The sequence below is a fragment of the Ascidia mentula genome, chromosome 4, assembly GCF_947561715.1.
Source record: "Ascidia mentula chromosome 4, kaAscMent1.1, whole genome shotgun sequence".
In the NCBI taxonomy this organism is placed as follows: domain Eukaryota; kingdom Metazoa; phylum Chordata; class Ascidiacea; order Phlebobranchia; family Ascidiidae; genus Ascidia; species Ascidia mentula.
The window spans coordinates 12374434-12847191 of record NC_138569.1 but is presented as its reverse complement, the minus strand read 5'-3'; the positions used below and the strand labels follow the sequence as shown (position 1 = coordinate 12847191).

The 472758-nt window shown below is 39.1% G+C and overlaps 24 protein-coding genes, 1 long non-coding RNA gene and 2 pseudogenes across 37 annotated transcripts; 11 read left to right on the top strand and 16 right to left on the bottom strand.

The window, feature by feature from the left end:
• The first annotated feature begins 11121 nt into the window (after positions 1–11121).
• On the top strand, positions 11122–13115 carry LOC145899120 (sorting nexin-2-like). The gene has a single exon (XM_082987837.1). It carries the CDS (start codon positions 11207–11209, stop codon positions 12743–12745), a length of 1539 nt encoding a protein of 512 aa, XP_082843963.1. The 5' UTR covers positions 11122–11206; the 3' UTR covers positions 12746–13115.
• LOC145899121 (uncharacterized) lies at positions 13113–15258 on the top strand. Its single transcript, XM_082987838.1, has 6 exons — positions 13113–13185; positions 13251–13323; positions 13796–13858; positions 14035–14221; positions 14774–14966; positions 15083–15258. Coding segments are annotated over exons 1-6 (693 nt in total). The 5' UTR covers positions 13113–13183; the 3' UTR covers position 15258.
• A 218-nt stretch (positions 15259–15476) lies between these two features.
• LOC145899122 (uncharacterized) lies at positions 15477–16235 on the top strand. The gene is made up of 2 exons (XM_082987839.1): positions 15477–15613; positions 15672–16235. Exons 1-2 carry the CDS (start codon positions 15488–15490, stop codon positions 16095–16097), a joined length of 552 nt encoding a protein of 183 aa, XP_082843965.1. The 5' UTR covers positions 15477–15487; the 3' UTR covers positions 16098–16235.
• LOC145899119 (uncharacterized) lies at positions 16070–23861 on the bottom strand. Its single transcript, XM_082987836.1, has 21 exons — positions 23660–23861; positions 23525–23570; positions 23298–23406; positions 22062–22241; positions 21252–21395; positions 21044–21173; positions 20852–20978; positions 20567–20796; positions 20347–20507; positions 19807–19975; positions 19571–19737; positions 18475–18594; positions 18141–18298; positions 17938–18079; positions 17722–17856; positions 17454–17667; positions 17149–17399; positions 16953–17097; positions 16735–16852; positions 16467–16543; positions 16070–16399 (listed from the first exon to the last, which is right to left on the bottom strand). Exons 1-21 carry the CDS (start codon positions 23727–23729, stop codon positions 16302–16304), a joined length of 2991 nt encoding a protein of 996 aa, XP_082843962.1. The 5' UTR covers positions 23730–23861; the 3' UTR covers positions 16070–16301.
• Positions 23862–27904: 4043 nt separating this feature from the next.
• LOC145899117 (forkhead-associated domain-containing protein 1-like) lies at positions 27905–37626 on the top strand. Its single transcript, XM_082987835.1, has 28 exons — positions 27905–28038; positions 28103–28306; positions 28366–28486; positions 28538–28669; positions 29360–29460; positions 29581–29881; positions 29948–30078; positions 30688–30765; positions 30926–31138; positions 31200–31327; positions 31391–31508; positions 31785–31983; positions 32380–32560; positions 32729–32864; positions 32920–33009; positions 33400–33519; positions 33572–33689; positions 33858–33976; positions 35084–35199; positions 35252–35368; positions 35430–35550; positions 35629–35767; positions 35838–35962; positions 36016–36120; positions 36207–36427; positions 36478–36643; positions 37057–37209; positions 37269–37626. The coding sequence occupies exons 1-28, from the start codon at positions 27940–27942 to the stop codon at positions 37392–37394; spliced, it is 3978 nt and encodes a 1325-aa protein (XP_082843961.1). The 5' UTR covers positions 27905–27939; the 3' UTR covers positions 37395–37626.
• A 19838-nt stretch (positions 37627–57464) lies between these two features.
• On the bottom strand, positions 57465–65280 carry LOC145898671 (cell division cycle-associated protein 7-like). Of its 2 annotated transcripts, none has more exons than XM_082987217.1 (10): positions 65147–65280; positions 61480–61540; positions 61326–61413; positions 60595–60675; positions 60411–60508; positions 60193–60278; positions 60007–60134; positions 57936–58085; positions 57743–57879; positions 57465–57674 (listed from the first exon to the last, which is right to left on the bottom strand). In XM_082987217.1, exons 1-10 carry the CDS (start codon positions 65208–65210, stop codon positions 57647–57649), a joined length of 921 nt encoding a protein of 306 aa, XP_082843343.1. In that variant the 5' UTR covers positions 65211–65280; the 3' UTR covers positions 57465–57646. The 2 variants fall into 2 exon arrangements, with proteins under 2 accessions (XP_082843343.1, XP_082843344.1); XM_082987218.1 differs by having other exon boundaries at positions 61326–61404.
• A 2080-nt stretch (positions 65281–67360) lies between these two features.
• Positions 67361–68149, bottom strand: LOC145898109 (uncharacterized). Its single transcript, XM_082986546.1, has 2 exons — positions 67755–68149; positions 67361–67589 (listed from the first exon to the last, which is right to left on the bottom strand). Exons 1-2 carry the CDS (start codon positions 68147–68149, stop codon positions 67361–67363), a joined length of 624 nt encoding a protein of 207 aa, XP_082842672.1.
• Positions 68150–71049: 2900 nt separating this feature from the next.
• On the top strand, positions 71050–71712 carry LOC145898108 (uncharacterized protein F54H12.2-like). Its single transcript, XM_082986545.1, has one exon. It carries the CDS (start codon positions 71050–71052, stop codon positions 71710–71712), a length of 663 nt encoding a protein of 220 aa, XP_082842671.1.
• Positions 71713–84954: 13242 nt separating this feature from the next.
• LOC145898107 (von Willebrand factor-like) lies at positions 84955–92444 on the bottom strand. Its single transcript, XM_082986544.1, has 19 exons — positions 92314–92444; positions 92120–92252; positions 91949–92015; positions 91398–91759; positions 89277–89503; positions 89007–89221; positions 88703–88951; positions 88315–88501; positions 88036–88259; positions 87822–87962; positions 87650–87769; positions 87447–87590; positions 87216–87376; positions 86996–87161; positions 86734–86930; positions 86393–86673; positions 86064–86314; positions 85694–85874; positions 84955–85625 (listed from the first exon to the last, which is right to left on the bottom strand). The coding sequence occupies exons 1-19, from the start codon at positions 92345–92347 to the stop codon at positions 85330–85332; spliced, it is 3636 nt and encodes a 1211-aa protein (XP_082842670.1). The 5' UTR covers positions 92348–92444; the 3' UTR covers positions 84955–85329.
• LOC145898106 (mucin-2-like) lies at positions 92396–202357 on the bottom strand. The gene is made up of 35 exons (XM_082986543.1): positions 202308–202357; positions 202189–202208; positions 201945–202026; positions 200837–200961; positions 200345–200555; positions 197945–198033; positions 197230–197339; positions 196871–197109; positions 196658–196814; positions 196050–196159; positions 195824–195993; positions 195111–195332; positions 194874–195043; positions 194694–194809; positions 194403–194531; positions 194157–194340; positions 193898–194086; positions 193690–193839; positions 193495–193632; positions 193215–193436; positions 193069–193155; positions 192897–193008; positions 192610–192839; positions 192441–192541; positions 192107–192378; positions 191628–192046; positions 191367–191545; positions 191097–191272; positions 190389–190618; positions 189838–190041; positions 189189–189696; positions 188792–188890; positions 188414–188506; positions 187418–188194; positions 92396–92409 (listed from the first exon to the last, which is right to left on the bottom strand). The coding sequence occupies exons 1-35, from the start codon at positions 202355–202357 to the stop codon at positions 92396–92398; spliced, it is 6384 nt and encodes a 2127-aa protein (XP_082842669.1).
• A 1065-nt stretch (positions 202358–203422) lies between these two features.
• On the bottom strand, positions 203423–228751 carry LOC145899573 (mediator of RNA polymerase II transcription subunit 13-like). 3 transcript variants are annotated; one of them, XM_082988421.1, is made up of 40 exons: positions 228504–228751; positions 228293–228439; positions 226678–226762; positions 225459–225543; positions 224929–225009; positions 223562–223710; positions 222757–222893; positions 218874–218946; positions 216998–217096; positions 216823–216921; positions 215371–215506; positions 214241–214345; positions 213711–214161; positions 212484–212650; positions 212287–212420; positions 211988–212214; positions 211702–211768; positions 211100–211158; positions 209718–209862; positions 209301–209656; positions 208729–209234; positions 208496–208668; positions 208322–208441; positions 208121–208240; positions 207787–207957; positions 207524–207735; positions 207165–207291; positions 207007–207093; positions 206773–206926; positions 206540–206714; positions 206291–206482; positions 206018–206235; positions 205808–205965; positions 205593–205748; positions 205339–205524; positions 205172–205284; positions 204464–204659; positions 204321–204405; positions 204113–204255; positions 203423–203793 (listed from the first exon to the last, which is right to left on the bottom strand). In XM_082988421.1, exons 1-39 carry the CDS (start codon positions 228567–228569, stop codon positions 204123–204125), a joined length of 6150 nt encoding a protein of 2049 aa, XP_082844547.1. In that variant the 5' UTR covers positions 228570–228751; the 3' UTR covers positions 203423–203793; positions 204113–204122. The 3 variants fall into 3 exon arrangements, with proteins under 3 accessions (XP_082844547.1, XP_082844545.1, XP_082844546.1); XM_082988419.1 differs by having other exon boundaries at positions 207524–207957; XM_082988420.1 differs by having other exon boundaries at positions 207524–207957; positions 214241–214342.
• A 2000-nt stretch (positions 228752–230751) lies between these two features.
• Positions 230752–231465, bottom strand: LOC145898105 (uncharacterized). The gene has a single exon (XM_082986541.1). The coding sequence runs from the start codon at positions 231463–231465 to the stop codon at positions 230752–230754; it is 714 nt and encodes a 237-aa protein (XP_082842667.1).
• A 4686-nt stretch (positions 231466–236151) lies between these two features.
• Positions 236152–239508, bottom strand: LOC145897356 (NADPH-dependent 3-demethoxyubiquinone 3-hydroxylase, mitochondrial-like). The gene is made up of 5 exons (XM_082985610.1): positions 239321–239508; positions 238902–238978; positions 237366–237468; positions 237005–237101; positions 236152–236948 (listed from the first exon to the last, which is right to left on the bottom strand). The coding sequence occupies exons 1-5, from the start codon at positions 239484–239486 to the stop codon at positions 236732–236734; spliced, it is 660 nt and encodes a 219-aa protein (XP_082841736.1). The 5' UTR covers positions 239487–239508; the 3' UTR covers positions 236152–236731.
• Positions 239509–255559: 16051 nt separating this feature from the next.
• On the top strand, positions 255560–262203 carry LOC145899767 (polymerase delta-interacting protein 2-like). 2 transcript variants are annotated; one of them, XM_082988671.1, is made up of 9 exons: positions 255560–256686; positions 259659–259817; positions 259962–260055; positions 260326–260515; positions 260580–260710; positions 260814–260846; positions 260899–261021; positions 261322–261401; positions 261819–262203. In XM_082988671.1, the coding sequence occupies exons 1-9, from the start codon at positions 256571–256573 to the stop codon at positions 261928–261930; spliced, it is 1038 nt and encodes a 345-aa protein (XP_082844797.1). In that variant the 5' UTR covers positions 255560–256570; the 3' UTR covers positions 261931–262203. The 2 variants fall into 2 exon arrangements, with proteins under 2 accessions (XP_082844797.1, XP_082844798.1); XM_082988672.1 differs by having other exon boundaries at positions 255561–256686; positions 256757–259817.
• A 10838-nt stretch (positions 262204–273041) lies between these two features.
• Positions 273042–275104, top strand: LOC145898104 (uncharacterized). The gene is made up of 3 exons (XM_082986540.1): positions 273042–273871; positions 274135–274372; positions 274556–275104. Exons 1-3 carry the CDS (start codon positions 273042–273044, stop codon positions 275102–275104), a joined length of 1617 nt encoding a protein of 538 aa, XP_082842666.1.
• A 4134-nt stretch (positions 275105–279238) lies between these two features.
• Positions 279239–281766, bottom strand: LOC145898103 (uncharacterized). Its single transcript, XM_082986539.1, has one exon. It carries the CDS (start codon positions 281734–281736, stop codon positions 279796–279798), a length of 1941 nt encoding a protein of 646 aa, XP_082842665.1. The 5' UTR covers positions 281737–281766; the 3' UTR covers positions 279239–279795.
• On the bottom strand, positions 281747–285157 carry LOC145898102 (uncharacterized; annotated as a pseudogene).
• Positions 285158–289530: 4373 nt separating this feature from the next.
• Positions 289531–290800, bottom strand: LOC145899335 (uncharacterized). The gene is made up of 4 exons (XR_014402483.1): positions 290663–290800; positions 290447–290572; positions 290173–290298; positions 289531–290087 (listed from the first exon to the last, which is right to left on the bottom strand). It is a non-coding gene; the product is annotated as an uncharacterized LOC145899335 (long non-coding RNA).
• An 802-nt stretch (positions 290801–291602) lies between these two features.
• On the top strand, positions 291603–293120 carry LOC145898101 (uncharacterized). The gene has a single exon (XM_082986538.1). The coding sequence runs from the start codon at positions 291603–291605 to the stop codon at positions 293118–293120; it is 1518 nt and encodes a 505-aa protein (XP_082842664.1).
• A 5809-nt stretch (positions 293121–298929) lies between these two features.
• LOC145898915 (serine/threonine-protein kinase MRCK alpha-like) lies at positions 298930–321800 on the bottom strand. Of its 4 annotated transcripts, none has more exons than XM_082987579.1 (36): positions 321503–321800; positions 320458–320549; positions 318128–318307; positions 317134–317282; positions 316875–316968; positions 316318–316518; positions 313903–313967; positions 313352–313627; positions 313109–313278; positions 311303–311461; positions 309576–309756; positions 309354–309489; positions 308288–308420; positions 307896–307972; positions 307214–307371; positions 306342–306572; positions 305574–305825; positions 305094–305185; positions 304874–305031; positions 304722–304814; positions 304528–304666; positions 304403–304467; positions 304245–304310; positions 303879–304184; positions 303674–303809; positions 303372–303606; positions 302776–302945; positions 302613–302720; positions 302307–302387; positions 301847–302032; positions 301673–301793; positions 301391–301508; positions 301108–301227; positions 300075–300175; positions 299896–300014; positions 298930–299774 (listed from the first exon to the last, which is right to left on the bottom strand). In XM_082987579.1, exons 1-36 carry the CDS (start codon positions 321699–321701, stop codon positions 299680–299682), a joined length of 5262 nt encoding a protein of 1753 aa, XP_082843705.1. In that variant the 5' UTR covers positions 321702–321800; the 3' UTR covers positions 298930–299679. The 4 variants fall into 4 exon arrangements, with proteins under 4 accessions (XP_082843705.1, XP_082843707.1, XP_082843708.1 ...); XM_082987581.1 differs by having other exon boundaries at positions 299896–300011; XM_082987582.1 differs by lacking the exon at positions 301108–301227.
• Positions 321801–326066: 4266 nt separating this feature from the next.
• On the bottom strand, positions 326067–348077 carry LOC145897085 (dynein axonemal assembly factor 8-like). 3 transcript variants are annotated; one of them, XM_082985256.1, is made up of 42 exons: positions 347999–348077; positions 347775–347846; positions 347298–347350; positions 347013–347119; positions 346626–346719; positions 344424–344504; positions 344211–344350; positions 344082–344154; positions 343913–344026; positions 343799–343846; positions 343681–343736; positions 343278–343360; positions 343124–343213; positions 341599–341993; positions 341426–341537; positions 341061–341170; positions 340918–340992; positions 340633–340766; positions 339858–340067; positions 339684–339783; positions 339440–339600; positions 339099–339272; positions 338945–339049; positions 338338–338482; positions 338073–338273; positions 337829–338023; positions 337548–337767; positions 337331–337479; positions 336477–336610; positions 332331–332460; positions 331820–331977; positions 330983–331090; positions 330814–330927; positions 330547–330733; positions 329956–330089; positions 329782–329886; positions 329518–329722; positions 328630–328761; positions 328487–328534; positions 326962–327203; positions 326821–326906; positions 326067–326710 (listed from the first exon to the last, which is right to left on the bottom strand). In XM_082985256.1, exons 3-42 carry the CDS (start codon positions 347299–347301, stop codon positions 326521–326523), a joined length of 5349 nt encoding a protein of 1782 aa, XP_082841382.1. In that variant the 5' UTR covers positions 347302–347350; positions 347775–347846; positions 347999–348077; the 3' UTR covers positions 326067–326520. The 3 variants fall into 3 exon arrangements, with proteins under 3 accessions (XP_082841382.1, XP_082841381.1, XP_082841383.1); XM_082985255.1 differs by having other exon boundaries at positions 326068–326710; positions 340633–340794; positions 340922–340992; XM_082985257.1 differs by lacking the exons at positions 326067–326710; positions 326821–326906; positions 326962–327203; positions 328487–328534; positions 328630–328761 and adding an exon at positions 328855–329041 and having other exon boundaries at positions 340633–340794; positions 340922–340992.
• Positions 348078–352786: 4709 nt separating this feature from the next.
• Positions 352787–364814, bottom strand: LOC145897440 (tau-tubulin kinase homolog Asator-like). 3 transcript variants are annotated; one of them, XM_082985737.1, is made up of 18 exons: positions 364584–364814; positions 362554–362581; positions 360194–360273; positions 358907–359020; positions 358717–358844; positions 358526–358643; positions 358305–358469; positions 358134–358253; positions 357835–357989; positions 357556–357754; positions 356741–356893; positions 356461–356687; positions 354380–354529; positions 354042–354148; positions 353839–353974; positions 353733–353779; positions 353518–353674; positions 352787–353450 (listed from the first exon to the last, which is right to left on the bottom strand). In XM_082985737.1, exons 1-18 carry the CDS (start codon positions 364647–364649, stop codon positions 353384–353386), a joined length of 2217 nt encoding a protein of 738 aa, XP_082841863.1. In that variant the 5' UTR covers positions 364650–364814; the 3' UTR covers positions 352787–353383. The 3 variants fall into 3 exon arrangements, with proteins under 3 accessions (XP_082841863.1, XP_082841862.1, XP_082841865.1); XM_082985736.1 differs by having other exon boundaries at positions 352787–353453; positions 364584–364813; XM_082985739.1 differs by lacking the exons at positions 360194–360273; positions 362554–362581; positions 364584–364814 and having other exon boundaries at positions 352787–353453; positions 358717–358839; positions 358907–358999.
• Positions 364815–372732: 7918 nt separating this feature from the next.
• Positions 372733–391147, top strand: LOC145899570 (pre-mRNA-processing factor 40 homolog A-like). Of its 2 annotated transcripts, none has more exons than XM_082988414.1 (23): positions 372733–372879; positions 374746–374801; positions 375083–375158; positions 377137–377252; positions 378078–378155; positions 379910–380138; positions 381630–381689; positions 381750–381892; positions 381965–382098; positions 382971–383183; positions 384402–384560; positions 384613–384727; positions 384796–384946; positions 384999–385132; positions 385272–385478; positions 386661–386777; positions 388058–388195; positions 389807–389902; positions 390022–390120; positions 390254–390347; positions 390587–390639; positions 390831–390905; positions 391015–391147. In XM_082988414.1, exons 1-23 carry the CDS (start codon positions 372792–372794, stop codon positions 391051–391053), a joined length of 2670 nt encoding a protein of 889 aa, XP_082844540.1. In that variant the 5' UTR covers positions 372733–372791; the 3' UTR covers positions 391054–391147. The 2 variants fall into 2 exon arrangements, with proteins under 2 accessions (XP_082844540.1, XP_082844539.1); XM_082988413.1 differs by having other exon boundaries at positions 381965–382110.
• Positions 391148–395986: 4839 nt separating this feature from the next.
• LOC145898100 (uncharacterized) lies at positions 395987–396703 on the bottom strand. The gene has a single exon (XM_082986537.1). It carries the CDS (start codon positions 396701–396703, stop codon positions 395987–395989), a length of 717 nt encoding a protein of 238 aa, XP_082842663.1.
• A 1693-nt stretch (positions 396704–398396) lies between these two features.
• Positions 398397–439813, bottom strand: LOC145898099 (protein PHTF2-like). The gene is made up of 15 exons (XM_082986535.1): positions 439727–439813; positions 437497–437702; positions 418479–418615; positions 418049–418152; positions 417938–417987; positions 417654–417764; positions 416587–416727; positions 416387–416494; positions 415803–415964; positions 415096–415182; positions 414219–414350; positions 413210–413383; positions 413074–413151; positions 404490–404619; positions 398397–399007 (listed from the first exon to the last, which is right to left on the bottom strand). The coding sequence occupies exons 1-15, from the start codon at positions 439749–439751 to the stop codon at positions 398397–398399; spliced, it is 2256 nt and encodes a 751-aa protein (XP_082842661.1). The 5' UTR covers positions 439752–439813.
• Positions 420131–422000, top strand: LOC145899768 (uncharacterized; annotated as a pseudogene).
• Positions 439814–442275: 2462 nt separating the features above from the next.
• LOC145898098 (uncharacterized) lies at positions 442276–446933 on the top strand. Its single transcript, XM_082986534.1, has 3 exons — positions 442276–442926; positions 443048–444675; positions 444782–446933. The coding sequence occupies exons 1-3, from the start codon at positions 442276–442278 to the stop codon at positions 446931–446933; spliced, it is 4431 nt and encodes a 1476-aa protein (XP_082842660.1).
• Positions 446934–472758: the final 25825 nt, after the last annotated feature.

Below are 472758 nucleotides of genomic sequence, written 5' to 3'. Positions count from 1 at the left end.
TACATAAATAACCTATTAGGGCACTTAGTTAATTAAGCTATAAAAATAACTGACGTAATCGACCAAATCGGTCAACTTCAAGTTGCATTCAAGTTGCGCAACAACTCCAAATAAGGTATCAATACGTGTGGCCAACCGCAGACTATATAAGCAGAGCAACTAGCGCCTGCCAAATCAGTGTGTTTTAACTGTTGCTGTGTAAGGGTCTAGGCTGTTGGTTCTGCTTTAGTACACTGTATAGGAGCCCCAATTGTACTGTACTGTACTTGGATTTATTCGTTGGATTATATCAATAAATGGATTTATGAACAACTTTGGACTGGCTTGAAGCTTGGTGGATGTGTGTGTTTAGTCGGGAGTTAGACTATTTAGAAGACGCACAGACTTGTGTAAAGGAGTTCTTTAACTCCAACAGTAAACCTTGAGATAGAGAAGGCAAGTTGCCTACGAGGCCGAGTTGCCAACGAGACTCAGTCGGATCCGTTAGGTGCGAGGCCGAGACGCAGTCGTACCCCACGGTCACCAAGCGGGGACTTACCCCGACAACGGGTAAACCGACAACTGGTGCCCAGAAGTTTGGCGAGTGCACAAGTCAGTGTCATCAAAACTTGTCCGGATATTATTCCGACCATTCCCGGATTTAGCAGTCAAATTTCCCGCCGAACGGGTTAATTCACACCCGTTCCAGTTCCAGCACCCAGCACAGCAACAGCAAGCAGTCAACTGCACCAGTCATTAACAAACAAGAAGACAACTTCCGGCAACTGTTCGGATTATACGGATTATACGGATTTATACGGATTTATACGGATTTATACGGATTTATACGGATTATACGGATTTATACGGATTTATACGGATTTATACGGATTTATACGGATTTATACGGATTTATACGGATTTATACGGATTTATACGGATTTATACGGATTTATACGGATTTATACTGATTACGGATTATACCAACTGGTCTGCCCTCATTCTTTTCAAAGAAAAGAATGCCCTTATCAGGCGCCTAACGGAATTACCTTACTATTGGATTTACTAAAGCTTGTTCCTAATTACATCCCATACGGAGAAAGAACACTGGAACTACAGGAAAGTGCCATCAGGAAGAACAGCTTATTCAACAAACATTTATTGCATCAAAACGCTAATATACAATCATCACGTTGCCGCATGTGGTAAAGTCCGCAACTTTGGCTGAGAAAGGCAATAAAAAACGTAAAACTGTACCACCTGGTAACTCGATTGCATCTAGAACTAGATATCAAACTCAAATAAGAGCAAGTATGGAAACCCCGGCCGACACCTTGTGGGCTGAAAATCAAGGAAACACACTGCCACCTGATAATCCCACAGTTTCAGGTCGCACTTCCCCCAGACCAAACACAAATGATGTAGAAAGTTTGGGCAGAAACCCATTTAGCATACCTCCCTCCCAAGATAAGCATGCTGACATAAGGCCATCCAACACCGACCAACATGTTTTTACAAACGCACCTTTTCCACGTCAAACGTTTAACTTCACAGCTGGAATTAAAATTCCAAAACTATGGTCGCAACACAACTACCGCTCTTATTTTCTGTACCTCGACCGATACTTTCAAACGTATAATATAATGGACGACAGAGACAAATTTGCTCAACTTTTGTCAGGATTTTCACAAGAACAATGTGCCAGATATGAGCACGTTGTTGCACAGGCAGCTATTTCACTTACCCCTTATACAACTCTGAAAAATTCTTTAATTCGCTTGTCCACTGGAACAAGCAGCACAGCTTGGCTCTCAAAGCTAAAATCTTTGAGGTTAGATTCAGGTGAACTTCCTTCAACTATCATGGGACGATTATGCGCAGTGTGCGCAAAAGACCCAATCTATGACGAGACAACACGCCAAATTGTTGTGGACAATTTTCTTGATAAAATGCCAAGGGACGTCAGCAATGTACTTCGCGCCCAACACCCAGACATATCTCTAGAAGAGCTGGGGTTGCTGGCTGACAGAATCATTACGCCAACTGATTATAGTGTACCGGAAGATCAGACACAAAACAATGAAATGCAGAGAATTACCGGTCAGATACAAGAACTGTTTACTGAGTTAAAGTCTGATATAAGCAATCAAAGACAACAAAGTCGCAGAAATTTTGTTGAACAAAACAAAAGTAACAATATGACCAACCGACGAAAGTTTTCATACCGCCCGACAAGACAAGAATATGCACAACAGTATAGAAATCAAAACGGTTATTACGAGCCACAACAAGGAAATCACAGACAGCCCTTCCGACAATACCAAAGGCAAGGGCAAATAAATACTCAGTCTTCCCAGCACCAACACCAGTCAACAGATGGCTTGTGTTTTTATCATGCACGCTTTGGTGACAAGGCGTTAAAATGCAACAAACCTTGCAATTACAATCAAGTCAATAATATCAACATCTGTAGGCCTATGAACCGACCGAATCAGATTCCAAAAGCACCAAATCGACGGCAATATTCCGAGTCGGCCTCAAACTCTTTGCCGCATGTCTACGACAAAAATAATAAAATGTCATTTCTGTTGGACACTGGATCATCCAAAAATTTCCTCCCAGTTACACAGCACCACACCCAAGAAGTTGAATCAGACTTTATTGGACCAGGCGGAGAGCCCATACCCTACTTTGGACAAACTGTACTCAACATTGACATTGGCTTCGGCAACATGCCTGTAACTTTCTCTGTTTGCAAAGTTAAAAGACCTGTTCTCGGATACTACTTCCTTCAAAAGCACGACTTGTTTATCAGACCTGATAAAAATCTGTTGCAGTCATCACAAAACAAGAAATCAGTTCAATTTAACATGAAAGAAAGCTCGAAGGAAATAAATACAGTCCTTGTAAAAGTTCCGCACCGAGGCAGTCATGCAAATAGCACTCTTATAAAAACAACTGCAAAGGACAAGCCTAGTATTGTTGTGGCAAACACACTTGACTCAACAGACGTGCCCCAACATCAACAAAAAACTAAACTTCACTCTTCTTCAACTGCAGATAAATTGCCTCAGTACAAAACCAAAAAGGCCAGGTACCCAAGCGTCAGAAAACGCCAAAGTAGCAATGCAACAATTACAGGAGGAAACAATCCTCGCTTCCCAAAGCAGTCTTTTAAACCGCAACAAAAACTGCATGTCAACTCTCCTTTTTCCGGTGATGGAAGTGGGAAATATTTTTCCAAATTCAACTGCGAACAGTTCCGTATGCATCAATCAGAAGCGACCATCATGCGGAATGACCGCCATGAAATTTCAAGGTATGACTACTCCGGTCTTGGTGAAGTCATCCATAAAGTCACAAGACTTTTACAATTTACAAATATAGTGAGCCGTCTGTGTTTACTGAAGGCCGCATAAAATTTCCAACACCCGGCATCTGCACAAATGTTGATAAATCAACAAAGCACACTTTTTACATAGATTCGTTACATTTTTTATGTTTGACCCACCAAAACGTTATATGTGTTTATATATGTATAAGAACCGAATCAATGCTTAACACAATTTCACTCCGCCAATGTAATCTCATGCAACGTGCATCGCCTTTCCTTCTGCATCTCTCAAATCAGGGTATAAATTCCTGAGGCAGCTATCTCATGCGACGCGCATCCTTCAACACGTAAACATCAGCAGTGATCAACCCCACAAAACCTTATTATAACTGAATGGGGTCACTCGATCAGCGACTGTGACAGCCGACATATTAATGCAATTGTGCTGTTCAAATAAATATAAGTCATGAGATCCCTACGTTTGGAATCTATTCGCGACAAGACTCCGTTCCACTGAACCTGATTTGGGCCCAGTCGGGTGACGTGGAATGGATCTTCTTGCAATAAATAACGTAGATCTTCACTTAATTTCGCGATTTGTATTTACCTCGAGGAATGCGAATTGCGTTTTTATCTTCAACATATAAGGCATTTTACAGCCATTTACAGCCTTGTTCATGAGGACACTTCTGTCCAATATTTCACTTTTTCTGATATCAAATGGCACCAACGTGGAAGTAGTTGGTATCCTATGTAATCACTCTTCCACAGTTCAAAATTTTAAAGCAATTTTTCAAGCCATTTCACGATACAAACAACGAATGCGCGTGTACCTACTTACACCTTGCTTGCAATTTCAATGGTGTAAAGCCTAATAACGCTATAAACAGTTTCGCAAAGCGACAAAGCGAAATAATAAAAGAGATATATAGTCAACATAGTGGCAACTATTAACAATCAGACGCTTACTTAACATCAATTATACGCTTGTTACTGTGTTAATAACACCAGCTATCGCCTATGTATCAATGTAAAATTTGTGTATACGTATTCTCGTTGCTCTCCATAATGTACTAAAATAATCTGTGGATCTACAATTATATCTTTGTAAATGTCTCCTCGTCTAAACAATCGTGTCCCGTGATTGCTTTGTTATATGTATATATGTTACAATCGAACAACGGAAATTTGTGTAAATATATATATGTATATATATTTTGGTGTACTATAAAATATATTTGTGAGTGTACTTTGTACGTCGCTCTCTTCAACAGAACCAACAACTTGCGTTCATATATGGACCGCAAGTACCAGACAAGCGGGGGGGTATTATGTCGCCGCACAACACATGTATATACTAAAAAAGGCCCAAAGCGTATAACTATATTATGACCGAGAGTTAAAACCAAAGTCATTGTAATCACGCGTTCAACGCATGTCCAAGTTGTGATGTCCAATAAAACGACATGGGAAAAAAGAAGAACTCATTTCCGGTTTAGGTCAATTCCTGATCGGACAATTTAATAGGAAAAACCTGCCGAGCTGGTGGCAGGTGAAAAAATTGTAGCCGGTAGAAGCAGCCACATTATAGATGTGTTATAAACCATGTAATTTGGGCAATAAAGTCATATAGGTAACTTAGGCAACCAAACTAACTATGTAAATCAAGTTAAAATAATTACAGACATTTCTTTGGCAAATAATAAATAAAGGTTGATTTAAACACAAGTACTTCTTTCGCAAATGATAAATAAAGCTAAAATAAACATAACTACTTTTAGTTATTCTGAAAACAAAGTCTACCTATACATAAATAACCTATTAGGGCACTTAGTTAATTAAGCTATAAAAATAACTGACGTAATCGACCAAATCGGTCAACTTCAAGTTGCATTCAAGTTGCGCAACAACTCCAAATAAGGTATCAATACGTGTGGCCAACCGCAGACTATATAAGCAGAGCAACTAGCGCCTGCCAAATCAGTGTGTTTTAACTGTTGCTGTGTAAGGGTTTAGGCTGTTGGTTCTGCTTTAGTACACTGTATAGGAGCCCCAATTGTACTGTACTGTACTTGGATTTATTCGTTGGATTATATCAATAAATGGATTTATGAACAACTTTGGACTGGCTTGAAGCTTGGTGGATGTGTGTGTTTAGTCGGGAGTTAGACTATTTAGAAGACGCACAGACTTGTGTAAAGGAGTTCTTTAACTCCAACAGTAAACCTAGAGATAGAGAAGGCAAGTTGCCTACGAGGCCGAGTTGCCAACGAGACTCAGTCGGATCCGTTAGGTGCGAGGCCGAGACGCAGTCGTACCCCACGGTCACCAAGCGGGGACTTACCCCGACAACGGGTAAACCGACAGTAGTACATGCAACAAACAATGTACAGTCGCTTATGGAAGGAAGGATTTGTTGCAGAATTTAAATTCGACGGAAAGAAGCTGTTTCCATTTGTTCTAATTTCTCCCTTTATGGTTTTGAGAAGTTGAGATTTTTTGGACATCATACAAAACCATATAGTACGGAAGCACAAAAAGTTTGGGCAATGTCTTTACGGTAGCTTATCAGAGCTAGCAACCCTATGACGAAGAACAGACAAACATTTTTGTATATTTCCAACTTAATGGCTGACAATGTTAACTGCACTTGAAAAACAAGCATATAGCAAACATCATATCATTTTAGCCGAAAAATAAACAGCCAAAATTATTACGAATGGCGGGTTGCCAAACAGTTTAACAATAAAACTGGCTACAATTAAGTTACCATTTATGTTCACGTGACGTAGGCAAGCACACCACGCATCGATATACGTCGCCCCGTAAATACGCTACAGGCTATGCAAGATACTAGTACAAAAGAAAAAGATGTCTTTGCCAAAAAGGATCCGGTTGTAAATGTCCCTAAAAGCAGGAAATCAACACCAAAAGCAGGAAAAACCGGAAAAACGGAAAAAGCGTGAAATTTTTCAACCTGTCCGACTATTGAGATGTTGAAACACAGAAAAACAGAAAAGATGGGTATGTTTCATTATTTGAGTATTATGCCGTTTCAACTTGTACAAATCATGCCAAGGCGACTTCCTCTGCGCTTTGCAACAAATCATGCCAAGGCGACCTCTACTACACTTTGCAATGAAACATTCCCGTCTTTTCTGTGTTTTGACACCACAATGTTCAGACAGGTGGGAAAATTTCACACTTTTTCCGTTTTTCTTGAATTCTACATTTCCCTCTTTTAGAAATGCACAAAATTTCCCTTTTCCCGTTTTTCTTGTTTTTCCTGCTTTTAGTGTTGATTTCCTGCTTTTCCCGCTTTTCCGTTTTTCTGCTTTTAATGTTACTCACCCCATTGTGTATTTAAAATGAAAGGTTGGATTTGGGCTACATGCTGTGTTAAGTCAAGTGGTGCCGTTATTTCATTTTAAGGTGATGGTTTTATCACTAATTTTACTTTAAGTTTGGAAAATGTTGTAATGCATGACCTGCAAATACAATTTGTTTTGTCCTAAATTTATTCAGATGTTTGGATGACTATAAAGATTGGACTTTATTTTTAGGAACCAGTGGTTTTCAAATATTTCAGGTGTGACACATTTTGGCAGGTACACTGCACTTGCCAAGCACCCAGATTGGAAAGTTTTTTTTTGCGTGGACGTTTTTTTTCGGCGATCTTTAATTGCGCGTCCGATCGCAACGTTTTTTCGTAGTTAATGCATTAGCTAATTAATATTGCGCGGATTATCGGTAAATTTTTGCAAAAGTGCGCGTAGGATTACGACATTTTTTCCAATCTGGTCATGCTTGAAGTGTAGGTCATTCATGGTTCCGACTTTGGGTTATCAATGGGTGCGACGTCAACAATGCTATGCTACAGGTAAAGATTGGGTGAAAATGCATTGGTTTAGATAGGAGTTGTGTGTGGCGCTGACCTAAATCCTTTTGCGGGAAAAAATTTTTGTTTGGGCACAGCAGAAATTGTCAAAAAAGTACCAAGCACCAAACACGAAAATTTACACTTAAGTGAAGAAAATTATCTGGAATTAATGGCAGCTAGTGCATCTGGTAACAACTTGGCTGTTTGTGTGCGGTTTTACTGTGGCGAATAAGTCTTGACCGTGTAGAAACTGACAGCAGACTGACACGAAAGCTCATCTGTTATGTTTTTTGTTAGTGCTTAGAACTAAGTTAGAAAAATTTTTAAATTTAAAAATCTTTTGCAGAAGTTTCTAAATTGACCAAGAAAATTGGGAAAACATGTTTATGATTTGATTTAGAATCTTTTTGTTTCATATGCTGCGATTTTCCCCCCTAAGGAGACAGTAAACATGCACATTAATGCAATTTAGGTGCCAGACACGCTAGTTGCAGTTAATTGCAGACTTTTATCTTCACTAAACTGATTTTCAACTGGTGTTGCGTGAAAGATCATCAGGTGAAATTTATTAGTTTGATTGATGTTCCGTGGAACACTGGTCGAAAATCACTTGTTTATCACAAAGGACGTAAATAGCTTTTTTTATGAAAGTAATCATCCATCGTGAATTGCTTCATTTATTGTTGTGTAACAATAAGACTCATTTTGTAATAATTAGAATGTAATTGTGCGAGCCTGTTGTTGGTTCTGTACAATGCCACAGTACTAAAAAAAGAAAAAGTGTTCTGTGGTTCAAAAAGGTGGAAAAATACTGGCATAGAGAAGAGTTGGGACTTACACAATAAGGCAAATGAGTGGGCAGTTAAACGATTCATTTTTTTGCGATTCATTAAATCCAGTTCCTTTTTTTTTAAACGATTTATTAAATCCAGTTCCATTTTTTGTTCCTTTTTTACCCAAATATTGACTAACCAGGCAAATGCCCCAGGGGGTGGCTAAACCATTTCTCCAGAGACTAATATTGATTAAAATTTGTAGATCTGGAATGGATCTTTCATAAAATCACGAATGATTGGCCACTTAAACGATTTATTTTTTCACAAATACAACCTTAATTTTGTGCTCCATTTTCACCATAATTTTCAGCAGCACCCACCACCAAGTGATTGAAATAGACCAAACCCCCACTAATACTGCCCCAAACACCCTAAAATGCGCCATGACAGCAGCACATGCGTGTGCGATTATTCAACCGCTTTTTGACCCTTATGCATCACTGGTTTGGTCTGTGACATACGCTTTCCATTGTGACAGAGGTCTACACGGTGGGCATTTCCCACCACCAAAACTTATTTTCATAGAAATACCAATATGCGTCCTAAAAAAAAAAAATTGCGAACAAAATGATTTATCTTAGCCAGGGGTGTATCCAGGAATTTTTAAAGGGGGGTCCAAATTTGTTAGGGAATTCCCCGATTTTCAGGTATAAACTAAGGTTAATTGTGGGCGAGAATCGCAAAATACGAACGCCGGTGTTCACGCCAATCGTCATATAAACGGTGACTTTCTGGCTTGCGCAATTGTGTAAAGCTATGGGACACTCGATCCGAGGTTTTGCCGTAGTGCTTGCGTCGTAGTTTTATTACTACTACTTTCAAAGTTTAACAACTAAACTAATTGACTTTCACGTAAATAAACCGATTGTCATTACAACGTGGCACTGAAAAACGACGTTTCGTCCGTAAACTGACTAAAAATGACCTTATTTTCATAACAATGCCAACATGTTTGGTAACAATGCCAAGTGTTGGTAATGATGCTCCCTGTTTGGAAACAATGGCGAATGCAAGCACGATGTTTGTTTAGTTATCAAAAAAGACCAAAATATTTCACAAAAGGGGGGGGGGGGGTCCGAAACACCCATGTCGTAAATTTGAATAAAAGAGGGATGCACTTTATGTATGCACATAGGTATATACGGGTTTGCTGTTTCTACAAATGTTGGGATACCAGTCATTGTGTGCTGCTGTTACATGATGGCGCTCTTTAGGAAGACCAAGATAAAAAACAGTGGAAACACTTGTCACATTTAGGACTGTGGTATGATTTTTGGACTTGGCAGTCTATCTAATATACTTTATGAATGCCACATGTTATATTTGTGGTGTTGTGATTTGAAATTATTTGTATAAATAATTTACAAAAGTTATTGTTAAAATTTCAGTGTGGAATACTGAAAATAGTATATAACTGCATGCAATGATGCAACTAGTGAAATTTAACTCTCCCTACTCTAAGCGTATATATATAGACGATTTTGCGCCGGCCGTAGAATCCAAACGTCGATATATAGACGGTAAATGAAATCGTCATTGCGTTGCGATCGTAAGCCTTGGCCGCACAAAAATACATTCATTTGGATGTACTAGGATGTAAAAACAGTTCATTGCGTCAACAAAAGTCGACAATAATGTTTTGTTGAATTTTGGTCAATATGTGTAACGCTGTTTTTTTGCAAATTTTCTGTGTTTTCACATATTTCGGTTGCAATGTGACCAGCAACGCGCCGTTATAATGAAAATGGAGTTTGTACTGTAAGTACATAGATCGCCTGAACCCTCGACATAAACATTAAGAGCATTTTGAATGTCCATTGTGACGTCATAAAGCCTGCGAAGCAAATACAAGATAATGGTCGTTGTGGAAGGAAAGGAATGAGTCGGCTAGATAATTTTGTCCTGTATTTAATCAAAAGGTTTTAGCAAAACAGATCCAAAATGCATTAGAAGGTAAAATAAGGCAAGTAGGGGGTATATCTAAGACCAAACGACAAGAAAATGTTGTTACATGAATGGGTCTCAGTTATAGTATCAGACCCAAAAATACCTTTTATGCATTACAATGTACATGGATATCACAAAGAAACCTTCATAACTACAACACATTAAAAATGCAATCCAATTTCTCCATTCACAAAAAAGGGTTTCGACAAGGTCAGTCGAGCAACTTCAGACAACAGCTAAAGCAGTTCAAAAGCAATTCATACAGTTGTCAAACATTCCGTGTGACATTATGTGTAAATAATTGCATGTACAATTTCACAACATGGTTGAATATTGTGTTTAGTCTTGTTTACAAAAAATGCATGATTTGCAAGGGTCTTTATGGAAAAACTACACATGCTATCAGTGAAGTTAAAATTTTCCATAAAAGCACACTTGTAGTACTTCATTTGTTAAAAATTTGAGCTACTTTGAATAAAAAACAAGCTTGTGAGTATTTCGAATGTATGGATGGTGAAACAAACACAAGCGAATGGCATAGCAACAAATTTTTGAAAATTTTAATCCGGTTTTGACATATTATTGCAAATAGATGTTTGCATAATGCATACTGCAGCACTACAAAACTTGTGTATAAAAAATTCCTCACAAGTATGTTAGATATAAACAAAGTTCAGAAAAATATTTTTTGGATTTTTCACCATATTTGAGAAAAAAATGCAATATTTTGATGGGCTGTTCAACAAAACAACTATCACTGGGCAAGAACTGAATTTTTCCCTGACCCCACATTACATTGGTGTGTTGTACACCAAAAATCTAACTCCTTCACCTTATAATTGGGCTGTGAGTATTTCATTTGCAACCATACCCTAAAACAAGCAAGTTTCACTAGTTTGGAAAAAGTTGAAAAAGGTCCTATCGGTGAAAGGCAAAAAAGTATCGAACTACTGTTCACAGCAAGCTGAAACTTGCCTTGAGAAAGGATTGAGAGGATTTGAGGATAATTTGGTCTAACTTTCAAATATTGCTTGTAAAATATTGTGACATTAGAAAAATCCTTTTTTGTAGCTGTACAAAATGTTTTACAGCTCATTTTACCTGTAATAAAAGTTGAAGAGCATTGATGTATATTACACCTGCTTAGGTGCAAATTGTGCTTGATTAATATATGTGTTTTGTATTTCGATAGCAAAACTTTTGAAGTAAAATTTACTTGAATATATTAAAATGGCTGACAGTAGAGAACCACCTCCTCTTGATGATTATGATGAGAGTGAAGAAGAACAAGAGACCTATGATCCGCTGGAAAAACAAAAGATCAAAGATGTTGTTAATGAAAACAGTACAACAGAACTAGATGATGCAGAAACTCCAGAGGTGCCTTTGGAAGCTGTTCCGGTATTGGATACTCCTTCTGACAACAGCAAAAGTATGAATCTTGAGGAAAGTAAAGAAGATCTTTTTACGAGTGTGAAGGAATCACCTTCTAATTTGCAAAATGTGTCATTGGATACTCCTGAGTTTGAAGGTGTCTCCAATATTTCTGTCAGTGTTAAAAATGAGCCACCAACAGTTGCCACTGTGTTTCCTATTGTATCCAAGGAAGAAAATGATGAATATGATGTCAGTATTGAGGTATCTGATCCACATAAAGTTGGTGAGGGAATGAATGCTTTTATGTCATACAAAGTTCGAACAAAGACAAGCATTCCAACATTTAAAAGACCAGATTCAACTGTGGACCGAAGGTTTAGTGATTTTCTTGGCCTTCATGAAAAGTTGGTTGGAAAGCATCGCCATGCTGGTCGAATTGTGCCTCCAGCACCAGAAAAAAGTATAGTTGGTATGACTTTGGTGAAAATGTCCAAAACTGACGAAGAAGCGGTCTCCATTGATTTTGTTGAAAAGAGGCGTGCTGCACTGGAGCGGTATTTAAATAGAATCGCCAAACATCCATCATTGGTTCAAGATCAGGATTTTCATGACTTTCTTGAACAACCAGATCTACCTCCAGCCACAAATACAAGGGCACTAAGTGGTGCAGGAGTAATGAGATTAGTCAAGAATGTTGAAGGGGCATTAAATAAAATAACCATTCGGATGAATGAAGAGGATTCTTGGTTTGAAGAGAAACAGCAACAAGTTGATAGTCTTGAGCAACAACTAAGAAAGCTCCATATTGCCTTTGAAGCCCTGGTTCACCACAAAAAGGAATTAGCTTTAAATACAGCATCTTTTGCCAAGAGTGCTGCTACATTGGGAAATGCCGAAGAGCACACAGCCCTATCTCGGGCTTTGTCACAACTATCTGATACCTTTGAAAAAGTTGAAACTGTGTATCAAGAGCAATCTAATACAGAATACTTTGGCATTGCCGAGAAGATGAGTGATTATTTAAGATTAATAACTGAGATCAAGGAGGTGCTCATGGTGAGAGTAAAAAGTTGGCAAAATTGGCAAACAAATGAACAAATGCTTCAGAAGAAAAAAGAATCAGAGGCGAAGATGCAAGCCACTGGAAAAAGTGATAAAATTGCTCAAATTCAGTCAGAAATTAATGATTTGGAGAACAGAGTTGAAACCAGCAAAACAGATTTTGATGAGCTCTCTATTGCTATAAAGCAGGATATTCAAAGATTTGAGCTTGATCGCATTGCAGAGTTTCGCCAGATTGTGCTATTGTTTTTGCAAACATTGATGAAAAGCCAGGAACAGACTATAAAAAACTGGGAGGGCTTTATGCCAGAAGCACGCGCAATTGCATAAATACTGCTCATCAAAAAGTCAAAATATTCAAAGCAAGTGTAGATTAACATCATGTTCATTATATGTGTAATTCATTGTATTTAGTTTCTTTTCATTACAGTCATTTATATCTATCTTTAGATCTGAGAAATTTGTGTGAGCTATTTTGGATGCATGTGCAATATATATATCATAATCTGGCATACTAAACTGTTATAAACGCAGGATGTTAAAAATTTGATTGAAAGACAACTATCTTTTGTTGGGTAAAACTGTTTTTTATGATTTATTTTTGTTGAACTTTGTTTTAATTGCTAGGAATTGCATTTCTCACATTCGTTTGGAATATTTGGTTTCAGTGATTTAAAATATAATCTTTCATTAATGCAGATGTAGGAGTGTTTTTAACAATTTTTAATGTTATAGGCTAAAAACTGAAGAAATTCTTAAAGCAAAATTATGTGAGTACAAAAATAAATTGGATAAAACTTTTTAAAACATTTGCTGAACTTTTTTTTGAATACAGGGCCTCTTATTGGAAGTCACAACCACGAAAGTATTGTGATATTTGTAAATGCTGGATTGCTGACAACAGGGCTGTAAGTGTATATTATATTATTTACTAGAACTGAAGGGTACAAAGGTTAACATGGTCTAATATCAGCAATAAACCACTTACATGGACAATTGACGTATTAAAGATCTAATGATAACCTTACAAAAAATGTTACAAATCAAAAGAATTTTTTTGCAGTGTTTACTTTAAAATAAAATCAACGCTTTATTGTTTATGACCATGTGTCTAATCCCTAAAACTATCACAGTTCTGATTACCTGAAAAAATGTTTTTTCATGGCTGGGTTACAGTTTATTGTGCTTTGTCAAATATTTAAATACAGTTATTTAATTTTTTTTCAAACTTCGCTTATCAAAAATGTTTAAACATGGTTTTAAGTCAATGAACTTCATCATTTACGAAGTGTTTGTTTGCTTTTGGGATAACTGGATTAAGGGCATTTTTTTGTTATTGTTATTAAGTCAATGATTTGCCAAAAAAGTGTTTTCTTCAAGAGCATTGACTTTCACGAAAAAGGAAAAAGTCATCAGGAAAAGAAAAGCAAGCAGATGACAAGGGTAAATTTGCAAATCATTACAATAAATTGTTAAAGCAAGACAAACAACTAGTTAATCATTTCCTGTATCATGGTGGCTGGCTCAGGTGAGCAAACATGTTTTTTTGCATTAAAATGAAATTTTAATTGCTTTAAACTGCATAAAGTAATTCTAGTAATTATAAGTGCTTTTTGTAGATTCGTAAACAAGGGCAAAAACAACATGCCTTAAATCAAAAGACAAAAAGTTATTTGAAACAAATGGAAAGAGCAGCCTTGAAGCAATTTTCACAGGATTTGAAGGACAATGGTATGATTGTTCAACAAACTCTTGACAAAAACAAACTTGACGATGATTTATGGAAAACTAAAGAAACTGCCACAGGTTGCACTTACTAGTGAATACTATTAAAATAAATACTAGAATTTTAATATTTATAACATGTTTTACATTATTTTCGGGATTAGTACAGGATTTAAACTGTATAAAAAAAAGATAAAATAAAAAAAAATGCATCGCAAAAATGTTACAAATTCCAGAATTTTGAACTTAAATTTATTTCTTAGCAGAATACATCAATACCATTTCATTAGGTACCTTAAGCATTAAGATTGCATAATAGAGACTTGACAAAACACAAGGATTAAAAACAAATAGTACATTAACATTGCAAAAATATTTGAAGAACATTGTTTGCACCTTATCGCCCTTGTTGTGTGTATGAATGAATGAAGAAAGCAGGATATGTCTTAGAGCAAGGAAAAATAAACTGAAATTGTGTGAAAATGCAGTGCCTAAATTATAATCAGGTTCACAATAATGTTGAGTCCCATTAATTCCTAAATGTTTAATTCTCTAATTTGAACTCTGTAGTACTCTCATTGTTTGGCAAAAGCCCTTCCAAAATTACGTTTAGTTAAGTTTATTCATTTGTAGAATCCAGATGTTCTAAACCAGATCCAGATGTTCTAAAGTTCCAGACTGTTAAGAAAGCAAGAACACCTATTCCTATCAATTCAGACCCAACATTCCAAGTTGCACAATCATCAATTCTAAACTTCTCACAATCAACCAAGTATGACAGCTCAGAACCACTGGGAAAGTGGGTTACTGTGGAACGTTTTGTGAAGTGAGTACACCAATATTTTGTTAATAGGGAGGTAACCTTTATAATCCTTTGTTTTTAAGACAATCAATGATATTCTAAAAATACAGATCAAAATTTAGCTTTTTCATTTTAATTAGGGACAGTATATCTCCTGACCATGAGGCATTTGAAACTTCAGTGTCCAAGAAGTTTGAAGAAAAAACTGTTCCATTTCTATGTCATGCTACTTCCCAGCAAGTCTCCTTCAAAAAAACAAAACTTTCGGGTTTTTCAAAAAAAAGAAATATCAGAAAAAGAGAAAACAATGACTGAATTTGTGCAATAAAAATCTTTGTTCAAAACAATTGCAGATAGTGTGGCATCTGTTGAATCTTCTTTATACGACATGTTGTTGCAAACGTGTTCATTTTAATTGGTGTCTTTGGTTAAAGACTTTATGTTTAGTGTTGCTAAAAAAATTCCAAAACATTACAATATTTTTAAGTATCCTTTAAACATTTTTCTGTAAATATTTTCTTTTTTAGATTGTTAGTTTTATTGTGATGGAAATTACTGTAGAGGTAAATGAATTGGAAAACGTTGAAAATATTTTGGGAACACTGCCACTTCACATTTCAGAGGAAATAGATACGCGTACAAAAAACTTTCGTTTGGAAAGTGTTATCAAGGTGGACAATTTTGTTGGCTTTTAAGAACTAAGTTGTATTTTATTATTCCATTGTACAGCTGGCAAGATGGAAGTGCCACAAATCTACTACTACAGGATTAAATAAACTGTTGCAAAATGCTGTAGTTATCTTTCCTGAACTGAATTCCAAGCCAAAAAACCTGGAACTGGAACAGCGGTTAATAAGACTTAGAAATCATCAAAACCAATTAGTTTACAATAAAATGATTAGTAATGTTACAAAACCTCACTGGGCATCCAAAGAAGTTCGTGCTCCCATAACAAGCGGGTTTAACTTTGCAATAACTTTACTAGCCTCTGTCTTTGTGACAACATATTTGCTTTCAAATTTTGTTTCAAACCTTGTTCTTCGGGTGGGCATAGGATTTGCTGTTGGTACTATCTTGTTGATTGTTGAAATAATTCTTGCTGTTCGGGCAGTTCAAAAGCAAGAACATGAAGTAAAAGCATTTAATAAATCATAATGTACATTTACTACGCTGAAATTGTACTGTTTACAAACTTACTGCATGCAATGGTAGAATTACATTATGTGCATATATTAAAATAAAAACAATGTACATATGTAATAGCTCTGGTATTAAACTTTGGAATTATCAAAATACCCAAAATAGAGCAGAATTTTGCAATCAGTCTTGGTAGAGTTTTTTTTGGCGGTCAAATAGAACTTAATTTGAACTGTTGTCACTAGATGAATCTGTACTGTATCTTCGAATTGTTTCTCTGGTTTTGACTGAATCACCTGTCAATGGACGCTCTCGTCTGTCTGAAATAAAAGCACTTAAGTTTAAAAGTATAATGCCTTGCCTTTTCCATATATCACATAATGATACCATCTGGAAGCTGAAGTTTCTGTGTCATAGAGATAGCACTGTTGCTTGCAAATGTGGTAGTGATATTTCTGTCCAAGCTAAAAAAAAGTTTGTGGTCCTAAAATGTAACTCCCAACAAACCTGCTTTATATGTTCACATTTCATTCCAATTATCATGCCAAGTAATGGCATGTATATTTATTTATTCCTGTTTATGCATAAAACAGCTTTGGTTGAAAAAACTTTGTTTTATTGTCCACGCACTCATGAACTTAAACAGGATTTGTACCTTAAAGATGATCCAAAGATATTTTCTATATTGTTTGCCCGCTTAAGTAATGCTGTTTTCACATCAGGCAACAAATGTGCAGATCCAAGTTCACCAAATATTTCCACAATAGAACCATCTGTAATACAGTTATGAGTTTAGTGGAGTAATTTGATAACAATAAAAGATGGCATATAGTGTGTTTCAAATGAATTAAATTACTGTTTAATATTTGTAACCTGGAAGCTTTAAAAAGTGTCGATACAACTCTCGCAATCCATCCAAATGAAGTGTGTGTAATGAAATGTGTGTGGTTATTTCTTGTTGGTTGCTAGAATCAAACTCTTCAGGATCCTCATCCCATATATAATCATAGACTGTAACCTAAATGCAAGATATCAATAATTTAACACAGTTCCAACATACAATTCTTACTTTTCTTCTTTCTCCATCAGACCCCCTCCACTGCTCTGCTTTTTTCACAATGAAGCTAAGCTCTTGATTGCTCAGTTCAAGATCATGTGGCATGAAAAAAGAATCTTCATTATCATGAAGTCGAAAAAAGACATCAAGCATACGTCCATTATTATGTAACTTCAAAAAATATAAATACAGAACAACTGATGCAACAAATGTGACAACCAGATACAGAAATATTGTCATTGGAATGCCAATTATTCCAGAACCTAAGGAAAAATATATATTACCTGCAATATTGTTAATAAAATTGAATTTCTAACCTTCCACATCCAAAAAATGCCAGTACAGTTTGAAAGCATCCCCAATAGGATTTGTAGCAGACTGCACATACCTTCCCAGAATAGAATCTACAATTAGTATGACATACGGATCACACACTGCCCACACAGAAAAAGCAAGAATCAACTTTGAAAATAGCAATGGAAAAGTTCCAAGAACCAGTTGACTGAGCCATGAGACAAGAACGAGCAGTATCTGAAAATATTATTTTCTTACTTGTTGTTTCTTGCAAAAAAAATTTGAGCAAACCTGAACAACAATGTTTGAAACAGGCCCAAGCACCACAACTCCGATTTCTTCCCCAGTAGTCATAAGATCACTTTGATAATTCAGATTAACAGTGTACGGAAAAAACACAAAGGAGCTCACTGGTAAACGAAGTGCCTAGGAAGACATTATTAAAAACAAAAATGCATATGTTCATAACATAACACCAGTCAAACAATAAAAAAATATGGCTGATACCTGTAAAAAGAGCCATTGCCCACAGTAATGAACATACATCCGAACAAACCAAAAAAGTACAAGCAACAAGATTGTTATCCAAAAGTCTCGAGTTTGCCATTGTGAAAATCCCATTTCAGACAAAAACATTCTTCCTACATACCTATTGTTTGTATGCACAACAGATTAGCAAGCCAAATACAATGTTAGAATTAACATATTACTCTGCTCTCTCATGGCCAACTCTTTGCAGTCTTCCTTTCATTGAAAATGGGTGCTGGACAGAAAATGTATGCATTTCCAGTTCCTCCACAGTAGTTAGATTGGGCCTTGGCACTTGTCTATTGAGCAGTGGTGTTTTGGGGATAAGCATAGTTGCTCTCTAGCAAACAAATTCCCTTCAAATTACAGATGTATTTGGTACAATGTAGTTGCTGGGTGATACTACAGTTCTGCTTCAAATATCTTATTTAAAAGCATGATACTACTTCCTCAGTTTAGGCCTGTTAAATTTTGATCCAAAAACTGTTTCATTGGGATCTATTTAAATGAGCTTACCTTAGCATTGTAGTCTTCAACAGGATTTTTGTAGTGAATCTTATATGAAATTCCTGGTTGTCCAGTCACAGGAAGAAGGTCCTCTTCATCTGAAACATTGTCATCAGTTGCCTCCTCACCCTAAGAAAGCAAATCTCAAAAAAAGTTGTGGACCTTACGGAGCATAAAATATTCCAAACATTAACTGCAAACCCAAGTCTGCATGTTTTAAGTTCAAATAACAAAAAATGCAGTTTCTGCCACTAGATCTAAGCAGCAAGTCTTGAAATACTGGTTACAATTGGAAATCTACATATGATCATTGATGTCCAGTTTGTCACTGAAGTAAATCACAGTTTTAAATAACTTTACACATTATTTTGCATTTTAGCCATTCTAAATAAGTTTAACATTATCTGCTATCAAACATTTCTCATGCCAACAGGCATGCATCCAACAAAATTATTGTATCAAACTGCATCCTATGTAGCAAAATTATGTTAAATAACAATCCTACATTGATCCTATTGCATTGTTTGATTTGATAGCAACATATATTTCCAGCCTTATCTCAAAACACATTGCTTTTAAAAAAGCGGAAACAATTTGTGGCTGTTAATTGTGCACCATATCGTAGTAATGCACTCTTAAATAACGCAAAAAGTGATGATTTTGAAGAAGGTTATCATGCAAAAAAATATGACTCAGCACAAGGGGCTGTTAAAATTTTGTACAACTACAAAATAAAAGTGTGCAAAACACCATGCACAAATAATGAATATCTACAGAGCTCAATGTATGAGCACTGTCTGCAATTTAAAAAAAACACTTTACACTAGAAATGGTCACACTGTGGACCATGGCCAAAATTTGTCCCACTTAAACCTTTAATCACAAGTTCTGGGATAATTTCATCACTCCTGTATACTGTTCATACTGTAATAAACATTTTTTTCGTGGATGATTTTGCTCTTCATTGTCATTATTGTACAAAAATATTTTAGTGTAAACACACTTATCTACTTTATGCTTACATGGCACATTGGCGTCTGTTAATTTTATCCCTGGAGTCGAAATATTGGCCCACCCCTCCTTCTTTACACTAAATTAAACATACTTTTTCAAGTTTGTGGCTTGTTTCTGTTCCATTTAGTGATGCCTTTATTAAATGTAATGTTTTCCCGGAAGCATTCCGTGTGCTAGCTTTGGCAGTTGTTGCTGCAAGGCTTGATAGTGATCCTGAAGCAATTGACTTCACACCACCAACAGACAAAATATTTAAAGCTAAACAGAAAGAAAATCATTGTTACACTTTACACCAAAAATCACTTCAAAAAATTGTTAAAAAATTACCATCATTTGAGGACACTTGATCTCCATCATCTTGGACTGGAGCTTTTTCACCATCAGCTGCTTTCTCAGCATTTAGTATGCGATCTGGATAGCTTAAGAGACCAGATGTAAACTGCAATTCAACTTCATATTCTTTTTGTCCTGATAGGTATCTGGGAAGTCGAATTATCTGCACACAAAATAAATAGTCTGAAAAACTATTTTAAACTTATATATATGTATAAGAATATTGACACAAAATCGTACAAAGAAAATACCTAGCTGAATCCACAATGGCCGTTGCATGTCATTAAATATATGGATGCAAGGTTTAGGTAAAAACTTGAGTTTGGACTGTGTTATGTATAAAGAAAACAGAAAACACCCGAAATTGGTGAAAATCCGGAATATAACAAAAGTTTACTTACAAAAAGATTACAAATCATTTACACATCCAATTTTGTATGAATTACGTGTATTTCTCATTGAACCAAATCCGAAATACACAAGTTAGACTGTAGTTTCAAAGAAAAAAACAAATTATAAGTATTCTTCTTGTACCTGAATATACATGTTAGCAATCCAATGATCAATATCAGTTGCTATGAGTTCTTCTATAGTTGAATGTTTTGTAAGTCTATGATCCATGTGACCTCTGATTAATGGTAGCTTATAGTAACCTTCCACTATGCGGAACTGGCCATCACAAATAGGGAAACATCCTGAAGCATGCAATGCCTGGTAGTGAATTACACATTCATTTATGACCAATATTTCTTACCCCATGCAACAACACGATCAACAGGGACTGCTGAGCCCCTCAATAAAAATAACTCAAATGTCAGAATCATTCCAGGCTGCACTTTCCATTGTGGAGGCAGAACTGTAAAAACACTTTGCTCCAAAGTCAATTCTGAAGATGAGTACACTCCATCATGAAAAACTGGCAGAGTTGCCCCACCCCATTGTTGCCCACTCAACTTAGACCATCGTAGTACATGGCCACCCAATCTTTAATAACATTACATGGTTGATTTCCATATGTTAACACTTAAATGCACATTACCTGTTGTATAAAGAAACCATTAAAACATATCTTCCAGGTGGAGCTTTGTCTCTTATTCCACGAATACATCGAAGTTTAATTTGAATTGGCTGTGGTGTTTTAGACCATTCAACTCGCCAACGTCGACCTTGTACAATAAATTTCAAATTACATCATTTCAATCCCACAATGACTTATGCTCATATACAAAACCTTTGCTTCCCCCATATTGACTGTCAGCAAAAGTTAGGTGCCCATAAAATGATTTTACTTCAGCTTTTCTTTTTTCCAAAGCATGCCTTAAATCGTTTTCTGCTTGGCGAAAAGCTTTTTGCAACCTTTCCTAAACAAAGGTATACAAGTACATGGTTTAGTAATTTTTTGGATTTATGTTTTTCATAATAGTCATCAAACAACCCACATATATCGTTTTTTCCTTTGATTTTAAGTTTGCATCCCTTTGATCGGCAATTTTTTGTTGCCTTTTGAGTTCAAAATAAATCCTTTCCTTTGCCTGTTCCGTTAGTTTAACCAAGTTTTCAATTCTCCGTTGCTGTTCTGTTGCCTATGTATCACAAAAGTAATACAGGTTTAACAAGCACAGAGAGATACTTATAGCTGTTAAAAATGTTGGTGTGAAATGAATCTGGTAAGAGTTTTACAGCAGCGAAAAATGATTAATTGAAAGGTTGAAAACCATTGCTCTATGTTTCTCTACCAGCAGGTAAATTCACCGCAGTGTGAAACATTTTTTGTAGTCTGGGAATGAAAGAAACAGGGAAAATTGAGGAAAATGAATTATTGTTTATTTTCATAGTAGATAAAACATTGGCCAATGTTGGGCTGCCACCTTCCTTAATTTCTGATATTTGTCTTATTTTTTACTTTTCGTGACCTTTTGAAGGATGAACATAGGCAGCAAAAGGTGCATTGCAGAAAAAGGTGAAGAAGTCTGCCAGAGACCAATAGTTTCCAATGTTTTTGAATTGATTTATGAATAAACATGTATATTTAAAGTTTTTGCACTATAAAATAGCTTAGTGGAGTGCTTTAGTTGCTGTAGAGCTTGCCCAAGCGTACCAATAAGTTATATGTTAGGCAGTATAAAAAATCAAGACCAGTGGTTCTAAAACAAGTCCTGTGGAAATCATTTTTAATTATCATAAAATTAAAAATGGAAGTTATGTGCAAGTAAATAATAACCATACCAAATCTAAAGTATATACCCTACCTGAAGAGCTTGATTAGTTACACACTCTTCCTTTAATTTCTGTTCCTCCTTTTGAAGTTGCTCAACAGGTATTGAGCCAATATACAACAGCTCACGTTTGACAACGTGTTCAAATTCTTCAAGATAAGAAAGAGGCGTTCTTGTGTCCTGTATCTCTTTGCGTAGCTGTTCAATTGTTGTCTGCAATCAGTTGAATTCATGTTTATTAAAAGCATATGGACCTGGTTTTTAGAATTCTCATAGGTATATGACATCACACAAAATTATAAATTCCTGTTAGCTGAATCTGGGAATCACTCCCCATTCCTGATCCATAGTTGCAACGATTTCCACCCTTTGCTTTTGACGACCAAAGCTACTGGGAGAATCCCAGTTTCCTAAATGCTTGATCTCATACTTAATTTCAGAGGCAAGAACCTGGACAGAACAGCGCCACCAGGGACCACTAGAACAGTGCTACAGTGTCATGTTCGTGGAGAAACCTCGTACCAACACATGGGATATAGCCGAGGATAAGTGGCTTAACAGAATTGGAGCCACAATAAATATCAGGAAAATGATTTTGCCCCGTTGCAAATTAGTGTCTGTTTTGTTTTTCCGCACAAGATTTTTGTTATGTCAAAGTGATCTTATCCTTTATCCACATCCTTACACACCTAGTAGTTAGTTGTGAGAAGGGTTGTGTTGCACACAGAGCGTTCTTAAGACTGAGATGAGCTTTTAGTAGGGGTGCTTTTAATCTTTTTTTACGTAGTTTTTACAGACACTCAAGATGATATATTTGTCTCACACGAAAGTTAATACATTTTAACCTAGAAAACATATTTTACCATAATGTCGACACAAAATTATAAGAAATAATCATTTATGGGTTATATCAAAATGGAGCATCATGGAATGCACTGTAACGTTTTGTTTTACACTGTTGCGAGCAAGATTTGTTGAGACCTAAAGAAGGAATTGGCCCAGAGAGACATAATACAATCTATGCAACTAATAATGTTGGTATTCGAATACCATAAGTGTTATATGCATTGTTCATGTTAAAATATTAGAGGTAAGACAAGACATAAGATGGTGTAAATTAAAATTATTGACTTGGCATCATAACAAACTCAGCCAGTTTATCTACTTGGCGTGTATGTTCATTGGGATCCTGCACATGTACCCTTAGAATCATCCCCTTACTTGGTGTAAATAATTTTAGTATATGTGTGAAGATAATTGTAGTTCTACCATGTGTGGAGAAACATCTTGCTTTTGAAAACACTCATCATTACTCTCTTTGTCATCCAAAAACTCCATCATTTGCTTTAAATCTTCTGAGGTTTGTGGGGGATCGGACCTATGAATAATATTGATGTATTTTTTCTTTTTATTGCATACACCTTTCAATTTAAATATATTTGTTAAAACCCAATTAACATTAATGATATTTGTCTTATTTTAAATCAGAAACTTGCCATATTTCATCAACATTTGGAATGTCTGGTACTGGTTCATGGTGTACTGCAAAACCATGCAAAGATATAAAAAATACGTCATAAATGTATACATGTTAAAATAAAACATGAAACATAAAATAACAACTAAATCACCTTCATCTGCTACAGTTTGTCTGTGCTTTGGGTTAATTTCCATTGATAGAACTTTTGAATCACTTTCCATAATATTTACTTTTATTACATACCACACCTCATGGATTTGTCCACAGGGAAACACTATTTGTTGGATAGCGTGTTAACAAATAACAATATAATAACTATCTGTGTAAAAAAACTGTTGAATGAAGCAAAAACAATTACATAATCAATGTTGTGTTACTTGAACGAACCAATGCAACACAACAGAACGTATAACGCAATGAATTTTATTGTAATTTTACATGTTTTTATTATAAATTTAACAAATCACTTCTCTAATGTCCACCTTCTCCGAGTGCAATCTACTGAACATGACAACTACATAGTGCAGTGGAAACTTAATTAAACCACGATGCCTTGATTTCTTATTCCCCACTGTGTTAAAGTTGCAATACCTTCGGCAAACACAAAAACTACGTCAACATCGGTAAACAACAGGAAACTCCAAGACGACAATGCCACATAGTCATCACAAACCTGGGCAAGTCGAGACGAAAACTTGCGCATTCACACAGATCTGCTGCTGTGGTTACGGATATCATTAAGCCTTGGATACGGGATGGCGAAACGCCATCAAACGGCGAGCCTCATCGGGATATGGTGCGGCACTTGTCGGTATTGCAAACGGGAAAACGAACGGATTGAAATATTTAATTACTAAACTGTTCGTTCTTCCGGTAAAAAAAAACAACAAATGTACACCTGTCGTTTTAAAAGATTGTTGTTTTATGACGTTGCGCTTGTACGAACAACTAGGCTTCCCCAGAAAATAAAAACCAACACAGTGGCGAAACCAATTTTTCAGTTATCTGAAATAATTATTTTGATTATTTTGTTGTCCATATTTTCAAATATGCAAGGAATTTAGCAACAATCTGTACGCAAAATTAAGGCTTTGGGCGAAATGTGGTCGCTGAAGGAAATTGCGACAAAAGTAATAAATACAAGGGAAAATCGAATGCTCTGATGCAAAAGAAGCCTTGAATTGTCGTTATTTTGTGTTGTATTACGCTCAATATGTTTGCATTATTCCATCGTCGTGGTTGTTTTTGTATTGAAAATTGTCTCACTTCTAATTAAATAAGGGTTAGAAACAAGATTAAGTTGTGGTTACTGATTAAGGTCTGGGGAAAGAAAATAGTTTCGGTTTCAGATCGTGTAACGCTTGCGACGAAACAGCGCAATGACATTTTGTTTTTATGTTGCTACAGCACATACGAAGCATTGCGCAAATCAAAGAGTTTCTGTGGTGGTTGCGAAGGCTCACAGCCAGTATATGCACGTACACAGGAAATCACACAAAAAGTGGTAGGATATTTACTTTCCGCCGCTAGATGGGAGTATAACGCAAAACAACAAAGCGATGTTGATGCGCGTCCATAGTGACGCTGTGAGTTCAAAAAGACTATGAAGTCCTGCCAGACTCCCAAAAAAATGTTGAAAAAATTGTTTCACATCATTGAACACAAAGGATGTTTCACCAATACATTCTTCACAACCAAAACAGCACTCAATTCTTGACAGATGCAGAGATTTTAAAAACAGTATAGGTTCCGGAAAGTAATTTGGTACTTGCTGGGCTGTGACGACCCAACCCTCCAGTAGCATAAAAACATGATAAGACCTGTGTTTGTTTTTCTGGTGTAGATTCTCTGTCTTCTGTGTAGTTAGTAATGTTAAATATCTCCCTAGTTGTTTTTTAATTTAATTTTCCTCATGAGAATTTGCTTGAATGTATCAGTGAAACATCTTTATGAAATAATGTTTAATGATGTGGAACGATTTTTTAAAAAATGTTTTTTAAAGTCTGCCAGGATGACAATGGTTCATGAAGGAGAAGGACATGTGCTAGAGATTAGAGAATACAGATAAAGAAACAGTCATTATTTTTCAATACTTATTGAACGAAACGTGTGTTAAGAGTTATGCTAGGACGATTCCTCATCAGCAAGATCTTATTAAACAGCTCGCAAAAGGCTGACTTAGCCGAGCACAGTCAGTTTGGTTGTGCTGCTTGGCCTAAACTTATTTTCTCTTTTTCTTAATGCCACATAACGCAATATATTTATAGCTCTATTGTATATGCGCGTGTTGACAAGCCAACATGACAACAAATTTCAAAATACTAATATCAACAATTCCAATCAGATATTCATATTATTAGAGGTGTTTGCTTTATATTCATGGTTCCGACTTCGCGTTAATCATGGGCATGAAGTCACAATGTTGCAGGTAAAGATTGAATGAAAATGTATTAGTTTAGGTAGAAGTTCTTCAATAAAATGCATATAGCAGCAAAAAATTCTTTTTTGGAAAAATTTCATGTTTAGACAAAACAGAAATTGTCAAGGAATATAAGCATCAAGCGCCAAAAAGCAGAAATTTACACACAGGCAAAGAAAAACCTCTAAAATTAACAACTAGTGTGTCTGGGGGTTTGGTATGTGCTTTTACTGCCTTGTTAGTAGGGAAAATTGTAGCATATGTGTTCTCCTATTTCTCTAGTTCAGTTTAAAAGTCGTGCAAATATATTGATATTTAGGAATTTTTATCTTCATGAGTTGTACTCACTAACAAAAAACATAACAGGCACAGAAAACACACTGTAATTTCCATGTTATCAAGACTTTGCCACGGTAAAAGCGTTAGTTGCCATTTATTACAGACGCTTTTCTTCGACTAAAAATATTTTTTCATTTTTGGTGCTTGGTATTTATATTCTTTGATAATTTCTGCTTTGCCTATATGTAACATTTTTCCTGCAAAGTGATTTTTCACTGCACTACATTCTTTTTGTTGAATAACTCCTATCCTATCTAAACCAATGCTTTTTCAGCCAACCTTTACCTGCAGCTTTGTGACATCAGACCCATTGTTGACGCAAAGTCAGAACCATAAGTAAAAAACAGGAGTCCTATATTTTTGTTTATAAAAAGCATCAGATCTTGTTTCTTCACTTCTGTATGTAACCAATTTCAAATATACCTAAAGATTATGGAAACAAACAGTATTGTACAAAAGCAAAACTTATTGTTGTTGTAGGTATATACCTAATAAAAAAAAAACTATTTCCTTGTGACACAAATTTATCCATGTTATAAACATGTGAAGTGTGCCAGTGTAATTCATAATTGTGATTAACTCCTTGTTACAATCCTTTGTGTAAAGGTATACATCACAAAATTTGCTTGTTTGAGAGGTTCTTACATTAATCATACCACCTTGGCGTATATATGCGAAATGCATTTTGGATGAAGTAAAGTGAAAGAGAGAACAGTCTTGCATGTAAAAAAGTCTGAGACACATTAACCCAAAATTAATAAATGAAAAAAACTGGACAATGCCAGACAGACTGGATCCAGCCCATGGGCTGTGGTTTGGGTATGTCTGATTTAGAATTTATCAAAATGCATTTAACCTTAATACAAATTTAGATTGATTTTACTTTATAGGCAAATATTACACTGAAGTCATCAATTTTTGTGGTGTAGAAAACAAAAATTTTGTGAAAAAAAAGTATGTCCCTAAAATATTTGAAAATTATTTGTTTGTTTGTGTGTCGCAAATGTCATTGAAGCAATCCAGTTTATACAGTGTTCACTGAAAATTTGACAGGTATATACCTAGATCTGTTGCAGCTCAGCTTTACTCATAAAATGGCAACATTGTTAAAAAATTGGCAAAAACCTTTTGATAATTTAAATCAGAAAAATTCCTGCAGAGAGATCTGCACAGTTATATTCCTGGTGAGGTTTGAACTCATGTCCCTTGGCTTACTAGGCCCTAATGCCTGGGCTGCGAAGCCTGTAAACCTAATAATCTTGATACAATAGCTATGATCTCCAAGTGCAGATCTGCATAGTGGTGTGATCCTGCCAATCATGCGATTGCATAAAACATTGCTGCCTGGGCTTGTTTTTGTGTGTCATTTGTCGGTCATCGACTGATTTTTTTACTTGTTTTGAATACTAAATATACATGGTAAATGTCTGAACAAATTCGAAAGATCCGAAAGCTTTACTCTCGGACATTTTGGACATTTGTCAGAAATTTTTTATTGAAAAAAAAACCTAGATACTGCCTTGGTTCAGACAATAATTAGCTACAAAAACAAAAATAAATCATGTAAACACCTTAAAAGTAGAAGTGGAATTGCAATATTGTAATGAAACCGAAAATAAAGGTTGTTTAAATATTTCTAGGTTAACAGTAGCTAAATATTGTATGTAATAAAAATGCATGGACAAGCTGTTTTGAAAGCTAATGAAACTGTCCATTTTCTTTCTAAAGACTCCACTACAATTGGAAAAGTTGGTTGTGATTTTAAAATTGATGTAAGTGTGCAAATTATCATGACAAAATCATGTTTACATTACAGTTACTATATTTATTCTGTAGGATTGTACAGCTGAAGGAAAGCATGCTGTTGTGGAATATTGCACATCTGAAAACAGATATGTGTTACATGATCTTAACAGTGTTCATGGTACATATGTAAATGATTGCAGAATTCAAAATGCTTCAGTTCGTTTGGCACATGGTGACATTGTGAGGTTCGGGTATAATGGTAAATCATATGAATTTCTACTGGAAAGTTTTGAGGTTTGGTAAAATGTAATACATGCAAAAAATATTTTAACCGATAGTATGTACTAATATAGGATTCTCATTGCGCACCCCAACAAATGTGGCATTCCCCAGTCCACATGGTAGTTTCAACTCCTCGAAACTTTGCTTTTCAGGAGTCTACTTCCTTACCACAAATAAATGCAGTGGTGACAGGTACTATTTTATTACTTGTTTGGCCGCTTTGTAAGAAACAGAATTTACCAGGCAAAGGATCTGGTGATATCCAGCAGAGACAAAGTTGTATGCATCCTCATCCACCTTTGCGCATAAGACCTTCCAGTGCTGGCAACCATCAAAATTCTTTGGGAAATGCTTCAAAAGCATTGCCAAAAGAAGGTTGGCAAAAGTAAAACTGCTTTATTGAAAAAATATTGTATTTAGAACTAGCTGCTTATTTTAAGATCATGGTGTGCTTTTTCAGAATAGTGCTGTAATTCCCAGACATATGGCAAAATATTGGAGTATAAATCACTTGACATACCATAAATCATTACATCACAGTTAGGGACATGTACCAGGGTTGCCGACCCCTGCTATGCAACTTGTATGCCAGAAAATTTGTTCATACAAATATTGAAATAAAAGAAAACCATACTTTAGTTGAGAACATAACTTTCAATTTCTGACTATTTGAATTTTACCCACATTGAAAGCGACTATCCTGAGGATTAAAGTGTGTCATGACACTAAAAATTTTAGAACCATAGGATTAGGCCATTGCAACTGTATGCATTAGCAGTTTTAACTATTATGTGTTTGAATCTATTCTGCGACAGAACCATCTCAATATTTGTTGCTCATTGTCTGGTCAACTTATGATTACACTTACATAAAATTACTCTTAACTAAACATTGGCAATGTACTTTCTATAAATCTACATTTATTTGGATCTGAGAGTTGAAGCCACGAGGCGCTTGAACAACCCAAACAAATATATTTGCATTTTCTCAGTTTCAACTGTTAGTGGTGTCCATTGCTGGTGTTGTTACACTTTTTATCATGTCCATAATTAAATTTATTTTTAGGTTGGGGGTATGGTGAGGTGTCTGATCACAATTCACATGAAAAAGACCAAAAGTTGTTGAGAATGGCAGATGAAATTAACCGCTTAGCCATCTACGAGCAGGTGTTACTTAATGTATATATTTGCTATTGTAAGTTTGTAGGTCTTGTGGCCCTCTACATGAACGTACAAAATTTTCGGTTAATTTATTTGGTTTAATGTGTTAATATTCATATTTCACAGGAGTCGAAACGAAAGGATGTAGCAATTGCAGAACTGAGGCATGAAATTGCTGTACTGCAAGAACAACTCTTAAATGATCATGGACAAAAAGCTGAATTACTTTGTCAAAAACTGAAAACTGTTGACAATGAAATTTCCAACAGCAGAAATGACATCAATTCGGTGAAAAAGCAAGTTAATGCTGTGAAACAAAAATGTGCAGGTGCCACCTTAACTACACAGCTTGCTGAAAGAGAAAAAATGATTCATGAACTTCGCACTGAACTTGACAAACTGAAACAAGAGTATGCCATGTCCCAGGGTAAGGTTTTTACAGTAGTACATTTTATAGAAATCCAATTAAACAGTTTTGTTTATTTTTTGTTAGGTTTAGTTAGTTCCTTGCAACGTGAAGTGCAGTCAAAAGACTCAACACTTTTAAATAAAAATAATGAAGTTCATACCTTATCAAAAAAGCTAACACAAAAAGATGTGCAACTATCATCAATTACAGCAAAGGTATGGAATATTTTTTTTGTCTTGATATTGGACTTCTAATACATTCATTATCAATGCATTTTCAAATTATTAACATTTTACTTACCCAATTCATTTTTAATATCATCATGTTTTTACTACTTTTTGCATTTTGTTGTTGTTGTGCATTTATTTACAAAAATTTGATGGGGCCAAATTTACAAAAAGATATGCTTTATTTGTCATGGAGGTATTATGAGTATTTCGTTCTGCATCAAATGCTCAACCAATTAAAATCCCATCTTATTTACAATGTCATAAGTTACATAAAAACGTTTTTTCGGTATAATGGCTGATACTTGTCACTTGATATCATGCATGCTACAATATCCAGCAAGTACAACAACTTTGGTAAAAAAATAATCTTGTTGGGTCTATCATGTGCTCAGTAAAATGACATCTAATGATGACTGCTTGTAGCTTCCATGGCACCACACAGAATAAAAATTGAACAAATAAGCCTGCACTGAAGTTGGAAAACTACTTTTCCACTTATATAAGTGAATACACCAAAGGATATTTTAAAGTTTTTATTGGTTGTTGTTTGTGTAATGGTATTTGTTACAGTCAAGTAGCAAAAAAAATATTTAGTTTGCAAGAATTTCTGAAGACAGGAGTAAGACTGACCATATTGAAACACTGAAAAGAGAAATAAAGGATTTAAAACTTGTAAGTTAAGTTCAAGCTTAGTGATCATTTGCTTCTGCACATAACCATGTAGATTTTTTTTAAATAATTGGACTTGGTATTTGTAAATAAATAAAGGTTTTCAAAATAAGAAAATTTATGGCTGATTTTTCACCTATTTTTATGAAAAATTTTGGTTCAGAAACTACAAGCATCGGATACTAGAGCAAGTGATCAGGTATTACTGTTACAGTCATACAAACAGGAAATTTCAAAGTTGCAGTCAACAATCCAGCAAACACAAAAAGAAAGTGCCTCCAAAGTGAAAGAGTTTGAATCACAAAAATTAAGATTTAATGAACTGCAACGCAATGAAAGAATAATTCGTGTTGATTTGGAACAGTCAAAATGCAAAGTAATTTTATAACCTTTTGATATTTAAATAAACTTTGATTTGACACATGTATTTATCAAAGCTTGATCGCTTTCGCATGAGACTGATTCAAAATGTTTATTGTTGTCCTGGCTTACGTGCACCCAACAATGAATATGAAATTGATGATTCTTCTATTCTATCTGACATTAAAAAAATGTCTGAACAAAGGTACCACCAAAATTTCTGTAAAAGTCTTTTGATTTTCTTACTTTATGAATAAACTTGTTAAAGGACCAAGTTTGAGGAACAAACACAGGAGTTGAAACAAGTAATTCATGATAATGAAGTGAAGATGCAAGTTATTACGGATGCAAATGAAACATGCAAGAATTTTATTCATAAAATGATAGTATGTCAATACATAAAATGTATAAATATATTATCACAACAATCTATATGTCAACGCAATGCACCAATAATGAAGTAAATGTCGTTGAGAATTATTTAGCAAGTTTTCTAGAAATTGGAAAATTGGAAATGCAAGGTTTCAGCAGTGAAACATTGTGATGTTAAATGTTCACATAGTAGCATTGAGTAAATAATAATAGACTTGAATTGGTTAATGAAGCTTTTCCATTGAATCATCATCAGTGGATATCCTTATCTTACTTTCTGAAACATTTAGAATCAACTGCAAAACAATGGACATCACACAAGAATATTGAAACATGAAAAGCAAGTACTTGTCACATTGGGTATTGAAGGAACACTTGTGTGGGTTCGTGATGCATTTGTTGATTTATTAGCCAGTGAATTCAATTGGCTATCCAAACTAGATGAGTCTCTGTCTCAGGCAGGATTTGATGTACTTTTGTCCAATGAGAGTAAGTGGACACAAATAAATTAGATTTAACAGACATTACCTTCATTTAATGATATATCTGTTTTGGGGGTTTGAGCTATGTTGCAGAGCTTTGTATTTTTTTGAATAATGGGGCTCCATGTATTTGTGAAATGTATGCTTTCAGCATTCTTGTGGCAATGTAATATAAGATTCATTGCCCTATTGTACAAGGCAAATATAGTTGTGTAATTAAAGAAGGCTTTTGTATGTCTGTGTACAACAATTTTCGAAACAAGTTGCCCACCCCATTTCTTAAACCTTTGTAGGCATAATGTTTACAACAAAAAATGCCAGATGTAAGTTTGTGTTGGTTGTACTTGGGTAAAACAAATTTGTAAAAAATTGAAAAATTGTTGTATTTAACTTATTATTTAAGATCCTGGAGAACATGTTTCTGTTATCTACAAATCACTTAAAGATGAAAAAGAATGCAGCAATAAAATGGCAAAGTCGATTTCAGACCTTGAAAAGAAGCATGAAGAGGAACTTCAGTTCCACATTTCACAGTTACTACAAGAAAATGAGGAAAAATTGGCAGCTGAAATTGAAAAAATGAGGTTGTTGTTAATGGTGGTTATGTACCAGTTGGGCTATTTTATCATAAAAGTACGACCATTGGAATGAAGTGTACAATTCTAAAGTATTGTTGCGAAACATCAAAGTGAAACTATAAGATTAACTGTACATTTTTTTACCAATGTTAATTGCAAGTTCTCTTCTTTCAGAATTGAAGAACAGTCTAAATTTAACAACAATTTGGAGGATTTGCGCAGTAGGGAGAAAGAGAAGAGTCTTGATATGCTGAAAAATGAAAAAGAAAAAGTTGAATTAGTTAACTATACACTAGAACAACTACAAAATGTAATGAATAATGTTAAGTTTTTTGTATTTTAGTTTATTTAGATGTATTTCATAGGTTTTGAAAGAAAAAATGGAAGAAGAGATTTTATTAAAAAAAAGAATGGAAGGTGCTTTAAACACTATACAAGATCATGAAAATAATGAGGTTAGATGGTTTATTTCATATCATTACATACATACAATTAGGCATTCATTATTTTACTGATATATCATGAATATATATATTTGACTGACTGGATACTACCCATAATAATACAAAAGTACTAAAAAAAACCAATGCTTTCCTTTCTTACAGCATGGTAATTTTAAGTTAATTAATGCAGTATTGTTTACCATAATAGAACATTGTACTGGTTAGAAAACAACACAAAAAGATAGTTGTGTAATTGTGGATGTTAAACACTGTGTTGACATTTAGTTGTGTGGAAGTGTTTTTCTTGTATTTTACACTAATGCATGTAAGACAAAATACTTTGGCATGTATAGATGTTCACAATTTGTTAGTGTGTGTATCTGTATTTTTTTTGTCAATTAGAAACAACTGAGACATGATATCCATGCATTGGAAGAAAGAAGAAAGCTAGAGGTGACACTGCTAGAAGAAAAAAATAAAAATATTGCAGCTAACATTGGAAGAGATGTACAACAGTACAAGGTAGTTTTGATATAGTATGTTTGAGGAAAAAAACCGTTCATAAACATTTTAGGAGGAAATACATCAGCATTCCCTTACTATTGTATCACTTGAAAAACAAACGCAGACTCTAATGTCAGAGAAAAAAAAATTGGAGAATACCATCAGTGAATTAAAAGAACAAAATTTAGGTTGAGTATGAATATTGCATAAATATGAAAAGATATTTTTTTGTAATAAATATGTATTATTTTACATACACTGTAACCTTGCTTGCACCACATTATTACCTCTACAAGCAGTTGTTGATACTGGTTTAATTTATTTAAAAACAAAATTTAAGAAAATGTGCTTCTTAGTTCAAAAAAGGGAAGTTAGAAAAATACCATCACCTCCTGCAAAATCGGATGCACCTTTATTGCAAGAAACAATCACCTTACTAAAATCACAACTTCTTCAAGCAAATCACCAAATACACGTAAGGGGAAACTAAGTTTGTTCATTATCACCATACAATACTTTTAGTGGACATAGGCAGTTTTAAGTTCAGAATGGTCTAGTTCAAGTTATGTTGCATGTGTTTACATAAAAATTACCTTGGGAAAAAATATACATGCTATGTAAATCTTAGTTTTGAAGAAAAAAAAACAGGTTAACGTTTTTTATATCACATTTAGTTTAACCTCACACAACCACTCTAGCATTTAGCCTTCATTGTTTTTTCCATAACTGTTATCAAGTTTAGCACAACTGCTGTTTTAGTTTAAACATTAAACTTAAAGTTTATGAAACTATGTCAGTGCAGAGCCAGGGTTTCAAACATGTGGCGACATCACATTCGTTCCATGAACAAGAAAATGTACATACCAATAACATTTTACTACCCGGATAACGGATATATTTGGATATTTTAATTTTATCTAACCATTTAACCGGATACTAAATTCTAATTATCAGACAACTAATCTTACACGCATGTACTAATGAAGCTAGTGGTTTGTGGAAAAGAAAAAAATTTTGTTTCCTTTTGTTTCAAATACATCAGTGGGTTTAAACATTTACTTCTGACCTGTGTCACGATATAATAGTCTTAAGCGTGCACACAGGTTAGCAGGTGGCTATGATGTTGTTGAAAATTTGGGTTAATTAAACATAATTTACCAAACATGGCACGGGAATAGGTTATAAGATAAAAATTGGCATGGCAGCATGTTTAAGTTGGACAACCCTGCCCTTGGGTTTACTTTTTAAATGTTTCTGCTCCATTCAAAAATCTCAATTTTTTTTTGACTAAATCCCTTTACCATCATTGCAAATTGACAGCATAATTACCGAAACATAATTATCACAGTGCTAAATTGCAAAAATGGAAACATCAATTTTGACCCAACTTAGTATAAATACGTTCGGTTAATGAGTGAACTGTTTTTGGAGTGAACTTGGATAGCCCATATTCCCTACCAACTACATTTAAATACTAGTGCTTGGTTTGCATGCTTTTTTTATAAACTTCTATATTTTTAATTTTAGAGAAGTTTCTTTATTACTGTTATCAATCACTTATACAAAAATGTGTTTGTTTTAGATACAGCAGGATGCTATTGTTGCTTTACAAAATGATTTAAGTGGTGCACAAGCAAGAATTTCTGATATGACTGGAGAGTTAAGTGAATGCCAAAAACAAGAGTTGGAGCACAACAGGTATTTGGTCTTTATCAAGTTATTCATAAATTCATTGTACCTGTTGTTGTAGGCAGACAGTCAAGCATCAAGAAATGGAAATTAACACTATTCGCCAACAACTTGCTAAAATGGTTAGATTAGCTGACACACAAAAGCAACAAATTCATGATGTTCAGAAGAATTTACAGTATGCTATGGGTGTTTTAACAAAGTGTTTTAACTAAGCTGGAATTGGTTGCGTTTGCCAGAGACAGCAAAGAAGAAAACAACAAGTACAAGAAATTAGCACAAATACAAGATAAACAGCTGCCAGAACAACTAACAGAAAAAAATTTCCAAGAAACCCAGACAGAACCACTAAAAGCAGAGGTCAAAATATCTTTTTTATACATGCTGTAAATACTCTTCTCATTGATTTTCTAATTTATTCATAGTTTTGTATTACAGGCCAAACTTGTTTCTGATTTGTCAATGGTTGGAGCCACATGCAAAGGGGAACGTCATGAAAATGTAATTTTACGTCAAAAAGAAGCCTTGGCAGAGTTAAGGGCTCGAATTAAAGCATTGGAACAAATTAGGCCTCCATGTATGATGTTAAAAAATACAGGAGTAAAATATGTTTTGTGTTTACCTATAAAACCTCGTGTGTTTGCTAGTACCAAGTCAAGAGCAAGCACTGCAGCAGGTGACCCTTCTTAAAAAAGAGCTGGCTGAGATTCGGGCAAAACAGGCAATGGAAGAAGGTCAACTAGCTCATGCACACCTGACAATGCAACAGGATGTAATTTTTTTTTATTAATTTGAAACTTCGGTAATTATGAGAGTATTATGTAGGCATTTGATACCCAGCAACAAATAAGATCTGCAAATACCCAGGCATCTATTGAAAGAACTACACGACAAAATATTGAGGAAGGAATCATTTGTAGTGAAAAAAATGTGAGTTGTGTACAATGCAACCATCTCCTTACCAAAGTGGAATATGCTTAAGCACCAATAACTTGTATGTTTGTGATTCATTTCAGTACATGGATGTTGTGAATGCACTAGCTGGCTTTCTTAATATCAGCTCTCTGAAAGGCATGCGTTCCATGCAGCATGTTTCCCAAGATGAACAAGAAAAGCTAAACAGTGACAGAAAAATTGATTTGGAATTGATTTGTAACAGAATCAAATCACTGTCGCAAAGATTAGATCGCAAAGAACAGTTGTTGCAAGGCTATGAAAAGGATCTTAATAAGCTAAGGTAACCATATTCAACTAGTCATCCCACAAGTAGAGTTTATTTATATTAAGGGAAGCAGAATCCTTTGCTTCAAAGAAATCTTCCCGTGTTGCCACATTGACACAAGAACTCATGGATAAATCACAAGAGATCGATCATTTACGGGAAGCATTGATACGAGCCAAAGAAAATGTGGAAACTGAAAAAAGATTGAACAAGGCAATCAAAGAAAGAAAGGTTAAAGCACAAAAATGGTTGTTAACAACTTGTAAAGTACACTTTAATTTGAATATTATCTCTTCATTACTTAGAAACCCATCCCAAATTTTGTTAAATTGGTCTCATGCAAGCAATGAAACACATTCTTAAAACAGTCTCAGTTTGCAACCCCTATTACATAGTTTAATCTGATACAAATGTGTCAACATATAAAATACAATTTAGAATGCATTGTTATGCAACTATAAGCAAAAGGGTTACCGGCTTATTTCTAAGATTTGTGATTATTTTCTAAAGCAATGTATCTTTTTCAATTTAAACCGGAGTTAACCAAAAGTATGTGATTTTTAATGGAAATTGGCAATAAAACCGATTCTGATATCTTAAACAGTGACTAATAAAATGTTTGAACTGTCTTTTGTGTTGAATAGACCTTTCATTTGGAAAATTTGGATTATCGCAAACCTTTACCCGAAGGATGTTCTTGTAATTTGTCCAAACATTTATTCAAAGAGCATACCTGTGCAATAAAGAAGCAAAACAAACTAAGGCGAAAACAATATGAGATAGATGTTCTAAAGCAGGTAAAAGTATGGGGTTTTTTTTGTTCCATAAGAGAAGCAACTTTATTTGTTCCTTTAAGAGTGTGCACGGAAAAGAGCAAGACCTGTGTCAAGCAACTGCAGAATTAGTAACGATGAAATCACCAAATGTGGATGAAGTATCAGACATTTATAATTCTCAAGAAACTTCTTGCTTTAACCCCTAGAGTAATATTTACATATTTAGTGTAGAAATAGCATTTGAATTGCAGCTTATTTAGCAAAAACTGTGGTTTTGATACACCAACAAAACTGTAAAAAGCTTCTTTTCAAATATTTTGAGATGTTACGCAACTATTTTTGTTGAAAACCTGCAGGCCCAATGTGGCAATTAACTGAAAATTAACTGAAACAGTTTTTTGTAGGTAATTTCACTGAATGTTTTGCCAATAAATAACCCCAATCAGACTGCTTTGATTTGCCAGTTTTGTTGAAACATCCTTGTTTCGTAAAATGGGCTTAGTTTGAGCAACAGTTTTTGGCAGATAATTTTGATCTTCCTGGGGAACATTTGCTTCAACCAGAGGGATGTTAGTTGACAAAAAAAATCGCCAGTTAACTTAGCATAATTGTACCATGAAAGTTTAAGGAAATTCACCCGATTATAACCTCGCAGTTTTTAACTTTGAGAGCTAAAAGCTGTGCTGATTGTTCCAGTGGACAAGCAAATTAAATATTGTTTTAGAGTTTTATAAAGGGTAAGTAAAATAACTACCTATGCATTGACGTGCTCATATCTGGCACATGTTGTTCTTGTGAAAATCCAGACGGAAGTTGAGCAAATTTGTCTCTGTCGTCCATTATTTTATGTGTCTGAATGTATCAGTCGATGAGGTAGAGAACATAGGAGCGGTATTTGTGTTGCGACCGTAGTTTTAAAATTTTATTTCAGATGCGAAGTTAACCGTTCGGCGTGGAAAAGGTGCGTTTGCAAAAACATGGTCAATGTAATAGCAAGAGCTCTCCGGGGAACTCAATTTAGAAATGCGTTTATTAAAAAAATCTACTGGCGCTAAATGGTTGCTATGGAGCTGCAAAAGGTTTTTCAAAACGTTGCACTTGCTTTTGGCTGTAAGTATAATGTTAAACAGTTTGATGTTTTGATGCAATGTAAACAATTAGACTATACTATGTGGACTGTACGTTAGAAGTCTGTCCAGTAAATTGATGGGTTTTACTTTGTTTAAAACTTATTGGTTCGGGCGATATATTTTGTTTAGTTTAACGTGCTATGCTTGGTGGGCTCCTGTAAACATCTGTAATGGGATTATACAGGTTCAGCAATGCTTCCATACGAGTCTCGGTAGATATGTCTGTCCTGATATGTTTTGCCTCGTCTGGACAAATAATCAGATCTGAGAAAGTACCTCGGATAAACATTGTATGCAAATGTTTCAATAGGCTCGACAGAACAGTATATAGGCTACATGACGGTCTTCGGTTGAATCGTAGATTATTTACATTTTGATTGATTTAGAATTTTAGATAAACACATTTCGGGGATATGTTTACACAAAATGGGTGGTCAACATTAGGATATGTTATGATTCCAGAAGGCGTTATTGGGTTATGTTGCGCAAAAGGCTGCAATCGGTTGTCGATGTCAGGGTGCTTGCTGCGACAGTTATAACCCCACGTTCTCTGAGGTTCGCATGGGCTACTGTTATAGTGTGGGCTACTGTTATATATAACACTATAGTGTAAATCAGAGGTCGGGATCATCTGGAGGTTGCGCTTGTTAAATCATCGTAAATCTTGTTAACGATCGTAGGTTTGAAACGACAACGGATCCTACAGAAATAAATTGTTCATTATGGCAACACGGCCTCGAAGGCAACTTGCCTTCTCTATCTCAAGGTTACTGTTGGAGTTAAACTCCCGACTAAACACATACATCCACCAAGTTTCAAAACCAGAGGGATGTTAGTTGACAAAAAAAAAAACGCCAGTTAACAAAAGTTTGGACGCGCGTTACTCGGCCACCTTACGAGGTAGCGGCATGATTTTTTCACACGATACAGATCATAGGCTGAAGTTTGTAACGATACCAAAAATATTAAAAACAAACATATTCATATTCGGTTATGAATATGATTTGCGTATTATGACATAAGTCGCGAAAACAAGATTCGCTTCGCTAAATTTTAAAGCATAACATTCTACGCGCTAAACCCTTTCAAACGATATCAAAACTTTTGAAAAATTCGCTGGGGCTTGTACAGAAAAATGAATTTATATTTTTGAAATATGAAAAAATATCGATTTTTCCCTAATAACTTTTTTTATCGTTATGGCCCAAGTTTCAATTCACAACCATACGAAAGCCCAAATATCAAGCTTTCCAAAAATATTAAACATGTCTAAAAACACATTGAGCTGCCGCTGTACGAGCCGATTACACTTCAACCCTACACCCCCCACTGTAAACACGGTAAAGGGGTGCTCTGGTGCATACTTTCACCGATAAATGTTGCTACAAAGCGAGTCGCAAGCTTTTCTTTTGCACAAACCACCTTATACCATCCCACTATCGAATGAAATCAAAGTTGAATCAATTCAGTCAGAGATGCTATGCTAAATCCAACGATTACTTACTCAAACCCGACCGTCGCCCGCCGCTTTTTTAAACCGCCAAGCCATATGTATGGGCGTCACGTACTTTCGCCGATAAATGTTGCTACAAAGCGAGTCGCAAGCTTTTCTTTTGCACAAACCACCTTATACCATCCCACTATCGAATGAAATCAAAGTTGAATCAATTCAGTTAGAGATGCTATGTTAAATCCAACGATTACTTACTCAAACCCGACCGTCGCCCGCCGCTTTTTCAAACCGCCAAGCCATATGTATGGGCGTCACGTACTTTCGCCGATAAATGTTGCTACAAAGCGAGTCGCAAGCTTTTCTTTTGCACAAACCACCTTATACCATCCCACTATCGAATGAAATCAAAGTTGAATCAATTCAGTTAGAGATGCTATGTTAAATCAAACGATTACTTACTCCAACCAGACCGATTAGTATGAAAACTAACATTATTACATGTTCATATTATAAAATTGTGTTTGCAACATTTGTTTTTATAGTTCATTACTACAAAGAATCTTACTATCAGTTGTTTTCGCAACATTATTTTTGCGTTGGACCCCATTAGGCGGGGGGTATCTGATAAGTCGGCGAGCCGAGTGATCGGAATCAGCCAGGCTCAAGGCCGCGCGGCGGGCAGAGAGATCGGGGGCTACGAGGCTCAAGATCGGGCGGCGTGTTTTCTGATCGGCACAAATCGGGTAATTATAGATTCTTCAATATAAGCAAACACAAACAGAAAGTCATTCATTCTCATTGAGAAACCAATTGCAAACGGCGAAGCTACGACATACATTATTACGAAACAAGCTATGGAGAAGTCGATCATTGAAAACTGGTTGAATGTTTGTACCCAGCCATTCTCGCAATGAAAGGTGACAACCCTATGAATGGTGGCATTAGCGGAATTGTTGGCCGCATGAAAGCTCTTGTCCGATTGGTAAGGACACTTTACCCATTCGTCAAGGTATGTAGAAATACTATACATTACTTTGTGTCATTTAAACAATATACGTTCTAAGTATTTATACCCTATTTCGCGTTGCAGATTTTTCACACTGGAATATTGCCTTCGACAAAAAAGCCACGTTTGGTTACATCCCTTAACAAAGAGTTGAGGAAGTCAGCAGAAGAAGTGGAACTTCGGTTTATTGAGGGTGGCATCCCATCGCAGTTACTTAGTAACGATGGGATCCATCTTTCAGATGAAGGGCTACAACTTCTGCTGACACACGTGGAAAGGACTGTCCAATCACAGGAGGTGGTGGTCAAGGCTTCTATCCAAAATTTCCCCGAATTAAATGCGGGAACAGCGATAACGCCGGGTCCACTGTTGGTGAGTACACATGTGTTTACAACAAAACCAGAACAATAACGACATTATGTTACACTAGGAGTCCATGGAGCAGATGGAACCGGTGAAAACAAGGCCAACATTTCTCGATATTGTTCAGGAAAAGACGCAGCAGGTAAATTATTACATAATATATCACAACCCACTGTATCGTAGTATAACTTGCAGTTAAACAAACTACATTTGTATTTGCTAGGTTGACAAACCGTCATATGTACGGTTAGCTCCAGTACAGCGATCGGCTCCAGAGTACGATTGGCTCCAGAGGCCTTCCCAAATATGGGGAGGAGGAGGAGGAGGAGTACTGGATTCCAACCTGCGGTCGTCCACCAAACTGCACACCAGACGACAACGGAATGTGGCGCAAGCATCGGAGTCCGGATGGATGGTTGTAACAAGGCGAGGAGGAAGAACGTCGGGGTACTCGAGCAGCGAGGAGTTCCAGCCCAACCCATCACCAGAGGACATCGAGATGACCAGCCCAACACCAGAGGACACCGAGATGACCAACACCCCACTGAAGAAGTGTATGAAGAGAAAGAAGAAGAAGAGTCCTAACGCCAAGAAGGCCGCGTCACCGCAGATGAAGTGCACTCGAAGGGAAATTCCCGACAACAAGAACATCACGTCACCACCGATGAAGTGCGCTCGAAGGGAAATTCCCGACAACAAGAACATCGCGTCACCACCCATGAAGTGTGCTCGAAGGGAAATTCCCGAGACCGTCTCGCCAACGTCTTGTAAGGAAAAGAAGAAACAAGGTAATTTAACAATTGATATATTTGTGAGAGCAATAACTACGTTCTCAACATTTGACCCTCACGCCCTCTCGTCGTGGCATGCTTTGGTTAGTTTTTTTTCTAAAAGAAGAATGTCAAACGCAGAACGTCGCAAAAAAGTTCGTAAACTTCAAAGATTTTGGGAACGCAATAGAATTGGTCTCCCAGCACTTTCGCACAAAGTGCAAGTTTTACTTTAACTACAGACGAGTTCGATCATATTAGTAAAGGTATTAAAGGTAGATATTGTACAGGAAAGGAATGGCCGGAAATCATTCGACGCGCATTGAAGGACAGTAATCCGTACTGTTCTTTCGCGGCAAAGGAGCAAAGATGGTATGTCAAGCAAAAAACGGGCCGCTTTTTTCACAGCAAATTTCGGTGCACATTTGGGACTTGTCACTGTGTGGCATCTATCGACTTGGTTTGTTTGGATAAAAAATATTTTACAGTAAACTATTCATCAATTCCTGTTCATCCAACAGGAACAACAAAATCCACCCATTTAAAAGGTTTAAGATTGGAAAAAGTTAAACAACTTGTAACGAATAATTGCCCCCGCTTAACGTACCTTGGTATGCTCGAAAAAATTGAACCTGGCGTCTTAGAATCAGGAAATAGGGATGACGCGCCATCCAAGGAGGTGTTAAAAAAGGCTCGAAACGCTGCGATTAGGATAGGCGTCCCGTCCAAACAGGAATTAGAAGCGCTTGCGATTATGCAGAAAGAACAAAAGGTCGACTGCGTTACGGTGAAAGGAAAGTTGGGCGGAACGTTGCAGCATGTCACTTCGACTCCCAGTATCATGCTGTGGTCGCAAGAGACGTTAGAGATTTTCCACGAACGCACTAAACGTGATATAATGTACATAGACGCAACCGGCAGCGTGATTAAAAACCGAGGTAACGATGCGCATTTTTACGTTTACGAAATAGTTGTTAGAAACCCCAACAAAGGAGAAGCGCCGTTAGCTGTGGCAACGTACGTCACAAACCGCCATAATATCGCATCAATTTCGCAATTTTTAAAACTCTATAAAAGTCGCCGATAATCGCACGCAGGGAATCATGGAAAAGAGTCAACAGGAATTAAAGCGGACTCGGATCAACGGCAGAAAGCTTAACGGCCTGCACGAATTTGCGAAAATGTACGACGATAAACATAAAGCGCTTATAGTTGAGTTTATGGACAGTGGGTACCGCCGAAAACCCAAGCGCAAACGCGTTAGACAGGAAGCTGAGGTCGAGGAGAAATGGGGGAAGAAGGCAAAGGTTGTTGGGACGGACAAAAGTATAGGAAGATACTTTCAAACTCCCACCAAAGCTTTGCGTGCTCCCAGCAAATCATCAGAAAAAACAGGAAGTCACGTGTGTAGAAGTGAGCTCGATCGAAATAGTTTGGCACGGCGGTGCTGCGCGCGCAAAATGGAAGCGGCGAATTGTATGAATACGTCAGATTACGCGGAGCTTTCGGCAGACAATGTTTGGCTTAGTGACAAACATATAGATGCGGCGCATTGCGTATTACATAATCAGTTCCCAGGGATCGACGGCATGCAGAGCACGTTGGCGTACTCACGCGAAATGGATAGGGTACCGACGTACACCCCACAAAAGAAGTTTATCCAAATAATTAATGTTAATAGTAGCCATTGGGTAACACTTTCAAATATTTTCGCATTAAATAACCATACCATTCAAGTATATGACAGTCAGCCGGACAAGTATGAACCGGAAGAAAAATTCGTTATTTCTAAGTTGCTAAATTTAACAAATGCCAAATACATAAATCTGGAATTCCCAAATGTGCAAAAGCAATTTGGTTCAGGTAACTGTGGGGTGTACGCCATTGCATTTGCGGTCGCTTTATGCTTTAATCACCATCCAGAACATCTAAATTTTAACGAACCATCGCTGCGAACTGATATAGAAAAAATGTTGCGCAATAAAGAATTTGAGCCTCTTTTTAAGATGAAGAAGCTCATCGTAAATAGAAGAAAGAACAGCGAGACGGTTGCGATTCATTGTAATTGTAGACTTGCAGAAAATAAACAATACTTTATTGAGTGTAGTAAGTGTAAAGAATGGTTTCATCCGGAATGTTTAGAGCGCTCCATACCGGATGAAGCTAAAATCGAGGAGGTGCCTTGGTTTTGCGGAAAATGTTAAAATATCCAGCGGGATATTATAGTATAGGCTTGTTAATGTAACAAATGTTTAACATATGTTTTAAGTATTTTACAGGCTGGTCGCTGGGTTGTTTGTGGCCTATTTGGCTCAAACACCAAGTCATCTGTGTACCTCCTCGTGGTGCGACTGGAAGCAGTTTCGGCTGACCAAACACAGAGGCGATTAAACTTTTAAACTTTATTAAATCGGAAAAATATTTTCATAAATTTTTAATTAACTAGAACTACAAAATTTGGCGGTTTAAAAAAGCGGCGGGCGACGGTCGGGTTTGAGTAAGTAATCGTTGGATTTAACATAGCATCTCTAACTGAATTGATTCAACTTTGATTTCATTCGATAGTGGGATGGTATAAGGTGGTTTGTGCAAAAGAAAAGCTTGCGACTCGCTTTGTAGCAACATTTATCGGCGAAAGTACGTGACGCCCATACATATGGCTTGGCGGTTTGAAAAAGCGGCGGGCGACGGTCGGGTTTGAGTAAGTAATCGTTGGATTTAACATAGCATCTCTAACTGAATTGATTCAACTTTGATTTCATTCGATAGTGGGATGGTATAAGGGGGTTTGTGCAAAAGAAAAGCTTGCGACTCGCTTTGTAGCAACATTTATCGGCGAAAGTACGTGACGCCCATACATATGGCTTGGCGGTTTGAAAAAGCGGCGGGCGACGGTCGGGTTTGAGTAAGTAATCGTTGGATTTAACATAGCATCTCTAACTGAATTGATTCAACTTTGATTTCATTCGATAGTGGGATGGTATAAGGTGGTTTGTGCAAAAGAAAAGCTTGCGACTCGCTTTGTAGCAACATTTATCGGCGAAAGTACGTGACGCCCATACATATGGCTTGGCGGTTTAAAAAAGCGGCGGGCGACGGTCGGGTTTGAGTAAGTAATCGTTGGATTTAGCATAGCATCTCTGACTGAATTGATTCAACTTTGATTTCATTCGATAGTGGGATGGTATAAGGTGGTTTGTGCAAAAGAAAAGCTTGCGACTCGCTTTGTAGCAACATTTATCGGTGAAAGTATGCACCAGAGCACCCCTTTACCGTGTTTACAGTGGGGGGTGTAGGGTTGAAGTGTAATCGGCTCGTACAGCGGCAGCTCAATGTGTTTTTAGACATGTTTAATATTTTTGGAAAGCTTGATATTTGGGCTTTCGTATGGTTGTGAATTGAAACTTGGGCCATAACGATAAAAAAAGTTATTAGGGAAAAATCGATATTTTTTCATATTTCAAAAATATAAATTCATTTTTCTGTACAAGCCCCAGCGAATTTTTCAAAAGTTTTGATATCGTTTGAAAGGGTTTAGCGCGTAGAATGTTATGCTTTAAAATTTAGCGAAGCGAATCTTGTTTTCGCGACTTATGTCATAATACGCAAATCATATTCATAACCGAATATGAATATGTTTGTTTTTAATATTTTTGGTATCGTTACAAACTTCAGCCTATGATCTGTATCGTGTGAAAAAATCATGCCGCTACCTCGTAAGGTGGCCGAGTAACGCGCGTCCAAACTTTTGTTAACTGGCGTTTTTTTTTTTGTCAACTAACATCCCTCTGGTGTTTCAAACCAGTCCAAAGTTGTTCATAAATCCGTTTATTGTCGAAAATCCAGTAATATAATACAGCACAGCACAGAAGTTTCTTGAAAACATGGACAGTACTAAAGCAGAACCAACAACCTAGACCCTTACACAACAACAGTTAAAACACAGAGATTTGGCAGGCGCAAGTCGCTCTGCTTATCTAGTCTGCGGTTGGCCACACGTATTGATGCCTTATTTGGAGTTGTTGCGCAACTTGAAGGTGGCCGATTTGGTCGATTACGTCAGTTATTTATACAGCTTGATTAGCTGCCCGAAATAGGTTATTTATGTTTAGGTAGACTTTGTTTTCCGATTAACTGAAAGTAGTTATGTTTATTTTAGCTTTATTTATAATTTGCGAAAGAAGTACTTGTGTTTAAAATAACCTTATTTATTATTTGGCAAAGAATTGCCTATAATTATTTTAACTTGATCTACGCAGTTAGTTTTGTTTCCTAAGTTACCTATTTGGCTTCGTTACCCAAATTACATGGTTTATAGCACAACTATAATGTGGCTGCTTCTACCGGCTACAATTTTTTCACCTGCCACCAGCTCGGCAAGTTTTTCCTATTAAATTGTTCGATCAGGAATTGACCTAAACCGGAAATTGGTTCTTCTTTATTTCACATGTCGTTTTATTGGACATCACAACCTGGACATGCGTTGAACACGTGATTACAATGACTTTGGTTTTAACTCTCGGTCATAAGATAGTTATACGCTTTGGGCCTTTTTTAGTATATACATGTGTTGTGCGGCGACAATAGTGAACAGCCACAGCAAACAGTCAACTTCTGACAACGCTTCGGAACAGATTATAACAGCAATTGGCCCGTCCTTGCCATATTTTAAGGAAAAAGAATCAACCAGAAGCATACAAAACACAATTAGCCTACAACGCAATAGTAGCATATCACTGTAAGACACAGCATATCAGGCCAAACAAGCGCCAAGTTTCCCATGCGAAGGAGATTTCCTTGCGTAAATTCACGAAAAGATGATTACTTAGACAAGTCGGGTACGACACGCTCTTACGTGCATACAGCAATTTTTAGCATCTAGGAACATGGTTTATGAATCAGCGTGTTCGACTTTTGCAATTTAGATGCAGGATGCACAACACTTTGGGCGGCATCCTGGGTCAGAGGAGCTGCAGCAGATCAGTTTGTCTTTTTGAAATTTGCAATAATTAAAACTCATTTTCGTTACTGCATAGTTAAACCAACACAAACATATGTTCATTAGTTTACACATCTTTTGAATACCAAGGGGCTTTAATTCTTGAAGTTCAGGATGTAGAACTCGTTTGCACAAGCCAGGCCATAGACTCTACTCTATGATAGAGTGATGAGAAGTTCCTCGTTCGTTAAACTACCGAACTTTACCAAGCTTTTGGAATTATCGAACTTTAAACTAAAATGAGTGTCACAATACCCATATAGCCTCCTGAGCAATTATGCCAGAATTTTCGCCTTCATTCGGGCGAAAAATATTCGAGTTATGACACTGTCACTTGAAAATGCACAAGTTAGCGTCATGAAATAAACTGTTGGCTATTGTATTTACTAACTCGTATTCAGATACATGTTACTTCAGGCGAAAAGGTCCTTTTCTCCTGAAAAGTGACGGATTCTCTCGTTTGTTTTGCGCGCTTGCACGCGGCCCTAGCGAGATATGCTCGGCATACCATTTTCCGAACTAAGTTCCTCGCTCGTAAACACCTCGATAAATTCAGTTTTTTTTTTTTTCGACTTCGGTAGTTTAACGAACGGGGAACTTCTCATCATGCCGCTCCATGTCTGTAGATCGCATGCGTGAGAGAGGTATGTAAAGAGGCGAATTGCCTTCTTTGTAATTTTCTTCATACTTGCCTACGCGAGTCTTCTAATCAAAAATTACTGTCTGCCGTGTGTGGAGAGAGTTGTACTGAAAGGTTATGGGTTGCGACAGGTCGCATACGACGTTAGCCATGCGTAGCAAAAGTAAAACCCATCAAAACGAAAATGCCAACTTGATTCACAGAACGTTTCCATTGACGCATAGAAGTCAAACGAGGCGTACCGAACACAGAGGTGTTAAAAAACAAAAGAAAGCAAGCGAAAAGTAAGAAGAACATTGGAAATACATCATACGACGCGAAATCGGGAAACCACAAACGAAGTGGTAATATTATTACTAATGTGGGGATGCAAAACGCAAGAGGAATTTTTATTAAAATAAAAGACAGGAAAGCGATTTAATGGAAGGATTTATTTCCTCTCATATGTTTGAGCCCCCATACGTAAGTATGTGCTACCTATATAGGGTGAAATAAGTTCTTTCTCGATGTATTTCTTGTAAAATGATTGTGTAAAAAGTAAAGGAGCTATAAATGACGAACACCGAGGACAACAGCATATGTTGCAGAAATAATTTTCTATCCCGACATTTTATTTAGATTGTAGCTTTTTTCAGTCATTTTTGTCCGATATCGAAGGCTTTTGTCAATTACTGGATAATAGCCTTTTTTAGAGTTGCACATTGCGAAACAAAGCACGAACACGGTTGTCTGTAAAGAAACCATGCGTTTTTCTAAGGGTCATTTTAAGCAACATGTTGATTAAATAAGCAACATATTAAAAGGGACTGGAAGGCGACCGTGGGCTGCCTAAACAACATGTTGCTTATTCAACGAACGTGTTCATTCTGACCCTTCTGGCGCGCTTTGTCAAGTTGGTAACCTTTAACCCTGGCGGAAAAATGAAACACTATTCAGCAGTTTTAGAAGACTACGCTTTTTTCTGAGTTGAACACGACGTCCAATAAGTTAAATCAGCCTGGGTTACTTTGGCTTTGTGGTGAGCCGTTATTGCAGGGTTCTGGGCAGTATCAGAATTAGGGAGGCAGTTTTGTGCAAAGTACCGAATTAGGTAGAAGGGTTAATTGGGGGATAACATCGCCACCCAAAAACATCTAACCGCTTAATTGCAAAGCTGCCGAAATAATTCTGTAACACTGATATCAAGTAAATTTGTCTGACATGGCATAAATAGCAAGTTCGCACATGGGCTCAACAGTGCAATGCTTGTCAGAAGGCAAAAGTTGGCAGACACACGCGTGCACCATTGAAGCATTATCCTAAAGCTGCAAGCCGTTTTCAACACATCAACGTTGACATTGTTGGGCCTCTTCCACAATGCCAAGGTAACAAATACTTATTTACAATCGTTGATCGGTTTATTAGGTGGCCTGAGGCTATATACCTATGCTTGATGCTACAACAGAAACTTGCGCACGTGCTCTTATTCACCATTGGACAGCCCGATTTGGCGTTCCATCTCAAGTTACCTCCGATAGAGGTTCGCAGTTTACATCGCATCTGTGGGCGACTGTTACCAATGTTATTGGTATTAAGCGCAACTGCACAACAGCTTTCCGCCCTCAGGCAAATGGTCTTGTGAAACGTTTTCACCGACACTTTAAAAGTTCCTTAATGGTCAGACTCAACTCTTCAAATTGGATAGATGAGGTGCCATGGGTGTTGCTGGGAATCAGGGCCATGCCGAAAGATGATCTTCAATCATCCAGCGCTGAGCTGGTCTATGTCGAACCGATCGCTGTACCGGGTGATTGCATTCCGCACACCACCACTGTCGTTGAACCCTCGCAATTTCTTAAAACGCTTCGCAGTTCCGTTTCCCGTGTTCTACCTGTACCAATGTCCCGCCATCGAACTTATCGTACTTTTGTTCCTGATTTGCTTTTTACTTGCGATTATGTGTTTGTTCGGAAAGATGGATACCGTCCTCCTTTAAATTCACCATATCAGGGGGACTTTTTCATGTTGTAAAGCGCAACGACAAATATTTTGTGTTAGATATTTCTGGAACTCGGCAAACAGTATCTATTGATCGCCTTAAGCCGGCCTTTAATGATGCAACACAGTCAATTCTTACACCAAAGGCTAAAAAGAGAGGCCGACCTTCAAAAAGTGCAAAACCCGCTTCTGGGGGGAAGTAATGTAGCGACATAATATTTTGTAAAGATGATACCGTCACGGATTGTGTTAGTTTCACTATTGTCATCCTGGCAGACTCCGAATATGTTTCATCAAAAAAAGAGTTCCGCATCAGTAATCACCATTTCACGAGATGGTTTATAAAATAAAAACGTGTTTGTTCTGCCTATAAATCACAGTACGTCCAATTATTTCAACCAAAATCAAACTGAACGGTTAGTACACACAAATTACTGGCATCAAATCCCACATTTTATATCAGAATGGCTACAAACATCATCGATTTTACGTATTTCACTAAGGAGGGTATACGTCACATTCAACCGCGTGCCAAAAAACTTTCCGCCCCCTATAATTTTTTTTAAATCTCTGCATCTGTCAAGTATCTAGTGATGATTAACGGGAAAGTAATTAAAATCGGTACAAATCCCAGGTATTCCATCAGAATGACTTCAAACACAAGCGATTTTGCGTGTTTTGCTAGGGGGGATACGTCACATTCAACCGCGTGCCAAACTACTTTCCGCCCCCTATAATTTTTTTTAAATCTCTGTGTCTGTCAAGTATCTAGTGCTGATTAACGGGAAAGTAATTAAAATCGGTACAAATCCCAGGTATTCCATCAGAATGACTTCAAACACAGGCGATTTTGCGTGTTTTGCTAGGGGGGGTACGTCACATTCAATCGCGTGCCAAACTACTTTCCGCCCCCTACAATTTATTTTAAATCTCTGTGTCTGTCAAGTATCTAGTGCTGATTAACGGGAAAGTAATTAAAATCGGTACAAATCCCAGGTATTCCATCAGAATGACTTCAAACACAGGCGATTTTGCGTGTTTTGCTAAGGGGGGGTACGTCACATTCAATCGCGTGCCAAACTACTTTCCGCCCCCTATAATTTTTTTTAAATCTCTGTGTCTGTCAAGTATCTAGTGCTGATTAACGGGAAAGTAATTAAAATCGGTACAAATCCCAGGTATTCCATCAGAATCACTTCAAACACAGGCGATTATGCGTGTTTTGCTAGGGGGGGTAGGTCACATTCAACCGCGTGCCAAACTACTTTCCGCCCCCTATAATTTTTTTAAAATCTCTGTATCTGTCAAGTATCTAGTGCTGATTAACGGGAAAGTAATTAAAATCGGTACAAATCCCAGGTATTCCATCAGAATGATTTCTGTTTCAGGAACGCAGGTTCCCCCCCCTTGGCCTGAACGTGATTCATTCGTTTCTCAAAAACGTAATGCATTTGTGTGGTGTTAAACCATTTAGTTGCAGAATTATTTTCCTACCTAAATCGAATTTATTTTATTGGGGGCTTCTGGCAAAGACATTTTAAGGCTTTTGACGTTGAAGTCGTGCTTTTTATTTCGCGGTTAAGGGTCTTATGGTGTAGTTTGTGTGCGTTAATTCTATTTATAAAAGAACATTACAGATACAAGGCGACTTGGTTTGGTATGGCTGGCACTTTTTCGCAAATCTATTATATTTTGTTGGTGTTGCAGAGCAATTACGTTTTCCGTAATTTGTCCAGCATGGTGCTTTATCAAATAAACATGCACTCACAAGCAACTGCAAAGTTTTCTTGGCGTTTAAATATTATCAGCACAAATGCTAATAACAGCGCTAAATTTCAATGTAAACAACGTAAGTGTCCTCAATATACAACGAATCAAAAAGAAATGCCCATTGAAAACTTCAAACAAAATTACATTCAACAAATCTGTCACATCTGACAATTTACTACAAAACAGCTAGGAAAAACGTGTTTCTGCTCACTTTATTTTGTCGCATGTTTAGCGGAAACGTCAAGAATTCTTTACGCCTGTCGTTATATAGTTAATACTTGTAGTACAAGGATAAATGTCCACTTAACTCTGCGAATAGAATTGAAAAAAAAATGGCGGAGAGAGTAAAATAGTTGATACTCGTTCATTAAATAAGTAGAAGGTTTGATATTATGTTTTATGGCACGCCCGTTTAGTTTAAACAATTTTTATGTCGAAACAAACGCCCATGAAAAGGTGATTTCCGCACGGTAATCAACGTCTGACGTAGCATCGAAACTTAAGTGAAAGATCTGCTTTTCAGTTCCAAAAATATACATTTGACGAGCACATTAATTTATGTGTAAGAGAGAAATATAGGCAGTGGGCAATAATCCCTTTAACTACATTTTCATGTGTACAAAAAGCAGCATAAAATTTGTGTCAATTAGTGCACACATTGGAGGCAAACACAAGGAATACACAATTTTCTTCCTAAACCCAAAATCTTACATCTTCAGTGAAATAGGGATACTCTACCACAATCATTCTGATGGAAAACCTGGGATTTGTACCGATTTTAATTACTTTCTCGTTAATCAGCACTAGATACTTGACAGACACAGAGATTTAAAATAAATTATAGGGGGCGGAAAGTAGTTTGGCACGCGGTTGAATGTGACCTACCCCCCCTAGCAAAACACGCAAAATCGCCTGTGTTTGAAGTCATTCTGATGGAATACCTGGGATTTGTACCGATTTTAATTACTTTCCCGTTAATCAGCACTAGATACTTGACAGACACAGAGATTTAAAAAAAATTATAGGGGGCGGAAAGTAGTTTGGCACGCGGTTGAATGTGACGTACACCCCCAAGCAAAACACGCATAATCGCCTGTGTTTGAAGTCATTCTGATGGAATACCTGGGATTTGTACCGATTTTAATTACTTTCCCGTTAATCAGCACTAGATACTTGACAGACACAGAGATTTAAAAAAAATTATAGGGGGCGGAAAGTAGTTTGGCACGCGATTGAATGTGACGTACCCCCCCTTAGCAAAACACGCAAAATCGCCTGTGTTTGAAGTCATTCTGATGGAATACCTGGGATTTGTACCGATTTTAATTACTTTCCCGTTAATCAGCACTAGATACTTGACAGACACAGAGATTTAAAAAAAATTATAGGGGGCGGAAAGTAGTTTGGCACGCGGTTGAATGTGACCTACCCCCCCTAGCAAAACACGCAAAATCGCCTGTGTTTGAAGTGAATCTGATGGAATACCTGGGATTTGTACCGATTTTAATTACTTTCCCGTTAATCATCACTAGATACTTGACAGATGCAGAGATTTAAAAAAAATTATAGGGGGCGGAAAGTTTTTTGGCACGCTGTTGAATGTGACGTATACCCCCCTTAGTGAAATACGTAAAATCGATGATGTTTGTAGCCATTCTGATATAAAATGTGCGATTCGCTGCCAGTAATTTGTGTGTACTAACCGTTCAGTTTGATTTTGGTTGAAATAATTGGACGTACTGTGATTTATAGGCAGAAAAAAACACGTTTTTATTTTATGAACCATCTCGTGAAATGATGATTACTGATGCGGAACTCTTTTTTCGATGAAACATATTCGGAGTCTGCCAGGATGACAATAGTTTAGTTTCTGTGCGTGTTGCCTTTTTCTTGCGATTCTCTCACGTGTCATGCCATGTTCGCATCATTCGATTTACTACGAATAAAAAGCAAGCACGCCACAAGCCAAACTTATTCCAGTTTTTATCTTACCGTGAGCAACGGCGATGCAGAGTGCAAGAAGAAAAATTGAATTCATGCTGTAACACGGCTAACTTAACAGGCCCCACGGCCAGCTAACCTTGTCACAGGGGTTTGACCGCACCGACAGCAAAGAACAGTATTCTTTTATTCTGCGGCACAGTTAACGAACTGTGACACGTTCACTAAACAAACAAACAAACACATATTAGCGAACAGTCACACATGCAACATGACATACGGTACTTAACTCACCAATACAAGGTGCACAAAGGACCGACTTCGAATCGCATTCGGATGCACCAGGTAAATATACGTTATTCAGTTTCTATTCAAGTAATCAACTTGAGTCAATTCACTACAGATATTTTCATTTAACCACAAAAAACAGTTTACTGCACGCGGACAAGTTCAACACGTGGCAAACATTAAGACTGCTGACACCAGCCTTGCATCATACATTTGGTAGGGGCATTGTGACGTTTCTATTGTTGTGAAACGTCTTCCCATGGAAAAAAACGCGCACAGAAATCTTACACATGCTGATGTAGTTGTTTTCAAATATCTGGTCATAAAAATAACATTTGCATCCTGTGTCTGGGAAAAAGACTGATTCTTGTTATGACGGTCATACTTAATATTCAGTCGGCAAACATATAGCCCCCACGAAATCGCGCACACGTTAGGTATCGCTGTAAAAGGATTTTAAAGGGCTTTCCAACGGTGGTTGAAAAAAGTTATATTGGTTTATGACAATGAATATTACTACGCGTTACAAATTCGTTTGAAATTGAAATTACATTTTCATAAATGTTGTGTCTATCTATGCATCTTGCCCAAAAATTAGCGAAATCCCACGAGTAACGGCAGAGTTATGTGCGTTTGAAGTTTTGTCAACTGGAAAAAAAGTTAGCGTCTCTTTGGTGTTGTATAGCAGTGATTTTCAACCGGTGTTCCGCGGAACACCAGTGTTCCTTGACAGATCGTCAGGTGTTTCGCAAGAATTGACTGGTGTTCCTTGGAACACGGGTCGAAAATCACTTGTATATCACAAAGGGCATAAATAGGTTTATGAAAGTAATCATCCACTATCATCAGTTTGAATGTTCCATCGTGAATTGCTTCATTTAATGTTGTGTAACGATAAGTAATAATAATAATGTAATTGCGCGAGCCTGTTGCTGGTTAAGTACAATGCCGCAGTACTTCCAACAATTTGGTGTTCCGCAAAATTATTTAAAAAAAAAGTGTTCCGTGGCTCAAAAAGGTTGAAAAATACTGTTGTATACACTGATCTCTATAAACTCTGGATTGCGCATGCGCATCTCACTGTGACGCATGAATGATTTTTGAAGCAAATTGAAAGACGCGACCGCCATCTTGGAAGGTCCAACTTGCCGTGCAGAATGCATTGGAGAGGGTGATTTTAGGATTAGAAAAAGTAATATAGCGCTAATTTACAGGTTATACCTAAATTCTACCGTAGAGGAGTATGTAAGCATTGTTCAAAATTATGGATTTTTAAAGTTGCTGTGCAGTTGGCTGCGAAAAAAGAAACAATCGTGGGGTAAGCACACATCAAAATCAGCATTGGAAAGGTAGTCGAAAATATTTTAAAGTGTTTAAAACTGTACCATATATACTTTAAAAAGCTAGTTGGAAGTTAAGTGATTAATTTTATTGTTAAAAACAGATTTCCCTCTGACAAAGAACAAAGAAATAGGCTATGTTTTTTGGGAAAGAAAGAATCCACAACAAAGTAAAATTCAAATATAATGCGATTACTTTTAATCCTAAATTGACATTTGGTACCAGTGCTGGTAGTAGAAGTATTAATTAGGTTTTGAAAAGCAATTTTTCTCAGTTGTTGTATTTCTGTCGTGGCCTACAGGTGCTTGACCTTGTTTGATCTAACTTCTGTCCTCTACACTTGGACAGGATTCCGGTTGTTCAACAGGAATAGGTTCAGTCCAAAATGGTCTCCAAAGTTGATTTTCCTGTAAACGGATGTAATTTCAATTACTATTAGCTATTTCCTTACATACAAACCATAACCTGTTCACGGTCACGGCATATAACACTGCAGTCCACAGCTTTGCGGATGTAAAATCACATTTGCAAACAATTTTACATGCAACGAGCACTTGACGCATGAACAGCGAAGTTTTGTTTATTTTTCACACCTATCATTTTCATATTAAACAACCACAATGACATTTACCCTTTCAAATTGACCGCACACCATTGCTAGCAAACCAGAAAGTTGGACCTTCCAAGATGGCGGCTGCGCTGTAGAAGATAATGAAAATTGTATGTTATCGCTTTTGTTTGTTTAACCAACATTCGTTCATTAACGCATGTCACTCTTTAATTCGCCAAGTCATGATACTCGTGCGTTATAAATCTGATAAGCCCGCTCTAGCACGTGAGAGAAATTCGTCTTGGTCAGCTTAGTAACAACGGACTTTTCCGCTGACCAAAGCCTTATGATTTTTATGTAATCTACGTTTGTTTATGACATTTTTACCCAGTCAACACGCCTGAAAGTTAGTCGTTATAATTGACCGCTTGGGCTGTAAAGCCAGACAGTTTCTAAAAACGTAACATTGAACATTTGTACTGTCTCAACGCCAATTGGATTTACTCGATCTTCGTCATTGAAAATTGCATCTTTTATTGTGAGTATTCGAATGTCTTACTAATTTTAATACAACCCAGTAATTACTAATTGCACAGTGTTGGAGTCTTTTTGGAGTTATAGTTAGGTTTTGTGTTACCACTGAGTGAACATAGCATAAAACCTACAAGTGGTGACCCCGACGTGATTTGAATACGCAAAGTAAATACCTACTGATCTGCAATCGTAATTATCGCCTTTTTGTACCTTTAAAAGTCATTGTATCTCTTAAATTAGCGCCTGAACTTTCGTAATTTTTGTGTAGTATTGTAAAAGTCCCTGTTGCAAGAACTGTGCACAAATTGCATGTTTTAATAACCATTGTACGTTGCATGCATGGTGAAATTGCTATTGACGTATTTTTTGTTGTTTAATGGCTAGTAAGAAAACATCATTTTTTCCTAGCATCATCAAATTTAGTAGTAAAGGTAAGACTGTAACGTGTGAGAGTGAACCGCTTATTACATTAGCGGACAGTGCATTGTTTACGCCAATTATTGTTTACAAACCCATGTCGCAAAGCGAGTCGGCGTGTGATTCGCCCGTAGAGGGACGACAGGATATGGGGGCCGCTTACTCGGTAATAGTGACAACCCCCAAATTCCAGCAGAAATTCAATCAACCCCTCGCTCTAACGAATACACTTTTAACCCCGGTCCTTCCGGTTACAGTAACTACCCCAATTTCAACACCTCTCAGAATGGTCAAACCCTTTTTACCGAAACTACTTTCGTTTCACCCGGTAGACCGTTGCCTATGGTTTTCAACCCTACTAACAACGTGATAGGCTATTCGGGATCGCTGTCCAAGGTTAAATTGCCCAAATTTCGGAGTGGCTCCATAAAACTGTGGTTGGCATCCATTGACAAGATTTTTCAAAACCACATCGCCAATCAAATTGCTTTAATTTTGAGCGGAGTTGCGCTATCCAGTGTTCATAGAGATCAACCAGACGTTGTATAGGACGCATGTTGGTATTTCTATAAACCTCTGTCACAATAGAAATTTTACATCACAATGCAAACCAGTGATAAGTCAATTTTGCGGTTGAATGAGCGCACATGCGCGTGCTGTTGTCATGGCGAATTTTAGGGTGTTTGGGGGTAGTTTTGGGCTATTTCAATCAGGTGGTGATGGTGGGTGCTGCTGAAAATGGAGCACAAAATTCAGGCTGTATTTGTGGAAAAACGAATCGTTTAAGTGTCCAATCATTTGTTGTTTTACGAAAGATCCATCCCATATCCACAAATTTTGATTAAAATTAGTCTCAGAAAAATGGTTTAGCCACCCCCCTAGGGGCATTTTCCCCTGTTTTTTTGATAAAAAAGGCAACGAAAAATGGAACCGGATTTTGCAGAAAAATGAATTGTTTAACTGCCTACGCATTTGCGTTTTTGTGCAAGTCCCAACTCTTCTCTATGCAATGGCATCAAATTTAGTTGCTAAAGAAGTGCCAAAGACCTATAGGTCCTTTAGTAATCTATGCTGGAAATCAATACACTTATTGCATTATTTTTTATTCAAAGGAAGCAAATGATTTGTGTTCTAAATATCCATAATATTTCAATATGCCTATTTGCAATAGTCTTGAAACAACACAAGGAACCCAAAGCAAACTTGACCAGACATGCAAATTAAAAGAATTATGGCAGTATAGCAGCATAACAGCAAGTTGCATAACTTTGGCACTTCCTTACTCATGGACAGAATCATCCCCAAGTCTGGGAAACAAAATACTACACTTACGTATCAAACACAATAAAAAGCAAAGATTTGCATAGAATCTTACTGAACTAGGTAGTCTTTAACATTAGTATGGCCATGTTTGCGGGCCAAGCCAATCAGAATTCCTGTAGCACATTTTCCCTGGCGGTTCCGGCATATACTGCAGTTGCAAAAACCTCTGCATACAGGACACTTCCAATTCTGCACACATACATCAATGTAGAAAGAAATTTTGTACAATTAGAATATTAGCATACTGGATCAAGAAGGGATTCAGCCACAGATTCACCGTATCTATTGAGAAGACATGGTCCACAAAACTGTCCTCTAATACCAACACATTGCTCACAGCGACAGCATGATTTGGTATCCATAGTCTTTTGTCTGCACTGGTGACAACTAGTTCCCTGAAATAGTTTGAAAGCGAAACTAGTTTTTACAATTTTCTTTCCAAATTGAAAATAATGTTTTGGAAAATGAATATACTCTGGTGTAAGGTAATATTTAAATTGGGAGCATATTGTCCCACAGACAGCTGTTTAAATCAGGGTTTCCCAAACTTTATTGCTTGCAATCTCTTTCATTTGATCAAAATTTTCCGAAAACTCCTGGTGTTTAGCAACAATTCTTGGGATATTTTATTAAAACATAAATATTTAAATGAAATTACTGATAAACCATAGCATTATTTTATGGTAGTGCAACAGCTCCTCCTGATTGACATCCATTAGATCAAAATGCGATTTTTTGCATGCAAAGAGATAGGAAGCTCGCAAATAAATTTCCATTTCTTAAACTGTGGGTAGAGTTTCGAACTGAATTTTTAACTTGTTTTTTTGCATCATGAGGTGACGGAGTCCAAATGATGTAAAGCTACTTACTCAGAAATAGTGTTTGTAAAACTGGTGAAGTTCAGTACTACTATACAAGTTAATTTAAAAAATTAAAAGAACATACACTGCAAATTTTTGCAATGTGACATATTTCATAATCATATGCAGAACTTCTTTTTCTACACAAGTCATTTTGGTGTTACATGCCTTATGTCTAGACATTCATTCATTAATTGAAGTTGTTGTTTACAAAATTCCCGAGAAACAAAACTAGTTAAAAGCGAAGCAATACAAAATGTGCCTGTTAACTTATTAAATTCAAAATTATTCTGCCATCTGTCTGCAGCTTATACACAATTCAAAAATTATTATTTGAGAGAAGCTTCATGTTTTATTTTGTTGATTTCTCAATTAACTTCTGATGCTAGCACAACATGTGTATATCCTTTGCATTTATACTCAAGTAAAGTATGTTGTTACTTTGGTGTGGTGATTGTTTTTACCAGACAAATCATACATTTTGACGAATTTATTATCATGCACCATAAAACTTACAGCAAATTAATTATTTCCACCAGAGACACAATTCAAATGACATAACGTCTGAAACTTTTTTCTTCTGTCTTGTCTTTCTTGTTTGGACAAAATATATCTGATAATCTTGACCAGTAAATTTAGTAAAAAAATACAGATTAGGAAGGATTTCAAATTGCAACATATAAACTTGGGACATAACACCAAATTTAAGAAATTTTGTTTGGTCACTTAGTTTTTGGAGTACATTGTCATGATTAAAACCCCAGTAAATTTTGTTTTAAGATACACACAAAGAAATAAGCAGCACATTTATAGGGTTTCATGACCCTGTAAGATAACTTTAAAATAGTCTACTTATGGCAGGCTATGTTTTTTGCCTTGAACATCTTTCTATTACATACAAAAGCAATTTTAGCCATACTATTACTCACAAACTATGTCAGGATTATGGCACAATTCCATTATGTCAGTAAAGACATGCTGGGACACACTTAAAAACAAAAGTAAGATGGAATACTTACACTTTTGATTTCCATTTACACATGTTGTTCAAAAAAATTCTTCGGAAAAACATCGCATTATTTTGAAAAAGGATAGTTATAAGTTATTTTTTTACTCGTTCGAATCACTATATTTCTAATTTTACTAAAAAAAATTTTTCGCGAGTTTCCTACCTCTCAGCATGCAAAAAGTCAGCATTTGATCTCCTGGAAATCATGTGTAATAGAGATTCTCCAGGAGAATAAAGAAACAAAGAAAACAAAAGCCGATGAGAGTATACCATGGAAAAACCTCCCCAGAACTCAAGAACAGACAACAATGCACTAATTTTGTTGATCTTTTAATTGGTACTGACAAATGAAATTATCTTTTTTCCCAATAAAACAAATGCTTTGTAACTTACAGCAAATCTGAGACAACTGTTTAGAATTTAAGAACACATAAAGCAGTATGCTACCTGTATTGCATTATATATCTTTCCAACAGAATGTTGAGCAATGTTGTCCAGCATGGCCTTTGATACATCCTCAACAGGAATAATAACATGTGGCTGTGATAGCGATGAGCGGCAACGTTTTCCTCCACCTCAACAGCTAATAAATTTAGCATTTTTGTAGCATATTGTTACAATATTTATTATCACCACTATCATGTGTCTCATCGCACAATTTTCGCTTTCTGGAAACCAGCTTAATGAGAAGTTGGTGGTTAAAAGTGTTTGAATCTGGGCTGGAAAAATATTATTACTGTCAACTGCAAGGTTTAACAATATATAAAAAAGCATTACAAGAGCTTTTTTCAGAATATTTTTATTTTTCATAACTTTAAATAAAATAATTTGATGCAATAAAACTTATACACCTGTTGGACATGTCCTCTGGACACAATTTGGATCGCTTCCTTGTCATGTAAAAGTTCCTTGAATATTCATGTTCGTTTTTTATTGCTTGTGGAGGTGTCTACAATACACCAGTATTGTTAAACCCAAGCTGTTTTAGCACAAAATAGTATCCTTAAATCAATGCAACTGATACTTCATACAAACCTTTGTCCTGAAAGTTGGCGATGATGTTTTCATCTGGCAATACACTTGATTCGCATTAAATTTTTCCATTAACTTATTGAGCTGAAACATTGGGTAATGTAAATGGAAGTACAGAAATCTTAATTTTCCTAATACAGTAAGTAAAATAAAATTAAACAAACCACAACCATTAAAATTAATATATAATTAAAAATTAGGTTCAGTATAAGAGCACACTCAAAACAATAGAGGAAACTCCCAACGAAAATACATGTTGAAGTTATACTAAAACATAGATTTAAAAATACATAATACAAGGCTTAGCTTTAAATGATAGCAGTTTTGATTAAATTCCTCCCATTCATGAGTACAGTCATGTCTTTCTTATGACTATTCATGACAGTTTAAGTGGTGTTAAATTATAAACACTCCTGTATATAATAATACAATTATTTAACTATTGTAGCACAGCTGTTTATCTTGTCATAAACTTCTCATATCAAAAATACTTCGAAATTAAGTTCGGATCATAGCCAAACATTCGTAAGGTGCTCTAGGTTTGCATAATGTCACATCATTCAACTGAATTTTTTCGCCAAAACCGAATTTTTGGCTACAGTTTGAACCTTATTTAGACGATTCTTATTAACTACTCAAAATATTTTGGATTCCTATTAAGTTGTTTGGATCAAGTAATTTTTAACCACAGAATTGTCAACCAAAACATTTCCAACAAAAACTAAAATTCCCACCATGTTTTTCTTCGAATTTTGTATTTGTTGTCGCTTTTGTATGAGATCATTTTCCTCATCACTTTCACTATCAGTATCTCTGAAAAATCTTATGAGAGCTCAGTAAATTCATATCTTAAACCTAATACATGAAGAATTGCTCAATAATCCTTACGATTCAAAATTTTGTGGGAGTGTAAAAACTGGGTCTTCACTCTCATCTGGATCAGAAAATCCTAGTAACAAAATACTAAATGTTATAGGTGCACATCACAAATTTACACAGAAAGAGCATACAATATGCGATTCTGCTCAGGTCACATTCTGCAGCGTGGTTTTACTCAATTGTTTTTTGCATAATTGGGAAATTGTTATTTATGCCTATGTCCAATACAAAATGAGATTGATACATCTTTAACAAGGGTCCTGGTGTTGAAGTCTATGGTTTTTGCATGAAGTCGAAGTCGCTAGAAATACCTTCGACTCCTTTAACTTACTGCTGTATTTATGGTCAGCATTTTTGGTAACATTAAATTGTTTGCAAACATAATTACTCAGATATGTTAAAACATGAATTGAAAACAAAAACCTTACATTCTTGTAACATCACAAACCACAAGAATTGAAATTCAAAAACCCATCATTAAAACCTCCAGCAAGACTGAAAAGATAGAATTTGAGATTGCAACCATAGGCGCTTAGTCGGGGGGCACAGATCCCCCCCCCCAGGCTTTTCAAAAACAAATGAGGTTGACTATTGTGTTTGTCCGCACCATGTAATTCGTCGCATTCCTAACGTTCCAAGAAAAAAAACTAAAAACAATGTGTTTCTTACACGACGTATCTGTAAGCAAGTCACAATAGTACAATAAGCAAAAGAAAAAATGAGCCTAGTGAATATCACAGTTGCTAGAAGACGGTGGTTTATTTATATAATAATAGTAATAGTATCGGAACTGGTTTTAAGTGTAGGCAATAAAGCACTACTTGATCCATACATTAGGCGCACGATCAATTTATGAGGAAAAAAAGGATTTAAATTGCGCCTTATGGTCCGTAAAATACGGTACACAAAATATGTTGACCTAGTTTCGCATGCGTAACGACATCTGTTGTTGCAACGTCAGTGTCGCAGTATGATATGCGAACAGGTACTGGGTTTCGTCGTACACCGATCTCGTGTGTTCATTGTTAACGCCGCCCTTTTGGCTAATACGCCTCATGCAGTGAAATTCAAACACAGTTTTTCGATACTTAATGAAGTCATAGTAACAAATTATAACGTCACAATATATCCGCCTTTTGTGAAATATTTTTATAGCTAAACAAACGCAACTGTAATTTTTTGTCAAATCTCCGTGAAAACCAGAAAGTTTCTTTAACGTTGACCGAAAAAACGCATCGCGCTTGCACTGGCCATTGTTTACGAACAGGGAGCATTGTTACGGAACACTTGCGTTGTTACCAAACATGTTGCATTGTTACGAAACAAGTGTCATTTTCCGTCAGGGACGAAATGCATTTTTTGGAGTCGACGATGTTGCAATGGCAAGTGGTTTTCTTGTGTGCAAAGTCAATTAGTTGAGTTGTTGAACACGTTGCCAATATTTACGCATGTTGAAAACAACTGTTAGCGCTCGCATAGGTGTAAAGAGGAATAGAAGGCCACCGCATGCAAAATAGTTTTTATTTGTATGTTTTCTTGATAACGTAAGCCCACATTTAATCTCTTTTAGGTAACAAATATATTCAGGTTTTTCTTTCGTCGTGGTAATAAAACTACGGCGTATAAGTTCTATCGCTAAAACTCGCATCGAGTGTTCCATAGCGTTACGCAATTGCGCAAGCCAGGATCCAGCGTTTGTAACAATTTGCGCCAACACGGGCGTTCGTATTTTGCAATGCTCGACCACAATTAACCTTAGTTTACAGCGGAAAATCGGGGAATTCCCCAAAACAATTCGTCCCCCCCATCCTGGATGCGCCTATGGCTATACCAACAGCTTTAACAAAATTTGAACTACAAGAAGCATTGCAAAAAGATGTGTACAAGAAACAACAAATGGAAAGCAAATTTGGACGATCCAAACTTAAAGACTGTTCTGGACAATCAGACCACGACAAATATCCGAATTGCCTTAATTTTCCTGAAAAGAATCAAGTCAAGACTTTTCAGGTCCTTTTCCTTTCTGAGAATATTTTTTGAATAATTCATTGCTGATATGGCCAGGCATATTTATTACTATAAGATGGCTCTTTCAACAAAAATAGTTGTAACTTTCAATGTTTCGGTTTTGATGAAGGCTGCTGCATCGCAATCGAAACGTTGAAACTTACAACTATTTTTGCCAGAAGAGCTGTCTTATGATAATATTTTTTTCAATATTTGATGAACACTCCAGACATGGGCGTATCCAGGAGGGGGGGTCCGAGGGGTCCGGACCCCCCCTTTTGTGAAATATTTTGTCTTTTTTGATAACTAAACAAAGCCACTGTATTTTTTATGTGACGATTGGCGCGAACACCGGCGTTCGTATTTTGCGATTCTCGCCCACAATTAACCTTTTTTTTACACCTGAAAATCGGAGAATTCCCTAACCCCCCCCCCCCTTTAAAAATTCCTGGATACGCCCCTGACTCCAGATATCCAATTCCAAAAAATCAATTCATCAAAAGCAACATCAGTCATTTGATGCTTCCTTACATTATAAAACCATTTATAGTAACACACATAAAAGGCACAATGATCACAGTACAAAACCAATACAAAACAGTGAAAAGAAATTTATTATTTTTTGAGAAAATAAGTAAAATATCATAACTAGAAACGTATTAATTTATTGTACAATTTTTGTAGTCATAAAAAATTTTGAAACCTTTAAAGGAAAAACATTTTGAATTACAAAACATTTGAATTTAACACAAAACTTTACAACTCTGCCAGAAGTATGAGAAGCTCTCTCCTATTGTTTACAAAATACTTTATTCGAATGTTTTTTCAGTCTTTTTAGAAAAGTCTGACCCTTTTTATCACCACTAGTACACTATCCAGACATGCTAAACCACACTTTTTAACTGTACACGATTCTTCACATAGGTCCATATAGAGAAAAATAAAACTGTGAAACATGCACTATTCGACCATTGTTTGTGTGTTTTGTTGGATTACAATTAACACTATTATCTAAAAAGCTTGGTATGTTGTCACAATACTTTAAAGTACATGAAATAAGTAGCCCAGATTGGAAAAAAATGTTGTCTTTTGCAAAAATTTACCGATAATCCACGCAATATTAATTAACAATCGCAGAAAAAAATCCTCCTCAACAAAAAAACTTTCCAATTTGGTAAATAGCTATTTACAGCAAATATGGAACAAAAATTGACCTCCATTTCATCATTTGTGACAAATTTTGACTTTATGGAACTATTTTGACTTATTTGGACAAGACAAAAAATAATGGCCCTCATCATAACATAATGTAGGCTACACACAGATGATGATCACCCATATTTTTCATATAACTATATAACACAACAACTTTTGAAGAAATGCAAATAATTGTGCAACCCGGTTTCTCACTATCCTTCTTGAAACCATAAAATCCGACACATCCCATGTGTATGATTACAAACCATTGAGTATTACCTGATGTCTACCTAAACAATATCACATGATCGGATCCGGATGTGACCAAACCCAGTATTGTCCAGTTTTGAACATGGATCTAGGCAGTGGAACACTATCAACACCTCGCTCGAACAGCTATAAATCTATACAGGTTCCAGTTCGCATAGTCGTGTAAGCAGCAGTAAGCTTTATATTTTTACATAAAAATTACCTAAGAAGTCTTCTGTTTCATTAGACTGATTAAAAATCTTCCATAGATCTTCACTGGAACTCATGATCAACTCCAGTATTTTTTAGGGGAATACTGTCTTCCTTCGGCGGATATAAAACTACTGTCATTCTGGCAGAATCCAAAATATGTTTTTGGAAAAATGCGTTCCGCATCATTAAACAGCATTTCACAACACGGTTTACACCATACAACTGAGTTTCATCTGGGGTTTATATTAAAGCAGATACATTATTTTGGAAAATATTTCATTTAAAAACTATTTCGCATTAATGCTACTAAAGAAGTGCCAAGAATTCCATCAGAATGAACTGAAACGCGGGTCTTTTAAGGCTTTTTGCTTTGTCGGTAACGTCACTTTCAATCAAGTGTCAAACCACATTCCGCCACCTAGAATTTTTTTTAAATCTCTGTATCTGTCAAGAATTGGCTGCTGAATAGCGTGTAAGCAATGAAAATCGGTAGAAGTCCCACGTATTCCGTCAGAATGACCTGAAACGCGAGTCTTTTAAGGCTTTCTGCTTTGTCGGTAACGTCACTTTTTTTCCGCCACCTAGAATTTTTTTTAAATCTCTGTATCTGTCAAGGATTGGGTGCCGAATAGCGTGAAAGCAATGAAAATCGGTAGAAGTCCCACGTATTTCGTCAGAATGACAGGAAACGCGGGTCTTTTAAGGCTTTTTGCTTTGTCGGTGACATCACTTTCAATCAAGTGCCAAACCACTTTCCGCCACCTAGAATTTCACCGGCAAAGCAAAAAGCCTCAAAAGACCCGCGTTTCAGTTCATTCTGATGGAATTCTTGGCACTTCTTTAGTAGCATTAATGCGAAATAGCTGTCAAATGAAATATTTTCCAAAATAATGTATCTGCTTTAATATAAACCCCAGATGAAACTCAATTGTATGGTGTAAACCGTGTTGTAAAATGCTGTTTAGTAATGCGGAACGCATTTTTCCAAAAATATATTTTGGATTCTGCCAGAATGACAGTAGTTTTATATCCGCCGAAGGAAGACAGTATTCCCCTAAAAAATACTGGAGTTGATCGTGAGTTCCGGTGAAGATCTATGGAAGATTTTTAACCAGTCTAATGAAACAGAAGACTTCTTAGGTAATTTTTATGTAAAAATATAAAGCTTACTGCTGCTTACACGACTATACGAACTGGAACCTGTATTGATTTATAGCTGTTCGAGCGAGGTGTTGATAGTGTTCCACTGCCTAATTTATTTGTATTTGATCCGGTGACGCGTTTGACCACTATAAACCTCCCTAGGGGATGTCAAATGGCGCTCTCTGATGACCTTGGGCAACTTTTGGGCTTTCAAACAACTCCACTTCCACACCTTTACGAAGGAAGCCACACAACCGAAGGAAGGTGCACTCTCGAGAATGAATTTTCGACCATTTTCGTCTATTGTGATCTCGTTGAACCGCGTATAGTGGGCGATTCACTTGTTCCCCTTCTGGATACCATCCCAGCTCAAGGAGAGCCTGGGGACACAGTGTTTAAAAGGTTCTGTTACGGAATTATTTCGGCAGCTTTGCAATTAAGCGGTTAGATGTTTTTGGGTGGCGATGTTATCCCCCAATTAACCCTTCTACCTAATTTGGTACTTTGCACAAAACTGCCTCCCTAATTCTGATACTGTCCGGCTCACCACGAAGCCAAAGTAACCCAGGCTGATTTAACTTATTGGACGTCGTGTTCAACTATAAAACGAATAAAAACAGTACAAATGACACTGGCCAAGATCTCAATTATCCACAACACCGTAACATAGATGCTCACTACACGACGCCCAGAAGGAGACTCTGAGGTTTAGGGAAATCCTTCGCTACAACACAATCACCAACCAATCAGGATGCGCCTTCTCGACACGCGGCACATCCGGGGCATACAAAAATAAACGGAGCGTAAAATAATAGGAAGAAGAGGGGAGACAGAGGTAATAAAATAGTGTGGTGAAAATAGGTGAAGTGCGAGACTTAAAGCAATATACGTGCGTAAAACAATATAATAAATAAGGTGGTAACAACGAAAGAAAACAGTGAAATTACAAGGTGCCAGCAAGAAAGGTGAAAACAATGAAATACATACAATACTTAACAAAAGTGAAAGGTGACGTGAAGGAAATAAAATTCGTTACACTCCCCCCAACCCAAGAATTGTCCTACTCCTGTTGGACATTGGTCTACACGTGTGTCTCCGACGAGAATCGAACTGGCCGGCATCGGGTCCGTGTAGACCTTCTGCATCCGCCCGAATTATCCGGTGAACTCGATGCCTCTCCATTGTCCACTCGGGTTGTATTTGGCCTAAATACATACACCAACGTAGGTTGTTGATCTTCGGCCTGCGGAGGTTCTGCCGTTTGCTCAGCGGGCATTGGGAATGTATCTGTGGTCGGTTTCAGCCGATTGAAATGGACAGTCTGTTGTTTACCAGTCCCATCTTCAATGACATAGTTCACAGGCCCGCGTACTTCGACCACTCGGTACGGACCTTTGTAGGGATACTGCAATTTCTTGCACCGACCTACGGGAACGACCGGGTTCGTTAACAGCACATAGTCTCCCATCAAGTATGGCTTTCCCCGTTGTCGCAAGTTGTAGCGGTCTTCCATACGCTTGCGCTGTGTCATAAGACTTTCCCTGACAATTTCTTCGGCCAGCTCTAGGCCGTCGCGTAACTGGTCGATCTCCACTCCGTAAGATCGTCTTGAATCTTCTCGGAGGGATCCCAATAAATCTGCCGGAAGGCGCAACGGTCGGCCGGTCAGAAGGGTGTGCGGAGCTTCTCCCGTTGCTTCATGGGCGCTTGCGTTGTAAGCCGCGACTACTCCTGGCAACGCCTCGTCCCATCGTCGTTCGTCTTTCTGTATGTAATTTCTTATCATTGTTATTATGGTCTTATTATTGCGTTCGACACCGCCATTTCCGGGCGCGTGATATGACGTAGTTCGGCTTTTCTTACAGCCCATCAGGCGCAGCAGCTCGGAAAACAGGTGACTTTCAAAATTTGTCCCTCTATCGGAATGGACCGTTTCCGGGACGCCGTGCACCGTAAACCAATTGCGGTAAAGCAAGCTAGCGGTCTCATTTGCGGTTTGGTGTCGCATCGGCCACGCTCTAACGTATTTCGTGAAAAGGTCGCAGGCTACCAGTATAAATTGGTAACCCGAACGGGTAAGTGGTAGTGGCCCAATAACATCTACTTCAATCCTTTGCATGGGTTTATCCTCATGCGAAGGTATAAGCGGCGCTTGAAAATGTTGTGTTGGCTTTTTGTTGTATTGGCACGTTATACAGTTGCGACAAAACGTCTCGACAGATTCGCGCCATTTATGCCAATAAAACCGCTCGGAAACTTTGGCTAACGTTTTGGCAATGCCCAAATGTCCCCCTCCATGTACATCATCATGTAAGCTGGACGTCGCTTCCCCGACAAGGCTTGTCGGCAAAACGATTTTTAAATCATCCTCCCAAGAGGAGTTTCCGCGGCAGCAAAGAATGTCCGCCTTCAGTAACAAGCCACTATAGCGGGACCAGTAGTGGCGAATCGCGGCGGATTCTCGCTTGATCGCTTTAAATTTCGGGCGTATACCTCTCTTGACCCATTCTCTTACGGCAGCTAGCTCCGGGTCGTTACTCTGCCGCTCCAGCAGCTCGTTCTGTTCATATCCGATGGTTGCTTTCAAGTCCAAGGCGTTAACCTGTTCAATCCCTCGGCCTTCATCCACTATCTTGTATGGACATTCTGGATCATCCTCCAGGGAGTCTAGACGGGAAAGTGCGTCCGCGTTACGGTGTTTGCTTCCCTCCCTGTGATGTATATCAAAATCATAAGCGGAGAGATGTTCGACCCAGCGCGCACATTGCCCGTATAATTCTTTTGACTTCCACAGCCACCTCAACGAGGAATGGTCAGTCCGTAACATAAATTTTTGACCAAGGAGATAGCAACGGTAAAGCTTGGTCGCAAATATTACGGCGAGCAGCTCTTTTCGCGTGGTTGAGTAGTTGCGCTCTGACCTATTTAGGGTACGGCTGCCATAAGCCACAACACACTCCTTACCGTCAACTTCCTGGGAAAGGACGCATCCCACGGCCGTATCGGATGCGTCCGTGTCAAGTATGAATAACTTATTGAAGTTAGGGTAACAAAGGATCGGAGCGGTCGTAAGGTACCGTTTCAATTGAGCGAAGGCCTCCTGGCATTGGTCGCCCCACTGGAACCGCTTTCCTTTTTCTGTCTGCCTGTGGAGGGGACCTGCGATCTTCGCATAGTCACGAATAAATTTGCGATAGTAAGATGTTAGGCCTAAAAACTGCCGGATCTCTTTCACATTACGCGGTGTTGGCCATTCGGAAACCGACTGTACTTTGTTGGGGTCGCATCGTATTCCGTCCTTCGACAACACGTGACCTAAAAAAGCCACCTCCTCTTTGAAAATCGAACACTTAGACGGCTTTAACGTCAGCCCCGCGGTTTGAATTCTCTCTAGGACGTCAGCTAGTCGATTTAAGTGTTGCTCGAAAGTATTGGAGTAAACAATAATGTCATCCAGATACGCTAAGGCACCCCGCCACTCGATCCCGCTTAATACCATGCGCATTAAGCGTTGAAAGGTCGCTGCCGAATTGCATAGACCCATAGGCATTACTTTAAATTCAAACAGGCCGACGTTACTGGTAAACGCAGTTTTCTCTTGCGAAGAGGCATCCATAGCGACCTGCCAATAGCCAGATTTCAGGTCTAGCGTAGAAAAATATGCCGCGTTCGACATTTGGTCAAGGCTGTCGTCTATCCGGGGGATCGGGTAACTGTTCTTTTTAGTTAGCTCGTTTAGCTTGCGATAATCGACACAAAAACGAGTCTCACCGGATTTCTTCCGAACCAACACGATCGGACTGCTCCACGGCGATTTAGACGGCCGAATCAGTCCTTGTTTGTCCATTTCTGCCAAAATCTCTTCCACTTTCGCCTTGTTGTGGTGGGGCATGCGGCGGGGTGGCTGTCGCACTGGAGCGTTATTTCCTGTGTCGATCACGTGACGCACCACATCCGTGCGTCCAAGGTCAACGTCAGATGTTGAGAAGGCGTCCTGGTTGGCGCGAAGAAGGGCAAACAGCTCTCCTCTTTGTTCTTCAGTTAGGTGGTTTCCGATCTGAGCTTGCTCTATAATGCACTTAAACGGGTCACGGTTATCCGCTGTTTCGTGTGGCGACACCGAACAAATTTCAGCGCAGCCGCCAAAACAATCCGGGTGTTTACATTTCGCCGACGATCCATCGACTACCACACATGCGCCAGACATTGGACATTCGACATTGCCAAAGGCATAAACAGGCGATGCCTGGGCGATCCTTGAGCCGCTTGGTATTTCTACCGCTTCGTCCCCCAAATTCGCGACATAGACCCCAACAGTGTTACTCTGCGCCATTGTTATACTCGTAGCCGTCAACAACCCATATTTTTCCACAAACCCGTCTATCTTCTCAGTGAGAAAAGGGGTTTCCCTGGTGTGCAAGCTGGCTATGGAATGCCTTTTTTCAGTGGAGCAGTTTCACAACGTGGCCACGGATTAAGTAGTGTGTTTGCGAGTCTTGGTAGGGCTGTACTACCGCTACTGAAATCGGGCGCAAGCCGTATTGGAAAAGAAGTGATTAAATCAGGTGCCCAATTCGCCGGTGACATGCTGACTGGGCAATCACCACGAGCAGCAGCTGTAAAACGTTCACGAGAGGCGGGAAAATCATTGTTACGTTCTGCGCAGCGGTCCTTTGCACATTCACCTGGAGAACCTGCAACTAAACGCAGAAAAAAGGCGAAAAAAAAAACGTTTCCCGAGACGAAAGAAACCGGATATATTTTCATAACATGGGCAGCCTCATTAACCAACAGTCTGGAAAATGGACAGGGGAAGTTTACATAGATCTAGCAAATACTATGCTTCTGTGCATAGCGCGCATAACAAAGGCAGATGGAACAAATGTTGAAGCAGACGCTGCCGTTGGTCCTTGCAATTATTGGCTACATGCTCTCTGGGATCAAGTTCACTTGTCTTTAAACAACAAAGTTGTCACTCCTGCTAGCAACACATACCCCTACCGTGCTTACCTCGAGAGCCTTTTAAGCTTAGGGAATGATGCAAAAGAATCCCAATTAACTGCGGCAATGTGGCATAAAGATACGGCAGGAAAGTTTGGGACTTTGGGTGCTGGAAATGCTGGATTTATCACCAGACGCGACTGTGCAAGTGGTAGTCGTCACATTGAAATTTTAGGCAAGCTCCATATCGACTTGTTGAATCAGTTTCGATATATATTAAATGGCGTTGACGTGAAGATCCGCTTGATCAGGAGTAAAGATCCATTTTCGATTATGGCGGGGGCAGATACCGGTTACAAGGTCAACCTTAAAGACGTTCGGTTGCATGTTCGTAAAGTACGTCCGAGTGCCCCTGTTTTGATGGAACATATAAAAGCATTGGAGAAAGCTACTGCCAAATATCCCATCACGAGGACATCTGCGCAAGTGTAATCGGTCCCACGTGGAAATCTTTCGACGACACATGACACATTTATACGTGGCCAGATCCCAAAGCGAGTAGTGGTGGGGTTTGTTGACAACGACGCATTTAATGGAGCTTATGCGAAAAATCCGTTTAATTTTAAACACTTTGATGTGAATTACCTGGCTCTGTACCATGACGAGAAAATCGTGCCGGGGAAGGCGCTTCAACCAAATTTCACATCAAAAAATTATGCGAGGAGCTTCATTAGCTTTTTTTGGGGGATGGGAACATTTTTTGAAAACGCTGGTAGTGTTATATTACTCTCCGAATATGGCCTCACTTTGGCACAGCTCTTCCGAACACTACAAATATCTTGGTGTACGCGGAATATGACAATGTATTGGAGATTGACAAAATTCAAAAACGTAATTTTTGATTACTCGGCTTAAATGGACGAACTTCAAATCGTATCTATTTTATCTCGTGACCAAGCCATTGGATCCGTGTTTTATGTTGTCTATGCGCGGGATGAACTCACCACGTTGAATCACCCCCATCCCAAAGCATTGATAGACCCGGAATGCATTGGCTTGCGATGTTTTTTGATGGGGAAGGACGGGGCGAGTTTTATAACACGTTCGGGCGTGCCCCGATCCAAGAAGAGTTTGTAAATTTTCTAAACCGAAATGGTACTCAATGGAAATGGAACCGTCGCGTTGTACAGCACCCCCCTCATGTGCCTGCGGCCCTCATTGTATGTATTATTTACTGTTTCGTGCACGTGGATTTTCTATGTCTCGTATAGTCGATACATTTTCTTCTGACTTGCGTGAGAACGATCAAACTGTCAATGCGTACGTTTCAAACATGTAATCGTTCATTTTTTTAATACAACAATTTTGCAACGATAGTGGTATGATAATTTGTAACGATAGTGGTATGTACATGTCGAATCCCCCCCTTTTTTGCACCGAAGGTGAGTGAGGAGAGAGAGGGAAGGTTTATTGTGAAAGTGGCAAACACAGAAAAGCAGCACCAACATCGGAAAGTTTGTCTTGAGCGGTAGAAATAAAAATTTCTTGCACTTGAAGCACTTGTTCGCGAACAACCGAATCAATCAACTGCGAGCGACTTTGGTAAAATTCAAAAGAATCGGCATTTTCTATTATTGGTCTCAAATACGCCGCGGGTGAAAAAACAGATTGAGATTTAAAACTTAATGCAATCCCATCGACAGCCACGTCGATTGCCATATTCTTCACTCGGTCGGCGATGATACAATCTTTCACCGCGTCTGCTGTGGACCAGTACACCACCTGCACGCGACTGACGGCGTCGGCAAACGGTTTGGGAAATAGCAACACGTAGGGTGTTTCAGGGAAAGAGCCAGTTTCCGGAGTTCGTCGTTGTCAAAACATTCTCCTCTAAACTTCACATACAACGTTGCACAGCAAAGTCTGGTACCTACAGCAACCAAAAATTAGGAAAAGCAAAACGTCGTCAAGACATTCCTGCAGGTCGGCGTCTTCTATATATCTCTGTGAGCAGCTGTGTAGCGCTTTGCTGTCTGGTTGAATCGACGGTGTCGGGAACAATACGTCTGTTGAGTGACATCTTCTCCGTTGGTTGCTTCTGTTCGTTGATGAGGAATGAAGTATCTATACCGTCTTATATACAATCAAAATGACATGATCCCGTTTAAAACCTGGCATGAAATATTCCAAGAAATTGTGCAATACATGAGCGCTCATCTTGTTCGGGATTGCTTCACCTCTCACATTGTGCCTCACTCCCAATGAATGGTTTACCAGCGATGGCGCAACCCTTGTAAGATGAATCACTACCTGAACAGTGAAGGCTAAAGAAAAGTTATTTTTTAACATCATGCTAATTGGGCTGCCTCACTTCTCTTCTTACTTTATTAGCTTAGGTTTCGAACAGATCACTTGAATATTATTTAAGCAGTGCACATACAACACAAGCACGAAAACAATGAAACACTTATAAGTCGAGGGGCACGGTTGAAACCCCGTCGGCAAGAACTTTACGTTTGCCGTAAAAATTAGTGATCCCACTTCTTGTCTGTTCATACGTGTAAACTCTTTGATTCAAAGTGCGAAAGCCAGTGTTTGTACCCAACGCGCTTTCCCCGTTTTCAACACTTCGAGATAAGCTTGAAAAGTCAGCGGATTTTGCTTCTTGTTGATCCCCTTGCAAGTTTGTTTGTTGGTGCTTCCTTTGCAATATTAGGTCTTGGTCGTAAGAGCCACTACACCTGTGCCACTCCATTCAACTGTAAAAAGCCCAGAGGTGCGTAGGTCATCTCGCTCTCGCCTCTGACAGCATTCCAGTTGGGTAAACTCTTTTCCCGAAACACGCCTCTTGACAAATTCTGAGCGATGCAGGTCGCATGCTGGAGATGGAAACCACATGTGATATGTTTCATAAAACTCCTTCAACAGTTGGAGACGAACCACATCATCCAAACGTTTACCAGCCATTGCCATATAGTAACTATCTGTGTCCTTGGGACACAACTGATACATTTCCCTGTCGACAAATCGATCGAAAAAGTCGTAATGAAACTGTAGCATCCTCAGCTTGGCGTATTGGTAAACGAAAAATCCAATGTGCACTGGTAAATTTTGGTTGATCCGACGGTTTTACATCTTGACTTCATACAGTTCATCATTGATTTCCTCCAAGTGCTGGAACCTCGGGTTATTAACTGACATCCGAGCATCTTTAGCTTCCTGGTAGAAGATATCACGTTGAAGCTTTTTGTTCGTTAGCATCTTGCCGTAGGAGTTATTGCCTGGAAAGCACAAAATTACCTAAAAGTTTAAACGGGTCTCCAATGATCTTTTTGTCAGGGTTGACATCACCCAAACGTCGTGCTGCAGTAACTTCATAACTTCAGGTTTTGAAGCAGGGCTTTGGATCAAAGCAAATCACTTGATATATGTGTTCCAAAACAAGTCCATGTTTCAAGTACCACGTCAGAATGGGGGTGGCAAGCAAGATTTTCTTCCCAATCATGCTCCCTATTAAGCACCTTCGTTTGGTTTTCAAATCACTGTACTTCTCTGCATGTCCACGCATATACTGTCCAATATCAGCTCTGGATACTTCTATATTTTTAAACACGGGGCTTAATTGCTTGAAATATTCTCTTTTTTCAGGTGGAACAATGATGTCACACTCCACTAGCCCGAACAAGTCACCTTTCCGCAATGCTTCTCGCATGGTGAAAAAGTTTCTATTTTTGGGATGCGGAACCTGGGAACCGGGTGAGATCTAACAAAATCACGCACTCGCTGATTGTTCTTTTGCAAAGCATACCAATCACATTCCCACATTTCAACAATCTTGTATTCAAGACTACCGAGTTATGCTGTATTTTCAGCTGTCTTTTCACGGGCTTTTGTAGCTTTTTCAAAGTCATCGAAATGGACACCACAGCGATCACAACCATGAAAAAATAACTTTCTTGACTTCTGCGCAGTACCCATCCACGGGTAAATTTCGTTGACCGAGACGAGCTTCTCCCCCTTAGTTGAACTGATGACGAATAAATATACCATATTCTTGTGCGCACCAATCAAGCCACACCCGAGCCATGTGACCGTGACGTGATGATTGCATCAAACTGAATCCTTGGGTTTCATTTTCGTACTTTAAAACAGTGAAAAAAGAGGTTGGCATCTGTTGCATAATCCCCCAGAGGTAAAGAGCATTGCAGCCAAAGCTGATGACTGCTTGACATACACGGGCTTTAGTATCGTAGTCGACAGTGCGGATTTTGGTTTCATTTTGTTCGTGGTAGCGGTGAAAAATTGTTGCTGGACCTCCAACTATATTGGCCGAATGAGATTGTGAATGTCCTTAAATCTTTCTCCAAACAGTGCAAGAGGCGTGTTTCGATCAAGAGACCTCATTAAATATTGTAGAGTTAAACCAGGTACGTGTTTCGATCAAGATTACCTCTTTAAACGCGTCAACACCACGTTCCTCGTAAAAGTTGCAAAGCTTAGAATTAACATCGAGAAAAGGAACTACATCACGGTTATTGTACCAAACAAGAAAATCTTTCAGGGTGTGCATTTTTTCGTCACGCCATGTGTCTAAACAAAACTGGTACTCATCTTCGGTTATAGTTGAACCTTTCAGTGAGCTGTAGAAAGCTGTGATTAGAGGCAGTGAAGTTTCTTGTAACTTTTCAACTGAAGTCATGAATTCATAAGGAAAAAAACCTTTGCATGTTTTGCAGTTAAAGGCTTGCAACAGGGAATCATAAGAATAATTTGCCTCAACATAATTGCGTAAATCAAGAAAGTTAAAGGACGTAGTTTTAATAGACATGAAATCATTATTTCTTTTGATTACATTTAATATTTTGTCCTCGGCCATTAGAGATGGAATCAAATGTCTCTTTGCCAAGTTGAGGTCATATTTACTTCCATTGAAAGATAAGCAGGTTAGATTAGATAAGTACAGATGTAAGTCGGATGATAGTCGTTGAAGAGGGTGCTTGCGTGGATCACAAGACTCCAACTTACAAGAATGGCCTAGCATTGTTTCAAGCTGTTTCCTGATGCCCTGAAATCGGTGAAGCATAGACGACGCAGCAGCTTCTTGTATTTCTTTAAGGTAGGAAACAAATCTTTTTATTAAATCCCCACAGTCCCCTGTGGATACAATACACCTTGGTGACGTATACCCAGGCACATTTGAGCTAATTGACACACTCAAGGCAATATTCTCTGAGAGCAAAGTGGTCTTAGCGGCTGGGGGTGGCAAGTTGTCCCTCTTTGTCTTCGAGGCTTTCAAGAAAAGCAATCAAGTCGTCGCGTGTGCGGGCAACATAAGGTGTGTCAAAAACTTGAAAATTGTTAGCACTGGAGTGAAAATAACGTTGTTCTCCGGCTACATTGTTCATAGAAAAGCCAAAACTGGCATTGATCCTGAAGGCTCGATTGCCAAAGCGCAAAACTTCATCGGCAATACTATTTAAATTTTCGTAGGAAATTGGTGCGCGGAAGTTGAAGACGCTTGTCACTTTACCGATTCTTCGGTGTGTTTGAATGGCTCTGATGTTCCGAGCGATGAGTCTATCTCGCTCATTTTCCTGTGGTCGTTGTTGGGCTTCACCACTGCTTCCCCTACAAGAAAAGTGAGTATAATTCTGGGTCCAAGGGCAACCACGTCTGAGAACTTACCAACCTCTTTGAATAAGAGAGGACGGGCTAGAAGAATTCGCTTCTGCATCCTTGCAAATTTTTTCCCATCTCAATTCTTAAGAAGGTGTAAACTGTGTCCATAGTAAGTCCAAATCAACTGCTGCCTCGGGTCTAATTTCGCTGCAAACAAACATTTCAGGTCATGATCGTCAAAAAATTAAACACCCAAAACATTACAAACCTTTCAACGCAGCTAACATTGTCGTCACCGCCGCTCGGTGCCACTGCTTCTGCAGTTTGGGGTCTCGTAAATTCATTATGACCCCCATCGACGTCCATAGTTTCACTGAATTGTAATTGTACTTCATGAGCATTTGTTCTAATATTATAATTTAGTTAAAGGATATTAACGCATTCTACAAACCTTTCACCACTTTCGACGGCTGCGGGCGACAACATGTCTCCGCCACTTAAATCATTTCGATTATCTCCGCCTTGAAAAGAATTTACGCGTTCATTGACCACTTCTGCATCCTTGCAAATTTTTTCAAATATCAATTCTTGTGAAGCTGTGTACTGTGACAAAAGTGGGTCCGAATCAACTGCTGCGTAGGCCCTGGTTTCGCTACAAACAAACATTTCAGGTTATTGTCGTCAAAACATTTAACAGACAAAAGCTCACAAACCTTTGAACGCAACTAACATTACCGTTACCACCGGTTGCTGCCATTGCGGTGTTAGCTTCGATAACGCCACTATCAATGACTGCAGGTGCTTCAGAGTCTGTCGGCGACCGCAACATGACCTCGCTGCTAAAACAAGACTGTTTAACTCCCCTCTGTCAAACGGTGGTTAACCTAACCCTACCTCTCTGGCATACTTTGTGGAATTTCACTCGGCGTAGCCATATCAATTGTCGGCGTATTCAGTAGCCCAAAGCCAAAATCCTCGCCTGTTACGATCGCCACTTCAGGGAACTTTTCCTCGTCTGTTTTCACTTCAGATTGTTTCTGGGAAAAATTTAAACAATATTAAATAAACTTAATATGAATTACTCCATATTAAGAGGTCTCGCTTACCTCGCATCGACAGGACATGTAAGACCGACTGCATCAAAGCTCCCATTGCGATTCATTGGGCCAGATTCAAGTTCCTTAAAAATGTTATCGAGAAATTCACTCGCAAACTGATATTCATCGCAGTTGTTACTACAAAGAAAGTATAGCGTTGTGACAAACGTTAGACATCAACCCTTAATGTATTTTATAGTCATAAAATGCACAATAGTATTGGCTTAAAAAGCCGTTCATCAAAAACGTTCTTACATATTTGATGCTCCAAACATAGGTTCTTGATTTTCAATGTTGTCAGTAGTGACTTGGTTTGACGGATCAGTTGCTAAATTGACTAATTTCTCAGCGGCTAGTCCAATATTTTTTCGTGTTGGCGTTGGTCGTGGATTTGCGGTGGCGCCAATTGATTCACCAAGGTCTGCATTTTCTGTTCTGATCACGACAAATCGCATTGGGCATAAAAGGAATTCATTTAAAATCATTTTATTTTTTAACAACAATTCCATTTACCTTGGCTTTTTCCGGACTTCTGCTCCACAATTGCCAGTGTCCGCTGTACGTTTTGTTGTTCTATTGCAGAAACATAAATTAGATTATAGAAATGTAAAACAATTTCATGCAAACTCACCTCTTTCTTGAACCGTGGATTTTCGGGCAAGTGTTTTTTAGATGCCTTTGTACATTCGACCTCGCCCCAAAACTAACAAGCACAATAAAATACAATTAGTAGCAACAAAAAAAAATATATTCAGTACTTACACTCTTTCGCAATGATCACATGTAACTTGTTTATCGCAAGAGGACATGTGTTTTTCCAAATGTTCCTTCTTCCAAAATCTAGCACCACAAGCGGCACATAGAAACGGCCGTTTTCTTCCTGGCGGTTTATCCATTTTTTAACGGAAAACTTTTGTAAAAAGTAAGCAACTGAATCAATTTTGATCACACCTGAATTTTAAACTATATTATATCTCTAGCTTATAAACTATTATCAAACTTTCATTATTATTACTTTCTTACTGTACATACATTTTTTAACTTTAGACTAATCTAAAGACCAACCTTCAACTCCACTGCAATCTATTACTACTGAACCCTGTTACAACTCAAAACGCAAGTGAACAAACCGAAAGCCTTCACAGCCACAACTCTTTTATACCATCTAGTGACCAATGCTCATTCAAAAAACTTCATTCACCAAATCCTACAATTTGGGACCAATCCCATTTAAGTGAACAGTTCCCGATCCCACAGAACAGTGCGCGATTCCACAGGACAGTGCGCGATCTCAAACCAAGTGAAGAGTGCCCGATCCCACATAAGTGAAGAGTGCCTGATCCCACATAAGTGAAGAGTGCCCGATCCCTAATAAGTGAAGAGTGATAGCGTTCGCGGGCTGGACTCTACTACTAACGTAGACAGACAACGTTTTGATTACGTTAGTTTTAACGTTGCAAAGCAGTGGTAAATTGGTTCTTCTCTAACGTAGACGGACAACGTTTTGATTACGTCAGTTTTAACGTTGCAAAACAGTGATAAATATGTTTTATTTAAGGTTGAAAGACAACTTTTGTATTACGTTACTTGCAACGTTGCAAAATAGTGGTAAATAGGTTTTATTTAGCGTTGAAAGACAACGTTTGTGTTACGTCATCCGTATTATCTGTCGGGAAATGGTACTTACCAACGTTTTGAGGCAACGTTGCAGTTACGTTGCACTGTACGTATCGAGAACGTAGAAGTAAAGTTTTTCTTAACGTTGCTTTTCAACATTCGTTGAAACCTACTTTTCAACATTTACTTTCATGAAATATAAGCGCGACACGTGTTTACGACCTTATTGCGACGTTGAGAACGTCGAAACTACGCTGTAGCTGGGAACCTATTTTCTCATAAGCCTTTCAGTAGACCTACTCCTGCAACTGGAGCTTGCTCGTGATCTAGCTTTGGTTTTTGAACCATTAATCCGGCAATTTCAGCCAAAATTTGATCCGCCTCTCCGGAATTTGGATCAAATAACGGATCAGATCAAATTTGATCCACGTTCAGTTGACCTTCAACGCATTACTTACTCTATCCATTTATTTACACGTACACCAAACTCTTAAACTTAAAAGCGCAACGTTAATTTTCCTTTTGTCCCTTTTCTTTCTTACTGAGTCCAAACCGAAAAAGTCATACAAAAAGTCGATAGCCGGAGTTACCTCTTAACCTTTGCACATTCGGGGAATCAAATCAAATCAAATCAAATCATGTTTATTTTGCGAAAAAAAAGCAACTACGCAAAGAACAATATGCAAGGATGATGGGTTGCGACAAGCTGACGAAAGGTGGCCACCCGGCCGTGGTGGCCAAAGCAAAACCCATCAAAACGCAAACGCCAACTCGGTTCTCAGAACATTTCCTTTGATCCACATCGACAGACCTTAACGTCCCGAGGACACTCCAAACGTGGTGGTTTCGGTTGGAGACGGTCGGGATCGTATGAAGGTTGCGCTTGTTGAATCATCGTAGGTCTTGCTGATGGTCAATCGCACGTTGTGATGTTGGCGTGCAGCGCTCCTAGGTCTGAAACAACAACGGATCCTACGGCAGTAAATTGTTCATTTAGGCGTAGAGTGTACAGTGGAGTATAAATAAAAAACACAAGAAAACACCAGAAAAAACGCAATAAACGACAAGAGGACTACGAAGAAAAAGGGAAAAGCGGACTGCTAACAGGGTGGATGAAAATGGATGTTAATACTGAGCTGTGAAAGATAGGCTGATTTTTTTTTAAATGATGAACGGGAGAGCGATCTAATGGAAGGGTTTATTTTCTCCCATATCTGTGGGCCCCTAAATTTTAGCATGCGTAAGCCGAAGGTGGTGTTAACCCTAGGGTGAAATAGGTTCTTTTTCGATGCATTTCTTGTGAAATGATCGTGCACTGTGTCTACTAACGAAAATAAGCAGTTGTAGGAGGCCGGTAGATTGCCGGTATGGAAATCGTGCATTGCTTTGGCCAGTTCGAGTTTGTAAATGTCTCTAATTTTTATGACATCTAATTTCTTATATAATGGCGTGACGTGGCTTTGAAAGGAACTAAAGGTTATGGAACGGAGTATGTTATTATGAATAGTGTTGAGTTTTTTCAGTGAGAGTGCCGATCCTCCACCCCAAGCACCAATAGCGTACTGAATATGGGAATATACAAATGAATAGTAAACGTTTCTCAACGTTTTAACGTCAAGATAATTTCGCAACTGAAATAAAGGGGCCGCATGCTTGTGACAATTTCTTTTCCAAATAATGAATGTGAGTTGTTCAGGTTAGTTTGTCATCAATGTATACACCGAGGTACTTAATAATATCTGATCGCAAAAGTTTTTTTGGTGAAATCGCTAGCTTGAGGTGGAAGGGCAAAACAATAGGAACTTTGTTTTCCGAATGTTGAGGGAAAGTCAATTGTGCCTTAACCAGTTGTCAACATTTGTGAGTTGTTCGTTAACACGGGATTGTAAGTCGATAAGTGATGGGGAGGTCATGGAAAGAACCGTGTCGTCAGCAAACAATTTGGTTGTGAAAGTGGATACTTGCGGAAGGTCATTAATGTACAATAAAAAAAGTAAAGGAGCTAATGGCGAACCATGTGGACAACCGCATGTTATGGGTTTAATATCCGACAGATAATTTCCTATTCTAGTACATTGACTTCTACCTACAAGGTAACTGCGGATTAATTGTAGGGTATTCCCCCTCATACCGGCGCTCTAACTTTTCCAACAACTTCTCGTGATTTGCGGTGTCGAATGCCTTAGACAGATCTACAAAAATGGCGCATGAAAACTGTTTATTGTCAAAAGATTCTAACAGCTTCTCATAAATGTCGTAAATGGCGAGTGACGTGGAATGTTTACTTCTAAATCCGTATTGATCCTGTGAAATTAACTTACTTTTTTCAATTTATAATTGATGCATAGTCATTGCGTCCACATCTTTTCTCGCGTCCATCATGATAATGGAGAACCATCATCTACCATTCGCCACGAAATTCACTCCTAAACAAGTAAAATTTCGTGAGAATCACAAAGTACAATGCAATAGAATATTACCAAAAATAAACGGAACAAACCAACCTGGTAAAAGCAATTGTAATCACGTCGGGCAAGTTCACCAGTGCAGCGTACCAAATAGGATTCCCAGTCGCTGCTTTGCTAAATCTAAAGTCTGCTTGCGTGTTCTTGCTGTATAGGTTACTAAGTTCGACTCCGTGGCAGACTTATTTTTTAATGGAAACACACAATTGCAATACCAGGTGGCTTAAAGTTTAATTTGTTCCAAGCGCGTTATAGTGACTGAGCGAGTAACTTCTACAGCATGCCAGTTGTTTAGTTAAGTGGCCGAGACTAGTTGGATGGCAAAGTTAATGACAGAGAATGACAGCGAATTACGACAACGAATTGGGACAACGAATTGGGAGACAGAGAAAAGTGTGAACGGGTATTTAACAAGGTACAAATGAAGAATAAGGTCTGTCGTCGAGCCGGATGCCAGAAGGCTGTGTGATTTCTGCAGGAAAGCCTAACACCGTCTGCAGCCTTCGGTCCGTCTGTGTTCCAAATGTGTGAAGAATTAAGTAGGGAAACATGCGTGTTGCTACAGAACCGCCAAATTACGTTAACTCATAGATCAGGGCAAAAATCATTTATACGAACCCGTAGGTAACGCTATTGCCAAATAAAAAATAATGCTATGACAGGATATCTGTGTTCCATTAGAATTTTAGTTTCGGTTTTTCTCGGCGGTCTTTGCCAGCCAAATTTAGTTACTTATCTTTTGCCGGGAGTAGACAAAACGACAATGCTTCAACAAGTACTAACTGACACGATAACTAAACCAATAACGGTTTGTCTCTGTCGTGCTTTTGAGAAGTTTATGTGTAAGAATTTCTCGTGCACTTGCTCCCCACTTAATTCAATAAGTTGCTAAATATGACGTCACACTACTTTTGTTGTTTGTGCCCAGCTGACAACGTGACAGAAGTGTGTTTTGAACGTGTGCTAATTCTAATTTCCGATTCTATTTGATTTCGGCTGTAATTGGTAGGCTGGAAAACAGTGTTTAAATCGTTTTCGAACACGAATTGAATATATGCTTTCATTGAGGAAGATTTCGACTTAAAAACGAGTAAAGACTGCAATAAACAGTTCAGCCATGTGGCGCGGCCAACAGATTTAGCCAGCCTCGATTACTGGCCAGTTACATCATGCTTGACGTGAGCGATCATAAATGCTTTGACCACAAAAGCATGTGTAAATGCACTCGAGTTTGATCACTATTTGGTCTGGGATTTAGCTTAGACGGCTTATATGCCGACTTAAATCCAATGCAAAAACAGCCGCTACCAGTCGTCACCTCGAACATACCGGATCAAAGCGCCATGCAAATAAGTTAGGATTAAGGTTTAAAATTTTGTTCCGAGTCAGATCAAATTTAATCCGTTCGGCAAGTAGCTTTAGATTGGTGTTCGTTGTTATTGATAAAGGGCAGCACCGCAAAAAATTGCTTTTTTACAAGTGTGGAGTTTGTTTGTGAAGGTGTAATACAGCACAATAGGACGGAAATTGTGCGTTTCTTCGCTCAGTGACATTAAATGATGTCATTTTTTGTGTGATGTCATAACTTTAACCTCGCTTTTGTGGTGACTTTAATCTGATAATTCTAGCATTTCTAGTTACAAACTACAGGAAAAGAAAAACTATATATATTAGTGGTTGACTTCGGCGGATTTTATTTTTACAACAGCTTTTTTGGGACACTTTTTCGATTTCGCCAGGAACCAGTTGCGTTTGTTTGAAATCCCTGAAAACTGAAGATATGGCAATCAAATTGGCTGTCGAGTTGCGGGATTTGTTGCAACTTGAAAGATTTTGGCTCAGAAAATGGGTAACTAACCACGAGCATATGTTGTTGCCAATCCCAGCCGAATATAGATACTTGCAGTCAATTGTGTCAAATGCTGATGTGAAGAAAATGGAACGTGTGCTCGGAGTGTATTTATGGTGACCACCTGTTTCGATGTAAAATAGATCTACTTCTTGCACGCTGCTGCAGTCACGTGTTGATGCAACCGATATTGTTCAGGTGACATATTGGACGACAACCTATGTTGGCTATGAGTTATGAGTTTGCAACATAGGACACGCTCGCAGAAAAAAGAGCAACTCGCTTTGTTGGTAACCCGATGTTTGAAAGCGGAATCTTTTGATTTGCATAATGAACGAGAGCAGCACAAAATCGCAGAATGAAGTGGCAGTAAAGTTGTCTAAATAGAGGCGCAATTTGCTCTTCGGAATATTTCCAGTGACACAACAAAGTTTTTCATTTAGTAGTTTCGTTGGATTAGCCAACCGCCGTTCGTTTCATCAGCGTGTTCGAAATCCGCCGCAGGAGGATCGTTACGCACTGACCAACGAACGTATTAATAACTTTTACCATGACACCATAACTGCGCGTAAAGCATTTGCTTCATGTGCTCCTTTGGGTGACAAATTACCTTCAGCCCTTATAAATAAAATGCTTTTGCAGCTTTGTAGTAAAAAAGGTGCCTTTAATTTCGAGGAAATAATGGATTGAATGCCCGCTGAAATTAAGACTGTTTTGACCGGTGAAGAATTTTTGATTTCTCGCAGCGGCACTTATTTGCGTGAGTGTAACGCAGCGGATATTTTGACTTCGTCTTTACGTTCTCCCGCTTTGTGTTATGTGTTACGGCTTTGCATCGTTACACAGGACACGCGCGCAAAATATGGAGCAACTCGCTTCACTTGTACATTTGAAGAAGCAGAAGTGTTGTTATTCTCATAGTTTTAATATTACCAAATATTTAGGTCATTTTGGTTGATACTGGCCATCAGTCAAAGTAAATACACGAGAATAATATGCAATGCTTTATTTCCTCGTTTTCGCTAAATAACCACCTCATACAATGATGATATACATACAATAATAACCCCAAGCAAACGGTCTGGTTGTGAAATGAGAGGTCTCGCCTTTTAACTGCCCCCAACAGAAAACGCGGACATCATACTAAAGCTAGTGGAGCCACGAAAAAGGTTCATATGAATTGAAACCATGCTTGGCTTTGTAACAAGAAACCTGAAAAAATGTTACACAGCAAATGTCAATGTTCAAAACACACCCTAATCTTGGCGACACAATTGAGTTTTTATTGTCAAACAATTGCTAAAAAAAATCCATTAAACGTCATTACCAACCTCTTTTTGCAAAATAAGTCGCACGTTAACGCTTTTTAACAAGTTGGCAATTAAAAACTCAAAAATGCTCTGTTTACTAAACTAAACGAGGAAAAAAAATAAAAGGGTTGTATAGCGAGTGTACATGTCATTTACGGTACATTTTCGCACTTATTGGATTGACATCCACATGACACCGCACTTTTGTAATTTACGGTCTTTATTGACCCATCCGGACAAATTAGGTTGATCTCACGATCTTCACTCTCAGTGGTTGAACAACAACTACACATTTTGGTGAAGTTGTTTGTTTCGAGAGAATATGTAGACTTGCTTCTGCACGTTCCGTCGCATGTGTTAATAGCAATTTTATTCTCACTAGTGCATCCGTCCTTGGTCAAATAATCCATTGTTTGAAGCGCAGGTGCACATTCTCCTCCAACATATGCTATGCAAGAATAGGGGATGAAGTTGAACAATACCACGACTATAAAAACAAAATGGTGGACAGCTTACTAGTATCGCAGAACTGACAACATCCATCTGCAGTTTTTCTGATTTTGTCAATTGGACAACTTGGATTTAGTGGTTCGCATGTAACCTGGCTACACGTAGTGAAAACTTCCCCGGTAATCGAGTTCATTCCGCAAATGCACGTGGTACAAGTTTCGTTGTCTACATTCCATTTTTGTCCAACCTTCATACAGATAAAATATATTCAAGTATCACTGTAAAAAATGAAGCATTAACTTTTACTTTTATGATTAAAATGTGCGAGTCAATAATCAGAAGTTAGTTGGAAAACGGTTTAGTTCATTATATATATATATTCTATGAGTGTAGCAATTACAAAACAATGCTATATAAGTTTGTGTCTAAACTTTACCGAATACTGTTGACCATCATAGTGACACGATATTGGTACGCAATCTCCGCAACATGCGCCTGGCACTGGCACATAAGTGTACCCGGTGCTACATTTTCCGCATTGAATTGCAGTGCATTCCGTTTCATATACACCATCGGCATTCGGCGCCGATGAGCAGACACATTCACGACAAACGTCTTCCATCCACACAGTCGATGGTTGATGTATTTCACCATTGTACACGCAGTAAACCGGGGAAGTACAAGTTCCTATGTAACATGAAACAAATTAAACTTTTTCAAACTTTTTTTTTTCTGATTTAATTTCAGTGTGTCTGCATAACTAACTTGTCAAACATCCACAGTCATCAACCAGTTCTGTTGCAACCCAACCGTTTTTGCACGAATTTGGTGGAGAGCACTTATCGCAAATGCATTCTGCAATCTCGCAACAATCATTTTGACGGGATATTTTGACGTGTTTATTGTTCGCACATGTTGTTACACTTCTTGTGCATTTACTGACGTCACAAACACATTGTGAAATGGAGCAACATGGTGATATAGGAACCAAGGACATTCTTTCATAAGTTTCACAAATAGGGACTTCCAGAGTTGGACACAGTGAACTAAAGAAGTTAAAGTGTACGCTTGATATTGGTAAGTGTACGAGTATTTTCTGTAGTTACCTGTCACAAATACAAACTTCCTCGTACACCGTAGGGCAACAAGAAGGTAAGTTGAATGGGCACCAAACAGACGCAGTGGTTATTGATTTAAAACCTTTTGCAATGTCACACTTTGGACCTTCGTATACAGGACAAGCGCCTTCGTCGCAAACACATTCGGTTGTTTCCGAACAACATTTATTTTCCAATATAGTGGTCTAAAAGAAGGAAAATTCCCAGGAAAATATCGGGATAAGTTCTCCGTTTTTAAGTGTGTACCTACCTTTACAGTAAATCCATCTGGACAGTTGTTTATTTTAATTGGACATGTTGAACTGTCGCACTCACACTCATATTTCGCACAGCATTCTCTCGGATTTGAAACCACAAGTTTCTCACCCACTTCACACGAAAGGGTAGTGACCACCGGGCATGACGATCGTACACATCTAAATAAGAGCAAGTTCTATTTGGATGAAAACAAATCAGGTACCAAATTTTACAGGCATTCATATTCTGTGCAACATGATCCAACATTTGCCACCACAAGTTCGTATCCGTTCCCATCACATATTGGAGGCGACGAGCACTTATCAGGTTGACATTGACATACTTCTGTTTCGCAGCACCCCCCTCCTGTAATCGTAGTGAGTACTTCTCCCATCTAAGGATATCACAAAATGTTTTTTGTTCATTTATTTATTTATTGGGGATGGTGGTGGAAAATGACCTACCTCACAATGGGGTATTGAAACAGACGGACACAAATCTGGGTTACAAATGCATACAAGTTCTATGCAACATTCATCATGGACAATGCTCTGTATTTCGTGACCTGGGCCACAATTGGGTTGCTCGTAAGCGGGACATTTAAAGTTCTGTAAAAATAAAATAGGCTGATTGGGCAAATAATTGTAATTTAATGGCACCAACGTACCTTGCATTTGTCCATGGAGACACACTCAAAAACAGGGCAACAAACACCGTCACCAAGTTGAATAAGGATTTGATCGTCAGTGCATTTTGGTGTTTCGGTGCATGTCACGGCTGTTTGGACCTATATAATCGACAAGTTATTAATGTCAACAGGTTCCATGACAAAAACGTACTATTGTTCCAGTTCCCGTGCAGTAACTTGTAATACAAGGATTAACGTTTTTCCACAACTCCCCTGCTTTTCTGGCCATGCCTGTTTCATCCTTGCAGACTGGACATTCGGTAACACTAACGCATTTTCCGTTATGTTGCACCTGAGTAATATGTATGTCTGATTCGGTGTACTGCTTCACACACTAAAATCACCCGCTTCCTTCTTGTGCTTACCGTGCTGTCAGGACAGAAACAACCTTCTGTGGAATATTCCACAGCCAATGAGGAATAGGTTTTGTAATTGTCACATGTTTGGACAACGTTCGGGCCGCAAGTCTTGTATACCATACTTGGAGCACAATACAAAGGACAAAGATTGGGTGTCCTCCATTCAATGCATTGACCCATAAGTCGGCAATTTGCAGCCATAGAAGCCAACGCATCGCAACCGTTACCACCTGCTTTAAATAATTGTTGTAAACCTCGGTAAAAAACGAATAGCAAAAAACTTGCCGTTGCACATGCTTATCTTGCAGGATTCAATGTATAGGTCCATTTCAAGAGGACATGTATTAAATGCACTTGAAATTATAGCACATGTTTTGGCTTCAACACACGTCTTTTCTTCAGACACAAACGTTTGAGGAATAGCGGATTGCAACCTGAAACCATTGATGAAATCTTCAGCGTTTTGGCACACCTGTTGTGAAAAATATTGCATTAACTATGTTTACAAGCGAAGACGCTAAAAACGTGCCCACCAACTTATAAATTAGTCTGAATTATCGAACGAGATCTTACAGTAAAGAAGGCCTTGTTATCAAACGGGTTTCGTTCTTGTTAAACGAACCGCTTTAGTCAAGGAAAGTAGGACAGGGTAGTAATGCACATATTTGTATACCGATTTTCCGTTCCAATAATCGTTCGATATGTCGTCATCACACAAGCCACATGTTCCAATTGTATTTCCTCTGTACGAGTGGGGAACTAATGCAGACCACACGTGTCCCTCCGCACCCAACGATATAGAAACACCTGTTGCATGTGATGTTACAGTTACTTTGCCATCAGGAAGTTTGATGATGCTGAAACCATCTTGGAAAGTTTCAATGCCAACCTCTGGGAAAATCTCTCGTGAATCAATTATAACCTGAAATAAACCATACATGTGGAAATACTCAGACCATGTAATTGTTATTATGTACCTGAGAAGGATGTAAAACTGCAACTTTGTTTTGAACCAAGTCACCAAGCTTAATATTTTCTGTGCATATAGAAGATGAACATGGTGTTCTACTAATTGTAACCACAAAATCATTTCTGTTGGTATCCTGAACAAGTGTGAAAGTTCCAGTTCCACTGTAAATTGTTGACTTGCCATCAAATGTGCTCCATCCAAGTTCGATGCCATTGCAAAAACCTTTATTACATTTGCGTGTAAGATAGATATCGGAAAGGTGGTTTTTGAAACTTACAATCACAGGCGTATTCTTGGCAGCATTTGTCGTTTGTATCTACCAATACTGCCTTGGCACCACTTCTGCATTGTTTTGGTTCAGGTAGCTTGCATTGAGCTCTCGAGCATGACAAAGTGTTATCAGGCATACAAGTGCATGACAAGCAAGAATCAGCAGGGCTTCTGAACGTTTCTCCGATACTGTGCCTTTGGCCGTCTTCAGTAACGCAACCAAGTAGCTGGCAACTACACAAATACAAAACATGACTCAGTAAAAAAAAATAAAAAAATAGGCATATCTTTCCTTCCTGATAAAAAATAATAAAAACGAAAATCGTACTGGTAAGAAGAGAAAGTACAAATTAAATATCCCAGAAACGTTTAATTTGAAATCAATGTTCAAATATAGTTGGATGAAAACATTTATATTTTATATTTAGATGCAATGACATATTTAGCAGTATTGAGAGGTACGTGTTGTAATTGATTTGGTTGTGACTCAAATATCCTTTGATGGATTCTAGAACGAAGTTTCTAAAATGTAAAACTATCACAGGCGATCAGCATTAACTGCATATTAAAATTAGAAAAACAATTATGTGCAACTAAGGTACCTGAGGTACAAAAGGCCCAGCTGGTAATAAGGCACAGCAGCCATATTTCTGTTATTAACTTAGATAAGTTTTCGGTTACCAAATGTAACAGTATTTGATATAATGAAAAGTTTATCAGGATATATTAGTACGAGGGTCATAACTGCTTATGAAGAGACATGTTTAAAGTATAAACGGAATTTCTATAAACATAGTTAGTTGCGGTTTTGTGTATCGCTCTACGTAGGCAAAAATGCCCAACATGTGTCTAACATTTCCAGCGGCCACTATCATATACAAAAGATAACTGGTATGCTCAAAACCTGAATTTTTGCTGCGGTGGAATCAAAAGACATTCCATTGGCAACGCTAAATATGCTTTATAGAGCGACCATATCTGACCAAGTATGGTGATGACGCAGGGCGTCCTAACTGTGGAATATTATGCCAATTCAAATCTCGGACTTAGTCATTTTTGTCATTTCTCCCCGACGCGTATTGAAAACCATTGTATTTAGGTAAAACGAAAAAACATAACATTCCGCATGCGAAAATGACTTTGCTTGGACACAGTAACGCAAATTCATTAAAATTGTGAAAGATTGATATCAATGCATATTCCATTTTGTTTGCTTTTTTTGCTTGCCTTATTCTTCATGTTATCGGGTTTCGACGAATCCTTGCAGGGGATCCAAGGGGTTCGGCGAGTTTTAAAGGTTAAGGACCACTGCCTTACAATCTGACCATGTATGTTGTTTCGTATTGTTTACTTTATTAAACTTTTAAAGGTAATGTTATTGTGATATTGCACTAAGTCAGTTTGTTTAGGCATTATCTGGGATGTAACATAGCAGCAAATATTTTCATCGGCTTCTTGAGACTTGGAAACTGTTTTTAGAAAACATCAAAACTTGGGACCTAACTTGGAAAATCAACAATGTGAGCAGGTTTTAAGCCCGAAATTTTTTTTTTATTTCAAACAGACATTTCATCAAAACAAAATGAACCACCGTGCAGCTCTCGATTAATATGGCTTTTTTTGCGTGAGTTTACCCGAGCCGGTAGCACTATCGGTTACCAAGCAGTTCGTTTGACCATACTGCGCTCCACGGTGGTTCGTCTCTGCTGTTTGATACTCAGCATAGGGTACCCAACGGATCGACGTTGACCGAAAGGTACCACAAAGTGGAAATCTGTGTGGCTGCTAGCGTAAAAGTAAGCACAGTGCAACAGTGCCACAGTCATGAGCTGCACTGATGAGACCTTTCAGATTGAAACAGTGTGTACACCCTGTCTACAGCTCTCAATTATTATGTTTTTTTGCACACTAAACAGAAAACATTTCTGAAATTTTAATAGATGTTTAATATCAACCTCTTCTACTATCATAGCCAGATTTGAATCCAAACTCTTTAAGGTTTTTAGTTATAGGCAAACGTTTGTCAGGCGGGCCTAATATTATATAAAAAAAGTATTATATACGTATTCGAACTTCGTAGTTTTACACTATCTGTTACATTACTTATTTTTTTTTAAATCTATCCTACCTATATGTCGGACAACATTCGATTTTTTCGGTTGAGTCAATGCGGACTTTTCTTTCATTTGGTCCGCAAAATGTAGTTGGACAGAGTTCCTGTTCACAAACACATTTGTAAACCGGGCAACAACCTTGCGTCTCGATCAACACTTTTTCATGATATCGGGGACATTCAGGAACTAAGCTGTTGCAATCCTTCTCATTGCAAACACACACATACACGTCACAGCAACCACCCATTTTCTTAACAAGTTCATATCCTTCTTGACAATCCGGAATTAAAACATCTGGACATTCGAATGGAAGACACATTTCCCCAGATTCAGTGCATGTGCAGGTAGAACATTCAAGTTCCCAAACATCTCCAACCTAGGGAATGTACGCATAAACTCGGTAAAATCAAACCCATGGCCACCTACGGCGTAATAAAACTCACATGTTTGCTACCACTGAAACAAGTCGTATTGGAAATTACACACGATGGACAACAATCATCGCCTAGAATAACAGAAACATATCCAGTCGGACAAGCCATATCATCGCATATTTCAGGAGTACACTTGGAAGAACCGGCAATACAAATACAATTGGTGCAACCAACGTTTTCCTTCCAAATCGAGCCAGACTAAACAAATACAAAAAATGTTGAATAGATTTTGCCACAAAGCCCATTTCAAGAAAAAATCTACCAAATAACAACGATGAACCATAAATTAAAACAAACTATACCTTATATTCTGTATCAAAACGAACACAGGGACAGTCATGGGAAGCAACACAAGAATGGCCATCAAAAAGCAATCCATCAGCACAAGCAATAGAATTACCAAGGGCATCAACACCAGGGCACGTAGAATCGGTTCTGAAAAATAAAAACAAACAATCAACACAATAAAAAAAACATAAAACAAAACAAACTTTACGTTTGCAAAGAAACTCCAACCAGTTTGGGAACATGTACACCACCAAGAGCAACAACCAACGGATTTATTTTTTTCGTCGGAATTACGCCAACTTCACTACCAAACACAGGTGTAGTAGGTTTGAACATAGGAGCGTCTTCGAATACTTCAACCAAAGGCGCGGATGGTTTCGGGCCATATCCAATACCAGTATCAACATATTCCGGACCTAATTGTTTGATCGGATGTGGACCGAAATCACCTCCATAGACAGGTGACATCGGTTTAAATCCGGATGGTTTCGGGCCATATCCAATACCATTATCAACATATTCCGGACCTAATTGTTTGATCGGTTGTTTACCGAAATCACCACCATACAGAGGTGTGGTAGGTTTGAACATAGGTGCGTCTTCGAATACTTCAAGCAAAGGTACGGATGATTTCGGGCCATATCCAATACCAGTATCAACATATTCCGGACCTAATTGTTTGATCGGATGTGGACCGAAATTACCTCCATAGACAGGTGTCATCGGTTTAAATCCTTGTCCTTCTTCGAATACTTCAACCAAAGGCGCGAATGATTTCGGGCCATATCCAATACCAGTATCAACATATTCCGGAACTAATTGTTTGATCGGTTGTTTACCGAAATCACCTCCATAGACAGGTGACATCGGTTTAAATCCTTGTCCTTCTTCGAATACTTCAACCAAAGGCGCGGATGGTTTCGGGCCATATCCAATACCAGTATCAACATATTCCGGACCTAATTGTTTGATCGGTTGTTTACCGAAATCACCACCATACAGAGGTGTGGTAGGTTTGAACATAGGTGTGTCTTCGAATATGTCAATCAAAGGTGCGGATGGTTTCGGGCCATATTCAATACCAGTATCAACATATTCCGGACCTAATTGTTTGATCAGATGTGGACCGAAATTACCTCCATAGGCAGGTGTCATCGGTTTAAATCCTTGTCCTTCTTCGAATACTTCAACCAAAGGCGCGGATGGTTTCGGGCCATATCCAATACCAGTATCAACATATTCCGGAACTAATTGTTTGATCGGTTGTTTACCGAAATCACCTCCATAGACAGTTGACATCGGTTTAAATCCTTGTCCTTCTTCGAATACTTCAACCAAAGGTGCGGATGGTTTCGGGCCATATCCAATACCAGTATCAACATATTCCGGACCTAATTGTTTGATCGGTTGTCTACCGAAATCACCTCCATACAGAGGTGTGGTAGGTTTGAACATAGGTGCCTCTTCGAATACTTCAATCAAAGGTACAGATGGTTTCGGGCCATATCCAATACCAGTGTCAACATATTCCGGAACTAATTGTTTGATCGGATGTGGACCGAAATCACCTCCATAGACAGGTGACAACGGTTTAAATCCTTGTCCTTCTTCGAATACTTCAACCAAAGGTGCGGATGGTTTCGGGCCATATCCAATACCAGTATCAACATATTCCGGACCTAATTGTTTGATCGGTTGTGTACCGAAATCACCACCATACAGAGGTGTGGTAGGTTTGAACATAGGTGCGTCTTCGAATACTTCAACCAAAGGTGCGGATGGTTTCGGGCCATATCCAATACCAGTATCAACATATTCCGGACCTAATTGTTTGATCGGTTGTGTACCGAAATCACCACCATACAGAGGTGTGGTAGGTTTGAACATAGGTGCGTCTTCGAATACTTCAACCAAAGGTGCGGATGGTTTCGGGCCATATCCAATACCAGTATCAACATATTCCGGACCTAATTGTTTGATCGGTTGTTTACCGAAATCACCACCATACAGAGGTGTGGTAGGTTTGAACATAGGTGCGTCTTCGAATACTTCAATCAAAGGTACGGATGGTTTCGGGCCATATCCAATACCAGTATCAACATATTCCGGACCTAATTGTTTGATCGGATGTGGACCGAAATTACCTCCATAGACAGGTGTCATCGGTTTAAATCCTTGTCCTTCTTCGAATACTTCAACCAAAGGCGCGGATGGTTTCGGGCCATATCCAATACCAGTGTCAACATATTCCGGAACTAATTGTTTGATCGGATGTGGACCGAAATCACCACCAAACAGAGGTGTGGTAGGTTTGAACATAGGTGCCTCTTCGAATACTTCAACCAAAGGTGCGGATGGTTTCGGGCCATATCCAATACCAGTATCAACATATTCCGGACCTAATTGTTTGATCGGATGTGGACCGAAATCACCTCCATAGACAGGTGATATCGGTTTAAATCCTTGTCCTTCTTCGAATACTTCAACCAAAGGTGCGGATGGTTTCGGGCCATATCCAATACCAGTATCAACATATTCCGGACCAAATTGTTTGATCGGTTGTTTACCGAAATCACCACCAAACAGAGGTGTGGTAGGTTTGAACATAGGTGCCTCTTCGAATACTTCAATCAAAGGTACGGATGGTTTCGGGCCATATCCAATGCCAGTGTCAACATATTCCGGACCTAATTGTTTGATCGGTTGTGGACCGAAACTACCTCCATAGACAGGTGACATCGGTTTAAATCCTTGTCCTTCTTCGAATACTTCAATCAAAGGTGCGGATGGTTTCGTGCCATATCCAATACCAGTATCAACATATTCCGGACCTAATTGTTTGATCGGTTGTGGACCGAAACTACCTCCATAGACAGGTGTCATCGGTTTAAATCCTTGTCCTTCTTCGAATACTTCAACCAAAGGTGCGGATGGTTTCGGGCCATATCCAATACCAGTATCAACATATTCCGGACCTAATTGTTTGATCGGATGTGGACCGAAATTACCTCCATAGACAGGTGTCATCGGTTTAAATCCTTGTCCTTCTTCGAATACTTCAACCAAAGGTGCGGATGGTTTCGGGCCATATCCAATACCAGTATCAACATATTCCGGACCTAATTGTTTGATCGGTTGTTTACCGAAATCACCACCATACAGAGGTGTGGTAGGTTTGAACATAGGTGCGTCTTCGAATACTTCAATCAAAGGTACGGATGGTTTCGGGCCATATCCAATACCGGTATCAACATATTCCGGACCTAATTGTTTGATCGGATGTGGACCGAAATCACCTCCATAGACAGGTGTCATCGGCTTAAATCCTTGTCCTTCTTCGAATACTTCAACCAAAGGTGCGGATGGTTTCGGGCCATATCCAATACCAGTATCAACATATTCCGGACCTAATTGTTTGATCGGTTGTTTACCGAAATCACCACCATACAGAGGTGTGGTAGGTTTGAACATAGGTGCGTCTTCGAATACTTCAATCAAAGGTGCGGATGGTTTCGGGCCATATCCAATACCAGTATCAACATATTCCGGAACTAATTGTTTGATCGGATGTGGACCGAAATCACCTCCATAGACAGGTGACATCGGTTTAAATCCTTGCCCTTCTTCGAATACTTCAATCAAAGGTGCGGATGGTTTTGTGCCATATCCAATACCAGTATCAACATATTCCGGACCTAATTGTTTGATCGGTTGTGGACCGAAACTACCTCCATAGACAGGTGTCATCGGTTTAAATCCTTGTCCTTCTTCGAATACTTCAACCAAAGGTGCGGATGGTTTCGGGCCATATCCAATACCAGTATCAACATATTCCGGACCTAATTGTTTGATCGGATGTGGACCGAAATCACCTCCATAGACAGGTGTCATCGGCTTAAATCCTTGTCCTTCTTCGAATACTTCAACCAAAGGTGCGGATGGTTTCGGGCCATATCCAATACCAGTATCAACATATTCCGGACCTAATTGTTTGATCGGTTGTTTACCGAAATCACCACCATACAGAGGTGTGGTAGGTTTGAACATAGGTGCGTCTTCGAATACTTCAATCAAAGGTACGGATGGTTTCGGGCCATATCCAATACCAGTATCAACATATTCCGGACCTAATTGTTTGATCGGATGTGGACCGAAATCACCTCCATAGACAGGTGTCATCGGCTTAAATCCTTGTCCTTCTTCGAATACTTCAACCAAAGGTGCGGATGGTTTCGGGCCATATCCAATACCAATATCAATATATTCCGGACCTAATTGTTTGATCGGTTGTTTACCGAAATCACCACCATACAGAGGTGTGGTAGGTTTGAACATAGGTGCGTCTTCGAATACTTCAATCAAAGGTACGGATGGTTTCGGGCCATATCCAATACCAGTATCAACATATTCCGGACCTAATTGTTTGATCGGATGTGGACCGAAATTACCTCCATAGACAGGTGTCATCGGTTTAAATCCTTGTCCTTCTTCGAATACTTCAACCAAAGGCGCGGATGGTTTCGGGCCATATCCAATACCAGTGTCAACATATTCCGGAACTAATTGTTTGATCGGATGTGGACCGAAATCACCACCAAACAGAGGTGTGGTAGGTTTGAACATAGGTGCGTCTTCGAATACTTCAAGCAAAGGTGCGGATGGTTTCGGGCCATATCCAATACCAGTATCAACATATTCCGGACCTAATTGTTTGATCGGATGTGGACCGAAATCACCTCCATAGACAGGTGACATCGGTTTAAATCCTTGTCCTTCTTCGAATACTTCAACCAAAGGTGCGGATGGTTTCGGGCCATATCCAATACCAGTATCAACATATTCCGGACCAAATTGTTTGATCGGTTGTTTACCGAAATCACCACCAAACAGAGGTGTGGTAGGTTTGAACATAGGTGCCTCTTCGAATACTTCAATCAAAGGTACGGATGGTTTCGTGCCATATCCAATACCAGTATCAACATATTCCGGACCTAATTGTTTGATCGGTTGTGGACCGAAACTACCTCCATAGACAGGTGTCATCGGTTTAAATCCTTGTCCTTCTTCGAATACTTCAACCAAAGGTGCGGATGGTTTCGGGCCATATCCACTACCAGTATCAACATATTCCGGACCTAATTGTTTGATCGGATGTGGACCGAAATTACCTCCATAGACAGGTGTCATCGGTTTAAATCCTTGTCCTTCTTCGAATACTTCAACCAAAGGTGCGGATGGTTTCGGGCCATATCCAATACCAGTATCAACATATTCCGGACCTAATTGTTTGATCGGTTGTTTACCGAAATCACCACCATACAGAGGTGTGGTAGGTTTGAACATAGGTGCGTCTTCGAATACTTCAATCAAAGGTACGGATGGTTTCGGGCCATATCCAATACCAGTATCAACATATTCCGGACCTAATTGTTTGATCGGATGTGGACCGAAATCACCTCCATAGACAGGTGTCATCGGCTTAAATCCTTGTCCTTCTTCGAATACTTCAACCAAAGGTGCGGATGGTTTCGGGCCATATCCAATACCAGTATCAACATATTCCGGACCTAATTGTTTGATCGGTTGTTTACCGAAATCACCACCATACAGAGGTGTGGTAGGTTTGAACATAGGTGCGTCTTCGAATACTTCAATCAAAGGTACGGATGGTTTCGGGCCATATCCAATACCAGTATCAACATATTCCGGAACTAATTGTTTGATCGGATGTGGACCGAAATCACCTCCATAGACAGGTGACATCGGTTTAAATCCTTGTCCTTCTTCGAATACTTCAATCAAAGGTGCGGATGGTTTCGTGCCATATCCAATACCAGTATCAACATATTCCGGACCTAATTGTTTGATCGGTTGTGGACCGAAACTACCTCCATAGACAGGTGTCATCGGTTTAAATCCTTGTCCTTCTTCGAATACTTCAACCAAAGGTGCGGATGGTTTCGGGCCATATCCAATACCAGTATCAACATATTCCGGACCTAATTGTTTGATCGGATGTGGACCGAAATTACCTCCATAGACAGGTGTCATCGGTTTAAATCCTTGTCCTTCTTCGAATACTTCAACCAAAGGTGCGGATGGTTTCGGGCCATATCCAATACCAGTATCAACATATTCCGGACCTAATTGTTTGATCGGTTGTTTACCGAAATCACCACCATACAGAGGTGTGGTAGGTTTGAACATAGGTGCGTCTTCGAATACTTCAATCAAAGGTACGGATGGTTTCGGGCCATATCCAATACCAGTATCAACATATTCCGGACCTAATTGTTTGATCGGATGTGGACCGAAATCACCTCCATAGACAGGTGTCATCGGCTTAAATCCTTGTCCTTCTTCGAATACTTCAACCAAAGGTGCGGATGGTTTCGGGCCATATCCAATACCAGTATCAACATATTCCGGACCTAATTGTTTGATCGGTTGTTTACCGAAATCACCACCATACAGAGGTGTGGTAGGTTTGAACATAGGTGCGTCTTCGAATACTTCAATCAAAGGTACGGATGGTTTCGGGCCATATCCAATACCAGTATCAACATATTCCGGAACTAATTGTTTGATCGGATGTGGACCGAAATCACCTCCATAGACAGGTGACATCGGTTTAAATCCTTGTCCTTCTTCGAATACTTCAACCAAAGGTGCGGATGGTTTCGGGCCATATCCAATACCAGTATCAACATATTCCGGACCTAATTGTTTGATCGGTTGTTTACCGAAATCACCACCATACAGAGGTGTGGTAGGTTTGAACATAGGTGCGTCTTCGAATACTTCAATCAAAGGTACGGATGGTTTCGGGCCATATCCAATACCAGTATCAACATATTCCGGACCTAATTGTTTGATCGGATGTGGACCGAAATCACCTCCATAGACAGGTGACATCGGTTTAAATCCTTGTCCTTCTTCGAATACTTCAACCAAAGGTACGGATGGATTCGGGCCATAACCGATACCAGTATCAACATATTCCGGACCTAATTGTTTGATCGGTTGTTTACCGAAATCACCACCATACAGAGGTGTGGTAGGTTTGAACATAGGTGCGTCTTCGTATACTTCAATCAAAGGTGCGGATGGTTTCGGGCCATATCCAATACCAGTATCAACATATTCCGGACCTAATTGTTTGATCGGTTGTGGACCGAAACTACCTCCATAGACAGGTGTCATCGGTTTAAGTCCTTGTCCTTCTTCGAATACTTCAACCAAAGGTGCGGATGCTTTCGGGCCATATCCAATACCAGTATCAACATATTCCGGACCTAATTGTTTGATCGGATGTGGACCGAAATCACCTCCATAGACAGGTGACATCGGTTTAAATCCTTGTCCTTCTTCGAATACTTCAACCAAAGGTGCTGATGGATTCGGGCCATATCCAATACCAGTATCAACATATTCCGGACCTAATTGTTTGATCGGTTGTTTACCGAAATCACCACCATACAGAGGTGTGGTAGGTTTGAACATAGGTGCCACTTCGAATACTTCAATCAAAGGTACGGATGGTTTCGGGCCATATCCAATACCAGTGTCAACATATTCCGGAACTAATTGTTTGATCGGATGTGGACCGAAATCACCTCCATAGACAGGTGACATCGGTTTAAATCCTTGTCCTTCTTCGAATACTTCAACCAAAGGTGCGGATGGTTTCGGGCCATATCCGATACCAGTATCAACATATTCCGGACCTAATTGTTTGATCGGTTGTGTACCGAAATCACCACCATACAGAGCTGTGGTAGGTTTGAACATAGGTGCGTCTTCGAATACTTCAATCAAAGGTACGGATGGTTTCGGGCCATATCCAATACCAGTATCAACATATTCCGGACCTAATTGTTTGATCGGATGTGGACCGAAATCACCTCCATAGACAGGTGTCATCGGTTTAAATCCTTGTCCTTCTTCGAATACTTCAACCAAAGGTGCGGTTGGTTTCGGGCCATATCCAATACCAGTATCAACATATTCCGGACCTAATTGTTTGATCGGTTGTTTACCGAAATCACCACCATACAGAGGTGTGGTAGGTTTGCACATCGGTGCGTCTTCGAATACTTCAATCAAAGGTACGGATGGTTTCGGGCCATATCCAATACCGGTATCAACATATTCCGGACCTAATTGTTTGATCGGTTGTGGACCGAAACTACCTCCATAGACAGGTGTCATCGGTTTAAATCCTTGTCCTTCTTCGAATACTTCAACCAAAGGTGCGGATGGTTTCGGGCCATATCCAATACCAGTATCAACATATTCCGGACCTAATTGTTTGATCGGATGTGGACCGAAATCACCTCCATAGACAGGTGTCATCGGTTTAAATCCTTGTCCTTCTTCGAATACTTCAACCAAAGGTGCGGATGGTTTCGGGCCATATCCAATACCAGTATCAACATATTCCGGACCTAATTGTTTGATCGGTTGTTTACCGAAATCACCACCATACAGAGGTGTGGTAGGTTTGAACATAGGTGCGTCTTCGAATACTTCAATCAAAGGTCCGGATGGTTTCGGGCCATATCCAATACCAGTATCAACATATTCCGGACCTAATTGTTTGATCGGATGTGGACCGAAATTACCTCCATAGACAGGTGTCATCGGTTTAAATCCTTGTCCTTCTTCGAATACTTCAACCAAAGGCGCGGATGGTTTCGGGCCATATCCAATACCAGTGTCAACATATTCCGGAACTAATTGATTGATCGGATGTGGACCGAAATCACCTCCATAGACAGGTGACATCGGTTTAAATCCTTGTCCTTCTTCGAATACTTCAACCAAAGGTGTGGATGGTTTCGGGCCATATCCATTACCAGTATCAACATATTCCGGACCTAATTGTTTGATCGGTTGTTTACCGAAATCACCACCATACAGAGGTGTGGTAGGTTTGAACATAGGTGCGTCTTCGAATACTTCAACCAAAGGTGCGGATGGTTTCGGGCCATATCCAATACCAGTGTCAACATATTCCGGAACTAATTGTTTGATCGGTTGTTTACCGAAATCACCACCATACAGAGGTGTGGTAGGTTTGAACATAGGTGCGTCTTCGAATACTTCAACCAAAGGTGCGGATGGTTTCGGGCCATATCCAATACCAATATCAACATATTCCGGACCTAATTGTTTAATCGGTTGTTTACCGAAATCACCACCATACAGAGGTGTGGTAGGTTTGAACATAGGTGCGTCTTCGAATACTTCAATCAAAGGTACGGATGGTTTCGGGCCATATCCAATACCAGTATCAACATATTCCGGACCTAATTGTTTGATCGGATGTGGACCGAAATTACCTTCATAGACAGGTGTCATCGGTTTAAATCCTTGTCCTTCTTCGAATACTTCAACCAAAGGTGCGGATGGTTTCGGGCCATATCCAATACCAGTATCAACATATTCCGGACCTAATTGTTTGATCGGATGTGGACCGAAATCACCTCCATAGACAGGTGACATCGGTTTAAATCCTTGTCCTTCTTCGAATACTTCAACCAAAGGTGCGGATGGTTTCGGGCCATATCCAATACCAGTATCAACATATTCCGGACCTAATTGTTTGATCGGTTGTTTAACGAAATCACCACCATACAGAGGTGTGGAAGGTTTGAACATAGGTGCGTCTTCGAATACTTCAATCAAAGGTACGGATGGTTTCGGGCCATATCCAATACCAGTATCAACATATTCCGGACCTAATTGTTTGATCGGATGTGGACCGAAATTACCTCCATAGACAGGTGTCATCGGTTTAAATCCTTGTCCTTCTTCGAATACTTCAACCAAAGGCGCGGATGGTTTCGGGCCATATTCAATACCAGTGTCAACATATTCCGGAACTAATTGTTTGATCGGATGTGGACCGAAATCACCTCCATAGACAGGTGACATCGGTTTAAATCCTTGTCCTTCTTCGAATACTTCAACCAAAGGTGCGGATGGTTTCGGGCCATATCCAATACCAGTATCAACATATTCCGGACCTAATTGTTTGATCGGTTGTGGACCGAAACTACCTCCATAGACCGGTGTCATCGGTTTAAATCCTTGTCCTTCTTCGAATACTTCAACCAAAGGTGCAGATGGTTTCGGGCCATATCCAATACCAGTATCAACATATTCCGGACCTAATTGTTTGATCGGATGTGGACCGAAATTATCTCCATAGACAGGTGTCATCGGTTTAAATCCTTGTCCTTCTTCGAATACTTCAATCAAAGGTACGGATGGTTTCGGGCCATATCCAATACCAGTATCAACATATTCCGGACCTAATTGTTTGATCGGTTGTTTACCGAAATCACCACCATACAGAGGTGTGGTAGGTTTGAACATAGGTGCGTCTTCGAATACTTCAATCAAAGGTACGGATGGTTTCGGGCCATATCCAATACCAGTATCAACATATTCCGGACCTAATTGTTTGATCGGATGTGGACCGAAATTACCTCCACAGACAGGTGTCATCGGTTTAAATCCTTGTCCTTCTTCGAATACTTCAACCAAAGGTGCGGATGGTTTCGGGCCATATCCAATACCAGTATCAACATATTCCGGACCTAATTGTTTGATCGGTTGTGTACCGAAATCACCACCATACAGAGGTGTGGTAGGTTTGAACATAGGTGCGTCTTCGAATACTTCAACCAAAGGTGCGGATGGTTTCGGGCCATATCCAATACCAGTGTCAATATATTCCGGACCTAATTGTTTGATCGGTTGTGTACCGAAATCATCTCCATATACAGGTGACATCGGTTTAAATCCTTGTCCTTCTTCGAATACTTCAACCAAAGGCCCGGATGGATTCGGGCCATATCCAATACCAGTGTCAATATATTCCGGACCTAATTGTTTGATCGGTTGTGTACCGAAATCACCACCATACAGAGGTGTGGTAGGTTTGAACATAGGTGCGTCTTCGAATACTTCAACCAAAGGTGCGGATGGTTCCGGGCCATATCCAATACCAGTATCAACATATTCCGGACCTAATTGTTTGATCGGATGTGGACCGAAATTACCTCCATAGACAGGTGTCATCGGTTTAAATCCTTGTCCTTCTTCGAATACTTCAACCAAAGGCGCGGATGGTTTCGGGCCATATCCAATACCGGTGTCAACATATTCCGGACCTAATTGTTTGATCGGTTGTGTACCGAAATCACCTCCATAGATGGGTGACATCGGTTTAACTCCTTGTCCTTCTTCGAATACTTCAACCAAAGGTGCGGATGGTTTCGGGCCATATCCAATACCAGTATCAACATATTCCGGACCTAATTGTTTGATCGGTTGTTTACCGAAATCACCACCATACCGAGGTGTGGTAAGGTTGAACATAGGTGCGTCATCGAATACTTCAACCAAAGGTGTGAATGGTTTCGGGCCATATCCAATACCAGTATCAACATATTCCGGACCTAATTGTTTGATCGGTTGTGTACCGAATTCACCTCCATAGACAGGTGACATCGGTTTAAATCCTTGTCCTTCTTCGAATACTTCAACCAAAGGTGCGGATGGTTTCGGGCCATATCCAATACCAGTATCAACATATTCCGGACCTAATTGTTTGATCGGTTGTTTACCGAAATCACCACCATACCGAGGTGTGGTAGGTTTGAACATAGGTGCGTCATCGAATACTTCAACCAAAGGTGTCAATGTTTTCGGGCCATATCCAATACCGGTATCAACATATTCCGGACCTAATTGTTTGATCGGTTGTGCACCGAAATCACCTCCATAGACAGGTGACATCGGTTTAAATCCTTGTCCTTCTTCGAATACTTCAACCAAAGCTGCGGATGGTTTTGGGCCATATCCAATACCATTATCAACATATTCCGGAACAAATTGTTTGATCGGATGTGGACCGAAATTACCTCCATAGACAGGTGTCGCCGGTTTAAATCCTTGGCCTTCTTCGAATACTTCAACCAAAGGTGAGGATGGTTTCGGGCCATATCCAATACCAGTGTCAACATATTCCGGAACTAATTGTTTGATCGGTTGTTTACCGAAATCACCTCCATATACAGGTGACATCGGTTTAAATCCTTGTCCTTCTTCGAATACTTCAATCAAAGGTGCGGATGGTTTCGGACCATATCCAATACCAGTATCAACATATTCCGGACCTAATTGTTTGATCGGTTGTGTACCGAAATCACCTCCATAGACAGGTGACATCGGTTTAAATCCTTGTCCTTCTTCGAATACTTCAACCAAAGGTGCGGATGGTTTCGGGCCATATCCAATACCAGTATCAACATATTCCGGACCTAATTGTTTGATCGGTTGTTTACCGAAATCACCACCATACAGAGGTGTGGTAGGTTTGAACATAGGTGCGTCATCGAATACTTCAAACAAAGGTGCGAATGGTTTCGGGCCATATCCAATACCGGTATCAACATATTCCGGACCTAATTGTTTGATCGGTTGTGCACCGAAATCACCTCCATAGACAGGTGACATCGGTTTAAATCCTTGTCCTTCTTCGAATACTTCAACCAAAGGTGCGGATGGTTTCGGGCCATATCCAATACCAGTGTCAACATATTCCGGAACTAATTGTTTGATCGGATGTGGACCGAAATTACCTCCATAGACAAGTGTCACCGGTTTAAATCCTTGGCCTTCTTCGAATACTTCAACCAAAGGTGAGGATGGTTTCGGGCCATATCCAATACCAGTATCAACATATTCCGGACCAAATTGTTTGATCGGTTGTTTACCGATATCACCACCATACAGAGGTGTGGTAGGTTTGAACATAGGTGCGTCATCGAATACTTCAACCAAAGGTGCGGATGGTTTCGGGCCATATCCAATACCAGTATCAACATATTCCGGAACTAATTGTTTGATAGGTTGTGGACCGAAATCACCTCCATAGACAGGTGACATCGGTTTAAATCCTTGTCCTTCTTCGAATACTTCAACCAAAGGTGCGGATGGTTTCGGGCCATATCCAATACCAGTATCAACATATTCCGGACCTAATTGTTTGATCGGTTGTTTACCGAAATCACCACCATACAGAGGTGTGGTAGGCTTGAACATAGGTGCGTCATCGAATACTTCAACCGAAGGTGTGAATGGTTTCGGGCCATATCCAATACCGGTATCAACATATTCCGGACCTAATTGTTTGGTCGGTTGTGTACCGAATTCACCTCCATAGACAGGTGACATCGGTTTAAATCCTTGTCCTTCTTCGAATACTTCAACCAAAGGTGCGGATGGTTTCGGGCCATATCCAATACCAGTATCAACATATTCCGGACCTAATTGTTTGATCGGTTGTTTACCGAAATCACCACCATACAGAGGTGTGGTAGGTTTGAACATAGGTGCGTCATCGAATACTTCAACCAAAGGTGTGAATGGTTTCGGGCCATATCCAATACCGGTATCAACATATTCCGGACCTAATTGTTTGATCGGTTGTGCACCGAAATTACCTCCATAGACAGGTGACATCGGTTTAAATCCTTGTCCTTTTTCGAATACTTCAACCAAAGGTGCGGATGGTTTCGGGCCATATCCAATACCAGTGTCAACATATTCCGGAACTAATTGTTTGATCGGTTGTGTACCGAAATCACCTCCATAGACAGGTGACATCGGTTTAAATACTTGTCCTTCTTCGAATACTTCAACCAAAGGTGCGGATGGTTTCGGGCCATATCCAATACCAGTATCAACATATTCCGGACCTAATTGTTTGATCGGTTGTTTACCGAAATCACCACCATACCGAGGTGTGGTAGGTTTGAACATAGGTGCGTCATCGAATACTTCAACCAAAGGTGTGAATGGTTTCGGGCCATATCCAATACCGGTATCAACATATTCCGGACCTAATTGTTTGATCGGTTGTGCACCGAAATCATCTCCATAGACAGGTGACATCGGTTTAAATCCTTGTCCTTCTTCGAATACTTCAACCAAAGGTGCGTATGGTTTCGGGCCATATCCAATACCAGTATCAACATATTCCGGAACGAATTGTTTGATCGGATGTGGACCGAAATTACCTCCATAGACAGGTGTCACCGGTTTAAATCCTTGTCCTTCTTCGAATACTTCAACCAAAGGTGCGGATGGTTTCGGGCCATATCCAATACCAGTGTCAACATATTCCGGTACTAATTGTTTGATCGGTTGTGGACCGAAATCACCTCCATAGACAGGTGACATCGGTTTATATCCTTGTCCTTCTTCGAATACTTCAACCAAAGGTGCGGATGGTTTCGGGCCATATCCAATACCAGTATCAACATATTCCGGACCTAATTGTTTGATCGGTTGTTTACCGAAATCACCACCATACCGAGGTGTGGTAGGTTTGAACATAGGTGCGTCATCGAATACTTCAACCAAAGGTGTGAATGGTTTCGGGCCATATCCAATACCTGTATCAACATATTCCGGACCTAATTGTTTGATCGGTTGTGCACCGAAATCACCTCCATAGACAGGTGACATCGGTTTAAATCCTTGTCCTTCTTCGAATACTTCAACCAAAGGTGCGGATGGTTTCGGGCCATATCCAATACCAGTATCAACATATTCCGGACCAAATTGTTTGATCGGATGTGGACCGAAATCACCTCCATAGACAGGTGTCTCCGGTTTAAATCCTTGGCCTTCTACGAATACTTCAACCAAAGGTGAGGATGGTTTCGGGCCATATCCAATACCAGTGTCAACATATTCCGGAACTAATTGTTTGATCGGTTGTTTACCGAAATCACCTCCATATACAGGTGACATCGGTTTAAATCCTTGCCCTTCTTCGAATACTTCAATCAAAGGTGCGGATGGTTTCGGACCATATCCAATACCAGTATCAACATATTCCGGACCTAATTGTTTGATCGGTTGTGTACCGAAATCACCTCCATAGACAGGTGACATCGGTTTAAATCCTTGTCCTTCTTCGAATAATTCAACCAAAGGTGCGGATGGTTTCGGGCCATATCCAATACCAGTATCAACATATTCCGGACCTAATTGTTTGATCGGTTGTTTACCGAAATCACCACCATACCGAGGTGTGGTAGGTTTGAACATAGGTGCGTCATCGAATACTTCAACCAAAGGTGTGAATGGTTTCGGGCCATATCCAATACCGGTATCAACATATTCCGGACCTAATTGTTTGATCGGTTGTGTACCGAAATCACCTCCATAGACAGGTGACATCGGTTTAAATCCTTGTCCTTCTTCGAATACTTCAACCAAAGGTGCGGATGGTTTCGGGCCATATCCAATACCAGTATCAACATATTCCGGACCTAATTGTTTGATCGGTTGTTTACCGAAATCACCACCATACCGAGGTGTGGTAGGTTTGAACATAGGTGCGTCATCGAATACTTCAACCAAAGGTGTGAATGGTTTCGGGCCATATCCAATACCGGTATCAACATATTCCGGACCTAATTGTTTGATCGGTTGTGCACCGAAATCATCTCCATAGACAGGTGACATCGGTTTAAATCCTTGTCCTTCTTCGAATACTTCAACCAAAGGTGCGGATGGTTTCGGGCCATATCCAATACCAGTATCAACATATTCCGGAACGAATTGTTTGATCGGATGTGGACCGAAATTACCTCCATAGACAGGTGTCACCGGTTTAAATCCTTGTCCTTCTTCGAATACTTCAACCAAAGGTGCGGATGGTTTCGGGCCATATCCAATACCAGTGTCAACATATTCCGGTACTAATTGTTTGATCGGTTGTGGACCGAAATCACCTCCATAGACAGGTGACATCGGTTTAAATCCTTGTCCTTCTTCGAATACTTCAACCAAAGGTGCGGATGGTTTCGGGCCATATCCAATACCAGTATCAACATATTCCGGACCTAATTGTTTGATCAGTTGTGTACCGAATTCACCTCCATAGACAGGTGACATCGGTTTATATCCTTGTCCTTCTTCGAAAACTTCAACCAAAGGTGCGGATGGTTTCGGGCCATATCCAATACCAGTATCAACATATTCCGGACCTAATTCTTTGATCGGTTGTTTACCGAAATCACCACCATACCGAGGTGTGGTAGGTTTGAACATAGGTGCGTCATCGAATACTTCAACCAAAGGTGTGAATGGTTTCGGGCCATATCCAATACCGGTATCAACATATTCCGGACCTAATTGTTTGATCGGTTGTGCACCGAAATCACCTCCATAGACAGGTGACATCGGTTTAAATCCTTGTCCTTCTTCGAATACTTCAACCAAAGGTGCGGATGGTTTCGGGCCATATCCAATACCAGTGTCAACATATTCCGGACCTAATTGTTTGATCGGTTGTGGACCGAAATCACCTCCATAGACAGGTGACATCGGTTTAAATCCTTGTCCTTCTTCGAATACTTCAACCAAAGGTGCGGATGGTTTCGGGCCATATCCAATACCAGTATCAACATATTCCGGACCTAATTGTTTGATCGGTTGTTTACCGAAATCACCACCATACAGAGGTGTGGTAGGTTTGAACATAGGTGCGTCATCGAATACTTCAACCAAAGGTGTGAATGGTTTCGGGCCATATCCAATACCAGTATCAACATATTCCGGACCTAATTGTTTGATCGGTTGTGTACCGAAATCACCTCCATAGACAGGTGACATCGGTTTAAATCCATCTCCGTCTTCGAATACTTCAACCAAAGGTGCGGATGGTTTCGGGCCATATCCAATACCAGTGTCAACATATTCCGGAACTAATTGTTTGATCGGTTGTGGACCGAAATCACCTCCATAGACAGGTGACATCGGTTTAAATCCTTGTCCTTCTTCGAATACTTCAACCAAAGGTGCGAATGGTTTCGGGCCATATCCAATACCAGTATCAACATATTCCGGACCTAATTGTTTGATCGGTTGTTTACCGAAATCACCACCATACAGAGGTGTGGTAGGTTTGAACATAGGTGCGTCATCGAATACTTCAACCAAAGGTGTGAATGGTTTCAGGCCATATCCAATACCGGTATCAACATATTCCGGACCTAATTGTTTGATCGGTTGTGCACCGAAATCACCTCCATAGACAGGTGATATCGGTTTAAATCCTTGTCCTTCTTCGAATACTTCAACCAAAGGTGCGGATGGTTTCGGGCCATATCCAATACCAGTATCAACATATTCCGGACCGAATTGTTTGATCGGATGTGGACCGAAATTACCTCCATAGACAGGTGTCACCGGTTTAAATCCTTGTCCTTCTTCGAATACTTCAACCAAAGGTGCGGATGGTTTCGGGCCATATCCAATACCAGTGTCAACATATTCCGGTACTAATTGTTTGATCGGTTGTGGACCGAAATCACCTCCATAGACAGGTGACATCGGTTTAAATCCTTGTCCTTCTTCGAATACTTCAACCAAAGGTGCGGATGGTTTCGGGCCATATCCAATACCAGTATCAACATATTCCGGACCTAATTGTTTGATCGGTTGTGTACCGAATTCACCTCCATAGACAGGTGACATCGGTTTAAATCCTTGTCCTTCTTCGAAAACTTCAACCAAAGGTGCGGATGGTTTCGGGCCATATCCAATACCAGTATCAACATATTCCGGACCTAATTGTTTGATCGGTTGTTTACCGAAATCACCACCATACCGAGGTGTGGTAGGTTTGAACATAGGTGCGTCATCGAATACTTCAACCAAAGGTGTGAATGGTTTCGGGCCATATCCAATACCGGTATCAACATATTCCGGACCTAATTGTTTGATCGGTTGTGCACCGAAATCACCTCCATAGACAGGTGACATCGGTTTAAATCCTTGTCCTTCTTCGAATACTTCAACCAAAGGTGCGGATGGTTTCGGGCCATATCCAATACCAGTGTCAACATATTCCGGAACTAATTGTTTGATCGGTTGTGGACCGAAATCACCTCCATAGACAGGTGACATCGGTTTAAATCCTTGTCCTTCTTCGAATACTTCAACCAAAGGTGCGGATGGTTTCGGGCCATATCCAATACCAGTATCAACATATTCCGGACCTAATTGTTTGATCGGTTGTTTACCGAAATCACCACCATACAGAGGTGTGGTAGGTTTGAACATAGGTGCGTCATCGAATACTTCAACCAAAGGTGTGAATGGTTTCGGGCCATATCCAATACCAGTATCAACATATTCCGGACCTAATTGTTTGATCGGTTGTGTACCGAAATCACCTCCATAGACAGGTGACATCGGTTTAAATCCTTGTCCGTCTTCGAATACTTCAACCAAAGGTGCGGATGGTTTAGGGCCATATCCAATACCAGTATCAACATATTCCGGACCTAATTGTTTGATCGGTTGTTTACCGAAATCACCACCATACAGAGGTGTGGTAGGTTTGTACATAGGTGCGTCATCGAATACTTCAACCAAAGGTGTGAATGGTTTCGGGCCATATCCAATACCGGTATCAACATATTCCGGACCTAATTGTTTGATCGGTTGTGCACCGAAATCACCTCCATAGACAGGTGACATCGGTTTAAATCCTTGTCCTTCTTCGAATACTTCAACCAAAGGTGCGGATGGTTTCGGGCCATATCCAATACCAGTATCAACATATTCCGGACCAAATTGTTTGATCGGATGTGGACCGAAATCACTTCCATAGACAGGTGTCACCGGTTTAAATCCTTGGCCTTCTTCGAATACTTCAACCAAAGGTGAGGATGGTTTCGGGCCATATCCAATACCAGTGTCAACATATTCCGGACCTAATTGTTTGATCGGTTGTTTACCGAAATCACCACCATACAGAGGTGTGGTAGGTTTGAACATAGGTGCGTCTTCGAATACTTCAATCAAAGGTACGGATGGTTTCGGGCCATATCCAATACCAGTATCAACATATTCCGGACCTAATTGTTTGATCGGTTGTGGACCGAAATTACCTCCATAGACTGGTGTCACCGGTTTAAATCCTTGTCCTTCTTCGAATACTTCAACCAAAGGCGCGGATGGTTTCGGGCCATATCCAATACCAGTGTCAACATATTCCGGAACTAATTGTTTGATCGGTTGTTTACCGAAATCACCTCCATATACAGGTGACATCGGATTAAATCCTTGTCCTTCTTCGAATACTTCAACCAAAGGTGCGGATGGTTTCGGGCCATATCCAATACCAGTATCAACATATTCCGGACCTAATTGTTTGATCGGTTGTTTACCGAAATCACCACCATACCGAGGTGTGGAAGGTTTGAACATAGGTGCGTCATCGAATACTTCAACCAAAGGTGTGAATGGTTTCGGGCCATATCCAATACCGGTATCAACATATTCCGGACCTAATTGTTTGATCGGTTGTGCACCGAAATCACCTCCATAGACAGGTGACATCGGTTTAAATCCTTGTCCTTCTTCGAATACTTCAACCAAAGGTGCGGATGGTTTCGGGCCATATCCAATACCAGTATCAACATATTCCGGACCAAATTGTTTGATCGGATGTGGACCGAAATCACTTCCATATACAGGTGTCACCGGTTTAAATCCTTGGCCTTCTTCGAATACTTTAACCAAAGGTGAGGATGTTTTCGGGCCATATCCAATACCAGTGTCAACATATTCCGGACCTAATTGTTTGATCGGTTGTTTACCGAAATCACCACCATACAGAGGTGTGGTAGGTTTGAACATAGGTGCGTCATCGAATACTTCAACCAAAGGTGTGAATGGTTTCGGGCCATATCCAATACCGGTATCAACATATTCCGGACCTAATTGTTTGATCGGATGTGGTCCGAAATTACCTCCATAGACAGGTGTCACCGGTTTAAATCCTTGTCCTTCTTCGAATACTTCAACCAAAGGCGCGGATGGTTTCGGGCCATATCCAATACCAGTGTCAACATATTCCGGAACTAATTGTTTGATCGGTTGTTTACCGAAATCACCTCCATATACAGGTGACATCGGTTTAAATCCTTGTCCTTCTTCGAATACTTCAACCAAAGGTGCGGATGGTTTCGGGCCATATCCAATACCAGTATCAACATATTCCGGACCTAATTGTTTGATCGGTTGTTTACCGAAATCACCACCATACCGAGGTGTGGTAGGTTTGAACATAGGTGCGTCATCGAATACATCAACCAAAGGTGTGAATGGTTTCGGGCCATATCCAATACCGGTATCAACATATTCCGGACCTAATTGTTTGATCGGTTGTGCACCGAAATCACCTCCATAGACAGGTGACATCGGTTTAAATCCTTGTCCTTCTTCGAATACTTCAACCAAAGGTGCGGATGGTTTCGGGCCATATCCAATACCAGTATCAACATATTCCGGACCAAATTGTTTGATCGGATGTGGACCGAAATTACCTCCATAGACAGGTGTCACCGGTTTAAATCCTTGGCCTTCTTCGAATACTTCAACCAAAGGTGAGGATGGTTTCGGGCCATATCCAATACCAGTGTCAACATATTCCGGAACTAATTGTTTGATCGGTTGTTTACCGAAATCACCTCCATATACAGGTGACATCGGTTTAAATCCTTGTCCTTCTTCGAATACTTCAATCAATGGTGCGGATGGTTTCGGGCCATATCCAATACCAATATCAACATATTCCGGACCTAATTGTTTGATCGGTTGTGTACCGAAATCACCTCCATAGACAGGTGACATCGGTTTAAATCCTTGTCCTTCTTCGAATACTTCAACCAAAGGTGCGGATGGTTTCGGGCCATATCCAATACCAGTATCAACATATTCCGGACCTAATTGTTTGATCGGTTGTTTACCGAAATCACCACCATACAGAGGTGTGGTAGGTTTGAAGATAAGTGCGTCATCGAATACTTCAACCAAAGGTGTGAATGGTTTCGGGCCATATCCAATACCAGTATCAACATATTCCGGAACTAATTGTTTGATCGGTTGTGCACCGAAATCACCTCCATAGACAGGTGACATCGGTTTAAATCCTTGTCCGTCTTCAAATACTTCAACCAAAGGTGCGGATGGTTTCGGGCCATATACAATACCAGTATCAACATATTCCGGACCTGATTGTTTGATCGGTTGTTTACCGAAATCACCACCATACAGAGGTGTGGTAGGTTTGAACATAGGTGCGTCATCGAATACTTCAACCAAAGGTGTGAATGGTTTCGGGCCATATCCAATACCGGTATCAACATATTCCGGACCTAATTGTTTGATCGGTTGTGCACCGAAATCACCTCCATAGACAGGTGACATCGGTTTAAATCCTTGTCCTTCTTCGAATACTTCAACCAAAGGTGCGGATGGTTTCGGGCCATATCCAATACCAGTATCAACATATTCCGGACCAAATTGTTTGATCGGATGTGGACCGAAATTACCTCCATAGACAGGTGTCACCGGTTTAAATCCTTGGCCTTCTTCGAATACTTCAAGCAAAGGTGAGGATGGTTTCGGGCCATATCCAATACCAGTGTCAACATATTCCGGAACTAATTGTTTGATCGGTTGTTTACCGAAATCACCTCCATAGATGGGTGACATCGGTTTAAATCCTTGTCCTTCTTCGAATACTTCAACCAAAGGTGCGGATGGTTTCGGGCCATATCCAATACCAGTATCAACATATTCCGGACCTAATTGTTTGATCGGTTGTTTACCGAAATCACCACCATACAGAGGTGTGGTAGGTTTGAACATAGGTGCGTCTTCGAATACTTCAACCAAAGGTACGGATGGTTTCGGGCCATATCCAATACCAGTATCAACATATTCCGGACCTAATTGTTTGATCGGATGTGGACCGAAATTACCTCCATAGACAGGTGTCATCGGTTTAAATCCTTGCCCTCCTTCGAATACTTCAACCAAAGGCGAGGATGGTTTCGGGCCATATCCAATACCAGTGTCAACATATTCCGGACCTACTTGTTTGATCGGTTGTGGACCGAAATCACCTCCGTAGATGGGTGACATCGGTTTAAATCCTTGTCCTTCTTCGAATACTTCAACCAAAGGTGCGGATGGTTTCGGGCCATATCCAATACCAGTATCAACATATTCCGGACCTAATTGTTTGATCGGTTGTGTACCGAAATCACCACCATACAGAGGTGTGGTAGGTTTGAACATAGGTGCGTCTTCGAATACTTCAACCAAAGGTGCGGATGGTTTCGGGCCATAACGAATACCAGTATCAACATATTCCGGACCTAATTGTTTGATCGGATGTGGACCGAAATTACCTCCATAGACAGGTGTCACCGGTTCAAATCCTTGTCCTTCTTCGAATACTTCAACCAAAGGCGCGGATGGTTTCGGTCCATATCCAATACCAGTGTCAACATATTCCGGAACTAATTGTTTGATCGGTTGTTTACGAAAATCACCTCCATATACAGGTGACATCGGTTTAAATCCTTGTCCTTCTTCGAATACTTCAACCAAAGGCGCGGATGGTTTCGGGCCATATCCAATACCAGTGTCAACATATTCCGGACCTAATTGTTTGATCGGTTGTGTACCGAAATCACCTCCATAGACAGGTGACATCGGTTTAAATCCTTGTCCTTCTTCGAATACTTCAACCAAAGGTGCGGATGGTTTCGGGCCATATCCAATACCAGTATCAACATATTCCGGACCTAATTGTTTGATCGGTTGTTTACCGAAATCACCACCATACAGAGGTGTGGTAGGTTTGAACATAGGTGCGTCATCGAATACTTCAACCAAAGGTGTGAATGGTTTCGGGCCATATCCAATAGCGGTATCAACATATTCCGGACCTAATTGTTTGATCGGTTGTGCACCGAAATCACCTCCATAGACAGGTGACATCGGTTTAAATCCTTGTCCTTCTTCGAATACTTCAACTAAAGGTGAGGATGGTTTCGGGCCATATCCAATACCAGTGTCAACATATTCCGGACCTAATTGTTTGATCGGTTTTGTACCGAAATCACCTCCATAGATGGGTGACATCGGTTTGAATCCTTGTCCTTCTTCGAATACTTCAACCAAAGTTGCGGATGGTTTCGGGCCATATCCAATACCAGTATCAACATATTCCGGACCTAATTGTTTGATCGGTTGTGTACCGAAATCACCACCATACAGAGGTGTGGTAGGTTTGAACATAGGTGCGTCTTCGAATACTTCAACCAAAGGTGCGGATGGTTTCGGGCCATATCCAATACCAGTATCAACATATTCCGGAGCTAATTGTTTGATCGGATGTGGACCGAAATTACCTCCATAGACAGGTGTCACCGGTTTAAATCCTTGTCCTTCTTCGAATACTTCAACCAAAGGCGCGGATGGTTTCGGGCCATATCCAATACCAGTGTCAACATATTCCGGAACTAATTGTTTGATCGGTTGTTTACCGAAATCACCTCCATATACAGGTGACATCGGTTTAAATCCTTGTCCTTCTTCGAATACTTCAACCAAAGGCGCGGATGGTTTCGGGCCATATCCAATACCAGTGTCAACATATTCCGGACCTAATTGTTTGATCGGTTGTGTACCGAAATCACCTCCATAGACAGGTGACATCGGTTTAAATCCTTGTCCTTCTTCGAATACTTCAACCAAAGGTGCGGATGGTTTCGGGCCATATCCAATACCAGTATCAACATATTCCGGACCTAATTGTTTGATCGGTTGTTTACCGAAATCACCACCATACAGAGGTGTGGTAGGTTTGAACATAGGTGCGTCATCGAATACTTCAACCAAAGGTGTGAATGGTTTCGGGCCATTTCCAATACCGGTATCAACATATTCCGGACCTAATTGTTTGATCGGTTGTGCACCGAAATCACCTCCATAGACAGGTGACATCGGTTTAAATCCTTGTCCTTCTTCGAATACTTCAACCAAAGGTGCGAATGGTTTCGGGCCATATCCAATACCAGTATCAACATATTCCGGACCAAATTGTTTGATCGGATGTGGACCGAAATTACCTCCATAGACAGGTGTCACCGGTTTAAATCCTTGGCCTTCTTCGAATACTTCAACCAAAGGTGAGGATGGTTTCGGGCCATATCCAATACCAGTATCAACATATTCCGGACCTAATTGTTTGATCGGTTGTTTACCGAAATCACCACCATACAGAGGTGTGGTGGGTTTGAAAATAGGTGCGTCTTCGAATACTTCAATCAAAGGTACGGATGGTTTCGGGCCATATCCAATACCAGTATCAACATATTCCGGACCTAATTGTTTGATCGGTTGTTTACCGAAATCACCACCATACAGAGGTGTGGTAGGTTTGAACATAGGTGCGTCTTCGAATACTTCAATCAAAGGTGCGGATGGTTTCGGGCCATATCCAATACCAGTATCAACATATTCCGGACCTAATTGTTTGATCGGATGTGGACCGAAATTACCTCCATAGACAGGTGTCATCGGTTTAAATCCTTGTCCTTCTTCGAATACTTCAACCAAAGGCGCGGATGGTTTCGGGCCATATCCAATACCAGTGTCAACATATTCCGGACCTAATTGTTTGATCGGTTGTGTACCGAAATCACCCCCATAGATGGGTGACATCGGTTTAAATCCTTGTCCTTCTTCGAATACTTCAACCAAAGGTGCGGATGGTTTCGGGCCATATCCAATACCAGTATCAACATATTCCGGACCTAATTGTTTGATCGGTTGTGTACCGAAATCACCACCATACAGAGGTGTGGTAGGTTTGAACATAGGTGCGTCTTCGAATACTTCAACCAAAGGTGCGGATGGTTTCGGGCCATATCCAATACCAGTATCAACATATTCCGGACCTAATTGTTTGATCGGATGTGGACCGAAATTACCTCCATAGACAGGTGTCACCGGTTTAAATCCTTGTCCTTCTTCGAATACTTCAACCAAAGGCGCCGATGGTTTCGGGCCATATCCAATACCAGTGTCAACATATTCCGGAACTAATTGTTTGATCGGTTGTTTACCGAAATCACCTCCATATACAGGTGACATCGGTTTAAATCCTTGTCCTTCTTCGAATACTTCAACCAAAGGCGCGGATGGTTTCGGGCCATATCCAATACCAGTGTCAACATATTCCGGACCTAATTGTTTGATCGGTTGTTTACCGAAATCACCACCATACAGAGGTGTGGTGGGTTTGAAAATAGGTGCGTCTTCGAATACTTCAATCAAAGGTACGGATGGTTTCGGGCCATATCCAATACCAGTATCAACATATTCCGGACCTAATTGTTTGATCGGTTGTTTACCGAAATCACCACCATACAGAGGTGTGGTAGGTTTGAACATAGGTGCGTCTTCGAATACTTCAATCAAAGGTGCGGATGGTTTCGGGCCATATCCAATACCAGTATCAACATATTCCGGACCTAATTGTTTGATCGGATGTGGACCGAAATTACCTCCATAGACAGGTGTCATCGGTTTAAATCCTTGTCCTTCTTCGAATACTTCAACCAAAGGTGCGGATGGTTTCGGGCCATATCCAATACCAGTATCAACATATTCCGGACCAAATTGTTTGATCGGATGTGGACCGAAATTACCTCCATAGACAGGTGTCACCGGTTTAAATCCTTGGCCTTCTTCGAATACTTCAACCAAAGGTGAGGATGGTTTCGGGCCATATCCAATACCAGTGTCAACATATTCCGGAACTAATTGTTTGATCGGTTGTTTACCGAAATCACCTCCATATACAGGTGACATCGGTTTAAATCCTTGTCCTTCTTCGAATACTTCAATCAATGGTGCGGATGGTTTCGGGCCATATCCAATACCAATATCAACATATTCCGGACCTAATTGTTTGATCGGTTGTGTACCGAAATCACCTCCATAGACAGGTGACATCGGTTTAAATCCTTGTCCTTCTTCGAATACTTCAACCAAAGGTGCGGATGGTTTCGGGCCATATCCAATACCAGTATCAACATATTCCGGACCTAATTGTTTGATCGGTTGTTTACCGAAATCACCACCATACAGAGGTGTGGTAGGTTTGAAGATAAGTGCGTCATCGAATACTTCAACCAAAGGTGTGAATGGTTTCGGGCCATATCCAATACCAGTATCAACATATTCCGGAACTAATTGTTTGATCGGTTGTGCACCGAAATCACCTCCATAGACAGGTGACATCGGTTTAAATCCTTGTCCGTCTTCAAATACTTCAACCAAAGGTGCGGATGGTTTCGGGCCATATACAATACCAGTATCAACATATTCCGGACCTGATTGTTTGATCGGTTGTTTACCGAAATCACCACCATACAGAGGTGTGGTAGGTTTGAACATAGGTGCGTCATCGAATACTTCAACCAAAGGTGTGAATGGTTTCGGGCCATATCCAATACCGGTATCAACATATTCCGGACCTAATTGTTTGATCGGTTGTGCACCGAAATCACCTCCATAGACAGGTGACATCGGTTTAAATCCTTGTCCTTCTTCGAATACTTCAACCAAAGGTGCGGATGGTTTCGGGCCATATCCAATACCAGTATCAACATATTCCGGACCAAATTGTTTGATCGGATGTGGACCGAAATTACCTCCATAGACAGGTGTCACCGGTTTAAATCCTTGGCCTTCTTCGAATACTTCAAGCAAAGGTGAGGATGGTTTCGGGCCATATCCAATACCAGTGTCAACATATTCCGGAACTAATTGTTTGATCGGTTGTTTACCGAAATCACCTCCATAGATGGGTGACATCGGTTTAAATCCTTGTCCTTCTTCGAATACTTCAACCAAAGGTGCGGATGGTTTCGGGCCATATCCAATACCAGTATCAACATATTCCGGACCTAATTGTTTGATCGGTTGTTTACCGAAATCACCACCATACAGAGGTGTGGTAGGTTTGAACATAGGTGCGTCTTCGAATACTTCAACCAAAGGTACGGATGGTTTCGGGCCATATCCAATACCAGTATCAACATATTCCGGACCTAATTGTTTGATCGGATGTGGACCGAAATTACCTCCATAGACAGGTGTCATCGGTTTAAATCCTTGCCCTCCTTCGAATACTTCAACCAAAGGCGAGGATGGTTTCGGGCCATATCCAATACCAGTGTCAACATATTCCGGACCTACTTGTTTGATCGGTTGTGGACCGAAATCACCTCCGTAGATGGGTGACATCGGTTTAAATCCTTGTCCTTCTTCGAATACTTCAACCAAAGGTGCGGATGGTTTCGGGCCATATCCAATACCAGTATCAACATATTCCGGACCTAATTGTTTGATCGGTTGTGTACCGAAATCACCACCATACAGAGGTGTGGTAGGTTTGAACATAGGTGCGTCTTCGAATACTTCAACCAAAGGTGCGGATGGTTTCGGGCCATAACGAATACCAGTATCAACATATTCCGGACCTAATTGTTTGATCGGATGTGGACCGAAATTACCTCCATAGACAGGTGTCACCGGTTCAAATCCTTGTCCTTCTTCGAATACTTCAACCAAAGGCGCGGATGGTTTCGGTCCATATCCAATACCAGTGTCAACATATTCCGGAACTAATTGTTTGATCGGTTGTTTACGAAAATCACCTCCATATACAGGTGACATCGGTTTAAATCCTTGTCCTTCTTCGAATACTTCAACCAAAGGCGCGGATGGTTTCGGGCCATATCCAATACCAGTGTCAACATATTCCGGACCTAATTGTTTGATCGGTTGTGTACCGAAATCACCTCCATAGACAGGTGACATCGGTTTAAATCCTTGTCCTTCTTCGAATACTTCAACCAAAGGTGCGGATGGTTTCGGGCCATATCCAATACCAGTATCAACATATTCCGGACCTAATTGTTTGATCGGTTGTTTACCGAAATCACCACCATACAGAGGTGTGGTAGGTTTGAACATAGGTGCGTCATCGAATACTTCAACCAAAGGTGTGAATGGTTTCGGGCCATATCCAATAGCGGTATCAACATATTCCGGACCTAATTGTTTGATCGGTTGTGCACCGAAATCACCTCCATAGACAGGTGACATCGGTTTAAATCCTTGTCCTTCTTCGAATACTTCAACTAAAGGTGAGGATGGTTTCGGGCCATATCCAATACCAGTGTCAACATATTCCGGACCTAATTGTTTGATCGGTTTTGTACCGAAATCACCTCCATAGATGGGTGACATCGGTTTGAATCCTTGTCCTTCTTCGAATACTTCAACCAAAGTTGCGGATGGTTTCGGGCCATATCCAATACCAGTATCAACATATTCCGGACCTAATTGTTTGATCGGTTGTGTACCGAAATCACCACCATACAGAGGTGTGGTAGGTTTGAACATAGGTGCGTCTTCGAATACTTCAACCAAAGGTGCGGATGGTTTCGGGCCATATCCAATACCAGTATCAACATATTCCGGAGCTAATTGTTTGATCGGATGTGGACCGAAATTACCTCCATAGACAGGTGTCACCGGTTTAAATCCTTGTCCTTCTTCGAATACTTCAACCAAAGGCGCGGATGGTTTCGGGCCATATCCAATACCAGTGTCAACATATTCCGGAACTAATTGTTTGATCGGTTGTTTACCGAAATCACCTCCATATACAGGTGACATCGGTTTAAATCCTTGTCCTTCTTCGAATACTTCAACCAAAGGCGCGGATGGTTTCGGGCCATATCCAATACCAGTGTCAACATATTCCGGACCTAATTGTTTGATCGGTTGTGTACCGAAATCACCTCCATAGACAGGTGACATCGGTTTAAATCCTTGTCCTTCTTCGAATACTTCAACCAAAGGTGCGGATGGTTTCGGGCCATATCCAATACCAGTATCAACATATTCCGGACCTAATTGTTTGATCGGTTGTTTACCGAAATCACCACCATACAGAGGTGTGGTAGGTTTGAACATAGGTGCGTCATCGAATACTTCAACCAAAGGTGTGAATGGTTTCGGGCCATTTCCAATACCGGTATCAACATATTCCGGACCTAATTGTTTGATCGGTTGTGCACCGAAATCACCTCCATAGACAGGTGACATCGGTTTAAATCCTTGTCCTTCTTCGAATACTTCAACCAAAGGTGCGAATGGTTTCGGGCCATATCCAATACCAGTATCAACATATTCCGGACCAAATTGTTTGATCGGATGTGGACCGAAATTACCTCCATAGACAGGTGTCACCGGTTTAAATCCTTGGCCTTCTTCGAATACTTCAACCAAAGGTGAGGATGGTTTCGGGCCATATCCAATACCAGTATCAACATATTCCGGACCTAATTGTTTGATCGGTTGTTTACCGAAATCACCACCATACAGAGGTGTGGTGGGTTTGAAAATAGGTGCGTCTTCGAATACTTCAATCAAAGGTACGGATGGTTTCGGGCCATATCCAATACCAGTATCAACATATTCCGGACCTAATTGTTTGATCGGTTGTTTACCGAAATCACCACCATACAGAGGTGTGGTAGGTTTGAACATAGGTGCGTCTTCGAATACTTCAATCAAAGGTGCGGATGGTTTCGGGCCATATCCAATACCAGTATCAACATATTCCGGACCTAATTGTTTGATCGGATGTGGACCGAAATTACCTCCATAGACAGGTGTCATCGGTTTAAATCCTTGTCCTTCTTCGAATACTTCAACCAAAGGCGCGGATGGTTTCGGGCCATATCCAATACCAGTGTCAACATATTCCGGACCTAATTGTTTGATCGGTTGTGTACCGAAATCACCCCCATAGATGGGTGACATCGGTTTAAATCCTTGTCCTTCTTCGAATACTTCAACCAAAGGTGCGGATGGTTTCGGGCCATATCCAATACCAGTATCAACATATTCCGGACCTAATTGTTTGATCGGTTGTGTACCGAAATCACCACCATACAGAGGTGTGGTAGGTTTGAACATAGGTGCGTCTTCGAATACTTCAACCAAAGGTGCGGATGGTTTCGGGCCATATCCAATACCAGTATCAACATATTCCGGACCTAATTGTTTGATCGGATGTGGACCGAAATTACCTCCATAGACAGGTGTCACCGGTTTAAATCCTTGTCCTTCTTCGAATACTTCAACCAAAGGCGCCGATGGTTTCGGGCCATATCCAATACCAGTGTCAACATATTCCGGAACTAATTGTTTGATCGGTTGTTTACCGAAATCACCTCCATATACAGGTGACATCGGTTTAAATCCTTGTCCTTCTTCGAATACTTCAACCAAAGGCGCGGATGGTTTCGGGCCATATCCAATACCAGTGTCAACATATTCCGGACCTAATTGTTTGATCGGTTGTTTACCGAAATCACCACCATACAGAGGTGTGGTGGGTTTGAAAATAGGTGCGTCTTCGAATACTTCAATCAAAGGTACGGATGGTTTCGGGCCATATCCAATACCAGTATCAACATATTCCGGACCTAATTGTTTGATCGGTTGTTTACCGAAATCACCACCATACAGAGGTGTGGTAGGTTTGAACATAGGTGCGTCTTCGAATACTTCAATCAAAGGTGCGGATGGTTTCGGGCCATATCCAATACCAGTATCAACATATTCCGGACCTAATTGTTTGATCGGATGTGGACCGAAATTACCTCCATAGACAGGTGTCATCGGTTTAAATCCTTGTCCTTCTTCGAATACTTCAACCAAAGGCGCGGATGGTTTCGGGCCATATCCAATACCAGTGTCAACATATTCCGGACCTAATTGTTTGATCGGTTGTGTACCGAAATCACCCCCATAGATGGGTGACATCGGTTTAAATCCTTGTCCTTCTTCGAATACTTCAACCAAAGGTGCGGATGGTTTCGGGCCATATCCAATACCAGTATCAACATATTCCGGACCTAATTGTTTGATCGGTTGTGTACCGAAATCACCACCATACAGAGGTGTGGTAGGTTTGAACATAGGTGCGTCTTCGAATACTTCAACCAAAGGTGCGGATGGTTTCGGGCCATATCCAATACCAGTATCAACATATTCCGGACCTAATTGTTTGATCGGATGTGGACCGAAATTACCTCCATAGACAGGTGTCACCGGTTTAAATCCTTGTCCTTCTTCGAATACTTCAACCAAAGGCGCCGATGGTTTCGGGCCATATCCAATACCAGTGTCAACATATTCCGGAACTAATTGTTTGATCGGTTGTTTACCGAAATCACCTCCATATACAGGTGACATCGGTTTAAATCCTTGTCCTTCTTCGAATACTTCAACCAAAAGCGCGGATGGTTTCGGGCCATATCCAATACCAGTGTCAACATATTCCGGACCTAATTGTTTGATCGGTTGTGTACCGAAATCACCTCCATAGACAGGTGACATCGGTTTAAATCCTTGTCCTTCTTCGAATACTTCAACCAAAGGTGCGGATGGTTTCGGGCCATATCCAATACCAGTATCAACATATTCCGGACCTAATTGTTTGATCGGTTGTTTACCGAAATCACCACCATACAGAGGTGTGGTAGGTTTGAACATAGGTGCGTCATCGAATACTTCAACCAAAGGTGTGAATGGTTTCGGGCCATTTCCAATACCGGTATCAACATATTCCGGACCTAATTGTTTGATCGGTTGTGCACCGAAATCACCTCCATAGACAGGTGACATCGGTTTAAATCCTTGTCCTTCTTCGAATACTTCAACCAAAGGTGCGAATGGTTTCGGGCCATATCCAATACCAGTATCAACATATTCCGGACCAAATTGTTTGATCGGATGTGGACCGAAATTACCTCCATAGACAGGTGTCACCGGTTTAAATCCTTGGCCTTCTTCGAATACTTCAACCAAAGGTGAGGATGGTTTCGGGCCATATCCAATACCAGTATCAACATATTCCGGACCTAATTGTTTGATCGGTTGTTTACCGAAATCACCACCATACAGAGGTGTGGTGGGTTTGAAAATAGGTGCGTCTTCGAATACTTCAATCAAAGGTACGGATGGTTTCGGGCCATATCCAATACCAGTATCAACATATTCCGGACCTAATTGTTTGATCGGTTGTTTACCGAAATCACCACCATACAGAGGTGTGGTAGGTTTGAACATAGGTGCGTCTTCGAATACTTCAATCAAAGGTGCGGATGGTTTCGGGCCATATCCAATACCAGTATCAACATATTCCGGACCTAATTGTTTGATCGGATGTGGACCGAAATTACCTCCATAGACAGGTGTCATCGGTTTAAATCCTTGTCCTTCTTCGAATACTTCAACCAAAGGCGCGGATGGTTTCGGGCCATATCCAATACCAGTGTCAACATATTCCGGACCTAATTGTTTGATCGGTTGTGTACCGAAATCACCCCCATAGATGGGTGACATCGGTTTAAATCCTTGTCCTTCTTCGAATACTTCAACCAAAGGTGCGGATGGTTTCGGGCCATATCCAATACCAGTATCAACATATTCCGGACCTAATTGTTTGATCGGTTGTGTACCGAAATCACCACCATACAGAGGTGTGGTAGGTTTGAACATAGGTGCGTCTTCGAATACTTCAACCAAAGGTGCGGATGGTTTCGGGCCATATCCAATACCAGTATCAACATATTCCGGACCTAATTGTTTGATCGGATGTGGACCGAAATTACCTCCATAGACAGGTGTCACCGGTTTAAATCCTTGTCCTTCTTCGAATACTTCAACCAAAGGCGCCGATGGTTTCGGGCCATATCCAATACTAGTGTCAACATATTCCGGAACTAATTGTTTGATCGGTTGTTTACCGAAATCACCTCCATATACAGGTGACATCGGTTTAAATCCTTGTCCTTCTTCAAATACTTCAACCAAAGGTGCGGATGGTTTCGGGCCATATCCAATACCAGTGTCAACATATTCCGGACCTAATTGTTTGATCGGTTGTGTACCGAAATCACCTCCATAGAGAGGTGACATCGGTTTAAATCCTTGTCCTTCTTCGAATACTTCAACCAAAGGTGCGGATGGTTTCGGGCCATATCCAATACCAGTATCAACATATTCCGGACCTAATTGTTTGATCGGTTGTTTACCGAAATCACCACCATACAGAGGTGTGGTAGGTTTGAACATAGGTGCGTCATCGAATACTTCAACCAAAGGTGTGAATGGTTTCGGGCCATATCCAATACCAGTATCAACATATTCCGGACCTAATTGTTTGATCGGTTGTGTACCGAAATCACCTCCATAGACAGGTGACATCGGTTTAAATCCTTGTCCTTCTTCGAATACTTCAACCAAACGTGCGGATGGTTTCGGGCCATATCCAATACCAGTGTCAACATATTCCGGACCTAATTGTTTGATCGGTTGTGTACCGAAATCACCTCCATAGACAGGTGACATCGGTTTAAATCCTTGTCCTTCTTCGAATACTTCAACCAAAGGTGCGGATGGTTTCGGGCCATATCCAATACCAGTATCAACATATTCCGGACCTAATTGTTTGATCGGTTGTTTACCGAAATCACCACCATACAGAGGTGTGGTAGGTTTGAACATAGGTGCGTCATCGAATACTTCAACCAAAGGTGTGAATGGTTTCGGGCCATATCCAATACCAGTATCAACATATTCCGGACCTAATTGTTTGATCGGTTGTGTACCGAAATAACCTCCATACACAGGTGACATCGGTTTAAATCCTTGTCCTTCTTCGAATACTTCAACCAAAGGTGCGGATGGTTTCGGGCCATATCCAATACCAGTATCAACATATTCCGGACCTAATTGTTTGATCGGTTGTTTACCGAAATCACCACCATACAGAGGTGTGGTAGGTTTGAACATAGATGCGTCATCGAATACTTCAAACAAAGGTGTGAATGGTTTCGGGCCATATCCAATACCGGTATCAACATATTCCGGACCTAATTGTTTGATCGGTTGTGCACCGAAATTACCTCCATAGACAGGTGTCACCGGTTTAAATCCTTGGCCTTCTTCGAATACTTCAACCAAAGGTGAGGATGGTTTCGGGCCATATCCAATACCAGTGTCAACATATTCCGGAACTAATTGTTTGATCGGTTGTTTACCGAAATCACCTCCATATACAGTTGACATCGGTTTAAATCCTTGTCCTTCTTCGAATACTTCAACCAAAGGTGCGGATGGTTTCGGGCCATATCCAATACCAGTATCAACATATTCCGGACCTAATTGTTTGATCGGTTGTGTACCGAAATCACCCCCATAGATGGGTGACATCGGTTTAAATCCTTGTCCTTCTTCGAATACTTCAACCAAAGGTGCGGATGGTTTCGGGCCATATCCAATACCAGTATCAACATATTCCGGACCTAATTGTTTGATCGGTTGTGTACCGAAATCACCACCATACAGAGGTGTGGTAGGTTTGAACATAGGTGCGTCATCGAATACTTCAACCAAAGGTGTGAATGGTTTCGGGCCATATCCAATACCAGTGTCAACATATTCCGGACCTAATTGTTTGATCGGTTGTGTACCGAAATCACCTCCATAGACAGGTGACATCGGTTTAAATCCTTGTCCTTCTTCGAATACTTCAACCAAAGGTGCGGATGGTTTCGGGCCATATCCAATACCAGTATCAACATATTCCGGACCTAATTGTTTGATCGGTTGTTTACCGAAATCACCACCATACAGAGGTGTGGTAGGTTTGAACATAGGTGCGTCATCGAATACTTCAACCAAAGGTGTGAATGGTTTCGGGCCATATCCAATACCAGTATCAACATATTCCGGACCTAATTGTTTGATCGGTTGTGTACCGAAATCACCTCCATAGACAGGTGACATCGGTTTAAATCCTTGTCCTTCTTCGAATACTTCAACCAAAGGTGCGGATGGTTTCGGGCCATATCCAATACCGGTATCAACATATTCCGGACCTAATTGTTTGATCGGTTGTTTACCGAAATCACCACCATACAGAGGTGTGGTAGGTTTGAACATAGGTGCGTCTTCGAATACTTCAACCAAAGGTGCGGATGGTTTCGGGCCATATCCAATACCAGTATCAACATATTCCGGACCCAATTGCTTGATCGGATGTGGACCGAAATCACCTCCATAGACAGGTGTCACCGGTTTAAATCCTTGTCCTTCTTCGAATACTTCAACCAAAGGCGCGGATGGTTTCGGGCCATATCCAATACCAGTGTCAACATATTCCGGAACTAATTGTTTGATCGGTTGTTTACCGAAATCACCTCCATATACAGGTGACATCGGTTTAAATCCTTGTCCTTCTTCGAATACTTCAACCAAAGGTGCGGATGGTTTCGGGCCATATCCAATACCAGTGTCAACATATTCCGGACCTAATTGTTTGATCGGTTGTGTACCGAAATCACCTCCATAGACAGGTGACATCGGTTTAAATCCTTGTCCTTCTTCGAATACTTCAACCAAAGGTGCGGGTGGTTTCGGGCCATATCCAATACCAGTATCAACATATTCCGGACCTAATTGTTTGATCGGTTGTTTACCGAAATCACCACCATACAGAGGTGTGGTAGGTTTGAACATAGGTGCGTCATCGAATACTTCAACCAAAGGTGTGAATGGTTTCGGGCCATATCCAATACCAGTATCAACATATTCCGGACCGAATTGTTTGATCGGTTGTGCACCGAAATCACCTCCATAGACAGGTGACATCGGTTTAAATCCTTGTCCTTCTTCGAATACTTCAACCAAAGGTGAGGATGGTTTCGGGCCATATCCAATACCAGTATCAACATATTCCGGACCAAATTGTTTGATCGGATGTGGACCGAAATTACCTCCATAGACAGGTGTCACCGGTTTAAATCCTTGGCCTTCTTCGAATACTTCAACCAAAGGTGAGGATGGTTTCGGGCCATATCCAATACCAGTGTCAACATATTCCGGACCTAATTGTTTGATCGGTTGTGTACCGAAATCACCTCCATAGACAGGTGACATCGGTTTAAATCCTTGTCCTTCTTCGAATACTTCAACCAAAGGTGCGGATGGTTTCGGGCCATATCCAATACCAGTATCAACATATTCCGGACCTAATTGTTTGATCGGTTGTTTACCGAAATCACCACCATACAGAGGTGTGGTAGGTTTGAACATAGGTGCGTCATCGAATACTTCAACCAAAGGTGTGAATGGTTTCGGGCCATATCCAATACCAGTATCAACATATTCCGGACCTAATTGTTTGATCGGTTGTTTACCGAAATCACCACCATACAGAGGTGTGGTAGGTTTGAACATAGGTGCGTCATCGAATACTTCAACCAAAGGTGTGAATGGTTTCGGGCCATATCCAATACCAGTATCAACATATTCCGGACCGAATTGTTTGATCGGTTGTGCACCGAAATCACCTCCATAGACAGGTGACATCGGTTTAAATCCTTGTCCTTCTTCGAATACTTCAACCAAAGGTGAGGATGGTTTCGGGCCATATCCAATACCAGTATCAACATATTCCGGACCAAATTGTTTGATCGGATGTGGACCGAAATTACCTCCATAGACAGGTGTCACCGGTTTAAATCCTTGGCCTTCTTCGAATACTTCAACCAAAGGTGAGGATGGTTTCGGGCCATATCCAATACCAGTGTCAACATATTCCGGACCTAATTGTTTGATCGGTTGTGTACCGAAATCACCTCCATAGACAGGTGACATCGGTTTAAATTCTTGTCCTTCTTCGAATACTTCAACCAAAGGTGCGGATGGTTTCGGGCCATATCCAATACCAGTATCAACATATTCCGGACCTAATTGTTTGATCGGTTGTTTACCGAAATCACCACCATACAGAGGTGTGGTAGGTTTGAACATAGGTGCGTCATCGAATACTTCAACCAAAGGTGTGAATGGTTTCGGGCCATATCCAATACCAGTATCAACATATTCCGGACCGAATTGTTTGATCGGTTGTGCACCGAAATCACCTCCATAGACAGGTGACATCGGTTTAAATCCTTGTCCTTCTTCGAATACTTCAACCAAAGGTGCGGATGGTTTCGGGCCATATCCAATACCAGTATCAACATATTCCGGACCTAATTGTTTGATCGGTTGTTTACCGAAATCACCACCATACAGAGGTGTGGTAGGTTTGAACATAGGTGCGTCTTCGAATACTTCAACCAAAGGTGCAGATGGTTTCGGGCCATATCCAATACCAGTATCAACATATTCCGGACCCAATTGCTTGATCGGATGTGGACCGAAATCACCTCCATAGACAGGTGTCACCGGTTTAAATCCTTGTCCTTCTTCGAATACTTCAACCAAAGGCGCGGATGGTTTCGGGCCATATCCAATACCAGTGTCAACATATTCCGGAACTAATTGTTTGATCGGTTGTTTACCGAAATCACCTCCATATACAGGTGACATCGGTTTAAATCCTTGTCCTTCTTCGAATACTTCAACCAAAGGTGCGGATGGTTTCGGGCCATATCCAATACCAGTATCAACATATTCCGGACCTAATTGTTTGATCGGATGTGGACCGAAATTACCTCCATAGACAGGTGTCATCGGTTTAAATCCTTGTCCTTCTTCGAATACTTCAACCAAAGGCGCGGATGGTTTCGGGCCATATCCAATACCAGTATCAACATATTCCGGACCTAATTGTTTGATCGGTTGTGTACCGAAATCACCCCCATAGATGGGTGACATCGGTTTAAATCCTTGTCCTTCTTCGAATACTTCAACCAAAGGTGCGGATGGTTTCGGGCCATATCCAATACCAGTATCAACATATTCCGGACCTAATTGTTTGATCGGTTGTGTACCGAAATCACCACCATACAGAGGTGTGGTAGGTTTGAACATAGGTGCGTCTTCGAATACTTCAACCAAAGGTGCGGATGGTTTCGGGCCATATCCAATACCAGTATCAACATATTCCGGACCTAATTGTTTGATCGGATGTGGACCGAAATTACCTCCATAGACAGGTGTCACCGGTTTAAATCCTTGTCCTTCTTCGAATACTTCAACCAAAGGCGCCGATGGTTTCGGGCCATATCCAATACCAGTGTCAACATATTCCGGAACTAATTGTTTGATCGGTTGTTTACCGAAATCACCTCCATATACAGGTGACATCGGTTTAAATCCTTGTCCTTCTTCGAATACTTCAACCAAAGGTGCGAATGGTTTCGGGCCATATCCAATACCAGTGTCAACATATTCCGGACCTAATTGTTTGATCGGTTGTGTACCGAAATCACCTCCATAGACAGGTGACATCGGTTTAAATCCTTGTCCTTCTTCGAATACTTCAACCAAAGGTGCGGATGGTTTCGGGCCATATCCAATACCAGTATCAACATATTCCGGACCTAATTGTTTGATCGGTTGTTTACCGAAATCACCACCATACAGAGGTGTGGTAGGTTTGAACATAGGTGCGTCATCGAATACTTCAACCAAAGGTGTGAATGGTTTCGGGCCATATCCAATACCAGTATCAACATATTCCGGACCTAATTGTTTGATCGGTTGTGTACCGAAATCACCTCCATAGACAGGTGACATCGGTTTAAATCCTTGTCCTTCTTCGAATACTTCAACCAAAGGTGCGGATGGTTTCGGGCCATATCCAATACCAGTATCAACATATTCCGGACCTAATTGTTTGATCGGTTGTTTACCGAAATCACCACCATACAGAGGTGTGGTAGGTTTGAACATAGGTGCGTCTTCGAATACTTCAACCAAAGGTGCGGATGGTTTCGGGCCATATCCAATACCAGTATCAACATATTCCGGACCCAATTGCTTGATCGGATGTGGACCGAAATCACCTCCATAGACAGGTGTCACCGGTTTAAATCCTTGTCCTTCTTCGAATACTTCAACCAAAGGCGCGGATGGTTTCGGGCCATATCCAATACCAGTGTCAACATATTCCGGAACTAATTGTTTGATCGGTTGTTTACCGAAATCACCTCCATATACAGGTGACATCGGTTTAAATCCTTGTCCTTCTTCGAATACTTCAACCAAAGGTGCGGATGGTTTCGGGCCATATCCAATACCAGTGTCAACATATTCCGGACCTAATTGTTTGATCGGTTGTGTACCGAAATCACCTCCATAGACAGGTGACATCGGTTTAAATCCTTGTCCTTCTTCGAATACTTCAACCAAAGGTGCGGATGGTTTCGGGCCATATCCAATACCAGTATCAACATATTCCGGACCTAATTGTTTGATCGGTTGTTTACCGAAATCACCACCATACAGAGGTGTGGTAGGTTTGAACATAGGTGCGTCATCGAATACTTCAACCAAAGGTGTGAATGGTTTCGGGCCATATCCAATACCAGTATCAACATATTCCGGACCGAATTGTTTGATCGGTTGTGCACCGAAATCACCTCCATAGACAGGTGACATCGGTTTAAATCCTTGTCCTTCTTCGAATACTTCAACCAAAGGTGAGGATGGTTTCGGGCCATATCCAATACCAGTATCAACATATTCCGGACCAAATTGTTTGATCGGATGTGGACCGAAATTACCTCCATAGACAGGTGTCACCGGTTTAAATCCTTGGCCTTCTTCGAATACTTCAACCAAAGGTGAGGATGGTTTCGGGCCATATCCAATACCAGTGTCAACATATTCCGGACCTAATTGTTTGATCGGTTGTGTACCGAAATCACCTCCATAGACCGGTGACATCGGTTTAAATCCTTGTCCTTCTTCGAATACTTCAACCAAAGGTGCGGATGGTTTCGGGCCATATCCAATACCAGTATCAACATATTCCGGACCTAATTGTTTGATCGGTTGTTTACCGAAATCACCACAATACAGAGGTGTGGTAGGTTTGAACATAGGTGCGTCATCGAATACTTCAACCAAAGGTGTGAATGGTTTCGGGCCATATCCAATACCAGTATCAACATATTCCGGACCTAATTGTTTGATCGGTTGTTTACCGAAATCACCACCATACAGAGGTGTGGTAGGTTTGAACATAGGTGCGTCATCGAATACTTCAACCAAAGGTGTGAATGGTTTCGGGCCATATCCAATACCAGTATCAACATATTCCGGACCGAATTGTTTGATCGGTTGTGCACCGAAATCACCTCCATAGACAGGTGACATCGGTTTAAATCCTTGTCCTTCTTCGAATACTTCAACCAAAGGTGAGGATGGTTTCGGGCCATATCCAATACCAGTATCAACATATTCCGGACCAAATTGTTTGATCGGATGTGGACCGAAATTACCTCCATAGACAGGTGTCACCGGTTTAAATCCTTGGCCTTCTTCGAATACTTCAACCAAAGGTGAGGATGGTTTCGGGCCATATCCAATACCAGTGTCAACATATTCCGGACCTAATTGTTTGATCGGTTGTGTACCGAAATCACCTCCATAGACAGGTGACATCGGTTTAAATCCTTGTCCTTCTTCGAATACTTCAACCAAAGGTGCGGATGGTTTCGGGCCATATCCAATACCAGTATCAACATATTCCGGACCTAATTGTTTGATCGGTTGTTTACCGAAATCACCACCATACAGAGGTGTGGTAGGTTTGAACATAGGTGCGTCATCGAATACTTCAACCAAAGGTGTGAATGGTTTCGGGCCATATCCAATACCAGTATCAACATATTCCGGACCGAATTGTTTGATCGGTTGTGCACCGAAATCACCTCCATAGACAGGTGACATCGGTTTAAATCCTTGTCCTTCTTCGAATACTTCAACCAAAGGTGCGGATGGTTTCGGGCCATATCCAATACCAGTATCAACATATTCCGGACCTAATTGTTTGATCGGTTGTTTACCGAAATCACCACCATACAGAGGTGTGGTAGGTTTGAACATAGGTGCGTCTTCGAATACTTCAACCAAAGGTGCGGATGGTTTCGGGCCATATCCAATACCAGTATCAACATATTCCGGACCCAATTGCTTGATCGGATGTGGACCGAAATCACCTCCATAGAGAGGTGTCACCGGTTTAAATCCTTGTCCTTCTTCGAATACTTCAACCAAAGGCGCGGATGGTTTCGGGCCATATCCAATACCAGTGTCAACATATTCCGGAACTAATTGTTTGATCGGTTGTTTACCGAAATCACCTCCATATACAGGTGACATCGGTTTAAATCCTTGTCCTTCTTCGAATACTTCAACCAAAGGTGCGGATGGTTTCGGGCCATATCCAATACCAGTGTCAACATATTCCGGACCTAATTGTTTGATCGGTTGTGTACCGAAATCACCTCCATAGACAGGTGACATCGGTTTAAATCCTTGTCCTTCTTCGAATACTTCAACCAAAGGTGCGGATGGTTTCGGGCCATATCCAATACCAGTATCAACATATTCCGGACCTAATTGTTTGATCGGTTGTTTACCGAAATCACCACCATACAGAGGTGTGGTAGGTTTGAACATAGGTGCGTCATCGAATACTTCAACCAAAGGTGTGAATGGTTTCGGGCCATATCCAATACCAGTATCAACATATTCCGGACCGAATTGTTTGATCGGTTGTGCACCGAAATCACCTCCATAGACAGGTGACATCGGTTTAAATCCTTGTCCTTCTTCGAATACTTCAACCAAAGGTGAGGATGGTTTCGGGCCATATCCAATACCAGTATCAACATATTCCGGACCAAATTGTTTGATCGGATGTGGACCGAAATTACCTCCATAGACAGGTGTCACCGGTTTAAATCCTTGGCCTTCTTCGAATACTTCAACCAAAGGTGAGGATGGTTTCGGGCCATATCCAATACCAGTGTCAACATATTCCGGACCTAATTGTTTGATCGGTTGTTTACCGAAATCACCTCCATATACAGGTGACATCGGTTTAAATCCTTGTCCTTCTTCGAATACTTCAACCAAAGGTGCGGATGGTTTCGGGCCATATCCAATACCAGTATCAACATATTCCGGACCTAATCGTTTGATCGGTTGTTTACCGAAATCACCACCATACAGAGGTGTGGTAGGTTTGAACATAGGTGCGTCTTCGAATACTTCAATCAAAGGTACGGATGGTTTCGGGCCATATCCAATACCAGTATCAACATATTCCGGACCTAATTGTTTGATCGGATGTGGACCGAAATTACCTCCATAGACAGGTGTCATCGGTTTAAATCCTTGTCCTTCTTCGAATACTTCAACCAAAGGCGCGGATGGTTTCGGGCCATATCCAATACCAGTATCAACATATTCCGGACCTAATTGTTTGATAGGTTGTTTACCGAAATCACCTCCATAGGTGGGTGACATCGGTTTAAATCCTTGTCCTTCTTCGAATACTTCAACCAAAGGTGCGTATGGTTTCGGGCCATATCCAATACCAGTGTCAACATATTCCGGACCTAATTGTTTGATCGGTTGTGTACCGAAATCACCTCCATAGATGGGTGACATCGGTTTAAATCCTTGTCCTTCTTCGAATACTTCAACCAAAGGTGCGGATGGTTTCGGGCCATATCCAATACCAGTATCAACATATTCGGGACCTAATTGTTTGATCGGTTGTGTACCGAAATCACCACCATACAGAGGTGTGGTAGGTTTGAACATAGGTGCGTCTTCGAATACTTCAAACAAAGGTGCGGATGGTTTCGGGCCATATCCAATACCAGTATCAACATATTCCGGACCTAATTGTTTGATCGGATGTGGACCGAAATTACCTCCATAGACAGGTGTCACCGGTTTAAATCCTTGTCCTTCTTCGAATACTTCAACCAAAGGCGCGGATGGTTTCGGGCCATATCCAATACCAGTATCAACATATTCCGGAACTAATTGTTTGATCGGTTGTTTACCGAAATCACCTCCATATACAGGTGACATCGGTTTAAATCCTTGTCCTTCTTCGAATACTTCAACCAAAGGCGCGGATGGTTTCGGGCCATATCCAATACCAGTGTCAACATATTCCGGACCTAATTGTTTGATCGGTTGTGTACCGAAATCACCTCCATAGACAGGTGACATCGGTTTAAATCCTTGTCCTTCTTCGAATACTTCAACCAAAGGTGCGAATGTTTTCGGGCCATATCCAATACCAGTATCAACATATTCCGGACCTAATTGTTTGATCGGTTGTTTACCGAAATCACCACCATACAGAGGTGTGGTAGGTTTGAACATAGGTGCGTCATCGAATACTTCAACCAAAGGTGTGAATGGTTTCGGGCCATATCCAATACCGGTATCAACATATTCCGGACCTAATTGTTTGATCGGTTGTGCACCGAAATCACCTCCATAGACAGGTGACATCGGTTTAAATCCTTGTCCTTCTTCGAATACTTCAACCAAAGGTGCGGATGGTTTCGGGCCATATCCAATACCAGTATCAACATATTCCGGACCTAATTGTTTGATCGGTTGTTTACCGAAATCACCACCATACAGAGGTGTGGTAGGTTTGAACATAGGTGCGTCATCGAATACTTCAACCAAAGGTGTGAATGCTTTCGGGCCATATCCAATACCGGTATCAACAGATTCCGGACCTAATTGTTTGATCGGTTGTGCACCGAAATCACCTCCATAGACAGGTGACATCGGTTTAAATCCTTGTCCTTCTTCGAATACTTCAACCAAAGGTGCGGATGGTTTCGGGCCATATCCAATACCAGTATCAACATATTCCGGACCAAATTGTTTGATCGGTTGTGCACCGAAATCACCTCCATAGACAGGTGACATCGGTTTAAATCCTTGTCCTTCTTCGAATACTTCAACCAAAGGTGAGGATGGTTTCGGGCCATATCCAATACCAGTGTCAACATATTCCGGACCTAATTGTTTGATCGGTTGTTTACCGAAATCACCACCATACAGAGGTGTGGTAGGTTTGAACATAGGTGCGTCATCGAATACTTCAACCAAAGGTGTGAATGGTTTCGGGCCATATCCAATACCAGTATCAACATATTCCGGAACTAATTGTTTGATCGGTTGTGTACCGAAATCACCTCCATAGACAGGTGACATCGGTTTAAATCCTTGTCCTTCATCGAATACTTCAACCAAAGGTGCGGATGGTTTCGGGCCATATCCAATACCAGTATCAACATATTCCGGACCTAATTGTTTGATCGGTTGTTTACCGAAATCACCACCATACAGAGGTGTGGTAGGTTTGAACATAGGTGCGTCATCGAATACTTCAACCAAAGGTGTGAATGGTTTCGGGCCATATCCAATACCGGTATCAACATATTCCGGACCTAATTGTTTGATCGGTTGTGCACCGAAATCACCTCCATAGACAGGTGACATCGGTTTAAATCCTTGTCCTTCTTCGAATACTGCAACCAAAGGTGCGGATGGTTTCGGGCCATATCCAATACCAGTGTCAACATATTCCGGAACTAATTGTTTGATCGGTTGTGGACCGAAATCACCTCCATAGACAGGTGACATCGGTTTAAATCCTTGTCCTTCTTCGAATACTTCAACCAAAGGTGCGGATGGTTTCGGGCCATATCCAATTCCAGTATCAACATATTCCGGACCTAATTGTTTGATCGGTTGTTTACCGAAATCACCACCATACAGAGGTGTGGTAGGTTTGAACATAGGTGCGTCATCGAATACTTCAACCAAAGGTGTGAATGCTTTCGGGCCATATCCAATACCGGTATCAACATATTCCGGACCTAATTGTTTGATCGGTTGTGCACCGAAATCACCTCCATAGACAGGTGACATCGGTTTAAATCCTTGTCCTTCTTCGAATACTTCAACCAAAGGTGCGGATGGTTTCGGGCCATATTCAATACCAGTGTCAACATATTCCGGAACTAATTGTTTGATCGGTTGTGGACCGAAATCACCTCCATAGACAGGTGACATCGGTTTAAATCCTTGTCCTTCTTCGAATACTTCAACCAAAGGTGCGGATGGTTTCGGGCCATATCCAATACCAGTATCAACATATTCCGGACCAAATTGTTTGATCGGATGTGGACCGAAATTACCTCCATAGACAGGTGTCACCGGTTTGAATCCTTGGCCTTCTTCGAATACTTCAACCGAAGGTGCGGATGGTTTCGGGCCATATCCAATACCAGTATCAACATATTCCGGACCTAATTGTTTGATCGGTTGTTTACCGAAATCACCACCATACAGAGGTGTGGTAGGTTTGAACATAGGTGCGTCTTCGAATACTTCAATCAAAGGTACGGATGGTTTCGGGCCATATCCAATACCAGTATCAACATATTCCGGACCTAATTGTTTGGTCGAATGTGGACCGAAATTACCTCCATAGACAGGTGTCATCGGTTTAAATCCTTGTCCTTCTTCGAATACTTCAACCAAAGGCGCGGATGGTTTCGGGCCATATCCAATACCAGTGTCAACATATTCCGGACCTAATTGTTTGATCGGTTGTGTACCGAAATCACCTCCATAGATGGGTGACATCGGTTTAAATCCTTGTCCGTCTTCGAATACTTCAACCAAAGGTGCGGATGGTTTCGGGCCATATCCAATACCAGTATCAATATATTCCGGACCTAATTGTTTGATCGGTTGTTTACCGAAATCACCACCATACAGAGGTGTGGTAGGTTTGAACATAGGTGCGTCATCGAATACTTCAACCAAAGGCGTGAATGGTTTCGGGCCATATCCAATACCGATATCAACATATTCCGGACCTAATTGTTTGATCGGTTGTGCACCGAAATCACCTCCATAGACAGGTGACATCGGTTTAAATCCTTGTCCTTCTTCGAATACTTCAACCAAAGGTGCGGATGGTTTCGGGCCATATCCAATACCAGTATCAACATATTCCGGACCAAATTGTTTGATCGGATGTGGACCGAAATTACCTCCATAGACAGGTGTCACCGGTTTGAATCCTTGGCCTTCTTCGAATACTTCAACCAAAGGTGAGGATGGTTTCGGGCCATATCCAATACCAGTGTCAACATATTCCGGAACTAATTGTTTGATCGGTTGTTTACCGAAATCACCTCCATATACAGGTGACATCGGTTTAAATCCTTGTCCTTCTTCGAATACTTCAACCAAAGGTGCGGATGGTTTCGGGCCATATCCAATACCAGTATCAACATATTCCGGACCTAATTGTTTGATCGGTTGTTTACCGAAATCACCACCATACAGAGGTGTGGTAGGTTTGAACATAGGTGCGTCTTCGAATACTTCAATCAAAGGTACGGATGGTTTCGGGCCATATCCAATACCAGTATCAACATATTCCGGACCTAATTGTTTGATCGGATGTGGACCGAAATTACCTCCATAGACAGGTGTCATCGGTTTAAATCCTTGTCCTTCTTCGAATACTTCAACCAAAGGCGCGGATGGTTTCGGGCCATATCCAATACCAGTGTCAACATATTCCGGAACTAATTGTTTGATCGGTTGTGTACCGAAATCACCTCCATAGACAGGTGACATCGGTTTAAATCCTTGTCCTTCTTCGAATAGTTCAACCAAAGGCGCGGATGGTTTCGGGCCATATCCAATACCAGTATCAACATATTCCGGACCTAATTGTTTGATCGGTTGTTTACCGAAATCACCACCATACAGAGGTGTGGTAGGTTTGAACATAGGTGCGTCATCGAATACTTCAACTAAAGGTGTGAATGGTTTCGGGCCATATCCAATACCGGTATCAACATATTCCGGACCTAATTGTTTGATCGGTTGTGCACCGAAATCACCTCCATAGACAGGTGACATCGGTTTAAATCCTTGTCCTTCTTCGAATACTTCAACCAAAGGTGCGGATGGTTTCGGGCCATATCCAATACCAGTGTCAACATATTCCGGAACTAATTGTTTCATCGGTTGTGGACCGAAATCACCTCCATAGACAGGTGACATCGGTTTAAATCCTTGTCCTTCTTCGAATACTTCAACCAAAGGTGCGGATGGTTTCGGGCCATATCCAATACCAGTATCAACATATTCCGGACCTAATTGTTTGATCGGTTGTTTACCGAAATCACCACCATACAGAGGTGTGGTAGGTTTGAACATAGGTGCGTCATCGAATACTTCAACCAAAGGTGTGAATGGTTTCGGGCCATATCCAATACCGGTATCAACATATTCCGGACCTAATTGTTTGATCGGTTGTTTACCGAAATCACCTCCATAGACAGGTCTCATCGGTTTAAATCCTTGTCCTTCTTCGAATACTTCAACCAAAGGTGCGGATGGTTTCGGGCCATATCCAATACCAGTATCAACATATTCCGGACCAAATTGTTTGATCGGATGTGGACCGAAATTACCTCCATAGACAGGTGTAACCGGTTTGAATCCTTGGCCTTCTTCGAATACTTCAACCAAAGGTGCGGATGGTTTCGGGCCATATCCAATACCAGTATCAACATATTCCGGACCTAATTGTTTGATCGGTTGTGCACCGAAATCACCACCATACAGAGGTGTGGTAGGTTTGAACATAGGTGCGTCTTCGAATACTTCAATCAAAGGTACGGATGGTTTCGGGCCATATCCAATACCAGTATCAACATATTCCGGACCTAATTGTTTGATCGGATGTGGACCGAAATTACCTCCATAGACAGGTGTCATCGGTTTAAATCCTTGTCCTTCTTCGAATACTTCAACCAAAGGTGCGGATGGTTTCGGGCCATATCCAATACCAGTGTCAACATATTCCGGACCTAATTGTTTGATCGGTTGTGTACCGAAATCACCTCCATAGATGGGTGACATCGGTTTAATTCCTTGTCCGTCTTCGAATACTTCAACCAAAGGTGCGGATGGTTTCGGGCCATATCCAATACCAGTATCAACATATTCCGGACCTAATTGTTTGATCGGTTGTTTACCGAAATCACCACCATACAGAGGTGTGGTAGGTTTGAACATAGGTGCGTCATCGAATACTTCAACTAAAGGTGTGAATGGTTTCGGGCCATATCCAATACCGGTATCAACATATTCCGGACCTAATTGTTTGATCGGTTGTGCACCGAAATCACCTCCATAGACAGGTGACATCGGTTTAAATCCTTGTCCTTCTTCGAATACTTCAACCAAAGGTGCGGATGGTTTCGGGCCATATCCAATACCAGTGTCAACATATTCCGGACCAAATTGTTTGATCGGTTGTGGACCGAAATTACCTCCATAGACAGGTGACATCGGTTTAAATCCTTGTCCTTCTTCGAATACTTCAACCAAAGGTGCGGATGGTTTCGGGCCATATCCAATACCAGTATCAACATATTCCGGACCTAATTGTTTGATCGGTTGTTTACCGAAATCACCACCATACAGAGGTGTGGTAGGTTTGAACATAGGTGCGTCATCGAATACTTCAACCAAAGGTGTGAATGGTTTCGGGCCATATCCAATACCGGTATCAACATATTCCGGACCTAATTGTTTGATCGGTTGTGCACCGAAATCACCTCCATAGACAGGTGTCATCGGTTTAAATCCTTGTCCTTCTTCGAATACTTCAACCAAAGGCGCGGATGGTTTCGGGCCATATCCAATACCAGTGTCAACATATTCCGGACCTAATTGTTTGATCGGTTGTGTACCGAAATCACCTCCATAGATGGGTGACATCGGTTTAAATCCTTGTCCTTCTTCGAATACTTCAACCAAAGGTGCGGATGGTTTCGGGCCATATCCAATACCAGTATCAACATATTCCGGACCTAATTGTTTGATCGGTTGTGTACCGAAATCACCACCATACAGAGGTGTGGTAGGTTTGAACATAGGTGCGTCTTCGAATACTTCAACCAAAGGTGCGGATGGTTTCGGGCCATATCCAATACCAGTATCAACATATTCCGGAGCTAATTGTTTGATCGGATGTGGACCGAAATTACCTCCATAGACAGGTGTCACCGGTTTAAATCCTTGTCCTTCTTCGAATACTTCAACCAAAGGCGCGGATGGTTTCGGGCCATATCCAATACCAGTGTCAACATATTCCGGAACTAATTGTTTGATCGGTTGTTTACCGAAATCACCTCCATATACAGGTGACATCGGTTTAAATCCTTGTCCTTCTTCGAATACTTCAACCAAAGGCGCGGATGGTTTCGGACCATATCCAATACCAGTGTCAACATATTCCGGACCTAATTGTTTGATCGGTTGTGTACCGAAATCACCTCCATAGACAGGTGACATCGGTTTAAATCCTTGTCCTTCTTCGAATACTTCAACCAAAGGTGCGGATGGTTTCGGGCCATATCCAATACCAGTATCAACATATTCCGGACCTAATTGTTTGATCGGTTGTTTACCGAAATCACCACCATACAGAGGTGTGGTAGGTTTGAACATAGGTGCGTCATCGAATACTTCAACCAAAGGTGTGAATGGTTTCGGGCCATATCCAATACCGGTATCAACATATTCCGGACCTAATTGTTTGATCGGTTGTGCACCGAAATCACCTCCATAGACAGGTGACATCGGTTTAAATCCTTGTCCTTCTTCGAATACTTCAACCAAAGGTGCGGATGGTTTCGGGCCATATCCAATACCAGTATCAACATATTCCGGACCAAATTGTTTGATCGGATGTGGACCGAAATTACCTCCATAGACAGGTGTCACCGGTTTAAATCCTTGGCCTTCTTCGAATACTTCAACCAAAGGTGAGGATGGTTTCGGGCCATATCCAATACCAGTGTCAACATATTCCGGAAGTAATTGTTTGATCGGTTGTTTACCGAAATCACCTCCATATACTGGTGACATCGGTTTAAATCCTTGTCCTTCTTCGAATACTTCAACCAAAGGTGCGGATGGTTTCGGGCCATATCCAATACCAGTATCAACATATTCCGGACCTAATTGTTTGATCGGTTGTTTACCGAAATCACCACCATACAGAGGTGTGGTAGGTTTGAACATAGGTGCGTCTTCGAATACTTCAATCAAAGGTACGGATGGTTTCGGGCCATATCCAATACCAGTATCAACATATTCCGGACCTAATTGTTTGATCGGATGTGGACCGAAATTACCTCCATAGACAGGTGTCATCGGTTTAAATCCTTGTCCTTCTTCGAATACTTCAACCAAAGGCGCGGATGGTTTCGGGCCATATCCAATTCCAGTGTCAACATATTCCGGAACTAATTGTTTGATCGGTTGTTTACCGAAATCACCACCATACAGAGGTGTGGTAGGTTTGAACATAGGTGCGTCATCGAATACTTCAACCAAAGGTGTGAATGGTTTCGGGCCATATCCAATACCGGTATCAACATATTCCGGACCTAATTGTTTGATCGGTTGTGCACCGAAATCACCTCCATAGACAGGTGACATCGGTTTAAATCCTTGTCCTTCTTCGAATACTTCAACCAAAGGTGCGGATGGTTTCGGGCCATATCCAATACCAGTGTCAACATATTCCGGAACTAATTGTTTGATCGGTTGTGGACCGAAATCACCTCCATAGACAGGTGACATCGGTTTAAATCCTTGTCCTTCTTCGAATACTTCAACCAAAGGTGCGGATGGTTTCGGGCCATATCCAATACCAGTATCAACATATTCCGGACCTAATTGTTTGATCGGTTGTTTACCGAAATCACCACCATACAGAGGTGTGGTAGGTTTGAACATAGGTGCGTCTTCGAATACTTCAATCAAAGGCACGGATGGTTTCGGGCCATATCCAATAACAGTATCAACATATTCCGGACCTAATTGTTTGATCGGATGTGGACCGAAATTACCTCCATAGACAGGTGTCATCGGTTTAAATCCTTGTCCTTCTTCGAATACTTCAACCAAAGGCGCGGATGGTTTCGGGCCATATCCAATACCAGTGTCAACATATTCCGGACCTAATTGTTTGATCGGTTGTGTACCGAAATCACCTCCATAGATGGGTGACATCGGTTTAAATCCTTGTCCTTCTTCGAATACTTCAACCAAAGGTGCGGATGGTTTCGGGCCATATCCAATACCAGTATCAACATATTCCGGACCTAATTGTTTGATCGGTTGTGTACCGAAATCACCACCATACAGAGGTGTGGTAGGTTTGAACATATGTGCGTCATCGAATACTTCAACCAAAGGTGTGAATGGTTTCGGGCCATATCCAATACCGGTATCAACATATTCCGGACCTAATTGTTTGATCGGTTGTGCACCGAAATCACCTCCATAGACAGGTGACATCGGTTTAAATCCTTGTCCTTCTTCGACTACTTCAACCAAAGGTGCGGATGGTTTCGGGCCATATCCAATACCAGTATCAACATATTCCGGACCTAATTGTTTGATCGGATGTGGACCGAAATTACCTCCATAGACAGGTGTCATCGGTTTAAATCCTTGGCCTTCTTCGAATACTTCAACCAAAGGTGAGGATGGTTTCGAGCCATATCCAATACCAGTGTCAACATATTCCGGAACTAATTGTTTGATCGGTTGTTTACCGAAATCACCTCCATATACTGGTGACATCGGTTTAAATCCATGTCCTTCTTCGAATACTTCAACCAAAGGTGCGGATGGTTTCGGGCCATATCCAATACCAGTATCAACATATTCCGGACCTAATTGTTTGATCGGTTGTGCACCGAAATCACCAACATACAGAGGTGTGGTAGGTTTGAACATAGGTGCGTCTTCGAATACTTCAATCAAAGGTACGGATGGTTTCGGGCCATATCCAATACCAGTATCAACATATTCCGGACCTAATTGTTTGATCGGATGTGTACCGAAATTACCTCCATAGACAGGTGTCATCGGTTTAAATCCTTGTCCTTCTTCGAATACTTCAACCAAAGGCGCGGATGGTTTCGGGCCATATCCAATACCAGTGTCAACATATTCCGGACCTAATTGTTTGATCGGTTGTGTACCGAAATCACCTCCATAGATGGGTGACATCGGTTTAAATCCTTGTCCGTCTTCGAATACTTCAACCAAAGGTGCGGATGGTTTCGGGCCATATCCAATACCAGTATCAACATATTCCGGACCTAATTGTTTGATCGGTTGTGTACCGAAATCACCACCATACAGAGGTGTGGTAGGTTTGAACATAGGTGCGTCTTCGAATACTTCAACCAAAGGTGCGGATGGTTTCGGGCCATATCCAATACCAGTATCAACATATTCCGGACCTAATTGTTTGATCGGATGTGGACCGAAATTACCTCCATAGACAGGTGTCACCGGTTTAAATCCTTGTCCTTCTTCGAATACTTCAACCAAAGGCGCGGATGGTCTCGGGCCATATCCATTACCAGTGTCAACATATTCCGGAACTAATTGTTTGATCGGTTGTTTACCGAAATCACCTCCATATACAGGTGACATCGGTTTAAATCCTTGTCCTTCTTCGAATACTTCAACCAAAGGCGCGGATGGTTTCGGGCCATATCCAATACCAGTGTCAACATATTCCGGACCTAATTGTTTGATCGGTTGTGTACCGAAATCACCTCCATAGACAGGTGACATCGGTTTAAATCCTTGTCCTTCTTCGAATACTTCAACCAAAGGCGCGGATGGTTTCGGACCATATCCAATACCAGTGTCAACATATTCCGGACCTAATTGTTTGATCGGTTGTTTACCGAAATCACCTCCATATACAGGTGACATCGGTTTAAATCCTTGTCCTTCTTCGAATACTTCAACCAAAGGCGCGGATGGTTTCGGACCATATCCAATACCAGTGTCAACATATTCCGGACCTAATTGTTTGATCGGTTGTGTACCGAAATCACCTCCATAGACAGGTGACATCGGTTTAAATCCTTGTCCTTCTTCGAATACTTCAACCAAAGGTGCGGATGGTTTCGGGCCATATCCAATACCAGTATCAACATATTCCGGACCTAATTGTTTGATCGGTTGTTTACCGAAATCACCACCATACAGAGGTGTGGTAGGTTTGAACATAGGTGCGTCTTCGAATACTTCAACCAAAGGTGTGAATGGTTTCGGGCCATATCCAATACCGGTATCAACATATTCCGGACCTAATTGTTTGATCGGTTGTGCACCGAAATCACCTCCATAGACAGGTGACATCGGTTTAAATGCTTGTCCTTCTTCGAATACTTCAACCAAAGGTGCGGATGGTTTCGGGCCATATCCAATACCAGTGTCAACATATTCCGGAACTAATTGTTTGATCGGTTGTGGACCGAAATCACCTCCATAGACAGGTGACATCGGCTTAAATCCTTGTCCTTCTTCGAATACTTCAACCAAAGGTGCGGATGGTTTCGGGCCATATCCAATACCAGTATCAACATATTCCGGACCTAATTGTTTGATCGGTTGTTTACCGAAATCACCACCATACAGAGGTGTGGTAGGCTTGAACATAGGTGCGTCATCGAATACTTCAACCAAAGGTGTGAATGGTTTCGGGCCATATCCAATACCGGTATCAACATATTCCGGACCTAATTGTTTGATCGGTTGTGCACCGAAATCACCTCCATAGACAGGTGACATCGGTTTAAATCCTTGTCCTTCTTCGAATACTTCAACCAAAGGTGCGGATGGTTTCGGGCCATATCCAATACCAGTATCAACATATTCCGGACCAAATTGTTTGATCGGATGTGGACCGAAATTACCTCCATAGACAGGTGTCACCGGTTTAAATCCTTGGCCTTCTTCGAATACTTCAAACAAAGGTGAGGATGGTTTCGGGCCATATCCAATACCAGTGTCAACATATTCCGGAAGTAATTGTTTGATCGGTTGTTTACCGAAATCACCTCCATATACTGGTGACATCGGTTTAAATCCTTGTCCTTCTTCGAATACTTCAACCAAAGGTGCGGATGGTTTCGGGCCATACCCAATACCAGTATCAAAATATTCCGGACCTAATTGTTTGATCGGTTGTTTACCGAAATCACCACCATACAGAGGTGTGGTAGGTTTGAACATAGGTGCGTCTTCGAATACTTCAATCAAAGGTATTGATGGTTTCGGGCCATATCCAATACCAGTATCAACATATTCCGGACCTAATTGTTTGATCGGATGTGGACCGAAATTACCTCCATAGACAGGTGTCATCGGTTTAAATCCTTGTCCTTCTTCGAATACTTCAACCAAAGGTGCGGATGGTTTCGGGCCATATCCAATACCAGTGTCAACATATTCCGGAACTAATTGTTTGATCGGTTGTTTACCGAAATCACCACCATACAGAGGTGTGGTAGGTTTGAACATAGGTGCGTCATCGAATACTTCAACCAAAGGTGTGAATGGTTTCGGGCCATATCCAATACCGGTATCAACATATTCCGGACCTAATTGTTTGATCGGTTGTGCACCGAAATCACCTCCATAGACAGGTGACATCGGTTTAAATCCTTGTCCTTCTTCGAATACTTCAACCAAAGGTGCGGATGGTTTCGGGCCATATCCAATACCAGTGTCAACATATTCCGGAACTAATTGTTTGATCGGTTGTGGACCGAAATCACCTCCATAGACAGGTGACATCGGTTTAAATCCTTGTCCTTCTTCGAATACTTCAACCAAAGGTGCGGATGGTTTCGGGCCATATCCAATACCAGTATCAACATATTCCGGACCTAATTGTTTGATCGGTTGTTTACCGAAATCACCACCATACAGAGGTGTGGTAGGTTTGAACATAGGTGCGTCTTCGAATACTTCAATCAAAGGCACGGATGGTTTCGGGCCATATCCAATAACAGTATCAACATATTCCGGACCTAATTGTTTGATCGGATGTGGACCGAAATTACCTCCATAGACAGGTGTCATCGGTTTAAATCCTTGTCCTTCTTCGAATACTTCAACCAAAGGCGCGGATGGTTTCGGGCCATATCCAATACCAGTGTCAACATATTCCGGACCTAATTGTTTGATCGGTTGTGTACCGAAATCACCTCCATAGATGGGTGACATCGGTTTAAATCCTTGTCCTTCTTCGAATACATCAACCAAAGGTGCGGATGGTTTCGGGCCATATCCAATACCAGTATCAACATATTCCGGACCTAATTGTTTGATCGGTTGTGTACCGAAATCACCACCATACAGAGGTGTGGTAGGTTTGAACATATGTGCGTCATCGAATACTTCAACCAAAGGTGTGAATGGTTTCGGGCCATATCCAATACCGGTATCAACATATTCCGGACCTAATTGTTTGATCGGTTGTGCACCGAAATCACCTCCATAGACAGGTGACATCGGTTTAAATCCTTGTCCTTCTTCGAATACTTCAACCAAAGGTGCGGATGGTTTCGGGCCATATCCAATACCAGTATCAACATATTCCGGACCTAATTGTTTGATCGGATGTGGACCGAAATTACCTCCATAGACAGGTGTCATCGGTTTAAATCCTTGGCCTTCTTCGAATACTTCAACCAAAGGTGAGGATGGTTTCGAGCCATATCCAATACCAGTGTCAACATATTCCGGAACTAATTGTTTGATCGGTTGTTTACCGAAATCACCTCCATATACTGGAGACATCGGTTTAAATCCATGTCCTTCTTCGAATACTTCAACCAAAGGTGCGGATGGTTTCGGGCCATATCCAATACCAGTATCAACATATTCCGGACCTAATTGTTTGATCGGTTGCGCACCGAAATCACCAACATACAGAGGTGTGGTAGGTTTGAACATAGGTGCGTCTTCGAATACTTCAATCAAAGGTACGGATGGTTTCGGGCCATATCCAATACCAGTATCAACATATTCCGGACCTAATTGTTTGATCGGATGTGGACCGAAATTACCTCCATAGACAGGTGTCATCGGTTTAAATCCTTGTCCTTCTTCGAATACTTCAACCAAAGGCGCGGATGGTTTCGGGCCATATCCAATACCAGTGTCAACATATTCCGGACCTAATTGTTTGATCGGTTGTGTACCGAAATCACCTCCATAGATGGGTGACATCGGTTTAAATCCTTGTCCGTCTTCGAATACTTCAACCAAAGGTGCGGATGGTTTCGGGCCATATCCAATACCAGTATCAACATATTCCGGACCTAATTGTTTGATCGGTTGTGTACCGAAATCACCACCATACAGAGGTGTGGTAGGTTTGAACATAGGTGCGTCTTCGAATACTTCAACCAAAGGTGCGGATGGTTTCGGGCCATATCCAATACCAGTATCAACATATTCCGGACCTAATTGTTTGATCGGATGTGGACCGAAATTACCTCCATAGACAGGTGTCACCGGTTTAAATCCTTGTCCTTCTTCGAATACTTCAACCAAAGGCGCGGATGGTCTCGGGCCATATCCATTACCAGTGTCAACATATTCCGGAACTAATTGTTTGATCGGTTGTTTACCGAAATCACCTCCATATACAGGTGACATCGGTTTAAATCCTTGTCCTTCTTCGAATACTTCAACCAAAGGCGCGGATGGTTTCGGGCCATATCCAATACCAGTGTCAACATATTCCGGACCTAATTGTTTGATCGGTTGTGTACCGAAATCACCTCCATAGACAGGTGACATCGGTTTAAATCCTTGTCCTTCTTCGAATACTTCAACCAAAGGTGCGGATGGTTTCGGGCCATATCCAATACCAGTATCAACATATTCCGGACCTAATTGTTTGATCGGTTGTTTACCGAAATCACCACCATACAGAGGTGTGGTAGGTTTGAACATAGGTGCGTCATCGAATACTTCAACCAAAGGTGTGAATGGTTTCGGGCCATATCCAATACCGGTATCAACATATTCCGGACCTAATTGTTTGATCGGTTGTGCACCGAAATCACCTCCATAGACAGGTGACATCGGTTTAAATCCTTGTCCTTCTTCGAATACTTCAACCAAAGGTGCGGATGGTTTCGGGCCATATCCAATACCAGTGTCAACATATTCCGGAACTAATTGTTTGATCGGTTGTAGACCGAAATCACCTCCATAGACAGGTGACATCGGTTTAAATCCTTGTCCTTCTTCGAATACTTCAACCAAAGGTGCGGATGGTTTCGGGCCATATCCAATACCAGTATCAACATATTCCGGACCTAATTGTTTGATCGGTTGTTTACCGAAATCACCACCATACAGGGGTGTGGTAGGTTTGAACATAGGTGCGTCTTCGAATACTTCAATCAAAGGCACGGATGGTTTCGGGCCATATCCAATACCAGTATCAACATATTCCGGACCTAATTGTTTGATCGGATGTGGACCGAAATTACCTCCATAGACAGGTGTCATCGGTTTAAATCCTTGTCCTTCTTCGAATACTTCAACCAAAGGCGCGGATGGTTTCGGGCCATATCCAATACCAGTGTCAACATATTCCGGACCTAATTGTTTGATCGGTTGTGTACCGAAATCACCTCCATAGATGGGTGACATCGGTTTAAATCCTTGTCCTTCTTCGAATACTTCAACCAAAGGTGCGGATGGTTTCGGGCCATATCCAATACCAGTATCAACATATTCCGGACCTAATTGTTTGATCGGTTGTGTACCGAAATCACCACCATACAGAGGTGTGGTAGGTTTGAACATAGGTGCGTCTTCGAATACTTCAACCAAAGGTGCGGATGGTTTCGGGCCATATCCAATACCAGTATCAACATATTCCGGACCTAATTGTTTGATCGGATGTGGACCGAAATTACCTCCATAGACAGGTGTCACCGGTTTAAATCCTTGTCCTTCTTCGAATACTTCAACCAAAGGCGCGGATGGTTTCGGGCCATATCCAATACCAGTGTCATCATATTCCGGAACTAATTGTTTGATCGGTTGTTTACCGAAATCACCTCCATATACAGGTGACCTCGGTTTAAATCCTTGTCCTTCTTCGAATACTTCAACCAAAGGCGCGGATGGTTTCGGACCATATCCAATACCAGTGTCAACATATTCCGGACCTAATTGTTTGATCGGTTGTGTACCGAAATCACCTCCATAGACAGGTGACATCGGTTTAAATCCTTGTCCTTCTTCGAATACTTCAACCAAAGGTGCGGATGGTTTCGGGCCATATCCAATACCAGTATCAACATATTCCGGACCTAATTGTTTGATCGGTTGTTTACCGAAATCACCACCATACAGAGGTGTGGTAGGTTTGAACATAGGTGCGTCATCGAATACTTCAACCAAAGGTGTGAATGGTTTCGGGCCATATCCGATACCGGTATCAACATATTCCGGACCTAATTGTTTGATCGGTTGTGCACCGAAATCACCTCCATAGACAGGTGACATCGGTTTAAATGCTTGTCCTTCTTCGAATACTTCAACCAAAGGTGAGGATGGTTTCGGGCCATATCCAATACCAGTGTCAATATATTCCGGAACTAATTGTTTGATCGGTTGTGGACCGAAATCACCTCCATAGACAGGTGACATCGGTTTAAATCCTTGTCCTTCCTCGAATACTTCAACCAAAGGTGCGGATGGTTTCGGGCCATATCCAATACCAGTATCAACATATTCCGGACCTAATTGTTTGATCGGTTGTTTACCGAAATCACCACCATACAGAGGTGTGGTAGGCTTGAACATAGGTGCGTCATCGAATACTTCAACCAAAGGTGTGAATGGTTTCGGGCCATATCCAATACCGGTATCAACATATTCCGGACCTAATTGTTTGATCGGTTGTGCACCGAAATCACCTCCATAAACAGGTGACATCGGTTTAAATCCTTGTCCTTCTTCGAATACTTCAACCAAAGGTGCGGATGGTTTCGGGCCATATCCAATACCAGTATCAACATATTCCGGACCAAATTGTTTGATCGGATGTGGACCGAAATTACCTCCATAGACAGGTGTCACCGGTTTAAATCCTTGGCCTTCTTCGAATACTTCAACCAAAGGCGCGGATGGCTTCGGGCCATATCCAATACCAGTGTCAACATATTCCGGACCTAATTGTTTGATCGGTTGTGTACCGAAATCACCTCCATATACAGGTGACATCGGTTTAAATCCTTGTCCTTCTTCGAATACTTCAACTAAAGGCGCGGATGGTTTCGGGCCATATCCAATACCAGTGTCAACATATTCCGGACCTAATTGTTTGATCGGTTGTGTACCGAAATCACCTCTATAGACAGGTGACATCGGTTTAAATCCTTGTCCTTCTTCGAATACTTCAACCAAAGGTGCGGATGGTTTCGGGCCATATCCAATACCAGTATCAACATATTCCGGACCTAATTGTTTGATCGGTTGTTTACCGAAATCACCACCATACAGAGGTGTGGTAGGTTTGAACATAGGTGCGTCATCGAATACTTCAACCAAAGGTGTGAATGGTTTCGGGCCATATCCAATACCGGTATCAACATATTCCGGACCTAATTGTTTGATCGGTTGTGCACCGAAATCACCTCCATAGACAGGTGACATCGGTTTAAATCCTTGTCCTTCTTCGAATACTTCAACCAAAGGTGCGGATGGTTTCGGGCCATATCCAATACCAGTGTCATCATATTCCGGAACTAATTGTTTGATCGGTTGTGGACCGAAATCACCTCCATAGACAGGTGACATCGGTTTAAATCCTTGTCCTTCTTCAAATACTTCAACCAAAGGTGCGGATGGTTTCGGGCCATATCCAATACCAGTATCAACATATTCCGGACCTAATTGTTTGATCGGTTGTTTACCGAAATCACCACCATACAGAGGTGTGGTAGGTTTGAACATAGGTGCGTCTTCGAATACTTCAACCAAAGGTGCGGATGGTTTCGGGCCATATCCAATACCAGTATCAACATATTCCGGAACTAATTGTTTGATCGGATGTGGACCGAAATTACCTCCATAGATAGGTGTCATCGGTTTAAATCCTTGTCCTTCTTCGAATACTTCAACCAAAGGCGCGGATGGTTTCGGGCCATATCCAATACCAGTGTCAACATGTTCCGGACCTAATTGTTTGATCGGTTGTGTACCGAAATCACCTCCATAGATGGGTGACATCGGTTTAAATCCTTGTCCTTCTTCGAATACTTCAACCAAAGGTGCGGATGGTTTCGGGCCATATCCAATACCAGTATCAACATATTCCGGACCTAATTGTTTGATCGGTTGTGTACCGAAATCACCACCATAGAGAGGTGTGGTAGGTTTGAACATAGGTGTGTCTTCGAATACTTCAACCAAAGGTGCGGATGGTTTCGGGCCATATCCAATACCAGTATCAACATATTCTGGACCTAATTGTTTGATCGGATGTGGACCGAAATTACCTCCATAGACAGGTGTCACCGGTTTAAATCCTTGTCCTTCTTCGAATACTTCAACCAAAGGCGCGGATGGTTTCGGGCCATATCCAATACCAGTGTCAACATATTCCGGAACTAATTGTTTGATCGGTTGTTTACCGAAATCACCTCCATATACAGGTGACATCGGTTTAAATCCTTGTCCTTCTTCGAATACTTCAACCAAAGGCGCGGATGGTTTCGGACCATATCCAATACCAGTGTCAACATATTCCGGACCTAATTGTTTGATCGGTTGTGTACCGAAATCACCTCCATAGACAGGTGACATCGGTTTAAATCCTTGTCCTTCTTCGAATACTTCAACCAAAGGTGCGGATGGTTTCGGGCCATATCCAATACCAGTATCAACATATTCCGGACCTAATTGTTTGATCGGTTGTTTACCGAAATCACCTCCATAGACAGGTGACATCGGTTTAAATCCTTGTCCTTCTTCGAATACTTCAACCAAAGGTGCGGATGGTTTCGGGCCATATCCAATACCAGTATCAACATATTCCGGACCTAATTGTTTGATCGGTTGTTTACCGAAATCACCACCATACAGAGGTGTGGTAGGCTTGAACATAGGTGCGTCATCGAATACTTCAATCAAAGGTGTGAATGGTTTCGGGCCATATCCAATACCGGTATCAACATATTCCGGACCTAATTGTTTCATCGGTTGTGCACCGAAATCACCTCCATAGACAGGTGACATCGGTTTAAATCCTTGTCCTTCTTCGAATACTTCAACCAAAGGTGCGGATGTTTTCTGGCCATATCCAATACCAGTATCAACATATTCCGGACCAAATTGTTTGATCGGATGTGGACCGAAATTACCTCCATAGACAGGTGTCACCGGTTTAAATCCTTGGCCTTCTTCGAATACTTCAACCAAAGGTGAGGATGGTTTCGGGCCATATCCAATACCAGTGTCAACATATTCCGGAACTAATTGTTTGATCGGTTGTTTACCGAAATCACCTCCATATACAGGTGACATCGGTTTAAATCCTTGTCCTTCTTCGAATACTTCAACCAAAGGTGCGGATGGTTTCGGGCCATATCCAATACCAGTATCAACATATTCCGGACCTAATTGTTTGATCGGTTGTTTACCGAAATCACCACCATACAGAGGTGTGGTAGGTTTGAACATAGGTGCGTCTTCGAATACTTCAATCAAAGGTACGGATGTTTTCGGGCCATATCCAATACCAGCATCAACATATTCCGGACCTAATTGTTTGATCGGATGTGGACCGAAATTACCTCCATAGACAGGTGTCATCGGTTTAAATCCTTGTCCTTCTTCGAATACTTCAACCAAAGGCTCGGATGGTTTCGGGCCATATCCAATTCCAGTGTCAACATATTCCGGACCTAATTGTTTGATCGGTTGTTTACCGAAATCACCACCATACAGAGGTGTGGTAGGTTTGAACATAGGTGCGTCATCGAATACTTCAACCAAAGGTGTGAATGGTTTCGGGCCATATCCAATACCGGTATCAACATATTCCGGACCTAATTGTTTGATCGGTTGTGCACCGAAATCACCTCCATAGACAGGTGACATCGGTTTGAATCCTTGTCCTTCTTCGAATACTTCAACCAAAGGTGCGGATGGTTTCGGGCCATATCCAATACCAGTATCAACATATTCCGGACCTAATTGTTTGATCGGTTGTTTACCGAAATCACCACCATACAGAGGTGTGGTAGGTTTGAACATAGGTGCGTCTTCGAATACTTCAATCAAAGGCACGGATGGTTTCGGGCCATATCCAATAACAGTATCAACATATTCCGGACCTAATTGTTTGATCGGATGTGGACCGAAATTACCTCCATAGACAGGTGTCATCGGTTTAAATCCTTGTCCTTCTTCGAATACTTCAACCAAAGGCTCGGATGGTTTCGGGCCATATCCAATTCCAGTGTCAACATATTCCGGACCTAATTGTTTGATCGGTTGTTTACCGAAATCACCACCATACAGAGGTGTGGTAGGTTTGAACATAGGTGCGTCATCGAATACTTCAACCAAAGGTGTGAATGGTTTCGGGCCATATCCAATACCGGTATCAACATATTCCGGACCTAATTGTTTGATCGGTTGTGCACCGAAATCACCTCCATAGACAGGTGACATCGGTTTAAATCCTTGTCCTTCTTCGAATACTTCAACCAAAGGTGCGGATGGTTTCGGGCCATATCCAATACCAGTGTCAACATATTCCGGAACTAATTGTTTGATCGGTTGTGGACCGAAATCACCTCCATAGACAGGTGACATCGGTTTAAATCCTTGTCCTTCTTCGAATACTTCAACCAAAGGTGCGGATGGTTTCGGGCCATATCCAATACCAGTATCAACATATTCCGGACCTAATTGTTTGATCGGTTGTTTACCGAAATCACCACCATACAGAGGTGTGGTAGGTTTGAACATAGGTGCGTCTTCGAATACTTCAATCAAAGGCACGGATGGTTTCGGGCCATATCCAATAACAGTATCAACATATTCCGGACCTAATTGTTTGATCGGATGTGGACCGAAATTACCTCCACAGACAGGTGTCATCGGTTTAAATCCTTGTCCTTCTTCGAATACTTCAACCAAAGGCGCGGATGGTTTCGGGCCATATCCAATACCAGTGTCAACATATTCCGGACCTAATTGTTTGATCGGTTGTGTACCGAAATCACCTCCATAGATGGGTGACATCGGTTTAAATCCATGTCCTTCTTCGAATACTTCAACCAAAGGTGCGGATGGTTTCGGGCCATATCCAATACCAGTATCAACATATTCCGGACCTAATTGTTTGATCGGTTGTTTACCGAAATCACCACCATACAGAGGTGTGGTAGGTTTGAACATAGGTGCGTCTTCGAATACTTCAATCAAAGGTACGGATGGTTTCGGGCCATATCCAATACCAGTATCAACATATTCCGGACCTAATTGTTTGATCGGATGTGGACCGAAATTACCTCCATAGACAGGTGTCATCGGTTTAAATCCTTGTCCTTCTTCGAATACTTCAACCAAAGGCGCGGATGGTTTCGGGCCATATCCAATACCAGTGTCAACATATTCCGGAACTAATTGTTTGATCGGTTGTGTACCGAAATCACCTCCATAGATGGGTGACATCGGTTTAAATCCTTGTCCGTCTTCGAATACTTCAACCAAAGGTGCGGATGGTTTCGGGCCATATCCAATACCAGTATCAACATATTCCGGACCTAATTGTTTGATCGGTTGTGTACCGAAATCACCACCATACAGAGGTGTGGTAGGTTTGAACATAGGTGCGTCTTCGAATACTTCAACCAAAGGTGCGGATGGTTTCGGGCCATATCCAATACCAGTATCAACATATTCCGGACCTAATTGTTTGATCGGATGTGGACCGAAATCACCTCCATAGACAGGTGTCATCGGTTTAAATCCTTGTCCTTCTTCGAATACTTCAACCAAAGGTGCGGATGGTTTCGGGCCATATCCAATACCAGTATCAACATATTCCGGACCTAATTGTTTGATCGGTTGTGTACCGAAATCACCACCATACAGAGGTGTGGTAGGTTTGAACATAGGTGCGTCATCGAATACTTCAACCAAAGGTGTGAATGGTTTCGGGCCATATCCAATACCGGTATCAACATATTCCGGACCTAATTGTTTGATCGGTTGTGCACCGAAATCACCTCCATAGACAGGTGACATCGGTTTAAATCCTTGTCCTTCTTCGAATACTTCAACCAAAGGTGCGGATGGTTTCGGGCCATATCCAATACCAGTGTCAACATATTCCGGAACTAATTGTTTGATCGGTTGTGGACCGAAATCACCTCCATAGACAGGTGACATCGGTTTAAATCCTTGTCCTTCTTCGAATACTTCAACCAAAGGTGCGGATGGTTTCGGGCCATATCCAATACCAGTATCAACATATTCCGGACCTAATTGTTTGATCGGTTGTTTACCGAAATCACCACCATACAGAGGTGTGGTAGGTTTGAACATAGGTGCGTCTTCGAATACTTCAATCAAAGGCACGGATGGTTTCGGGCCATATCCAATGCCAGTATCAACATATTCCGGACCTAATTGTTTGATCGGATGTGGACCGAAATTACCTCCATAGACAGGTGTCATCGGTTTAAATCCTTGTCCTTCTTCGAATACTTCAACCAAAGGCGCGGATGGTTTCGGGCCATATCCAATACCAAAGTCAACATATTCCGGACCTAATTGTTTGATCGGTTGTGTACCGAAATCACCTCCATAGACAGGTGACATCGGTTTAAATCCTTGTCCTTCTTCGAATACTTCAACCAAAGGCGCGGATGGTTTAGGGCCATATCCAATACCAGTGTCAACATATTCCGGACCTAATTGTTTGATCGGTTGTGTACCGAAATCACCTCCATAGACAGGTGACATCGGTTTAAATCCTTGTCCTTCTTCGAATACTTCAACCAAAGGTGTGAATGGTTTCGGGCCATATCCAATACCGGTATCAACATATTCCGGACCTAATTGTTTGATCGGTTGTGCACCGAAATCACCTCCATAGATGGGTGACATCGGTTTAAATCCTTGTCCTTCTTCGAATACTTCAACCAAAGGTGCGGATGGTTTCGGGCCATATCCAATACCAGTATCAACATATTCCGGACCTAATTGTTTGATCGGTTGTGTACCGAAATCACCACCATACAGAGGTGTGGTAGGTTTGAACATAGGTGCGTCTTCGAATACTTCAACCAAAGGTGCGGATGGTTTCGGGCCATATCCAATACCAGTATCAACATATTCCGGACCTAATTGTTTGATCGGATGTGGACCGAAATTACCTCCATAGACAGGTGTCACCGGTTTAAATCCTTGTCCTTCTTCGAATACTTCAACCAAAGGCGCGGATGGTTTCGGGCCATATCCAATACCAGTGTCAACATATTCCGGAACTAATTGTTTGATCGGTTGTTTACCGAAATCACCTCCATATACAGGTGACATCGGTTTAAATCCTTGTCCTTCTTCGAATACTTCAACCAAAGGCGCGGATGGTTTCGGACCATATCCAATACCAGTGTCAACATATTCCGGAACTAATTGTTTGATCGGTTGTGGACCGAAATCACCTCCATAGACAGGTGACATCGGTTTAAATCCTTGTCCTTCTTCGAATACTTCAACCAAAGGTGCGGATGGTTTCGGGCCATATCCAATACCAGTATCAACATATTCCAGACCTAATTGTTTGATCGGTTGTTTACCGAAATCACCACCATACAGAGGTGTGGTAGGCTTGAACATAGGTGCGTCATCGAATACTTCAACCAAAGGTGTGAATGGTTTCGGGCCATATCCAATACCGGTATCAACATATTCCGGACCTAATTGTTTGATCGGTTGTGCACCGAAATCACCTCCATAGACAGGTGACATCGGTTTAAATCCTTGTCCTTCTTCGAATACTTCAACCAAAGGTGCGGATGGTTTCGGGCCATAACCAATACCAGTATCAACATATTCCGGACCAAATTGTTTGATCGCACGTGGACCGAAATTACCTCCATAGACAGGTGTCACCGGTTTAAATCCTTGGCCTTCTTCGAATACTTCAACCAAAGGTGAGGATGGTTTCGGGCCATATCCAATACCAGTGTCAACATATTCCGGAACTAATTGTTTGATCGGTTGTTTACCGAAATCACCTCCATATACAGGTGACATCGGTTTAAATCCTTGTCCTTCTTCGAATACTTCAACCAAAGGTGCGGATGGTTTCGGGCCATATCCAATACCAGTATCAACATATTCCGGACCTAATTGTTTGATCGGTTGTTTACCGAAATCACCACCATACAGAGGTGTGGTAGGTTTGAACATAGGTGCGTCATCGAATACTTCAACCAAAGGTGTGAATGGTTTCGGGCCATATCCAATACCAGTATCAACATATTCCGGACCTAATAGTTTGATCGGTTGTTTACCGAAATCACCACCATACAGAGGTGTGGTAGGTTTGAACATAGGTGCGTCTTCGAATACTTCAATCAAAGGTACGGATGGTTTCGGGCCATATCCAATACCAGTATCAACATATTCCGGACCTAATTGTTTGATCGGATGTGGACCGAAATTACCTCCATAGACAGGTGTCATCGGTTTAAAACCTTGTCCTTCTTCGAATACTTCAACCAAAGGCGCGGATGGTTTCGGGCCATATCCAATTCCAGTATCAACATATTCCGGACCTAATTGTTTGATCGGTTGTTTACCGAAATCACCACCATACAAAGGTGTGGTAGGTTTGAACATAGGTGCGTCATCGAATACTTCAACCAAAGGTGTGAATGGTTTCGGGCCATATCCAATACCGGTATCAACATATTCCGGACCTAATTGTTTGATCGGTTGTGCACCGAAATCACCTCCATAGACAGGTGACATCGGTTTAAATCCTTGTCCTTCTTCGAATACTTCAACCAAAGGTGCGGATGGTTTCGGGCCATATCCAATACCAGTGTCAACATATTCCGGAACTAATTGTTTGATCGGTTGTGGACCGAAATCACCTCCATAGACAGGTGACATCGGTTTAAATCCTTGTCCTTCTTCGAATACTTCAACCAAAGGTGCGGATGGTTTCGGGCCATATCCAATACCAGTGTCAACATATTCCGGAACTAATTGTTTGATCGGTTGTGGACCGAAATCACCTCCATAGACAGGTGACATCGGTTTAAATCCTTGTCCTTCTTCGAATACTTCAACCAAAGGTGCGGATGGTTTCGGGCCATATCCAATACCAGTGTCAACATATTCCGGAACTAATTGTTTGATCGGTTGTGTACCGAAATCACCTCCATAGATGGGTGACATCGGTTTAAATCCTTGTCCTTCCTCGAATACTTCAACCAAAGGTGCGGATGGTATCGGGCCATATCCAATACCAGTATCAAAATATTCCGGACCTAATTGTTTGATCGGTTGTGTACCGAAATCACCACCATACAGAGGTGTGGTAGGTTTGAACATAGGTGCGTCATCGAATACTTCAACCAAAGGTGTGAATGGTTTCGGGCCATATCCAATACCGGTATCAACATATTCCGGACCTAATTGTTTGATCGGTTGTGCACCGAAATCACCTCCATAGACAGGTGACATCGGTTTAAATCCTTGTCCTTCTTCGACTACTTCAACCAAAGGTGCGGATGGTTTCGGGCCATATCCAATACCAGTATCGACATATTCCGGAACTAATTGTTTGATCGCATGTGGACCGAAATTACCTCCATAGACAGGTGTCACCGGTTTAAATCCTTGGCCTTCTTCGAATACTTCAACCAAAGGTGCGGATGGTTTCGGGCCATATCCAATACCAGTATCAACATATTCCGGAACTAATTGTTTGATCGGTTGTTTACCGAAATCACCACCATACAGAGGTGTGGTAGGTTTGAACATAGGTGCGTCTTCGAATACTTCAATCAAAGGCACGGATGGTTTCGGGCCATATCCAATACCAGTATCAACATATTCCGGACCTAATTGTTTGATCGGATGTGGACCGAAATTACCTCCATAGACAGGTGACATCGGTTTAAATCCTTGTCCTTCTTCGAATACTTCAACCAAAGGCGCGGATGGTTTCGGGCCATATCCAATACCAGTGTCAACATATTCCGGACCTAATTGTTTGATCGGTTGTGTACCGAAATCACCTCCATAGATGGGTGACATCGGTTTAAATCCTTGTCCTTCTTCGAATACTTCAACCAAAGATGCGGATGGTTTCGGGCCATATCCAATACCAGTATCAACATTTTCCGGACCTAATTGTTTGATCGGTTGTGTACCGAAATCACCACCATACAGAGGTGTGGTAGGTTTGAACATAGGTGCGTCTTCGAATACTTCAACCAAAGGTGCGGATGGTTTCGGGCCATATCCAATACCAGTATCAACATATTCCGGACCTAATTGTTTGATCGGATGTGGACCGAAATTACCTCCATAGACAGGTGTCACCGGTTTAAATCCTTGTCCTTCTTCGAATACTTCAACCAATGGCGCGGATGGTTTCGGGCCATATCCAATACCAGTGTCAACATATTCCGGAACTAATTGTTTGATCGGTTGTTTACCGAAATCACCTCCATATACAGGTGACATCGGTTTAAATCCTTGTCCTTCTTCGAATACTTCAACCAAAGGCGCGGATGGTTTCGGACCATATCCAATACCAGTGTCAACATATTCCGGACCTAATTGTTTGATCGGTTGTGTACCGAAATCACCTCCATATACAGGTGACATCGGTTTAAATCCTTGTCCTTCTTCGAATACTTCAACCAAAGGTGCGGATGGTTTCGGGCCATATCCAATACCAGTATCAACATATTCCGGACCTAATTGTTTGATCGGTTGTTTACCGAAATCACCAACATACAGAGGTGTGGTAGGTTTGAACATAGGTGCGTCTTCGAATACTTCAATCAAAGGTACGGATGGTTTCGGGCCATATCCAATACCAGTATCAACATATTCCGGACCTAATTGTTTGATCGGATGTGGACCGAAATTACCTCCATAGACAGGTGTCATCGGTTTAAATCCTTGTCCTTCTTCGAATACTTCAACCAAAGGCGCGGATGGTTTCGGGCCATATCCAATTCCAGTATCAACATATTCCGGACCTAATTGTTTGATCGGTTGTTTACCGAAATCACCACCATACAGAGGTGTGGTAGGTTTGAACATAGGTGCGTTATCGAATACTTCAACCAAAGGTGTGAATGGTTTCGGGCCATATCCAATACCAGTATCAACATATTCCGGACCTAATTGTTTGATCGGTTGTGCACCGAAATCACCTCCATAGACAGGTGACATCGGTTTAAATCCTTGTCCTTCTTCGAATACTTCAACCAAAGGTGCGGATGGTTTCGGGCCATATCCAATACCAGTGTCAACATATTCCGGAACTAATTGTTTGATCGGTTGTGGACCGAAATCACCTCCATAGACAGGTGACATCGGTTTAAATCCTTGTCCTTCTTCGAATACTTCAACCAAAGGTGCGGATGGTTTCGGGCCATATCCAATACCAGTGTCAACATATTCCGGAACTAATTGTTTGATCGGTTGTGGACCGAAATCACCTCCATAGACAGGTGACATCGGTTTAAATCCTTGTCCTTCTTCGAATACTTCAACCAAAGGTGCGGATGGTTTCGGGCCATATCCAATACCAGTGTCAACATATTCCGGAACTAATTGTTTGATCGGTTGTGGACCGAAATCACCTCCATAGACAGGTGACATCGGTTTAAATCCTTGTCCTTCTTCGAATACTTCAACCAAAGGTGCGGATGGTTTCGGGCCATATCCAATACCAGTGTCAACATATTCCGGAACTAATTGTTTGATCGGTTGTGTACCGAAATCACCTCCATAGATGGGTGACATCGGTTTAAATCCTTGTCCTTCCTCGAATACTTCAACCAAAGGTGCGGATGGTTTCGGGCCATATCCAATACCAGTATCAACATATTCCGGACCTAATTGTTTGATCGGTTGTGTACCGAAATCACCACCATACAGAGGTGTGGTAGGTTTGAACATAGGTGCGTCATCGAATACTTCAACCAAAGGTGTGAATGGTTTCGGGCCATATCCAATACCGGTATCAACATATTCCGGACCTAATTGTTTGATCGGTTGTGCACCGAAATCACCTCCATAGACAGGTGACATCGGTTTAAATCCTTGGCCTTCTTCGACTACTTCAACCAAAGGTGCGGATGGTTTCGGGCCATATCCAATACCAGTATCAACATATTCCGGACCAAATTGTTTGATCGCATGTGGACCGAAATTACCTCCATAGACAGGTGTCACCGGTTTAATTCCTTGGCCTTCTTCGAATACTTCAACCAAAGGTGCGGATGGTTTCGGGACATATCCAATACCAGTATCAACATATTCCGGACCTAATTGTTTGATCGGTTGTTTACCGAAATCACCACCATACAGAGGTGTGGTAGGTTTGAACATAGGTGCGTCTTCGAATACTTCAATCAAAGGTACGGATGGTTTCGGGCCATATCCAATACCAGTATCAACATATTCCGGACCTAATTGTTTGATCGGATGTGGACCGAAATCACCTCCATAGACAGGTGTCATCGGTTTAAATCCTTGTCCTTCTTCGAATACTTCAACCAAAGGTGCGGATGGTTTCGGGCCATATCCAATACCAGTGTCAACATATTCCGGACCTAATTGTTTGATCGGTTGTGTACCGAAATCACCTCCATAGATGGGTGACATCGGTTTAAATCCTTGTCCGTCTTCGAATACTTCAACCAAAGGTGCGGATGGTTTCGGGCCATATCCAATACCAGTATCAACATATTCCGGACCTAATTGTTTGATCGGTTGTGTACCGAAATCACCACCATACAGAGGTGTGGTAGGTTTGAACATAGGTGCGTCTTCGAATACTTCAACCAAAGGTGCGGATGGTTTCGGGCCATATCCAATACCAGTATCAACATATTCCGGACCTAATTGTTTGATCGGATGTGGACCGAAATTACCTCCATAGACAGGTGTCACCGGTTTAAATCCTTGTCCTTCTTCGAATACTTCAACCAAAGGCGCGGATGGTTTCGGGCCATATCCAATACCAGTGTCAACATATTCCGGAACTATTTGTTTGATCGGTTGTTTACCGAAATCACCTCCATATACAGGTGACATCGGATTAAATCCTTGTCCTTCTTCGAATACTTCAACCAAAGGCGCGGATGGTTTCGGGCCATATCCAATACCAGTGTCAACATATTCCGGACCTAATTGTTTGATCGGTTGTGTACCGAAATCACCTCCATAGACAGGTGACATCGGTTTAAATCCTTGTCCTTCTTCGAATACTTCAACCAAAGGTGCGGATGGTTTCGGGCCATATCCAATACCAGTATCAACATATTCCGGACCTAATTGTTTGATCGGTTGTTTACCGAAATCACCACCATACAGAGGTGTGGTAGGTTTGAACATAGGTGCGTCATCGAATACTTCAACCAAAGGTGTGAATGGTTTCGGGCCATATCCAATACCGGTATCAACATATTCCGGACCTAATTGTTTGATCGGTTGTGCACCGAAATCACCTCCATAGACAGGTGACATCGGTTTAAATCCTTGTCCTTCTTCGAATACTTCAACCAAAGGTGCGGATGGTTTCGGGCCATATCCAATACCAGTGTCAACATATTCCGGAACTAATTGTTTGATCGGTTGTGGACCGAAATCACCTCCATAGACAGGTGACATCGGTTTAAATCCTTGTCCTTCTTCGAATACTTCAACCAAAGGTGCGGATGGTTTCGGGCCATATCCAATACCAGTATCAACATATTCCGGACCTAATTGTTTGATCGGTTGTTTACCGAAATCACCACCATACAGAGGTGTGGTAGGCTTGAACATAGGTGCGTTATCGAATACTTCAACCAAAGGTGTGAATGGTTTCGGGCCATATCCAATACCGGTATCAACATATTCCGGACCTAATTGTTTGATCGGTTGTGCACCGAAATCACCTCCATAGACAGGTGACATCGGTTTAAATCCTTGTCCTTCATCGAATACTTCAACCAAAGGTGCGGATGGTTTCGGGCCATATCCAATACCAGTATCAACATATTCCGGACCTAATTGTTTGATCGGTTGTTTACCGAAATCACCACCATACAGAGGTGTGGTAGGCTTGAACATAGGTGCGTTATCGAATACTTCAACCAAAGGTGTGAATGGTTTCGGGCCATATCCAATACCAGTGTCAACATATTCCGGACCTAATTGTTTGATCGGTTGTGTACCGAAATCACCTCCATAGACAGGTGACATCGGTTTAAATCCTTGTCCTTCTTCGAATACTTCAACCAAAGGTGCGGATGGTTTCGGGCCATATCCAATACCAGTATCAACATATTCCGGACCTAATTGTTTGATCGGTTGTTTACCGAAATCACCACCATACAGAGGTGTGGTAGGTTTGAACATAGGTGCGTCATCGAATACTTCAACCAAAGGTGTGAATGGTTTCGGGCCATATCCAATACCGGTATCAACATATTCCGGACCTAATTGTTTGATCGGTTGTGCACCGAAATCACCTCCATAGACAGGTGACATCGGTTTAAATCCTTGTCCTTCTTCGAATACTTCAACCAAAGGTGCGGATGGTTTCGGGCCATATCCAATACCAGTGTCAACATATTCCGGAACTAATTGTTTGATCGGTTGTGGACCGAAATCACCTCCATAGACAGGTGACATCGGTTTAAATCCTTGTCCTTCTTCGAATACTTCAACCAAAGGTGCGGATGGTTTCGGGCCATATCCAATACCAGTATCAACATATTCCGGACCTAATTGTTTGATCGGTTGTTTACCGAAATCACCACCATACAGAGGTGTGGTAGGCTTGAACATAGGTGCGTTATCGAATACTTCAACCAAAGGTGTGAATGGTTTCGGGCCATATCCAATACCGGTATCAACATATTCCGGACCTAATTGTTTGATCGGTTGTGCACCGAAATCACCTCCATAGACAGGTGACATCGGTTTAAATCCTTGTCCTTCATCGAATACTTCAACCAAAGGTGCGGATGGTTTCGGGCCATATCCAATACCAGTATCAACATATTCCGGACCTAATTGTTTGATCGGATGTTGACCGAAATTACCTCCATAGACAGGTGTCACCGGTTTAAATCCTTGGCCTTCTTCGAATACTTCAACCAAAGGTGAGGATGGTTTCGGGCCATATCCAATACCAGTGTCAACATATTCCGGACCTAATTGTTTGATCGGTTGTTTACCGAAATCACCTCCATATACAGGTGACATCGGTTTAAATCCTTGTCCTTCTTCGAATACTTCAACCAAAGGTGCGGATGGTTTCGGGCCATATCCAATACCAGTATCAACATATTCCGGACCTAATTGTTTGATCGGTTGTTTACCGAAATCACCACCATACAGAGGTGTGGTAGGTTTGAACATAGGTGCGTCTTCGAATACTTCAATCAAAGGCACGGATGGTTTCGGTCCATATCCAATACCAGTATCAACATATTCCGGACCTAATTGTTTGATCGGATGTGGACCGAAATTACCTCCATAGACAGGTGTCATCGGTTTAAATCCTTGTCCTTCTTCGAATACTTCAACCAAAGGCGCGGATGGTTTCGGGCCATATCCAATACCAGTGTCAACATATTCCGGACCTAATTGTTTGATCGGTTGTGTACCGAAATCACCTCCATAGATGGGTGACATCGGTTTAAATCCTTGTCCTTCTTCGAATACTTCAACCAAAGGTGCGGATGGTTTCGGGCCATATCCAATACCAGTATCAACATATTCCGGACCTAATTGTTTGATCGGTTGTGTACCGAAATCACCACCATACAGAGGTGTGGTAGGTTTGAACATAGGTGCGTCTTGGAATACTTCAACCAAAGGTGCGGATGGTTTCGGGCCATATCCAATACCAGTATCAACATATTCCGGACCTAATTGTTTGATCGGATGTGGACCGAAATTACCTCCATAGACAGGTGTCACCGGTTTAAATCCTTGTCCTTCTTCGAATACTTCAACCAAAGGCGCGGATGGTTTCGGGCCATATCCAATACCAGTGTCAACATATTCCGGAACTAATTGTTTGATCGGTTGTTTACCGAAATCACTTCCATATACAGGTGACATCGGTTTGAATCCTTGTCCTTCTTCGAATACTTCAACCAAAGGCGCGGATGGTTTCGGACCATATCCAATACCAGTGTCAACATATTCCGGACCTAATTGTTTGATCGGTTGTGTACCGAAATCACCTCCATAGACAGGTGACATCGGTTTAAATCCTTGTCCTTCTTCGAATACTTCAACCAAAGGTGCGGATGGTTTCGGGCCATATCCAATACCAGTATCAACATATTCCGGACCTAATTGTTTGATCGGTTGTTTACCGAAATCACCACCATACAGAGGTGTGGTAGGTTTGAACATAGGTGCGTCATCGAATACTTCAACCAAAGGTGTGAATGGTTTCGGGCCATATCCAATACCGGTATCAACATATTCCGGACCTAATTGTTTGATCGGTTGTGCACCGAAATCATCTCCATAGACATGTGACATCGGTTTAAATCCTAGTCCTTCTTCGAATACTTCAACCAAAGGTGCGGATGGTTTCGGGCCATATCCAATACCAGTGTCAACATATTCCGGAACTAATTGTTTGATCGGTTGTGGACCGAAATCACCTCCATAGACAGGTGACATCGGTTTAAATCCTTGTCCTTCTTCGAATACTTCAACCAAAGGTACGGATGGTTTCGGGCCATATCCAATACCAGTATCAACATATTCCGGACCTAATTGTTTGATCGGTTGTTTACCGAAATCACCACCATACAGAGGTGTGGTAGGCTTGAACATAGGTGCGTTATCGAATACTTCAACCAAAGGTGTGAATGGTTTCGGGCCATATCCAATACCGGTATCAACATATTCCGGACCTAATTGTTTGATCGGTTGTGCACCGAAATCACCTCCATAGACAGGTGACATCGGTTTAAATCCTTGTCCTTCATCGAATACTTCAACCAAAGGTGCGGATGGTTTCGGGCCATATCCAATACCAGTATCAACATATTCCGGACCTAATTGTTTGATCGGATGTTGACCGAAATTACCTCCATAGACAGGTGTCACCGGTTTAAATCCTTGGCCTTCTTCGAATACTTCAACCAAAGGTGAGGATGGTTTCGGGCCATATCCAATACCAGTGTCAACATATTCCGGACCTAATTGTTTGATCGGTTGTTTACCGAAATCACCTCCATATACAGGTGACATCGGTTTAAATCCTTGTCCTTCTTCGAATACTTCAACCAAAGGTGCGGATGGTTTCGGGCCATATCCAATACCAGTATCAACATATTCCGGACCTAATTGTTTGATCGGTTGTTTACCGAAATCACCACCATACAGAGGTGTGGTAGGTTTGAACATAGGTGCGTCTTCGAATACTTCAATCAAAGGTACGGATGGTTTCGGGCCATATCCAATACCAGTATCAACATATTCCGGACCTAATTGTATCATCGGATGTGGACCGAAATTACCTCCATAGACAGGTGTCATCGGTTTAAATCCTTGTTCTTCTTCGAATACTTCAACCAAAGGCGCGGATGGTTTCGGGCCATATCCAATTCCAGTGTCAACATATTCCGGACCTAATTGTTTGATCGGTTGTTTACCGAAATCACCACCATACAGAGGTGTGGTAGGTTTGAACATAGGTGCGTCTTCGAATACTTCAACCAAAGGTGCGGATGGTTTCGGGCCATATCCAATACCAGTGTCAACATATTCCGGAACTAATTGTTTGATCGGATGTGGACCGAAATCACCTCCATAGACAGGTGACATCGGTTTAAATCCTTGTCCTTCTTCGAATACTTCAACCAAAGGTGCGGATGGTTTCGGGCCATATCCAATACCAGTGTCAACATATTCCGGAACTAATTGTTTGATCGGTTGTGGACCGAAATCACCTCCATAGACAGGTGACATCGGTTTAAATCCTTGTCCTTCTTCGAATACTTCAACCAAAGGTGCGGATGGTTTCGGGCCATATCCAATACCAGTATCAACATATTCCGGACCTAATTGTTTGATCGGTTGTTTACCGAAATCACCACCATACAGAGGTGTGGTAGGCTTGAACATAGGTGCGTCATCGAATACTTCAACCAAAGGTGTGAATGGTTTCGGGCCATATCCAATACCGGTATTAACATATTCCGGACCTAATTGTTTGATCGGTTGTGCACCGAAATCACCTCCATAGACAGGTGACATCGGTTTAAATCCTTGTCCTTCTTCGAATACTTCAACCAAAGGTGCGGATGGTTTCGGGCCATATCCAATACCAGTATCAACATATTCCGGACCAAATTGTTTGATCGGATGTGGACCGAAATTACCTCCATAGACAGGTGTCACCGGTTTAAATCCTTGGCCTTCTTCGAATACTTCAACCAAAGGTGAGGATGGTTTCGGGCCATATCCAATACCAGTGTCAACATATTCCGGACCTAATTGTTTGATCGGATGTGGACCGAAATTACCTCCATAGACAGGTGACATCGGTTTAAATCCTTGTCCTTCTTCGAATACTTCAACCAAAGGTGCGGATGGTTTCGGGCCATATCCAATACCAGTATCAACATATTCCGGACCTAATTGTTTGATCGGTTGTTTACCGAAATCACCACCATACAGAGGTGTGGTAGGTTTGAACATAGGTGCATCTTCGAATACTTCCATCAAAGGTACGGATGGTTTCGGGCCATATCCAATACCAGTATCAACATATTCCGGACCTAATTGTTTGATCGGATGTGGACCGAAATTACCTCCATAGACAGGTGTCATCGGTTTAAATCCTTGTCCTTCTTCGAATACTTCAACCAAAGGCGCGGATGGTTTCGGGCCATATCCAATTCCAGTGTCAACATATTCCGGACCTAATTGTTTGATCGGATGTGGACCGAAATCACCTCCATAGACAGGTAACATCGGTTTAAATCCTTGTCCTTCTTCGAATACTTCAACAAAAGGTGCGGATGGTTTCGGGCCATATCCAATACCAGTATCAACATATTCCGGACCTAATTGTTTGATCGGATGTGGACCGAAATCACCTCCATAGACAGGTGACATCGGTTTAAATCCTTGTCCTTCTTCGAATACTTCAACCAAAGGTGCGGATGGTTTCAGGCCATATCCAATACCAGTATCAACATATTCCGGACCTAATTGTTTGATCGGTTGTGTACCGAAATCACCACCATAAAGAGGTGTGGTAGGTTTGAACATAGGTGCGTCTTCGAATACTTCAACCAAAGGTGCGGATGTTTTCGGGCCATATCCAATACCAGTATCAACATATTCCGGACCTAATTGTTTGATCGGTTGTGTACCGAAATCACCACCATACAGAGGTGTGGTAGGTTTGAACATAGGTGCGTCATCGAATACTTCAACCAAAGGTGTGAATGGTTTCGGGCCATATCCAATACCGGTATCAACATATTCCGGACCTAATTGTTTGATCGGTTGTTCACCGAAATCACCTCCATAGACAGGTGACATCGGTTTAAATCCTTGTCCTTCTTCGAATACTTCAACCAAAGGTGCGGATGGTTTCGGGCCATATCCAATACCAGTGTCAACATATTCCGGAACTAATTGTTTGATCGGATGTGGACCGAAATCACCTCCATAGACAGGTGACATCGGTTTAAATCCTTGTCCTTCTTCGAATACTTCAACCAAAGGTGCGGATGGTTTCGGGCCATATCCAATACCAGTATCAACATATTCCGGACCTAATTGTTTGATCGGTTGTTTACCGAAATCACCACCATACAGAGGTGTGGTAGGTTTGAACATAGGTGCGTCTTCGAATACTTCAATCAAAGGCACGGATGGTTTCGGGCCATATCCAATACCAGTATCAACATATTCCGGACCTAATTGTTTGATCGGATGTGGACCGAAATTACCTCCATAGACAGGTGTCATCGGTTTAAATCCTTGTCCTTCTTCGAATACTTCAACCAAAGGCGCGGATGGTTTCGGGCCATATCCAATACCAGTGTCAACATATTCCGGACCTAATTGTTTGATCGGTTGTGTACCGAAATCACCTCCATAGATGGGTGATATCGGTTTAAATCCTTGTCCTTCTTCGAATACTTCAACCAAAGGTGCGGATGGTTTCGGGCCATATCCAATACCAGTATCAACATATTCCGGACCTAATTGTTTGATCGGTTGTGTACCGAAATCACCACCATACAGAGGTGTGGTAGGTTTGAACATAGGTGCGTCTTCGAATACTTCAACCAAAGGTGCGGATGGTTTCGGGCCATATCCAATACCAGTATCAACATATTCCGGACCTAATTGTTTGATCGGATGTGGACCGAAATTACCTCCATAGACAGGTGTCACCGGTTTAAATCCTTGTCCTTCTTCGAATACTTCAACCAAAGGCGCGGATGGTTTCGGGCCATATCCAATACCAGTGTCAACATATTCCGGAACTAATTGTTTGATCGGTTGTTTACCGAAATCACCTCCATATACAGGTGACATCGGTTTAAATCCTTGTCCTTCTTCGAATACTTCAACCAAAGGTGCGGATGGTTTCGGGCCATATCCAATACCAGTGTCAACATATTCCGGAACTAATTGTTTGATCGGATGTGGACCGAAATCACCTCCATAGACAGGTGACATCGGTTTAAATCCTTGTCCTTCTTCGAATACTTCAACCAAAGGTGCGGATGGTTTCGGGCCATATCCAATACCAGTATCAACATATTCCGGACCTAATTGTTTGATCGGTTGTTTACCGAAATCACCACCATACAGAGGTGTGGTAGGCTTGAACATAGGTGCGTCATCGAATACTTCAACCAAAGGTGTAAATGGTTTCGGGCCATATCCAATACCGGTATCAACATATTCCGGACCTAATTGTTTGATCGGTTGTGCACCGAAATCACCTCCATAGACAGGTGACATCGGTTTAAATCCTTGTCCTTCTTCGAATACTTCAACCAAAGGTGCGGATGGTTTCGGGCCATATCCAATACCAGTATCAACATATTCCGGACCAAATTGTTTGATCGGATGTGGACCGAAATTACCTCCATAGACAGGTGTCACCGGTTTAAATCCTTGGCCTTCTTCGAATACTTCAACCAAAGGTGAGGATGGTTTCGGGCCATATCCAATACCAGTGTCAACATATTCCGGACCTAATTGTTTGATCGGATGTGGACCGAAATTACCTCCATATACAGGTGACATCGGTTTAAATCCTTGTCCTTCTTCGAATACTTCAACCAAAGGTGCGGATGGTTTCGGGCCATATCCAATACCAGTATCAACATATTCCGGACCTAATTGTTTGATCGGTTGTTTACCGATATCACCACCATACAGAGGTGTGGTAGGTTTGAACATAGGTGCGTCTTCGAATACTTCCATCAAAGGTACGGATGGTTTCGGGCCATATCCAATACCAGTATCAACATATTCCGGACCTAATTGTTTGATCGGATGTGGACCGAAATTACCTCCATAGACAGGTGTCATCGGTTTAAATCCTTGTCCTTCTTCGAATACTTCAACCAAAGGCGCGGATGGTTTCGGGCCATATCCAATTCCAGTGTCAACATATTCCGGACCTAATTGTTTGATCGGATGTGGACCGAAATCACCTCCATAGACAGGTGACATCGGTTTAAATCCTTGTCCTTCTTCGAATACTTCAACCAAAGGTGCGGATGGTTTCGGGCCATATCCAATACCAGTATCAACATATTCCGGACCTAATTGTTTGATCGGATGTGGACCGAAATCACCTCCATAGACAGGTGACATCGGTTTAAATCCTTGTCCTTCTTCGAATACTTCAACCAAAGGTGCGGATGGTTTCGGGCCATATCCAATACCAGTATCAACATATTCCGGACCTAATTGTTTGATCGGTTGTGTACCGAAATCACCACCATAAAGAGGTGTGGTAGTTTTGAACATAGGTGCGTCTTCGAATACTTCAACCAAAGGTGCGGATGTTTTCGGGCCATATCCAATACCAGTATCAACATATTCCGGAACTAATTGTTTGATCGGTTGTGTACCGAAATCACCACCATACAGAGGTGTGGTAGGATTGAACATAGGTGCGTCTTCGAATACTTCAACCAAAGGCGCGGATGGTTTCGGGCCATATCCAATACCAGTATCAACATATTCCGGAACTAATTGTTTGATCGGATGTGGACCGAAATCACCTCCATAGACAGGTGACATCGGTTTAAATCCTTGTCCTTCTTCGAATACTTCAACCACAGGTGCGGATGGTTTCGGGCCATATCCAATACCAGTATCAACAAATTCCGGACCTAATTGTTTGATCGGTTGTTTAACGAAATCACCACCATACAGAGGTGTGGTAGGTTTGAACATAGGTGCGTCATCGAATACTTCAACCACAGGTGTGAATGGTTTCGGGCCATATCCAATACCGGTATCAACATACTCCGGACCTAATTGTTTGATCGGTTGTGTACCGAAATCACCTCCATAGACAGGTGACATCGGTTTAAATCCTTGTCCTTCTTCGAATACTTCAACCAAAGGTGCGGATGGTTTCGGGCCATATCCAATACCAGTATCAACATATTCCGGACCTAATTGTTTGATCGGTTGTTTACCGAAATCACCACCATACAGAGGTGTGGTAGGTTTGAACATAGGTGCGTCATCGAATACTTCAACCAAAGGTGTGAATGGTTTCGGGCCATATCCAATACCGGTATCAACATATTCCGGACCTAATTGTTTGATCGGTTGTTCACCGAAATCACCTCCATAGACAGGTGACATCGGTTTAAATCCTTGTCCTTCTTCGAATACTTCAACCAAAGGTGCGGATGGTTTCGGGCCATATCCAATACCAGTGTCAACATATTCCGGAACTAATTGTTTGATCGGATGTGGACCGAAATCACCTCCATAGACAGGTGACATCGGTTTAAATCCTTGTCCTTCTTCGAATACTTCAACCAAAGGTGCGGATGGTTTCGGGCCATATCCAATACCAGTATCAACATATTCCGGACCTAATTGTTTGATCGGTTGTTTACCGAAATCACCACCATACAGAGGTGTGGTAGGTTTGAACATAGGTGCGTCTTCGAATACTTCAATCAAAGGCACGGATGGTTTCGGGCCATATCCAATACCAGTATCAACATATTCCGGACCTAATTGTTTGATTGGATGTGGACCGAAATTACCTCCATAGACAGGTGTCATCGGTTTAAATCCTTGTCCTTCTTCGAATACTTCAACCAAAGGCGCGGATGGTTTCGGGCCATATCCAATACCAGTGTCAACATATTCCGGACCTAATTGTTTGATCGGTTGTGTACCGAAATCACCTCCATAGATGGGTGACATCGGTTTAAATCCTTGTCCTTCTTCGAATACTTCAACCAAAGGTGCGGATTGTTTCGGGCCATATCCAATACCAGTATCAACATATTCCGGACCTAATTGTTTGATCGGTTGTGTACCGAAATCACCACCATACAGAGGTGTGGTAGGTTTGAACATAGGTGCGTCTTCGAATACTTCAACCAAAGGTGCGGATGGTTTCGGGCCATATCCAATACCAGTATCAACATATTCCGGACCTAATTGTTTGATCGGATGTGGACCGAAATTACCTCCATAGACAGGTGTCACCGGTTTAAATCCTTGTCCTTCTTCGAATACTTCAACCAAAGGCGCGGATGGTTTCGGGCCATATCCAATACCAGTGTCAACATATTCCGGAACTAATTGTTTGATCGGTTGTTTACCGAAATCACCTCCATATACAGGTGACATCGGTTTAAAACCTTGTCCTTCTTCGAATACTTCAACCAAAGGCGCGGATGGTTTCGGACCATATCCAATACCAGTGTCAACATATTCCGGACCTAATTGTTTGATCGGTTGTGTACCGAAATCACCTCCATAGACATGTGACATCGGTTTAAATCCTTGTCCTTCTTCGAATACTTCAGCCAAAGGTGCGGATGGTTTCGGGCCATATCCAATACCAGTATCAACATATTCCGGACCTAATTGTTTGATCGGTTGTTTACCGAAATCACCACCATACAGAGGTGTGGTAGGTTTGAACATAGGTGCGTCATCGAATACTTCAACCAAAGGTGTGAATGGTTTCGGGCCATATCCAATACCGGTATCAACATATTCCAGACCTAATTGTTTGATCGGTTGTGCACCGAAATCACCTCCATAGACAGGTGACATCGGTTTAAATCCTTGTCCTTCTTCGAATACTTCAACCAAAGGTGCGGATGGTTTCGGGCCATATCCAATACCAGTGTCAACATATTCCGGAACTAATTGTTTGATCGGATGTGGACCGAAATCACCTCCATAGACAGGTGACATCGGTTTAAATCCTTGTCCTTCTTCGAATACTTCAACCAAAGGTGCGGATGGTTTCTGGCCATATCCAATACCAGTATCAACATATTCCGGACCTAATTGTTTGATCGGTTGTTTACCGAAATCACCACCATACAGAGGTGTGGTAGGCTTGAACATAGGTGCGTCATCCAATACTTCAACCAAAGGTGTGAATGGTTTCGGGCCATATCCAATACCGGTATCAACATATTCCGGACCTAATTGTTTGATCGGTTGTGCACCGAAATCACCTCCATAGACAGGTGACATCGGTTTAAATCCTTGTCCTTCTTCGAATACTTCAACCAAAGGTGAGGATGGTTTCGGGCCATATCCAATACCAGTGTCAACATATTCCGGACCTAATTGTTTGATCGGATGTGGACCGAAATTACCTCCATATACAGGTGACATCGGTTTAAATCCTTGTCCTTCTTCGAATACTTCAACCAAAGGTGCGGATGGTTTCGGGCCATATCCAATACCAGTATCAACATATTCCGGACCTAATTGTTTGATCGGTTGTTTACCGAAATCACCACCATACAGAGGTGTGGTAGGTTTGAACATAGGTGCGTCTTCGAATACTTCCATCAAAGGTACGGATGGTTTCGGGCCATATCCAATACCAGTATCAACATATTCCGGACCTAATTGTTTGATCGGATGTGGACCGAAATCACCTCCATAGACAGGTGACATCGGTTTAAATCCTTGTCCTTCTTCGAATACTTCAACCAAAGGTGCGGATGGTTTCGGGCCATATCCAATACCAGTATCAACATATTCCGGACCTAATTGTTTCATCGGATGTGGACCGAAATCACCTCCATAGACAGGTGACATCGGTTTAAATCCTTGTCCTTCTTCGAATACTTCAACCAAAGGTGCGGATGGTTTCGGGCCATATCCAATACCAGTATCAACATATTCCGGACCTAATTGTTTGATCGGTTGTGTACCGAAATCACCACCATAAAGAGGTGTGGTAGGTTTGAACATAGGTGCGTCTTCGAATACTTCAACCAAAGGTGCGGATGTTTTCGGGCCATATCCAATACCAGTATCAACATATTCCGGACCTAATTGTTTGATCGGTTGTGTACCAAAATCACCACCATAAAGAGGTGTGGTAGGTTTGAACATAGGTGCGTCTTCGAATACTTCAACCAAAGGCGCGGATGGTTTCGGGCCATATCCAATACCAGTATCAACATATTCCGGAACTAATTGTTTGATCGGATGTGGACCGAAATCACCTCCATAGACAGGTGACATCGGTTTAAATCCTTGTCCTTCTTCGAATACTTCAACCAAAGGTGCGGATGGTTTCGGTCCATATCCAATACCAGTATCAACATATTCCGGACCTAATTGTTTGATCGGATGTGGACCGAAATCACCTCCATAGACAGGTGACATCGGTTTAAATCCTTGTCCTTCTTCGAATACTTCAACCACAGGTGCGGATGGTTTCGGGCCATATCCAATACCAGTATCAACATATTCCGGACCTAATTGTTTGATCGGTTGTTTAACGAAATCACCACCATACAGAGGTGTGGTAGGTTTGAACATAGGTGCGTCTTCGAATACTTCAACCACAGGTGTGAATGGTTTCGGGCCATATCCAATACCGGTATCAACATACTCTGGACCTAATTGTTTGATCGGTTGTGTACCGAAATCACCTCCATAGACAGGTGACATCGGTTTAAATCCTTGTCCTTCTTCGAATACTTCAACCAAAGGTGCGGATGGTTTCGGGCCATATCCAATACCAGTATCAACATATTCCGGACCTAATTGTTTGATCGGTTGTGTACCGAAATCACCACCATACAGAGGAGTGGTAGGTTTGAACATAGGTGCGCCTTCGAATACTTCAACAAAAGGTGCGGATGGTTTCGGGCCATATCCAATACCAGTATCAACATATTCCGGACCTAATTGTTTGATCGGTTGTGTACCGAAATCACCACCATACAGAGGTGTGGTAGGTTTGAACATAGGTGCGTCTTCGAATACTTCCACCAAAGGCGCGGATGGATTCGGGCCATATCCAATACCAGTATCAACATATTCCGGAACTAATTGTTTGATCGGATGTGGACCGAAATCACCTCCATAGACAGGTGACATCGGTTTAAATCCTTGTCCTTCTTCGAATACTTCAACCAAAGGTGCGGATGGTTTCGGGCCATATCCAATACCAGTATCAACATATTCCGGACCTAATTGTTTGATCGGATGTGGACCGAAATCACCTCCATAGACAGGTGACATCGGTTTAAATCCTTGTCCTTCTTCGAATACTTCAACCAAAGGTGCGGATGGTTTCGGGCCATATCCAATACCAGTATCAACATATTCCGAAACTAATTGTTTGATCGGTTGTGTACCGAAATCACCACTATACAGAGGTGTGGTAGGTTTGAACATTGGTGCGTCTTCGAATACTTCAACCACAGGTGCGGATGGTTTCGGGCCATATCCAATACCGGAATCAACATATTCCGGACCTAATTGTTTGATCGGCTGTGGACCGAAATCACCTCCATAGACAGGTGACATCGGTTTAAATCCTTGTCCTTCTTCGAATACTTCAACCAAAGGTGCGAATGGTTTCGGGCCATACCCAATACCAGTATCAACATATTCCGAACCTAATTGTTTGATCGGTTGTGTACCGAAATCACCGCTATACAGAGGTGTGGTAGGTTTGAACATAGGTGCGTCTTCGAATACTTCAACCAAAGGTGCAGATGGTTTCGGGCCATATCCAATACCAGTATCAACATATTCCGGACCTAATTGTTTGATCGGTTGTGTACCGAAATCACCACCATACAGAAGTGTGGTAGGTTTGAACATAGGTGCGTCTTCGAATACTTCAACCAAAGGTGCGGATGGTTTCGGGCCATATCCAATACCAGTATCAACATGTTCCGGACCTAATTGTTTGATCGGATGTGGACCGAAATCACCTCCATAGACAGGTGACATCGGTTTAAATCCTTGTCCTTCTTCGAATACTTCAACCAAAGGTGCGGATGGTTTCGGGCCATATCCAATACCAGTATCAACATATTCCGGACCTAATTGTTTGATCGGTTGTGTACCGAAATCACCACCATACAGAGGAGTGGTAGGTTTGAACATAGGTGCGTCTTCGAATACTTCAACCAAAGGTGCGGATGGTTTCGGGCCATATCCAATACCAGTATCAACATATTCCGGACCTAATTGTTTATTCGGTTGTGTACCGAAATCACCACCATACAGAGGTGTGGTAGGTTTGAACATAGGTGCGTCTTCGAATACTTCAACCAAAGGCGCGGATGGTTTCGGGCCATATCCAATACCAGTATCAACATATTCCGGAACTAATTGTTTGATCGGATGTGGACCGAAATCACCTCCATAGACAGGTGACATCGGCTTAAATCCTTGTCCTTCTTCGAATACTTCAACCAAAGGTGCGGATGGTTTCGGGCCATATCCAATACCAGTATCAACATATTCCGGACCTAATTGTTTGATCGGATGTGGACCGAAATCACCTCCATAGACAGGTGATATCGGTTTAAATCCTTGTCCTTCTTCGAATACTTCAACCAAAGGTGCGGATGGTTTCGGGCCATATCCAATACCAGTATCAACATATTCCGGACCTAATTGTTTGATCGGTTGTTTAACGAAATCACCACCATACAGAGGTGTGGTAGGTTTGAACATAGGTGCGTCTTCGAATACTTCAACCAAAGGCGCGGATGGTTTCGGGCCATATCCAATACCGGTATCAACATATTCCGGACCTAATTGTTTGAACGGTTGTGTACCGAAATCACCACCATACAGAGGTGTAGTAGGTTTGAACATAGGTGAGTCTTCGAATGCTGTAACCAAAGGCGCAGATGGTTTCGGGCCATATCCAATACCAGTATCAACATATTCCGGACCTAATTGTTTGATCTGTTGTGTACCGAAATCACCACCATACAGAGGTGTGGTAGGTTTGAACATAGGTGCGTCTTCGAATACTTCAACCAAAGGTGTGAATGGTTTCGGGCCATATCCAATACCAGTATCAACATATTCCGGACCTAATTGTTTGATCGGTTGTGTACCGAAATCACCACCATACAGAGGTGTAGTAGGTTTAAACATAGGTGCGTCTTCGAATACTTCAACCAAAGGCGCGGATGGTTTCGGGCCATATCCAATACCAGTATCAACATATTCCGGAACTAATTGTTTGATCGGATGTGGACCGAAATCACCTCCATAGACAGGTGACATCGGCTTAAATCCTTGTCCTTCTTCGAATACTTCAACCAAAGGTGCGGATGGTTTCGGGCCATATCCAATACCAGTATCAACATATTCCGGACCTAATTGTTTGATCGGATGTGGACCGAAATCACCTCCATAGACAGGTGACATCGGTTTAAATCCTTGTCCTTCTTCGAATACTTCAACCAAAGGTGCGGATGGTTTCGGGCCATATCCAATACCAGTATCAACATATTCCGGACCTAATTGTTTGATCGGTTGTTTAACGAAATCACCACCATACAGAGGTGTGGTAGGTTTGAACATAGGTGCCTCTTCGAATACTTCAACCAAAGGCGCGGATGGTTTCGGGCCATATCCAATACCAGTATCAACATATTCCGGACCTAATTGTTTGAACGGTTGTGTACCGAAATCACCACCATACAGAGGTGTAGTAGGTTTGAACATAGGTGAATCTTCGAATGCTGTAACCAAAGGCGCAGATGGTTTCGGGCCATATCCAATACCAGTATCAACATATTCCGGACCTAATTGTTTGATCGGATGTGGACCGATATCTCCTCCATAGACAGGTGACATCGGTTTAAATCCTTGTCCTTCTTCGAATACTTCAACCAAAGGCGCGGATGGTTTCGGGCCATATCCAATACCAGTATCAACATATTCCGGACCTAATTGTTTGATCGGATGTGGACCGAAATCTCCTCCATAGACAGGTGACATCGGTTTAAATCCTTGTCCTTCTTCGAATACTTCAACCAAAGGCGCGGATGGTTTCGGGCCATATCCAATACCAGTATCAACATATTCCGGACCTAATTGTTTGATCGGATGTGGACCGAAATCACCTCCATAGACAGGTGACATCGGTTTAAATCCTTGTCCTTCTTCGAATACTTCAACCAAAGGTGCGGATGGTTTCGGGCCATATCCAATACCAGTATCAACATTTTCCGGACCTAATTGTTTGATCGGTTGTTTACCGAAATCACTACCATACAGAGGTGTGGTAGGTTTGAACATAGGTGCGTCTTCGAATACTTCAATCAAAGGTACGGATGATATCGGGCCATATCCAATACCAGTATCAACATATTCCGGACCTAATTGTTTATTCGGATGAGGACCGAAATCACCTCCATAGACAGGTGACATCGGTTTAAATCCTTGTCCTTCTTCGAATACTTCAACCAAAGGTGCGGATGGTTTCGGGCCATATCCAATACCAGTATCAACATGTTCCGGACCTAATTGTTTGATCGGATGTGGACCGAAATCACCTCCATAGACAAGTGACATCGGTTTAAATCCTTGTCCTTCTTCGAATACTTCAACCAAAGGTGCGGATGGTTTCGGGCCATATCCAATACCAGTATCAACATATTCCGGACCTAATTGTTTGATCGGTTGTGTACCGAAATCACCACCATACAGAGGTGTGGTAGGTTTGAACATAGGTGCGTCTTCGAATACTTCCACCAAAGGCGCGGATGGATTCGGGCCATATCCAATACCAGTATCAACATATTCCGGAACTAATTGTTTGATCGGATGTGGACCGAAATCACCTCCATAGACAGGTGACATCGGTTTAAATCCTTGTCCTTCTTCGAATACTTCAACCAAAGGTGCGGATGGTTTCGGGCCATATCCAATACCAGTATCAACATATTCCGAACCTAATTGTTCGATCGGTTGTGTACCGAAATCACCACTATACAGAGGTGTGGTAGGTTTGAACATAGGTGCGTCTTCGAATACTTCAACTAAAGGTGCGGATGGTTTCGGGCCATATCCAATACCAGTATCAACATATTCCGGACCTAATTGTTTGATCGGTTGTTTAACGAAATCACCACCATGCAGAGGTGTGGTAGGTTTGAACATAGGTGCGTCTTCGAATACTTCAACCACAGGTGTGAATGGTTTCGGGCCATATCCAATACCAGTATCAACATATTCCGGACCTAATTGTTTGATTGGTTGTGGACCGAAATCACCTCCATAGACAGGTAACATCGGTTTAAATCCTTGTCCTTCTTCGAATGCTTCAACCAAAGGTGCGGATGGTTTCGGGCCATATCCAATACCAGTATCAACATATTCCGGACCTAATTGTTTGATCGGTTGTCTACCGAAATCACCACCATACAGAGGTGTGGTAGGTTTAAACATAGGTGCGTTTTCGAATACTTCAACCAAAGGTGCGGATGGTTTCGGGCCATATCCAATACCATTATCAACATATTCCGGACCTAATTGTTTGATCGGATGTGGACCGAAATCACCTCCATAGACAGGTGACATCGGCTTAAATCCTTGTCCTTCTTCGAATACTTCAACCAAAGGTGCGGATGGTTTCGGGCCATATCCAATACCATTATCAACATATTCCGGACCTAATTGTTTGATCGGATGTGAACCGAAATCACCTCCATAGACAGGTGACATCGGCTTAAATCCTTGTCCTTCTTCGAATACTTCAACCAAAGGTGCGGATGGTTTCGGGCCATATCCAATACCATTATCAACATATTCCGGACCTAATTGTTTGATCGGTTGTGTACCGAAATCACCACCATACAGAGGTGTAGTAGGTTTGAACATAGGTGCGTCTTCGAATACTTCAACCAAAGGCGCGGATGGTTTCGGGCCATATCCAATACCAGTATCAACATATTCCGGACCTAATTGTTTGATCGGTTGTGTACCGAAATCACCACCATACAGAGGTGTAGTAGGTTTGAACATAGGTGAGTCTTCGAATGCTGTAACCAAAGGCGCGGATGGTTTCGGGCCATATCCAATACCAGTATCAACATATTCCGGACCTAATTGTTTGATCGGATGTGGACCGAAATCACCTCCATAGACAGGTGACATCGGCTTAAATCCTTGTCCTTCTTCGAATACTTCAACCAAAGGTGCGGATGGTTTCGGGCCATATCCAATACCAGTATCAACATATTCCGGACCTAATTGTTTGATCGGATGTGAACCGAAATCACCTCCATAGACAGGTGACATCGGCTTAAATCCTTGTCCTTCTTCGAATACTTCAACCAAAGGTGCGGATGGTTTCGGGCCATATCCAATACCAGTATCAACATATTCCGGACCTAATTGTTTGATCGGTTGTGTACCGAAATCACCACCATACAGAGGTGTAGTAGGTTTGAACATAGGTGCGTCTTCGAATACTTCAACTAAAGGTGCGGATGGTTTCGGGCCATATCCAATACCAGTATCAACATATTCCGGACCTAATTGTTTGATCGGTTGTTTAACGAAATCACCACCATGCAGAGGTGTGGTAGGTTTGAACATAGGTGCGTCTTCGAATACTTCAACCACAGGTGTGAATGGTTTCGGGCCATATCCAATACCAGTATCAACATATTCCGGACCTAATTGTTTGATTGGTTGTGGACCGAAATCACCTCCATAGACAGGTAACATCGGTTTAAATCCTTGTCCTTCTTCGAATGCTTCAACCAAAGGTGCGGATGGTTTCGGGCCATATCCAATACCAGTATCAACATATTCCGGACCTAATTGTTTGATTGGTTGTGGACCGAAATCACCTCCATAGACAGGTAACATCGGTTTAAATCCTTGTCCTTCTTCGAATGCTTCAACCAAAGGTGCGGATGGTTTCGGGCCATATCCAATACCAGTATCAACATATTCCGGACCTAATTGTTTGATCGGTTGTCTACCGAAATCACCACCATACAGAGGTGTGGTAGGTTTAAACATAGGTGCGTTTTCGAATACTTCAACCAAAGGTGCGGATGGTTTCGGGCCATATCCAATACCATTATCAACATATTCCGGACCTAATTGTTTGATCGGATGTGGACCGAAATCACCTCCATAGACAGGTGACATCGGCTTAAATCCTTGTCCTTCTTCGAATACTTCAACCAAAGGTGCGGATGGTTTCGGGCCATATCCAATACCATTATCAACATATTCCGGACCTAATTGTTTGATCGGATGTGAACCGAAATCACCTCCATAGACAGGTGACATCGGCTTAAATCCTTGTCCTTCTTCGAATACTTCAACCAAAGGTGCGGATGGTTTCGGGCCATATCCAATACCATTATCAACATATTCCGGACCTAATTGTTTGATCGGTTGTGTACCGAAATCACCACCATACAGAGGTGTAGTAGGTTTGAACATAGGTGCGTCTTCGAATACTTCAACCAAAGGCGCGGATGGTTTCGGGCCATATCCAATACCAGTATCAACATATTCCGGACCTAATTGTTTGATCGGTTGTGTACCGAAATCACCACCATACAGAGGTGTAGTAGGTTTGAACATAGGTGAGTCTTCGAATGCTGTAACCAAAGGCGCGGATGGTTTCGGGCCATATCCAATACCAGTATCAACATATTCCGGACCTAATTGTTTGATCGGATGTGGACCGAAATCACCTCCATAGACAGGTGACATCGGCTTAAATCCTTGTCCTTCTTCGAATACTTCAACCAAAGGTGCGGATGGTTTCGGGCCATATCCAATACCATTATCAACATATTCCGGACCTAATTGTTTGATCGGATGTGAACCGAAATCACCTCCATAGACAGGTGACATCGGTTTAAATCCTTGTCCTTCTTCGAATACTTCAACCAAAGGTGCGGATGGTTTCGGGCCATATCCAATACCATTATCAACATATTCCGGACCTAATTGTTTGATCGGATGTGGACCGAAATCACCTCCATAGACAGGTGACATCGGCTTAAATCCTTGTCCTTCTTCGAATACTTCAACCAAAGGTGCGGATGGTTTCGGGCCATATCCAATACCATTATCAACATATTCCGGACCTAATTGTTTGATCGGATGTGGACCGAAATCACCTCCATAGACAGGTGACATCGGCTTAAATCCTTGTCCTTCTTCGAATACTTCAACCAAAGGTGCGGATGGTTTCGGGCCATATCCAATACCATTATCAACATATTCCGGACCTAATTGTTTGATCGGTTGTGTACCGAAATCACCACCATACAGAGGTGTAGTAGGTTTGAACATAGGTGCGTCTTCGAATACTTCAACCAAAGGCGCGGATGGTTTCGGGCCATATCCAATACCAGTATCAACATATTCCGGACCTAATTGTTTGATCGGTTGTGTACCGAAATCACCACCATACAGAGGTGTAGTAGGTTTGAACATAGGTGAGTCTTCGAATGCTGTAACCAAAGGCGCGGATGGTTTCGGGCCATATCCAATACCAGTATCAACATATTCCGGACCTAATTGTTTGATCGGATGTGGACCGAAATCACCTCCATAGACATGTGACATCGGTTTAAATCCTTGTCCTTCTTCGAATAATTCAACCAAAGGCGTGGATGGTTTCGGGCCATATCCAATACCGGTATCAACATATTCCGGACCTAATTGTTTGATCGGATGTGGACCGAAATCTCCTCCATGGACAGGTGACATCGGTTTAAATCCTTGTCCTTCTTCGAATACTTCAACCAAAGGCGCGGATGGTTTCGGGCCATATCCAATACCAGTATCAACATATTCCGGAACTAATTGTTTGATCGGTTGTGTACCGAAATCACCACCATACAGAGGTGTGGTAGGTTTAAACATAGGTGCGTCTTCGAATACTTCAACCAAAGGTGCGGATGGTTTCGGGCCATATCCAATACCAGTATCAACATATTCCGGACCTAATTGTTTGATCGGATGTGGACCGAAATCACCTCCATAGACAGGTGACATCGGTTTAAATCCTTGTCCTTCTTCGAATACTTCAACCAAAGGTGCGGATGGTTTCGGGCCATATCCAATACCAGTATCAACATATTCCGGACCTAATTGTTTGATCGGTTGTTTAACGAAATCACCACCATACAGAGGTGTGGTAGGTTTGAACATAGGTGCGTCTTCGAATACTTCAACCAAAGGTGCGGATGGTTTCGGGCCATATCCAATACCAGTATCAACATATTCCGGACCTAATTGTTTGATCGGTTGTTTAACGAAATCACCACCATACAGAGGTGTGGTAGGTTTGAACATAGGTGCGTCTTCGAATACTTCAACCAAAGGCGCGGATGGTTTCGGGCCATATCCAATACCAGTATCAACATATTCCGGACCTAATTGTTTGATCGGTTGTGTTCCGAAATCACCACCATACAGAGGTGTAGTAGGTTTGAACATAGGTGAGTCTTCGAATGCTGTAACCAAAGGCGCAGATGGTTTCGGGCCATATCCAATACCAGTATCAACATATTCCGGACCTAATTGTTTGATCGGATGTGGACCGATATCTCCTCCATAGACAGGTGACATCGGTTTAAATCCTTGTCCTTCTTCGAATACTTCAACCAAAGGCGCGGATGGTTTCGGGCCATATCCAATACCAGTATCAACATATTCCGGACCTAATTGTTTGATCGGATGTGGACCGAAATCACCTCCATAGACATGTGACATCGGTTTAAATCCTTGTCCTTCTTCGAATACTTCAACCAAAGGCGTGGATGGTTTCGGGCCATATCCAATACCAGTATCAACATATTCCGGACCTAATTGTTTGATCGGATGTGGACCGAAATCTCCTCCATGGACAGGTGACATCGGTTTAAATCCTTGTCCTTCTTCGAATACTTCAACCAAAGGCGCGGATGGTTTCGGGCCATATCCAATACCAGTATCAACATATTCCGGAACTGATTGTTTGATCGGATGTGGACCGAAATCACCTCCATAGACAGGTGACATCGGTTTAAATCCTTGTTCTTCTTCGAATACTTCAACCAAAGGTGCGGATGGTTTCGGTCCATATCCAATACCAGTATCAACATATTCCGGACCTAATTGTTTGATCGGTTGTGGACCGAAATCACCTCCATATACAGGTGACATCGGTTTTAATCCATGACCTTCATCGAATTCCTCAACCAAAGGTGCGAAAGGTTTCGGGCCATATCCAAAAGCAGTATCAACATATTCCGGACCTAATTGTTTGATCGGTTGTTTAACGAAATCACCACCATACAGAGGTGTGGTAGGTTTGAACATAGGTGCGTCTTCGAATACTTCAACCAAAGGCGCGGATGGTTTCGGGCCATATCCAATACCAGTATCAACATATTCCGGACCTAATTGTTTGATCGGTTGTGCACCTAAATCACCACCATACAGAGGTGTAGTAGGTTTGAACATAGGTGAGTCTTCGAATACTTCAACCAAAGGCGCGGATGGTTTCGGGCCATATCCAATACCAGTATCAACATATTCCGGACCTAATTGTTTGATCGGATGTGGACCGAAATCACCTCCATAGACATGTGACATCGGTTTAAATCCTTGTCCTTCTTCGTATACTTCAACCAAAGGCGTGGATGGTTTCGGGCCATATCCAATACCAGTATCAACATATTCCGGACCTAATTGTTTGATCGGATGTGGACCGAAATCTCCTCCATGGACAGGTGACATCGGTTTAAATCCTTGTCCTTCTTCGAATACTTCAACCAAAGGCGCGGATGGTTTCGGGCCATATCCAATACCAGTATCAACATATTCCGGAACTGATTGTTTGATCGGATGTGGACCGAAATCACCTCCATAGACAGGTGACATCGGTTTAAATCCTTGTTCTTCTTCGAATACTTCAACCAAAGGTGCGGATGGTTTCGGTCCATATCCAATACCAGTATCAACATATTCCGGACCTAATTGTTTGATCGGTTGTGGACCGAAATCACCTCCATATACAGGTGACATCGGTTTTAATCCATGACCTTCATCGAATTCCTCAACCAAAGGTGCGAAAGGTTTCGGGCCATATCCAAAAGCAGTATCAACATATTCCGGACCCATTTGTTTTAACGGATGTGGACCGAAATCACCTCCATAGACCGGTGACATCGGTTTTAATCCTTGTCCTTCATCGAAATCCTCAACCAAAGGTGCGAAAGGTTTCGGGCCATATCCAACACCAGTATCAACATATTCCGGACCTAATTGTTTGATCGGTTGTGTACCGAAATCACCACCATACAGAGGTGTCTTAGGTTTGAACATAGGTGCGTCTTCGAATACTTCAACCAAAGGTGCGGATGGTTTCGGGCCATATCCAATAACAGTATCAACATATTCCGGACCTAATTGTTTGATCGGTTGTGTACCGAAATCACCACCATACAGAGGTGTCTTAGGTTTGAACATAGGTGCGTCTTCGAATACTTCAACCAAAGGTGCGGATGGTTTCGGGCCATATCCAATAACAGTATCAACATATTCCGACCCTAATTGTTTGATCGGTTCTTTGCCGAAATCACCACCATACAGAGGTGTGGTAGGTTTGAACATTGGTGCGTCTTCGAATACGTCAATCAATGGTTTGGATGGTTTCGGGCCATATCCAATACCAGTATCAACATAATCCGGACCTAATTGTTTAATAGGATGTTCGACATCATCACCAAACAGAGGTGTGGTAGGTTTAAACATAATTCCTTCTTCGAATACGTCAACCAATGCTGTGGATGGTTTAGGGCCATAACCAATACCAGCATCAACATAATCCTGACCGAATTTTTTGATCGGTTGTTGACCGAAATCATCACCAAACAGAGGAGCGGATGGTTTAGGGCCATATTCCATACTAGGGTCATCATATTCTGAACCTATTTTTTTGATCGGTTGTGGACCGTAATCATCACCAAACACAGGTGTGGTAGGTTTAAATGTAGGTGTCTCTTCGAATGCTTCATCCAAAGTTGCGGATGGTTTCAGGCCATATCCAATACCAGTATCATCATATTTTGGACCTAATTGTTTGATCGGTTGTTGACCGAAATCACCACCAAACAGAGGTGTAGTCGGATTGAAAATTGGTGCGTCTTCGAATTCGTCAACCATTGGTCTGGATGGTTTCGGGCCATATCCTATACCATGATCAACATATTCCGGACCTAATCGTTTATTAGGATGTGCGACATCATCACCAAACAGAGGTGTGGTAGGTTTAAACATAACTCCCTCTTCAAATACGTTAACCAATTCTGTGGATGTTTTCGGGCCATATCCAATACCAGTATCAACGTATTCCGGACGTAACTGTTTGATTGGTTGTTGACCGAAATCTCCACCAAGCAGAGGTGTAGTCGGTTTGAAAATAGGTTCGTTTTCGAATACGTCAACCAATGTTGTGTATGGTTTCGGCCCATATCCAATGCCAGTATCAACATATTCCGGACCTAGTGGTTTGATCGGTTGTTGACCGAAATCACCACTAAACAGAGTTGCAGATGTTTTCGGGCCATATTCCATACTAGTATCTACATATTCCGGATCTAATTGTTTGATTGGTTGTTGACCGAAATCACCTCCATAGACCGGTGACATCGGTATTAATCCTTGACCCTCTTCGAACACTTCAACCAAAGGTGCGGATGGTTTCGGGCCATATTCAATACCAGTATCAACATGTTCTGAACCTATTTCTTTGATCGGTTGTTGGCCGTAATCATCACCATACAGAGGTGTGGTAGGTTTGAACATAGATGCGTCTTCGAATACATTAACCAAAGTTGCCGATGGTTTCGGGCCATATCCAATACCAGTATCAATTTCGTCTGATTTTGTTGTTTCTGGCATATGCCTATATTCATTTGCATTATCGGCATATAATTGCCCATATATTTTGGTGTCAACTGGTGTTGGTAGAAAGTTTGTTGTCACTTTTACACATTTTGCTACAGGGCAACATGATTCTGTGTCAACTTCTAGCCGTATGCTTTGAGAAGGACATTCAGGCCTTCCCAGATCGACGCATTTTAAGCGATTGCAAATACATTCATAGTCTGCACAGCATTCTTCCTGGTTTGTTATAAGTTTGTCCTCGTAATACTTGCAAGCTGGCGGAAGAGTGCACATCGTTGTGTCACAAGTATCTAAAAATGTATTTGTTGTGCCTTACTGCAAAAAAATTTTCTTCCACGAACAGCACAACCCCTAAAGCATTTGACTTAAATTTGAAGTTTATTTTTATCACGTTCACAAAACCACAACTTTAATTCCAAGAGAGAATCTGTAATCCATCAGGCATTGTCTTTATCTATGCGACATCAAATTACTGTTAGTGTTGTGTGCATTATTAAAGCAACAAGCCTTTGATTTATGTCAGCAGATTCATGAAAAAAAAGTATCTTCAGTTTCTTATGTAAATACAACTATTTATTATTAGCTCACCTTTTATGCAGCGATAAGAAGAGCAACATCCATCTTTCATTTCCTCCACAATTTTATGACCCATTTCACAGAGTGGCTTTGTTGAGCAAATACGTTTGGTGCAGCGTATTTCTTGCAGGTCAAAGCAAGTACAAATAGTGCAAGAGTCTTGACTTTTCTTCCAGCATTCCCCGTAATTACGTTCTCGTCCAGTTACGTCAATGCACATAGCATTTTCATTTACGATTTCGTATGCAAATGCTGGTGTGGTGTCAAGTTCATCCGATTTTTCACGATCATATTGTAAAATACTATTTTCTATTTCTTTATTGAAATCAAAGTCATTTTTATCCTCAACAATTTTACTTGATTTCAGTTCGTCAACGTTGTCAGAAAAAATGCTTTCATCGTGTACCTTGGATAACAACTCTCCTGCACTGTCATATGTGTACTCATCCGAATTTGCATCCACGGCGTCACTTTTTTGACCATGATCATTGTTAACTAAATCTGCAACTTCTTCAAGAACCTGAATTGGAGGTCATATTTTTGCAGCACGTCAATAACTAAATCAAAAACTTAGTGCTATATAATAAAGTTGAACAGAAATAGATACACAAACATTAATATTTTTACTTAAAGGAATATGGGGAAACAATCCATATTTTACCTTGTCAACTTCTTCTTGTTCAGGATATTTTATGGCCATTGCAGTGTAACTGGGATACTCGGTTTCTTTTGAGTATGTCATTTCTTCTGGAACCACATATTCTTCAGCTTCGGGCGTACATCCCATGAGCGGTGATTCTTCCAATTCATTATTCCAGCAGTAGTAACGAATGCACGTAACTCGGCAATCCCAATTATCGCCGGGCTTCAAAAGGAAATTTAAAAATATCTTTCTTACTATTTGTCCAACAAGATAACCTTTGTAGATAAAATAAACATAAAAGTTTGGACTGTCACTCTGGCAAATGGCCCGACCTGCAGTTGGACAATGCGGACCGGTACTGATCCGGGTAATTTCGTATCCCTCTCCAACAATATATAAGTTACATACTTCTCTCATTTAAAGGAATTCTTCAGGTTCGAAATGCATACTTTCGTCTTAAATTATGTTTCAATAATACGTTCATTGAACCGTTTTGGAAAAATTAATTAAAAAAATGTAAGGTTGTAGTGTGGTGATATGTAAAACAAGCTCATGCTAGCTAAACCTACCGCAATAATATTTCCATTTGGAAGCAGACACGGACAATCTTGTGTAGATACACACGTTTTCACGTCGCGAAGTGCCTGGCCAGATGAACATGCAGAAACAGTTTGCCCGCAAGTCATGCAGCATTCATTGTTGTTTCCGTGCACACACTCGTATGTTGCTGATCTCCACGCATGGCATAAAGAACCACATTTGTATGCACATGTATTTTGCTTGCTCGTTGGACAGAGTTCTATCAAGTGTTAAAGTGCATCAGAAATTATACAAACCACCAGTGTAGTAGCGTTTTTTGTAATGTCAATATATATATTTTTGTTAAGAATACACTTTGCCAAAGAGTAAATCATCAGTAACTGGGATTGGTTCCATGCCCTTATTTTATATTAGTGTCGCGTCTGACCCTAGACCGTTATTTTGGGGGGCGACGCTGTCGGGTTAATTTAATTGGCGTGTTTTTGAAACTGACTTTCTGCTGCAGAATAAGCTGCTGGCAATCTGCTCACTTTTTTAATGATGATTCCGTTACCACTGTGCAGTAATTTACACATCACAATCACACAATGACGTCACAATGTACCGTAACTTGACGTTTAACCACGTAATTTGTGACAAGTAATAAGAAGTCATCATGTATCAAGTTTAGTAGAATTCAAATTAACCGTTCATAGATTTGGTTACTGGAACTTAATTAATTATTTTAACAAACCTACCCAACGCTTTATGTATTTCCAAATTACAGGTTTCCCTGGTAGGTTTTAAAAGAAATGGATTGTACTTCTTTGGGTCCTTTCTCTCCCAATATCGTATAGTACAGGGCATAACAGGAGGTAAATAGCTGTCAGGGCACGGCAAACCAAGACAATGGATTGCATGATCCATGCAGTAACTAAAACAAAACTCCAAATAAAATTGTTGACAGGCATATAAGGCACTTTTTCTAGTATTATGCAGTAAACATGGTCGGAAAATTACAGTCTTACCAGCTTTTACATTCGTCTGATAATGGGAATATTTTGTCACCCTCCCCATATAGTATACCATCGTGAACAGTACACACACATTTCGATCTTTCAACACAACATTTTTCTTCACGGCTGTAAACCAGCTTTGGTTTGCAGGAACATCCTTCGACGCAAGAATCTTTACAGTCCTTCTCTATCTGCGCCAAACGCCATAGCAAGACGTTAGTTGGCATTCAACTTTTATGGATCAGACAATAGCATAGTTTAAAACGAATATACCTTAGCACGACTGTTGTAGTTGTCACAAGTTATAGGGCATGCTGAGACGCAAGGATTATATATACGGTATCCATCGCACTGGATGGGGCACATATCCTGAGTTCTCCAGTACGGGTGAGCACCATGCTTGTTACACTCTTGTGCATAGGCGGCTATTGATGTGCAAAAACATTCGCATTCCCCTCCAGTGTTGCAAGCGCAGGTGTCAAATACGCATCGTTCATAATACTGGTCAGGGTTTACGTAGCTGTGACAGTCTGCAAATTTCGTTTTGATCACAGAACAGCGGGCTTCTGCCCATGATCTACGACCCGGGTTTCCCTGGCAACCGTCAACGTCATCCACGCTAATTGGATCTTTGCACATTCCAATCTGCCAGGATTCTGCCATTACAAGGGGATCACCGACTTCAATTCCACCTAAAGAAACTCAGAAAAATAAGCCACTTTGGACAAGCCAAAAATATAGGTATTACGTACCGTTTGTTTTGAAATCATTTTTTGAATTCTGATCGTAATTGCCACACAGACCTTCAATTTTTCCTGAGTGCTCACCAGTTACTTTTATTGCTAGGTATGTTCCCTTGTCCCATTGCAATGTTAAGCCTATTTTTGTATCGATAAATACAAAAAGTCCAGCAAATCGGGCAGTAAATGCCGAGTTTCTAGATGTTTCAACTCGCTTTCCGCGAACTAGTGACAAAACTTCCTCCTCGGCAGTGCCCATGTTAACAATCATTGTTATAGATTTGCTAAATACATATCACATTGACTTTTGTAAAACACAAAAGAACAGGCTTTTTTATAGAAATACCTGCAAACGGTTCCATACGATCCACACGGAACATTAGTGACACTTACTCGGAAATTGTGTTCGTTTTCCTCAGTGTTTCTTGCTAAAACGTATTCGCAATCCTGGAATCAACACCGATCTTTTAATATCAATTTCCTTGCCAAACTATGCAAACTTCAAATAAATTTACCTGACCAAATTTGTAGTAGTGTCCATCAAATGTTGTGATGTGCGTGGCGCCATACGCCCTACATTCGCCTTGGCACACATTTTCTGTGCAGGTCCAAATTCCACCTGTACAGTTGCAGGTGTTGCAATCCTTGCGCATTTCTTCCCCTTCTCTGTAACTTTTTCCTCCATATACACATGGACATTGTTCCCTTTGCACACATTCGCCAATAGTTTCATCCAATACCAATCCTGCAAGACCGGCTAATGTTAATTACAAAAGAGAAAATATTTAAAGACACTTCTGACCTTCGAGGCATTGACAGCCAGATATGCAATGTTCAGGTTTAGTTGGGTCGTCTTGAGGTAAATGCATACTAAAACAAGTTATTTGATCTTTCCATTTGCAGGTTACAAATTCCTACAAACAAGCAATTAAAACATGTGGTAAGTTTAACATAACTCAGGTAAGCAATCCTGCCTCTGTTTCGGAGCAGTCTTCAGAAACAGGGCAGTAGTTGTCAGTACATTCCCACTTTCCTTTGTGGCACTCACACACGTTGCAATCCTACAAGAAAAATGATCAAGGTGCTTATGCCCTAACTACCACTTTTTGCATTTGCGAACCTGCATGTGAGACTCCGATGGTAAATACTTTTCATTGTCGAAAAAGCAAGGACATTCTTCTGTGGCTATGCAGGTACCCTCGTAACTAAGTACTTGACCTTCAGGGCATGTACAACCCGGAATACATTCCTCACTACATGGTACTTCCTCGTGAATCGCACCGCAAGATGCTTCACAGGATTTGGCACACTCAGACCAAAGCATTCCAGTGGTGCACAATTCCTGTCAAAATACAAAATTGTAAACATGCAAAAGAGGGAATAATAGCCCATATACTTACTTCACATCCAGTTTTGGCCCGCCAATCAAATACGACTCCTTGTTTGCTACATGATAATGTGTATGTAGAAAATATGTTGCAGGCAATTTGTCTTGTTGGGGAATTACAAAAATCAAACAAACAAGACTCGTAATATGGCTAAAAATATATTTGTGAGTAAATTGTAAGAATTGTTGGTTTTATATTCTTGTTTACGTTATATTCAACAATGTCGTGACATTGCAGGAATGGAGGACTTCTTAATTGGCCGCATATTTCACGAGCATATTGTTTATTAATGCTGTTCACTTTGCAAGGATGCATTTTCATTGGGTCCCATCGTGGGGCACCAGGACAAACCGAAGTCTATTAAAACAAATGTCAAAAAAATTGGTTTGCATAAACCGAAATGTTGCAACAATACCTGCCACAAACTTGAAAATTCATAGATGTCTTCGTGGGTAATACCGTCGGGTGCCCATTTATCATCATCTTGAATCGAGTTAAAATTCCCACAAAGACCTGCAATTAAACCGCACATATTGCTCTTCGCCCGAATTTGGCAGTGCGAACGTTTGTCCCAAAGTGCAGTCATTCCGTTCCATATTGTGACCTTTTAATTATAATATATATATATATATATAAATTTACAAGCTGCAACAGCTGGTAGACTAGCAACAAACCTTTTGAAATTCAGATGTTACGTCTTCAACCGAAAAAGAATCGGCAACAAAAGGAAGTTTTACATTTTTACCTTTATGCAAAACAATGCCTCCAGACAATAATTTTACGTCCACACCATTTACGGTGATACCAAGATTACGCGTACATTGTTGCCATTCTTTTATACCACTAGCAGATGTTTTTCTAAACAGCATCACAAGGTTTGTATTAAAAAAATTCATACGCAAATTGAGTGGTATACTTACATGCATCTTTCGTTTTCAATGACAATTTCAAACGAAATATCTTGTACACCACTGGACCTTGCAAGAATGTATGAGCAGTCTTGATCGACCCTCATGTTAAATTCAGCTCCGTCAAAAGTTTCGTAATGCCTAGGCACCGATTAGTATTTTAAGGCAACCACTTAAAAGGGTTAAATTATATTTGAAAAGATAAACTTATAAAAAAGATGACTTGGAACAAATAAATTCTATCGGCTTTTTAGTTTTTGTACAAATGCAAACATTTAACTGTATTTAGAGTGACAAACTTGCCTGTCTCCATACGTGCGACAAATACCGTCGCATCGGTTTTTCGTGCATACCCATTTGCCACGAGCACATACACATTGGTTGCAATCGCGCCTAATTTTGCTTTTTGGTTTGTATGTCTGTGTAGTAAAATAAAACAAAATATATTTACATCGTACAATGTAACGTACTTCATGTGCATACACGTTTTCCGAATTGACATGGACAAGCAGACTTTTTCACGCATTCGCCATCTTGAAGGTACATATCTTTCGGACAATGACATCCATCAATGCAATGTCGATCTTCGCAGTTGTACTCGCGCCCAGAGCAGGTAAGTGGACATGATGTTCCACAGTGATCAAACACCATACCTTTTTAAGATACGTGTATAGTCAATTGGCACCAGCAAGATCGTAAAAAAACATTAAACCCAGTTACCTAAAGGACACATTTCTTCGCAGACTCCTTCAATTCGCCACTCAACATGCACGCCACGTCTAGCACATTCCCGAAAGTACGCGGCCATCGATGAGCACACAGAATTGGGATGTGCACTATAGAAACACACGTCTTCTTTGCATGATTCAAAGTATGGCAGAGGATCGACAGCTTCATGACATGTACTGCTCATGATTGTGCCACACATCTCCAAAGCTTTACCTGAAGCAGGCGGTTTTATTCAAAAGGCCAAAAATTTTTTTTTTAAAAGTAACACTGTGCATTATAGGCCAAGGTTGACACAGGTTTGCTATTCAACCTGTCTTTTGAGGCAGACTGCTTCAATTATTGTTTTACAAAAAGGGTAATCGTTTAATGCTCCAGCAGGGTTAAAAAATTAAACACTTCTTATTTAAACGATTAAATTTAAATATGAAAAAATAAACCTCAAAGTTTTTGTATACCAGGTGAGATTTCTTTAAATAAGTGAGTAAATTTACGAAATTTAAGTTTCTCATAACTATTTAAAAGACGCCAGCCGTTGAATTCATACGGCGTACCGGCAAGAGTTCATTTACTGGTACGCCGTTCCAGAACGTTCGGGTTAATTTTAACTTTAAACTTGTCACGTAACACCAAAATATTTTAAAATTGCTTTTTTTGTGTGTTTTAGACTCTATTATACACCCGAGTCTTGTTACATAACTATCTACCTGTTAACAGCCTCTGCTCCATTGGAACTCCTTCACCCCAGGCACAAAACGGCTGACTTCCAGCTTCAGAACAGGTAGAAATTGCTTTCCAACTGTTTGCAAAAAATGCAACATCTTTCACCACCCGAGGTTCATCGTCTTCCACAATCGTAAAGTCGTCCGAACAATCCCTAATGTTTCAAACATAACAATGAAATAAACCTAGTTTTGAAAACTCTATGTCAACCTGTTAAACGTTCCACAAAGACCAGCAGTTTTGCCGAACATGTCCTCATCAACATGGACCCAAATTTGCTCTTTGCCATCCCATTTAACGTACAGGGTGTTTGCACTATCCTATAAAATTGTTACAATCACAAACAGAATGCAAACGTGGGTCCTGTTAACAGAAAGGTAACAAGTATTGGGTATATATATCTTCTCGACAGTTGCTGCAGCTCTGAACCAGCTTGTTGTTCGCAAATCCAGACTTCAAAGCAAATAACGTTTGCCTGAAGCGCTACTTTATTAAAGTGATTTTAATTAGTAAAAATATAAATGTATACATTCAGCAAATCATACTATAGTTTGAAACATTTGTTATTATTAGTAAGTGGTTGTTAAAGCGTAAAAACAGACCAAACCTACCAAGCAATATGTAATGCCAGAAATATTTTTTTTTTAATTTACAACGTCTTTTGCTCCACAGCGTAGTTTAAAACAACTCGCGCTAAATGATAATAACAAACAAAAAACGAGTAGGCTTAACTTCAAATCAAATTGCCAAAAAGCACAAAATAATTCCGCGTTGGTAGTCACGATATATTTTTCTATTTTTTCAAAACATTGCCTTACCTTGACTACAATGTAACCTGCGATTCGTTCCACCGACAAACCATAAATGTACTCCGGGAGAGTTAGCTTGCATGTACCGCCGTAAGCTGATGCTTCGCCAGTTGCAACATCGTTTTCGAGCCGAAGCATGTCTTCTCCGTACACTATGAGTACGCTCCTAGAGTATTAACCAATCAGTAACGCACTTATCTCAGTGTATCGAAAACAATCTACCTCTTGCAACCAGTTTCGGATCCGTCACAATCACCATCATTAATTACGTGCACTGCAAAAGTGTTGTCGACGATGTCCTTAGCTAAAACATAAGTGCAAGCGCCTCGAAATCTGTAAGTCGTGCCATCGAATGTACGGTAATGGTGTTGACCCCATGTGTAGCATGTTCCAGTCAAATCGGCCGGCGCTTTTACGTCGGTATAAATTCCGGTAAAGTGTCCGACACCAAGTGGATTTACCTTACAATACAATAAAATCGGTAACTTCAAAAATAACGACACATATTATAACAACAACAATTATATTCACTTTATGGCAACAATAACATGATCTATAAACAAAAAAATATGTCTACATACAGCGTCTGGCTTTTCGACGCAGTCTGGAATGCTGGAACCAGGTAACCAATTACCTCCTTCACCACATCGAAAATAGCCAGAAACAGGTATTTTGACAGAAAATTTAAATCCTGAGGTAAGAAAAATTACCTTAAAAAGTAGCCAAGAGATCAATATGTGGTTTGTATGGTGGCCCTATAATTTAGTTTGTTGTTTTCAAAATCAGCATCGGAATATCAAATCAAAAGAACATGGTAGCATCAGGTGACGTCAAAAACATATCCATTAATGCACAATAGCTTACCAAAACCAATGCAAAGGGCTTCATCATAAAATTATCATAAAAATGAGCTACAGTTGGTGACTACCAGCCAAGGGATAATGTTTTAGAGATTGGTCAACAAGTAAAGTTTAATCGAGCTTTTTATTATTGGCACGGCCAACATACTTCTTGCCATTTCAAAAAACATAGCCCACATTTGCTGTGACGACGTATAATTTCGTATGGTCAGAGAAACAACGACAAAAAAATCAACACGCCACAAACAAATTGCTAAATTAAAGATTCGCGTAACCATTTTTCTAAATGTCTTGTTTGTGACTTAAAACCGATAAAAAAATGTTTGGGTTGGCGACGCAACTGCGTCAAGTGGCAGTACATTAATAAACCAAAGATTTAAATCGAATGAGATTGAATAGTGACAGTTTTATTACTAGTTTAGAATGGAATAAATACCTGTGGGACAACTTGGGAAGCATCTTTGCTCGTGGTCTGTAACGTTGCATTCCACAAAGCCATTAACTGGTGGACTCAGTGTTTTGCATCTGGTTTAAACATGTAATTTCATAAATTTTCTATGTTGTTTGGCATGGGTTTTGTTTGTTGTTACATGTTAAATATAGGCATATTTCACCTAGGTATCGTCGGTATTGCTCAACTCCCTATTAAATACCATGGTCGAAGATAAATACACAAACTTACTGGGCTACAAACTATTAAATGACAAGCGAAAACACTTTCTCTGCAAAAATGTTGATATTATCGACAACAGCAATTATTCTACAGTTTTGCGCAGGCATTACAACAACGTGTATCACTGTGATGTAGTTCTTCAAAATACCCTTGTTGCTGACTGGTTTTTGTGTTTAAATGTGTAATCACAGGAATCTTAAAGACATAAGCAATGATTTCACAGATATAAAACAAGAATGTAACTAGCAAAAAGTTTTGAGATAATTAACTAAATTTGACGATTTTAACGATAGTCTCGCGAAGTTAAAGTGTAAAGCATTGCGGTTGTGATTCCCCAAGTACATGATTACGCATGGTCTACACGTTTCGTAAACAATAAAAATCCCTTCTGAAAAAAAGGCTTTACACCCGCACGTCACAGTAGTTCTAAGGTTCTCGACAAGGTGGAATGGATGGCCACCCGCCTACGTCAAAGTCACGAAACAAAGTGACAACATGGATTAGGCGCCTATATAATCCGCCACAGCTGGGAAGCTGCTGAACAACTTTTTTCCGTATTCCATTATTCAGTAGGTTTGTGTTTGACGGAACACGTTATATTTAGTAATGCACTACTAGACACTTTTATATCCACATAGTATTTACGAGTCCACTGCTTTTCTCTAACAATATCGCATATCACATGACTGCCAGTTTATCCGGTAACGCTTTCGCCTTTCTGACAATTCCATTTGATTCTATTCTATTCTATTCTATTCTATTCCATTCTATTCGATTCTATTTCGCCTATTGGATTTTATCGATAAACATTATTCGGATTATTCCGCCTGTCCGGATCTCAGCCGAGTGCACAGGTGGACAGACAATTCAGTGGCAACTAGCCGACAGGTTATCAGTCCTTCATTGAGACTCATTGCGCTAGCATCATCAAGACCAACTGCCAGCGCATCCGCGTACCCTGCAAACTGGTACCCCTTCGTTCGAACTTTCAACTGTGAGACATCGAGCAAGCAGGTTTCAAGACAGAAGAGATTTTTTGGCCAAGCCTGATTTTCTACGGTAGCCAACGGCAAGCAAGACAGTTTTTTGCAACAGACTGTCATCACATTAAAGCAACCGTAGGCAAACGTTATCTTGCCTTGCCGTGACTTTAAGACAGTAAACGCCCATGGTCAAGTTTTGGTTAAATAGTCCACACGTACATCTTACTGATATGCAAGAATACGGTTTCGCAGAATCAACGCAACCGTCAATCTTATACCTTCTCTTGCCACGCAAGTGTTAAACCGTTTGTTACGTATGACGATTATCAGTGGCAGCCGCACACGTTCTTGCTCCCTGTTCTTGTCGGCAGGTTTTTTGTCGTTACTTTTCCTTATAACGTCATGCCACCTTTTTTCTATTCCCACTGACAAGACGAACAGAGGTCAAGTATTTTGGTTCTTACTGTTAGTTTTTGTATTTCAGTTTGGTATTAACAATGTTGTGTTTTAGTAGGCTAAATTATTTCACATATGCGCGTGCAACAATTCGTTACCATGTCTTTAGCGGGCATAAAGTTAATCGGCGAGTTCGCCATGATAAATTTTTCATGTACGTTTAAATGGTGATGTGTTGCGCCGGATCCGGGTACCCGGACCCTGCCGGATATTGACCAATTTTCAATACCCGGACCCGGCCGGATAATACACTTAATTTTACCGGATAGTTGGGAAGGCATTTTTGTCCTAAAAGCGGACAAACATTTCGCAAATTACTCGTTTTCGGGACCCAGTCTGTTATACTCGCCGACGTAAGATTTTTCTGTTATTTGTTATTAAGGTTTTTCGTGACGTGTTTTACTATATTAATAAATGCCCACATTTATTTGTTCCACTCATGACAGGCTAACCTTAACATAGCATTCTGTTTGGCAATCAAACATTTTTGCCATACCGATAAAATACACGAATCGGTGTTAACAAACTGCCGGATCCAAATTATCCGGCCGGATTTGAATAATAACTATCCGGATCCGGCCGGGCCGGATAATTTGGAATTGGGAACATCACTACGTTTAAACATATTATAAACAACAAAATAGGAAATTTTTTGAGTCGCAGTATATAATAATTCTCTCGCCTTTTGTCCTGAATACCAAAATGTGTCAAAAATGTATCTTACTTTTTTGCGCCTTTGATGCAGGCAGGGAACCGATTGTTTTCTTTAAAACTAGGCTGCCAAACCCCTGTTTCCAAATTACAGGCGTAAAGATGAGTGTGACTAGCCCGGAACCCTTCCAAACAGGATATGTCGCAAATGCGAAGATTTCCAACATCAGTGCAGTCTGGCTCACCAGCAGAATTTTTTGGTTTCATAGCTTCGCACGTAGCCTCTGTGGTTTACAATGATAAAAAAAAAACAATTCAAAAACAGGTCTAAATAAGTCAATATATGTGCTGATCAAATATTATTGCTGACAACTATTTCATCCTCCAAACCTTGTCAGGAGATGTTTGGACAAACATCCTACAACCAATTTATCAATCATAACATAGGCAATGTGTTAAGGAGGATGCATAATTTAATATTTTGAGCCACTTGGTATTACTTTTTATATAGAGAAAATTTAATATATTAATAAGGTAAAATCAATATTGGCTTTATATAACTTACCAACACACAAGGGAAAATCCGTCAAAGACCAATCACCTTCATCGGATTGACAAAGAGATTCAATTGTTTCTCCTGGATTCATCCCTTCAAACTTATATCCAGATTGACACGAAACAGTGCATGTCCTAAAATAGTTTAAAGACCAATAGTATCTTTAATTAATTTCAGAAACGACTTGAACATTAAAATATATTTTGGCTCTACTTGGAAAGATAGTTGGGCATATGTACAATAACGCAATAACTCCCTGAGTTTCTCCAAGGGAAAAATTGTGGTGAGAGCATGGTACAAGCAGCGGTGCAGCCCTAAAACAGTGGTTCTTAACCTGGATTTGGCGACGCTTTATGGGTCAGAGGAAAGTCCAACGATTTACAAAAAATCAGCGAACGTTTTAGTCAACTTTTTCTTTTTGAATTAAGTGCAGAAACAAAAATATTTAATTTCGTTAGTTTCGTAGGCACTGGGAGATTGAATTGTTACCATTAGCACATACATGACATACTTAGGCTTCAGAAAAGAGTGTTTCAACACATATTTTTACATGCTGTGGTGCGATCAAAATACATTTCGGTGACACCGCTAGATTTGCTTTATAGAGCTACAATATCTAACCAAGTATGGTGATGACCCCGTCCTTCTATGGAATATTATGCGAATTAAAAATCTCGAACTTTAGTGATGTCTGTCATTTCTACCGACCCATCTTTGAACACCATTGCATTCTAGTTGCGGTAAAACGAAATAACATAGCATCCTGCATGCGAAAATTACTTTGCTTGTACACAATAACCCAAATTCATCAAAATTGTGTTAGATTGATTTCAGTTCGTATTCCGTTTTGTTTGCTATTTGTGCGTGTCTTATTGTTATCGGGGTTCGACAAATGTTTGCGGAGGATCCAAAAAGTTCGGCGAGTTACAAAAGGTTAAGAACCACTTAAAATACGCTCTCGCTCAGCGTGCACAAAAAATATGCACAAAATCTTTGTTTGATGCAGTGTGACTGTGTTGCGCAAAAATTTAGCAATTCGTAAATTTTACGTACACGGTGTATGCCGCTACAAAAACCTACGAAAACGCAACAAAATAAACTTATGAGGTATACTAACATTACGTTTCCAACCGTTTCATACTCCATCTCGCCAAATTGTGGCTTTATCAGGTTTTTGCAGTTGCCAAGATCTAAAACATCTGAATCAACCATAGGTAAAATGTTACAAGGGTATGAAGTCTATCATACTAGCACATAAAATTTTTATAAATAAATAAATATGCTTTTTGGTTAAGTTTTTAAAGTTTTCAACTAGTTTTCAAATACACACGTATTTGTCTTCAAAAAAATGCATAATTTACCTGGAACGTAGCCGTTGACGCTGTTAAAATAAAGTTTAATTAATGTATACTTTATGCAACTTTTTTGTTGAATTTATGCAACTTTTTAAAGATTTATTGCATACTTGGATAAAAATTACCTGTGGGGGACAGCAGCACATAAACAGAGCAAAAACGCTACTAAGGACATTCCCTTCGATTTTCTTCCAGGTATCTGTAACGTTTTGTCTTTTATTCAACTAAACGCAGTAACGTCGGCGCGCTCTTGCGCCCTTTTGCTACAAAACGCTGGGATAGCTTCTTTATATAGGTGAAGTTACATCCGGCTGACAACGCACAATGATGTGTAAAAGTACTTATCAGTGGTGCAATACGGTAACATTGTGCAACCATCTGCGCCTGTAACAACTCTTACAACTTTTACTTGCTGTAAAATCAATCAAGTACTTCTTAAATTTGGTCCTTGACTGTTGTTAGAAGAGCAATTTAAGCTCCGGGTTACAGCTGGCATCATCTTCATCTAGTCAAAATCAACTTTTTCATTGGGGCACCAAGGACCATCGACAACGTTTCTCGACTCACGACTTTCATAAGTGTGTTGTTTTTTTCCAAACGCTACACGGATACGATGGTTTCATCTTCGACGCCAACTAAAGTGATCTAGTCATTGATCCACAGAATACCCACAATATTTTCAATTCGCCGTAGAATAGAAAGCCATTGGGCGTTAAAATATGTTGGAAACATAAAATACATCCAAATGAAAATGCGGTGTATATTCGTGAATGTTTAGTAGCCCATACAGTGGGTATATAGTGAACAGCAGGCCCTAATCATTGGAATTTCTTGTGGAAGCATGATCAAAGGCAAAATGTAAAAGATAGACTGTGAATAGACAAGGTTAAGAATTGAATTTCTTGAACTCTGTCGCCGATAACCTTTGTCTAGACACAGATGTGCACGTTCATGTGTGGTGTTATATTAGAACTTCACTGCAAAATACCCAAAAAATGTAATACTTCGTCCCGTGGTTATTTACACCTTTCCGCAAAACAATAGGTCTTCCAACATAGGCGTACTCGACACAACAAGGGTGTTTTTTTCCTGGAAAGAAGGTTAGCGTCCTATTTGGATGAAAACTGTCATTATGGGTCTTTAAGTCAGCTTTACATTACCATGGCCGTGTAACTTAATCAACGCATTACACTCCTTGCTTCACAAACCTAATTTTGCTCCACGTAGAGATCAATCTAGACTTTTCGGCTTTATTATTAACGCAAATCATGATATCATATGTACAAAAACCTACACAGGCTGAACACCAATGTATAAACAAATATCGAAGCAACATAAGTTGTCAGTTGTACTAAAACGTTTACAAGCACTTTTAAACCGTCTGTTGTGGAACACCTCCACCTTTAAATATTGCAAATGCAAGAAAGTTCGCCACGAAACTACGAGGCAGATGGTTGAAAATAAAACACCAAGTGTTATTAAAAGTTGAACAAACACATTCAAATCAAAAAATACTTGGATAGCATTTCATTCGAAAAAATGGCATAGTTTCTCCGTTTAACACAAACACATCCCATTGGTGGCAGTGATCATCCCTATGTCTCGTTAAATCTGCAAAATAAATTAGCTTTGAGCAACGCATTATGAATTGCGACGTTATTGTATTTATTTAAAGTTTCAATAAACGTTGCCAATTAACAGTAGTTTAGGTGTGGTCCGTTACCTTTAATGTGTGATGGCTCGTTATTCTCAATATGTTAAAACCTTTAGCAACAGTAGTTCAGGTGACATATGACCACAAGTTTTAGTATTGCCAAACATACAAAAAAAATCAACCGAACATTTTGTATACGACAGTCTCATCTTGCAAAACTGTGACTGTTTATTATCTATATCTGTCACAACTTCCCATTCACGAAAAAAAACATACCACATAAAATTTATAGTAAGTTTTGAAATATTTGGTATAACTGCATCAGTGAAAGACAATGTACAGGTAAACATGATCGCCTGTCCCGAGTCACTGGATCCCGGCTTAGCCACGACAAGGCATTGTAAGATTCCAAAACGAATCTAAACAAAAAAACATTCGTTAGTCGACGCTAGAATAGGGAGTGCCTAAATGCACAATGTAAAACCTTAGAATCACTGCTGTCTTGTTCGAATCCAATGGGTGTTGTTCAGCGCCGGTTCCTATAGCGTTGGACGATTCGCAACTGGTTGCTTGTGGAAGGTAATGTTTCACGTTAAATGTTATAACCAGGTTTTGCGCAATAAATACCTTGAATGTGTAATGCTGAACGAAAAAATACTGGAATTCTGTGCTCAGCTCCAGGACAAATTTTCCAAAACCAAGAGGGCAAGGGACCAGGTGGTGCAGTTGACACAAGATAGCCAAGCGCCAATGGCTGCTGAGACAGTTGGATATCGTCTGGTGCAGGACTGTCAATCGGCAACAAAGTTTCTGTTGCAGGAGGCTAAATTTAAACAACATTCGATAAATTCCTTTGTTTTGAAGAAAATTTTAATTGTGAAAACACAATGGTACAAATGAGCCTGGTTACCAAGATTAAAGCATTCTGTTGGTATGAATGCATTACCTGCATAAGCAAAGACCACACTGTGACCTATTCTACGTTGAAAAAAACCTCATTGTACAATGTACACTAGTCAGTAAAACATTGCAACAATGCTGTATGTTTGGTGATAAACTATAAAAGATTTGTATGTTAAGGGACAAAATTAATGTGAAAACACCAAAGTAAAACTTGGTGCCCATTTTCATTCACTTTATGCAATCAATAACACAATATTGCAGGGGGTATTTGTATTATGCCAGCTTCACCAAGTTGGAGGTTTTAACAACTACTGCCTTTGTTATGTGATCGTTAAAAGCTAAAAATTCATGATGTTTATGACTTTCATTGTGGGATTTGACCGAAATACATTTTAAATCTTTTCTTTACACCCAAATTTGCATGATATATACTTTTGCCACATCATCTTCTTTTAGTGACATTGGAAGAAAGTTAACATTTAACAAATCATTCAAAATCTCATCATCCTCCGTCAAACCATCAATGACATCAGGTAAAATAAGATCTGAAAAATTTTGAAGACTTCAATGCAAACACAGTTAAGCAGATACCAGCATACCTTGATCAGTTTGGCCCAGGTAAGGATCCTCATTGGCAGACTGGTAGTTTGTGCCAGGTACTTGGGTGTCAGCTGAAGTGGGAAATACATAAATATGGGTACATGAAACATCACCCGGGGTAGCCAGCTGTGCATTTTGACTTGAGCTATTGCTGGATCGTCCAAAATTGTTGGCTTGAACAACATCTAACCAAAAATCAACCAATAAAAGTTTAAACGGTAGCATACATTTTCATGAACATTTTTAGACATACCTGGCATTAACATCAGTGCATTATCAGGTTCAAGCGAAATTAGACAAGCACTGAGAATATAACAACTTTCACCAGTGTGTTGCATTTTGCACTGAGTGCACTGGGAGCGTTGTCCACCTAACACAAGGGTTTTGCGATTTAAAAATTTTGCCCAATCTGAAAATAAAAAAACATCATAGAACAAACAACACCAACAGACAGGAAAGAAATTTTACCACAAATTTCGCCATGGCTTAATCTCCCCAAACGGCCCATAACAATTCTCCATGACTTAGTAGAGAGTTTGGATATAACACAAGTGCAAAATTCCCACAGTTTTCGAATAGCATCACCCCGCACAGAAACACGATGTTTTCGAGACACTAATAATCTTCTATAGCAGAAATAAGGATTTATAAAATTTTGGTAACAGTTTAAGTACTTACCTTAAAGGTACATCTATATTGATGCAACATGTCTCCAGTATTTCTCCACACTGATCCGTTGCAGATGCAAGCAGATATTTTTGATTGTGTGATAAACAATATGAAACAAACAAAATGTTGCAACTTCTCTCATTATTGTTTACAACTGAAGATTCAATATGGCGATCCCGGGGCAGGTTCAAAATGTATGGAGGAGAAAAAAGAAAAGCATCATTCTTCTAAAATTTTTACAAGGTCAAACAGAAAGACTTTTGATGGACCAAGGCATCTTACATCAACTTTATGCAGGGTCTCTTTTTCAGATGCTGCTGGGCCAAAGCCAGTCATTGATTTAATAGTGTTTAAATAATGCATTTTTTTTCGGCACTGTGAAAATGTATTGAATGCCAATGACCTTATATTGTGAATAAATGAATCTTGATCCTTGGACTCAGTAACCAGTAAAACTTTTTCTACTGGAACAACCTAAGACAACATTGATATCATAAGCAGCAGTAAATAAAGGTTTACATGACACAAAACCTGAAAAAATACATGATCACACAAAGGTTTGCTGAGATGTTTTTGCAACATAAGAAAGCACTGCCACAGCCCCCTCAATAAACCACCATTGAATGGATCAAGAAAAAACACAACTATGCTTGCTGCTGTTGTGCTATTGTACGATGTTAAATTTGAGTAAATTTCCTTGGAACCACTGCAAAAAGTACAGTTTTTACATGATAATCACGACTTTTATATAATTTTACACATGCCTGCTATTTTGTGATGTTGCTGATGTAGTGTGAGGAAGAGAATTTATCCCCACTGATGCCAAATAGTTAGATGTAGAGTTATGAGATCGTGATCGGATATCACGAACATGCAGGGATGATAAATCTAAGCTTGGTTCAGCATTCAGAAGAGGAGCTTGTGAACAAATAAGGTAGACAAAAACTATTATGTTGTACATATACATCCATAAGGTTAAGTTCAAGAAAAGTTCCTACCCAAAATATCAACTGTTGATCCAGCATACTGTAGCAGCTTGTTTATGCTATCTTCAGAAACAGATTTATCCAAACAATTTGACTTAACTTTACATGAATAAAGTTGTAATTAGCAAAATCAAAATATTAATGAATACTAAACAGCATAACTAAAACACCTGTTTTAATGTACTGTTGAAACCAGTTATCATTACAAATTGGGTTCGAACTGTTTCCACTTGCTTGAAGAATACCATTATCCCTTAAATTGCGGTTGATAGGTTTTAGTTTTCCCAAGTGGCAAGACTGCAAAACATAAGTTAGTACATAAATATAAAAATTAAATTTAAGGTAATGCTGCAAAACATTTATAGCTTGTAGAATTTCTAGCAAAGGCTGGCAAATTCCTGTCAAGTTTAGCCCAAACATAGCAAGTATTGTTGTAAGTGTGGAAACAACATTTGTTAAGTTTGTTGTTGTTATTTTTAATGTATTTTTGATCTAAATTTGCACATATTATGCATAACAAGTTACGAACCTCATAAACCGAACATAACTCTTTAAAATATGCTCTAGCTGCACATTTGATGTTGTCATCACCAGGACACATCACCACATAGCCAACATCACGGGGCCGTGAATAAGGTTCAAGGAACAGCTTTTCCCAGTAAGTTAAAGCTTGTGGTGAAACACTCAACAAATCTTGATCATACCCAACTACAACTGAGGGTATAGGTTGTGGTTCGGCATCTAAAAGAGGTAACTTGTTTTTGTTTTTTTGACAAAATATTTGTTTCATACTTTTGCCGGCTTCTTTACAAAACTCTCTCCAAGTCAAAGGTCCTTTTACATGCTGTGTTGTTCCATATGAGCGGGAGGTCCTTTTTTTTTGAATTGCATCTTGCAGGACTGGTTTCAGTGATAAAAGTAGTCTGAATACATCACAGGTGCTTGCAGATACTAACACATTCACTGAAGAAAACAGTGGTATGATAACTTGTGGTTATACAAAAACTGTTGGATTCTGTTCAGGTTATAATTAAGAAGCGTAGGTCTTTACTTTTAAATTTTTAGTTTTTATCAGCTTTACAAGCAATGCCATATTTCCAATTATTCATGTTTTATACAACAGCACCTTCTGTTTTTTTCCACATATGGATGGGAGGTGCAGCTAAAACATCAAACTCAGTTTTTAAGGAAGGTTCCATAGCAGAAAAACTGCAATTTAGAGCTTGAGCAAATGCCTCACTTATATCTAAAAAAAAACTCAATTTTAAGTGGAAAATATGTTACAATATGAAAGGCATACAGCAAACTATATGTTTGGGTCACTTACCATGTTTTTCTATGACATTGTCCCTGTTTGAGGAAATCTGTGATCTAAAGGGAATTTTGCATATATCATCACTATAAAATGGTGATGAGTAATGTTCCAAAATTATTCCAATGATTTCATCTAAATACATTCAGTTTTTCAATGCCAAATTTAACAAAGTTAGCTGTACCATACCTTCAATTTCAACAACTTTTTGAGCTTGTTTTGTTTGTCTTGAAACATTTTGCCTATTAAATTCTGCCTCTCTAAACTCCAGGATAACATTTTCAAATTTTTTGCCAACTACATCCAACTCATCTTCAAAAAATAATCCACTACCAATGGAAGCAATTCGATTTCGTACAGCACTGAAGTAAACATACCACAATTTAAAGGTATTAAAACATTGATCAATGTTTTTGTTATACCTGAAACCGCAACTGCACATGAACTGAGGCTCTTTTGTAGACAAGGCAGGTAAATATCCGAATTTTACATCTGCTCCAGCGATGTTTGCATTGCAGACACACAATGCACACTGGTCAAATGAATGATCCCGGAAAAGGTTCAAGACAGAATCTGACAACCAAAGATTCATATAGATTGCAGCACTGCCATGTTGGTCATAATAACTCCGTTTCGGTGTAACAAGAGACGTTGGTGTAGCCAATGATGACACAGATGAGTCAACCTGGTCAACACTACGAACTCCAGATCGGCCAGGAGTTTTTGGAGTTGGCACAGACAGTTGAGCTGGGGATTGTTGGTTAGCATGTACAGATGCTGGTGTTTTAACTGAAGTGCGTCCAGGTGTACCAGGTGTTACCATACATGCAGCCGGTGTTGCAGGAGTTAATGGCTGGAAACCAAGATACTCCTCATTTGCAGTAGGTAATGTGAACGAAGGCGGAGGTTGCACAAGTGTTGTCGATAACTGTCAGGGTATAAACACAGAATGAAATGGGTTCCTTTTGATATTAAACCACAATTTAGTTTGCACCTGTTGCCATGTTGGGGTATAGGAAATAGTGCTAAGAGGTAGGTCAACAGAAAGGCACTTCACAGGAACATACACAAGAGGTGTTGGGTAAGTTTCATGATAATTGTGTATTAAATTATGTTCTGTTTGTATTTTTGTAGATATTGTTGGAAAGGTGTTGGGGTTTGTAACATGCAACATAAAATCCTGTTGGGCTTCTGTATGGCCTTTTTTGAATTGGCATAAGTTACTCTGCTCTGGCGAGGATAAAATGTTTTCTCCAGTTTGAGGCACGTTTGGCCGAATATCAGGAGAAAATGCTTGGTATGGCTCAAGAGATGGTGGAGTGGGATAAATTCTTTGTAAGTCTACATTGGCTGAAATAACAATACTCAATAATAAAAAAATGTACTGGCCAATAAATCTTATAACTCTTGCCAGCAAAATCTTGTAGAGGTGCAACCGGGGCTTGATAAGAAATTCCTTTGTGCTGATGTATTTCACCGATTTCATCTGGTGGAGTTGGAACACCTGCTTCTTCATCCTCATCAAACATCCCCCCATCCAAATCATCCATTGAAAACTACAGATAATAAGAAAATAATTCGTTTATTTATCATACAGATTAAGCAGTATCATGTTCAAAACAGAGGTTCCCAAACTGTGTGTCATATTAAAAGTGCCTTTTTCCACAGCATTCACAAAATGCTTCGTCTTAAAAAAGTTGCCTTTCAGCTGCAGTAATCAAAAATAATTATCATAAAACATATGCTAATTCACCTCTCATAACTACAACATATGAAAAGAAAAAAAAAACTGTGATGCACACAAAACTGCAAAACAATGCTTTTAAGTTTTAAAGTAATATAACACAATGACACAAGCCAGTGCAAATTTGGGTGTTCGTATTTTGTATGCTTGACCACAAGCAAAAATAATTTTAATGCAAAGTTAATGAAGTTTAGAGCATTGCTTAAAGGCAACCACAAGGTTTAATGAAAAAGTTTTGTCCCACAAACACAATGCAAACTTTTCGGGAGGCACCTAATAATGTTTGTAATCAGTTGGTTTAGTTGAGTTCTCACTCATTTGTACAAACCAATTACTAGAATTTAAGAACTGATCTGAAAAATCAAGCTTCTGGTGACGTTTGGCTGATCCTGATTGGCTACAATGGCTGTTGTTAACCAAATGATCAAACTATGAAAGCTGTGATTACCAAGAATAGAAGGGCTTGCGCAGTGAGTGTAACACTCATGCATTGTTTTTGCAGTGTGTGCCAGTCAAAAAAAGTTTTGTAGAAAAATGATGCAATGTACGTCTATTAAGTTGGTGAGTAGAAATAGTTTGGATTTAAAGTTTCTATTAGTGATGCACCGAAGGTACTCTCGATAATTTTTTTCGAATAGAAAACATGTTTGTACGCTAGAATTATTGTTCAAGCAATGCAGCTTTAAGCCACCTAATAATTCTCTCATCAACATATATTCATGGAAATCAGTGCAGTAATATGAAACTAGGAATTACCACCAATTTATTAGCTAAGAGTGAAGAGAAAATTAACAACTTTATACAAATTTTAAAATAAAAAAAATAGTTACAACTCGCATGGCAAAACCAATATCTCTGAAAATAAGAAATACTGTATTTGGATCTAGTTTCACATCTTGAAAAAGTGTGGGGTACAAAAATTTAAAACTTGTTTTTATTCAGCTGAATTAATTTTTGGCAAAATTTCAATTTCTGCCGAATGCAAAGGCGGGTTCAGTGCATCACTAGTTTTTTGAAAAGGTACAAGAACACAATGATCCGTGATTAACCTTCAAATCAGACTCAGACATCCTTGCTGGGTGGTAAATTACATTTGATCCAGAAGCATCTAAAAATATAAAGTGTTAATCCAGTTCCATCCAACCACAACCAAATTGTTCTATGCCCCAACAAGTATGCACTTGCAGACATAGCAAGCAATTTTTACTTCTGTAAAAAAAAATCACAACTTCTGATACATGCAGCTATTTTAAAAGTATCCCTTATTTTGTGATAAGCAGGCAGAATATTGTATAGAACAAAAAATATAGTTTGTAACTTGGAAAAAATTACAATAACTGACAGCAAAATTTACAGGAAAAGATAATTGCCTGAACCTGAAATCCATGTGCTGAATGCATAATGAGTAATGAGCTTAGGGACGTACCTTACAAAATAAACTTTCAACATAAACCATACAGCCCATATAACTGAAAAGTAAAATATATCTCAGCAAATATTTCAGAATTGTTTCTAAACATACAACTATTATCTACCTAAGCAGTTTTAGATGAATTTTACTTCAGCAACATGGGTTGTATTTTTGATGGTGAAAGTAACAAGCCTGTTAATTACAACAATACAAAAGAAGTAACTTTCAACAGGTTTTTACCTGGACAAGGTATAGGAGAGTTGGTCAGAAGAGCTTCTAACTGACTTCTACCTGACATGTAATTTTCCTACAAAATAAGTATGACGAATTATACAGTGTTTCTTCATATATAAATCTTGTCAAAAATTATTGTAATGAACAAGACATTTCAGTACACAAGTCTTTCCAAACTCTTCTGGCATTTACATAATATATGTAATGAAGGTGTTGTGGAAAAAAGAACTCATATTTTGCATTGGAGAAAACATGGGAGAAAATTTCTATAATACGTTGACCAACAACCTACTGTCTTAGTGGTCCGAATGTCTGAAACACTGTCTTCGGAGATATTAGTATGCTCCTGTGACCATGCATCTGACACAGGCCAAAATGACTGTTGCACAGTGGTTGGATTTTTTAAATTAATGTCAGCTGAGCTCAAGCTATTGGAAGTACATACATCATCAATATCATCATCAAAAGCATATGGATCCGATGGAACCATCATTCCAGCCAGTTCACCTTTAACAGCACCTATGATTTTTATATTACGAAAAACAAGTAGTGTTACATGTCAAAGCAAAAGTTGATGCAAAACCAACTCACCAACAAGTATTTGCTGATTCATCACTTCTTTTGCAGGAGTTTGATTATTTCCAATGTTACCAAATACATCAAACCTAGTTTCCATGCTAGGATTAAGTTCATCAGTAGCAAATTTCATTCTTTTTGGTGCAGAACTGTAAATTTTGTTTGAATTTTCAAGTCACCATATTCAGGTACTACAGTAAGTTTTTACTAACCATGAATACTGTTTCTTAGATGGCAAACTTATTGGTTTTTGGTGAGCAAAACCAACTTGCAAACCAGGATCCAAACCATCCCGCAACATACAGGTTTGGGTTAAAAAAGCATCTTTGTTAGCATCGTCAAAGTTGCTGGGAAGTTTGTACGTTTTCCATTCTTCTATCTATAACAAACGCAGTAACACTTGAACAAATACTTGATCTGACACTTACGGGCACATTGTCATTATCAAACAATATTCCATAAAAACCTAGCAAGCAGTGCATAACATTTTGGGAAATCACCTGTGTTGCATACACACTTGGACATTGTTTGTTGTTGTAGGCAAAACATATTGCTAACAGTAAGTATGTGTATTCTTAAAAAAGTTTTGTGGGCTTCTAAAAAATTCATGTCTATAGCAAAAACACCCAGTACTAATTACTGCAACATAATTCTGGAAATGCCCTTTGTAAATACCATACACCAGTGCTTATTAACCTTTTCAACAATGGTCCACACTTTTTAGTAGCACAAAAATTTGATCTGCACAACCAGCCAACCAGTAACATTTGTAATTTATAAAATCCAAGCAATTTAACAACAAATAACAGAAAAAAAAATAACAAAATAGTTTGGATCTTGGAAAGAGTGTATTGTAATCTACTCATTTAGAACCAAACAAGCAGTTCCAGTTATAGTTTCTACTGTTCCCTTTACTACTCTTCCACAAGACCAGTTGCTTCACTTCCAAGTGTTATCTTTAAGGATGATAAGACAAGACAATGATCGGATGTTGTTACAACCAATAGCTGGAATTGTAATTGCTGTCCAACAAATTGTTGTTTGAAAAATACAGCAGACATTTTTGTGTTCTGGGTGTTTAGTGTCTCTGTGGCTTTTCAGTTTATATTTTTCCAGTTATGGATTGTGGTATATAGCATAACAGATTTAAGCATAAAAAGCATGTTTTCCATCTGCAGAACAAAAAATTATGTCCGCACCAGTGTGGATGATCCCATAGGTTGAAAAGCACTGCTGCAGACATATGTATTTGTAAAGCTCAACCACTAGTAACAGTAAGAGTAACAATAAAAAATTATGAGAATATCATAAAAACTGAATCCAATCTTCAAAATTAGGATTTATCTATCCATATACACTATCCTATTTGCCCACACAGTGTATAATTAGCTACCTCCTTATATTTAAGATTGCCTAAAAATGGAAACAAAAATTCTTACCACTTGCTTGATTTCAACTAAATTGTCCACATTGTCTGTTTGAGACAGGTCACTTGGTAGCACAGTATGAGTTATTATATCCTCATTGGGCCAATCCTGATTCGGACTTTCCAAGTTAACAAATGGTCTGGAATGTAACCTCATACTTAAATCGGATTGTTTGCAATGTGCAATTTTTTTCTCATCAAGGGAGTTCATCTCAGAATCATTAATTTCCTCTTTGAAATCAAAGTTTGAGGACAAGGTTGAAACATTTCTCTGATCAATCAGATTGCTTATTGTTTGTGTTGGGTTGTGTATACCAGTACAATGAGAAATTAAATTTGGACTGTTCGCACTTTCACTGTTGGAGCTTCTGTGGTGAAATACATGTGAATGAAAAGGTCTTGGAAACTTAACCTTTCTTTCCTCCAAAGGTAAATTACTGGCTTGACTGTCAGAAAAGTTGTCCCTAGAAAAAGGTATAGATAGTATAGTGGGTAAATCTTGGGTGTGACACTAAAACCGTAATAGTTATATAAGAAACCCACCTTATATGTCTGTAAGTGTCACCAAAGCGCCAATTTGGAGAAGAGTGGTTTAGATTGCAAGATGCATTTGGAACATCTTGTGTTGAAATAGACTCAAAATGGCTACTAAAAATAATTTAGTTGTAACAACATAATTGTAGTTGGAATTGTAAAAGCGTACAAATTACACCTAGATTATATAATCAAGAAGTTCAAACCCCAATTGTAGTCAGATTAAAAAAGTGGTTTGTATTGCTTCCATGATAAACTGATTACTAAATGAGAAAGTTTCAATTCACTATTTTTGTATCTTTTTTAACATGTTTGGTATTGTTACAAAAATAGGTCACATCATAACATAACAACAAAAAAGAACAGTTCTTTATTTAGGATGCTACACATTTAAAAAAAAAAGACTTTGTAAAGACCACATACACCGGTTCCAAGGTAAAATACTGCAGTTTACTTTTGCATTGCTATTCCCTCAAATGAAATATCACAATACTTAATATACTATATTCTTTTCAGAAAAACATACATTAGACACACGCAGTAATTCCTAAAATAATAGTTGTAAAATAATTCTGTGTGATGTCACAGATTTTTAACATGTGGCACCTCCTAGAATTCTGAAAACTTTGCGCCTATGGACTGGTAAGATGGTAGCAAAGTCAAGTTGTCAATAATATAATGGATTGTGTATAAGCTGCAGACTAGTCACTAGTCACCACAAAGTGGAAGTCTTTGCTTGGCCGTTTGGTAAGCAAAGTCGTCTTATAGTCACACCAGCTGCACTGATGAGACCTTTTAGGTCGAAACAGTGGCCATCTGTCTGCAGCTTATACACAATTCATATTATTGGCTCCCAATTGCTTATAATATAATGGATGTTTAGTTTTTGTTGTCAAAAAAAAAACAATGCAAAAACTATGTCTGACAACAGTGACTGGTACTGCATATTAAACCTCAATTTTTTATGGTATGAAGATAAAAGAGTGTGCACAAATCGAAAAATAATTTAAAATTCCCCCCACACAATAGTATTGATATTGACTTTATTTGTCACAGTAGTAGACATTTTTTAAACACAAAAATGCACGACAAATTGCATTCACTTAACTGCAAACATCAATTAGAACAAAATAATGTACCTTGACAAACTATGCAATGTTGCGTTGGAGGAAGTAGAGCAATTTTTTTTTTGCTCAGCTCTGTGACTTCCAACTTGTACACGCTTCACCACACCATCAGCATGACTTACTGCTTTTTTACTTTCAGTAGTAGCATCTATTGTAAAGTGCACATGTCGTTGTTGACATTAGAACATGTCTAATAGCAGCTATTCATCCATCAAAATGATATTTTATCAATAACATAAAGTCTGTGTTTTTGTGTCATTTGTATGTCAATTTTTATTGAAATAAAAAACCCAGCATGAAGTATTTAATCACAGGAAATATAGTAGTTATAGGACACTTCATGGGTTATTAGCCTACAAAATACAACTTGTGTGACGAAACTTGACAAAACTAAATAAAAATGTTATTTACCTGATTTCTTGGCCTAAATGGCGATTTTTTCTAATATGATGATGATAATGATAATCATCATAATCATAATCATAATCATAATCATAATCATAGCAATAATAATAATAATAATAGCTGAGTAAAACTTTTAAGTCAATCTTTCAGACAGCTCTTTTAAAGATGTTTTTATTTTTATCAAAAAATATATTTCGCCCTGAAAAAAAGATAGCATACTCATCCACCAGAAACCCGCATTATCACGCTGTTACAGTGTGACATTCGTGCACAAACCGTCTGCAGAGAATTTGGATATATATGAGGATATGTGGTTGCATAGGACACAGGCACAGATCAACGTGCAGAGTATGATCACACCTGTATGCAAATAGTATATTTGCAATGTGCCTTGTTTGTTTTCAATTGCTCTTGGTGTTGTGCTGGAGTGTTTTATGTCGTCACAATTGTGTGGCACTGCCATCAATCATTGTGCGCCTAAAGGCTCAAAAGTTTGAACCTCGTGTTCCCTTCTTTGTAGTGTTTTTTCCTCTTTACAGTTTGTTGCATTTTTTGGCGTTGCGTATCGTGTGACGTGTACATTCAGATGTTGGACTTGCTCGCGAGTTTTGTCAGGTTTTGTGCGACATATTTTTTGTTGGAATTAAACTGGCAGTCAGTTACTAGCTCTTTTCTTACATATCCAGGTTTTTACTTGCATTCTTAAATTTTTAATTTTTTAATATTTTTTTAATTTTTATTAAGGTACTTTCCTTTATGTGGCAAACTTCTACTTAGTTATTTTACGCTGTTTTTTACAATATATTTTTCTGATAAAATAAAAACATCTTTAAAAGAGCTGTCTGAATGATTGGCTTAAAAGTTTTACTCAGCTACTACAGATACGGTATCGATCGACAGGCCTACCAGGGTGGCTTGGTTCACCGATCCGGTGTTGTTTATTGTTATTTCATCAGAATAATAATAATAATAATGGTAATAATAATGATAATAATGAATAAATTGACTTCTTGTACTGCATTTACGTAATAATTAGGTAAATCTAAAAACTTTAGCTACCACAAAGTGAAGAATCAATACTCTGAAAATCTTTAGACATTTGTTGTGTTGATTTGTTAAACATTTGTTGAAGGCCATTAATGGAACATCTTCCATGACCTGAAGTGACAAAATTATAATAAATATGGCAAATTGCCATTGGCAATGTATATTTTTGCATTACAAGAACACACACCTTTACCCCAAATAGAATAATTGGACAATGCCTGATGTTCACTTGAGTCCTCGACAGGAACAAGCACAAAATAGGATGGATAGTTCATTTGCACACCTCCTAAAAATCAAAGTCTCATTTGGCAATGATCTACACAAAAAGTAATCAGGGGTTGCCAGTACATATTCTTAAATGAATTAAGTGGATTTAAACCACATAGAAAACAAAAAGGAAAGAACCAAAACTAAAATGGACAAACTGTATGAAAAATGTAAAACAGCTACTTTAAGTTATGACTAGGGATGGGCAATATAGAATAACACACTCAGGGGCGTATCCAGGAATTTTTAAAGGAGGGGGTCCAAATTTTTTAGGGTATTCCCCGATTTTTAGGTATAAACTAAGGTTATTTGTGGGCGAGAATCGCAAAATACGAACGCCGGTGTTCGCGTCAATCGTCACATACACGGTGACTTTCTGGCTTGCGCAATTGTGTAACGCTATGGAAAGTTTAACAACTAAACTAATTAACTTTCACGCAAGTAAACCGCTGGTCATTACAACGTGAAAAACGACGTTTCGTCCGTAAACTGACGAAAAATGACACTTGTTTCGTAACAATGCAACATGTTTGGTAACAATGCCAAGTGTTCGGTAACGATGCTCCCTGTTTGGAAACAATGGCGAATGCAAGCACGATGCGGTTTTTAGGTCAACATCAAAGAAAATTTCTGTTTTTCATGCGGACTTTGACAAAAAAATACACTGGCGTTTGTTTAGTTATCAAAAAAGACCAAAATATTTCACAAAAGGGGGGGGTCCGGACCCCTCGGACCCCCCCCCTGGATACGCCCATGAACACACTATTCTAGAACATTCTGGAATAGTTAAATTGAATCCAGAATACCGAATCCTATTCTGTTTTTGTTTTAGCTTGTACACTGAAGCACAATAAACATAAAATATTTTTTTACATGACTCCAAGAACATAGCACAATCAAAGAAAAAATATACTGCACTGTCATGCTTTCTATGTGCTTGCCTACCAAGCGACAACGTAACATCACAACCGCAGCAGAAGATTGACGAAAAAAGATAAGTACCGTATTTACTCGATAGTAAGCCGCGGCTTATAAAGGTGTTTAACCTACCGTTTGTGATGCTTACAATAGACAACGTAATTTTGTGGCTGTCAAACCTGCACATCACAACCACAGCAGAAGATTGACGAAAAAAGATAAGTACCGTATTTACTCGATAGTAAGCCGCATCTAACAAAGATGTTTAACCTACCGTTTGTGATGCTTACAATAGAGGGCGGCTTACATTATTTAATGTCACGCTGATATTTTTTCTGCGGTTCTGAGTTTTAATCAAATTCACCTTAAACTCGCTCTGCCGTATCAATACATTTTTTATCAAACACAGCCATCAGTTTACCTGACAATTTTAAACGACAGATTTGTTGACAATTATCGTAGGGCACCAAAATTAGCCTTAAACATTTACATGCGGCTTGCATTCGAGGGCAGCTTATATTAATTTTTTAACACCGTCGCATGCACAAATACGGAAAGTTACCGTACATAGAAGGTAAATAACGCAACCAATTATTCGGTTTGAAGACAATTTGGATTTGGACAGTGTAAGATTCGAATCCTCCGGATTCGCTATTCTGAATTACCCATCCCTAGTTATGATTTCTGCTAATAACTAATAGTTTGTTAAAAAAAAATTGCCTCTTAAATATAGTCAAGTGGTGTTTGCAAGATTAGTTTTGTTTATTGGCCCATGATTTCAAAACCAAAGTACTAAAGTCTCAAATGTACTTATATTGTATATCCCTTATGAGTATGTATATTAACAATATCAAAATATTTATTTGTTAAGCACATACCAACCACAACTTCCACTACTGGTGGAACTGGAACATGATCGTCAAAGCCATCATCATCGCTAGCTTCCTCATCCTTAAAATGCATTAGCTTATCAAATGCTTTTGTTAAATTTCAGTGATTTGTACAGTAGTGCAAAAAAAACAGAATTAAAATGAAAAATAAGTGTAAAGATTACATACACCGGTTCCAAGGTAAAATACTGCAGTATACTTTTGCATTGCTATTCCATCAAATGAAATATCACAATACTTAATATACTAGGTTTGCAGGCTTGGCAGCAAACCTATCAGCCACTTTTTCCTGACAAGTCAGAGCAAGATTTAAAAAATCAAGCTCCCGGTGAGGTTTGAACTCACGACCCTGGGCTTAATGTACTTTATTCCTTTCACAAAAACATACATTAGACACATGTAGTAATTCCTAAAATGATAGTTATTGATTTAATACAGAAAAATAAATCAGGAATTCTTAAACTGTGAGCATTGAAGATTAGCAGGGGGGTCGCAGAAGGACTAAGAATACCCGTCTAGCCACTAATCAGTGATCTATCCATGCTTAGTACAACAACAGGTTGTGTATGGTGATTTATCTGCACTTGAAGACAAAAGCACAGAACCAACTAGACTATGCAGCCAACCTGCGTTGTGCATTGTCATCAACTAAACCATGCATTTAACTCCATGTTTCGAAATGAACAGTCCCATCCCTCTCATTGATGATTGGTATTCAAACTAATTATAAAAGATTGTTTCGAGGTGTGGTGGGTGCAGTATATTCACAATACATCACTGTAAGAATACAGAATTGATCAATTGCATATTAAAGATTTAGCTGTCATCACAAATTTGCTGCAGGAGAAAATGCTGAAATGTTCAAACTTGTTTTGTTCTACTAAACTTGCAGCAAAAGAAAATATAAAAACATGTCTGAATATAAAACAAGTCTTTTGGAGTTTAAAAAAGGATGACCCACCCAGTCAACAAACCCCGAATATAGGTTCACTTATACATTTCTTTCCAACTCCATCATCTTTTGATTCTCAGACAGTCAGTGGTTTGATAGATCAAATGACTGCCGTTATGTTAGTCAAGTGTGTTATATATCTACTCACATAGCCGAGTTACTCAGTTATGTTCATCCATGTTAGCCAATGAAAAGTCATGTCAATACACCAATGAAACAATCGTAGACTTAATAATTGGTTATAAAATTGTTAAAATGTTGTATTTTAAAAAAAATTGTCCTATACATGGGTATTACATACGTTATTACGTTAAAGCCATAAGAAGAACACCCAGTACAGTGACAATCTTCTATAAACTTGGCGCCTATGGTCCTCTTGTTAGGGCCATAAAGTCACATGCCTAACAAGCAACATTGAAACACCAATAGACACAATAAACCACTACTGTAAAAATACATAGGCTGAAACTGTTCATAAAAACATACCACTTAATGGCAAAAAAACATTGCATTGTACTATGAAAGCAGAATAATATTTCATTAGGAATAAAGGTGATTGCACATAACATAGGTTTTTCATCCGGTTTTGGTTGTAAATGAAGCTGTTCACACAGTATTCATTAAGCATACCCATATATATACATAAAATACATACGCCCGTATTTCAGGAAGAGGACAAAAACAAAATATGATTTTTACAATGTGGAGACTTGGTCTACTTTTTAAAGATGGTATATTTCCTCAAAAGGATGGGGCAAGACAACCAGATTTTTAATTTTGGTCAATTCATTTCAAAAGATTTTTAATCTAACTTTAGGGCTGTCTCAGGTGTTCTATGCACTGCATACAACAAAGAAGTATTTTACGACACATTGACCATCCAACATATTTTTTAAAAAACAAAAGAAGTTATTGTAACATGTAAACAATCTTTGCAGGATAACAACCGAAAACCAGTCAGTTGATCAAGTTCTGACTCTGCAAAACAGATGGTCATTGCATTCAAACTCATAGTGAGAGTACATTCTCAATTTGGACCATGATCCAAATGTGGCCAACTTCACTGCATTATATGCTACATTCAGTAGGTGTCTTTGGCCAACTAGACGCTTATTCTAAGTAACCATTGGAAGTCTTGTTGCATTCTGCCACAACTGGTCATTTCAATCCCTATGTTATATCACTACAACATGAGTAAAAACTTTAGACTGGACTATGTATTTATGTAGAAGCTAAACAAAGTGCTGGTAAAGCAACAATTTTGGATCCATTAACCCGGCCAATCACCACCTTTGACAAAAGGTCATTTTTGGGAGTATGGGTTCCATGGGGTCGGGCCCTTGAATGCTAGAAACACAATCACTTGCGAGAATGGAAAACTTTATTCACTATTCTTGGTAAAGTCAGAATATGCAATTGTTAGGTGTTATTGTTGCCAGGTATGTAGCTTTGCTCACTTATGTGAGGATAATTTTTTTCCATGGAATCTTGGGATGGACACCTTGTTAAAGTGTAACACGGTTTAAGGACTGCACACAACCCAATGAAAAATACTTTTTGTTTGGACAAGCAAATGCATTTTAAATCAAACCAGTATTGATTCCTAGTCAATGAATTCTTTTTCATAGTAAAGCATGAAAAGTATGGTGCATGTAACACTGGGAAGCTATCGATGGTGTCACAGTATAAACACTTGAAGTGTGTAATGCATTTACAAAAACTTTGCCATGAATACCGCAGACACACACATTGGTATCTCTCTGCAAATTTGGCACCTTTCCTTGAAACAAAAATTCCAAATTCCCTTGAAACAAAAAGTATACATCCACACATACCTGCTAGCCCTTTCTCTAGTTACGTCAGTGCATTCTGGACTACTCATACACATCACATGAAAAAACTCAGACAGGTTGTAGGTGATATCTTATTACGTCATGACTAGCCCATGTAAAAATTTTTTGTACTAATGCAAAAACGATTGATGCTTTGGAAAATAAGGCACAGCATTTGTCACTATAGCAAAGTGAGTGTTGCAACAATGGAAAAGTCATAATTAATAAGCATATGTTGGTAAGGTCTATCCGTTCTAAAAAAAACAGTGGGGCATGCTCCCCTTGTTCCCCCAGAATCGACACCTATGCCCCTGGGATAGACATTATTTTTAAATAATTTTCTGCATTGCCTAACTTGTGAACACAATGTTACCTGCAGATGTGTACTACATATACAATGTACACACACACTCATAGGCGCCTAGTTTTCATTTTTCCAGGGGGGGCGGCTATGTTATGACGTCATAATTTGTTACCATGACGTCATCAAAGATCGAAAAACTGTGTTTGAATTTCAATACATGAGGCGTATTAGCCAAAAGGGCGGCGTTAACGATAAACACACGAGATCGGTCTACGACACAACCAATAAGTACCTGTACCTGTTGGCATATCATACTGCGAGACTGACGTTGCAACAACCGATGTCAGCTACGCAAGCGAAACTAGGTCAACATATTTTGTGTGCGTCGCGTAAGAAACACATTGTTTTTAGGTCTTTTTTCTTCGAACGTTACGAATGCGACGAGATACAAGGTGTGGACAGATGCGCGTAATAGCCACTCGCTTTTTTTTGAAAAACCTGGGGGGGGGGCGCCGCCCCCCCTGCCCCCCCGGACTAGGCGCCTATGCACACACTACTGATATACATCTGGTCAACAAGATCACTTTAAAGCACCAACTTGCATGCATTTTGCTCCTTTAAAAACTGAAATGCTACGAAAAACTCTCTCACTTTGACTTTTATGGTAATCACCTCAATTGAATTAAATGGGTTTTATGTTTCCATCTATTTTTCCACCTACAGCTAATTATAGCTATAACTGAAGTAAAATGACATTTTGAATTGTAATGTTTGTGCACTTACTGGCAAAACATCTTCTCCACTTCCCAAAGGATAAAATGGAGTCCATTCCTCAAATAATTTCTTCACAGTTGGATCATGAGGAGAGCGATAAACTGCTCCAGTTAGCTTGGCTTCAAGTCCAAATGGAGCTAGGACCACTGAAAACAAAACGTTTTTGACTATAAAACACTTTTTTATATTAGCTGTTTTAAACTATGTATTAAGAAGCTTAGTTTATTTTTGGATTGGTCCCTTTCCTTCTTAAGTAAAATAGTGTCGTGCAATATAATATTCCAACAATAGATGGTGAACATGTTCTGGTGATTGTTATAGCCAGGTCATTAAGTGTGCACAGAATAATCGTCAAAGTTATGAATGCGATGTGTTACATGGTACAGTTTTCGACAGAAGTGCTTTGGAAAACCTGGCCCCTATGAGCACATCAATCACCCTGCCCATCTTGCCCAAGTGATTTTTTGCAGCAGATTTTTGAAAATTAACACCTGTTTCTCAAAGGTATGTTAAGACGAGCACATAGTTCTTTTACAAATAGTATTTTCAGGCAACATGTGACGGAAAGAAATTTGGTGATTAGCTTTTTAGTGCAGGGTTTTAGCTATCTTCTTGGACAGAGACATAACATAGGCCAAGCATACAGGTATTTTTTTAAAGAAAATAAAAAGAATTGAATTTGTAAGGCATAAATATATAATTTCCCTGTTTTATGTTGACCAATTTATATAATTGATTACTTCTCCTCCGCTAAAGTATTTTTTAAAGAATATTTTAAACTATGTGCAGCATATTCCACAATCTCATGTATTACCTGATTTGTTTTGGTGCATGTTAGAAAGAACTTTCTGAACATATTGGTAGTTAAGTCTTTCCAACATTTGATGTTTTGCAACCTGAACTGTTGTACATACTGAACTCTCACCATGTAAGAAAAATGAAAATGAAAATGAAAAACGATCACTGCAAGAAAAACAATAAATGTTATTGATAGTTAATTCGACAAATAATACAAAAAAACAAGTTTTGCATTACATCAAAAAAAAACAACTGTAATATTACACAATGTAAGTAATAGTCAAACTAGCACAGTGTGTCGATTAGTTGGGCAAACCCCTCAAAATTTCCGCGATCACCTATAATCTAACCCCAAAACAGCTAGGTGATGTTCAGTTTCTACTATGATACAATTTTGAACATGTGTAAATTGCAGTAATATTTCATGCAATGGCATGATTGGCAGGATCACCCTACTGCGCAGGTCCTTGCTTGGCGATAACAGCTATCGTATCATGATAATTAGACAATCATGTGTAAATTGTTGGTTGTTGTATTATTTCGTTGCTGTTGTTCCTTGTGTTATAAATTGCACTTACACAAGAAGAGGTAGACTGTATGTTTCCTTAATATTGTATAGCTTCATTCAGTGATGTCATATTGACATGCATTTCAGTGTGATGGCGACCCTACTACACTGTAACGCCTGTCTGTGGCTAAAACTGTTTACTCCATCCATAAAGAGCAGGCATTGTTTTTTTCTTGCTAAATCACCGTATTGTAATATAACATCATGGTTTAAGATAAATACTATTTCTATGGATTTAAACAAAGTCATTGGCGTTAGGGGACACAGTGAATAACACATAACTTCTAAAATACAGGGAGTTTTGCCTAGGTAACAACACATTAATTGGTACTTAGAGTTTTTTACGCTCTCATTTTTGTGACTTACATCTTTTATTGAAATACCTATACTTTATCTGCAGCTCTGTGTTTTATTGAAATTCACCTAAAGGCTGCTTGTGTGAGTATTACCTTCAATATTTATATGTGGTTTACATGTGAGCCTCACTGATTTGAGATGTATAATCGAGTAAATATAGTAGTTTATGGTCTAAAAATTTCAACACAGGGACTCTTCAAGCAAAAGGAGTCCAAGCCCCTGCGACGCAAAAAAAGCAATTTTTCAGGACTGCAACCCTAGTCAAAACCCTTTAAAGCCCCCCTGGAATTGCCAATGTGCATATTTCCTTTCCATGTTTAACTCAATTGAAAGGTTTAGGTCAGGGGTCTCATTCCTTTTTTACAAAACATATATTTCAGAACATAGATATCGACTGTTAGACATTAAATAATAATGATGACAATAGCTTTGACCAGTGACAGCACTTAATGTCTCACCAAATGTCTTCCTCAGTATCTTTACTGTAAGGTTTGATAAACCAGCGGCCAACCCTGACAAATCCTTCATTCAACAAACACCTGAAAACAGCAAGTCATTTGATGTGCATATTTTCACAGGAAGAAAAAACAGAATATTATAAATAATCCTGAGTCGCCTGTTTAAAGTTTGATATATATCTATTTTGCCTGTGTGCAGGCACCAAAGAAAAAACAATGCATCTTTTTGTGTTAATTGATTTCAAAAGTAAAGAAAGTGCATTTCCTTACATTTCACAATGCATTTTTAATTAAATAACATTTCAGCACACAATAATAAATCCCAAATAGAAAAATACTGCAAAATTCTGAATAGAAATGCATAAGATACTCAGCTATTGTTAAATCAGCAGTATCACAATACCAAATTTGTAAATATCATGCAAAAAGTTAAAACAATCTAAAAATGTAAAGATTGAATAGGAGGTTCAAATAAACTTTTTGCATAAATCACTGGTAGGTAATACAAGTATTGAAACACTGATTCACACCTTTCCACTAAATTGTGAATTGCCTTGAAGAGGAGGGTACGACACTCATAAGACAAGCCTTCTTCCCAACAACCACTGCTTTCCTCTGAAATAAAGCAACATTTTTATGTATGCCTTTTTTACTCTCTGGAAAGTCTTCAAATGAATAAACAGGGACTATCATGAGGTTTTCAGGTTTGGCAGCCCAGGCAATGCAGCCTAGGTGGATCAGCCACTTTTTCCTGACAAGTCGGCGCAAGATTTGTAAAAACAAGCTTCCGGTGGCCAAGGTACACTGGTGCGCAAGCGCATAACTTGCCAGGCAACATTCACATGTAGGGGATCTCTACCACCATATCTGGTAACGCAGTAATATTACATGTCAGGATCACCCCACTGCGCAGGTCCTTGCTTGGCGATTACAGCTAACGTATCGCGATCATGAGGTTTTCAGGCTTGGCAGCCCAGGCAATGCAGACTAGCTGGATCAGCCACTTTTTCATGACAAGTCGGAGCAAGATTTGATAAACCAAGCTCCGGTGAGGTTTAAACTCACGACCCTGGGCTAACCAGGCCCAACGCTCTACAAACCGAGCTACAGGAGCTCAGTGGTTTCATGGGGTATATTGTAGCCAAGGTACACTGGTGCGCAAGCGCACAACTTGCAAGACAACCTTCACATATACGTAGGGGATCTACCACCGCATCAGGTAAAGCAGTAATATTACATGCAATGGCATGATAGGCAGGATCGCCCCACTGCGCAGGTCCTTGCTTGGCGATCACAGCTAATGTATCGCGATCATGAGGTTTTCAATCTTGGCAGCTAGGCTGCATTGCCTGTGAGATCCCCTACGTATATGTGAAGGTTGTCTTGCAAGTTGTGCGCTTGCGCACCAGTGTACCTTGGCCACAATATACCCCGTGAAACCACTGAGCTCCTGTAGCTCGGTTTGTAGAGCGTTGGGCCTGGTTAGCCCAGGGTTGTGAGTTTAAACCTTACCTGAGCTTGGTTTATCAAATCTTGCTCCGACTTGTCATGAAAAAGTGGCTGATCCAGCTAGTCTGCATTGCCTGGGCTGCCAAGCCTGAAAACCTCATGATCGCGATACGTTAGCTGTGATCCCCAAGCAAGGACCTGCGCAGTGGGGCGATCCTGCCTATCATGCCATTGCATGTAATATTACTGTGTTAACAGAGACTATACAGCATTTTAAACAAATTTTCTGCAGATACAAACCTTTCCAACCCTTTTGTTGTGAGATCTCATGAACACTTGGTTCATCACCCCACCAAAATATCCACAACTCCTTTTCAGACATGTCCTTGAAAATCATTAAATTTTATGTTATGAGGAAAATTGCTTAGTTATGAGCAAACTATGGCACCATGTCTTGAAAATTACCAACAACTTCTTAGATTATGTATAGAAATATATATATATACACAGTGGCGGATCTAGAAAAAATATGAGGGGGGTGTTCGGTTTCGGTACCTAATTAATGAAGCCGTTAGATGCGGTTACAATTTTTTTTCGGACATTTATCATGCTGTAATTTTTTGTCAAAATCTCGGTGGAAACCAGTTTAGTTGTTGAACATGTTGCCAATATTATGCATGTTAAAAACAACAGTTAGCGCTCGCAAATGTGCAAAGAGGAATATAAGGCCACCGTATGCAACATAGTTTTTATTTGTATGTTTTCTTGATGACGTAAGCCCACATTTAATTCTTTTTAGATAACACCTATATTTAAAAACTTTCTTTCAAAGTCGTGGTAATGAAACTACGGCGCAAGCACTACCGCAAAAACTTGCATCGAGTGTTCCACAGTGTTACGCAATTGCGTAAGCCAGGAAGCCAGCGTTTATGTGACGATGCGCACCAACCCTGGCGTTCGTATTTTGCACTGCTTGACCACAATTAACCTTAGTTTACAGCGGAAAATTGGGGAATTCCCAAAAAAATTTCGACCCCCCCAACTCTAAAAACAAATCTGTCATGGTCTGCGACGTGGTCTTGCACCACCAAATACACATCGATGTTTTAGCAGTATATAATTTGCGAAATATATAAAAAACAGACGAAATACAAAGTACTCGTTTAGCCACATTTATTTTGGTGCAATTTTGTCAAACAATTACAACTCTTACAGAGTGCGGCTTCTGTATAGAAATTGTAGTAGAAATGAATAAACTTATAAGGTCGCGCTTTCGAAAACAGTATTGTTGACGGGTTATTGACCAACGGCACAACAAACGATTGTTTCATAAGAGTCATCGCCGCGTGAACGAAGTGCGCGAGACCGAGAAACAGCGGAGACGAACTCATGACCGTAGTGTTCGTTCCTGCGTAGCGGGAAATTAATCGCACTTTCACACCCCACAAAACAATGTGCCAAAATGCTGAGGGGAGTGTTCTGACACCTAAACACCCCCCCCCCCCCCCCCCTAGCCACTGTATGTACATATATATTGGGCAACTGGGCCTAAAAATAATGTATTTACCAATAGTTTTTACTTCTTGTCACTCTATAGTGTTAGAATGAATAGACTGAAAAGTCATTAACCCATCAATATTTTTTTACTCGAGTCTTATTGAGGCTGAAACCTCATTACCTTTTGTGGCTCAAGCAAACTAACGTAGAGTATATACCATATATATATTTAGATTTTTCTTAAACCCTTGCAAACATTTCTAGAAGTCAACAACAAAAAAAGTTAGGTAGGAGAACTTCAACCTTTGTAAAATGTCTGTAAGCATTTGTCCAAGCACCTCCCAGCAATATTTAATGTTAAGTTTTGGAAAACACTAATGCCTTTAGGTGTTAGAAAATTATATTATATCAGATTTACAGTGAGGGAAGTCTTTTTTGGTGATCGCCTCCAGACAGCCAATATGTCCAAAGCCAAACATTCTGTAAAGAAGGACAAGACAGGATCATCATTTAATCCAGAAGCTGATGAAATAAATTTTCTCCACTGTATTCCACTTAGATCAGCCTAAAAGTAAATATAACATTGTATTAAACCTTCAAAACTTTTTAAACAAGCTAATAAGGTTTACCAGTGAAAATATAGTTGAGTGGCAATCATCCAACCGAGCTCCATTTGCATAAGAGCTTGAAGTCATAATGTCTCAACTATTGGTGGTAAACTCCATTAGTCACATTCTTTTGGTAGCATCATGTGAAATACATGTATGCAAGTAGCAGGGTTATTAATACATAACTACAATACAAGCAAATCTGGCACTAAACCTATCAAATTGTAACTGCCAGAAGGAGGGCTAAGGGAGCAATCACTTGCTAGCAGGATTCTGTGTTTAAAACATACCTTGCTACAAATTTTCAAACCTTATGCACATAATTAATTGAGGTAATGAGTTGTATTAGTTACAAAATAGTGGACTGGTCATTATTTTGAAAAAAATGAGATTTATTTTAGAAGCAAAACAGGAATTTTTCTCTGTTCTTTACATATGTCCTAGATTAAATGTATAGGCTAATGTAATTCTGTGCCAGATTGGAAACATTGTAATTTGCACCAAGAATTTTTGTGCAAACGTTGATTGTGTGGATTTTGCAGGGACAATCAACGTTTGTACATGTTATTGGAGGCAATTATTTTTTGTGCGGACTTTAAAAATGTTCATGTTATTGCATAAAGTCAAAGAAACGCAAACCTGTGGCCAAATCATTTCAGGCAAACTTAAGTTGGCCAAAGTAACATTTCTCATAATTTTTCAACTTCTTCTTGCAACATGTAACAAAAATCTTTATCCTGCACTTGCTTGCATGTTTAAGTTAGAAAGGAATTTAATTAGCCTACATGAACTCTAATATTCACTTTTTTCGGTGGGCTGGATTGTCCGCTCGTCATAAAATGAGGCTATATTAAGTCACGCCAAAAGGTATACATTTGTTATTACGACATTTTCCAACTTGACATACATTTTAACTGCTAAGGACTAGTCTTAACAAAAACAAAATGTCCTATAAAAACGAAAAGATGTCAAATGACTGACACCACCACTAAAAACTTTTCTGTAAATTACTATCATGGCGACAGCTGCTAGCTGGATGAGCTGGAAGACAGTATTGTAATAGATTCACTAGGATTGGAGGATATGTTCACGTGACATGCGTGTAAAGAAAACGACGTTTTCATTTTCACTAAATTTTAAAGAATATCTACCGAAAATCAATCCACTTATACAAAATATTTTATTAAAAAATATAGATTTCATTTGATTATTAAAACACAATGCAAACTTTGTAAAAAGTTTTACTTGTGGACCAGTAGCGCACATGACATTTCAACCTAGTATATCGATAGTTATAACTACACCGATAGTTATAGCTGTGCAAAATTGACATCTTGTGGAAAAGTGGAGCCGAAAACCATTGGTTATGTTCTTTCCGACTCCTTGGGTTACTTTAATTGTGCTGACACTTTACACGCAATTAATGCTTTTTGTATGCGCTTGACACGCAAAAAGTTATCCCCCCCCCCCCAATCTGGACCATTAACGGGCCTTTCAGGGGACTTTTCATTAGCACAACTAACCCCTATGACAATCGAGTAAACATTGAAGCTGTCTTTTGTACACAAATCGGTATAAGGGCTAAAACAACATGAACACGTAGGCTAGTCACAAAAATAAAAGTGAATTTATTGGTCGTGGCTGTAAGGTACGAATTTGATATGCATTCAGGCAAAACAATCAGATTTTTAGCAGTAACTACGAGCAAACCCGCAAAACGCGTACAAACGAAGGCATAATTTTTTTCGCGCATTTTTGTTCTCTGTGGGTCCATATAGCCTAATATAATTTTGCCAACTTATAATTAAAAAAAAAAAATTAGTTTCACAGTTTTTTCTTTTACAACACCGACAGAAACAATTGTTACATGATAAAGTTTCCTCTAGATATCTTGTCACTTTTGGTACGCTTAGTGCAATTAGTATAGTCTTCGTGCGCTTGTAGAATCCTAGGTGTCACGTCGGACGTCTTTCTTTATAAATTACTCCATGTTCTTCCTATTGGAAATACGTGTGTTAGTTTTTCAATTTCGCTGACCTACCGTTGCTAATGCCACCTGTAACACGGCTAACTTAACAGGCCCCACGACCAGCTAACCTTGTCACAGAGGTTTGACCGCACCGACAGCAAAGAACAGTATTCTTTTATTTCTATTGTTGTGAAATTTCTTTACATGGAAAGTTACGCGCACAGAAATCTTACACTCCCCCCAGAAAAATTGATTAGTCGCAGCGACGTTCAATTTTCACAACACAATTTCAACGCGCGTTTATGTCGACCGTTTATCAGCGACCATTGTCGCCGGGTCATCCTGTGGCAGGTGATTGTCTCCACTCCCATCAACTGGTACGACCACACACAACTTGTGAATGGGTTTTCGCACAATCGTTCCTCTCGATCGAATTCGAACACTGCCGACCACATCGAAATCATCCGGATTGGTTGATTCAACGCGACCGATCGACCAAGAACGTCTGGGGGCAGCGTCATCAACCAGAAGGACCACATCAACGACCTGGACATTTTTCTTCTCATGATGCCACTTCTGGCGAGCGATGATTGTACGCAAGTACTCCATCCTTTTCCAGGCACCTCCCATGTGGCTTGCACCAGGTGGGTTAAAGTGCCACTGAACTTCTTTCCTTTTGAAGAACTCTTCTATTTGGTTCTGCTTCCATTCACATTCGGCGTCACGAAGAACACGCGCAGTACCCACAAAATTCGTGTCGTAATCGGAATAAATTTGCATCACTTCGCCGCGACGAGCAATAAATCTGCGAAAGGCATTTATAAAGGCATCGGTGCTTATGTCATGTGCCACCTCGAGATGTATTGCTCTTGTAGTTAGGCATGTAAAGAGACAACCCCATCTCTTAACTTCGCAGCGCCTTTGCCTGACGACTAGAGGTCCGAAATAATCGACTCCTGTAAATGCAAAGGGAAATTCATTCATTTGCAGGCGAGCTGGCGGCAAATTGGACATAATTTGCCCTTCAGGCTTTGCGTTACGATGCCGGCGGAAAAAGTTGTGAGGCAAAATGGCAGGATGTCGGGCCTCAAAAGGAATAGGCGCCTTTTCCAAACGACCGTTTAATACAGTCCACTAGATGACGGGCTTTATGAGAAAGGTGTTGCAATGTGAAATGTAATTCGTGTTTTGGCCGTATCACGAATCTCCCACAAGGCAATTTGTTGACACGCAGTGAAAAATGTGTGCGTGATGTCGCATTGAAAGTTACCAGTGCAAAAATGAGCTAAAGGGTAGTGATGTCTTGCGCCGGATCCGGGTACACGGACCCGGCCGGATATTGACCAATTTTCAATACCCGGACCCGGCCGGATAATACACTTAATTTTACCGGATAGTTGGGAAAGCATTTTGTCCTAAAAACGGACAAACCTTTCGCAAATTACTCGTTTTTGGGACCCCCCCAGCAAACACACAACGTAGTTTCGACGTTTGCAACGTCGCTGGAAAGTCGAAAATTGGTTACATACCAGGTTATTTTCAAACTAAACGTCGTATAAAAGTTGGTAACACTGACGTTAGTAATGAACGTCGCCTTTACCAAAAAGTACGTAATAAATAACTTGAGTAAAACGTTCACTATATACGTCAATGAAAACCTGAAGGTAAATTTTCAAACTGTGTCTTAGTGTGTGACACTGCTGTATAAAACTTTAATTATATTGGTTGGTGATATTCTTGCTTTGTTTTTGCAGTACCCCAATTCCAGCAGCGGATTATATGACACTACTGCCTTCATAATGACGGATTTAGCATAGTATTGTTGTGCTGGGATTTATTGTAATAATTTATTTTATGTTGACAAACTGCGGGTGGTGTTTATTGTGCAGGCGTTGGTAAGATAAAACAAAAATTATTAATCAACAAAATATAAATTTTTAGAAAGCTATATCTGGCGTTGAAAGGAACGTTTCAAAATCGTCAGATAGTTGGCAGATTAGACGTTAATTGCAACGTTAGCCCAATGTTCCGAAACTATGGATAAACAACGTCACACTAGTCAATGTTTTTACGTTGAAGAAACATTCGCGTAAACGTTTTATAGACGAATCCTGTGACGTAAAATGCAACGTAAAACAGTCCATTCGCGACGTAAGCAGCTATGTCACGAAAACGTCGTTTCAAGTCGACATTTCTACGTAAACATGACGTTGTTACGAATGTCCAGCCAACGTTGGTTTGGAACGTTGCTGTACAGACCGTCATTTCTACTTATGTGGTTGACGTCGCAGTTTCGAGTCGACAGTATTACGTAAAAGTAATGTTATAACAAATGTCTAGCAAACGTTGATTTTGAACGTTTCTGTACAGAACGTCATTTCTACGTATCTGGTTGACGTTTCTGAAAACGTTTTGAAGTTTTTGATTTCCAGTGGACAGATTTACATAAAAAAAAACACTCCGACACTACGTAGATTAGACCAAAACGCAACCCGAAATCTACGTAGAAATTACGTCAAATTGTTTGCTGGACAGTCTGTGATACTCGCCGACTTCCGTTTTTTCTGTTGTTTGTTATTAAGATTTTTCGTGACGTGTTATACTATATTAATAAACGCCCACGTTTATTTGTTCCACTCATGATAAGCTAACCTTAACATTGCATTCTGTTTGGCAATCAAACATTTTTGCCATACCGATAAAATACACGAATCGGTGTTAACAAACTGCCGGATCCAAATTATCCGGCCAGATTTGATTGACAACTATGCGGATCCGGCCGGGCCAGATAATTTGGATCTGGGAACATCACTACTAATGGGTAAATCACTAAGTGGATTTTTAATTAACCCACTGCGCAATGCATGGCTTCAGGCTCAGCAACCAAGCGTGTGGCTTCTGGTCACTTGCGAAGTTGAGGCGTCAGGTGTACGTGCTGCTCTTCGGACTCGTTGTCCGGTATAGTGAAAGAGATGTGTGCATTGAGTGAATGCGTCGCGACCAGCGCGATAGCCCTGTGATTGCTCACTGAAAACACCATTCTGTATTAATGTAATTCTCCTGCTATTTTTACCATTGACAAGTTGATCAATTAATGTAAAAGTTTACGTTTTGGAATTAAACATGACAACCACAAATCTAAAATCATTGTTATACCGTATATCCTACATCACAGACAACAAATAGAATTATCCACGACCGATGTTAATTCGATTTCGGGTATTAAGAAGCTATTAGTCCCGCAACCAAAAATAATTAATTGACGATTCCGAGACATGTATTATTTAATGAAATTTAAAAACGTATTCAATCAAAAACGCACTACATTATATAAGGTTAACATAACATGACGTAACCATTAAAGTGCTGGTTAGGCATTACGTAACAATAATTAACATTTACTTACGTTTCAACAAAACATGCTTTTCAATAGCGGTTTGGCATAAGCTTAATTACAAAACGTTTTAAAAAAATAAATGCATCAAACCTTTTCGAAATACCCATTTGCTTGTTTCTTTCGATGTGCCTGTCTGTCGACATATCAAACGCCGAACAAACCTAAAAAACTTGCTTGACATGGTTATTTCTTGTATCGTAAGTTAATTTACTTCAGAAAATGACTGCAGTTCAGCTGTTTCAATTGCGCAGTTTATATATCAGAAAGTTTAAATTTGCGTGTTCAAATATCACGTCGTAAAAGTCAGTAACTTCTACGGGGACACGGGTTTGCAGAGAGAACACTCGCCGTTTCTGACTCCTAAGGCTATTAAAAACATCTGCCAAGAACTATCTTCGCAACCTTTTAATCAAAACATGAAACGATCAAGAAACATACCTTAGATAAATACAGGTAAGCACTCAATGCAACTTTTTCCCAATGATGTTTCTTAGTATGCGCGTAACTTGGGCTCTTCGCCCAGTGAGTTCTCTATATCCTTCTCTTAAGGCCGTGGCGGTATTAATAATATCATCGAAATGAGAAAAAATGCGAATATGGACAGATTATTCAAAAACGTCGATGTGAAATTAAAACTCAAAGCTGATTTGCACATGTGTCAGAGATTAACCCATATGTCGGAGCGAGCGAAGTGATTAACCCAAAATACCATATGCGCATGTACGCGAAGTAATCAAATTTCACAATTTAACACAAAATGACATTTAATCATAAAGTTTTGCTGCACTGATACTCTGTTGGACAAACACATTTTTTTCTGACACTTCGTTATTAAACGCCCATTTCGTAATCCTTCCACTCGGTCTAGTCTCTCTTTTGGCCCTGTCGTTATTCTCGTCATCGCGCTGTAACGTTCGCACGTGCTTTTGATAGTTAATTCGCTGCAATTCAGTCACGTGTTAAAGTCTAGTTAAACGCGCTTGAAACAAACAAAACTTTACGCCGCCTGGTATTGCGAACGTGTGTTTCCATATAAAGATGGAGCTTTTAATTCAGTAGTCTATATACAGCTAGAACACGCAAGCAGACTTAATTTCAGTAACAGCAGCCGATCGGGAATCATTTGGAACGCTGCAGTGGTGAACTTGCCCCACGTGATCACTTTGCCTTTGCCAGGTTGGTTTGTTCCGTCTGGTGGTCCAGTGTTGAGTTGTAGGAAACATGCGGCGTGGTCAGAACTAGGCAAGGGGAAACATGCGTATTGCCACAAGACTAAAAATGCCTATGAAGCTCAATTTTTGAACACGTCTCAAATGTCCGATGTCAGCATTGTGTCATTGGGGCAATGGCGAATACAATTTAAGCTATCTGGAATCGGGGCGTATAGCCACTTGCCGTTATGATCTCTCCTCAAATTTTTTTAACGCTTTGGGCAGTTCGTGTAATTTTCACGGCAGTACGGATATTGCAGCGGACGAAAGTGTTGTTAGCGCCATTCACATGTATATCGTTGCACGACCATGAGCTGTGCTCTGCAAAAATGGTCAATAGAAATTTGCACACTAGCTTGCACTAACGTGCACGATAATTTAACAAGTAATAGCAGCAGACCATTATTTCCTGTACAACTAAAGTAACCGTTTTCCTCGTATTATTTTGTTGTGTATATCGCTGCTGAAACGAAATTTTGTAAACACTTCCCTTCAATATCAAATAGTGACGTAAAATACCTTGTCCGAGGTATCCCCGTTCTCTCCTACCATGAGATTTATTGGTTCAGTAAATTTATTCTTAGGGTGCATGATCGGATTAATTGATTCAACCAACCACACTCTGCACTACAGCCTTGACCATGTGGCTAGTGTATGACCAATGTTCTTTCTATCATTTTCATCCGAGATAACAACAACAAATATGAGAGGAAGGCCGAAGCACATCGACAATCACCACGGGCAACAGCATTTGTAATTTGCCAAAAACTGACAACGTCAGATTATCGCGCTTGTGGTGAGCGTTGATAAGATTTATCAAAAAATTTCCCGGACCGCTGATTTATCGTGTACGTGTTTAAATTGGTTTGGAAGCGTCATGTTAACCAGTTAATTGCCATATCGGATAATAGGCCTATTGTTTCCTGATCATGTCAGTGGTGATTCACCTTATTTTGACGACTTTGTAGTTGGCAGCCACTCATTACCGATGACACTTTTACATGCTAATCTACTGGTACTCAGCATTTGGATTTGGCATTCGTTTGCAGGGAGGAGTGTTGAAAACCTGTTTTTTCATGCAAAAATAGGTAATTGTGTTCTCGCCCACGTGTATTTACCAGCTGTAATGGCCGGTTTTTAAGCGTTAACCTTGGTCTATAAAGGCAAACATCAGCTTCGGATTCAAAACATATTTTCACATGCTGTGGTCCAATCAATTAGAAAACACTTCCAGAGGCACCGCTAAATATGCTTTCGAAGTATAGAGCGGCCATACCCGACCAAGTACGGTGCGGCGTGCGTGGTAACTACAGATATTATGCGAATTAAAAAAGCGGACATTTTCTTTTAAACACCATTGCATTTTAGTTACACCAAAAAAAAAACATAACATACTTGAATACCAGAAAGACTTAGACACATAAACCCTTTCGTTTGAAACCTCTTTATTCTAATCATTGCTATTTTTGCTTGTCATATTGCATCAACGTTCAATGAATGCTTGAAGATTCAAGGGGTTCTGCGAGTGGAAAATGTTACGAACCATTACCATAGGCTATAATGCAGCAACACGAGCAACAACACTGCACTAAAAAATGATTTAGTGACATTTTCACAACCAAAACCTTGTGAAAAAGCAGTAAGTTTGTGCAATAGTCACACATAGTAATAGCTACACATTTTTCGAAAGCCATATTGCTGCACCACATCCAAGTTGGATTGCTGATTTGATAAGAGGAAAAGCAGGAGCTTCTTGTGCATTAAGGTCTATGCCAATATTATGATGCTCTATTTCTTCATCGCGAAATCGTTTGATTGTTTCAAGCAGCTCAGTGTGAATAATTTCCACATTTTTGTGTAAGGTGCAAGCTAAAAGTTCTCGTAACTGTCTGTTGCAAAACATGTTTTTAGCAAACAACATGTTAGAAGCAAATGCTATACAGACCCATTGTAATGTTCAGATATTGTTTCCTCAACAGCAACTGTACATGCCATTGCAGCCTCTTTTCCCAACAAGGCTGTTCCAGCCCCCAGAACAAATCCTAAATTATTGTAAAATATATATCATGAACATTTACTTGGAAGAAACAAATTAGTGGTAATTCTTCAGGGACTGATTTGGATTATGAATTACTAAGAAACAAGTTAATTTGTTTGTGATTAAGGTGGTTCCATAAACAAAACATGTCAAACTGCCAATCCTGTACAATTGCATTACTATGCAAATAGTAGGCAATAGTATAAAGCCTCAATTACACAAAACTAAACATAAAACATACCAAAAACAAAACACCATATAGAAATACCTGCTACATTCCAAATAGGATTAAGAATTGTAGGCCTTGCTCTGTACTTTGTTATGAACGTGTTGAAGGTTTTCAAATGATGTTTTTCTTGTTCCCACATGTGCTGCAAAAAAATGACAAATACATGCACATTTTCTATGACAACACTTGGTAAATGAAATCTTAATGAAACGATGGCAAAATGTTATCAAGCTGTCTTCGTCGAACAGCCCCCAGTCCATTTATTGGATATATTTGAAGATAAATGGTTTCATAAACTCAAGGCAAAAATCAACATTAACCGCCTTATACTTCCTAATATAATGTAAATGTTGTTTTTGCTGCCGCTTATCATCGAAGTCTCCACCAACTGTGTTGTCATTGTTACAATTATTATCAGTGACGTAGATTCAGATCACCGCCGGCATTTTTACCGCTATCCTTTGGAGTTCGTTGTTTTCCCCCTTTTTCTTTGATTATATTAACCACAAAAGTTTTAACGAGCGTCTCCTTAAATAAGCCGACAGTTCAGTCTGTGTAAAATTTCTGGCTTCCGTTAATGTTGCAAGGCACGTTAACCTTATTAAAGATTACTTTACACTAATGCAAACGGCATATTCCCCTTCAAATTCACTTGTTTGTGTTTCTACTTTCATAACTATTAAATTTTATGTTATATTAGATATAATTTTTTTTTTACATTCTTTGCATTTTCATGGTTCATTGCTTTCTTTCTTTTATAATTTTCCTATACCAAAATTTCCATTAACTCAAACCGCCAGATTTTTGAAAACCAGTTTTTGTTCTAAGCTGGTCTGTTGTCTTCAATTCTAATGTTTCTGTATTTAGATATTTGTAATTGTTTTTGGCGGAAGATTAAAATTTACTTGTATGTTCTAGCAGAGAAATTATGTATGTATGTATGATTTAACCTACTGCAACCCATCTTCTCCCAGTGTGACTGGCTGTAATTGTGATCTTTATGACAGATGGTGATTCTCCAATCATAAAAATACCCTACACCTGGGCACATTACTCAATAACCATTACACTTTCATAATAGGTGTATATTGGCAGTATTATTATAATAGTTTGTGAAATACAATACTTTTTAATATCATGTACTGTACAAGATGCCATGCCATTATTACCTTTTGTGATCTATACAATGTACTGACAAAATATTCAACTTCCATTTCATTTTAGTTGAGAAGTTTAGAACCATAGTGAGACAATCAGAGTTGTGGCAAAAAATACCTTCAAACGACTAAATCATGAAATAATTTAGGGCATGTATTTATTATTTCAAGTTTTACATGAAATTACAAGACATGACATACCTGCATGTTATGCTACCTGCATTTAAAAGTAATAGCATATCTGCTATCGTTAAACCCATGACGGTCAATGTATGTGCTACCAAAATGTTATTGTCTAGTACTGGTCTTTATCAATTAGAGCACAGCTTCCTAAACGCTTTCTCTTGCTATCCGTTATGTTTGGCAATCCCTTAATTGTTAGATACTTTATTGAAACAATATTTTTTGAAGTGCATACCTGTATTGTTGGTCCGACTTCTGTTTTTCCTAAAACAAGCATCTGTCCTGCATAAATTCGATCAGCCCCTAGTTCACCTTACAAATATAAAAGTATTTTAAGGACGAAAATATACTGTTCCATATATTCAATAAATCTGATGTAATCTACAAAAATTAGGCCTATTTAATCGTTAGGGTTAGGCTACTTGCATAGGTTCATAAACCAGATTGGAAAAAATGTATAAAAATGATAAATCCTCCACGCACTTTTGCGAAAATTTACCGATAATCCGCGCAATATAAATTTGCTAATGCATTAACATACGAAAAACTCAATTAACGAAAAAAAATGGAATTAACGATCGACAAAAAAAATTCTTCCGCGCAAATAACAAACTTTCCAATTTTGTTTATGAACAACCTAAAACTAATATACACCTGCTTGGTTGACACGAATTATTTGATCATAAAGTTTTCTCATTCTTCTGCTGTCGGTGTGGTAACTTAAACATCTTTTCATCGCAGAAAGTGGTAATTGGTGTGTCTCCAGAAAGACACGAAAGACTGAGGCCCTTTTTAAGTACAAAAACATTGTGATGTTCATAAACTGTTGTCATTCTGGCAGAATCCGAATATGTTTCTTCGAAAAAAGCGTTCCGCACCAATATTCACCATTTCACGAGATGGTTTATAAGATACTGTTGCGTTTAAATGCGTGTTCTTCTGTAAACTCCGTAATCCGACACCAATCAGTGTATCTGTCAAAAATCTAGTGCTGATTAACGGAAAAACAATTAAAATCGGTACAAATCCCAGGTATTCCATCAAAATGACTTCACACAAAAGCGATTTTGCGTGTTTTGCTAGGGGGGTACGTCACATTCAACCGCGTGCCGAAATACTTTCCGCCACCTGAAATTTTTTTTGAATTCTCTGTATCTGTCAATAATCTAGTGCTGATTAACGGGAAAACAATTTGAATCGTACAAATCCTAGGTTTTCTATCAGAATGACTTTACACAAAAGCGATTTTGCGTGTTTTGCTAGCAGGGTACGTCACATTCAACCGCGTGCCAAAATACTTTATGCCCCCTATAATTTTTTTTAAATCTCTGTATTTGTCGACCATTTCGGTCTCGATCATCAGTGCAGCTTGGTTTGACTATCATGGAAACGAAGTATTAGACCAATTTGTGGCAACACAGCTTAATTCAAATTTCTCTGAAATTATACCGTGATTCATACGTGATTCAGAAATGCAACTAACTAATATCCGCAAAAAAAACAATACAAACACAAGAAATAAACAACAAATTGACAGAATAATCAAAATTTTTTCAAACGAAAGCAATATGGACCATCTATATCAATTTTACATACAAAAAGCAACTGTTAATGTAGGCCAAAAATCAATCACTTTCCGGGCCATAGAATTTCCTATAAATTTGCACAGAGCTGGCCTAGAGCATGCAGGTTAAGGTGATACAAGTTAAAATGCCAACCGCCACCACAATTCCCAGCGAAATGGACTCAAAGGCAGGTCATTGTGTGTGACGGCATAGAGGCTGCCTATGAACGCTTTGGCGGCAGAGACATCTTGGCATATAAGCGAAAATTCAAACACTTTCCGGGACATAGAATTTCCTATAATTTTGCACAGGGCTTGCCTAGAGCATACAGGTGATGGCGATATAAGTTACAATACCAACCGGCTCCACAATCCCCATGCAGCGAAATGGACTCAAAGGCAGGTCTTTGTGTGTGACGGCATAGAGGCTGTTTGTGAGCGTAATGGCGGCAGAGACATCTTGACATATAAGCGAAAGTTCAAACACTTTCCGGGCCATAGAATTTCCTATAATCTTGCACAGGGCTTGCCTAGAGCATGCAGGTGAAGGCGATATGAGTTAAAATACCAACCGGCTCCACAATTCCCAGCGAAATGGACTCAAAGGCAGGTCATTGTGTGTGACGGCATAGAGGCTGCCTATGAACGCAATGGCGGCAGAGACATCTTGACATATAAGCGAAAATTCAAACACTTTCCGGGCCATAGAATTTCCTATAAATTTGCACAGGGCTTGCCTAGAGCATGTAGGTGAAGGCGATATAAGTTAAAATACCAACCGGCTCCATAATTCCCAGCGAAATGGACTGTAAGGCAGGTCATTGTGTATGACGACATAGAGGCTGCTTTTGAACGCAATGGCGGCGGAGACATCTTGACATATAAGCGCAAATTCAAACACTTTCCGGGCCATAGAATTTCCTATAATTTTGCACGGGGCTTGCCTATAGCATGCAGGTGAAGGCGATATAAGTTAACCAACCGGTTCCACAATTCCCAGCGAAATGACAGGTCATTGAATGTAACGGCACAAAAGGCGGTTTGTTGTGATATGTAATAAATTATTGATCAGAATTGTTCTTCTCGCACTCAAGTTTCTAGTGTTTATTTGAAACCGACGTTTCGTCTGCCATCCGGCGAGACTTCCTCAGGGTTATGTGAGCAATATTGCATCAAGCGCATAAACACAAAAATCGCAAGAAAAACGCAAGAAAACACAAGAAAAAGGGAACTGGATAACACTGGCACCGCTTGTATCAACACGTGACCAGGTGTGTAATAAATTAGGCTATTTTGTGTCAGTATGCCGGTATTGGTATAAATCCACTACACCACGTCAAGGTGCAATCACATTTAAATGAAGAAAAAAACTGATCTGAAATGTAAACATATTGTTTTATTCTGAAATTTATAACAAAAACATAACTGCTAAGTTAGTTCACATGCATTGATGTGTTCCTATACACTGGTTTAGAACCTTTTTTATCTAAAATGTATTTCAAATGAACGTGGAAACAACAAGTATACACAATAAGATGGCTGGCAAATTTAACTGTGTCCTTTCAAACAAAAATCGATGGTTTAGAACCGACCCTTCTACACGTTTCCTCGTATGTACAGCTACTCGTACTCATTAAATAACAAATGATGGCCTCAAAGTACAAAACGTTGTTTAGTAAAAAATTTACATCCAGTATTTTGTCCATCAACTTTTCACTCAACATGCTTCCTTCCACAATCAAACCTGGTTCCAAATCTCGGCCGCAAAAGGATTCACGGAAAATCTGTCTACCATAAGAAGTCGTTGACGCACGAGATGACGACAAAACGAATATTCAACGAATCGCATTATATTTTTCATTTCATCCTGAGAAATTGTAAGAGGGGAAAAATTTTTGTTGTAGTTTATCAACATATTTTTTTACCATGGTAATATAAACATAGGCGGTAACATTCTGGTAAATTTTTTGCTTGTTGGAATGATATTAATAAAGTCGCCTTTATTTTGTTAAAAATAAGGTCATATGATTGTTTTCTAGCAGAGTTCAATTCAGTAACATTCGAAATTACAACATTTCTTCCATCTATGTATTGCTCCAAAACAATATTTGTTTGAATAATGCGATCCGTAGACTTTGAAACGTCGTGGCCTGCGACGGACAAAAGTCTTAGGTTGGGCTGGGGTGCTGGATGAATCAACACCGGTCTTAACAACCCGTAAATATCCTTTCTTTAACACTATTCCAGTGTTTTACAGTGTCGGCATTAAATTCTGTCAAATGAAATTTATTGAATTTGTACGTCAAATATGGCCTGAGTTAACACCGGATCCAATATGTACAACAACAGACATAAGCCTAAACAAAACTCCTTGTTCAAAAAACGCAACAATTCATCTGGGACTACACGTTTATTGCTTCTCTTGTCACTTATATTCCTAAAAACAACAATGCATAATACGTCTGTTGGACTTTGTAGCTTACTGCTAATCTTCTTCTCTGTATCCAAATTACAATGGAACAATGGCTGATGGCAACGTTGTGAAATTCAGTTTCACAATATGTGCTGAGATTACTATTGTCCGGGATGTGATCGAACAATGTCAACGTCAGTACAGATTGGTCATTCTGAAATTTCTCCTCGTTGCCACATGTCTTGCAAGTTTTTGATATGTATGATACTTAAACGACAAGTTTAATCCACAACTCTTTATTACGGAAGCAAAATTAAATAGCATAAAAATTCAGTAGGGTCCTGCTGCTCATTTAAATTAAAATTAAGGTGACTACAGACGTCTTCGACCAATTTCAAGTATGATAAGGAATCAACGTAGTTCTGTGCAAGATGACAAACTACGTGACCAATCCTACTTTCTATCGTGGCTTTACTGGGAAAAACACAAGGGCGATCTAACAAACATTGAAGAGCTTGTAACACAGAATTTAACCAACAGTTATTGTATAAATTTGGAAAACCGGGCAAAATTAGCTTGTTTTTAACAATCCAAGTATTTAATTTATCACTGCAACTGATCGATTCCTGGACAAGCGCAAACACAATCCAAATGCGATATCGCGCAACGTCGAACTCAATCTTATCAATCCCAATTATGTTGTTTGCCATTTTTTTCTGCGGTGAAACATACACACAAACCGCAACTAGACAGATCGCTCTGATATACAAGAGAGTCGGATTTTAAAGAAAGGTTACGACCGGTTATTGAAACAAAAATCGGAATTAAATATTTTCTTACAAAGGCGTGAGTTCTTTTCGCGGACTTCCAGTAGAATCATAAAGAACCATTTCGTTCTCAAAATGTTTAAACCACAAAATCACAAAATGCCCTTCAAACAGAACTGGTATAAAAACATGCTCACACAAACGTTCGTTGTGAAACATACCATGAAGTGCTTTGCGAATACTTTTGAATTGTTTGCCCTGCAAAATTTCTCCCGCTGTAATAGTTGACACAAACCCAAAGGCGCCAGTCATACGTAAATTACAATAACGGAGTGTTCTGGAAATATAGCAATCTAAAACGTTGTCCGTTAACCAACCAATTGTTAAGTCGTTGTGTTTTCCCAAAGGGAAAAAGCACAATAAGTTTTCCCACGAGGTCTACTGCAAAGGGAACACAAATCTAACCAAGAAACTGACTGACGACAGGGCATGACGAGGGCGGTGCCAAAAATGGAAGCTGGGGTAAAAGGTATATGACGCCAAACGAAATCTGCAATATTTTTACAGTCGATAAAACTATCATGGAATTTTGGACAGGCAGAGAAAAATGGCATTATCGGGGTGCACTTAAGTGTTAACATTGGTTGTGGGGAAAGTGGTCCTTTGTTTTCAAATTTTACACGTTTACACATAATTTCCGATGAGTAAAAACTGGTTTTGCTTCTTTTCCTCTTTTTAAACAATGACTCCACAACCAATGCACGTTTGACGGTTTTAATATTGTTTGCTTTTGAAGGGGATTTGTTCGGTTGTTCACGAAAGCTCAACATAGAATCTGCAAAAAGTTTTTGTAAAACTGTAATAGCATCATAATATTTTGATACAAAATCGTCTATACGGGCTATTATTTTTCCATTGAATATATTTGTTTTCAAATCACCTAAATGCTCCTCAATTATTCCTTGGGTAAAACTGTTTGGTGTACACAACTTTTCATGACGTTACAGTCTGTGGAATAAGTGTAAAACATTTTCGCCTGCTCGTTACTAGTTTTGCCGTCGTGAACATGCCGTGACAAACCCCCAAGCATTATGTTTGATGTTGCACATATTCTACTTAAAACCACTTCAATTACACGTTCACAAAAACTGGGATTGCAATACAGATTGCTTTATTTTTTTGTTTTGTTTTGTTTGTACACATGTGAATTTAAAAATTCATCTAATTTGCGATTGTATCGACAACAAAATGGAGATTGTTTTTCCTGTTATTTGTCAGTATCTTTCTTACAAAAAGTGTAGTCCGTATCCTCTTTCACGCCATTGTCGTCGTCAGTCATATTGATACTGAATTTACCAGAAACTACCATTGATGTTAGCCGATTAAAATGTGTCTGAACTAATGAGGATGATGTTTCGCAGTTAGTCAACACAATAAAACTTCAATATCTTAGTCTGCAATCGTCTCGCAATCGTCTCACAATCAAAAAAAAAACATTGAGCCAAAACAAGTAAGTTTTTGATAGTTTGGAACTTTGGCAATGTTTGCTGCACAACGACTTCGCTGCTTTCATTGCATGGCTATAATTCTCTACAAAACGCTTGCAAAACTGCGTTCCACATTGCCATTGAGCCATCAATGATAAGCAGTTTTGGCTTGCTGGACACACTGCAGACCTTAACACAATAAAAAAGAAACGTTTCCAAAAAGTGACTTGTCGAAATTGCGTCATGGTTCGTTGTCACGCAAGTTGCAACTGGAAGCGGTGTGCAACCTTTGCTTGGGTTTCTAATTAACAAAGTATAAACTTGAAAGTCTTTGTAATTTTCCATCCGGCGCAACACGCTTCCAGTGGCATAAAAATACACAACGTCCACAGCGCAAATTCGGTTGAAGGTATTCAATTGTGCGTTCGTGTACATCGTTACCAAAGGAGGATGTAAACGAATGCAACGTACAAACTTTATATTATCCTTTTCCAATTCTAAAAGCTTTACATACAAATTTACAAATCATAATCTACTGTGCTTGTTTCCGTGGCTGTTTTCGCTTTTGATGTTATTGAAAACTGATTTTGATGGAAAATAAGTATAGGCGCCTAACCAACGTTCCTCGGGACAAAGTTTGTCGAATAATTTTCTGTACTGACTTACGGCAGTTTGATTTTTCAACTCTTGGCGAATTTTGTCCCTCAGCAAGCCACTTGCGTCTACGTTTTCTACATCCAGGTTTATGATTGCGCTTACCAGATATTTCAACCCGTCCTTCGACCTTGTCTACAAATGACCAAAATGTTACAACAAACTTGAGGCCACACATGCAATCTTCACATCTTTTATGGGCGCAATAAAAATTTATCCAACCTTCCTTGTTACAGTTTTTATCCTTAGCAATCGCCTCAAAGTTTAACAAATAGTTGTTTGATACATTCGGAACACAACCGGCATACATGTTTCGAATTTGTTCAACAGAAATATCAACATACAACTCATTACCAAAATGGTGATCGGATATATTTTCGACAATGGATTGCCACTCCTGCAAGGACAACATAAACATGCCACTAACATTTACATTCGCACTATGATGAAATTTTCGCTGAATTTCCAAACTTACTCCACCAAGTTCATTAATTACATCACAAGTTTCTTTGTTAGGAGAATAAACACACGAATTATCGTTTTCGGCCACAACTTCTCCAAATAACATCGTCGTAATATCATCTCCGAAAAACCATCAACACCACTCTGGTGGAGTTGTATGTTTTCCCCAGAAGCAACGCATGATGCCTTTTCCTCTACAGATCTCGAAGCAACCGGTGTACTAGTTTTAACGGTGAAGGCAACGTCAACAGCGAACGTCTCCAAATCAAAACTATGAAAGGTTTGTCAGCGGAAGACGCATTCGGAATTTTATCGTTAGGCGAAAGTTTATTGTCGTTATTTACACACTCTTGTGTTCTATGTGCAAAGCAAGATTGAGATTCAAGATAAACGCCAGAACATACCACTTATATCCCCTTCACCTGCATGCTCTAGGCAAGCCCTGTGCAAAATTATAAGAGGTTGTATGGCCCGGAAAGTGTTTGAATTTTCGCTTATATGTCAAGATGTGTCCGCCGCCATTACGCTCACAAACAGCCTCTATGCCAGTGGTCCCAAAGTGGGCGCCAGCGCCACCCTAGGGGCGTTTGCAATCCTACGTGGGGCTCTGGAGACTGAATGGGCGATTGGGGGGCGATTGGTGACAGGGCAAATTTTCTCTTGTAGCGTAAGTGAGTGTTTCCCAACCGGTGGTACGTTTACCACTGGTGATATGCGACCGCATTCCAGTTGGTACGCGTGTACCTTTCCGTAATTTTCTTAGCTTATACTTGGTGGAACGTGCGTTCAGCGCATTCACCACTCTTTTACATGGAAAAAGAAACGTCTTGATATCGACAATTGAGGAAACTTAAGATTCACCTGCATGCTCTAGGCAAGCCCTGTGCAAAATTATAAGAGGTTTATAGGAAATTATAGGAAATTCTATGGCCCGGAAAGTGTTTGAATTTTCGCTTATATGTCAAGATGTGTCCGCCGCCATTACGCTCACAAACAGCCTCTATGCCGTCACACACAATGACCTGCCTTTGAGTCCATTTCGCTGATAATTGTGGAGCCGGTTGGTATTTTCACTTGTATCACGTTCACCTGCATGCTCTAGGCAAGCCCTGTGCAAAATTATAGAAAATGTTATTTCTCGGAAAGTGTTTGAATTTGCGTTCTTATTTTTGCTTTTTTTGAACTCTTTTGTAGTCTGATCGTGTTTATGTTTTTTATTTTTGTTTGTTTGATACATTCCTATGGCAATGATGCCGGATTGTCTGCTTGAGAGGTTAAACTAAAGATTTTGTTCGGAATTAGTTTGCTACATATTCCTATATATGCGTCGTTGTTTTGTGTCTTATCAAAAGAGTTTGATTTGAAATGGTGTTCAGTCATGCATGAAATTTATGTTCGTAAAAAAAAAGATTTCGCCGAAATGACATTGGTTCACCGAATGCCACTTCATTGAGGTTACTAAAGCAAGTATTAAAATAGAGTTTAGGATTTAGTAAAGTTTTACATCTTACCATAGTTGAACAATATATATCTGACTTATGAGAGTCAACAACATCTTTCAAAATACTGAAACTTCTTTCACAAAAAAAACATCTTTTCGCACAAAATCAATTAGATTTGTTGCAGAACAGAACCTGATTAAACAATAAACACAAATGGTCACTGCAAATAAATCAAATTAAAGTAATTTATATTTTACACCATAAAGCTTCCAGGCTACACCACAACTGAAATCTTGTCCCAACCCACATTATATTCTTCAATACATTCGCGGTTCAGTTGACGCGTTTAAGACTACAGCGCATTTGTGACGTCATAATCTGGTTTGCGTCGATGCCCCCGTTCCGTGGTCAGTGTATCTTCCTTCCGAGCGAGGTAGACACTTAAACCACCTCACGGACGGGCGAAACGGGATTTCCCCGTTTCATGCGTGGCTACTCAACCCGCTTTTTGCTACTCTGTCGCTAACAGAGTAGCAAAAATCGAAGAAAGGTCGGACGCGTGGCAGTGGAGGCATGTTTCAACTGAAAAGAACCCGGCCGATGATTCATCCTGAAAACAAGCGTTGGTTCTCCGGCCCATTGTTTCTGTACAAAGACGAGAGTCGCTGGCCTGCGAATCCTATAAACGTCCGGAACATGCCCGAAAAATATTTGAACCTAAAGCCGAAGAAAACGATGGTTTTGCATGCTACAGAGTAGCGTTGTTTGTTTGATGACTTGATTCAGCGCTATTCTTCATGGAAGAAGTTAAAGCAGACAGTAGCGTGGCTCCTGCGGTTTGTGGACTATCTTCAATCTCGAGGTGAACCACAGTCTAAGGGAATGACTGTCGCTGATCTTGCAAGGGCTGAAAACGCGATTGTTAAATATGTCCAGCGAGGGGAGTTTTCGGAAGAATTGGATGCACTGTGTAAGTGTGAAGACGTCGGTCGTGGTGAAAAAAGAAGATTATGAAGAAACTTCCATCGAAGGCACTATACAGGCTCAATCCAGTCTTGATTGATGGCGTTTTGCGAGTGGGTGGTCGTCTACAAAGGGCGCCAACACTTTTCGACTTGAAGCACCGAATTGTCCAAACGCACATCATATTACTACTTAAGTCATTCGCGAGTTTCACGTGAATGTTTGTCATGCTGGAATGTCGCACACTTGGTCAGATGTTCGTCAGAAATACTGGATTGTGCGAGGTGGAGTTGCAGTGAGAAGAATCCTTGGAAATTGTGTGCTTTATCGAAAGAGAAATGCATCGGTGTCAAAGCAGATGATGGCAGACTTACCTGTTGAGCGCACGATTCCGGGCGAGCCTCCGTTTTCATCTGTTGGAGTGGATTACTTCGGACCTATGCTTGTCAAACAGGGAAGAAGCGAAGCCAAAAGGTATGGTTGAATCTTCTCATGTATGACTGTTCGCGCCGTGCATTTGGAGGTTGCGCACTCGCTATCTACCGCCGACTCGTTTATTGATGCCTTCAGAAAGGTCATTGCGCATATTTAGCGATAATAACACAATTTTGTGGGTGCGGAGCGCATATTGCGCGAATCCCTGGAAAAATATAGCCTAAAACACGTCAAGGATTGTCTACGTCAGTAGGGCGTTGACTGGTCATTTAGTCCACCCGCTGCCAGCTATGGGGGGCCCCAATCAAAAAATTTCTCCCGGGCCTTAACCGCTTTTCTTTGGTTAGCTTGGCAGATAGGTGTGGCTCGTATATGGATGCCGACCCTCAGCCAGACATATATCTCTGGTAAAAGTTCGACAAAGAAACACTACCAGCGATGGGGTTGGCACATCCTTGTTACTGAAGTTAGGCCGAACAATATAACTGTGCTACTATGTCCCGCAGATACTGAATCATATACCCTGCATACAATTATTATTGACACAACCATTCCAATAACCTTTCTTTAATTTATTGAAACTTCACAGCAATGTAAAAACAATTTGCGTAAATATAAGTTCGCCCACCATCGCAGCTCTCCACTCTAGACAGAAATGAGATTTTTGTAATCACTGTAAAATTAAACACTTTTTTATAGCACATACATAAACATAAGTAAACAGTTAGGCAAATTTGCTCTAAAAATAACAATATAGCAACTTTAAGTGGGCTAACCAAAAACAGTACCTCAGACACAAAAGCAACAGAGGCAAAGTCTTATTTTAACAATTTAGAAACTCACAAATATCTAACATGCTGCAATGTATTGTACTTACCATTCGGTCAGTTATGATATCTACAAAATTTGACTGTCTGCAGGCTGTGGCAGCCATTTTGTAGGTGCTGCATCTTTTTCTCTCAATTATACTTTCAAACTTATCATTGTACAAACATGGGTTTTTCTTGGGTGCCTCTAAAATACCATTGTAGGCATTGTAGGCATTGTAGGCATTGTAGGCATTGTAGGCATTGTAGGCATTGTAGGCATTGTAGGCATTGTAGGCATTGTAGGCATTGAGTCTAGGCATTGTACGCATAGAGTCTTATAGGCATCGTAGGCATTGTAGGCATTGAGTCTAGGCACTCAATGCCTACTATGCCTAGACTCTATGCGTACAATGTCTAGACTCAATGCCTACGATGCCTATAAGACTCTATGCGTACAATGCCTAGACTCGATGCCTATAACGATGCCTAGACTCTATGCGTACAATGCCTGGACTCAATGCGTACAATGCCTAGAAGACTCTATGCATACAATGCCTACGATGCCTAGACTCAATGCCTACGCAACAAAAACAAGACATAACGTCTGTTCGCAGCGGGCTTCGTCTTCACCAGACCACGATTTTCACGCATGAATAAATCCGAAATAAAATTGCGCAATTTATTCTCACACATTGAAAGTTCAACTGATTCTACGGTAATGACAAAATGAGGCTATCATAATTCTATGACCACATTATGAAAATGAAATCGCCAAATTTTATCATAAATAACACGTAATATATGTGATCAAAATTATTTCGAAATAAATATTATACATGTATAACGCATTCGAAAATTTGCCTTTATGTATTTAATATGATCTTAAATATCTGAAAAATTAAAGTGTTTGTAATATTGTACGTAAATTCAGTTTTATGCAAGGCACCTTAAAGATATTTAACTTAGTCATAAGGGCTAAAGTCATATCTGGCAAACATGTTCGAGCCTTCAACGGGATGATATCTTACAACCACAAGCCGCGCAAGCGTCGCAATGCCGCAGTTGAACCTTAGTAGATTTTTATCTAATGATCAAGCATGGCAACACCATACCTACACCTATTATGTATGCACTTATTTCATACGTTATTCACGTGCTTGGCCGAACAAGACATAATCGCAGAACAGCCGATTGTGTGATTAGAATGGCCGGAGATAAACGGTGGAAATTTTTTGATTGGGGCGTCTGCTGGGAACGCATGATTCGTTCAGTGCGCAAAAATTTGAACGTGTTGTTTGGACAACAGGTGCCTTCCGACGAGACGCTGAGCACGCTGCTTGTCGAGGTCGAGTTCATCTTGAACTAGAGGCCTCTGGCCCCTGTTAGTATTGATCCGGCCGACAGAGAGCCGCTATCAACTACGTTCGACGAAACTGGCGCCAGGTCTAATATTTAGCAGACCGGTTTTGGGTCCGATGGATAAACGAGTACCTACTGACGCTACAGACACGTCAGAAATGGCAATTTCCCGAAAGGAACCTCGAGGTTGATGATTTTGTCCTGTTGGTGGACACTTCGGTTCCACGAGGAAACTGGTTAACCGGAAGGATTGTCGAAACCAACCCGGATAAGTTCGGGTTCGTGCATAGTGCATGCTTTGGTAAAAACACACTCCGGGTCGTTCAAGCGACCAATCGCGAAGTTATGCCTGATAACGAAGGTTAAAAGTGTTTTGTTCGTTCGTTTTCGTTCTCGCTGTTTGTGTGTTTAGATGTTCTCATGGGTTCGTTCATCGTCGGGGGGTATGTTACAGCGAGAATTAACGCTTGACTGATTCGGGTTCACCTTTAACCAGTGACGTACGACAAAACACGTGTTTTGTATTCATCCGTGCATGTGCCTGTCTTTAGGACGACAAGTTTGTAGGATTTAATTGTAATGCTGTTCAGAGCTAACTAACTTTTATCTAGTTTTTATTTGAATAAGGGGTAAGACATGATAATGTACCTATGTACATTTGGAACTTTGGTGGAACCACTAGCCGCGGGCTAGTACGGACCTATGTAACCCAACAATTGGTATGTTTAGTTTTAATTGTGTTGTATAAACATGTGAAGTGCTTTGACACGGCGACATAAACAGTCAGGAGACATCTAATTCTGAATGCATTGTGCAGAGGAGGGTTAGTGACTTAACTTTGTTGCAAATGGAGGGTACTTTCTGTGATTCATTTTTTCACAAAACAAACCTACACTTTTTTCGCTTTTTTAGCCAAAATAATGTCCAACAGGGGAACAAAATGCCCCTGGGGGAGCGGTTAAGGTAATTATCTCGAATATAATTTTGACCAGAATTCGTAGACAAGGGTCGGGACTAACAGAAAATCACAAATTGACCATACTTTCTGTGATTCATTTTTCCACAAAATCCACGTCAATATTTTGGTAGTTTTTCAGCTTCATGTTCAACAGCACCCTCTACCAATTTACTGCCTGACTAATAACCCTGGAAACCATAGTAAAACTGCCCCAAACTCGCTGAAAATCGGTCTGGCAATAGCTTGTTCATTTGCGCTCATTCATCCAAAACACTGGTAACTGTGGTAGGAAGCATATCTTCGTAGTACATTATTTGTATTACTTGTACTGTGACTTGTAACAATCTGCTTCATATTAATGTTGTGGTTTACAGAAAAACCGCTACGCTCAATATACTCAACACAACACGACCATTCAAACCAGGAGTGGATTGTCTTGGTGGATGGTTGGGTGGGCGCGTTTAGGATCTATATGGGTATTAAATTAGAGAAATCCTGTTTTCAAGGCCCTCAGCTGTAATGCATCTAGCGACTGTTCCGCATGTTTCCCAATGGCTGTTGATGGGTCTTGTGACTTACATAGGGACCTAAAATTCTTCAAAGTTGAAATAAAAATTTTGCTCCTGGATGAGACTGTGCAGAGCAAGCACTTGTTGAGCCTCCTGGAAGATCATATGACCAACAGGGTGGTATAAACAGTCCTGGGGGGAGGGCTTTGACACTTTTTCAGCAACTAAATTTCATGCCATTGCATAGAGAAGAGTTGGAACTTACAAAAAATGCAAATGAGTTGAACGATTCATTTTTCTGAAAATACAGTTGCAATTTTTGTTGCTTTTTTTTGTCGAACTATTGACTAACCAGGGGGTCAAATGCCCCCAGGGGGTGGCTAAACCATTTTTCTAGTGACTAATTTTGATTAAAATTTGTAGATATGGGATGGATCTTTCATAAAATCAAGAATGATCGGCCACTTAAACGATTCATTTTTCCACAAATACAGCCTGAATTTTGTGCTCCATTTTTACCATAATTTTCAGCAGCACACACCACCACGTAACTACCTGATTGAAATAGCCCAAAACCCCACTAAAACTGCCCCAAACACCCTAAAATTCGCCATGACATGTGCGCTCATTCAACCGAAAAATTGAGCCCTATGCATCACTGGTTTGCTTTGTGACGTAAAATTTATATTGTGACACAGGTCTACACGGTGGGCATTACCCCACAGAATTAGTATTCTATGATTTCCCACTGATCTCTATTAAAGTGCTTAATAGAGATCAGTGGCATTTCCCGGTAGACACTTAAACCACCTCACGGACGGGCGAAACGGGACTTCCCCGTTTCATGCGTGGCTACTCAACATTAGTTTTCACGAAGACTTTGCAATATTATAACTCTAATATTTAGTTTGTTTATGCAAAAACGTTGTTACACACTAAGAGAATTTTGTTTTTTGGTAGATTTGCCTAAAGACCAAGAATTTTGATACTTTAGGACGTGCGTAGCATTGCCGAAGCATGTGGTGAACGAAACAAACGTTTCGTTGATGGAATATGTTTTGCTTGCTTTTAAAATACCTCTATGCAATGCCTTGATAACTATTTTAGTTCAGAAAGAATGATATTTCCAACAAACATGTGTGAAAAGCTAGTTTAACATATCACGAGAACCGGGGAAATCCCGTTTCGCCCGTCCGTGAGGTGGTTAAAGGAGAAGGGGCTGTAACGTTACGGCTAACATAGGTAAGCGTCCAAGATCAGTAAACTGGACAAAATCGGTAACCTAAATACGTGACTGCAGCGGCAAACAGGGAGGGTACATATTTTCATCCAAGGGGGGTAATTGAAATCATTTATCCTTGCACTATGTCCATGATAGGTAAGTTTGTTAAACGTTAAGGTAGTCACGCTATACCTTGCACTATGTCCATGATGGGTAAGTTTGTTAAACGTTAGAGTAGTCACGCTATACCTTGCACTATGTCCATGATAGGTAAGTTTGTTAAACGTTAAGGTAGTCACGCTATTCCTTGCACTATGTCCGTGATGGGAAACTTTGTTAAACGTTGAACAATTAACGAACTTACCTATGATGGACATAGTGCAAGGTATAGCGTGACTACCCTAACGTTGAACAAAGCTACTTATTGCGTCACAATCCAAGGTATAACGGGACTACCCTAACAATTAACGAACTTGCCTATGATGGACACAGTGCAATGCATAGCGTGACTACCTTAAAGTTTAACAAACTTACCTATCATGGACATACTGCAAGGTATAGCGTGACTACCCTAACAATTTAGAAACTTACCTATGATGGACATAGTGCAAGGTATAGCGTGACTACCCTAACAATTAAGAAACTTACCTATCATGGACATAGTGCAAGGTATAGCGTGACTACTCTAACGTTTAACAAACTTACCTATCATGGACATAGTGCAAGGTATAGCGTGACTACCCTAACAATTAAGAAACTTACCTATCATGGACATAGTGCAAGGTATAGCGTGACTACCCTAACAATTAACAAACTTACCTATCATGGACATAGTGCAAGGTATAGCGTGACTACCCTAAAAATTAAGAAACTTACCTATGATGGACATAGTGCAAGGTATAGCGTGACTACCTTAACGTTTAACAAACTTACCTATCATGGACATAGTGCAAGGTATAGCGTGACTACTCTAACGTTTAACAAACTTACCTATCATGGACATAGTGCAAGGTATAGCGTGACTACCCTAACAATTAACAAACTTACCTATCATGGACATAGTGCAAGGTATAGCGTGACTACCTTAACGTTTAACAAACTTACCTATCATGGACATAGTGCAAGGTATAGCGTGACTACCCTAACAATTAACAAACTTACCTATCATGGACATAGTGCAAGGTATAGCGTGACTACCCTAACGTTTAACAAACTTACCTATCATGGACATAGTGCAAGGTATAGCGTGACTACCCTAACAATTAACAAACTTACCTATCATGGACATAGTGCAAGGTATAGCGTGACTACCCCAACGTTTAACAAACTTACCTATCATGGACATAGTGCAAGGTATAGCGTGACTAGTCCAACGTTTAACAAACTTACCTATCATGGATACAGTGCTAGGTATAGCGTGAGTACTCTTACGTTTAACAAACTTGCCTATCATGGACACAGTGCAAGGTATAGCGTGATTCCCGTAACAATTAATGAAGTTACCTATCGATGACGCAGTACAGGTTATATGATTTCAATTACTCCCCTTGGATGAAAATATGTACCCTCCCTGTTTTCCGCTGCAGTCACGTGTTTAGGTTACCGATTTTGTCCAGTTTACTGATCTTGGACGCTTACCTATGTTAGCCGTAACGTTACAGCCCTATATGGGTTAAAGTGTCTACCGCATTTCCCAGCACCAAAACTTATTTTCATAGAAATACCAATATGCGTCCTAGTGGGATGAACGGCGCAGGACCAGGCTGCGCACAAGCGGTCGTAACACCAAGAGTAAACCAATGCGTTCATTTCCCGATAAAAAAATGGTACGGCTCAGGGAGTAATAATGCGTTTAGTGAAACACGCAGTGGGTGGGTTGGTGCGACGAAAACTTGAACAATGCAACTGGAGTCGTTTTTGCAAAGCAGCAATGGTGCAGAAGAAATGTTATTTTTGCAAACGAATTTAAAAAAGAGCATTCCAATGAACTAGAAGGATTGCTCAAGGAAACAATGCACGTAGGAGGTTCTTCGTGGTGTGTAAAAATTTGTTGCAATAAATCTGTGCTTACAGCTTCCACGTTCGATCGCTTTAAGCATGTTCATGACGAAACTACGGAATACACATATACGAGATTTTGTCGTTGTAAAATGACATGTATTGATTGATTGCGTTTTTTTAAGGTTGTTGGTTTAAGTTATCTTATGCCCTCAATTCATCGAAACTGTAACGTTTTTGCAGTGTATTTATTCTCCTTGCATTCAAAGAAAACGTAATAGATATGGCACCATGGTCAGAACCAAGCGTTAAAAAACGTAACCACGGTAGGTTAAAGCTACCAAGTGCAACAATTTAGTCAATTGAATTCACATTTCACAAACACAAACAGTTGCCGAGTTACAGCAGCTGAGTTGGAGAAAGATTGGGCTAGTTTCTACTTGGCGTTGGTCGGTTTTAGAAAATTTTACCTGGCAACACTGATGATAACGGTCTTCTTTTCGATCTAATTACCGCAAGAAGCCATGAAAGACGCTTTGCACAATTATGTTATGTTACTATTTTTTTATTACCGACAAACTTTTGTTTAACAGCACAATATTGATCACAACCACGAGTGTGTGACATCGCGACCACTTTAAAAAATTAATCCCAATAATAGAACATAAGCGCAAAAACGAGGTGTGCTGTATCCGCATCCCCAGGTAATATTTTAAGGGGTGTCGCACACCTGTTGCACCCCTGTATTTGGTGCCCGTTAACCGTAACATTGAAGCGGTATTAAATAAGTATGTACATGTACAATTTCATCAACTGTACAAAACGGCGATGCAAACATTTGTTTGAACAGAGTTAGAAAAAAATGAAACAAAAATTTCATTTGTTTTTTCAAGAACAAAAAAACCTTGTTCTTTTGTATCATTTACTTAAACAACAAAATGGGATGGTTTCAGAGAAGAAATGTTTGTACTCGACAAGGTGAAGTAAAATTGATAATGATATGTAGTGTAAAGAAAAACATGGATAATCCTAATTCGTTTTTTTTCAGAAGTTGGTTTAATGTTGCTTTTTTTCTCAACAAAAAAGTAGTGTATAAGTACATACAAAATTTCAAGTTACACATATTTATTTTTGATGCTTCAAAACTTTTGACAAGAATGTTCACTTGTTGGCAAACAGTTCAAAATATAGTCAGTTTGCAGAAAACAGAATGGCATATAAACATGCAAACCATTGCTTATTGTTGAAATATCATGTGATTGTAGATATGTGGCATGTGTATATGCCTTGGTATGATCATAAAGTGCTGGTGAAGTTTGGCCTATGGGAGAGTACTACAAGGGCATTGCATACCCTTATCTTGGTGCTACAAGTACTTTTTTTGCCTACGAAATAAAATGGCGGGTTATCATCAGTAAAATTTTTGTTAATTGGGATATGCCCACAAAAAAAAAACTGTTGTGATATCAGCTTGTAGTACAATCTTATGCTACCCATCTTACTCTTTCACAAAACAAATTTGTGCCTTTCATTTAACTTTTTGCATTGTGACGTAACTGAGATTCTCTATGACAGAGGATAAAAGACAGGCATTCCCCTCAGGCAAAACTTTTTTAATAGAAATACTGATATGTGGTCTCTCTACAGACATCACATTAGTTCTGATGCAATACTACATTATAAGTATCGGATATCAGTTCTGATACAATATTATCAGACATTCCCAGAAAGGCAATGAAGGTGCTAATACAAGCAAATCTCCAACACCGTTTTTTAACATTGCAGTGAAAAACACTTTTCGTTTTTAATAGTTAGATATAATATATGTGTCATGTAAAACATTAAAACAACCATTAACTTTTAGCGTGTTTGGGCTGGGGCAGTTTTAGTACATGTTTTGACTTTTTTAGTTAGTCATTTGGTGCAGGGTGTGTGTAAAGTTAGTTTAAAAATCGTTTGAATCACAGAAGTTTACAGCCATTTGTCATTTTATGTTAGGCCCACCTCTTGTTTACACATTCAGGTTAAAATTAGTTGCTCAAAGTGCTTTTTTGGCAAAAAGGCAAATCACTTAAGTGCTGCTGTGGAAAAGTGTGGGTCACATTTAAAAATGTTTTTGCATGCGGGCTGCAATGAATAATTAAATCATAACACACCCATTTTTTGCAGTGACTGTTATGCCAATAATGGTTGCAGAGCTGTATTATGACCTTCTGCTTCATTCCAGTGCACAGCTACAGAGTAGCCAGCGAATTAATGATGCACTTGCTTGTTATATATGACCTATTAATGTTTTTGATGCCTTATTCGGGTTTTGTGATGTTATATTCAATGCACATACCCGCAATTGAAATGCTGACAACCTCCAATACAAATTTAGGAATTTATTACTGATGTGGGACCTCAAAAAAAGTCGAATGATTTTAACCTTAAAAATTCATATTTCCACAAATATTGTCAGAGGTCGTTGAGGCTATAGGGGAATAATAATCATAAGTGTTGTTTAATGAAACTCTTCATGACACTTCAGTATTTGTGTGGAAATCAATACAGTAAAAACGTTGAAGACTTCTTCATGTTTTGCTGACACCAAAATACATTTTGTAATTTGAAAGAAAGTTATCCTGAAAATGGGATTCAAGCTATTAAAGTGCATGTGACACGGAAAAATAAAACATATTTATAATTAACTAAAAGATGGTCATAACTTTAAAACATTTTTGGCGAAAAAAGAAGCTTGATCGGCGACTGGTTTTTGAGATACAGCTGATCAAAGTCGCATTTTTATCGCTGCGAACGAAATTGTGCGAAAGTGAGATTATTGTTGCATGACATCATACGAGGCACTTTGGTTGTGCAAGTGCTGGCAGCAAGCCTTAATACATAGGAATGGAAAACATTGTAAAACTGGTATTGCATTAAACAGGGGACAACAAGTAAACAAGTGCAACAAACAGATTTTGATGTTAATTTGAGCTGCAGGCAGATGGCCACAGTTTAGACCTAGTATGTCTAATTTAGTTGTGTAATAATAAAACTGTTACTGGGACAGGGTGTTCTTGTTGCTACAACATTAATGATCGCTAATGTGATACATTTGAAAACACGACAGAGACAAACCGTCAATCTAGCATTGTCGTTTTGGCCACTCACAGCAAAAGATAGAAGTAGGTAAATTGAATTTTGAGGCTGACAAAGACTGCCAAGTAAAACCGACTAAATTAGCTGATTATGCAACACAACACTGTTATTCTGTTATATTACCACTTTTTGTCCAACAGTAGCCTTGCCTATGAGTTCGCGTCATAAATGATTTATTTAATTCGCCACAATCAACCACTAATGTATTTTTCGCAATATAGTTGTAACTACAAATGTTGAAATCACAAATTAAAGTCAACACAAAGGTGAGGTTAAAGTTATGACATCACACCCAAAATAACATCATGTAATGTCACTGGGCAAAGAAATGCACCATCCCTGTCTTATCGAAGTACAGAGTAATGTCTTGCTGCTATACCCTTTGCTCTTCCGGTAGTCAGGGACAAATAAGCCTTTGGTTTGTGACGTCACAGTGACATATTTGTGTGTGATCTAAAACCTTGTCCTAACCATTGAGGTAACATAATCTGTGGATTCTCCTATGTTCTAAACAGAAATATATTTTGATGATAAAAGGTTATGAAGCATAATGCAGTAAACAAGTATTTGTTGGTGAGCCTTAGCTAAATATGTTAGTATGATTGTGGGAGAAACACGGAATTAAAAAAAATGCTATTGTAAAAAATTTCTTCAGCTTTTCTGGAAAATGCACATGTTAAAAAGTAGTAAAATATTTTATTCCTTAGAGCACATAATTGTAATTGCAGTACATCATTGATTGCAATGGTAGTGTGGTATTTGCATGATATTTGTATGATTGCTATTCATCATTAATCATATAATTGAAGGACGAAGCTGGACCATGTGGGAGTCTTGGGCTCTTCAAACAAATCCAAGTACAAAACAGGACAAATGTTTTTACACAAAGTTTTTGCCTATAGAGGAGTGATATTGTTTCCTTGGAGTGTACATACCTATGAAAGAAAACGTGAAACAGGCAAACCCCAGTAAGAATAAAATTATTCGTCAAAATCTCATTTGTGTTTTATTCATTTAAAAATGCCACTTTCTTATTGTTTAAATGCTAAAAGTTTATTATTATTATGCATATATAGTTTCAAAAAAATTGCTGACATTGTGTTTAATTTTAGAGAAAGTGATGTTGGAAACCTTTTAAAAAAATCTGTCCCATCAATCAACATGTATTATCAAGTTTTGATGGATGCACGTGACTACTCTTTTATTGTAGGTTTGCAGTGGTTGTTTACTTGAAGCAGAATACATTTTTTTAAGTTTACCTCATTTTTTTTATTTTTGCAAGCATAAAAATGATTTAAGCAGTTAAAATAATAAATCTTTTGTGTTGGAAACAACAAAATTTTACTTTTAGCTGCTTACATTTATATAACTTGCTGCACATCATCAAATGTGCAGATTAATGGAACACAAACATTGCATTAAAAAAATCATGGAAATCAATAAATGTTAGTGAGTAGTGATAATTGTTTTTTTTAGGCAATGCAAAGTGAATCTGTGACATTTTTATCTACTGCTGTGCCAGGAACAGAAAAATCACGAACGCTGTATACTATTCCTGGAATTGACTATGTTGCGCATGAAGACATTATTCCTTACACATCTTTCGAAAGCGCACCATTGCATCATGACCTGTTTGAAAATTTTTTTAAGTTTACCAATACCAAGGGTAACATCTTTATACTGTGCACTAAATATACAAATAAACCTTGTTGTGGTTTTAATACTTACAGAGTTGTTAGCAACTGAAACTTTAAACAATTGGCAGACAAAAAATCACTCCAGTTTGGAGCTAACCAAAGTTCATTGTGAAACAACAGACACAATCCGTGTCACTGCGATGCCTTTTTTTCTGGGTGTCAAGGTATCATAAAACTGTTGTTTGAGTTTAGCCCAGTCAGTAATATGCAGATTTATAAGCATTAACAATCTCTTTTTGCACAAAAAATTATAAATTCTTTCTTTAGGGATCAAGTGCTGCTCAACCTGCGGAGTATTGGGTATGTTCTGTGTTGGGTGGTTAAATATTGGTATTATCCAATTTCTTTCTAGTGGAGGTATTGCATTCGTGTTGAAAATCTTGGTGCGACAAGTGCCAGGTTGCGGGAACGCCATTGGCGAATTATTAGCAATGGATCTGTAAAAACAGTTCGTGGTCGAGGTGTTATTGGAAGGGTAAGTTTAAGCACTGAAAGCCATGAGTTTTTTATCTGTTTTAACAAGGAACCCAAACAGTGCAGATCTGTATATAAAATGATGGTTCTGGCAAAGTTTTGTCACAGACAACTCAACCAAAACTTTTTTCATAATTATCACATTTTGCTAAACACAAAACAAAATCATTTGAACTGATCTCTGGTTGAGATTAACGTTAATTGTTAATTGACATTCATGGAGTTACCAGAACTTGGAACCATGTTTGCTTTATAGGACTAGTAATTATGTTATTATATAAAATAGTGTTTTACTGTGCAGGAACCATTATTGGATTACAACCAGCCTGCATTTCAATACAGCAGCCATGTTTCTCTTCAATCACCGAGTGGACATATGTGGTAAAAATATTTTTTTTTTGATATTTTGGAGATTTTTACTTTGCTTTAAGTTTTTATAGTGACATTGATCTTTTAGATGCCCGTTTTTAAATATTAGCTATTTTTTAGTGACACACATTTATACTTATCAAAAAGGGTAATTCCATATTGCATGAAATATTACTGCGTCCACTCCAGGGCTGTCAATATTTTGGTAAAAAAAAGCAACAAATAATGGAACTGAATTTTGCAGAAAAATGAATCGTTTAACTGCCCACTCATTTGCATTTTGCAATGGCATCAAATTTAGTTGCTGAAAATGGCGAAGCCTTTGCTTAAAGACAGTAGTTCCCTTTTCTAAATATTGAAGTAGAAACTCTAAAATGCAGGGTCATCTTTATAACACAAGTAATTAAGTTTGTTATTACTGTATTTTAGGGGTATATTTCGTTTAGAAAGAGAGGATGGTGAACAGTTTGATGTCCGAATTCCTGCATTCGCGCTGGAAAGCAATACCATGAAGTCCGATGAAGCTAATGAAAAAACATAACGTTCTGATTTATTTCAAAAAAGCAAAACTTCTGATGAGAACTGATATTGCAGTTAGATGTTGTTTTGTGATAATTAAAAAGGTGTAGCTGAGGTCATTGGCTTTAGTCCCGAGACTCTCAGATTGTTTGCCTGGGTTTCCTTCGTAGTGCCTGGATGCATGGTTAACACATTAAAAAGAATAAAGTGAACACGAAAAGTACATCTTAATTTTTATATCACACATTGCATCGCAAGTTTATGTTTCATCAATAGTAAATGTGAATCGAGTGTTTTATGCCAACTGGTCGATCAGTGATGGTGCTGTTGAAGGCCGTATCTCTGTATTTCTATGGAAAAGAGTTTCTTGGTCGGGAAAAGCCCTTCTCGAACTCCTGCGTAACAGAGTGAATTGTGGGGTCATGCATGACCAGAGGAATGTTAGTTGACAAAAAAAAATCGCCAGTTAACAAAACTTTAAACGCGAGTTACTCGGCCGCCCTACGGATAGCGGGATGATTTTTTCACACTTAGAAGTTCATAGGCTGACCTTTCTAACGATATCAAAATTATGAAAAAAGTATATTCGGTTTTTAATATCATATGCGTAGCATAACATGCTACGCGCTTAACCCTTTCAAACGATATCAAAACATTCGAAAAATTCGATTGGGCATGTGCAGAAAAATGAATTTATATTTATAAAACATGAAACAATGTCGATTTTCCATCAATAACTTTTTTATCGTTATGGCCCAAGTTTAATTTACAACCAAACGAAAGCTCGAAAATCAAGCTTTCCAAAAATATTAAACATGTCTAAAAACAAATGGAGCTGCCGCTGTACGAGCCGAATATACACTTCAACCCTATACCCCCCATTGTAAACACGGTTTGGGGGTAGTGCGGTGCATACTGTTTTTTCGAATAGCACAAAATTATAGAATGAATGTAAGTATAGGTAGACCTGCCTTTATAGCAGGAACTTCAATTAACATTCCGGCACTGGAATTCTGCGAATGCAATTTAACGCAGGGTACGAAATAAACACAGAGTGCGAAATGAGTATTCTGTTGCGTACCACAACACCTCCCCAATAAAACACAAAACCGCGCAATGCACAAAAACACACACAATTTTAACAACAAAATTGTTGCGGCGGTTTACGACGTCTAAAGGACCGTCGTGGATTACCCGGGCCACACGATCGGGTGTATCTGAGGATGAAAATTGCGAACCCTTGTTTCGTACACGAGATTCCCCACTTCCTACACGCTCATCTTCAACATTACTGCCGTCACGTATCGATGTTGGAAGTTCTCCGGGATCTTCGTCTTCATCCGAAGCATGCCGTGGACGCAATTGCTCAATGTGGCGACGCCATACTTGTCCGCTTGGCATCACTTTCACGGTAACAGATCGGTTGCCGTGAATTTCTACAATTACAGCTGGAACCCAACGTGGTGCACGGTCATGTCTTGGGCCATAATACAATGCGTAGCATGGCATCCCTACTTTGTACGCAGTCCGTGCACTGCGACGGTTCTTCGAGTTCGTGGCTAAAGTTTCTCACGACAATTTTCCCTGAGCAATATGAGGGGGTGAAGGTATAAGCGCGTCAATCTTCGTACGCATTTGCCGATTGTTGAGAAGTTGACTTGGCGAATAACCATTCCCAGTCGGCGTCCTTCTGTACTGCATGAGAAATTCCATGATTGCTTGTTTTGGAGTCTTCACAGACTTTTTTAATGCCTGTTTAAAGTCTGAACTAGACGTTCAGCTGCTCCATTTGTCGCTGGGTGGTATGGAGCTCCGGTGAGGTGAACTATTCCTCTCTCCTTGCAAAAGTTTCTGAATTCGTCAGATGTGAACGTCGGGGCGTTGTCAATGACTAGTGTATGGGGATAACCAAAATGATAAAAGTCTTTCTCCAAAAGATCCGCAGTAGCTTTTGCTGTGATAGACTGTGTAGCGTGGATGCATGGATACTTTGAGTAAGCGTCAACCATAACGAGCCAATTGTGACCCATAAAGGTAATGGCATGATCCACATGTAGTCGACACCAAGGTTTTTCGGGTAAGACCCAAGGATGCAATAAGGCTTTGGACGGAGCATTTTGATGCTCGGCACAGTTGTGGCATTTGCGACACATGTCCATGATGTCCTTGTCGATATTTGGCCAGTATACAGCTGTTCTAGCTAGTTGCTTCATCTTTTGCATTCCCAAGTGACTTTGATGCAACAACTTGAGAACTTCACGTTGAAGTTTTGCAGGTATCACAACTCTGCAGCCGTACAGTAAGCGACCATGACTGATGCTAAGGGAGTCCGCAATCTGACTGTAACGATTGAGCGAACTTTGCTTGTCAAAACGTTTATTTGGCCAACCTTCTTGAGTATACCTCATGACCTCCGACAGAATCCGGTCTTTTGCCGTTTCTTTTATAATAGCTGTCGCGTCTGCGGGCTTCACTTGATTACTCAACGTAGTAATCGCACATACCGTATCCGTATCAACGGCGGTTTTCTCCTCATCAAATGTATAATCCTTTCCAGCTGGAAGACGACTAAGAGCGTCGGCATTGTTAATGTCGGAAGTTTTTCTGTACTCAATATCGTAAGAGAATTGGTTTTTGCTGCGAACAGCTTTCGTCGGTCCGAAAATCGACAACAAAGGTTTGTGGTCAGTCACCAAAATACATTTTCGACCGAAAAGAAACTGAAAAAACTTGCGAATAGCAAACACAATTGCCAAAGCTTCCTTCTGGATCTGGCTGTTCCTCCTCTGGCATTCAGTCAGTGTTTTTGAAATATTTGCAATGGGTCTTTCGCCTCCATCTGCGAAACGATGAAATAAAACTGCACCAATTCCTACACTGGATGCATCACATGCTATTCCAATCGGAAGGCTTGGATCAAAATGTGTGAGAACATTGTCTGATGAAAGAAGATGTTTCAATTGCTTGAAAGCTTCTTGTTCTTTCTTCTGCCATCTCCAAGTAACTGCCTTTTTCGTTAGCCTGTACAACGGTTCTGCGACTGTTGAAAACTCCGGGGGTAGAAACTTGCTGTAAAACTGAACAGCACCTAAAAATGATCTAAGAGTCGACACAGTTTCTGGTGGGGGCATTTTAATGACATCGTCGACTTTACTTCCTTTGGCAATCCCCTTCATGGTGAGAAGATGCTCAAGATATTCGGCGCTTTGCTGAGCGAACTTGCATTTCTCCAACCGGCAACGTAGACCCTTTTCATCAAGACGTTGAAGCAAACGAGCAAATTCAGCAAATGATCTTCCTTAGAAGAGCCACTGACGAGGATGTCATCCAAAAAAAAAAAGTGGAATGACCAATTTTGGTACCGCTTTGCAGTTAACAGAAGCCACCAACCTCACACTTGAAATCTGGGTCTTCTTACGACACACAGCTTGCAGATGCCCTTTGCGTTTGCAGAAATTGCACCTCAAGTTTTTAAAACGACATGTTGAAGCAAAATGTCCAGGTTTTCCGCACCGGTGGCACTTTAATTCTTTTGCCACCTTGGCTGCATCTTCAGTTTCCACAGCAATTTGTATTGCTCTTACGAACTTCAGTTCGTCATCCTTGACCTTGAACAGAGCCTTTAACGCTGCTTCGTTGTTCACGGAACAAATGAATTTTGTCCGCAGTGCTTCGTCCAGTGGATCCTTGATAGCAGCAAAATCACAGGTAGCAGCATCTTCGCGAATTCTTCCTGAATAGTCTCTGAAAACAAGCAAGTATCACCAACCAACAAAGGGAAGAAGAACTCGAGCAGTTCAATACAACATCTTAATTTCAGGAAAGCAGACATGTTACCTCCGGGCTAAAGGTTCACCAATTCCTTCAGTGTTGTTGGTGACCGACAGCAATGGGAGGAACATTGTCTGCCCCCAGGTGGTTTCGTCCAAAAGTAAGTATTTCAGTTTAAATGCCATTTCTATTCCAGGAGGAAAGATGAGCCACGGCTGTAAAGAACTGGGGTTTGGCAGAAGGTTCGACCAGGTAGATATCGTCATTCTGGCATTGGGCACGAACGACCTCGCTGCTGGACGTGACCACAATAACAGCATCCTGGAAGCAGAGTGTCGATCGCTTGTTGAGACTTGTCAACAAAAGTACTCGCAGGCCAAAGTAAAAACATGCAAAGCACACAAAATTCTTTTCACAGTTCTTTTTTTAAACTCCAGATCGTTTTGGCTGGGATTCTGCAGCAAACGGGTTTTCATAAATCTTGTGTTCCCAAATCGAACATGTTGCTGCAAAATATCGCTATTGATTATGGATTCAGCTTCCTCGACTATAACATCTGCAACGACCGCGTGAACTTGGCAGACCACCTTCATTTGTCGGATGTTGGTCTGTTCCATTACATGGAAAGTTTCACCTTCTGGCAGTTTTTGTGTTGATAAGGAGCCGGTTCGTAGTTCGCCTGTGGCAAATGAGGTTGTTGGGGCAGATTTAAATGGTTCGTTCGACGAAATTTCTACTATTGTATATGGCAGGTCGCCTATTGGCAATGTTTGTAAAAACAATGATACAGTTTCACTTTCTGGCAGTTTTTGTGTTGATAAGGAGCCGGTTCGTAGTTCGCCTGTGGCAAATGAGGTTGTTGGGGCAGATTTAAATGGTTCGTTCGACGAAATTTCTACTATTGTATATGGCAGGTCGCCTGTTGGTAATGTCTGTAAGAACAATGATACAGTTTCACCTTCTGGCAGTTGATAAGGAGCCGGTTTGTAGTTCGCCTGTGGCAAAGAGGTTGTTGGGGCAGATTTAAATGGTTCGTTCGACGAAATTTCGACTATTGTATACGGCAAGTCGCCTATTGGCAATGTTTGTAAAAACAATGATACAGTTTCACCTTCTGGCAGTTTTTGTGTTGATAAGAAGCCGGTTTGTGGCAAATGAGGGTATTGCATTCGGTAACTCCCCTTTTGCCAAAGTTTGTGTTGAACCTGACGCCGTTTGCGAAATACATGGTACCATGTTTAATAAAATTGGAATAGACGTTAAGACCCAGGAACGTTTTGCACATAACGACGCTGTGAGTATTGACGGTTTGTTTCTTCTGTCTTTACAAGAATGGAAAGCAATGGTTAAAAATAGGTCTGCTAATCATTTTACTAGTGATTTGTAAAATTGTGATTAAGGAAATTCGTAAAATTTACTCCGGTTGTGTGCCTAGTCTCCAATAATGATTTGATTAATTTTGATGGCGTCAAAAACATCAGGGTGAACGATAAGTGTTATAGAGAAGGTTGAGTCAACTTTTACTGTGGTCATAAAAGATGTGAGGGTTGTAATTGTGGAGTGAAGTTTGTTGTTACTTTCTGGTCTTTTGTTGATAAAGTTGAGGGCCGAGTAAAAATTTGTGGAAAGCGAAACCATCGTTTGGGGTGCAGCAGAAGTCGACGTGTTAGTGGTAATTTAAGACACGAGATTCGCAAATCGATGAAACATCAAACCGCTGTTCAAAAATATCGCAAACTATTTGACAAACTCACTGCGGAGGAACGTTGGCTGGGAGCTCATACCCACTTGCCATCACAATCCGTTTGAACAACATAAAAAGTGAAAGTGAAACTGGAAACCGATTCAGTAAATTGTGGTTTATTAAGGAAAGCCAAACATTTATCCGTTGCATTCGGTTACACCCGCCCCTGGTTTCGTTGTACACAAATGCGCAAATCAAAGCGTTTAATCAGTTTTGCGCTGTGGACGTTGTCTATTTTGATGCCACTGGGAGCGTGTGGCGCCGGATGGAAAATTACAACGATTTTCAAGTTTATATTTTATTAATTAAAAACCCAAGCCAAGGTTGCACACCGCTTCCAGTTGCCACTTGCGTTACAACAAACCATGATGCTATTTCAATCAGCCACTTTTTGGAAACGTTTTTGTTTCATTGTTTGAAAGTTTGTTGTGTGGCGCGAAAGCCCAAACTAATAATCATTGATGGTTCGATGGCAATGTGGAACGCAGTATTAAAAGCATTTTGTCGCGTATCTTGTTTAGAATTTTATAATCGTTGCTTTAAATTGGAACAGGCGTTCCTGCTTCTGGTGACTTGCGAGAAACTAATTGCTACAGCCATGCAATGAAGGCCGCAAAAACTTTGTGCAATACATATTCCGATAGAACCTATTTGTTTTCGGAAAATATTTTTTTAGTTGCACAACAATTGCAGAGCTTGACGATGCAGTTGAAAGTTTTATAGTTTTAACCAATTCCAAAGCAACATCGGCATTAGTTGAACTTCATTTTATTCGTTTAAAGTCGAGATGAGGAAAATTCAAACGCGACACTGGCGATGATGGTGTTGGTGTAACTGGCCCCACATATTATGTTTTCACGAGTAAAGAGTCGGACAAAATGCAAGAACGCCAATCGCCATTTTATTTGAGATATAAGTGTCGACTGGATAATTTTGTTAAATCAACAGATGACCAAGCATTTGATATGAAGGACGGCAGAAACAAATATTACAACCCTACTTTGTGTTCCCGTGTAACAGAGGTCATCTTAAGTAGAATTTGTAGCACTTCAAAATTAATGCTTGGTGATCTGTCGAGGCACGCGCATAAGGGCAAAACGTCCATGGAACAAACTGAATTTTTTAAAAATTACATGAAGGGTTGTTCAAAATTGAAAAGTTGTCAGCATCAAACTATGTTACGTAACAACAAAACACAAGGAATTATTGAACAACATTTCGGAGACCTAAAGTCAAACATTTTGGTTGGAAAAAGAATAGCACGAATTGATGACTTTGTAATCAAATATTACGAGGCCATATCGATTTTGCAAAAGCGGTTTGGTGATTTCTTGATAAGTTTAAAACGAAACAAACCTTCGAAAGTAAATATTTTAGAAACGGACAAACCTACACCAGTTGTTGAATCAAAATTCAAGAAAAGAAAACGAAACAACACCGGCTTTTATTCATCCGAAAAGTGTTTTAAGCGCCTTAACTACGAAAATAAATCACATTTTTCACATAAGTCGAGAAACAACAATAAAAAGACGCGCAATTGATGTTTTATTCTTGTTGTCCAGAAAAAGCTATGGATTTTTGCCTTTCCGATTTTATTTGGCATCACATTCCGTTTAGCCCTCTACCTTTTTTGATACCGCTCTTGACACACCTTGCCGTCAGTCCGTGTCGTGGTTGGACTTGTGTTCGCTTTGTGACAGACCACGTGGTAAAACGTATCGCTCATTGACACAGAATGTTGCTAAGACTCACACAGATGATACAGTTGGATGGTTAACGGATAACGTTGTCGATTGTTTTGTTTCAAGGACTGTCAAAAACTGCAATTTAGTTGATCCTGGTAGGTTTGGGTTAGTTTAGCAAGAGAAGTGCTTGGTGGAAAAACGTTCAAAAATTGTCGCAGGGCATTCGATGGTTTATTTTTTAATGATAAATTACGTGAACACGTCTTTGTTCCAATTTTGTTTAATGGGCATTTTGTGGTTTTGTGGTTTGATAGCTCTAGTAACCAACTTGTACTGTATGACTCCTTTGCAGGTTCACATGTAGATTAATTGAGTTTAATCCGTAAATCCTTCGTCCCGATTTTGCGCTCTTTTACTGATTGTATAATGTCTTAGTAAAACTTGACTCAATAGTAACCCAGGAAGACCGAACAAGCTGTGGTTTGTGTGTTTGTTATGCGGTGGAAACGATAAGAAATATGATGCGTTAACCAGTAAAGCAATTTAGCGCCTCAGAGTACCGAGTTTGGATTGTATATGCATTAGTGCAGGACTCGCTTCGTTGTAATGATGTTATTAAGTCGTGGGTAGAGAAAAACAACTTTGTCTTGTCAGGTCTTCCAAATGTCTTTAATAATTGTTTGTGTAACTGTGTGTTGCAAGCAGTTAGATGTTTCTTCGATGTGGTTCCTGTTGTCGGTGGTACTGGAAGTGATTTGAAAGTAAGAATTGCTAAATTTGTTTGTTGCCTCGCGGGTAATCAGATAGAAAACTTGTATTTGCAGTTGGTTAAAGATGTTTGTGCGCACCTTGGTTGGACGTTAGGCCAGCAACAGGATCCCAACAATTTTTAATGCTTATTGACTTTACATCAATTTTAAAAACTTGTGAGTTAAATTTTACGTTTAATTACACAACATCCAACATTTGCAAATCTTGTGGCAACGAGGAGAAATCTAAAAATCAACAGCCTGTGTTGAGTTTGCCTCTGTTCGATGATATCCCCGACAAAAGCAATCTCAGTGCTTATTGTGATGCTCAATTTCGCAGCGTTGCTCGGGACCGTTGTGCGCATTGCAATTTAGAAACACAAAAAGCTGTATTAACTGAGCTTACTGAAACGGCGGACATACTTTGCATTGGATTTTACAGAAATTTAGACGGGATTAAAAGCACAAAACAAGTAGTTCCTGATAAAATGTTGTCTTTTTCGCAAGAAGTTTCCTTGAGGCTCGTGTCTGTTGGCAATATAGAAAATAAATAATTTTAAGAACTGAATCTGGTTTACTGATGTCTTCCTGGCTCAAAACTTCGGTGAGCATATTTTTTCGCTTTTAATTGTAGCATACGGGCAATATCAATGCTTTGCAGAAAACCGTGTTCGTGTTCGTGTACGTGCACGTGATCGTTTTCGTCCATGTGCAGTGTGTGGTAAAAATACACGCTTTTTTCGAAATTGAGACAGAGTACAACTTTCCAACCTTGGTGTGACGGCCTCGCGGTGCCAGGCGCGGAAAATTCTGCCGTTACATTAAAGTTTTCGAAGTTTTCTGAAACGAAGTTTCCAAGAAGTTTAATTTTTGATGATCTGTGAAGAAATGGATAAGACTATATCTCCGCTTGAATCGCCGGAGCCTACACGGTTGAGACCTCTCGCCGCTCAAGTCGTACTCTCCCATGACGAGATACACCGTTATGTCGACAACTCAACAGTTGGTATGTAGTGGCCGAGACAGGAATTTTAAATAAGGACCACTCCCTACTGCAAGTAGCTAAGTTCTAAATTAACGAATGCTACTCACAATTGCAAAATATGTACGGCATGTATATTGCCTGTTGCGAAGAGTCAGAGAACCGCGCTGTATGGGAGGACGAGTTGAAGTCCGTCGAACAATGTAAGAAGGAGTTTGAAACCAGAATTGCGGAGTTAACGCCATTTGAACTACCAAATGCATTGCCCGAACTTGTGCTAAGCCTACAGCACAGGGCACCAACTGTGCCTTCTAGCCACAGATCCTCACGGTCCAGCCGCTCACGTTCGTCTGTGGCGAGCTCATCTGCCACAGAAAGAAGTCGTCTAGAGGCAAGGGTGGAGCGAGAGTTGGCATTGATTCGTATAAAACAGGTCGAGGAAGAAAACGCTCTAGTTCAAGGGCAAACTTCCTCGGTGCTGGCTGTCGAAGAAGTTCCGACGACGTCTTCTGCTACCCGAGGTTGTGCGTCCCATATCCAAAATGGGAAAGTATCACGTGACAACGTTAGTCTTCTTGTACGTGCTCTTGTATTGAATACACACCCGGACTTGGAAATTAAAGAGAGCCCAGCTGTATTACCGTGCATCGTAAAGGCAGTTGGAGAAGGCATGAGTATGCCGATGCCTGACCACATGACGTTTTTGGCGCCAACTTGGAAATTTTGCTGACTTAAACACTGTAAATCGTTTGGTGGCTTTGGCGAACAAGCTGCCGTAAGAGTCGCAAAGGCTTTGGCGCCGCAGAGTTGCGCAAATTGTAAAGAAAACTGCCAGGGAGGCAGATTTCGCAGATCTTGTTGAATTTGTCGAAGAAGAATCTGCCGTAGTGAACACTTTACCCGGCCAGTTGTGTGTGTCCCGGAAAATTGAAGAAAAGAAACGTGCTGGTAAACCCGGTGGGAAAAATGTTACGTGCGCCATTGTGACAACAAAACCAAGTTCGTCGCCTGTCCCCATATTGAGTTATCCATGCTGCAAACGTAGTCACGTATTGGAAAGATGTGATACGTTTGGTAAAAAATCCAAGGTTCAAAGAAGAGAGTTCATAAGGAATAAATTTATGTGCTTTAACTGTTTTGGTTATCGGCACACGTCGAAATTTTGCACCAGGCCAAGTGCATGTGCTGTTAGGGGCTGCACACTTGCGCACCACACATTGCTGCATGAAGAAATGCCAAATCCTGTACGTTCGAGGACATACGTGCCTGCGTCGGAAAATTATAATAAAATTCCGCGCGGCGAAAACCCCAGCAGCCAGACTAACAATTCTACAGCCAGGTGCAATGCGATAAAGAACGGCCATTCATCGTACTTTTCGGTTATTCCGGTGAAAATTTGAGCCAATGGTCGAGAGGTCAAGACGTACGCGTTCCTCGACCAGGGATCCGATACAAGTTTTTACGACAAAAGGTTAGCAGACCTACTTCCAATAGACGGAAGTCCGAGACAAGTTACCATGTCCAGCGTCGGGAGAAGGCCCGCAAATTACAGTGGAATCAGCGCAAGTTTTCGCGTTTTGTCATTAAGTGAAGATGAAGAAATCAACGTGGACAATGCCGTGTCTATTGACGCTGTTCCGGTCGACCCTAATCCAACCCCGAGACATACGGAATTGGTCAGTTTTCCACACCTTTAGGGATTAGAATTTCCTCAGTTGTGTAATGGTGAGGTGCTGCTACTTATTGGCACTGACGTTCCGTATGCCCATAGAGTCTTGGAGATGAGAACAGGAAACCGCAAGCAACCATTTGCTGCGAGAACACCGCTGGGGTGGTCTCTCGTCGGCCCGTCTATCTGTCATCCTGCCGTTGATAATGTTTCAGTTAATTTCCTTAAATGTGAATCATGGGGAGACGAATTCCAGCAAGAGCCTGGTGACATTCCATTTCCAACGTCAGTTGAGGATAGGAGAGTGCTCATCATGATGAAGGACTCGGTAAAACATACCGATGGACATTTCTATTTGCCACTTCCATGGCGAAGTGATGTTGGTCTACCACAGGGCAGTCGTTCTATGGCTGAGCGACGGCTTTGTTCGCTGAAGAAACGCTTGTCAGCATAAGGGGCTGTCGCTTAACGACGCGTTGCTGCAAGGGCCCGATTTAGTAAACAGTTTAATCGGCGTTCTGGAAAGATTCCGCATGAACAGTATTGCTTTAGTGGCGGACGTGGAAGCAATGTTCCACCAGGTCCGCGTTCAAAAACAGGACATTGATGCTTTGAGGTTTTTGTGGTGGCTGGGGGGAGACTTATCTAAAACTCCAACGGTTCATCGAATGCTGGTGCACATTTTTGGAGCCACGTCGTCGCCTAGCTGTGCCACATTTTGCTTGCGGGAGACGGCCGAAAAATTCGGTGGCAGATTTGACAGGAACGTTGGGAACATCATTTGCAACGATTTTTATGTTGACGACTGTTTGACTTCAACTGATACAGTCGAACACGCTGTTGGTATTGTAGCGCTGCTAGGTGACTTGCTAAAAATGGGAGGATTTCGCCTCACTAAGTGGATGTCTAACAGTCAAAACGTCTTGGATCAAATTCCCGAGGCAGAAAGGGCTAAATCGGTAACTGATGTAAATTTGGACGCCTCCATGAAGGAGCGTGTGCTTGGCGTCTACTGGCGTGTAAATGAATTTGGGTTCAGCATGGCTGATACAATGCAAGGCAAGAAATTTGCCCGTCGCAATATTTTATCTGCTGTTAATACGCTGTACGACCCATCGGGTTTTGCGGCACCCGTTACTTTGATTGCTAAGGTGCTGCAGCAGGAAATAATTCGACAGAAATTGGGATGGGATGACGAGCTGCCGGAAGATGACGTTGAGGAATGGAGATGCTGGCGTTCCCAGCTGCCGGAGCTCGAGAAGCTGACACTTCCCCGCTGTTTCAAGCCGGCGACATTCGGCTCAGTGGCGAAGTCTGAGATGCATCACTTTTCGGATGCGTCTATACTCAAGGATACGGAACCGTGTCATACCTCCGACTGTTAAATGTTAATGGTAAAGTGCATTGCTCGTTTTTGTTTGGCAAGGCAAAGGTAACACCACCTAAAACCGAGAGCATTCCCAGGCTCGAACTGGCCGCTGCTGTTCTAGCGGTGAAAGCTGACAAATGGCTTCGACGCCAATTGAAGTTCGATAACTGTACGTCCGTTTTTTGGACGGACTCGTGCGCCGTACGGCAGAGCATATACAACCAAAGTAAACGTTTTGGTACATTCGTTGCAAACAGGTTGGCCAAAATTCATCGACAGACAAACCCTGAACAATGGAGGCATGTTGGTTTATCGCAGAACCCCGCGGACGATGCTTCGCGCGGTTTATCTGTACGTAAGCTCATCAGCTCTCGATGGCTGACAGGTCCGAAGTTTCTCTGGCAGAAAGAAGATCTATGGCCCACCCCACCTGAAACGAAAACACAGCTGCCCCTGGAGTTCCAGCCAGCTGAGAGGAAAAGAATTGTCGTCAACGTTTGCACACAGAGTCAACCGATCGACTGATGAATCACTATTCGTCTCTTCATAAATTAAAGACATCGGTCGCGTGGCTGCTACGATTCAAGTCATTCCTGCATTTCTACAAACACTGGCAAATTGAGAGTGGATGAGTTAAAGAATGCGGAATTGGAAATAATTAAGTACGTACAACGTCAGTGCTTCGCTCCCGTCATTGACATTTTGTCACAGGTCGGAAAGTCTGAAAGGGACTTGCAGAAGAAACTGAAGAAGTCGAAATATGCCAGTTCGTTGGCGAAGCTTAACCCCCAGCTGTTTGATGAAATTCTACGGATTGGGGGGAGGTTGGAGAAGGCGCCGATTGCCTTCGACGCAAAACACCCGATCTTACCGCCGTATGATAACCACTTGACAACACTCGTTATTTTGCGCCACCATCACGAGGTTGGCCACTGCGGAACTGGCCACACATGGACTTCGCTGCGTCAGCGCTTTTGGATCATAAAGGGTGGTGCCGCAGTTAGGAAGGAACTCAGCAAATGTATGCTGTGTCGCAAAAGGAATGTTCGACGTGGACAACAACAAATGGCTGACTTGCCATTTGCCCGACTGAAGCCCGACGAGCCGCCGTTTTCCTACGTTGGCATCGACTACTTTGGTCCATTCATGGTGAAACGAGGAAGAAGTGAAACAAAAGAGCTACGGGTGCATTTTCACCTGCTTGACCATGCGAGCCGTACACAGTGAGGTGTCGCCCGACTTGTCTACGGACGCGTTCATTAACGCATTGCGTCGATTTATTGGAAGCAAGGACTCCAGCAATCCCGCCTAGAGTCATACTTCAAACGACAAGAAAGAGAGAGACGATGGTCACGAGAATATTTGCCCACAATTGCGTTGCGTCAGAAGTGGCCTGACCGACAACGCAATTTTCAATCCGAAGATGTGGTGATGATCGTAGATGAGACACAACCCCGTTGGGAGATGGGACGGGTTCTGCGTGCGTTCCCGGACGGTCAGAGTGTTGTCCGTCAGGTCGAAGTGAAAACGCAATCTGGCTCCACATACAAACGGCCGATTGCGAAATTGTGCTTGCTCTGCGAGGCGAGCACAACAAACGAATAAGTGCATCCGACGCATTCAGGCCACGCAGTCGTCGAACTGACCCTGAATTGCGGTGCACAGGATCCAACACTGAAGATAGATCATGGACGCTATGTTGATCTTGTTTGTCGCTTTATAAATGCGGCACATTGCAAATGCCAGGCTGGAGCTTGCTCGCCGGGGGAACGCATATTTTGCTTTCTTTACTTCGTTGTTTCGTGATTTCAATGTTTTCTATGTTTATTTGTAAATGTGTTTGCAGTGAACCACACATTTAAGAGGGAGAATGTAACATTTCATACTACTGCGTCATACAGTACGTCTAAGTGACATAACAATGCTATTAGAACTGCATTCTTGGTAACTTAGTTGTTGAGGTGTGTGTTGTATAGTATAGGGTGCTCTGAAGTTATAGGTATATTGTACTGCAGTAAAAGTTAATCGATTCTATTTGAATAAGGCAATATAGAAAATAAATAATTTAAAGAACTGAATCTGGGGGTCTGTGTTCGTGTTCGTGTACTCTTACGTTTAACAAACTTACCTATCGTGGACATAGTGAAGGTTTTGCGTGACTACTCTTACGTTTAACAAACTTACCTATGATGGACATAGTGCAAGGTATAGCGTGACTACCTTAACAATTAACAAACTTACCCATCATGGATATAGTGCAAGGTATAGCGTGACTACTCTTGAGTTTAACAAAGTTACCTATCGTGGACATAGTGCAATGTATAGGGTAACTACCCTAACAATTAAGAAACTTACCTATCATGGACATAGTGCAAGGTAAATGATTAGGGTAAATGATTTCAATTACCCCCCTTGGATGAAAATATGTACCACCCTGTTTGCCGCAGCAGTCGTGTTTAGGTAACCGATTTTGTCCAGTTTACTGATCTTGGACGCTTACCCATGTTGTCGTAACGTTACAGCCCTATATGCTGTAAGGGGTAAATAAACAATTTAACTGACACAAGCTATTTTACCCTACCAACACGCTGCAAACAAGTGAACTAACCACTACACTACCAAGCAACAATGGCGTTCGAAAAGAAGTGTTACGCATAGTGGTCATTGTTTCGTTGACCTGCAATGAACGTGGACATGTAACATTTCCCTTATGCCGGAACGTGACTCAGTGCCCTGCTTCTCGCGCTGGTCATTGACACAACGTCGTTTTCTGTTATTAAACGAATGCACTTAATACAAGTGTATGGTGGGCCCACTATCTCTATGAACACTGGATAGAGCAACACCGCTCAAAATTGAAGCAATTTGATTGGCGCAGCCGCTATCTTGGAAGGTCCAACTTTCTGGTTTGCTAGCATTGGTGTGCGGTGAATTTGAAAAATAAAATTGTCACAGTAAATTTGCTTTGGTTGCCCCCTAGGACTGTTTTTGCTATCCTATAGGACAAAAGATCCTCCTGGAGGCTCCTCAAATCCTTGCTGTGTTTTTCCGGATGCAGCTGCAATCAATTTTTTTCTCTTTGAATAGTACCAGTAGACCTTCATGGGTCACTGACCACAGTTATTGTTGTTGTCAAAAAAGCAAATCACTCAGTATGGGTATTAATGCTGATAGCATTCAAAACGTGATTTTTGGGATTTATTACTGATATGCGGCCTTTAATCTGAAGATTCAATAGCACAGAAACAGCATGTATACATTTGATGTGATCATCGTTTCGATTCAATCTTAAAATCACCCAAATTAGTGTGAAATATTGTTGCTTTACTATTTTTTTTAGCAATTTCTGCTCTTTCAAGGCCTTCAACTGCAATGCATCTAGCGACTGTTCCGCTTGTTTCCAAATGACCGTTGATGGGTCTTGTGACTTACATAGGGACCTAAAGGCCGCATCTCACAATTAAATCCTAAAAATTGAGTTTTAGGAGTCATTTGTCATTGTGCACATGGTTACAGTTTTCCGGGTCTGATGACTCATGAAGGTGGACTACTATTGCTGAACAGAAAAAAAATTGATTGCAGCTGCATTAAGACAGCACATTTTGCAAAGGGGGGTTTTGCAAAGGCTAACTGCTAAATTGTCTGTCCTTGGGAGGGTACAAACAGCCCTGGGGGGAGCCCAAAACAGTTACAAGACATCTAATTCTTAATGAATTGTGTAGAGGAGGGTTGGTGGCTTCACAAAATCGCAAATGGAGGGTACTTTCTGTGATTCATTTTTTCACAAAACAAACCTACACTTTTTTATGCTTTTTTGGCCAAAATGGCCAACAGAGGGTCAAAACGCCCCCGGGGGAACAGTTAAAGTAGGTATCTCGAATATAATTTTCACCAGAATTCCTAGACAAGGGTCGGGACTAACAGAAAATCACAAATTGACCATACTTTCTGTGATTCATTTTTCCACAAAATCTACTTCAATATTTGGGTAGTTTTTCAGCTACATGTTCAACAGCACCCTCTACCAATTTACTGCCTGACCCTGAAAACCATAGTAAAACTGCCCCAAACACGCTGAAAATCGCCCTGGCAACAGCCAGTTTATTTGCGCTTATTCAACCAAAACAATGGCGCCCATGCATGACCCATTGCATTGTTACACATAATTTTACTCTGTTACGCAGGACAGAGTTCGAGAAGGGCATTTCCCAACCAAGAAATGCTTTTCCATAGAAATACAGAGATGCGGCCTAAAATTCTTCAAAGTTAAAAAAAATACTCTTGGATGAGACTGTACAGAGCAAGGACTTGTTGGGCCTCCTGGAAGATCATATGACCAACAGGGGGGCATAAACAGCCCTGGGGGGAGGGCTTTGACAATTTTTCAGCAACTAAATTTGATGCCATTGCATAGAGAAGAGTTGGAACTTACAAAAAATGCAAATGAGTGGGTACTTGAACGATTCATTTTTCTGCAAAATCCAGTGCCAATTTTTGTTGCTTTTTTTGTTAAAATATTGACTAACCAGGGGGGCAAATTCAAATATAGCCTGAATTTGTGCTCCATTTTCACCATAATTTTCAGCAGCACCCACCAGCAAGTAACTACCAGATTGAAATAGCCCAAAACCCCACTAAAACTGCCCCCCAAGCACCCTAAAATTCGCCATGACAACAGCACGCACATGTACGCTCATTCAACCGTAAATTTAACTTACATGCATCACTGCTTTGCTTGGTGATGCATGGATTTTTTTGTGACACAGGTCTACACGGTGGGCATTTCCCAGCACCAAAACTTATTTTCATAGAAATACCAATATGCGTTCTTCACAGGCTACACCAATTTCTCTGTAACTTTGGGTTCTATATTGGCAAAGTGTATGTTTGAGTAGCTCACTGAAGTAAACCATAAAACCCAATGTAACGTCCGTTGAACGCGCCCCGGTTCTTGGCGCGGAACGTTACACGAGGCGGAATTCCCGCAGTTAAAACGCGTGTCTTTAATGGGCCTCAAACTCGCTCACTCAGTTGATGTTATTTTGTTATCGAATTGCAGTACGCACTCGTACGCAAGATGGACTGTATTCGAAGTGTAGACGTTACAGACGTCGGGAGGAGACGAAAGACACGTAGGACACGTGGACCCTTAGAACACGGTTTCTACACAGAAGGCAATGTGTCAAACAAATACACTTCACGTAGATAATTACAGCATAAGGCTCACCAACTATTTGGAAACCGGGAAACTCTGGACCACAAAGACGGTCGAAGCAGTTACTGTCGCACACCTAAACGAAACAGGCAGCATAAACTACAATGCGCCACTATGACGTAACACACACAATGCTTACCGATAACTTTGGGCGACAGAAGATTGAATACCACACGCTTCACGTGTGTACAAATGCAAGAGAGACACTGCGAGTACAAAGACAGCGTCAACACCGTGTGTAAACTTAATCACTTTAACAAGGGCAGCTATACTGTTCAGCGAACTGACTTCTAAGTCATCGCAGTTAAATTAGCCAAAATTACAATTTACACATTTCGGTTATTCGGTACTTCAGTCGTTTCACACATATGTACAAATAGACTCACCAGAAAATGCTCGCTCGCAACACAAAAAACCTTTTGCAAGAATGAAATGACGTAGCACTGTGCTGCACAGTTGTCGGACACAAAAAGGACAAAACCACGTTGCGTTGTCACTTAAAACCTGGTCTCTTATTATTGCGTCACAGACCGTATGATATTGCAACACACATTAGTGTAGAGAAAAATGCGCATTCATAGAAATCGGCAATTACTGGCAAACAAGATGTAACATACCCCCCCACAATGTACGAATCCAAGGAGTACATTTCAACACAACACACAAACATCGGACAGTAATTGCGAACACAGTTCACCCGCAACTAATCACGCATCGCGTCGTCGCGGCACAATAAGCACAATTTTGCGATTGGGCGTCTTAACGCACCAGTGTGAGTCTTGACGATCACCTGACGCACAACTCCTTTCCGATCAGGAAGTACCTCAATCACACGACCTAGGAGCCACTTGCTCCGGGGCTGGTTGTCGTCCGCCACAAGAACCACGTCATTAACCATAAAATTGGAATGTCCACTTGCCCACTTCGATCTGGGCATGAGTGTAGGCAGGTACTCGCGAGACCATCGCCTCCAAAACAGATCGGTCAGGTATTGTACCTGACGCCACCGGTTTCGATGGTAACAGTCCTTCCCCGTGAACAGTCCTGGGGGCATATTCGGCGCTGCACGTTGCAGCAGTAAATGATTGGGAGTAAGGGGCTCCTCATCCTTCGGATCAAACGTCACTGGGACCAAGGGACGGGAGTTTAGGATTGCCTCGACCTCTACCATCAGAGTGCACAATCGCTCATCAGACAACGTCTGCTCCGAGAGCAGGGCGTTGAGAATTTTGCGCACAGAGCGTATCATGCGCTCCCATACCCCACCCATGTGGCTGGCAGTGGGGGGTTTAAAGCTCCATGCAATTTCGCGTTGTTGCAGATATTCGTGAATCTGCTGTTGGTTCCACTTCTTCAGTTCTTCGCGCAGGATACGCTCGGCTCCGACGAAATTCGTGCCGTTGTCACTGAAAATCTGGTTTGGACGTCCACGACGACCGATGAACCGTCGAAGGGCTCCAATAAAGGAGTCGGTCGACAATGAATGGGCTATCTCGATATGTGCGGCCCTGGTGGAGAAACAAGTAAAGATGCAACCGTACCTCTTTACCTCACTTCGCCCTTGCTTCACAAGGAAGGGTCCGAAGTAGTCGACACCCACCACTGAAAATGGTGGCTTGTTGGCCTGCAGCCTCGCAGCAGGAAGGTCTGCCATCATCTGCTTCCCCAAGGAACCGTTTCGTCGTCGGCAAGAGAGACACTTGCCCAGCACGCGTCGAACCGCCACACCTCCTTTGACAATCCAGTAGCGTTGTCTAAGGGACGACCAGGTGTGTCCCATTCCAGCATGACCAACCTCATCATGCTGCTGCATTATCACCAGGTCTGTAACTCGATGGTCGTACAGAAGGATGATCGGATGTTTCACGTCGAAGTCGATCAATGCTCGCTCCAACCTTCCGCCAACCCTTAGAATTCCATCAACAAGAATTGGGTTGAGCTTTCCCAAAGCTCTCTTCTTCTTTGGCAAACGAACAGTTCCGTCCTTTGCCTTTGACACTGTAGCAATGACGTCTGGGAAACTGCGCCCCTGCACGTACTTCACGATACCAAGCTCAGCAGCTTTGAGTTCGACGACAGTCAATTGACCAGTCAGCACCCTGTACTTCGACGGAAACCTATTGGCTAGCAACATCGACTTGTATCGGAGAATCCATCCGACAGCCTTCTTTAGCCGATTCCAGGACGAATACTTGGCAATAAGTCGATCCGTTGGAGATTCGTTGGCGACGAGACAAACAGTTTGAGCTTCCTTCTTTATTTGAAGAAACTCGATCGGCACGTTGGACAGGTCGGGGGAAGAGGGCCATGTATCTTCTCTTTCCCAAAGAAACTGGGGTCCACTGAGCCATCGGCTAGATCTTAGAAATTTGTTCACACCAAGTCCACGTGACGCTTCGTCAGCAGGGTTCACCTTTGTGCTTACATGCCTCCACTGATTTGGATGAGATGCCTCTTCAATTTTGGCCAAGCGGTTTGCTACGAACACCGGAAAGCGCTTGTTGCAGTTGCGAATGCTTTGAAGAACGGCAGTCGAGTCTGTCCAGAACACAGATTGGCATCCGACCAGATCCAATTCCTTCCTTGCAAGTTGATCCAACTTAACTGAAACAACGGCGGCCGTCAACTCCAGACGACGATCCATCCAGATTCAGCTCTTTCACCGATTTTGCTCGTTCCTCTTCGCCAATGGACGCGAGAACTCGCTCGCTGTTGCTAACCCACTTGGTCAAACGAAATCCCTTCCTCTTAAGAAGTGTGCAAATACTCTGGACAAGATTTATAGCGTCTGCTTCAGTTGATACAAACTTCAGACAGTCGTCGACGTAGAAATTCTTCTTTATGGTCTCGACGACCTCACTTGGAAACTTGTTTCGTAAATCATCAGCAGCCTGCTTCAGGCAAAAGCTCGCACATGAGGGGGAGGAAGCTGCCCCGAACAGGTGAACCAGCATCCGGTGTGCCGTGGGCTTCTTCGACATATCGCCTCCGGGCCACCACAGGAATCGAAGTGCGTCGCAATCAGTCGGTTGTACACGTATCTGATGGAACATGGCTTCCACGTCGGCCACCTGTCCCATCCGAAATCTTGAAAGGACACCAACCAACGAGTTGGTCATGTCCGGGCCCTGAAGGAGAGCTTCATTCAGCGACTGCCCGCGATACTTGGCGGCGCAGTCAAAAACCACCCGCACCTTTCCTGGCTTGTGCGGATTTGTGACAGGATGATGTGGCAGATACCACACAACGTCTTTGGTCTGTTTCTCATTAGGAATCTCCTCTGCATAGCCTTTAGCTATGTAACCCTGGACCGTCTTGATGTAAGCGTCCCGCAGAAAGCCATCACGCATCAGGCGGCGTTCCAAAGATCTCAGACGGTTTAGTGCCATGTCCCTGTTGTTGCGCAGCGGCTGCGCATTCGGACGCCACGGCAAAGGCAACTCATAATGTCCCTGCTGGAATTTCACACCGTTCTTCATTTTATCTAAAACATACCGGTCTTCACGGGACATAGGCGTTTCTGTGCAGTTGGTATCCTGAAAGTCGGTCTTCCACATTCGCTCTAGCTTATCCTGTAGCGAATCATCGGCAACTTGGGTAAAGTTTGCTGCAAACCAATCGTTTGATTTCTTGCAGACAGGTCCTGCTAAGGCCCATCCAAGTGGAACCCTTAATGCAATAGGCTGCTTCGGTTTTCCCTTCCGTACTTCTTGCACGATAAAGGCTTCTGGCACATCCAAACCAATCAGCAGCAAGGCTTCACTGCAGTCAACACGCGGGAATGACAAATCCTTGATATGAGGCAGTCCGTTCAATTCTATCTTTGTCGGAAACTTGTTGGCGGAAATAGGCAAACAATCAACGGCAAACACTTCCGGGAGTTCCACAGTTGCAGCACCATCAAGCGAAGCAACGGTCAAGCCGACCCTCTTGCCCTCGCGCCTGCGACTGTCTCCGTTGACCGTTTTCAGCGTCACGTTGCTCGGTTCACCTTTCAACCCAAGTCTTTCAGTTAACTTTCTGTCACACAAAGTGACACCAGAACCAGTATCCAAAAGAGCGTACGTGTTTACGCACCTTCCGTTAGCACTGATCTTGACGGGAACCATCATCAGATTGACTTTCTGGCGACCAGAAGAAGCATGACAGTCTTTTTCACTTGCCGACACAACCGAACAGACAGTCCGTTCCGGTGCGGTTCCCATGACAGGGGAGGATTCGTCTTCTCTCTTCTCCGGTGGATGCAACAATGTATGATGAGCTTCTTTGCAGTCCTTCACTGTGCACGCTTTGGGGCTGATGCACTTTGTAGCAAAATGTCCAAATCGAAAACAGTTGTCACACAGTCTGCGGCGTCGGGTAACGCGCAAGCGATCACGGAACGACCGGGACTTAAATTCCTCGCACTTTACAAGGCTGTGCCTTCCCGAACAGCACGGACACAGAGGGACTGCTGGAACGTGGGAAGGTCCAGCACGGGCCTTGGGCTTAGACTCTTCTTCCTTTACAACAACGTGACTAGAGGCCTTTACATGACTACCTTTACCTTTTGCTTTCTTGGCTTCGTTGCGATGCTCGTCCAACATACGACTAAAGAGCGAATTCGCAATCTGATTCTCAGATTCCACGAAGTCAACGAGATGCTCGAACAGAGGTTCACGGCCAGTATCTCTGATTATTTTTGCAACACGTCGTTTCCAAGCTTCCTGCATCTTGAACGGAAGACGATTCGCAACAGCAATTAGCGTTGGATAGTTATTCATCTCAGAATGCTCATCAATGTCTGAAAGAGTAAGTAGACAATCGCGCAGCGACTGCGCCATTTCGCTTAAACCAGCAGCGTCATTTGGCCGTAATTCTGGGCCGTTGACGACACACCTTACGCATGCATGGGCAATTATGGGTGACGTGCCAAATTGATCGTACAACAACTACCTCGCTTGCCGGTACCCGTTTTCCCTCAGTCTGTAGCAGTATTCTATCAGCTTTCGGGCCTTTCCTTCGCAATGCTGAACCAAGTACGATAGTTTGGCGCCCTCGTCATCGATACGAGAATCGAAATTGCGAACAAACCAATAGTCCATTGGATTGCCATCAAAAATAATCACTTCAGGTTTGGGTCTATTTATGTGTTTCACAAGCGATGCAATTTCACTTTCATGCACGTTTGTTGGCTTGGCAGGTTCATTTTTAGGGGTCACACTCGGATTTATTGGATTCGTGTAATCTCGCCCGTCAAACGAGGATTTCTTATCAGGAACACATGGCGACGGAGACATAGTGGGAGTTACATAATCAACCACATACCGCTGGTCCGGAAGTCTTTGCTGCGACGTGGCAGGCGGTGACGTGAACTGAACGCGACGCTGTTCCTCAAACGGCTGCTCTGGGCGTGGTGTAGGCGTTCCTCCAGAACCATCCTTCACCGTCACGTACTCCGTGTTTCCTGACATCTCGTCCCAAACCCTCTCTTCCACCACGGCTGCCTGTAGTTTATGCTGCAGCTGTAACATCTCCATGTCGTCCCTTTGGCGCCTTTCTTCATCGGCTCGTCGCCTTGTTTCGGTCATTTTTCTTTCTTCATGTTGCTTTGCCAGCGCCTGTCTTTGCGCAGTCTGTTGAATTGCAAGACGCGCGAGCTGAGTAGTCGCTTTGACGCGAGCTCTACTACTTGTCGAAGAACTAGAGCGCATACTTCGTCCGCAGGAGGAATTGTTGTCCTTCAGACTACCGTCACCGCTTCCACCTGGGCTGGTTACATGCCCAGATAAATCACGACAAGATTGCGAGTTTGCCTCACAAACCCAGTGGGCAACTCGGTCGTCAAATTCAGTTTTGTTTTTCTTTACGCTTGCAAGATCATCGGCAAGCTCGGGATGTGCCTTGTAGGCGTCAATCGCATCAATAAAAAGCTGTTCTAAAGTAACCAAGACAGTCTCAAGCACTTGTAAGTTGCGGTGATCCTTCATCAGACACTCAGCGACGATGTATTGTCCACTCAGTCGTCGAAGACGATCAACGACAGCATCAGGAAGTGTCGGTGGAGAAACGCTTGGTTCTGCCATATTGAAAGGCGAACTTGGCAAGGTTGCCTTTACCAAATAGTTAAACTTGCTTTCAACAAATAGTTGAAACTTGCTTTCAACAAACAGTTGAAACTTTCATGTAACGTCCGTTGAACGCGCCCCGGTTCTTGGCGCGGAACGTCACACGAGGCGGAATTCCCGCAGTTAAAACGCGTGTCTTTAATGGGCCTCAAACTCGCTCACTCAGTTGATGTTATTTTATTATCGAATGTGCAGTACGCACTCGTACGCAAGATGGAATGTATTCGAAGTGTAGACGTTACAGACGTCGGGAGGAGACGAAAGACACGTAGGACACGTGGACCCTTAGAACACGGTTTCTACACAGAAGGCAATGTGTCAAACAAATACACTTCACGTAGATAATTACAGCATAAGGCTCACCAACTATTTGGGAACCGGGAAACTCTGGACCACAAAGACGGTCGAAGCAGTTACTGTCGCACACCTAAACGAAACAGGCAGCATAAACTACAATGCGCCACTATGACGTAACACACACAATGCTTACCGATAACTTTGGGCGACAGAAGATTGAATACCACACGCTTCACGTGTGTACAAATGCAAGAGAGACACTGCGAGTACAAAGACAGCGTCAACACCGTGTGTAAACTTAATCACTTTAACAAGGGCAGCTATACTGTTCAGCGAACTGACTTCTAAGTCATCGCAGTTAAATTAGCCAAAATTACAATTTACACATTTCGGTTATTCGGTACTTCAGTCGTTTCACACATATGTACAAATAGACTCACCAGAAAATGCTCGCTCGCAACACAAAAACCCTTTTGCAAGAATGAAATGACGTAGCACTGTGCTGCACAGTTGTCGGACACAAAAAGGACAAAACCACGTTGCGTTGTCACTTAAAACCTGGTCTCTTGTTATTGCGTCACAGACCGTATGATATTGCAACACACATTAGTGTAGAGAAAAATGCGCATTCATAGAAATCGGCAATTACTGGCAAACAAGATGTAACACCCAACCTTAATAAATACATAAGTTAGTTTTCTTAAAGCAAAACTGAAAATATTACCTGTTGTTTTTTTAGGACTTATTGTTTCTGTTTGGTTTGTATTAAAACATGGTGGTCTAAGTACAAGGCCATGAACTTTGTGCAGTCACCTATAGACATTTCTTATTTGTTAAAAGTTGTGGGGCCTGGCCCTTTTCCTGCCAATTTCAACGATATTGTGGGCTGTAGCCAAATATTTTCTAAATTTCTTTGGGAAAAAAATAAATGGCCAATAGGAACAATGTATTCTTTCCTTCTAGCCGTCTTGATGAATGAATGTATCCAGTCTTGTAAAACTACATATTCTGTGTCACCAGAGGGATGTTAATTGACAAAAAAACGACAGTTAACAAAACTTTGAACGCGGGTTACTCGGTCGCCCTACGAGGTAGCAGCATGGTTTTTTAACACGTAAAAGTTCATAGGCTGACCTTTCTAAAGACACCAAAATGATGAAAAAAAAACATCTTCATATTAGGTTATGAATATAATATGCGTATTATGACATAATTTGCAATAATAATATTCGCTGGCAAAATGTTTAGAGCAGAGCATTTTACGCTCTTAACCTTTTCAAACGATATTAAAATATCTGAAAAAATTGAACGAACAAGTGCAGAAATATGAATTTATATTTTGAAAACATGAAAAAATATCGATTTTTCTTTCATAACTTTCGATAAATGTTCGTACAAACCGAGTCGCAAATCCTTCTTTCGAATAAACAATCCTATAACATACTACTATCGAATGAAATTAAACTTTAACCAATTCGCTCGAGGATGCTATGCGAAATTCAACGATAGCTCACGCCAACCCGACCGTCGCCCGCCGCTATTTTTAGCCGTCAAGCCATATGCATAAGCGCCATATACTTTCGTCGATAAATGTTCGTACAAACCGAGTCGCAAGTTCTTCTTTTGAATAAACAATCCTATACCATACTAGTATCGAATGAAATCAAACTTTTATTAATTCGCTCGAGGATGCTATGCGAAATTCAACGATAACTCACGCCAACCCGACCGTCGCCCGCCGCTATTTTAAGCCGTCAAGCCTTGAGCCTCGCAGATCCCGATCTCTCTGCCCCCCGCGCCGCCTTGGGCCCCGCTGATTCCGATCACTCGGCTCGCCGACTTATCAGATACCCCCCGCCTAATAGGGTCCAGCGTAAAAATAATGTTGCAAAAACAACTGATAAGTAACATTCCTTTGGGGTAAACAACTATAAACAAAAATGATGCAAACATAATTTTGTAACATGAACATGTAATAAAGTTAGTTTTTGTAGTTATGAGGTTTTTAGGCTTGGCAGCCCAGGCAATGCAGCCTAGCTGGATAGGCTGCATTGCCTGGGCTGCCAAGCCTAAAAACCTCATGATCGCGATACGATAGCTGTGATCGCCAAGCAAGGACCTGCGCAGTGGGGCGATCCTGCCTATCATGCCATTGCATGTAATATTACTGCGTTATCGGATACGGTGGTAGAGATCCTCTACGTATATGTGAAGGTTGAATATCTAAGAAAAATTGTCGTGCTTGTCGCAAAAATGGTGTAGGTATCTGGTAACTAACGCATGAAAAAGACCAGGTTTATTTCGATTACAGGATTCCTGTGCTTACATAAGTTTAGAATACAAGTTGAAATAACGACAAAACAATTAAAACCTTGCATGTTGTTGGGTGCTATGTCTCTTTTAACGTCCGATTGAACGAAAAATGGTACTTGTTTCGTAACAATGACACGTGTTCGGTAACAATGCTCCGCCGAACGTTAAAGTAAGTGTTGGGTGGTTTTTGCATGGATTTTGTCCTATAATTTATTGTAGTTGCGTTTATTCAGTTGTTTAAACAGACAATTTTTGGGGGGTGGGGATCCCGAACGATGATGCCATTAAGTTTTTAACACTACGTAACCGTTGCAGTTAAATACTGTTGTTTGAAAAGACTCGAAATAAAAATATCTCTCCAAATAATTGTTTGCGGTTTGAAATTAAACGACTTATACTGGCACCAACGCCTTCGAACCACTTTTGCCACCAGCATGTACGGCAAAAAAAATGACAACCACATGTGAATAGGAAAATCGTCCAATCTTCTAAAAAAGAAAACTAGTAAGATCGATGTGAATGTTGCAAGATTAGCGTAACCGATACATTAGGCTTAATCAAGTTATTATAGTAATTCAATTTATGGACTTTTGCAGACAAAAATAGCGTTGGTCTGTTGGTGGTACTGCATACCAGTATAACTCAACATTTATTCACGCCGCCCGTGTCGAACAGTGGCGTCGCGTGTCGAACACTTAGAATGGTGAAAAAGGCATAAATCGACACCCTGCATGTAACTAATACTACCCTCCTGGTGGCATGATAAATTGCCCTATCTTGAGCGTTGCTGTTGTGTAATTATATCGTTTTGTGTCCTACAGTTGACCTAACAAAGGGCGTTTTAGATTTACCGTGTAATCAACATGTGTTGCAATGTGACTTGCGCTTGTGGGATTACTTAGGCCTCAGTAAGAGTTTATTGCGTTCCTGGCGTTATTTGCCTGTTTGCTTTGGCAGAAAACCTGCGCACCGTTTTGTACAAATACATTTCAACTGTTTGTGACTCAAGAAAACAACAGTTTCGAAATTTAAACGATTCAAGGCGTTGCTTATTGAAGCGAGAGTACGTAACTAGGGATGCACCGAAAGTTCGGTTTGCCGAATTTATTCGGTCGAAACCAAGGTTTTTATAATTATTCGGTTTCGGCCGAATATTTTTGCAAAATTCGGCCGAAACTTTTTTACTGCCTGCAACACTGGTACGCAAAGTTTAGTATAGTTTAGAATCATTGTTCAAACTGTACTAGTGTGTTTTATTTGTTAATTGTCACCGAAATCAACTTTAAGCAATTGGTACAGCATTCTTTAAGTGCCAATAAAAGGTTGTATGATAGGATCAGATGCATTCTAGCACATGTTTTATTTAAATTTATTGCGATTTTAAGGAGATGGATATCAAAATTAGTTTCAGTTTATTCGGCCGAATTTGTTCGGCAACTTTTGCCGAATATTCGGTTTCGGCCGAATAAAAAAAATGCTGTTTCGGTGCATCACTATACGTAACCAAATATGAAAAATTCTTAGACTAAAAAGCCTACTTATCGGGCGATTGTCTTCCGCACTCATCCGCACCATGTTTGCCATCCGCACCACAAATTTTCATATCCGCACCAGTGCGGATGGTCCCACGGGTTGAAAAGCACTGCCCTATGGTACCAACGAGACGCTAGTCGACAAAACTTTTTTTCCAGTCGACAAAACTTTGAACGCTCATAACTTTGCCGTTTCTTAACAGATCTCGATGATTTTTGCACAAGTTGCATGGAATGGCATGTAGTTTCAAAAAATATAAAAAAATTCTAACGATTTATGGAACGAATATTAATGTATATTGTCATAAATCGGTCATAACTACTTTTATCGAACCGCGGCCACGACTATTCATACACCGTTGGAAACTACATTAAAAACCCTTTCCAACCATACCAAACTTGTCTAATTGTCGCACCTGAATGTACGTCTACTGATCGAATATTATTCATAACCGTCATAAAAAATACACTATTTCGTTTATAAGTCTTTTCACAGTTTCGGGGCCACGACTATTCATACACCGTTCGAAACTACATCAAAAACCCTTTCCAACCATACCAAACTTGTCTAATTGTCGCACCTGAATGTACGTCTACTGATCGAATATTATTCATAACCGTCATAAAAAATACACTATTTCGTTTATAAGTCTTTTCACAGTTTCGGGGCCACGACTCTTCATATACCGTTCGAAACTACATCAAAAACCCTTTCCAACCATACCAAACTTGTCTAATTGTCGCATCTAAAAAAAATGTACAGTTTTTCGTTATCAAGTCTTTTTACAGGTTCATCAGAAATAATTTTAAACATATGTAACATATTCTTACCTATCCCAAAATAGAAGCATGTATCTGTGCTCCACAAGCTTCTCCTTTTGTCAGAGCTATGTAGACTTATTGCACAGTTTGAGAACAATTTTAAAAGCCTATAATATTTCCTACACGTCCTATAACCTAAATAAGCGAAATGTTATTATTAGTAAGTTTGAATAAACAATAATAAACTTTGAACGCATCTAAAAAAAAATGTACATTTTTTCGTTATCAAGTCTTTTTACAGGTTCATCAGAAATAATTTTAAACATATGTAACATATTCTTACCTATCCCAAAATAGAAGCATGTATCTGTACTCCACAAGCTTCTCCTTTTGTCAGAGCTATGTAGACTTATTGCACAGTTTCAGAACAATTTTAAAAGCCTATAATATTTCCTACACGTCCTATAACCTAAATAAGCAAAATGTTATTATTAGTAAGTTTGAATAAACAATAATAAACTGTTGAATTATGAAAACTTCGAAATTAACGTTACGCAACATTTTTGGCACGACATCTTCATCTTTCTCCGTTGGTCCATTTTTTTCAACCACTGGTATCGTCGGTCTGTTACGTTCCTCCGGCGTCGCTTGAAACCCAAGAGCCGGAAACTCGTTCTTCTCGGGAACTCGTACAATGCATCTTTTAACTTTCTCCTCCACCTGTGAAAGAAACAGTTTTGAACCTTCCTCAGTTAAGTGAATACCATCCTTTGCAAGGAAATGCATTGGAATCGCAGTTTCTATGAACGTAAAGTTCATTTCCGCGGCGATTTGTTGCAGTTTCCTGTTCAAATCACCAACGAAAAACCCTCGTCTTCCAGCAAGTGGCAGTATACCACAGTGGTAAACCTGTAAAATACAGATAAATAATTAAAACCAAAACCAACCACATTTACATGTTTACTGCATTCTTATCCTATTGTTCCACATATTATCTTTTTAAAACTTTATACTTATCCATGTAACTTCCATAACCGATAGCGGAGATAAATATTGTGACGGATGACGGCGAGGCGATAAGACTAAACACGTTAGTCCCAGCACAAGTTTTGCGATAAGAGGTTTCCTTTGTAGTTAGACGAATAAAGCCGTTGGATTGAAAGATCTATTATCTGATTAGTTTTTTTCATTTTGTTAAACAAGTTTTTCTGAACAAGTTACAAAGAAAAACAATGGACAAAAGTTAACAAGCTTACTTTGGCTTTGGGGTAGAGAACATTCACCAAGTACATGAGCTCCTTTGTTAGCTCCACGACTTGAGCAATGCTTTGGTAGCCCCCGAGCATGTTGAGGATGTTGTTCGTACCGAAGCTTACGACGACAGCTTCGACATCCTCAACAATGGGAGTGTTGGATAGCTCGACAATCGCGTGGTCGATCCTCACAAACCGAATATTCCGGGACGTCTAATTGTAAGCGGCATTGGCACGCTCACGGAAATGGTATCGGGGTACGTGGAAAAATTATTAAAGCCACACGCTCAAGCCGCCAATAGCTATGTTCGGGACACCACGGATTTCATCAGACAGCTATCCTCCATCAAACACCTTCCACCCGAGGCTATACTGGTTACGTTGGATGTTGTATCCCTGTACAGCAACATAGACCACGAACGTGGACTGCAAGCCTTGCACAAAATACTTCCCGAAGAAGATGACTTCACAGAAATAGCTATTAAATTGACCAAGTTCATTCTGACACACAATAACTTTCTCTTCAACGATGAACACTACATTCAGGTCAAGGGGACGGCGATGGGCACACGCCTAGCACCACAGTACGCGAACATTTTCATGGCAGATCTAGAGGAACGATTCACGAACACCTGGAAACCGTCCCTTGTATTGTACCGTCGATTTATCGACGATATCTTTTTTATCTGGACTGGGGGAGAGAATTCTCTTCGAACCTTCGTGGAGGACTTCAATAAAGAGGACCCTAAAATACAGTTCACCATGGAACACTCGCTCACTTCGGTGCATTTCTTGGATGTAACGGTTTCGCTAAACGACGGTGAACTCTTCACCTCCATATACCGGAAGCCGACGGACAGCGGCAAATACCTACATCCTTCCAGTGCCCACCCGAAACATGTGTATCGATCCATCGTACACTCACAAACACTCCGGTACAGACGAATATGTTCCCGTCGTGATGACTGCAACGCACAGTTGCGCGAACTGCGTACCAGGTTTATAGGGAATGACTACCGATCCAGCATGGTAGACAAGGAGATGACAAGAGCGACGACCGTCCCACGAGACCGGCTTATTCAAGAGAACCAGCGTGGTAGCAAAAACACACGAATCCCTATCGTCGTCACATACAACAAACCGATGGGACGACTGAAAAAAATCGCAAAAGACCTACAGCCCATCTTGCATGGTGATAGCCGACTTTGTGCAGTGTTCCCGCAGCTTCCGGTTGTCGCTTATCGCCAACCACCAAACCTGAAAACAATGTTAACCCACACGGAGACTACTACCAAGAAAAACTTTGGGACATACCCGTGTGGAGGTGCGAGATGCGCATTGTGCCACCACATAAACCGATCTAATCAGCTCATGACTAAGCATGGGCAACATTTCTCACCACAGGGAACATTTTCCTGCAGGTCAACCAACGTCATTTACGCCTTGACGTGTGCGCGCTGTCCACGAGCTTTGTATATCGGACAAACCGGACAAACACTGAGACAAAGAATGAACGGTCACAAAAATGATATTCGGCACAACAACTACGAGAAACCGGTAGGAGCTCATTTCAACGAGCCTGACCACAGTGTTGAAGACTTGAGGGTCATGGTGCTACAGAAGGTTATAAGAAGAACGAGACTAGCGAGAGAGACGGCAGAACAACGCCACATCCAAAAATTTGACTCTATCAACCACGGTCTCAATAGAGACTGGGGCTTTATGAGTCATTATACGCACCAAGATGTCACGGGCACTCAGTGACCAACAATTATCACCTCTTCGTGCGTTTTTCCTTTTTTTCTTCCTTGTTTTTAGCGCTGTTACCGCATTTTATTTGACACGTTATTTGCTGCACCTGATGAAGCGAGATCAATCTCGCGAAAGCTCGTGCGAATAAAGTTGTTTAACAGTCAGTCTCTTATAAAAGCAGTGCACAAGCAAGCATATAGTCATAGATCAGAGACTGACACGACAAACTGAAGAAATTGAATTACTGTAATCAGGAGGACTATGTTGCTTACGCAAAACACTACAGAGACTTTCAAACCGTGGATTCCCAATTTCAATTTCCCGTAAATTAACTTTCCATCCCGATAAAGCAATTTCATTGATAGTTGCATCATCAGCAAAAGCAACCCTAAAGAATAAATATTCTGTTCCAAAAAAGAAATTCCTTAAAATTACCTCACAATCTTTATATTTGCCCTAACCTTATAATTGGAATAACATAACCTTCCTTTCTTTTTTCTGCCACAAACAATCCACGAAATTCATAAAATATCCATTTATCTACAAAAATAGGTTTGTTTAAGAGGTGCAAAGTTATTTTTATCCAAATTCTTGCCTTTCAAAGAAGGGCTTTCAGCAGATTGTTTCAGATTTGCAATACTCCTGTGTTTTACTTTTACAATTGTTTTCCTAAATGTTGGGGGTTTCCTTTGTTGATGGCAAAAAGACATTGATTTTGGTAAATTTTTACATGGCACTGCACCAATACACAACTTTACTCCATTTTCCCGTTTCTCCAAGTCCTGCTCTCTGAAGTGTATTTCACAGATTGCAGCCCTTAAAAGAACAAATGTTATCTGACTAACACTATATTACTCTGACTAGACTATAAACTAACATTTCTCTATGTAACATATTTTTTATATTATCCCCTCCACAACTGTCCCGCATCGATAATAAAAATTTTGTCAGTGTTTCATGGTGCGTCCTCTCTTGCTGATTTTTACACAGTTCTGGCCTCCTTACGGTAAACAAACTTCTTAATTTTAAATTGTTCCTCAAGCATGTTGCTCTGCTCCAAAAACATCCCGGTACAGCGCAGTGCGTTGGTGCCATATTAAAGTTTTAACAAAATACAGATATATCTTCCTAAATAATATAAACAGATGAAAAATTGACGTATATTATAATTTCTTCCACGCCCACGTCATGCTTTTAGCGAAAAATACAACTATTTAGCAAAATGGTTTCTTTCAAGCAACAATAACAGTTGTCTGCTGAAGCACCTGAGAGCAGATGCACAACCGTGACGAACTTTTTGTACGTCATAAAAGAACAAACAATCAGTCGGCCTACTACATGTTTAGTATACTATGGTACAAGCGTCAAGATACAAAAAAAGCAACATTCGTTTTGAGGACCTAAGTTGTATTTTGCAGACCTGAAGGAAACAAATGCATTGCAGGAATGCTGACACTTGCTTGAAAGAAGAATGATGTATTCGTAAATACGAGACTCATGTCCCTACTGGTGTGGCATATGTACATTTTCCATCACAAAAAGAACGATTTTTAGTAACTGAAACTATTATTTGGATTAGCACAGCCATACACTTGTTTTAACTGTTTTCATTTGCTGGATGTGCTATAATAGAACAAGTCAATGCAAACTGGTTGTTTATTTATATTTACTGCATCTTATTTATGCAAGGATTATGTGAACAACAATCAACCATAAAATACAAAAGCAGGCTTATGTAAACCTTTTCTGTTTGTCAAAATAAAACAAATATGACAAGAATGCCATGACACAAGTTTATGTTATGTAACTATCACATCTTCTGCATATTTGTTTCAAATTAATTAACATTGGGCTGTTATGAAACATTCCATTCAGCCTTTTTTGACACTCAATTGTACATGGGAATACGGGATTAGACAGCATCTGAAAAGGATCCTGTGAAGAAGGACAGAGATAATTAATACAACTAAACATGAAATTTTCACTTGATTACTTTTACCATAGAATACTGTTTTAGTATTCTATGCTTTTACCATGGTGTTGTTGTGAACACCTTCCAGGAAAATGCAGCCTTTTAGTTTAATCAGAAATTAAAAAAATATGGGTTGCAGCAGGCTTTCTAGTTAAATCATCTATTATATATCTGGCAAAGTAAACTCACATTATAATCAAGAATCAATTTGCAGCAAGCCTTTAAAGACGTAAACTAACTGCCAATAACTTTTCTCTGCATGCTTAGATTAGAAATATTGATAATTTATTTAGTACAGAGTCTGAACTTACAGCCTGTCAGCCCGAGACAGCTTAACTTAAGCTGACTAAACAGCCCATGTAAAATCGTCGTTTTCGCGCGTCGAATTTGATGCTCAAGTCGACTTGGCCATGTAAACAGGGTTACTGTCGCTTGCCCAGTGCCTACTGACGAACCTAACGTTCTGACGGAAGGTTGTTTTTTATTGTTGTGGTTCAAAACCTTAATTCTATCATAATCTTAAATACGATTTAGTGTGAAATTAAATTATTATCCTGCTTTCGGCCTTTCTGTTTCATTGAAATTTTCTGGTTCTTTGTTTTTTTGTATTGTGTAAGTGATACCGGACGTCGGGAATGCTCTTTCAGCAATAAATCGGAATAAGGGAAACAAAATGGCAACCATGTTCAAGTTTTTTCGTTAATGTAACACGTTCCTACTTTAGTCCACATGATAGTAATGAGCTCCTCTACTTGTGATGATGAAGTCACAAAGACTATCTTCAAAATTTGTTTTATCGGTATTGCCATGACATGGTGGGTATACTGAAACCATTGGGCGGTCAAATCACATTGGTCATGGCAAGCATAGCCCAAGCACTGGAGTACTCACCAAGTTTGGCACATGATAGAGCAGCCTTGGCGATACAAGCGATATTTCGCTCGTAACATTGCGCATGGACATGTCATTTCAATAGGGCATCGCGCTGTGGGCACTGCCACATGAGGCTGTTAAAATATTGTAGAGCAGACAGTTGCCGCCTGGTGTATTTTTGACTCACGAATCCGTTTTGTAACTTTGAATGTTCAAAATATTGCTTTAAAAGGCGTGGATTTAAAATCGTTTTATACTTTTCGAGTGGCAGTGTACCAAAAGTAATACGGAGTAAAATTTTAGTGAGGCCTAGGCTATTTTCTATGTAACCGAAATATTGGCCTGTCAATCTCTATCGTAGCCTATGTATCAAAATATTTCACTTTGGCGAGATATTTTTTTGACACAAAGTTTTGGACTGGGTCTAAAAAATTTAGATCTAAAGAGTACGTTGGTTTGTGTAAACTTGTGAAATATTGCGCAATATTTCACGCAGCATCGTCGCAAAAAAATACTTACAAATTGATCTTCATCGATGTTCTAGGTTACTGGAAGTTTAATATAGTCCGTGACTGAGCTAGTAACTTCTACCGCGTGCCAGTTGCTTAGTTAAGTGTCCGAGACTAGTTTGGTGGCAGAGTAAATGACAGAGAATGACAAAGTAAAGTGCGAACGGGTATTTAACAAGTTACAATGATAAAAAAGTCGACGAAGAGATGCAAGCCAGGTCAACAGCCAATGGCCGAACTGCCTTCGGCCAGCTTGCAGGTTGACAAACCGCCGTTTTCACCATTTTGGTACCTTGCTAATCAGACAAAGTAGATGCGAAATTTAAAGGTTCGGACGGCTTAATACGTTTATGAGGACTTGCTGTTTATTGGGAAGTCGCAGCTGGCCTGACCGCAGACGCCCTTCCAAACGTCTCAGAAGATTTCTCGCACGACTTAGGCGGATAACGGAACAAATTTCGTCGGTGGAACCACGCCAGTGAAAGTGGTCGTTCAATCAACCAGGAGCTAGCCACATGGGTGGCGCGGAACGAATGACAAGGACTGTTTGGAGAATTATGATGTAGATTAATCCTGTAGGACGCATATTGGTATTTCTATTAAAATAAGTTTTGGTGGTGGGAAATGCCCACCGTGTACGCGTATGTCACAATAGAAATTCATGCATCACAAAGCAAAGCAGTGATGCATTTAAGTTAAACTTACGGTTGAATGAGTGCACATGTGCGTCATGGCGAATTAGGGTGTTTGGGGCAGTTTTAGTGGGGTTTTGGGCTATTTCAATTAGGTAGTTACTTGCTGGTGGGTGTTGCTGAAAATTATTTTGAAAATGGAGCAAAAAATTCAGGCTGTATTTGTGAAAAATGAATCGTTTAAGGCCGCATATCAGTATTAAATCCCCAAAAGCACGTTTTGAAGGCTATCAGCATTAATACCCATACTGAGTGATTTGCTTTTTTGACAACAACAATTCCTGTGGTCAGTGACCCATGAAGGTCTACTGGTACTATTCAAAGAGAAAAAAAATTGATTGCATCTGCATCCGGTAAAACACAGCAAGGATTTGAGGAGCCTCCAGGAGGATCTTTTGTCCTATAGGATAGCAAAAACAGTCCAAGGGAGCAACCAAAGCAACTTTACTGTGACAATTTTTTTGCCATTGCGAAGAAAAGGGTTAGGGCCAACATTAAGTTGCAAATTGGATGAGATTTTTGTGATTCATATTTTCGCAAAACCAACTCACATTTTTTGTAGCCTATTTAGCTAAAATAATGTCTGACCAGGGGGCTAAATGCCCCCTGGGGGGCGCTTTAAGCAACTATCTTGCAACTAATTTTGACCTGAATGCGTAGACAAGAGGCGAGCCTAACATAAAATCACAAATTAAGGTATACTTCTGTGATTCAATTTTGAGCTACATCCCCTTCAACATTATGATGCTTTTTCAACTAAATTTTTACAGCACCCAGAACCAAATGTCTAGCTGACTAAGAAGGGCAAAAAAAAACTGCACCAAACACGCTGAAAATGGCCCTGTCTAAAGCACGTGACTCCCTGCTTATTCAACCCGAAAATTTATTGCAATGCATCACCGGTTGCCTTGTGACATCACTGAGTTTCTCTATGACAGGGGAAACTATTTTAAATTTTTTACTGATATGCGGTCTTAAGTGTCCAATCATTCGTGTTTTTATGAAAGATCCATCCCATGTCTACAAATTTTGATCAAAATTAGTCTCCGAAAAAATGGTTTAGCCACCCCCCTAGGTCCATTTGCCCCCCTGGTTACTCAGTATGTTGGTAAAAAGAGCAACAAAAAATGGAACTGGATTTTGCAGAAAAATGAATCGTTCAACTACCCACTCATTTGCATTTTTTGTAAGTTCCAACTCTTCTCTGTGCAATGGGATCAAATTTAGTTGCTGAAAAGGTGTCAAAACCCTCTCCCCAGGGCTGTTTATGCCCCCCTGTTGGTCATATGATCTTCCAGGAGGCCCAAAAAGTCCTTGTTTTGTACAGTCTCATCCATGAGCAAACTTTTAGGTCCCTGTGTAAGTCACAAGACCCAATAACGGTCATTGGGAAACAAGCGGAACAGTCGCTAGATGCATTACAGCTGAGGGCCTTGAAAACAGGATTTCTCCAATTTAATACCCATATAGGTCCTGTAGGTAAACTCGACTATGACGCCCAGTAGGCCTACACATTAAATTCACGTCCACCAACGGAAGTCTCCCTGGAAGTTGGGGATTGAATATCTAGCTAATTTAAGAAATGTAAGAGCATGATTGTTTCCGACCAGTCAAGATTTTACAAAGTGAACCCTATGCAAAATCAGTTTTTTTTTTCAATACCAGAAAACCGCAATAAAATTAAAAAAGTTTTAACTACTAATTTGGGTTTCCAGTGATACTGACAAGTTTAATGCTTTTAATGTTTACCTGGATTTGCATATAATTGTACAGGGAATTTCAGTGTTATTTATATGATGTGTCCAAGTCAAAAACAACAGTTGAGATAACATACCTTGCTATATTGAATTACAAAACACATGTTTCAAAAATGCAAAAAAATACATGTAGGGTTGGTTCAATAGCAAACCTACAAACATTTTCCAAAAATCTAAGCACACATACACAAAATATTTTAAAATGGTTGAAAGTATTGGCGTTTTAACAAAATATATGAAACAAAAAGGTATTATGTTGTGACTAGCACAAACAAATACTGGTCAATAGGTTGGCATTTTTTACATTTTTGCCAAAGCATCAGTTGGCTATCCTTCATCGCATAAAAAGTACATTGACATGACAAGTACTGCTATATATCAGTGCAAACCAATGATTCAAACACAATTGTTAACCCATCAGGACACAAATAATACACACAACTAAAATATCTGAAATAAGTTGTTCCACCAAGCATATTAATTTTCTGTGTTTGCAATAGATTTTTCATGGTTGCACCTGTTCATTGTGAAAAGTTCATAACAGCACCTGTACAAAGCATAAATAGTTCAGTAACAGTACAGTCCCTGTTGGACATTGTAAGACGTGTTTGGTTATGTTCAAGAAGATTAGGAAAACATGAATCAGTTAAATTTAAACATTAATAAGTGCAAAAAAATGCCAATACTTGATATAGTTTCATATAAAATTGGTTAGACAAATTAACAAAGTGTACAGTAGACTTCCACATAGCATCAGAGATAAAGGGGCTATGCATCCCATGAACCAGTTTCAGAATCCAAAATATATTTTCCATGCAATCCAGGACTTGGTGGTAAGCTTAAATCTGAACTTTTGTTGGATGCTGCACAGACACAAGAAAACATACTGTTTCATTCATATATTTTACCTTTAAATTAGCCTAACATTACTATGTTTTTCTAGTTTTTGTACTTCTCTAAATTCTGTTCCAATGTATTGCTTACCAGTGGAAATTCTCGAGTCAGAATCATCATGTTCATACTCGTAGTTGCATGATGGCCTTTGTATGCCCACTGATCGCTCCGGAGAAGTTGTGTGTGATGAATGCTGGGATGCACTACTTCTGTTTCAAACATGGATTGCAATTGGCAGAAAGTTTTGAAACTTAAAATTTAGGATTTACCTGGCCGAACTTATATGAATTTTTGTAGAAACCAAAGGGTAGTTTGCTCTTGAATCATGCTGAAAGCTGTGACTTGGACGCACTGAAGGCTGCCGAGGATCCTACAATTGTAAATTTATTAATTTGCAATTCATGCTACGATTTTTTTAAATTGCTTTACAGTTCCACTTAAAATTTAGGTTTTTAATTGAAACATTTCAGAATGTCACAACAAAGTGCTAAATTTACAATAATTGTACAAAGTTTGTTTTTTTGCAAAACCCCAAACTTTTGTAGGAAAATGTAACCCACGTAAAACTTACAATGGATTGTCTAAATGGGGCTGAAAATAACATGAACAATTTAGGCAATGCAAGCATAATACAAAATTGTGCAAAACACTTTTAAAATCCCATTAGGATTGACAGCTGCTTCACACCAATGTTGTTAATGATGCCCACCATTTGTGTATGAGGCACAGTAAGTCAAATTATTTTGTGGCCCCAACTGATAACCACTGTTTAGTAACATGCACAACACAAACAAAACAAGTAAATATAATTACTAAACACAGGAATTATTTACATTGCTGCTAAAAACATGCAAATATTTGTTTTAACATTTGTGAATATCCAGACCAATTTAATCTTTAGGTGTATATTTTTTGGTTTTTGCCAAATATGTATTCCATGTAAATTCATTTACATTGTTTTATGCATGAACCACATTAGTACATTTATTAACATTACATCAGTAAGACTAAGAATGTGTCAAAAAAAAAAGATTCAGATTCGGCTGAATCAGAATACCTGCAGCCAATATTCAGTCGAATATAAATATATGATGACACCACTAATATGCATATTGGTCATAAAAAATAACATGCACCCATTGTATTGTCGCTGTATGTCATTATCCATGAGCCAGTTTGGTTAGTGTTTGTTTCGTACAAATATTTTTTTGTGAATTTTGTGCAAATTCTAATAGCACAAAAACTTTTTGTCAAACTGACTAAAAAAGGGTGTTTGTTTTGAACAATGGAGAGGTGTCATACCCTCAAATTAACAATGGTAGCATTTTCATGGTGGGATGAATCTGGTCCCAAATGGTACACATGGTTGAAGTTCGATGGAGAAGAAATCAAATCATGATTGTGGGACTGAGGTGCTGCAGGCTACATACAATCACAAATTAAACAGCCTGATCATACATTTGCTACAAGCTAAAGCACAATGCACCAAACCAACTTAAAAAATCTCAATTGTCAAAAAACATTCGCATACAAGAAGTCAAAATTAAGGTGGTTTGAAGTTATACATCCAGCTTTTCCAACTTACCACTGGCAAGTCTTTTAGTATTTGGATGCCATCTCCAGGTCCCATATGAGCAACATGATTAAAATTGTGAGGAGCAGAAATCAACTGGCTTTTTCGATCAGGATTTTTCAAAATTTCTCTGTAACATTTAATAGGTTTCAAATAAGATATAAACTACTTAACTATTTCGATCAAATTGATTTTTTTCTTCAAATGTAAAATACCATTCCAAATACGCCTGACTAAAAAGTATTATAAATTTTATGGCAGTACTAACCAGTAACCAGTAACAAGCTAACATACGTGCGTAAATTGCTACGGTGCTCTTCAGGAGGGACTTTAAATACTGATCTTCGTTTGCTTTTTCTCATCAACTGCCTTCTTCCAACTGTCACCGTGTCAGGTAGGTTTAAAATATCATTTTCTACCAAAAAACTTTGATAAGATAGAACAAAAAATGAAACTTTTATTACCTACCACTAAATTTATTTTTCAAATAAACCAATTTTGGTGGTTCCATAGATATTGCAATATTGAGTGACCCATCATTTGACAATGGTTTCACTTTTTTTAGGGGAATAGTTTGCAACCATTCCATTGATGCAGGATTAAAAATGTCGATAGCATTTTCCGAGTATACAATCAAATATGGTGAATTGTGCACTACACACAAAAAAGCTGATAAGAAAACTCAAACAAAATTTGGCATTCAATTTAACACAAAACAAATAACATTATTTAATAACATCAGATAAATTTGCAGAAAATCACAATACAGGTTAATCCAACATACAACCACCTCAGATCATTTTAATCAAAAGAAATACATTTAGGTTCTTCCTCATTTTTCATTTAGACAAGTCTTTAATTAAATATGATCCACACACATGTAAATATAACTGACTGAAATTTCCACACATATTACAAAAAATACAACCTATTGCAGTTGGGGGGGCAGGCCACATCAATTCTTGTTGTCTTGTTCTTCTTCCATCCCATCCAACATACACTCCACATGCTATAAAAAAAGACATTTATGGATTCTGCAGAAATGGAACAAATCCAGCAATTAAATACAATTTATCTCCTGCTAAAAAGTTCCACACAGATTGCTAAAGGAGCAATAATTCAGACATAAGATTAAGTGCTAGTTTATTTGTTTTTCAAAAATGTGTATTGTTACGTAGATAATAAATTGCAGGTTTGAATTTGAAAATTTACTCTCACTAAACAAACAACATACTGCTAAAACAAAGGATGCATTCCTTCACACTGATTTCCACAGCACAAAATGCATCAACAGGTGGCTGATACAAAAAGGCAAGTGAACTATCATCATAGTAGAGCAAGGCTAAAGAAAATGTAGTTTTTATTCAAAGTAATATCTATCTGCAATAAATTATTACGTATTGGTTTTCCATTGCCCTGAGTGCTAAAGAGAGCAAAGCCAGAAACATAACCTGCACACAGTCTTTCAGTGATTATTGACATCCACTGAGCAGGACTGGGAAGCATGAAATCCTTTACTTTGCGATGATGAGATTTTGTATTATTTATTTCATAAATAAAAACATGCCTGTAAAAACAAACACTGTACAACAAGAATTGTCATACACAACATGTACAAATTGTGAAACATGATGTGACATAAGGCAAGAGTGGCTTCAAGCTGGAACCACCACACACAATTTTAACAGATCACTATATTATACAAAGAAACAAAACAAAATAACATAGTTGTATACTCTTTAGACCTAGCCAACAAGACCGCCAAATGGACTGTTTTGAATGCTATATTGAAATACAAGCAGTGTGATTTTAAGTATATAAGGTATTACTAGGATAGCATACATAATTGAAATGGTTCCAATGCCATTATGGAATAGTTTCAATCTAATATGGACAACCAAAAATTTAGCCATGAAGCTTTCATTTACACAATTGCCAATTTGATAAAAAAAAAACATTAAAATTCACATGAAGAACTACTTAATACTCTTACTTTTTCATTGCCACACACAAACAAGTTGTAGATCCTTGTCTAACAGCACCACTTGTCAGCACAGTGCATCCTTTAGTTTCCTCAATTTTTATTGCTTCAATCTCACAACCATCAAGGGCAGATATAGGATATAAACGAATGTGCCGGTTTCTACCAGACACCACAGCAATCAATCCGTCCTTGTAAAGCATTTCAATGGCATAAATTTTCTTGGCATCAGCAACCTTTACTATTTCTGTTTAACAATAAAAAATGGAATAAATGAATTGTCTGAGCTAGTGTAAAAGTACAGGTGAAAATACCATCAGTCCTTAACTCCAAAACATAAAGACCTTCTTCAGTGCCAAAGGCAATTCGATCTTGGTCAATAATGGCTGAACTCAAACCGTTTTTTAACATAGGCAATGCGGGATCATATGCTTCCATAGGTTGAAAAACCTTAATTGAGCATAACAACAGAAACAAACTAAGCTTTAAAAGATGCAAGACTATAATCCAAAAAAATACCGATCTATCTTTAAGTTGGTGTTTTCGTAAAATTCTGCGAACTTCAGTCAATGCCCCAATCCACTTATTTTTAGCGCTTTCTGATTCAGCCAGAAGTAAAACTTGGGACCTAAGCATGGGGCGCCACATGCATGAAGCAACAACGCGAAATATGCATGGTATATCTTTTTTGTTGGCATGAATAACATCAGATTCTGTGACAGATAACACTGCAAATTGTTCATCCCTCATATCTATGACTTGACTTGCAATAACACTGGCTTGGTTGGTGACACCACGACCTTCACTAACATCATAGAGAAACAACTACAAAACATACAATGTTGCAAAGTTTCTAAACAATATTATTCAACTAAAAGTTAAAACCTTAAAGTCACACACAACGGCAAGCTGTCTTATCCAACCTTTTCGTACACCCATAGGTTTAGGAATCTGAAATTAAAATATTTCAACAGTCTGCAGTTTATCTTTTTTTTAAACCCTATATGTATGGGAGTAAAGAATGTGATGTAATATATACTTACGCGGACATAGCCTTCATATACAGTACCAATTCCTCTATGTGGATCAATACCTGATGGCCTCTTAGCTATAAAAGCAAGTGTGTAAAATAAGTTGTCAGAATTTTCGCAAAATTACTAAAATATACCCTGATCTGGGGGTATTGGACACACTGCAGGTGCCTTCTGTGCACAAGACACATGGCAGGAAAATGAACAAACATCACATGTTGTACCTTGTCTGATAAGACCAACCATTAATGATGAACAGTGGTTGCATTTCATTGGCTGACAAAACAACTAAGTTAAATTTGAAACAAGTTTCGAGGTATTGTTTACTTACAGTTGAAAATGTTTTCACCACAAATCTGTGTGCATTTGGTCGATTTGACTGTTCTACTGGCGTCCAACTGGAAGTTTTTGAAGCAATCTCCTCCTGCCAAAGGAATGTAAACATGTGAACATTGTAAAAATTATGCTTGCATGAACCTTTACCTTTTCAAATGAAACACGCTCTGTATGCTCGAGAGAAAACAAATCAGTTGAATCACTTGACTCAATTGTTATGTGTGAACGTGGTGTGTCAGTTAAAGAATTATTTTCTTCGTTCATGTCAGGCCAGTTCAAAATGGAAGATAGAGGTCTGTCCGTACCTAGACAAATCAAAGAAATATAGGCAACAAATAAACTTACTTCAAATCAAAATTAGTTTTACTTTTTAGCTTTTTAAGTTCTTGTACTTGTTCCTCAAGAGTGTTATTTTCTTCCTGAAGCAAGTTCACTTGTTTTATGCTTTCCTGCAGGCGTCTTTACACAAAAACATATCTACTTAGCAAGACTAAGCACTTTTAGGTACCCAATTTATCAGATGAAACCAGGCTTTTTGGGTAGTAATATCTAAATGACCATTATACATATATGACTAAATCAATACACTTACCAAACATGCCAAATTGTATTCTTATTTTGGTACAGTATTTGCTAATTAAGAGTGAATGTCAGTCGTGCAGAACAGACAAAGCATGAAGGTAATTGTGTCTGATAAATGTAAATAATTACAATCATACCAAAGTGGTGATCATACAGGTCATAGTATGAGTGGTAACAATATATTGACTTTCATGTATGATGGGGTGGAGCAAGAGCTGAAAGACAGCTTATGCTATCAATAACCAAAACAAGAAAAATGTCTTACTTTTCAAAAACCAATGAAGTCTCAGTTGCTTTTGCTAGTTGCTCTGATATGTTATGCTTTGCTTGTATCTCTGATTGAAGATTTGATTGGAGCTCCAAAATTGCTTGCCTGTCCACCTTTTGGCGCCTTTGTGTTTGCCATTTGTCCATTGTGTTTGTCCTTGCACTAACATTTTTTAAGTTATCCATTTCATCAGTCATTTTAGCAGCCAATGCTTGTAAGTAACCACGAGCATCTTTTTCATCAGAAACCCTGCAAATAAATGATGTTATTTATATCACAATAATCTGAATTTGCTGCTTTGTTCGTGGTGACATCCATCAATGATATTTAACCTAAATTTGTACCTAAAAACTAACAGCTTGAAATGCAAATGCTTGGGAGAATACATTTAAAGTATGGATATAGGTAACCACCACCAGCAACACATTCATTTAGATACAAACGGCTTTGATCCCAATAAGGGTGCAATTTCCCTCGGACCTCACCACCCAGTGGGTTTCACATCACCGAAAAAAAAAACGTTTGCATAGGGACTGTGTTACCTACAGTATATGCTTTATAAAGATATGACATTGTTGGATAGAGAACACCATCCTATTAACAAAAAATACGTGCTATGACATAGTAATATGTATAAAGACTATTTTTATTAGCCCTGCAATGCCATTGATTAACCAGTCAAAAAGCAGACTCAATTGAGTATAAGTTGTAATAGAAAACAAATTATTTGCAAAGCAGGTAAGTTTATCAAATGAAGTTTAATACCATTGAACAATTTCTCCAACTTGTCCTTCCCATTGTTGAATCAAGTCTTTTCTTTCTTTTAGTTCTTTTAATTCAGCTTCAAACTCATGGTTTTGTTGTTTTGAGTTTTCCAACTCCACACACAACCGGTCTACTTCAATTTGCAATGCACTGTTATTATCTGAGAGGATCTTTGTTTGGCGCTCATGTTTTTGTTTTACTTCCTTGATAGATTCTTGAAGTTCATTACTACTGTAGAAAAGAATCTTTGCTATTTTAATAAAATTTTTAGCAAAAAAAGCTCACATATGTACAACCTCCACTGCAATCAGTACAGGGTGGTAACTTTAAAACTATACTAGATTTGTTAACACTAACAAACAAAATACATATTATTATCCGTTTTTTGTTTGTTCTTTTTGGGCATTCTATTAGTGTACAAAACTATTTACATGTAATCAACACAGTAAGGTTGATCTTATGTAACAATCAATACAATTACAACACAAGATAATAAGGTTAATGCGACTTTATGAGTGATACAGAATTTGCAAATTCAAATCAAAAACTCCAAACTTGCAAATTCGAATTTGCAAATTCAAATAAAAAAAATAAAAACTAATTTAAACATGAAAATACGTTGAGGACGACTGATTTTATTACGCTAATTATAACATTATTAATTTTTAAATGATAAAAATTCAGAAACAATTTTAGGCATTCCATGATATTTTTCTTGGTATTCGTTAGTCATGATTAATAACAGGAATAACACTACATAGGTTCAGGCATGAATACATTTTACGTCTAGGTTTCATGGAGGGTAGTGCATGAATACACTTTACTCAGGTTTCAAATATATCAATCGAGTTTGCATGTATAAAAATGCTTACCTTTCCCTTCTTACTTTCTCAATCTTGTCTTTTAATATCATAATCTCTCTTTGTAAAGACATAATTTGAGACTCATTTTCTCGAAGTTCTGTTTTGAGGTTTTTAATTTCAGCCAAATGCAACCCTTTGCAGTTGATAAGTTCAGTTTGATGTTCTTTCTGCAAGCAGTTTGGTTTTAATTTGTGTTTTTCCAACACAAGCCTTTTTAAGTGATAAAGTAATGATTTTTTTTTTTAATTCTATTGTTTTATTTTTAAAAGTTTTTTTACCAAATGTTTTCCAACTTTTACTGTTTCTACACCCAAAAGCAGTGTTGCCAGATTTTTTTTACAAAAAGCGCCAATTTTTTTGTTTCAACAAGCCCAAAAGTGCCAATTTCGGTAAAAACAATACACCCAAATGTGCCCAATGTTAATGAAGTATCAGTTATGTAAACTAATGGTCATTTCGTGCGTATTATTGGCTGTACTCATCCCACAAGAATCACTAAAACAGAAAACTAAAATGTTGAGCAGGACACAAGACCTGTAACACTGCATTAGTTTGATCACAGTCATCATTGCAATATGATTATGATGATGTCATATTTTGTTGTGAGGTCAGTTTGTGGTATTTGAAATAAGGTTGAAGCAGTTTTAAATTTCCAAAACACGCCCAAAGTGAAAGGTCATACTATACAGACCTCATTGTTTTCTAGATCTGCCTTAAGTTGTTGAATGGTTTCCTCATTTGTAGTGATTGTAGTCCCATCGACAACGTCTATAAACAAAGTCTTACTGGCAAGCAATTACAACTGAAGAATATAACTAGGTCAATGGTTGCAAATAGAAAGGCTTAAATTTTAATTTTTTGAATTAAGCTTTGGTCATTCAGAAACTTTCTAGTAACAAAAAAACGTCCCAACCATAGCAAAAAATTAATACTTTGGCACAATAATAATAACCAGACTGCATTATTATGCGCCCAACTAAAATTCTTTATGTGTAGAAAAATTTACAATTTTATATTTAGATATATGGTAATAATGTTAAGCCTGTATTAGAAGGACGAGGTAATACAATGTTAATTACTAACCTATGTTGCTTGAAGGCCTTCTGTTAATTTGTTGAACCCCATCTTCTATTTGGTGAAGTTTTTCTGTCAGCATAACACAATGTTTTTTCTGGCTATTGATGACATTTTCTTGTTCATCACATTTCTCTTCTAACTGCAAAAGCAAATCATAATCTTTTAACATGTGTCTACCAATAGAATCGAGATATATATGTGTTAAAACTAGGGTGATAATTTAGGACATAATCATTGTAAAAATATGACTATTTTGCTAAAATACTCTCTAAAAGATAGCCTTACTTTTGAGTGTTCTTTTCATATATTTGTTAGCAATCCAGTAATAAATTAACAAAAAATCTTCATTTTAGGCTATATATCATAATCAACTTTGAAAATGCATATAATCTTTGAAATAGTTAGCATTTGCAAAATCTTCAACATAAGACATACAAGCAAAAGGAACATAAAAAAAAACACTTATTTATGCAACCCAGATGTTCAAATCAGACCTGAATATATGTAAGCAAGGGGAAGTTGAACAAGATCTTTCCAATTTATGATATTAATGACCTAAACAATATTTTCTGCCACAGGCACAAAAAATGACACAACAACTTTTTATTATTCAACCCAGAAAAAAAATAATGTAATTTTCAAGGTAAAGCTAACTCTCAATACCAAGCGTTTTTTGCAGAGCAACAACATCAAATGTAATGGTTATGGAATAAAAAAATAAACATTAATGTATCTACAACAAACTTAAATATCCTGCTAGGACATATAATGTGCAAATATATGTTACGTGAGAATAAAACACATATGGTTAAACAGTTTATAGTAAATGGAAGTTTGCAGAACAATTTCAAACAATGCCACAAAATATTGACTACTGATACTTTTTCAACAATAATAGTTTAATATGACATAAAATTTGCATACGACTGTTGTGCATAAAATAAGAAATGAGCCTGCATGTATGTGTGTGTTAGCGTTTATACAAACTTCTGCTATGCTAAAATTACGTTTTTGCTGCAAAGCTTGAGTTACATACTAAAAAAAAATTTACATGCACCACATTGATACTTACGCATTTGCGGTGTTTTTCACTTTTTCTATAATCCTGTCGGAACTGCTCTAGTCTATTTGAGACAATTTCCAACTCTTCTTCTTTTTCACGAAATAAGCGACCTATTTTGTTCTTTTGTGATTGCACTTCCGTCATTCTAATCGTTAATTTTTGTTTAAGATTAAACATTTTTTTTGTGTATAGTTAAAATATTTAATACAACAACAATACGACAGTGCCAACCTGTCATTAATCTCTGTGAATTCATCCATTGCAAGTCTTCGCTGAGAATGAGCATCGCGCAATTGTCTTGTCTGATCCTTTGCTCTTTCTTTTGCTTCAATGAACTCTCTGTGAACTTCATCTCTCTCTTGTTTAATTTGTCGGTTATTCCTCTCCAGATTTTTCACTTTTTGATGAATATCTGAAAACCATAAAATCTTACTTCGCTACTCTTATCGCAAAAAAAGCAGCGGCAACAAAAATTGTAAGAATTTTTTGCTTTGTTAACAAGGAAAGTACCTTATTTTAAAATTATAAAATCATTTCATTGTTGGAAGGTGTTTAAACACACACACACAAGTAATATAAGGTGATGCAAATGTACAAAAAAGTCTCATACAGAAGCAGTTGTTTTACAGGACCTAAATTTTTGCAATGTAGGCTACTCGGTAGTATTTAAGCAAGCAATATCAAACTGATATTGAGAAAAATAACATGGTTGTTAATTGAGACAGATTCTTATATTAATAGACTTAAACAATAAAAAGATTAGGAAGAGAATGTATATAAATAATCAGTACAAAGAGAATAAACAATCCTTATTTTTAAAACGCAGAAGTCATGAGCAATTGGAGGGATTAATACATGTTGTTTCAAAACTCAAAGATGAAATCACATTCACAGACTGATAACAGATGGTCACAGTTGAGATGCTCATTGGATAAGAAATGTTTTGTCACCGCCAGGCACTAAACATCAATTAGTAGCCATGGTTTGTTAATTAGTTTGGTGAAACCCCGTTTTAAAATATCTGGGATCAAGTATAATTATGCATTTAAAACATTTAACAAAATCTTGTCATCAACATATCTAATGGAGTGCATGAAGGAAACGTAATTATGGTATGTAGTGTATTTGCAATTGACGATGTTGGCGATGAGAATTTTTGAGCAATATGCCATTTGGACTATTTCCAGCATGTTTGCATTACGTTGAAATTGCTGTGCAAGTTATGGCTATCAAAACATTTCATAAGGTTTTTACTTTAGTAAGTCTGCATAGCTACTGCCAACATTGAAATATTTTTTAAAAAACATAAATTTGTCTTATAGCCCATTTAAATTGTTCCACGTAAAATTGCATTCATTAAAACACCTAATAAAAATCAATCCAAAATGTTTGAGCACAATAGCAAAACAATCGTTCATCAGGAAACATACTTGCACAAGTGATGCAACCGACCAACTATTGGTCATGTCTTACTTACACATGAATATATTCATGTTCTTGTGAATAATGTTACCTATATATTCGGGTTCACACGAACCCGAATCTTTGTTTAAGATATATGCACACTTTTCAACAGCACTGCCATAATCATGCTTTTAAGCTAAATGTGCAGTTTCTAACAACCAGGGATTGAGACACAACACTTAAAATCCTAGATGTTTTGTAAAAGTAAAATCATCATGCATAACATAATGATTGTGAGAGAAAAAGCATTCCAATAAAATGTTTACACGTTCACTTCAAAGGTAGAAATATCCTGATGTATCCTTGTTTTTTTTATTGTGGTTGCACCTTATTCTTACCATATTCTGGCTCAAACAAGTATGTACAATACCCATGCATTTTGCGTCTTCGTCTAGGTCCAAACTTTTATCAGCGCTATCAGAATCTTGCGTTCAGTTCACAATGATTTAAACACAACAAAACATTGCATCTAACAGGCATTAAAAAAATAATACCTTCCAAATCTTTTCTTAAAACATCAGCAGCCTGAAGTTCTTGGTCAGCTACAACAAGTTTTTTTTTGAGAAAGTTGACATCATCTTTTAATTTTTTTAATTCTTCACTTTCTGTTGAGTTACTCCAACTTGGCGTGTTGTTGACCAAGTTCGCGGAGTCTGTAGAAACGACACTTTGTACAAAGAACCAGTTTCTTTATGGCATGCTTTAGCATATTTAAAGGACAAATTTGGATACACACAACAACTAAAAATTTTTATTTGCAATGCCAAACATTGTTCATAGCATGGGCGTATCCAGGGGGGGGGTCCGAGGGGTCCGGACCCCCCCCTTTTGTAAAATATTTTGGTCTTTTTTGATAACTAAACAAACGCCACTGTATTTTTTTGTCAAAATCCGCGTGAAAACCAGAAATTTTCTTTGACGTTGACCTAAAAACCGCATCGTGCTTGCATTCGCCATTGTTTCCAAACAGGGAGCATTGTTACCGAACACTTGGCATTGTTACCAAACATGTTGCATTGTTACGAAACAAGTGTCATTTTTCGTCAGTTCATGGACGAAACATCGTTTTTTAGTGGCCACGTTGTAATGACAAGCGGTTTACTTGCGTGAAAGTCAATTAGTTTAGTTGTTAAACTTTCCATAGCGTTACACAATTGCGCAAGCCAGAAAGCCACCGTTTATATGACGATTGGCGCGAACACCGGCGTTCGTATTTTGCGATTCTCGCCCACAATAGTTTATACCTGAAAATCGGGGAATTCCCTAAAAAAATTTGGACCCCCCCCTTTAGAAATTCCTGGATACGCCCCTGGTTCATAGTGAAACATATTATACACATGACATATGAAAAACAATTTTTGCCACATTTTGTTAAATGTTTCAAAACTATTTAGTTGTTACTATGCATACACAAAGTTACTTTGCCTACACAAACTAATTACTAAAAAAAAACTAACAATATTTTTGTTGTTGTAGGCAACAAAAACACAACAATAAGTATGAAACTTAAAAACTTTAACTTCCACGGAAATACCATCAACACAGGAAAATGCAGATTGTGTTTAGAAAGATTAAAAACAGTTTTTGTTTGAACACATATATATGCAGTATGTAAATAGTTCAATCTTTTTTTCTGGCGTACAAGTATTTTGTTTCAGTAAATGCAAAAGAAAACTATGCAGCATTTTAGTACTGTACTGCAATTATGCCATTTACTGCTGACATGCGCATTTGTATTTTGTAAGATTCAACCATTTCAAGAGCAATTGCAAAGAAATAAGAAACATTTTGACCCTCCCCTTTTGATAACCATGACTGATTTTTATTTTCACTAATTAACTGTTTATTGTATTAAAATTTCTTGATACAGAATTCTCCCATTCATTTGCCATAAAATCCTAGTACCATATTTACTCAATTGTAAGTTGCAGCTTATAAAGTTCTTTAACCTACCGTTTTTGTGACTTACAATCAGAGGCGGCTTACAATATTTAATGTCACGCTGATATTTTGTCTGCGGCTCTGTGTTTTAATGAAATTTTATAGCATTAAGGTTGTCAGCGTATCTGACAATTTTGAATGACAGATTTGTTGATAATTATTGTTGTAGGGCACCAAGTTTGCCTTTAACATTTAAGTGTGGCTTACATTCGAGGGCGGCTTATATTAATTTTGTAACACCGTCACATGCGGCTTACAATCAAGTAAATATGGTATGTATTTCAATTTCCATATAGACAAATTGTACTTAATTGGCCAGAAATGCAAAAAAACATAATAGGTGCAAATATAAACAATACCTTGTAAGCGTTTTTCTAACACAGTCTTTTCTTGCTCCAAGCGAAAAATTCTTCTTTCGAAGGATTGTTCATTTTTTCCATCACCACCAGACTTAAGGAGATTTGTGTCATGTGTGGAAACTGGGTTTATTAATTTGAAAAGCTTTTTCTGACTTGTGTCTGACAAAATCCTGTAACAAGTATTTCATGGTTGTTAAACAAATATTTGAAACATACAAAAATAACTAATAGTTTTTCACTTACGATGTGGAAGTAAAGGTAAATCCAATAAATGGCAAATGACTTCCACTAAAGGCAGCATGAGATCGTGGTGGTGCTGGTTGAGCATCTCCATTTACTGGTTTGACATCAATATCATCAACATCAAAGTTACATGTATCGGTTGGGGATGAAAACTCTGGTTGATAAGGTGGTGTCATTTTTGTTAAATTTTGCCAGTCTATTCCAGAAAAAAAGGCATGCTTTTTGAAATCATTGACACCATTTGCTCCAAGTCTCTGACTTGCATCACAGACCAATCTGAAGAAACAGTAAATAATTTACCCAAATATTAAACAAAAAAATGCCAAACATTCAAAATGTGTGTTTTTGTGTCAGTTATTTTAGGACAAATAAGTCTCAACATTAAGTGGCTCCTCAAAAGTAAACGGTCTCTGCTAGAGTACTTGTCAACAAAAGTTAACGAGAGGTGGTTTATTTTACTCTACATGTTTGAATGGTTGGTCCATGAAAGCAAAGAAATCTACCCACTGCTACATCCCAGACAAAACCATGATTGAAAATACAAAAAAAACCTGCTCATTAAATCCTTTGCTTCCTCAGAAATGTCACCAAAATGAGTTGGAAATCGAAATTTTTCCTGAAATCCAATAAACAACCTTAAACAATTTGTTTTAGTGATTCAACACATAATCTTTGCATCTTGGAACAACAATGGATTTATTAAGAACTGAATTGTGACTACAGATTAGCAGGTTAAACCTGCATAAAATTACTATGAAAAACCTGGTAGGCATTCTTTCAATTGGTTAGTTTTGTTATTTTTACTGTGGTTAATGGTCTTAGGCCGGGTCCACACTCATGCTTTGCGCCATCGGAACCTTTGTTTGTTTCATTGCCGCAGGTGTACACTCTGGACAAAGCTTGGAAGCGTGAACTTTTGGTCATAAGAGGTCACAGCACTTGGCACGACTTGCCGCTGAGCATATACGCTGTCGAAATCATTTTGATTTTGAGCCCACAGGCTTTGGAAATGGGTTGTAGGTCGAAGGTATGGGTGTAGTAAGTGGAAGTTCGATTTGAGCCAGAGTATTTTTTTACTTTAATTTCTTTCGGAAATTAATCACAAACATTTTTTTAAAAAAACATTAATTGACAAGATATTTTAAAAATATAAATTTGTTAAATCAAGATCGTTTTATGAAGTTGTAATAACATATTTAGTTGAAACTAACTTATCATGGTAAGTTAAACATTGACTGCGACACATTTATGTCTTCCAGTTTGTACATAGGTTAGGTAGTTTCATTTAGTTGTTGATAGCGCTGTTTAAATAGAAAATGTTAATTGCTCTGCTGGCCTATTCACCTAAAACCAAACAGCTTTTTTGTTGTACAACAAACTAATGGTTGTTTAGACATAATTACAATATCTTGCGCAGCAGTATTTCATGTGGTTTTATTTGAATTACTTTGAGCAAGCCTGCTTTCTATCTTAAAGTGAAGTATATATCATTTGAATATGAACATGCATCCACTAACAATAAACAAGTGTAAAAAAATGTTGTTTGTTTTGATCACACCATAACAAAGGTTCCTCATGTTTTCAAAATGTTGAATTGTTATATTTGGTATAGTTATTTTTTGCATCATCAACTGATTAGCTCTAAAATTGCTTCAAAAAGGAAAGGTTATGATATGATGCTTTAAGTGATACATTGTTTTATTTCAAGCAACTGTATATTTGTTTGAAATATGTGCTCTTATTTCTTTCCTAGGTTCTCTTCAATGTTGTGCCTATACATTTTTCTGTGTTTATTCAGCACTCATTGCAAAAAATCAGCAGCACTGCATGGAAAAATTCCCAAACAAACACAATAAATTCAACAACATGAATGAATATCAGTTCGTCATGACAAACTATTCCAGTGGTTAAAGTAGTAGTAAGCATAATGATCATAATACCCGCCATTGATGCCAAATCAGTAACTTCTCATTTCATTTCATGTATTGCTTGTAAAAAAAGTTTCATTTGGTGTAATTGTACCTTTGTAGATGCAGGCAAAAATTGTTGACCAGACTCTAGTGAATGTGGTAATTGCTGGAGTTATGCAAAACCATACAAACATACTTCAGTTGTTCTTGGTAATGTTGTTGACTAATGCAGTACTTTTTGCAATTTGGTACTTTCTCATGACTAACACCATTCACCACGGCCGTAATGTCTTCGTGACAGTTTCTGTGTGGACCCGGCCTTATGCAACAAACTGGTTCCAAAAATATTGAGACTGAGAAATGTTTTTTTTACTCTGTTTGTTCTGTATTTTTTAATTTGGTAACCGTAAAATATTTGATAAAAAATGTAACATATCTTGCTTATCGATATTGCCTGTGGCTACAGCATTAAGCTGAAAGAATTACGGGGTCATCACAAGTTCTTCATGTTTATTGATGTTGCTTAAACTAATTTAATGATCATTGCAACCGAATACTGTGGAACACTAGAGCAGACTTAACGATGAGATAGAGATATACTTCATAGTACGTGGTTCTAAAATGGGGCCCATATATAATAGTGTTAGGGCATCACAAGTCTATTTCAATGGCATGTACACTAGTGCCTAGAAGCTTTACAAACTGTGATGGTGATATGTTAGCAAGGTTGACCATTTTTGTAAGTTTTTATGTATAACCATCATATATAATTAAAGCATTGCTGACTGGAAAGAAACCTGACTAAAGTGAAGACCACCCTTTTTTACAGTTTTGTGTCATGAACTGCAAAAAATCAAGCTGTGGGGTCGAACTTTAGCCACCCCAGGTACAGAATAAACATTTAACAACCTTTGGTTTAAGTCTGCGTGGATTACTTTTGGGGCCAATATTTGAACTCTAAGATCTGATGATTAATTGGATTCAACCAATTATGATACAATACAGAGAGGAAAAAAAAACTACAATGTTACAATATGGCAGGTACACTAATCTTACCCGATGATTCATTATTTTTCCGTAAGTCTCAACCAAGGATTCAGCATAAAATGGTGTTTCACCAAAGAACATTTCATACATACACACGCCCAAAGACCACCAGTCACATTCAGAACCATATCGACCTTTGCCATCCTCCATGGCTTGCAAAATTTCTGGTGATATGTAATCTGGAGTCCCCACAGCAACATTGGAGTGAACCTAATAACATTATAGATGAAAAGGAAAGTGTTGCTCAAATGTATTTGTTGGGGTTCATGTTTGGGAAGAAAGCAATGATTTTTCTAAAATTTATTTCTAAGTGCACATCAGTAGATACACGCGTAAGTCCAGTGTGAACTGATTGCCAAGGCTCAAATCAAGTATTTTGACTGATCAAGTACTTGACTGATCAACACTAATGGTTGCAGAATTCAACAAGGAGAACATGTTTTGCGTTGACACAAAGTTGCCACAGTGACATTTGAAATTGAAGTTTGTAAGAAGTGGCCTATGCCTCACAAGGTGAATAAAAAATCAGTCGCGTCACTTAAACGTTGACTACTATACACACTTACTGTTCCATCTGGCATCAATTTAAGACATGATCCAAAATCAGCTAATCGAATATGGCCATTGACATCAAGCAGAACGTTATCCGGTTTTATATCCCTAAAACATCAAATGAAAACCACATTGAATCTAAATTGAAGCACACTACACTAATAATTCCTTTTTTACTAAATTATATTTATGCAAAGCATTTCTTAACCAAGATAGTTTTTAGTTCTAAACACCAATACAACTATTTCAGGTAGTACCCATTGTCATTTTTACCTGTGAACATAATTCAGTTGGTGTATAGAGTCAATTGCAAGCACCATTTCCGCAATATAAAATCTTGCCATGTCTTCCGGGAGTCTATCATCAAACTTACTCAAAAGTGTTAACAGGTCACCACCAACATAATAGTCCATGACAAAATACTAAACACATGAAAAAATAAACATTAATAATTTGCCACTTACATTTTTATAATGTGATCCCATCAATAACATTGTACAAGTGAAAACGTCAAGCCCTTTCCAACTGAAAGATCTATATAATCGGGCCACAGATGTGTTTCAATCCATACCGATACTTTTTAACACAGCAGAAAAAAATGTGTTGATTTTTTAAAGTAAATGAAAGGCACAATTTATAATCTCATGACAGACAGGCTGCACAAGATTGCGACACTCATATGACAAGACAATAGCAACGCTAGGAAAATTTAAGGAACATATTTGTGTCTCCGTTGGGCAGAGTTGTCCACAAAAAAGCTCTGTACACCTTTTGATAACTTAGTTGTGATAATTATTTTCACAGAATGTAGGAAAACTTTTAACCAACGACGATTTTGCAGCAAAATGTTTTCTTACAGGCTTCTAAAATTGACTTCCAGCAATTTATGATCGTACCAAGGCATGTACACATATTTGCAATCACATGCTACTACAACAGAAAGTGTTTTTTTCCAACAGTTGGGCAAACTAACCCTATTTTGAACAGTTTGTAAAGTATCGGTATAGCTGTAGTTTTCATAAAAAGTATCGGGTACTGGATAAAAAACACGTCCATTGCAGATAGCGAACATGAGACAAATCAAGTGTTGCTGTTATGATAGGCATATATTTAAGCAGACCAAAAAGTGGCTCATGCAAAAAAAAACTGTTTTTTGGCTATGACAGGCTTTTGCCTACAAATAACATTTAAGCAGTGAAAAGCAGTCGAAGAGAATTTTGTAATGTAGTCATAGTAGTATAAGTTTATTTTTTGTTTCAATAGTTACCAAATTTCTTTCATCTTGGAATGCATAGTGCAATCGAGTTATCCAATCACAATTTCCCTTTACCAAAACATCTCTTTCCTCACGAAAACAGGCGGTTTCAGCCCTCTTCAACATTTCCCATTTATTGAGAGTTTTCATTGCAAAGACACGCTCATTTCCTTTCATCCTGACCAAAGCAACCTGTAGTTGAATCGTAACAAATATTCGTCATAAGAACTGAAATGCATGTGTGTTGAGAAGAATATCTCTTATGTTAGTTGAACTGGTTTCCATGTGCAACTGCAACATTACAATGAACAGTTTACCCATGTAGTGAGGAAATTGACCAAACTTTTTATTTCTATTAAGTTCTTGGCATCGCTTTAATGGCAGTTAAATGGTACCTTCTCCAGTGCAAAAGCCCTTGTATGTCTTGGTTGCTTGTTTCAATGGAATTATTTGTGCAACCAACACCAGTAAAAAATTTTTAGTCCTCTTTTTCATAATCAGCTTTGGCAAACATTATCCTTCTAAAGACGTTCATCTTACAGAACTCCCCAAAGCAATATTATAGATCAAGAATTTGTCAGTTTAGGGCAAATTTTTTAATTTTTTTATCGCATATATGTATTAAGAATGCTGACTTTTCTGGGTTAATATGAAAATTGAATTTTGTTTATTGCATCTTACATTGCTACACAAAACAAGCTATTAAGTGTTGCCATTGTTACTTAAAAATGTAAATACAAATTGTTGGCCGAGAGGACTTTATTTTTCAATTATTTTGGAAGCAGAAAAAAATTGACTGTGTTTAATTCGAAAAATAAACAGCTTCTCATTTAAGATAACCTTTGTTGCAATAAACTTTAAAATGTGTTGATCATGTGAAAAGGTAATGATAATAATAATAAAGTGAAAGGTGCTGTCAGTGAGAAATAAATGTCAAAAAAAGACAATAACACAAATAATCCTACACACTAAAATAGTGATGTACCAAAGCTTCATTTAATCGGCTGAATCAACGATTTTTGTTGAAGATTCGGTTTCAGCCGAATAACTTGTTTTGATTCGACCAAAACCGAACTTTTACACTCAACACAAACATTCTGGAATACCAACAAAAACGTGTGAACCTTATGAAAAATAAATAGTATTTCGGGCGAAAAACTTTTCTTTTCCGTGTAATTATGTATCACACATCTTACAAATTGCGCTAAAACTAACATGTAATCCCCAATGCCTTATGATTGTTCAGTGACCTAACAATGCAAGTCTTACCATGCATAATCGATAAAGACAATTGTTAAATCTTTTAAAAAACGGGAGTGAATAGCAGTGGCGCCAAGTCCAGGGGGGCGGGGGGCCATGTTCCCCGCAAATTTTCAGTTATTTGGTCACAATCACAATTTTGTGCTACGACATGTTGACGCGCTTGGTAGGAGTGGAAATTAAAGTTGTAAATAACTGGGAATGTCGGTAAAGTGACCCGTATTGTGTGAAATCTGTCGTCAAGTGTATTAGATTGTCGCGCCTAAATTTGAAATTGTTACCAAACATGTTGCATCGTTACGAAACAAGTGCTATTTTTAATTGCTCAACTTTAAGAGACTTGGACAAAAGTGGTCTTGTAGTTGCAATAGCGCTTTTCTCAGTGTAAACCATTTTTTGCACTGTGGAACAAATATAATAATTCATTTTCGTTTAAACACATTGTACAAATGTGCAGAGGCTTCCCCCCCCAAATTACCGTACCATAACAGCAATTATAATAAAGGAATTTTCCTCTGTTAGGCCCCCCCAATTACGGTTAACATTAGTTATGACATCACGATGGGACCGCCTCTCCCCTGGTTATTATAAAAACTTGGCGCCTATGTTCAATAGTGTTCATTGAAGTATAATTGTTTTGTCTGGTACAAGACCATTAATACACTTGGATACTACCAACGACAGCCAAAACAACCTTAAAACCCAAAGAACTACGATAATAACTGTTGTGGCACAACTGTCTGTCTCGCAGAAAAACGCTTCTATCAAAAGCATAGCGTACATGTCTCCATGATATCACAATTGATTCCGTCAATTCGGCAAAACTTCCAAAATATGTGGTTTCGGTCCGAACCGAAATTAGACGGTTCGGTACATCACTACACTAAAATACCTGTCTGTAATAAAGCATGAAATAAAAGAAAATAATTTCCCACAAGCATTTGTGAGTGAATGCAACAACAATATTTTTTATCAGCAGCAAAAATGTCATACCTAATTAATACATCATTTTTTATGTTCAACAGGACTATGGTTAATTTTTAGGGATTTTAGGAAAACTAACAAATTAAAGTCTCTCTTACCTCACCAAATGCACCACGGCCAATAACTTTCAAAAATTCAAAATCCTGACGCTTTAATCTGTTATCTTTGATCATTTTGGCATAAGGTTGAGCTGAAAAAATAAACATACAAAAAGTAATTAGATGGTTCCTAGTTTTGTAGGTGGAAATTCACCGTAAAGGCATAAAATAAGTAGTTTTACATCTGGTAATTGATAAGTTGGAGGCCAGGAACTTTACTAAGTCACCTTGCTGAAGTTACATCATGTTGACATGATGGTGACTTTAAGCAGGGTGTGCAACCTTTAGCCAAGCTGGGCCAAATACAGTCAACTAGATTAGACCATTTTTTATGAGCATAGTGAGTAAAAAAACTATGATTGTTGTGTGAATTTTACTACATGGTGAAAGAAGGAAGTAATTACTGCTATGCCCAGTGTAAAAAGAAACAATAGCCTTTCATAGGCTGCAAAATGTCGGTTTGCAGGTCACAAGTTACACACCCATTATTTATGGCGAGCTACTTCAAGAAGACATTGTCAATTTTTTAACTTGTAAAATTTTCAACATATCAGGTTTTCAAGATTTGTAATTCTATCATTAATTCATAATGCTTGTATTTGCTGCATTTAAATCCTTGATGTCAAGTGTTTATCTTCACAAATTGTTTTGTTTATCAGTCATGCTCGCAGTAATCACAACAGACAGGCCACTTTACAAAAATTTCATTACATTGTGTTAAATCTTTATGTCAAGTGCATAAGATTTGGACCCATCAAATTGGGCTTGCCATATTTAAAAAAAAAGATTGGGCTGTGTGGCATTCACATTGAAGTCAGTATTTCTGTTAATCGAACAAGTCGTTATTACTCCAGATTTTGCATATAGGCCAAAGCATTTATAAATAGAATGTTAGAAACAATTTTAAATGAAAAAGTTTATTGGCTTTTCTTGGATTTACAAATGTTATTGGATTATTTTATATTCCTCTGAGTTTAGTTTGTTAAAAAGTACATACCAGTGCAGGAAAAAAGTTTTGATTTCTGCCAATATCAGGTGTACATACCTCTTTCAATAAATCCAGAGAAGCTTTTTTCCCTCCTAAGTGTTGAATTGCAGCATTCATCAAACAAAACAACAACCAAATCCAAAAGAGTTTCAACACTAAACCAATTGTTCTGTTCCATTTCACCCAACACCATTTCTTCCAGTTCTTTTAGTCTCATATCCACTATTCCCATATTGCCAGAGGACTCTCCAGCCATTTCAGGTTCGTTTATATTGCAATCACGTTTAACTTCAGCATTCAATAACTACATTATTATATTATGCATTTCAAAGGTATTTAGATTTACATTTCTGCGAAACTTCATAAAAAATTTCGTGACTAAATTTAAACAAATGTAGAGACCAATATTCATAATTCTGACTTCATGTTACAATGGTTTGACATCACAAAGCTGCAGGTAAAGATTGGACAATACATCGGAATTCTTCTTTACACTTACGTTCAGAAAAACATGTGGAATTAAGAACAGGGATGTTAGGTTAGTTGACAAAAAAAATCGCCAGTTGACAAAAGTTTGAACGCGGGTTACTCAGCCACCTTACGAGGTAGCTACTTACTTTCTTCACACAAAAATAGATCACAGGCTGAACTTTCCAACGAAAGAAAAATTAAAAAAAATTTACATTAATATTCCAATACAAATATTATAGGTATGCTATGTCATAACCATAAGTAAACATGGATTCCTGCTGAAATTCTGAAGGGCAGATATTCTTTAGCGTCCATACTATCTAAAAATACTAAAATTTTCGCGAGAAAAAACGCGCATCTTCTCAAACTTGAAGAATATTAACCATACCCCAATATTTTCCAACGTTTTGCGCTCGCCGCGAAAGGTAACAAAAAAAATTCCCAGTTAACAAAACTTTGGCCGCGTGTAACTCTGCCATCTTTTAAGCCCAGCGACTTATACTTTCTTCACACAAAATAGATCACAGGCTGAATGGACGCTAAAGAATATCTGCCATTAAGGATTTCAGTGGGAATCGATGTTTACTTATGGTTATGACATAGCATACATATCATATTCACATTGGAATATTAATGTATTTTTTTTAAAGTTTTCTCTCGTTGGAAAGTTTAGCCTGTGATCTATTTTTGTGTGAAGAAAATAAGTCGCTGTCAGACGACTTAAATCACTGTCATCCGTTGGGCACCAAACTAGGTGCAACCTTACGGAGAAAACAAGGTGGAAACACTATGGCCAAGCAAAGCTCAACCAATAGTGCCGTCAGGCCTCGTGTCACAATAATTATATGATAAGCAAAGTGGAGCCAATAATATGAATTGTGTATAAGCTGCAGACAGATGGCCACTGTTTCGACCTAAAAGGTCTCATCAGTGCAGCTGGTGTGACTATCAGACGACTTTGCTGACCAAACGGCCAACAAAGACTTCCACTTTGTGGTGACTATACAACTTTGCTTATCATACTTTGCTTATCATATTATTATTGTGACACGGGCACTGTGTTTGAATGAATGTCATCAGTTACTCACAGAATCGCTTTTATTCCGAGTATTGTTCTATGTTAATGGATAGCAAAGGACGTTTTATGACTGTGCAAGTGGATTGTATATGTTATATATATGTTTTGAAATGTACCCTTTTAATGGCAGTTTATGTACATAAATTAGGCTTAGAAAATAGACAAGAGTGCTGTGGGTGCATTTATAAACCAAATGAAATAATTTTGTGCATGTTCATTATATGCTATAGTTCAAATTGGTGAACGCAATAGCTTTTCCACTGTCTAGAATCCTAGATAACCGTATCAGATTAGATATCAACTAGCAGTAGAAACTCCGGAGAAAATGCACCGTCACGCATGAATAACACTTTAGGCGAAACGGAAAATGCATTGTGTTAAATGCGATTTTGGCGTTTTTTAGGGGGCTTAAAAACCTAATAAATAGATCAAAATGTAAAACTTTTTTAAAGAAACAATAAGTTTGGTCCCTCGCTTTTAGAAATATGGGGATGATTTTGAATCAATCGTGTCGCATCATTTTTTACGCCGATTTGCTGTCTACTGTCTTTTGGTTCAAAATATGAACAAATAATTGCGCGCTTTTGCTCTTTGCAAGCATTGCAAGGCTAAATCTAGCTATGTCTAATCAACTACTTTGCTTGTTATGCTTTTCGTAGGACAGTATCTCTGCACACAGTAATGAGGTGTTTTGTGGTAACACTAATTAACGGAACTAAGGAACCCAAGGAAAATCACGAACACTAATTTACGGAGCTAAGGAACGGAAATAGTCTAAGGAAAATACATACTGCTAACGGAACTGGCCAAGGGCGTCTAAGGAAAATACATGGAGCTTACGAAACTGACCAAGGGCGTCTAAGGAAAATAGATAGACTAAGGAAAGTAGATAGAGCTTACGGAACTGGCCAAGGGCGTCTAAGGAAAGTAGACAGAGCTTACGGAACTAGCCAAGGGCGTCTGAGGAAAGAAGATAGAGCTTACGGAACTAGCCAAGGGCGTCTGAGGAAAGTAGATAGAGCTTACGGAACTAGCCAAGGGCGTCTGAGGAAATAAGTAGATAGAGCTTACGGAACTAGCCAAAGGCGTCTGAGGAAAGTAGATAGAGCTTACGGAACTAGCCAAGGGCGTCTATGGAAAATATATAGAGCTTACGGAACTGGCCAAAGGCGTCTAAGGAAAATATACAGAGCTTACGAAACTGGCCAAGGGCGTCTAAGGAAAGTAGATCGAGCTTACGGAACTGGCCAAGGGCGTCTAAGATAAATGCAAAATAGATATTCCCAACCAACGGCATTACTGTGTGCAGAGATACTGTCCTAGAAAAAAAACATTAAAAGCAAGTAGTTGATTTTACATAACAAGAATAGTAGTTGATAATAATACTCGATTTATCGTCCCACTGCTTGCAAACAGCAAAAGCGCGCAATTATTTGTTCATATTTTGACCCAAAAGGCAGTAGACAGCAAATCGGCGTAAAAAATGATGCGACACGATTTATTCAAAATCATCCACACATTTCCAAAGACGAGGGACCAAACTTGTTGTTTCTTTAAAAAAGTTTTAAGTTTTGTTCTATTTAATGGGTTTTTAAGCCCCTTAAAAAACACCAAAATCGCATCTAACCAAATGCATTTTTCATTTCGCGTAAAGTGTTACTCATGCGTGACGGCGCACTTTCAGCGGAGTTTCTGTATCCGACGTCATAATTGTCGTATGTTATGTTGTGCCACGAACCCATTTCAACCCATATTCATTCGTTGCACGGAAGACAACTAAATATCCGGCTAATCATATCTCGTGACACTTCCAGCAACACAGCTGTCTTTTCAAATGAGTCATGGATTAATCCGAACTCAAACGACCCTGTATGCATTTATTATGTAAGGCCACACATCTTTGGGTAAAGGAGAGAGTAATTTAGAGTAATAAAAGAGTCACATAGAGTCATTCAGAGTTATTAAGTCATACCTTTATGCATTCGAGTCTAGTTTTTCTAGCAGTCTATAATACAACTCGGGGTTTCAAACAGACATAGACTTAAGCACACGTGATTTGTAACATTTTTTTTGTAATACTCGTGCCACTGTTATTTATGCATTAAACTGACAGATTGACTTTGGGTTAGAGAGTAGCCTTTTTATCAGGAGTCAGATATACGGCAGTATTAATATTTTGTGTAGACGTTTTAAATAACGCCCTACATTTCCATTCCATGTTTTTGTATTCTATGCTGTAACACGCTTTTTAACTTTTTAATTCCATTTGCACACGGCCTTCAAAAAATTCTCAGGAAAAACAATGTGTTATTTCAAAAAAGGAAATGATTTATTTATTATTTTTTACCCATTCGCATCATTATGTTACTTATTTTAACATATTGAAAATTTGTTTTAAAATTCTACCCACGTTTCAAGTAATTCGAAATTGTTTGCGCGTTTCCTACCTCTTCGGATGCAAAAAGTCGCATTTCATCTCCTGGAAATCATGCGTGACGGAGTTTCTCCAAGAGAATAAAAGAAACAAAGAAAAGAGGAGCCGTTGCGCTACCATAAGAGTCGAAGCTTAGCTCTCGTCGCCGCATTTTAACGTTACATGTTGTGATATGTTTCGTTATCGTTTTTATTTTAATTAAAAGGTCGCAAAGGTAGTCCTTGGTAAATGTTTTTTGATAGTCTTAGCAGTCGGAGTGCTTTCTTATTGCAAACGTGGCGTCCCTGCATATCCACATAGCACAAGGAGCCTGCTGCCTTTTTCTCGCCTTGTCCCTTATGTCCTAACTTCATTGGCCTACTTATATCGTCATGCGTTTGCCCTTTCTGACCATTCGATTGGATTTTGACTCTGGTAAAGTTTTGCCGACTTCAGGAATTATTCTGCACGTCCGGTTAATGAAGGTGGCATATCTGTATTTCCTTCAAAATAACTTTTGCCGATGGAAGAAGCCAACCAAGTATTTTGTCCTCTGTCACAATATAACGATTTTGAGCCAGTTTTCGGGGGGGGGTTGGGCTTTATCTGAAATATAGTGCTGAACAAGAAAAGCAATGAGGCTCTTTTCTTATGGCTACTGTACCACAGACTGAATTAGGTTTCCTATTTTTGCAATTGTTTAAAAGAGGTAAAAGCACATGCAAATAGAGCAACTTTTGCACATGTATATGCAGATTTTTTCGTTTTGTTCAAAAACAACAACTTTTCTTAATCAAAACACAAAAAAAACATTTAAATATGTCAAGAACAGAAATATCACCGCACAGCATATAAAATAAATTAAATCAATAGATTGTTCACAACATATATAACAAATATAATTTTGATAACAAATAAGCAATTACATTGTAAAATAAACAACATACGACCATGGTGCTCAAATATCATATTATTTGTGTATGTTGCAAGAAGCATTGCTTTCTGCAATTACAACAGTAATTTGAAATTTCAAACAAAATGTCTGACCGTTTGAATAAAAAGCAAGGTACTCTTGCTTGAGCCCCGTTATTTGAACTGACGAAGACAACAAAATTAAAAATTTTGTTTGGTAACCCCATTGCAATCTTTCCATTCCAGTGCCCGTTTGTGGGTGATTTTAACAATTGATCGTTTATTTTCCGTGTGGCTAAAAAGGTGCTTAATACATAAATAAGTTTGCTTCAGATTGCGAGTCCTCAGAATGTTTGGTGAAAAATCGAGAAGGTTGTTTCGTCGTAGGCAACTGTGGCAAAATATGTTTTTGTTTCAAAATGGTGATGCATTTCATAAATTTTAAGCAAAATTAAGGATAAAGATACAAATTAAAGATAAAAGCTTTTTAAATTCACATACCTTCCCAAAATTGAATCAAACAAAATCAATCCACTTTCACGCTGCAGTAGCATTATGATACTGGGTCCAGACATTAAAATATTCACCTGGAGATAAACTTTTTTTTAATTTCGGAATGCCCCAAAACCATTTTTTACATACTGTAAATTGTAAATGGGTATTACTGAAGTTTCTGTCTCCTATCAGCTCATAAACTTTGGAAGCTTGATCTTCATTAAAATTAGTCATGTGCCATGCACATATGTCAAACCCTTGTGTCAGCAATTGCTCAAGTATCTCAATGTATGGAGGACAAATTCTCTTCTCTTGTGAAACAGTGATAACTGGTGTTGTCAATACTAAGCAAACAGGTTGAATTTCCATTCCAGTTGCACCCAACAAATCTTCGAGACATGTATATATTGCATGAATAGATTATTGGCAATATACCATTAGCTTGCAATACTGCAATACTCTACATCGATTTTTACCAAATTTTGGTGCAGGTAAATTCAAGTTATTTTGATTTGCTTAAGCTTCTTTTTAGTGTACAAAAACATACAAAGTTAAGTAGGTACAGTCCTGCATGTGCACACAAACAACAACCAACAACAACAAGAGCATGTAAGCATAGAAGTGACCCATTTGAAAATTGCTCTTCAAAATCTATATTCGGTTCTGACAGAGCAGACTTGTTTAGAACTTTACCATAAACAACATTGCATAATTCAGGGCTTTCAGGATCTAATAAATACATCATGTAGATGCAAAAAGGTAGTGATGTACATCCATATATTCACAAAAATGTTACATATTTGTTAGATTTTGAAATGTTACTATTAACACTTTGAGTGCCAAGTTATGTACATATGTTTGTTAAATTCTTGCAAGCCAAGGTGACAGGCTTGTATAAATTCCCGGGGGTCCTGAAAATCTATGGTGCCACACAAATTTATGATGTCACATTAAGAATATTTGAAGTGGGTCCAAATGTTTTTTGGCAACAAAAATGCCATTTGCTTGATAACAATAACATATGTTTGGTAACATTTGCTAATTTAACATGATTCTAGAAAACATAATTGGGCCAGATATGTGTCCGTTAGATACCACAAATTGTTATGTCATTTTTGTTTAAGCATCACAGATAAACATATGAAGCTGTGAAGTTTAAAATAAAAGCTGCTCTGAGACTGTGCTTAATTTTGTGTTCTGAATTTTGTAGATAATTAGTATGTCTTTACATGCCAATTTCTGTATCAATGAACCAAAATAGGTTAAATTCACAGCATTTTAATAGATTATTTTAATAAAATTTTAATTTTAATAAAAAGATCTGTCAAAAATGATCAAACCATGGCCACATCCTGGCACTCAAACAATGTACACCAAAAAAAGTATGAAGAAGTCATTTCGAAAAAAAAACACATAAGCTTTGAGACACTATTTGAAAATCTTAGCATTTCTTTGGCTTAGGTTTCAAAGACTTTTAAAGAGCATCCTGGCAACACCTATTCTATTATTCATTCATTGGCTTATTTTGCCCAAGGTATTTCAGTAATGAAAAGAGATGGAGAATGTGAGAGTATGAGCTGGGAGACGCTGGAGTAACCTTCAGGTTTTCGGTGCCAAGCGTCACCCTATGTTCGTATGAGTTTTTATTACTAATTTAATTTAGAGAGCTTACCAACTCTAGGATCATCTGACACTTTTACTTCCCTTCCTTTAACTTTGTCTGAACAAAATTTGTCAGTTAAATTTAAAAAAAAAAAATTCTTAGAAATTGAGTAAAAGTAACAATTTAATTTAAAATTGTAAAAGAAAAAATACCTTCTTTCATCACACTGTATTCCTTCAATGATGGTACTTGTTCCATTTTTAACTCAAATGTTGGTTTACAACATAAACCTTCAGGAAAAAACAGCTTTTGTTCCTCACATGCAGCAATATATCCCTCAGAAACTGTAATAGCGTTTTTATTAAATCAGCACTAACGTTACTAGATTCAATAGTTAACCACTCATAATAAATTATAATTTCCAGTCTTACATAAAGTCCAAGTGGCTAATGTTTAGGCGTATCCAAGGAGGGGGGGGGGGGGTGAGGTGTCTGGACCCCAAATTTTGAGAAAATTTTTTACCAAACATGTTGCATTGTTACGAAACAAGTGTCATTTTTCGTTAGTGTAAGAAAGAAATTTCTTCTTTTAGTGGTCACATTGTTGCAAAGGCAAGCCATTTTCCTGTGCGTAAAGTCAATTAGTTTAGTTGTTGAAAAAGTAGCAACCATACACACCTTGAAAAAAACTATTATCGCTCGCAAATACCCAAAAAGGCCACCGCATGCAAAATAGTTTTTATTTGTATGTTTTCTTGATTATGTTAGCCAACGTATTGGTCCATTTTTGGAAACAAATATATTCAATACTTTCTTTCAAAGTAGGAAAATAAAACTGCGACGCGAGTACTACCGCAAAAACTCACATCAAGTGTTCCATAGCGTTACGCAATTGCACAAGCCACCGTTTATGTGACAATTAACGCAAACACGGGCATTCATATTTTGCAATGCTTGACCAAAATTAACTTTAATTTAAAGCGAAAAATTGGGGAATTCAAAAAAAATTTAGACCCCAAACTTAAAAAATGCTGGATACGCCTATGGTCAGTATGAGTGGCAACACAATTTAAAAACATGTCTTACACCTGTCATACTAACCATGTATTGCATTGGAAAACTCGTCAATTCCAAATTCTGCTCTCCAATTTGCACTACCACCAATATTTTGCTTGTGAGCTTCTCTTGGATCTGTAGGACCGGCAACATCTAGTAATCTTCGAACAGCATTTACTCTTTGCACACAAATAACTAAAGATGCAGCAGAAGTCATGTGACTAATAAAAACACTTCTTTCTCCCAACATCTATAAATAATGTTTGCAATCATAACAACTTCAATTTGTACTCAGTTCTTAAGTTGAACCTTGTCATATTTTGTAGGCATAATCTGTGAAGCTTGGTCTTCTGACAAAACTGACATATGTGCAGCAACTATGCAAAACTTTTCTTGGTAAAGACGTCTCAAAATCTGTGTTTTTTTCAATGGTTGCATTTAAGAAAACAAATATTTATCATTACTTTTTGACAGCAAACATACCCTAACAACATGACGCGGAAATGCATCTGGTTTAATAATTAAAATTGAAGTAATAGTATGAGGCTGACAAAACATAGAATCCAAAATACATTCCTCCATAGGTGATGCTGGGTTTTGCAATATTCTTGGTTTGCCTATAAAATCACATTGCATGAACTTAAGATATACATCATTATAGTTTTGATTTGTAAACCTGCGCTAATGCATGTATTACATAAATATTTTTTATTTCACAAACTTTTTCTTGATATAAGCATGAGTATCAGAAGTGTGAGAATCTACAAATATTTACATAATGTGTTGGCACAGGGTTACAAAACAAAACTACAATACTGTATAAAAAAAATTTGATACATAGATCGATTTAAAAGTCTGGTTAGACCATATTTGTTACTGAATAAAAAAAATGTGTTAAAGATCTTCAATAATGATTTAAAGCTTTTTACTAATATTACTTTATTTTGACAGGCAAAAAATAATTTTTGTAAATTAGCTCTGGAAGATGTAATAAAACGATGCAAATCACAAAGGGTTTGAAATATGAGCATATGGATATTAACAATATTAATTGTGTGTATGAAAAGTTTTTACGTCTTTTTTTTTTCTTGGCTGGTTTGTTGCATGATAGTCTCTTGTCATTAACTGAATCTTCTACATCACTTTTTGATAAATATTCATTTAAATAATGGGCAATTCTCATAGGTGGAGGAAGATACTTCAGCAAAGGCCTGCATCTGTTGTCAGCAAACAGTTCATTTTCGGTAAAAAACATTTTCATCTGCAGAAACAAATATTTTAGTTAACAGTATAGTAGACTAACAAACAATTGCACAAAAAATACCAAACATACATCTGTACCTGTCTAAAAGCAACTTCTGGGGTGGATGACATGATTCTATCCATATTTTGTAAGTAGACAGAGTTTTTATGTATTTCATAATGAAAGGGTATTTTTAAAACCGTTCGCATTATCTGGCATAAAAACAGTTTGACAAAATGATTTTAGTAAAAGTCAGACAAAACTTACATTAAAAGCATTAACCCGCCGTAAAACACATAAGAGAACAGGTCCATTTTTAATGATTGGTAGGCTGTTATACCACAAATCAGTTCCAACTTCAAATGGGGTTAATTCCTAAAGTAAAACGTATGATAACTAACAAAGTTGCTTTGAAATATACACACTTTAAATAATACAGATTTCATAGCAAACAAGGTTTCTACTAAAACTAGTTTATGATACTTTTACCTTTTGACCCAAAAAACTAATACAAAAAGTTTGTCACTGAAAAAAAATTGAAAAGGTCAACATTTTAGAGGTGCGCATATATGTTGGCATGTGATGTCATTACATTTTAATATAATAATGTAAACTTGTATGCAGAATTCAAAATGTTGCCGATTCCTGATTTAGACCACAGCAAACAATCATTTGCATTAAAACACAGACAGAATATGTAGCCTAATTCTATCTAAGTGTTGTTACACACTTTTTTGAGTTCACAGCTGATAAATGGTTGTTGTGAAAATAGAAGTACATTCAACTACAAATGTTGACCAGGTGATAGTGTGTAAACTTTCTTTTGGTCTGGCTTCAGGGGTAGAGCTTTAGTATCAGTAAACATATTGGTTTGTGGAAACGGAAAACTGCCTGTATCAGTATTCTTTTAGGTGAAAAAAAACTTTAATGAACTGACAATACAAACAAATATATAACCACAGTTGCAGTCACCCTCAAACATTGCCATGCAATTCAAGATTTACTGTCTCACAGGGTAAATTGGCGCCTATGTGCTGTGTACAAAAATGGCCTACTATCAACAGTATTTCCAGCAAACAATGTAGGTAAATGACTTTGCAGTACCTTTGCATGCTGCAAAGAAACTGATCGAATGTACTTTATTCCAAGAAGCTCAAATCCACGAAACTCCGAACTTATTTCACTACATTCTGTATCTTCATGCAAGAAATTAAAATCCTTGTTTTCATCGCATTGCAGATAAAATTCACCATGAAGTAAAGCTAAAATTCAAGAGACACAAGCAAATAAAAGTGTTTTATTTTTTAGTTATCATTTCACTGTGAAATGAGTAGTATGTGCATTTTTTTTCGCTGCTACAAGGCTGTCTTACATACCTATGTACAGTTAAATTTACTACTTCGACAAAATGATAATTGCAATCTTTATGAGAGCATTTGCAGTTGTTAAACTAGTCAATTACATATGTAATCTTTAGTTGAATTATTTGACTAATACAGTATTTTAGGCACTTTTGTATTACATAATTAATACATAATCACCTACATAAGTATATGTGTGGTAAATGCATGTATTGACTATTGGCGACACTTGTTGTTACATTGTTGGTACTTACTCTGTAAAATACAACCACATTCATCAACCATTGAGCTTCCAAGTAATGCCAGAACAACAACTTGTTCCAACTCTGGATTAGAGTAAAAGCGTCGTGGTATGGAACCACTTATCAATTCAGTGTCGGAAAACTACGAACAAGCAAAAAGTATGAGCTTAAGATTAAAGTACAAGAGCTCATGTATGTATCATACTTTGTGGCAGTATCTATAGCAGACATGGGCAAATGTGGCCTGCTGGGTGTTTAAATCTGGTCTGGCAGGGATTGGTACAAATTATTGTCACTTAAAAAAACTGTTCAAACAGTAGTTAAATGTAATTCCATTGCAATTTTTTTTGTATCACAGTCGCAACTTTTAAACCAATGGTTTTCAACGTGTGGTAGCGATTGTAAAAACTGATGATGCCTATACAGAGTGATTTCATATCAAATCACCAAATTTGAATCACATTTCTGACCTGACCCTTTTTAAATTCAATGAAATTTACACAGCAGCTTTAGGATGACAAAACAACTAAAAGTTCCAAATTTTAGAAAAAATGACCAAGTACTTTTTAAGATATTGCACTGCGATATATATTTTGTTTTTTGCTTATATCTTAGCCATTTCTTGATGGATTTCTACAACGTTGGGCTCATTTTTAAGATAAAGGCAAGGCCTTACAGATCATACTTGTCACTTACAGATTTAGCTAACAAAATTTTGTTTACAATACAGTAAACAAAATTTTATCAGTAAACTTTGAGGGTTCATAACGTAAAAGCATCATCTTAAAAAAAATATATTTTCGGACAAAATGTTGACTGTATCATAATAATGCAATGACACCAAAAATTTTGATGGAAAAATGAAAGCTTAACAAATTAGAAGCAAACACATAAATGGTATTTTTTTATACATTGCCCGTACTTGCGTTTCTTATTATTCACATGCAATGAAAAAGTGCTGTGTAAATATGTTATTTTCACAAACAGAAGAATTTTTCCCACCTAACATATTTATATGAGCAGCATGGTAGAGTATATAAGATAAATATTTTACCTGGTAACAAAAGTTATGTAAGATAAACCACATTATACTTATAAAAATCTATTTTATCGACATATGCATTTATGTGTGTGTGTTACCATGATATAGCATTGTTTGTGAAGTTTTCTGACAATATGAGCAGTAATACCAGCTATGTTTGTGATGTTGAAAATTGGATTGTGGCCAGTTCAGCATAAGACTGAAATGTCCAATGTGAAAAGGAAGCACATAACTAGTTTCACAGCATGATATCTGGGAGTTAATTGCCCAGGTATAAAAAGGTCAGAAATTTACAGCACAGCATAAAGTAGCTGTTTTATTTACATTCAACAATTAATATGAAGGAAAGAATAAGACTTCGGGCCATTTTAATGCCAGTTAAGTTTGTCTATTAGGTTAAAGTGTATGTTTATGAGTTTAAAAAAAAAAGCTTTCTTCAGAAAAGATGATATAGGAATTCTAGTAAATGAGTGGTGTGAAGGTAGCTTTACTTCATTACATTATACTCCCAACTGCTGAAGAAGTGAAATTACTTCAGTATCGAATGCCAACTGACACTGTGATCACTTCTGTTTGTCCTGGACACAAAGCACAGTTTTTAAGAATGTATTTCCTTTGTAAAAGAAAATGTTGCAATCCATTCAAAACACACAAGACAGGCAACCTGCAGAATAGAGTATTCGCATTATCTCCTTACATTAGCAAAGACTCACAAAAACTAGGACTGATTCCAGGAAAGAAAATTTGTTCACAGTGCCGTAAGTTACTTTATCAGCAAGCCTCTTCATCCACTAGCAGCAGTGTCGAAACAGAAGAGTTTGAGTTGCCAAATGCAGTGATTGAAACACTAAACGAATCAATGGAAGTTCTGGGCGAGTCACCAATGGTCAAAAGAAAGTTGCAACAACAAAGATACCCACAAGAAATAGTAAAATTTTTTCATCTCGCTGGCCCATCCCCTTCATTTGCCTATCCATTAACTGAAGATTTTTTAATGATTACGAAAGCAACCATTTTAACAAGTGTCAATCCAAAAACTGCAACGGGAAAAGTATACACACTTACTCAGAAAGAACAACACCAAGCAACAGACCCTTCAACTGAAGTTAAGAAAAAATAAATCTGAACAGTCAATTTTTCATTATTTCCAGTTGTGTATTGCTTATTTTTAGTGCCACATATGCTATTGTATTACATGTGTGAACTGTATTTGTGCATACAGTGGATAAAATAAATGGGGATTAGTCATTGCATGGTATAGTGCATGAAAGTGACATGGTAAAGTATAGCAAACGTACAAATATTGCTATCTCCAAAAACCTGCTCCTAAATTTTACTGTATAATTTGTCCATTCAAATTTTTGGGTGTCATGCATTATTATGATATACGCAACACTTCCAAAGATTTTTTTTTAAATGATATATTTACATTATGAACCCCCAAACACTGAAGAAAAATGTTTTTTTAAGGGGTTGTAATAAAAAATTTCCAAATTATTTCTGTAATTTAAAGGTATAATCAATTAGGCCTTGTTGCAACCTTCAAAATGAGTCCAACATTGTAGAAATCCATCCAGAAATGGCTGAGATATTAGCAAAAAAAAATATATATATATCGCCATCTAGTGGCAATAGGGCTATGACCTCAAAGTATGGTATCTTGAAAAGTACATAATCAATTTCAACAAAATTTGAATCAAAGTGCGAGTGTTTGGGCTTTAGCAAGTGTACCAATTTTGGGCAAAATCAAAAGAGGTCATGCTTTATAGGTTGGGTGATTTGGCATGAAATCACACTACAGCAAAATATATTGTTTTTATAAAATCAACATCTACAGAGCTGTCTGCCATGACAGCTGCTCAAACTTTTGATACGAAAACTACCATTGTTGATTATTGTTAGACACAAAGAACTTTTTTACAGTAGGTGGTTTGCATGAACTTTTTTAACGACTTACTGAAAATGTAAAGGGACAATGCCTAAACGCTGTCTGCATAACCAAAAATTTAGAAAAATTCTAAAAGAAACATAAAGCCGGGTGTAATCTTGGTGACATTGAATGCAATTGTGTTTAAACTGCAGACAGATGCTCAACCAATAGTGCTGTCAGGCCCCGTGTCACAATAATCATAAGATAAGCAAAGTGTAATATTATGATAGCACTATTGGTTGAGCTTTGCTTGGCAATAGTGTTTCCACCTTGTTTTCTCCGTAAAGTTGCACCTAGTTTGGTGCCCAACGGATGACAGTGATTGTATAATCACCACAAAGTGGAAGTCTTTGCTTGGCTGTTTGGTCAGCAAAGTCATCTGAAAGTAACACCAGCTGCACTGATAAGACCTTTTAGGTCATTGCCATCTGTCTGCAGCTTACACAATTCATATTATTGGCTCCAGTTTGCTTATTGAAAGCAATTTTAACCTGGCAATATCTTGAAAAGTGAAGTTAGCAGTATTTTAATGGTCTGTTCTTCTGGGACATAAAAACAATAAAAGTGCCATAAAGCTATGTTGGGATAAGATTACATTTTTAAATTCACCTGGGAGCGAAAATAGCTGAAGAGGTAAACATATTGTAACTATTCGGTTAGTGCATTCAACAGATATGTCCATGTTAGAAATTATCTTGCTGTGCTATGATCAAAAAACCTCCAGGTGGTACACCATTAGATAAACGTTGAGAACCATTGTTTTAACCATTAATCATTGTACTTTGTTTAGTTCATAAACTGTAGAGTAAACACTGTTTGTCCACTTTATACTTGCATAGACCATTCAATCGCCTGTCAAATGTTTGATAAATTCTGGCCAATGTGCCAAAAAATTTGCCAACCCTTAATCTATAGACATATCTTGGGGGTCAATGAATATGAAATAAGTTATGGAGCTGCTAAAATAACTTAAAAATAGGACATCTGGTTGAAAAAAGGACAACATCATTTTCTGAGTTGTTCACCTTCCAAACGAAACAAAATAATGTGCTGTTTAATCATACAATTATATACCTTCCCCACAAAACATTAGTATTAAATATATATTAGATTTTGGTCAACATTGGTCAACTATGTCAAGTCAAACTTGGGTTTGTATGACCAAACACTTGTACGTTACACATACCTTGCACATGGGTCCTAAAGCATGGTTTACTGCATCATTATAGGAACATACATGAAAACACTGGCTTGTAATTAAATGCAAATGTCCCTGTTCTGTACTTGATACTAGACGATAAATAAGTTCAGTCTGAATACCTGTAATGCAGGTTTGTTAATATATATCAAATTTTAACAGAACAAAATGATCTAATGAGACATTATTGTTGATATTGAAATGACACTGGAGTTTAAAATATTACATATAAGTGTATTATTTCAACCACTAGTACAGTATGACATACATAAGGTCAATGGCACACAATCTTTTGTTATTGCCAGCCACATTAAAATCTTTATTTCACTAACAGTCGCCATAGAGTCCAAACTGATAATTTTGCATTTACTTGTGCCGCGAAGTGTAACAAATATTTTTTTGGATGTGACCAACACAGTATATTTTGCTTGCAGCAGCAGTATTTATTTAACAGTTCACATAGGTTCCTCTTAAATTAAACATCAAACCATACACTTTATGCAAGTTTGATGTTTTTACACCTCCAGAGTAGAACAATAAAAATATGCTAAAAACAGAAACATTGTCCAGAGCACTCAGGCCTTCTTTTTAGGTATGTACACATAGCGAACCAAGCAGACTGATTGCCTAAAGTGGTAGGTCCGGCAAGTCCTAGTAATTCTGTCTAAAGATTTCCTACATTATTATATTATATGTTGTCAATACAGTAAAAGTACAAATGGGGTATGTGATTTTTATCAAATGAAAATTTATGATGTCAATAAATATTTCGATTTAGTCTGGATTTGGCCGAGTAACTACTATAATAGATTGCAGTCCTATGCACTATTACAGGAACTTACTAGCTATAATTGCAGCTTGATGAGCTTGTGCATTTTCTCTACTCAGCACCAAAACTGTTACTGGTCGCTGCCACCAGTTGTCAATTTCATAGTACTCCCCACTCATTGAATCTTCCACAGAGCATTGTGGATTGAAGTACATTGCATAACTAAAATATCCCAAAGCAAACAAAAATCTAAACAATGTAAAACAGTAAAACACCACAGGGAAACAAACCGTGTAGATACACAAAGTCCTGCAGTCTTTCTATCATTTAAATGCATTCTTTTTATTCCTTGTATAGAAAAACCCTGGTCTACAGCAATTGCAATAACATCTCCAATAAATTGTGGAGGAAATCTTGATGATACAACCAAACATATACTTGTCGGCTTCCAAGTGATTAAATAGGGGTTAGTTGAAAGCTTAGCCAACATGGCACATTTGCTGCTTAAATCTAGCAAAACAAAACAGTCACGATAAAACAGCTATGGACTGTAACTTCACCATTGCATTACTGGATCCAGTGGTGCTTCTACTTTTGCCTTTAACTTTTGAGTTACTTTTCTTTTTAAAAATAGAATCTTTATTTGTATTCAACTCAATGCAGGTTGACCAAATTTCATCGTTTTGAGACAGTCTACCTCCGAACCACACAACAAGTTGCTGCATTACTCTATCAATTCCTCGTGGACAGTTGAACACGTGCAACTCTAAAATGCCTTTGTTTATTGAATACCAAGTAGAAATTAAAAATTGTACCTGTTGGCACCTCCCTGTCGCCCCTTCTTTTTGACAATTGTTCTCCGTATACAGCATTCAAAGAACCATGGTCTGTCATTTTAGCTAAAAGTGGGTCCCTTGGACCAATTATATTTTGCACTTTTTTTATAGCGGACTTGCCACGTATGGCAACAGCTGCACATGGAACTACTTTATTTAAGTTTTCACCACTTTGGTGCACTGCATATAAAGAAAAGTTCATGGATTATTTTCCACAAAAAAAATAAACCTCACATCAACCTACATATATTTTTCTGCACAAATTTTTTCGATACAAATGTAAGTCTAAGGCCAACAATATCCAAACATGAAAGCTGAAGTCGAACAACAAAATCTATCAAACACAGTGGATAGGAAAAAGACTCTTTTTGCAGTAAACAAACAGTGGCCTGAAAATGCAAATATATGGCTGGAGCCCCTTCTATTTTTTGCAATGCATGAATGCAACTATTGCACAACCAAGTTAACCTGTATTGTCAATACCTTTTGATTATAACTAATTTTGTATTCTTGTTTAAAAGTTACACAGTACAAATATAATGTGTGTTATGTCACAAATCACGATTGAAATAAGCCAGTTTGCAAAAAATTATTATACCTCTAACAACACTCTAGATGTGTTGTTAGAGGTAAACAAAATATAAGTCAATGTTGTAACAATTTTTTTTTTTATGCATTGATAAGAAATGTTATGTTTAATCATAAGCACACTATTTCAATTTACTTCTGATCCTTACAAAAATCTGTGACATTGCGATTTTTCTTCAAATTATTTATTGCTTTTCTTATCATTTTCTAATCAATAGTTTTATAAAAACTTATGATCCTTACAATAATTAAAAAAAACATACTTCAAGCTGACTGTTTTCTGTTGAAATATTTGTTAAGAAACATTCATCTGGAGTGGGAAATTTCCAAAAAAAACCAGGCAATTTGTGTAAAGCTTTTTGAAGCACCTAACAGACAAAAATGTTAAAAACTGCTAGCTAAAACACTTGGAAGTACCTTTGCATCATTGGATATGGAGATATATGTTGACAGAGGCTTGGTTGAACATGCCAAAGAAATTTCATTAAGTGTGTATATTGGAGATTCTGGTCTTGAGTACCAAGGACAAACATCTTGCACTCGATTTGATTGTAAAAAGTGCCAAACTACTTGGAAAAATGCATTTTCTTTCTGTGTAAGAATATCAACACTATTATTACTATGCTTATGATGGTGTATTGTGTTATGACAGTATAGTGTCATGTTGCAATACTAAAAATACTAATATCTTGTGATAAATGCATTAAACAAGCTATAATTGAACATTTGTCTTGTTAAAATCACTTTCAACAATGCACCTTTGGTTTTTTTCTTCTTCCGCTTGTATCTGGTTTATAAAAGAAGTTGGGTATAACAACAGCATTTGTTACAATAGTTTGAGTTTCTTCCTGCCAAACTTGATGTAAGGATATAACATTAAATGGAACTTCAATAATACTTGGTATAAGGTCATCACGCTCTGCAAAAATATGATGTATGTCTAACCACTGCATTTGCAACACTCTAATAAATATGCATGGTGGAAAGGGAAACATTTACTACCATTTGGTAATTCACTGTCTGACTCCCGGTCAGTGTCACAATCGACAGTAAAGACATCTTCCCTTGGAGGATCATGTGGCTTTTCAAGTTTATCAGGAACCTGCGACAACACTTATGTTTTGCTAGAATACCAACAAGATCTTGAATAATCGATTTACAAATTTGTACCCATACCAAGGCCAATAGCCATGAAAGTAAGAGTGAATAAGTTAATGACAAGCTATTTGGATGATCAACTGCATTGAAACGATGACCAGAGGTAGTTTTGTTAAACATAATACATCCAGGTGACACCATGTGAAAGCTCAATAGAACCATTTTGTGGACAGAGGTTTCATTCACTGAGTTAGGAATGGAATCCAAATGATTAGTAAAGGTTGCTTCCTAAAGGTAAAAAGACAAGAACTAATAAACTGTTGCTCAATCAATTGAATATTTCACCGGGTCAAATCCATTAAAATGTTTTGACTTTGTGTATGCAATTTGTGTAAAATGCTAAACTTCCTGGTCAGGGAATAGAACCCCTCTTGTGAACTAAATGCAAAACTTTTAACACACAGAAAAATTAGCAAGCAACAAGGACAGAGCTCACAAAAAATTACAGTACTTGAATCAAAAATCGTTGGTTTGAACAAGGTTTTAAATCATAATTCAAGGCAATAAATTGGTACATTTGTGAATTATATGCCAATTGTTAAGCAGATTATGCTGTTTCATGAATTACAGTCTCACATACACACTCTTTTATACTTCATTTTTGTTACTAGTGTTTTATAGTTCATGACTTTAAATTTTTTGCATGCTCAATACACAGGTAATTTGCATGCATACACAAGCAATGGACTTAATCATTTCGTGTTTAAACATTTCTTCACCCATTTGATATACATTCCAATGCTTTTCATAACAAAGAATTTTTTGCGTTCAAATAAAATATTAATTCGCTTACCCGATCATATAGGCAAGGAAACATATTTCTTTCTTGGTCATCTTTAGTAGATGTATGGATAGTTTTAAGAAAAGTACTAAACTTTGCCCGATTCTCAAATGAAACACATGGAGTTAGAGTAGTACGTTTACATCCTAATAATGATTGACCATTACATGGTTGCTAAAAAGTCAAAAGTTGATTTTGTGGGGTAAATATATTTCCAAAGTCAAAAGTTGTTACAGTTTAAAAAAACTTTCCTATCAAATTTTGAAAACTTACAACAAATCTTTAACCCATGCACACCTACTTGTTTTCTTTGTTTTTGCACAATGTTTTGCCTAATTCCAGTTGATAAAACCTGTTTTAGGACTGAAGTCTCTGCTCCAAACAAATAGAAATCCATGTGCAAATTCTATTTACAAATTTAAGGAGCAGCAGATACCAACCTTTTTTGTTTTTGTCATCCAGGTTATCAGCAACTGTAACTCTAATTGAATTCCTTGGGGGAATTTCTGAAACTTCATTAGTGGATTTTCCCTTGTTTTTCCCAATAAATCTGAAAAACGGCAGTAAGGACCAACTAGGTGACAACGGAGTTCAAAATTTTTGTCTTCTTGTTCAACTTTTGTAGCTATTTTTAATTTCATTAGTGTGGTGATTTATAATGATAGCATTAAAACGTCTACCACAGTTTGCCTTTACATCAAATTTGATGAAAAAATATAAGTCTGGAAATAAGCATGGTGCAGGCAACCTGTTTATTAGTTGAATATTTTACCTTAGGCTTGTCAATACAAAATAACAAATTTACCTTGTTGTAAAAGATTCATTTGTTTGTACCGAAGTTGTAGCAGCCTGATTGTGAACACTTTCACTTTTCATTAACTTCTTGTTTCGAAATATATTGGTAGTGTCTGAAGAATCTGTTGTTTTTAATGTGTGTTTTACCTGTTTCTATATTGTTTCAAACATATTTTATTCTACCTGTTTGAGGTTCCTCAGCAAACAAGATTGTGGTTTTACCTTCTGTTGTCAATCTGTCACAACTTAAAAAGCTAGTTTTCTTCAATCTTTGACTGGCATATATTCCATATAAGTCTAAACCATCGCTAACTTCATCTTTTAAACTGTCTTTTTCCAATTCAACTTGATCATTTATTGAACCATTTTGTACATAGAAAGACTTTAGGTCTTTTACTTTTTTCATGGTAAAATTTACCAATTTTCTTTTTGTTTCTACACTTTCAACTTCACACAAACCACCATCAAAATTTCTCAGGAATCTTGGAGCATTTTCTGTCCAGTGCTCTTTATTTTTTTCAGATGATGCACAGGGTGATGGACCCTCATTTAATGGGTCATGAATCTTCTTCTTAAACCTGTAGTGCAAGACTTTTTTCATGAGTTATGAAACAAAACTCAAAATGAATATCCTGCATTTTTTTACTGTGAGGGAGGATATAACCCAAACGAGGTTTTGTTTAAAAGTCACTTGGCTTACTTTCAAAATCAACTTGGACATTCTCAATTAATGCAAATTATTAACTAAATTATTGGTATCTTTTCAATTTATGAATGTTTTCATCAAATAGCTTATTTTTCTAAATCACAATAACAGCTTGTGTTTTCAACCCAGGTTTTCCCGAATCCGAAACCCATTTTTTAAGCCAATTCTTAGAACGTGAAACTCGGGTTTAAAACCTGAAACCCTTTTGAACATGATAATTTTACAATCTATAATACTGACAATGACGGATAAGTTTACATATTTTTGGTAGCTGTGACAGAATCATCAATTGTGTTTTATAGTTGATGCTGACAAGATAACGAAAAGTCCTAAGTGTCTAGCACTATGATAGTCAGGTATGAAATAAGATAATTAAATAAAAACAATAGAAAATAAACATGATTGTGACGTGGTTGTGCAAACATTGGGAAGGATCGTTGTGTTGATGTTTTTCCAAATTGCTAGTTAGTTGTGGGATTGCATCTGCCAACTGGGCCATATTTTTGCAATGTTTGTATGTAGTGTGTTGTAGCCATGTTTATTTATTGTCTATAGTTTATCCTAGATAATAAACTGTAAAAGTTATGCAAGTTGAGTACCATCTACCAATAAGTGAACAGTTGACCAGTTAAAATTTTGTTTTATTAAAAAAATCATAATTTTTTTTTCTCGCTAAGATTGATAGTTTGTTGGCACAAACCAATGGATCATGAAGCTAATGGTGAAACATACATTGAGTTTCAAGACATTAGCAATAAAAAGATCAGAAGTATGGTGTAATTTATTGTACAACAAGGTTCAATAAGCAAAATGAAAGTTGTGCTTACTGATTGATCATGTGGTTGGGATTTACTTTCAAAATGCGTCATTCTTGTTGTGTTATATTATACATAATAAAAGAAATTTCAAAAAGAAAAATTCAAACCCAGATTTTGGTTGTTTTCAATTTTAGCCCTGAATAAGAAACACAAATAACAACTACTCGCATATCAGACTTCTCACCTGTTTCTCATGTCTTTCCATTGTGCATAATCATCATCAGAATCATCACTTACCAAACCCTCTTCCTTGGTGATAGAGTTAGGAACTGACCTGGTAAAATAATAAAAAAAAAATCTTGGTGACTTGGTGACATACAGCTACATCAAGTTACCACCTGTGCTGGGAAGGTGAACTAGTGCATGACACCAAGGAGATTTTAGTTTTAGGTTTTGGATGAGGTGTTCCATGTTGTATGATCTGTAAATCCAAAAACTCGTCATCAGAAAATCTTGTTTGAGCACTACACTTTCAACTAAGCATTTAATTTTACACACACTACACATAACTTACACAGACAGTAATTGTAATGCAAAATTTCAACACATAGTAGACCAGTAATTTATTGGCATAATTGTCTGTGTGTCCCTTTATTGCAGAGGAACAAGCCCAGGCCTTCCACTGATTTAGGTGTATAAAAAGGATGTTACATTTATCATAAAAACAATGTCTACATTTAACTGGTTGATTGTAAACAAATGCCTTTTGTAAATCAATATGAAACATTTCTTTGTGTTTACCTGAGATTTAGATCGAAGGTCCAAATATATGGTTGTTGGCTCAGAACAGGTAAGTTCTATAACATGCAATGCAATTTTTAAATAATGTCTCCTAAAACAATTTTGTGTAAAATTAAACCTGATCTGCATGTATTGTTTGTGACCCTGTCCAAAATTGTGGCTTGACCTGATGCAACCATGTTTTGTGTAAGTAACTGTATATTTAACAAAAAATACCATGTTTAACTACTACCTTTCATTAAACAGTTTTCTGTAGTTTTTCTTGACTCAATCAATTGTTGTGCACTTAAACTTTCCAACTGATTCATCAATACTTCTGGTTCAAGCATGGTGGTAAGTGTCATTTCTAATAATATATATCAAACATAAATTTATATGGAAAATGTATGCGTATTTTATACCTTCATCTTCACCTTCGTAATCACCCAAGGAAAAATTGCTCAATATGTCATCCAAGTTATAATTATTCAACAACTGAAAAAAACTGGTAAAAAAACCATAAACCCAATTACAATAAAATAAATACCAACCTGGAGAGAAAGTTCGGGTTTAATGCAAACGCTTTTGTGTAATTGCCAACCTTTATTATCCACATTTTTATTGACCTTAATACTAACTGAGTTAAATTGACTACTACCATCCGATTCTTGATAAATAGGCAGCTCATCATCTGCAACATTAAATGCAAATCAGGAACCGCATAATATGAAAAACAGTTCCCAATAAATTGATTTGTCAATAACCTGCACCTGTATGCGGACAATTTCTTACTGGTGCTTGACATTTAAGGCGTTGAAATAGGAGTTTTCGACTGTCGACGACTTCTACAAAATAGAGTGACCCATAGACCAAAGTTCAAAATGTTACATTAAACCATTTCTATGACTGATAAAAATTATTTTGTAAATTATTACTGATGAAATAAACGAACGAATATGAATGTTTTTGTAGGGTTGTAACACAGGTATTTCATTTCAATAACTGCTTGGATTTTTGATTCATGTGTTGATAATGGCAACATTAAAGCTTTCAAATTTAAGACAATGCCTTTATGAAACACCACACTAATTCCAACTTATGCGAGGACAGCATCACAATTCACCTTTGTCAAATAGCCCCATTTCATTTACATAAATACATTGAAATATTCATAATGCTTGTAATAATCAAACAATATTACAAAAAAGCTTAACATAGCAACAATACAATTAAGCTACAAACTGAAGACAATTCATGTTTCCAACTAAATACAATACAAAGTTGCAAGAAAACTAACATTAGAAAACTATTCAACAAACGCCACCAATATAATGTCCTATGTCTTTTATTGCTGTAGAAGATAACAAGTATAAGGGGTTTAGTTAATTTTCAAGTTAATAAATCTGTTTTACACATGCTGTCTGGTCATTCCATTACATTTTTGTGGCTTTTGCCATAGGCGTCAATTTTTTTTATTTCCAAGTTAGGCCAATTGGAATAATTGCTCGTTCTAAAGGTTCTGCGGCGTCTAAACATAAATGTATTTGTGTCAAAGCACCAAGCTTGTCTGAAAGTTTTGATGGTGTTTGGTATTTGGCTTGGACATGCAGGTTTCTGAATGAATCAAAACAATAATGAGATTTGGAAACGAATAATTTAGTACATGAACCCAATTTAAAAATCAACCAATGTTGTATTTAATGTTTAAATTAATGCCATTTGAAAAAATCATCTCAAACCAGAGTATGCAGCCTAACCTTGATTTTTCACAGGTCAGACAGGCCTTGGAAGATAGAATCAATGTCTATGTTTCTACTCTCACACCCAGCCTTCAATTTTCCCGAAACTTGGCACAAATGTACATATATATGTGGAGGCACGGAATCAGAAATTTTGTGTTCCAAATCCAAGTGAATTAAAAGCTATCTGGCCTTAAACATTGGCCACACAGTTGGGTCTTTAAATTAGCAATTAATGTGGAATGGTATTGAAGTATACATTAATTTTTATTAACCTAAAAATACAACATAATTCCATAAATTGGATATGGACATGATTGATAATTAATTAAGTGGCAAGTTACGGATGCTCTATTATTAAACCAAATATTGATGACATGTTACCAAAACAGGTGACACAGTGAAAGCTAAATTAAACCACAGAAATTAAATCGCAAACTAAAAAAGAAAAATCATAATATGTCCACATACCCAATCAAGAGTTCAATTCACAATAAATTTAATGAAAAACTAGGACCAGTTTAACAAACTTGGATCATGGATTTGCATTGTTTTGTACTGAAAATGCAAGCAAAACAAATATATGAATAATGTGAGGTAAAAGGTTGTCCGGTACTGTTACCTACAGTTAAGTAGCACCTTCAAGGCTACCAGTCAGTTCCTCTCTGTGTATATATAAATTGGAAGGCTGAGACAATTCAACAATGGAAAAAAGTGAGAACAGACTGATGGATTTTTAGCCTAAAGGCGAACTTTGCCTTGAAATTCAAGGACAATAAACTTAAAAGTGAGGTTCACAGATGAACTCTACGACCAACAATTCTCACTTGGTAAAGTAGCAAACATTATTATGAAGCCTTTTGGGTGACAACATGTCAAACTGTACAAGCATAGTTGCATTTGTCACATCATTTGTTCCAATATGTGCAAGCAAGAAATAGAAGACTTAATGTCTGAATACATTTTGGCAAGGAAATTATGGTGAGTGTGAAATGTCCTATTGTGTGCTGTGCAAGTATGCCATGTGACTTTGTTTATGTTTGTTTTTATTGCAAAATATACACAGTAAATGTCTGAAAAAAAGAAGTCATGAAATTAATGTTCATTGCTTGGAATACCAAGATCTTATTCTGTTGTTTGTATCTTGAAATTAAATGCCACAATTTTAAATAAAAAACGTAAGCAAAACAATATGATTAAGAAATTAAAGGGCACTAAACATCTTACCATTATTATTTACTGAACAATTAGACTGTGAATTAGTTTGAGGATGCTGAAAAATACATTGCTCTCCTTCACTGTCTTCATTGATGGATGCAATCTGCAATGAAAAAAATAAAATCTATATACTGACAATTGACAAATGAAAACATTTTAAAAGCTATAAGCAACCTGCTTCAAGCGCAATTTAATCTAACAGAACTGGAAATGATTTATCAATTATTCAGGTGACAATTGTTTGAAACTTATTGACAAGAATCTGATGTACATAGCAAAATTTAGCCACACTCAGTGTCTAATGTTTTTCATGGTTTGTCACATTAAGTTGAACTAAAATGTTGGTCATACAAAACTATTAAGCACTACACAAGTTTGAAAATATACACAATTAACCTCTGAATCTGATTCTACACTAGGCAGTTGATCTTCAACATTTGAAATAATTGTCCCCCAGTCTATGGAAGTGTCATTTCCCATGACAGTTAGGTTATCTTCAACATCTGTTTATATAAAACATTGTGTTATTGTATAGTCTGTTGCAAGTACATCATAATTATATGGATTTTTTTTAAAAATGTGGTTGTGATCAACACACCTTAATTAGGAAGGTCAGTATTTTGTTTTTTAGACAGAATCTTACCAAGTGGAAAGTTACAAAACACAACTTTGAGCACATACCCATGTATCGAATCCAGATGTTTAGTTGGAAAGAAGGAAGCTGTTCATGGCCACTGTTGTTTTAATATAAATTTTGTTGTTTTCTTGTAAAGCTAATGTAAATGAATCCAGCGTTTATTTTCAACAAAGCCTTACAGCGCAAAAAATGTTAAAAAAAATGTTTGGTAGATTGAACACATCAATCAGTATTTAAATATACTACTAGCTGTAACACATGGATGTACATCCATGCAGTACATTGAAATTATGTGGCCCAGTGGACATTTTACAATCATGAAAAGTTATCCCAGCAGAGAAATATTCATAACATTTTTGATATAACTCAAAATAAATATTAGGTCCAAAGGTAAGATGATACAATTAATTAACATAGCTGGAAGCAAAACACTCCCACAAACTATTATTTTATTTTATGTTTTTGTGCAGTTTATTTTTCCTTTTTCCAAACTATTATAGCAACACAACAATACAACTTACCCCACTAATGAGTTTAAAAACTTGTAGATGTGAGAAACAGATATATACACTTTATGTGCGCTGGCCGTTGGTCTAAACAAAGAACGAACACCAAAAGTCTCAATTAAAAAGTGTGGAGCACATGACACAGAATAACAACAAACAGCTCATGCACTCAATCATCCCCTCCAAAATAACAAAACTAAAAAAAAGCTTGTTTGATCATTTTATTGAGCTGTGCTTACCTTTTCCACAAGTTCTCTAATTTTCTGGTTTTAAATTCAATCTGCAACGAAAGCTTGCTTTGCTGCTCTTAGCGACTATGTTCAACAGACTGTGTCAAAACAGTTACGTCACGTGAAAACATTTTATTTGTCCTTTTTTAACTCATGCAACCAAGTGTCATCAGTCAAATTTTGTGATGTTTTGTTTAATTCGGTCGCCTTCCACGGTTTACATTTATGGGGCATTTTTTTGCCAAAAGCCCGGAAAACGAAGTTTTGGGGCTTCAGTAACTGTTGCTAAAGAACCTTCATTAAACCTTGGAGGAGAACGGTAAGCACGGCGAAGTAAAATACTCGATTTATATTTAGTTTTTCCACCAATATTCACAACACGAGGCGTGCTAGACCTGAATGGAGATGTCCATCTTATATGTTCCGTGTAAGTTGGCAAAGGACCCTCTCTACGCGAAGATGTCAAACCCAATCGCTTAAAGTGCATATGACACGGCCATGACAACTTTGCGTAAAACTAAAGGTACATCTACAACAAACATATATCCAAAGTTTTACGGCTCTACGTCCACTAAAAAATATAGAAAACTGCACGAAAAGTAACGGCGACCAAAAATCCTAATCCTTTTGCGCTGAGGAGAAAATTGCAGGAAAACTTAATATTTTTCGTTGTGTTTATTTTGTGTATTTAAATTCCGTACAAGCGCATCTGGCATTGTAGGCTACGACAGATGGGTTAATCTCGAACATATGTGCTAATCGGTTTTAGTTTTAATTTCTCATCGACGTTTTTTAATAATCCGTCCATATTCTCATTTTCGATAATATTATAAATAGGCCTACCGTCACACGGCCTTAAGCCAGAGAGAGAACGGGAGAGACCGAATGAGAGAACGAATTACGCGCATACTAGAAACATCGTTGGGTAAAAGTTTTATTGAGTGTTTACGTGTATTGAACCAAGGTATGTTTGTTTAGCGTTTTATGTTTTAATTAAAAAGTCGCAGAGGTAGTTTTTTTGGCAGATGATTTTAATAGTCTTAGGAGTCAAATAGACGGAGTGTTTCGTTCTGCAAACTTCGGTCCCTGCAAAATGACATCACACAAGCCACTCGCGTCTTTGCTCAGTGACATTACATGACGCCATTTTGGACGTGATGTCATAACTTTAACCTCCCCTTTGTGTTGACTTTAATTCATAGCGCCCTCTATAACAGAGGACGCTGTGGTTTAATTTGATGATTCCAACATTTCTAGTCACGAACTATATTGCGAAAAATACATATCGGGCAAAAAGTGGTATTATGACAGAATAACTGTGTTGTATAATCAGCTAATTTGGTCGTTTTTTCTCGGCAGTTTTTTTCAGCCTCAAAATTCAATTAGCCTACTTCTATCTTTTGCTGTGAGTGGACAAAAAGACAATGGTAAATTGACGGTTTGTCTCTGTCGTGTTTTCAAAAGTTCATGCATCACGTTAGCGATCATAAATGCTGTAACAACAAGAACACCCTGTCCCAGTAACTGTTTTATTACTACACAACTAAATAAGACATAATAGGTCGAACAGCGGCCATCTGTCTTAAAATTAAGCTTAAATTAACATAAAATCCATTTATTCCACTTGTTCACTTTCTGTCCCCTATTTAATGCAATATTGTGCTAAACCAGTTTTACAATGTTTTCCATCCCCACGCAAAAGGCTTGCTGCCAGCACTCGCGCACCTCCGAAGCGCCTTCTATGAGTCACGCAACAGTGGCAAAAGTGCGACTTTGATCAGTTGTATCTCAGAAACCAGTCGCCGTATCAAGCTACTTTTTTCGCCAAACATGTTCTAAAGTTATGAACATCTCTTAGTTTGATTATTAACATGTTTTATTTTTGCGTGTCATATGCACTTTAAGAGAGAATTGTTGATCCAATGATGATGTTCTAACGATGATGATGCTCCAATTCTTCGTCCAATTCTCGGCAATCCAGCGAACAATCTCCAAAAGTTGTAAAAACCTTGAAAAACTCAGGAAACCCGAACAAGAAAACGATGAAGAGTCAACCAAGTTCAAATATCCGCAGTCGTCAAGAAATTTGTGTTGAATGTTGTCGTCAGCCAGAAATGCCACAATCGAGCAAATGAAGGAAAAAACGAATGTGCTGTTATATTTCGTTCCTCAAAGATAAAAAAAAGAAGGTTGATAAGAATGGACGCTGTTTGTCACCATACGTTTCGAAGAATTTTGCAAAGATTTTATCGGCTCAAAAGTTATCGTCGTCTTCAAGATAATAGTTGTTGCAAGAGTTAGCCTATAATTATCGCGTTTGTTGTTGCATTCGTGAGAAATTTTTCAAAAGTTAAGGAACGATTTCGTACTCAAAGTCACTTCGGGGTCACCAATGTTTCGTTTTTTAGGCGTTCTTATAAATCTCTGTGTATCCGACACCAATCAGGTACAAACAATCTCGTATTGAAGATGGCTCAAACGTACGATAGCAGTCCAAGTGAAACCACAATTAATCAATAATGCAAGTCAATATGGGCCATTTAAAGCATGCGTAGGCTACAAGTCGAAGGTGCCCGCCAGGTATGTCAGGGCAGACCAACAGGTTTACGGCATTTTACAGTCCTTCATTGTTTTGGAGCCAGGGTGGTCGTTGTTAAAAGCTTTGTAATTTTTTTGGACACGTTTGAGTTGTCCTTTTGTACGTGGGAAACAGGTCACGAATATAAACAATGTCAATATTTTATAACAATATTGCAATGCGTTCTCTACACAACAAATATTACCAAGCCACACATGTAAACATATGCGAACTATGGATTGGATTGGGATATTTAAATTTGTTTAACTTCCGGTCAATCCGATTCGCTTCGGGTCGCACATGTAAACGGGCTTTAGGACCCATGTGGGTATTAAATTGAAGAAATCCTGTTTTCAAGGCCCTCTGCAATAATGTACCTGGCGACTGTTCCGCTTGTTTCCCAATGACCGTTGATGGGTCTTGTGACTTACATAGGGACCTAATATTCTTCAAAGTTAAAAACAAACTTTGCTCCTGGATGAGACTGCACAGAGCAAGGATTTGTTGAGCCTCCTGGAAGATCTCATGACCAACAGCGGGATTTAAGCAGCCTTGCGGGGTTGCTAAGGCACTTTTTCAGCAACTAATTTTGGTGCCATTGCATAGAGAAGAGAGGACTTATACAATGCAAATGAGTGGGCAGTTAACGATTCGTTTTTCTTCAAAATTCAGTTCCATTGTTTGTTGCCTTTTTTACCAAAATATTGGCTAACCAGGGGGACAAATGCCCCCCAAGGGGTGGCTTTTCTAGTGACTAATTTTGATTAAAATTTGTTGATCTGGGATAAATCTTTCAAAAAATCACGAATGATCGGCCACTTAAACGATTCATTTTTCCACAAATACAGCATGAATTTTGTGCTCCATTTCCACCACAATTTTCAGCAGCACCCACCACCAAGTAACTACCCGATTGAAATAGCTCAAAAGACAAACTAAAACTGCCCCCAAACACCCAAAAATTCGCCATGATAACATCACACGCATGTACGCTCATTCAACCGTAAAATTGACCACTATGCACCACTGGTTTGCTCTGTGGAGTACTTTCCATTGTGAACCCAACGATTAGCGTCTCGATGTTCGCAGTGGAAGGCATTTTAAGTTACAGGCCGTTAACGCCGGTCGTGCTTGCGACAGCATTCCAGTTGGACTTATCAATCCCGAAGATTTGCAGCAAAATTTTATGATTAAATGTCATTTTGTGTTAAATTGTGAAATTTGATTACTTCGCGTACGTGCGCATATGGTATTTTGGGTCAATCACTTCGCTCGCTCTGACATATGGGTTAATCTCTGACATATGTGCAAATCGGCTTTGGGTTTTAATTTCACATCGACATTTTTAATAATCCCCTCGAATTCATTATTTTATGTAATCTTAATAACCGTATATATATATATCGATGGCTGTATGCTACAAAAAAGCTAAGCGAGAAAACTCACTAAGCGAGAGAACGAAGCCAAAAGACAAGAGCAATTGAAGTATAGCTCTCGTCGCTGCATTTTAACGTTGTATGTTTTGAACCAAGGTATGTTTCTTTATCATTTTCAAAGACAGTTCTTGGCAGATGCTTTTAATAGTCTTAGGAGTCAGATAAACGGCGAGTGTTCTCTCTGCACACCCGGTCCCTGCAGATTGCTACTGTCGAAGGCGGTGAAAACAATAACTTGTCGATGAATTTTGGGAGATGGGGTCACGAGAATATTTACCCAGTGCATCCGACAAATTCAGGCCACGCAGTCCTCGAACTGACCCTGAATTGCAGTGCACAACATCCTAAACTAATAAAGATAGATGATGGACACTATTGATCTTGTCTGTCGCTTTACAAATGCGGCACATTGTATATGTCAGACTTGCTCGTACACGGCACGCATATTTTGCTTTCTTTGTTTCGTGATTTTAATGTTTTTTATGACAAACTTAAATTTAGTAAATTTTTTTTATAAATCTCACATTGGTTTATTTTTTGTGTAAATTGGATTGAGCAAGATTTATTTTGCTTTTACCACTGTTAATAACGGCAACATAACGAAATATTGAACAATTAGACATATTCATGTGTACTGGTTTCATCTATGCAAGCTCACAAACAGGTACAACCTCTGCTTTTTTCTCGTTGCTCACTGAATATTGATCATTCAAGGCCATTATATAACATGTATGGCATTTTCTCACCATTACATTGCAATTCAAACAAAACTTCCAATCTTTTTTAGACTTTTTAATCAACACAGAAAAACACCTCTATAAAAACACTCAACTTCTGAACAATGTGCAATCTGGAACATGCATAAAAGATCACCAGGCAACAGTCTTTTTATGTCAATAAAAAAAATGGTAACTATAGGGTTTGGGCATGCACACATAAAATTGCATACAAGAAAAAAATGTGTTCTAGAAGTCATTTAGAAATGTTTGTTTAGTTGTTTTAAGCTACTTAAAATTTACAAAAGAGCTCAAAATCATTTTAATGTTGCACCTGCAGCATTTGGCAACAAATGTGTTTGTACCATAGTATATAACCACAATAAAAAATGCAGTCAATTAGGATAGATCCATTTTTTTTTCACTAACACTATTTTAAAGTTGAAAAAGTTATCTTTTTTAAAACCAGTCTGCACTTCCAAATACTTTCATTTATTTACTGTGAAATAGCAAAAAACTTGTTTTGTTAAATTAAAATTGTTTTTACAGTAGCAGACGTTTTGAAAAAGCAGTAGATACAAATAAACAAGTGCATCAGGTAAAATGTTCAAAATATAAATTAAATAGTAAAAAGCAGAGTTTGAACCATCACTACCTAAATCCTTTAACCCAGGTCAAGAGAATTATTAAACCGCTTCATAGGTAAAATTTCAGAAGGTCTGTATCGTCTTCTTCTAACAACATAACAAATTTGGATATACATGCACAGTGTTTAAAAAAAACACCTATTTGATTTACCTGGCTGCATTTACAATAATTGTTGATGGTCGTTTGCTTTTGGGAGGTCTTGGTATGAGTTTATGCTCACAAGCTGAATTATTTGCAACATCTTTTGGTAAACTTGATGAAATACATTTGCTTCCTACATTTTGGTTATCCATAGTTGCAGTTTGTTCTAAAACATATTTGTGTTAATGCATATGTGTAATAATTTGTGAGTTAGTATAGTTTACCTTTTTTTTCTTTAACAGGATGATACCCCATATGAACTGGAATGCGACTGTAAACATAATTTGTGCAGTTAACAACGGTGTGCTTAAAAATGCTTTTATATAATACCTTGATCGAGCTACGTTTGTGGAGCGTTTGTCTGTGGAGGAGCAGGAATGTTCATTTTTAATTAAAGCGACTCCAACACGGGAAGCAGCAGCAACAAAGTACTGTCTAATTAAATCATGATCTTCAATTTCAACATCTAAAATAAATTCTACTTCTTGATATAAAGGATTTTTATATTTTATTTTTTATAGTGATATTGTTACCAGTTCTGGGGGGGTCAGCAGGAGAGACAGAAGAAGACAATGATAAATCTGTATGTGGAGATTGTGCACAATCTGAACTGTTCTTTTGACGAACTTTGTTGATAAATCTAAACAGTTGGTAGGAAAAAGTATTTTTTTTTGTTACTAATTAACTAGCAGGCAAACAATGACCATGATAAATAGCCAATAAGGACTTGGTTATTGGTCTTTGATAACAAAGCCACTTTAACACTTGTTCTATTTTATTGTTCACCTGAATGTTGGTAAGATTACAATATATATGATAACTTATAGAAGAAATAAAACAAGGTTTGCCATTTCCATAGTTAGCATCTAACCTCTTCGACATTCTGTTGTTTCTACCATTCCTCACAGAGCTGTTCATAATTTTATCTGTTCCTAAACAACTGACATCTGATAATTCACCTGGAGACTGAAGGTTTTTGTGTGGAGCCAAATTTACTATTCCATACTTAACACTGGTTGTTCTACAAACAACAATAATATATTTTCAGGTCTTATAAGAATATTTGACAACAGTTATATATGTTTTAAAATGCAAACAGAGAAAAACCCTGTTGTACAGGCAAAGCACAGTCTTTACCACAATAGCAAATATACCAGCAACATAGGTCGATTTAGGGGTGACTGGGATGTCATGTCATCCCTCACAAACAAACAGGGGTGATAACATGTGTATTGTCACCCCTGGATTTCGTTTCAATTGAAAATTATTGTCAGAAAAACCACATACAATATTAAGTTTGTTTCAAACGACCTGTATTGTCTCATGGATTGTTATGCAGCGCAGCAGTTGTTGTAGCTTAATGGTAAGAATTGTCGGCATTGTAGCGTAACTGATTTGTATGTCACTTCATAATTAATAAATCTGCAATAGACCGATTGAAACAAAAATGTGCCGCTATCAGTAAGGGGGTCCGTAATTAAAGTGTTTAAAACTTAGTGCTGCAACAACGTGATTCGGTGTGAAAACAAAGTGACAGCGACACTACTGACGAAACATTTTTGCATGTTTTTGAAACCTGGAAAAGTCACCCTTAATATTTTACAAAACGTCAAAAATTAACGCCTATGACTAGCAACATATTTCAATGTAAACATAAAAGTACTTAAGTAGGTTAGTCACATAGTCAGTATAGAAAGAATACTCTACAACATCACATAGTTTTCTAACCCCAGTCAAACACTGCAAAAGTCTAATAACTACAGATTCTAGTATGGTTCATTACCTAGACAAAACTATGTCTTGTGATGCACTGCATTCAGCACTGTATGCTGCAACAACGTGATTCGGTGTGAAAACAAAGTGACATGAAACAGAATTTGCGCCGTTTGCCTATGCTTAGGGCGACACTAGGGTTCCTCTATTTCCCGGATTTTTTACTTCCCGGGATTCGGGAAATAAAAAAAAAAATTCCCGGGATTCCGACAAAAAAATTGACATTTTTTTTTCGTGCATGATTGCATCATTTAAACAACTAAAATTTGTCTATTACACCCGCAAACATTTAATTTAGCAAGTTCCCGTCAAGTAATATCACATTCACCAAGGTTAAGCTATAAAACATAAAAAAAATAAACAGAATTTTTGTACCGCTAGGTTGCGCCCTAAAAAATTTTTATGGTGTCCTTACAAATGCCTACCAACATCGTTTATAGTCTAAGTTTCCGCTATAAAACTGTCGGTGCACTTGTGTGTAAATACTAATTCACGACAGGTTTGGTTGAAAAATACAAAACAGGGTCATCGTTTTGATTTATAGGATCCAAAAAAGCAAAAAAGGAAAATTTATTCACTTCTTAATCAATTTTGCTTTGTTGCCATATTCCCGGGAAGTGAAATCAAAATTCCCGGGATTCGGGAACGGAATATTGTCGAGAAATCCCGGGAATTTCCCGTCGAGACATTCCCGGGAAGGAACCCTAGGCGACACTACTGACGAAACATTTTTGCATGTATAATGTTTTTGTTGCTGCCAGGCATATTGTAACTTAATAATCTGTTCTTCTGGCAAAGATAAAACGTAACTTTATTCACCGACGTTTCGCCTGTTATTCAACAAGGCTTCCTTTGTTGAATAACAAACAAGGAAGCCTTGTTGAATAACAGGCGAAACGTCGGTGAATAAAGTTACGTTTTATCTTTGCCAGAAGAACAGATTATTAAGTTATTTTTGCATGTTTTTGAAACCTGGAAAAGTCACCCTTAATATTTTACAAAACATCAAAAATTAACGCCTATGACTAGCAACATATTTCAATATAAACATAAAAGTACTTAAGTAGGTTAGTCACATAGTCAGTATAGAAAGAATACTCTACAACATCACATAGTTGTCTAACCCCAGTCAAACACTGCAAAAGTCTAATAACTACAGATTCTAGTATGGTTCATTACCTAGACAAAACTATGTCTTGTGATGCACTGCATTCAGCACTGTATCCACCATTACTTTGCAAAGATTGTCTGGCACTAGGAAAGCTGTCACAGTTGACTTCTGCACTTTCCTTGATGGATTTGTTCATTTTGTCATTCTCAAGATCATACTTGTGATTGAAGAAAATATTCAACTGTGGTTGACTCTGTACACCATTTGCTGCAACTGCAAATTTGTCCTGTTTCTCCTGAAAAGACACCATTTACCCACAAAATATTTTCTTACAACTAACTATAATACAGGTTTCATTTTGTCTTGTGTTCTTCTCGATTGATCATTATTATCTGTGTTGGTCACTTTTTCAAAGTGTACAGGTGTTGGTGGTAATCCAATATTTTTGAAATTTTCAGTTGTTGGTTGAATTGAATGCATATGCTGCAATAGTTCCTGATCCTACAACAACAACTATGATAACAAGCTATTTTTCATAACAATCACAAGATGTAACTACACCACGAATTATGTGTGTGGACATGCAAAACTTTGTTGCTATAACTTCATAAACTTTATGTGCCAAATATCAAAAATACTCAATAATTTTGCAATGTAACACAATTTGTGGGTGCGCACACGTTTGAAAAGGTAACAAACAAAATTGTGTTACAACAACCCTGTCATTGTTTCGCAATGCGATTGTATCTGTATCCTAGACTATTTTGTTTTAGTGCTTTTCGTTATACACAAGAGCACGTATACATAAGCAACTAAAGAGTCTTGTGTTTTCGCGGACGAAAGTTGTTACATATTTGGCTTCACTACTGTAATGTGATACCTGTTTTTGAAAGCTGAATTTGCATGGCAAATGTCTGAAAAAAATAGTAACCGCATCTAACGGCTTCAGTAATTAGGTACCAAAACCAAACACCCTCCTCATATTTTTCCAAGATCCTCCACTGTGGCATGGCAACATTTTCTTGTGCTTTATTTTTATTGATGTAGTGCTTGTAACCTCACATTTATTACCAGTAAACATTACAAAAACTTTTTGTTAAAATATTTTTAACTTTCAAATAAACCAATGTAAATTGAGTCACAGTGAAAATATAAGAACTTACTTTTGAAGAGTTACCAAGCTTCGTTAGTTTTTGTTGCTGATGCGGAGTACTGTAGGGAATAACTACAAAATTCCCCTTCAAGTTTAAATCATTCGTGATTCTTGGAGGTTGATGCCCCTTTACGTCACCAACCAGGTTTTCTGCATCAACTATTTCATTTTCTGTGTTTGCCTCCAACACTCCAGAAATATAATCCATCCTAAAAACATTATAAACAGACTATTTTCTAACACATCAAACTTTTTATTAATATTATTAACACATAACAAACAAACAAACCCAGCCCATCCTGCTGTTTGATAACCTCCGCGAGGTGGTGTGGAAGTTGTAGTTGTTGTAACAGAACCTTCACCACAACCTTTTTCCCAGTCAAATGGATCAGATTCTTGAAAGTTTTTTCTTGCAATAGATTTTTCAAACAGGCTTCTTAAATACTAAGCAAAATATAATTTAATATTTTTTTGTCAAAGCAACTATGCTCATATAACATGCTCTTTTGTGTCCATTTTCATCAATACTTTTAACACTTTTGTTTATTTCAAGAAAAATTAGTATTGATATGTGATGGTAAAACTCACTAAATAATCTGGCTTCTCATGGTAACTTAGTTTTGATATGTGATGGTAAAGCTCAAACATTTCATGTGGCATATGCTTCAAAAGACTTTTTTCGTCCGATTTCTCTTTCATCATGCCAACCTAAAACATTTCTTAACAGTAATGGTGAACAATGCTGGTAGTTACACCAACCTGATCTTTATCTTTCATTTTTCTCCATGGAAGTTGTCCATCAATAAATTCCACCAGCATGTACAGCAAAGACCACAAATCATCATGGCAACCCATCTCCTGATTTTTATGTGCTGTAGTGGAAGCATAACGGACAGTTCCACGAAAACCAGCTACAAGTCTGGCCTTCAAAGAAAATATATGTATGTTTAGTGGCTACAATTAATTAAAAAAAATTTTACTTGGCGTATTTGGCCAGAATTGTTGGTATATTGTCTCGCCAGCCCAAAATCCAGCATATAAACATTGTGACTGGTTCTTGAAGTCCGCCCAATGGCAAAGTTAGAAGGTTTAATGTCTCTAAAACATACGTTTTTATGTTAAAGACAAAAATATGTTTAAACCATGTTTAACAACAGACACATATTTTCACCTGTGCAGAAAACCAACACTATGAATGTTTTGTATGGCATTAAGCATTTGCTTTCCCAAGCGAAGTGTTGTGCTCAAACTAAATACACCTTTTGGCTGATTACGTCGCAGTTCTGCTAAATTTCTACCCTTCAAATGAAAAAAAAACATTATGTAATATCCAGTATCACCAAGAGGCATGTATACCATACCACAAGGGACATAACAACGTAATTAAACAATTCATTTCTTCCACAAGCAATAAAACGGCAGACATGTTCTTTTCCCTGTAGTGCCTTTAGTACAGCAACTTCCATTTTCAAAACCTGTCAAAAAGAGGTATAATTTACCAAAACCAAAATAATTGGTCAGGGTCAGCAATGTATGTCTTAAACATGTTGCATTATTCACAAGAATGTTTTTTATTCACATACCTCGCACCAATTTTTAAACAGTGCTATATTTTTTAATCAATAATGCCAAAGTGTATCGATCACACAATGCCTTAGTGTTGAGCAATCACAAGAACACTGAAAATGAAGATATCGAAACCCTATTTTCTAAGTCAACAAAACTTCTGCCCCAAAATGTGATGTAAATATTAAATGTATAAAATTTCTGCCGGAAATCAAAATTATGTAAAATGGGATTCTGTTTCCTGTCTTGGTGGTAATAATGGGCAATATAATACAATAAACTATTCTAGAACAGTTAAATTGAATCCAGAATACCGAATCCTATTCTGTTTTTGTTTTGGCTTGAAAGAATTTGTTACATGACTGCAACAACAATACACAATTAAAGAATAAATTTATTGCAGTGTAATATATTTAGACTCTCTATGTGTTTGCCTGCCAAGCGAGAGCATTATTTTGAAGCTGGTAAACTTGCATGTCAAAACCATAGTAGAAGATTAACGAAAAGTTCTCAAAAAAATAAATAAAAAGATTTACACGATTGTAAGCCGCGGCTCAATCAAGTTTTTTTAACCTACTGTTTGTGATACTTACAATCGAGATATTTTGACTACAGCTCTGAGTTTCAATAAAATTCACAGATTTTCCAACAATTATTAATGTAGAGCACCTAACATTGCCTTTGCCATTTATGTGCAGTTTACATTTTTTAACACCGTTGCATGCAGCTTACAATCGAGTCAATCCGGTAACCAAGTTATGTGATAAACCGTGCATACAAGATAAATAACGAAACCTATTATTCAGTTTGAAGACAATTTGGATTCGGACAATTTAGGAATCGAATTATTTGGATTCGCTATTCCAAATTGTCAATCCCTACTTGGAGGCATGCAAATACAGAATTCAAAAAACAACAAAAATGTGTTACAATTATCAATGTCAATCGACAAACTTACAGAACAATATTACAAAAGTGTAATTGATATTTTCATGCACATTAAAATAAGATTACAGGATAGAACATAAATAATTATAAATAATAATAAAAAATAAAAGTAAATAATTTGAAAGATTGCATACTTGCTTAGCTTGTCTTGCTGATTCAGCTTTGATTGCTACGGCTTCACCAAGAGTGTTGTCAACAGCTTCAAAGATTTCACCTTTAAACAATTGTGATAATAAAAATGTTTTAAAGAAATTAGTTAATAAAAATATTAATTAAAATATTGCTTTCAAAATTTAAGAGATAGAACATTCTCATAACAATATTCAAAGAAAAACAATGTTTCTACTTTTTTATAAACTGTACAAGCTAGAAAAAAGGGGATTATTAACAATACGTTACCTGTATATATATAAATGTATATCAATCAAATGTTGATTTGCATCGATTTCATTGTTCAGTATTCTTTGTGACACTTTGTGACCGATTGTAATTACATTGTGTATTCACATATGTTTTTGGGTCGTTATGCTTTTCAATAAATTTAATAATTTAATTGACCATTTCAATAATGTAGAATATGTCGCTGTTCTTGTTTTTATTGCCACACATTGTTGTACATGTTGAAAAAGCAAGTAATGTTGTTTTGTTGTCATTTTTAATTTTTATGAAAAGGTTGCAAAATCAGTACAGTTTCAAGTTGCTCTATTAGCATTTGGTTGGATCTAGGTATACTGAGCATAGGCGTCGATTTTTTCAGTTTCCAGGTTAGGCCAAGTTAAGCATTGCTCGGCCTATATAGGTTCTGTGACGTATTTGTATCGGACTTATCTTGTAAGTGCCCAGTCAATTTACAGACTTAGTGCTATTTAGTGATGTATCGAATCGTCTAAAGTTGATTTGGCTAAAAATCGTTTTACAGTACTGTCAGATCATCTAAAAACCTATTTGTTTTGGGGTTTTAAGGTTGTACCGGGCGTGAGCAAAACAATGTTAATTCAACAAACACTATTGACTCCTGTTTTTAAAGGATATGTCTTCAGCGACCGTGATAAGACTTACATCACAAAAATAATCTCCTTAACAGTTTTATTGTTACATCACTGAATGGTCATAAGGTGTTGTTGATTCCGCGTTAGTTTCAGGCTAGTTTGCAAGATTGCATGTGATCATTTTTCATCGCGCGATGCGCGTGGTTGCCATTGCGAGTATATCAGGTTAAAGAATGACGGCGACAAATCCAGGGTAGGCAGCCTAACCTGGGTATTTTGCAGGTCAGGTTGGCCTTCTCTGGGAGATAGGAATCGACGCCTATGGTACAGAGCAGGGGCATATCCAGGAATTTTTAAAGGGGGGGGGTCCAAATTTGTTTAGGGAATTCCCCGATTTTCAAGTACAAACTAAGTATAAACTGTTGTGGGCGAGAATCGCAAAATACGAACGCCGGTGTTCGCGCCAATCGTCACATAAACGGTGGCTTTCTGGCTTGCGCAATTGTGTAACGCTATGGAAAGTTTAACAACTAAACTAATTGACTATCACGCAAATAAACCGCTTGTCATTACAACGTGGCTACTGAAAAACGGCGTTTCGTCCGTAAACTGACGAAAAATGACATTTGTTTTGCAACAATGCACCATGTTTGGTAACAATGCCAAGTATTCGGTAACGATGCTCCCTGTTTGGAAACAATGGCGAATGCAAGCACGACGCGGTTTTTAGGTCAACGTCAAAGAAAATTTCTGGTTTTCACGCGGATTTTGATAAAAAAATACAAAAAGACCAAAATATTTCACAAAAGGGGGGGGTCCGGACCCCTCGGACCCCCCCTGGATACGCCCATGGTACAGAGTGTTCACTTTTAGCAAACGTTTCAATTAACATAGCTGCAGATTGACTTAATTTGTATTAATACTGCAAACAATTACTTTTGCGAAGGGTTCTGCAATGAAAGTTTTAAGCATGACCCCAAATAAAATCTTGTGTCAATTGCAGTATATTTTTAAACTTAAAATCAACATAGCGATATTAACTTTCAAAACAAACAGATTAAATGCAGCCAGCTTGTTAAATACTAAGGTATATAACATTTATGCAAATAAACAAAATACAACATGAAAGAGCCACAACAAGAACATTATAACCTCCAATACTTTGCCTAGAAGACAATATCATTACAAAATACAAAGAGCTGAAAATTACAATTGTTGTTACACGACATCTGATAAATTCTAATCAAAGATGCAATGGACCAAGCTTTGGCTGGCAAGATCGTCCATAGTCACACCAAGCTGCACTAATGAGACATTATCGATTGAAACAGTGGTCAACTGTATGCAGCTTATGAAATGTATGTAGAATGTTCACAATGAAGAGAGCTTGCTCAGTTTTTGTTTGCTAATATTAAAATGCAAGAGTATACAAATAATTCAAACAGTTTTATTGGTCTACTAGAAGCATATGCTATTAGAAATCAATGATGACACACAATACATACCAAATCCACCACCTCCAATTTTTCTTGTCTGCAAAACATATTCGAGTAATTTTTTTAGTCAAAATTTTAGTTTAGTCAAATTTTCACATAAACGTCTTGTTTATTTTAGCGAAATATTAAATGCTATACATAGTCACAAGATGGTTATTTGGCAGCAACATTTTAATGTTGCAAAATACAATCAAGGCATATTTGTGTGCTATAATTTGACCAAATAGAAGATGCTCAGGTATTGGACCCTTGTTAGCAATGTTGTTACACAAAACCGGGCTTGTTTGTCTTAACTAGGATCCCATTGGTTAAGATTTTCATGAGTTACACGAACAAAGTCAAAGTGTACCCTTAGGCCAAACTTGTAGTATCAGTAGATAGTCAACATTTAAAACGGCACATGTCCAAGTTTGATAGTCTACGATAACAAATATTTATTAAATCCTGTGCTTATGACATGTTTGAAACTACTTATGCCCAGGGCACATTTTTGTTGCATGCCGAACATTGAGAGAAAAATTACACATGAGAATGGCCAGGTGCATTTTCAAATAAAGCATTGTATTTGATAAAACTCGACTATAAATTATGCTGGTATTGAATTTAGGTTTTACCTTTGCATGCAGTGTCCTGCTACAATATAACATGTTTCGTAATTGTAACAATGCAACAGGTTTTGTAACAAAGCAACAGGTTTCGTAAAAATGCAACATGTTTGGCGATAAAGGCCACTTTAAGCACAATGCGCTTTTGAGCTGAATGTTAAAGAAAGTGTTGGATTTTAACAAAATACTAACTATGATTGTGTTTATTTAACTAAAACAGACAAAATGTATTTGACAAAAGGATGGGGGAGATTCTTTTGCACCCGGAGTCTACATTCAAAAATGACAACCAACGGGAAAATCATTGGCTCTTCAAGAACGAATACAGAAGATCGGTGTCAAATCTGTAAATTTTAGTGACCAATAAGTTAGGCTAAACAATTTCTTACATACGAATATATTCGGGTTCGCACGAATAACTTTCATATATATTCGGATTGGCATGAACCCGAATCTTTGTCCATTTGGCACATCCCTAGTTCATACAAGAAGTATATATTATTGTATGATACTAATTCAATTTATAGACTTTCGTTGAAACAATATCATTCATCTGTTTGTCGCCTGTGTCGAACAATGGTGCTGTCTGTCGAACACTTGGGATGGTAAAAAAGCAAAAATAAACGCCCTTCCATGCCTTAGAACTACCGAAAACATTGACATATTTTATTTATGTATATATATACAGGATTTATTTTCGGAAAAAATGTAAGCCATTACCAGTTAAAAATAGCGTGGTGCCTACTTTAAGTTTTACTCCTAAATTATAATTATCATAGAGCTACAAACAATTATGCACACTGTTTCGACAGTGGTCTAGTCGACTAACTAGCCAGAAAGAGACTATTTCCACTTTAAGATGATTTTGCAGTCGATGCCGATCCGTTAGGTACCGAACAAGTTGACCGACCAACTGCAGTGACAAGACATGATAGATAGTGTGCACAACTGTCTGCAGCTCTTGGCTTATTGCTTTTGCGTAATTATCCTTGTTGATAAAGATTCCAATCTGAACTTTTCATGGGCAATCAAATTTTGATACAACAATTGCACAAAAAAATCTTTATCATTAAATGATCTGCATAATGTTGATGATTACATTTGTGGGCGAGTGCTATCTACTTGACTGCATTGCTGAACTGCTGACAGCTGAGTTTTCTGTTTAGCAGCCCACAAGCTATTGCTCAAACCTGTTTATAAATGTCATGCTAACAATCTTGAACCACATAGGTAGTTGTGTTATATAAATAATAGTATTGGTATGCCTGAATAATGAAAACTCACTGTGAAGCAAGCAAAAACTTCTCTGAAGCAAAAAATTATGAAACAAAGTTTATTCTTTAAACACAATCTTTCTCATTATATACACAATCAAATTTTCATCCACACTTCTATTTTAAATAATTACATAACACTATAATGTATGTAACTCACAATTTTCCATCTATCCTTGACATAGTCGTCAACTGCCAACAGTGATACTGCATTATCAGAGGGCATTACTCAAACACATTGCAGCTTTTTTGTCCACACGTGGGATTTTCTGTATCAGGTCTAGTGTACAATTGTACGTACCAAAGTAAGTTCTAAAAACCAGGAACACTCTAAATTGTTACAAAAATGCTTGAATCCGGGCAACACTAAAAATAAAACGTCACGACATGGAAGGAAATCACCAGATTGATGTTAGTTGACAAAAAAAAATCGCCAGTTAACAAAAGTTTGAACGCGCGTGACTCGGCCGCCTTACGAGGTAGCGACTTACTTTTTTCACACAAAGATAGATCACAGGCTACAAGTAAACATCGATTCCTGCTGATATTCTTAAGGGTAGATATTCTTTGGTGTCTGTGCTATCTAAAAATATTAAACTTTTTCGCGAGAAAAAACGCGCGCCCTCTCAAATTTGAAGAATTTTGACCATAACCCCCATATTTTTCAACGTTCTGCGCTCGCCGCGAAAGGTAACAAAAAAAAATTCCCAGTTAACAAAACTTTGGCCGCGTGTAACTCTGCCATCTTATAAGCCATGGGGGTTATGGTTAATATTCTTCAAATTTGAGAGGGCGCGCGTTTTTTCTCGCGAAAAAGTTTATTATTTTTTGATACACCAAAGAATATCTACCCTTAAGGATTTCAGCGGGAATCGATGTTTACTTGTAGTTTTATGACATAGCAAACATATGGTTATGACATAGCAAACATATCATATTCATATTCGAATATTAATGCAATTTTTTTTTGATTTTTCTTTTGTTGGAAAGTTCAGCCTGTGATCTATCTTTGTGTGAAAAAAGTAAGTCGCTACCTCGTAAGGCGGCCGAGTCACGCGCGTTTAAACTTTTGTTAACTGGCGATTTTTTTTTGTCAACTAACATCCCTCTGGTAAGGAAATCTGAACAAAAACGAGTTTTAGCCGCGCCGTTGCAGCGCAGCGTCATCGTCTGTTGGGAATTTAGTATTCCTACAATAGGTGCATACAGAAGAGAATTAAGATGTTACGTTCTAAGTATTACGTATGAAAGCACTACCATTACTTGGAATATGTCTATCAGCAAGAAATACGTCATCAACACACTATTTTTTTACCTTAAACAGAAACCTTTTCAAGTAAATTTTCCTCAAGTTACCGCAAAACAATATCGCAATGTCAGGAAAACCTAGTCCTTGTCATTCTGCTCATTGAACATGTGATTCAACTGAATAAATCAAATGTCATGTAGGGAAAATTTATTTTGAAAATAGTTTCTGAAGTGAACAACAAGATGAAAAAACAATTGTATGAAGCACAAAAAATGAAAATAAAGCAGATTGATTGGGGTTAAATGTCATTTCTAGTAGGTAGCGATAATTATACAACAAAATAATGTGCATTCTATATGAGACCAACAACAGGTTGTTTGATGTCACATGTAGGCCTAAAAATAAACGTAAAAACATAAATCATGGTTTTATAGCAAATACCAACATTCTTTCCACTTTTAATCCGATGTATTAGAACAGGCACATCAAGACACATTGGACTGCGCAGGACAAGTTTTCAGCCGGAACGAATGAAATAACGTATCGTTATGTTTATAACTCATTTTGCAAAAGTGCGTCACACTGTAATGATGTCCAACTCCTCGGCTACAACCACCATTTACGCGTGAAAGGGAACTTACAACAAAATGTTACAAAAATGACCAAAAGAGGCCATTTTCAATACAAAGAAAAAGCGTTTCACACACAACCACACTGATTTGCAACTACTTCATCCAGCGTATCCAAAATTATGTTGCCTTCTGAGTCGAACTCCAGTTCCACTATATCACCCAGACTTACTGGAACGCAATCGACCGTTGTCTGCACGGGGGGACTTAGATTAAAAACTTGTTCCTAAAAGGTAGTTTTTTTTTTTAAATTCAGTGTCAAATATCAATGTATATTAGCAATACCTTATAATACGTGATGTTTATGCTAGGTTAAATTTCTAAATTAACCAGCATCAAGTAACCTTCTAACGATGGACAACTAGCCTGGAAATATGTACGTTTTATGATTTTGTGTCCACCTTGCATGATGTTTCACAGACATAATATACAAAGTGTAGGAAATGCCAATGACACGTTTTTTTCCGCAGCTATCAAAAGTTTTGGAGTGTAAATTAGTTTATGGTGTAGGCCTACAATTGAATTACCCAGTACATTTTAAATAGCTGCAATCAAAAGTTGTAAAATTTAGACGTTTGCGGGCTCAGCTCACAAGCCGCGGTTAGTAGGCCTAAGCTCTTTCAACAACGCTCTAAGTGCTTCACAGCACGTATTGCGGTGTTGTCAGTCTTGTAGCTTTGTCAGACAATCATTAGCAACAAGCTCGCAAGGCGATACAAGTTTAATCCGCCACATGAAAACAACACAATATCGATCGTTCAGCTGTAGAGAGGAGGGAATGTTCTGCGGCATTAGGCTCGGAGAAAGTTTGGCCATTTGCGTGAGAAAATCGCGATAAAAGTATTTTTACTGAAGGCCTTATCGCAGGAATTATGTTATAAACACCTTTTTACCGCAAGTTCGTTTTGCGACGTGAAGTTAACGACGCGGTCATACTTGCTCGGCGCGGTACAGCTGTAGCGTTCTCTCGTTTTCCACCATTTGGAACACAATTTCGTATTTGCCATATCGTTCGTCTATTTGACAAGGAGCGGCCTGAAGTAAAGTCAAATCAGCAAACATGGGCGTTGCACTTTGAAAGCGTGTTCTGGAATTATTGCGTTTTAAATCGTAAACAGATATCAATTTCGTATTCGTGTTATTTTTATAGTTTCCATTTCAGTTTTGATTTACTCTTTTTTTCGGCAACCGCGTTTCTTGTTCAAATATTTAATATTTAGGCAGGACCACTTATAAACAAGTAGTTCAAATCTATTGCTATAAATATATGACACAGTGTTGTCAAAAATGTTGTCTTAGACTTGCGGTGCCATCCATTCAATTTACTTAAAATAGAAATGTAACATAACTTTCGCGATTGAGACAAACATCTTCCACATTTACCTGTCCGAAATAAAGTCAAATACTGCTTCACTTCGTCTGCATTGAACTCTTGTGAAACTGGAGAAATGCAAATGCCGACTTTTCTTCCTTTGTACACTTTTCTGTTGTGGAAGCCTTTCCATTTATTTCTAACAAGCGATGAATAATTGGCACAGGATGCAAAATTGTCTTTCAAGGTGTTGTATGCAGCGCCACTTTAAGGCACTGCATTTGATCAATGAGAGCGATATCAGAAACGTAATGCGTTATGTTGAACTTGGACGTTTATGCTGTTTTGTTCAGGGTGCATAGAATAGCAAAACCTGTTCTTAATCTTAACAAGCATTTTTTATTCGAATGCAAATATTTTAAAGATTTTTGTCTTTTTAGCCTTGATATATTCTTGCTAAAGTCCCGTTATATCACTTGCAAAATACCAAAGAAAAATCCAAAAGATTAAATTGCAACAACTGCTTTCAAATATAACACTGCCGCCAAGCTCCAACTCGTTAATCACTTATTATTAATAGCAGAAAAGCCAAGGTCATTTTGATTGTGGTAGAGAAAGTCTAAAATTATAACCATACAACGCGATGATCGTGCCATGCGCAATATTAACGATAGCAAAAGAAATGTAATTCATGCCAAATACGAAGAAAAGAAGTTTCGAAACAAAGGAATTATTTTGATAAAGGCAATTACACTGGAACAATTGAGCAAAATTTTATAAATTTTACTTTTTGGCAAAAACGCAAGCCTTCAACCAACACATGCGAAAAACTTCCCTATTAAAACAGTTCTGCTCGGCGTTCTTGCAATAGGTGCCAATATTGACCAATATCAAGAGAACGGAAATTTAATGCTCTACAACATGCAATTAACAAATTTGAAATTAAGGTGCCGGATGACCTTCAAATCGCCCATTGAACATGACCCGCTTATTGCGAATCAGCGTAATGGCGTAATGTCGGCATGCGAAAAACTTCCATATTAAAACAATTCTGCTCGGCGTTCTTGTAATAGGTGCCAATATTGACCAATATCAAGAGATCGGAAATTTAATGCTCTACAACATGCAATTAACAAATTTGAAATTAAGGTGCCGGATGACCTTCAAATTTCCCATTGAACACGACCCGCTTTTCGCGAATCAGCATAATGGCGTAATGTGGGCATGCGAAAAACTTCCCTATTAAAACAGTTCTGCTCGGCGTTCTTGCAATAGGTGCCAATATTGACCCATATGAAGAGAACGGAAATTTAATCTGGTAGAATATCTGTTCACAATCTAAAGGAGTGATCTCCCTGTTTCCTAAAAGTGGGGAAGGTTTTCTATATCCCCAAAATTATCGCCCGATACCTTTGCTAAACGTGGACTACAAGATCTCCTCAAAAGTCGTCAACGAAAGATACGTTGTTTTGTATCGAAGGAGCGACACGGCTTCCAACCGCACCGATATATAGGGTCAAATATCCTGTTGCTGTTCGACATGATTGACATTAGGGACCATTACCATGTTTCCACATATATGCAAATTTTCGACACCATATTTCTTGGAATCGTTGACATAGAGCTTGGCGTCAGACAAGGTGACCCACTCTGCTTAACTTTGTTATGGTCTGCATGAATAAAAATCATCCCTATTTGCAGACGATACCATTGTTTTTCCAAAAGGTTTGGATACTGATTTCTCAAAAATCTTTCAAATTTTATAGGACTTTGGTGAAATGACTGATTGCAAAGTGAATATGGAAAAGTTCTCTGCCTTTTTCGTATGCCCGAATCGCTGAATCCATGCAATATACACCCTTTCAACATACTGGACTGCGGACTTATGGTGGTAATAAAAGGATCTGGAAATAATTCAATTGAACTTTCTCCCTTCCCTGAAAAAGCCAACTTAGTTATGAACCTTTGGGCGACCAGAGGTATAACCCTTATCGGGAAGATAACAACAGCCCTAATGGGAAAGAAACAAAAGCGTTGCCATATCCTAAATATTGGATGGGCGGGGCGTGTATGATATAGATAATGAGAATCATATGTTGGCTCTCAATTTAAAGCGCTGTTATCCAAACCTTTTAACCAAACATAACCAATCTCCAAACACGATTTCTGCACCAAAACAGATTTAAGATGCTCTTAAATTCGTCGGTTGTTCCATAGCAAAATATTGAAGACTCTTATTTCTTTGAAAACCTTACATTGTGTCAAAAGTATTGCAATATCAATTCTCAGCCAAAAACCCAACCACATGCGCAACAGCCTCCATGGCTTGACAAAATGAAAAAAAAGCGCAGTAAACCATTTTTTTAGAAAATTTTAACGAGGAGGGAGTATTTGCTCTTATTGAGCTGTTGGCTCATTCGTTACAGAGTTTGGTTTTGAGCCAAATACAACATTTTTCGTCAAGTTTCTGATGCAAGTCTACATGAGGAGTGGGACGCAGTTCCTTCGCAAACAAAAAAAGCCAACATGTCTAAAAAAATATCTTACAACACTGTGGGCACACAAAGACCTTGTATACTTGGTTACAGAATGGTAATACAAATCCAGCCAAAGCACAAGGTTTATGGGACTACTTATTAGCGGATAGGTTACCCTGGAGGCTAATCTCCAAAAAAAAGCTGCAGTGGAGAGGAAACTAATAAGCTCCAAGTTTAAACCGAACCCCATGGCTATCACGACCAACAAACAATTAAAGGAATTTAAGCTGGCAAAACTGTATCGTGCGTCTTTTGCCTATGAAACGGTTTTAATTCTTACTATAGTCATATTGTGATATTGTAAAACAGTACTGAAATTTCATACTATTTTCGAATGTTTTTTGAACTGTGCACTTCGTTGTTGTTGGTATGTAATGTACAGATGCAATACGCTAATAGGCGACCAACAATTACTCGTATTTCAATCGACAAGAACTATTGAATTGAACATCGGTGGTCAAAATAAAACAACTGAATATCTTATGAAAACATGTTTAAGCTGCTTGTCGTGAACCAAGTAATTTGTATTTTTGCGCCACTGTGTTTGTTTTTTGCCCCTATGCCCTCTTTTTCTTTAAATCTTCACCGCTACAGTTTTTTCCCTCTTTCTTCAATAATAAAAAAGAACTGACCAAAGGTCCCACATCTACTCAGAAGAATTGTTTTAATCAGGGAAGTTTTTGAGCATGCCGACATTACGCCATTATGCTGATTCGCGAAAAGCGGGTCGTGTTCAATGGGCGATTTGAAAGTCATCCGGCACCTTAATTTCAAATTTGTTAATTGCATGTTGTAGAGCATTAAATTTCCGTTTTCTTGATATTGGTCAATATTGGCACCTATTATAAGAACGCCGAGCATAACTGTTTTAATAGGGAAGTTTTTCGCATGCCGACATTACGCCATTATGCTGATTCGCGAAAAGCGGGTCGTGTTCAATGGGCGATTTGAAGGTTATCCGGCACCTTAATTTCAAATTTGTTAATTGCATGTTGTAGAGCATTAAATTTCCGTTTTCTTGATATTGGTCAATATTGGCACCTATTATAAGAACGCCGAGCATAACTGTTTTAATAGGGAAGTTTTTCGCATGCCGACATTGCGCCATTATGCTGATTCGCGAAAAGCGGGTCGTGTTCAATGGGCAATTTGAAGGTCATCCGGCACCTTAATTTCAAATTTGTTAATTGCGTGTTGTAGAGCATTAAATTTCCGTTTTCTTGATATTGGTCAATATTGGCACCTATTGCAAGAACGCCGAGCAGAACTGTTTTAAAAGGGAAGTTTTTCGCATGCCGACATTGCGCCATTATGCTGATTCGCGAAAAGCGGGTCGTGTTCAATGGGCGTTTTGAAAGTCATCCGGCACCTTGATTTCAAATTTGTTAATTGCATGTTGTAGAGCATTAAATTTCTGTTCTCTTGATATTGGTTAATATTGGCACCTATTACAAGAACGCCGAGCAGAATTCTTTGTATTAGGGACGTTTTTCGCATTTATGCTGAATCGCAAAACCAGGCGATTTTTTTAATTCGCGATTTTTTTAATTAATACAGCTTCGGAAAATTTTGTTTAAATGTTTTTTGAGGATTGAACTACTTGCTCATCCCTGTATTTTGATTCTAATCCAAAAGAAACAAATTTTTAAGTAAATGCCTGTTGTACCTTGTAAAATGTGGCAAATTTTCAAAATTATTCTGCCAGAATGAGGGTGGTCTAAAATCCTGACTACCTGACTCGCCTGACCTCAACAGCAGTGTTTTCAAAACTATTTTTAGGGAAAGTCGCCTGATTGCCTGACTTTCGTGATTATGTGTTGCAATTGCCTGATTTTCGTGAATGTGCGTTGCAATTGCCTGACTTGCATATGTTTGTATTTTAAATTCATGACTTTCGTTTTAGTATGGACACAGGAATTGCGCAGCTTTTGTGTGATTGGGAGTATTTGCGCTGTTACTTTAGACCCTTGAAAGACCTATAGAAAGTCTGAAGATGAGAATGTTCTGCGAATCCAACACACAATCACGAAAGTCAGGCAATTGCAACGCACATTCACGAAAGTCAGGCAATTGCAACGCACAATCACGAAAGTCAGGCAATTGCAACGCACAATCACGAAAGTCAGGCAATTCCAAAACACAGAAGTCAGGCAACGACAGCGCACAATCACGAAAGTCAGGCAATTCCAACACATATTCACGAAAGTCAGGCAATTCCCAAACACAGAAGTCAGGCAATGACAGCGCTCAATCACGAAAGTCAGGCATTTCCAACACACATTCACGAAAGTCAGGCAATTCCAATACGCATTCACGAAAGTAAGGCAATTCCAACACACATTCACGAAAGTCAGGCAATTGCAACGCACAAATTGCATGGCTATTTTTCCTGAATTTTTTTTGGAAACACTGGTTCTGAAGTCAGGCAAGTCAGGCGAGGAGGCGAGTCCGGCAGTCAGGATTTTAGTCCAGCCCCCTCTGGTTACGGTGGACCCCCGGCCTAAAAGTATTTCACCATGTTTGGGCTATAAAGTGTGCCTAGCATTACAGCAGTTGGCTTAACAACATCTTTTTGTAGGATGTTATTTCTTACCTAAAAAATTCGTGTTTTTAATGTTGGGATTTAGAAATTGACTTCAAAATGGCATCTTCAAGACCGCCCAGATCTATGCGTCCAAACCATGTGCATGGTCCGAACATGCCAGGAGGAGGAAATGCTGCCAATGATGGTGTGTTACATAGATTTAGTGTGAATAACATATATAGTCCAGTGTCCAGATAAGAAAGTTTGTGTTTTGTGCGGAGGATTTTTTTTGATGACCATTGACCAACTGTTGTGAAAATGCATTTCATTATTGTATGCAATGTAGTGAAAAAGTACATTTAAATTGTTGAACATGCTGCATTTTATATTACCCTAGTGAAAATGCACAAATACCTTTATAAAAGCCCTGGATTGAAAGTTGTGGCCTGACAAGCAAAGACTATGACAACATGTAGGCCTACTGACCATTTTGTTTTTTTTGAAATAAAGTTTTGCTCATCAAACAAATTTGCAAGTAAAGGACAATGGAAAACATTGATAATTTTGTCCAGTTGTGCACTTATATGGCAGAAATCACCACTTTCCAATGATCCTGAAATATCTGTAAGATTGACAGTCGTTTTTTTTTCATTGTGAATATTAATAAAGTCAAATATACCCATAAGCGCCTAGATTTCAATTTTCCAGGGGGGGCGGATATATTATGACGTCATAATTTGTTAGTATGACGTCATCAAGTATCGAAAAACTGTGTTTAAATTTCAATGCACATGGCGTGTTAGACAAAAGGGCGGCGTTATCGATAAACAAACGAGATCGGTATACGACACAACTAATATGTACCTTTTGGCATATCATACTGCGAGACTGACGTTGCAACAACCTATGTCAGTTACGCAAGCGAAACTAGGTCAACATATTTTGTGTGAGTCGTGTAAGAAACACATTGTTTTTAGGTATTTTTTCTTCGAACGTTACGAATGGGACAAGTTACATGGTATGGACAGGCGCGCGTAATAGTCATTCGTTTTGTTTTTAAAAAAACTGGGGGGACGCCATCTGCCCCCCCGGACTAGGCGCCTATGAATATACCTCTTTTGTTGTTTGGCAGCACTTTGCCAAACCGTTCTTAATATTGAACTATGGTTATTGTAAAATGCACATAATTTGAGAAAAAATAATTAAAACTGCCACACACTTCCAATCCAACATTTTTTGTGGCATAAACGTCCGACAAGAGGCGGTTTGTCAGGTTTTTACACTTCTGCAAAAGATTTGTCAGGTTTTTGCACTTTTGCAAACCCAGCAACTTGATAAGTGAAGGGCAAAAAACTGTTATGCTTGAATGTGTATGCGATATGGAAACACAACACATTTTTTGACTATTTACACTGTCATTTTTTGCAAAAATTTTGATCTTTTTGGATTTTTATCGGGATTTCAGATGCTGTTGTCTAAGTTTACTAAAAGACGTAGGATTTCTTAAAATATTTAAATAGCTTCAAAAATCCTGGTAGCAGTGTGATAGAAGGCCTGGCAAAGCAAATTTTCATTGTGCTGTACCAATAGGCACAGTTTAATAAAGCGTCCAGTCATGCACTGGAGTAGAGTACAGGGGTGCACCCCCGGCCTTTTTGAAATTTAACCACACAATAAACCGCAGCAAAAAATGAAGGCGCATTTCTCTTCAGGTCATAAAGATGCTAAACACTCAGTTTCGTTTACCTGGTATTTGCGTTATACAATTCTGCAACACAGGCGGAATCATGTTTGGGGCGAACGTGTAAAAGGAAGAATTTATCGATTGTGTGGAGAAAATTGACTATCGAGTTCGTCGCCACAAAATTGTTTTACAACCAATAAACTTGTTAACATGGAAGACTCTATAACCTGTATATTATGGAGTGCAAACGACCTTCTGGCTTTAGCATTTTTTACTCGCCGCACTCTCGGTGATGTGCAAAACTTTTTTTACAAAATAAAGTTACTATTTAGTTTATTCTTGCATGGTTTCAGTTACTTTATAAAATAAATTTACCTTAACTTTTAGGCGGCCCTGGTTTTCCTTATCGGATGAGACCTCCATTTGGACCTAGACCACAGGGGGTAAGAGGAGTAACTGCTACTTAATTATTGACATACTTGGATAAGACAGCAAACCTTTGATTATTTTTTTTTTATTTGTCTAGTCATGATGACAAATAATTTCAAATGCAATACCAAAAATCTAATGTGTAATAGGAAGAGTTTTTGATCTAGCATAACATGTAATACTCAAAATATGAATATATGTTTATGGTGAAAAGTAAACAGTGTTGACACAGGTAATAAAAAAATTGTAAAATATAAAATAATTTAAATTCTACAAAATTATTTTTGTATTAAAGCTACATCCAATGGGATGGAGACCTCCACCGCCACCAAGAATGTCCCAAGGAATGTTGGGGTCACAAATGAATCAAGGTATGTTTAAAATGTTATCGATTTATACTGTGACTTTTAAACCAAACACAAATCTTTACTATTATTTTATTTTACCAATGTAATCAGGCGTGGGCCATTATTTTCAGTACATTTATTGTGCTTTTAAAGACCTGTTGCTTTACACGTAATAAGTTGCCGTGGAACCTCTGTTCTAAAAGCATTTTTAAGGTTTATATACATCTTGTTTCACTTCCTCCTTTTGTTCAAGTAATTAAACGTTTGCTGCAACTGCATTCTTTGTAAGCTTTGCTTGAATTGCAACTTTTCATACAAATATAACTCATGATGTCAGACTTGTCCTGCAGTTTTAGAAATACACCATGAACACTAAAAGACTGGCATGATGAGAAGTTTGTTAAACTACCGGGCAGGCTAAAACTTGGTAGGGAAAATGGTCTGCCTCACAGATTATTACTTTAAACCACAAACAATCTCATTTTGATTGAGAGCTGCAGACAGGTGTATACACTGTTTCAACCTGTAAAAGGTCTCATATCATTGGGTGTCAACATACCTGTTGTCTCCCGAGAAATATTGTCAGTATTTTTGCTTATGTTTGGACGAAAAATATGCGAGTTTTAACAGAGCCACTTAAAAATGCATTAATTAGCGTCAGGAAGTCAACCTACGCAAAATCGGCAGCAATATTTACATGGCATTTTCCGTGTAAGTTCAGTTAAAAGTTTTCACATTGTTGAGAATTGGTAACCGCAAAAACTGTTGCTTTGATGAAAGAAGTTGTTTCTATTGTGATGTGCTTTTTGATAAATTACCTTTCCTTGACCGTTTCAAAATTTAATTGATTGGAAATCTGCTGACGATTGTTTGCAAAGGATTAGTGTTGCTTCTTGCTAAAGGACATTCGCATATGTTGGTTTGCTGTCAAATAACTTTCATTTTATACCTTATGCGAATGTAAATATGCGAAAGATCAAAACATACAGATATTGCCACAGTAGGTAAGCAATATTAAACTATAACCCCAAGACTAACCCATCAAATCAATATTCTGTTATTTTTGACGTATTTTATAAACAAATAATTGCAAAACTTGTTACCATGTTGTACATTTTCAACGAAAATTAGTTTGGGGGTGTTTTGAGATCCCCATGAATCCTCTCAAGAGAAATTAATTTCAATTTTTAAACAAACTATTTGTATTTAACTCAAAACTCCCACAAGTCTGCCACATTTTATTGTGTGTATATAGGTATTTTAATAAATGTTCTTCATTGTCGTTGGGAATAAAGTAATAACTGAAGTGTGTAAATATTTTGATACAATGTGGGTTGTTTAAGACTTGGTTGTTAATTTTGTTTCTTTATCACTTTTTGTTTTAGGTGTAAACAATTTTACCAGCCAAAATAAAATAAATACGTTTTCATTAATTTTTAGGCCGTTATCCATTTTGTTTAAAAAAAAATGAAACCACCGTATTTTATGGACCATAAAGCGCACCCGATTATGAGGCGCACTGTCAATAAATTGCTTTGATTAGTTTTTTGTTCATACATAAGGCGCACCGGGCTATAGAACGCAACGTATTTTAAGGAGTATGGGTTACCGTATAAAGCTCGTTAAACAAAAATGGTGATATAAGCATTATTCGCATTATACAATTATGAGGAGCAAGAGAAATAAAAGTTTACTTGTTACATAATAAATGTAAGCAAGTCACAATAGTACAATGAGCAAAAGAAAAAATGAACCTAGTGAATATCACAGTTGCTAGTTGCTTTTACCGTAGTTTATTGTGTAAGACGGTGGTTTATTTATATAATAATAGTATCGGTACTGGTTTTGAGTATAGGCAATAAAGCACTACTTGATCCATACATTAGGCGCACCGGCTTATATGGGGCACGATCAATTTATGAGGAAAAAAAAGAATTTAAATTGTGCCTTATGGTCCGTAAAATACGGTAGTCTAAAAAAAGCAACGTATATTTGGTTGTAGGTTCCCCACGTTTGGGAATGGGTCCAACAGGTATGCCACCAGGACAACCTTCTCCAGCAATGATGTCCAGTGGAAATATGGGTCCCCAACCTGGTGTTTCAATGTGTATGATGCAGGCAAGTAGCAGTTATTAAGGGTATTTAGTGGCGGGGGGTGTTTTGGTGTCAGAACCCCCCCTTAGCATTTTGGCACATTGTTTTGTGGGGTGTGAAAGTGCGGTTAATTTCCCGCTACGCAGGAACGAACACTACGGTAAAGTGTTCATCTCCACTGTTTCTTTGTTTTTCGGTTGCGCGCACTGCATTCACGCGGCGAGGACTGCTTATGAAGCAATCCTTTGTTGTGCCGTTGGTGAATAATCCGTCAACAATGCCATTTTCGAAAGTGCGACCTTTTAAGTTTATTCATTTCTGACACAATTTCTATACCGAAGCCGCACTTTGTAGGAGTTATAATCGTTTCACAAATTTGCACCAAAATATATGTAGCTAAATTTTGTATTTCGTCTGTTTTTTTATATATTTTGCAAATTATCTACTACTGAAACATTGATTTGTATTTGGTGGTACAAGACCACGTCCTTATGTAGACCTTAAAGATTGTTTTTATTAGGCACAGTTTAAAAACGATTCCACCGCAATTATACTTGTCGAGAATACAGATGAAATCGCATTGTTACATAATATAGGGTTTGTTTGTGCGTTTTTCGTTAAACTGGACATGCGCACATGCGCACATGCGCACATGCACAAAAATTTTAACCGCATCTAACAGTTTCATCAATTAGATACCGAAACCAAACACCCCCCTTATATTTTTTCTAGATCCGCCACTGAGAGTATTTAGTAAAAACAAGTGATAACAACACACAGGAAATGAAAAAATGTGTTATAGTTGTGTAATAACATTCCACTTTCCTGGCAATGACTATTTGTTTACAGGGTCCCCCATTGGATCCGCTTGTATCAAGTGAGGGTTTGTTGAAAACTGGCTTTCTTGTTGGAAGTAATGGAAAAAAGGTATGTGCTTTACTTGTTTTAAGATATTGTAAGTCTGTTTCTTTAAAGGTTTGGCATTGCAATACAATTTAATGTTGCTGGTAGCAAACACTATGGTTGAAGCAGGCTTGTAACAAGAAAAGCTTGCATATTGTGTGTATGTTTTGTTATGGTGTTAATGAGCTTCTGCTTAGTTAGGAGGGCAATGGGTCAAGTATGCTCAGAGTCGTGAGTTCATACCTCAACGTGATCTTGATTTTTCATATCGATCCTGCTTAGGAACGAGTGTTTTTTTGTCATGACACAACTGCCAGCAGCATCCTTTTACAAATTTTCATTGAATTGGTTAAATACATTGACATATATTAAAATTGCTGAGTTTGTCATGTGATATTGATCTGCTGTTGATATGGTCCCATTACCCATAAAAGCAATGGTTATGCTTCATATCTGAAATATTACACTAGAATCCTGTAACCCACAGTAACATGTTGCTCTACAAAACCCATAGATAATTTGCTTTTTGTTTTGAGCATTACCTTTTGCAAATGAAAATATTTTAGTCCTTGAATTACTTTGCCTTAGCTCACTTCCAGACCAACATCAAGTTGTTGTGGTTATTATTTTTATGCTCTTATCAATTTATTGATGCAACTTCAAAAATACAATGGTTATATACTTATTTTTTTTAATGTGCAGGACAAAATATGGACACTAAAACCAAATATTGACAATAAATCCTGCATGTAATGTGCTTAACCTGAATTCAAACAACAGTGCTTGGAAATGTGGATTGTCATTAGGACTTAAAAATGAAATCCAATTGCAAGAAACAAACGCCATCAAATTTAGCACTTTTATCCATGACTTCAATATTGACTGAGGATATTCCAATTTGGCCAAATTAAATTGTGTTGGACCATCCTTTATATGTGGTTTGCGACATGGAATTTTATTCTTTGCGTCTAAGAAAATGTACATATAAGGGTTTCTCACAATATTAGGTTGAAATTTGATGCACTGAGGATTTTTTTATTCAATTTTTTTTGCATGTCAAATACTCAATGAAAAATTATTGTGCATGTCGAATAACAAAAATGTCATGGCCATGGAAACTAATGCATAATAAAGACCAGGCGTATATTTAATCAAAACATTGTATTCGATAAAACTCAACTGTAAATTAAAGTATACTGGTACGTATCATATGTTTTTCACTAGTTTCAAAGAGTCAGGGGCACCAGACTTGATTTTTTTTCGTTTTTTGCCAATGGAATGCTTTTTAACACATGCCTATCCAGGATGGTTAAATTTTTTTCTGGGGGAGTGCCCTTTTATCTAGCTTTAAAGTAGTGATACATATATTTGAGCTTCAAACATAACAATGTCCTTGTGTGTGCTATGGAAAAATAAAAAAAGATTTAATGTGTATTCGCATAGTTAAGAAAACATACAAACAAAAATTTATGCTGTGGCCCGCTATGTCTCGCACAAGTACAAGTGCTAATAGTTATTTATTCGTGTCTTATGTGTCAGAAAAAAATTGAGGAGGGTGGGGCAAAGATTTTTTTTCAATTTGACTGCGGGTTTCTCAATTTACTACAAAAGTATTAGTCATTTTAAAGAGGGCATGAGGGCCCCGCCACCCCCCTTTCTCCAGACGCCCATGCTTCATGTAAAAGTACAAGAGAAAATAGTTTGCATTCCAAAAATAGTTGTAATATTTTGTTTCTTTGTAAATCAAAAGGTTGATGATTGTCATCACATTTTATTAGACTGACTGGACAGAACATTCATCTCCTGATGGCAGAAAATACTACTATAATTGCAAGTCAAAAGAATCTAAATGGGATAAACCAGAAGAATTAAAGTCACCAGCTGAAGTCTTGTTGGCAAAATGTGCGTGGAAAGAATTTAAAGCTGATTCAGGAAAATCATATTATTACAATTCAGAAACAAAAGCTAGTGTTTGGACAATACCAGAAGAGTTACAAGATCTGAAAGGTAATATTTTATTACAGTTAATTTTGTAATACCAACTAATTACCAAAAAGTTTCTTTTGGAGTTGGGGTTAACTAGTTTGAGGGTTACTATATCTATATTGTTCAAAACTTTTTATGACTCTGGTATATTAATTTTGTTATTGCTTGATAAAAAATATTAGCGTAACAATGCAATGTCTGATTATAGTGGTAGAGATATCCAAGTATATGTGAAGGTTGCTTGACAAGTTGTACACCAGTGTACCTTGACCACAATATACCCTGTGAACTGCTGAGCTCCTGTAGATCAGTTGGTAGAGCGTTGGGCCTGGTTCACCCACGGTTATGAGTTCAAACCTTACAGGAAGCTTACTTTTTCAAATCTCACTCTGACTTGTCAGGAAAAAGTGGCTGATCCAGCTAGGCTGCATTGCCTGGGCTGCGATCCTGTAAACCTAATGATAACTATGAAACAATTTGTCAGAAATTGTTGTGAGATCTATATATGGGTATCATACTAACATAACAACACTTATTCTGTGCTGTGTTTATGAGGGACAGAACATAATTTGATTTCTGTGTATTAGCTTGGCGCTTTCATGTGTGCAAACTTGTCTTATGTTTTGTGGGTTGCTTCAGCTTATTAAGTTGATAGGTGCATCATTGTTGGTTAACAACTAATCTGACTGTTATGTCCTTGATAGTGCTTTGGTAAGTTAATTCTTATTGACCAGGTGGAGCTGTGTAGGCATTTATTTTTAAATCGTTTTTTTTCTGGTTTATTTTTCTCTTCGCAAAACAGGTTACAAACAGTGGACATGTCTGAATTTAGGATTTTGTTAAACATGTTTAAATATAACAATAGTGGTTATCAAATTATACAGAACAAATACTGTTTTTAAGTATAAATTAGTTTAGGTTGGTTTCTAAGTGATTCACAATCATGAAAATATTAAGATAGTTATTTGGTTTACTCATCTTGATAAGTTATGAGCAATCAATGCTACATTTAAGTTCATATCGTGTTTGTTAATAATTATTGAAAATGGATAGTACCACACAGGTTTTTTTGTTTTTTTTTCAAAATTAAAAAAATTTAGACTAACATGTATTCACAAACTGTAGCATGTCATATTCATAATGTCCGAAGACTTTTCTGTTCATTATTAGCATCGACCATTATGCCAAATGTACAGGCATTTTTGCAATACATGGTGGCATCACAGTGACAAATTATCACAACATGGCCACCCTTCTTGGAAATATTAAAACTAGGTATCATTGTGCTATTTCATGAAACATCTTCCGAAACACTGATTAACGACAGGATTCAAAACCAGGGTAGGCAGTCTGACCTAAATTATCGCTGGCCTTTTGATATATCAGCATAACGGTAGATCATGAGCAGAAAAACCTGTGAATCACTACTATAATGGGTCAGAGGTACAAATAATTTTGACCTGTGAATAATTTTATTGTGCGTCAGAAAATTGGAAATGTTGTGCCTTGCAGAAAAAATATCTAAAATGGACACCTCTTTGTCAACATCAACATCACACAACAGTGATGAAGGTATGTTGTGAACATACTATTATTGAAAATAAGTTTTTGTTTACCTCATGTTGCATGTAGATACTTTACCTAGCCATGTGAAGACTGATGAATTAGATCAGATTTCTGGAAAAGTTAAAAATCAGCCATGTGAACAAACCTATTCAAGTAGCAACCCTTCAGCAATGCCTGGAAGTATTGATATGAATAGTGGTGGTATGCCAGTAAGTTTCACAATCTAACAGTGATAACAGATAGAAACTAAAAAAAACATTTTGCTGTATTGTTTAATTTAGATGGTAGATCCAATGCAACTTATGATGCAGCAACAAATGATGATGCAACATCAAATGGCAATGATGGCAAAACAAAACAAACAAATGAAAAAAAGCAAGAAAAAACAACATAGACTAGAAAAACAAGAAACAATGTTAGATGAAAGGTGTTTTTTTGTATTTTTTTCATTTCTCCTTGTATGTTGTCACACCCTCCTGGCAATGTTGCACTAAAACTTTGTTAGTATGGATTCGATTTGTCTGACAAAAATAGCAGAATTGGGTGAATATTTGAATTGTCTGAAGACTTAGTTTCAAGCCTTATGTTGTGTAGTTACTATGAGATATTGTTAAAAATTACCTTAAAAGAACACAATAAAGTCATTTTTGTAAGCTGAAGATCCAAAACGAAATACAACTTAAAAAAGCATTGTGTGAATGGACTGTTCTGTCATATGCGCCAAGTAGTTCGGGTACCCAAGTTCTACTGTAAGTCTAGTACCAACCTATGGCAATTATACAGGAGCTAATTTTATTCTTGAATTTTACAGATTGTAGTTTTCAAAAATTAATTTATGTTAAATGTTATTAAATAAGAATATAAATAAACCCATTAAATCTAATTCTTGTTTTGAAAATCTCATGTAAACTTATAGAAAGCATTTTAAACAGTGCAACAATAATTGAACAATGATAACACACTTATCATATTACTGCAACACAAGTGTTGATTATACAACCTATTGTTGTAACTGCAAAACAGAGATTAAAATATTATATTTTTGTAATTTAGAACTCCACTATCTTAACATAAAGTTTATGGTAAACTTTGTTTTGCTTTTAACTAATAATAACACACTAAGAGCTTACAATAACACCCTAAAAACATTCAAAATTTAGATTTCATTTTTAACGTAACCATGTTGATATTAATATTCAGTTTCTGCTCTTTCTTTTAAACATTAAGTTTGCGATTGCCATCAAATTAATTTTTTATGCAGGTCTAATATTTTACCATTATTATCAGTTCAACCGAAGAAACTGAATCAATTCAAGAGGAGAATGAATCAGAAGACAGGGATCAAGAAAAAAAGGCTGTGAAAAAGACTGAAGTTGTTGAATACAAAAACAAAGAAGAAGCCAAAGCTGCTTTTAAGGACTGTCTGAAGGAAAAGTCTGTTCCTGCGGCTTCCACTTGGGAGCAAGCGATGAAATTAATTGTATCCGATGTCAGATACAGGTTTGTTTTTTGACATTAGTTAAAGTAACTCACAAATAGTACTGATGATAATGAGAGTACTGCAGCTACATATATATGTGTTTTTTTTTCAAATACTATCAACTTTGCAGTTTTTGCTGAGGCTATCAGGAAAAACTGTGTATTTATTAAAAGCTGCAAGGTATGAAAAAGTCAAATAGTGAACATGTCAATTTTATTAGACATGTGTCAGATAGTCCACTTATTTTTTCAAATTTTCACTTTTTTGGTCACAATTACAATTTTGCGCTGTGACAGGTTGCTGCACTTGGTACGAGTGGAAATTAAAGCTGTAAATAACCGGGAATGTCGGTAAAATGACCCGTATTGTATGTAATCTGTTGTCAAGTGCATTAGATTGTCATGCTTAAATTTGCCATTGTTACCAAAGACGTTGCATTGTAACGAAACAAGCGCCATTTTCATTTGCTTAACTTCAAGAGGCTGGGACAAAAGTGGTCTTGTACTTATAATAGCATGCCCCTTTCCCAGTGTAAACCATTTTTTGCGCTGCAGAACAAAACTAAGATTAATTTCGTGTTTAAACACATTGCGCAAATGTGCAGAGGCTTACCGAGCTACATCATGTATTTTTTTGTATGTTTTCTAGACCACATTAAGGCACAATTAATCCATTTTAGCACCATATTTATTCAAGACTTTTCGTCCAAAGTAAAAGAAACAAACTGCGCATGCATTGCCGCAAAATCTCGCACTCCAGTTTTCCATAATGCCATACCATCCCATTTCGCAGACATTTGTTTTATTTTGTACAAACTCCATTCAAGCCTTTTGTATGAAATAAACATATTTATGCGGCATGTGGGTACTGATTATTTTTCTTGGATTTTTTGAGAAGTTTGGGTCAAAGCCTAACTAAGGTTAAATTTTTTAAATTGCCAATAGGCGATATTAATATTTCTGTAAATAAATCAAGATCTTATACTAACGCTGATGGTCTTTTAATCCTTTTGGAGTTCCAGGAATATATTGATTCGTAAAGACAGATCCGTCGGCCACCGGCTTGCACAGGCTAATTACTGTAATCACTTTTGACATTTTCTCTATTTTTTGAAATTTTTGTTTTGTTTTAATTTCAGCAATACGACATGTCAGTTTTAGGTCTATAACTTTCTGTAGTTTTCAAAAAGTCAATTGTCAAAAATATTGCACCAGTAACTACAGAATGTTTTGTTTCAGTGCTTTAAAAAAGTTAAGCGAAAAAAAACAAGCCTTTAATGAGTATAAAACCCAACGAGGAAAAGAAGAAAGAGAGGAAGAAAGAATAAAGTCGAAAGAAAACAAGGAAAAATTACAACATATCATAGAGAATCATCCAAAAATGAAAAGTACTACAAGGTAAATCTTTATTTATGTTGATGCTTTGATACATTTTAATTTTTTGTCACAGTTACAGATCTGCTGAAAAGATATTTGCAGAAAACATAGTATGGAAAGCTGTAGCAGAACGAGACAAAAAAGAAATATTTGAAGATGTACTGTTTGTTTTAGCACAAAAAGAGAAGGTTAAGTACAAAAATTACAAAAAAAACACTTTGTTATGCAAAAGTTCTAATTGACATTTGTCTTTTAGGAAACTGCAAAGGAATTGCGGCGCAGGAACATGAAACAGCTACGACATATCCTTTTAGGCTTGGATAATCTGAGCTACAGAACAACCTGGTCAGAATGCCAGCAGTTATTGATGGACAACATAGCTTTTGCTGAAGATGAAGATTTGCAAAGTAAATGTTTTCAAGAAAAGTTAAAAAACTTGCTAACGTCACAAAATTTCAGATATGGATAAAGAGGATGCATTAATATGTTTTGAAGAAGTTATTAAGGAGCATGAAAAGATTAACAACGGAAGACAAGAACGGAAAAAAACTTTAGAAAAGCGTGTCTTCCGAAAAAACAGAGACAAGTTTTTGGTAAAATTGATGCCTTCGTCAATGTTATATGTAACTGTATTCATAGTATCAGTTCTTTGCTGTTTATGCAATAAATTAAATTGAATTGTTTCTAACTTTGAAGATTACTAATCATATGTACCTTTTTTTCAACTTTTAGAAATTGTTAGATGCACTACATGAAGATGGAAAGCTACATTCAATGTCTTCTTGGATGGAGCTGTATCCATTAATTAGCTGTAGCTCTGTATTCAACATAATGTTGGGACAACCTGGATCAACTCCCTTAGACTTGTTTAAGTTTTATGTGATTGACTTGAAAGCTCGTTTTGAAGACGAAAGAAAAATAATTAAAGATATTTTAAAGGTACACAAGCCTTAATCCAATGTAGAAAATAGTTTTATTCTTTTTTACCAGTGTGTTGTGTTAAGATGACTATGCATAGTATACATAAGCAGGTCACTTATGAATAAACTCTGCAACATTTAGTATGCTTCCATACGGAAACAAGCTTCACTGATGAGACCTAAAGGTTGAAAATAAGGCTGTGATAAATGAAAAACATTGCAACAACCCCCTCAAATTATGAGGTTATATGAAAAAAACATCAAAAGGCAATTTTTGGTTTTGTGTTTCCTTTGGTTTTGTTTTTCACTGCAACAGCATTTTGAAATTTTTGATATATGGGCTAATAGATTAAAGATAGGGCAAATTTTTATTTTTTCAGTATTAAGATGTAATTAGTTACAATGCCACAATTTCCCATTTAGTTACAAAATAACCACTTCTAGGGCACAGAAACACTAGACTGGATCTTTGCCAAGCACACCAGAGGCAAAAGTGTTGTAATATTTCCGGTCAAATTATTTCAGTTGCTGTAATTTACAATATATATTGTACACTACAATATAAGATGGAGTGAGCATAAAGTAAAGATTGTCTGAAATAAGTTGCAAAACATTTTAGCTGTGACAAAATTATTTTTATTGTGCATTTGTTGAGATTTTACAAAATCTACACTTCTTGCATCACTAAACATCTCTGAATAGTGTTAAGTTATTGGTTGCAGTGATAATTTTCCAGTAAACCACTTGCAATTACTTGTTGCATTGCCTCATACTGCTACCAAGTCCATTTTTGTATTTAAAAAAAATGTTTTATATTATCATATCTCTAAAGTAGTTAACACATTATCATTTTCTAGAAATAAGTATTTTGTATCTGAATGGAAAATTATGGGATTACAAGTAATTTAAAATGATAATACAGAAAAAAAATTCGCTGTTTTTTCAAAATGCTGTTGCAGTAAAAATTCAAAACCAAATCAATTGTATTTGATTTTTGATGTTTTCTCTTACAACCTCACATGACATATGATGTATATATTCCATGTTGCCAAATGTTATTCATAAGTTAGTCTTTCCGAAACTGGCTCATTAAACTGCTAATTCATAATTAATATATTTTTCTTATCTTCAGTAACATTTAACCAGCTTTTTAAAAGTTTGGTGATATATCCTTCTGTCAGATAGTACCTGTTTTTTACAGGAACAGGGATTTGAAATTGGGACAAAAACCACATTTGATTCTTTTGCATTGATTGTGACTAGCGACAAGCGAGCGGCAACATTGGATGCAGGAAATATCAAGCTTTCATTTAACAGTGTAAGTCACAGGTTAATATGGTGGCTCCCCAAAAGAGTATAAAATACAGTCCAATCCAGTTAATCACCTATCTAATTTGGGATTAACCGGTACTATAAACAGTACACATAGTTAACAGAGGTGCAAATTTACACTTTTTCAAAAAAGTGACCCAACAAGGGGTGTGCTTTCATCATGTAAAACATGGCTGTTGGTGAAGTAATGCAACTTTTTTTCTCACACAAAACTGTAATTGCCATATTTGAAGAGAAATATCGAGTTGTGCAACATTCATGTCACTATTTCGATTATTCGAATAAATTGATGAAATTAGATGCAAGTATCTAGATTCTGCAATTACCGAAATAATTTCAAGACAAAAGATAGGCTACGGTTTGGGATTTACAACAAAAAATTAGGAGATGGTTTATAGCTGGTAAGCAGTTAACAGTCACTCTTTTCATGCGTGGAAGTGTTTTTTGAGAAATGTGACTGATCAATTGGCGACATGTTATGTAATTGAAAATGTATAGTATAACTCAGTTAATCCGGAAATTGTTTATCCGGAAATTTGTCTAATTCATACAACTTTCTTAACAAAAATCTTCAGATAATACACTTGTTTAATCTGGAGCTTCGCCGATTTCAGAATAAAGTTGCAGTCTCGCAATCTGTATTTGAGTGGATTTTCATGCTTCAACTGTGCATTTGCACACTAAATCATGTTTCTGTTACTTGTTTATTCTTACAGTGTTTTTGTTCTCAGAATTATGAATAAATCCGTAAATAGTGTTCCTACTTTTAATTACATTGGAACATCGATTGACTAACTTTTGTTATTGTTTAGCATATGACATAACAGCCAATTCACCCAATGCTTTTTTGGTTATCATGAGGTTATAAACATGTGTCACAGGTTTTTTTTTAATCTTTAGCTTTCAAAAATGACATTACTGTATTCAAGGTGATTTTTACTGGTATCCCACACAGTTAGACTAGAAACATTTTGTTAAACTATTTATGCCAAGTGGTTCCCCTCAAAGAGATAACACACATATTGTCCAGATAAATTTATTGCAAAAATCTGATGTGGATTAACCAAGTTCTACTGTATTTGTCAAAAAGTATCTTAATTCTGGAAATTTATGCAAAAAAATTAACTATGTTGAATTTATAACACATACCAATTTCCAACAATTTGGCATGCAAGGCGTCGTTTTATATATTACAGTACTGTTGCAACTATGATAAAATCTTGGTTAAAAATACACTCATTTTGTTCAAAGATTTTTTTTGTGTAGCTAATTGAAAAAGCAGAAGCAAGAGAAAGAGAACGAATTAAAGACGAAATAAGAAAGCAAAAACGAGTTGAATCTTCCTTTCGTAATATGTTGAAGCATGCTACACCCCCCGTGGACATTTCAACTGAATGGGAAGAAGTATGGCAGTTTTGTTTTATCAACTCTTTTTTGTTATTTTTCAATGACTAGGGGTGTATAACTTTATGAAGATGTGTACTAAAATATTTAAAAAAACAACATCCAGTTGCAACCTAAAAATTATGTCATACACAAGTTACAACATCACAAATTGCAACAACAAGGACCAACAAGGCAATAAAGTGCAGTTACATTTCAACTTTTCACTGGATTTCAATTGGATCTAAATCTGCCTCTCACAGGCAATCAAACCTGTGTACAATACACAAACCAAACAACAACACAATTAAAATACTGCAGCCATTGGTGGCATGCAAGGTTCGCAATTGTTTCTCATGTATGCTCTGTATTTTGCACCTTTGTTCAAGTCACATAAACATTTATTTATGCGTAAGTGTAGTAGACTTGGGTAAGATGAATCCCTCATAGAAAAAAATATTTTTTTTTGTTTTTTTTTATAAAAGTTTTCATGTGCATCTTCAGTTATAATCAGTTATGTGCATTGCTATGGAAATATTACCACATTTTCAAACCTAGTGAAACCTTAATAGAGCAAGGTAAGATGGCCACCTTCTGATTTTGACTCTGCAGAGAAGGATGTACACATACAATCAGTGAATCAATCAATGATTCATGTTTATTTGCAATTCGAAACAAAAAAAACTTTTTAGAATTATAAAAATGAAAATAAACGTAACCTTTTTAACAGAAAGCCTAAAGTATACTACATTGATAGAAGAGGCTCTTCGTTGGCTGCAGTAATTAGTACCCTAAAAGTTTAGATGTGCAAATATAACATTTACCATAGAATAGCAATAAATATTGTTAAATTTAGAAGGTATCAATCACTATTCTGTCAACTGCTCTACACAAATGCAAACTTCCAAACAAAGAGGCAAAGATACCGGAATATCATGGCATAAAATCAACTGCCTACAATTAAAAAAATAAATTTGTCTGTCACATTTTTTTAGTTTAGTACATTCTTTGACCGAACGCTCATGAAATAAATCTCCTTGGATGTTTATGCAGTCACTTAAAATGTATTTTAAAAAACTGTTTTTTTACAAAGTTCCATTCCATGCTGTTTTCTGTTGTTGATTTTTCAGTCCCTAAACAATAAAACTGCATATTGTTTCCTACAATTCATAAAAACAAATGTTGGTGAATGTGGTTAGCGTAGTGAAACAACGTAAACAATATGGTAAAATTTCGTGTTGACAGTGGCCCTATTTATTTAATAAATCAAAATAAAATATGGAACATCTTACCTTCTGTTCCAAGTCGGCACACCACTAATAATAATTTTTGTATTTTAAGGTCTTTGTGTATATTTGTGTCAGGAAAAACAAGCTTAGCAACTTTCTTTTAATGCTTAACATGCTTTGCAAGTCAAACAACAGATTGGGTTATGGAAATCTTGTACATTAAAGACTTTATGACTTGTATGTGTAAGAGTTTATTACAAAACCTACCATATACCATGCTAAACGGCAAATTGCACACATTAATATCAATAGAAAAACTGAAGGTATGGGCCACTACAGGCAACTGTTTCAAAAATTTGCTTTTTCGAATTTGTGTCAAATAATTTACTTTAGAACTTTTTAGTGTCGGCCTCGATTTGAAATGGAGGAGCCATTTAAGGCAATCACTATCGAAGCAGATCGAATTCGTATTTTTAATGAGCACCAAGATGGTTTGCAGGTGACTATCAAAGGAAGTGTAAATATCTTTTGGATCTGGGCTTTTTAATTAAGCTAACCTTATGCTAAAAATATTTTAGTTTCAAAATCACAATGTAACTCACTGCTTGACTACTGCAGGATAAGCGCAACATCAAGGAAAAGACTGAGAAAGACACCAAAGACAAAAGAAAAAAGAAGAAAAAAAAACATTCCAAGAGAGGGCAATCGGTATCGGAGGTAATAATTAAAAAATAATAAAATCGATTTCATCTGCAAGCGAATGTAAGTGCTGCATTTTATGCCTTGCCAAAATCAAGTTTTTGTCTGATTATTTTTGAATGCGTTTTGTTTTAAACTTTGATTTTAACAGAATTCTGACAGCCCACTTGATGGTGAAAAGTCAAGAAAGTATATGAAACGTGGACATTCACCGTCTTCTGAATCAGACAGCATATCTGGCAGTGGTAAATACATTAAATTTGTCTTTCTTGAACAAAGCTGCTGATAACTTAGTCAGAACAGGTAACTTAAGTCTCAATTGGTTGACTGTCAAATAAAAAAACACTTGCTGAATAAGTGGACATAAGTTTTGTTTAAGTGGGGCCCAGCTGAAAGACCAAGGGTTCTGGTTTCATACAGATTAGTTTTTGTCTGGTTGTGGCTGTTGCATTGACTTTATAATGAAGGTATTATTTTTTGGCAGATCGGAAGCACAAAAAACACAGAAAAAAGACAAAAAAGCATCGAAATAAATCGGTGGGTTGAATATGTGATTTGGGTTGTTAAGTTCATGATAATGCACTGACTGAAAGTACATTGAAAAATTCCAATGGTTGTATCAGCTGCTTATATTCTTCAAAAGTGATTATTTTGTTGATATGAGTTTTGTGCATTTTGCTTTGGAAACAGCGTAAACTGCACTAAATATTTTTATTTACTTCACTTAGCCTTCGAATGATGCTAGCAAGAGGCCAAAAAAAAGTTCCGGAGAGAAAAAAAAGAACATTAAGCTGAAAGTAAAGGTACAAACATATGTTTAAAAACGTTGTACATCCTGTAATTACTTGTGAATTTGCATGTTAACATATAAAAATGTACGTTTCTGTTAAAAAAAAACACAATATGTTGCAGACAGGAAATGAAAGAACAGGTGATGAATTGGAACTGTGAAATATCATTTTGAGTTTGCAGAATAATGTTGCAAGTTATCGGTTGGGAATAAAAGCAAAACTGGAATTGCTGCACGATTGCCAATAAAGAGGGCTGAATAAATGGGTAGCTTAGCATTTAATGGTCACAGTTGTCAAGCAAACTATGAGTTCAGGTTGAATTGAAGTTATGTATTACATTTTGACTGTAAATTAAAGTTTGATAAAAACTAAACCAGTGGTTTAATTTTCGAATGGCAAAATTGGATCAAGATAATTAGGATATTTATAAATTCGTTGTGGTACTGGTAATGATAGCGTACACACCCATGTAGCAGTTTACTATGCTAGAAGAGATGACAGGATTCTAGTACCAGAGGGATGTTAGTTGACAAAAAAAAATCGCCAGTTAACAAAACTTAGAACGCGGGTTACTCGGCCGCTATACGAGGTAGTAGCATGATTTTTTTACACGTAAAAGTTCATAGGCTGACCTTTGTAACGATATCAAAATTTAAAAAAAAAACATATATTTATAATCGGTTATGAATATCATATGCGTATTATGCCATAACTCTTAAGCAACGACATTTGCCGATGAAATCCTTTAAAACAAATATTCTTTTGCCTTCATTCTATCAAATAACACCAAATTGCCCTTCTAAAAAAACAAGAACATTGTCAAATTTGCAAAACAAAAACCATCCCCCCCCCTTATTTTCCCATGTTTTGAACACATTTCGGCCATAAAACCTTGCACAAACATATGCTGATGAAATCCTTTTGAACCAACAACCTTACACACTCCTGCTATCGAAAAAAATCAAATTTGGCCTTCTAAAAAAACAAGAACCTTCTTTAATTGGACAAATAGTAACCATACCCCCCTAGCTTCCTTCAAAACTCGAATATTAATTATACAATGTAATCTCTAAAGTAGACAGAATCTAGCCCCTGATGTGACACTGTCTTAAAACCAGCGACAGCAATTAGCGGATAGCAAAAGTTTGAAACCAAGTCTGATTACCGTCAGTGGGTTAATTTATGAAATACGAAAAATGGATTTCGCCTACAAAGGCATCATCATACATTTTTTATGTAAGCCACACATCTTTGGTTAAAAAAAAAGAGGTAAATAGAGTCTTTTAAATCATTCCTACAGGCATTCGAGTCTGGTTTTTCTTACAATCTATATTTCAACTCGGGGTTTCAAACAGACATAGACTGTTAATCACACCAGGTAATTTCGATGCTATATCTCACGCAGCTTCTGAGACAGACATGAGTTCGAGTAACAGCGATAATGTTGATGATTTGCAAGGTAACCATTTGTTCAGTTGCGGATTATACGCTACAGGCAGTGCCGCGCCGCTTTATTCAACGGCATTGTCAAACGCGACAATTAGGCCAATCGCTGCAAATCCCGAATCATCATATTCTATAGCTTAGCCTCGCTCGAGTTTTTTTGCACCCCCTGAAATTAATGACCAGGCCGCATCCATGTTTTTGTCTCGGGATCAGGCACCGTTTTCAACGCCTTGTTATCCTGTGTGTCCGCACCGCATTTTTCCTCCAACCGAACTGCACCTGTCACACATATGGCAGAGAAAGTAAAATTATCCTCAATATGGCAGGATGCTGTGAAGTTGGGGTTAGCGACTGTTGAAGGTATTTTTTAGAACCATCAAATAACATCTGACGACGAGAAATTCAACCTAACTATTTCTTCCCTCAATCAAGAACAAGCTTGTGAAGGCATTTAATAGTAACCCCATTACTGAAGTGCATGAATTATTTCACGATCTTGCGTTAGAAAACAAGCGTCCAAGTGTACTTTTAAATCGTATGAAGTTCTCTTGGGTAATTACCAAGATTTAAGTCCAGATGCGGAAAATTTATTAAAAAAGATGTTTTATGACAGATTGCCTGCCCATACCCGAATGATTTTGGCACCTGACTATGGTTTGTCAGTTGATTTATTGGCTGAAAAAGCTGATCACATAATGTTGATTAGCGAACCAGATAAGTTTCAGTCACATCAAATGGTTAATAAACAGCATGTTCCACATAACGTCTCGGATTCCAAAAACATTTTTGGCAGTACTCAAATGGTAATAAATGATAATATGGAAAGGCGTCTAAGGGAAATGACCGAAGAGTCACAGGCGATAAAATCGGCTCAAACTGTAACTTCAGCAACTCCCCGATTTCAGGCACCAAGAGGGCAAAATGGCGGATATCATAGGTCTGGAAGCTTTGCCGCACGCAACAACAATTATCAACCACCACAGCGCCGAGATTTTACTGTTCGACCACGGCCGAGGCAAACCAACTTTAATGGCCGACGGGACTACCAACGACCGCGCTTCTCACAGGCGCCACCTTCCGACTTGTGTTATTATTCAAACCAAAGTGTACAAGAATTGTATGGTTCGTTGGAATTAACAGAGAGGAAAGTTCCAAACAGCGAGCTACAGCTGATTGGTTATATATCTACAGGAAGTTTTAGACCTATTGTACCGCTTGCATTGTGGAAACGTGCTTTTAACACGCTTCACGGATTATCTCATCCTGGAGTGAAAGCAACGAGACGTTTAGTATCTAGTCGTTTTGTTTGGCACGGGCTTAATCGAGACGTAAATGAATGGAGCCAAACTTGTTTGGAATGCCAGCGTCGCAAAGTTATACGGCATGTAAAAGCACCTTTGGGCAAATATATTGAACCCACAGGTAGATTTCAAGATGTCAACCTTGATCTTGTAGGGCCGTTACCATTATGTGATGGATATTCGTATTTATTAACATGTTGTTGCAGGTTTTCTCGTTGGTTTGAAGCAATACCATTGTCTAATATCACCGCCGAGACATGCATGAACGCTTTCTTGTTGCATTGGGTGGCCAGATTTGGTGCGCCGTTGCGCGTCTCAACCGATCGTGGTAGCCAGTTTACTTCGGACGCATATAATGATTTTTGTATTCAATTTGGCATTAAACTTCAGCAAACCACAACTTACAAGCCCGCCAGCAACGGATACGTTGAGATCCAACATAAGTATTTAAAATCTGCTCTAAAGGCACACAATGGGGTTTGAGAAGCGTATGTAAGCCAGATTTAGATGCATGCGCTGCCGAGTTGGTTTATGGTCAAACATAAAGATTACCAGAATAATTTACCAGAAGAAGTAGATCGCACCGGAAATATCCGTATCCGACTATTCTAAACAATTTACCGCATTTATGGCTCATTTAAATTTTCCCAGACGCAAGCCACAGCAACAGGTCAATGTCTATATTGATCCAGCTCTAGCCAGCTGCACTCACGTTTTTGTAAGGGTACACGCCAAAAAGGGTGCCTTGTATCCAGCATATGATGGTCCATATAAAGTTTTAGAAACACGACCAAAATTTTTTACCCTAGCTATGAACGGTCGGGGAAATACTGTTACTATTGACCGGCTCAAAGTAATTTACCTGAAATTGAAACTTTAACTGTTTATTCTCCTGAACTAACCAATCTTAATGTTCATCTAGAAACATCTGTAAGTTTAGGCAAAATAACTGATTCTTCTATTGCATCTGACACTGCAACTCTAGTTCCAACTCCCGATCAAGATACACACGTTACCCGAAGCGGACGCGTAATCCGAAAACCTCTTCGATATCGAGATTAAAAAGAATGAACGGTAAAATGAATCAAAAAGGTTTTATTCTTTTTATATCATTTGTAACAGCAGAATTTTCCTAGCACAGCGAGGCCGTCACACCAAGGTTGGGAAGTTGTACTCTGTCTCAATTTATAAAAACGCGTGTATTTTTACCAAACACTGCACATGGACGAAAAACGAACACGTACACGTACACCAACACGATTTTCGAAGTTTTGAGCCAGGAAGACATCAGTAAACTAGATTCAGTTCTTTTAGTTAAATTATTCATTTTCTATATTGCCTTATTCAAATAGGATCGATTAACTTTTACTGCAGTACAATATACCTATAACTTCAGAGCACCCTATACTATACAACACACACCTCAACAACTAAGTTACCAAGAATGGCCTAAAGAAATGCAGTTCTAATAGCAGTGTTATGTCACTTAGACGCACTGTATGACGCAGTAGTATGCCTGAGTGATTTTGAAATGTTACATTCTCCCCCTTAAATGTGTGGTTCACTGCAAACACATTTACAAATAAACAAAAAAAAACATTGAAATCACGAAACAACGAAGTAAAGAAAGCAAAACATGCGTTCCCCCGGAGAGTAAGCTCCAGTCGGCATTTGCAATGTGCCGCATTTATAAAGCGACAAACAAGATCAACATAACGTCTATGATCTATCTTTATCAGTGTTGGATCCTGTGCACCGCAATTCAGGGTCAGTTCGACGACTGCGTGGCCTAAATGCGTCGGATGCACTTATTCCTTTGTCGTGCTCGCAGAGCAGGCACAATTTTGCAATCGGCCGTTTATATGTGGAGCCAGATTGCGTTTTCACTTCGACCTGACGGACAACACCCTGACCGTCCAGGAACGCACGCAGAACCCGTCCCATCTCCCAACGACGTCGGGGTTGTGTTTCATCTACGATCATCACCACATCTCCGGGTTGAAAATTGCCTTGTCGGTCAGGCCACTTCTGACGCTACGCAATTGTGGGCAAATATTCTCGTGACCATCGTCTCCAAAATTCGTCGGCGAGGTATTGAATGTGTTTCCACCGCCTTCGACTGTAGCAATCTTTAGGATTGATAAGCCCAACTGGAATGCTGTCGCAAGCACGACCCAACAACAGATGATTGGGCGTAAGTGGCTCATCTTCTGTATCGGTGAAACTGATCGGCGTTAACGGCCTCGAATTTAAAATGCTTTCCACTTCGATCATCAAGGTTTGCAGCATGTTTCCGCCAATCGTTGGGTTCCTTGTAAGCATCGTGTTCAAAATGCGACGAATCGATCAGATCATTCTCTCCCACGAAACTCCCATATGTGAAGCAGCAGAACAATTGAAGTTCCACTTAATTTCTTGTCGTTTGAAGTATGACTCTGGGCGGGATTGCTGGAGTCCTTGCAATTCTTCACGTAGGACCCTTTCGGCACCTACAAAGTTAGTTCCATTATCGCTGTATATTTCCTTTGGTCGGCCTCTTCTTCCAATAAATCGACGCAACGCGTTAATGAACGCGTCCGTAGACAAGTCGGGCGACACCTCAATGTGTACGGCTCGCATGGTCAAGCAGGTGAAAATGCACCCGTAGCTCTTTGTTTCACTTCTTCCTCGTTTCACCATGAATGGACCAAAGTAGTCGATGTCAACGTAAGAAAACGGCGGCTCGTCGGGCATTAGTCGGGCAAATGGCAAGTCGGCCATTTGTTGTCGTCCACGTCGGACATTCCTTTTGCGACACAACATACATTTGCTGAGTTCCTTCCTAACTGCGGCACCACCCTTTATGATCCAAAAGCGCTGACGCAGCGAAGTCCATGTGTGGCCAGTTCCGCAGTGGCCAACCTCGTGATAGTGGCGCAAAATAACAAGTGCTGTCAAGTGGTGATCATACGGCAGTACCACTGTGTTTTGCGTCGAAGGCAATCGGCGCCTTCTCCAACCTCCCCCCAATCCGCAGAATTTCATCAAACAGCTGGGGGTTAAGCTTCGCCAACGAACTGGCATATTTCGACTTCTTCAGTTTCTTCTGCAACTCTCTTTCCGACTTTCCGACTTTCCGACTTTCCGACTTTCCGACTTTCCGACTTTCCGACTTTCCGACTTTCCGACTTTCCGACTTTCCGACTTTCCGACTTTCCGACTTTCCGACTTTCCGACTTTCCGACTTTCCGACTTTCCGACTTTCCGACTTTCCGACTTTCCGACTTTCCGACTTTCCGACTTTCCGACTTTCCGACTTTCCGACTTTCCGACTTTCCGACTTTCCGACTTTCCGACTTTCCGACTTTCCGACTTTCCGACTTTCCGACTTTCCGACTTTCCGACTTTCCGACTTTCCGACTTTCCGACTTTCCGACTTTCCGACTTTCCGACTTTCCGACTTTCCGACTTTCCGACTTTCCGACTTTCCGACTTTCCGACTTTCCGACTTTCCGACTTTCCGACTTTCCGACTTTCCGACTTTCCGACTTTCCGACTTTCCGACTTTCCGACTTTCCGACTTTCCGACTTTCCGACTTTCCGACTTTCCGACTTTCCGACTTTCCGACTTTCCGACTTTCCGACTTTCCGACTTTCCGACTTTCCGACTTTCCGACTTTCCGACTTTCCGACTTTCCGACTTTCCGACTTTCCGACTTTCCGACTTTCCGACTTTCCGACTTTCCGACTTTCCGACTTTCCGACTTTCCGACTTTCCGACTTTCCGACTTTCCGACTTTCCGACTTTCCGACTTTCCGACTTTCCGACTTTCCGACTTTCCGACTTTCCGACTTTCCGACTTTCCGACTTTCCGACTTTCCGACTTTCCGACTTTCCGACTTTCCGACTTTCCGACTTTCCGACTTTCCGACTTTCCGACTTTCCGACTTTCCGACTTTCCGACTTTCCGACTTTCCGACTTTCCGACTTTCCGACTTTCCGACTTTCCGACTTTCCGACTTTCCGACTTTCCGACCTGTGACAAAATGTCAATTACGGGAGCGAAGCATTGACGTTGTACGTACTTGATTATTTCCAATTCCGCATTCTTTAACTCATCCACTCTCAATTTGCCAGTGTTTGTAGGAACCTTTAAACGCAGGAATGACTTGAATCGTAGCAGCCACGCGACCGATGTCTTTAATTTATGAAGAGATGAATAGTGATTCATCAGTCGATCGGTTGACTCTGACTGTGTGCAAACGTTGACGACAATTATTTTCCTCTTTTCGTCGAAGCCATTTGTCAGCTTTCACCGCTAGAACAGCAGCGGCCAGTTCGAGCCCGGGAATGCTCTCGGTGGTGTTACCTTTGCCTTGCCAAATAAAAACGAGCAATGCACTTTACCATTCACATTTACCAGTCGGAGGTATGACACGGTTCCGTATCCTTGAGTAGACGCATCCGAAAAGTGTTGCATCTCGGACTTCGCCACTGAGCCGAATGTCGCCGGCTTGAAACAGCGGGGAAGTTTTAGCTTCTCGAGCTCCGGCAGCTGGGAAAGCCAGCATCTCCATTCCTCAACGTCATCTTCCGGCAGCTCGTCATCTCATCCCAATTTCTGTCGAATTATTTCCTGCTGCAGCACCTTAGCAATCAAAGTAACGGGTGCCGCAAAACCCAATGGGTCGTACAGCGTATTAACAGCAGATAAAATATTGCGTCGGGTAAATTTCTTGCCTTGCATTGTATCAGCCATGCTGAACCCAAATTCATCTAGACGCCAAGCACACGCTCCTTCACGGGGGCGTCCAAAATTACATCAGTTACCAATTTAGCCCTTTCTGTCTCGGGAATTTGATCCAAGACGTTTTGACTGTTAGACATCAACTTGGTGAGGCGAAATCCTTTCATTTTTAGCAAGTCACATAGCTGCGCTACAATACCAACAGCGTGTGCAACTGTATCGGTTAAAGTCAAACAGTCGTCAACATAAAAATCGTTGCGAACGATGTCCCCAACGTTCCTGTCAAACCTGCCACCGAATTTATCGGCCGTCTCCCGCAAGCAAAATGTGGCACAGCTAGGCGACGACGTGGCGCCAAAAATGTGCACCAGCATTCGATGAACCGTTGGAGTTTTAGATATGTCTCCCCCAGCCACCACAAAAAACCTCAAAGCATCAATGTCCTGTTTTTGAACGAGGACTTGGTGGAACATTGCTTTCACGTCCGCCACTAAAGCAATACTGTTCATGCGGAATCTTTCCAGAACGCCGATTAAACTGTTTACTAAATCGGGCCCTTGCAGCAACGCGTCGTTAAGCGACAGCCCCTTATGCTGCGCTGCGCAATCAAAAACGATGCGAGAAATCATGTTTCCAGACTCTACAATAATGCACCATATTAATGGTATGCATTTTTTTGCTTAGGTACCCAAAACAATGTACAACCCGGAGGTCGAAAAAAGCACTTTTATATAGAAACTAATTTTGACCAGAATGTGTAGTCGAGGGATGGATCTTACATAAAACTACAAATACATGGGCCCTTAAATGATTCATTTTTCTGTAAATGCAGCATGAAGTTTCAGCTGATTATTTGAATACATTTTTTGAATACAAAACACCCATCACCAAGAAACTAGCTGATTTAAAACGCTCCAAACCACACCACAACTGCCCGAAACACGCTCCAACTCGCTAATGCATGTTAAAATGGTCCCTATGCCTTGACCACTGAGTTTGTTATACGTGCTCTTTACATTGCAGCAGAGATAAAAGGTGGGCATTTCCTGTCGGAAAAACTTAATTTAATACAAATACGGTTTTCAGTAGCATTAAGACAGCATTCTTTTTTAACAGCACACAGGTTTTGTAGAGGGTTCCCGGAATACTTAATGCCCTATTGAGAGAATAGACAGTCCTAAGTTGAGAGGTAAAAATAATGCCCAACCGAGGTGTAACGGTAGAATTTTCGGGCGCCTAGCAGCGCATTGTCGTCAAACTAGATAGTTACATTCTTTTTCAATTCTAGAAAGCTCCTGTATTCATCACACATACACGGTCACATTCACTCACGAACATATCACGAAACAGATCACTTTGGCTCACGTATATAATAGATTGCGAACCAGAGCACGAACACAGACACGGTTTTCTGTTAAGAAAACATACTGTGATCGATGCCGGCTCTTGTTAATGTGCTTCACGTCTGGAAACATTCTAGATAACTGCTGCAAATAGACAATGACATTTTGAACATATCACGCAACTGCTGAATTAAATAGCAAATCTAGCAGGACATAAGTTGCTATACTTTTGTATTGCGCTGGGCAAGACGCTCAGAACTTTGTTATTTTCCAATGAAGATGATGACAAAGACGACAATTATGAGAATGTGATTGACCCAAAATACCATATGTGTTCGAAAGTGTTTGCTGGGTGGTTGTATAGTGTTGTACGTGCGTCATGGATTAGCACGCTGGGGTTGAATCGTGGCGAACGTCTTCATGAATCGATATATCGTTGGAACGTACAGTGGCATTCGAACGTGCACTGAAGTTCGATGTAAATCGTAGAATGGTTGTCGTAATCTGTAGGTATACTGGAACAAACAACAGTTAAATTTCTTAGGCCTAAGTTACTACATACGTTTCGCGCGTTATTATGACTTGTCTGGTATCTTTTAAATTTTTACGTGACAAACAGCTTCGGTTTTGTTGCAATGAAGCAAGCGACATTTAATTTAAGTGCAAAACAATGAGGACAAAAAACCTGAGGATAGTATACAAATAATAATAGCTTTGAGCATTGTCATGTGTCAAACGTTCGAATCAACAGTGAAAAAATCAAACATGTCTTAAGTAATTTCCAGGATTGGCATTTAATGCAGTCCACTAGGTGACGGGCTTTATGAGAAAGGTGTTGCAATGTGAAATGTAATTCGTGTTTTGGCCGTATCACGAATCCCACAAGGCAATTTGTTGACACGCAGTGAAAAATGTGTGAATGGTGCGTTAAGTTGCGGTCTAAGAAAAATAATAAAAAATAGTCGCATTTAGAGTTACCAGTGCAAAATTAGCTAATGGGTAAATCACTAAGTGGATTTTTTGATTCACCCACTGCACAATGCATGGCTACCGGCTCAGCAACCAAGCGTGTGGCTTCTGGTCACTTGCGAAGTTGAGGCGTCAGGTGCTCCATGCGACTAGCAGTCTCGTGCTGCTCTTCGGACTCGTTGCCCGGTATAGTGAAAGAGATGTGGGCATTGAGTGAATGCGTCGCGACCAGCGCGATAGCCCTGTGATTGCTCACTAAAAACACCATTCTGTATAAATGTAATAAATGTAATGTTATTTTTCCTATAGACAAGTTGAATAATTAATATAAAAGTTTACGTTTTGGAATTGAAAATGACAACCACAAATCTAAAATCATTGCTATACCGTATCCTTTATCACAGACAACAAATAGGATTATCCACGACCGATGTTAATTCGATTTCGGGTACAAGGAAGCAATAAAAAAGAATCAACCGACGATTCGGAGACGTATTCAATGATATCCGCATAACATTATATAAGGTTGACATAACATGACGTAACCATTACAATGCTGGTTGGGCATTACCTAACAATATTTAACATATACTTACGTTTCAACAAAACATGCTTTTCAAAGCAGTTTGGCATAAGCTTAATTACAAAACGTTTTAGTAAAATAAATGCATCAAACCTTTTCGAAAGGTTGTACCTGTCAGTCGACATATCAAACGCGAAACAAACCTAAAAAACTTGCTTGACATGGTTATTTCTTGTATCACAAGTTAATTTTACGTCAGGAACTGACTACAGTTTAGCTGTTTCAATTGCGCAGTTAATATATCAGAAGGTGTTGCGTGTTCAAATATCACGTCGTAAAAGTCAGTAACTTCTACGGGGACACGGGTTTGCAGAGAGAACACTCGCCGTTTATCTGACTCCTAAGACTATTAAAAACATCTGCCAAAAACTATCTTTGCGACCTTTTAATCAAAACCTGAAACGATCAAGAAACTACCTTAGATCAATACAGGTAAGCACTCGATGCAACTTTCTCCCAACAATGTTTCTTAGTATGCGCGTAACTTTGGCCTCTTCGCTCAGTGAGTTGTCTATATTCGTTTTCTGTTTAGCTTAAGGCCGTGGCGATATTTATAATATCATCGAAATGAGAAAAAATGCGAATATGGGCGGAATAGGCCTATTAAAAACGTCGATGTGAAATTAAAACCCAAAGCCGATTTGCACATATGTCAGAGAGAGCGAAGTGATTAACCCAAAATACCATATGCGCACGTACGCTAATCAATTTTCACTATAAAGTTTTGCTGCAACTTCACAATTTTGCCTAAAACTCAAAATACGATGTCTTCTCGCCATTTTTGGCTATGATGTCATAAGTATCCCCGACCACGTGACGATATGAAAATTACAAAAATATTGCTGTTTTGGTAATTTTACTGTTACCATTATTGGCTGACCAGAATCCCGTCATCTCTTCTAGCCAGCAAACTGTCACATTGAAGTGTAACGCTACCGCTATCAGTAGTTTATCGTAGTATCCTAGTTATCTTGTTCCCTTTATGTCATTCGAAATTTAAACCAAGGGTGATATTGTTCTGCGCATTGCGTCTCGTTAATTTTGCGACCTCATCTAAACTACAGAACAATTTATTATAATCTCAAAGATAGATAGCTAACGCATTAAAACGCAAATAATGTTGTTTCTGCAACCGCTGTGGTTGCAAACAGCTTAAGCTGTCGACAAAACTGAGGAATTGTGTGGATTAGTAGCACAGCACACTCTTATTAACGTATATCGAAAAAGAGTAGGAGTACCAAAGTTTTGTGACCCGCGGAAGGCTTTCGTTTTAAATCACCGTTTTTTTTACACAAAAAACTAGTGTGATAACAGTAATAATTGCAGTGGTATAATATCAATAGAGATCAGTGTATATCAAACGCAGCAATGTTTTTTGCCATTGCATCAGCCACTTACAAGTCAAAGCAAGATCTGAAAAATTAAGTTCCCGGTGAGGCTTGAACTCACGACCCTGGGTTTACCTGGCCCAACGCTGGCGAACCTGTCAATAATCATCAAATTAATGTCCTCTATAGCCAGCATTACCCGCTGAATGATAAAAATACACTACAAAATTATGTCGATTCATCGATTCGATTCGCGGAAAAACTGTCTAATTGACTATTATAGCCTGAAAAATACGTGTAGCTTAGTAGGCCAGTGTCAGACCAGCATCTTTTAGCAATCTTTCTCTTTCACTCCCATTTGAAATGCCAAACACAATTTTGTCCCCAAGGTGTCTATCCTATGAGTTTACCATATTCACAGCCATTCAACAATTCTCACAATTCATTTTTCCACTGATCAAACGACCCACCCTCGTTTTGGTCTCTTTTCCAAAGCTTGTATGTCTGGAAAACACAGTTTCGCTGGGGTTCACAGTGTCGAAACTATTTCAAAACATTTTCACAATTGTCATCTTTGTCATCATCTTCATTGGAAAATAACAAAGTTCAAAAATATGTCCTGAGCGTCTTGCCCATCGCAATGCAAAAGTATAGCAACTTGCCAAGCCAGATTTGCTATTTAATTCAGCAGTTGCGTGATATGTTCAAAATGTCATTGTCTATTTGCAGCAGTTAGTTGGTATGTTTCCAGACGTGAAGCACATTGACAAGAGCCGGCATCTATCACAGTATGTTTTCTTTACAGAAAACCGTGTCTCTGTTCGTGCTCTGGTTCGCAATCTATTATATACGTGAGCCAAAGTGATCTGTTTCGTGATATGTTCGTGAGTAAGTGTGACCGTGAATGTGTGATGAATACACGAGCTTACTAGAATTGAAAAAGAATGTAACTATCTAGTTTGACGACAATGCGCTGCTAGGCGCCCGAAAATTCTACCGTTACACCTCGGTTGGACATTATTTTTACCTCTCAACTTAGGACTGTCTATTCTCTCAATAGGGCAAGTATTCCGGGAACCCTGTATGCTGTTAAAAAAGAGCACTGTCTTAATGCGACTGAAGACCGTATTTGTATTAAATTAAGTTTTTCCGACAGGAAATGCCCACCTTGTATCTCTGCTGCAATGTAAAGAGCACGTATAACAAACTCAGTGGTCAAGGCATAGGGACCTTTTTAACATGCATTAGCGAGTTGGAGCGTGTTTCGGGCAGTTGTGGTGTGGTTTGTGGCGTTTTAAATCAGCTAGTTTCTTTGTGATGGGTGTTTTGTATTCAAAAAATGTATTCAAATAATCAGCTGAAACTTCATGCTGCATTTACAGAAAAATGAATCATTTTAGGGCCCATGTATTTGTAGTTTTATGTAAGATCCATCCCTCGACTACACATTCTGGTCAAAATTAGTTTCTATATAAAAGTGCTTTTTTCGACCTCCGGGTTGTACATTGTTTTGGGTACCTAAGCAAAAAAATGCATACCATAAATATGGTGCATTATTGTAGAGTCTGGAAACATGATTCCTTTGATTCAATTACGAGGTCCTGAAATATTTGTTTTGCTTTTGAAGTGCCCCCTTATAAGCTTGCGACTCAAGCCTCATCATTTGTATTAATGCAGATCACCTCCAAAGTTGTTTGGTGGACTCCTTAAATTCCCATTAAAAGCAGATGTGTTTTGGAAGCAATATATTTTGAAACCAACTATATCCGCAAAATACAACAAAAGCTGATTTTCTAATTTATCGATAGATGTTTATGTCTTGATTTTCCATACCTGTAAAATGAAATTCACTTTGTCAACTAGTATAACAGTGTTGATTGAACTAATTAAACGGCAAACTTAACTTGAGTTTAAATCCAAGCATTTCACTCATAACTCCAGAAAATGCTGACAAAATAACTACTTTAGTTATGTTGTATAACAAGGGATTCATTGTCAATCCATATAAGTTGTAGGGTGTTTCGATTTCCTGGTAAAACAGACAGAGCTGAAACACAATGTGAATTCGGCTGAATAAACCGAAACTAATTTTGGTATCCATTTCTTTAAACGCAATAAGTTTAAACAAAACATGTGCTGGATTGGATCTAATCATACAGCTTTTTATTGGCACTTAAAGAATAACCTCGACTGTTGTACCAACTGCTTAAAGTTGATTTTCATCATTTCGGTGACAATAAACAAATAAAACGAACACATTCGTACAGTTTGAACAATGATTCTAATCTATGCTAAACTTTTCGTATCAGCGTTGCATGCAGTAAAAAAGTTTTCTCAGCTGTCCAAAACCTTAGTTTCGTCCGAATAAATTCGCCAAACCGAACTTTCGGTGCATCCCTAGTTTCGACCTCGCGTCAACAATGGGTCTGACGTCACAACGCTGCAGGTAAAGATTGGCTGAAAATGCATTGTTTTAGGAACTTAGATTGTTCGACAATTTCTGCTTTGCCTAAACGGAAATTTTTCCCCATAAAATGATATGAAGCTCTGCTGCACTCGTTTTAGTAAATAAGTTCCATCTAAACGTCAGGCCTATTGATGATGCGAAATGTTAACACTACAACCCTTGTAAGTTCATTTCTTATTGCCGCGTAATGTTAGTATCAGTGAATAACTGGGCTGATAAATGCATGTTTTCTTGACAGAAACACGTGTTCTGGTTCGCGATCTGTTGTGAAAACCGTGTGATCTGTTTCGTAGTATGTTCGTGATAATAAGTGTGTGCTGAATACCCGACAGTTCTGTAACCATCTAGTGCAGTGTTTTTTTAAACTTTTTTCTGTACCGTCCCCCAAACACCTTAGTCATTTAAGAACGCCCAACAGAACAGACAAAAAAACACAATGAATTGATTTGTTGCTTGTCAATTAATGCGATGGGTGAGGTTGGTGCAATGTCACCAATTTCTCAACATCAGGTTTCATTTTGGACAAAAACAATCGTAACTCTCGTCAATTGTCGATATCAAGACGATTTCTTTTTCCATCTAAAAGAGTGGTGAATGCGGTGAAATAACGTTCCACCAAGCATAAGCTAAGTAAATTACGGAAAGGTGCTCGCGTACAACCTGGAATGGGTTTGCATATCACCAGTGGTAAACGTACCACCAGTTGGGAAACACAGACTTACGCTGTAAGAGAAAATTTGCCATGTCACCAAGCGCCCCCCAAGCGCCCCCCAATCGCCCATTCAGTCTCCAGCGCTCCCCGTAGGATTGCAAACGCCCTTAGGGGGGCTGACGCCCACTTTGGGAACCACTGATCTAGTGTGACGACAGCGTTGGTGCCAGGAGCGCAAAATTCTGCCGTTACAATCAGTGAAGTAAATGCCTGCTTCGTGTTGAACCATTAAAGGTAGGCAGGCGATTGCGGCTAGGTCATCATTGTGAATGTAGATTCTCGCCGCCATTATTTTGGTTACGGGTGCTGGGAGCACAGTCATTATACTTACGAAATAATACGTCTGTACGTCACTGCCTGCGTTGGTCATTAAAGTGCCATTGTCGGCGGGCTTTCTTTCGTTTTCGTTAGTTGAGTTGTTGTGTTTTGGCCGTGGTGCATGTGCTCTGTTTAACCTCTACTTTAATAGTTTCTATTTGAATAAGACTCTATTTGAATAGGGAGGCGGTTAACATAATTTACGCTGTTTAAATTAGTGATGCACCGAAAGTTCGGTTTGCCGAATTTATTCGGCCGAAACCTAGGTTTTATTAATTATTCGGTTTCGGCCGCATATTTTTGCAAAATTCGGCCGAAACCGAAACTTTTTTACTGCATGCAACACTGGTACGCAAAATTTAGTATAGTTTAGAATCATAGTTCAAACTGTACTAGTTTTTGTTTTATTTGTTAATTGTCATCGAAATCAACTTTAAGCAGTTGGTATAGCATTCTTTCAGTGCCAATAAAAGGTTGTATGATAGGATCAGATGCATTCCAACACATGTTTTGTTTAAATTTATTGCGATTTTAAAGAGATGGATAACAAAATGAGTTTCGGTTGTGTGGCGCTGTTTTGTTGTTTAGTCATGTCATGTACCCAAATGTTGTGTTACAGAAAACCACGTTATTTTGCGTGACGCACGTCTTTTGACTTTGGAAAAAAACTGTTTACGAGCACTGGCGGTTTGCAAGCGCTGCCCAAGTGTGCGGCGTAACATCGTTTTCGAACCTTCCTTGACGAGTCTTTTGGCAACTCGACATTTGCGAACTTTTTGGTCGTTCGGTGGATGAAAACATGGATCCTGCCGAGGACAAACCGAACCCTGACGATAGAGTGAATCAATGGGTGGAGCAAACATCTGAGGCTGCTCACTGTAGTACGTCGGCTCCAGTATAAATACACCCGAGTTCGTATCACCGAACATCTGGACCCAGCAGCATTGCTTCAACAACGAGCTCTCTTCGTAGTCTTACATTAAAAGAGAGCAAAGAGAAGCTGCAGTTCGCTCAAGTCGAGTCTCGACAAGAGCGAGAGGGTAGAGATAAAGTAGAAGCAAGAAAAAAGGTAGAACGAGAGCTCGAGGAAAGAGAATTAAGAGCGAAGAGCTGGAAGAATGAAAATCCGCACTCGAGCGCGAACTGGCCAACCAAAAACTTGAACTCGCTAAGGTCGAATTTGAGGCTTGGGAACAAGCATCCAATGATGGGAGGTATTGTCCAGGGATTCAACACCCTGGCTTTTCTGAATCTCCGACACCTCTTATAGATAGATCTGGTACTAGCAAACCAGAGGGAGCCGTAAAAGCACAGCCGACCGAAAACCCTCAGGTGGATTGCGGTGATCTTCGATGGCTTACAGCCGGGCAACCATGGAAACAAAGCCAATATCATGAACCTGCTCGGGTTGGAACATCACCATACAACGGACTACCCAACTTAACGACCTGTTGTCAACCAGAGGTTGTTGAGCGATTTCTTCCAAAACGTATTGTCGAGAAATTCGACGGGGATCCAATGGATTATTGGAGTTTTGTCAATCGTTACCAACTTCATATAGCTGTCAGGGTCGATTCGTGTCACTTTAACTCATTTATTTGCTGCAACACTGCACCAAACCAGTACATAACAAGATACTACGTCATGCCTCCAATAAAAATCCGATGATGGGACATGACATGGCTCAACGAGAACTATATGACAGGTATGGACAACCTCAAATAATCGCGCGCCGCTGTAAAGTCGCCTGACGGACACACCCAAGCTAAATGATAACGACACAGAGGGTTTGGAAAGATAGCCGTTCTTTTGCGCAACTGTTGCTCGTCCCTAGAGAAAATGGTAGGAACGTGCGCGATGGATTCGGTTGGGTTCATCTCCTCGGTCGCCAAGAAGTTGTCACGCAAGCTTCAGGAAAGGTGGGTCACCGTTTCACTAGGCGTTCAGGACAAAATAGGTCGTGTCGCAACATTTAGGGACTTCGCTAGCTACGTAATTGAGCGAAGTCGTGAAGCGTATTCAGTCTTTGGAAGATGCTTGTTTCAGAACACCACAGACCGACCATCTAATGTTGCGACGAAACGGCAACGAGTGGCGGTTTGCAATGTCACGACTGAAACTTTTTTTTTTCCAAAAAGTTCAAATCAGTGCTTGTTCTGTTACAAAGTACACAAGTGTAACGAATTTTATTTACTCCACGTCACCGTACACTTTTGTTAGTTATGGTTATTGTTTGTATTTCATTGTTTTTACCTTTCTTCCTGGCACCTTGTAATTTCACTGTTTTCTTTCGTTGGTACCACTTCATTTAATATATTGTTTTACCCACGTTTTAAGTCTCGCACTTCACTTACTTTCACCACACTATTTTATTACCTTCGTCTCCCCTCTTTTCCTATTATTTAAAGCTCCGCTTATTTTTGTATGCCCCGGATGTGCCGCGTGTCGGGAAGGCGCGTCCTAATTGGTTGGTCCTTTTTGAGTACGAAACGTTTTTCTCTAAAACGGGGAGTCTTCTTCTGGGCGTCGCGTGGTTAGCATCTTTGTTACAGTGTTGTGAATTGTTGGGATCTTGACTAGTGGCGTTTTGTATTGTTTTTAATCGTTTTAGTTTAACACGACGTCCAAAAAGTTAAATCAGCCTGGGTTACTTTGGCTTTGTGGTGAGCCGTTATTGCAGGGTTCTGGGCAGTATCAGAATTAGGGAGGCAGTTTTGTGCAAAGTACCGAAGTAGGTGGAAGGGTTAATTGGGGGATAACATCGCCACCCAAAAACATCTAACCGCTTAATTGCAAAGCTGCCGAAATAATTCCGTAACCCAAGTTTGAAGACTGCAACAACTTCAAAAGAAAGTCGTAAGATGACAGAAGGAAGTTCGTGCGAAGCCTGAAGGGCTGTGCTATGGATGGGAACGCAACACAAGGACGGATGCCGTAGCATCAATCACCACGCGCGGTACTTTATGACTCGAAGTGTGCTGAAAAGTCTCGAATGGAAGAAAAACCAAACGTTACACAGAGTACTAGCGCCGACTGTATTTATTCCTCGTCGGGGCCAGAGAGTTGAAACGTGCTCCGCTTATCTCGATATTGTACTCGTACGCTTCAGTAACGGGAAATGTGAAGTGGAAACTTATGCTCTACTCGATTCGGGATCTAATCTGACGTTTTGTGAACAGCAGCTGGCCGAGCAGCTACAGACAACAACGGAAGCAGGTGTACGCTTTAAAATGAGCACCATGACGACCGATGAACCGGTGGATGTCGATACAAGTTCAGTGTCACTTGCTGTTAAACCATTAAAATAAGGGGAAAGTCTATATCTGTCAGAGGTTGTGCTTGTGGACAGGATCCCAGTAGCACCAGGCAAGATGGCCAGTTGCAAAGCTACGAGCACTTGCGTGGAGTCGACCTGCAGAGGATCGATGGAGGTTCAGTGATACTTTTGATTGGAAACGACAACGCGATAGCACAAAGGTGCCTGGAAAGTCGCTTCGCTCCCGACTCGCGCGAATGTCCCGATGCTATAAAGACGCCGCTGGGATGTCTACTGAAAGGACTTTCCCTGGAAGCGTCAAGTGAGGACGTAGTTACGTCTAACTTTTTGTTGGGTGCGCACGGTAGTCCTGTTGCACTGGAAGACATAATCGTTACTGATGAAGGCGAAGCGTTTCCGTCTTTAGATGCTGGTTTGTGTGACGTGGAACCACTCCTCTACTGGTTGAAAAACAATCAAGAAGCATCTGAGTTCGGAATTAAGTACTCACGTGAAGATGTCGTCGCTTATGACATGATGACCAGATCAGCTGAGTTTGTGGACGACCACTATCAACTTCCTCTTCCTTGGAAGCAGAGCTGTAACGTTATGCGTAACAACTTGCCTATGGCTCAAGGTCGCTTGAAGGTACTGAAACGACCACCTCTAAGCGACCAGGCGATGTGCGAGAAGTACGTGAATAACATGAAGATCCTCTTGGACAAAGGGCACGTCGAAGAAATCCCCGAGGATCAAGTTGTGACAAAAAATCGAATATAGTACCTCCCACATCACCCGGTGACTAATCCGAAGAAACCAGAGAAGGTTCGCATCGTGTACGGTTGCGCCGCCAAGATCGTCACCGAGCTGTGCAACGTTTTGTTTGCGTCAAACCGCCAAAGAGCACGGGAAGTTCTTTGATCCGCGAGTGGCAAGTGTCGTCCGAAACAACTTCTATGTTGATGGTATGACACGGCCGGGATAAGATTGGTCGAGGACCTGCGAAACCTGTTGGCAACGGGTTGTTTTAAATTGACAAAATGGATATCAACAAGCAAAGCAGTAGTGAAATCGGTGCCACATGAAGAAAGGGCTAAAGCAGTACAGGACGTTGCGCTTCTTGGTCAAGTGCAGGAAAGAGTCCTTGGGATCGGTCGGAACGTTGCTGATGATGATTTCAGGTTTAATGTCGATTTGCCTGACAAATCTCTGTCCCGCAGCGGAATGCTTGCCATAAACAAATTCACTGTTCGACCCACTAAGGTTTGTCGCACCGGTTGTACTTGCTTGACTGGTTTACCGAGAACTGTGCCGCCAGAAGCTCGATTGGGACGAGGAAGTCCATGGAACAATCGCTCGCGTTGGAAAAGGTGGAGCGACAGCTTGGTTCGACTCCACGACGTGAAGATTTCCGAGTTGATTTCAACCCGGAGAAAACGTGTCTGGGATTCAACTTCATGTGTTTTGGTGATGCTTCGTCTGTCGCTCGTGGTAGCGTTTGTTGCCTCAGAAGTATGGCCGAAGACGGCAGTATAACGTGTTCCTTTGTCATGGGGAAGTCATTGCTATCGGGAAATGGAAAGCATACCATTCCTCGTCTGGAATTGGAAGCCGCTTAGGATGCTGTGAAGTTGTCTCGCATAGTTAAAAAAAGAATTGTGTTTAGAGGACTGCCCTTGCGTGTTTTGGAAGGATTCCTTAATCGTTTTGCAGTCATTGAACGCCGACAGCAAATGTTTTCCGGTGTTTTCGCTTAATTGTTTGGCGCAAATTGAGGGGTACACGTCTGTGCACGACTGGCGACACGTCACAACACATACGAAATCCGGCAGATTAAGCTTCGCGTGGAATGACGGCAGAAGCATTTCTGAAGTTAAGAATGTGGCACGACGGGCGTCTGTTTTTAAAAATGAGCTCAAATAAATGGCCCAATTTGTTTGCAAAGGGACCTGCCCAAGAAACGATTTACAAGAGTATTGCCTTGCCACAGATGTTGGAGTCTTTTTTACCACAACGGATAAAGCACCAACTGACCAGTTCATGGAATACTTTTCGTCGTGTAGACGTCTAAAGGTCGCAACTGCTTGGATTTTGCGTGTTCGTAAGTACCTTCAAAGAAAATAGCAAAAGGAAATATGCAAATTTTCAAGTGCCTCAGTGTCTGCAGAGGAGTTACGAGATGCCGAAAACGCGCTTGTGAAATACGAACAACGCAGCACTTTTCCCCAATAGATTAAGGCGAATAGAAGGTCTCCGCCATGCGACAAGGCGTCGCTCATTTGCAAACTGGATCCAGTACTGGTGAATGGCGTGTAACGAGTGGGAGGAAGATTGGAAAACGCCCCAATGAGCTATGAAGCGAGACATCCTGTAATCATTCCACACTCATCCCATCTAACAGATCTGCTGATCAGCGACTACCACTGCAATGAGGTAGGCCATTCCGGCGTTAATCACACGCTAAATTCTATTTGTTAAAATATTTGGATCGTTAATGCTCGGGTGGCAACACGTCGAGTCCCGAGCAAGTGCTTGGTTTGTCGACGGCGTGGAGAAAGGGGCGCAGAGCAGCGTATGCCGCTCTGCAGACTTAAAGTCGACGAACCACCTTTTACGCATACAGAAATTTACTTTTTTGGTCCGTTTGCAGTAAGAGCGCGTCGTAGCGACGTCAAGCAATACGGCTGCGTTTTTACGTGCATGACTACTCGTGCGATCCACTTGGATGTTGCGCTGGATCTTTCAACGGATGCGCTTATCAACGTCATGCGACGTTTCATTGCTCGCCGCTGCCCTGTTTTTCATATGTATTTAGATAACAGGACGAATTTTGTGGGCGCTGAGCGAGTCCTTAAAGAATCGATCGAGTCGAGTTCGAAGCTTGTTTCATGACAAGCCTGGGGTTGTCAGAAGTGTGGAGGTGACTACGATGGCTGGGGTTATACGACGACCAATACCCAAACTTTGCGTGATTGTGCGCGCAGAGGGATACACCAAACGAGCGAACGGAGATGTACACGACGGAGAAGGACTCTGAAGAACGCACGCGTCGCTCGAATCTTTTGTGAATGTAAAAAATAGGATTCGCATTTTATGATGCTCCTATTTTTCCGTGGGAGGATGTAGATTCTCGCCGCCATTATTTTGGTTACGGGTGATGGGAGCACACTCATTATACTTACGAAATAATGCGTATGTACGTCACTGCCTTTGTTGGTCACTAAAGTGCTATTGTCTTGGTTAAACTGTTTACGAACACTGGCAGTTGGCAAGCGCTGCCAAAGTGTGCGGCGTAACAGTGGAGGTCATGAAAAAAGACTAAAAGGAAGCTGCGAAACATCCAAAATCATTTATTTTTTAAACGGGTATAATAAACCAACTGGTGCCTATCCGATCTCAGTCGGGTGTTCATATCTAATAAAAAAATATTTATACAGCACTAATAAACAAACTGACAGGCACTATATTTTTCAAGCAATGCATTGGCGAAACGCATTCTCTCTTGTCTCTTGTCAAATGGGGTAAACCGTAAATGAACATAAAGTTCAAACAAAAATCATTCTGGTAAAGATCATCGTATTTAAACTTTGGTCTGTCTAACACATGCGACTTCAGTTCCAAAACTTTGCACTTGACGAGTACACTCAATTTTGATTCAATAAAGCAAGATATTTTTTAGTTTAGGTCGGTGGTAACCGTTATTATAGTATACTGGTTTATCATACCAAACCTTGAAAAGCTTTATTGCATTACTCAAAACGCAGTTAACTAGTTGAAGTTGTTCTTTTTTGTGTGGCTTTTTTTCCATCTAAAAAACATCAGCAGTATTTAACTTATATGCAAGTGACAATCCACCATGTAACAACCTGAAAATAAAGATTGATTTGTTCTGTTAATATAACAGAAACATTGGTGTAATTTCTGTTTATTTTTGCACCAACTGTTATAAAATTAAGGAGAAAGATGCACAAAGCAATCAGAAGTAGCAGACAGTCCCAGTATAGCCTTGATGATTTGAATGACTGTTGTGAACTCATCAACTGTAAATAAAACACACACCTTTTGAACTAGTCGAAGCTCTTTCTTACGGGTTTATTTCTATAACTGGTGAATCATCGACCTGTTTATGTTGGTTGCTCATAATAATTATGACTCTTTGTCACTCCCAGACGTAGACCAATAATAAAAATAGACGAATCCTATTCAGCCGGAAAAAAAGAATACTAACTAATAAAAATATTAACGGGTCGCTTTAAGTACAACAATAGCGAAATACAAAATTAAATTGCAGACGTATATACGACGAACTCTTGCTTGTGTCGAATTCGCCAAGAAAGTTTAAGGGATAGTCTTATTCTGCGCGAGCTGATGTCGAGGTATTACGACTGCCAACAATTTTTCCCGCACAGTGTTTTCTATGTTTGCCACGTTTCGTAACACCGCAATGATTGTTCCGCAGAGAGGTCATCACATGTGCGCGTGTTGCAAAAAGTCTTATGGCGTATTTGAGGCTCTTTGGGGTTGCGTTTGGTAGTGAGGGTTCGCCGCTCAAATCCTAACTAGGCTTAATTCCCACGCTGCCGAAATAATTCCGCCAGCTGATAGTAATGTTTTACAAAGATTGTTACCGGCATCTGGCAAGGTATTGCGTTATTGAATAGGATCATCAAAGATCCCGATCTTGTTTCTTTATGATTTGCTGTTCATGTTTTGTGAATACAAATATATGAACCTTACTTTTCGAAAATCTTAGTTTTATGAAAACGTATTCATATTTGACAATAAAAAAGGCATGGAATTTTATTTCTCAACCAAATTAACTTTATTTAGTCCAATATTTACGCACAAATTATCAATTTAAATATTATATCTTGCCTGAACCGTTGTAAAGCAAAGTAAAGCCAAAGAGCAGCAAAATGCTGAAGACACTATAACGTCAACTGACCGCTGTGGACCACGTCTACGAAGGTAAGATCTTATTGATAACCAGGTTTTTATATGTTGAACCTAAAAAATATTCATATCGTCATCATCACAATGACAACGATTTGGTACAGTAAATAGTAAAAGTAATATTTCTGGTGAAAACAACGCAGTATGTTTGATGCGAACGCATGATCGACAAGATCGCCCCACTGCACAGATCCTGATTAGCGATCACAGCCAACATATACCGATAATTATAGGTTTACGGCTTCGCAGTCCAGGCATTGCAGCCTAGCTGGATCAATCATTTTTCCTGCCAAATCGGAGCAAGATTTGAAACATCAAGCTCCCGGTAAGGTTTCACGGGGTACCTATATTGTGGCGTATTTTATACTACTGGTAAAAACGTATTTTGTATTGCCAGCAAGAATGTACGTTATAAGGCGTCTACATCCTCCCGAAATCCTGTATTGATGTCCGGCTTATATCGTCTTTGTCTATAAATGGCCCTCAAAGCTCAAGGACGTGAACGACAAAATTATGACTTCTAATCAGGTAAACCGTTTCTTGCGAAGGGTTTTCGAACCGCTGATTATGTTGCGAAAATGTAAGAATATAGCGCACAAAAACATTTAAATTTTTTTTTTACTATTTTAATAAGATCGAAACAAAATCTTTTAAAAACTTTAAAGAAACCCGACTTATTCCACACACACTTACATAGTGCAACGTTTTTGTTTGCTAATCAATGTTAAAATTGGCTATATTCCGCTAATGTCCCGTTTTTTTTTAAAGAACATTCTTTTATAGAACATTTAATTTTTACCTTGTTCAGTCGAAAATGAGGAATGCCAGACTTTTTGGCTCGACGGCTTGACGTCAAATGAGTAAAATATTTGGCAAACAGCAGCCGCTACAGAATGAAAGCAAATTGTAACTTAAAATTTTAAGACAAATAAATTTATAAATTATCTTACCAACAAGCAAAGTTTGGTGTTAAAGGTTTATTTAGTTAAGTTTTGTGCTATTTCTGCTGCCAGGCACGGTAAAATTTTGACAGGATTGCTCTTCTGACATAAATTGACGTACTGCTATGGCATGTACATCGGCGAAACCGGGAGGACCTTTAAGACGCGATTAAGAGAGCATCACTGGCCGCGTTGGCAAAGCATTCCGCCACACTTGGACATAAAGTTGCCTTTAATAAAGCCCAAGTTCTGGAGAAAGAAATGGACTAAGCCAAACGGCTATTCCTGGAGACGCACCACATCCATAAAAACAGAGGTTGTTTTAATAATAAGGAACAATGTGTGTATTTTCGGCAGCATGCAACAACTTGCTCTGTTGCGCCTCCATACTTGCTGTAGGCAGACGAAACGTCGGACAAATAAAGCACGTTAATTTATACCAGAAGAGCAGTTCTGTTTTAATTAAGTGCTTTCGACGTAATTACCAGCTAATTTTTTTGTCCCCTACGACATGACAGCAATCAATTTCGCAATGAAATTGTTTTTTTTTACATCTCTGCATTACCTTCAGGTAAGTCCGCTGAGCAGTACAAAGCATAACAAACAGAACGGAACCGAATATCAATCGCAAGCAAAATGTTCCTGAAGCAATGAACAAAACCGAGTAGTGTTTTCCATGCCATTCTGCCAGAAAACCTTTCCATTTAACATGACAAAGAGCAGAGTCCTGAAAAAGAGCAGAGTCCCCAAGTCTGTATAAAAGCTTGCAAGCAATTTGTTACAGGATAAACCTTTCCAGAAAAAAACTCTCTTTCGATTCACAAAGACCGTATTTACCAGGTGAACCACATTTAACAAGCAAAACGTGCTGCACATTTTTTTTTAGCAATCTCAACTTCCTGTCTATAGTTACTGTCTTTCACTGTTGATGAACACTGCACTGATAGAAAGGTTTGTATATAAACCTGGCTTTGGCGAATTATTAGTGAGTTTTGCTGGTTTTAAATTGTAGATGAAGTAGACAATCCCGTAGGCAATTATGCAAAACACTACAACATAGCGCTGCAACAAGGTTTGCAAAGATTTTTGTATAAATTTGTGAAAAAGAAGACCATATTGTAGCCTAGTGTTGATGGTAACTTTTTTTACCTGGCAATCGAGTACCTGATAAACCAAAGGTGCGAAAGAAAACAACGCGACAACAGTCAAAGAAACAAAGCAATACTCATCATGGAAGTTTTTCGACTTTAAATGCACCTGTAACAAAAGTTTACTAGCATTAAGGTTTTTATGATTTTGTATGTGTACGAGAAACTATTTTAAGAACATCCGATAAAATTACTGCATACCGTTTTCATAATAAGACTTCCAATATCAATTAAAGACATATCAATTTTTTGCCACTTCTCATTTCTCCATATTCGGACATTTATTCGATTAAAGCCTGTATATGGTGTGCCCGATCCAGGTAACAAATGTGAAACTGAAATCTTTATAAAACCAACAACAAATTAACGCCTCCACTTTTTTACATAAGGTCGACAAAAATTTTTTTTTTGAAAACCCTTGTCATTTCGACGAAATATTTTTTAGGAACAGTTCAACCATCAGTTTCAGACAAGTTTGTTGCCAACAAAACACAGTTACAATGTATTTTTAAAAAACGTCATTTTAAACAATAAAACTTCTTTCAATAGTTAGTACGTACGCACATTGGCTATCAATAAAATATACTACATATTTCGTTAGCCTTACGAACGAATACTGGCATAGTTGTAGTCAATTTCTTATTCCATACACTTTTGTGTGACGTCGTATTTTGTAACTCGAAGCTACCAAATCGGACACTGTAGTTTTTATGACCGTTTGGTGTGTCGGTTTCCTAGATTACTTAATCATGTTTATTTATGCGAGAAATGTATTGTGGAATTGTTTACATGCATGAAGCAAAACGACTTTTAAAATTCTTCTTCAAGATTTGATACATATGTGCCTGTTATGGTGTAGTTTGCCGGGCAACTGCTAAAGGTGGCACAGAATTTTTTTTCTAATGGACGGTCACATAGGAATTTCTCTTTTAAAATGCGGTCGCAGAACAATAAATCTTGAAAAGCTCTGTTTTTTAAGCACTTCTAAACATGCCGACTTGTAAGATTTGAAGACAACTTTTACAACCCGATGATATAAATCTATACTAAAATGTAATAAACTAATTAATAAAAAAACAATAAAAAAATATGTAGTTATTCTCTCTTAATAAAAAAATTTCCGTTTACTTGAAAAAAAAAACGAAAACAAGCTAAACGAAGTTTCAGAAAGGTGAGCTAGCTTAATAAATTTTCAGGAGCGTTTGCACAAGTAACATGGTTCGACGTAATTAGGAAACAATGCTCTGGAGGTAATTTCGATAGCTTACCGTTTGGTTAACTTCCTCAAGCAAAGCTTCCCCGCATGAGTCATCACTGGAATAATCCATTGAACCAAGTAAATTTTCCTTACGGCTGTTGCAATTAAAAATTTTATCCTTCTGCAATATTTTGATACACATTTTATTTTTACTTTTGGACCCATCATTAGTTTACGTTCAAAACACACTTTGATTTAAAGTAAATTCAATTGCTCTCAACTAATGAAATTGGTCGTCCGTTATAAATATGACTCAGTTACGTGGTCTGCCCGACATAATTTTTCGCAGTTTACCTTATCGCTAACGATTTGCTTCTGAAACTTGACGAAAGTCCTTGTTTCGCCTATAAATACTTACACATGCTATCATGTTTTCAATCTCAACATATATGCAAAAACCTTTACCTGAGTGTTCAAAGCTGTCATTTTTTAAACAAGATTTTACAAAAGTTAAAGTTTGCTGTGAACTTGCACTATTAACAGGTTCCAATAGTACTGAAGATAAACGTCTGTAAATGTATTCAATAGGGTTACCATTAGTATATGCCAAAAAGGCGTGTTGCTATAAATTGCGATTTGTTTGAGTCAATTTGCCCAATTTGGGTGTAGCCTTAAATTTGTCTCAGAAACAACGGCTGTGACGAACAGAGCACAGTGTGATTTTACAAACTTTTTCATGATAAATAAATAAATAATATTACATAACACTGGATTCTATCCAATTTATCATATAAAAATAAGAGCACTTTACAATCTTTCACAATCACATACTGCTTCAATGTTGCAATACACAAAGCTGATGCAGTAATCACAAAAGTCTTATGTGATTAAGTACCTTCGTGCTGATGTTGTTCCAGTGTAATTTTGTGAGGAAAAGGAATATCTAAATTTTGTCGAAACAACTTGGCAATGAATTAAACCAACTAAACACATCAACATGCACGGAAGTATAACTTCGCTCCGCTGAATATTCTGCAAAAAACATAATCCTTAAAATCATGCCCATTAATGTTTAAATTCATGGTGTTACTCCTCCTAGTACCAAAAAAACACAGAAATTAGTAAAATATGATGTAACGGGTATAAGATTAAATACTTTTCTTTGATTTTCTGTGTTAATTATTTATTGTATAAATGAAACTTTGATTACTTTGCAAAAACAAGGCCTATAGCGCACACATCATGGACCGCACACCATTTTACCACAAAGTAATTCCAACAGAGAAAATCCCTCCTTGAAATTGACTTACTAAATTTAACACAAAACATTGGCCATTGTGTTATAAAATTCCAATCAAATTTAAATATTACCTTTTATTTTACGAAGAAATAGACAAAAATGGTCTACTTACATCGTATTTAAAATTCACATAGTGTTAACTAGGACTGGTCTAGATTTCTACTTAATCAGCCAAGCAAGATGTTTTTTTTTATGAATATATATATTTCGCCTATGCGGCATCCTCAGTATTCTAAAAACAACAACAAGAATAATCGTAGTGATTAGCATCCATGGCACACATCAAGACTAACATGTACACATTTAACCTCCAGACCGCAATCCTGTACCAAACCAAATAAAAACACACAAGCACAGCAGCGGTTGAACGGTAGCAACGAAAAACGTTGTTGTGTCAGCGGTTTGCTCGCGGGTGCAAAGATAACATTTGCAGGCACCAAACCAGTGGCTGGATGGATTTCGTTGCTACCGTTCAACTGCTGCTGCGCCTGTGTGTATTTTTATTTGGTTTGGTACAAGATTGCGGTCTGGAGGTTAAATGTGTACATGTTAGTCTGAGGATGCGGCATAGGCGAAATATATATTAAAAAAAAAATCTTGCTTGGCTGATTAAGTAGAAATCTAGGCCAGTCCTAGTTATCACTTTTTGAAAGAATTTAAACGCTTTAAACCCAAACCAATCCAAGTCGTCAGTGGGAGATCTGCGCCTTTTTTATGAACGTTTTTATAAAATTCACATAGAAACTGTTACAGCGAGGGTTAAGTTTTCTATGTTTCCCGCCACTTGCTTTGTGACGTTTGGCGTCTGTGACGTAACATTGACTTTGTGACGTTTGGTGTCTGTGACGCAACATTGTTTTTTTAGACGGTTCAACTTGAATTTACTGTGTGTATTTGTATTTAGAACCAGCTATTAATGAAAAATAAGTTTGTTATAATTTATGAAAAGATTTAATTTGGACCTGGATTCCAGAAAAGTTGGTATTTGACTGCTAATATTGTTTTTAATTGTTTGCTGTACTAAGCGATTGTTCGTTTTGACAGAGAACCGATGTTAAGTCAAGTCGCGTTCACTGAGGGAAAATCGTGATGTGGTAGCTGGCACGTTCCAGACCGTGCAAATTATACAGGGCGAATAACAGCTGTTACATAAAAGTTCTCAACTTTCTTCTGGAATTAGACAATTAACGTTTCAATAGACGGAGAAAGACTTGACTTTGTTAAAGGTTTGTTCGATAAGATACAAAATGGTTGTGACAAAGGCGACACTGAGTAAAACTGTGTCGGACCTGAATTCACTATACCGCGAAACTGAAGAGCTAATGGTCGATGTTAACAAGATTAAAGAAAATAAACTTTTAATTTCCACTTTCTTTAATGACTACATAGAGAAACAAAGTACCTTTATGAGCGCTGCAAAGCATCGAAATGCCAAAGATAAGGCAAAGCAGGAACTTGCCAGTTTGGAAAAAGGCGAAGAAGAATTCGATACACGTGTGGAAGAATGGCTGAATTAATCTGCTTCGAAGAATTTAGATAGAATCCGCGTCACATCAAACGAACTGGCGTAACAGTTTCTACTGCACACACCTCTAGTACCCGATCAAGTACCAAACGCACAGAGGCTTTTTTGCCCTTTTAAGGAAACGACAGTTAGCTGAAAGGCAGAAGATAGAAGCTGAAGGTCAATTACTGTATTTCGACGGTAATCCTGTGGATTATACGCGATTCATAACAACGTTTGATGAGCATATCGCTAACCGAGTTGGTAGTGATAATACAAAGTTCAACTCTCTTATACAATACTGCAGAGGCGAAGCAGAACGCATCATACAGTTTTGCTCCGTAATGGAAGGATCAAAAGGATATCGTAAAGCACGATAAGTGTTGCATGACAATTTTGGTGGTCCGTTTCTTATTGTTCGATCGTACATAGAAAGGCTTACACAGGGTTGCAAAGGTTGGCTCGTAACCTCGAGAAGTGTCTCGTAACGTTGACTCATTTGTATTATTTTGCCGACACAAATAATTTTGAGCATTTACTGAGTATTGCTTTGCCGCTTCATGTTCAACATAGATGGAAACGAGGGGCTGGAGAAATTCAATTAAGTGGCGAGGAGCTACAGTTTCGTCAACCTTGTGGAGTTTATATAATACGAGGTGTCAATTTCCAATTCCATGTTCGGAAGGTTGTCGACTCCAAAGAAGGAAAGTACGCGAAAACCATTGAGGACAATAAAGGCAACTTTGCATGCTGCGGTTCTAACTCGATCATGTGTACTAATAAGTTATTAGACTTGCTGGATGTCAAGGGCGATAAAATAGAGTATTCCCTTTCAACTGTAAATGGGAAGTCCCAAAATAGCAATGGTGTTGCTGCTTCTTTGTCAGTCAGGTCGTCAAATGGGTCGGATGCTGTCGACTTACCTTGCGTCATCGCCGTGGAGGACTTCCATGTTGATCCCAATAGATACCAGCGAACTTGGTCTCATCTGAAAGGGATGTTCCCGAAGTGTTTTGGGTTGACGAGGAAAGAAGAAGACGGCGAGGAGAACCAAGTGCTGTGAAAACGATTCTGGGTTGGTCCCTGTTTGATCCTGCTTCATCTCTTGCTATGAAAAACGTCCAGGTACATCATATTAACTTGTCGTGTGACTTGTAGCATGAGCAGGTAAATGTGCGAAAGAGTTTAGGAATTTTACTTTCGATTCCGATGTTGGCATGTCGAAGGAAGATAAATATGCCCTAAAGCTCATGAACGAATCTGTAGGGTTACATGTTGGGCACTACCAGCTGCGCTTGCCGTGGACTACAGAATCGCAACACTTGCCAAATAATCGTAAACAGGCTGTGCAACGATTGAGTTACCTCAAACGCCGATTGACGAAAGATGAACAGCTTCGTCAAAGGTACACAAAGACTGTGATTGGCTACCTCAAGCGAGGGTACGCGCAACGAGTGCAGCAGGGATAAGCTGCCGTAAACCGTGTAATGTATTTGCCGCATCATCTGGTTGTTCATCCGCAAAAGCCTGGGAAGGTAAGAGTCGTGTTTAATTGTGCGGCTAAGTACGCAGGGACGCCACTGAACGAGCAATTACTGCAAGGACCTGATTAGATGAATAGTCTGGTAGGGGTTCTGGTGCGATGTGGAGGCCATGTTTCACCAGGTGAGGGTTGACCCAGTAGACACGAATTGCCTGAGATTCGTATGGTGGCCTGAAGGAGACATGACAAAGGAGCCAGTTGATCACCAAATACTGGTGCACTTATTCGGCGCGATGTCATCGCCGTGTTGTGCAAGTTATTGTTTGTGTCGAACCGCTCACGACAATAGCGAAGATTTCTATGCCGAGACCGTTTTAACTGTTATACGCAATTTTTATGGAGACGACTGTTTGAAGTCAGTTGCAACCATTTTCGAAGCAAAAAAGTTGGTGAAGGAGTTGTGTGCATTGTTGCAATGTAGATGATTCAACCCAAGAAAGTGATTGTGCAACAAGGTGTTCTGGATTCTATGCAAAAATGTGAAGGTACATTGCAATCGTATTCGTTGCATACAGAAGAGCAACATGTGGTGCGTGTGCTTGGAGAAAGTTGGAATTACCAATCGGATACATTTCGATTTGATGTTAAGGCGAAAGAAAGGCCATCACCCGCCGAGGGATTTTGTCGGTCGTGAGTTCGCTATTCGACCCATTGGGTTTCGTGGCTCCAGTGGTTTTAAAGGCTCGCCTGCTGCTGCAAGAGTTGTGTAAAAAACAGTTTGGCTGGGATGCAGATGTTCCTGAGGACATCGCCGCCGAATGGCGTTGTTGGACTTCAGGATTGACCGAGCTTTCTTCGATTCAGATTCGGAGGTGTCTGAAGAACGCTGGAAAGATCATTCATCACGAGTTGCACCAATTTGCTAACGCATCGTCAAAAGGTTACGGTGCGGTTTGTTACCTCAGAACGACTGTTGTTAGCGGAGTTGTCTGCTGTCGTATATTGCTTGCTAAACCTCGATTTGCTCCCTTGAAAATGGTTTCTATTCCAAGGCTTGATCTGACTACGGCAACATTAGCTGTAAAACTGGAATAAGTCTTGCGCAAAGAGCTTGACTTAAAAATTAAAAAATCGGTATTCTGGACAGATTCGACAAGTGTATTGAGATGCATCAATAATTCGTCTAAACGATTCCCTGTTTTTTGTGGCCAACAGGTTGAATAAAATTGATGAGGGATCGAATCCAGCGCAGTGGAAATACGTCACGACGGACCTGAATCCAGCAGACGACGCCTCTCGACGATTAAGTGCAAGGGCTATGGTCGAATGCGATCGCTGTTATACAGGGCTGAAGTTTCTGAGTGAAGCCGAGGGTGCATGGCCTGCGGACTCGTTGGATCCTGGTGAGCTGCCTGAGGAGTTTGTGTTAAAAAACCACAGGAACGTGGCCGCTCATGTTGTAGCACCTAAGATGGATGGCTTGGATAGACTAACTGAGCGCTACCCGTCTTGGTGGAAGTTGAAGAAGGCAGTTGTGAGACTGCCGTATTTTTATCTCAAACAGCCACTGTTAACAGTATATTCACTGTCTTGGCGGCGAAAACTAGTCAACTATGAGAATCTCAAACAACATGTACTATCATCAAGGATATATTCATCGACTCGAGAGCACAGATACATGTGTAGATACAATGCGTACATGCGTTTTCTATAAGAAACAGAAAAAGAGTTACTAACTAAAATACATTGAAGTAATGAGACGCCATTGTAAACACTTACCGAATACTTGTGACTTTACAGAAACTTCACCGCGTGTTATAAATTGTTCAGTTAATATTACTCTTATTTCCTTTAATTCAAATAGAAAATATCAAGGATTGTTGCTACTTGAAACATATACAAATGTTACTAGTTTGACACATACGAGGGGCCAAACGGATCGTTTAAATCTCGTGTCAAAACATGCAAGATTTCTACTGGCAAAAAGTATTACAAAACGTTAAGGGGTAACTTTTCGCTGTTACAAGTAGCATGGTTGCTGCGGTTTGTGAGTTACATTCGAAACAAGAAAAAGTCGCTAGTTGCTACTCCGCTGAGCGTCGACGAGCTTTAAAACGCTGAGTATGCCGTGGTCACATATGTACAAAGGATCGAGTTTCCTGATGAAATTCACGCATTTACTGCTCTCGGTGACAAACACGTTGCAGGAACGCATGCCAAGGAAGATGAGTGGAAAGCTAACCTTGAAGAGACTGAACCCAGTGCTGGTTGATGGTGTTTTGCGCGTTGGATGACGGTTTCATCGATCGCCAATATGCTATGATTTGAAGCATCCTGTTATATTGCCTAACAACCATCATGTTACAGGTCTGATTATCGTGGATCATCACAAGACGGTTCAGCAGTCGGGAATGGGATCAACTTGGATGGCGTTGCGTCAGAAATATTGGATAGTTTGCAGTGGAACTGCTGTCAGACGCGTGCTTGGACAATGCATATTTTGCCGCCGACGCAACTCCTCAACTGGACAGCAGATGATGGCTGATCCCTTCACATACGTGGAATTGCCTACTTTGGTCCTCTGACTGCCAAGCAAGGTAAGAAGCGTGGTAAAGCGTTATGGGTGCGTATTTACCTGCCTGACAGTTCGTGCAGTTCACATAGAAATTGCACATTCTTTATCTGCGGATTCCTTTATCGACGCTCTGCGAAGGTTTATCGGACGTCGTGGGAAGCCAAACAAGATTTTTAGCGACAATGACACCAACTTTATTGGTGCTGAACGGATTTTGCGTGAATCCTTGCAAGCTTGGAATCTTTGAGAGTCTTAGACAACGAGAAATCGATTGGGCTTTCAATCCACCGACTGCCAGCCACATGGGTGGGGTATGGGAGAGGCTCATTCGATCAATAAGAAGAATACTGGGCACTCTTTTGTCTGAGCAACCGACTTCGGATGAAACACTTTGTACAGCGAGGAGCAGTTGACTCCCAATCATTTGCTCTTGTTCGGACGATGCGACATTTTGCCGCCCGGTGTGTTCGACAAGAACGACAACTATGTGAGACGTCGCTGGCGCCGAACGCAATTTTTAACTGACCAGTTTTGGCGAAGGTGGACTAGAGAGTATTTACCGACGTTGCAAACGCGTCAGAAATGACTGCGCCTACACGGAACCTAGCGTGTGGTGATGTCGTGCGGACAATTCCGTTCCGCGAGGCAAATGGGTGATGGGAAGAGTGATCGAGACTTACCGGGATCATTTCGGATCGGTACGAAGTGTATTGGTCAAAATCAAAAGTGAGACTGTTAAGCGTCCGATCGCTAAGTTGTGTGTTGTGCAAAGATCGGTCGAAGGATGATATGTGTTGCCGCTTTGTGCATGCGTTTTCTTGTGTTGTGCTCGCTGTATGTGTTGTATATAAGCTGTGCTGAGTGGGTTCACACATCGGAGCCGGGTATGTTACAGCGAGGGTTAAGTTTTCTATGTTTCCCGCCACTTGCTTTGTGACGCTTGGCGTCTGTGACGCAACATTGCCCCGTACTGGCCACGCTTTAATGTTACAGTGAATGTGATGATTTTTAGACGGTTCAACTTAAATTTACTGTGTGTATTTGTATGTAGAGCCAGCTATTAATGAAAAATAAGTTTGTCATAATTTATGAAAAGATTTAATTTGGACCTGGATTCCAGAAAAGTTGGCATGTGACTGCTAATATTGTTTTTAATTGTTTTCTGTACTAAGCGATTGTTCGTTTTGACAGAGAACCGATGTTGAGTCAAGTCGCGTTCACTGAGGGAAAATCGTAATGTGGTAGCTGGCACGTTCCAGGCCGTGCAAGTTCTACAGGGCGAATAACAGTTGTTACAGAAACGTTTGTGTATGTGTAATATAATGAATACTCAATAAAGTTCTTTGAACGACATTAAGGCTACCGTGCCACTACATTCAATTCATGCATAATGTAACATTGAAAATCACTCATGCATAATACTGCGTCGCACAAATTATTCCGTGTACCTTGATCTATAACGTGAATCGCGTGATCCTAATGTGTGCTTAATACCCACGTTTTTGGAAACCGAAACGGACAGTTTGCAACACAAGTGTGTAACGACAGCGCGGTGTCAGGCGCTCAAAATTCTGCCGTTGCGCATAATATCAAAGTTTTGGGCAGATCAACAACAAAACCGTGAAGATTGCACAATCAGGCGCCAATCAGAATATATCATTCGAACGTGTGGGTTTGTGAGTTTTCCCAATACTTTTGAAAATGTAATCCAATCCAATAAGAGCTCCAGTTACAAGTTGTTGAACCTTATACATGGTTCCTACTTCGCGACACAATGCTGCAGGTAAAGATTGCCCGAAAATGCATTAGTTTAGTTAGGACTTATTCAATATAACGCGTGTGGCGCAGTGGTAACTCCTGTTTTCATATAGGGCTCTGATATTACGTCTAACATATGTTGTCATACAAAATCAGTTGTCTGGTCAAAATCGGTTGCCTAAACACGTGACTGTCGCAACGATTAGGGAAAGCACATATTTTTGTTCTTAGAGGGTTAATATGGATTGGAACCATTTTCCCCTTTAGCTATGCCTTACAATGTAGAACTATCTATTATCTACATTTCTTATAAAACTGAACAGTGCCTTTACTTTTGTATTTGTTACAAAATTGCTATCGGTCTACATAACCAGAAAAGGATTAAATAAGTTTTTGAAAACGCCCGAGTTTCCAATCAAGTCAGTATTTGTCAGCGAATATCAGACTTAACAACATTTTATGACAGTGTATGTTTTTTTAGTGTTTGCTATGAAGGACTCAGAAGATTTTTCCCACTGCGACGTTAAAAATTTGTTCACCGATAGTAAGGTCAACTTGTATGTCGAAAAAATTCATGCGCACTGCAGGTATCGTATGCAAGTACTTCCCACCAAACATCGATGCAAGCGCCATTTTCGATGAAGTCATCAGTCACGTGGCATTAGTCATGAAGTTATGCTATCCATGTTTCTTGCTTCATCCAGTTGTAATTGAGGCGTGTTCCCATTTCCATTGTCCAGTTCGTAAACAAACTATTTCCAAGCGGACACGGTTTATCGCTTATTTACTGCATTGCAAATTTGTCTCAGCAATTAAAACCTGTTAGCGGAAAGTCACCAGTTTAGAAGGAATTGGGTAATTCTAGTCATGCTAGGTCTAGTAAACATACGTGCAAGTCTGATTCAAATCCATTATACCAAGGCATTGTCGTAATATACATCAGCAATCACACCAATTGTGGTAAAAAAAAGTTGCGGGGGAGGTGTGGGCTACAGAGTTCACGTAGGAAAGCACTTAGGCCATTCCAATCCCGAAATGTGCATTTGCAAGAAGTAGCGGCTATCCAGGTGGTGAATGTGAAATTGCCTTTAAATGTCACGTTTCCTAAACAAAAGCCAAAATGATGAAAACGATTGTGATGCATTTTGGAACAAAGTAGGTCCTCACGATGTTTTTGCGGGGATTTTTTGTCTAATGAAATTCCGCAATTATCCGTCAAACCTTCTTTGTTTGGATGGTCAGCATTTTTTTGGAAACAGACAAGTTAACAGAAAGCACAGAAGAAGGCTATTGGTGTTGCTTTCAAACTCTAGAAATTGCCGCCTTTGCACAAAGCATTCGATGCAGCCCAAAGGGATCAAAGCAAGGCATGATTTTAAATATAAGGCCGCTTTTTCCAAGGGCTCGCATAAGTTCAAGAAGAGCTTCGGTAAGCTTTGGGGATGTTTTGGAGAATGGGTCTGTGAAACGTGCCCTCATGGAATTTTTAAACCAAATGATTTAGCCTACTATAATATAAGCTTATATCAATTAGTCATATACATCTTTTCCGGTCGAATATAAACATATACAATAACACATTAAATGCTGCCAAACTTGAAAGCTTGCAAAAGTTTTCAAAAATTGAGATTCAATCAGGTCGAGTTATGGTGACTAGAAAGTTTATTTGATCCGGTTTTAACCTCTCCCACATTGGATATATTGCCCACCAGAAACACGAACAAAAAGCCAATAATTATTGCATGGTTTAGCTAATGATGACGAATTTATATTGAATAAATACTGGATTAAAGATCTGCTTTTAAAAGAAACAGATAAAAACGCCATCACTAAAGAAGATTGGCTTTACGACAAAAATGTAAATGCGGCAGTGAAGTTATTGAATTGTCCTAACCTAAATGGATTGAATGATGTCATTGTCGCAGAGTTTGAATGTATTGCTGGAAAACATGGTTTCGTTTAGGTTCTCAACATCCGAAATAATCACTGGATAACAATATCAGACTTATTCAACGAAAATCAAATGATCGTTCAATACGATGCGAAGCTAAAATACATGACAGTTTATTGTTGTCAAGCAATAAAGGGGGAAAATATTAGTCACTGACTTGCCATGGAAAAATCGATGTATCTCGATGTAATTGTGTAGACCAAAACAGCGGAACGGAGTTATTACTGTGGGTTGTACTCTATCGCATATACGCCGTTCTCCTTGAGGGAAGGGACCCAAGAATCCTATATGCTTGGATCAAACAAAGATGCGAATAGCGTAGGTGGAGAGTTTCGAGAGAGGCAATATTTCGTCGTTTTTTGAATATAATAGATAAAGGAGAAGTTTAAACAAAAAGTGTTATTTCAATGGGAAAGTCTAATATACTGCTGTTGCCGAATGCCAGATAATGGAAAACCCATGGCAGAATGCTCTGTGTGTATAGTCGATGGTATCACAACTTTTGCGAAATCGGCAATTTTGAAGAACCCGCATGGACTTGCAAAAGATGTTGCGTACCTGTATTGAAAAATGGACGAGAAGTGCTCGTCAATAAAAAAATATTTGTAAAATAAAAAACGCCAGCAACCAGCACACGACCCATCAGGCCCAACAAATTTATGCATTTTTAAGCAGCGCCATTGCTGGAAAATGGGTACTGGCTAAACACGATGATGCCATAGGTTGTATGACAGCGGAAGAGTTTTAGGGGCCCAGATTGATGGTTTGTCGGAATGTTTTGACGGAATTCCACCACCGCGACCCGTCATCAAGTCTGTCGAAAGTTTCGATAAAACCAAACTGCGACATGTTTATTTGTGGAAAGAGTCGCATATATAAGGCAATATTATGCGTCAAAGGAGACTAAGAAGAAGTAGCGCAAGTTGAAAGACATAACGCAAGCGAGATAACTAACGGAGGCGTCAAAAAGCCGGATGTGTAAAAAAGTAAAAAAAGGTTTCGAAAGACCAAGTTTTTGAACAGGTTTCGAAATATGACAAGCCAAAATCCTTACAAGTTTAACCAGTGTGTGTCAAACAAAAAAGATATAAAAAAAGATATTCGGTGTTGCTATGTGGGCCTACAGTAAATGCTTTTTTATCGTAATATTCACCGACACGACCGGTGCACAGTTTTTGAACATCGCATTGGCACGAGATGGCTCACGTACTTCACTTTTTGTCGAGCAGAGGCAAATGCATGAAAAAGAATATTTTCATTTAGGAAGATATATAATTAAGTACATTGAGGCCAGCAAGTCAGCACCTTTGTGGGTCCCCAAGCTTATCAATCAAAATATACGTTCTAACTTTTATTGTTGAAAGTGCACATTTCTCTTCAGTTCTGTTTAGTTTGTTTAAAACTTTTTGTTGCAATTGGTTTAGTATCCTACATCGTGAGGTATGATTCAGGGACTTATGATAGACATAATGCTACGTCCAATAGAGCAACCAGTAATGGGTGTATTGTTAACGCAGCAGCATATGACAGATACGAAACTAATTTTAATGAAAAAAAATCAAACTTAATAAGGAAACTTTGTCCAACAAAGATAGGCGTAGGTTTAGGTTTAGGAAAGCAATTAGTTCGTTTACCGAAGCAACCCATCTTGGAAACAGTACAAGATATAGCCAATCGACACATAACGACAGAATTTTGCGCGCCTATCACCGCGCTGTCGTCACACTAGGTTTCCAAAGTTGCAATCTGTCTCAATTAAAAAAATTGCGCGTGTCTTTTTATCACACATTGAACATTGACATAAACCGACACGGAAACGGTTTTCTGGGAAGAAAACAAGCATTTATAAACCCAGCTAATCACTTCTATAACAATACAAAGCGGAAATAAAAATGGAGTTTTGAGACAGGATGAAGGACATCGTCAAAGCAGAAGAACAGATTAAGTTCGCTCATATAGAGTATTTACTTTTTACATTGCCATCTTATTCAAATAGAATGGGTTAACTTAAATTGTAGTACAATAAACGTAACAGGAACTTTAAAGCACATGGAAAAATGCATGGTCATGTTCAATGGACGATTTGGATGTCGACAGCCATATTACTTTAAAATCTGTTAATTACATTTTGTAGAGCATTAAATTTCAGTTTTATTGGTATGGGCACCTACTACCACAAAGCTGAGCAGAATTGCTTCAATTACTCATGTATTTCTGCATGCATCATGCTGAATCGCTAAAAGCTGGTAATGTTTAATGGACGACTTGGATGTCGACCGCCATCTTAATCTCAAAACTTTTAATTGCATTTTGTAGAACATCAATGTAAGAATTTCTCGTGGTCTTGCTCCCCACTCAATTCCAGAAGTTGTTGAATATGACGTCACACTACTTTTGTTGTTTGTGCCCAGCTGACAACGTGGCAGAAGTGTGTTTTGAATGTGAGCTAATTCCAATTTCCGATTCTTTTTGATTCAGGCTGTAATTGGTAGGTTGAAAAACAGTGTTTAAACCGTTTTCCAACACGAATTAAATAAATGCTTTCATTGATGAAGATTTCGACTTGGAAACGAGTAAAGACTGCAATAATCAGTTACAGCCCTGTGGCCCGGCCAACAGATTTAGCCAGCCTCGATTAGTGGCCTGTTACATCGTTTAAACACTGAAAAATATTTGTCTTGTCGCTTCGACTGCAAAGTGATTGATTGTTGCTGCTGTGGAAAAAAAAATATGGCCGACAATAAGGTAGCCGATGCTAAAGCTGCTGCGGAACAGTTACCTCAGGGCCGAACATTTAATGATGAATAAAGAAGGTGCAGGTCCACTACGTGACTCCTGCCCCAGTCGATCTGGATTTTAGGAATATAATGGACTTGTGTAAAGAGACGTCAGACAGCGACATTTTGCCTGAAAGCACTGTTTACAAAAGGTGACTACCGGCGTGAAAGGCAGAAGTTTGACGAAAGAGTTAAGAAATGGTTTGCTTCTCTGAATCCGAATCCTTTCCCATCTCCCAAAGGGAAAGATCCTGAAACTTTAGATTTACGTTCTGTTCACTCTTCAGTTGGGTCTACATCGAGTTCCCTGCGAAGTGAAATACATCGCAGTAGAGTTAAGGTAAAAATTGCTCGTCTGGCTCACCAGCAAAAGGTTGAGAACCTACAAAGGGCAGTTGATGAAGCTGAACGTGAAGCTGAAGAAAAGCGACTGGCTGCTGAAGAGGAGGCCGAAAAAAGGCAACGCGCTGTCGTCAAAAAAGCACGTCAGTCATTGGATGAGAAGAAAAGTCAACTGGATTTTGCGGAAGTCGAAATGGAAGCTTGGGAACAAGAGTCTCTGTGTGGCTCACATACCAGGTTAGAAAGACAGGCTAGTTACGGTAGAGTATCGTACGTTCCTTCGGAACCTATCTGTGAACTACTTCCTGAACCCCCCTTTGGTAAAACGTCGAAGTTTAATGTGCCTTCAGTTTCGTGTGAAAAAGACCCTGTATATATCCCCCGTGTCGTCACTCTTTACCTACTACCCGAGAACCGTACCGTAGCACAAGCGCGAACGTGAAGTCTAGGCCTGTTGGTTATGAAAACCCAGAGGTGGAGGAGCGTTACTTACCTAGACCTGTCATTAAAAAGTTTGACGGTGATCCACTGAATTATTGGTCGTTTGTTCGTCAATTCGACGTGTATATTGCAAAAAGAGCTCCAAATGACGATATGCGTCTGTTGTTCCTGCAACAGGATTGTGAAGATCATGTTCGCGAAAGGTTGGAGTGATTTAACTCCAGGAGCCAAAAGAAGGGTACAAGCAGGCATGGCAGACACTACACCAGGAGTTTGGTCAACCCCACGTGAAAGCACATCGGCGTGAGCAACATTTAAAGGGCACCCCTGACGTTAAGGAACGTGACCCAGATGGTCTAATGAGACTGTCTGTTTTAATGGACAAGTGCTGTACACATCTGCACGAAATTGCTTCTAGCGTTGATTCAATGGACGTAATGCTGAACATTGTTAAAAAGCTCCCTTTGAACATGCAGGATAGCTGGATTATAAAGGCCCCAGAAATTGAGAAACAAACAGGCTGTCGAGCAGATTTTGTGAAAAGTGAAAAGAGTCAACATGCAAACTCTATTTTCGGAAAAGCTTTGCACTCAGCCGAACGTGGGACTAAGTCAAGCCATCGCCGGACGAAGGTCAGTGCACACAACGCAACCGTCACCACATCTACAATAAGCTGTGTCCTATGCTCGCTGGCTCACGAACTTGAGTTTTGTCCTAAGTTTAAAGGGAAGTCGTATGCTGAACGAAGTGCATTTGTACGCACCAAGGAACTGTGTTTCAGGTGTCTAAGACGGGGCATATGGCTGGGAACTGCGAGTCTGTAATCACGTGTGGTGAACTTGGTTGTGGAGGAACGTTTCATCACCAATGCTGCACAATCCCAATTCGCGAACGAAACAAAATGATTACTTCGAGGAGAGTTCGTCGAGCGCAGTGATACATCCGCCAGAGTACGGCGGGAGCGTGAGTGCCTCTAACGTATACTTGAATGTGGTACCGGTTACAGTGCGTGCTGGAAACAGGGCCGTTAATACCTATGCGTTTTTGGATCAGGGATCTACCACGACGTTTTGCGAACGAAAGCTCATTAATATGTTTGACATTCCAGTGAAGCGAAAGCGAATTTCGTTAAACACGCTAACGACATCGAGTCACTTGGACACAGTCACCGTGTCGATCTCCTTGGAACCGGTCGACGGTGGAGACCAGATTGAAATTCCGGACGCCGTCGTCATAGATACGATTCCCGTCACGCCCAATCCAATACCGGATGAAGGAATTTTAAAAACTTACAATCATTTACAAGGCGTTCAACTGCATAAAGTCCAAGGGGCTGCCGTTACGTTGGTAATTAGAGGCAATATACCGGCGGCTCACCGCGTGCAGTCGATGCGTCATGTTGGAGGTTCGTGTCCCGATGCAGTGAACACACCCCTAGGTTGGTCATTGCTCGGCCCTTCGTTTGACTGTTTAGATCGAGCGCCAAGAGCGAGCGCCAACTTTACTCTTGAAACTGCGCACGCTATGTTTTTGAGTGACGAAAGCGATCTGCTGCCCACTGATAAAGAGGAGGAGGATAATCTTAAGAATTCATTTTCCACTGAAGACAGAAAGGTACTAAGAATGATGAAGGACAATGTTCAAATAATTGATGGTCATTTCCAGCTTCACTTGCCTTGGCTTCATGACTATCAGATTCTTCCAGATAATCTGAAGATGGCTAGTAAACGCCTCGAGTGCTTAAAGCGTCGTCTTGCAAAGATGAAGACATGCGCATAAGGTATACAGTGCAAGTACAGGCGACCATGGACAAAGGGTTTGCAGAAAAGGTACCAGCCACTGAGTTGGTCGCAAACTGTCGCACTTGGTATGTTCCGCATCATGGAGTCGTCAATATTCACAAACCAGGTAAGCTGCGTATTGTTTTCGATTGTGCAGCTCATTACCGAGGCGTGTCGCTTAATAAAGTTCTAATGCAAGGGCCCGACCTTGTTAACAGCCTTGTAAGCATACTCTTGCGTTTTCGTAAGGAACAAATTGCCGTGGTTGTTGATATCGAGGCGATGTTTTATCAAGTGCGTGTTGCCCCTCGTGATCGGGACAGTCTACGTTTCCTTTGGTGGCCCGGAGGAGATTTGTCGAGAGAGCCTGAGTCCTATAGAATGAAGGTGCACCTTTTCGGAGCAACCTCGTCACCAAGTTGCGCTGCCTTCTGCTTGCGGCAAACTGCTGAGAACTTCGGTAGTGAGTTTCAACCTGTAGTTGTATCCATGTTGACGATTGCTTGGCTTCAGTTTCTAGTGTGAAGGATGAACTTTCGTTGGTCGAAGGACTACGTTCACTACTGACCAAGGGGGGGGGGGGGGTTCGTTTGACAAAATGGTTGTCAAACAGCGGTAAAACCCTCAATAGCCTTCCAAAAGAAGAACTGAGCAAGTCAATGCGATTGCATCCGCTAGATACAGAGTTGCAGGAACGTGGTTTGGGTGAGCATTGGAACGTGCACGCCGATGAATTTACGTTTTCCGTGAATTTACCTAGGAAACCCCGCACCCGCCGTGGCCTATACTCTCAACGATGAACTAACTTTTTGACCCATTGGGCTTTATAACGCCGTCGGCTTTGAAGGCGCGGCTGATTTATAGAAGCTTGTGTCAACAGGAAATTGAATGGGACGAGCCAATGCCTGCCAAGGATCTCAGGAGCTTGGAAGGATGGCTGACTGGGCTGACCGAATTGCACGAAGTCAGCATTTCGCGTTCTTTCAAATTGCCCACACACGATTATTATAGAAAGTGTGTTTGCGGGTGCGTCGAAGGAGGCCTACGGCACCGTTTTCTATTTGCGGTCTATGGGCATTGACAACAGGGTCATATGCACTATGGTGATGGCCAAGTCCCATTTGGCCCCGCAACACGAATCCTCCATTCCACGTTTCGAGCTCATGGCAGCTGTCGCAGCTGTCGCAGCTGTCAAGATGGAGCAACTCATAAGAAAGGAGCTCGGTTTGGATTTACGTCCATAGATCTTTTGGACCGATTCTTCTGTAGTGTTACAAAGTATTCGCAATGGCCGTCATCGCTTTACACTTTTTGTTTCCCGTCGTCTCGCCTTGATACAACGGAACACATGCGTCCATCATTGGCAACTTGTTTCAACGAAGCAAAATCCTGCAGACTTGGCTTCTCGCGGGATAACGGCAGCTGGTCTGTTAGGATCAGGGTTGTGGTTTACTGGTCCGTCATTTTTGATAGAAGGTCCAGACAATTGGCCAAACAAGTTTGAATACGGTGATGTCGCAACAGTTGAAGCCAAGATATTTGACAAGAAAAAGCGGAGGTGTTTACCATGGTGGAATCCTGTTTCGGTGTAAATTTTTTGCTTACAAGGTTTTCATCGTTGTTTAAGGTTAAACGAGCCACTGTCTGTGTACTTCGTTATAAGTCGTTTTTGTTAAAACGAACAAAGGTCCAGGTAGTGGCATCGTCTCCGTCCGTTACAGTTGAGGAAATGAAGGCTGCAGAAGTGCAACTTGTCAAATTTGTTCAACGAGACCACTTTGCGTAATGGATGGTGGCTGTCTCTGAAAGTGGTGTACGGAAAAAGATGAAACAACGATCTCCAGTGTTTAAGATGTATCCTATTGTAGTCAATGGCGTTTTCCGCGTCGGTGGACGCCTACAGAAAGCGCCAATTGCATATGAAGCGCGTCACCCAGCGATTCTGCCGCACAATTCGTACATCACGGATTTGATTGTTGCTCACTTTCACGAGCGAGCAGGCCATTGTTGAGTAAATCACACGCTAACGCTGCTGAACCAGCGTTACTGGATAATTAAAGATTCCGTGGTCGTTAAACGTGTCCTCGACCAATGCTTAGTCTGTCGCCGAAAAGACGCTCGACCGGAAACGCAAGTGATGTCCGAGCTTCGTGCAGCCCGACTGCAAATGCATACGCATCCCTTTGCATACACTGGAGTGGACTATTTCGGCCCACTAATAGTGCGACAAAGACGAAGCGAGATGAAACGATATGGCTGCTTGTTAACTTGCTTGACCACTCGGGCGATTCACTTGGATGATGCTGTTGACCTGAGTACGGACGCTTTTATAAATGCGTTCCGCGTTTTATATCGCGCCGGGGTCCTGTGCTGAACATGTACTCAGACAACGGAACAAACCTGGTGGGTGCAGAGCGAATTCTTCGCGAGGGGATTCGTGCATGGAATCAGCATAAACTTGAAGATTACCTCAAGCAAAAGGAGATACAATGGAGTTTCAACCTACCCAGCGCCAGTCACATGGGAGATGTGTGGGAACGAATGATTCGTTCTGTCAGAAGAGTCCTCAATGCCTTAACCGGCGAGAGAATCCTAACTGATGATAAATTGCAAACATTCCTAATGGAAGTTGAGTGCATTCTTAACTCTCGTCCACTGACGCCAGTAACGCTGGATGGCGATAGCGAGACACCTCTGACTCCAAATCACTTGCTGCGAGTGAATCCAGCTGCAGGCCTGCCGCCGACTATGACGAGCAGTCACGATTGCTTCGCCCGCCGTGGATGGTGTCACGTTCAGTACCTTTCCGACCAGTTCTGGAAGCGTTGGTCAAGGGAATATCTGCGCACCATTATTACAAGACAGAAGTGACACGTTCAGAAGAGAAACTTACGGCAAAATGATATCGTCCTTTTGGTGGACAATCAATCCCCGAGATCATTGTGGTCGATTGGGAGAGTGATCTCCGTCTACCCGGATTAGTACGGTGTCGTTCGAAACGTCGTCGTCAGATCGAGGGGAAATGACATGCGAAAGCCGATACACAGATTGTGCCTCATTATGCCTGCCGATGAAGATTGTCAAAACCGCGTCCATGCGAAAATATCAAGAAAAATGCCTTGCAAAGAAATTCTGTAGAAATTTTTGGTGCAACTTGATCGCAATTAGTGGATATGGTACTTCTGTCGCAAATGAGTTTAAAATTACCCGAGCAAAAAGGATTTTTGGTATAGGTGTGGTGGTATTCAAATTTTTTGTCAGCCGGTTCTATCACAAAAGTTATATTTTCAGCGGGTTCTGTTACAAAAAGTCATATTGACAGTAACCAGTAATGCTAACCGGTTCGCTGATCTCATAAAATTTCGTGAGACGGTTCTATAGAACCGGTGCGAACCGGCTGAATCCCACCACTGGGTATAACCAGGGTTTTCCATCGACATTGACTAAAAAAGAAGCACGATGCTTTTTCATTACGAAATATCGGTTTTGTGTCAAAACTGCGTCTGATTTTAAGGATATTATTAATTTTTCGCCAGTATGGTTAACCTTGTAGCCTTACCAATAATCTGCATCTCATGAACAACTGAGAACGCTTGAAGTTCTAAGGCAAACTATAAGAGATTGTCAAACTAATATGTTCCCTGTGAGTGAAATTCTCAAAGATGTAATCGAGCACAGCTACGCAACCCCCGAGAAACAGGAACGAAACGTACCACATTGTGTAACCAGCTCGTAGAGTTGAATGGTAATTTGATGTCTTAACAATTAATTTTTGATTCCGGTTAGAGTTTGATGTATTTCAAACTAAAATTCAATCAAAACTTCAGGGTTATAGGGCCGTGACACGTCACAGATGTATTTGAAATTCAATCTGGTGGAATCCTCGAAACTTAAATGACCAAGAACCGTTAAATTACTCTTACCCATCATCACTTCATATGCACCTCTAAAATGATGTTTATTTGCCTCAGAATAAAGGTTGCCAAAAACTTAACACTAACCTCTATTTCCATGCTCTTTGCTGAACAGTATATGTATATTGTTGCAATTTGAACAAAATACGTTGCAAGGTAGACAACGTATATTTTTGCAGATGTTTGTTTTATCCACCAGCGATAAAAAAATGGTAACAGAAGTTGTCTTATTAACCCCATCCAAAGAACAGACAAAGCATTGTGTTGTGGCTTGTTTTTGCTGAAGGCTGAACCTAAAAACGCGTCCACGTGATTTTTTTTCCAAGACAAATACCAAAGTCAACAAATTGAAAGCCAGGATGGTACTATGCAAAAGTTTTAAACAACACTGGGTTGATCATCGGTGCGGAAATGGCTGAGCATAACTGGATATTTTGTGCGTAATTTTTTGAGGAGGTTTATACACAAACGCAAGTTTTTTTGGGACAAATGGTCGGGTAAAAAAGCACGTTAAGAGGAACTAATTTTACTACTACATTAAAGAAATCACTTCCAAATTGCTTTTTACGTTGCAAATGTTCTCTTTCCAAAAACATACACACTTTATCCCTAGCTAAAGGTTTGTAACTGATTTTTCTACATGGCCTCGTGACAAAATTGTAAACCAGCCGTCGGCCAGATATATTGTAATTGTAACCAATACAATATCATTTGGGGTAAAACTGGTGGCTTAGTTTTAGAAGAATCTAGCCCTCGATCAGGCATTGTCTTGTACCAGCGACACCAATGTCGAAGTATGAATTAAATCAAATTGTTAAAAACAAGACATTTCGAATTGGTTTATTCAATCGAAGTCGATTTCACCTACCACCGCATCGTTGCAGTTTCTGCAACCAGATAAACACAGAAATCTGTACTTGAAATGACACAATAAGTGGTGATGTACTTAAGCTTCGGTTTGCCGATTTTATTCGACTGAATCACGAAGATTTAGTGTTGGCCGAATAATTTGATTTGATTCGGCCGAAAAAGAACTTGTACGCTCAGGAAAAACGTTCTGGAATAGGCTACCAACAATAACGTGTGGACCTTATGGATAATTTTCAACATTTTGAAAGACGCTAGTATATCGGGCGCGTCTTTTCCGCTTAATTACGTTTCACAATCATACAAATAGCGCAAAAACTAACGAGGAATGATCAACAACTAATTATTTAGTGACGTAATAATACAACTGTTACGAAGACGCGTTATTAGTGAGACGTAAGTCTTGGCATTTACAGTCGCTAACGATACATCCTTTAAAAACTGGAAATCAATAGTGTTCATTGAAGTATCGTTTTGCAACACGCCCTCGTACAAAGACGGTAATCCATTTGGAAACTACCAACGACGGTCAACACAACCTTAAAATCCAAACAACTACGATAATATTTGAACAACTATCCTGTTTCAGCACGACTGTTTGTCTTAAAGTAGAATTCTTCTATCAAAAGCATATCGTACGCGTTTGCTTGACGTCACAAATGATTCAGGTCGATTCGGCAAAACTGCCCAATTTAGACAATTTGTTACATTAATAAAAATAAGCAAATCAATAAATAAATAAAACTGAAACTGGAAGTACATAATGTCCTCTACTGTTGTGTTTACTGAACTACACTCCAATGGGAGGCCATTCAACTCCATTGGCACAAAGATAAACAGTAGTAAATCACGCGAACGCTATGTAACAACAACCCGCGGGATAAACTCTCGTGGGGAAACAACGTTGTACGTAGTGAAACAAAAGATAAAATACAACAATAGAATAAACAAACACCAGACATGTTTTTCATTTGATCCTTGGGAAAATCATTTTCTGTGTGTTTGTTACTGAATGATGCATCGCCGATACGCATAGTTTTAGCATGTGTTACAATCATTGTCCAAACTGTACGAAAGCTACATTATATTCGTTTTGATTTTTTTATTGTAACAAAAATGATGAAAATTAACTATGATAAAGAATACGGTTGATGCTTGGAGTTGACTAACATTCATTGTAAACTGCTGGGTAAATTGTAAAATCGGGGTTATTCTTTCAATGCCCGTAAAAGGTAGGATGATATGAGTAGATCCAATGCAGTTCATGCATTGTTTAAATTTAATGCATTTAAAGAGTTGGATACCAGTATTAGTTTCGGTTTATTTGGCAACTTTTACTGAATTTTCGGTTTCAAAAAAATGTATAATAAAAAAATGTTGTTTCAGTACATCACTATTTGTTTTTAACACTGGACAACGTTTCCAGGGTGTTTAGTGTAAGTGTAGTTACCTTTAACCAAATCTAAATCAATCATTTCGGCTTTCGGTGATGATTCTTGTCCAACAATACTGTTGTAACGTTGTTTGTTTTCCTCATATTCCACTGCCTTTTCCCATATTTGTAAATCGTACTCAGCAATCTGAAAATATATCCTTGTTAGGTGTGCTGCATAAAGTATACACTATTTCGACCTCAGTGCAGCTGTTGAAAGGTCTTGACTAGCTCCTAAATTAGTCGGGCTCAAACTTTTCCACTTTGTGGTAGTTTGATGTCAATATCCAATTGCTGGTACAAACCACGGAGACGAACCACATACCTAGGGATGGGCAATATAGAATAATACGCTATTCTAGAACATTCTAGCATAGGTAAATCGAATCCAGAATACCGAATCCTATTCTGTTTTTGTTTTAGCTTGTACACTAAAGCACAATAAACATAAAAGATTTTTTTACATGACTCCAAGAACAAAGCACAATCAACGAAAAAGTATATTGCACTGTAATGTATCTAGGTTTTCTATGTGCTTGCCTGCCAAGCGACAACGTAATTTTGTGGCTGTCAAACCTGCATATTGACGAAAAAAGATACGCACCATATTTACTCGATTGTAAGCCGCGGCTTATAAAGATGTTTAACCTACCGTTTGTGATGCTTACAATAGAGGGCGGCTTACATTATTTAATGTCACGCTGATATTTTGTCTGCGGTTCTGAGTTTTAATGAAATTTATCAAACACAGTTATCAGTGTACGTGACAATTTTAAACGACAGATTTGTTGACAACTACTGTAGGGCACCAAAGTTTGCCTTTAACATTTACGATGCGGCTTGCATTCGAGGGCGGCTTATATTAATTTTTTAACATTGTCGCATGCGGAAATACGGAAAGTTACCGTACATAGAAGGTAGATAACGAAACCTATTATTCGGTTTGAAGACAATTTGGATTCGGATAGTTTAAGATTCGAATCCTCCGGATTCGCTATTCTGAATTGCCCATCCCTACACATACCTGTTACTTGTTGTGGTGAAAATAAAAAAAATCACTTTTACCACTGACGATATAACAAACAAACTGCAATGTAAAATAGTGAAAACATGTATTGCCGGAAAAACTGAGCAGAATTGTTTCCGTGAGACCACTCACGGACCACCATGCCCACCCGCCTGCGTTTCAAAAAGTCACTAAAATAGACAATGTCTTAGCTTTGCAGCTGGTAGTTTGAGAACACGCCGTTAATTCGGACTCCTTATGTTACAACAAAATTTAAGCTAAATTGACTTACGACTTGTGAAATCTTACGTGGTTAAACAAAATACAACCAACATGGTCGACATGTAAGGAAATAGTAATTCAGCAAAAATGGCAGATTACAATGAGCTTCACGAAAAGCATACGCCATCAAACGAAACGAGACCAAAATCGCTAAACAGCTTCGCTTACCTTTGTTTGATACCAAGTAACTATAAAATCCATTGATTCAATTCTAAGAAATGTTATAAAACAAAATCACGGGTCAGCAAAAGTGGGATTCAGCTGTATAAAATGAAGGCATAAAAAAACATGTAATTGTTGTTGAACAATTTCTTTGTGACGCAACTTTCAAGTATATCCATTAAGGCCCCAAGCAATTTTTTTTACTATTGTCATTCTGGCGAAAAAAAAAAAATTTACAAAAGAGTTCCGCATTACTTACCACAACATTCACATAATGTTTTCAATTTTGCTTCACGTTTAGAATAATCTTGTCATTCCTGGCAAGCAAATTATATATAAAATGCCAAAACAACGATAGTAATTCAGGGACGTTTTAAACACTCTCCGGGACTAGTATTTTTCCAAAAGTATTTTTCCAAACCCAATTTCGTCAATTCTTTCACGTTATGTTTTCTATGTTTGGCACAACTCGTTATTATGTGACAAAGGCTGCGCAGTAGACGTGCGCGTGCAGACCGCATGGTTATGTTTTTTATTGCTAGTTGTGTTGCCAGTTATTGTGGTACATATATTAATACTGATTCTATTTGAATAAGGTTTTAGTTGCAAAACGCGAAATAGTTTGTTAACTGCTTTGCAACAATTGAAAAGTTTACTGGATTACTAATGCAACTGAAAGATGTGTTGTCACTACTGATAATTTACGGAATAAGATCGGTTGCAAAACAGTTCGGTAAGTGCGATTGAATTTGCCATAGTGTGAATTTGTCTATATATTGAATGTACAATTGTGTTTCTTTAACTAGAAACCGTTCCATTTCTGGCGCGTTGTTGTGCCGGTCGTTCCTGTATCGAATACAAGTGTCTGTTGTGTTTCGCGGGCTCGGCTACCTAGAAGACTGGATGGGACGCGTTTGGGCTAAAGGCCAAAAAACTGCTGTGTAGCGTGTAGCGCCGCCGATCCGCAGAAAAAGCACGTTACATACAAGTTTCGAACTGTCATTGTTACAACCGTTTGTGACGTCACAACACGCCTGTCCTGACAAAGAAGAAGAGAAAACGGCTTGGCTGTGCATTAAAACAGTTACAAGATGATTACCTCGATGCTGAGAGGGTGATGCTCAACCGCGAAAAGGAAAAACTGCAAGAAGCGTTGCTTGCCGTAGAAGCAAGCTACACCGAGGTTATGAACCTGTGTGAAGATATGTCCGATGAGGCCACGATGCCGGGAAGTGTGTCTCGAAAAAGGGATTGTGTTCGAGTCAAGAACGAATTTGACACTCGCGTCAGGCAGTGGCTGCGAGACATTTCAACACCGGTGCCTGTCTCGGAAGCTGGTAGCTGTTCACCGCCCGCAAGTAGAACGTCGAAACGATGTGAATCCACTATTCACACTGGGAGCGTAAGATCTTGTAGGAGCTCGACATACAGTATTAAATTAAAGGAAAGTCGTGTGAAGCTAAACCTTGCTCGATTAGCACGCAAGCAAGATGAAGAAAGAATGAAAGAAAGAAAATTGGAGGCTGAAATCGCTGATCGCGAATCTCAACGGAAGTTAGAATTGGCAGAAGCCGAACTGAACGCATGGGAAGAAGCTGCTAGTGTTTGTTCGTTAAATTACGAACCCCGAAAAGACACAGTGTGTCCCAAGAATCCTGAAGAATTAGTGATCGACGATCCTAAACCAAATGAAATAAAGTTCAAGGAATTCGAACACCCTAGTCGCCAACCTCTACGACACAGTTTATACCTCATTATACGGAGGTTGGTGAACGTTTTCTGCCAAAACGACAAATAACAAAGTTCGATGGCGACCCTATGGACTATTGGTCATTTGCAAATCGATACAAAATTCATATTGCTAGCAGATTGGACTGTGATGATTTAAGACTTACATACTTGCTGCAACATTGCACGCCGAGTGTCAACACCATACGTCATCCTCAAACCCTGCAGTCAGCTACGAACTTGCTTGGAAAGAATTGTACGAACGCTATGGTCAACCACATATCATCGCTCGTTGCTGCGAAAGGAAGTTGCAAGAAAGTCCGAAGATTGGACGAAACGACCCCGACGGTTTGGAAAAGTTAGCCGTCCTCCTTAAGAGATGCTGCGTATCATTGGAGGAAATCACTGGTATGTCTACTGTTGATTCCGTCGGCTTTATTGTTGCTATTGCCAGCAAGCTACCTGTGGTGTTGCAATATAAATGGGTTCCTGCATCTGTTGCATTCCAAAGGGAAACGGGTAGAGTCGCGCGTTTCGTGGATTTTGCGAATTTCGTTGTAAAGCAGAGTGAGAAATCCAACTCGATATATGGGAAAGGTCTCTTTCCTTCAGGCCCCGAAAAGAATCAAGGTATCAAGCGACAAAAGGCGACGTCATACAACGCCATTGCTTCTACTGGTGCACAGAAATCGGTGCAGAACGAACAACAGTCAACACAACGAAGGAAATCGTGTCCTTGTTGTGCAAAGCCGCATGACCTCGACGTCTGCTATGCGTTTAAACGAAAATCGCATCGTGAGCGACGACAATTTGTGCGAGCGAAAGGTTTGTGTTTCCGGTGTCTTGAAGTGGGACACATGGTTGTCGATTGTAGCAGTAAGACGGTTTGCGATGAGGAAGGTTGTGGAAGTGCATACCATCATGTGCTACTGCACAATCCGGCGAGACCTCGACCGACGGACGCATCTTCGGAGGACAAAAATGGAAATGGCTCGGCGTCTTTGACGCAGGGTAGTTGCTTGAATACCGTGGGCTGTCATGGTAGCAACTCATTGTCCGCTTGGTTAGACATTGTTCCTGTTCGAGTCCGCGTCGGGGACAAGGAAATTGAAACATATGCTCTGCTGGACACTGGTTCGGACAAAACCTTCTGTGAGAAACGGCTGATCAACATGTTGGATGTTGAGGTAGAAGGCGAACCAGTTCGTATGCAGCTCGGGTCGATCAACGGTGCAAAGGAGCTGAACACCGTGAAAATCTCCATGTCAGTACTGCCCTTGATGGGAGGAGAGCAGTTCAATTTACCGGAAGTGACGTTACTTGACGAAATCCCTGTCCCGCCTGAGCATGTCCCAAAGTTTGGAACACCTGTTCGTCCCAAGCATCTGAAGGGAGTACATTTACCGCAAATCAAAGGTGGGTCTGTCACATTACTTATTGGTACAGACAACTACTTAGTTCATCGATGTTTGGAGAGTCGGTTCTCTCCTGATCCGGAGTACCCGGACGCTGTCAAAACGCCTCTAGGTTGGTTGCTAAGAGGTTATGCTCCACAGAAAACCTCCAGGGGCTGTAGTTTTCTGTTGCAAGGAATTGAACGTTTCAATTCCTTTAATAACATCGATGACGTCATCGTGACCGATGATGGTGAAACTTACCCCATGCGAAGTGGTGATTTGGGGGATGCCGAATCCTTCCTCCAGTGGCTCCGGAGCAACAGGGAAGCAATGGAGTTTGGATTGAGTTTTCAGCAGAAGACGTCATTGCATATGACATCATGGCCAAGCAAGTGGAACACAAAGATGGACATTACCAGTTACAGCTGTTGTGGCGAAATTCGGCAGATGTTCTTCCCAATATTTGAAATTGGCACAGAAACGACTGTCTGGTCTTAGGAAGCGTTTGTCACGTGATGCAAGTTTAAGTCAAAAGTATGTTCAGCAGATGCAAATCCTTTTGGAAAAGGGTCATGCCGAACGGGTACCAGAAGAAGAAATTAGTACTGATGGTCGGAAGTGGTACCTTCCTCACCACCCCGTGGTAAACCCAAAGAAGCCGGATAGGCTTCGAATCGTTTTTGACTGTGCCGCAAAGTGCGACGGTAACTCTATCAACGATCACTTGATGAAAGGACCAGACTTAATGAACTCGTTAGTTGGAGTGCTTCTGAGATTCCGCAAAGAAGCCGTGGCTTTGGTTGCGGACATAGAAGCCATGTTCTATCAAGTACGCGTCACGCAGCAGGATCGTGACGCCTTCAGATTCTTGTGGTGGCCAGGAGGCGACACACTGAAGGATCCTGTGCCTCACCGAATGACTGTTCATTTATTTGGCGCGAAGTCGTCCCCAAGCTGCGCCACATTCTGCCTACGTGAAACCGCACGTGAATTTGGGAAGTTTTTTGATCCTCGTGTTGCCGAGGTTGTGAGAAAAAACTTTTATGTGGACGATTGTTTATTATCAATCCCCACAGAAACAATGGGAATTAAAATGGTGGAAAATTTGAGAAGTCTACTGTCCATGGGAGGTTTCAGGCTGACAAAATGGTTGTCATCGAGTGATGCTGTGATGACCTCTGTTCCTAACGGAGAAAGGTCCAAATTAATCCAGAACATTCCGCTTGGCGGAGAGGTACAGGAACGTGTTCTGGGAATCAGCTGGCGTCTGCCGGAGGACGAGTTTGGATTTAATGTCGTCCTGCCGGACAAACCGATTACGCGACGTGGAATGCTCTCCGTGACAAACTCCCTGTTTGACCCCCTTGGACTCGTTGCACCCGTGGTCCTAGAAGCCAGATTGATCTACAGAGACGTGTGTCAACAGAAGATTGGATGGGACGATGTCGTGCCGACCACGGATCAAGCCAGGTGGCGAAAATGGCGCGAAAGCCTCTGTGACCTTTGTGAGGTAAGAATACCTCGTTTTTATCGAATGACCACCAATGCGTCCAAAGTACAGTTACATGTTTTTGCTGACGCTTTGTCAGAAGCACGAGGTTGTGCTTGTTACCTGAGGTCAGTAGATGACCGCTCGAACGTTACGTGCTCTCTGGTGATGGGCAAAACACTGCTTTCCGGTTCAGGAAGGCAAACCATACCACGACTGGAACTGGAGGCTGCTTTTGATGCAGTAAAAATGTCACGAACAGTGAAGGAGGAACTTAATCTAGAAGACTGTCCTTGTCTGTTTTGGACTGACTCATCCATCGGATGTCTGTTTACGTGTATAACGACACGTGCTGTTCATTTAGAAGTTTATGCTGACCTAACTACAGACGCCTTTTTGAATGTCTTGAGGCGATTTCTTGCACGACGTGGTCCAATATCACACATTTACTCGGATAACGGAACCAATTTCGTCGGTGCTAACCGCGTTATGAAGGAAGACGTGGAAAAATGGAACCAAAATCAGATCTGTGACTACTTGCGCCAGCGGAAGGTGAAGTGGTCGTTCAACCCACCAGGAGCAAGCCACATGGGTGGAGTGTGGGAACGGATGATCAGAACCGTCCGAAGAATTATGATGGCGATTTATCCTGAGGGAAAACCAGACGATGACGCCCTACACACGTTGCTGTTGGAGGTGGAGAACATCATAAATTCACGACCTCTAACTGAAGTTTCCCTGGAAGTTGGTGAAGACATGCCCTTGACGCCAAACCACCTATTAAGAATTAACCCATCGGTGGGATTGCCGCCGACGATGACCTACCCGAGCGATTGCTACGCCAGACGCCGATACCGCCTGGTTCAGCATGTTGCCGATGAGTTTTGGCAACGATGGCTGAGAGAGTACCCCCGGACAATCATCTCCAGACAAAAATGGCACACCAGGAGAAGTAATTTTTCCAAAGGTGATGTTGTGCTACTCGTCGATGATTCTGCTCCACGATGTCGATGGCCTCTTGGAAAAGTCACCGAACTATTCCATGATAAACACCAGGTGGTGAGGAGCGTTGCAGTGAAGACGGCCGGCGGTTTCCTCAGGAGACCCATCACTAAGCTCTGCGTGGTGATCCCCGCGCAGGAGAATGAGACTGAGTTGTGAATCTTTGTGTCGATGTAAAATTGGTACAATGCCCAATTTTCTGGGGGAGGATGTAGATTCCCAAACCCAATTTCGTCAATTCTTTCACGTTATGTTTTCTATGTTTGGCACAACTCGTTATTATGTGACAAAGGCTGCGCAGTAGACGTGCGCGTGCAGACCGCATGGTTATGTTTTTCATTGCTAGTTGTGTTGCCAGTTATTGTGGTACATATATTAATACTGATTCTATTTGAATAAGGTTTTAGTTGCAAAACGCGAAATAGTTTGACTGCTTTGCAACAATTGAAAAGTTTACTGGATTACTAATGCAACTGAAAGATGTGTTGTCACTACTGATAATTTACGGAATAAGATCGGTCGCAAAACAGTTCGGTAAGTGCGATTGAATTTGTCTATATATTGAATGTACAATTGTGTTTCTTTAACTAGAAACCGTTCCATTTCTGGCGCGTTGTTGTGCCGGTCGTTCCTGTATCGAATACAAGTGTATGTTGTGTTTCGCGGGCTCGGCTACCTAGAAGACTGGATGGGACGCGTTTACAATCGTCATCAAAACAACATTTAAGCAAGGCTGAACGGGTAACCATTAAGTGACAAACTCATCAAACTGGAGCTTCCCTGTTGTCAGCACCCCATTAGTCGACTATTAGTCGTTAGATAGCGCACGTTAGCTGACACAATTAGAGATTTAAAGCGGGAAAATAGAATCTATCGCTCTAGTCTATTCTTGGACGCTATCAGTGTTTCGTATTCTATTTTCATGCTAATAGTCAACGATCATATATGTGGATGTGTAATGCAATAATATTGGCGATGAATTAATTCAGATAATTCAACTCTCAAATTATATATTTTTTGATTTTTTACCATGCATGCATCTGACTAGCCTTTGGATTTTGGCTAATTACCATTTGATTCATTTAATTAGGCATGAGCACCTGCATGTGAGTGGTGCCTTGCAAGTTCTAAGATATTGTGGTGCACGTATATGAATGACTTTCTGTTTTAAAAGCACATCAGAAGGGTCGCATGGGCGAAGACTCGACATCAAGCTTTCGACACCATGTTGGCAGCAGGTCCCGACACCGAGATAATTGCTGCGATTACTCGACAAAGGAGAAGTAGCGCAAATTGAAAGACGTAACGCAAGCGAGATAACAAGCTTAGGCGCCAGAAAGACGGATGTAAATGTAAAAGAGTATAAAGCGGTTTCAAATGACCAAGTTTAAAAAAAAATCAATAAATATTCGAACCACAAGCCAATATCCCTACATAGCTTCCCCACCGAACAAGTGTTTTCCGAAAACTGATTCATATGCGCGCAGTTATCCAAGCCTTCCACATATAAAGTTGTCCGACATGGCATGCTCTCTGCATCTCTTGAAGTGCGTCGTCTTCACGAAGTCCATGAAGTGGGAATTGACGAGCAGTGCCAGGGACTTCATCTTTGTTGCTTGGACTTGGATGCGTCGATTTTGCGCCGCAGTTTCGGGGAAAACTTGTGTGGAATAGGCGTAGTCAATCGTCGTAAAACTGATTTGAAACGGTTGAAGCATAACTGAAGAAGGCAAAATTACACGAAAGAGTAAACCGTGCATTAGGATTACAAAAAGGAAAGGTGGTAATTTTAGGCTAGGTTTGCTATACGCATGTCGGTAAACAATCTTGCCAAATCATCAAAAAAACCTATAAGGAATATACCAACAACACAACCTTTGCCATCTACAGCCCGTTGACCTTGGCTGTGCCAACTGGTCAATCACTAACTAAAATTGGAGCATGGACTTTGATCCCTATGAGGCAAAAAAATGCAGGCAGTGAAGAGGTGGCCTTGCCGCAATTACCGTGTAACGACAGGTCGCTAGTGTCGTGCTTCTCGCGTTCGAAAGGCTTTCTAAAACGTCCCTATCGCGGCACTTTGGTCCGCTTGGTTATGGCTTGTAGACTTACCTGGCATTAAGTTATGTGCGGAAATATAACACGCAGAAAAAAAACATCAAAAATTACTGTTTCGGCGACATGCGTTAGCATACCTTTACCTAATTAAAATTACCTAGGGGAAAAGGAGTAAAGTTGAAAAACACATTTCGTGACGAAAAGAAGGAAAATATAGTAGTTTTGCATTACAAAACAAACTTCACAGCAGTTTGGCGTTACACTTGAATTTCATTGACTCCAGCATCAGAAGGCATCGCGCTTGATTTGATCCGACTCCAGCATCAAAAGAGTTGTGTTCGAGATCACGTCGGGGTCACCAGAAATAAAGGGTCGCATGGGCGAAGACCCGACATCAAGCTTCCGACACCATGTTGGCAGCAGGTCCCGACACCGATGGTCTGTTCTTGGAGCGAAGCTCGGTCTGAGACCAAATCTGAGATCTGTAATAAACATTTTGTATGTTCATAACCTATGAAATGACATTACTTTGTAAATTAATCACTATATTTATTGCCACAGTGGGCAGTCGCTGCCATTCAAATGTTGCTTCATACTGAAAAACTGAGACACTTGGACCATTGGGACTGATGCAATTCATCAACACATTGTAGGTCTGTTTTAAACTAGTTTGTCTGTAAATAATTTCTAGTTGTTAAGCGTTTTAAACACGCTTTTCGCGAGTTCGTTATTCACTTACTTTTGGCCAACTAAGAATAATTCTAAAAGTTCCTTTCGCAAAAACAAAGCTTACTTAAACTGTTTTACAAACTATTTTCGTTACAACGTAAGTTAATTGGGGAAAATTCGACGTCGTACGTTTTTACTGATGTACAAATTTTTGTTTTTAGGTACCTACGCAGTTGCATCGTCAGACAGCAAGTCGCTGGTGGACGGCTGGGCCAGAAGGGAAACTACTGAAAGGTTTGTAACCGCACGGTAGCGTATGGAAAAGTCAGTAATTTCGAAATATACTGCAAAACGGACAAGTGCTGAAATCGCACAGTTACATACGTTGTGCAACCGCAAAAGCAATACTGGAGTACCAAAGTTTTTCCACTGTATGATAAAACTTGTACTGAAAAAACATATTTTTTATCGAAAAGTGATATACTGCAGAACGGATAAGTGCTGAAATCGCACAGTTACATAAGATGTGCAACCGCATAATCAACACTGGAGTACCGGTGTTTTCCACTGTATAATAACGCTTGCTCTAAAAAAAAATTTTTATCGAAAAGTCATATACTACATAATGGACAAGTGCTGAAATCGCACAGTTACATACGTTGTGCAACCGCAAATGCAATACTGGTGTACCAGTGTTTTCCACTGTATAATGAAACTTGTGCTGAAAACAAATATTTTTCATCGAAAAGTTATATACTGCAAAATGGACAAGTGCTGAATTCGCACAGTTGCATATAATTACATTTGCGGTTGCACAACGTATGCAACTGTGCGATTTCAGCACTTGTCCATTTTGCAGTATATGACTTTTCGATAAAAAACATTTTTTTCTGTACAAGCTTTATTATACAGTGGAAAACGATGGTACTCCAGTATTGCTTTTGCGGTTCCACAACGTATGTAACTGTGCGATTTCACCATTTGTCCATTTTGCAGTATATGACTTTTCGATCAAAAAAAAATATTTTTTTTCAGTACAAGCTTTATTATACAGTGGAAAACGCTGGTACTCCAGTATTGCTTTTGCGGTTGCACAACGTATGTAACTGTGCCACTTCAGCACTTGTCCATTTTGTAGTATATGACTTTTCGATAAAAAATATTTTTTTTTCAGTACAAGCTTTATTATACAGTGGAAAACGCTGTTACTCCAGTATTGCTTTTGCGGTTGCACAACGTATGTAACTGTGCGATTTCAGCACTTGTCCATTTTGCAGTATATGACTTTTCGACAAACAATAGTTTTTTTTCAGTACAAGCTTTATTATACAGTGGAAAACGCTGGTACTCCAGTATTGCTTTTGCGGTTGCACAACGTATGTAACTGTGCGATTTCCGCACTTGCCCATTTTGCAGTATATGACTTTTCGATAAAAAATATTTTTTTTCAGTACAAGCTTTATTATACAGTGGAAAACGCTGGTACTCCAGTATTGCTTTTGCGGTTGCACAACGTATGTAACTGTGCCACTTCAGCACTTGTCCATTTTGTAGTATATGACTTTTTGATAAAAAATATTTTTTTCTGTACAAGCTTTATTATACAATGGAAAACGCTGATACTCCAGTATTGCTTTTGCGGTTGCACAACGTATGTAACTGTGCGATTTCAGCACTTGTCCATTTTGTAGTATATGACTTTTTGATAAAAAATATTTTTTTCTGTACAAGCTTTATTATACAATGGAAAACGCTGATACTCCAGTATTGCTTTTGCGGTTGCACAACGTATGTAACTGTGCCACTTCAGCACTTATGACTTTTCGATAAAAAATATTTTTTTTCAGTACAAGCTTTATTATGCAGTGGAAAACGCTGGTACTCCAGTATTGCTTTTGCGGTTGCACAACGTATGTAACTATGCGATTTCCGCATTTGTCCATTTTGCAGTATATGACTTTTCGATAAAAAGTAATTTTTTTCAGTACAAGCTTTGTTATACAGTGGAAAACGCTGGAACTCCACTATTGCTTTTGCGGTTGCACAACGTATGTAACTGTGCGATTTCAGCACTTGTCGAATTTTGCAGTATATGACTTTTCGATAAAAAAATTTTTTTTTCTGTACAAGTTTTATCATACATTGGAAAACACCGGTACTCCAGTATTGCTTTTGCGGTTGCACAACGTATGCAACTGTGCGATTTCAGCACTTGTCGAATTTTGCAGTATATGACTTTTCGATAAAAAAAATTTTTTTTTCTGTACAAGCATTATTATACAGTGGAAAACGTTGATAATCCAGTATTGCTTTTGTGGTTGCACAACGTATGTAACTATGCCACTTCAGCACTTGTCCATTTTGCAGTATATGACTTTTCTATAAAAAATAATAATTTTTTTCTGTACAAGTTTTATCATACATTGGAAAACACCGGTACTCCAGTATTGCTTTTGCGGTTGCACAACGTATGTAACTGTGCGATTTCAGCACTTGTCGAATTTTGCAGTATATGACTTTTCGATGAAAAATATTTTTTTTCTGCACAAGTTTTATCATACATTGGAAAACACCGGTACTCCAGTATTGCTTTTGCGGTTGCACAACGTATGCAACTGTGCGATTTCAGCACTTGTCGAATTTTGCAGTATATGACTTTTCGATAAAAAAAATTTTTTTTCTGTACAAGTTTTATCATACATTGGAAAACACCGGTACTCCAGTATTGCTTTTGCGGTTGCACAACGTATGTACCTGTGCGATTTCAGGACTTGTCCATTTCGCAGTATATGACTTTTCGATGAAAAATATTTTTTTTCAGTACAAGTTTTATCATACATTGGAAAACACCGGTACTCCATTATTGCTTTTGCGGTTGCACAACGTATGTACCTGTGCGATTTCAGCACTTGTCCATTTTGCAGTATATAACTTTTCGTTAGAAAATATTTTTTTTCAGTACAAGTTTCATCATACATTAGGAAACACCGGTACTCCAGTATTGCTCTTGCGGTTGCCCAACGTATGTAATTGTGCGATTTCAGCACTTGTCCATTTTGCAGTATATGACTTTTCGATAAAAAATATTTTTTTGCAGCACAAGCTTAATTATACAGTGGAAAACGCTGGTACTCCAGTGTTGCTTTTGCGGTTGCACAATGTATGTAACTGTGCCATTTCAGCACTTGTCCATTTTGCAGTATATGACTTTTCGATAAAAAATTTTTTTTTTTCAGTACAAGCTTTATTATACAGTGGAAAACGCTGGTTCTCCAGTATTGCTTTTGCGGTTGCACAAGGTTTGTAACTATGCGATTTCCGCATTTGTCCATTTTGCAGTATATGACTTTTCGATGAAAAATAATTTTTTTCAGTACAAGCTTTATTTTGCAGTGGAAAACGCTGGTACTCCAGTATTGCTTTTGCGGTTGCACAACGTATGTAACTGTGCGATTTCCGCATTTGTCCATTTCGCAGAATATGACTTTTCGATGAAAAATATTTTTTTTCTGTACAAGCATTATTATACAGTGGAAAACGTTGATAATCCAGTATTGCTTTTGTGGTTGCACAACGTATGTAACTATGCCACTTCAGCACTTGTCCATTTTGCAGTATATGACTTTTCTATAAAAAATAATAATTTTTTTCTGTACAAGTTTTATCATACATTGGAAAACACCGGTACTCCAGTATTGCTTTTGCGGTTGCACAACGTATGTAACTGTGCGATTTCAGCATTTGTCCATTTTGCAGTATATGACTTTTCGATGAAAAATATTTTTTTCAGTACAAGTTTTATTTTCATTGGAAAACACCGGTACTCCAGTATTGCTTTTGCGGTTGCACAACGCATGTAACTTTGCGATTTCAGCACTTGACCATTTTGCAGTATATGACTTTTCGATAAAAAATTGTTTTTTTCAGTACAAGTTTTATCATACATTGGAAAACACCGGTACTCCAGTATTGCTTTTGCGGTTGCACAACGTATGTAACTGTGCGATTTCAGCATTTGTCCATTTTGCAGTATATGACTTTTCGATGAAAAATATTTTTTTCAGTACAAGTTTTATTTTCATTGGAAAACACCGGTACTCCAGTATTGCTTTTGCGGTTGCACAACGCATGTAACTTTGCGATTTCAGCACTTGACCATTTTGCAGTATATGACTTTTCGATAAAAAATTGTTTTTTTCAGTACAAGTTTTATTATACATGGGAAAACGCTGGTACTCCAGTATTGCTTTTGCGGTTGCACAACGTATGTAACTGTGCCACTTCAGCACTTGTACATTTTGCAGTATATGACTTTTCGATAAAAAATTGTTTTTTTCTGCACAAGTTTTATTATACATGGGAAAACGCTGGTACTCCAGTATTGCTTTTGCGGTTGCACAACGTATGTAACTGTGCCACTTCAGCACTTGTACATTTTGCAGTATATGACTTTTCGATAAAAAATATTTTTTTATAGTACAAGCTTTATTATACAGTGGAAAACGCTGGTAATCCAGTATTGCTTTTGCGGTTGCACAACGTATGTAACTGTGCGATTTCAGGACTTGTCCAATTCGCAGTATATGACTTTTCGATGAAAAATATTTTTTTTCTGTACAAGCATTATTATACATTGGAAAACGTTGATAATCCAGTATTGCTTTTGTGGTTGCACAACGTATGTAACTATGCCACTTCAGCACTTGTCCATTTTGCAGTATATGACTTTTCGATGAAAAATATTTTTTTCAGTACAAGTTTTATTATACATTGGAAAACACCGGGTACTCCAGTATTGCTTTTGCGGTTGCACAACGCATGTAACTTTGCGATTTCAGCACTTGACCATTTTGCAGTATATGACTTTTCGATAAAAAATTGTTGTTTTCAGTACAAGTTTTATTATACATGGGAAAACGCTGGTACTCCAGTATTGCTTTTGCGGTTGCACAACGTATGTAACTGTGCGATTTCAGGACTTGTCCAATTCGCAGTATATGACTTTTCGATGAAAAATATTTTTTTTCTGTACAAGCTTTATTATACAGTGGAAAACGTTGATAATCCAGTATTGCTTTTGTGGTTGCACAACGTATGTAACTATGCCACTTCAGCACTTGTCCATTTTGCAGTATATGACTTTTCTATAAAAAATAATAATTTTTTTCAGTACAAGTTTTATCATACATTGGAAAACACCGGTACTCCAGTATTGCTTTTGCGGTTGCACAACGTATGTAACTGTGCGATTTCAGCACTTGTCCATTTTGCAGTATATGACTTTTCGACAAAAAATATTTTTTTTCAGTACAATCTTAATTATTCAGTGGAAAACGCTGGTACTCCAGTGTTGCTTTTGCGGATGCACAACGTATGTAACTGTGCCATTTCAGCACTTGTACATTTTGCAGTATATGACTTTTCGATGAAAAATATTTTTTTTCAGTACAAGCTTTATTATACAGTGGAAAACGCTGGTACTCCAGTATTGCTTTTGCGGTTGCACAACGTATGTAACTGTGCGATTTCCGCATTTGTCCATTTCGCAGTATATGACTTTTCGATGAAATATATTTTTTTTGTGTACAAGTTTTATCACACATTGGAAAACACCGGTACTCCAGTATTGCTTTTGCGGTTGCACAACGTATGTAACTGTGCGATTTCAGCACTTGTCCTTTTTGCAGTATATGACTTTTCGATGAAAAATATTTTTTTTCTGTACAAGTTTTATCATACATTGGAAAACACCGGTACTCCAGTATTGCTTTTGCGGTTGCACAACGTATGTAACTGTGCGATTTCAGCACTTGTCGAATTTTGCAGTATATGACTTTTCGATGAAAAATATTTTTTTTCTGCACAAGTTTTATCATACATTGGAAAACACCGGTACTCCAGTATTGCTTTTGCGGTTGCACAACGTATGTAACTGTGCGATTTCAGCACTTGTCCATTTTGCAGTATATGACTTTTCGATGAAAAATATTTTTTTCAGTACAAGTTTTATTATACATTGGAAAACACCGGGTACTCCAGTATTGCTTTTGCGATTGCACAACGCATGTAACTTTGCGATTTCAGCACTTGACCATTTTGCAGTATATGACTTTTCGATAAAAAATTGTTTTTTTCAGTACAAGTTTTATTATACATGGGAAAACGCTGATACTCCAGTATTGCTTTTGCGGTTGCACAACGTATGTAACTGTGCCACTTCAGCACTTGTCCATTTTGCAGTATATGACTTTTCTATAAAAAATAATAATTTTTTTCAGTACAAGTTTTATCATACATTGGAAAACACCGGTACTCCAGTATTGCTTTTGCGGTTGCACAACGTATGTAACTGTGCGATTTCAGCACTTGTCCATTATGCAGTATATGACTTTTCGACAAAAAATATTTTTTTTCAGTACAATCTTAATTATTCAATGGAAAACGCTGGTACTCCAGTATTGCTTTTGCGGTTGCACAACGTATGTAACTGTGCGATTTCCGCATTTGTCCATTTCGCAGTATATGACTTTTCGATGAAAAATATTTTTTTTGTGTACAAGTTTTATCACACATTGGAAAACACCGGTACTCCAGTATTGCTTTTGCGGTTGCACAACGTATGTAACTGTGCGATTTCAGCACTTGTCCTTTTTGCAGTATATGACTTTTCGATGAAAAATATTTTTTTTCTGTACAAGTTTTATCATACATTGGAAAACACCGGTACTCCAGTATTGCTTTTGCGGTTGCACAACGTATGTAACTGTGCGATTTCAGCACTTGTCGAATTTTGCAGTATATGACTTTTCGATGAAAAATATTTTTTTTCTGCACAAGTTTTATCATACATTGGAAAACACCGGTACTCCAGTATTGCTTTTGCGGTTGCACAACGTATGTAACTGTGCGATTTCAGCACTTGTCCATTTTGCAGTATATGACTTTTCGATGAAAAATATTTTTTTCAGTACAAGTTTTATTATACATTGGAAAACACCGGGTACTCCAGTATTGCTTTTGCGGTTGCACAACGCATGTAACTTTGCGATTTCAGCACTTGACCATTTTGCAGTATATGACTTTTCGATAAAAAATTGTTTTTTTCAGTACAAGCTTTATTATACAGTGGAAAACGCTGGTAATCCAGTATTGCTTTTGCGGTTGCACAACGTATGTAACTATTCGATTTCAGGACTTGTCCAATTCGCAGTATATGACTTTTCGATGAAAAATATTTTTTTTCTGTACAAGCATTATTATACAGTGGAAAACGTTTATAATCCAGTATTGCTTTTGTGGTTGCACAACGTATGTAACTATGCCACTTCAGCACTTGTCCATTTTGCAGTATATGACTTTTCGATAAAAAATGATTTTTTTCAGTACAAGCTTTATTATACAGTGAAAAACGCTGGTACTCCAGTATTGCTTTTGCGGTTGCACAACGTATGTAACTATGCGATTTCAGCACTTGTCCATTTTGCAGTATATGACTTTTCGATAAAAAATAATTTTTTTCAGTACAAGTTTTATGAAACATTCGAAAACACCGGTACTCCAGTATTGCTTTTGCGGTTGCACAACGTATGCAACTGTGCGATTTCAGCACTTGTCGAATTTTGCAGTATATGACTTTTCGATAAAAAAAATTTTTTTTATGTACAAGTTTTATCATACATTGGAAAACACCGGTACTCCAGTATTGCTTTTGCGGTTGCACAACGTATGTACCTGTGCGATTTCAGGACTTGTCCATTTCGCAGTATATGACTTTTCGATGAAAAATATTTTTTTTCAGTACAAGTTTTATCATACATTGGAAAACACCGGTACTCCATTATTGCTTTTGCGGTTGCACAACGTATGTACCTGTGCGATTTCAGCACTTGTCCATTTTGCAGTATATAACTTTTCGTTAGAAAATATTTTTTTTCAGTACAAGTTTCATCATACATTAGGAAACACCGGTACTCCAGTATTGCTCTTGCGGTTGCCCAACGTATGTAATTGTGCGATTTCAGCACTTGTCCATTTTGCAGTATATGACTTTTCGATAAAAAATATTTTTTTGCAGCACAAGCTTAATTATACAGTGGAAAACGCTGGTACTCCAGTGTTGCTTTTGCGGTTGCACAATGTATGTAACTGTGCCATTTCAGCACTTGCCCATTTTGCAGTATATGACTTTTCGATAAAAAATATTTTTTTTCAGTACAAGCTTTATTATACAGTGGAAAACGCTGGTACTCCAGTATTGCTTTTGCGGTTGCACAACGTATGTAACTGTGCCACTTCAGCACTTGTCCATTTTGTAGTATATGACTTTTTGATAAAAAATATTTTTTCTGTACAAGCTTTATTATACAATGGAAAACGCTGATACTCCAGTATTGCTTTTGCGGTTGCACAACGTATGTAACTGTGCGATTTCAGCACTTGTCCATTTTGTAGTATATGACTTTTTGATAAAAAATATTTTTTTCTGTACAAGCTTTATTATACAATGGAAAACGCTGATACTCCAGTATTGCTTTTGCGGTTGCACAACGTATGTAACTGTGCCACTTCAGCACTTATGACTTTTCGATAAAAAATATTTTTTTTCAGTACAAGCTTTATTATGCAGTGGAAAACGCTGGTACTCCAGTATTGCTTTTGCGGTTGCACAACGTATGTAACTATGCGATTTCCGCATTTGTCCATTTTGCAGTATATGACTTTTCGATAAAAAGTAATTTTTTTCAGTACAAGCTTTGTTATACAGTGGAAAACGCTGGAACTCCACTATTGCTTTTGCGGTTGCACAACGTATGTAACTGTGCGATTTCAGCACTTGTCGAATTTTGCAGTATATGACTTTTCGATAAAAAAAATTTTTTTTCTGTACAAGTTTTATCATACATTGGAAAACACCGGTACTCCAGTATTGCTTTTGCGGTTGCACAACGTATGCAACTGTGCGATTTCAGCACTTGTCGAATTTTGCAGTATATGACTTTTCGATAAAAAAAATTTTTTTTTCTGTACAAGCATTATTATACAGTGGAAAACGTTGATAATCCAGTATTGCTTTTGTGGTTGCACAACGTATGTAACTATGCCACTTCAGCACTTGTCCATTTTGCAGTATATGACTTTTCTATAAAAAATAATAATTTTTTTCTGTACAAGTTTTATCATACATTGGAAAACACCGGTACTCCAGTATTGCTTTTGCGGTTGCACAACGTATGTAACTGTGCGATTTCAGCACTTGTCGAATTTTGCAGTATATGACTTTTCGATGAAAAATATTTTTTTTCTGCACAAGTTTTATCATACATTGGAAAACACCGGTACTCCAGTATTGCTTTTGCGGTTGCACAACGTATGCAACTGTGCGATTTCAGCACTTGTCGAATTTTGCAGTATATGACTTTTCGATAAAAAAAATTTTTTTTCTGTACAAGTTTTATCATACATTGGAAAACACCGGTACTCCAGTATTGCTTTTGCGGTTGCACAACGTATGTACCTGTGCGATTTCAGGACTTGTCCATTTCGCAGTATATGACTTTTCGATGAAAAATATTTTTTTTCAGTACAAGTTTTATCATACATTGGAAAACACCGGTACTCCATTATTGCTTTTGCGGTTGCACAACGTATGTACCTGTGCGATTTCAGCACTTGTCCATTTTGCAGTATATAACTTTTCGTTAGAAAATATTTTTTTTCAGTACAAGTTTCATCATACATTAGGAAACACCGGTACTCCAGTATTGCTCTTGCGGTTGCCCAACGTATGTAATTGTGCGATTTCAGCACTTGTCCATTTTGCAGTATATGACTTTTCGATAAAAAATATTTTTTTGCAGCACAAGCTTAATTATACAGTGGAAAACGCTGGTACTCCAGTGTTGCTTTTGCGGTTGCACAATGTATGTAACTGTGCCATTTCAGCACTTGTCCATTTTGCAGTATATGACTTTTCGATAAAAAATTTTTTTTTTTCAGTACAAGCTTTATTATACAGTGGAAAACGCTGGTTCTCCAGTATTGCTTTTGCGGTTGCACAAGGTTTGTAACTATGCGATTTCCGCATTTGTCCATTTTGCAGTATATGACTTTTCGATGAAAAATAATTTTTTTTAGTACAAGCTTTATTTTGCAGTGGAAAACGCTGGTACTCCAGTATTGCTTTTGCGGTTGCACAACGTATGTAACTGTGCGATTTCCGCATTTGTCCATTTCGCAGAATATGACTTTTCGATGAAAAATATTTTTTTTCTGTACAAGCATTATTATACAGTGGAAAACGTTGATAATCCAGTATTGCTTTTGTGGTTGCACAACGTATGTAACTATGCCACTTCAGCACTTGTCCATTTTGCAGTATATGACTTTTCTATAAAAAATAATAATTTTTTTCTGTACAAGTTTTATCATACATTGGAAAACACCGGTACTCCAGTATTGCTTTTGCGGTTGCACAACGTATGTAACTGTGCGATTTCAGCATTTGTCCATTTTGCAGTATATGACTTTTCGATGAAAAATATTTTTTTCAGTACAAGTTTTATTTTCATTGGAAAACACCGGTACTCCAGTATTGCTTTTGCGGTTGCACAACGCATGTAACTTTGCGATTTCAGCACTTGACCATTTTGCAGTATATGACTTTTCGATAAAAAATTGTTTTTTTCAGTACAAGTTTTATCATACATTGGAAAACACCGGTACTCCAGTATTGCTTTTGCGGTTGCACAACGTATGTAACTGTGCGATTTCAGCATTTGTCCATTTTGCAGTATATGACTTTTCGATGAAAAATATTTTTTTCAGTACAAGTTTTATTTTCATTGGAAAACACCGGTACTCCAGTATTGCTTTTGCGGTTGCACAACGCATGTAACTTTGCGATTTCAGCACTTGACCATTTTGCAGTATATGACTTTTCGATAAAAAATTGTTTTTTTCAGTACAAGTTTTATTATACATGGGAAAACGCTGGTACTCCAGTATTGCTTTTGCGGTTGCACAACGTATGTAACTGTGCCACTTCAGCACTTGTACATTTTGCAGTATATGACTTTTCGATAAAAAATTGTTTTTTTCTGCACAAGTTTTATTATACATGGGAAAACGCTGGTACTCCAGTATTGCTTTTGCGGTTGCACAACGTATGTAACTGTGCCACTTCAGCACTTGTACATTTTGCAGTATATGACTTTTCGATAAAAAATATTTTTTTATAGTACAAGCTTTATTATACAGTGGAAAACGCTGGTAATCCAGTATTGCTTTTGCGGTTGCACAACGTATGTAACTGTGCGATTTCAGGACTTGTCCAATTCGCAGTATATGACTTTTCGATGAAAAATATTTTTTTTCTGTACAAGCATTATTATACATTGGAAAACGTTGATAATCCAGTATTGCTTTTGTGGTTGCACAACGTATGTAACTATGCCACTTCAGCACTTGTCCATTTTGCAGTATATGACTTTTCGATGAAAAATATTTTTTTCAGTACAAGTTTTATTATACATTGGAAAACACCGGGTACTCCAGTATTGCTTTTGCGGTTGCACAACGCATGTAACTTTGCGATTTCAGCACTTGACCATTTTGCAGTATATGACTTTTCGATAAAAAATTGTTGTTTTCAGTACAAGTTTTATTATACATGGGAAAACGCTGGTACTCCAGTATTGCTTTTGCGGTTGCACAACGTATGTAACTGTGCGATTTCAGGACTTGTCCAATTCGCAGTATATGACTTTTCGATGAAAAATATTTTTTTTCTGTACAAGCTTTATTATACAGTGGAAAACGTTGATAATCCAGTATTGCTTTTGTGGTTGCACAACGTATGTAACTATGCCACTTCAGCACTTGTCCATTTTGCAGTATATGACTTTTCTATAAAAAATAATAATTTTTTTCAGTACAAGTTTTATCATACATTGGAAAACACCGGTACTCCAGTATTGCTTTTGCGGTTGCACAACGTATGTAACTGTGCGATTTCAGCACTTGTCCATTTTGCAGTATATGACTTTTCGACAAAAAATATTTTTTTTCAGTACAATCTTAATTATTCAGTGGAAAACGCTGGTACTCCAGTGTTGCTTTTGCGGATGCACAACGTATGTAACTGTGCCATTTCAGCACTTGTACATTTTGCAGTATATGACTTTTCGATGAAAAATATTTTTTTTCAGTACAAGCTTTATTATACAGTGGAAAACGCTGGTACTCCAGTATTGCTTTTGCGGTTGCACAACGTATGTAACTGTGCGATTTCCGCATTTGTCCATTTCGCAGTATATGACTTTTCGATGAAATATATTTTTTTTGTGTACAAGTTTTATCACACATTGGAAAACACCGGTACTCCAGTATTGCTTTTGCGGTTGCACAACGTATGTAACTGTGCGATTTCAGCACTTGTCCTTTTTGCAGTATATGACTTTTCGATGAAAAATATTTTTTTTCTGTACAAGTTTTATCATACATTGGAAAACACCGGTACTCCAGTATTGCTTTTGCGGTTGCACAACGTATGTAACTGTGCGATTTCAGCACTTGTCGAATTTTGCAGTATATGACTTTTCGATGAAAAATATTTTTTTTCTGCACAAGTTTTATCATACATTGGAAAACACCGGTACTCCAGTATTGCTTTTGCGGTTGCACAACGTATGTAACTGTGCGATTTCAGCACTTGTCCATTTTGCAGTATATGACTTTTCGATGAAAAATATTTTTTTCAGTACAAGTTTTATTATACATTGGAAAACACCGGGTACTCCAGTATTGCTTTTGCGATTGCACAACGCATGTAACTTTGCGATTTCAGCACTTGACCATTTTGCAGTATATGACTTTTCGATAAAAAATTGTTTTTTTCAGTACAAGTTTTATTATACATGGGAAAACGCTGATACTCCAGTATTGCTTTTGCGGTTGCACAACGTATGTAACTGTGCCACTTCAGCACTTGTCCATTTTGCAGTATATGACTTTTCTATAAAAAATAATAATTTTTTTCAGTACAAGTTTTATCATACATTGGAAAACACCGGTACTCCAGTATTGCTTTTGCGGTTGCACAACGTATGTAACTGTGCGATTTCAGCACTTGTCCATTATGCAGTATATGACTTTTCGACAAAAAATATTTTTTTTCAGTACAATCTTAATTATTCAATGGAAAACGCTGGTACTCCAGTATTGCTTTTGCGGTTGCACAACGTATGTAACTGTGCGATTTCCGCATTTGTCCATTTCGCAGTATATGACTTTTCGATGAAAAATATTTTTTTTGTGTACAAGTTTTATCACACATTGGAAAACACCGGTACTCCAGTATTGCTTTTGCGGTTGCACAACGTATGTAACTGTGCGATTTCAGCACTTGTCCTTTTTGCAGTATATGACTTTTCGATGAAAAATATTTTTTTTCTGTACAAGTTTTATCATACATTGGAAAACACCGGTACTCCAGTATTGCTTTTGCGGTTGCACAACGTATGTAACTGTGCGATTTCAGCACTTGTCGAATTTTGCAGTATATGACTTTTCGATGAAAAATATTTTTTTTCTGCACAAGTTTTATCATACATTGGAAAACACCGGTACTCCAGTATTGCTTTTGCGGTTGCACAACGTATGTAACTGTGCGATTTCAGCACTTGTCCATTTTGCAGTATATGACTTTTCGATGAAAAATATTTTTTTCAGTACAAGTTTTATTATACATTGGAAAACACCGGGTACTCCAGTATTGCTTTTGCGGTTGCACAACGCATGTAACTTTGCGATTTCAGCACTTGACCATTTTGCAGTATATGACTTTTCGATAAAAAATTGTTTTTTTCAGTACAAGTTTTATTATACATGGGAAAACGCTGGTACTCCAGTATTGCTTTTGCGGTTGCACAACGTATGTAACTGTGCCACTTCAGCACTTGTACATTTTGCAGTATATGACTTTTCGATAAAAAATATTTTTTTATAGTACAAGCTTTATTATACAGTGGAAAACGCTGGTAATCCAGTATTGCTTTTGCGGTTGCACAACGTATGTAACTATTCGATTTCAGGACTTGTCCAATTCGCAGTATATGACTTTTCGATGAAAAATATTTTTTTTCTGTACAAGCATTATTATACAGTGGAAAACGTTTATAATCCAGTATTGCTTTTGTGGTTGCACAACGTATGTAACTATGCCACTTCAGCACTTGTCCATTTTGCAGTATATGACTTTTCGATAAAAAATGATTTTTTTCAGTACAAGCTTTATTATACAGTGAAAAACGCTGGTACTCCAGTATTGCTTTTGCGGTTGCACAACGTATGTAACTATGCGATTTCAGCACTTGTCCATTTTGCAGTATATGACTTTTCGATAAAAAATAATTTTTTTCAGTACAAGTTTTATGAAACATTCGAAAACACCGGTACTCCAGTATTGCTTTTGCGGTTGCACAACGTATGTAACTGTGCGATTTCAGCACTTGTCGAATTTTGCAGTATATGACTTTTCGATGAAAAATATTTTTTTTCTGCACAAGTTTTATCATACATTGGAAAACACCGGTACTCCAGTATTGCTTTTGCGGTTGCACAACGTATGCAACTGTGCGATTTCAGCACTTGTCGAATTTTGCAGTATATGACTTTTCGATAAAAAAAATTTTTTTTATGTACAAGTTTTATCATACATTGGAAAACACCGGTACTCCAGTATTGCTTTTGCGGTTGCACAACGTATGTACCTGTGCGATTTCAGGACTTGTCCATTTCGCAGTATATGACTTTTCGATGAAAAATATTTTTTTTCAGTACAAGTTTTATCATACATTGGAAAACACCGGTACTCCATTATTGCTTTTGCGGTTGCACAACGTATGTACCTGTGCGATTTCAGCACTTGTCCATTTTGCAGTATATAACTTTTCGTTAGAAAATATTTTTTTTCAGTACAAGTTTCATCATACATTAGGAAACACCGGTACTCCAGTATTGCTCTTGCGGTTGCCCAACGTATGTAATTGTGCGATTTCAGCACTTGTCCATTTTGCAGTATATGACTTTTCGATAAAAAATATTTTTTTGCAGCACAAGCTTAATTATACAGTGGAAAACGCTGGTACTCCAGTGTTGCTTTTGCGGTTGCACAATGTATGTAACTGTGCCATTTCAGCACTTGTCCATTTTGCAGTATATGACTTTTCGATAAAAAATTTTTTTTTTTCAGTACAAGCTTTATTATACAGTGGAAAACGCTGGTTCTCCAGTATTGCTTTTGCGGTTGCACAAGGTTTGTAACTATGCGATTTCCGCATTTGTCCATTTTGCAGTATATGACTTTTCGATGAAAAATAATTTTTTTCAGTACAAGCTTTATTTTGCAGTGGAAAACGCTGGTACTCCAGTATTGCTTTTGCGGTTGCACAACGTATGTAACTGTGCGATTTCCGCATTTGTCCATTTCGCAGAATATGACTTTTCGATGAAAAATATTTTTTTTCTGTACAAGCATTATTATACAGTGGAAAACGTTGATAATCCAGTATTGCTTTTGTGGTTGCACAACGTATGTAACTATGCCACTTCAGCACTTGTCCATTTTGCAGTATATGACTTTTCTATAAAAAATAATAATTTTTTTCTGTACAAGTTTTATCATACATTGGAAAACACCGGTACTCCAGTATTGCTTTTGCGGTTGCACAACGTATGTAACTGTGCGATTTCAGCATTTGTCCATTTTGCAGTATATGACTTTTCGATGAAAAATATTTTTTTCAGTACAAGTTTTATTTTCATTGGAAAACACCGGTACTCCAGTATTGCTTTTGCGGTTGCACAACGCATGTAACTTTGCGATTTCAGCACTTGACCATTTTGCAGTATATGACTTTTCGATAAAAAATTGTTTTTTTCAGTACAAGTTTTATCATACATTGGAAAACACCGGTACTCCAGTATTGCTTTTGCGGTTGCACAACGTATGTAACTGTGCGATTTCAGCATTTGTCCATTTTGCAGTATATGACTTTTCGATGAAAAATATTTTTTTCAGTACAAGTTTTATTTTCATTGGAAAACACCGGTACTCCAGTATTGCTTTTGCGGTTGCACAACGCATGTAACTTTGCGATTTCAGCACTTGACCATTTTGCAGTATATGACTTTTCGATAAAAAATTGTTTTTTTCAGTACAAGTTTTATTATACATGGGAAAACGCTGGTACTCCAGTATTGCTTTTGCGGTTGCACAACGTATGTAACTGTGCCACTTCAGCACTTGTACATTTTGCAGTATATGACTTTTCGATAAAAAATTGTTTTTTTCTGCACAAGTTTTATTATACATGGGAAAACGCTGGTACTCCAGTATTGCTTTTGCGGTTGCACAACGTATATAACTGTGCCACTTCAGCACTTGTACATTTTGCAGTATATGACTTTTCGATAAAAAATATTTTTTTATAGTACAAGCTTTATTATACAGTGGAAAACGCTGGTAATCCAGTATTGCTTTTGCGGTTGCACAACGTATGTAACTGTGCGATTTCAGGACTTGTCCAATTCGCAGTATATGACTTTTCGATGAAAAATATTTTTTTTCTGTACAAGCATTATTATACATTGGAAAACGTTGATAATCCAGTATTGCTTTTGTGGTTGCACAACGTATGTAACTATGCCACTTCAGCACTTGTCCATTTTGCAGTATATGACTTTTCGATGAAAAATATTTTTTTCAGTACAAGTTTTATTATACATTGGAAAACACCGGGTACTCCAGTATTGCTTTTGCGGTTGCACAACGCATGTAACTTTGCGATTTCAGCACTTGACCATTTTGCAGTATATGACTTTTCGATAAAAAATTGTTGTTTTCAGTACAAGTTTTATTATACATGGGAAAACGCTGGTACTCCAGTATTGCTTTTGCGGTTGCACAACGTATGTAACTGTGCGATTTCAGGACTTGTCCAATTCGCAGTATATGACTTTTCGATGAAAAATATTTTTTTTCTGTACAAGCTTTATTATACAGTGGAAAACGTTGATAATCCAGTATTGCTTTTGTGGTTGCACAACGTATGTAACTATGCCACTTCAGCACTTGTCCATTTTGCAGTATATGACTTTTCTATAAAAAATAATAATTTTTTTCAGTACAAGTTTTATCATACATTGGAAAACACCGGTACTCCAGTATTGCTTTTGCGGTTGCACAACGTATGTAACTGTGCGATTTCAGCACTTGTCCATTTTGCAGTATATGACTTTTCGACAAAAAATATTTTTTTTCAGTACAATCTTAATTATTCAGTGGAAAACGCTGGTACTCCAGTGTTGCTTTTGCGGATGCACAACGTATGTAACTGTGCCATTTCAGCACTTGTACATTTTGCAGTATATGACTTTTCGATGAAAAATATTTTTTTTCAGTACAAGCTTTATTATACAGTGGAAAACGCTGGTACTCCAGTATTGCTTTTGCGGTTGCACAACGTATGTAACTGTGCGATTTCCGCATTTGTCCATTTCGCAGTATATGACTTTTCGATGAAATATATTTTTTTTGTGTACAAGTTTTATCACACATTGGAAAACACCGGTACTCCAGTATTGCTTTTGCGGTTGCACAACGTATGTAACTGTGCGATTTCAGCACTTGTCCTTTTTGCAGTATATGACTTTTCGATGAAAAATATTTTTTTTCTGTACAAGTTTTATCATACATTGGAAAACACCGGTACTCCAGTATTGCTTTTGCGGTTGCACAACGTATGTAACTGTGCGATTTCAGCACTTGTCGAATTTTGCAGTATATGACTTTTCGATGAAAAATATTTTTTTTCTGCACAAGTTTTATCATACATTGGAAAACACCGGTACTCCAGTATTGCTTTTGCGGTTGCACAACGTATGTAACTGTGCGATTTCAGCACTTGTCCATTTTGCAGTATATGACTTTTCGATGAAAAATATTTTTTTCAGTACAAGTTTTATTATACATTGGAAAACACCGGGTACTCCAGTATTGCTTTTGCGATTGCACAACGCATGTAACTTTGCGATTTCAGCACTTGACCATTTTGCAGTATATGACTTTTCGATAAAAAATTGTTTTTTTCAGTACAAGTTTTATTATACATGGGAAAACGCTGATACTCCAGTATTGCTTTTGCGGTTGCACAACGTATGTAACTGTGCCACTTCAGCACTTGTCCATTTTGCAGTATATGACTTTTCTATAAAAAATAATAATTTTTTTCAGTACAAGTTTTATCATACATTGGAAAACACCGGTACTCCAGTATTGCTTTTGCGGTTGCACAACGTATGTAACTGTGCGATTTCAGCACTTGTCCATTATGCAGTATATGACTTTTCGACAAAAAATATTTTTTTTCAGTACAATCTTAATTATTCAATGGAAAACGCTGGTACTCCAGTATTGCTTTTGCGGTTGCACAACGTATGTAACTGTGCGATTTCCGCATTTGTCCATTTCGCAGTATATGACTTTTCGATGAAAAATATTTTTTTTGTGTACAAGTTTTATCACACATTGGAAAACACCGGTACTCCAGTATTGCTTTTGCGGTTGCACAACGTATGTAACTGTGCGATTTCAGCACTTGTCCTTTTTGCAGTATATGACTTTTCGATGAAAAATATTTTTTTTCTGTACAAGTTTTATCATACATTGGAAAACACCGGTACTCCAGTATTGCTTTTGCGGTTGCACAACGTATGTAACTGTGCGATTTCAGCACTTGTCGAATTTTGCAGTATATGACTTTTCGATGAAAAATATTTTTTTTCTGCACAAGTTTTATCATACATTGGAAAACACCGGTACTCCAGTATTGCTTTTGCGGTTGCACAACGTATGTAACTGTGCGATTTCAGCACTTGTCCATTTTGCAGTATATGACTTTTCGATGAAAAATATTTTTTTCAGTACAAGTTTTATTATACATTGGAAAACACCGGGTACTCCAGTATTGCTTTTGCGGTTGCACAACGCATGTAACTTTGCGATTTCAGCACTTGACCATTTTGCAGTATATGACTTTTCGATAAAAAATTGTTTTTTTCAGTACAAGTTTTATTATACATGGGAAAACGCTGGTACTCCAGTATTGCTTTTGCGGTTGCACAACGTATGTAACTGTGCCACTTCAGCACTTGTACATTTTGCAGTATATGACTTTTCGATAAAAAATATTTTTTTATAGTACAAGCTTTATTATACAGTGGAAAACGCTGGTAATCCAGTATTGCTTTTGCGGTTGCACAACGTATGTAACTATTCGATTTCAGGACTTGTCCAATTCGCAGTATATGACTTTTCGATGAAAAATATTTTTTTTCTGTACAAGCATTATTATACAGTGGAAAACGTTTATAATCCAGTATTGCTTTTGTGGTTGCACAACGTATGTAACTATGCCACTTCAGCACTTGTCCATTTTGCAGTATATGACTTTTCGATAAAAAATGATTTTTTTCAGTACAAGCTTTATTATACAGTGAAAAACGCTGGTACTCCAGTATTGCTTTTGCGGTTGCACAACGTATGTAACTATGCGATTTCAGCACTTGTCCATTTTGCAGTATATGACTTTTCGATAAAAAATAATTTTTTTCAGTACAAGTTTTATGAAACATTCGAAAACACCGGTACTCCAGTATTGCTTTTGCGGTTGCACAACGTATGTACCTGTGCGATTTCAGGACTTGTCCATTTCGCAGTATATGACTTTTCATTGAAATATATTTTTTTTCAGTACAAGTTTTATTACACATTGGAAAACACCGGTACACCTCTATTGCTTTTGCGGTTGCACAACGTATCACACTTTTCCATTTTGCAGTATATGACTTTTCGATAAAAAAATATTTTTTCAGTGCAAGTTTTGTTATACATTCGAAAAGGCCGGTACTCCACTATTGCTTTTACGGTTGCACAACGTATGTAACTGTGCGATTTCAGGACCTGTCCATTTTGCAGTATATGACTTTTCGATAAAAAAATATTTTTTTTCAGTACAAGCTTTATTATACAGTGGAAAACGCTGGAACTCCAGTATTGCTTTTGCGGTTGCACAACGTATGTAACTATGCGATTTCCGCATTTGTCCATTTTGCAGTATATGACTTTTCTATAAAAAATAATAATTTTTTTCAGTACAAGTTTTATCATACATTGGAAAACACCGGTACTCCAGTATTGCTTTTGCGGTTGCACAACGTATGTAACTGTGCGATTTCAGCACTTGTCCATTTTGCAGTATATGACTTTTCGACAAAAAATATTTTTTTTCAGTACAATCTTAATTATTCAGTGGAAAACGCTGGTACTCCAGTGTTGCTTTTGCGGTTGCACAACGTATGTAACTGTGCCATTTCAGCACTTGTCCATTTTGCAGTATATGACTTTTCGATAAAAATATTTTTTTTCAGTACAAGCTTTATTGTACAGTGGAAAACGCTGGTACTCCAGTGTTGCTTTTGCGGTTGCACAACGTATGTAACTGTGCCACTTCAGCACTTGTCCATTTTACAGTATATGACTTTTCGATAAAAAATGATTTTTTTCAGTACAAGCTTTATTATACAGTGGAAAACGCTGGTACTCCAGTATTGCTTTTGCGGTTGCACAACGTATGTAACTGTGCGATTTCAGCATTTGTCCATTTTGCAGTATATGACTTTTCGATAAAAAATAATTTTTTTCAGCACAAGGTTTATTATACAATGGAAATCGCTGGTACTCCAGTATTGCTTTCGCGGTTGCACAACGTATGTAACTTTGCGATTTCAGCACTTGTCCATTTTGCAGTATATGATTTTTTGTGAAAAAATAATTTTTTTCAGTACAAGCTTTATTATACAGTGGAAAACTCTGGTATTCCAGTATTGCTTTTGCGGTTGCACAACGTATGCAACTGTGCGATTTCAGCACTTGTCCATTTTGCAGTATATGACTTTTCGATAAAAAATATTTTTTTCTGTACAAGCTTTATTATACAGTGGAAAACGCGGATACTCCAGTATTGCTTTTGCGGTTGCACAACGTTTGTAACTATGAGATTTCAGCACTTCTCCTATTGCAGTATATGACTTTTCGATAAAAAATGATTTTTTTCAGTACAAGCTTAATTATACAGTGGAAAACGCTGGTACTCCAGTATTGCTTTTGCGGTTGCACAACGTATGTAACTGTGCGATTTCCGCATTTGTCCATTTCGCAGTATATGACTTTTCGATGAAATATATTTTTTTTGTGTACAAGTTTTATCACACATTGGAAAACACCGGTACTCCAGTATTGCTTTTGCGGTTGCACAACGTATGTAACTGTGCGATTTCAGCACTTGTCCTTTTTGCAGTATATGACTTTTCGATGAAAAATATTTTTTTTCTGTACAAGTTTTATCATACATTGGAAAACACCGGTACTCCAGTATTGCTTTTGCGGTTGCACAACGTATGTAACTGTGCGATTTCAGCACTTGTCGAATTTTGCAGTATATGACTTTTCGATGAAAAATATTTTTTTTCTGCACAAGTTTTATCATACATTGGAAAACACCGGTACTCCAGTATTGCTTTTGCGGTTGCACAACGTATGTAACTGTGCGATTTCAGCACTTGTCCATTTTGCAGTATATGACTTTTCGATGAAAAATATTTTTTTCAGTACAAGTTTTATTATACATTGGAAAACACCGGGTACTCCAGTATTGCTTTTGCGATTGCACAACGCATGTAACTTTGCGATTTCAGCACTTGACCATTTTGCAGTATATGACTTTTCGATAAAAAATTGTTTTTTTCAGTACAAGTTTTATTATACATGGGAAAACGCTGATACTCCAGTATTGCTTTTGCGGTTGCACAACGTATGTAACTGTGCCACTTCAGCACTTGTCCATTTTGCAGTATATGACTTTTCTATAAAAAATAATAATTTTTTTCAGTACAAGTTTTATCATACATTGGAAAACACCGGTACTCCAGTATTGCTTTTGCGGTTGCACAACGTATGTAACTGTGCGATTTCAGCACTTGTCCATTATGCAGTATATGACTTTTCGACAAAAAATATTTTTTTTCAGTACAATCTTAATTATTCAATGGAAAACGCTGGTACTCCAGTATTGCTTTTGCGGTTGCACAACGTATGTAACTGTGCGATTTCCGCATTTGTCCATTTCGCAGTATATGACTTTTCGATGAAAAATATTTTTTTTGTGTACAAGTTTTATCACACATTGGAAAACACCGGTACTCCAGTATTGCTTTTGCGGTTGCACAACGTATGTAACTGTGCGATTTCAGCACTTGTCCTTTTTGCAGTATATGACTTTTCGATGAAAAATATTTTTTTTCTGTACAAGTTTTATCATACATTGGAAAACACCGGTACTCCAGTATTGCTTTTGCGGTTGCACAACGTATGTAACTGTGCGATTTCAGCACTTGTCGAATTTTGCAGTATATGACTTTTCGATGAAAAATATTTTTTTTCTGCACAAGTTTTATCATACATTGGAAAACACCGGTACTCCAGTATTGCTTTTGCGGTTGCACAACGTATGTAACTGTGCGATTTCAGCACTTGTCCATTTTGCAGTATATGACTTTTCGATGAAAAATATTTTTTTCAGTACAAGTTTTATTATACATTGGAAAACACCGGGTACTCCAGTATTGCTTTTGCGGTTGCACAACGCATGTAACTTTGCGATTTCAGCACTTGACCATTTTGCAGTATATGACTTTTCGATAAAAAATTGTTTTTTTCAGTACAAGTTTTATTATACATGGGAAAACGCTGGTACTCCAGTATTGCTTTTGCGGTTGCACAACGTATGTAACTGTGCCACTTCAGCACTTGTACATTTTGCAGTATATGACTTTTCGATAAAAAATATTTTTTTATAGTACAAGCTTTATTATACAGTGGAAAACGCTGGTAATCCAGTATTGCTTTTGCGGTTGCACAACGTATGTAACTATTCGATTTCAGGACTTGTCCAATTCGCAGTATATGACTTTTCGATGAAAAATATTTTTTTTCTGTACAAGCATTATTATACAGTGGAAAACGTTTATAATCCAGTATTGCTTTTGTGGTTGCACAACGTATGTAACTATGCCACTTCAGCACTTGTCCATTTTGCAGTATATGACTTTTCGATAAAAAATGATTTTTTTCAGTACAAGC

What these genes read in the sequence shown, in the direction of transcription:
- LOC145899120 (XM_082987837.1), top strand. Translation starts at nt 11,207, where the DNA reads ATGGCTGACAGTAGAGAACCACCTCCTCTTGATGATTATGATGAGAGT.
- LOC145899121 (XM_082987838.1), top strand. An exon ending in GGATTGCTGACAACAGGGCT is followed by an intron (nt 13,324 to 13,795) that starts GTAAGTGTATAT and finishes GTTTTCTTCAAG; the next exon opens with AGCATTGACTTTCACGAAAA. An exon ending in AACTAAAGAAACTGCCACAG is followed by an intron (nt 14,222 to 14,773) that starts GTTGCACTTACT and finishes ATTCATTTGTAG; the next exon opens with AATCCAGATGTTCTAAACCA.
- LOC145899122 (XM_082987839.1), top strand. Translation starts at nt 15,488, where the DNA reads ATGGAAATTACTGTAGAGGTAAATGAATTGGAAAACGTTGAAAATATT. An exon ending in GTTTGGAAAGTGTTATCAAG is followed by an intron (nt 15,614 to 15,671) that starts GTGGACAATTTT and finishes TCCATTGTACAG; the next exon opens with CTGGCAAGATGGAAGTGCCA.
- LOC145899119 (XM_082987836.1), bottom strand. Translation starts at nt 23,729, where the DNA reads ATGGAAAGTGATTCAAAAGTTCTATCAATGGAAATTAACCCAAAGCAC. An exon ending in ACAAACTGTAGCAGATGAAG is followed by an intron (nt 23,571 to 23,659) that starts GTGATTTAGTTG and finishes ATGGTTTTGCAG; the next exon opens with TACACCATGAACCAGTACCA. An exon ending in CAAAGGAAAAAACGATATAT is followed by an intron (nt 21,174 to 21,251) that starts GTGGGTTGTTTG and finishes ACCTTTGTTTAG; the next exon opens with GAAAGGTTGCAAAAAGCTTT.
- LOC145899117 (XM_082987835.1), top strand. Translation starts at nt 27,940, where the DNA reads ATGCATGGACAAGCTGTTTTGAAAGCTAATGAAACTGTCCATTTTCTT. An exon ending in TGGAACAGTCAAAATGCAAA is followed by an intron (nt 31,139 to 31,199) that starts GTAATTTTATAA and finishes TATTTATCAAAG; the next exon opens with CTTGATCGCTTTCGCATGAG. An exon ending in AAGATCATGAAAATAATGAG is followed by an intron (nt 33,010 to 33,399) that starts GTTAGATGGTTT and finishes TTTGTCAATTAG; the next exon opens with AAACAACTGAGACATGATAT.
- LOC145898671 (XM_082987217.1), bottom strand. Translation starts at nt 65,210, where the DNA reads ATGAGTTCCAGTGAAGATCTATGGAAGATTTTTAATCAGTCTAATGAA. An exon ending in TGAAACAGAAGACTTCTTAG is followed by an intron (nt 61,541 to 65,146) that starts GTAATTTTTATG and finishes TTTTGTTACTAG; the next exon opens with GATTTTCTGATCCAGATGAG. An exon ending in GTTAAAGACTACCTAGTTCA is followed by an intron (nt 57,675 to 57,742) that starts GTAAGATTCTAT and finishes TTTGTTTCCCAG; the next exon opens with ACTTGGGGATGATTCTGTCC.
- LOC145898109 (XM_082986546.1), bottom strand. Translation starts at nt 68,149, where the DNA reads ATGGGCTGTAAGAAAAGCCGAACTACGTCATATCACGCGCCCGGAAAT. An exon ending in TTGCGACAACGGGGAAAGCC is followed by an intron (nt 67,590 to 67,754) that starts ATACTTGATGGG and finishes GACTGTCCATTT; the next exon opens with CAATCGGCTGAAACCGACCA.
- LOC145898108 (XM_082986545.1), top strand. Translation starts at nt 71,050, where the DNA reads ATGGGCAGCCTCATTAACCAACAGTCTGGAAAATGGACAGGGGAAGTT.
- LOC145898107 (XM_082986544.1), bottom strand. Translation starts at nt 92,347, where the DNA reads ATGTTCCCAAACTGGTTGGAGTTTCTTTGCAAAC. An exon ending in TTTCAATACCCCATTGTGAG is followed by an intron (nt 87,377 to 87,446) that starts GTAGGTCATTTT and finishes TGATATCCTTAG; the next exon opens with ATGGGAGAAGTACTCACTAC. An exon ending in TGACTGTGGATGTTTGACAA is followed by an intron (nt 86,315 to 86,392) that starts GTTAGTTATGCA and finishes CATGTTACATAG; the next exon opens with GAACTTGTACTTCCCCGGTT.
- LOC145898106 (XM_082986543.1), bottom strand. Translation starts at nt 202,357, where the DNA reads ATGTCCTTAGTAGCGTTTTTGCTCTGTTTATGTGCTGCTGTCCCCCAC. An exon ending in ACGACATTGTTGAATATAAC is followed by an intron (nt 193,633 to 193,689) that starts GTAAACAAGAAT and finishes ATATATTTTTAG; the next exon opens with CCATATTACGAGTCTTGTTT. An exon ending in TCAGACGAATGTAAAAGCTG is followed by an intron (nt 191,273 to 191,366) that starts GTAAGACTGTAA and finishes GTTTTGTTTTAG; the next exon opens with TTACTGCATGGATCATGCAA.
- LOC145899573 (XM_082988419.1), bottom strand. Translation starts at nt 228,569, where the DNA reads ATGACTTCAAGCTCTTATGCAAATGGAGCTCGGTTGGATGATTGCCAC. An exon ending in GTGATCATGTATTTTTTCAG is followed by an intron (nt 206,483 to 206,539) that starts GTTTTGTGTCAT and finishes ATGTTGTCTTAG; the next exon opens with GTTGTTCCAGTAGAAAAAGT. An exon ending in CCTGGGCCAAACTGATCAAG is followed by an intron (nt 205,285 to 205,338) that starts GTATGCTGGTAT and finishes AAAATTTTTCAG; the next exon opens with ATCTTATTTTACCTGATGTC.
- LOC145898105 (XM_082986541.1), bottom strand. Translation starts at nt 231,465, where the DNA reads ATGTCCAATTTGCCGCCAGCTCGCCTGCAAATGAATGAATTTCCCTTT.
- LOC145897356 (XM_082985610.1), bottom strand. Translation starts at nt 239,486, where the DNA reads ATGAACATCACAATGTTTTTGTACTTAAAAAGGGCCTCAGTCTTTCGT. An exon ending in AAGTCGGACCAACAATACAG is followed by an intron (nt 237,469 to 238,901) that starts GTATGCACTTCA and finishes ATTTTTTTGCAG; the next exon opens with CACATGTGGGAACAAGAAAA. An exon ending in ATATCTGAACATTACAATGG is followed by an intron (nt 236,949 to 237,004) that starts GTCTGTATAGCA and finishes GTTTTGCAACAG; the next exon opens with ACAGTTACGAGAACTTTTAG.
- LOC145899767 (XM_082988671.1), top strand. Translation starts at nt 256,571, where the DNA reads ATGAAACAAAAATTTCATTTGTTTTTTCAAGAACAAAAAAACCTTGTT. An exon ending in CTCAACCTGCGGAGTATTGG is followed by an intron (nt 260,847 to 260,898) that starts GTATGTTCTGTG and finishes ATTTCTTTCTAG; the next exon opens with TGGAGGTATTGCATTCGTGT. An exon ending in GTCGAGGTGTTATTGGAAGG is followed by an intron (nt 261,022 to 261,321) that starts GTAAGTTTAAGC and finishes TTTACTGTGCAG; the next exon opens with GAACCATTATTGGATTACAA.
- LOC145898104 (XM_082986540.1), top strand. Translation starts at nt 273,042, where the DNA reads ATGAACAGTATTGCTTTAGTGGCGGACGTGGAAGCAATGTTCCACCAG. An exon ending in ATACTCAAGGATACGGAACC is followed by an intron (nt 273,872 to 274,134) that starts GTGTCATACCTC and finishes CGTTGCAAACAG; the next exon opens with GTTGGCCAAAATTCATCGAC. An exon ending in GGAAAAGAATTGTCGTCAAC is followed by an intron (nt 274,373 to 274,555) that starts GTTTGCACACAG and finishes GTACAACGTCAG; the next exon opens with TGCTTCGCTCCCGTCATTGA.
- LOC145898103 (XM_082986539.1), bottom strand. Translation starts at nt 281,736, where the DNA reads ATGGATCGTCGTCTGGAGTTGACGGCCGCCGTTGTTTCAGTTAAGTTG.
- LOC145898101 (XM_082986538.1), top strand. Translation starts at nt 291,603, where the DNA reads ATGGTATCGGGGTACGTGGAAAAATTATTAAAGCCACACGCTCAAGCC.
- LOC145898915 (XM_082987579.1), bottom strand. Translation starts at nt 321,701, where the DNA reads ATGGCTGGAGAGTCCTCTGGCAATATGGGAATAGTGGATATGAGACTA. An exon ending in GCCGTGGTGCATTTGGTGAG is followed by an intron (nt 318,308 to 320,457) that starts GTAAGAGAGACT and finishes ATTCAACTACAG; the next exon opens with GTTGCTTTGGTCAGGATGAA. An exon ending in AATTGATGCCAGATGGAACA is followed by an intron (nt 316,519 to 316,874) that starts GTAAGTGTGTAT and finishes TAATGTTATTAG; the next exon opens with GTTCACTCCAATGTTGCTGT.
- LOC145897085 (XM_082985255.1), bottom strand. An exon ending in AGTTCACCTTCCCAGCACAG is followed by an intron (nt 343,214 to 343,277) that starts GTGGTAACTTGA and finishes TTATTTTACCAG; the next exon opens with GTCAGTTCCTAACTCTATCA. An exon ending in AATGAATCTTTTACAACAAG is followed by an intron (nt 341,171 to 341,425) that starts GTAAATTTGTTA and finishes GCCGTTTTTCAG; the next exon opens with ATTTATTGGGAAAAACAAGG.
- LOC145897440 (XM_082985736.1), bottom strand. Translation starts at nt 364,649, where the DNA reads ATGCCCTCTGATAATGCAGTATCACTGTTGGCAGTTGACGACTATGTC. An exon ending in TCAAGGATAGATGGAAAATT is followed by an intron (nt 362,582 to 364,583) that starts GTGAGTTACATA and finishes TATGTTTTGCAG; the next exon opens with ACAAGAAAAATTGGAGGTGG. An exon ending in TCCTGTTAAAGAAAAAAAAG is followed by an intron (nt 353,675 to 353,732) that starts GTAAACTATACT and finishes AATATGTTTTAG; the next exon opens with AACAAACTGCAACTATGGAT.
- LOC145899570 (XM_082988413.1), top strand. Translation starts at nt 372,792, where the DNA reads ATGGCATCTTCAAGACCGCCCAGATCTATGCGTCCAAACCATGTGCAT. An exon ending in AAAATGAAAAGTACTACAAG is followed by an intron (nt 384,561 to 384,612) that starts GTAAATCTTTAT and finishes TTTTTGTCACAG; the next exon opens with TTACAGATCTGCTGAAAAGA. An exon ending in TTTTAGCACAAAAAGAGAAG is followed by an intron (nt 384,728 to 384,795) that starts GTTAAGTACAAA and finishes TTTGTCTTTTAG; the next exon opens with GAAACTGCAAAGGAATTGCG.
- LOC145898100 (XM_082986537.1), bottom strand. Translation starts at nt 396,703, where the DNA reads ATGCCAGTTCGTTGGCGAAGCTTAACCCCCAGCTGTTTGATGAAATTC.
- LOC145898099 (XM_082986535.1), bottom strand. Translation starts at nt 439,751, where the DNA reads ATGATTGATTTAGATTTGGTTAAAG. An exon ending in TGATTTAGATTTGGTTAAAG is followed by an intron (nt 437,703 to 439,726) that starts GTAACTACACTT and finishes ACGCGTTTTTAG; the next exon opens with GTTCAGCCTTCAGCAAAAAC. An exon ending in TTTGCTTTACAACGGTTCAG is followed by an intron (nt 413,384 to 414,218) that starts GCAAGATATAAT and finishes TTTTATTTACAG; the next exon opens with TTGATGAGTTCACAACAGTC.
- LOC145898098 (XM_082986534.1), top strand. Translation starts at nt 442,276, where the DNA reads ATGCTCAACCGCGAAAAGGAAAAACTGCAAGAAGCGTTGCTTGCCGTA. An exon ending in ACCTCATTATACGGAGGTTG is followed by an intron (nt 442,927 to 443,047) that starts GTGAACGTTTTC and finishes TGATGATTTAAG; the next exon opens with ACTTACATACTTGCTGCAAC. An exon ending in ATGACATCATGGCCAAGCAA is followed by an intron (nt 444,676 to 444,781) that starts GTGGAACACAAA and finishes GTCTGGTCTTAG; the next exon opens with GAAGCGTTTGTCACGTGATG.